Here is a 576,716-nt window from a genome sequence, read left to right as displayed (position 1 = left end):
CACCACCCTCTCGGTAAAGAAGTGCTTCCTGATGTCCAGTCTAAACCTCCCATGGCACAGCTTTGAACCATTCCCATATGTCCTATCACTGGATTCCAGGGAGAAAAGCTCAGCACATCCCTCTCCACTTCCCCTCCTCAGGAAGCTGTAGAGAGCAATAAGGTCACCCCTGAGCCTCCTTTTCTCCAAACTAGACAAGCCCAAAGTCCTCAGCTGCTCCTCACAGGACATTCCTTTCACCAGCTTTGTTGCCCTCATCTGGATGCACTCAAGGACCTTCACATCTTGCTTAAATTGTGGGGCCCAGAACTGCACGCAGTACTCAAGGTGAGGCTGCACCAACACTGAGTACAGTGGGATAATCCCCTCTTTTGACTGGCTGGTGATGCTGTGTTTGATGCACCCCAAGAACAGTTAACACATAGTCCAGACGAGGGAGCAGTAAAGTACTTTGAAGAGATGACATGAAAGAAGATAATGCAGGCTAGGAAAATTTGGGAACAGAAACATTCATCTCCGTGCATGCTGTCTCCATGCACTGTGGAGGAAGGAGTAGGAAGGCACTAGCTAGACACCACACTCCAAGACTAGCAGTCTGCAGCTCAGGTCTCTGCCTCACCAGTGAAGCAATAATTGCAAAATTTAGCCCCCATGACAAAGCCTGGGATAGTGTCTAGGACAGGAACATCCTTCCACATGCCAGCAGTGTCACCACCATCCTCTAGGCATGTGTGAGGATCCTGGCACCTGGGAAGAGCCAGCAAAGTGCCTGCTGCACCCTGAAGTTGGTCAGAGCCACTGGAAAATAAACAGAACGATTAATGCACTTCGCCTATGGCATGGGGGCCAGAATCAAACTATGCAGGGTTCTGCTTGAAAGCTCATCTTAATTAATAGCATCTTTAATCCTGGTCTTAAAGCTATGTGGAAACAACATCACAGAACATGGGCCCATGAATGTCACAGGTAATGGCTCCAATTTGTGGGCCACAGATCCCTTGTGTGGACCTAAAATCTACAAAAATTCCCACAACCCAGGTGCGGGACTCCAGAACAGGCACAGATAATACTTTACCACAAGTAGACATGAGCAGTTTCTCCATAAACACTTTAAAAATCCAGTCATCTTGCAAATCACATCCTCTTCCATCCATGGATCAGGGATAGTCCCCACCAGCCCATCTTGTCATGATTTCATCAGCCAACCTACACAAAGGATCCCAACTGGACACCCTCACTTTCTACTTTCCTCTTCTCTCTCTCCGCTTAATACCCGCCTCCTTGGACCATTGCATCTCACCTTCTTCAGGTGTTTTCCAGCTGCTTCATGTCAATACTGCAAAAGAGCTCGCTGCCAGACCTATGCTGCAGCACAGCAGGCCCTTGACATCCTTAAGGTACGGTACTGACGCTAGTACCACACTGGTACCCTGCATGCCAGAGATGCTCAACACCATTTTTGTGGCATGCTGCATCCTCTACAATGTGGCCCCAGTGCCCATCGTGCCTGTGTGGGAGGTGAGGGATCACCTGCCCTGAGGGAAGAGGGGGAGCATTAGGGAGATAGCATGGGAGGTGGGGATGCAGAGGCTGATGGATGGCACTGGGAGAGGTGACAGCAGAGAGGAGATGTCACAGGTGGCAGCCATGGGCCAGTCTTCAGGGCAGTTTCCTCGGCTCAGCAAGGTCAAGACTGAGCAACACTCATGCCCTCTTCTTTACCCAGCCAAGAGAGACCTGGCATCCCAGCAACCAAGTGAAAGAGCACAGAGAGAGAGGTCAAGTGGAAATAAAAAGGAATTTACAGCATAACACAGGAGAGCCACCTCAGAAAGGTGTGTGAATGGGCTGATTTCATCATTCTGAGGCCATTTTAGGTGTGCTGTGGCTCACCATCTGCCCCACCACTCCCAGTAGGAGGTCCCTCCCAGGGAAAGCAGCAGGGACACTGAGAGAGGAGCGGAAGTGCAGGCACCTACTCTGAGGAAGGTACCTAATCTAATTTTGGCCTGGATGAATCCTAGCCAAAATCACTAGATGAATTCCCTAAGCCCTGGCAACATAAGAATGCTACAGCGGGATATTGTATAGGTGCTTAGTGGTCCCTAAAAGCAGGAGAAAGGGCTGTTTTGTTTGGTTTAGGTGGCTAGGAGTTTATATGAAGGCTGGGAGCTCAGTTTAAATGCTAATTGACTCATAAACAAGCCTGAGTTAAATAAAAGAATCAACTAGCATCAGCTGAGCTAGATCAGTTTAAAAATGAGACCTTTTGTTAATCAGAGGGAGTTTGTACTGGGATAGGCCAGGCATTGCTCCAAAAGCAGTATCAGATTAAACCTCCTACTAGAAAAACACTCATTAAAAAGCAACTTCCATTGAAAAAGATCCCACTTGTCGCTACCAGCCATTGTTAGGTAGTGAAACAGTGACAGATATTTTTGAAGACTATTATGGGGAAATAAATATTTATTTAGCTGTCTAAAGTAATTAATCCCTGCTGTTTGCTTTTTATGTAAGCACATACAAGGCAAGACTGTCTTTGTACTTGAATTTTAGCAGACAAGTCTGTGTAGAGGCTCCCATGGTTTTTGAAGGCAGTAACAAATTCATGCCTAATACTTTCTGTGCAACTTGAGAATGCCAACCATCAAGCAGTAATAGACTTTTCCTATCCTCATTCAGCTGGAGCAGAAACGAGATATATGAAGGGGAAAGGACAGAGAGGAGAAAGGTAGGAAAGTAGAGACTGCAAGCAGTCATGGAAGGCTGCAAGAAGCTGGCACACTGCTGGCATGGGATCTGCTGAAGGAAATCACTTTCATGGAGTATCAGCTTGAGGATCAGAAAGAAAGGAAAAAGAATGAAACGGGATTAAGCTGTAAAAGCACAAGAAAAAGGATCAATAACCATCTTGGATGTATTTTCTGGGAAGCTGGCATGGATAGCACAAAGATGTTACTTAGTGAATATGTTGGCATCCCTCCCATTTACAAGTTATACAGCCAAAGTGCAATTAGCACATTCAGTGGAACAATAATTAAACAATACCAAACAGGCAGTCCATAGACTGGTTAAAGCATATGTCAAAAACAGAGATACAGACCCTAGCTCAGTTCTCAGATGAGTGCCTCTCTGCCCTAAGAATCACTTGAACAAGGTATACCCACACTGTAGCATATGAGCTACAGATGATAACTACATATGAGCTTGATAACATGCAGATTGTTTTTGCTTTTTAAATTTTAGCAGGTAAATGTCATTGCTACATGTTTAAAATCAGAAGCAATTTTTAAAAAAGTAGCTCAAGTGCTAAGTTCCATATTTCTTTTTCCCCAGAAGTATTTTATTGCAGAGTAAAATGACAGATGCAATTAGATAATGTTGAGCAGATTATAGTTTGAGAATGTTATGCTGTGTTACATATTCACGAGTGAACAATAGCAAGGAAAAAAAAAAAAAAGATGAGCTAGGTATCTTTTCTTAGTACCTATTTTTAAAGTTGGACTAAGAAATGTGTTTTTTCTAGGTAGGCAAATATTATGGGGCTCTATGAATTCAGTTGTATTATCTCTTCTCAGCTACATGAGGAAGCTTTTCTGAAGTTTAGCTTTAAAAATCAGTCTGGTATTACTGGAAAAAATTAGAAATGACCAAAAGCTGGATTCATGACAACATGACGGTTGGACTCAGACTCACTGAGCTTATTTTCCATTGAAATCAAGCAGCATTTGCAAGCCTACACACTTTACTTTGTTGACCTATGTCTCAACTCACCTACCAACAGTGAAGATATATCCCTTGGACTGTGGACTAGGTACCTATCAACAAAAATGCAATGTAGGTTAGGAAATATTATTGCATTAAACTGAGCCCTTCCTGAGACCTCCATCTTCCAGAATCCAGGGCAAGAGCTGATCTTTATTCCTGGTATACATTTCATCTAACTTTTGTGCTTAAAAATTAGTTACCTAAATCTCAGTTACTCTAGTCTTTATATTTAATGGCAAGAAGGATGCAACTTCACAGGGTGATTTGTTTTGCCCATCTTGGACCACCTGTTAAGATTATGTGCTTCATCTGAAGGACAAAATCACCCTCTAATTTCTCTCCCTTGACTATAAAGGAAGCTTACGGTAAATTTTTCAGATATGAATAGACATCACTTTGAGATACCTAAGTCAGATGTGATAAGTCTGATTCTGTGGGAAGAGCACAGAGAAAGCACATTATGCCTTTCCTCCTCATTTTGTACCCACACAAGAGCCAGACTCTTTCTCTAAAAATTATTTTAGCCAGAAGTGCAGTTATACCCAGTTTTATCCTGCCAGTAGCCTGAAGGATCATGCAAAGATAGCGGGTCCCTCCCCATCCTTTGCAAAGCTTTTCCAGGCTCAAACAGACACCCAGTGTGATTAGGCAGAAAAAGCAACCCTTTTCTTTCACCAGCCCTAAGAAAACTGTATCATTTCCCTTCCAAAGCATCCACTGTGCCATCGCATTGTGCTAGGACCGCCCTGGCAAGTTGAGAGAGATTTTTGCATTGAGGGACACACTTGAGGGCAGGTCAGAGAACCAGCTCCCTTGGAGATGGTTTTAATTTTGTTCTTTCATGGTGAGAGTGCTCTGATTACAGTCCCAACAGGGCAGCAGAATGCAAGTTCTGCATCCCTACCAGCAATGCACAACTAGACACAAGGCCATGAAACTCACCTGTCCAGGAAACAAATGGAAAGGGCTTCGCTAATTAAATATGGCAGTGTTCTACCCCTTCCTTGCACAACTCAAGGAAAACACTTTACGCAGAGACTCAGAAAAACAGCTGTCACTGGACAAAAACATGAATACACTTCAACAATTTCTGTACCTTAAGGTTCACTCTCTCATTCCCAGAACAACATGCATTATAGGTAGCCAGTTCCCCACATTTGCTGCCATCCCATTTCATTTTGCCTGTAAACCCATGTTATTTTCCCTAGCTGACCAGTCAGTCACTGCCACCTGACTTGACATGACAGCCATTCAAATCTGTCACATTCTCTGGAGTCATTGGATGTTGCTCTCAGATTAGTAAACAGATGTTATCAATACCCTATAACAGGCAGAGAGTGTGCAAGGCATCTCATTTAGAAGAAAGAATGATTTAAATAGATCTTACAGAAATTTTAAGGAATGCTGTGAATATGTTCAATATTGAATTCGTTTCAGTGTGGGAACTGAATACTTTGATACATCTAAAGAAAAATTACCTGCTATACTTACAGTGGATTTTATTCCTTATTTAATAGAATCCGACTTTAAAATGACAACCAAAAAGTATTTCATTCCCATACACAGATTTTAAATAAACACTTTATGAGCTCCACTCCACTTGCAGTCTGTAAGAGATGCGCTTAGTCTTCAACGAGAAAATTCCAGTTCTGTTTCAGTCCGTATGACAAACCTGTGACAAGTCCCTTTTCCTCTTTAAATTTCAGTGTCCCCATCTGCAAAATTCCTACTACATTTCTTGCTTATTGTTTAATTTCATCTTCTAATTAATTTGATGAAGCCCCTCAAAATAAGGAAAATTTATTCAGAATAGCGCAGCCTTTATTTTGATCAGTTTTGATCCCTTTCAGGAGGTAATCCTTGATAATGTAATCAGTGGGTATAGAAGGTTTCATTTAATAATGAAAGACAAAAATTCTAAAAGAGAGAGACAGGAGGAAGCTACTGGAAGACTGGAGTGATAATAAAAGATGACTACAACCCAAAGTTGCATTACTTAGAGATTATTATTGATATTGCAAGAGCTACCATATGCTTTGCAAGCTGTGACAGCCACCCTTGTAGTCACATGGATGAAATGATCAACTGCTTTTTGCATTCAAAGTGATAGGAACAAACTTGATCCAAGTAAGAGAAGCTGCTGTGTAACAAACAACACAGGGGCAGCATGTGGCTTAATTGCCATTTTGGGGGAGGAAGGTCACTTGGTTTTGTTTGGTTCGGATCCTCAGCTGAAGGTTCTGCATGCAGTAAGTGCAACATTTATTTACTAATGTATTGCAGAGAAAAAAGCTAAATGAGTTCAGAAAGTTGCCATTTCATTATTTCATGCAATCACGCTTATGCATCATGTCGCACATTTGACACCATTAATGCTGGTGCTGCGCTGTCATGCCCTTAGCACAAAAAATATGAGCCTGAGTGGCAGACGGGACTCAAGCAAATTGCCCAGCCTTTCCCAGTGGCATTACAGTTAGAGACTGAATGCTTATATAAAGGTCTTGTCGTCTTATAGCCTGCTACAACCCCCCTGCTGCATCCTTTGCACATTCTGGGGACGAGGTGGCAGAACCGCTTCCAGATGGATATTTAATACCATCACAGTGGTCCTTCCTCTGCGATGGCATAGCTACCTCAGGAGGCACCAGAGTGCGTCAAACCTCGGTACACCTGAGTGCACCCTCGACAGACCTTGAAGTGTGGATCGAAGGGTATGCCTCAGAAATCTCCCACTGACCTCATTTTGGATTCAGACCTGACAGGATTTTAATCCCCCCCCTGCAATCACGATGGCTGTGTTCTCAGCAGAAGTAATACACTCTCATTATTGGTGGACCTTCAGCTTCACAGACCATAACAGCATCGATCCTGTCACTGCACATCCAGGAAGTCCATGCTGGGGAATCTCTGCACGGGCAGTAACTCCTTGTGCTCGCCGTCAGTCCTGGGGAAACATGAGACTAAACTGTTTGCTGTAGGACTTCTGGTCCAGCGTCTCCTCTCTAAAAGGAAGAATTATTTTGGGGGGGCCACAGGGAAAGGAGACGAAAAGCGGGGGTATGCACAGCTCTGTGGCCTGACCCCAGATGTTATAGCACGTGCAGCAAACACGCCTCTCTGACAACAGATGAAGTGCTGGGCTTCACTCATTCCTTCCTCACCTGCTGGACCTTGTCATAGCTGAAGATGGGGGCAGCTCAGAGGGACTCCTTGTTCCGTCTCCATTGCAAAGCGTGAGGCCTCGGGTAACTGGATATTTCTCCACTAAGTCTGATTTCACACTTGCAATAGGAATGGGGCAGCCCCTTCAAAGCAACATATCGTATCTATTTTGGGAACATAAAGCGAAGAAGACTATTTAACAGTGCAACTCATACAGGCATGTCTTCTATTTACTCCTTTTTTTATTTATTTACTCCTACATGAGGTCATTGAAACTAGCAAGAACTTTACAAATCCTTTCAGTTTTCACCATGGCTTGTTAATCATTAAATGAGACTTGGGACTTCACATACATAGACCTACATATCAACTGGAGCTTTAAATGAGATTATATCAATACAGTAGAAGTAGGGAAACATTTTTTTAACTTCCCTCAGTTTAGTCAGAGAAGGCAGCACCAATGGTTTCATTTTGTTTATGCAAAGTTTTCCTATGTGATTCCCATGCACCAGCACTATTTTGCAGCACAGGAAAGGATTTGCATCTGAAGTATTTTGACTTAAGTTTTCTTATTTTTATTAAATCACAAAAACTTTGAGTAAATTTAGGGGGGGGGGGTTCCCCTAAATGTTTTGTTTACTCTTGAATGTAATCTGAATTTGGGGGCAAAGAAGACCTGACAGAGTCCCTTTATATCACCTACATCTTCAAACAACCAAGAAGAGAACTGAGACAAAAAGTAGGCCAACTGTTTTTCTTCAGGTATAACTGTTCTTTTTTGTCAAGCTTGATCCAGAGTGGAAGTTTCATTTAAATGTGACCTGCAAAGCAAAAATGAAAAGCAAGCACAAACCTCCGCACTGAATATCTCCAGGCTGTGGGGTGCAAGAAAATCCAGTACAGAAACAGCTGTAATATTTTAGTGCATGGGGTTTTGGGGGGAGGTTCCTGGCATAAAACATCCCAACTCACTGCAGAGACCCCAGAATTCATCCTGTGTTGTCTCGAGATTGACTGCCTTAGCTGAAATGAGAATTTGTGGAGTCACTCTCTGAATGTCCACACTGTCACATGCTGGGATTTTTTTCAGTGAACTAAGCACAAAAGGAAATTTCACCAAGGAAAAAGAATTCAAAGTTCTTCAAAAAATATCTGTGATGAATGCTTTTTCTGCTTAGTCTAACATGTGGCCTGGGGAGCCCTGGGAGGTCATGGACTATATGTGAAACGTGTGTAAGGGAGAAGTGAGTAAAGCAAGACTACTGTCAGTACATTGAAATCCAGTATCCAAAGTCTGCATCTCAACCAAGAAATGTATAGAAACGTCTCAGTAGAAAAAGATCATAAAAGCCTTAGTCCAGTTTCTACAGGTGCCAGCACTCAGCGCCCAGTCAACAATGCTGAAGCTGGAGCAAAGCTTTTCACCTCACAGTGGAGCAACTTCTCCAGTTCCTTGGGGAAAAAATGCAAGCAGAATTGAGTAGCAGATGTTGTAGGAAGAAGAGGAGAAATGTGTAGATATTGACAAGCATTGCCTGTTCCAAAGAAGGTGGGGGAATTGGTAAGAGGCCAAAAAAATACCACACTCATTTATGGCTTTCAGGCAATGTTTTAAAACATCTGGGGCAAGACCAACAAAATTAGGCAATGCAGATTTAGCTATTTGATTGTTAAATGACTTGACACTGTGTAAATGAATGCTACCATGCCTCCCAGGGCTTTAGAGGGAGCCCTTTCACTCTGTGATGTAGGGAAGGGAACTACCATCTGTGTCCTTGGGAGCATCAAAGCAAGGGGCTATATGGAGAGCAGTCCCTCCCTTTCCCAATTGAAACTTGGCTCTCCCATCACCCACCCCAAAATCAGCATCCGCAATGCTACCTCCACTGAACATGCCTGTAGTATTCCCACCCATGTGTCATTTGCTGACACTAATTGAAAACAGGGACCTTGACAAAATGGTCTACATTGAGAGAAAGAAAACATTAGTGTCATTGTGATGCTAATAGAGGATGCTATAGCTAGACTGGGGGGAAAGGGAGGGGGGGTTATGTGTATGCACCTCTTTTGATTCATCCATGGTACTTCCATACGTTTTTCATTTATAGAAAAGAAAAATGGTCTTTTTTTCAAATTACCTTGATAATGCCAAAAAAGAAGAATCAGGCATATGTTCAAATGTTTCAGGCTTTCCACAGTTAAAAGGAAGCTGAATTTAAACTAAGGAAAAGTACAGTTTTTTTGTTTCAGCCTGTCCTTGAATCATTCTTTTAAAACACCAGCTCATTATCGTCAAAGTCCTAATTTTAAGAATATCAGACTCCATGGGGGTTTCATCGCCTCTTTACTATTCATTTCATGAATGGTCCGGACCTTTGTTTTGATCAGCCAGGGACTTTTGGGAATGCACCTTGAGGTGAAGGTGGACATACATTGCTTTCCTGCTATTGAGTTAGATTCCAAGCTGTCATAGTATATAAGAAGCAATTCCTGGAACAAACTGCCTCAGATATCCATAGGGAATACACATATGTGATTAACCCAACTGGCCACTGGGTGTGACCATTGCACCACACAAAAGCATCTGAGACTTTTCCAAAGACAAGTCTGGAAGTATTGGAGCTAGGAAAAAACCACAACATTTTGAGGTATGAGTAGACAACAGTAATGTCAAATAACTTTCTGTGCACAGTTTTCATATGCTTGCTGCACAATGTGGAACCTCTCTCAAAAGCTAGACATAAAGCGTGTAAAATCATAGTGTAAAAAAATTCAGTGAAAATCACATTAATTACATTACCAGAGTCCTTCTTCCCTCTCCAAAGGAAAACTAGTAAGTCCCTTAAAGCTGCAGGTGTTTGGCACTCTGTTCACCGAAGCCACATTAATAGAATAAGCACATTCACAGTCAGAATGGCTTCACTAAACAGTTTCCATTAGCTCTCAGTTACCTAGCTTGCAGTCGAAAGGATAATATCCACTAAAAAGAAGAGGAAAACTAAAGTCTACAATAAATTATTGATAATTATTTTTCTTCAAATCCGTGTTCTGTCAATACGAGAAAAAATAATTTTGTCCACAGTAACCCAGCCAGATCTGTGGCATTATGTAGCTTGTACCAGCCCACTTCAAAATGCTTCCCAATGTTATATGCTATTTTATAGCATTTCTACCATTGAAAAGTCACCAAATTTATCTTTTACATCACCTATATACTCTTTTATATTCTCGGTGCAGATATAGATGTACACACCAATTTGCAAGATCTGTTTTCCTGACCACACTCAGGTTCAGTAGCGAAACGTTTGCATATTCCCTTGAGTCAGGTTGAAGTTCAGTAGTACCAGACCCTGATCAAAGAGTCAATGGTAGAATAACATCACCTTGATCTCTGAAAAACCCGTCAGTCCTGAGATTGCTCGAGCTTACATTGGTTACAGGTACCTCAACAGGCAATAACTGAACAAAAAATCACCGTGAGTGTAACTGCTCTTTGCCTTTCTTTCATCCTTGGGTCAATACCCCGTGCCCTGATCAGTGGGTATCAACCACGATGGATGTTACAGGGTCAGTTTTACCAAAACATGAGTTTTCCCATGCAGGAGCAATCTAAAGCTGTACTTGTGGAAACCCTCATTGCATACAAAGCAAGGGTCTGAATTCAGATCTGCCCTTCAGATCATATATGAATGGGAATGTCACTTCCCAGAAGTGCAAAGTGCATCATTGACTTCTAAAGGGGTCTAAAAATCAGTGTGTGCTGGTTTTAAAGGGGAAGATAACCAGAAGGGGAAGATAACCTCAGTTCCACACCTCTCTCTGCACCTTTATTTCTGATTTTTTAAAGGGATGCTTTAGTAAAAAATAAAGTATGATCAACTTAATAACAATAACAATAATAATAATAATAATAATAATAATAATAATAATAATATAATCTCTCAGTATCTAACAGCTCATGCTGGAAATTATCCACAGCGCTCAGACTCACTGTGTTTTTACACTAAGTGAGACATCTGGCATCTTCCTGAATTTGTGATGAGCTGCCAATGTTTTAACAAGGGGCATTCAGCAAACACCACTTTCCCTATACGTTCGTGCTAAACCTTAAACTGGGATTCTGTGAGTTAAGGGCTATGGAAACTATTCATTTGTTTCCCCATTTAAACAAAAATGTTTTCTCATAACCCTAGGCTAGGAAGGAGCAATTCCACTTGACAAATAAACAGAATGTTCTTGCTGGAAAGCTACACTTTCCATCCGAAAGCAAAACATACTGGCTATATTGCTAGAATAGCGCACAGTTCAACCCCTGTGCAATTTGAATGTAAAAAGAGAGAAGGTCTTTAGAAAATTCCTCATCCTTGGTGCATCCTACTGCATTCAAGAGGAGGGGGGAAAGCACTCTTTTCTGAAATGTCTTTATGGTCTCCAGGGAAAATATTCTTTATAAGACAGGAAGATTTAGCAGGATTCAGAAAGGAAAGCAAGCGCCCTCAGAAGCAGAGAAAACACCTACCCATCTTTCAGTTTGGCTGCAAGGGACTCCTGACAGCCCCGCAGCTGTTTCCTCAAGCACCTCCTTACTGAAGAGAGTGTGTGTGTGTGTGTGTGTAAAATGAATTCAAGAATTTTTGTCACCATGGAAAACAAGCAACAGCAGCTCCCTTTGTCAACCTGTAGCATTTCACACACCGGGCTGAGCCCCGGGGTGGGCAGCAGCCGCTCTCTGGGCGGCAGCACCACGCAGGTGTGAGCGCAGCCCAGGGTCTGTCCCAGCCACGCAAGGGCACCCCCGCAGTGGCACACCGCTGCCCGGCAGCACATGCACCACCCGCCACGGCGTCAGCTTCACTAAGTATAGTAAGAAGGAAATACGGACGGGACAAAATAACCACCGTCACACATCTGACTGAGAGAAGAAACTGGAACCCAAAGAGTGGTGTCTGAGGCACATCCCTTTGGTGATGCCATCACCCTCTCCTTGACCATGCCATCGCCAGGCTCTTTATGGACAGGGTGCAGAAGGCTTCCCTCCTCATTCAGCAGCTACTTTAGCAGTTTTCAAGGAAATTACATGCTTGAATCCTATTAAATGGGTTTTGTAGCTTTTGTACATTACCACTTATTTAGTAGCTTATAAGAAAACTTCTACAATAGGCTGGATTTCAACTGAAGGTAAAAGGTTGTGTGTCTCACTGCCAGCCCTCAGGAGGTGCTCAGAATCTTGATTTCCTTTACCTGTATGTTTCAATCATTTCAACTAACTCATAGGCTACCAGGGTCAAGAGCTTTGAAAAAGGATGCAAAAAGTTGTGCTCAGTGTATTTTCTCTCATCAGAGTTTCCACGGCACAATATATAACAGACATTTGGTAGGATTAATGTGCTAGCGACAAAGCAGTAGCCTAGAGACACAATGATACTGCATTGGTGCCATAGAAAATCAGACTGTCTAAAAAGATATCCTCTACCAGAGACCTATTTTTGACAACTGCAATATTAGAATGGTTGGTGCACAAGCAATTCTTCTATCTTTGTCTTTGGTAAACTGAGTTTATCCTGCCAAATATATGCCCAAAATGGAGGGTAAAAAAACCCAACCAAAACCCAACCAAAACCACCCAACCAAACACAAAACACACACGCACAGACAAAAAAAGAAAAACGAAAAAACCCCAAAAAAACCCAAACAAACCTCCCACATCCTGATTCTTCCCATCCTTTTCATATCTGTTCCAGTTTGAATTGAGACATCTTATTTTATACCCTTCACTGGGATCCAATGTTTTTGAATGTTTTAAGGGTGAGTGATGGGAGAGAAAACAATAATTCCAAAACAAATCTTTCAAAAAACATTTTGTCTTTAAACAATTATTCGTAATATATTTTGAATAGCTGCTTGGTAGAATCTATTTAGTACATGCCCTAACTTTTGGTAGATAAGCTTTTGTGTCACCAGACTTGAATCCTTGGGAGATATCATTCAAACAAAGAAGTTTCATATTTTGTGATGGAAATTTTGAAATATTCCCAACTGCACTGGTATGTCAGGTCCTTGGAGCAAGAATCTGTAACTCCAGGCAGGAACAAGGGTGAGTGAAAATTCTACACCTCAAATTTATTTCATGTTAGTACCTGATATTACCCATGAATTAACATTTCAATGCTTGCGAAGATATTGTCTCCTCTATAAAACATTGGAGGTGCTGAGGCAAGTGTTAGTATGTTAGCTGCAAGCCAATTAAAAACATAAACCGTTACAGTTAATTTCCATACAGAAAGAAAATGAGTTACCAAATGCAAGACTAAATAGCACATAAAAATCCTTCAGCCCTTTACTATCAGAAGAAAAAGAGAGGCGAGCAACAGGCTGACGAATTCACAGATTTGGAGTCAAATTTTCTGCTAGTATGACTCCCATATAATTCTGTGAAGTTCTGTCATGAGAGAATTTCACATTGATGGAAAAGTTTTATTCAATAGACAGAATTTATTCCTATTTCAGTCATCTGCAAGCACATAACAGCAATCAGTTGGAGTGGGATCAAGTCCAAGCATAAGTGGAGGGAAACAAAATTTTGCTATTCTCTATTGCCATAGGAAGATATTTCAGCCCCTGGTTTTCCTGACATCTGCACATAAGGGATGAGGGATAGCGGGAGCTTGATGGAAAATATTCTTTATCAGGTTTTCATCAGTCTGAAGGGGAAAGAGTATGTCATGCTGTGGTTGTGCTCCAGCCTCCAGCAAGCCGGGTGTTACAGTGTTTTAGGAGAATAGTGTCCTGTAAACACTGCAGAGCACATAGGGGAAAACAGCAAGTGAATTATATTTGTAGTAGAGGTCCTTTATTCTTTGTTGCTTTTGTTTTGTTTTGAAAAGAAGAAACAGAGGCTTCATCAATACCTGAGGACCACTAACAGTCCTCATACTCCCACTTGACAAAGCATTTAGTCATTCAGATGCTCCAGTTTTGCAACTGCTGCCATCATCAGCTGGCAGATTAGCAGTTTGGTTTTCTTTTAACACGCACTTCATTCCAAAAGTATCACCACAAGGTGCAGTTTCCAAGATTTGTGTTCTTTTAAAAACATCTTTGTATTTTCATCTTTTCTGTTCATTTCTTAATTTTTTTTGTAAATTTTCTTTGCCTATATTTCATGTGTCTAAGCTTCTTTAGTTGTATTTCATAGAATCATAGAATCACAGAATGGTTTGGGTTGGAAGGGACCTTAAAGACCATCTAGTTCCAACCCCCCTGCCATGGGCAGGGACACCTTCCACTAGACCAGGATGCCCAAAGCCCCATCCAGCCTGGCCTTTCTCAGATGGGATGACCCGAAATTAATGTAAGAGTCTAGCTGAGACTATACCACTAATACATACAATGGTTTTACATTTTTTCTGTATTACTTGAATGTTTTATCTGCATTTCCAGCTGTCACATCACACTAAGTAGATGTTTTACTGGGCTGTCTACAGTGATTCCCTGCTCTTTTTTCCTAGTGATGGTCGGGAATCCAGCACTGTCTGTGAGCATTTGAATATGTGCTATCTTGCATTTATCAACCCTGAAATTCAGCTGTTTCTCTTCTGATTACCTGCATATTTGTAAGGTCTCTGAATCATTCCTCTTTAATACAAACAGACATTAATGTCTGTGGCATCTCTCAATTTAATCACCTCACCATCGTTTCAGGTCAATTGTTTCAAACAAGTTTCTAAGAAAAGAAAAAGGCCTGAAATTTGTGTGTGCAATTACTCTTTTTGTTCTCATCTCCACTAGTTCTCTTTTCTTTCACCTTTACCTTCCTTTCACCTTTGCTCATTTAGGCTTAAAAAATTTTTCCCAAATGCTCCGCTTCAAAAGACTTAAGAAAGGGAAGATGCAGGATCGCTTGACTAGGAAAAACACTTGTCTCTCAGCTGTTTGACAGGTATTTGAATTCAGTGTGTATTAAATGAAATCAGCATTTTTCAACAATTTAAAAATATGTCCCTTTCCAGCTTATGTATCTGCAGAATTTGTGATGTTGTGGTAGTGCTATGAGCCCTGAAGGTGCTGAGTAATTTGAATCTGATTTAAAACAATAATAATAATAATCATACACTTAAATTTACATAAAAGAATGTCCAGCTACATTCCAATTCCTACTCATTTGTAATTGGAAAAACTACTGAAGACTTAGAGCAAAATCTTTCCTCTTGTTTGGGTTGAAAATTGCACTATTTAATTGTGATAAAATAAATTATATATTATGTTTTAGGACAGGATGAACAGAAGTCTTGTAATCTATTTTTTATTGTGGCCAATGCAATGAAAATTCTCAAAAAATAAGTCTTGAGAGATGTGATGGTTGAAAACATTGTTCACTGAACTTGCTAAATTCCATGTAATTTGCACTATCTCTAATTTTAGAGAAACTTAGGGGCTTTACAAAAAGAACAAGCAAATAATTGCCTCCAGCAGGCCAGGCACTTATTCGCAGACTCCGAACAACCCAGGCTTTATCTCCAAGTGCACACATCAGACCACATGGCACTCAATTCATCTACAGCCCCACTGCCTTGCTTGTTCAAATGCCATTATATTTTACTCCAAATGAAAATAGGGTTTGATTTACAATCATAATAATGATCATTTATACAGCATTTTTCAAGTAAGGATGGCAGATCACAAGATAAACTCAGAACTATTTATATAAGGATTGCTTTGCCGGTATGTAAGCCCACCAAAAGGAAAGGTGATAGCCTTCAAACAACAGCTGGACAAATATTATCCAACATATACATTATCTTAATTAATTTTTACCTTTTCTCTCAACTAATTTATTAGAGTAATTTTTCTTTTTCTGGTAACCAACGAACTGCATAGCTCTGCAAATACTGCTCATGGAATAAATCACTTGATAGATAATGATGCTTTTCATAGAAACATTTACCTGGCAAATATTTTTTCTGATAATTGAGGAGCTCAGCTTTAAAACCCATGCAATAACATTGCACGGTCATTCTAGACAAGCATAAAAAATACCTTTAAGTGAAATTATAGGAAGAATTTTACACAGCAGGAAGTAATTAGCCAAATGGAAATACAACTATAATGGTGAGATTAACATTTTACCTGGTGAAAAGTTGGCCACGTTCTTTAATTGTTAGATATGCTCTAAGATCTTGCCTTATATCTCATCAAAAGAATCTTTAACCAGGTCTACCTGTACTTCTAAAGGAATTCTCTCTTTTGAAAAGGCTTGGCTTGCACAAGATTTTAGCTGAACAAATCCCATTAACAGCGAGAGTCGCTCTGCTAAATCCCCCATGCCCCAGAACGGAAACAACAGCATAAGAAATGTGCAAGTTTGTACTCCTCTGAAAATGTATAGATGTGAGGTAGAAGGGAAACAGCTTGTTCCGTCACAGGTCCGTGATCATCGTAAAGTATCATGCACCCTCGGAAAGGAAAGGAAAGGAAAGGAAAGGAGGGAAGGGTGAGAAGAAGGGAGAAAACAGGGAAGCAAGGAAGAAAGATGGATGCACATGAAAAATAAAATTACAACAAAACAAAGGTCACCACCAATACCTTGTACCAAATACACCTGCATTTTGTGTTCCAAAGGAATTCTCCAGGCTGCCTGGCCTCATCTTTTTTTCTTTTGATGTTCTTTCTGGAGTTGGCTCTTATCTAAGCAGTTCACGCATCCCTATTGAAATACTCAAAAATGGAGCAAGGTGTGAAGAGGAACAGAAGATTAAGCAAGGCTGCAGAAAATACCCATTTATTCATCTTTCAAAAGCAGTAGAAAGGGAGTTGAGCACATCTTTATTCTTCTGTGAGAGGATGCTATTGTTCATCTTGTTCTAATTATGAAATTTGAACTTAAAAGGAAGAAAGAGAACACCCCTCTGACAGTGCACAGTACATATTTTCTGGAAATAATTTTTATAGAGATATATGTCAACCCTATGTATCCAAGAATGACCCAACAGTCAAAAATCAACACACAGAAGCACCTGATACAATCTACAAAGCTGTACTTCTTGATCTATTTGTGTTCCAGACAGATTAGAGAACTGCGTGGCAGAAGAAGAAAACACAGCTAATCTTTCGTGACTGCTAGACAGTGCTGCAGAAATGTAATTGCAGAATCAGAAACTCCATGAAAAGAATGCCATGCCATTTACCACAATTCAAAATGAATCCAATTATTCCTTAATCACACTAAAGGGCATGTTTCTCAAGCACAAATAAAAAGAAAACTGTAAGAATTGGGTCTCCACTAAAAATCCATGCAATTTGTAGAATGAATTTTTTCTTAAAACATAAAAATATATCAAGAAAACATTGAAATCCTTTCCACTCCTGCAAGCCACGGGTCTACTAACATTGTCATCTCTACTAGAAAATGCAATCATTCCTATTAGCCTGAAGTCTAAAGGATGGGGAAAGAAGGGCTGGTGTTGTCCAATCATCTTGAGTAAGTCTGAGTTCATTGCCTTCCAAAGGGCTCTTCTGCAACTCTGATTCAGATATAAGTGGCACTTTCATCACTAAGTGCTTGAAATGAGGAGAGATACAAAGGGGCTGAGGATGTTAGCTGAGAGTAAGGTACTTCTCTCTTCTTCTGTCTAGTAATTGAGTGTGACATTGACAGTTTTGCGAGTCTTTCTTGTACATGTTTGGATTGGAAACAATAACATCTGTAGTTTTTAAAAGCCACAAAGTAAAGTTTTCATTAGCTATTGCACACCCAGCAATATCTCAGGACAATGGGCTTGCCTGCTCAGGCATTTCCAAAGTTTCCACAAACTTTAGATAAGCGGGGACTTTCTTTCCCTTTCTCTTTCTCTTCCCACCCCCACACCCAAAACAGACTGGACTAAGGATTGTAACACCAACTGGGCTGCACCATGAGAGTGTAGATATTATTTGCAGTTGCATGAAAATTAGTTTCTTATTTCTGTTCCCCAATTCCTAGCAGATTCTCAGTCACATATTCTTATCTAGGGTTCGATTTGTCTTGCTTCTGCACTCAGCTGAAATACTGTTTATTTCCTCCTTCATTCAGAGCTGTTATGCCATGCACACAAAGTGTGAGATTCACCCAGCTGAATCCTGCCCCATGCTGGGACTGTGTACCTTGCACTTGTGAGCATTGCACCTTCTTTTCCACAACAATTCACATTAACAGGGAAGAATACAACCCTGGCTTTTGGTTTCATGCAGGCAAAACATCCACAGAAGAGTCTTCTCCAACAAGTCTTCACCTGAGGGTTAGTAATATTCATTACCTTCCATTGACTGTGTTTTCATGAGAGGAATGGTGGATAATAAACACCTCAGTTCTTTTCTGTCTCTGAGTCTGAATATCCTCCTTCAGAAAACCTGAATTGCAAGACTATTTGTCTTCTACTGGGTACATATGATCCATATACTCTTCTTCTATAATCATCTTCTGCAACTCCATTGATTCAGGACTTTGCCTATCAACTGCCTGGAGAACACATTTGTACTCCCACGGAATAAGTTGAGATAAGTTAACTTGTTTTTCAAAAATGAGAGGCTCTATTATACAAGCTTTAGACAAAAGGTGCCTAGTAGAGTTGGAGTCACTTTGCAGTAGGAACAATTTACATTTTATTGTTAAAGAAAACAACAGCACTGCAAAACTGAGAAAGAAGCTCTAAATTCACTCAGTAGAATCCAAATGTGGAAGATTTTATCTACCTGTAGGTAGACAATGCTGCAACGTAACTGGCTTCCTACTACGATATGTGGGTGAAAAATTTTGTGTTTTAATTGCCGCACAGCCCTTCTCACCTGTGTTTGTCTGTGCGGGACTGTAGCCCTCTTCATAGCAGCCAGCCCTGGTTTTCCAAGTGACTTACTCCCCTGCACAGGCCACGCTCCAATGTCTGGGCACATTCAGGAGGCCCTTCAGGTCTCAGAAGAACTACTAACACAAAAAGCAACTTAACCAAATTCCAGAGTATTTGGTCTATCTCAGGTCACCATTGTGACTGTGCAGGGAAAGTTCTTGATTACTATTCTCCTATAAAAACAATCACAGACAGCTGATGCTTGGCAGTGCTTGCATCTGTTAATAAAGATTCTTCCTATTATTATAGATATGTCCCAAGGCAGTGGAGATGGATGAGAAATCACCGTGGTCCTTTCTGAAGTTTGAACTCCGTTTTACTCTGGAGTAGTGAAGGTTTTGATAGGAAGATGGTTTGTTGATAGAGATAGCTCATCTGTAATAGGTATCACTGGAATTTCAGTTACAGCCCTGCCCATACAGCATAGCTCACCTAGTATCAAAATCTCCTACCTTAAAACAGAGGTTTTGTATTTACTTTCTGAATCACTCTTTCTTTAAAATGCTCATACGAAGCTCATACAAAACAACTTAATAAGCTCTGTGACACCAACATAAACCCCTGTCTTCTGTAGGAATCATACCAAGTATAATTATAAGTAATTATTATCCCACACACAGTCTGAATTCAGAACAAAACTCTTTAACACAAAATTTGATTGGAAACAATTTAAAAACGTGAGGTATATTTAATTATCTATAATATGATAGTTCCCAGAGGCCCTAACTGAGATAGGGATCTTGTTGTGATATACTTTGTAGAAACACATAGTAGGAGACAGTTGCCTCAGTTTACAGGCTAGCTGAACAGGGTGGCAGCAAGTGAGAAGGGGAACAGATTAAATGATTTGACCCTGCTCAGTAGCTCTGCAATAAACAGGACCCAGCTCTCTTGATTCCTCTTTCAGCTGCTGCTTTTTGGCCCTCGTTGCCTTTGCACTGCAAGAAGGGACAGACTGTCAGGATGGATACATCCACAACCATCTATACAGGACCAAGTCAGTGATGGATGTTACGAGTGAATATCTATACACTTATAATTCTGAAATATGTACCTACAACCCAAAAAAATATTTGCTTGAACTATAGAGAAACTCAACATTTCTCTTAATGTGGCAGTCTAGTCAAATATCTTAAAAGGTAAAGGCTAATCAGATGGAAATAAGTTGAAGAAAATATTATTAAAATCATACTCAAATACAGAACACCTGGGGAGTTTTCAAACCCAAGGTGTCAAACAGAACATGACATCAACACAGAAAATGAAAATTTCCAAATTTCATGACCTAGTTCCTATCCAAGAGAACATTTCTAGCCAGCTAAAACTTTCCATTCTCAGACAAGTGATTAGCCCCAAATTCTGACAGCAAGCATGTCCTAAAATGGTATAAATAAAGCAATACAACAGTTACTGGCCCACACAGCAGCTGGACCAGATGGCATCTCTATACATTTTTAAACAATACAATGTAATACTGTATTAACACATCTACCTGCATAAGTATATATATAGATACAAGACAATAACAATATTTGACACTAATCCTGAGAAAATCAGCATGGAAAATAACTTGCCTTCTAGAGGCTAGCAAGAGCCCTCAACAGTGACAGCAAAATATTATTATATATCTGTGATAAAAGATTTCTACCTCTTTGTCTGACATTATTCTCATTGACTTGCTAAGTATTGCTTACCAGTGTGCCACCAACATCAATATTAAGGAGTTGTTAAATATTCTACATTATTTATAGTATGAAAATATGAATAGCTTCTCAGTCTTGAATCCACTTTCTATAGAGTCTCCTCAAAGTATTTACAGTACCCTTCAGAAGTGATAACACTTTAGTTCGGAGGTTGAACACAGCTCTTCTGCCAGTATTGCAAAACTGCAGCCTCTAGCTTGCTACCTCCCCACCTCTGATTTACGAGAGAGAGATGTCCACCAGCTCTCTCCTCCATGGCATTGCCTTTGGAGCCAGCCACACAGATCCTGGTACGACCATCAGACCATCCTGCTGCAGGCCAGTCATGGGTGAAGTTTTTCAGACACTTCCTTCCTTTTCTCCAGAAGAACCAACTGACAGGCGTCTGCCTGAGGGCATGCAGGTGTCTCTTGAGCGTGCAATATTTTTTTGACAAATTGAGGAAGTAAATAAAGGGAGTGAATTAGTAAAGAGTGCTACACGATCTTCTTGCCTCTCTAAAGCCAGTAGGAGAAAAGTACCTTTTATTCCACTGTGATAGCCCAGTCAAACCAACCACACATCGTAATTTTTTTCTCATATATGTCAATATCCAGCTGAACTCATAAATCGCTGTCTTGTCTAATGAAGATTTCTGACATGCCAAAGTTAGCCGCTGGCCTAAAATATCTCACAAGAAGATCAAATCCTATAGATTTCAAAGTGAACAGAATTTACAACAGCTCCCCCACAAGCTGTCCTGCCCTCCCTCCAAGAGCCAGCGTCTCTCTAACCCCATAAAACCCTCTCCTGCCTTTGTCATCCGCCCCCTGCCCTGCCTCTGAAGCACAGGATTTGCAGAACTTGTTCAGTGGCCATAGTTCAGTTGGCTGCCTGAACTCTTAGATAAAAATTTTCAAGACAGTAAGTAAAAAGAATAGAAATAAGTCAAAAACCTGAAACATCAAAAGCTCATCTGGTTTCCAGATTTAAGGTGTCAGGCACTGCACTTTCACTTTCCTTCATCACATGTTTCAGGAGAAGGGAAACACCACCCACACTAATAAAAAGCTGGGAACATAAACAAAATTCATTTCTCAAAATCCCCAAACACTTTGGTTCTTAGTTCAAGATTTTGTTTGTTTGCTTGCTTAAATTGTGAGAAAATCTAAGTAAAAGGTGTTGGGTTTGAGGGGTTTGGGGTTGGGTTTTTCAGTTGGGTTTTTTTTTACAATTCTCTGTTGAAAATAAATTCTCTTTTCCAACCAATCCTGCCTGCAAACTAGGTGTGCCATCAATTCAATGGCAAATTTGTGACAGACCATCTTGTTGAAATTTTGGCAGCGCACTGCTACATGTGAGCATTCACAGAACACCAGCGTTTTCTAGGCTCCCTGCCAAATGAATGCTTGGGAGAACGTATGTATATACTGTATTCATGCAGTCTTCAAAGGATTAGCTTTGAATTACCTGAATTGTTTTGAGTTTGAGACATCATTAGGTTATATTAAATTACAAAATATGTAAATATAAGAGCCTGTGCTTGCTTGAACTAGTATCTCTGCCACTTTTACCTTTGTGACTTTATCTGTGATGACATTTGCTTTTTTGTGCTCTTCTATTTAACAATTCTTCCAGGAGTTGCTTTTCTTTTTACTCAGACTTGATTTTCAGCTCCATTGTTTTGCATTTTGCTTGGCTGCATAAAAGGTGCATATATCCCTTGCACTCTTTGTGAATGGGATTTTTTCCAAACATTATTTATTTTAGGTTTTCACAACATTTTTTTAAAGGCTTTTTCATCTTCCTTCTTTTTTAACCCAATCTATTTGCTACCTTCCACAAATGTCACCTCAGCCTCCTCCTCCTCTCCTTTCCATTTTTATTCCTCTGCCACTATTGCCTCAATTTCCCCATTTATATTTTCACCACGCTTCTTTAACACCACCTTCTTGGAGAAACACATCAATTTTACCTCCAGGAAGCTGAACTAAAACTAGAAATAAATGGGTTTGAATATTTTGTTTTTCTTGAATAGGACCTGAGCCTACATAACTGTTTTGAAATGTTATTGAGCTCAAAACAGTATCAAACCAGAAGGGTTTCTCTTGCCACAGAGTCCAAACAGAAACTGAACCAAAAGCACTGGTTTAATTGCCTGCCCACATACACATCCGCAATGCATGCCTACCCTCACTCCCCACTCTCACATACCATCGCTATTATTTTTTGCCATTCTGTCATCCCTGATCTCGTATCTGTTGCTCTTCTCTCTTCTTATGCCCAGCCACTGCTGTCTCTGGGGTGCATCTCTCCCTTATCTTCCACTTTTCAGTCCCTCTAGACCATGACTGTCACACAGACAGGGATGTCTCCATGTCTGATGCTGCTTTGCCAACAGCCTCTCCTACTTCCATCCTCACTGAGACCCTCTCTGCTTCCATTTCTAACTGTTCCTCTTTTCCCACTCTTCCTCCTTTGAATGGGGCTGCCAATGAGCTATTTTTACTTCTCTCCCTCCATGTTTCTTTCACCTACATCAGTTTTCCTTCTTCACCCAAATTTCCCCAAACTCTGCTCTTGTTCTCCATTATCATAGAATCATAGAATGCTTTGGGTTGGAAAGGACCTTTAAAGATCATTTAGTCCAACCCTCCCATATTATTCCTCTTTCAACATCATCCACCAGTCCCTCAGAAATGCATGTTGCCACCCACTTTTTCAGGACTTCCAATTCTTTTTCAGGCAGTGAGGAAAATTGTCAGCTGTGACAGTATCTCTGACGTATTTTTCTCTTTCTTTCACTCGGACAGGACATTAACTCTGGCTGGGTTGTACATAGCTACAAGGCAATCATCTTCCCTGCTTTCCCTTCTCATTAAAACAACAGAGCAGGTTTGTGGTCTGAACTAGTCATGCTAGAAGAAACACTGGGCTGCTCAGGTAGTACCTTCTGTCTGTCCTCAGAGCAGCCTCCCATGTTTTTTCACCAATAAGTCCTATGCATCTTCCCTTCCTTTCCCTTCCCTTCCCTTCCTCTTCCCTGCAGTATTTCCAAAAATGTATCTTCTTTTTCTCTAGCCCTCACACATAGCATTTTCCTTACCCCTATCTATCCAGACTGATGCTTTAAAGGTCATCTCTTTCATTCTCAGAGGAAGGTTTTTCATGGATTATCCCCTGGTCTTCTACCATCTCTTACTCTGTACCAAGAGTAAGCCTCTTAAGAGGCTCCCACACATAAAATCTTTCACTAGGAGTCTTGAAAGGTTCTCAGAATGAATTTTCAAACACATTCATGTTTTGCTTTCCACTCTTCCAGATGCTCAGGAGCTACTCTCTGTAAATATCTACAAAACAATTCATTATCTTCCTTTAACACTCTCTTTAAAGCACTCCTTTTCTGGGATGTCTACAAAAGACTTGACAACATTTAGACTTCTGGTACGCTGAGGTCACTGCCTATGATGCTGACTAATATCTTCTGTGTTTCCTGGTGTTCCTCCATCTGCCCGTCTCCATCTGTTGTTTCCTTGCTTACCCTTGCAAGCTGCTCAGTGGAGGGACCGGCTTGCTGCTCCCTGCTTGTCCAGCTGCTGCAGGCCGGGGTCCCCGGCCGAGGCTCATGCCCATAGCCGCTCTGGTCCCACAGACCGCACGCTGTAACCAGGGCCATACCTCGCTGAGGATCCTCCTACCTGCCACACTGAGGGTTCCAGTCAGGCTGCTCTTGGGCTGACTGCTGGCTTAGGCGATCTTTTACTTCTGGTGCCTTATGTTCAAACATTGCTTATCGTCACTGGTGGAAGTTATTTTGTTGACCTCACTTAGTCAGTATCACAAAACACCAAACAATTTGGCAGAGTAAAATTCCCTCTGTGGAACAGCTTCCCCACAGCATGTGTCTGTCCCAGGGCCAGCTTTGCCAGTCCATCCGTCTAATTCACTCAGAAAATTACATTGAGAAGGTAGGACATAAAGAGACCCATTTCCCCGTTGCACTAATCTAAGCCTTTTTATTTGCTGCAGCATAAGTAGGGACCAGTGAAGAAAGATGATTTAGCATAAAAACCTGCCCAGCATGCTGATATGAAAACTATGAATAGATCAGTGTTAGACGCGCAGGACAGGTCATGGCAATGTAATGGCTGACAGAAAGGAGGCTGCTAATGCCTCAGCTGAACTAAATGAATTCTCCCCAGCTCTCTCTCTGAAAAGTTAAAGACACAAACTAGAATTCTAGCAATAAATGCAAAATTTGAACAGCTCACCCCCAGAGTGGGTCGTGCAGGAGGATGATGGCATGGATGCAAGCAAGGAGAGCACTAGGATGCAAGGCTACGAGTGAAAGAGGGCAGAAGCGCACAGCTGGTGCCCTTTCTTCACGGGATGGTACATTTTTGACATCCTAAATTGAATTATTAGAAATCCAGATATGAGTGTATTGTGTTAGACTCCTAGCTTCTGCAGCCTCCAATGAAGGGGAAAACATTTTTTAATTTTTTGGAAAATTGGAGTCCAGAAATCCCAGATATCTAAATATGTGATGCAGAAGATCATTAAGTTGGAAGAAATCATGTCCTGGTCTGTAAGAAAACTATGAAAATACAAGGAGACATATAAGAATTTACCATGGGACAAATGAGACCATACCCTCACCTCCATTTAGCAGTGCCAAATAACTTCCACATGTGTTCTCCCTGTCCACAATATGGTGGCAATAGCACAGCCATACAGCTTTCTACCTCGTTCAAACTGAGTCTGCATCTCTCCTAATGACATATAACACAATATTTTTGATTACCATCTCATATCGCGAACTGTTTAATTTGCAGCTCACTAAATGCAATCTCTTTAACCTTATAAAGCCAAGCACTATGCTGCTCTCATTAAAATCCTCCTTACGGATTCACTCTTTTGAGGCTCACACATTTAACAGGTGAAAAATTACAAAAGAGAGAAACAAAAGGTCTAACTGAACTACTTCCTCTGAGTTTCTCATGGCGTGTCAGAGAATCCCAGAAAATAAGATTGCAAAGGCCCTTGAGAGGACAGCAAGTCCCTTGGCCCAATTCAGTTGTGTATCAAACTTTCTTCTTAAAACTTCTGCATTGCAATGCTTAGCTCTCAAGATAGATAGCAGAAAAAAAGTTCTGTTTTCTTGTTACAGTGTTAGGGCTTTCTTCATTTTTATAGAGGGCAGGGTATAATTTAGACCATGAAAACAGAGCTATCACCAGTGAATTCTGTAAGTATCTGTGCTTTCCAAGTGCCTCCTTTCCATTAGAAGGAAAGACTTTTTTCAATTTCAACATGAATTTTCTCCTACATTAACTAATGCTCAGGTAGATACTAACACTTTTATCCCTTGAGCATGTTTAGACAGGCTTTCAGTCCTTCATTCATATTATTTTCAACCGGTATACACAAGTGTTCCAAATTTAGAAGCATTTGGAAATGTAATTAATGCTGTTTGTCCTTACTTCTAAACAGAGAAGACAAATGCTAAATAAGACCTAGATAACACAGAACCCTTACTTCTCAGTTATTCAGTACGTAGTTAATAAATTCCTTAAAGCTATAGTTTTTTATATAGACTTTCCAAATAATGAGGGGCTTAAAATATTTTCATTCTTAAGCTTCTCACTACATAAATTTTACAAGACCACCTAGTCCATTTATAAAGTCAAGACTCTTCTAAAAGTTTCAGGTTAGATATCCCAAAATGGGGACATCCAAAACTACTTGTCATGACTGCTATATTTTTAGGACCTTATACCTTCAAATTAAATTAATGTACCCTTATGTCTTACTATTTAGGCTTCATCAAAAGCTTCTGCTAGAGGGTAGCCGTTCTATCTATTTAGAAATACCATTCCAAGGAACTATTCTGGAGCTAAAAGTAGGAGAAAACAAATAAAAGAGTGAGAAAACAAAATGTCTAGTTGAACTCCTTCCTCTGGGTATCTTGTGGCATCTTGTACAGTTGAAGAAAATAAGGCCATGTGTGGTCTTGGGAGGAAAGTTAGTCCAATGCCACCCTAGGAGCTGCAGGACACAGGCAAGCTCATTTGCTGTATTGCTGAAGTACAGTCAGGATCAGGATGCAAAACTGAAGTCCTGATCTTTACATAGTTTGGTGCAGGACTTTCGAGTCTCTACATCATGTTTATTTTACATTATTTTGTAATGTCCATTATTTGGCCTTTAGCCCTAACCGTTTGCTTATATTCAGGGTTTCTGAGGAAGGGACATTGGTGACATCTTGTTTCATACAGATGCAATTGTGAGGGATGGACACAAAGTCCTCCTTCCCTCTACACGCTAGAGGATCGCATGGTGGAGACCAACTTCAGCTCAAGGCCCACTGTGGACAGAAGGGCCTCCAGGAGCACTCACTTGGGGTCACAGTCCCAGCAGTTCCCTTCCTGGCTTCTTGGTTTTCTGTTCCTATTTACCTTCTATCTCTTTCTTGGTGGCCAGAGAAACTTGAGTTCTTCACTCCAGTGAAACCAGGGAGAAGTCTGTGCTCCAGAGCTCAGGGAAAAGCCATTCAAACACATGGTCTCAGCTCCTCTTCCAGTTTTGCCAAGCTGGTTGGTGATTTCAGCACCAGTTCTAATAGCGCCTTCTGGCACTAAGCAAAGGGAAATTTAAGTGCTCTTACACTTGGCCTGAAAGGAAAGCAGGCAGCACTCCATCCAGACACTGACCAGCGAGCAAACATGCTCTCCCTGGAAGCCCTCCAGCCTCCACTTACCCCAGAGCTGTTCCAAGAAGAGCGATGTCGGAGCTCAGATCCAGAGTTCAAACTATATCTAATTATAATCAAGCAACATTATTGTGGAAAGCTTATTCCAACTACATTTGGAAGATTTGTGAGGTAGCCAAAGCCTCCCTGAAAGTCTTCAGAGAATTTTGGCTCAACAAGGGGGGGTCAAAAAACAAAACCTTGTATAACAGCTCACCATTTGTTCTGCACTTTTAAATTCTGCCTCAGCACAGAGAGGGGAGTGACACAAAGAGATGAGGATTTGAACTCACAGCCTCAGAGTACACCAGCTTTTTTTTCTTGCTTGATTGTGTACTAAAACTGCCTGTAAAGTCAATAACTTCCTATGGCTTCACAGCAAAGCGGAAAGATTAAAAAAGAGCCATGGTCCTTTGAAGATGTGGAAGGCAGTAAGTGAGCAGGCTGAATCCTCTTTGGATTTGAAAGTCTATGCAGTGCTAACAGTTCTGCTTTAAGGTGTCAAAATTGCCTTAAATCTTTACCTTTGTTATATCCTGCTGGTACAGACATATAATAGAATAGGCCTGACTATTCCAAACCATTTAGACAGCATCATTTTTCTTTCAACTTTTTTTGAAATACAGCTGATTAGCACCTTTTTTTTATTTGTTTGTTTGTTTAATGTGCAAACACTTTTAATTACTTTAATGAGAACAGCATGGCAATATAACGTGCAGTGTGTAACCGCACTAGATTTTACTGTGGTTGGTAGTAACTCACAAACATGAAGTTCCAAACCAAACTAAATACTTAGGCCTCTGTCTCTTCCTTAGGCTATGAACTTCCCACTAAGCTCAGTGCAAAGTCAGGAATCTAAGAAGGATTTAGGAGCAGAAATGTTTTGCTACGCTGGAAGCTTTTGCTTGGAAAACCAGGCTAGTGTATTTTAAAGGAGAGAGGGAAAACCAGAGGGAGGAAGGAGCAGGAGGCATGGTACAGAGCGAGACATGTCCCATGCCACCTTGGGCAGGGACAACTCAGTGCCCATGACACCAAAACTTCTCCTTCTGGGAGATGGTGCCCTGTCCCCAGCGTTGCAGCCCCTGGAGCTCCCAGGAAAGCAGGGAGGAGCTGAAACCCTGCTGCAGCATGAGCAAACAGCCCAGGGCAGGCTGAGACCTGAGCACAAAACACCTTCTGAAATGGTTTTTCCACTTTCACCAGGCTGGGTGCTGGCCCTTCCCTCATTTTGGTGCAAAATCAAACAGGTTACTTAGGCCATCACCAAGGACCTAAACCAGCCTGTTAGATGTCAGACTGAATAAAGGGGAGTGTGAGATGGTAACTAATAGCTGAGGGGTGAATTAAGCAGCCCTTTCTTACTGCCTCCTCACTAAGGAGGCAACTGTCTGCTCTTCAGCCTGGACCAGAGGCCAGCCAAGCAGCTAGTCAAGCCAATCTCCAGGCTTAGTCCCAAGCCGCACATGCACTACGGACACCATAGGCTTTTGTCCTCTTGGGCATCATTTCTGCAGTGACAACGTCATCGCCATTCTCTCTCCCTTGTCTACTTTTTGTAAGAGTTTTTCACAGAGCTGGTGAGTGAGGCTTTTAAACTACAGTAATATAGTTGCTATTAGTATTAATAAGAATGATCACTACGCACTCATTTGCTACATTCAAATAACAACATGCACGGTCCCTGTCAGTAAACAAGTTTCCTCTCATCACAGACATCCCTGGGCTAGTCCTATGAATTTTTCAGTCTCCTACTGTGGCACCGTAAAGAGCTATTTTGGGCTGCATAGACACATTCTTGGCATCTGATATCTTCCCCAAGAAAGCCCTGCTGTCTCATGGGGATTGTCGAATTAGTTTGAGGTATAGCTTGAGTGTTGCCCCTGAGCAGACTCCCATAAGTTTCTATCACAGATTAAACTGTGCTTTAAGCTCCAGGCAGCTAACTTAATGGAGGGCAGGGGATGGTAGATTGAAGCTCAAGTGTAGCTGACCTTCCAGCTCATAAAGCAGTGAAGACTTGACTATCCTGTGCTAATACAAACACTCCTGCTGACAGCACACAACCGGAGCTGCTGGCGTATGGCTGCAGAGGCGCGGGATGGCTTGACTTGGGGTGCTGAGGGGGTCCCTGTCCCTGGCTGACCCTGCCCATCACACTGCGCAGGCATCCGAGCTGCACGGCAGTCAGCTCCCGAGCCGCCGCAGAGGAAGGTGCGCTTTCTGGGCTAAATCATCAACAGTTTTAGCTTGTCGTAAAGCATGGAGTTGTTAATTATTTATATTAAGCCTTTCTTATTCCTTGGTCTGAGCTTTGAGCTAAACTGCCTTGAAATGGTACAGCTTCAGCGCAGCTACTCCAGCTAGCACTGCAATGAAGATGAACCTATGGCAAAACTTGAAAGGCTTTGCAAGGAGACAGAGAATGTAACAGCTCTCATAGAAATGTAACTGTGTAACGGTTACCATATACATTTTTCCTTCTAACTTTTTTTATGGGTTTCTTAAAGAAATAAGACTTACACAACTCACTGGCTCTCTTCAGCCTCCTGCCTGTCTGTCTGTTTTCCCTCCTCGGTAACTTTTAAACATACTGAGTAAGTTCAAACACATTTGAAAATTGCATAAATGTCTTTGGGACTTGGCAGGCAAGTTAAGGGAGATCTTCTTAAAGTCCTAGCCAAGAAAGAGACTGAAATAAGAGTTTAATTTTTAATAGAAACCAGCAGACCCAAGTGCGAAACAAAAATCGGTAGGAATTCAAATTTTGTAACTTCTGCTCTTCATGGAGTTACTTGCTAGCATTACAAGTGACACACATTGGGATACACGAGGAAAGACTGACATGAGTGAAGCACCTTGTTAAGCACATGGAGCTTGACAGCAGTGAGCAGGGGGCAGGATGCGATAACCACAGGCAAGTATCTAAAGCATTCAAATAACAGCGCAGGAGAGAAATCATAATCACTGTGGCTCGTGGCTGGCCGAGTATGAACTCTTAATGGCAAGCTACGTAGACTTCCACACCCCTCTGTGAAGCTGTCAGTCTCAGTAGTGGAACACACACAGTTCACACAAGCAGGAGAGGAGCCCTGCACAACCGCTAGTGCCAGTGCTAAAATTCACGTCTGAAAGGGGTCAGAATGACCAGAAACTTTACATCCTGGTCTAAAATCTGCTTGCTCTGTGAGACATCGTTCCTTCACCCTAAAAAACTCATCTACAAAACTAAGTTAATTTGGCTCCTGAGACTGTGAGGAAACCCCAAGATAAGCATTCAAATGCCACAGACAGATGTGGTACAAAACCTTGGAAGCACAGAACGTGACAGCTTCAGTCTTCTTAGTGCGTGGTGCCACCTCCCCTCAGCTCTGTGACTTACTCCCGAGATGGAGAGCCAAGCCTCTCAGTCCCTTCCTGAACACTAGTTTGGATTCATATTGCACCTTAAATCCTAAAAGACAACACGCTGCACATACAAAGTTTTCTCACCCACTCCCACTCCTCCTCACCAGATTTATTCTCTTCAAATAGTACTGCCTGAGCTCCACTCCAGGCATCTGCACGCTAGCCTTGTTTCGTCTGCCTGAGGTTAACTTTCTTAGTGCTCTCTAGTCTTCATTCAGTCCAGGAATATAATCCCCAAGGATTTCACAACCTCTTTGCTGTAGTGGCATTTCCAGTTTCTGACTGTGGAAGAAATATTGATGTGAGTTCCTTGAAACCCTTTCCCTATGAAGTGTCAATAATTACCATCTTGGCATACAGAAGGGAGACTTTGGCAGGGTGCCCAGTAACATCAAACAGGTCTGGAATAGTCACAAGAGCTCAGCTTTCTGTAACAGTACCTGACATGATTGTAAGAAATCACATAATTGACTTCTAGGAATTTGAAGAAAAGATATATTCCTTCATTAATTTTCATCAGCAACATAAGACCTATCCTTTTGATACTGGGTCACCAGAACTCAAACATAAACTATGACTTCTTTCACTACTGCTATTTCAGTTATGAAAGCATGTTTTTCCTATTGGTTATGTTCGCAAAAAATGCCCTGACCAGAACATTCTTGATTTAACTTTATAGTTCTAAGTGCTATGAGGTTTTAACTAAAGCTGTACAAAACTTTCCTCAAACTCAGAATTTTTTTCTGAATGTTTTTTTCCCATTTTAAAAACCCTCAAATGCAAGAATTACATACTTAAAAAAAAATAAATCAGATTTAAAACTGATTGTAAACCACAGGAATCATTTCATGCAAGCCATACCAAAATGATGTATGTCAGTGCACAATATTTTAGCTCAAAGTTCCTTTGAGAGGCACAAGAACTTGAGTTAACCTGACATCATTAGAAGGACCAAACAGATTAATATTCAGCATACCTCACCTCTTATCTACACACCCACTGAGGTCTGAATTGTATCCTTATTAGAAGTTTTCTAAACACCACCATATTCACCATCCCAAGGTAAACAAGTTTATCCCACTTATTTCAGCATCAGTTCAGAGTAATCAGGTAGGAAAATCCTGTGTTCAAGCAATCCATGCTCAAATCAAACTATCAAATATACCCTAGAAACAATATCTCTGCATTCCTCAGTGTCAAAATGGCTCTGCTCTTCCTTTTATGTTTGCCTTTACTTTCTCAATGCATCTATTTTTATTTCTATATTCTCAGTATATCCATTTCTAAGATCATAATGTAATCACTGAGCTCATAAAAATGATTCAAAACGCCAATACATGTCTGCAGCTTGACCAATGTGTTAGACAGGAGACCATATAACATGCCAGCAACACAGGCACAGAGGAGATGAAGTAAGAGGAGTCAATGCGAACTAGTTAACAATGACTCTATCATTTTGTATGGCACTGAAATACTAAATGAGAAAGAAATCTGGCCATAACCCACTGCTCAACTGGAAGGAGGGTTTTTTTCCACCTTAAGACCTTTCTAACAGCAGCTAGAGCAACTGATGAAAAAGAGGATCATATTTTTTTTAGACTGACCCATGAACTGTGCTGAATATATTATTTATGGTATTTCTTCTTTATGGTTGTTATAGTAATTCTGCACCAAATCCCAAGATTCATTCAAACTCCACAAACACACAGAACTTCCTGTTGCTAGCACTTAATCAGCTTTAAAATAGACATTACAAACCTACAGCTCAACTAGAGAAATCAGCAAGGAGGCAAAGAACTGCAGGAGGATGCTGCGAGAAAAAGCCAGCAGAGCTGAAAGCTGCTCTGTGATCCTCTGTGATGCCCCCTCCCATGGCCCTTATCAAGTGATTTCTTTTTTGCCCAGTTTATGCATCCTCCCATACACGACTCAGTAAACACACAAAAGCCAAATATGTAAATGCACAGACCAAAACAAAGGGCTACCAGGAAGTAAGAAATCCCCAGCTGGCACAACTTATCATTGCTCGACTGAAGTCACTTTGCACTGGTGGCTGAGCCACCTCTGTATGTCTACTCTAGCAGCCAAGTGGTCCTGGGATCCCACAACACTCTTTCCTATTTCTACTCTTCATTGCTATCATATCTCCTCCAAACCCTTCAAAAAACCCAGCTATATTATTGTTATTGTAAAACACTACTTAATAAAGATATCTTAATAAAAATATCCTACCAAAAAAAGCACTTGGGACATTCACATCGTCACCTATAACGTTGTATGTGTTGGTAGGATGGATACGCACACACCACTCTGACTGCCACCCTTATCAGCCCGCCATGAATGTTGTGCTACATAGCTCACACACAGTCATTAGGTAAATGGTTGTCAGTGAATCCTAAAGATCAAAACAGAAGATGCAAGATAAAAATATGTTTATATAAACAAACTGGAGATGAGACACACAGGACATTAGAAGAAAACTGGTTTCCATCTAGTGGAGACTGATTTGAAGTCAAATTTGTTTGTGTTACAGAAGAGTTACAGAGATCTGAGAAAAGTATTACAGTACTTACCATGACTAGCAAACAACTCTTCTCTTTAAAATGTTTTTAGAGTGCTACTATCTTGCTCCCCCTCCTGTTTTCTCCCTCAGTTTTTACAAGAAAGACTCTACCCCCGTCAAGAGGGAAATGTTTTGAGGTAGTGATTAGATATTTTCCCCTAAAGCAGTTAGCAGAATTGATTCTTCATATATCAGTATTACTCAGCAGGAAGCTAAACTCTAAAAGCTTTCTGGTCAGAAGCAAGTCTCACAGCCTTCGATCTTTGCATTTCCCAGTCTATCTGAGTCAACCCGTATAATAGGAAAGAACACGCTAACAGAGATGTGCCAAACACCAGTTATTGTGATGGAGAATTAGAGACAAAGCAAATAGCTATGCAAGCCTGTGCATTTCTCTAGTTTTTATCTGGAGATGGAAGAAGACTGGCAGAGCATGGGACAGCTGATTCTGGGCCGCGGCTCCTAGAGACTCTGGTTTTCAGACTCTGGAGCCACAGATATTATTTCTGTCTTTAAAGTACATTTTTAGTTACGTCCAGGGCTGAAAGGGGGATGGGAACTCATGGGGGAAAAAAGCTTGTCTGATTCCTGACATGGAAGTACCATCTCTCGGGGTAAAGAAATCTCTCTGAACACACTCATTCCCATTTCTGTCTTTCTGAGGACGGTATCTGCAAGGGAGGCAATGTAAGTAGCCTATACACAAGCGCAGAAGCATCCTTTAAAAAATTCCTTGTGAAAATTCACATTCAGAGAAAGACTTATTAATTAAATGAGGATTTGGCAGTAGCAGTGGAGGCACTCTGCAGGATTTGGGTTCACTGTGGAACAACGCATATGATGTGACAGAAACACATACATGTATAGTCTAAACAACAGACCATGTCGACCCCAACTGGGAGGCCACAAAACGAGAGCATTTCTAGAGGTAGACCCTGCCATCAAACCCTTGTCTGCCAAAAAGTAATATCCAATGAGACTCCACAAGCCAATTTCTATCCAAATCGCCTGTGTCAGGCCCCATTTTATCTGTCTAACCACCACCCATGAGCAAGATCGCTGTCTCTCCTCAGAGCTGTCCCTGCTTTCTGTCCCTCTCTCTGCCGTGGTCCAGAAACTCCCGAGCATTTCTGTGTTGACATCCACTTTCAGCTGTCATTTTCCTCATGAAGACTATTGTTCTTAGGACTGATCTATTCACGTGAGCTGTGTCTAAACCATTATTTCTGTATCCGTTTATTATTTATAGAAACTAGTATTTCTACACAGTCCAACATCCTAGTCTTCATAAAATTCTACCAGGATAAAAAATGCTTATGTGGATTTTAGCTTATTCACATATCTTTATCTGCAGCTCTATTGGCATGCAAAACATGAGTGGATGAATCCTTACTGCTGCAAGTATATTTTCTTCCACAGTATGGTCCTTTTTTTTTTCATTTCATTCATCCATTTCTTTAAAAAAAAAAAACTTTCTTGATACCAACTTCAGGTCACCTCTGTTAATCCAACGTCAATTCCATTATTGCCAATTATCTTACAAAAACTAGATTTTAACATAAAAAATAGAAATATTCATCATGTCATTTTATAACCCACCAAGTGCTTATTCAGACTAAAGCACTGATTTCAAAATCACAGCAAGCAACTAAGACATAATTAAACTTTTATCCCTGCAGATTTTGAGAGATATATATTTCCCTTTTTTAAAAAAATAGAAAGGAAATAAAGTAGACACCTGTAGTGAGATGTTTTAGTTTCATTTGATGTAACAGCACAAAGAAATATTTTCCTACAAGTACTAGATGTGAGAGAGAAAAAAAAATAAGATGGCAAACAAGCTTCGTGTTGAGATTTTTACAATCAAGGTTTTATTTTACCTAACACACTGATATTTTTCCACACTCTGTTTCTTTTTACCACTTACTTCTACATTAGAGTAAGAATAGAATTGACCTGCCTTTGTTTCTTTTTCCCACTTATTTCTACATTAGAGTAAGAATAGAATTGACCTGCCTCTGCATTAAAGCAAAGTTCTCCCTCTGGGACCAAGTTAGTGAAATATATCTATCCCTTTTCCAGCACAGTGGTCAGTTGAATAAATACCACTTTATTATTCCTGAGCTACCTGTGACCCTTTTCACACTGCAAACAGCACCAGTTGGTGAAATGAGCACCTTGGATAATCATTCGAGACAATCATTTTGTCCGTGCTTATAAGTGGACTTTTCTTTTCAAGAAGCCTTAGCCCAGATCTCGTGGAAGATGCAAACAGAAGCCAGGTACCAGGAAACTGCTTCAAGGGTGCCTACAAGCAGCATGTTACTAAGTCCATCCGTCAAGGGCTTCCAAAGCCTGTTATGGGTATTTCCATTCTTCTGCCCTTCACAGCCCCAGCTCCACTGATAATCTGCTCTGGGTCTCCTCCCAGACAAATATGCATGGGGGGGTGGGGTGGGGGGGTGGTTCTGCCAAGGTCTTGATACCTTACTGCAGCCTTTAAATGCGGAACCCACACAAACAAGGTCAGCGGTGATCTCTGCAAGTCCAAGCATCACTTACGGCAGTACAAACAGGATCTTTAAGCATAAACTAAATATTACTATTCGACACAAACTAACCATACCCAAACAGTGCTTATCCAGGCCTCAACCCTGATAAAGTGCTTCAAGCTCATTGGTACCAACACAAGAAATCTCATAGCTCAATTTTAGCGCTTGGCTTCTTGCCCTGCAGGACTTCCAGGCGAGAGCACCAGACCAGTGTCCTGGCGCTGCATATTCTGTTTCTGTAGGTTTTTTTCATGTGAAGGTCATGTATACACCTGGCTGCTGCAGTTCTATTCCCCACGGGCAGGGAGCTAACTCATTTTCAAGAAGTGTAAGCCTCTGTCTCCTTGAGCATTGGATGATCCTGGATAGTCAGTTAATTGCTAGCAAAAAGCACAGTTTAACTTAGACCACTCCAACACTCTTCAGACCTATGCGTGTATATTTGATTTCGCTTACTTTTAAAAGATGATAGAGAGGATTCCTCTGGAACTGAATGCAGAGATGGATCGTAAAGGAAAATAATTAGATCAAGACAAGGCTATCACCTGCCATGAGGACCGGCTGAACGCACAGCGAGATGTAAAGCTTGGGTGAAGCCTGACACACTTCATTTCGGGGCCCAAGCTCCATCCTTTACAGCACTTCCATGCAGACAGTGCCATGGAGAAGTGAGTCAAATCCAAACCAGCCTGTGTTTATCCTCTTTCTTCCTAAATCTTTATGTACTGTTGTGTCTCATCCCTTCCCTCCTTCACTGCCCAGCGTGTCCTATTGTTCTTATTTGTCAAGTTATCTAATTAGTTTGGGGCCAGCTCATCAGATTACTCATGACAGTAGGCTAAGCAAATCACCCAGGAATAAGTGCTTACTGGATCAAGCCCTTAGACTGTCAGCTCCTCAGAGCAGAGACCGTGCTTTATTATTCACATTCAGAGTAGTCTGTACACCAAGCATGTTATATACATAATTCATTTAAAAATAATAATGGTACACTAAGAATGAAAAACATGCCAGCAGGAAAGTTCACTGACTGCACTACCATCAGTAACTCAGAGCTGCTCGCACACAACTCAGGCTCGGAAAACCAAAAGGATGACGCTCTGTTTAAGGCAAAGGACCAAGCGTCAGAAGAACTGCAGTGCTACTCCCAGTGCTGCCGCAAAAAATTGTCAGGACAAAACTTCTGAACAGTCTGCGCCCCAAATTACCCTGCTGAAAAAATAGTAATACAAAAGGAGTAAGTATTCTCCTACTTCTAGTTGATATACACAAGGGTAAACCAGGGCTTGGAAACAGAGGGACAAGATACTGTGTATTAAACATAAGTAACATGTAATTGTATAATAGCATGGTTTTCAGTGTAAGACATGGACACCTCATTGGTTTTATTATTGTGTTGGATTTGTGTGGCAAGGTTTTGGTAGCGGGGGGGCTACAGGGGTGGCTTCTGTGAGAAGCTGCTAGAAGCTCCCCCTGTGTCTGACAGAGCCAATGCCAGCCAGCTCCAAGATGGACCCGCCACTGGCCAAGGCCAAGCCAATCAGCGCCTCTGTGATAACATATTTAAGAAGGAAAAAAAAAACCAAGTTAGAGAGAGCTTTTGCAGCTGGAGAGAGGAGTGAGAAGATGTAAGAAACTCTGCAGACACCAAGGTCAGTGCAGAAGGAGGGGGAGGAGGAGCTCCAGGCGCCAGAGCAGAGATCCCCCTGCAGCCCCTGGTGAAGGCCATGGTGAAGCAGGCCGTCCCCCTGCAGCCCATGGAGGAAGGATGAGGGGGTGTAGAGATTCCACCTGCAGCCCATGGAGGACCCCACGCCGGAGCAGGTGGAGGCACCTGAAGGAGGCTGTGGCCCCGTGGGAAGCCCACGCTGGAGCAAGCTCCTGGCAGGACCTGTGGACCCGTGAAGAGGGGAGCCCACACCGGAGCAGGTTTGCTGGCAGGACTTGTGACCCCGTGGGGGACCCACGCTGGAGCAGTTTGCTCCTGAAGGTCTGCACCCCGTGAGAGGGACTCCATGCTGGAGCAGGGGGACAATGAGAGGAGTCCTCCCCCTGAGGATGAAGAGGCGGCAGAAACACCGTGAGATGAACTGACCGTAACCCCCATTCCCCGTCCCCCTGTGCCGCTGAGGGGGGGAAGGTTGAAGCCGGGAGTGAAGTTGAGCCCGGGAAGATGGGAGGGGTGGGGGGAGGTGTTTTAAGAGTTGATTTTATTTCTCATTCCTCTACTCTGTTTTGCCTAGTAAGAAATTAGATGAATTCCCTCTCTAAGTTCGGTCTGTTTTGCTCGTGACAACAATTAGTGAGTGATCTCTCCCTGTCCTTATCTCGACCTACAAGCATTTCGTTATGCCTTTTCTCCCCTGTTTGGTGAATGAGGGGAGTGAGAGAACGGCTCTGGTGGGCACCTGGCCTCCAGCCAGGGTCAACCCACCACAATTATTTATAGGTAATCTCCAAAATCTACAATATACCATATACTTTCAGGAAACAGACACTTCTGCACACCAATGTGGGGGGGATGTGTGTGTAACTGTCATGTGAGCTATGCATTGACACAGACAATTTACATTTACAGATCACAGACAGTGCAGTAGAACAGAAAATGTTTTATGATAAAGTATAAACCTATGACATTGACCTGACTGCTTCACTGTTTAATCCGGCCTTGACCCTCCAGCAACTAAATATTCATGACTGGCATGACCTCCAGGCTTTTCTCTCACACCCAGTTGTACCTAAGAGTCAGATAATTAACCCTTTCACAAGCCAGCGTTTTGGAGGGTTTGTCTCCTCCTCTTACTATTATGCCAGTGTCTCTTTTTTTTTTTTTTTTTCACTTTGCCATCTACAATAGCCTGGCTATTCTTCTTTCATATTTAAAAACCTTTATGCAAATCAGGCTGGTAGCACGGCAACCTAAAGTTCTTGCATTAATGCAGAGTATTATTCACATATAAAAATTCCATTTAAATCCCATTAAGGTTATGACATAAATCCAAACAAACTAGAAAATGCACAGTTAAGGTGGAAAAGTGACATATGTCTTCCAGTCTCTTAGTAGAAGAAAGCAGAATAAGAAACCTATTAGAGTGTCACCCGGTTGGGGCAAGGCAGAGAAGCACATATGTTACCTTCCTGCCTTTTAACTGTTCATTCCGTTGCATCCAGGATTGCTTTGTTTTATTTTTGCTTAACGCCTTTATCCCAGTGTCAGTGGTCCTAGAAAATAGTTTTTGTCTGTAAATACTTCTGAACAATATCCATTCTGAGGGACAAGAGAGGCAGCCTCCTGTAAAACAGCTCTAAGCTGGGAAAAAAGATCAGATTAGCATTTTATATTTTTCTAGAGGTGTTTCTGGGGGATAGTAAAAAGCAATGACACATATGACACTGTTTTGCAAGTGTCCCAATTAGCAGCACTGCCGTTACAGTCTGGAGGCACCTACTTCTGTTCTCACATGTTCCTCCCTTTGAATTCCCGACACTTCATAGTAATGAACTACACTGCAAGGTCGTGCAAAAGAGTTGGTTTAAGAGCACAGTTAGGTTCCTGCATGGCCGAGCTGAAGGAATGGGTGTAGGCACCACTACCTTTTGGATAATCCACTAGCTGGCGAGGATGTGGTGTACAGCGGTGGTCCTGAGCACCTATAGCTAGTGTTGCACATCTACATCTGTGTACGCAGATGGATCTCTCCGCCTATTATGCATAAATAAGGTTTGACCCTGTAGCCCTGTAACAAGGAGAAGGGGAAAGAGGACAGGTTGATTGCGGTTGTACCTGCATTACTTGAGCTGCAGATGCTATAGTTAATTGTGAAATTTCAAGCAGAATCAGGCCCAGAGCCTGCGCTTCTCCATATGTTTGTCATATAGGCAAGTATTGCACAGTGGGCTGTTATTGGAAAGTGTGGGATTTATTCTTTTTTTTTTTTTGGAGTTGAATGAAACTTGATTCAGTTTTCTTTCTTTTTGGTAATGACAAGAGTACAGAAACAAGCTGGTTCAGGCAGTGGAGCTGTTGTCTTGACTAGAATCCCGAGTTTGATTTGAATTAGCCATTCGTAAGACAGACATACATATGTACACATGCACGCGCGCACACACACAAAGCTTTGAAAGCAGTTCCATCTGTTTTTCGGTAAGGCTGGGTCATAATTAACAAGAGTGGAGATATTTCATGTTCTGCATTTCTGACCTGACATGTCTTCCTTCGTGTTGTCATTGAACACTTCTGTCCTAAATAGAACTGATACTAATTGGGGATTGAGTAGAGCCAGGGATTAAGGGTTGGGGGGGGGGATGTTTTTTAAATGTAGAGTATATTTCTTTCACTCTGCCTTAAAGAAGTTATTTTTCCTTTCCTCTGTTCTAAGCAAACATTCTACAAATTATACTTTGAATAAAACACATCACAGACTTCCATGGAAACAGCAGTCAGCATGAGGAAAGAGTGGAAAGTGCTCAAGGTGACAAGAATACCTTCTGCAGCGCCATCACAAGACACAAGTTGAACCTTAGCAAGTACAAAAGAAGCTGAAATGACAGTACAAAGCTAAACAAGATCACAATGTTGGGGAGAGGGAGGGAGGGAAGGGACACACGTGCCCAAAGCCACCTTTTCCTGCCAATTATCGAATCCTTGACAAATGAAAAACATTCAGAGTCTCATTTGGATGGACCTTCAGGGAAGGTTGAGAGAACAGCTTAAAATGGGGATGTCCAATGTCTTCTTGGACACTTTTCATTTCAAATTAATAAATAAGTGCAATTAGACAAATATCCGTGAAGGATGTGAGGTGGCCACAGTTACATATTGTGCTGAAGTTTATAGGAGACGCTTTTAGCCTATGTCATCAGAGGTGTCTTTCAAACCATGTTGAATTGCTGCAGAAGTCAGGTCTTCTCTGGGTTTTGAAGAAAAATTAGTTACATGGCAGACACTGAAAAACACAGAGATGAAGTATATAAGTAGCTATCAACTCTCTGGAGGGGTATATTTTTGGGAAGCCTTTCCTAACAAAGCAAGATTTTTTTGTACTTATTATGGTATTCTTCCTCTCTTCAACATCCAAGTGCTTGGTTACTCCTATTCCATCTTTCCTTCTCCCATTTCTAAACATTTACAGATTCCTACCCAGAGGCTTATCCAGAGCTCTGACACTACAACCTTCTCTTCCACCTAGGACTCCCAGCAGCACTCTTCCTCCACTCCACCTTATTCACACCTCAGCTGCTGCAGACATCTCTCTTGCTCTATGGCCCACGTCTTCCCATCACACATGTTCCTTCTTCATCAAATTTAAGATTGTCTTTCACAGCTGCCATTTCCACTGCTGCTCATTCTAGGTGAGCATTTGCTACTCAAACCAAATGCTTTTTGCATTTGCTCCTTACATTTCCAGTTCTTCCTTCTGCATCCACTACTCTGCTCCTCACCTTTACCTGAATATCCTCCTTTCTTGAGATAATTTTTAACAACAACATAGAGATGACTGCAGTAGGCCAGTTTTCACCTTCCATCTGGAAGACTCAATGTGTTTAAATTACATATCTCTAAAATTTTTAAGCATATTGGTCCGTAGAGTCAAGAACCGACATTCTTTAGTTTTCAGTGCCAAGCATGTAGCTCGAACTCCAGAAATAAAAGGATTAAGGCAGTATGTTCGTGGTCTCTCTACGTAGAAATAGGCTGACTTCAAAGGTTTGCAGCTAACCCTGCTCCAACCTGACTGTCATCCATGCCACCTGATCAAGTTTGTCACCCAGTCAGATCTGCTACCTGAACTCACCTTGTGCTTTCTCCCAAATCTAAATCAGCCCAAAGAAACTAGGTAGCTTAAATACTAGGGTTTGGAGGTGGGGGATTTTTAGCATGACTCATTTTGATTTAAATTGAGCAAGAAGCTCCTACCCAAGGAGCTCAGTCAGAAGATAAAGCAGAATAGGCATGCCAGACAGAGGGACAGAGTGGTCCAGCTGGGAACATGAGGCTTCTCAAGAAGAAGATGTTGTTTATATGTCCTAAGGTTTCAGTCCTACACTCCTCCTCTGCATGTATGAGTGGCTCAATTGACTTATCATGCATTCAAGTGCAGGAGTAATTTTTTTTTTAAGCACGTAAAAGGCTAAGTGATTTGATCAAGGCCACAAATCAGCATGCCAGAGATGGGAATACTATAACATGCTAGCAAGCCAGTCATATTGAAAGCTTAAACTTTGGAGAGAGGAGTCACCTTTTATATATTTGAAGTGTGCCCAGCATAACAGAACTCAGCCCTTGCCAAGGTTTCTGAGTAGCAGTTTAATACAGATAGTAAATGTCATGTAGACCAATGTGCATGGGGCTTTACACAGGGTTTTTTTAACTCTTGATATCATAAAAACTTCAGAGTTTCAAGAGAATAAGGTGGGTCTACTGCTAAATATCTCAAGCTACTTTCCTGGATCAAATCAAATAAAAACATACCCTGCTAGGAAAGATTTCCCATATGGAAATTTTCCCTTCAGATTGTTTTGTTCCCTATATAACTGCCAGTGACAGCATAGCATTTGAGGCATAAGGAGGAAGCTATGTTGAGTAGCTATTGTGAAAGGAAATTAAATAAAGGTGGCAGAAGATGAAGAAAATATCCTGAGTAAACCTAAAAGGTGTATGAAATCTCTTCACCTGTATTGACCCCAGAATTGTGCTAATTATGAGGATTAACATGCTTCCTGTACATAAAACCAGGTTATGTCAGTTGCTGGAGAGACATAGCGTACCCACTCAGACATTAAAGTGCAGCCTACAGGTTGCTTAGACATGAAGTCATGAAATAAATGCAGGTGTCCTAACTGGCACTGTGAAAACACTAGTCTATCAGGAGGGAACAGGCACAAGGCAATATCCATATCTAAGAATGTGCCTAAAACCATACTCTTGATAAGTTATAAGAGGAGCTTCATTTCTGTCATATCTGACCATCTTCAAAAATTGCGTCCGTTGACCTTATTAATTTCTGGATCAGCTGTTCCCATCCTCTCTACCACTTGCTTAACAGATATAAACATTTTGTGGAAAACTTGTATGGGGTTCAGTTCCTCCCAGCCTACCTTCTACTTTGTTTATCTCAGTGAAAGACAGAGCGAGTGATAAAAAGGGTCACATAAGTGTGCATACAATTCCTGACCAAAAAAAAAAAAAAAAAGCTTCATAAATAGGTGGGCAAACCCTGTGTAGCCTTATCCTGTTGCCAGCTGTCCAAATATCACTTCACTTCTGAGGAACCAGGGCTCTGTATTGTTGGCTGAAACTTAGCCCCAAACACACCAGAAAAAAGTCTCGGTAAATGAAATTCAGCACACATTCTCCTGTTCTGATGCTCTTTTAAGTAACACTGCCTCAGGATACATTAGTTTCATTATCTCTGTGTCTATAATAAGATCCTAGTGCATGACAGCCAAAGATTGCCATTTATCCTTCCCACACTGACATGTTTCATTTTGGTTGGTGGAAAGGATATGTTATGTGAGCTACAGCCCTGTAATTCCTGCTCAGTGTCATATCATGGACACGACATTTGGCCCTGAATCCCTCCCATGAGAGAAGGACTGTTGTACTGACTCAGAATAAATATTGCTGGCTCCTTCAGCAAATGTAAGGTTTCAGTTTTAGCTGAACCAACCTTAACAGAAAGTTTCTTCCAGGGGAAAAAAAAAAAAAAAAAGAAAAAAAACCCTATTTTTAAGAAAATGACATTTTTCAGTTTTCACTCTTGAGGAGCATGTTTCCATACCGATAAGCATCATATTGGAAAATTCCCAGCAAGCTCTTCTTAGATCTAAGCCATAAATTTTGCAATAGGAACAAATAATTAAGTACCAGCTTATTGCTGCGCACAGTTCCGGCTTGGTTGAAACCTTAATCTTTATGATGAAGACTGAAAAATCTACACTCAATTTCTCTGTCCTTGGTTTCCACAGCATTTGTGAGGAGCACTAAATGAAAAAGAGCAAAACCAGAGTGCCTGCTCTAGAGGTCTATGCTAAACACTACAGCACCTACAAACACTTAGCCCTGGCATTAATCAATCAATTAATTAATTAATTAATCCAAAATTAGCATCCCCATACATTCAGTGAAGAGATTTGGGCATCTCCAAAGACAGACTTAAAAGCCTAGTGCTGAGTGGGGAGTTGAATAAAGTGGTCAGTAAGAAATAGTAAGAGGGGGAGTATCTGCTGTTTGTCTAAGAACATTTGATGTCTGATTTAAGGCTGCTTCAATTATATGCTTCCACCTAGAGTGAACCCAGACTTGAAGTGCTCCTCTAAGCACTCAGCAATGGTGAGATTTAGGGATCATGAGCTAAAAGTGAGAAATCTGCTGAGTACCTGCATTTTCTGATGACTCCTTACAGGCACCTTTACCTTTCGTGCACAAAAAAGAGCAGAAAGCAGTACTTTTAAGACAGAACTGGTTCTTCTAATGGAAGGATTATAAGATGTGGTTTTCTGAGATTTCAGAGGACTGCGTTCAGTGACGCAGCAGACTACCTTCCTATTTACTGTGGGATTGTGCTTCCTGAGACACACTTATCTTAATATCAACAACACATCACTGGGAGAAACATTATTACTTTAAAATCTCTCCACTTACTTATTCGAGAGCACTGCACACGTGTGAGCTATCTAGCTCAGCTTCACTGTTGAAGGGTATGTCTTGGCTGTCTGTGGAGGTGCGGCTGCAGAAGAGACAGCTAGAACCCAGCAAGCTCGATATGAATAACGGAGTTATCACTGGAGCTAGTCTCATCATAAATCATCTTATCCTAAAGAAGAGACCTAAAACCAGTCAAAAGAATCTCTCCCTAAAAATGCCTATTTGTCCCCACAGAGTATAAAGGGATCCTACAGTAACTGTAATCCCTAAATGCTTACCATGTAAATGTCTAAATCTAGGTGGAGAGAAGCTCACTCTCTGTCTTAGCTCCGGTCAGCTAACCAGAATTGTAAGTAGCACTTTGACTCCCTCATAGTATGACTTCGCACAACTCAGCTCTCTTTCCACCAGTTCTTCGAGTGTCTGCAGAAATTTCCTTCAGCCAAGTCAAAAAAGAACATCCCCATAGCCCTTGATTACACCTTTGCTTAGCAGATCATCATAAAGTATCATGCTTTATTTGCTTGACCATTCATGAAATCATGAACAGACACAGCTGTGCCAGTACTTTATTATTATATTACCCTTCAGAAGCAGGATCAGTGAGACTATCTTATATGCAAACCTTTCTCTCTGTGCTACTGCCAGTTGTGCATTGGGTGAGGCAGGACTCGTGGCGTTTTGTCAGGCTGTTTCACCTTAAAGATTTACACTTCGTATCAGCTTGTTAACACACTGTTGTAATGCATTAGGTAAGAATCCATATAATATCAAATACTTTGTTTCAGACACCTTGATTAAATTTTGTTTGATCATATTGATTACTTTCCTAGTAAAAACTGACAGCATGGTCGAATTACATGCAACATGTTGTGTCAGGTTTCCTGTGCAATGGAAATTACAGGAAAAATCTGGATAACTTGCATTTTTCCCTATGTAGTTTCTTAAATTTTGATTGACACTCTTTAAATGTATTTCACCTAATCAGAATATTATACCTCACAATCCTGAAATAAGCATTACAGGCTGATCTACTCTTTCTCTCCTTTAGAAACGCAGGAGGATGAAGCATACAAACAGGGATCTAACAGGCTCCAGCCAGCTATTTTACCCCCAGGAGAACAGCAGCAGCAGACACCCCCGTGCTCAGCTCCGCTATGGCCCCCACCGAGGCCACTAGCCGTGAGCTGAGCTCTGGCCACATGCTGGCGTGGTGGCTGTATGACCCAGCTCCCCTCCCCAGCATCACAGCTATCCCTGGTCATACCCTTTTCTTACATAAGCTCTGTATTTCCCATAATTTGACAGACTGTATCACAGCTATATGCAGCTTTGTCTCCTCTTCCCACCCTCCAGCAGCTCACTGCTTTCTAGCTCCTGGCTTCCTCAGTCCCTTGGTCACCCTCAGTTCCGCGGCACTGGCTGTGTCTCCACTCCCTCGTGCTGTTTTAGTCCAGCCAGCAGAAAGCCTGACAGCTTTACTTGTCCAGCAAGAACTAATTCTGCTTGTCCTGGACAAGGAGATTTTTCCCATCTTGCTCTTGTCTCCGCATATAGTCAATATTTGCATAATATATTAAGTATGTGGGGAAACCTCAAAAGATTTGGTTCAATGCCTTTTGGATAAGCACCTGAAAAGCTTGGCTGTTTGTGCAAACCTAATCCAAACAATCTGATTCTTGAGTTAATAGGCTGGAAATCTTATGAGAACAGGTTGTCTCACAGTACAAGATTTCTCGTAATTTTTGCTTCTGCTGTTGGAATGGGAGTACGATGAAAATAACCTCTTGTACTATTTTGACACTTCCTTTCAGGGATTCAGGACAAGGGGGGAAGAAAGTTACCGAGGCTTTTTTCATACTTACAGAAGTATCCATCAGCTTAAACTGATGTTTCGGGTGAGAACTCAGGACGGGAGATTACGCCATCCAAGCCAATTCAGCTCTTCTTTTATAGCAGTGTTCACCCACTTTATTGATATGCATCAGGTATTGGTAAAATAATACACTACATACTCTGACTGACTGGCTAATAGGAATCTGTCAAACTGTGAATGCTATAACAGTCACATAATAATAACACAGCACTACAGAAGGTAATAAATTATATACTTGCCACCATCCTTCACGTATTCTATACGGATCATGGAGTTATGGTTATTGGTTGCAGTGTGTATTACCAGGTCCCAGGGTCACCAGAACAGAGTTAAGTGATGTAAAGGAGTAAGTAAAATGATGATCTATGTTCAAAAACAGCACTAGCCTTGGTACCTATTTACCTCATGCGGTATGTTTATGTACTGAGTGTGAATAATCAGGTTCCCTGAAAAAGGAGAGAAAATTGACAATGCCGAGGCAGAATGGTGCTTTCCATTTATCAAGAATTTTGGATTGAAAACCTTATTTATTTTTGTAGGTGCTGCAGGTTGTGGGGGATCACTCAGAGCTGGCAAAGTTTTTCTCACAGATCTATAAGACTCTGTGCCCAGTAGGGTATTTATTTTCCTCACCAAAGTTCAGCTGCGATCGTCATGTGGAAAGAAAGTATTCCAGCAGCTGCTGTGTGCCACTTTCAGATAACAACTGAGCCCGAGACCAAAGGCCACAATAATCCTTGCTTATTGTTACTGCTACTGCTCCTACTTGAGCAAAAGGAGCAATTTCTCTCCATTTAGGCAATGCAGTATTTGTGCTTTAGTTTGAAGTATCATCCACTTACATCTTATTCATGAATCCTCTCAGCTTCATGCTTTCTCCACTCTTCAGTGTATTGCATATCCACAGATTCGGTAGACCTCAAAGACAATGCGGATATATCATAACTTATACTCAAGGGAAGCACGAGGGCGGAATAAATAGTGGCTCTGTACAATCAGAGACTGCTTCCAGATTCACCAGGGAAGGCAGTTCTGGATAGGGAAAAACAAACATAATTACGCAAAATTTTATTGCTAAAAATTCCCAATCACATAAATCAATGATATTTTACACTGTACATGGATTTATAGACTATTTAGGATTGACTGATACAGCTATCAGCCACTTACAGTCAGCAAGTTCTGTATCTCTTGGTGTCAGCAAAAAAATAAAAAAAATAAGGGGGAGGGTGTTACTTTTACATCTGAGATGAAATTGTGTTGTATTTTCAGAGCAGATGTCATCTCAAGAAAAATTATGCTTAGGCAGGAGTTTTCATGTAAATAATTTTCTGCTGGGCAATCTATCGTTGTTTGGATTTTTTTCTAAGGATCTATATAAACCCAAAGATTTCTAAGAGCAGCTATAAAACTAGGAGAGAAAACAGGGATGTGGAAACAGCCTGGAGCCCAAGTACCCCAGCTTAAAGGATTCCTAACTCCAGATTTCATTTGCTCTTTTACCTGTTTAGGTGACAGGTAAACACGTTAAACAAGGTATCCTCTCTGTCCCGTCTGCCCCCAACTCCTGCCCAACATATACGTTATGTCCAATTACTCCTCTAGAAACCATCATCAAGGCTAGGTGAGAATAACTGGACTAACTGGGAGAAAGCATCCATTCTCCTCCTAAGCATTCAGTTTGTCGCATATTTATTACAGAGTGTGCCTTTAACCCTTTCCGTTTCTGCCCTGCTGTGTGTAATGCCAGACACATCTCTGTACCAAACGCCGACCCGACTCGTTTGTGCCCTCCCCCTGAAAAGAATGAGGTGCTCAGGTGTAATTGAACGGCATTTGAACAGTAATCCTGGCTTTCTCCTGAAAATGAACAGTAGTGCATGAAAGGTAATATACCCCTATTTTGCTGAGCGCAGGGCTCTGAAAGGTCACACTGGGAGAGAGACTGTGAATTGTTTGGAAAATAGCCAATTTGATTACAATGGGCAATTTTGAGCTTACAGTTTGCTTGTGTCTATCCTGCCTAAAGTGGCATCATTTGTAATAACAACTGTATTGCAGGAGCACTGTGGAAGAGACTGCAAGCCCCATTTCTGTTCTGCTGAAGAATCAGGAAAGAGACTTAAATATCAAAACCAAGATACAACCTATTCAATGTTGTCTACAACACAGACATTCAAATGCCAGTTCAGAAGCATTAAATTAATATTAACATATACCTATTAACATATACCATTAAATTGATATTAACATATACATTAACAGCAGTTTGGGGGTGGAATTAACATTAAAAGCCACTATCAAGTTCCGAAGGATCATTTTCATTTTTACAAATTAAAAAAATCCAAACAGAATCCAAGGCATTTCTATGCTCCCACTGCCTAGGTGTAAGTCCCATCGATCTCCACTGTGCTTTCCTCTTACCCCAGGCGATTGCCTGCAGCGGCTAACGTGACCAATTCGAGTTCACTCATGACAACAGTGCCTCAGGTGATTCACAAGTCCTCCTTCTCCTCTTGCAAGAAATGGTGAGAAATTGGGTCTCAGCTTCTCATAGATAGGCCCAACCATTTGGTAAGTCTCGTATATAGACTGAAACCCCACGTATATTCCCATGAAATACTGTTGGGTTTGCCTATAATGCTCTGATGTGAACCATCGTTGTTAGGGCCACTATAGGTAAATGTGTTTTCCCAAGCATGCTTTGTTTGTTCTGGACATATTTCAAGATTTTTCTATATCTGCCTAGTGTTTTCAGTCATCTGGTAAGTCCACCTAGGGTACACACGCTCAGCAGGTACACACCTACCTAGGGTACGCATGCTCAGCAGGTCTGACATCTCTCAGAAATGTGGTAGGTTCTTGCAGATGAGTTGCTTACAGATTGAAGCTCCCACTCCATTTCTTGCATATTTATAAGTATCTGCTTAATGAATAACCGTAGGTAGTGGACTGTAATGGGAACTGCAATGGACTTGCAAATGACCTGAGTAATTTTAGAGGAGGCCACATCAACCTGTTCTAAATACCCCTGTTTCATTTAGTCACACTGGCAAGCTAGACTGAAATCAGAGTTACTCCCTCCAACGGCCTGGTGTGATGGCTGCATAATTCACTAATAAAGTATTAGCATGTCATTCCTTGATGGAAATCAACTGTTTCTAGCTAAAAAAAAGGATTGAATGTACAGACTTAATAGCAAGGTGTGTGTGTTGGGGGGGGGGGAGCACACAACAACAAAACAAAACACACACACAAAAAAAACCAAACCACGTATCCGCTATCTCTAGAAGCTTCTTTAAGTTTCTATTCCCTGAGGAGCTTTCTTGAAGTTTTTGAGATGGTGATCCACCAGGAAAAGTCGATTCAATTTCTACCAGAAATAGCCAAAAACTCTTCCCTCAGGTTGGGTAAGTGTGAAGGACTAGCTGGAGACCAAAAAACCTACTGTTACAGCCAATTGTTTCAGGAAAAAAAAATAAATTAAAAAAAAAAAATCTTCCCTAGTCCCTGCTTTATATAGGTACTCTCTCCCAAACCCCAGACCTTGATGATGATTGCCTGTCACTCCAGCTTTCTGGTATCCAAGCATCTTTTCTTAGTTTCCATTTTTTTCTGCTATGGGTGTCTTTGATGCTTTTCATGAAATATTCTCCTACCTTAATTTCCAATGACACTAAGACAATAAAGAGAAATGTGAAGAATTTCTACCCAATGTTAAGGATTAATGGCCTAGTTTTCAATTTTCAGTCCATTAAGAACTCCTCCCAAAATAATCCATTTTGTGATGGTCTGGAGGCTTTGGTCTAGTAAAAGGCAAGGGATTTAAAGAAGACTTTTTTATGTGAGCCATTTAAAAACTGTCATAAATAGACAAAAAGAAAAAATAATATACAAAATAGTCACAAATGGAAAGCAGACTGGGCTACAATTTTTTCAGACTCTTTTTCAGCTACTACAGAGAGTTTTAATGCATATTTCCAGCATTTGTGCTTTTCTTTGCTATGACAATGTAAGTTAAGCATCATGCCACAGTTCTTTACAAAGGGTCTCGGGGGGGGGGGGGGAAGGGGGAGGAACAACAAACAAATTCTATATCTTTAGTCAGGTTACCAAGTTTCTCTCTGTCATGAAGAAATGCAGAGAAATTTGCTTATTTGTAAGCTTTCTGAGAGAGAGATCAAGACATTATTAGAAAGCAGGGCTAGGCAGCAAATAGTTTTCATATCCATAAAGATTTGATATTTCAATTATTTTTCCAGCCTCAAAAATGAAATCTCATAGAATCGGAGAAGAGTGTAGATTGCAAAGAACCTCTTTTTGCAAAATGAAACAGCAAAAAAAAAAATGGTTTTTGTTCAATTGCAATGTTTCATTTGACCTAGTTTCTCTTTTCTATGCAAATTAAATTAAATTTTAAAAGAAAAAGTTGTTTCTGACTGAAAAAAATTAATGTTTATCATTTTTGTAAATAGTAAAGTAGATATTTCTTATTGCACACGTGATTTATTAACAAATAATTCACTGAAATGAAACAGCTCATTTTTTGAAATTCTTTTAGCTAATCAGCATTTTTCATCAAAATAGATAATGAAGAATTCCAACCCCACCACACTGAAGAATGTCCCTCTGCAGATGAGTTTTATCACCTACCATTTATCTTCAGTCATGGCTTAGGAAGCCCTTCCATTGCCTTTCACCTAAGATATTATTGGAGCTTATGGATCTCTCAACTTTCTTTCAAATAGTTAGAATCATTCAAACACATCAGGAGAGTATTGTTTCCCACAAATCACCTTTTGAAATATTGCAAGAAGTAATGGGGAATCTCCTAATTGCAGGAGCGACATCTTATCCTCTGAATGTATGAACTGAAGTTGTATTTGTGTAGACAAAAAAAAGAACCCCAAATTCCACCATCAGCTAACTAAAACTATTATCCCTGCTGAACCGTTCCCATACAAATGTCAAGTGGTATCACAGTTCATCTGTTCTCTCACTCACCCACAGTACATAGTATTTCTAATGCAGAAAACACTGCATCTTCTATCTTAAATAAAAGAAAGGATGGCAGAAGAATAAACTCAGCTTTTTTTTCCTCCTTTTTTGTAAGCAACCTTGAATGAGAAGTGTGCAGTTTATGCCTGCGCATCTCATCAAGAATATATGTCATTTCTCTAAATAAGCATCATATATCTCAATAGTAGGGTCAGTTACCCACCCCTACCCCCTTAGAGTAGCTGATCTATCAAGTTAAATCACAGGCTTTTTGATATGAGTGTCAATGTAGATCTGACACTAAAAAAATAACCCACAGTGGGGCAGAAAAACAGTAAACAATGCAGAAAAAAAATTTAACTCTTTAAGCTCGCAAGTCACTAAAATCAAGAGAAATTGGTGCACAGTTTATGCTCTAGTGCAGAGTATATTTTAGTTCAACTATTTTGAATGCACGGACATTTTTTCATGAACTCATTTTCCATTTCTTTTTCAGACCTCTTGAACTAGATGTTGCCTTTCTTTTCTTGTTCTTCTGCAAGAACTTTACTGCTCCAGCTTCCATGTAACCTCTTCCTCTATGACTGACACCATTCCCTGCCACAGTCATCTCTTTCTCCAGATTAAATAAGCTTAAAATACATTGTTCCCAGAGGCCTTTAAAAACCCCAACATCTGCTAAAACAGAGAAAGCTTGTAGAATTAATAAGACGGATATTTGACCTGATCAGGAGTTTTTCTGGTAGAAGTTTTTCCCACAAATTCAATGTTAAATTTTTTAATGGGAAAAAATGTACAAGTTTTAAGCAGCATGGGATTTTTACTCAAAGCAAGAGAGAAGGAGAGCAAGGCTTCCTCCTCAGAGGAGCCACCAGCCCAATATTAGGGGATTCACATCTGCGTAAGATAACGTGGCTCACAGCCCTGCTCCAACGACTCGGGACCAGTACCGGTTGCAATAGTGCCCGCAGAAGAGGCTGAGACCCGGTGTGAGACGCAGTGGGGCACAGCCAACACCATGATTTATTGGGCACATCCCTGGGACTTCAACGGCCATGAAGGGGCAGGAGAAGCAGCACAGCATGACTGGTTCCCACAGGTCTCCAGCCTCCTCTTCCCTCTGGGTTTTACATAGCCTCACCTGTATTGCCTACGGGTACAGATCCTCACACATGCCATCCTCCAAACCTCACCTGGGCGGAACTTAAGAGCAGTAGGTGGCACAGGCCAAAACAGGTCCAGGAGCACATTCATAATCCAACAGTGTGGACAACCGTGCACCAACACCCTACCTCAGTTCCTGGCTTTTCCTATCAGCCAGTGAAGCTGAAGTCCTTATTCTGATCCAGGCGTCCTAGTCTGTGCACGATACATGATGGGTCACCCCAAAGAGGAAGGGGTTCCCAGGTGCACCTCTCATAGGTGCTTTCTGGGGGAGCATCAAAGACTGTTTCTATGTGTATCATCTCAGATTTTTGTTTCAAAATATTTTGACTTCATCCCAATACAAAAGAAGGTGGGGGGCAGGGGGGAAGTACCTACTCTTGAAAACTTTGAAGAAATCTTTTCTTGGTCATATTTAATAATGTATCCCTGCAGTGTGAAGCTCCTCCTCTTGTGCATTGTGTTGATTTTGGCTGGGATAGAGTTAATTTTCTTCATAGCAGCCAGTATGGGGCTATGGTTTGGATTGGTGCTGAAAACAGCGTTGATAACACAGAGATGTTTTCGTTACTGCTAAGCAGTGCTCACACAGAGCCAAGGCCTTTGCTGCTTCTCACACCACCCCACCAGCGAGGAGGCTGGGGGTGCACAAGGAGTTGGGAGGGGACATAGCGGGGACATCTGACCCAAATTGACCAAAGGGATATCCCATACCATATGACATCACATTCAGCATATAAAGCTGGGGGAAGAAGAAGGAAGGGAGGACATTCGGAGTGATGGCGTTTGTCTTCCCAAGTCACTGTTATGCGTGATGGAGCCCTGCTTTCCTGGAGATGGCTGAACACCTGCCTGCCCATGGGCAGTGGGGAATGAATCCCTTGGTTTGCTTTGCTTGTGCACACGGCTTTTTCTTTACCTATTAAACTGTCTTATCTCAACCCACGAGTTTTCTCACTTTTCCAATTCTCTCCCCCATCCCACTGGGGGGGACTGAGCGAGTGGCTGCGTGGGGCTTAGCTGCCGGCTGGGATTAAACCACGACATGCATTTAAGCCCAGTCTGGCTTCCTTCAAAGTCAGCACCTTCCTACTGACAGCAGCAAAAGAAGACCACTGCACTGCAAAGCTGTGCCAAGCAGCAGTCTTACTTCAATACATGGCATATAAAATGCTACTGGCTTGGCAACAGAGAGAGATGACAGCACTCAGTTCACCTCTCAGTTGCAGGATATCTCCCTACTTGGGAAGATGACAAAAGATGTGTACGTATAAAAGGTACATGAATAGGAAAAAAAAAAAAAAAAAGATTATTATTTATTTCAGCCTGAAAAGCCCTAGTCTAGAAAAAACCACTTTTTCCTCTAAAAAAAAACCAGAAAAACCCTTGAGTTTGCAGCTCTTACAGTGAAACCTTTATACCATAAGCTCTAGGGCTGCTCTGCAGAAGGGGCTTGCTTTATCCACCGGCTTGTAAATGAAGTGGGATGTGATGGACACTGCAGCCACAAAGAGTCCTGCAATAGGGGAACAAGGAAAGAAAAGGGCCCTGAGAACAAGTACAGTGAAGGGGCATGTTAGGCTTCCTTGACATATTCCTTGGGATTAACAGTAAGTGTTTTTCTGTTTTCAACAGTGCTTACGTCCCAAATGTTTAACAGTCTCCCTGCAAATAACGCAGAGGTAAGCAATGCAGTATATATACACAGACTTATGAGAGGAAATGCATTAGCTTTAGATGCCAGGCCTTCAACAGACGGTGGATTTTCCAGCTCAGGCCCCAGATTTCGGCGGTCTCCAAGGATGGCTCTGGAGAACGCCCGCTGGTCTCACCGTCCTGCTCGTTTTCCCTGCAGGCTCCTCCATTTCAGGAAGGTGCTCTTGGGGAAGCAGACATTCATAGCATGTTTGTTTCCAATTTATTAATTAGAACTAAATAACTGGGCAAAAGTGTAATATGCATATAAACAAACACAATTAGAATAAAGTGTGGAAGTAGCAAATTCATCTAATGATCAGGTTGATTAAATTAATTCACATAAACCAACAATTCCTTATAAGCACTGTGTAATGGTTTAGGAAGGCTGCAGTCTTGTTTAGCTCTCAGCCTGGAAAATAACAGGGCTTTTATCAACTCTCAGTGCCAAGTGACATATTTAAGTTCCAGCCAAATAGCTGGTACCGGGAGTGTCAATCGCTCCCAGGTTGAAACTGGTGTTGAGACTGTGGCTCTGCTGCCAGCTCTGAGAGCTCGTGCAGATTATTGGTTATCTAATGCCAGCCAACCTTTTTCCTCACTGCCCTTTCCCCCTCAAAACTCCCAACAATGGATTACAGTGGATTACATTGGAGATATTTCAATATTTCAACATGACACAGCTTCTTAAATTTAATATTCAGAAGAAAAATTCAATGAAATAGTATGATTTATCATGATTCAGCTGTAGCTAGTTATTGCAAAAGTCATTCTTTACTCACTGTGCTCTGGGGATTCTTGCTCCACATGCGTGCTACCCAGCAGCTTGCATTTAAAAAATGCAAGAACATTGAAGTAGAGGTGATCCTTAACTCACAAAGATGGGAAAACACACAGGTGCAAAAGTAAAGACATAAAATCTGAGAGAAAGGTTAAGCCAGGAAAAAATATACAACCTTTTTCACTTTAAAAAAGTGCACTTTGGGAGCTTACTTTTTACCTGCCGGAGTACCTGCCTCATGACAGAAATGACCATGGGATATTTATTCTGTGTTTGGGTTCTTTGGCTGTTAGCTTCTTTTTAGGTTAGTAGCACTTTGTTATTATCAAAATCCTTCCCCTAGTGAAGCTGGGATTTCAGCCGCTGTGCAGGGTGTCATTTCTGAAAGTGTAAACCACACAGAAGACTGGACACAGCCATGCATTACAGAGCAGAATCCAGTGCTGTCCTCCTCGTACGCCCGAGAACTGCACCTTAGTTCCCTTAAACTCCCCAAGAGCTAAAAGATGAGTTTATATGAAAGAACGAGTGATATCCCATTTAACATGGACCTAGGAATCCAGAAGACAGCTGCAGAATCTTGGCAAATCACACTAGATTGAATGTATTTGAATCAGTGCCTAAAATGTTCAGATCAATGTCTTTGGGTTTCTGGTGGGCAGCTTTTTCCCCTTCAGACTGACAGGGGCCACAGTACGTGCAGTTCATCATTTCAAGGCATAAGAATTAGGCTTTGACTAATTGGAAGATTTGCCTGTTATTTAAATGAAACTTGTTTGCAGTTTCATCATCCGTGTGGAATCCAGAAAGGCATCAGACTATCCCATCAATTTAGTTAGAAAAGAATAAATGAATAAATAGCCTGACAATTTTCTCCCCTGGGACTCACACTGTCACTACATTGTTTCTCTATTATTAATTACCTATGTAAAAATAATTCACTGTACAGCAGTATATACTCTATGCTGTAAACGACTGGATCAGGTGCCTTTCTGTTTGTCTTTCTGTATGCATTTAAATCCCTTGGTGTCAGCAAGTGATGCTCAATGGTGCATTCACCGAGGGAAAAAAGGGAGAATGAAGTTGCAGACATCAAAGGGTTACGGCCTACATTTTTTGGATGAGTACAGTAATAGGGTTAGTTCTTTCTATTTTGTATGAAAGACTCATTTACAACTCTGCTCTGCTTCAGAGGTTTGGATTCAGACTGTCTTGCAAGCAGTTTGTGTGCAAGGCTGAGATGTAATATGCTAACAGATGTCACTGACAGGTCAAGGAGTCCTTCAGACGCTGGAAGCCCACGGAGCCCCGAATGAAAAGGGGCAGAAGAGAAGCCAAACACATTTCTTTGAGTGAGAGCCTTTGCAAGTGTTTGCTTCGCATATAAAATTCTTGACACAATTTAGTGCATAAAAAAGTTAAGCCTCTGTTTATTTTCAATAAGCCAATATTCTGTAGATCTATTTCACTTAACTAATAGAAGAGAGGGAAGAAAAAGGGCAGCTGGGGGAACTCGGGACTTTCCTCTTGTTAATCTTCAGATTTTCATCCACCCTTCGCCTGAGTGCCACAGGGTCAGGTGAATTCGTCTGCATCCATTGCACCATCAGGTCTATCCCCAATAAATTTTTTTCTTATGTATCATCTGAATAACTTTTTTTAGACTCATTCAAATAATGCCACATTTCATTTGTGCCTTATGGACATTGCCGTGTGCCTTTTATCTGCACTGCTGCAGTATTATTAATCCTTTAAAACTTGCAAAAACCATGTCAAAGCAGAAGTTCAGTCTTCTCAGTCCTACATCCCAAAGGGGTCTCATAATTTCAGCTCCTGCGTAATTTCAAAGCTACACACTGATTCTTCCAGGAAACAGTTCCTTCATAGCTGAAATTTTCGAAAGGGTTCAGACATCCAGCCTCTCTGAAAATGCTACCAATAATCCAGGATAAATACTTTGAGTATTCTCACAAGGATGAGATAGGTTATTTTTTCTTATAGCCCTCTCCTGTATTCTCTAGAAGAATGGTGTTGTCTTTAAAGCACTCTTCAGACAAAGATGTGGCTTTGGGGAACGTGGCAGTAAAAATTTGTGTTTCCATTGGGCTTTTTGTATAACCGAGTGCACTTTTCAGCATCTTGTATATTATCTGCTCCCTGCATAAAGGAATTCTAAACTAAATTCCTTGCGGGAACTCCCTCCATATAATGCAAAACTTTAATTTGTGCCCTCTGATTCTTGTATTTGACATGAATTCAAACTGTCTTGCATCAACCATTCCTCCTATTCCCTCAAGAACTTCAGGGAGCAAAATGATCTCACCTCTCAGTGTTCCCTTTCACAGAGTACAGCCCTAATTTCCTTAGTTTATTTGGGACAACTGGTGTCCCTCAATCCCTGCATTATTCTGCTTGCTCTTGCTATATCTTTGTCTATCTATTCTTTAAAATCAGGTGATCAGAAATTAGGATGATAGTACAAGTATGGTCTGTGCAGTACTACAGGGGGGTAATTTCTTGATAACTAAATCCACTATTTATGTAAAATTTGCAAAGATCTCTGTAAATTTCTGCATGTGTATGCACCTGTTTTAATCCTTCTGCTTCAAATTTCTTCTGCTACCCATGAACTACAGTTTCCTGAACTGCATTTCTGCATAGTATGATCTTTCAGAGTCTGGTCCTCTGTTTTGTCCAGCTCCTCATTACTTTATTTTTATCTAGGTCATTCATCTTGCCACACACACATGCAGCTTCTTTGTACTGGCAGCGCTTCCTATTTCTGCATTATCTGCAAATATTTTTGCTTTATAGTATTTTCGTCTTCCTCAAGCCTCTGACAAATAGTACGAATAAGAGGAACAAATCTAGTCCAGTTCTCACCCAAGTAATTCTCTGTTCCTCCATTCAGGTCATACCAAAGCAGTATGATCTCTCTGTAGTCTATATGGAGAGGACCCCTAAATCCACTCAAACACGTCACCCCCCGTGCCCTACTGCTGACCCCACACATTAGCCTTTTTGTGATTGTTGCTGTCGCAAAAGCACCATGAAACCTGCGTAAATTATATTTCCAGCTTCCTCTTGCCAGTTCTTTGTGCTCGTGCCTTAAAATAAAAAAATATTATCAGCTTATTAAGAGAGAAAAATCTCTCTGTTAATCCATGTGCATCCCCATTGATCAAATAATATCTCAGTAAGGGCCCCTCGATCCTGCTTCTGATGAGTTTTAATAATATTTTCTCCACCAGTGCTATCCATATTGTCATCTGCTTCTTTCTGTCATCTCTGACATGGCAAAGCAATGGCTCAGCACTAAGCGATCTATGTTACATGAATACCTCTTCTCAAAACAACACAGCATGAGAATTTCAGAAATATTCAGAACAATGTCTCAACGATAAGATATCCAGGGTACACATTACATGAATATCACTTTTCAAAATGGCACAGCGGGAGGATTTCAGAAACACTTAGCTCCTCCTGCTCCTTAAGGATCAGTACAACATACCCTGTTGATAGAGCAAATCAGCCAAGAAGAGCTTCATGTAAAGGAACTCTGAATTTTTTGACAAGTCCTTTTGCACAGGCACACCACAGAAACTTCCAGTCTACTGGAAGTATTTGCCATTTATAAATCCCTATTCATAAAACCCTATAAGAAATCCCTTTCAAAGTTTGCTACTTTTCTTCTTCTCCATGCTGTGAGCATGATCTCAAAGCATTTCTTACATGAGGAGACTTTGAAACAGTGAGGGATGCGATACACATTCCCATACAGTACAAAGAAAGTTTTACCGTATGCAAAAAAGGGAAAACCAAAAACCTCCCATTTCCATTCTGAAGCAAAACTGGGGTGACAAACAAAAGCTCTGGCATTGCTCTCCTGGTCTTGTGAGACTTCTTATCCACCATGTCAGCAGCCTCTCCCAGGAGAGCCCCGGCAGTCCCGGGCGGAGCAGAGTTTGTCACGAGTTGTGTTGGGGCACATGGAGGCACGGGTGGTTTCTGCTGCACCCTTCTGCACAGGACGCCTGTGCACACCTCCGAATACGTAGGGCTGCCGTCCGTAAAGGTGAGGGATGGGGAGTCGTTGTCCATCTTGGCGTAACTGTTGGGGCAGTAGATTCCGTCTCTGAGTTTAGCCTGTTCACTTTGACACCTGGGATGAGCATTTGAGCCATCTGAAAAATACAAAAAGGCCTTGACTTGTTGGAAGAAACATTAGTGATGAGGAGTTTCTACTCTCAATTGCAACGTCCGCATTCTCTTTGCATGCCCAATATTTCCCTCCAACTGTGAACTGGTCCTCCAGTCTGTTGAAAAATGTATGTGGTTTGCGGTAGCTTGTAGTCAACACACTTCAAGCGTGTCTCTTATTCAGCACAATACTGCCTTGATTGGCTTGCTCTTGCTTGGTATCTTCTTTTGCTGTACTGATCTGCAGGAGAGAGGAATGTCAAAAAAAAAAAAAGGAAAAGAAAAAAGGGACACCAGAGTAGGGTAATTTCCCCAGGCTGAATACATTCAGGACGAGCCCCTGCACAACACGGTCTGATTAAAACTCACCTAGGAATATTGTGTGAAGTGACTAATTCAGAGATCTTCACAATGTTTACGAGGCTGGGGTCCCATATCTGAAACATACCCCTACTTTTATCTATTACAGGGGGTTTTGGCTCTGACTATGGCTTTCTCTGTGTAGGTTTTATATTTTCCTAGCACTAATAGCAGCGATGTCTGCACAGTTGTATTTAAAGTTGTATCAAAGATATCCAATAATGAGAGCACACTTACAGGGAATTTCAAAGTCATCTCTAAAATATAATTTGGGGCTGAAACTCAGCAAGCAAAATCTCATCCCAGAAGCAAATTCTTTTGTAACATTAAGGGGATTGGGGGTGAGGAGGGAGAGGGAAAAGAGAAAATTACTGCAAAGGTGAACAAAAAAGTGCTTTGTGGGGAAGTGAAGAGACTACCTTCAAAGAGCTTAGAATCCCAAATATTGAAGAGAATATGTGTGTAGACTTAAATGTGACAGACATTTTTCCCTTTGAAAGTCAGTTCCTGCTTAAGTTCATGTTGAGGGTCAAGTGTTTGCCCTTCAAATGAGGCTGAGTGCTTATTTTTGAAGGCCTGCTCTTCACCCCAAGCACTGACTTTTGCTCGTAATTAGTTAATTGTGTGAAAACTCCCATCTATTAAATAGACCCATAAGTGGGCTCTGAGCAGAGAGTTGTGTCTTAGTTTTCTCACTTCACACCTCTTTTGGAGCATGAGGCTAGGATATCTGATTTATCAAGGGGTTCTGATCAAGAAGCTCATGCTGGACCAGTGCAGACAACTAAGAAATGTGAATCTCTTCTCACTATCAATTCTGAGGGTAAAAAAATGAAAGGCACTGCAATTCTTCTCCCTAGATTCCTCCTGATGTTTCAAAGCAAGACTGATGATACACTACTTGTGTGCACCAAAATATGACCCTAATGAAACCATGGTAATTACCGTCAGCCTGTAAGTCCCCTCCCTTACTTTTAAAGCCATGGTTTGTCTGAGAGAAACAAACCAAAGAGCGTAAACCAAAATAACAATAAGCAGAAATGGAAATGTGAAGCAGAAACACCGAGCAAAACCACACCAGGACACAGATGAACAGATAGCTACTGAGAACTTTTACATTTTCCATGATGAATTGACTGGGAAAAGGGAAGACAGCAAGGCTGGATCAGTCAACAACATCAGCAGATGGCTAAATGGTGTTGGCTAAGAAGTCAACAAGACTATACTTCCCACGTAGAGTGGTGTGTGGGAGCAGGCCTTCAGCAGGAGGTATTCTCCCGACAGAGGTACGGGCAGCGGGGAAGCGGCAGCTGCGCACAGCCGTGCCCATGGCAGGAGCATAGGAGCAGCCCTACCTGTGTTTGCCTGACAGCAGCACTTGCTGTAATTTAGCGGAGTGGTGATTTCTCCACCATTTGCTCCCTGCAAGTGCCAGGCATATTGTTACAGTTGTTCCAAACAGGGAGGCAAACCAGGGGAAAAGTTACTTTCCCAAAGAGGATCTTTTTTGCCCATCCAAAAAATAAAAAAATAAAAAAATCCATTGGATGGACTTCTAATTCATATTGGCAAATGGAGAGCAAACTTCTGGTTAGGACCGTCCCAGCCACTTCGAATGCTTTGCACCTCCATGCACTTTCCAGTTTAGGATTAGTGCAAGGTACCATTGCTGCGACGGATGGCAGGACCTCTGACTCCTGGCAGCCATCGCTCTGCGAGGAGCTGAATCAGGCAGCAGGCAAGCCCTGCCCCTTCCCTACGGAGCTGCACTCCCTAACAGCTGCCAAAACCCTTTCCGCATGCAGGGAATTAAGTTTCACAGACGGCTGTGAGTTCAGTATTGCATCTATTCTGAGAAATTGATTATATCCAGACCAAGGAGAGCAAGGTAAAAACATGCCAGGAGATCTGCCCAAGGTCACATCGCTAATCTATTGGAGAGCTTGAAATGGAGGAGAGATAGAGCTGCTGGCTCCTGCTCCGTTGAATAATAACCAAACTGACATGTCCCCTCTTATGCCCTGGTCTAAATCCAAGTTAATTAAACCAGCTTTGGGTGTGAACACTATTAAATCAGTTGAAACCTGGCTAATATCAGATTAACTTGCACCTGCAAATGTAGTGCCACCAGTCAAACTGCCATAACCTGTTTTTAAACAAAAATACACAAATCCTCACAGTGGTCCCACCAGCCCTGCTGGTTTGGTGTAAAATCACACCTTTGCAGACCAACACTTTGGCAGTGCTAGGAAAAGCTGTGCATGGCACACAGGAAGGGAAGAAAAGAAAAGCCAGGCTATGCCTAGCGACAGGGGACTAATACAAGAGGATGTAACTGGCAGCTCTAAACTTTCAGTTGAAAGAGTTCTCTCTGCAAAATATATAATATTGCAGCTGTAATTATTAGGAATTGGGATTATCTATTCAAACAGTTAAGTAGCCTAGGGAAGTAAGCTGTGGAGGGAGATGCAGCGTCTCTAATTAAACCAGCTGACCTAGTTGGGAAAAACAGACAAACCATGGCTCTCATAAGCCCTTCCTTGGGTCTGAAATGAAAGCCACAGATTTCGAGCTAAGAGCAGGTTGGGAACAATTGCTCCGAGTGTTCAACCTTCTGCAGAGCTACTCAGCAAAGTCATGCCTTGCATGTGATACTGAGTGTGTAAACACAGTTATCTGAATCTCGCTGTACCTCTGTGTTGCCTTCGTTTCACACTGAGTAAAGCACAAAAAATGCAACAAAGCCCCTTCTTACTGGTCTCGAACATTACCTTTTCATGGTAGCTGCTTGGTCTTGACCATCACCACTTTGACCTATTAGGTCAATGTTTCCTGGCTATGCTGATGTGCCTTGTGGGTTAATTACAAAGGAAGCAGTGACAGCTTTAAAGAGAAGTTCCTGCGAGGAATCCAGTGGTGAAAGGAGCCTGGCTCACAGAAGCACTTGAAAGGAAATACCAGGTGCCAAGTGCTTTGGTCTAGAGGCTCTGTTTTCCTGGCTGTGGGCAAAACATAGGAATGAAGCCAAGAGGAGAGTCACATCAGTACTCAGCATCATTCGTTGCTCACTCTTTTACTCTGAAGATCCTTGTGGGTGGAAATTAGAGATAGATATTGCCAGAATTAGCAGCAAAAAAAGTCTGGTCTTGCCATCAGAGGTTCATTAGCATACAAAACGTCTCTAAGAAAGAATTGTGTCAATCGCTGATGCTGTGCTCCATTGTCTTCAGTGTTGCTGTGCTCAGGCAGAACAGTTCACCCACCCTTACTCCGAGATAATTCACACTCAGATCACTGCAATGTTATGGAGGGAGAGAACAGAGAGTGAGGGTCTGTGTAGGAAGAAAGTGCTAAAACTCTATGCAAATTACACTTTACAAGCGTGAAAAACAACTAGATGGAAGCAAAAATCAAGATAAATAGGGGGAGGAGAATGGTTAATTACCTTGCACTTTGCAAGGACTGTGTTAGCTTCAGATAGGCTCCCCTCAGTGTGGGATAGATAATTCCCGACAATATCACCACAGTGCTCTCAGAAAGATAACGCTGAAAAGGGAAACCAATTTTAAGGAAAACAATGTTATTTAAAAAGACAGAGATTTCACTCTATGGTCATTTTGAAGTGGGCAAATTAACAATTAAAAAGGCTCTCGTGATTGTTCTATTTTAATAGCTATCTCAGTACAGAAGACTCTCTTCAAGAACTAGAGATCTAATTTCTGTTAATTTTGTGCAACTCTAAGAGAGCCACTGATGCTCATTTGTAACTTGCCCCACACCTCCTCCCCGTCATTGCTTCTTCTAGGAATATATCTCTTGAAAGCACGATGACTATCAGCGGAATTTCTCTACTAACTACAAGCTTTTGCAGTCCAAACCAAAACTGCTGACTGGTTAGGAAGTGGCCAGGAGAATGCATAACAAATGTGACATCAGGAAACTAACCCCGTTTCCCAACTGCACTCCACACCGTTTCACCATCTGGAAGCACTGTGAAAGATGAAAATGCTCGCACAAACCTACACCCTGACATCAGAGCTCAGGAGGACAAATTTCAGCTTCTCTGACTCCCCAGCACAGCATTACCTGAGGGCCTCGCTGCCCGTAACACACGCATTTTAATAGAAATCCTTTATGCGCTTACACACTGCTTAGCCTAAGAGGAACTGGGAGACAAAGACAGACCATTACAGGTGTTAGCTGCCTCAGTAGGCTCCTCTGAGTATGGACCAAAGTGCTTACTCATGGTCACACACAAAATCTGCGGTGGAATGAGAAATGGAGTACCTCTTGCCAGAAGAGCAAATTAACAGGTTAACATTAAAACACCTTTCTTTTCTAGTGGTGATACCAATTACCACAAACCTCCCAGAGACGAGCATGAGAACGTTACAGCAGTAGAGAGACGCTGGGAACAAGCCCTTGCTTTGCAGCAAAAGCAAGCCTACCTAAAAAAATACATATTTCTTACGACTTAAAACAGAGGGAAAACCCGCAGCCTCTTAAAATCAATACAGAAATCTACAGATACATATACATACACAGAGTACAGTACTGTTCATTTGTGTCTACTTGACCACCAGCAGCAGAGCCAACACAGCATCTGTTTTGCAAACAGTGGAAATGGGAAAGGTAGGTGAGTGTTACATTCTGTTTAGAAATGGTCACTTTACCTCTGCAATGAGCTAAATACATTAATCAGTAAAGGGTTAAAGGAATAACAGAACCGTGTAGCTTGCTAGGCTGGTTACAGCTAACTCATGTATACAATTTCGGGGGCCTACCCTTGCTTCCCACTTTGAAACCTGACCTTACCGCTCTGGCTTCTGTTATGCAGAATGCTAATTATCCTGCAAAAATGATACTGCAAGGCTCTGTGTGCGCCAGTGCTGTGACTTGGGGGATGGGTTTCAGTGCTTTAGACATCGTTAGAGCAAGCCAAAATTTTATCTGAAACTTTTTAACATGAAAAATTACTCTCTCCCCAGAAATAAATTATTTCTTGTACATTTTTCATGTTACATTTTTGAGGTTTGTCAAGTAAAACAATTTTTCATTTTTCCAGGTTTTGGACTTCTCTCTTCCTTTTTCCTCTCCACTTTTAATCCATAGGAGTAAGGAAAACAAGCAGATACAACTCACATTTTAAAATGCTTAAAAGGTGGTGAAAAAATAACTAATGAACATACAAAAGCTAAAGCAAACCAGTTTTAATTTTCCTTGTACATAATTTTAAGAAGCTGACATATTTTTTTTAATATTTATGCTGTACACATTACCTCTTTTTTGGCAGCTCTGACCATAGTACATGCTCTCCAAACTAGAAAAGCATTAAACCAAAGTTTCACTACAAAGCCTGTAATTGAGGACAGAGTGTGAGCTGTATGTTTCCTAGCAATCCTATTGAGAGAATTGTTTTTCTCCATTCTGAACAAAAAGGATGGAGTCCATATGTCCACTGAAAATGTACGTGTCTCTGTGTAGTCAAGGAAAATAAATCCATATATTATTTGCTCATTTCATTTCCCTTTCATAATTTAGTGTCAGAGGATTAGGAACAGCAGAAAAATAATAAAACATAAAATGCAGCTAATGATCTCAAAGAATTTTACAGAAGTGGGTCAGAATAATTTGGTGCCCTTCTACAAATGAAGCTGTTGAAGCTCAAAGAAGAAAAGCAGTGCACTGAAGTCAGTGACAGAGCAGGGAATACTACCCATGCTTCTTAATTCCTGACATTATTTGCTATTCATAAAACCTCATCCACAGACAGGGTGTTCACAGATGGGTGAAAGAAGCACCCTTTGGCATTTTCCCTACTAGGCCAGGTATGGAAAGAAGTTATGTCTCCAGGAAACTGCTTCCACTGGAAGAAGCCTTTCCAAGTTGGAAGGTTATTGGAACAGAAATACAATTGGGATTTTCAGCGAGAACAAGAATAGTCAACAAACGTGACATTGTTCCAGTCTTGGGTCACATTTGCTGGCACTTGCAGTATATGACAAGTCCTAGTGTTCATCTACCAAGACATCAGTGCTGTATTCAGATCCCCAAATAAGGAGAGGTGCAGTTTTGCCCAAGAGCTAGAAAACCAGTCTATGATCCAAAAGTATTTTCTGGCGTGATGTTAGGTGACTTTGGCATGCCAATTCACATCTTGCAGCTCCAGTTCCACACCAAAAAGTTGGGGGCAGTAAGAATTCTCCTGTTAGTGAGAAATATTTTGCAATTTTCCCAGACTGAGCCCAGCAGGAGAGCTAGGCACCACCTGGCAGAATAACTTTATGTGTCTGCGGGTCCAAGAGCAAGCAGTGATGCCAATACACTACCATTTTTTCCAAAATGTGTGATTCTGCAACTCCACTGAGCTCTTCTGCCTAGAGGGAAATATCTTCAGAGAAATAAGTGTTCTGGCCAACTGGGGGAGGGTAGAGCATGCCCCAATTCATCACATCCTAGCATCTAAGGCTGTCCCTGCTATTCAACCTATTTATATGGTCTTCAGAAACCCAAACTCCCAGTGTATCAGAATCACCTGTTTGCAGGAGACATACACATTACCCTCAATGGGAAAAGTCAGACTTGTGAGTCAGATCATGAAAAGGTTTTAAAGTACTTCTTCCACCACATTCAGAAATCCAGCTACGAAAGCCAGCTCTCAAGGACATACATTGCTTGGCTTTGAGATATGCCCTGAAGGGCTACAGTAGGTCCAGAAATCAATGACTAGCTTGAACTGCATCATAAACATGCTGTAGACTTTCTTCACCTGTGACAGCTATATTGATGATAATTTCATATTACTTAAGCGCTTCAGACAATCATATGTGAGAGGATGCAATAATGTGAGAATTGTTTATACAAAACCGAGGAGGAGATTTCAGCATTGTAGGGTATGTGGCAGGTTTTTCTCTTTGCTGATGAGTAATGCTGCAAGCTAAGCAAAGCTGCAATCCCTACAGCTAGATGGTATATGTATGTGTCAAGTAAATGGCACTGCTGGGAGTGATGGGTGGTTGCAGCAATGTGTAGCGATCCCCCTCTTGCACGGGGTAGGAGGTAATTTTATGTCATTCAGAAGAGAGGAGAAAAATGGGAGAGGGTGAAGAGAAAAACAAGGAGGAGATGGACTTTACCTTCCCCTGGTGCTCCCACCTCTCAAGTCAAGCAGAGATTTTCCCTCTCTCCCCATTTTTGAGGGGCCCTGGGAACCCACAGTACAGCAGACCACATCATGGGATGGCCCATGGAAAGCTTCAGCCCCCTTGGAAAAGCCAGCAGGATCTGATTAACTGAGCAAGAAAGGTGAAAGCATGTGTATCACCAGAGTTAACCTTGCTCTTGTGTTCGTATCTTCTGCATTCACCTATCAGCAGGAAATCTCTCTTCCTACTGTACAAAAGAAATTTCAGTCTGCTTTGTGGTGTGTACTGCTTGCAGCACTATGATCCTTCCTCAATGGCATAAACTCTCCTAAACTATATTGCTGTATAGGATCCAAGCAACACCGTGGTGGAAGCATATGTATGTCTGTGAAGTCTGATAGGAGTAGATATATATTTTTATATCGGTAAGATTTATAAGGCACAATTTGAGAAGCAATCGTTTTTATCCCTTGCTACCAGAGAGCATCCCAAACACATAGAAAGTAAAAGCTGAAGAGGGTTCCAGTAAGGCCTACAGCCCGCTCAAGGAATAGGTTTGCAAAGGATACAATAACAAATTTTACTTTAAAAATCTTAATAATTTCTTTTATATAAAAAAAAAGTTGCCACTCTTAACTATAGTTCAAAGGTTTTGTTTGAGAGTTTGTAACTGCAAGAGAGAATGACTAGATGAAGCACTGAAATTCATCGAATCACTCCAAAATGTTTCTGTGGCGAAAAGCTGCATCCAGCCGCTCCTCAATCCGGCATCGCACCCTAACTTGACAAGTATATGGTGCACACAGCAGTCCCTTATTGCTCAATTTCATTTCCCTGTGGTTTCTGGTTAGCAAGCAATAGTCAGAAAATGCCATCCCCCTTAACTCACCATAAGGAGCAAAGCAAATTCTCCCCCCTTTATATGTTGTTTTAAAGGCGAGCTCCTTCATCTCCGCAGAAACTAGCTGCTCACCAGACACTTCGGTCCCCATCATGTACTCCCAACATGTGCTGAATAACGCCAGGTTCTGTTCCCACAAACAAATCCCAACAAGTGCCTCTGCGCTGTCTCCAGCCTCTTCTGGCAGCAGCCAGTCCAGGCAGGGGCCGAGAGAGTCGTTTCACTTACACGCAGCTCTCGGCGAATGCCACCATCTGCTTTTAGGTTGTTAAACAACCCCTGCATCGGGTCTGAAAATTCCTGTCAAATCCTGCAGCTTCTGACACGCAATAATTTCAGCTGTCTGCTAAGCCAGCCTTTGCCGACTGCGACAGACTTGCTCTAGACTGACACGAGTGGGAGAGGGAAGAGGCTGATCCATGGCGGTTTCCTTCAGGAGGGCTCGGGGCTCCTTCTGCCCTCCCGTCCACATGCACAGACCCTTGTCCCCTAAATTGCACTGGCAGCGTGAAGGAGCACGCGGTGACCTGGGATGATGAGCTGACCCAAGTTTGCAAAAAATGCAAGGAACGAGGCAGAACAGGGAATATTTTTAACCTAGATCAGTTTTGTCCCCCCCATTTCAGCCTCAAAACTCCATTCAGCCCACGGACAAACTGATACAGAACAGCAGACGCACACACGCTCTTTGTGAATTCCATACTAACAATTTCCCTTCACTCTCCCCAGAGTCCCGTGTAGACCTGGCTTTGGTCACCTCCTCAGGCTCCCCCCCAGCAAGCTGCTAAGCAGGGCAGAGCTGGGTACCAGCCACGCGCTGCTCCTGCAGCCTCTCCTTCTGCTGGGTCGGGGCGGAGGTTTGGTGAAGGGGCTGCGTAGCAGCCTTGTTAAACCGCCCTCTCAAAGAGTGTCCGGCAGAGGAGAGATCTGAGCGATTCACCACTCCTGCGCCAGCATGCCCCTGAACACCGATGCCATTGTACTTATCTATTAATTAATTGAATGTATTAATTTCTCATATATCCACAAATGCAGTACTGATGACAGTTGGTTATCATATGCAAGAGCGAGGGATGATACATACGTAGTAACTCTGATATCATTCTTCAGAAATGCTAAGGAGTGAATAATGAAAAAGATGTCTGGACATTAATATTCTCCAGGTGAAGAAATCACTCAATATGTCCAAAACTAGGTTATTGCAGCAATCCCTAGAGTTTCCAGATTAGGTTGGTGTTCTAAATATGCTTATTTTCTAACTTTTTGCAACAGACAGGTGACAATAATTGCATGATCATAGTTACAACCCAGATGTGGTTGCTTGCAGTACTTTTCAGCAGATGCAAGGGATAGTTAGAGGCATCAGCTTCACCCCAGCAGAGCTGCCGAAATTAGGACTGGCTTCTTTGCAGGAATTTAGAAGGTATAAATATCTACAGGCAACAGGTATTTATTTCTATGCCTGCAGGTAAAAGCAAGTGGTAATAGTAATTGCAAAGCAATACATTTCTAATTGCAATAGATCACATCCTTCGAGGCTAGACTTTAAGATTAGTTTCTGAGTCCTTAAGCATACTAAACAGTTTTTCTAGCAAGATACAGTATGCTTTCAGCTACATCAAAGAATGAAGTATAGCATACCTGGTTAAAAACTTTTGAGGTTGGATGGGGAGGTATTCTCTCTCTCTTACACATGTGCACACACACAGACGAGAATGAGCTTAACACTTTCACATGCAACCCAAGTACATATGTTCCCTCAGATAAAATCCATATGACAGAAAAAGGTGTTACTTTAAAATATTGCCGACTGTGAGGCATTGCCCACTGTACCTCAGTTTCATCACCAGGATGGGACAGATTTGGCCTCCTGACACAACGGCACAGAGAGAAACAGCCGCAGCACCGGCGCTGCAGTGGCCCGTCACCCTCAGCTGAAGCACGCACGCTTTGCTGGCGGTGCACGAGGGCCAGAGCCCGCCGCCAGCCGGAGGTCGGATCAGAAAGCAAGGGCTTGCTTGCTAAGCCAGGGCAAATTGCACTCTCCACAGACCACTCCCAGAAAAAAACAGAGACCTGAAGCATAATTATTAACTTGTGCAAGCTGCTTTTGTGGTTTTGTAAGGGTTATGATATAAGCAGTCCTTTTTTGAAAACCCCAAGAGAAAGACTCTTTGAGAAGCTATTTACTTATTCAGTTTTATCCTACAATTGTCTGCCTTATATACCTTACCAAAACTCTCATCCAGGATATTATTTGAGACTTTCATGTAAGTCCTTCTCTGAATTAGAAAACAAAATCCTCCTTCTCTTGTGTTTACATCCTTCCAGTTTGCCCTTCATACCACTGCTTATTTAACCAGCTTAGCTGAAATACTTTTGTCCACTTTTGGTTTTTTGCTGCACTCCTTCAAACATTTTTTCTGAAGAACACGATGCCTAGAACACTGGGATCTTGTAGCAACAATTAACTATGGGACAATCATGATTCAAAGCCAAAATATACTTTAATTTGGAGCACAAGCCTAATACCACACACTCCCCTTCTCTTCTATAACTTGAGCTCTCTCATCAGATTGTGCCTCACATGGTGGGAGATTCCTGAGCTATTGGGCTTTTACTGAGAGAATGAATGGTGAATCACAGAAACTTTAGGCAGAGCCAGGAAACAGCTTAGCTGACAGGAGACAATAAAAATCAACTGACCCGTACCTCCCAGGAAGCACTCTCAGATGTGGACTTAAGGGGGAAGAAGGAGGCAAAGATGGTAATAGAGGCTAAAGGGGTTTTACTGCCCTACTCGCTTCTGCCTTTGCCCTCTCCTGCCCTTCTCCTACCGCCTCCTGTTCCACCCTTGTTGACATCTCTCAGACCAGGTTTTCGACAGATTCCTTCAGGCTGCATATGCAAGGACTGTTTGCCCTGTGGAAGCGTGCACCGCCACACCAGCCACATCGCCCTTGTCTGGACCTGGCCCAGGTGCGTCCTGCAACCGATGTGCGTGTAGGGGCTGCTCTGCAGCTTCCGGACACCCCGGGGAACCTGTGATGAGCAATTAAGTGCTCTTCAGCTCACTGGTGACATCCAGAGAGATGAAGGGGGAAAAACTGCAGGAAAAGGAGAGGCCAAAACCTTCAGCATGGGTCAAACAGCTGATGCAACCAAGTTGTTTCAAGACCCCCCCCAGGGGCCTCCCTTCCCCCTGAGCATCTCCACAGCAAGTGGCAGCAGCTCCCAGCGTGGGCAGCATCCGTCATTGCCATGGGGCAGGCACGTACTCCCTCCTGCTTCTCCTCCACGTCCTCTTGGGCAGTGGGCATTACTCTTTCCTCACCCACCATGGCAATTTGCAGGTGTTAAATTATACCCGGGAGTGCCTATCAAATGCAAGAGAAGCCAAATAAGAATTATAGCTCAGAAATTTATATTAAAAAAAAAAAAAAAGAAACAAACAAACAAACCACTATAAAGGCTACGGAATTAAAACAATGTCTTTTCCCAGGTTCATGCTGAGCTCTAGGTGCATGCAACATTTCATGCAAATCAGATGTAATTTACTGTGTGATTTGTTTCTTCAATAAAAAAGTGAGAATATGGAGAACAATAATTTTCCTACATTTTAGCTACACATTTCTCCATAAATAGCATAACTATTATAATGACTTCTTGTATGTGCTTGTAGAGTGATTGCCTCTGTGTGAAACACAGGGAGATCATTTCTGTATTAAAGCCAGGATGCTTCATAGAGTTCAGCCCTAAGTGTATGTGTGTATGTGCCCAAATATACAGACATACATGCACATGTATGTTACTAATAGATAGTACCGTATACAAGTATATGTATACGATGTAGGCTATGCTATTTGTATATGAATTTGTGTGTGTGTGTATATCAACCATTTTGCTCCCATTGTTCCTTTTGTCCAGAACCACCATATTCCCTTAAACAATATGGCAGTGAACCAGTTTCTGGTGACAAAAATAGGGCTACAGCTGCCACGGACTTCCCAAAGGAAAGGCTTTTCCACTGCAAATGAGAGACATTTCATCAGTTGCTACATGGGCACGTAGGTGTTGACAGATCCAAAATACATCCATAATTAGCAATACCTGGCAAGCAAATATAATGGTGTCAGTATAACGTGTGGTGATATTGCTAACCAAAGGTATCACAAGACATAATTATTTTCCCATAGCTCCTAATATTTCACAACATGAGGGGTAAAAAAATGGTCAACACGATGAGTCCTTCAGTTGAAAAAGGCCTGATGAACAGTTATTCCCTGAGGTATAAAATGGGACTGTATGGCATTGTCACAATGTCACCTTCCGAGGGGAAGGTGAAAAGCAAAGCATTAAATTTATTTCTCAAGTACATTTTATGCAAATTACTGGGGCTTAATGACAAAAAAAAAAAAAAAACCCACAAAAAAAAACCCCACCACAAAAGTTAAATTGGGGCTTGGGATAAGGCAGCTCCTGGGGAGAAGAGCTTATATGAGTATTTTCTAGAAGAAGCCTTATCTACAATGTTGGAAAAGCAGGTACAAAAGAGAACAAGATGCAAGGTTATGAAATGCAGAAGATGCTTATTCCATCTGTAAAATGGACCAGTAAGTTTAGAGCCACACGTGCATGTATACAATGTATATGTCTGACAATAAATTTTTATAATATAGAAGTGAGAAAAATAGGTGGATAAATTACAGTGAACTTCTGATATTATTATATATTAAAGTATTTTATTGCAAATAATTCTGTGGCACTTACTTAGAAAACCCAGGTTGGGTGTGAGGTTTAGGAGGGGGAAGTTATTCTGGTAAAGTAGAGCAGCTATTTTCCCAGCTGAATAGTAATGGGAGAATAATAAATTCTTGATTGCATTTTCTTGCTTTTCGACATTGTGTTTTAGATTTGTCATTTGTATATATTAATACATAATCAGCTTTGCAATAAATTCTGTTTGGGAAACCATTTCTTGATGGTCTTGATAGATTTGTACATAGAAACATAAAGGCAGACATCAATAAGAGAGTTTTATTCAAGTTGTAAAAATGAAGAGCTTAACCAAAAATACTGGGTTTATTTGTAAGTTTAGCAAAAAAGGAGGAATTTGGAGTTAAACAAGGGACATGGAACATACAAATCCCAATGAACATTTGCTCTGAACCCAGTATTTCAGTTTACTAAAAAAGAGACCATGCTCAGGCAATGCAGGAATATTGATAAAGATGTTTTCCATCTGGGAGAAGGAGGATAATGGCAAAGAGTCGGTGTTGTGCCAGGTTTGGAAAAGAGAATCACCAGCTGTATGAGTGAAAGGCCATATATCAGTCACTCTCAATTCCTACGGGAAATCCGCTCTTTCCTGGATCTTTCACTGCCCCTCTACCCTCCTCTGTCTAGTAGTGGGACCTCGCAGGCACAGACATAAGAGCTGCCCTGGATCTTTTGAACTGCCCCCATTACCTGCTCCTCACAGCATCTGATGCTAAAACTCGACCCATCGTACTCACAGGTACGAGGCACACAGAAACAGTGCTTGTCTCCTTCCAACGATGAGTGTGACTTTGCCAGTCCTTCACTCATCATAGCTCCAAGTGCTACAGGTTTTCCCCCTTGCCCAAGAGTGTCCATGCAGGCTAAAATATTAATGATTTCAGACTTGCAGAAGTCTGGTCTTCTCCACATCCCCACAAAATCACATTTCTTGATTGGAACCTTGAGAAAACCCATCCAAATGAAGTCAAGGCTTCAAGTCAAGGCTTAAGAAGTTGCTGTCTGCAGGAAGCTACATAAGTAGCTTCAAATAGACACGTAACTTTTAGATGACTAAAACAAAGCTGAATCTCATCCTAAATGTTCAGTCCCTCAACAGGAAGACTCCTGCAGACCATGGAGATCAATTAAGGTGCTAGGAGATGCACAAAGCCTGGTCACTCGGCATCTCCCCTCAGGAGCTCAAGGCTGCAGGAGGCGAGGCAGGGACGAGAAACCCATCTGCCACTCCCCTACGCCAAGCAGGCCAGCACTCCTCCTCTTTTCCTTCTTAGTCCCCCCAAACTGTTTTGCGTTCAAAAGCAGAGCAGGGGATACCATTCTCATTTGTTTCTGGGACAAATCCCCAGAGTGCAAGGCATTTTCCCCTTTGCAGCATTGCTCTGCCAGCTACTTGGCGTGATATCACTGAGAGCAGGGCAAGCCTTTCGCAGCCAGGAGCTGAGTCAGCTTTTCTCCCATTCACACATTTTGCAAACAGATGAAGACTTTTCTTCAATGTCTTTGCTATTTGAAACTTCTCACAAAATCTTTTCATATATGCAGTGCCTGTGCAAAGATTTTGTTGCATGTGTTAAAAATTTGGAATTCCAGCTCTTGCAATGGCGTACCCTGCACACTGCGTTTTCAGAGCTTGATTTGAGCCGTATGACTGTGAATTGTATTAACCTTGACAAGGGCCAAGTCAAAATTTGCTTCCTGCCAATAATTGACAGTGTGAGCTGAAAATTCACCACTTTTTGTTGGAACATTTATGCCAGCAAATTGGTTTTCAGGTGTATTGCTGGTTTTCAAACGCTCCGGTAATGAGGAACATGTTAAACATCTAGACTGATTTATAGGAAGCAAACCCAGAACAGGTGCTGCTACCTCAGCCCAGGCTTATTTGCTAACAAAATATGAATAGAAATGTTTTATACCAAACTTGAACAGTGTATGTGGCAGGATACCTCAGTCCATCTCTCTCAACACAGATGGTTTTCTTATGAAGCAATTTCTAGGTCTCAGGCTGAACTCTTTGTTTTCTAGGAAAAAAAAAAAATCAATTTGGGGGCTCCAATAGCTGGTAGACATTTTTATGATAGCTACAATGCAAGTATGTATTCAGACGGATTTTTCAACACTCCTGGAGTAGTAGTAAACAACTTCTTTACTGCCTGATAATGCAGAGATACTTACTTTCATCAAAATAAATCTTGAACAGGTTTCAGTACTCCTCCGAAATGAGAGGTTCAGGGACTGGGACAGGGAGACCTTGGGAGGGAATGATACTTTATTGATTTACTTAGGTAACTATTTTCTTGGCAGTACTTAGCATGGGTGCAAAACACCTATTATGTGCTGACTGTAATTTTTTATAGCCCTCATTTAAAATGATGAAGTGGTTATTCCATGCTTGGTAGGGCTTTGTATGTTTTGTAAGACACAAGTCTGCTTCCAAAGGCTGCACAAGCCCTGTGAGCATTCAGCCACAGATATTCTGCTGCCTTTCAGACTATGTTTGAAGTTTTATCTCGACACACCTGAAAAAGCACCTTCTCCATTTGTGTCCCCATGAAAAGGTGTCCCCATTCCACTCGCTACCTTTGCAATTAGGAGTAATAATATATCCTCTATATTATATCCACTACAAACCAAATTCCCCCATTTTCCTTCCCACATTGGATACAGATCCCTCTTACTCTCCTTACAAATCACAGTAAATCACAAAGAAGGGATCTGAGAAGCAGTCTATTTACAGGAGACACCAAAAAGCCCTCTTCACCTTCTGTTTGCTCAAGGAATTATCCATAAGGAAAAACTAGCATATGTCTTGAAAATCACCAATTTTAATTCTGCGGAAGGTCTGTCAAAGCTTATTTAAATAATTAATTCATCTGCCCCAAATGTTGGTGTCACTGCCATTAACTGAGAGTATGCATGTAGACACCTTTCAGATAGGTATCCCTTTCTGTGCTGCCCCCCTCCCACACCATGCCTTGGAAAGGAACAGGGCCACCAAGGGAGAAAATTATTAACTTATTGTAAAGTTGACATCCCAACGCATCTTGATATAAGCTGAATTCCCCGCTACACGCCCTTTCCCTTGGCACAAAAGGAGCCTTGTTTGATGGGATCGTGCGCTGTTGTCGCCTCCTGCAGCTCAGGGCAGTCTCAGGTTGTGCCACAGGGACCAGAGGCAAACAGGAGGCAGATTTCACTTCCCAGGATTTTGAAACTTTCCCCTGCCTGCATCAGAAGGATGCTGTTGTATAACGGAAGGAAACAAATGACAAGGGAGACAAAGATCCCTCCCTTGTAACAAAGGGCCCATCACCCCACCTCTGGTATACGTCTAAAGTCCAGGTTCGACATATGAAGCTTAAAAACATTCCTTATTAGCACCAGCCAAAAGTGTCTGACAGTTGTGTTCATCAGCACAAGGGCATCATCCTTGTCATCATCACCGGTGAGAGGGGTACCCAGCAGGCATTAGCTCTTTGGGGTAAGGGCTCTCCGACCAAGCTTCAGCTGAGGTCAGTTGGGACTGGGATCATTTTGCATCCCCTCTCTCTCTGGCTTTGACCACCAATTCCACCGTGAAGCTGAGAAAGCTTTTGAACAAACCTGCTGCATCTCCACTAAAGAAGCTTTTGAAGAGGTCGTGGATTAGCTCTGATCATCACCGCTGCTGGCTCTATGAGTGAATACATTTCTTTGTTTTCTTTCTTGGAAACAGAAGAAAGGAACCTGAATGAAGAAACCAACATAAAGGTTAAACATTCGGGTGGAAAATAGCAATAAGAATAGATTTTGCCCTATGGTTTACCCTATAGCCAACCAAAGTCCATTTATGGTGAGATCAGTGAAAATACAAGGTACCTAACAGTGGGTCAGGTGAGATATTACTCAGTAAGTATTGTACATTGCAAATGTTATACAGAAAGATAAAACACTTGATTAACTGATTCTGGCAGCCTGACACACTACAAAAGAAAAATTAACATATATCCTACAATGCTCAGCAATTACAGTGTACTTAATCTGGATTTTTTTTTTATAATATAACTGTAAAAATAATTTGAGAGTGGAATCATTAGTAACAAGACAACAGAATTATTAACAAGCCAGGGAAAAGAGAATTGTTTGGTAGATACCATCATTACACACTCAGATGCTAGTAGTGGCACCTTGAAATTACAGCTGATGGCACAAGGTTGAAGCTGGTGCTGTGGATAAACATAAGTTTTTAACATAAGAAGGTTTTTCTACAGACTCACTTCATACTTCTGTTAAACCATGACAGTCCACCTACCAAAAGTGCCCAGCTGTAGGCCAGAGGGAGCTGCTCGGTGATGCTGCCCCAACTCAGCCAGCTCCCAGCCTTGCTCCCTGGGAATGAAGAGCACCCACACGGATGTATTTTGTGGCATCACAGAGGTAACAGCCAGATATGCCCAAAGCACAGTTTGGGGGCTTACATGTCCTCTGAACCTGCTCAGCTATGTGAAGTGTCTGAAACCTCCTGCTCCTTTGTGAGAGGTGAAGGAGAGCCAAACCCCCGCTGCTCTCTGGTGTGATGGGACTCAGCATGACACCTCCAGACCTGGAAGTCATCTATTCCTCCTGCAGGGATCATCTGCCCTCATGTAGTTAAGGAGTTAATACTAACCATATGGTTGATTACAGCAATTATTACAAACACAATGTCTAATGAAGGCAAAAGTATGGTAAAATAATTAGACTTAATTATGACATTCACATTTCAAATTATGTTTCACTTACCCTGCGTGAAAGATGAAAAATTCCTCCTGAAATGGAGCAAGTTTAAACTTCCTCTGCATTCCCCAAAGGGAGGGTTCCTGCAGCATTGGAGGGACCAGGGGGATTTGTTTATGAAGCCCCAGAAGGTGAGACTACATAAAGCACACAGGATTTTTTTTTTTTGGCCCAACCACAACCTTTTCTTTTTGCAGGTCACTTTCACTCCTGCCCCAGTGCAGTGTTCTCACAACTGGGCTGGAAGCTCAGAGGGGTCAGAAAGGCAATAAGGACCCCAGAAAAATTCCCCAGCTCCTTCAGCCTCTGTGTTATTTCACAAATTTGAACCTAGTTCCTCACACCAGCATCGCTCAGGAGGGTCTTTGAACTTCCTTATAATGGCGAGCATGACCCAGAGCTCCCAAGGGCAGTCCCATCTTCCACTACTTGAAGAGCTCCTCCTTCTCCTTTGCTTCCCTAAGCACGCGCATCTGGCCCGAGTCAATTTTAATTTACAAATAGCAGTCTCATTTTAGAAGTTTGTAACACATACTTGCACATAAAATATTGGCTGTGATGGGAGAGGGGAGTTTTGGGTTGGTGCATTTGTCACAGTGCTCAAAATTCCAGCTGTATCGATTTGCTCAATTCATTTTACAGCGCTATTTTCATTAGCTAATCCTGGGGAGTTCGCTGCCCTGTATCTATTAAATACACACTCACACACACACACATATTCAGAGTGGGAGAGGACAGATTTCATTAAAGCGCACCACAGACGGGAAGGTATCCAAGTCACTTCCAATACATTATGATAGCTCGACTGGAGGTTTTCCTTAGAGTTCACACAGTTCATGTTAAAGCTTTTCTTTTGATGGCCTGAGTCACGCACTCCAGTATGTGCTTCATGATCAGTGCCTGCTAGCTGGGAAATATTTATGCTATGTGGCTTAAACTTCAGCATGAAAATTATTTTGACAAAATACACGGTAAGAGCACTTGGTCTGCTCTGCTTTATGTCAATATGAAAGTGCTTTTCATGTGGCCTCTTGCTTTATTCACTGTAGCAGCACAGTAGGAACCTGCAAGGTTAATCAAGAACCTGTGTATGAATGGATACTCTTCACATAACCTGAAGCCATTTCTTCTGCATAAAGTCACCGACCATAACTTAAGAATGGCTACTGTGGTGTTTTGTCATCCCTGGGAACATGTGCAGGCACATGGCACATTGTAAGAATGAAAATAACCTAATTTGAAACCAAAATTGCTTAGTACACCTAGCAGTCTACAGAACCCGTTTCTGCGGTGGGTACCCAGCACTCTCCCCTACCAAAAGCTACACTGACAGTTTGCAAAGCGCCTGGTCTTCTACAGCACCAGCAGCAGCAGAACCGAACGGTGGGCGAGCAGCCACCTCCCGCCCACCCGCAGCCTCCCTGGGCAGCAGCAGTTCCCCTGTGTCCTGCCCCTGCTCTGGTTCCTCCTCGTGGGAGGTGTGAGCCCTGCCTCCGAGATCAGCAGCAGGGCACAGCCCCCCCGGGGCTGCTGGTGCGTCTCATGCCTGATAACTCTCGTCAGGGGAAAAAAGCACTCGGTGCAGGCAAGATTTGAAATTACAGCAATATACATAAGCAGACGGGAGCCATCCTCCCTTGCAAAGTAAATTCCAGCCAGCAGCCAGCGCTACCAGTGTCTGAATAATGTAATGACAGTGTCCAGAGGAAAACTTGCCAGACCATTAGTTGTTCCGTGTAACAAATCACACCCCTTTGAAACTCCATGGTGCCATAGCAGGACACCACACAAACTGCAGAAATCCCAGGGACACCCCTGGGGCAGCAGGACGGAGGGGTCAGCCCAGCACTCCATGCAAATATTTTTCTTTTTCAACAACCTCAGCACCACATGCAAGTCTCTTTATCATGCCATTTATGCACAGGCAGAACCCTTCTCCTGCATCCATTGCCCACCTCGGGACTTTCTTGATCTGCTGCCGAACACCGTCCCTCTCACGTTGTCCCCACCCAGTCCCCTGACCGCCAGGAGAGGCTCCTAACCAGAGAGCAGTCCAGGGACCTCATCCCCGAGGAGCCCTAAGATGCTTGTCCAAACTTTCCACTGAGGAATTACATGCACTCTTTAAATAAATCACAAGATGAAATTGTTTTCATTATTCACGCAGTTCTGCCTAGACATGACTGGCCCCACAAATTTACCTTGCTGTATGAGGTACTTGGAGGCGGCAGTAGTACGTACCGCAGGATGCTCTCCTTGGTGGGAAGACAAGCAGGGAGGGAGAGGCAGCTGGTAGGGCCTTGAAGCAAATACATTTTCACCAAAATGTGAATCAGTATCTCTTTTCCGAAGTGACCTCAGCTGAATAAATCATTAAATCAAGAAAGGTGCAAAAACTAAGCCATGGGATTTTCAAATGCTGCTCAGGCACAGGAAATACAGAAATGCCTGTGAATGCTTATAGGATCTGTATTACTATGGATGGGGACAGTGCATGTAATTGTCACTGGAAAGGGGCAATATTTTCCAGCAACTCACAGGTAGTAGTTTTTGAGGACTTATGTTTACCCTATACATAGAAAAAATAAGTACAGTCGATGCATAATACTCACTGGGAAATGCGGACTTTTTATTCATTCACAGTACTTGGAAAGACTCTTCATTCTTATAAAATCTACATTCACCTAGGGCAGTTTTCAGATCATTCACTGCTATCTGAGGTTGGAGCCTTGGAAAATTGCTACAGGGCAGAGAAGAAATGAAGATGCATAGGCTCCCTAACAGCCGAGATTCTGAATTACATCACTGTTCCATAAATATATTCATTTTATTCATGTTCATTCCTGAAAGAATTTACTGCACCAAGGATGTCATCTTGACTATGCATCTTAGAATTGATCATTTCCCCAATTAAGCTGTTCGGGCCTCAGACTTAAAGAGCTGTCACAGCTGCTGCAAGCTGATTTATCTCCTGATGACGGGCAGAGCTCCTGACCAAAAATTATTAATGACACAGCTTCTTTTTTTGAAATAACCTTAACCCGAGCATATATCTTTTTAGTCACATTAATATCTGAACACATACCGCCAATTCTTAGCCAGGTGTTAAATGGATGTAAAATCCTAAACCTTAGTCTTTTAATACAGAGCCTTTCAAATGAAAAATAAGAGATTAATCCAGCCCTGTTCTGTGCCGGGCTGAACAGCAACGGCTGCTGTTTCATGGGAAACGCGGGCTCTGAACGAGGCTTTGGTTTACATCGCTCCGCTTCCGAGGCAGCAGCTCTCGCACCACAGTGCCCTGGAGCTCCTTGTTGCGAGACCTGACTTCCACGGGCCAGTCGGGGAAAGGATTCTCCCCAAGAGAAGTAGGCACAAAGCTGAAACGCGACGAGTGCCCACTCACCAGTTCGGGACAGTTATTTCTTTTTAAGCCTCCTTTCTGGTTTAACACCACTCCCACTGAAGTCAACGAGGAATTCTGCCATTGGCATTAGCAAGGCAAGAAACGAGCCCTTCATCAGCATGGCTCTTCATGGCCATCGCTACAGCAGGTGAGGCCCATTGCTCTGCCCTGGCCAAGGAGACTTTATTACATTTAATTGCTTAGCAAATCTTAACATAAAATAAATTGAAGGGACATCATTTATGAGGATTGTTGCATAAGCAAAATGGCTTGGGTCCGTACGAAGGCTTGGAGAGCAGGGTCCTGACCTGGTTGAGTTTTCTTGTACTCTGAAAGCATAAAATGATACAGGCACAAACTCAAATCAAATTTCCTTTGATTTGAATGACCCTGAAATCTTTTGCACCTTTAAAATCCCTCTCAAAAATGCTACTGTGTGTGAGATAATTCACACATTCGGCTGAGCAGTTCTACCATATTCCAGATATATGTCAAAACTTCCACTTAAACTTTTTTTTTAATTAGTTTAAAAATTCATCCAAATGTTTAAAAGTTTTAAACAGCTAAGCGTCTTTCTTATTATTCAGTCCTCTTATTATTCATTTTCAAAAGGCCCTCTGACACCTATCAAATCTGATAGACGGAGCAGTGATTTCTCTCAGGCGAGTGTAAATCTTACACCACTTCCCACATGATATTACTTTCCACATGTCTGATGGCTCTGGAAACAAGTAATCAAATTAATAGGACTATTTAACGTTCATTCATATCTTAGCTGCCACCATAAATTTCAACCGTCAGAAGATGGTAAAATGTTAGTTTTGCTTTATTTGGAGGAGATATTCGTTTTCACAACTTCTGCCTTATTAAATCCAGCAGCTTATTTCCTGGGTAAGACGGCATGATTCACACTGACAGCAATTTCAATAACCACTCCAAACCTTTGCTATTTACATTTGGTTTTGTGAACAGGTCATATTCCCAGCATTAAAAGTTTATGATGATTTAATAGGGAGATTGTAAATATAATCTACCTGGGTCTGAAAACTTCAGACGTTAAAAAAAATACAATGGGAACCAAACGCAGCAAACCAGTTCCTCAGCTGATCCACTGAGTTCCTCCTCGGCAATATCCATTACTGGGACCATATCAAAACTATCCTCTCCTCACTGTGCTGGCTTCTCACTGCCTATTGCAGCAGGTTCACTATGTCATTATTCATCTGCAAAATGCCCAGTAGTCTCAGCACAGAATATGTCAGGGATCACATTGCTTTACAGGAACAAGTTTTGCTGTCTTCTCCTCTGCCGTGGCTCAATGGAAATAGCACAGAGAACTGCTGGTCTAGGGCTGAGGAACTGAGAGTATGATAAAGGCAATGCAAAAGTCATCAACTACTGCAAATTTGTGAGTTTTCACTCAGATGAGGTGTAGTAATAGTCTGCCTGTGTGCTCTGAGCCCATCTCAAATGCAGACTGAAACTTTTTAATTTAAACCTCCATGAATCACATCACTTGTTCCCCATTGCCCATTCCAAGCGAAGGGCAGATTTTCAACCTGCCCTTTGCCAGTAACAGATCTTTGCACATTTCAGTAAAACACTGTGCAAGGATCTTCCCTTTCTTTCCCCTTCAGCCTTCACCCACACATACAAACCATTCCCTCAAAAGGAAAAGCAAAAAAGGAAGTGTGTGATGTTTGCTATCAACATTGCTTCACACAACTGAGTGGATGGCAACTGAAGACCATGGTGGATCTGTGTGCCATGCACAGTAGCACAAACAAAATACCATCTCGCCAGTTTTACGCAAATATCTCGAAACACATACAGTGCATTTTGATTGTAGTGAGGACCCTGTGCAGTGACTAAACAGATCAAAACTCACTGCTCAGAGTTGAAAACTGCTTGAGCTGTTTTGCATTCAGTCGTAATAAACAGTTTGCAAAAAAGATTATTGGTCTTGTGACATGATAGTTTGGCATTTGCAACTTAAAATTACATTGGACATTTTGCAGCTTTATGATATCGCAAATTCAAGCTTGGTTGGCTATCCATTATCATCTTACTTCTTTCAGAATTACTGCTTCCCAGGTTTCTTCTTCCTCTTGGAGATATGTGTTTCAGATTATTTTTCCTCAGATTTATTATCCTGCAGTTTTTCGGGATGAATCTCCGTTTCTATAAAAACCCCTGCCTACCTTTATAATCTCTTTAGGTCTCTTTTTATTATCTCATTTTCTCTCTAGTCATCCTAATTCAATATCCTCTGAATTTTGTAATCATGCTCTCCTCACTTTTTTCTTTTAGATCATTAATGATGGTATTTAATACAGCCTCTCCTTACACCATTCCTAAAGTACTGCATGATCATAATAATGCTTAGCTTTTAGAAAGCACAATCTATCCATAACTCACAAAGCATTTCATATGTCAGGTAAATGCTGTTACCCCATACTGCAACCGAAGATGCAAATGATGCAGGCACTCACAAAAGCTGGTTTCCTCCCCGCGCTTCATCTATAGTCAAGGGACAGAGAGATACAAACTTCTTCAGAGCCCATTTTGGAATGGCTCAATGAGCTTTCTACTTTGAACAGGCCTTTAGAGGAACCACTCTATAGTCAGGAAGACTCTGGCAAATACCGCTGAGGAAGTGACCTTGGCAAGGGACAGCTGGAACCTGAACCAAGCTCGGTCCACCCTTTGCCGAATGGAGCATACTGCAGGTCTCCATCCCTGCTTAGTGCATGGGCGATTTTCTGTGTTGGGAAACTTATGTATGGACAAGAAGGAATTAATTCCCCTGTTAAGTTTTGGGTAAGCTCTCAGTGTTTTTCCCAGGTGAAAAACTGAAACTTTTACTTCCCACTTTTCAATAAAAAGCTGTACAGTGGTGATGTGAAAGACCCTGTTTATTATGCCTCCACAGAGCACTGTCTGTGGCTTCCTGGACCACGAGTGGCCCATTGGCCACAGCCTGGGAAGCACTGACAGAAACTGATGGGTTTTGTGAATCTGCTCAGTTTGTGGCAGGGTTAAGAGAAACCCCATCCCCACCCACTGGTCCAAAGGCTGATATCATCTGTTTCAGAGGCACTCCAAACTTCTCAGCACCTCTAGTCTCCTTCTTCCACACAACCTCCTGTTAAGCCTCTGTGGTGCACCAGTCTCTCAGACAGTATCTGCCCCACAGCACAGCGGTTTCATATATGACGCGCTGTGGACAAAAAATGGACAGGTAGGAGGGAAAAGGCACCAAAACCAGCGCTACCCAGCCTTCCCAGCTCTGCAGCCCCAGCTGGGCGCTCCCGCACACCTTCAGGACCAGGACTTTGCAGACATAAGAAGCCAGCTTTGACTCCAGTCCTTACCACTGGAGAGGTCAAAAACAAATCAGAATGAATGCATCTAGATCACAGCTGCTGGATTTCTCTCCCACACACCTATTAGCTTCTTACGTGAACGTCTCTCTTAGGACACAGTAAAGTGCCCTTATTGTGTCCTAAGAAATTTATGGGCCACTGCCACTGGACCTCCTCAGCTCTCTCTCAAATCTGGAAGATCCTGAACCATTACGGAGCTGCCTGGCAGCAACCATGTGAATATTAGCTGCAGCTATTCAGTCTAGCTGGAAACATGGAAGGACACATCTGCTGCTGCCTTGTGACCAAGTGCTTTTCTGTCCCCCGCTGCTACCCTTGCCAGGCGCAGGGGCACAGCTGGCTTTCGCTCCCCCTGAGGCTTCGTGGCTGGCTGGGGCACACAAATAGCTGCGCAGTCCCATCCTGCCTTTGCCCCTCGAGGTGAAGGTGCTTTGCTAATCTGTGAACTAATTCCACCATTTCAAACAACCTTTTGTTCTGAGCACTGGATGTTTTCAGAGGTACCGTGTGCCCATAGCTCCAGCTGAAATTCAGCTGGGCTGACTGCTTCCAAAAGGGTGCTATGGGGGGCAATCAGAGCTGAAGACAGTCAAAATAAGAAAACCCTTTTTGAAAGTCACAGCCTATAAGTTTTTCTCCTGAGCACCGTGTTTCACTTGTAGTTTTGGGGGCACTGTCTCAGACTGCAAAGTAATATGTAGAAAGATGCATTTGTTTGAATCTGAAGTATCCTTTGGTGGTCAATGCCTATTTGATATCTTCTTCATATAAAATAGGACAAACAGAAGGATAATATTTTCAACAGCTTTCCAGTAAAAACAAACAAAAAAAAACCCAACAAAAAATAAAGTACAGAGATCCAAAAATCCGATGGCCACTGTTACCTTCTGCTGCTATTTCACAGTTTGGCCATATCCTTTGTGTTAGCATTAAACTGTTAATGACTGTCCAGTGTTACGGGCATTCTGATTAGCAGCAGTGATGTATTACAGGTATTTTTCAAAGGTGGAAGGATGTTTGCCTCACTTTTTTTGGTCAAATTTAACTCTGAATAATTAGATTCTGAATACCTAAAGCGTCAAAGGCTTTACTTGGCCTTGCCATAAAACTACAATGTAATTTTTTTGCACCATTAAACAGCTGCCATTATCCACATGAAAGGTAGCTCTATGTTGCTGATCGAGGAAATAAATTATTACCTCATACCCCCATCACCATATTTATGGAGGTGATGACAATAGGATAATTTTGTCATTTACTTCATTTAACATGACCCATGCCTACAGTCCCCTTGTCAGGAAGTTACTCTGACATCCCAAGCCTACAAGGAGCTGCAAGCACGCAGGAACTCCTGCGTGTTTAGCAAAACACCCTGTGCAAACACATTAAGATTAGATGAAGGAGTTTTCATTCCCAGCTATGTTTTAATTAGGTAAAAATCTGTAGGGAACAAAGCTGACCAGAAACCTCTTACAGCAGAGCCGTGCTAGAGCATGGGCTCCATACACCTCTTTCCTTCTGTAAAAACCTAGACAACCAGCTCCCACTTGCAAGAGCGTAACATGGGACTAGAGGATTATCCGTCACAATTCAAACGCAATTCTCTGATAATGGTAATAGTGTTCCAGTGTTAGAAGTGATAGACTTACATAATTAGCTGCAAGTGCTATTTCTGTGTGTGTAAAATCTTTTAATTATTTCCTTTTTAATTATTTTAAATTACCTAATAACTCTTTGGCAAAGAGGGATGTATGGGAGGGAGGTAGCGTGAGCCCGCCATCGTTATGAAAGCTTTTCAAGAGCTCCATTACATGCTGCGAGCATCTGACTCTTTGTAGCATGAGTCACCCACAAAGTCTTGAGCCATCAAGTAATTAAGGTTCCTTAATACAGAGTGGGAGGGGAGGAAGGAAGTAATATCATTTGTCGTTATGATCAGTCACATTCCTACAAGTATATATCATAACTGTTTTATAAATGGATTATTAGCAAATCAGATTACAGCACTAATTATTTCTCCCAGCATTTCCCTTACCCGTGTGCTGTGGACTCATCCGCTCCACAGTACTACTATACTTCTCTACCATCTGTTTTCTTCCCCCTTTGCTATCTCACACACATACACAATCATTTATGTAAACTCACCCAGGACAGGAAGAACTCAACAATAACTGTTATCAACACTTCAAAGCAAAAAACCATTGCTGGTTGTCACTGGAAATCTTTCTGAATGGGTAGCTGCACGGCAACCCAGGTACAACAAGGTGGTCGTAACCCAGTTCTGAGCAGAACTGTGAAAGAGAAATTCGCAACACAAAGCCATCTCCACACTGGTGAGCAATCTCAGAAGAAAGGACAAGAATTGGCAGACCTGAAAAGAAAACCATCTTTCTCATCTTTACTGGAAAAAGCAGGGCTGTTAGGTAAGACGTGTTAGGTAATTTTTTTTTTTCCTTTCTAATGAAGACTAAGCCCAAGAGAGCTAGATTATTCCAGCAAAAAAATCAAGGGCAGGAAAACTTAAACCAGAGCTGATGAAAGGAATAAAGTGGAGGGGCAGGAATTAAACTAAAGGAAAACATAGGTGGAATCATAGGCCAAATTTACTACACACAGTCAATGAAATCTGTTATAATTTTCAAGAGCACCCGCAAGATTCAGCAGTTTAACAGAACAATGTTTCTGTTTAGCTGTTTTGCACACCCTACAAAATTCATTAAAATCACAAGACAAAGCCTGAAATGGCACACAAAGTGAAAGGTAAGGCAAAGCTGCTCCCCTGCTCCTCTTCCCAGCACCATAAAACACAACTTCTGCCACAGATTTACCAAATGGTGAAGGAAAGATTTCAAGGCAAACAATAACGGGTTGTGAGACCACAGTTGTTCTGCCAATTCTCCAATCATGCTTCTGCCACTTCCAGAAGAAAAAGCAATCAAGAACATGGTGCAGTCTTTGCACAGATTCCTTTGTCGGCTAGTAAGGTGTGATTAACATTACCCCAAGTGTTTTATAGGAATGGATGAAGAGCATTAAAAATTCTGGGTTTAGGCTCAGCGATACTGAAGAATTTGCAATGGACTCCTGCTTAATCTCTGCTTAATCTCTCCCAATCAGGGTGCATACAACTCCTTCGCTGAAGCTGTCCCCTTACCAGCACAGCTTGTCTCCCCATCGCTACCAAAGCATTGCTCAAGTTGGATCTGCTCTCCTCCATATCATCCTCATTTCAACTACATTATACAGACATCAAGGAGAAAATCCAGCTTTCCACCCATAAATACAGCTACCATATATATTTCAAGGCATAGTGATATATCAGCAACAAAAAAAAAGAGGCATCAAAGGGGGAATGTACACCCATGTCCAGAAGGACCATTGCTTCCCACTTTGTACACCTACCTCTCCAGGCTGGACAAAGTTTCCCGTGTTCAGCTCTGCCACTAGCACTGCAGGCAAGAGGATCAAAAGCCCGGCGCAGCCTGATGCACTGACTCCAGCCACAAGGAAAGACCTGTGGATCCCACCAAGCACGGATATGGAATATCCCTTTGACCAGTTTGGGTCGGCTGTCCTGGCTCTGTCCCCTCCCAGCATTTTGTGCACCCCCAGCCTCCTCGCTGGCAAGGCGGTGCAAGAAGATGAAAAGTCCTTGACTTGGTGCAAACATTGCCAAGCAACAAACAAAATAACAGTGTGTTATCAACATTATTCTCATCCTACATCCAAACCACAGCACTATACCAGCTAGTAGGAAGAAAATTAACTCTATCCCAGCTGAAACCAGGACAAGGGCTCTCTGGCTGGCTGCATTGACAAGTGTCAGCATCCCACATTCACCTCTCCGAAAGAATGTGACTCAAAAGTGTAATTACATCTCCTCTTCTCCCATCCCAGTTAACCTGAAGATGATGGCTCAATTTCTGCTGGCTGAAGGGCATGGGTTCATCCACAAATACTTCCCACAACACTGCCTCTATGCCTCAGTAGATGGGGTTTGATTCTCTTTAAATATTGCTATGGTACCATTTTAATCAGTAATTACATACAAAGCAGAGTCATAAACCCCTTCTAAAGTGAGTCCCCCTCACTGGTGCTGAAACAATAGCATACGCCTAAGGTATGGGCAAATGTCTTAACTCTACTCTCTCTAAGGTGCTACTTCACAATGTTAAACCTATAAAACTCAATCATACTCTAGCCTGGGAGAAAAATTCAGAGAAAACTCTGGAGGAGTCAATTTATTTGGAAGTTAACCAGACATATTTCAATCTCGATTGGACATCTTGAGACACAACATAAATTTTTATATAGGTTATTTGATTCTCACACCTCATAAATTAAATAGAATGATCTCTGATATATCTAATGACTGGTGGTAAAACTGTGGAAGGATGGATTTCTGGTACATTTGTTTCCAGTGCCCTGCAGTTAGGTCCTTCTGGGCATCAGTTAAGGTTAACGTGAAATGAGGGGCAGTGACAGGAGACAGTTTCAAGTCCTGAGCAATTTGCAAAGGAAAGTCAGCTTGCTTGGATCAGCCTACCAGCCACTCTGCATAGGACAAAGCTATCAGGGAGGTAGATGATATTATTGCCAGGCTCTGGTCAAAATTGCCCCAAAACCATAGAAAACTGCAGCATTGCTTGGCAAGTTGAAAGCAAACATTCCAGGAAAAAAACTGTTTTCGGAACACAGCTGGATGACTAATTTATTAGATTCATTTATCTCGTCCAAAGTCGCTCACAATTTTCCATGTATTTGCCATTTAAGTGAGCCAATAGTAAAGTTTGATTTTAAGCTGCAAATGGTATGAAAATCCAATTAAATCGTATCTTGCAAATGTCTCAATTGAATATAGACCAGGCTAGTCATCTAAACCCCATGGTGGATTTTTGTGTCTTTGACTGGACAACAGAGAGACGAAGTAATGCAGCATGTTACAATTAAGAATTTGACCCACGTTGACTAGCTACATGATTCATCCAGTCAGGAAGAGAAATAACGCTACTTACGGACTCGTGATCCATAACTGGACACAACCTGCATGTGACTAATTGTGGAAATACACTATTTGTGTCTCCAAATGTACAGTTAAAAATTGCTTTCAGTAAAACTCGAGATAAAACACCACTTTTTCATAATTCCACAAGTAAAATTCAAGTGTTCCCAGGAAGCAAACACCATCAAATGAAAATTCATATGTAATATGACTACAAATATTTATATTAACAGGGAGATTAATTTAACTCTGAAGCAGAAATTTATGACCCTGTGCTACATTAAGTACATAATAGCAGTGATATCAGTTATACAATAGCAGCAATATTATGGAGGAAGCTATACTACAATCCGAACTGGCATATGTCTCATATGCAGTAACAAGGCTCGTATCTGTCATCAGCAGTCATTTAAGTCATACTGATTACCACCAGCAAGAAAGTATGCCTCAAGTATTTTGGCCACTCATTCTTATTTTTTTGGTATCCTCTTACTTTCTCCCACTGTTTCTCTATTTTTTTTTTTACTTTTTTCCTTCCCCTGTTACTTTTCCATGTTTGCTTCTTTCTTCCAGCCCTAACTTTCTTCCTTCTGAACATGCTTCCCATCAGCAAGTCCTACTTTTTCCTTCAGCAGCCTCATTTCTTTCTCAACTCATTATCAAACCGGGCTTGACCAGTCATATTATAGTAAGGTTATTATCAGTGACAGTAACAAACTGCATTGTTCGTTTAGGAGGTCTCTTCCGGTCTTACATTTCTTTCCTGTTCCCTAGTTCATTTGACAAAAACTGGTCGTTTTGACAGAGATTCGGATCATTATTAGGCTTCAGAGTCAACATCCCCATGCAATGCAGTGCAGTGCAAAGGAGGAAAAAGTGGGAAGGAATTAATTTTTCCCAGAGCTCTCATTTCACATAAAAAAAGTAACTCTTTATCTGTTATGCTTATCTTGCTTTTCGAGGTTGGCTTTGTAGCCAGGTGGGTGAGCAGCATTTTATTTCTAAAGTAAGCATGTTTTCAAGCTTCATGTGCCATATGGCCCACAAAGAAGTAAAACTCCAGCCTATGGGCAGGGTGTTCAAGACCTCTGCTCTAGGCAGCTGTGTGCAGCTCTGAATTCTCAGTATGGTTTTCGGAAATGTGTTAAATTTTATGCATTCTAATTTGATTAAGTTCCTTCTCTTGGCAACTGGTCATTGTCAGACCCCTTTCTGATCAGCAGGGGACTAATACAACCTGGGAGCTACAGCCCAGGCAATGGAAAACATTACAGGCGCGATGGAGGACATATTTGCAAAGAATATCTTCTGCACCTGGACTCCATTTATTAAGTTTGTAGAAAGGACAGCTCCTGCCAAGAAGCCAGACACTCTGACCTTGTTTGAACCTGCCTGCTGCCTGCAGAGCGGGATCTGTAGCAAGCGGGAGTGAAGGAGGGGCACGGAGCACACTGTTGCTCCTCGGGGACTCGCTGCAATATATGGGGAGTTTATGTTCACAAAGTGTTTTACTTTTAAAGCCTGTATTCTTTCATCTCGTCACAGGCTATAACTTTGCTATTGAGCTATATCGCTGTGTCTAGTCAGGGCGTGTGTTTGTATGCCGGTGTCAATCATTTCTTTTTGTACCCTTCATCGGCTGCAGCTCACAGAGTGGCAGGTGGTTCTTGCTCTCCACTCTATTGATGCTGCTTGGTTTTATTATATCATTTTTCCCCCTCCTCAAGCTTTATAACCTATCAAGGTCTAAAGTCTCTGATAAACAGAAAGTTAAAAGGAGAAAAAAAAATCCCAGCACACAAAGTTAATACAGCTTGGATTCAATACCCAGCTCATCTTGAGCAAGGCTCTAGTTTTCCCACTATGACATGAAATTGAACTTATCCCATAATGCGGTTCTCATTTAGGATTTAAAGATGTTAGCATTACACGCAAGTCTTAATGATCATGCTTGGCTCTCAGACGCTGCAGAGATAAGTGTCGTGGAAATAGCTAAGCCAGATAGATACAGATACTGTTTTCCCTAATAAAAGCAAGATCCCTCAAAACAACGGATTACCTAACCAGAGTATTACCTTTCCAAACAAATAAGATATTTACTTTCTCCTTTTACAAAATGGGAAAAAAAAACACAAGAACAACAACAAAAAAAATCTCCTTCCCCACATAACTGAGATGTCTACTACTTAAAATCACTCCTTCCAGTCTGAAAGCAGCACAGTACTAAAGAGTGAGCTTAATTTGATGTCTGCCGGACAACTTTATTTAAAACCAGGCATACCTTTAGGCATTGTGCTGACTGGGGACTCTATTCAGTGCATTTAACATCCCAATGTGGCGCATTTTGACTCTCTGCAAACTCACTTGCGGGGCTGCAACCCACGTGGGAAAAGCTTCTCCTAAGCTAGGACTGGGCCACAGGGCTACAGGGGAGAGATCAGCCCGGGAAGGGAAGGGGAGATCAGGGGAGTCGCCATCCCTCATGGCTGGTGGTGCCTTGGCCAAGGGTGCCAGCAGGTGCCCGTGAGGATGGTGAGGGGTTTTGTATGATCATCTGTCCGTTAAGAGGAACAGGGACAAGGAACAGCCCGCTAATTTTACACTCCATAATATTGGACGGTTGCCATCCCAGGCTCTTCATTACCACTGTTCCGGGTTGGATTTGAGCAAGTTAGATGGCAGTGAAACACTGTGTCCCATAATTAGTCCAAAGAGGCTCCTAATTATGTCTACTTTAGCCATTTAGTACTAACTCATAAAATTTGTACACACTTTTCCCTTTGTCTAGAAAAGAAAAGCAAAAGGAAAACTTGACACATCATTCAGATGTATAAAGGTAAAAGACAACTAATTAGGTTTATTTATATAGGACTTGCAGTAGGTTAAAAACAATATTGTTAAGGGCATAAGTAGTTGACCACTCACACTGTTCATAATCTAGACCTGGAGATGTGGTGGGGGAAAAGTCCTGAGATCAGAGGAGTGGCTGGTGCCCTGGCAGAGTCTCAGGGCTGGGGGCAGCCCTGCTCCAGCACTGGCAGCTCCCCTGCCACCACAACAGGTAGCCCATGGTGGCCAACGTCCCCGGGGCCACCTGCGGCACAGGCATCTTCCCTAGGGGATGCCCTGCCAGAGCCATGTCCCTGCACCAGCGGGCTGTGGCCGCCCCTTAGCAGGGCATGGCCTGAGCTGCAGACAAAAAGCAGTGATTTTCCGTCTGCTGGAGGCTGTCAACAACCTGGTGCTGCCCCTCCCGGGAGTGCTGGATATGTGGGTGGGCTGCTTGATGAGCAGAAAAGGAGCAGGATGCAGGAGAATTTGGTGAACTGGAAAAAGCAGACTGGAGATCCCACAACAAGGTGACTTAAGGTTTCCCACGTTTGTATTTTGCCACGGCGGTTTAGTTATTACAACCAACCCAAAAAATCCACTGATATCTCAACAAGCTAAAACAATGGCAAGAGATACCCTTGTGTTATGTTGAAGCCAGATACTGGGTGCATATGCCTTGACTCAGGGCAAGCGGTTTGTTTGTGGTGGGATAGTTGTAACTCCACTCACTACCATTCCTGGAAAGAAAGAGGTAGAGAGGAAAGATTGCAATGATAGCACAGCTTCCCGCTGTACTGCTTCCAGGGAAGTAAGGCAAGATCTAGCCAGTCTGAACATGTTCTTGTGCCCAGACCACTGTTTGATAAAATTTAAAAAAAAAAAAAAAAGCCTCCCAGTCTTGTTTACAAAATCCAGCTCGTGTTCTGGAACATTATTTCAGCAACCAAAAGATAAGGAAGTATGTTAATATACTGCATAGACCAGGCAGAAGAAATCGTAAGTCAAAACAGGCCAACAGAACCATTTGCACGTGATAACTGATCTGCTCGTTTGAAAGCATTCACTCATAAAAGGAAGTCCATTTGATTTTACTGGACTTTCTAGATAATTTTAAAAGATTAAAATTTTGCTCTGCTACAACACAGATACTGCTTTTCCTCATTATAACTGAGTTCCACTTATTAGCATAAGTAAGAAAAAAGTATTGGTGTTTGTTCAGGGAAAATTATTAAAGGAATTAAAAATTTATGGAAATACTTTTTCCTAAGTAAACCTGAAAGAAAAGAGGAAAAAAATTGGTAAAATGAAATATTACCAATCCTTATTTTCTGAAAACAAAACAGAAGACTCTTTTCTTGCTTAAAACAGGCCTCCTGGGGAAAAAAATTAGCAAAAGGTCAATGTTCACTATGTTTTAACTTGGAATAGTTCATTCAGTCCTTCATAATACTCTGTGACTGCCAGCCTCTGGCCAAAGACAACAAAGACCTACTAGGCCTATGCACATTACAGATGTTTTAAAATAGTAAAGGTTTCCACCCATAAATACTACTTCTTCCTAGAGCTATAGGGAACTTTTAAAGTGTAATCCTGTAAAGCTTTTAAAAATGTAATCCTTTTTCCCAAATAGAGCCCAGTGGCTTGTTTCACTGGTGTCCCCACAGTTTGGCACAACTCTGAGAGCTGTGGGATGAGTAATGGAAGGCAAAAACTTCATAAATATTGGTTAGAACAAGCATCTATAATGTTATTAGCACTATAAGTGATTACTTCATTCCCAAGCAGTAACAAATATTTCTGAATGCCCTGAACAGGGCAGAGATCACTGCACATAAACTGCATACTCCCCAGTTATGGAGCAGGGACAGTATCACCGGAGTTCAGAGACTAGCCCTGTGCCATAAATATATACCATCAACTCACCATAGCAACTAATTATTTCATTAATAGTCTATTTCTGCCCACAAAAATATTAACAAATCTAAACAAATCTCAAAGCCATTTGCGGACAAGCTGTAAGCAGAAAAAAATAATTCATCAAACAAAAAAAAATCGTTCATCAAACAAAACCAGTCCTGGCAAGTAATTCAGGCAGCTCTGCTCAGGGGTCAGATTTGTTGAGAACGATGCTGTAGCACATGTAGGTTAGCACTCATGGCGATCAGAGGCTGCCTATGCCTTTGGACACTGCAGACATGCTCAGATTTAAATATGTCCCAGCACAGGCACACCAGTCCACTCAGTGTTGTTGGGTCTTGAACAGTCACTGTCTTACCCATCGATAACTTCCTATCTACTCCTCTATCAAGTCTTCACAAAAGAAGGAATGGGGTTTTTTTCTGACTTCATCCTCATGACCAATTATGGCTTTCAGTATTGACTAAGGTTCATATAGTATTATACAATTTTTGTTAATGTTGGCTTTGTTCCAGTTATACTTATTAGACTGGTATTTGTTTAGTTTTGGGTAACTGAAATAACAACTTTGTGAAATTTATCTTTCTTTAAGGTCATTTTCCTTATTAATGGGGGAGGGGGAAGTTGCTGCCTTCTCTCGCTATGACTTTGCACAGAATCTATAGAGCTCAAAAACTGCTGAGCATTGCAATTATCTGGAATTATTTACAGCAGACTTTGCTTGAATTTGAAGGGTGGTGTAGAAAAATTTTTGTTTTACTTGAGTTATTCCTTGTATCACAGTAGATGCACAGGACCTGGACAATCTCAAACACATATTTGCTTCAAAAGCACTCAAAAATGTAGCAAAGAACTTTGGGGAGAAATAAAGAACAGAAACAGTGACAGAAAAGACAATAATTTCTGGCAAGTTCTCAGATCAATTATGTCCCTGCTTTAGCCCTAGGTTCAGAAGGTAATCATCCGAGTCCATGTGTATTTTTGCACCGTTTCAGTCTGGCAGCATAGAACCAGTAAAAAAGATTACCAACATGTAGGTCAAACAGGTGTTAGTCAAAGTCTTTCTCAAAATATGTCTCTGAATGGTTTTAGAAATGAAAAAACCAGCTCTGAAGAAAAAAAGGCAGTAGGCAAGACTCAGAAAAAAATAGTACCCATAAATGTAGTAGACGGATTAAGTTTGTATTTGCAATATTAGAAAAAAGCATGTTATTGACTAATAGTCTTCAGTGAGAGAACTGGTTAATGTGAGTATTAACAAATTATCTGTGCTGATAAAGGAAGAGAGAGGCAATGTGATATCTATGGACATTTGTCCTAAGTATTTTTTGTGGCACAGGATGCTGCTGAATTATATGAATTCACCTTTCCAGTGTAAAACCAGTAAGTTTCAAGTAGCATCTACAGGTAATTAAGCATGCAGCTCATTAATACTAGTCCAAATGCTCTCCTCTGTGAAGACAAAGGAGAATGCCACTGCAGCCCAGCGCGCTTCCCTGAACCTGGGATGTCTCAAGGAGCTCAGCGTGCTTGGGCACACCACAGTGCAGGCTTGCCACATAAGATTCAGCTCCAGACTAAAAAAAAAAAAAGCCTAAATTAAGGTGTGTACAGACATGCCAGACAAAAATTAAGTTGCCTAAACAAAGGTGTCTGGCTATGCGAGCTCTCCCAGAGTATTTGAGACATCTGTACAGGGCTGTCAGAGACAATACAGGACCTGCAGAGGTCCTGCACATTTCTCAAACAGAATATCCCACAGAGCCTAAAATTACCTTAGACACCCACTGCAGCAAGGGGATCTCATCAGCGCTGCCTTGGCTTCCATTGTTGCTGATGACGAGCTAGTCAAGACAACCGAGAGACCTAGGGAGGGGACCTTAGACACGTAGCACACATGTAAACCCTTGCACAAGGTGCCGCCACCAGCGGCTCAGTCTCCTACACCCTGTCCCCATTAGTGACAGCCAGCTTCTTGCACCCCGCCGTCATCTGCCTCACCACTCCTGGCACACTCAGCCTGGTGAGCAAGCAGCACGCCTGCCGCAAGCCTTACTAGTTAGTGTCCATGCCTGGAGAAAACCAACCACTTTCCAGGGCTAAAATACACTATAACTAATTAAGTGAGTTTGAGATGTATTTCAAAACCTATTGAGCAGAAAGCTATGCTACTAAAAAATTTAAAGGGCTAACTTAATTCCCCTAAGGCAACGCTTTCAGCTTTGAAAGAATATAACTTTTTAGTCAATAGGTTCTGAAATACGTCTCAAAGTTGCTTAATTAGTCCGTTATAGCTGAATTTAGCTTAAAAAGTGGGCTATGGGGGCAGTCATCGAACAAGTGTGATAGGCATGACTATGCAAAAGTGATGCTATAATGTTGATACGGGAGGGCCTCCGGCTAGTTTGTGCGTTAATTCTCTGAGCGTGCTTATAAAGAGCTAGATATTTTCAGACAACTAAGAAGAGCTCAGGTTATATTTGCACCTGAGTACTTAAATAAAAGCCTTACATTGTCTCTCCTGAAAATCTAAATTCCAAAAACCTGTCAAATGCTACATGTCAGATTCTCATGTGGTGCAAACTAAAGCGGCTCCTTAGCTTGCCACACAGCTTTCCCAATTTACATCACCTAAAAGACCTGGCCAAGTGCCAAGGCAGTTAGAAAAGCAGATCCTTTTCTTCTTCAGTTTCATTTTCATATACCTCTGCACTTCCTTTGCTCAGTTACAAACTAGAAACTGAAGCACCAAAGTGCTCAGAATTAAAATGTGCACTTGCCCTATTTTCTCCTTAGCAAAGCAGCGGAAGTTTTGTGAGCTAGCCCGTCCTCTGAGATTTCCAGCCCAGTTTGGCAAATTCTTGAGGTTTGGATAGCAAAATTATGAGACAATTCCCACAGGTATATTTTTCACCTTTTTAATATCTTTTATATGCTATATTGCTTTCATGTGATGTTTCCCACAGTTCTGCTCTGATGAAACGTAGAAAATTCATAGAGTAACAGTCTCCTTACAAAAGCCAGCACTGGCACAGCGTACATCTGCTGAGGATGAATCTGAGATCATCTTTCATTTAGTAAAGCACAGTACAGAAACACAAGGTGTCATTTTTGGATTCTGTGACCATTTTTGAAAATCTACACCTTGCCTGCTGGAAACTACTCCACTGTGGTCTGTCTTTGCAAATAAGCCTTGAAAATCCCCAGACCCCATTCACGGGGTACTTACATCAGCGTGCACTAGGAATGCCTTGGTTGCATTCCCCGACTCTAGCACATGTGGGCTCAGCAGAAGGTCACATCTGAAAAGCCTAATGTTTCCAAAAGAGCAAAGACTTGATGACTGATACAAATTCTTCTACGTCTGTCAGAGTTATGCGATAGACTGTCAGAAAGAAAGAAGACACAAACTTACTTCTCAAAACACCCACACATCCTTGCAGCCCACAATCTGCAAGGTGCCCCATCCTGGAGGCATTCTGCCGGGTTGACATCGGTGTAAGAGCTGCACAAGGACGTGGGCAATAGAAAAGGAAAAACATCTCAGCTTGTGTTGTTGCAAAACTAGATGGAAATGGGAGCAAAGCCGCAGCTGGCTAGCTGAAAAGCGCAAAAACATAGCTCTATCTCTGGCCCTTCAGCACAGCTCAGACAATTTTCTACCCAAGCCACCTCCAGGAAAAATAAAAGAAAAAATGAGAGTGACATAAAGCTTTTTATTACCCTCTATGGAGAGCTTGGAGCTCCCCAGTCTCACATATCTTCTCTCCTTCTGCACAAGCAAACCTGGGTCCATCACCCTCCACAGCTGTCAGAGGAGGAACAGAGCAGGTAAGGCAAGACAGCATAGATCATTACTGGAGGTCTTGCAGTGGGGCTGCCTAGTCAGGAGGCACTAGAGGAGCAACAGCAGTCTTGGAGAGTTATTTAAGGCGAGAACATGCTTCTGAGAAGTGGGAGAGTGAGGCAGATGAGCCCTCAAAAAAACTAGTGAATGGATAAGTGAGCTAAAAGCAAAGGAATTTCACTCCAGATACGCTGGATTTCCTGCATCTGCCCCTAACATGTCCAAACACATGTAATGCCACATTACAGTTCAACTGACCAATCCATATTCTTCATTTTTTCCCAAGTAATTTTACTTGTTTCTTCCTTCTCAGGGTGTCCTTAAACAGTTAAGCAAAATGAAGAACATTTTCCAGCCTCCTGTGTATAAGTAACATTTCACATTAAATTATACTGACATCAATTATTAAATTAAGATTGTCATTAAATATTACAATGAAGAATATTATCAATATTGCATCTGTCACAGATTAAAAAACTACATATATGAATGGATGTAATCTGTTCATTGGTTTATGAACCCAGAGTTCCCTAGAGAGTGTCACTGATGACACTGTATCTCCACATGCTGGATTTTGTATGTGATATGTCTGAAAGATGTGCAAAAACAGATGTAACCAGACAGCTCCCTTTGGTTACGTGCATGAGGAAGCTTCACAGAGCAAGTTATTTTAGCTAAGGCTGGCAATAATTTATTCTGAATAAATTGCCTCTATATCTGTTACAGGCAGCAGCAACATAGGAAGAATGTGAACTTTTTTGTTATATCAACTCATTTTGAGCCAAATTATGTTTCTTTTTGAGTATCCACCATTGCAAACATAGAAGACATGTGGATCTAGATATTAGCACCTTCTAAAAGTTGGCTCAATAAAAGCTGTTTAGCACTTAAACATGGAAGCTGTTGTCAGCTTCACAGATGAGTAACTCATTCCAAATTTTGGAAATGGAAATTCTGATCTGATGTATACTTCAGGCTTATTAAGAAACTATATTTTCTAGGCCACAATTCAGTTAAAATTAACTCCAGCTCCTGCACTGTCACAATCCACACATGACTATGGAAGTCATAAAAAATGAACTTGATGTGGGTTCTTCTACCATAAGTGGAGGAAAATGTCCCTTGGAGCCCAGACTCTTCATTCCAGGGAGCCACAGGACAATGAGAATAGCTAATCACACTGCCTTTGCTTGGAAATATGATTTAAAAGAAGAATGTGTTAGACTTTATCCTAAGAAACACCTTTCCTTTTTTCCTGTAACGCCATCAAACGTTGTAAAAGACACCAATAAAAAGATGCCATTGTATGTTTATTGATTCTGTATTTTCCTATGTCCTCTAGACTTTAAAAGGGAAATTGTAAGAAGGAAAAAAAACACCCCAGTGGACATAGCATAAATCTGATTTGAAATGCTTATTTCTGGGATATTAAACTTGAGAGTCTTTTTAATATATCTTCTTTTCAATTTTTTCTTGTTTCCTGAAAATCAGGTCTGCTGAAGGTCTCTTGGTTGTTTTGAAAATGTGGGAATTACTTGTGCTATTCCTCCCTCCATGTCTTTTATGGGTCCAAACCTCACTTATTCTCTGTATTTTCATGTGGTCTCATCACCAACTGGAACAGTCTTGCTCTGTTTCCCGGCCTTCAAACCTAGCTCTTGGAAATCCCATCTGCAGAAATGCCTCTCCTGTTAATTTTTCTTAGCTTAGCTCTATCCCTGCTTCTTATTTTTAACTTGAGCTTAATACAATCCTAATGAAGCCAATGAGAAGCCTTTCCTTTGACTTGAGCTGGACCAGGTAAATTTGCAACAAAAACTTTAGAGAAGATTATTCAAGTCTTCTAGCACGTGGACTTAATGAGTGAAAGCCAGTAACTTCATAGCTGAGGTGTCAGCCAAAAGATTTCTTGTCCTCAGCAAGTCATAGTCTCAGGGTCCCAGCCTCCATCTCTGTCAGACTGGTTTGTCACCGTTACAAGAAGATGGGGTGAGGACATTTATTTTAGAATACACCTGAGCAGCTGTCTGAAAATCCAAGGTGCTTTGGTAACTGAGTGTTAATAAAAACGTTTTTCATGCTATCAATAATTTATTGACAGTTGGCTGCCAGTCTCACACTTGTTCTGCTAATTTGCTCCAGATCCTTTCACGTTTTGGTGGACCAGGGCCAGGACAGAAAATAAAAAAGAACAAAACAAACCCCATCCCTCTTGAACCCTCTGCCCTTTCCACTCCAAACACGGTCGTGCTCCTCTCTTTGCTGGGAACTGATGCTCACAGTGTGACTAAGAAAATGATTCAGTCCTGAAAGCCACCATGTGATTTAGCAAAACAAAGGGCTGACCTCCCCAGCATCGGCAGCAGCAGCACCAGCCGCTCTTGAAATGTCTAAAAGGCAAATGCATTAGTATGTTCAGCCACCATGCTGGCTAATGACTAGACATTTTCGAACATATGGGATCATTATTCCAGCATATCATCAGTGAACTTTCCAGAAAAGCTAATTAAAGGGCCCTTTAAATGCTTACCACAAAGTTGAGTTTTATCACAGCTCCTCACTTGCATTTGAAGAATTAGCAGTTTTCATCTCCCCTGCTCTCACCGCCTTTCCATTTCCGGTGATCACTAAAGATGAGTAAAGCTAATTAAACAGATCTTTAATTTTTTGATCATAACTTACCTTCCCTTTTATTTCCTATGCAGAAAGATTTCATTTCCCACTGACACAAAAAGGATTTAGAATGCACTGTGGCCAGTGTCTACTGATGGCTCATCTTCCGAGCTACCTTCCTTCCTATACATCTCTCCCATAACCGCTTCTGTTCTTTAATGGTTATTGCAAATGACATTAAAAGGTAATTTATAGATTGCAGGAAAGAAAGGTCATTTTCCTGGCCAATAGCTCCTAACAAGGGGTAAATTCTCTGGACAACTCTTCCTGCTGATCAGAATAATTTGCTAGGAAATATGTAGATGACCAAAATCTCCTGCAAGACTGAGTGTAAAAACAAGCTTTTTCACTTCCTTGGGAAGCAATTTTGCTTTTAAGGATGTATCCTCTCAAGTTAAAAACAACAACCTGCAAACCCGAGGAGGGTAAAAAGACTATTATCTACTTTGCGAACCCAAATCTGGGACATCTTTGAGGAGAAAAAGCTCTCAGGACTTCAAACTGTGAATGTTTGTCAGTGTTGTGATGTCTGATTCCATAGAAAATGCTCATAATGGAAGTGTGAGCTATTTAAATAAATGAACCCATCAGTGATAACTCGTCTCTTTATTGTTAGGTATACCATTGCTGGTAACTTCAGCAGAAGCACACATGGTTATTGAGCTTGTTGGATACACTAGAAGACATTGGAATGGGCTACACAGGGATGGCAAGTGTGCCTCCATCAGGATGGACTCAGGGGAAAGGGCTATCAGGATGACTGATAAAAAAGATATTTTCCCATCTTTCATTAAAAAATTAAAATTCTCCTTTGGAAGTTTAAAAAATAATAATATTATTTTGCTAGTTCCATGAACATATTTTGATGGACCTTTCAACATGCCAGTGACTGTTTCCTGTAATATGCACAACTTGACATGGTCACTCAGCGATACACAGCAAATCCCAGAGTAAAAGCTGAGCTTGATTACACAGAGAAGACATTGTGATCCCTGGGTTTCCCACAGCACCCATGTCAACTGTAACTGGGTAGCAACGTGTAGCAGGAGGCAACCGCCGCCATGTCCAGTTATTCGCATCACAAGAATGCTTCTGACGCTGATGGTCAGGGCTAGGTGCAGTAAGCCCCGTGTCCTGTGAAATAAGCCATGCTACGACACAGCACTGGTTGGGCTGCTCATGGAGGGACAGTGGCATCAGCAGAGCAACACGTGGCTCTGAGGTTGCTGCCATGTAACCTCGAACTGTGACTGGCATCACCTGTGGAGCTGTGTTAATGAGTGAGCAATGCTCTGCAAAGGAGCTTCCCAGCAACAGAAAATGAGATAACAGGAACGCTGTCTCTCAGAGTGCCGAGAAGTATATACAATGCTTGCACTCATCCTTCAGCTACTAGCAGAGACAGTTTAAACATCTTGCAGCTGGGTCTCTCCCATCACATTTTTAAGTGGTAATAACTTTAAATAGATATCTTGGAATAATAAATAACCATTAAAATATACAAATAAAAATGCTTGGGCAAAAAATCAGCTAGTCATTTATCTAACACAATCTCTCTATATGTTAGTTTTCAATAAAAGTAGTAGTTTGAGAAACCCTGATCCTCCAAACAAATATATATTTAGAGTTGGAAAAAACCCACTGTCTTCTGTAGTAATGCAATTTATATGAGTAGACCTATGCACATGCTGAAATGTTTATGGGACTGGGAACTAAACGTGTTAAAAAGAATCGAAATGATGGCACACTTGCACCAGAAGATATGGTATGTATTGCATCCTGTGGAATAAAGATCCCTGTGTGGAGCTGCATTGCAGAAAGCCGTGTTTGGCAGATGGCAAGTAGACTGCAACATAATTCCCCCCGCCCCCACCCACATGCACTGCCTGGTAAAACAACGGCGCCAGTGTCCTGCTTACTTCCACGTCAAAAGAATGTGATCACCAAGTGGAGATGTCAGCATCTTTCCCCCCAAAAAGATCTAGATGCAGATCAGAAGATGTTTTGACGGGAAGTCCAAATAGGGCTAGTACCAGTCAGAAAGTAAGCACTAGGAAACAAAATCCCTTCTTCCTTGTGTTGCTTCTTTGCCTGGTTTGTTTCCCTCCCGTTCTCAGTCTTTGCTCTGGCTTGGTCTGTCTCCTCCTCCCAGGGCAGGAAGAGTCCAGGAGGCCTTCTCCTCTGGAGCAGGTGAGATTGCTCTGATGTGTGTGGTTGCCCAATGCCCGTCACATCCCCACAACGTCAGTCACATACACATGTATATCAGTAAAGACGTGCAGAAGGTCAAAATGTTTTGCTGCGTATAAGTATAAAAGTATTACCTATTCATGACAGGTCATCTAACAAATGTAACATCAATAGAGATCACATGACAGAAAAAAATGTATAGGAAAATACAGAATTCCTCAAATCTCTACCTGGATATAGATAAACAGAATAATCTCACAGATTCAGCAGTCAGAAAAGACGTAATCAAGGGAAATTATTTTCCTTGTGGATTGTCACACATTTTTCTGACCTGTCAAATATCAAATACCTGCTGTTTTGTGATAAGTAGTGAGCACACCTCCTGATAGGGAGCGATGGTAAAATCTCTATTACTTTGCAATGATCTGTGTATAATACGACTTTGCCTCCCAGACCAGAAGATTTGCTCCCACATGGAAATGGAAACATGGTGATTCACAACTACCCAGCCCAATTTTAACATGGGTATGGGTAGCTCAGTATTTTTGTAGTTTTCAGAGCAGACTTCATTCAAGCTAGTAAAATGCAGAATTTCTTCAACTTCCCTTATCAATAACAAGGTTCTAAAATGCAAATAAACATAATTGTAAATAAATGACTACTGGCAAATAACCTGATAGCTCAGCTCACAGGTCGGGCGGGTCCCAGTGTGCCATCCTAGCCTCTGTCTTCACGGAGTTAGCCCTACCTACCATCTATACAAAGCTTCCCATGTCCCTCTGAGCATTCAGTAGCCAATTAAATATTCATTTGCAAATTAAATGATGGCTAAAACATTGGAGCTCGTCCAATTCACACCACCTGAGGACTGTGCTCACTAAGTGCCTAGAAAACAGGGGAGGAATTAAAATAACAGGAAACCCAGGTTACGGACCATGAGTGTTGGTGAGGGGACAAACATGGTGTCTGCAGCCACACAGAGATATCTTTCTTCAGTTGCCTTTTTATCTGAGAGCTCAAGAGTAAGACACCTACATTTCAGTGTTTATATGAACAGTGCTACAGGCATGCTATGGGCTCGACTGAGCTAATCCAGGGTAGGCACTTGGTGCCATTTGGGATCCCTGACAGTATAAGGGCTCCAGCTGGGAGTCCAGAAGGGCAGAGATCTCCTAGACGCGATGTGGTGGCTGCTGTCTGTGGAGGGCTCAGGTACCCAGAGCATCTCAGGCCACTTCAAATGCCAGACTGTAAGGAGAATAGTTACCTCTCGGCCTGATTCCCAATACATCTGTATGTTTGTTTGCCTTAAAACCAGAAGCATTATCCTGCTGCCTATGGTAAATTTGATGAGAGCAATATTAAAACATTCACAATAAGGCTAATGAAGAATGAAAGCCTTATTGCTTTAAGCTGTGTGTGTTTGGCAAAAATATCAGCCAGTTATGAGAACTAGTAAACTGAGTGCCCTCCTTCCCATATGGGATTGCATTCGAGGAAGTAATAGAGAAGGTGGGAGAAAGTTTAAGGTCTTCTACCTTTTGGGAGATAGGGTTTTGTAAACAGGATACCATTTCTTGAAATACATCTATTTAACTGAGAGAATATGAATATATGAACTTACAGAAAAATAACTAGTTTGATTCATGTCCTACTTATTTTAAGGATATTAAGGACATTGTCCTCTGTCTCTAGTTATCAGCTATAAGCAAGAAGTTCTTTTGCTTAGAGATGTTTACGTTTCTGCAGGACAGAAAAGAGATATAGACTCTCATTAGGATTTATATGCTACTCGAAGCCTCGGGTATCTGAGACATCCACACAGACATGGCAGATAGGACATACAACCTATGAGACTCGGAAATAAAGATGACATTAGAGGTTAAATCCTGATTGTCATGATTTCAGTGGCAACTCTCACTGACTCCTGGTCAGAATTTCACCAATGAACACAATTAGCATGGTTGAGGAGCTCCCTCATTTAGTTGACTAGTAGTAATTTCTGTCATTCTCTTTCCTTTTAAGAGTAAAATTAAAGATCTTTTGCATTTTTCTTGAGTCATTCAGCAAGGATCCCAAGCACCTACAGACAGAAATCGCAATCAAAGAATCAAATGTTACCATCACCACCCACTGATCCCCTGGAAACTCTGCAGGGAAGAGAAAGTTACATGAGCCTAAGGGTCTTGGGTGTCCAGCATCTCCCAAGAACTGCCCAATTACTCGGTGTATGCATATATGTATATACTCACATATTGGTTTTTTCAGCAAGTATTTTGAGCAGGATGTTTTGTTAAGCAGCAATTCCAGCACCTGATTGCAGTCCACCATGCACCTAAGTCTGCAGCATGAGAAAGAATGGACAATCAGTAAGGAAAACTTTCCATCAAAGACTTTCCCCTAAGAACCCTTGTGGCTAAATAAAGCTCCATCTCTAGATACAGAAGTGTGAGAGGCAGGAAACTATGTGTTAGAAACAGATACTGCATGGAGGCCCTCATCAGCTGGCAGGAACAGAGATACTCCATGAGGCATCTAGTGGGGACTTTTTTTCAGTTTTCATTAAGAAGATTTCCAAGGAGTTCATTCAAAGGGAAAAATGAGGAACAACGATGCTCAAAATTGAGTACACAAAGAACACAAATGTATTTTCAAAAGCACAGATGAAGTACTGAATGCAAGCAAGTAGAGGGGGTTGTGCAGCTTAGATGGACCACGGTACCCCTGATTGAGTTCTTGGCCCAAAATCACTTCCATGAGGATTTCAGGGAGAAATTTTGCTCACAAACACATCCAAAACAACACAATCTCTCTCATTCATCTGGCCATCTCCTTCTGGTCTATTCTCCCAGTTTCCAGTGAGGCTCGCTCTTCCCCATTTTGTTCAATTGAGAATGACCTATGTAGCCAACAATAAAATCAGATGGAGATGAAACTTATTGTTAATGATGTGGAGGCCAAATTATTATTTAACTTTTAAATATGAACAATACTTGGCTCCAAATCTCATTTAATCTTCATGGATATCAATTATATTTTGTCATTTCTAGACCTGTGAAAATTTCATTTCTCCAAATGAGCTCAATAACTAACCCTCAGCCACTTTAAAAAAAACCCTGCTATTCTGAGAGTTTTTCAATATAGATTATGAAAACATTAGTTCAATGGGATTTATATGGCCTATTTGACATTTTTTTCTCTTTAGTTGAGTTTTCGATATTATTCAAAGCTGGGGCTCTTTCCAAATGCTAAAATATTTGTTCTCTGAATAAATCACCGTATGTGTGAAAAGATCAGACATGGGTACATCTTTTATATAGTAACTGTTCATTTACAATGTTATCAGTCTTGCATTATATTGTTATTATTTTTGTCACAGTGTGCATTTCATTGCTGTGGATGACACTGCAATATTTCAATGCGAAGAGATCTCTAGGAAAAGAATGCAAACATTTCTAAATCTTGTATGTTCACCACTAAACGCTCAGGAATGGGAACAGTGGAGAACAGCGAGCACATCAAAGTCTTCGGGAGGGAGCTTACTTCTTGGAGGAGGTGCTCCTTAGGAAGCTCTTTATCAGCCAGGCCTCATTTACATGGTGCACAGAAGAAAAGGCTGCTTTAGGTGCTCGTATTCCTGCTTAAAGTCTGGCACAAAGCCTTGCAAGGGTAGTAGACAAGAAGACCTACAGCATAAGGATTATACTGCTCTACCCTGATGCATCCTCTGGCCCCAGCAGAAGCAACAACAGACCTGCAACCCTAAAAAACCCAGAGCAGGTCTTCATTCCCACCAGCCCACCCTGCCTTGCTCTGAGCAGTAAAAGAAATAGCCATCGGACGCTGCGCAATAGCACCAGCCTCCGCAATCTCGGTCCTTGCTGGTTCCTGGCCTTGGGTTTGCCTCCTGACGTTTGACTGGGACTGACTGCCCAGTGCAGCTGTAGAGCTGAATTCCCAGCCCTGAGTCCTGACACACACAGCCTGTTTTTAGGACTTTGCAGTGGCCCCAGCTGGTGCAGAGAGGCGATGACTAGTTTTTTCCATCCATGGTCTGAATGAGCGGCTCTGAGTGAATAGCCTGTGCAGCAGCTGTGCAGCCTGGGCCATCTCACGGGATGGGTTCTAATTTCCCCAGTCCCTCTTCATTCCACCCTCTTGGGTTTTATGTGGGTGGAGTTTTATTTCAGCCTAAACGTCTAAATCTGTTGCCCGAGACATAGGTGCAATCTGAGCCCCTTCCTGTATTACACGTCCAAATTGCTGACCGCAAACACAATCGGGTTCGCACCTGTTGAAAGCGTTCCAAGGCGCCCCCGTCCATTTGCATTCCCCACCGCCTGTTTTCCTGTCTGTGACTCAAGCGTCTCTCCCTGAGCCGCTCGCCCAGTGTGTCAGGCTGCAATCATTGCAGCGCTGAACCGATTCAACATCTTGAAAAGCTAATTAACTTCATAAAAAATGCATATGGGCATGCAAATACTGTGGCCCAGATAAATAATTAACTGAACTCTTCCACACCAGCGCCAGCGTGCTCCAAGGCTGCCCTCTCTTGCCAGGCCTGCTCAACAATTATTCAAGACATGTGATGTGGACCGCATTTGATGATTCTCTTCAAGGTGTAAACCTACGTGGCAGCTTAATAAACAACATACATTGCACAGTCAACATTGATTTACATATCTTCTGAAGAGATGATGCATGAAATGATCAGAAAAGTCAATAATGCAAGCAAAATGTATGGGCTTGAGATAAGTAACAGAAAACAAAATCAATGCCTTCCAGCTATTATCATCACAAAGTAGAGTTCATAATAGATAACATTAAGTTTGAACAAGTTGCATCATTCCAATACCTGCAATCAGCTGTCACTTCTGACAATAATTGCCAGAATGGTATTCATATACGTATATGCTAGCTCTACCTCTGGTGTTAAATGCATTTAGCTGAACAATCAGGGCAAACAATCTGACGAGCCAGATATTTTATTATTCTGACATTAAAAAAAGGAGCCTGCGGAGCCCATTAATCATGGCCTGTATTGCCATGTACATACAAATATTGCACTGAAGAAAGCCAAAAAGCTTGCTACAGACACACTGAAATAAGTACCTGAGGAAGATCTGAGGCGGTTGATGGGTTCGCCCTATCACTAGCTCTGAGGGATAAAATTCAGCAGGAGGAGGTAGCTGACACTATCAGAGCACCTGAGCAACAACGACTCAGTCACACAGCCCAGGCAACATACACCTCACCTTTGTATCCGGAGCTTTACATGGGACTTATCATATGGCTTTACATCAAGGACTTCTGATAGCCCCGGGATGCAATCAATAAGAAAGCAACATAAGAGAAAGCTCTGACCACTAAGGACTTGTCAACACAGGGAAGCTATTGTGAACCACGGGAGAGTGTGAATTCAGAGTACAATGGCTCTGACCGTTTTGGAAGCTGATAGTCCGGCACAGAGCAAAGTAAACTCGCACAAGGCAGTCTGAGGGTAGAAGATGTTTCTATATGGACAGCCAGAGTTTAACATCTATAGCACAATAGCCCTCAAATCTACCTTTGGAAATATTTCTCACGGTATTTCAGTAGCAGTGCGTGTAACCTCTGCCACTAAGTAAAACCAGGAGGAGTTGCCTTTGGCGCACAGGAGAGGCAGCCAAACACGGCTTGGGCTATTTGCGGAAGCAATCGCCCGTCTGCTACGCAGAGGGCTGGTAATGACAAACAGAGCCCCTTCCCTCCAGCCAGGAGGATGAATTTGGCATCAGCTATTCATGATCCAGCTTCGACCGATTGATAATTATTCAATGGCCATAAAAAATACATTGGCAGTCTCAATCCAGCTCCTAACAGAGCTGTGAAATGCTTGCAAAACCACAACAAACAGTGATTGTGCCCTTTTGTGAGCGGCAGAGACACAGAGGGAGATGTGTTCCTCCTCCTTCCTACAAGGCAGGAGCAAGGGTAGAGCCTCACCAGGAGGTGGTGGTGTGGGGAGTCTATATCACCGTAACCGTATCTATATTTCTTTTCCCAGCATTGGGGAAAGAAAGAGAGAACAAGGATGATGAGGTGAAGGGAGCTTTGGGGAAACTGTGCCCTGAGTTGTGGTGAATGCAGTGAGTTGATGAATGACCACCCCAACAAATTCATTTTCTAATGGTTTTAATTTGACCCACAGATGTGAAGATGGTTTCAGCTGAGTTCTGTTTTGATTTTTCAGGGACCCATTCATCTCCCAAAACTAAAATCCAAGCTCATAAAGCACAAACCCACACAAGCTAAAACCAATCAGTAGCTTGCCCAAATCCCTGCAAAGCCAAACCATTCAGTGCCGCACTGCTCTGCCAATAATAGTAACAAGCAACACTATGCTCAGACTGTAATTTTTCATATCCAGTGTGCTGTTGTCATATGATTTACTGTGCTAGCACTGAGAGCCATTGCCCAAGCCCTGTCTCTGCACTCCTCCTGATTTACTTAAATCTTTTTACTTTTATCAGCCACAGGGAATGGGGACACTTACATGTAACAACTGACAATTTGAACAGAAAATACAGAGAAAAGCTGTGTAAAGCAAGCGGCTGAGATTATAGCTGTTGACTTCTAATATTATTTGACAGATGAGACTGCTGCAATTATCCTCTGCTCATGGGTTCCATTACTGGAACAAGAAGCGCACAAAATAAGGGCAATTTCCCAAACAATATATAGGGCCACTTAACTTTGTCAAGAGCCATTTCTGCAAGTGAAGTCCTCCCTGGTTAAAGATACAAGGATAATGTGCTGGCAACTTCACATGAGCATTTAGTGCATTCCACGTTAACTGCCTTTTCAGTTGTTCTTTTCCTGCTCCGTTTGAATCAAATAGGATATTATTTCTAAAGATATTTGTTTAAAGAATAACATTGTACTTACTGCTGTTCCCTCTCCCAGGAGCCTTTTTTTTTTTTTTAAAGAAGGCATTTCAGAAAGTTTGCGGCTCATGAGATCACTCTGGATTTTTGCTGAGCCCTGCATCCCCTACATCATCCTGTCCCCATGCCTCCTCCATCTCCCTGCACCGGGAGGCAAGGCACCAGCCCCCCACAAAGCTTCCCGCTTTCTCCTCCTCCTTCCCTCTTTCTTTGGACGCTCTGCTCCAGAGAGCTGCCCCGAGTCCCCCAGTCCACCCTGCAGCCCCCGCCGTCCCCCTGCCCGGCCCCAGCCCGCTGCTCCCTCCCTCTCTCCTCTGCTGGGCCCCGGTCCCAGCCGGCACAGCTGGTGATGGGGATGCCCCGCAGCGCTGGCAGGGGGAAGCAGCCGACATGGCCAAGCGGTTCCTCGGTAGCAAAAAATTGTCATTCTGGGGAAGGGCCACTCTGTATGCTCAAAAGCGAGCAAATAATACCCAACACACAGGTGGTGGTGTGTAAGCAGATCTCAGAAGAAAGGCGCAGGTTCAAGGTTTCCCTAAAGTAACACACAGCAAAGGCAATTGTCCCCTGAAGACTTCCTGTGCCAAATCTGGCCACTGTATCTAATCAGTGGAGTGTGAAAGAAGGAACATTAGTGCTGCTCTAAGTTCAAACCTCAACACAACCTTAGCAACAGAGTCACTACTGACGTCTCCATAATATATTTTTAAGGTTGCCCCATCTCTTTGACTTGTGGAGCTATTTATAGATCAAAAGGAGCTTCTTTCTCCAGGAGAAAAAGAAGCAATGAATTTTCTGAAAGCGAAGGTGAAAAAAAAAAAAAGAGAGAATGAGGAAAAGAGGAAATAACCTGTGGCCTAGGCAGTAGTTATTAATTCTTCCCTCCAATGCGATCTGTGGTGAACCATAGTGGGAGTGAATATTTTTCAGCAGCCTTCCCCAACCTTTCACACACACTCCAGTACCTTCTCTCAGATGTGCCTGGGACCTGGTGCTGCAGACCCAGGTGCAAGAAACCCCACAGGAGATCACTGCACAACCACTCCAGGCTAAGCTCAAGGTCCTGATCCAGCTCCAAGCACCTGATCCAAGGTGCTGATCCCCTTCCTTGGAGGATGAAGGCATTCATCAATATGGGGGAGATCTTTTTTTTTATTATTATTATTATTATTATTATTATTATTATTATTATTATTATTATTATTATTATTTTGGTCCTATTCAATGTAATTCTGAAAGCTCTCATCCAGGAAACAGGCCTGGCTTTTCCTGAAACACTTGGTTCCTGCACTACCTCGTGGCAGTGAGTTTCATGACTCAGCCAAGTGTAACATCACGGATGATGTGAGGAAAAACAGACCTTGACCACAGACAGTAGTACACAGTTTCTCTCCATGTCCAACTGCAGGACCACTCAGGAAAGAGATCTGGTGAGGGGAAAAATGCCACCACATTCCGAGCCCACCCTGGAGGAAGGGTCACACCCCGCTCACCCAAAACATATCCCTTGGTGTTCACCAAAACACCCCACTTGAAAGCATCCTTCAGGCTGTACATGTAAAATGCCCTCAGATGTCCAGGAATAGGGATACAGTAATTTTTGACACATTTCTATGAGGTGAATAAGATTTATGTCAATATTACAGAAGAGAAAATAAATCCCAGAAGTCAATGGGAGAGAGAAGACAAGATGAGAGCATTCAAATGTCAAACTCACAGACCCAAATATCCTCCAGATTATACCATTTTCCTGTTGTTAAAATGACTAACTCATGGCATCCAGAATGCAAAGAACAAAATACGTGCTATTTATGAGATTTTTGCCTTCTACTTTCCTCCCTTCACCACACCACTACATTTTTCTGAGGGGTGAGGTGGCTTTTTCCTGGAAAGTGACCTTTGCTGGAGGGCAGGCAGATGGTGGGAGCCACAGACAAGCCCAGTTCTCCTCCTTGACCATGTGTCACTCAAAAGCCTTGAAGATGTCTGTGCTGGAGACCCCAGGTCTCCTCCTGAATCTGGGTCACTGGCAGCACAAAGCCCTGCTGAAGGCACCCACGTGTGACGCAGACCCGCTAAGGACCATTCCTCATCCCAGGGACACAGCGATGGCCAAGTCTGCACTGCATAATTACAACAATTTGAGCTTCAGGGCTTTTTTTTATTATTATTTCTTGTTCAGCCCCTGCAGTCTTGGTCTTTTTAGCAAGGGTCTCCTCACAAAGGCAATCCCTGTACCAGAAAGCCTCAGATTTGCCCTCAGCTCTTCCATAGGCATTGATTAGGTGTCTTTTTTCTTTTCCCCTTTTAAAAAAAATCAGAAAAGAAAGGGACATGATTTAAAACTAAAATAGAACGAAGTGCATTGTACAAAGGATTATTTCAAGTAATTCTCCTTGAAACTGTAACAAAGGAATGTTTCCTGGGGATTAAATGGACTGTCAGGTAATCAGAAAAGTTGTTTTAGGTTTTCCTCAAGAAGAAAAGAAGCATTTTGGATGGATTTTGTTTCTGGTGCTTTGTGACACTTTACAGCTTATTCCCTCATGTCACACCAGTTTATTTCATTATTCATAAACATGCTGAATGCCAAAATGATCTGAGAAGCTATGGGGCTCTTACAGGCTCAACCACTAAGCCCTTTTCTCCCCGTCCCATTGCAAATACAAGGACCCAGCCCTCTTGCTATCTTTCCACGGGGATTTTTTTTTTAACCATTGCTCATCCTGCTACCTTGCTTTTTATGGAGGTGGAACTCCTTGTATTTTGCACGCTGTGCAGGACTCTGAGATTGCCTTGAAGGAGAAATCACATTCAAGAGAGAATGAATTTGCCCCTGGGATGCCTTACAATGGCCCAGGTCTTTCCTCCAGGCCCAGCACCTGAAGTCCCTACAAGTAGCCGCTGCTCAGCTGTTCCAGCCCACGTCCACACCTGCGAGCTCAGCCCTCTCCTCTCACCCTTCCCAAAGCATTCGAGGGAGCAGGTCAGACAACCTGGGGCACAGACATCGCCCATATCCACCACCCCACATCCAGCTCCACATCCATTTCACACCAAGTGGAAAGAGTCCCCCTTCCTCTGGCCAGGCGCATCCAGCAGCGAAAGCGAGCACAGCAGTCGCAGCAAAGCGAGGCATCCTGGGCCGAAGGGAGACGGTGTTGGAGATGCTCGCCATCTCTGCGGGGAGGGATGCCCACCAGCCAGGACATCTGGCCCCAGTTGCTAAGTTGGCCCACATCATTTTGGACTACTCGGTGCTACTGGGTGCCGAAGCAGCAAAAGACACCCACATCCATCTGTGCCTAAGCAGCCGGTTTCTGCTGTATCAGTCAATCTTTGCTTTTGAAAAGAGTGTGGGAAATGGGGGCTTAAAAACCGATACGACTGTGCCTGGAATGGGGGCAGGGATGGCCACCTGTCCCACGCGGGCTTTCCAAGCAGCAGCACTGTCAGGTGTGACAAATCACAGCCTCGTTTTGTGGTGCCAACCCAGGAGTTGAGCACTGGTCCCTACGCCATGAAGAGCCTCCGCTTCCCATAGGCTCACAGGACGTGGCTCTCCACATCATATGTTATGCTGAGCCTTCTCCAATCTAGAACAATTGCTCCTTCTTGTGTACTTTAATTTTATATCTAAGTAAAAGAGAGGAAGATTTGACACTGCTAATGGCCCTGGAAAATGATGATTTTTTTTTTTTTTACTTTTTTTTTTTAACTTTTTAAATCTAAGAATAGGGTTTTCTTTTCCATGAGCTGCTTCTTTCTAAAAAAATTTTGATTCCAATTATTCAGACACCTGCTGGTGTCCCAGCAGCCCCCCTGGCAGCAGTGAACCCTCTCAGGCTAAGCAGCCGAAGGAAACAAAGCCCAGAACAATGTTGTACAGGAGAAACAGTACACACACCAGAAAGCCGGAGAGCACAACAGCAAATGTGTTATTAGTCTGACATCACAAGGGTCTGCTTGTTTGTTTGCTTTCTGCTTTTATATCCCGATGCTCTCTCTTGCTGTGCCACATGTTGAATTTTTCTTGATTAAGTTGAGACTTTTATTATGCAGCGTCCCCAGAAGAATTACAGAGGGGAAGGAGAAAACCCAACTGCATATGGCAAAGGCAGTGAGATAGATACTGAATTCTTCCAGCTTGAAATGACAGACAGTACAAATAAAGCTCTTTTGTACCTGTTTTAAGACATAGCATGTGCCAGCCCATCTCAGCAAATATACCTTGGGAAGAGCCGAAAGCAGAATCAGAGATGCATAGAAAGGGAAATTTTAAAGCTGTCAGTGCAAGTTTCTTCAGACACAATACATTTGTACAGTACCAAGCACCATGAGATGTTGATTCTGATGATGTAGTAGTAGTAGTAGTAATAATAATGATGATGATGATAACAATTTCTTTGTTTTTAATTACTATTGTTGTTGTTATTATATTATGAAAGCATCTCATAGGCCTCTCCAAGTCTGTAACTTTGAAAACAATAGTGGCCACCAAAACCATCCAAGCTCTCCTCAGCGCAGTGTGCAATGACTGGGATGGACCCTCCAGGCCAGATCACTGGGGCTACATCTTTCAGCCTCTTTTCTCTCCTTCCAGTGAGGGTTGGGTTTTGCTAAAGATAGACCAGCATCAAAGCCGTTATGGCAGGATTTCCTTACTTGGAAACAGGCTTCAAGCAGACCTGTAAACTCTGTTCAAGTTTGCTATATGGTGCCAGAGCAGCACAAAACAGCTCTAGCATCTGGCCTCAGGGGCTCAATCAGTTCTGTATGAATACTCATATGATGCAGTTATCATCAGCAAAGCTCATAACTAAGCGCCTTGCTACCAAGTCTCATGGCTTTGATTTAAGGAGCTCCCAGTAATCTGGGACACTACAATTAACATATTTAATAGAGCGACTAATGGGAAAGAAAGAGGGGGGAAAGCTGCATACCGAAGCTTATGCTGAAGCTTGGGTGGGAAAGGAACAAAATCCCGAAGTTTCAAACTACAAAGAGGGCACATGGAAACTGGTTCATTTCTCCTTTTTATTCCGCACAATGTAAGGAAAGAAAAGTATCACGGAAATTAATTGTCAGTAAACGCAGACAGATTGATTTATCTTTTCAAAGGTAATATACGAGATTTTAAACACTCACCTAGGGACACTTTGAAAAGCCTGCTCATCAAAAGGCAGGTGCTCTGCACTTTCTGGACACAAAATCCTTCCCAAATGTCTCACATGGTGTCTCACACAAATGATACAGACTTATTTTAAATACATACCTCTGTTCCCTACCTGCAGGAGATCACAAACTCTGCAGCTGAGTTATTAAAAGAGTTAGGCAAGAGCTAAGGTTTCAATAAAGGCATCTGTAGTTGTTCCAGGTAAGAAAATGGTAATGAAATTAATCTAGTTTATAAACAGGATATAAAGAAAAGTAAAAGTAATCCCCCAGTTATGAAGAGACAACCTTATTGTTATGAGGATAAATCAAACGCAGCTCTTCCGGACAGTTGGGGACTTACTGTGTTGATTTGTCTTGGAAACCAACACCAGCTTCAGCTGGCTTGGAGAAGCAGCCAGCAGTGCATCTGATCAATGGCCAGGTAATAATAATATATTACATACCATAATGCTGAGTTACAGTATTACAGTGCTGTAACAATTGCCAGACAAAAACTCTAGCAAGATAGCCGTATGACTAAATACATATTTATCTTTTACAGTGTCTTTTACATGGTGGTTTAATTATCTCCAAACCAAGTATTCTAAACCCAAGAAATAGTTTCAAATGATATTCAAATGGGTACCTAAATAACCTTAATTCTGCCTTGGTTTTACTGTATGTCTGCCTTGGTCTTACTGTATGCAGTATAGCATGTAGCACATTCATTGCATGTGGTTATTATATTCAGTAAACATAAAATTATGACGAAGTCACTGTAGCAATTATGGTGCCAGATTAGATAAAATGAGTCTTTGGGCAAGGTCTTCCAGCTTTCCAGTATCATGTCTTCAATTTATCCCCCACTGGAGAGTGAAGGCAAGCTGTCCTTAGAAAAGAGGTTAAGTCATGTTCAAATGACAAAGAGAAGCAGTGGTCGTTTTTGCTTAAAGCACTGTGGAGTTTTATTCCTCCCAGAAACAATAGAGGAAGGAAGCGATGTTGAGAGATGGCAAGTCTTTAAGGAATTTCCTCCAGCAGAACATGATTTTTCAATGTTGGCAAGAAACTATATTTGGCAAATAATGACACAAAATGGAAGATTATCATATTTCTTTAGCTATGTAACCTACAGACAAGAGGTTTTTCCGTCATTAAAATAGATCCAGCATTAGGTGCTTACAGAATCTGTTTATAATCAAGCTAGTTAATGGATTTACTTGCAAATTCAGACAATACATGAACTATTTAAAGGGTATGGTTAGCACTCATCTGAGCTCACTTTAGCCATCTAAGCGTTAGGCACATGGGTCGGCTGGGCATCTGGACTCCCTCACGGAAGACAGCAAGAGTAGCTCAGCAGTAGGGAGACGATTTACTGGACAGGATAGGGCTCTCACTCTCCAGACCTGACCAGTGTCCATATGCACACCCATTTTTTAGCAACATTAGATAAATCCCTCTTAATTAAGAGTGGATTATGATGTTTCCAATCCTTTGGCAGCAGCGTTGATAAAGAAGTTTTCATCCCTGCCTCCACCATCGCTCCTCATCCCTGCCGCCTCCCGTCCCCAAGAAGGGTGTGTTCCCCCTCTCCTTTGCACCACCTCCGTTAACACAGAGCTATAAAATCACCTGGTTCTAAAGAAGCGCTTTTTTCCTATTATCCACCTATCTTTCTACGGACTTCTTGCTATAATTTATTTCTTTTCTTAGCCACCTCATTTTCACCAGTCCTGGACACACCAGCACTGGAACAGGTACATGGCAGCAGCCCTTCGTGTGGGGGCAGAAAGGGGTGGGAGAGGGTAATTTGGATCCACTGATGAAGAATCTGTAACATGGAGCTACACCCTAATTCTCAAGAGGACGCTGCATTTTTGTGTTCATTTACACAACGAAGAGGCTACATGCAATACTCAGCACTGCCTAGATTACAGAGCCACTGCGTTGTCTTCGCGGTGAAAGTAATTTGATCGGCCTCCTTCAGTGTCCCCTTATCCCTCATCTTCAAGCACAAAATGCCTAAGAGAGGCGGTGCACAAAGACTCCTTGTCCAATTGGCCATTAATAAGATGAGCTGCCACAGTCCTCTGACCTCTCCTGCACATTTCCTGTCTTGCCACTGCTCTTTCTCACTTTTACAAGGTGTACCAAACCCTGGGCATCCCACCATCCTCCTTCAGGTCATCCCTAAAAGCCCGGGGGCCAGGACATGCACCTTCTTTAGCATTTCTGTATGGCTGCCTTGCTCTCTCACGCACTACCCAGCCTGGATTTGTGCTGTCCCCCAGGCCAGAGGAGCAGACCTCCCCCCACCCTCCGTGAACCCCCTGCCTGGATCAGATGGCTCTCCTGTCAGCTGTGGGTGGTCTTGTCCCAGAAAGTTTTGTCTTAAAAATTGAGTAAAACACCTCCTTGATACACCACTGTTAACTTCAATAGAGGGACTACAAGAAACTGAGTACACTGGAAGAGGAAAAGTTTAAGCAAGGTAGAAAATAAATAAATAATTTCTCTACAGATATTTAGACACACACACACACACATATGGTGAGATTTTACAACTTCATTTGCTTGTGAATGGCACCGAACTGATTAAATGTGGTTGCTACAGTGCAAGTGTCCCCTAAACAGTAACTCAGCGCACAGAGAATTCTGTTCATTTGTGCATCAACATTTTTGAGTTAAGATACTTCTTTATTCCTAAGATGGTTGATTAGGCCCCTTTCAAACTCAGTATCCGCTGTCTGCGCCTTACATGAATCATGTTCAGCACAGGGCATTGCTGACTCTCTGTCACAAACAACCTAGGAATAAAAGATCGGCATTTCAGTTTATTTTTCCTGCATCTTGTTAAAAAACGTACTAGGAATTTTGAAGAAACCTAATGCATAAATACATATTTTGTCTGATTCAATAACATATACAATTCAAATGACACCGCATTAGAAAACCAAGGGGCTGCTGTTATTCACAAACACTTTAAATATGAGCGATTTATTTCTTTACCTTGACATTATTCAGAGGGCCAAATCAGAAAATGATGTAACATCACTTAACTGCCTGACCCACCTTCCTCCCAACAAGCAACCAGAAAACTACTGACCCCTCTAACACAAAATGCTATTTCTTTAATCTTATCAGCCATCACCTCTTCTGAGCAGTGAGGACAATAACAGATTGGTATTAGCAATCTCAGCCCTTCTCAGACAGTTGGAGGCTTGCATATCTTAACTGATGTGCCTAATTAGATACAGCAGTGATTCAGCCTTCAGCTGTGGTTTTGCTTCCAGTGTGCATCAGCATGCTTCACATCACCCTGCGACTGAGGTGTTTACTCTTCATCACAATCGCTGTTAAGTGTCAGAAGTGATACTGGACTGGTTTCCGAAGAACACCGCTCCTTCGCTTATTTATTTGGAAGTACTTTCACCAGAAGGTGCAAGTTATCTTTGACTGAATGTTATTCCGGTGAAAAATAATAGCCTGGAAATCTCGGTGTCTTCCAGCCCTGGACAGAAAAGTCTGCCAAGCTTTGCAGAGGTGTCACGGAGGAGAGCTTTGGCATGTCATTCAGCCTCCATGCCTGCTCATTCTGCTTAGTGATGGGGAAAGCTCCATCCCAGTGGTCGTAGGCTTGTGAACTCTTACCTGCCGTGAACTGGATGAGATCTTTTTTTTTTTTTATTAGGTGAAACGACTTTCAGTACCTGGCAGTGTGAACTAGAGATGAACTGCTACTCTGGAGGGGAAAAGGTCTGTATGTCATTAACCTTGTCACCCTCTGTTGATATAACAGAGAATGTAAGCAAAGAAACGTATCCCAGAGAATGAAATAACTTGATGCTCAGTGTTTTCTCACCCTTTATCCTTAGAAGATTAGAACACCAAGAATATTCTCCACCAAGCTTCAAAAGTTTGAAAGCCATGGTAGATAACACATTATATTTCCAGATTTAAAATGACAACAGTCCATAGGTAAGAATCGAGGAGCCACATCTTCAGCTGGGGTAAAAAAAGCACAGCTCTGCTGAAGTCAGAGGATGACACCTACTTATATCAGCCAAGGATATTGCTCCTCAGTATCAAAGCTTATTATCACTTTTACTTACCTGCCAACTGCTACATTTAGTGCTCTGTTTTCCATCGCAATAGTAGACCCTTAAGCTAGAAGCTAGAAAATGCAACTCTTTATCAGTGATGTTTTCAACTCTAATAGGAGAGGTACAAGGCCCCGAACTCAGCTCTTTGTGAATAAAAAGGCTTTTAATTCATCTTTAAGGAAACAATTAGAGATCATCCAGAGCATATAAATTAATCTGATTTTCCTTTCCCTCTAGCAAGGCTATTATATATCTCTTTTCTTTTTCTTCCAGGTTGGCTTCTATTTTCTCTCAGGTGCAACTGCAGTTTCCTAAGGCAATGAACTGAAAAAGAATCAGCAACATCTGGAGTTATCTGCGCTTCTGCCAAATAAAGTAAATACGTCTGAAGAGGGCAGTTTCTCAGAATGAAAAGGGAAGTGATGACTAATAAGGAACTGCAATTTACCAAAAATATCTCATTTAGCCTTTTCTTAAATATATCAGCCTTGTAAGTCTCTTTCACCACCTAGAAGTCCTACTTGGATTATGCAACAGTAAGATTTGTCCAGAAAGAAAAAATGTTTAGCAGTTTTGTTAGCTGTTTGGAGGTGAGAGCAAGTTTACAGATCACTTGATAGTATCTGATAAACCATAGACTCCCCATCTAAGTTAACTTCCCTGAACTCCTTTTTCATCAATAGAAAGAAACAGGCAAGGTAGGATTCATCGCACTTTTAAGGAGACATCTAAAATAGCTCAGATGCACTGCACCCTAAAAAAGCAGTTGCTCTCCTTTGGCTAAAATGGAAGCTCGGGACAACTACCTCAGCCATGACATCTACATCTGTAGATGTCTAATGTTAAATGAGATGAGGGTCATCCTCCAACGCTGTCTTGCAGAATCATTCCCTCACCCCTCTTTGCATTCCTCTCCATCTTAGCTTCTCCTTGTTGTCACTGTCACCCTCCTGGTAAGGAGGGGACCACCATCCACAGACAAGACAGGCTATTGTCTTCCTCTTTTAAGAACTTTTCTTTGGGGTTCTTAAGGAAGACGTGCTATGAGCATAAGCATTTACCTGTTACTGAGGCGTATTCAGCTTTCTCGTCTCTACCTCCAAGCCCTTACTCTTAGTCCTCTTTCCCATCCTGTTTCTTCTTGTCCCACCTTAAAACCCATTCTCTAGGAGCCCTCCTTATTCAAGTCCCTCCAAAAAATCATTCTACCTGGTTGGCTACATTAATCCTGACTTACTGTGCTCACAGCTCTGCCAAACAGCTACTCGAACCATCCAAGTGTGCACCTTTCTTAAACAGCAATTACAGGATCTTATCATGTACAAATTGTCTTGTCCCAAGTTTCACTTATCACAGTGAATACGGGCTAGACTCATCCCTCCTAACCATAAAGTCCTTGGATGAGACACCTAAGTTAGGCGTGTAGTCACTCAAGCCAATGAAGCAACCATCCCCTCCAGAGGGGCTCTCAGACCTTGCACAGTTTTAGTTGCCCAGTGAAGATACCCATTTCTTTCACTAGTTGCATAAAAGGAGGCCTGAGTGGCAATATTCTTTATTTTGGGTTATCCATTAAGTGCTAAAAGATAGGCAGGGTGAACCCAAGCTTATATCTTGTCCTTTTATAGGAATACATCTTACCATTTTTTTAATAATTGGAAATAATAAACACAAACAACTACAGAGGCACAGAATGTTCAGTTGCTGCAGGACAATATATCTTTTTGCCTTAAGTTTGGTGATTCTTCAGCTGCTATTGATGTTAAGGGGAGTCCAGCATCTGACAAAATTAGACCTGTTGACATTACTGATCAACCTCACTGATCATCAATGCAAAGAAGGAAAAAAATGTAACAATGGGAAGGGAAAGGAAAATAAAGCCAGGCTTTATACCTTTACTAAAAGCCTCTAATATCATTCTTCTGTTACTACAAAAGCAAAGGGATGTTGCAAATCTGGATATACTCTCTGGAGCGCAATTTTCTTTTCTTTGTTACTGCTGATTCCGCTTGAAAGTAATCAGACCACAGCACTGTCCTCTCAATACAAACAGGAAGGGGAGACAGCCCAGCATGAAAATGTGAGCCATGCCTCGAGCTGCCCCTCTCCTGCTGGCTACAGGGGGGCGCGTGCTAAGAGCAGGGAAGGTCATCCCCAAAGGCAGAAGGGGTTCAGAGTGAGGTGGCAGGTCTTGGGGAGCAAGCCCAGGTCACCCTTTGGCAGCACCTCCCTAGGTCAGTAACTGCCCCCTCCCAGAGCAAATCTCCCGGCAGAAGGAAGACAAACTTGACAATTTTCCCCTTCAGTTCTTGGTCGTTTGAAGGCTGCATGAGGATATCACATGATCCATTTAGCCTAACTTGCATAAGCTTAGAGAAGCATGCGGCTTGAATTTTATAGCCTTTTCTTATCATTAGTACTTTTCCTTCAAACCTCCGCATTTTGTCAGGCTCACGGAACAACAGCGAGGCCTGTCCTGCAGCTAATTTGAGGCCTGCCGATTCCTTGTGACTGCAAACAAAATCTGTAGCTTACTGGATAAAGCGTCTTCTTTGTATTTCAAAAATAGTCAGCACAAATCCAATTAAAAATGTTTCTTTTCTTTCAAATATTATATTGTTCTGAGCATTTCTGTGTAAGCAGGGAACCCTGGATTACATTCCTCTCCAGGGGATCCTAAATGTTTATACAAATCACAGTAGGCAGCATTACAACACTTCCAACTTTTGCCACATGCACTTTGTCTAAACTCGAACTTGGTCAGAAATCTGTCAGGCTGCAAACTGTAAAAAAGAGAAATGAAAGGAAACTGTCTTATTTTTGTTCCTTTTGAGGATGTAATTCTATTAACAGTTCTGTATGTCTTTTCCCCATCAATTTAATTACAGATTAATTAATTCTTAGCAGTTTTCTAAAGCCCAGCAAAATATCATCTGACCCAAAACATTTCACAGCAGGGAAAAAAAGCCAAGTTAGATAAAGAGAAAGTCTGTCCTTTGGAACAAATGGTGTTTAGAAGAACAGGCAAGAGTAGAAAAAGATCAGCTCTCCCTTTTCCTCAGCAAACATGTCGCTGCATGTCTCACTCATTAGATTTCACTTCTTTCCATTCCTGTGCATCATGCCCCAGACTGATCTTAACTATAAACTGGTGATACTATATCCAAGGACTTGCCATTTTATGCTTTAACTTGCGTGAAGACATCAACGTCCCAGTGGTTGAGATACAGCCATAGCTCTGCCATTGGTGTCACGCCATAGTCATAGACTTCTTTTCAAACAGGCCCACGGAGTCTGAATGTGCTTGGAGCTGCAACCCAGATGATTTAGCTTGTCTCTGAGGCCAAGGCAACTTGGTGAGAAATAGAGGGGTCAACATTAGAAACAAGCGAGCTCTGGCAAAGATTACATTTATTGTTGCCTGAGATAACCCCGGGAAGGGGTTGAGTTTGCACCCTTTTCTGTGAGCTTGCATGTTGCTTCTACCAGGCAGGTTAGGACTGCCATCTGCTTGCATTTATATTTTTATAGGGCCTTTTATCACAGGGCTCCCAAAGCACTTTACACACTTACACCTTGAATCTCTGTTGTAACAGGAGGTGGGTTTAAATTAAAATAATGTGCTGGTTGTAATCTAGGAATTGGGCTTTAGAGCCTCCTTTTTCACCTCTCAAGTGGGGTTGTTACAAAGCAGGTACAAAAAGCCAGAGCCAGGCATTTCAAGCCACACTATGAAAATCAAGATATTTCTGAGAATGGAGAAAAACAGAAAGACTTAGAAAAACGGAAGCCATGTTTTGCACACATAGCTGATAAATCTCACAATGTAAAAGAGAAGCACATCTACACCTTTGGTCATTGATGTGCAGGGGGGTAACACTCTGCTTGCCGTGAAGAAAAGGAAGCATGGCTCAAACAAGCACCCGTCTCATTGTCCTTACATACAGTTATTGGTGGATGATTACTGTACATAACAGGGACACCCAAAGAAAGGACCAGTCTCCTTACAGCAAAAAGCTGCCCCCTTTCAGTGAGGGGGAGCTGATGTTCTCAGCTATTGCAGAAGGTCACGGTGACAGGCCAGGAAAGGCACAAGATGTGACACATCCCTCCTGTACACACAGCGGGGCGTGTGTGACATTGCCGTGCTGTCCTCCCCGGGGAAGGGGACAGAAGCCAGAGCAGCACAGGAAGCTGAATGTGGGAAGTGTAAGAGCAGAGGACAGGAGTTCGTCTTTGGAAGTGCTTCCACAGGGTTAGCAAGTTAATTAGTCGCACAGCACGGGCCAAGCTACCATGCCATGAAGCTTTTTTCATTAAATCTGCTTATTTCTGGACTCACTGTTGCTAGTCCAACTGCCACTGGCCGGGCCAAGAAGAGAGAGCACGGAGGTCCTCTGGGCACAGGTGGACATCCACACAGCCGACGCTTGCAGCTGAGCCAGCCACCCTGGGCTCCTTTACAGATAATGCAGAGAAACATTTTCCTTAGGGATACACTTCCTCTCTTCCCGTAATTGACGGAGAACAGGAGACATGCAGCCAACAAATGCCCATTTCACTCAACTCTGAAGTCAGCAGAAAGGATGTTTCTCACACCCTCCACCCTGCAGAATAGGCCAGTGGATCCTCTCAAGAAGAGCAATTCCAAAAAGAAGCATTTTTTTCAACATGAAGACTTAAAAATGAATAAAATAAAAAAAATTAAACTCTATGTAAATTAGAGCTGATCACACACAACTGGGTCTTCAAGACACACAGTTGTATGTATGCTCACCACTAGGAAGCATAAGTAATCAGTTTACACCATGGCACACCAGCTCGACTTCCCAGATCAAAGCACCTGATCCGGAGGGACAGGCTGAGAAACTAAAAAAGAGCTGGGAACAGGAGGCGAGAAGGCATGGGGCAAAGGACAAGGAGAGGCAGGGACAACAGTGGAAAAATAGTAACAGAGAATGAAAGAAAAAAAGCAGAAGATGCAACATTGGAGACATGGTTCCTTTCCAATCCCTCTCTTTCCACTCTGAGTTAAATCTTTTCCCCATCGTCCCTGACCCTCACTTCTGCTCTTCCATGGCTTGCTTCAGGCACACACAGCAGCTCTGCTCACTCCTTCACCTGCACACACTCATCACCACCCACAGAAAAATCCTCCAAACATCAACCTGGGGTGCGTTCTGGAGAGAAGAGGGGGCCTGAAATAGCTCCTGCTGACACCCCACCATTGCAGATAAATAACTCAGCACTCACTGGAGCCGGGACTGGAGTCCAAGTCCTCTGGCAGTTTTATGAAACTCTAGCTGTTCCTTGCCTCTGCTTTCCAAAAAGTGTACAAAATGAAATGGCTTGTTTCGGGGCAAATGACACAATGGTGCTAAACGGCATGATTTGTTTGTTTGTTTCATCCCAGGAGGGGAGGAGGAGGGAAGGAATGTATATTTGATCTGATCCAAACCATTTCTTGTTGTTTCTGCTAAACTGACAAAAAAAAAAATTAAAAAAATCAATGGCTCAAACTGCCCTACACAAAAGAAGTTTGAGAGGAAAACAGAGACGAGACCCCATTTTTCTCTCAAGACTCATTTGACCCTCTGACACCCCAGCCTGGGAGGAACTCACTTATGAAACCCAGCATTCAGAAATAAATTTTAAAAATACCCCAAGCTGCCCTGCATTCAGGAGAAAAGCTGTTTATTTACTTTGCCTTCTTTTGCAGTGCCTGTGTGCTTGTGTCAGAGCGTGCTCTGAATTGCCCACTGACCTACATTCCCCGGGACACGGAGCCGTGCCTCCCTGCTCCGGGGCTTTGCCAGCACCCCTCGCCCCGGCCCTGTGCTCCCTCTCCGGCGTTGCACCAGCTCTACCAACAACGCTATGCATAAGTGGATAACGTCTCGGGCCACCGAAGCATGCTTTTAAATGGATCGCCAGCCAAGTGTGTATTAATTAAACTTAAAAGTTCTATTTATTGCCAAACACAGGGGGATTATGCAGACAACAAGTGGCGGAAAGTACTCCAAAACGTTCTCACCCCTTTAATTACTGTGCTATAGTTAGCCCAGTGAGCTGATGTATAATCAACACTGCTGTATGCACTGTTTACAGCAAGCACTCAGGAGAAGCAAACTTCTTACTTCACAGCCTCTCTGAGCAGCTGTGACGTTTGGAGATGCAGGAGGAACACAGAAGGCTCGGAAGCACCCTTTTATTTATCTCCTCCCCACGAGGCTGCTTGCCTCCAGCGCCCCAATGTGCTCACCGGCCCCAGTGACCCCCCTTCCCAGCTAGTGCTTTCAGTCCATCGCACCAAAGCTCCCATAGTGCCCAATGCGTACTGAAATAACAGAGCTGCCATTGTGGAAGTTAATTATCATTGCACCACGCTTTGCTGCCAGCAGTTTTTAGAGCTGGGCATCTTAAGAGTTTGAATTTATTTTACACTTTGGTGTTCTGCATGCTTACAGCCCGTGCATTTCACAGGCAAGTCGAGCGACCAAGCGAAGAAGCCCAGCAGATCTGGACCCCCAAGAGGCTGATCCTGTTCCCCTGAGTCTGTCACTGGGACCAAGTCCTTGAATTCAGCAAGATCAGCACTAGATCCAGCAATGTGATGACACTTGGTCCCTCTTAGAGCAGCTTGCAAGCCCTCACTGAAAGCATATCTTCTTTATCAAAAATGAAGATGAAAAAAATCAGCAAAATATGGTAAAAAATTGAATATCTCAGTTTGAAATAGCCATACTCACTCACACATACAACACACAGAGTTAATAGCGCTGACCTCTGTGCTCCTCTGTTTCCCTGTCTCCCAGCAGCGGTAGCATATTGCTGTCTCCTGCTACTCAACTTGGCTGCCTTCAGCACTGGCAGCTCATTTTCCTTTCCTGAATCTTCAGCCCCCGGGTTCATTTCCAGGTGTTTTCATTGCAATAGCCTGATGAAGGCGAGACACATGCACCCATTAGCAAGTCAGCAAGAAGAAAACCTCTCATCCTCTTGTGTTTTTGTAACTGATCATGATCCAAACGGCAACGTGCATTTTCCACGTGACCCTGGGCCTATGTTTCAAAAGTCATACCCACTTCCAAGTGTACAAATTTCCTGATCTGAGCAATCTGAACAATATGAAGAACTGTGGGTAAATGAAGTCATGGTAAGCATGGGAAACAGCTGAGTAAATCACGTTACAGCACCACAAAATCTGCCACTACTACCACCCTTGTTACAAGCAGCCTGAGGCACCTTATACATTAGTACCTCCACACTCACATATTTAGCAGCTCTTTGGACAGCACCTGTGTTTAACCTTGATAAAACAGCCTGACTCTGTCTTCCAGGACCTCAGAGTCTCCCCTCACGAGGCCCAGCAAGCCACTCTCCCACAAGGCAGTGAGGTGGGGGTATAAATGCCCCCAGCTTCATGCTTTGGGCTTCTTTGTAAGCAAGATAAGATCTCTCTGACTGGCTACAAACATCACCTGGGGAAGCATCTGCAAGCCTAGAGCTGCCAGAGCATACAGTACTTTGGCCATTATTTCTTGTCAGCAATATCACCTGTGATACTCTACCTCCAAAGGCTCTGATGCTCAGACAGAGACCAGGATGTCTAAGGACTTCAGGGTGATTCCAGAAAGAGAGGATTTAGTAGCTTTCCTATTCCACAAATAGGATAATACCAAAGCCTTTGGAAGCAAAGCTGATCAGAAATTTTCTGACCAAAAAATACCAATTCATTCCTTCCCAAACAGTTGCTGCTTTCCCAAACTCAGACAACGCCTCAGCTCTCTGGGAACCTGTGCTGGGTTTGGCTGGGATAGAGTTAATTTTCTTCACAGTAGCTAGTATAAGGCTGTCTTTTGGATTTGTGCTGAAAACAGTGATGGTAATATAGAGATGTTTTTGTTGTTGTTGAGCAGTGCTCACACAGAGCCAAGGCCTTTGCTGCTTCTCACACCACCCCACCAGTGGGATGGCTGGGGGTGCACAAGGAGTTGGGAGGGGACACAGCCAGGACAGCTGACCCCAACTGACCAAAGGGATATTCCATAACATATGATGTCATGCTCAGCATATAAGGGGCAGGGGGAAGAAGAAGTGGAGGGTGGAGGACATTTGGAGTGATGGCGTTTGTCTTCCCATGTAACCATTACATGTGACGGAGCCCTGCTTTCCTGGAGATGGCTGAACACCTGCCTGCCCATTGGCAGTGGTGAATGAATCCCTTGGTTTGCTTTGCTTGTGCACGCGGCTTTTTCTTTCCCTATTGAACTGTCTTTATCTCAACCCACGAGTTTTCTCACTTTTACTCTTCCGATTCTCTCCCCCATCCCACTAGGAGGAGGTGAGCGAGCGGCTGCGTGGGGCTTAGCTGCCGGCTGGGGTTAGACTACAACAGAACCTCACTCCCATTTTGGAGGTGAGCCTTGGGACTTGGGATGCCAGTTCAGCACTCAGGGTCTCCTTTCCTGCAGAGCTGCCCTGGAGCCAGGGGTCTCGGGAGCCGCCAGCAGCAGCTCACAGGCAGGGCTGCATCCCACGGTACTCTCTGTTCCACTGAGCAGCCGTAGAGCCTGGAGAGCTGCTGGAAATGTCTTCAGTCTTTTTTTTCATTTTCTTGCTTTAATACACATCACTTTTCAAAACAATGGCATTTCCTTCAAATTGAAATCTCAATTTTTAGCCAGCTTTATGCTCAGTGTCTATATTGATAATCTCTGGGCCAAGAGGCAAAATTTGTAAGCTTCCAAATGACTTTGAGACATATTAAAAATGCCCTAAGATGAATAGCTGGCAGATCAGCAAACTGAACAACCCCAAATTACACTGAAGTTCATGCGTATGCATGCATGTGCATGTATCATCTCACAAACCAACAGCAAATGTTCCCTGTCATAGGACCAGCATTGCATAAGTGGCATTTACATGCAGAATTACTTTGTGTCTGCATCTGGCACAGCTTTTGCTGGACAGATGACTCATATTCATTCTGCTCTTAATTGCTGAGTCTTTTGAAGCAAATTCTTATGCTGTTCTTTCTTTCTGTAATGTGTAAAAGATTAATTTCTCTGTATGTGGCGGTATGTTTTCACATATCCCACTACCAGGTGTTGCTGTGAACCAAGTGGCAGTCCATCCTGCTCTGAATCTTGACTGTATTTCACACATTTGCTAGGACTGTGTCATGAAGGCACTTTGAGATGCAGGAAAAAAGGCAGTTTGCCTTTTCCTTAGAGACCAGCAAATACAAGTGCTGCCCAAAGAGTTGCTATATATGTGAGTGGTGATGTACTAAGTGTACTCGTTTGTCTCAGGGTTGTCAGCAATAAGGGTGGTGGTAATGGTGGATGTTATCGGCCTCATGGTGTGAAGGTGCAGATAGCCCCAGAAGATCTTCAGACATTTAGAAAGAGGTTTCACTCCCTGAGCACTGAGCCTGGCCAATATGCCAGAGACACTAGAGGGGCTCTTTATGCCTCATGCAAATCTTCTTCCAGGCACAGTCCTGGGACCTGCAGACCCCCACAGTTGAGCTCAGCTCTTCTGTCCATAGCTGTGGACTTACTCAGGCATATGCACATGGCCTTTAGGTCTGCGGCCCTCCTGTTGCCCAAGCAGTCACTGCTCCTGCTGGTGTCTGGTTCCTTCACAACCCACTCCCTGCCTTTTGTGTCATCTTCTGCACTGCTGCATTGGCCACGGCACAGCAGCCAGCTTCTTGCAGAGCCACCCCCAGACCCTGGATGTCCCCCTGTTCCTCAGGTCATTACAGAGGAGTCACCATCTGGACACTGAGTAGGACAATACGTGAGGTGCACGGCACCCAGCAGTGGTCCAGCAGTTCCTGTGTGAGTGGTGGGCACTCTACACTCCAAATAAATAAAAAGTCTTGTGTAACCATAATGCACAGAAATGATATCACTGATTTGGAGGTAAAATAGCAAAAGCACAGAGCCCCGCTTGTTTTATAAGACTGAGGGGTAGCTTGAGATATGAATAAGTAGCTGGTTTATTTCTGGCTTCACCCCTAGGACCAATGCTCCTAAGCATATTTAAAGAAGAGCTTTCTTCAGCATGGCTACAATCCAGGGTATGTGGTGTGGTGGGTTTTTTTTTTTTCTTATGCTGGCTTCAAACAAGCTGTGGGTGTCTGGGTGGGTGGGTTGAGTGACATATTAGTGAGGAAGCTTCCTCCCCTTTCAGAGCTACATGGAGAAGTCAGAAAGGCATCGTTTGAAAAAGTGACAGGCAGATCATGTTGGACTATTGCTGATGAAAAAGGGTTTAAATCCATCAAGAATCTTGAATTTGGAACTGCACTGCCACAGAGAGCGGGGTGAAGTGAACTTCACTAACCTCTATAAATATTATCTGTCTTTTAATTTCAGATTTGCTCCTTGAAAAGCCTTTCAAAATGCACGCTCCCTCCTTTCAGCTCCTGGCATCCAATCAAACTACCTACCTAACAACAAGGAGCAGAGGAAGTCTGTCCTTCGTCTCCATTTAGAAGTGAAAGATTCCCCCTTCCCTCCCGCCCACCCCCCCACCCTGGCTCTGAAGGTCTTCCAATTATCTCCTTTACCTGCCGCATTAAAAAGTAAAGCATATGAGTTGCCAGAGATACAGAGTCTGAGGACAAGCCACTGTGGCAAAGCCATGACATTAGAACAGATGGAAAACTTCTCGGGAACAAAATGTGCACAAAAAAATGGGTTCTGGCTTTGAAGTGTATATTCACGGTGGGTGCTTTCATGTCTTTTGAAAAGCCCTAGCTCAAATCTGACCTACTTAGGCAACATTCTTATTTATGTCTCCGACTAAGGAGCTGTATATTTAGCAAATGAGAGGAAATCATCCCCCTGTCATGTTTATAGATTGGAGCAAACTTTGCTGTTTAATTCTTCAACAGATTTGTCTCCATAAAAGTGGATGTAATTTAAACACTGTTTAAAAAATCAATAAATTCCAGAAACTTAGGATAAATGGAATCATAATTTCAAATATATATATAGATATTATATATGTACAGACATACATATAGAGAAAGAAAGAGAGAACATTTATTCAGTAGACTGCAGTTAAACCGTATTTATTTAACTGGTTCAAGAGTAATGGGTAAGGCTGAGCAAAGGTGGAGAGCGAATCATAAGACTTTGCCATTTTAATTGATGATAAATGCTAACAATATTCTGTAAGATACCGAGGAACAGAGAAAATCTTAACTCTTCATAGACTAGGTAGGCTTATCTGGACTAAAATGAAAAGAAATTAAAATGAAATTAAAAGATTCTTAAGTTCAAGAAATTGAAGCTGAAAGGCACCTCAAGAGGTCATCTAGTCCGTCTCCATCTCCCAAAGGCAAGATGAATTAGACCCACATTATTCTGGACTGATATCTGCCTAACCTCCAGGGGTGAACATTTGGTAAGCTTCCAAGCAGACTATTTCCCCTTTTTGCAATTATCACTAGTAGAAGGATCTTGCTGGCATCTAAGCTATGTCTCTCACTGAGGTTAAAGCCCATTACCCCTTATCCCAGCAGACAAAGAGGACAGATTATTTCTTTCTGCTTTTCAGTCACCTTTCAAGACTGATCATATTCTTCTTTAGTTTAGGCAACCCTCATTTGTTCAATATTCTCTCATGGATCATGTTTCTAGTTGATCACAAGCGTGTCACCCTATTAAGTCACATTTCACGTGTAACCTCTTCTAAAATGATCCACTCCAAGACCCAGATCCTTCTCTTCAGGACATTCTAAAGCCGTTCTCCACCCAGACCGCGCCCGTCCTAGCTTGCAAACTGAACAAGAACTCTCTGCTTTCCACCATCCCACCCATTAATGAAAACACTGCATCACACTCTGGCTCAGCACAGATCTCAAAGCACCCTGCTCAAAATCCCCTTCCAGTTTCACAGTTAATCATTGGTAGCTGCTCTCTGACTACAACTTGCCAGCCAACACGTGACACCCACCACTTTTTTCCTACCCACAAGGTCTGTTGCCTTGTCTCAGAAGGAAAAGAGATTGTTTTCAGATGATTTACTCCTGACAAATCCATGCTGGCTGTTCTGCTCACATCCTCGTTACCTTTGAGGTGCTTACAATTGATCGTTTGATTGTTTGTTCCATGTATTGGCAGGTTGCTGACTTGACTACAAATCCCTGGATTCAGCTTTTTCTCCGTGTTATGGATAGACACTATCTCTGCCCTTTTTCTGTCCTCCAGAACCTCTCCTGTCCTCCATGACTTCTGGGGATAAACACTAAACTTTCTGGGATTGTTTCAGCCAGTTCTCTGTCTCTCTCTACCCTGGGTTGAATTTCATAATACCCGATGAATTCAAAAACATTTCATTTATCTCAGTATTTTCTAATCTCATTTCTAATCTCTACTGTAGCCTGAACTATTATCCTGTAGTGACTGGTTGTATTAAGCCTCCAATCACTGTTGAGCTTCTTAATGAACATTGATTCAGAAGCTGATAACATTATTTATTTCAGATAACACTATTTATTTGGGGGGAATAATCTAGTCTTTCAAAACCTTTTCAGGTTAAACATTTCAGAAGTTCTCAGGTTGTTTCTCAGCGACCTGATGCTCAAAGGTCCCCTTAATCTCCTAAATGGAAGGGAGTGCTTGGTGTCTTACAAAACCAAGCCCCCAGCTAAGGTTCATACTTTGACAGAAATGGGGTATTTCAAGACAACTGTGATTCTTCCTGATCAAAGCTGACCTGAAAATACCATAACAATACTTACCCTGTTGCTGTTCCAGCTGAATGTTGAAGGGCCATGGTGTGCAGAAATGGAAGTATGTCTTCAAAACCCTGCAAAACCCTGTCCACATTTTCAGTGGGAGCTCCAAACCTTACTTCTGCAACCCAACAATATGGCTTACCTTAAACTCTGCTTAATTCTCCCACCTCACCCTCCCAAGTCATAACATCATATTTATACTTGTCTCTTTAATACCTGTTTAGAGAACACCTACAAATCCACTGATGAAATTTAAAAACCCAAAAGATACACTTTCCCTTAAAATGGATTAAAACAATGTCAGCTCCCTTGAAGTTAATGAATGAATACTATTCCTTAGAGCTGTTTTTATTCCTTCTGATATCCTAAATGATGCTGAAGCAGAAAGGGTGAAGTAACTGAAATCCAGATATGTTAGTTTCTGCTCCATTAGGAAAAGGAAAAATCAATTTGGCAAAACATAAAAGAAGAAAATCAATAGGAAAAGAAATTTTATTTTCAGCTGAGGACTAAGAATATATTACAAACAATGGTGAGTGAAAATTATTCATTGATTTGTATAACACCTTTTACAAGCCCAAAAAGTGCTCCAAAGAATTATAGATTATTTAAATCTAAGGATCACTTACCACCAAAATCCACCTAACTCTGGGGTGGAATGCAGCTGCTACGAAATTGCACTAGCAAACACTACACCACAGCTTTAGGGCACAAATGCTTTATCTGAAGATGCATCAAGGGAAGTTGAAAATGCAGAATGGAATTAACCAGGCTGGAATATGACCACACTGCAACTATATTGATTTCAGTTTAAGCTTAAACTCATGCAAGATAGGTCTATCAGCCCATTAAACAAACTTTGGCTCACAAAGTCCCTAAAATGTTCTTTGTCAGAAGCTGGGATCATATGCCAGAGAATGGGCCATTTTGTGTTTGCCCTATACCTTCTGCTCTTTCCCGGGTACGCTGTCAGAAACCCGATGACATTGGGCTAGATGGACCTTTGGTCTGACCTAGCATAGCTGTTCCTAAGTCCTGAGCTAATAAGCTGGGCTGTGAGCTACAGCGGCGCTGAAGCTAGCACACCCTTGCATCTGTTGATGCCCTCAACGGCAGGGCAGCCATCTCTGGCAGAAGGGCAGGTGGTGCAGCCGACAAGGCAGTCTTTTGTATTCTCTGGCAGGAATCACCATACTCATCCGGAGGCATGCTAAATCCTCAATGTTAAGCACACATTAAGTTGTTTCAGGATATGGGCCACATTTATAGCACTGTCATTAGTAGCAAGGGCTCGCACTGCATAAAATTACACAAAGTACCTTTTGTACCTCAAGATGTACTTAGCAAGCAAACTCCTAGGGGCAGGGAATGTACAATCTTCTGTTTCTCTAAAGCACCTCATTCAATTACGGCAATATAAAAATGATTTATAACGATCTATTAAAAATACAACTCAAATGACTTATCACTCCTGGGGTCCTGGGAATATACTGTAGGATTTGCCATTTAATTGTAAATCAAATCTAGTGGCCAGTACCTCACGTTTTAGAGAAAGATGAAAACTAGTGATACACCTCACCAATTGCAAGTCTTGGGTGATACTATCTTGGGTAATCACCCGAGATATGACTCGGGGGGGCGGGGGGGAAGCAGAGGAAATGTAGAAGGAAGTGGCAGACATTTCTGCTCCCTGCAGTCTGTAACTAACCAGTTCTTCCACTGATTAGGAAGCTTCCACCACGCCAGTGGACTTCTGCAGGGCAGCTGGGCAGGCACACTGAAAACCCTCGCCATCACTGCCATCCCCCAGGGTGTTTCTTTCTCCCTCAGCCTTCTCTGGAAAGGCTTCTTGGGAAAATCTAAGTCCAAAACAGCAGCAAGACAGAGTAAACATCTTGCCTAAAAGGCCACAAGCTGGGCTGGAAAGAGACCTACGGAGCATCTTGCACACATAGTCCTGAGCAACCTGCATTGTGCAGGATGACCCAGAGCCCTGGGGGATACCTGAGGCTATGAGTGGGGTAGAAGCACAGCACCTGCTTCATCCCACCCAGTTCAACAACCCAAGTCTACCTGTCCCTGTGCTAAGAAAGACCAAGGAAATGTAATATGAAAATCTCAGATTAGAAACCTGGCCCCTCTCTTCTCATCTTCAGAATAGCCAAGGGCTAGTACGAAAGTCTGCATCAGCATCAAACTCAAACCAGACATCATGTGCATCAGAGGCATGCTCTATATCTGAGAAAGATACTCCTAATTCTTACCATCAGCAGACAGGGATGGAAACTATTTGCACCCTGAGCCTGTCTGTTGTTGATAAAGTGTGTTGATAAAGCTGTATTCATAGGAATGTCCAGGCCAGGAACTGGCCTATTTGGCCAGCAAAGTCTTTCCTCTGCTTTTCCTGAGAATCATATCAAGCAGCTCTTCTGATAAGCTGATAAAGCTGTACCTTGAAAACAATGTCAGAGCAGATGAGGGAGGTTTACTCCTTCCTACAAAGCCACTGGGAGCTATCACAGAGCACGAGGTAGAAATCTACAACGCACAGCTAATCAGAGATGCCTTCACCAGCTAAGACTAGCCAAGAACACAATACCTAAGAAAAAATATTTTTCATTTTAATGTAATATTGAATAGAATTGATAGATATTTCTGCACATGGAAAATGGCAGAGGCCTGTAGGAATATTAAATTCCTCTTCGTTTTCACACTTTCATTCTAACAACCCTCACCTTCATCTCTTGTTTCTGTCTTACACTGCTCCTTCCCCCAGTTAATAAGCTCTGTCCCCATGGTTGGGAGAACTCTTAAAATCTTCCCTTCTTAAGGAAGATTCAAAGATAAAGGCCACTACTTGCATAAAACATGTTTCTTGTGCAACAAAATCAGCAATACATTGCTTCCTATGGGTGTCCTTGCCCAATTCCCAAGGGATTAGCACAACACCAGTGACAGGTGATGCTCTTCCCACACTCCATTCCCGCATAGGATTCCTGCGTTAATCCTCTAGCACCTAATATTGGCTGGCACTGTACCTGTTCCTCAGTGAGGGCACGCTCTCTTCTAAATAGCTGCCTTTTTTCAGAGACCTTTGTCTCTTGATACAACCTGCTCTTTGGTTATGTTTGGCTGAAGATGGCCAACCAGTCCAAAAGTCACTGAGAGGACAGCTACACACCTCACCTCACCCACAGTGCAACACAGAAGCCTCATTTTCTAAGGAAATGAGGCTAAAAAACAAACAGTGAAGCCAGAATCTTCTGATCTCTCACTCCCTATGAATCTAATGTTCATCTTTGTTACAACCTCCTTCTGACAGAAATTGCCTTTATCTGTATTTTGTAAAGCTTTGAGCATATTGCCAGCACTTTAATAATAAAATATCATAGAGAACCATATATCTCAATATTATTATGTAGAAAATATGTGCATGTTCACACAGACAGCAGATGTATAAAAATATTGAATATGTAATTTAAGGCTGTATTTGTGTGTAAGTATGTAGGTCAAACGTAGGGCAAAGTCTTTTCTACTACACACAAAACCTACAAGTACACTGGACCGAAAGAAAGCACATAAACTCCTTTAATTCTGGATGCTAAAAGGCGCAAGTTCTAACTAGCGTTTGGATGGGTGATTTCCCCAGGGAACCCCAGGTGTTCTGGGCACATGCCAAGCAGTTATTGCTGAGCATTGGGGTTGAGGTTCACCTCACCTAACCTTAGCCATCTGTCTCCCTGTTGGAGACTTGGGCACCTCCAGAGGGTGATACCTGGGAGGATGGAATGAATCACCCTGCTCAAGTCTCACCGCTGACTACAGAGGCAGCCCAGACTACTCGCTTAGATAACCATGTAATTTTCGAATAACTACGGTTAGGTGAGATGAATGCCAACCTTGGTGAATATTAGCCCGCAAAAAAATGAGTGAGTAGGAAGACTTCACATCACGGCTGGATGGGAATAAGAAAGAGCAAACCACAAACCCCAAATTCTCATCTTATACGCAGAAGCAAGAACTGGTTTATAATACCCAGAAACTTCTGCAACTGCATGAAGGGGTCTTCATAAGAACCAAATAAATATGGCTAAGGCAACTAACATTAGCATTTTAAATATATTTGCTGAGAATGAAAGTTTGAAGTATTCTCCCTATAGTTTTCAGTTACTAGAAAATGGTGATTATTGCCAGGAAATGGCAGAAGAGCAATTTCTACGTCGGTACTGATTTGGGTAACTCCCCTTTACCCACCATGAAAATCAGAATGAAGACCTAGAGACAAAAAACCAACAAATCCATACAACCTGAGCTGGACTCTGCAGCAGAAGGCTCTAATTGCTCTACCTCCCCCATGTTTCACATGTAACACACACAACCCAGTGGCAGTGGGTTTAAAAATTGCTAGTCATCCACTCATTTCTGCAGTTGAATTTGTTGGCTTTAGAGCAATTCTATTGGCTTCGAAGTTCTACTTCCCATTAGTGCTATCAACCATGAGATATTGTTAGAGGTTTTTTGTGTGCTTTTTTTTCTTACCTTCACTGGCTGGAACACAGCTTATCCCCATGTCCATTAAATATACATTTGAACAGCATTTCCACCTGCACTTTGTCACCTCAGGTTCTCAAGGGGTGTACCTCCACTTGGCTCTTAGCTCAAGGGCACCCTTGATATCAGCCTGAGAGTGCCAACAGGCATGCTAATGCCCATTTGAAATAGCTTTTCCTTTGCCTCAGATGTTTCCATGCACTCAACGAATAAAAAGTCTCTGCTTCACTCCGTCTGCAGTGCTGTAGGGACGACCTCACCTCATTCTGTCAGTGAGCTACAGTTGCTTTCAGGCATCTCCTAGACTTTGCTTCCCTTCCTGGAGTGTGTCATTTCCCCCCCCCCCCCCCTTTTAAGATCCAAGTTAGCAAAAGGCTGTGTGTGTATTGATGTAAGCTTACCTTCTTGTAGATGCTCACCCTACTCCTGTTAATACTGTATTTGTTTTCAAAATGTCCACATTCCCTGGAAAATTAGAAACACCCTGTAATTATGACCTGCTTCTGAACAAGAAAGAACATAAATTGCAAAGAGGGAACAAAAAGCTGAATTTTCTGCAAATTAAACTTTTGCAGTAGTGATAATTTGTTCCTCTGCTGTCAGTAAGAAGTGTCTATATGGGTCACTGAAGAGGTTCTTTACCAGGAATAAGTTAAATTCAGCATCTACCATCTTGTCCTGTGGGTGAAGCATGCTATCTCAAATGCGCAATACAACCAAAACTGGGTGTCATCTTTTTTAAACTTTCTTTTTTTATGAATCACTTCCAAGTCTTGGGGGTAGGACATCATGACAGACAGTTCCTCAACAAAGAACTGACATGAGAACAAAAGCTATTCCTGAAGAGTTCCCAAAATAAAAGTGAGACAGATGAGTGAGGAAAAGTTGCATGGGTGTTTCTTCAAACAAGAACATGGTCAGAAAAGAGATATCAGAAAACATAGATTCATTAAAACTGAAATTCCTCACAAAATTGTCAGTTTTGCAGAAATGTGTTTTAGGGAAAAAACACAAGAAGGCTCCAACATTGTGAATATGTCAGGTAGGGACACCTTCAGAGCTAACACTGTCAGTGTTTCATCTTAAAATGACTTCTCATTTTAAATATACTTGTATATTTTACATTCTAGTACTGTATTTGATAGCAAAACCAGTACAGTTCAGTCAGAGTGAATCCTTCCTAGAACCCTCCTCTGTCAAGAAGAATTTCAAAATTTGGGACTTTCATTCTAAATTGAACCCAAGGTAAATTTCAAAATCTTGAAATCCTTTGGAAAACGGAATTTCCATTACTTGTCCAACACTGCTTTAAACCTCAGCCCTCTGTCAACAGCTAAGTCAAGCTTTGGGAGATACTAGCGTCCTTTTGAAAAAGGCTTTCCTTTTGAATGGCATCTGGTGAGGGCTGCCTTGCCTAGACAAAAAGATCTAGACAAAAGCTGCTGAGCAGTTCTCCTGAAGAACTACAAATAGTTAAGTATTTGGCCGTATTCTGGACCCTGGGTAATATCTTTCCGTATAATTATTTCTGCTGTTGTCATTAGCTCTGGCACTCTCACTATTTATTACCATAGGTATTTCGAGACTCATAAAAATGTGATCTTACTCAAGGCTTAAGCAACACATGAAATAAATCAGCAGCACTGAACATTGGCTGACACGGGATGAAACCTGGCTGGGAACAGCTGGATTGCTCTCTTGACTAAATATTTACAAAAGCCATGATTATATCACTGAGTGACACTGTGTGAATATAACAATTTATCAATCATCATGTTTAACTCAAATCCCTGCAGGAGGGGATGGCATTCTCACTTAACAATAAGTATCTACTGTATGCTAATTAAGTGACTTATTTTGCAGCTAAGGTTACTCCAGGGATATGCGGGCTTTTTAACTACCCATTTCCGGAGCACCGCTATTACTTCAGAGGCACAGAAAACACTGAGTTCAGCTGGGCTGTCACTTGCGCCGGTACCCATCCAGTAACACCGCTGGAATTACTTGGGGCGCATGCCAGAGCAGGGGCGAGCACAAACCAGTGCAGAGAGTTCATTTTGGGTTCCACGCTTCCCCCGCCATTCCCCTGCCCGCTGCAGGGTGCCCATGGGCGGCGAGTACCACAGCAGCTACCCTGCCATCATCCCAGGACCTGCTTCCCGCCAGCCCCAGCCAGTTTGGTCTCCTGCCCTTGCACATCCTCTCCCGAGTAGCTGGCGGTGCTCACGGTGCTGGCTGGCAGCCACGCATCCAAGCTGAAACACCCATGTCCCTAGGAAAGGCTTCCTGAATTTTCTCACCCCACGCTCGTCAGGTCGGGCACAGCTGAGTGTTCGTTCGTCCTGAAACTGCCTGAAGTTTCACCTCGCACCGCGGGGCTCTACAGCGCCAAACCCAACCTTGCTGGCAGCATCCACGAGTCTGTCTGAACAGAGCGTGCAGGACAACCTGCCTCTGGACCAGCAGAGGACCTAGCACTGTTTCCATCAGAGCTGGTCAGCACTGACCGGGTAATCTTAAACCTATACCTCCCAAAAAAGTCACTGGCCCCCGAATATAAGCCTACCTGCTGCAAGGAGAGAAAGGCTGGGATGGCTGGGAGGCAAGCTTTGCCAAACTGTGGCATTGGCAGGGAACATAAGGATCAGGTTCATACAGATGGGAGCAGCAAGCAGACCTGATCAGGGCATCAGGAGGAGAAGGTTTTCTTGAAGATAAAGCCAGCACACGTCACAGTGATAGGAAATGCATATTTGGGCACCAGAAACCACTACCACATGGCAGGAGCTTTTTATAAAATCTTCCACCTTCTGCTTCATGCCAGATTAACTCTCTTACACCAGCAATGGCGTGAGCAGTTCAGCTACCTCCCTGTCTCCTTCAGATTACAGGTTTTAGCGCAATGCAAGAGAAAACACGAATCTCCCCCCTGCCAGTCCCACAGCACAGACAGTTTAAAAAGTTTCTCTTCAAAATGTCACACAGGTACATGGATAGTGCAGCAGGTTTGTGTGGATCCCAGGCTGACATTCAAAATGAAAAGGTGGCATCCATGGCTCACCTCTGGAAACTACTTTTAAACCTTGTCTTTCTTTCCAGGAATCATTGTTCAAAAACAAGAAAAAGTTTGGGGTGATGAAGTCTCTGCTCCCTTGAGGGCTTGAGAAGAAAGTTTCCCTCATACGGATCTCAGAGGTAGAATTTTCTTCCCACTTTGAACATGTTGAGAGTCTGCATAATAATTTTATTTTAGCCTTTGGAGCCCATCTGCCACCAAAGGGGAAATTTCACCATCTTCTTTATACCTACAGAGAGGTTTATAAATCAGTAAGCACACAGACATGGGAGCGCAGGACTTGGTCACCCTTCCAGGAGCCCTTAATGGCTCAGACAATCACAGCAAGTGCTCTTTTCAGAAACACAGGGAGGGGGGAGAGAAGTTACGATAAATTTAGTTTTCTTTTGAAGTTAATAACCTCCTACAAAGGCTTTTGGTAAAACACAGACACCTTAACGTTTTTTTCCCTTTCAAACAATTTTTTCCTCTATTTTTTCCTCAGATGGTAAAATCTGAGGAAACCTGTCTCTTCAGAAGTAACTGCTTTGTGCGAATGACATCAGCAGACCACGAGGTTACCACTGGTAAGTTGGCACCCTGAGGGGGATGAAATGAAATCTCTTATCAGCCTACTTGCTCCTCTTCTTTTCTACATTTGGTGTCTTTTGTAATATGCAAAGCAAAGGAAATGTTTTGCTCCCCTTGATTTTTTTCACCTTTTTTTTTTCTCAGGAGAAGGAACAATTTGACTGGTTTCTCCAAAGTCTCAGCTGCTGCTTCAGGCCTGTTTGGTACCTCATACAGAGGTGAATGATTTAGACCCCCTCCTTTTTCTGCCTCACTTCAGACCTTCTCTCACCCACAGCTGGGTTCTCCAGAGACTTCTTTCAGGCAGTTTGAAAACCCAAGGAAGCTTGGGTCCAAGGTCTTCCCAGAGGAAGAAGACCTCGTAATGTTAGCTTTTACAAACTCCTTCCACCACAGCAAAGGCACTACTGTCTTGACTTCAAAACCGTGGCAGATACAACCTCTTATCAGTTTCCCGGTGTGGATATCCTGTCATAACTTGCCTCCTTCAGGCCTCTCTCGAGTCAGAAGGTTTCAGAGGTAGAAACCCTTGGTGTGGAAGGGAGAGGATGAGGAGGAGACGATGGGTGAATGTATGGGAAAGTGGCTACAGCACAAGGAGACTCCCTTACCTGTATATAGGATTTCCAACAGGTGGAGTCAGTATGGCTACTACCTACAAAAATAGGGGACTAACCTGAAAGGTGAAAGCTCCAAGAGAAGATGGCAAGAAGGAAGGAACAGGGTTTGTTGCAGGAGAACATCACTTTGCTATGGAGGTGTCTTCTGGTTTACCAGCTATTAGCCCCAGGAGAGGAGATGTGAGGTAGGGACTTTCTGCATATGTTTTTAATAAGTCTCATGCATCCAGTAAGCACACATTCTCCTGCCTCAATGCATCCAGCAAAGTCAAACAGCTTGTTAAAAGAAGCAACCAGGACTGGCTAAACAGTAACAAACATGAGTCCCTGGGGTGGGGGGGTGGGGCGGGAAGAAGTCTTTGCTGGAGACTGACTGTCTTCATGCTAAGAACAGTTTAATCTTTCCAAAGCTAAGCTTAGAAACAAAGATGCTAAATCACTGCAGGATCCTGAGTCTGGAGTACAGCAGGGGAGGCTGGATGTCATCAAGAGGATTGCTCATATACAGCTCCTCAGCAGGTGAGGGAGTACATGGAAGCAGGGAGAGAACGCTAGCCTGAGATGGGCTTCCTGCAAGGTTAAGGAGTGGAACTATACACACAGACCTCTATTGCTTTTACAAACAACAGGCTTTTATAAACTGTGGGGGAAAAAAAAAAAACAAACCCCCAAAAAAGTGTATTTTCCTTTTTGAATAAAATAATAAGAACAATGCATATTTTCTTTTTGAAGAAGCTATTTCTGAGTCACTACACCCACCTGACACCACTCAACACTTGCAGAGCAGAAGACACCTATATTCCCATGCATACTCTGAGAATATGCAGCGGTGCCCCCCAGGGAGAGGCACAGAAAGCCAGGCCTGGCTTAGGAGCCATCAGTCAGTGTAGGACAAGAAAAGGTGTCAGCCACCTTGTAAGGGTGACAAGGGGAGGAAAGTGGGCTGAGAGGCGAACGGGTAACTTCAGCACATGACAGAGACATGATGGAAAGGCATGAGGGATGAGATAGTGAAGACACTGTTTTTTGAAGGCTGACACAATTTAAAACAGAATAAGTTTGGTCAAATGTTTATCATAGTCTCCAGGAACCTCCACTGTTCCTGTTTATTAATTTTAATGGGATGGTATCTGCAGCTCCCAGTCAGAACCAAGGCTCCCCTGACACATGCGTGACAAGAGGATGGGGCCCTGCCACGCACAGCATACAGAGAAGGAAGATAAATAGCACACCAAGAACAGAGCAGCAGGATAAAACTATCTACATGAGTTTTAGAGCCTTTAAGAATCCAAATTTTCTTTTGCAGGAAATTATTATGTTCCAAAAAACCCGCCTTCATTCCAAACGAAGCCAAATGCCACATCTGAAATTTCCCAAGCAGAAAAAAAAAACAAACCCAAAACACTACAGTGTTGGTTACAAATATAACATCAAACCAAGTACATCTCAAACTGCATTCTGAAAAGTGTAGGTTTCAACTAATCCATGCATCCTGGCTCACCTGAGCAGTTCTATGTGCACACATACACACATCTGCAGTTTTTAAAAATATAAATAGTCATCCCCACCTGTCTCTCTGTTTAGTTGCAGCTGTGTCCTCTGTATGTTTCCCTAAGAAAGCATGTTTTGACACAAAAAAATATTCCCTCACCTAGCAGCCTGCCTCAAGGCTGTAAAGAAACCCATGGATGCAACAGGAATGAAGCCAACAGCGTTCCAGAGACACTTGGGAGAGAGGCGTAGGACACACTCCTAAAACTTGGAGTGTGCAACACTGACAAGTGCAGACTGTCAGCCTGCCCCTGGCAGGTTTTACCATTTCTGATGGCAACATGAAGGAGAAGATGAAGACATGAGACTGATCTCCCCTAGCTGAACTCCCTGGAAGAGAGCACCAGTCATCCATGCTCCCTTTATGCTCAGTGGAGAGCGAGTGATCCCTCCAGAGAGGGATTCATCCCTTCCTAAAACAGATACCTGAGGCAGATGGGATGAATCACCCTCCGAAGGGGCTCCCTCTCCACAGAGAGAGTCTCCCCACCACCGTAGGGGGGCTTCAGACCACGAGTCTGGATCTGATGCGGGTTACAAGCCAGATGAGACGAATCCCCCCCAAAGCGACTCTTTCAAAGCAGTGTCAGTGTCATCTAAGCATGACCCAGCTCAGTCCTTGTGTTGGGTTTGTGTGGCAAGGTTTTGGTAGCGGGAGGGGCTACAGGGGTGGCTTCTGTGAGAAGCTGCTAGAAGCTCCCACTGTGTCTGATAGAGCCAATGCCAGCCGGCTCTAAGTCGGGCCCGCCGCTGGCCAAGGCCAAGCCAATCAGCGCCTCTGTGATAACATATTTAAGAAGGAAAAAAAAACACTTAGAGGGAGAGAGCTTTTGCAGCCGGAGAGAGGAGTGAGAAGATGTAAGAAACTCTGCAGACACCAAGGTCAGTGCAGATGGAGGGGGAGGAGGAGCTCCAGGCGCTGGAGCAGAGATCCCCCTGCAGCCCGTGGTGAAGGCCATGGTGAAGCAGGCCGTCCCCCTGCAGCCCATGGAGGAAGGATGAGGGGGTGTAGAGATTCCACCTGCAGCCCGTGGAGGACCCCATGCCGGAGCAGGTGGAGGCACCTGAAGGAGGCTGCGGCCCGTGGGAAGCCCACGCTGGAGCAAGTTCCAGGCCGGACTGGTGGACCCGTGAAGAGGGGAGCCCACGCCAGGGCAGGTTTGCTGGCAGGACTTGTGACCTCGTGGGGGACCCCACGCTGGAGCAGTTTGCTCCTGAAGGTCTGCACCCCGTGAGAGGGACTCCATGCTGGAGCAGGGGAACGATGAGAGGAGTCCTCCCCCTGAGGATGAAGAAGCGGCAGAAACACCGTGAGATGAACTGACCGTAACCCCCACTCCCCGTCCCCCTGTGCCGCTGAGGGGGGGAAGGTTGAAGCCGGGAGTGAAGTCGAGCCCGGGAAGATGGGAGGGGTGGGGGGAAGTGTTTTAAGAGTTGATTTTATTTTCTCATTCCTCTACTCTGTTTTGCCTAGTAAGAAATTAGATGAATTCCCTCTCTAAGTTTGGTCTGTTTTGCTCGTGACGATAATTAGTGAGTGATCTCTCCCTGTCCTTATCTCGACCTGCAAGCATTTTGTTATGCCTTTTCTCCCCTGTCTAGTGAATGAGGGGAGTGAGAGAGTGGCTCTGGTGGGCACCTGGCCTCCAGCCAGGGTAAACCCACCACAGTCCTCTATTCCACCATGTGCTGTATCTCTCTGCCTCATTACTTTATATCAGCCGGCAGAGAACGGGTTAGTTTACAGCACTGGGAAGTGCAGTGCCTCCATCCAAAAACTGTGCCATAATTGCACCCCTTTTTTGTAAGATTAATTATTGAGCTTTTTACTCTGGTTATTATATCACCAAGAAGTCATGTTCTGCCCCAAAACACTTCACTGTTTAAACCGACAAGACAGCTTCCTTGTTTTAACTCCAAAGTTGTGCCCAACCTGCCGAGATTCGAGTGTAGTTTCACCATTTATCACGATATGTTAAGCACTGGCAAACCTTTGTGGTAAGAAGTAAAATCATTCCCATTTTTCTCCTCTCCTTCAGCGTAAGTCTGTCACACATTAGGAAACCCTGGCAAGGGAACCAGGGTTACTGTATTTCTTTACAGAAGTATGAGCTGCTAGGAATACATTAAATAACCCAACTTAATTTTACAAGTGCTGGTCATATTCTTTGATATTTTCCACTTCAGGGACCATCTGGTTTCCTCAAGTCCAGTAAAGTAATTTTTTTTAATCTTTGTGAATGCCAAAGGATTAAAAGATGAATTCAGAGATTTAGAGGCAGGTAACTGTAGTGGATACAGCACCGGAAAGCCTGTCTTCCACAGTGAGCCCTGCCAGTGAGCTGCTCTGTGGCCTTGAACAAATCACTTCACCTCCCTTGTACTTCTTTTTTCTTGTCAATATTTTTGCCTGCTTAAGTGTGTGGCTTCTGGGGCAACGCCTGTGGGTTTGTAGAGTGCCTGCCAGTATAGGAGCCCAGCATCAAGCAGAGTGACATCGTAGTACAAAAATAAGGACGGAAAATTTGGGAAGTACGGGGATTTGAAAGGAAATTTCTGCAATTTTTTTTTAAATCTCTGATGCTATTGAGGTCTTCAGATCTCCAGGCTCTGAAGGTGTAGCAGGTTTTTTTTAAAGGAATAAGTGCCTGTCATAGATCATAACGGGGGAAAATGTAGTCATCTATGTTTTTATGACTGGCCTTTATTCTGCTTGGCTTGGTTATGTTTAATACCTGTGGAGCAGGTAATTTTAATAAATAAAAAACCAGAGAAAGGGAGAAAGTGTCAGCATGAGGCTGGGTACGGAGTTATTGAGAACAGGAGTGTAAATGTGTCAAGGAAATCCCCAGTGATCCAAAAGGGAACGCAAGTAGCTTTGCAAGCAGCAGAAGCAAGCTGGAATAATTGTACAGGGGTCTTAGCTTTGCAGAAAGATTTTCATTTCTCAAACTGTAAATCAAACCAAATTAAATCAAACCTACATTTCTATAGCACCTTTCATACCCGGCTCCCAAGGCACTTCACACAGAAGGCAAAGCCACTCAAGTGTTTATGAACGCGGCAGGTGAGAGGAGCATGCCTTGGGCCGAGGTGTAAGGCTGGGGCTGCGGCAGCACCAGGAGATGGCTCAGGCTGAGGTCCCTGCACCATGGGGCCAGGCTCGGCACTGCCATGGGGAGGGGAAAGCCAGGTGACACCAGGCCCAACGGGGCCACAGCACGCAGACCTGTACGTGAGGTGCAAGGCTCATAAGCCATACCATGTCTTCTCAGGGCCTTGCAAAAGACAAACTCAAGCAAGATAACAGAAGAGCTGCTTAACTGCTCCACAAGGACCAACACAGAGAGAGAGGAGAGGCATTTTGTGCCTCCTCTGTTCCTTATCGACAGGGTATGGCGCTGGTGCAAGAAAAGAATGCCCTAAAATTGCACCAGCGTACGCAACCTGGTGACTACAGCCAGGAGCTCCCAGGCAGCAGCCAGGTTTTGGGGCACACGCTCTCCACAGGCTGCCCACCCGTACAGCCCATTTAGCAGAAGCAGCAAACTCCCCGGCCCTTTCCTGGCATCACCGCGGGAAAGGCAGCAGGCTGACGTGTCCCTTCAACTGTATTCGGACACCAGGCCACCCGCTGGACCAGGCTGGGTGGAAACACGGGTACGGCACCACCAGGGCAGTGAAACCTTCAGCTGCCATGAAACAGCTCTCTTTGCACTGAGATAAGGAACAAAAAAGCTCTTGGGTGCAAAAACTGCAAACCCACTGAAATCCTTTCACCAGTGACTCTAGGCAGGCTCACCTTTCTAAGGTAAATTTCATCTCTGCTAATCCTATCAGTTAATATTGAAATCAAATACAATATGGTATTTGATATGACAGTCTCCTTATGAAGTCAGCTGCAGCATTTTTTATTTGCATACGATTTAATTACATTTTCATTCCAGGTCTTCCATTCTGTGTATTGTGAGTAAAAGCACATGAATTCTGTATGACTGCAACGGTGGGAGATATTAAAAAACTTAGAATAATGCTGCAATGTTAAGAAATAAGGAAGAGGAGTATTGCTGGTTTAGGAATGAGGCTTCAGGATGATGGGTAAAATGAATAAAGAGCGCAGTCCCATTACTGAAAGATAGAGCAGTATTTCGGCTGCCCATATAATTTTCAAGATAGCCGCAGCCTTTTTCTGTAAGATACTACACCTTGTTTACAGGCTTCATCTAACCCAATACTTGAGGAGAAAAAGTTCAAAAAGAGCAGAACAGCAGGTCACCTCAATTCCAGGCAACATGCAACTACGGCATTGCTGGACTGACTGTTTCCAAGAAGCGCGCTGTGGCTATGGGGTATCTCTGCCCTGGGTTCTCCAACATGCACATTTGCTCTGTAACGCCTCTGCTCCCAGATTAACAAGGCGCATTGGAAACCATAAAGATGTCCTGCATAGTCAGAATGGAAAATACAACGTTCATAATAAAAGGAAACAGCCGAGCAAACGGTTGGATTCTATGCATCAGTGACCATTATTTATGGTCGCTGGTTGTGAAAAGCATTAAGACCTCTTACAGCCGAACACTTGCTTATTAGCTGAAGGCACGCACACAAAATGTAGAGTAACTTCACTCTTTGCACACCAATTGTAGCCATCAAGTGGGAGCCTGATGGAACAACTGCAAGAAAGTGGTGATAAGGAGAAGCCCCTAGTTGTTTTGCATACATGGGCAAGGTTTTGTGCAGACTTGGGTTACAAAATAGATTCCCATACCCAGTCACTCATGACCTCAAATCCTGACATGAAGAGTTACTACTCAACTGTATTATTTTTTTAAAAAAGGTCTAAAATTGTTTTATGACACACTTGTTACTCATTTGTCTACCACACCAGAAATTGTGAAGGGAAGGAAAACGCTGCATTCTTATATACTCAATTGATACAGGGGAATGGACAATGGGAAATATTTCTGGTGTTCTAAGCACAGAAGATTTTTTCTTCTTCCTGGATTTTTTTCCTAGCTGAGTTCATGATTTCACAGCATTTACTGCCTTAGTTTACCCATCTGTAGGCTGGGTATAATGATAGGGCTGCTTCTTAATTCAGAGTTCATGTTTTCACAGTGAGCTGAGACAAATAGAAGGTGCTTTACGAATGTAGAATATTGATTTTTTTTTTTCCCCCAGTTTGTACAAGGTCTGGAACGTCATACAGTAACTAACATGCTCCATGAACACAGCATAAACTTCCTTCTTTTCTGTAGCAAAAGGACATTCAGAAAGATACAGGTTTGCAGACAAAACCAATTCAAACAGGGTTGCCTGCCCATGAAGAATGGGGATTAAAAGCCAATTTTGGTTATTTCAGCATTAAAATGTTTCAGTCATGACAGTCCTTGACTTACAGGTCATTGGTCAGCACCTGTTGGATGGCATGGCACAGTTAAGCTTTCTGTCTTTCTAAAATTTAAAGGGAATACAGCGTCTCCTGTTCTTTCATGATCACAAGGAATATTTGTCTCTATTATCCTAGTTAACAAGAATGTAAACTCATAATATGAACTCCCAAGTATTTATCCTTGAAAAGAACTTTTTATTCATGCCAGAGCTTAAAATGATTTCAAGTCAATGCTCCACTGTGCAAAGCTTTCAGTGTTAATGTTTCACCAGCGCTAGATGCATTTCCTCCAATATTGAAACTGAATACATGGAAACAGAAAAGCAGGCAATGGTTTTCTCTGGATTAGCCGTTTCTGTAATGCACATGAAGGCTTTAGAAAGCTCAGGACCAAATTTGGAAAACTGCTGCTTCCTCTGAGGAGAAGGAAAGAACTGATTAAGACATAAATATGGAACAATTCCAATTAATGATGTAGTTAAAAGATGTGAATGGCAGATTTCTAAGTGGTAAGTGGGTTTCTTCTTTGGAAGAAAACTCAGTGTCTTTTATTTTTTTCAACATCAGATTGGTTTTTCTTGCCATTTTGAACACTTTACATTCTTTTTCTGGAGTTATAATTTTAGCCTTCTATAGAGACAATATCAAGAGACTCCTCTTTTCATGCACACAAGCATTTCAACTGAGATATATTCACCACACAGATATGTGCTAAACATAGGCAAGGCAGCACAACCCTCTAATGCAAACACATACATACACAGAGAGAGAGAGAGAAATGCTTCAATACAAAAGGTAAAGGAAATATTGATTTTACACAATAAGTTGATAGGCTAAACAGTTCATGCTCGTTAAGAGTTGTGAGCTGGTTTTGCACCATAACTGGAGGTAGGTTCATAGCAAAGGGAGAAGTAACTAGTCTAGGTACTAAGATAAATGACTTTCCAACAGCATGAGGAGGTTATGCAAGCCATCAAGGACCTTATATGCGTGTTTGGCATGGTTCAAGCCCATGCTCAAGGAGGCTTCACAGCTCTTGCTACCCAAACCAACCACATAAATACTACAAATATTTCAGAAAAAGGCAGATAAATTCTGACATAGATTGACAACAAGATCAGCAAGGTGTTTCATGAACACACCACTGTAAATAATAATATGACCTCTGCTATGTAACTATCTCAGCCTCTTTTTCCATGCAATGATTTTGCCAGATGAAAGCAAATCAGAGGAATTGGATTTTCCCATAGATGCTTCAGTCTTATAACAAGAAATGATTAGTCCCATTTTTCTCTTTCCCTGCTTCTCACACCCCAGGACAGCTCTTCTTTTTGCTCTAATGTTGGCAGAGGGGTGTGAGTAGTTCTTGTAATTCAATCATCAAGCTTTAAGACTGCTTCCCGAGGCTAAATGGAAACCAAATCTCAAAGCTGCATGTGTCCCATGGCCTACTGGGATCTAAATACAACTAATTTCTGCTGGCTGAACTGTAATAATGAAGATTGTGAGTGCTCAGTGATAAAACTGGGGAGGCCTTATTTAAGGCAATGGAAGTTACACCATGTGCAAAATGCTATTCCCCAGACCGAGATGGAAATGCTGTTGTTGAATGTTGCAAGGATAAGACAGAAGAAGAGTATAATTTATGCATTATAATTGAAATCAAGGAAGCATTTCCTGCTAATGCTGTCATGCCTGCTTTGCAAGGCTAACCCTAATGACCAACAATTGTACTTTTTAATACAATTTCCAAAGCAAGTGGTGGCTAGGGAATAGTCCCATTGGAACACACACCACACATGCCTCCCCTACATTTCTTCATGTACAATTCACAGATGATTGCTTTGCAAGACTGTGGATGCATGACTTATTCACTCTGGAAGAGTGAAGAGTCCCATAAAAGCATTTACTAATAGACTCTCTGGCAGGAAAATCCACCTCAGTGCAGTTCCAAGTCATTCTAAACTTTTTTTAATCACCTAATGAACAGTGTTTCCCTTTCACTGTTGGAAATGGACAGGCAGGTTTGGAAAAAAATTAAGAATCAATGCAAATCACTGTCCACAAATGTGGCTGAACTTTTTTGCAGTAAAAAGTAAACAGCCTGTGTCCTTCTAGTTTAAATAGGAAGCAGAGAAAAATTAATTATGTCTTTGTATTTCTAACCCAGCAAAAAGCCATAATAAGAAATGCCCTAAGAAAACCACGCTGTTGAGATTTGCAGATCCAGGTTTACAGGTACTTTATCTCAAGGCTGAAGATGTTCAGGCAGCGTATTTTCTTTGGGGATAATCACATGAAGCACCAAAACCCATCACTATTTGCTGAAGGGATAAGGATGGTCACTTCTTACAAGTACTAGGCAGGGTAGCTTTAAGGAATGGGCTCATTCAGCTATAACCTGTAGAAACCCTTAAATATCCCACAAATGGAGCAAAAATTTATGGAGAACAGCCTGAGTCTTCCCACTCACCTTTCCAATACTTTCACAATGCTACCAACAAGACATTTTACCTACTGGCTGATGCTGGCTGCCTTCTCCTGTGCTCAGATAAGCTCTCCTCTCCTGCACTGGGGTTAATCTAAGGAGGTACATTTAAGCACAGGGACCATCATTGGTAAGAGCCACATCCTCACATTTCCTTCCTTCTTATCACTTCACCTTAGTCCTTTCTTGTTTTGCCAGCATAACTACTTACAGCAAGAATATTAGCAAATGATGTAGCAAATCAGTGATAAAAGCCACTGGTCATTAAAACAAGAAGGCATCCTGGGTTTAAGCACTAATAAGAGGGCATTAGCACTATAATTACTGCCACATTAGGCCACATTAGTGCCACATCCATATCTGTGCCAGGCAACTCTTGGAAACCCAAATCTTTTTTGTTAATTGTTTTTCGTGATGCTTTTGTCTCTCATGATTCTCCTGTCTGCAAGCCTGGCTAGTCAGGCTCTCCCCTTGCTCTGAGATCTTATATGGATAAGCTCCCAGCAAAGAGAATGCACTGAGCACAAAAAAATTCCTAAACCTTCCCTAGTTTTTATCTGCCTGAAAAACACACACGAAGATTCATGGATACATCCATACTAGTGTTGACATATCATAGAAAGCAATAAGACAGCTAAGAGAAATTAGCTTTTATGTAGCTGCGTCTGCCAAGACTGAAATCTTTTCCACCTCCAGACACTAAGGGTCTTCCTAGAGCAAAATCGTATTTGGATCCTAAACTAGACTGCTTTTGATTTTATTCAGTCTAGTATAAGATCCTCCTTGCTCCTGAATGTAAAGATACAGGATCAATAATTTCATCATAGCAATAATTTCTACTATGTGTCAGATAGGAATTGTTGACAGATGATGCTCCATCTGTCACAGTATTTTACAGTAACAAGCCAAAACACAGCAAAAAAAATATTGTAAACTGTACTGTTAGGAACCGTCGCAACAGAGCATCTTGGGGTTTTTTTGTAAATAAAAGTTATTATAATGAAAAGGCCCCAATTCAAAGCTTGGATCCTGGGACAGGTATAGCTATTTAGCATCTTCACACAAAGGGTTTGAAATGTAATCATGCCTAATAAGGCAGTATTTAAAGTAGATTTACATGACAGACAACCACATGCCTGCTCTCCTCACACCTGGAATTGGGCAGTGCAAGCTAGATCCCATCCAGAAGCCATGGTGCCACCCTTGCACAGTGTAAAGCCCCAGCTGCCACCCTAGTGATGTATTCATATTGTCCTGGATGAGAGCAGTCACGTAACAGCCTGTCTACTTATTCCAGCATGTGCAGGGCCACATGTGTTCAGTGGGGTTAAGCCAACAAGTATGGAGGGTAGGGATGGCAGATGGTATGTAACCAGAGTAAACTTTGGGAGGGCCAGAGACATCTGATCCCTGCTGGCACATGCTAGCGGTTGGTGACAAGGAGAGCCTACAGCTCTCACCTTATGCCTTTCTCCTCCTTTTCCCATTAGGGTGGAGTGACAGCCACACAGGATTCAGCGTCTGGTTCCTCTGCAAGGGTACGCTCTTTAAAATGTATGCCTCTGTCTAACCTCACAGTGTGGCCCATCCTTTAATTTGAATCTCATTCAAGTTTCTAACCCCCACATGCTTCCCCTTCCTTCCCAGAAAGTCAGAGGGTTGAAGGCAGGAAAGATGGATGATCCTGCCCTTGAATCGGCACTCGTTTTCCAAGGCAGCTTTCTATCACAGGCTCCCTGCTAAAGCTGTTTCCCACTAAAACACAGAGATGTGGACAGAAACAAAACAAAGCACCTGATGGAGTAGAACATACTGGAACATAATGCACAAATCAATGATCATTTCCAATTTAAAACTTCATGCAAGTCATACAAACCAGAACCACTCAGCTTAGCACAGTCCTCGACACAGCTCTCTGTACAAAAAGAAACAGAGCAAGACAGAAAGGCAAAAAAAAACCTGCATAGAAAAATAAAAAAATTACATCAAACTTGATTTATTTTCTGTATTTGCCGGTATATTCTGGCCTTAATTCTTCTTGTATCACGACTGTTTTCCTCCTTTCCACCAAGCCAAGGCCGAATGGCACAGCTTCCTCAATGTTTTCTCCGTATTTGCTGGGTGAGCAAAGCCTTTTCATTTCACACATCATTTACAGCTCGCTGCTGTGATTTCAGAAAGTCAGTGGGCTTTTACCAAGCTAACAAGTGAGATAAACATTTTGTGTGTCTGCTAATTCTAAAAGTTCTGCAGATTTTCTGACAGTGGGTACCCTGAGCAGTCAGGGAAATACATCGGTTTCATTTGGATTTGCACCACATGGCAAACAAGTTTGCCCAGAAGTCAGTGAATAAATCAGGAAGAAAGGGAAGGAAATAAAGAACAGACTCTTCAGAGTCGTATCCTATTCCTATAACGCAAACCTAATTCCTTTCAACTTCCAATGTATTTTACGTGCCTCACTAAATTTATTCACTCACTCCTGGTTTGAACCAATGGAGGAAAGGTAAAAATTTCTTTCTCTCTTTCCAGTCAGTGAGGCAGACCTAGACATCTTCTCCTGGTGTAAGAGAATGACTGTTCACTCAGGGGCAAATATTGGATAATGCATCCAGCTGCCCAGTGCATCCAAGTCGAGCTTATATTTTCAAGATCACTAGATATGAAAGACACGAGAAACTGAATGTCTAATCTGTACATACAGGGTTTTATCTGGTACTCGCCAAATTCCATGGAAAAGATTCTATTTATTTTAAAGGTGCAGAACTAGAGCTCTATATGTGCAATTGTAAACTGGGCAACTACAAGTGCGAATAACAATATGATTTACTAAGGTAAATTACAGATGCAAGTTAGGTGTGGTTTTTATGTATGTTCAGCTGCATGTCCAAAGCTTTTTAAAGTGTGATTCTGTTTGAACAAAGAGAAACAGAAAAAGCTAAAAATAAAAAAAAATCAGAAAAAGTGTGAATCTTTCAAGAGAGATTTCTTCCTGTGAGAAGACCTGAGTCCATTCTTCTGTGCACCCAGAGATATGATCACTTACAGACCATATACCACCTTATATTAAAACAAAAAAAAACAGGCATTAAAAAAAGGTGTAAAAATTTTGCTGTCTGGTTTGTTGGGGGGTTGTTGGGGGTTTTTTTCACATCACTAGGAGCACCCTCCTATGCACAGTGAGCTTTGCACTGCAAAATGATTAATTCCTTCTGTATTCTTTGAATGTTGTCACCATCAAACCTCACATCAAAATTATTAAATGAAAGAATTACGTGTCTTATTTATTAACAACAAGAGAAGAAAGGGGATGGCAAAGCATTTCAACCTCCAGGCCAGTAACAGGCAAGCAAAGGGCCTGATTCTGCTACCTTCATTTAACTTTATTTAACAGCATAATAAGGCATGATCATAGCTAGCAGAATTGGCAATAAAATGGCTATTCAAATTTAATCAGTATGGGAGAATAAGGACTAAAAAAAGGATGAGGGAAAAAAATGGATGGATGCCTTCTATCTGGCATCGCAGTCCGGAGAGACTGGAAAGTGATGATTGTCTCATGTTCCTTATTTCACACAGCAATATGTTGTAAAGAGGATGGAACCAGTCACATATGTTCTGGGCCTGGCTGGGATGCGTCTGTTTTTTACGAGCATGAAAAGAATGTTTCTCCACATTAATAAGGACTTAAGGAAATACATAGCTACATCTTCCAAACCAAACAAGAGAAAGCCAGAGTGAAGAAGATGCAACCTTCTGAAGCAAAGTTATGCTTAAGGCAAAACCTCAAGAAACTGGAAGTGAGAGCTCCCCCCCCTAAACTTTAGCCTCACATCCCCTTTGCCCTGGCAGCACTCAGAGAAATACCCATATTGCTGAGGGAAATCTCTTGTATATACACCCCCAGGAAACTGAAGATCTAATTTAGGGAAATATTAAAAATCTCAGACCTTACATGTATGCCTGAATTTAAGCATGTGGTTAAATGTGTTCCTGAAAGAAGCTCTGGTTGTGTAACTGGTTTATTTCAGCTATCATCAACCCTGAATAGCTAAAAATTGAACCATCAGCATTTTAGTTATATCACATCAGAGCTAATTTTTAAGTTTGTCTTTTGAAGGATGCTGACTGCTGTATCTAAAACATCCAAGGTCTTTTTCTTTTGGAGAGAGGAAATGTAGCAGATCAGGGAGAAATGCACAGGGGTCTCTGAATATTTTTGCTGTAGATTGCTGTGCAAAACCAATTATTTCATAAATTTAAAAAAAAAATGCAAAGCAGGGTATTTCAAACAGGAAACAACATAAGTAGCACTGGTTTTGAGAGAAATAATCATGCTATTATGGAATACTAATCCAAGTAAGCTTCTTTATATTCCAAAATATTGTTTTATACATGGCATTTTGTATTCTTTTTGGTGTGTTTTTGAAAAGGGATGCAATATTTAGGAATTGAACTATTAGACCTCAGCAAGGCTGTTATCTCAGGAAGAGAAGGACTCATTGCAAGTACTTGAGAAAGACAACAAAACAGTGAAGTGAAAAATGCCTCCAGTGCCAAAGATATTTTTAAGATATCATTCAACAATGTTAGCAAAATTAACACTTGTAAGAAAGTAGAAAAGGAGCAAGAAGCAAGGCTCAGGCAAATGCTAATTGGGGAGTTTTTCAAATTCCTGTTCAGAGAGGCAGAACAGTCTCCTGGGTAGAGCTCCCCTGGGATTTGGGAGGCAGGCGCCCTCTCCCCAGCAAACGCTCCCTGAATCCCCAGGTGATCCTTCACATTTAAAGCCAAGATGTTCCCTGATCTGCAGAACAAAAGCCATGAACTTTGTGGAGTGCTTTGAGATCTGCTGTTTCAAAATTCTGTGTCAGGAAAAGGAATTCCAAAATCTGCAATTAGTTGCACACAAGGATATCACATAAAGCAGATCAGACGTTTCTACCACCAGATTTGAAATCTGTTTAAAATTTAAGTGTGCAATAGTAAGATGCCTGAGCCTTGTCTCCATTACAGCCTGGAACCTGCAGGAAGCTATAGTGGTGAATTACTGCCTCTAATTTTTCATTTGAGTGTATACCAAATTCCCCATATTTCAGTTGTTCTGAAGGCCAATACAATATTTTTTAAATGACATTTTTATGAAGCCTTTTCTCTTCAAATACTTTCCCAGGTATTCACAAGTCGCACTTCATTACATCTTTGGGAGGCAAACAACTGCAATGCCCATTAAAGGGGGCTGCACAAATTCAAGAGACATAGCTTGCCCACATCCTCCAAAATGGTGACCAAGGCAGAAATGGTTTCCAAATCCCTGAAATGTCCAGTGAAAGTTGTTGTGCAGTGATACATGAAAGAGCTTTGGGTCTTAGGACAAAAAAAAAAAAAAATCATTGTGCATAAATTTGGGGTTGCAGCTGTTAATAGAAGGTAAGAAATAAATTAGACAGGCCTTCATTTATACTGTGCAGCTGCAGCTCACGTCAGTGGAATCCATCCACATACCTCGAGGACAGACTGATGCAAAATATCACACCTTCAAAAGCAGAGGAGCTGTTACTGGGCTTCTGGTATCCCAGCTGGGCACTTGTGAAAATGTTACCCATAACAACATTTCTGCTGATGTTATCCCTTCATGCTTGCTTGCTTTTTTTTTTTTTTAATGTGGGCACTTCAGACTTCAAGTAAAATGTACAGGTTAATTTTCCTTCCTCTTACTGAGATCTACAGTGGGTAATTTCTGAGAGTTCATTGCAGGGCAGAGAGAGAGAAATGGTAACTTTAAATTGCAGAATAAACACTACATCTTATTTCTTAACATGAACGTGGCCTAAATGGTGATTCTTAGGTTTAGTGAAAAAGGTATTTTAAAGCTTGCCTACAAAAATGCTCTGTCCCTCTTCCCTATGGTAGTCTCGTTCTCCCTCATATCTTTTCCAGCTGCACCAAAGTTATGCATATTAGAACAAAGGTAACTCTTACTTCCGGATTGAAAATTAATGTGGTCCCTCTCTTACGCATTAATTGCCAGGAATGGGATCAGAAAGGAATACTGAGGTGAAGCCTAGATGTAAGAGTGCTAACAGTAAATACTCCTCAGCTCTTTTGGCCCCAGACATAGATAAAATGTCCTGGTAACTCTTGGCCTAATATCTCAGCCAAACCTACAGCACTGTCATAGGTTTATAGTAAAAGCAGGCTTCTTTTTTAGTTTCTACCCCTTTTCACCACTCATTAAACTTTGGGACTCTGAAATGGCCTTTGTTCCTGCCAGCAACGTTCTTCCATCATCCAGATTAAGGATTCATGCACTTCCTTTACTGTAATGTGACTTTTTATATCCAGTATAACCTCACAATCATGCACACTTGTTCTAAAGAAGAAGAGATATTTTCCAATGTCTCTGTCCAATTATTAGTGTCATCTGTAATGAACTATTCCAGTTTAATTACAGAATTTGTCTCTGTTGTACTATGGACAAAATAAAACACAATAGAACATTAGTTTAAATAGCAAAACTAATGTTCACAGCAATATAAAAATATTCCAAAGCTGAGGGTGCTTTTTAAATTTGCTCTGTTTGATGAGGTGATTCTTTTGAGAACACCATTAGACTCATAAACCTGATGCACAGAGGGTTTAACACAGGAACAAATATGAACACTCTCACATTCACAAAAGAATGGCACACCTCTGAATTACAACACAGCAAGTAACTCCACATCACAGGACAATGTTCGAGGGAGAGTATTAGATGTTCAGCCATGGACGGATCAATGTTTATATGAGGTGATTTGGCAAAATCAAAAGTGGTATCTATCTGGGAGGTGGTATAATTTACATTTAGGGCAGCAGTGTGGAGAGGCTAAAACTGCTGTTTCCCCTTTGATTTTTTTTTTCCTCAAACACAGTTGCCATATTTGGGGACTAAATTTATTATGACTTCAGCCTGATTTTTCAACACTGGTCGATTCAAGTCTCCCGTGCCTTCAACAGTAGCTGCAGAGGAGCAAATTTTGACTTTTACAGAACAAGGGGGTGGGGCACACCATGCCAGTGGCAAACCCCATATTGCCCCATGTTGTTGGTGTCCTTGGTAGCTAGCCTGGACAATATCTGACTTACACACACACATACACACACACTCACTTTCCAGCCCTCTCTAAATAACAAACCATTAAGATTAAAGAACACAGCAAACTGAGCACAGAGAATGGCTTTTGAAAACACTGCCTTAACTCTTCAGAGCACCTTTTGTTTGTAAAATGGCCATAATCCTTGCATCACATTATCTAATTTTACCTAATGCCTCTCTCTACCATATCCTGTAAGACCCAGGGATGACAGGGCCTATAAAACTATAGTGTTACCCATTTTTCCTATTAATGGAGCGCCACTTCTTCTGTTTGTTTCCGTCAGGAACCCTGCTGTACAATGTCATGTATAATGCATTTCTATAGCATGCTGCTGAGCAGCTCTCTTCCACTGCCTCAGTCTCACTTTGGAAGGAGCAACTTGCCAGAAACCACTAAGAACCTCCATACAAACAACCAGAAATTAAGGCTCCACAGGGGAGCACATCACTGCCTTACATCAAGAAAATAAGAAGCAGGGCTATGGCCACCCGTGAACCGATCATCTTTTCTCTCAGTTTAGTTGGCTATCCTCACAGCAGCTCTCCTACGTTTCTTATTCTTTAATTTCCACCCAGTAAAAGGGCTCCCATGGCTGAGGTGCAAGGTCCATGATGCTCATGTCACGTTAGCACTGTACTGCAAACCTTCAGAAGCACCACTGAGCATCTTCTTCTCCCATCACCACCAAAACAGTAATGATGTCTCTGTCACATCCATCACCAGCTAAGGCTAAGTGTTGTATCTGTTTAATATCTCATGTACTTTCTATCCAGGACTCTCCTCTGGTGTTGGGGGATGAACTAACTACTCACGTGTGTCTCCAACGTGCATAAATTAGCATTCGCATGACATAATTCTCCATCTGCACACACATTAAAGAGATACGTATTTCAAAGCCACTCTTACAGGACATATATTGATTTGCACCACACAAAGTCATCACCTCTCAGGGCAAGGGGATTTGATTTACACATAACCCCATGGTTCACAGGGAGAGATCAAGCTGCCATGAGCTGTGATCTGGGCTGAAAACTCCACGGCTCTGGAGGAATGGTGCTGGCTTCTTCCTCCGAGCCCTGCGCCCACAGCCTGCTGCCGGGGGGGGGGGGGTGTGCAGTCAAGGTCACAGCAACACAGCTCTTTCAGGGAAATCCTCACCACTGCCTTAAAGGAAAAGTCTCTCTGCTCCTCTGTCTACAGTGTCTACCCCTTTCTGTAAGACAAGGAGTTTCCTGAACTTTGCTCTTCCAACGCAGCAACACAAGTTGCTGTATAGGTCAGTCACCACATGTCCACCTCCGAGTAAAGAGGTTTAATATTCTTCTCTTGACATCTACTTTAATAAGCAGCCTGACAGGTTATGCGGCTTCCAGTCATTTTATTACTACACGCTGGGTAAAAGCTAGTGGAAGATGGTGGGCGTAACACTTCATCCTTTCATTCAGAATAAATTCAGAGAAGCCATTAAGGTTTTTTATGAAGCCAGATATTTGAAACAATAATGATCTCCACCCCAAACATAACTACATGCCATCTCCCAAAACAAAGACACATGTGGACAGAGAGGTTTCACAGGCAATTATGTTGTGAGGGATTGTGCGTGACAGAAACAGCAAGACCAGAAAAGCTGAGGAGGAAGACGGAAAAGACTCTGTCACTATTCTGACAAAACAGGAAAGAATAAGTATCTGCTTGAGCAGGGGCTGGGGCAGAGAGACCTGACCCTGTGTGTAAAGAGATCATCTCCTGCCTGATCCCCCATGGGTTCAAGGGCGCAGTTCCTCATGCGTTCTTTGCCATAATACAAGATTTTGTCAAGACCACCTGATTGCCTCATCCATCTCTCCTCCTAACAGAAGAGCGTCAGTACCCTGAACTTTGGCTAACTTCTCAGGTCAGATATGCATAACATCTAACCTAAAGCACTTTTAGTATTTATGCTCACACACATCATCTAAGGAGTGAATTAAACTCAGATCATATTTTGGGGGTTGGGGTTCTTTTAACCACTACACAAGCTGTGCAAACTTCCACTGCCTCCCCTGCCCTCCACACACAGTTCAGAGAAAAAACACCTGGTCCTAGAGGACACTGAAGTCCAACATGGAAGCTTATTGTCTTTGGTGATCCTGGTTAATTTGCAGTCACAGTAAAATCTTGCATTTGCTTCCACGAAAACAGTACGCACCTAATGGCTGCTCAGATGTAGCGGCCATATTCCCTAGCCAGTAATAAGCAAAGGGTTACCATTTATTTAACAGACATTCATAATGGTCACATACAAGATTTTAAGGGGAATATGTGGAGGAGAGGGGAGAAAGGGGGACTGCCATTCTGCAAATGTATACCGTATACTCTTCATAAATTAGTTGCCCTTATTGGCAGTACTTTTTTTAGCTGTTGAATGGATCTATTGCTATTCAAAGCCATGATATGACTGGGTTTATTCTTCCTTTTCTTATAGCTCAAAAGAGTGCAGTCTTAGGAAAGTAGTGCTTTGGACCACTTGTACTGACAACAAAAGGGAGAGCATGTCCCAGCTTTTGAGCTAACCACGTACAACAACTGTTGAAAACCCTTCCCTCTGTCTCATGGTACTAGAGCAGCCAGCTTGCAAAATTCCTCTTCTTGGGCTGCGCTAAAGCATCATGCCTGTCCCAGCCTCTCTCCTACACCAGTGCCCCCTCCCCGTATTAGCCACCATGCTCTCTGCCTCTCTGCATCTCCTCCACTTTCTCCAAATAGCTCTTAGGGAGAGACAGAAGACTGCTCTTCTCCATTCATCATGAGAGCAGTGTCCTCCAACCCCAACCAGGAATAAACCTACAACCTTTTGCCATTTTCCCCATCCCTAAATGAAACTCTCCTCACCCCAAACCCCATTCCTTCCTGCACCCTGCAGTTGTGTGTGTGCATCTCCTCGTTCCGCTCACTGGCTCTCTTCCCTGGCTTCCCCAGCTGCAGCCTGTTAAAAAGGAAGTAGAAGATTTTGCCTGCAATTGATTTTCATTCTTTCCCTGGTGCTGCCCCTGCAGGCATGAGTTCACCAGCCCAGCTGTGGCACCGAGCTCCATCAGTTCTCCCTCACGCACAGCCGTCCCTCAACAAGCCGCAACCCATCAGAGAGGGACAAACGCACACGTACATTCGTATTCATTTCTTTGCACGCTCTGGAGTTTTCTTACAGTATGATGCCTATCAGAAGAAAACATCTGCTTTGTTTGTTTTTTAAGGTAATCATTTCCTCCGCAGGCCTGGAAATGCAAACACCGGGGCACTCGGCCTACTGCGGGAGGGAGCCAGGGAGGGGCTCCCAACTGAAAGTGAAATGGATGAGAGCAGCTGAAGTGTTCAAGCAAAATGAAAATACAGAAAGCTTGAGAAAACAAAAAACAATGTTAGCAGCGGGGAGCTGATGGATTTTTGAATCCTCTTTTTGTAATAAGGCCCCAATGGGTTGTTTTAAGGAGCTGAATGGGAGGAAGAAATGTGACATTTTCCTTCCCACCACCAACTTTCTAGAAGAGTCTAGAGCTGCACAATGAATTTGGCTTGGACAGGCATCTCAGCTTTCTTCTCTCCCGATGCGTAACATTCCCCACGTCCTCTCGTTTATCAAGTCACCTGATGGGTGAGAAGGCCATAGTGCTAGACCATCCCTGCTAAAACATCTAAAAACATCTAGCATGATCATCTGCAAGAGCAGCCCCAGTCACTTTGTTTACTAATTAGAGCCTCTCATTTTGTGACCCTCACCCCATGCCAAACACTTTGACTTGAAGATCCTTTCACCCACTAGTAGCTGCCTGCAAGACCCAGCATCAGGACGCAGGCTACAAGTTATATGCCGCATCTCAAAGGAGTGAGAGATAGGCAACACAGCAAAACAGTCAGTGGTATGTATCATACCTGATACATTGAATTTCACAGTGATACTTGCAATGATAACAGTTAGGTCTTCTCCAGATAAGGTTTTCAGTAACAGTGAGACTGTACCAAGACCAGAAAAATATAAGCCATAGGATAAACACTCCTGCCATTTTGCAATGTCTTGATTACATGAGCATTACCCACGACAGAAGGAAATAGAGGCTACTACGAGGTGAGAACTGCATTCATGAACTTCTGCTCTGTTCCAGAGTGAGTGTAAGCGCAGAGCACTGGAGGACTTGTCAGTTGGGGACCAACCTGCAAGGGAGCAAGAACCAGGAAAGGTGCTCCGGAAATGGGTCCCGCAGTCCTCTGTGAAGCCAGGACTAGGAGGAATGAACAGCAGGACAAAGCCTGCACAACGAAACCATGTGAGAGCAGCTGAAGGATGCCATGAAAAAGCTGTGGACGGATGCATGAATGTCCAGAACCCCCTACATATTCTGAAACCTGATGCATAGAGCAAAAGAAAGTGCCTGGTGATCCTGAAAAGCAGGGGCCAGAAAGGTGGGTGGAATAGCATAGAATTTGCTTTTCACAAATTGGACCAGTAAAGTGGTGCTCAACCTGCTTTGTAAAAAATTTATCCCTGTAACCGAATGAGGTAATGCTCTAAGAAAAGGCTGTATTCTGTATGAACTGATGATGCTACCAGAAAATGCTGGTATGACAATCCACCACGTCCCAGGCCAGTCCAAGATTTGGTCCTTTGGAAGCAAATCAAGGACATGTTTTTAGTATGGCTCTTATAGACATCTCATCTAGTTTTACAAGTTGCTAAATGTTCTTATTTATTGTTGAAATAAGGAGAGGTCACAGGAGTTCATAGGGCTCAGTGTGTGGCACAATGGGGTGTACAGATTCTTTCAGTGCAAGCGGTGATGTCTCCAAATAATAAATATGAACAAGTAAATAATTTTGCTACTTCATCTATTGATCTCGTCTTAGAAAGGGGATCTCATGGAGGGATCCTGCCGGACACTCACAGATCACCATTATTAATGTGATGTACCTTATTCAGCAATTTGTTCAAAGACTCTCAAGAACCTTAAGAGTTTTAAAAAAGGGAACAGACTTTAAGCCTTGTTATGTAGCAACTGTAGTCATTTTGCTTTACTCCTTAGATCTTACTATTTGAGACAGAAAAAATAAGAGACACTTTGTGGGAGCGACAGCAGAAATAACAATTTGCAAATCTTCTTGCTGAAATGTATTTAAATCACAAATGCTGACATTTTACTGAAACTACACTTATCCAGTAGAGGGAATGTAGAAGAAAGGAGGGCTGACCCTTCCTGTCTTGGATGATAAATATTAAATCTACTTGAACTCTAGTAATTTACATAAGTTGAAGCAACAAACAGAAAAGGGCTGGCTGAACCTAAAAGAACTGGAACATTTCTCAGTGCTCTGGGAGCCCTTTCTCATTTCAGTGTGGCTCAGCATCCTTGGCTATATTTTCTAGCTTTCTGAAGATGAAATACTGAAGCTATTCAGCATTTTGCTACGGTTGCAGAAGAACATGGGAAGGAGGCAGGTGAAACTACAGGAGCAGAGATGCCTTCTGTTACTATGCTTAAGTTCTACTGTCATTCACTCCAATTTCAAAGAGCAACACTTGTAGCTAAAAGGAAAACTCACCCCAGCACTTAAAATCAATCAGAAATAAACAGAAAAACATTTTGGAGGAAATATATAACCCTTACCTGAGGAGCAATTGCCAGCCTTAACTGCAAACAGGAAAGACTGATAGGTCACCCCTCAAATGAATGACCATAAACCTTTCATCTGCTGGGAACAGTAATGACTGCCTGAATATGAATTAACTCTATTGCATGAAACTGAATTTCATGTTTCCACTGCCTGAGAATGAAAAAAGGTGTCCTTAGCATGTTCATCTATGAAGAAACTTCTCTAACTTTGAAGAACCACACAGCAAGATTATAATTATTAAAGCGAAGGACCCAGTGAGATATGGAGCAGTTGTCATTCCCACAGCAGTAATTTACCACGGGGCGCTTAAGAGGGTCAGCTTGTCCCTCAGGACTGGTCTCTGAATTAGGACACATAACATCCTGACATCTTCTGTTGAATGGTTCTCAGGCAATTGGAGCGTGGGGATATACGTGTGCTAGGGAGGTAGCCGGCATGGGAGTATCAGCTTGGTATTCCTCAGTTGTGGACTGGAAGGACTGGACTAGCAGTTGGTGGCTGGCAGGGTGAAGGAGTAAGTGGTTACCCAGTCCCTGTGCAAACTCTTCATTACAATTCTACATTCACAGTGTGCCATACAGCTCCTGCCTGCTACGAACACCAATCTTATTTATGACACATCATACAGCCCCTGCAGTAAGTGAGGTACTCTGGCCCTCAGTGTTTCATGAAAAACTGCCTTGCGCTGCATTAGCATGCAAAATGAATGAGGCGGGAGCCCAGCTCCAACACCTCCCCAAAATAATATGCGACAATCTAATTAAACTTTATTGTAACTATACAAGCGAGGAAACAGAATTAAGTCTGGGTAGGCAAGCTCAATTTTGTCATTTCCTTAGCCTTTGAGTGTTTGCAATTTGATAGTCTTGTCATGCAGGGTTTTTAATAGAGTTTTGTGCATTTTTAGAAAATAAATTAAATTATGAACTTCTACATGGTTCAGCTTCTGCTAGGCCAGCACACTAGACCAAGGCAAAAACTTGAGCAACCAAGTGGGCAAATTCACTGCTTCCTTCCACGCCAGCTTTTTTACCACAACTGTTCAGTGGAGGAGGTCATCTCTTTTCCTCATTGCCTTATTGGTGAAAGAGAGAGAGATTTCCTAAGCTGCAAACGAGATCGTGGTACCAGCGTAGTTTGGTACCTAGAGAGCAGAGTCTGCACGCACAGAAAACGCCCTGTGACCACCAGCCAGTAACAATCAGTTGCACCAGAAGAGCCAAGAGATACCTCGGAACCAACCACCAATCCATCGCCACATCTACCAGTTGTCTATGGGAACTGTCAAAATTACACAGTTGGAAGTGTCGCTTTTAAAGTAATCTTCGTTCTTGTACCTATCTCAGCTTACACGTTCCAATTAAAAAATTGCTTCTGGGCTTGATATCAAATGCTTAAAATTGCAGACAGAAACATAAGCAACTCAAAATAACCCCCTTAGAATGGAAACTCTCGTACATCCTTCATACTGCTACGCCTGGAGTACTTTGCCAATAAGATGCCTAAAAAGAGGGAGAGAAACTCAGGGTGGGAGTGAAGGGAAGAGGAATTAGACCGAAAAAGAATGAAAGGGAATCCCACAGGGAGCCAGCAGAAAAGCTCCAGACATTCTGGCGGTTCTAAGAGTTAGTTCCAGGTGGCAAAATAGACACTCACTCGAGGGGGACTTTTGATGAAAAAGGACTGGGGACTTCAGGGCACAGGCCTTAGGAGACCTGCAGTAACTCTCTGAATCTCTGCTGTATTGTCTGCTACAGCATATGATCAGCTTCCTGTGCTGTGGTGCATTGTAAAGCACTTTATAAAGCAATGAATTACACAGCTGAAGTGGAGTAACCACATGCAAGCAAATACAGCAACCATTATGCTCTCAGCAACATCCCCCACACAGCCACGAACATTTGCATTAGTGCCAATTAATCTGAGGTGGTACAAACTCAGCGAGGCATAGGATTTGTTCTTTGGTGTGAAGGAGGAAGGGAGGGGAGAAAAATATCCTTTTGTCTTCAGAGAGGAAACATCTGTAGGAGTTTTCAAGGGCTTCGGTGACTTTGTTTAGCGTGGAGCGGGGGAGCGTGCTATTGAGTACTTTGATCTCACCAGCAGGTGACACTGCAGCAAGTGGGAGCAGCTATAAAAAGTTTGAAGCATTCTAGGGACAAGTCGCACAACCGGCGCGCAAATGTGTTTTACGCGTGTGACTCACAGTTGCCGAGAAGTGGGAACATGCAGCACGGGCTAGTCTTTTGGTTTCAGCTTCTCGTTGTGTACTAATGTCTTCCTCTTCCCCTCGCTGCGCCCCACCACTCCTTTCAAACACTGGGGCGAAGCACAGAGCCAGGAAGGACGCCGAGTCTTTTAACCCTGCCGCACATGGAAACACATATGACTAAAGCAACGCCAGGGAAAACTGTTTAAACAGCCCTACCTCTCGCTGAAGTCAGCAGGAAAGCCATATCCTTTAACATCAGTGCCTAATACCAAGAAGAGCCTACTGAGCACTAAACAGGGGGCTGTGCTTTTCCAGCTCCACGTCTCAACCAGCCATGCTGCACGAGAAAATGATGATGGCGTTTGTGAAACACGGGTTCTCATGTGATGTATTTTTTTAATCCTATGGTTAATACAAAAGAAAGCAGATGAAATACTTGAGAATTAATAACAGATTTACCTCTCTTACCTCTCTGTCTGGCTGGAACTACTAGGACGACTGACCCCACATAACTCTGGGCTCTGGGACATATGTCACTAGGGGCTCAGGAAGATCACCTTACTCCTTTGTGAAGCTCCAGTACCACTAAAGAAAAATCTTCCTGCAGCTGGACAGCCTATGCACAAAAATTCGCAAGTACTAACTTACTGAGCAAGGCTTGCTCTGCAGATCCTGGTGAGGTCCATGGCTACTGTATACTGCTAAGGGCAGAGTGAAAGGGCTCTTATTTTTTCGGTCAGTAGTCCCTCAGGTGCAAAGGGGATATAGGCAAAGCTGCCAAGTTTTGTTCAGCTCCCTGTGTGATATATTGATTTTGTAAATGGGTTAATGAAGTGATTTACCACTTTCTAGACAATTTGCATGAAGCCTTCAGTTTTATTTCCCAGTCAAGACATCCTGCTCCAAACAGCAGTAAGGATTTGTTCCCAAATCCTTGCTGCTGTCCATAGGGGAAGCCAAGAGTCCTTCTGAGAGAGTCTAAACGCTATTTGCAAGAGAAGATGGAAGGCTGCAGGGCACTGGCAGGCATAGGCGGGTACCCACCTAGGGTTTCATGCCAGAAGCATTTGTAACAGCTTGCACTGCCATTCCTGCCAATACACAGGCTGCTCTAGTCCAGGTGTTTGGTACAGAGAGAGCGGGTACCTGGTGCTGGTACCTGGCACAGTGTGGCCAGCGAATACCTGTTGTCTTCTTGAAGCTCATGTGAATGTGTTAAAAACCAATTGGAACATGTCAGCCCACGACAGAGGTGCCAAAACCAGGGTGCTGGGCAAGAAGCACGGTGAGAGGCAGTCCCAAATGGCTCCACAAAAGGCTGACAGAAATGCAAGAATTCAAGGCTCAAAAAGTGTTTCTAAAGTGCTTCTACTTAAGCCAGTAAACCAAGGGATATGAATAGCCCTTCCATAAAATTTTATACATATCTTTGGAAATGTTTGTTTGGGGGTTTTTACTATTATCTGAACTAGAATGCTGTAGAGCATCGAAAGGATGCTCTCTTTGGAGAGCCAGCAGCAGTTTTAAATCTAATCACTTAGAATACATTTGCAGCACTACACCCCCTCCTGTGTCCACTGCAAGTGCCCATGGTTTTACAATCACACCTTTTCATCGATGCACAGTCACACAGACAGGGCAAAATGACAAGGATGAAGAAACTCAGAGCTGACTTTGCAATGAAAGCAAATACCTAGCATAAACTAGTCGAGAAACCACATTTTCTTCATTGGTTTCTTTGACTGGGAGCCCTTGGAGACATTATTTGTGATGACTGTAGGTAAAAAGCCACACGTTGCCTTAAGTGTGACTCTTCTGCTGAAGGTGTTCCCTCGTTGACTATGAGACACAGTGATGGGCTTCAGACTGTTTCGCTTCCACAGTGCAGATGTACCTTGCAATTTCTCATACACACACTGAAGTAGACAAGTGAGGTTATATACACCTGATATGTTACTTCACGTGCATTGAACTATCAGCATTTCAAAACTGCAGTGGAGATTGCCTACCTTTCAAGTCCCAGGAAGAGAAAGAAAGGGGCAAACAGCAAAAGGGCCATGAAGTTTTTCTCTTCATCATTCCCACTTCCTACATGAAAGGCTCACCGGCCAAATTTGCTCCTAAATTGTGGTTTTTTGGAACAACACTCTCTAGTCACATAAGCAACACTTTATTTTTCCAAGTGTAGTTATTTAGTTTCTTCACATTTGAATTTTCATGTCACTTCTCTTCCTCTCTGTAGTTTTTGCTTTTTTAAACAGTGTGAACACGTTCTGTAATTATTGCTGACAGCCCAATGTTTAATGGTGTTGAGTGCCTTTTATGGCACAGTGAGACATTCGTTTGGGAGACAGCTGTCTCTGCTTAAAAAGCTGCTGCCCCTTAACTATTTATCTCTGCCCCCACGACTCAGACGTGGCAACTGTCTGTACCTGCAGACAGTTGAGGCGAGGCCTGTTTCCCTCCGCGCTGCAACAGCCTGGAAGAGCCCGCGGATTCAGTTACTGCACCTCGGCAGAGGGAAGCAGGAACAAATAGCTGATCAAGCAGTAACTTGTTAAACCACCGCAGCTGTTTCTCAAGCAAACATCCAACCGTGCCCTCGGAGGCAGCGCGGCGCATGTGGCGCTGGAAGAGGTTCCCAAAGCCGGGAGATGCTGTGGGAACCGTCCCACATTCCTCCCCTACCCCAGCTGAAAGCCAACTGCTGCGCTGTGACCGCGGCTGCTCTGCACGCTCGCCCGCTCCCTCTCCCAGCCTCCCCCTGGCCTTCTGTCTTTTTTTTTTTTCCCTGCAAGCACCAGAAGTACCATTGCGTACTTAAAGCGTGGCTGAACTTTCCTAGCTGCTTTTATCTGCCGTTTCACGGGAACGCGGTCGATATGGCACGCTTCCCAGCTGTTTTCACAGAAGACTGGCCCAGGCAAGCACGGCTTTAGATAGCCTGGGTGTGACTGATTACCTGGTACACAAGTCAGGTGGTGATTTGATTGGCACCGGTCCCAAGTAACGTGAAGTAACATAAAACTCATCTATCACCATGCGGTACTTACCAGGTGAACCTTCACAAAGAAAACTTGCCTGACCTGATAATACAGTATTACCCCCAATAATTATGCGATTTAATACAAGCGCCGATTACCCACCGGGGAAAGGAAGGGGACGGGGGAGGGCAATTGCAGCCATCTGTGTTTGTTTGCCTGAATGTTCCCATAAAAATGTTCTCAGTGTACAGCATGCTCGTCAGAGGCAGTCTTGAAAGGGCGTCGGGAAACTATTCCGTGGGGCACTGCTTGCCCACTCTGTGTGTTGTCAAACTACGCTGCTGACACTGCCAAATTGTTGCGAGTGTCTTGAGATTCTTGAACTACAGCAAAAGAGATGTGGAGCGTGTGAGAAACTCACTCCCTTCCTTTGCTGAACAGAAAAACCTAATCCCTTGCCACAGTCTTTTATATTGCAACAAAAGCAACTAATACATTTTTGTGTTATCTGCTCCCTTGCTCTGCACTTCAGTGAAGTTAGTTTAGAGCAATTAGTGACTTTCCTGCACTGTCTGAAAGAGCAGGCACTTTCTAGTCCTCTTTCAGCTTACTTACCAGAATTATTTTTTAATTAATTTCTCTATTATATCAGCACAGTAGAAGACGGGCCTAATACTTTCACCATTTGTAAGTTAGCGTATGCTGCTATACAATTTATACAATGCCCTCAGAAATGAAAGCATACCTGCTGACAGTATCCTATGCAAATGCTTTGCAGGATTTTCCTATATCATTAAGGCCAAAAAGGACCACTGCGACCATCTTATCCAGTCTCACAGGTGTGGCTTGAATAGAGCAAGCCTTGACCCACACAGCTCTAATGACAGAGAATCCACTGCATCCACTGCCCTCCCTTAACGTTGAAAAGACATTTCTTCCACCCAACCTGCAGGAGTGGAGAGAGTTCAGGAGCTAGGTTTTCTACCCTGGAAATGCTTTGTGCAAGACTCTGTGTGTGATACAACAGAGGAATACATCATTGCAACAGATTCCCCACTTTACCTCCAACCTTGATCTGGGAAGTGTTAAATCCAAAAGTATTATAATGGGTTTCTTTGACTCAACACTCATAAAAGTTTCACAGTGAAGACAATATTCAGCTTTTAAGAAACTGCTCCTAAAATACAGAGATGTAAAATTATGCTGGTCTCTTCTCATCCAGCTTTGAATCATCCCAGAGGGTTGTGTGGTGGAGATGGCATTTTGCTTTTAAATCTCCAGGATTTTTCCATTAAGTTCTATACAAGTTTTTCATCAGTTTGCTACAGCTAGAACCAAACTGCACAGCTTTCTCCCTTCTGACACAGGAAATGAATACTTTTGTTTAATAAAATTGCCAAAGGAGATGCTAGAAGTCCTCTTAAATATGATAAAATGCCCTAATAACATATACATTTATAACTGATGTTGCACTGTGAAAATTAACATTTGGAAACAAGATAATTTTAGAAAAAAAATCCCGCAAGTAGAAATCTGCAACAAATCATCTTGAAAACCCCGACACCATGAAGCGCTCATGGCAGGGACCCCATGCTTCTGCCGAAGCAATTCTGCAGGTAGCATGTGGTGTATATTAGTACCACTCTCAGCTGTGCCTGGGCATTTAGGAGTATTATCACAATAAAAATCACTAGCACCATCACAGACCTTCCTAAAAGCCATGGGTTTCACAAAGGAAAAGCTAAAAAGCTCCATGGGTATTCAGTTTATTCAGCAGAACAGCTGATAACTGATCCCGCAGTCCTTATTCAGGAAAGAATCTAATTCCTAAGAGGAAGTCAAGTGAGCTCCATTATCTCAAATGCTCTTCACCAAATAACCAGTAGCCCCAGAAGACTGGAGACAGAGAAAAATGTTCCTTCCTAAACCTGGTTGCCAAATGGAGTCAGCTAAAAATTTTCGAATGGAATTTCTACAAGGGCTTAAAATCAAAGGTATTTTTGTCTGAGCAGGACAGCAAAATCAGATCTCTAACAAGGCAAAGAAGCATAGCAACTTTTAAAGTATTATTAGTATCTTTGTCTAAAAATCTTAGTATTGTTCAAGCCATTCTGCTTCTGCTGAATGGGACTGCATTTTCAGAAATTGTGTTTTGCTGGTCTTGGTGCGTGATCCAGAAACTGAATACCACACCAGAAGTACATAAGTTATAGATGTTTCTTACTGTGTTACACACAATATATTTCTGCAGTATAGGGCAAGATGACAGCAACAGTGTTGCAGGGCATTTAGGTTTATTAGTATGGTGATGAGCAGGTGAAGGGAGGCTAGAGTTCAAACATTAAGATGTTGCAGTTAAAACAGCATGCTTCCTGCTCTGCCGCTGTACCTGCTGCAGCAGCTCCCAGCCATGCAAGCACACTGCTAATTTCACCAGCACTGACAAGAGCAATCTTTCCCAAAAAGTTGCAGGATTTAGCCGGAAAGCTGTTCTTCAGAGACTAAATGAACTATTTCTTTTTTTTTTCCCAGTGCATCATCTTCAAAGTGCAAATTAGTAGCAAATAGTCATGTAGGCCAGTCAGAGATGGGAAAAATTCTCCAGACCTTACAAGGGTGTCAAGTGCAGTTCACAGAGAGCAAAATTAATGCCACTAGAGACGGCCAAAGTTCACCTATGAGCATTTCTCTGATGGGTGATTGCTTCTTCCATTTTGCTTTTACAAGCTTTAAGGTGCATAGGTAGAATAAGATCACAGAGTGACTGAGATTTTTTTGTAAGTGTGGACAAAGAAGGCAATTTTAAATCTTTTCTGAGGTGTGTATAATTACAAGTGCATTTCAGATGTTGTTAATATGCTTAGGTGCTTAGGGAAAGCAATCTTATATGAAAGATAACCTTTTAATAGATTACTTTATTACAGCAGCACTCAGCTTCACCACTATATTCAGGGTTGAGTTAGCCTCCCATGTTTTCTAGAGGTTTATAATTTAGCTGTAAAAAAAATCATTTGAATTGAATATTCATGCCAGCTCATAAAATTTCTGTACTAATTGGCAAAAATACAAAACTGGTTAATCTTTTACAGATACGAATACCTACTGGCTAAGGAATGAAATAAGCTTTTTTTTTTTTTGCTTTTTTTCTTTCTTTTTTGGCAATCACCTAACTTCACAACCATTTCTCTGTGAGAAATATATTTGGCAAATTATTAGAATATATTGATTAGTTATTACACAGGAGAACTGTTATTGCAGAGATGGTTTTTGAAAACTTAATCAAAGCTCACATTAGACAACAGATTGCAAAAGCTCCTCAGGAACCATTAATAAAAGCCTTTTTTTAAAAAATAAGTTAATTTAGTGCTTATGAAAGCAAGAGATCAGTGGAGTTGGCCAGGACCAGTGACATACAGACTTCCTATACAGCTTTGCCAACACCTTACGGTCCTGGACTAAGACCTTCTTACGATTCCAGTCATGACTCCTCTCTGAGCAGGCACTGTTGTTTGCCACAAACTGCATGGCATACTTGTGATGTAGGACAAACAGCTTCTAGAATGACATTCCTAACCTGGAATCAACCCTGCTTACCTTAACTGTGCAGTAGTCCTGCATGATGCCAGCGGACCAGCTCACATGACCACGATTTGGCTCTTAACTTCTGGCTATGACTTCAGCTATAGCTTGAAGGCAGCTTCCCAGGACAGTCTGGCAAGCATGCATGCAGTACATCATGTGAATTTTCAGTGGCGCGGCTACAATCCTTGATAATTCAGTTCTGCAGAAACATCCTGCGCACCTCCGTCTCCAAAGCAGTCTGTTCAAAATCAGTCGGGCTGCTGGCACAGGTAAAGTAAGCAGGATTTCCTTCTCAAGTTCTCTGCTTTATGATGACACGGCTTGTCTTCTGTACTGTGTGAGGGAAGCAAAACTCTTAGAACTTTTATTGGAGCTCTTTAAAGCTCTCTAGGTTTTTACTTTCTATTTACTTTGTCCATCAAGTATTTAAAAAAATAAGTCCCCTGCTGATGATCTCCATTTCTGCACTTGTGTTTTGAAGAGTTTAGACCACCAAAATACTACCACTTAAACACTGGCTCCTGAACATACACATGCTTCCCCTGAGATAATATCTTAAGTTTGCACAAAACCAGCAGCATTACCTGTCTACATTCAAGGAAATTAAGCATGGTCATCTGTTTAACAGCAACAGTGCAGACTGGGATAAGTGCGGAGCCCTTTGTTGTATGCATATGTCAAGCCCGTTTTGCATGTTGTCTGGGTTTTTTTCCCCCTACTTCTAAAGAAAGGATGAGAGTAATGTTTCTCTACCTTCCAGAGCTGTTGCCATGACTGATGCTGTCAAACACTATTGTGTGATGCTCAAATACAACTCGGATACCAGGTAAGCATATAAGCACTTTACATAGACTTTTTTTCCCCAGTACCTTTTCAGCCAAGAAAGAATAAGGCAGGCACAGTCCCTTGGAGCTTGTCTTTTTGGCTCTTTGCAAGTCTCCAAAAGAATCACTGCTGAGTAACTTCTTGCCTTCTTTAGCTGAAGAAAAATATGCTCCCGTGTGTCAATATACAGACCTACCACACAGGAGGTCACATCAAGGCTTTTAACATGTATCATTAGTGGCATTGTAAAGTTTTCATGTGAGTGGTGTAATATGTTAAATGGTACTCCAAAGGATCCATTATGTTCCACCAGTACGAATTCACTTTTTACACAAAGGTTTGGCATGATTAATGATCTGTTATGGTCTATTGATTAAATATTACCTGTTACAGAATTGCTTAAATACATATTTACAAGATAAACTGGAACATCTCACAGTCATTACAGTCTTTGTGGTAATTAATAGGAACGTTATGTAAATACACATTTAAGTGATTTATATAATAGGGCTCCAAATAAGCTGTTATAATCTATCATGCTGTAATGAATTAGCTCCTTTACTGTAGGTAGGTATCTGACCTCTACTGGAGTATGAAAGACCTGCTTACATGTCTCACTGCTCTTGCCTGGCTTCAGTAGAAAACCATGCCTGGAAAAGTTGCTGTTGGAGAACAAAAAGAGAAAAAAAAAAAGTGCATTAGATGTGATGGTAGTAGCAAAACAGGTCCTAAAAAGCTCTGTAGTCAGCTTGGCTAGGGAATGAACGAGTACCACTTTGGCTGCCTCACCTTTACCAGCAATGGGGCCCAGGAAGGCTGCAGGAAAGATTAAGCCCCCAGGCAAAGAGCATGCTGCGTAGGTAGAGGCTGCATCTCCCCCACAAGCCTTCCCTCCCCTACCCCAGAGCACAGCAGTCATGTGGGAGCAGAGAGATGCGACAATGAACGTGGCCTAAATCTTCTCAGGAGTATGAGGATCATCAAACTGAACCGGACTTAGGAACCCGAGAGAGGCGAGTTGTTAGTACTCCATGGGGCATAGCTATGCTGCGGTCCTGATGCTCATAATGCTGAAGTGTGGGGTAGTCTGCACTGTTCTCCCTCAGCTAGTGCCTAATCCACATACAGGTATCTCACACAGTACTTCTCAGGAAGGGTAGGGGAGAAAACATCTTTGGATGTAGATTAAATATGGGGATTTTCAGTCCCTCTCAAAAAAAAAAAAAAAATTGGGAAATCATTAGATATCACAGAATAGATGCTGGAATTCCTTTTCAACTATAGAACTTGTTTTCAATTTGTAATTGTTATAGCTAATTGTCATTCCCTGGAATGTCAGTATGCCAGCAAAATATTGTTACTCTTGCTAGTTTTGGAGTGTCTTCTTCACTTCAGTTTGGGAACAGTCTAACATGCAATGAGGTGACTAAACAAGGCTCTGAGTTACACTCATGCCTTCTTAGGCCCATCTTTTTGTTTTGTTCATGAAATAAATAAAATAATTGTCTTTCCATATTATTACTTTTAACACTTTCCCTTTCAAAATGTTCCCCCAAGACATACTCCAGACAAAGTCAAGCTTCCTCTGACCTCACAGAGTGTAGACAAAGACTTGATTCAGCTATTATTTACCTCAATGAGGCTATCTTTCATATGTTATTCAACTTACCGGGCAGTGACTGGAACAAAATCATGAACATTATTTCCTAATGGAAATTGGACTTGGAGGGTCATCAGACATTCTACGCCGCTACAGGTCTCACAGGCACAGGGGGTGAAGCATAAGCATGTTTGGGCATAGCAGAGACACTCCCCCAGCCCCCAAGATAGTGAACCAAGGCAGTTCACCTGCATGATAATCTGGAAGAAGAGGCTGAGAAGGCCCACGCATCTTTGTGTGTGCAATGGAGCCCTGGGGCCATTTCTGCCTGATGAGAGGAAGGAAAGATGAATGGCCATATGACCACATGCATCCACCAGCCACTGCCCACACTGCACTGTGGATGCAGGACAGGAGAAGATGCCTGCTCTTGCCTTAGGGCTCCAGATGCAGCTCTTGGAGCAGCTCTGACAGAGATGAGGGTGGTCCTCCAGCCTCTTCTGAACTCAGCTGAGCTAACCCTGGTGGGGGCAGGTTTGAGCCCTCAGCCGGTAGGCAGGCACTAATGAAATCCATTAAACTGTCAACATTTAGGGAACACTGTTTTACAAAACCACTTAAACATACCATGCAACAGACAGCTGAATTAGGCCTGTCTGCCTGTGTGGAGTCAGAAAGAGCCATGTTACTCTTCAGGGGATTGAAAACTACTTTGCACAGCAGAGCCCTGATTTTTTCATTTTATTTTTAGCAATTATTCAAATGTACCTAAAATGGACAAGTACATTTTTACTTTTTTCATAGTAAAAAAAAATCCTTCTATCAAAGACAACCAGCACCTTTCAAAAAGAAAACAAAAACCCAAGACACTGGTACCAAATGGGCTTTGAAGATGTGATTTGAAAGTGGGGCGAGGGACTCCACCAAACAGGGTGAATGCCTGCGTGCCATTGGAGCTACACAGCAGGGCGTTTTAAGATGCTCGGAAAGAGGTCAGAGCCTACCGCAGGTAAAAGACCGCAATGTAGCCAGCCGGTGTGTAGAAGTGACTTCAGAAAAAAACTGAGGATCCCAGGCCCCCCCGGCCACTGGCAGCTGCTGTGTGTGTGTGTATGTGTCACAGACTGACAGAAATGACAAGCGGAGCTGTCGGAGAGAGGCCAGAGCAGCCCGAGTCACTCCGTAAGAAGCCCCACAGGGTGAGCGGTGGTGTGCTACCAGCATGGGCTGCTAAAGGAGCAATGCAGCCGCCTCCTGCTTTGCTGGAGGTGAGGGACTGCGACTTGACCGGTAGGTCACTTCAGTAGGAGATTTTTGAGGTGTGGGACATGAGTTTGAGCATGAAGGGAAAAAAGGGTGCAGGGAGTGCTCACCATCTTTCCAGTTTCTGCCCAGCAACAGCTGGATATATCACATCCACTGTCTGAATATGTTAAGGGAAGTTGGTTTCCCAAAGGCTTTCTGTCTTGTGGTGCATCTTCTACTGGAAAAGATATGGGGTGCTTTTAAGGAGCTCCCAGCAACTCCAAGAACATTTTGGAAAATACACTGTATTTAGATAGATCTTTTCTTCTTGTGCTGTCCTGGCTCTGTCACTTCTCATTCACATAAACCTATATACCAAAGGAAGATGTTTGGTTTTTTTCCTGTATGGTTAATCTCATTATTGCTTATTCCTTGACCTGGAGCCATAGTTTCCCACCCTTCCCAAACCGGACTAAGGGAGTTTCATTTTCCTGAAAGGTTTTGGATTTGATAGAGACAGAAGTGACTATTTAGACAAAGAACAGATGTGATACAGAAAACACAAGGCAAATATCAGTGGAGTCCTCATCCCTAAATAAATCTGTCCCCTGAGTAAGGATGACAGGAAACATGATCTCCCGTGATCAGCAACACTTGGTTACCTGCAGTGAAGTTTTCAGGAGAGTGGCCATTTTGTGACACACACATAACACAAAAGCACTGACCATTGCACATTGGCTTTAGGCTCTCATTCTCCCTCCACACAAGAATGACAGCTATCAACTAGCAACGACTGGTGGCCCAAAAGAAAGAAAGGTTTTATAGCCATCCCCAGTCTTGAAAGCATTCAGTCTTACAAACTGTAACTTCTGTGACATCACTGTCATCTCTCCAGCAACAAACAGTGATGTCACAAGACAAGCATTAAAACTGCAGATAGAAAATAAACAGTCAAAGCAGGTAAACGTTGAAAAAAAATACACAACCAATTTTCATGCAAATTTCCCTAGTTATAACAAATGAAGGAAGGGGGAAAGCAGAAAAATAAATGATACCTCTGCACAATTGGTTCTAAATAGAATGTTTTTCAAAGCTCACCAAGAGACATCACCGACTCTTTAACGTTTGCTTTCCCGCTAATTTGTATCCTGTCAATTTACAAGCTATTTCAAACACCACCTTTATTTAATAAAAATGCAAAGCACAATGGGGAATTTATGTAAACAAGGTTGGCAAAATATCTTTGTAGGACATTCTGGAAGGAGTCAGGAAATGAATGAATTAATGAATGAACATTTTAATAGTTTGGTGTAACTGGGATATAGTCTAACCGAAACACTAGGCCTGACACTTTATTACCATATAAATATCCATAGAAGTGGACTTTGACAGAGTAAAACAGTCTCAAATCAACTCTCTGGTGGGAAACCACACGCTGCCTAGATCCGTTAAAAAAATCTGTTACAACAGCACTACTAATTATTATTATTCAACAGTAACATCATAAACAAAATAATTTTCACTCAAAAATCATTAAGCATTTAACATAAAGTATGGATCATTATTCTTAGGGTATGAGCTGAAGATTATGGTCTAGATTTTGAAAAGCATCTACTAATTTAAAATGTCTTAGCCAAGTTAACATTTAAAGCTAAAATGACCTAACTGGTCACGAGGCTTCTTGGAGTACAATAGAGAAAGAAGGAAAATTGGATTTTGTCCATGATGGATGAGTCTAGGAAAGCCCCATGGGAATTATTGCCTAGTGTTTTTCAAAAGCTTTGCTTTTTGATTTCATGATGGCAGACAAAGGAAGGCTATTCAAAGAACCTGCTTCCATTCTCTGCCTGGTTAAGCTGTCCACAAGACTACAGTGCCCCATTATTTGGGTCCCCAAACCAAGATTCTTGTGCCGGATTGAAGTCAGCCCCAGCTGACTTCAGTCAGCAGGCAAAGAATCCCTTCTACAAATATATCATGGCCACACATGATGTTCTGGAGATATAAAATTAACAAAGAAACAATACTTTTATGTTACAGAGGTCAAAGGTACATTAAAAGTACATGAAAGGGTGTATTATAGGCAATTTTAAGTGGTACTTAAAAAAAACGCAAAACAAACTTGTTGAACATTGTAGCAACTGATCACTTACAGAAATAGTTACTAGTCATTTACTAGCCTTTTAGTAACTTTATATGTGTAGAGCCCTAATATAAGCTGTAGTTTATGCAGCTTCAAATTTCAAAAAATGAACATCGTAAATTCTGTTCCCAGCTCCATATTTAATAAGCAAAAGGTCTTGTTTTCCAGATTGCTGAGTAGTCTGTAATTCTCTTCACTTCACCGGGAGCCGTTGTAGACTCAGCATTTTCCAAAGCAGCCTAATTATTTAGTTGCCCAAACATGACATAAGAAAACTAACTCACAGTTAACTGCTACAAAAGTAACTGTCTTGCACAAAAGTGGCCAAATCCTGGTTCTTCACAGGAGAAGGGAAACAAGAAATCTAGATCTCCGAGGGCAATGGGTATGTTCTAGGGTATTGCTAAGACACAGGAGCTGGGCCAGCAAATAAATTAGTTGGTTTTATTGAGCTCTGCATTGCCACAGCCAGACCACTCCTTGCACCCAAACCAACTGTTTGAAAGCCACTTCAGGTGTCTCCATTCTGTCGCTGCCTGCCAGCTCTGAACACTGAGGGAGCACCAGCACCCCTGAAGGGCTGCTCTTCTCAAAGGGAACAGAAATGGGAGACGACTTTACTTCCTCCCACATCAGCTGGTGCTGCGCAGGGAGTACATGACTTCACTTTTTAAAGACCACAAGGGATATTCTCAGTTTGCTCACCCCATCACACCTGTAAGCTGCCTTTCTCCTTCACAGACAAAATACATTAAAATAGATAACCTCTGTTACACATTTTTATATCACTGATATTAGGAGGAAGAACTTGGCTCCTAAGCAGGAAAGAAGGCATTTCCAAGTGAGAATTTTCATAGCAAAATTCTTGAAAGCCATGAAAGGATGGAAGAAGCCAAGTCTTAGTGGCTTTCAGTTGAGATAGAGTCTCAAAAGAGCTCAAATTTCAGACACCAAAATAAGAGAAAGATTTCCAGTAAAGCTCAATATGCTGAGCTGATTTTAAAAATTCCTCATTTAATTCAGTGCCTGAATCAGAGTCCAGCTCGTTCTGAGAGATGATACCTATCAACCAACGGATTCAGCATGTTAACTGCTTTGCAAGATCTTCCAGGAATCTAGTTTCCCTCCCTTGCGCTACCATTACTTCTGGTTTTAACGACAGACAGGTCATTTCTGGAGGACTGAAATTCCTCAAAAGAATGGAAAGACTTTTTTTTTCCCACCAGAATGTAGTACCATCCATAAAGGTAGAAGATATCCCAAGCTGTGTCACATACGGACCATCTGCCCACACAGCACTGAAAAAAAATCCAGGATATGTTTAGTGGATGATGGACACCCACTCTGCATTTGGGGGAGGGGAGGCAGGGAGAGTTGAGACTGCATTAAATAAATGATCACATTATCTTGCTTTACCTTACAACTAAAGTGTCTGCTGCCTAAGAAAATTCTGAAAATTCTTGCTGAAGCATACACATAGTCAGTTTTAAAGTGCCCTTTAAAGTGGAAGCCCTCCTTAGTGGTCTTAAGGAAAATGAAATACAGCAAAGTTCCAGATGCTTTTCACAGACACAGGTATTTTGTTTCCTCGTTTAGTGTCTAATTTAGCACTGAGAGGGCTGATTAAAGTGAGAAACAGAACACTTTCAGCAATGACTTCCACGATATCCAGTTTCCTTTCAATATCTGAAACAGTGTGGAGCCCTTAGTCTGCACTGTTACTCCCTCCCATGCTATCTCAGAAGACACAAAAGGAGTGCATAGAACAGAGCAGCTCAGATAACTGAGATTTTCGATACTTGACAAAGTGGAGTACAGCTGACTGAGACTGCTCAGGAGCATGGACAGCTGGCAAACAGCATGTCAGGCTTTTAATACAGATGCCCAGAAGAAGAGGGAGCCAGCACCACACAAGTCAAGTTCCATCTGTTTGCCTGTAAATGCACGAACCCTGCCACTACCACTGAACCAAGCCCCAGTGCCATTCTTGATTACAGTCAAGACCAACCCATAATCAACCATCATCTACAACACAGACATACATCCTTCTATAGGCATCGGTTCCCAAGCAAACATTAATTTATTCTGCATTCTGTCTGGCTTTGTCTGACTTTTATTTTTATTAAAGCTAACTGTGGTAGCTTTACCACAGTTCAAGCTAATGGTTAACCAGACAGATGAAATCTCACAAAATATTGTTGTTGGACTGGCTCACTGAGACATGAGCAACTTCAGTGAAAGTACTGAGCCTTGAAGAAGACAAAGAAATGCCTTACTGCCTAACTCTGATGATGGGGAGCGTTCTTTCCATGCTTTTCTGCCACTAAACCCATGCTTGCTTTGTAAAGTTGACAAGTGATGACTGAGTATTAATAGAAAATCTCAGAAATCAGTTCAGGTGTGTCCAAAGTCATGACGTAAACAGCTCTTCATATAGGAAGAAGTAGCAGCAAGCTCCATATTCAGACCCAGACAACTGGATTAGCTATGTGCATTAAGCAAACAAGTGTTAACCTACTCTTAGTGTAATTATGCCTGCATCTGTTTTCCACTTTTTTAACTATTTGAAGTTGGAGTTTTTCTTTCTCTCTGTGAGAGGGAACTACTCCAAGGAGGTTTGAAGCCTAATTCAACGCTGCTTTCCTGGCTTCAATGGGGTAAAACTGGAGTAAGTGAGAAGTCTGATTTTTGGATAGTTGTGTGTTTCTGAAAATTTTGGCTATTTGAAGAAGACTGCCCATGAGTGGCTGAAGTAGGATTGCCATGATAATTTTTTTTCATTACTATAACTTCATATACATTCAGTATTACATTTCACATCTGACACAACCCATAAAAACAAACTTGGTGAAGAATCCTTCAGAAATCTGAGCCACAATTAAAACTGTAGTTACCATGTGAAGATAAACTAGGCCTGAATCCCAATCCACTAAAAAGAAATTTCATAAATGTGTCTGAGTATTTCAGAAAGTTTTTGGGTTGGTCAAGTAAGTGGAAGAGAAAGGAAAACCAAGGAAGTCTTAAAGGCAAACTAGTTCTGTAGCAACAAATAAAAGAGGATGGAGTTCAACTCATCCTCAATCACAGACCCAGGGCGTGAATAAATGAGAAAGATGCCACATGGGAAAAAACAATGTCAACTGACTCAGTGCTAGCTCCTCTGCCCTAACTGTATGTTGCAATGTGGTCACTCTTTATCCACACACTTCACTTTGAGCTACGTCATACAAAAGCATTTTAATAGATGCTTACAGATTCACCCAGGGAGTTACCACAGAGTAGGCTGGGCTTTGTAAATTCATACCTTAGCACACGGCAATCATTTTCCAAGGGAGGTGCACGCTATAACTTTGGATAGGTCACTTGGTCCGTAAGGCTCAGCTTCCCACCCATCAAACTGGGATGAGAGTATCATTTCCTTCATCTGATGAGTACGCTTTTAGCTGCAAGCACTTTGGGGCAGAAACCGTTGCTTTGCAACTTGCTAGAGAAATCGAGGCTTTACCAGCTACTGCCATACAAATGTCCACAGATGTGAGTTGGAAAGAACCCATTTATGTTTGTGATGATAGAGTTGTCTGAAGAGATAGCTTGAAGTGAATGCCTTTTTGTCCATAGCTATCAATTTACAAAACCAAGTGTAAATGATCCCACCTGTTCAAAACCAAACTCATTACTTTTGTTAACCTGAGGGTTTTTGTATCCTCGCTGCCCTACAGGGTTCCAAATATATTTTTGATCATTTTTTTACTTAATTTGACTTTCAGCCTTTTTTTTTCTTTAATGTACTTGACCAGTTTCCCACTGTTGCTGCTGCTACGCAACCATTCGCAACAAACTTTGGTGTCGAAACAGCTGTTGGGTTCTACTTGTTGGGTGGCAGTGTCCCTTGGGCTTTGACAGAGCAAAACGTGCATGCAGCCCTCAGAGTGATATCAAATAGGGACCTTGGCACTATGGTTTTGACAAGTTGCCTGCCCTTGCTCAAGCCCTCTATCTCTGTAAGTACACAGCATTAGAACTATGGAGGCTGTCGCTTTCTTCCCCTGGGGAATCACATGTACAATCAGAAGACACATTTGCCATTATTCTTACTGTTACTGTACCTTCCAGAGTGCTGACACCCACCATATAACTCCAGAGGAAAAGACAAAGAAAGGAAAAAGAAAAAAAGAAAGAAATGCCACTCTACAGACAACTCACAAGCTTGAAGTCTGGACCTCAGAACCTGGGAACTGCTGAGCCATTAATTTCTCTGAAATGTCTCTGCCTTAGAAAAAAACCCCATACTCCATACATATATAAGCAAAATATTCCCTGCAAGCTTTCTAAAGGAAGGATTTTTTTTTTTACTATACCTTAATGTGGTTACTTTTGCAAAACCCACATAACAGCCTGAATTAAAGCAAAATGAAAAGAGAGAGAATGGCTTAGTTCAAAAAATACACAAGTTGTTGTTAGCAGGAGAAAATGTTTGCATTCTTGACCTTTACAGAGGTAAGACAAAAAACAACTACTTTTTTATACTAATAGCATTCTGTGCCTGTCCCTTGTACATTTTCTTTTAAACTTGCCATTTTGCTGTTGCAGCTGGGCTTGTCAGTTTTCAGCACTAATGGGTTGTGATATGGTGTCAGGGGAAGTCAACAATCAATGTTGGAAAAAAGGGCTATCACTGCTGACACAGCCAAGGATGGAAACACAATGGCCTTCGTTTGGAGAGAAACAGAAGAAAAATCCTGAGTTATATCTTGCTTCGAAGATTAGTAGAGATTTAGTCCTCACTGACCAAGCTATCACTTTCACCCCTTCCTGCCTCACCCTATCCTCCCATTGGCCTCTAACATTACTCCCCATCTCACCCAAAAAGATAGGTTTTCAGTTTAATGAAAAAAGCAAAACATTTTATAACAAACATTTTAAAGGGCCATAGTTCACACTTATATTTATAGCTATTACAGTCATTAGCTTTTAAAAAGATGAGGGGGAAAAAAAGGCTGAGCTGCACAGCGTATGTCTATGGAGCAGCATGACAGAAAAAACATTTTGGATGCCTTTTCTACTGCCTCAGCATGAATCGGACCGGTGCTGAGCCCCTCAGCTCCAGCTGAACTCAACACAAGCAATGGACACTCAGCAGCTGTTAAATCAGGTGCCATGGACAGAATTATGAAAGATAGACAGCGTTCAAAGGCATTCAACAAGAATAATGGCAATATTATTTATTTCCATAGCTTCATGTCAGAAAATCTGACTAGCTCCAAGTCTCTCAGAGTCCTAGAGAGACAGGGAGAGAGTATGATTATTTTAGTTTCCAGATGGGGAAACTGTGACAAGTACATTCTTTAAGATCGCACTAGGATCTTACACACACAGGCAAGAACAGAAATCAGCAGTCGTCAGCATAAATCTGTTACCAGACTTCATAGCTTCCTTCCCTCAAAACTGTAACTGTCCAGTGTCATTACAGATCTTTTAATATCAGTGGGTAAAAGGTCAGTCACAGATCTTCCTCTTCTTTTAACGAAAGAGACTGAGATTGATTTCATAAAATTCAACATCTCCAAAGTAGACAGGACTAACTGAATCTTGCCTATTCCAGGCCAAGAAACTAGCTTCTCAAAGATATCTAGATATGCCTGACTCCACAGATAGCCCCAGAACATCTTTTCCAAATATAACTCCTTTTTCTAGCAAGTCATAGCCCTAAACGTGGACTCACATTTGCTCTTCTATTAATTCAAAATATAATTCTGGAATCACGGTCTACCTTCACCAAAAGGTTTCTTCAGGTATGAGGACACTGCAGGGCCACGGCAATAAAAGCAAAGTGAGGGGAAAGAGAGGCTAAGAGCAGAAAAGGAAGGAAAGCCAGCAGCAGTGAGACACCTGGGATGACAATGGAAGGAATCAAGAGAAACCTCAGGAGATGCTGAGGTTTTTAGGATGACTTGTCCTGATGGGAGGCATTTTTTTCTGCGGCTACTTTCTCTGTCACTGAGCAGACAAAAAGTAGAGCCAGGGAAAGAAACAAGACAGAAAACATTTTTTACAGTGTTTCTCCTCATTCCTGCCTCTTGCATTTCCCTCCCCTCCGCAACCCTTGCTGCCAAAACCTGTCTGACCATTAAATGCTGTTTGCAAGGCAAGCACTAGGTGCTAAATTCACAATGGCATTACTAAGCCGTGCAGCTCTTAGAACATTCCTACTACAGCACAGCTTTGACACGGGTCCTTAAATAACAGCAAAAAGCTGCTTCTCCAAAACTCTCGTTGGCAACACACGTTTGTTTTGGCCAGCTGCTCTGGTGAAATACAGAGCAGCACCTGGGAACACGGCTGCCGCAGGAGATCCTACAGGATACCGTGGACACTGAAAGCACCTCAGAAGTAAAGGCAAAGGCCTCCTCTCTCCCTGGCATTAGATTGCAGCAGGAGAGTCGGGGCTTAAGGACCTGACCCCAAGCCCGCTGAAGTCAATGAGTCTCTGCCCACTCCAGCAGGCTCTCAGTCATGCTGCTTGCAGGAGAGGTGAAGAGAAGGTGACGTTAGAGGCAGTTTCAAGAACACTCTGTACTGTGTGATTTTTTGTCATAAAAATACAGAAAATGAAAGTGAATTGATTCACATTCACAGAGTTTATTTTATCTACATAATGGAGACACGGCCAGGCTTGGATGTTCAAAGCTCATTGGGGGCTGCAGAGAAAAGAGGAGCGCATCATCATAAAACAAAGTGCTTAACAGATAACCAAAGTAAATAAGGGAAATAAGAGTGGTGCTTGCAAACATGAGCCTGAGAGAGGCAACAAAGCTTCACCCATCAGGATACAAGGGAAGGAAAATTATGACAACTTTAAAGTACATAAATAAATAAAAAAAAAGAAGACTTGAGACAATTTTGCATTCCAGGTTAATCAGCCAAAAGCAGCTATTTCTGCCCCCATAGCACTGTCTAATTCATTATTGCTATCTATGGAAACACAGGGAAGGAGCATCAGTTCCACCTGTGCTATGAAGGAAAAGGAGAAAAGGTCATGGAGCTAAATCCTATAAAACACTTTAAAAACTGAAATGAGTCTCTTACAAAAATCTAATTGAAATTGACTTGAAGCTGAGTCCTGCGACCTGGACAGAAAAGGTGGTCAAAGGACTGTAAGCAGCAGGTAATGATGGGAGGTGATGTTTTGAGCTGGTTTGCTGCAGGGGTATGGTTTTGGTCTGTTCTTATTTAATATCTCAATTAATGATCTGGAAAAGGAGGTAAATAGCACATTAATGAAATTCACAAATGACAATAAACCAGGAGGCTTGCAAACGTCAGAGAGGATAGCAATAATATAAATGGAAACTAACAAGATTAGATATGTAGGCAGGCAATAAAATGAGATTCAACTTGGAAAAATGTAGACTAATACGCTGAGGAAAAATAATCAGAAACATGGATAGTCCATGAGAAAGCAATACCTGGAAAGCATCTGTGCAGACAGATATCCGTGGGTGACAGTGAGTTCTCAAGATGTATCAGTTTAAAAGACTGATGCAATTTTGGGCTGCGTATGCAGGGGAACAATGTCATAAGAAGAAAATTATTGTCTATGCATCTGGGAAGACTTCTGCTAAATATTGCATCCACTTCTGGACACCTCCATAACAGAAGAATTCCAGCATGCTGGAAAGGAATTCAGAGAAGAGCAACAAAACTGATTAGACAAGGAAGGGGATTGATTTAACTTGGCGACAAGGGCAAAACGACAACTGTCTGGAAATATACAAAAGATGAACAGAGAGAATGGAGAGGAATTTCTTGGATGCTAACATACAGCTAAATGTAATGAGATGAAACTAAGGAACAACAAAATTTGGACAAAGTATCAGGTGGTTTCTCAGAGACCATGTGATTCTGTCTAGCAGGTAATTTTCAAATGGCGAATGAAAAGTCCCATCTAACAAAGTATTTGAAACTTGAGAGGGTAAAGCATTTGAAGGCAAACTGTCGTGAACAATTGTACACTTGCAGAAAGTTGAACTACCTGGCCTGAGAGGTAATTTCCATGTTTAAATTCCCTGATTCTGTGACTGTCCCAATGCAGAGCCCCATTAGTGGGTTTGCTCTATGACTGGGTTCCTACATACAGTGGTATTTTTCAAGAGAATGCATATCATATATGCTTCAGTCCTAGTCCAAAGTCTAATTGTAGAGTAAAAGCTAACTGACTGCATGCATTGACTACTTAAAGTACTCAGAGACAAGCAGATACGTGACCTGCTTTCATATAAAAACCACTTCTTTTTCAGCAGACATGAGTTTTTTTAGTGACGTGATTCTTCAGTGTAAAGGTATTTTGTATATTCTAAGGAAAACGTGATTAAGTTACTGATTTGCATATTCATGCCTACCACCTTTTCCTTTTCACATTTTCGGTACTTTAACATCTTTATGCAGTCTCACGGAACACACTGGAACTTACCTGGTTACAGTAGAGGTCTATTCATCATGAAAAGGGAAGCTTTTAATGCTGAAGTGCACTGTAATGCTCCAAGACCTTGGTATTAAAAGTAACAGGAGAAAAAAGACTGAAACTAGTATGTAAGTTAAGAAATACATAGATATCATTTTCTTTTTACAGAAAAATGTGACTTTATCAATACAGTGATCTCTGTGTGTGCATGTATTTACATGTACATACTTTACCAAGTTTCTCATTTTTATGCCACCCAGGCAAGTCCCCTTTTATGAATGTCTACCTTGGTCTTTACAAAAACTGTTCCCACATTCTTCCAAGGAGAACAAAGAGGTGAAAGGTTTTTCAAAGTTTTCCTGTCCTTCTCACTTCCCCTAGGGGTGGTTGGAGAGCTAAGGAAGGCGGAAAGCTTAGTGAGAAGAAAGCTCCTGTTTTTACTGTAATATAAGGTGGAAACCTTATCATGTATAGATGCTCAAATGATGTATAGACAAAGGATATTTGCAGCGAAGATTGCCATAGGCAAAACAGCAGATCTAATCAAAAGCTCCACACACATGGATGTAGCCAGCCGGTGGGAAAGGAAAGCACTCGCAGCGCAGAATCTGGAATTGCTCTTCTGTCTCTCCAAGGCTTCCCCACCGGAGCACCTGAGAAACCAGGAGCATCGGTATTTCGGACAGAGACGTGCCACACTAACTCTATGACCATGTCACAGAAAGCTATTAACATAATAGCAGTTCTACTTCTTTTTTTTTTTTTGCATGGAAGCACATGCTGCTAGCTACCTCCTATCAACAAAGTCAGTAGAATGAGGTGGTGTTTGTATTGAAAGTGCTGTAAAAATAGTTCTATTGTACAAAATAAATTACAGACCAAACAAATATGTAAAAAAATATAATTAACCTTTAGAACATTGGCATTTTCAAAACTGTCAGACAGATGAATGTATATATGTCCTCAGGCTCTCAAGGATTACTGAAAATCAGGACACAAACCAAGAGAAGTAAAGCACTCTCAGCTAAAGCTACTGCAGAGTTTCTCCTTCACCCCACTGTGACTGATGTGCTAACCTAGGTGTCCCAGAATAGTCAGAGGTATTACACAATCTGTGTGATCCATGATCTGAGAACAATGACTGAGAACAATGGAGCACAGCTATATGTGTTAAGGTACTGTGGCAGACACACCTCGGCATTTTTTCTGTTAATTTTTGTTAATTTGCCTGGGGGAGGAGGGTGTTTTTATCTAGCAACACAGGCATTTTAAACGGTACTCTCTTCTGGAACTGTCAAAGTACAGACAGTGTGTAAGTCAACGCATGGGGGTTTTTGTTTGGTGGTTGGGGGTTTTTTTCTGTATGCCTCTCTCCCATGCCCTTGCCTGTCTTGTCTATTTAGATGGTAAATTCCTGGGGTGGCAGGACACAGTACCAGAGCTTACACGGTGTCAAATATAGTGGGATCCAGTTTTTACTGGGCCATGTGAACTGCCATGAAGCAACAAGTAAATAATGATAATAATAACTTACCACACATCACTGTTGCAGAACCCTGCAGAAACCAAGGGCCAGAGACTCCAAGGGGATAAGCTGGCAGGAGGAAAGCCGCACTGCGCTCCTCTGCCTGACAGGTGATAGTACTTGCTTGCAGACACCTCTCCTCCTCCCAGTGTCCTCATTCTTAACACGTAACATAAAATGCATCCTTGGGCACAGACAGCAAAACTAACCCACCAGATCTACCTCGGCTCAATGCAGCAGTAACTCCCGCTCCTCCAGCCCTTCCAGCCCCTCCAGGTGTCGGTGTGAAGAGCCGTGCTGTCTGCCTGGTGCGAGACAGGCAACAGGATGTTTAATGGTCTACGCTGCCGTCCGAGCCAGACACACGAGCTGAAACTCTGTCTCTCCACATGCAACTTGGATATCTGGCAAGTCTCAGCGAGACACGTTTTCCTCTTGGCCTCCTTTCCTTATTTCTAGGCCCAGTGTTCATATTAAAGGGAGTAGAAGAAGGCAAGGGGGGGTAGGGGGGGTGCACACCAAACAAAGAGCCATAGCCTGCAGAGGCCCAAGGAAACTGGAGGGAAATGAGGATACATTCTCAGAAAATACAAAACCTGAGGAAACTTGCTTGTCTGCAGCATAAAAACAGATTTGGATGGCGTTACGGGGACTGACTAGCACTCAGTATCGCATCATCTGAGGGAGGGAAGAGACATCAGGCAGGGGGCTGGGAAGCAGAAACCAGCTGCCCCATATGGTCAGCTCTTGGTAGGCAATTTGATTTTCATTTTCTCCACTGATTGTGCTCATCCCTGTGGTATCTGGATGGAAAAAACAATGGTGGAGATAATAGAACAGGATTGCCCGGGGCATTTTTAAGGGCTTGAGAGCCATTCATTCATAGATCGAATCTAGGCTAGAATGGAAGCAGGTAATCTGCTGACTGTTTGTTGGCTTATATGAAACGTTCCAGTGGTATTTCACAAGTATCCACATAAAAATTGAATAATTCACAACTTTCTTAGCATTCTCAGCAGATAGCTCAGCCTCCGCAGCCTCTCAGGACTCCACAGCCTCTTAGTACTAATGACTTAGCTCTACAAATAAATTTAAGTGCACAAGTCTATGCAGGTTCCGGGTGTAATTGTGGTCTATCCCAAAAATGGTTTGAGGCAGTGAAGAGTAAGGCAAGGTGTGGGAAAGATCCCATGATTGTACCTGTTCTGAGAATAAAAGAAGCCCTTCATTCTCCTAGGCTGTTAATCTGGTACCTTCCATGAGCACAGACCTAGAAGAGTTAAATGAGATATTTGACCTTCCATTGTCTTCCATGTATTGCAGGAGAATAAGTGACAATGGCAGCTCACTATAGCCCATATTCTATTGCAGTTTGTCTTGCAGAAATAAGAGAATTTATTATTGTTGTCATCATCATTTTAAAATAAATGAATTATATCTAATAGTACAAGAAATCCTTGTACTATTATGAAATAGTCATCCTCAACTTGTCATGTTATCTAACACTGCCTTTCCACCAGTTTTCTCCAAAGCCCACCAAAATAAGGATTAACTAATACATGGCCGAACACTTACATAAAAAAATCCAATAAAAAATAATTCAGACACTAAAACAGTGTTGGTGGACCTTTTCCGTGTCTCCTGCCAGGTGTGAAAGAAAGGACATTATACAACCTCATTAGTACCACCCACATATCTGTCAATGCCAAATCTGGCTCTGGTACCTATGGTTCATTGTCATTCCTCTAGAGAAACAGTGATCTTACAGTGACCAGATCTTACAGTGGGATAAACAAATGCTTAATTAAAATGGAGGGAAATTGTCACGAGTATTTGCCCTTTGGAACACCTAAAGATGTGCCTCAAAACATTTTTGTTTAAACAAACATTGGGCAAAAACTATAGTTAGAAAAAGTGTTTCCCATTTCTTATTCAGGATGGAAACCATTACTGCTGCTGCAATTCACTTATTGATAGGGATGTTCAAATGGCATGTGGTAAGACAACATAGCCTACATTTACCTAGGATTCAAGAGACTTCTGTGGCCTTAAAAAAATTACCCCTGCTGTCTGTTTTTCCTCTCACCCTGTCTCCCTTTTTCAAAAGCAGTGTGTTAGCAAGTTTCTGCATGAACCATGGCTCATGCTCTGCATGGGACTTGTAGACACTACTGTAAAATGATTAACAGCAACAGTTCTGAATTATGCTGCAGAAGTCTTTAGCAGCATCTAGGGAGAGCCACACCAGAAGGCGAAAACAGAAGAAATGGTAACTCAACAAGAAACTTGAACTGATAGGAAGGTTTCTCACTTGGACAAAAATGTGACCACCATGGACCAGCAATGCCCTCTTTCTATGACAACAGCCAGCATATGCATCTGCTAGGCTTGAGAGGTTGGCCCATGTGAACTTCATGAGGTTCAACAAGACCAAGTGCAAGGTCCTGCAAGTGGGTCGGGGCAATCCCAAGCACAACTACAGGGTTGGCACAGAATGCATTGAGAGCAGCCCTGAAGAGAAGGACTTGGGGGTGTTGGTGGATGAGAAGCTCAACATGACCCAGCAATGTGCGCTCGCAGCCCAGAAAGCCAACCGTGTCCTGGGCTGCATCGAAAGAGATGTGACCAGCAGGTCAAGGGAGGCGATTGTGCCCCTCTACTCTGCTCTGGTGAGACCCCACCTGGAGTACTGTGTCCAGCTCTGGGGACCCCAACATAAGAAGGCATGGAGCTGTTGGAGTGAGTCCAGAGGAGGCCCACAAAGATGATCAGAGGGCTGGAACACCTCTCCTATGAAGACAGGCTGAGAGAGTTGGGGTTGTTCGGCCTGGAGAAGAGAAGGCTCTGGGGAGACCTTATAGCAGCCTGCCAGTACCTGAAGGGGCCTACAGGAAAGCTGGAGAGGGACTGGTTACAAGGGCATGTAGTGATAGGACAAGGGGTAATGGCCGTAAGATGAAGGAAGGTAGATTTAGATTAGATATTAGGAAGAAATTCTTGACTGTGAGGGCGGTGAGGCACTGGAACAGGTTGCCCAGAGAAGCTGTGGCTGCCCCCTCCCTGGCAGTGTTCAAGGCCAGGTTGGATGGGGCTTTGGGCAACGTGGTCTAGTGGAGGGTGTCCCTGCCCATGGCAGGGGGGTTGGAACTAGATGGTCTGTGAGGTCCCTTCCAACCCAAACCATTCTGTGATTCTCATTCTAAGGTTCAGCCTTCTGGGTGGCAGCTCTTCTCCCTACTCTTCAGCTGCAAACTCCATTTGTGCGTGTGTGTGTGTACACGAGCACAAGAATGGAGGAGAGGCCAGATTTTATTGTAATGTGCAGGGCGGGTGATTTAAGTCTTTGTGTAGGATGTTGACTCACCTCCTTCTGAGAAAAAAAATGTTCAACACAATTGTAATTCCCTCTTTTTCATGTAAAGTCAGGCAATGTGTACAGAACCTTCCAGCTCGTTATTTCCTAAACAGTGAAAACGTGCTTAGAAAGTTTAGCTATAAAAACCTGTGACTGCAACAAAACAGGTTTGCCCCTTCGTGTTGGGTATCACGAATCCCTGTGCTCAGCAGCAGGCAGGAAAAGGGGGGGCGGGGAAGGGGGACGAGCGTTTTGGGCTTATTTAATAACGCACTAGTAAACAGGTCGGGCACGGAAATGCAGTGCAGTAAGAATTTGTGTTGTCCTTTGGAGCCTACTGCTTTAAATTTGCGCGCTGTAGCTTGAAGCATTGCACAAACTCTTGGTCTGCTGACTGCCTCCCTGGAACACAAACACACGGGTGATTGGGAAAGCTGTTTTTCAGCTTGCCCTCCCTCGTTTCTGCCGGGCTGCTTCTGCTGTTTATTTATTTTTAAACAAGTCGTGTACATGAAAAAAAAACCCAACTAAAAACACATAGCATTTTTAATCAACACCTATTTCCTTCCAGGACCCTATGATCCTCTATTGATTCCCATTAAAATGCTTTTCTTTTTCTTTGCCCCCTCTGCTGATCGAATTTCAGATCAGCCAGGATATGCAACTAACCTTCCGGCACAACTGAACCCAACTGACTCAGAGAGATCAAAAGGCTTGATGCATTCATTAAAATTTAGCAGAGCCCAAGCAGGATCTTTAATGCAAGATCTCCCTTTGCATTGCAATTAATGTGGGGGAGAGGAATTCTTATTATTTTTATTTTTTGCAAATGTTCGTGCTTTTGATTTTCAAGGGGGGGGGGGAGAAGTGGTGGGAGGGAACGAGAACAAAAGAGAGATCTTTTTACCCAAGGATGACGTCAGTTTGATTTTACTGACAACTATTGATGCATGTGGAGCAATTGCAGGCAGATTCCCCCACCCCCCACCTCCTGGCACTTCTCAGGGAAACAATATACGTTAACAGCCCACAACACGGCGCTTCGCAAACGTCGGGGCCAAACATGGGACTCGACCAACTCCGGGGCGCTTCGCCAGAGGCCTGAGCCGCCCGTTCCACCGCGGCCGCTGGCAGGGCGGACCGCGAGCAGCGGCGGGAGGGGGCGGAACAGCCCGCGGGCACGGAGCGGGGAGAAGGCTCCAACCCAGGAATGTTGTTCGTTACCGCGGCCTCCGAGGGGACGCGGGGAGAGAAAATAGTCCCCGGCCCCCGGCTCCCGCCGGGTGCTGCCTGCCCCCCTTCAGCCCCCCGGCAGGCGGAGGGACGGGGTCCGCGCTGCCCGGGCCTGACGGAGAGGCGGGGCGGCGACCCTTGGGCCCCCGCCCGCACACCCACCGGCCGGCCCGCCTCCCGCGGCCACGCTGCGGCCTGCAGCGGGGAGAGCGGCTTCACCGGCCGGGGGCCCGGCTGCGCGCAAAACCCGACCTGGATCCGCCTGGCGCACGGGGCCGGGCCGGAGCCGCTCCGGGGAGGCGGAGAGCGGGCTCACCCCCGGCTTCCGCGGCGGCGTGAGGGGAGAACGTTGGTTTCAGCGGAGGACGAGCCTCCGTCGGTTAAACGCCGGAGCGTACCCTCCCGCGGCCGGTCTGCAGCTTCCAAAGGTCACGGCTGAGTCGGGGCTGAGGCTTCTCCCGTTGAGCCCCGCACGGGGTTCCCCACTCCCTCGCCGGCAGGCCTGCCCCGGTCACTTCACCTGCCTTCAGCACCCCCCATTGGAAATGCTTTGGGGGCTCGGAACTAGTCGCCAAGAAGGTTTAAGAAAGAACAGGAATCTATTTTGTGCTGCATAAAGGATCTGAACAGGCTGCCCGTGGGCGGGCTGCAGCCTGGCGCCTCAGGGGTGCTGGGTGCAAGGGTCGTGGTACCCCCACGGGCCCGTTACACAGCCTCAAATGCTGTCTTCAGTCGGGAGTGTGGGGGTGAGGCAGTGCCTGCCCTTTTAAGCCTTGAGCTCCTTTCCGAAAATGCACCCAAGTGTTCTCCTAAATGCCATGAAACTCGCCCGAGCCTGCTAAGGCTGGGATCCTGCACAAACCAGCCTGGCGGTTCAACCCGTGTTCATTTTGCTTGCATGATTTCACGCGAGCCAGCCAAAAGCTGTCCATCTGATAGTCACCACTATCACTCGCCGTCACCTTTTCCAGCATTTCAATGAAATGGGTGAGATTTTTTGTGTGGATGGTACCCCTCCCTGAGCCACCTTCTCTCCTGTGCAGTATGTTTCTTCCCTTACATACTAAATTTCATCCACTAATTGACAAGTACACATCTTACTTGGAGTTCTGCCCATTTTTGACATTGAGCATGTGGCTCTTTTTGTGTAGCTGTGATTTACACCGGTGTGCAATTTTTACTCATTTCATAAATGTACTTTTTGTAATACAGTGTTGTCAGCTCTCATGATTATTTTGTGATGCTGATGTACTCTGGTAGAAATTCTGTAAAGCTCCAGTTCTACAAGTCAAGTAAGAATTTTGGCTTTCATCTGAAACGAAAAAAGCTGTTTCCGGTCCTCTTATTTGCAGCAGAAACTTACATTGTGTGCTGTAGCAGCTCTGGAACCAAAACAAAAAGAAACATAAATGTATTATTATGACCATCACTGGCATAGTTTTATTTTAGCGCTCTCAGTCCTTGTGTCCCTGATTCTTTCTAGCCTGGCAATACTTAATATGAGACATGGGTAAATAGACTTGTGCAGCTTACACAAGCCCTTGTTTCTCTGCTCAGATGTCTCCAATATATTTTAAGGTGAGACAAATAAGCATTATTACTTAATGCTTATACTATTTACACTTATAACTGTGTCACTCACACACAGACTCATGGTGGTTTTCCTCTGAAAAGGTGTGCGTCTAGTGTTGCTTTGAGGGAGTGTAGTTCAGGTAGCTAAGTAAATGATTCTGTCTGGATGATTACTTTTCTGTAAAAATAAGCAATTAATGATTTTTACAGGTTAGTATCTCAGTAGAAGGCTGTGTTGTACTAGGAGAGAGGCCATTTTCTCTAGCTGTTGTAGCATGCCATAGCTTTTTAGTGTTTGCCGTGGGAGAGATCCTTTGAAGTTTTTCAGCCCCTTTTTTTTCTCAGATATTTCCATGCAGAATCTACAAGTGGAAGAGATAATTGTTTACAGAGGTTTACTTTGTCTTATCTTAGTTCTCCATCATTGACAGATAGCCTGTTATATCTTTCCATACCTATTAAGCAAATTTCCCCTTACAACGTTTTACCATGAGAACATTCATCTGTCTCTTAACAGTTTTGACTCCTCACCTTGTCACGGGCAGGCCAACAGTCCCCACCTACACGCACACTCATACACATGCTCTTCACCTTCCCGGAGATACTTGCCACACGGTTTGAGACGAGTGGCCATCCTTTCCCAAGGGGCTGCACTGCTAACATCACAGTTTGGGGCCTCCGTCCATCGACTGCCCAAAACGCTCTGCAGTTTATATTCCTGTTTCCCACTCCCATGTGCTCCCTGGTTTGGCTGGTTGCATCATCCACCTCATCACGGGCTCCAAGTTTTATGGCAGAACCAGAGGAAGGGGTAGGTTCACTCCATTGCAACCATGGCAACACTTCCAAAGATGCAGCCTACAGTCCTTGTGAGTCTTCCAGTTTTCCATGGCAGCCTTGTTTCTCAGAGGCTACGTCTACCCCAGGAATAAGCACACTGCAAAACACGCAAGTCACTATTCAGTAAAATACATCCTCACCGTGTACACAACCAGCTGAGCTTTAAACAAGAGCAGAGCACTACATGTAATGCTCTGAACTTCATTTAAGAATTGAGCAAAAGGGAGAGGTGAAGAGGGTTCTTTCAGCTTCTGTTTCAGAAAGGCCCTGTCCTATTAAATCAGCCAAATTTCTAAAAAGCCAAAATCTCAGTTGTGTTCTCACTTATTGTTAAAGCAGCACAGAAAAAAAATACTCTTTATGCTGCCTGCTTCCTGAAAATATGTGCTTCCTTGGACATCTGTGGACCTGGGGAGTTTAGAGACAAACATTTTGGTTTGCTGTCCTGCTGTACCAAGCCAAATTCTCAAATCTAGGGAGCTCCCGAATTTTGAGAATGTTCAAGTGTGATTTGAAAGTTGTCTTTGTATGCTTTAATAAAGCTTATTCTGTTGTGCATTCATATGAGAAATGTCAAGAGTTTGAAATAATGCACACAGAAAGGTGGGACTAAAACATCATGAGCCAAAAATTACTTTCTGCAAGAGATGGAAAAGGAAAACAAACTTTTTATGGAAACTTATAGTCTATAGTATTAAAGTCAATAGAAGAGCTCCCATTGCCTGCAGTGGATGTGGACAGTGATATCTGCAGTCAATCTGTAGCCTGAAATAATACTGGATTCAGCAGTAGCATGTTTTTTACAATGCCTGTGTTGATAATTCACTTCCCAAATTCGAGATCTTGACACATATTTCTATTCTGAGTTTCTTTTGAGTTGAGCAATGGAAAGACACTAGACAGCCTCGCTTTCCTCTAATATGCGTCATGCCTGGCTTGTGCAGCAGCGCCATGCCGCAGGTTTGTTCTGTAGGTACGACTGAGGTTTATCTGTCTTTTAACCGAAGTTGTTTCCACTGGAATATTTCTTAATGGAAACACTTCTATCACAGTTAAGTCGGTAACCAGTTATTTGACATGGAGCCTAAATTTTGAGCTAAACATAGCAGGAACCCTTTAAACTTGCTTTGTCTTACTTGTTTGCAGCCTTTCAATGGGAGATATTTCTTTTTCTCTCACTCAAAACTTGTAGATCACCAGTTTGTTCGAGAGCAGGAGATGTCTTTCCAGCTGGAAAAGCTAATGCCATTGCTGTCAAATTAAGTGGGAGGGCAGTTGTTCTGTGTGCTCACACTGATTGTATGTGGGATATCTCATTATACTGGGGGCAGTTTTGGTATTTTAAATTATAAAGGAGCTTAGTTTTCATACAATGTCCAGATTCGACTCATTTGTCAATGATGTGTTGCATTTTATTATCTTCATCAGCTCGTTTGTTTTTCCTGAGGGGGAAAAAAGCTGAACCTCATTTTATTTTATAAAAGTCAGGATCCTTTCTAATTAGTAGAACTTCTGTTTAGCCAGCGCTGTGAAAGGTGTCCTTTCCACTGTACGTATGTGTGCCGAAGAACACATCTGCTACTCTGGTACTTTTTTTTCAGTAGCACCTTTTTGTCTGCGATGAAGAGGATCCACCCATAACTCCCGGATGAACAGACATGCTCTTAAAGGAGAAATTACCCTTTCAAGATACCCCCAACAGCTGTACCCAGCCGTAGCATACTGTAAATGTTACTTTTTTTTGGTACATTGCAGGTTTGCCAATATTTGAATACAAGCCATAATTCAGTGGGAGCATAAATAACTTCCATTCAGAGAGATGGATGCTGTGGTAGCAGGCCAAATGGTAACCCTTGTCAGTGCCTGCATTTTCACTTTATCGACCACACAGCATAATATGATGCTCCTTATTTAAATCCTCCATGCAGATGTCATACTGGGTTAATTGACAAGCAATTGGATTTGATAATATGTATAACACTGTAGCATCCATTGATTCTTGGGATAGCGTGGATGTGCATGTAGTGATCATGGGGTTATGATTCTCAGCGGTGGGAGATGAATAAGTCTGTGGGTCACAATGTAAATTTAAGCTGCCGGGGGGCGAGCATTAACTTACATGCCAGTTTAGATTGATATAATAATTCTTTATAGGGATGGAGCATGATTGGCTGTAAAAGAGTTGTCCTTGTACCTGAATTGTTTTAGAGCAGCAGAGCTTTATGCTGAGTTAAGAGCATGCTGTTAAGAATCAGTACCAATGTAAACACAGAGAATGATGGCTTTATGTTGGCCGTTATGTCATGCAGTATTTCACAGTTGTTGAAATCATTTCATTTTCAACCAGGTTGCTTTGTCTTTGTCAGTCTATCAGCAAAGACTGAGAGAAGTGCAGCACTGAAAATGAAATGAAACTCCCAACTCTCCAGATACCCAAGTGATGGCACGTCTGTTGAGCTGGAATTCTGTAATGGCACTTACTAATTCCAGCTAATAAAATACAAAGTTATTTGCTGTTTCACTTTTTTCCTCTGAAGTTCATAGTTGTATTGCTAAGCTTTTATATGAATTCATGCCACTCTAAGTCAGAGGGAGCAAGGAAAGGAAGGAAATAAACTAAGAAAAAGAGGAAAACAGGACACAGAGAAAGACTGCAATGAGATGAGAATTAGGAAGGAGAAATAGGGACATCAGAAGACCAAAAGATTAAGGAAGAAAGGGAACAGCATGTCATAGGAGAGGCAAGAACAGAAACAGGGGAGAAGTTACGAGTGTAAAATACAATCAGGGAAATTAATACAGAAGATGGAAAAAATAAGAAACGTCTTTCATTTCTTGCAGGAATATTTTACGTTTATCAGTAGCAATCCTGCTTGCTGCAATTCACTGTGGTTGGCTCATACCTCAGAAATACACCTCTCTATAATGAGTTTCCCCCTTTCATTTTGGCACCTGGCATGCTCTTGTATAGGACTAGGCCTCCAGAGGTCACTGAGGAGAATTGGTTTCTAATAAAGCTCCTCCATACCAGAGTTCAAAAGCTCTCCCACAATGTAGTGCACAATGAAAATTGACACCACCAAATGGCTTTAGTTTCCCTCTTTTTTTTTTTTTTATGTTATGCACTTTTTTGGCATCTGCATATCTGCCTTTAATTTTTCTGCTGAATATTGAGCATATGGCATGAGGAAGTAAGCTATAACCATATATATATATATGTGTGTATATCAAAACCTACAGTGACATAGCTTTTTCTAAGGTGTTTTTTTCTAATTGTGTGAGAATAAGCAGATGTGAGACGCTTCCTCTATTATGAACATTTATATGAGCTGTGTGGTCAGAGGTGCTTAGCAGTGAATTTGGCTCAGGGCAAGGGAACAACAGCAGTAATGTGAGGGGTGATTTACTCCTGTTAACACTTTTCAGAATTGGCAATAAAACCAGTTCAGTGCTCTAAAGATGGGAAGGGCTGGATTTTAAGCAAAATATGGAAGATATATTATCAACCTGAAAAGCAGGCAAGTGAAAAACTGTTTATTATTAATACTTAAAAAAATCCATATATATTTCCAACAAGTGAATGATAATGAGAGGGCTGCTCCCTTTTCCTAGAAATGATTATGTTTTCTTTGCCCTTCTGGTTTGGCTGCTTTTGGGCTATTGCTTATGTAAAACAGAACACCTCCTAAGCCATCGTTTACTAAACAGAATCTCTGGCTTCTGATCTCACGCTACACAAGGAGGTATATTGTATTCTGTGTGAGGAGCTTTAAATGTGAGCATAATGGAAGGGGGATATTCACCAAAACAAAGATACACCTCCAGAAACAACAAAGACAGTGAGGTACTTCTTAAATTTGAATTTTCATAGTTGAAAAATAGAATTCAAACATGGGAGAAAAAACCCCCAACTTTCATTAGCCCCACAGGTATATATTTTAGCAATTTGCGTTCTGGTTTTCTCCTCTCTTAGCAAACCCAGAGTGATGGCAGAGTTTGTTGAACAGAAGAGGACAGTTCTGCTCTGAAATGATAGAATGCTTTTCTGAGAGATCAGCTTCCAAAGGTGACAATCTGGGGGTGCTCAGTCCCGGGTGCTCTTAAACAAGAGGGGATTCTCATATCTGTGAGCCACCAGTGATGAAATCATGACGACATCCAGCTGTGCTATCCATAAGATAGGTTGCTCAGTGCAATGGCTATACCTCTGACATGTGAGTGCATAGGGTGCATGGCATAGGCCTTAAGGGGTATCCAGTCTTTCAGGCACGTTGGTAAATCTGTGCTTCGTTCCAAGGCGTGAGAATCTCGTCTTCAGTCTGCAGACCAACTCCATGCAAAAGGCAGCTGGTTTATTAGATGGTGGTGTCTGTCCAATGATGCGTCATAAAGCAGGCTAATGCCAAAGTGTCTGTGTACTGTATATGGACAGAAGCAGTCTTCTGTGATAGCCATCAGCTGAGAGGAGGAACCAGCTCAGTCCCAGGAAATACAGACAAAAGTGTAAGTGCAATTCTTGCTTCTATAGGCACAGATAATCCATCTTGTCTGTCATATTAGAGCTGCTGAGAATAGCTACAGGCAAAGTGTTGCAATACAGGAATAACTCCAAGGAGTTACTGCAGTGAAGTTTGACCCATGCTGATGGATTAGAGTTAGAAGTGCAAGGCCAAATGAGAGAAAATCCATGGACAGTAGCATATGAGACTGGACACACCATTGAACTGTTGGACACGGTTATTTGAATTATGGTAAATTATTCGCCATGATCTGCCTGTGGACATAGGATTAGGACAGGACTCCCCAAGAATAAGTGGAGGTAGAGATAAAATGAGGGTATGAATGGGGCAGTTCGCTTTAGATCCTGTGCTTTGGGGGTTGGCAAAGACCCCAACTCATTCCAGCCTAATACATACAGGGTCATCACCAAAACCACACACCAAGCACACTGAATTGCTGCTTGTTTGTCCAACTGCGAGATGTGCGGAGCTCTGCCTGCTGATTGAGGGCACAGGGACAGCAGTCGCTTGCTCTGGAGAACTTGTAAGAGCCTCCCTCTGTTTACAGGTGGTAAGGGTTGTGTCACAGACCCTGAGGCTACCCACCTGGCATTTGCCTGGCAGCCATGTAGAAGGTTGTAGTAGCATATGTCACGGTAGAGAACTACCTCCTTCAAGAAGGAGTGTCTTTTATGAAATTAGCCATTGGGATGTGCCAGAAATGTGCTTAGCTTAGTGAGGAGGACTGGGCAAGAGCAAAGGGGAAAATCAGTAACTTTTCTCAGAAATTATGAGGTAATTGCCTTTTCTCTCTGGAACCAGGCACAGAAGTCCCTGGCAAACAGCAATACCTGAGAAAGCTTTATAATGAAAAAGCACTTATGTCTTCCTGAAAACAAAATAGCTGAAAACAAGGATCAGCAAAAGATGTTTCTTCTAAGGAACTCTTTGTGCAAATGTGCTTCACAATTAGACACTCAGAAGGCACCTAACATGGTTTTCTGGAACCCATCTAAGAGAGGGACAGGGGGCTGCCTATTCTGTCCATGGCAAAGGACGGAATCGGGGCGCTGTCACGGGTGATTTGCAAATATCCAAACAAGAGCCCTCCTTGTGCTCTGGGGGCTAGAGGCCCAGTTAGGTTGAGAATAAACGCAGTATTTTTTGTGGTGCCATGTCACACAGAATATATTCTCCCTAGAGAGCCATGCCTGATACCTGCATTGTTTTCCTCATTCATCATACACCGGGCATGCATTAGTGACAGCACTGTAGGAAATTGTATTCTTCATGCTAAATTGCATATATCTACCTGTCAGAAGCCCACATGTTGTCCCAATAAGGGCCAAGGCTTAACTACCTCTTAGTAGTCTGGTGCAGAAGTGCACATTACACAACTACCCTCTGTGTTCAAACGAGCCAATACCTCAGATAGTAGCTGTTGCAGGATGGCAGCTGTCTGCGGATATAATCACTACTGAAGACATACTGCCAGGGCTTCTGTGTCCTGGTTGCACAGCTAGGGGCAGAGCACTCAAATATTTCTAAAGCTAGATATGCAAATGCCTCTGGAATGAAGCCTTTTACAGTTCTGCTCTCATTAACCTGATTTGCATATGTAAATGACCTCTTGCCACATGATAATGAGGTCTGCTCATGCAGAGATGTTCAGCATATAAGGAGAGAGTTTTCCGTGACAATCGGAGCATTTTGGCCAAAGCAGCTGGTATAGGGACAGGACCAAGAAAGAGGTAGAGGCAGGATCCAGGGACAACGGGGCAAGGAAGCAGAAGGAAGCAAAAGAAAATAAAATGTTGCAGATGCCTCTTCCAAATGCCAAGGGCATCTGCAGTTCTAGTGCCTTATTGGAGCAATTTCATAGAGAAGCCTGTGAAATGAGAGCAGCTGGAGGACACTGACGATTGGGAAGTGACCTGTGGCATGGAGCTTCCCGGAAGATAGCGGATGTCTGGCTATCCTGGAACAGCAAGCATACGGTCTACCATTCACTGGCTGGTTTAAAGCAGCCTCTTCCAGCTACTCCTGTGAGCACCATCAGAGAATGGAGAGCTGGACACATGCTTCTTCAAGAGCAGTCTCCACTCTAACCATTTCTCTGTGAACACTTCCTTGCCACTGGCACACTCATCCAGAGGTGACATTTCTCACCACAATATGCTGCTTAACTTCTCATCAGGGATATTTCATACCTATGCCTTGCTCAGCCATGTGGAGGCAAGACAAAATTCTTCCTAGGTTACCCTCCTTGGGTACCATACCACTTTTAGAGAAGATACGATTGTTCATCTCCTCAGATATCTGTCTTCCTACTCGCCATGTTTAACTCTTGGTTCCTGGTTCTGCTACAGAACGCTCAATTGCTGAAGATTTGCTTAGAGCTCTCCAGTACCTACCTGATCAAGCACCATCCTTATCCAGCTCACAAAAAAGGAGTGATCAGTTCTGCTCAGACTCACACAGTTCTCTCAGGTAGCAATACAGCCATCCTTTCAAAGGAGGAAATGGCTGTGGAGGCCAGGTCTTCTCAAAGCCAACTAGGAGCCACTGAGGCTGGCAGTCAATATCTGCTATTGCCAACAAAAAAATAAATAATTGTGGGCTAACTCGGGATTTGCCTGAATAAAAGCTTTCATGTGTCCAGCCAGTTGACTGCCAGTTTGTACTGGTACTTGGGAAGTCGGATGTGGTTAGTCTCTTTTTGTTACTGGAAAAATAACAGCAACCAGGATCAAATATCCAGGGCCAGGTTCATAGCTGGTAAGCAAGCAAACTGAGGTTAAAAAACAATATAGTAAGGATGCGTGTCACAGTCAATAAACAAGAAGCTGTGTGAGCTAGCCAGAGTTAGCTAAATTAAGTTAAAATAACAGTGAAGGCAAAGCAACTTGGATATTAGATTAATTTAGGAAGTTGAATTCAAGCCTATAGAGGAAATTAGTTCATCTCATGACTACTTTTGGTTCACTCCCACTCGTACCGAAGGGAAGATAATGCATATGGGAGACAGAGAAACCTGACACGCTTGTATTTCATTACCTGTCCACTGCTGACAGAAACATATGCAGTGTGACTACAAGTAATGGTTAACTTCAAAGCACTAAAAGCTGATTGTTGAACATGCCCCATCCTTTCTGCACATCAGTAGGCAGTTCCTGGAGCAGCCACTGGCCCAAGCCCAACTCATCTGTGTTCCACCCTTCACAATGTGGTCATTACATAGAGAAACGATGGTGTAATCCCTCCCCATCATGTCCACCAGCTTAAACAAGAGATTCAATCTTCCTGTAATTGCACAGTCAGTATTGTATTTCCCAGTCAGTAACATCATCCAGACTCATGATTGTCCCTTCCTAAAAAGACTTCAGGTCTGGACCCTGATTTTCTAACATTACATCCCAAAGCCCTCTCAACTCTGAGTGCTCAGCTTTTAACAAAAGCAAGTCTTGCATATATATGCTAATATTAATTTGTTTGGAGGTTGTAAGGAAAGAGTAATGTGCAGAATGACCTACAAATGAGTAGTGTCTGAAGAGCATCGTCTGGGCCTGGTGGCTTATTCATATGAATAAATCAGAAGGATCTGGCAGAGCACACAGGGTCCTTTGAGTGTTTCTGTGTAGCCTGTCTGAGCAACAGGCCCTTAACCACACACTCAAACAACCTCTGGGAGCACTCAGTCAATTTGGGCAACTAACAACCTGTCCTAAAACTGAGCCTTCCAGCATTTGCCATTCAGAAAAGGCCATCAGCCAACTAAGCTCATGGAAATTCTCCAACTTATAAGGTTCCATCTTTAGAACACCTTTTCTTTATTTTTAGTTGTCTAGTAGGCAGGCTTTTTTTTTCGTTGTTTGTAGGGACCTTAATCAGACAAGAGTTTTATGGGGCTATTCTGAGAGAAGACATTTAATTAACTCCAGACCTTTCTCTTCCTCCCTCTTTTGTTCAGCTTAGGTATACCATCTACACACCTGTTGTGTTGGGTTTACGTGGCAAGGTTTTAGTAGCGGGGGGGGGGGGGGCTACAGGGGTGGCTTCTGTGAGAAGTTGCTAGAAGCTCCCCCTGTGTCTGACAGAGCCAATGCCAGCCGGCTCCAAGATGGACCCGCCGCTGGCCAAGGCCAAGCCAGTCAGCGCCTCTGTGATAACATATTTAAGAAGGAAAACAAAACAGTTAGGGATAGCTTTTGCAGCCGGAGAGAGGAGTGAGAAGATGTAAGAAACTCTGCAGACACGAAGGTGAGTGCAGAAGGAGGGGGAGGAGGTGCTCCAGGCGCCGGAGCAGAGATTCCTCTGCAGCCCGTGGTGAAGACCATGGTGAAGCAGGCCGTCCCCCTGCAGCCCATGGAGGAAGGATGAGGGGGTGTAGAGATTCCACCTGCAGCCCGTGGAGGACCCCACGCCGGAGCAGGTGGAGGCACCTGAAGGAGGCTGTGGCCCCGTGGGAAGCCCACGCTGGAGCAAGCTCCTGGCAGGACCTGTGGACCCATGGAGAGAGGAGCCCAGACCGGAGCAGGTTTGCTGGCAGGACTTGTGACCCCGTGGGGGACCCATGCTGGAGTAGTTTGCTCCTGAAGGTCTGCACCCCATGGAAGAGACCACGCTGGAGCAGTTCATGAAGGACTGTAGCCCATGGGAGAGACTCATGTTGGAGAAGTTCATGAAGGACTGTCTTCCGTGAGAGGGACTCCATGCTGGAGCAGGGGAACAATGAGAGGAGTCCTCCCCCTGAGGATGAAGAAGCGGCAGAAACAACATGTGATGAACTGACCATAACCCCCATTCCCCATCCCCCTGTGCCGCTGAGGGGGGCAGAGGTTGAAGCCGGGAGTGAAGTTGAACCCGGGAAGATGGGAGGGGTGGGGGGAGGTGTTTTAAGAGTTGATTTTATTTCTCATTCCTCTACTCTGTTTTGCTTAGTAATAAATTTGATGAATTTCCTCTCTAAGTTCAGTCTGTTTTGCTCATGACAATAATTAGTGAGTGATCTCTCCCTGTCCTTATCTCGACCCACAGGCGTTTCGTTATACCTTTTCTCCCCTGTTTAGTGAATGAGGGGAGTGATAGAGCAGCTCTGGTGGGTACCTGGCCCCCAGCCAGGGTCAACTACCACACCTGTCTACAACAACTGAGGTAAAAATCCTACGAGACTTCTAAGAAGCTTGGTTCATCTTTCATTAGATCACAGCAGAACTGAACCATATCCTCTCATTGCTAGACATTTTTTGAACTAGGCTTTTCCTGGTCTCACTGGGGTATGTATGTGAGCTGAAAAGCTTCACAGTGCATTAAGATTTCATGAGGGCCTAATTCTATTCTCTCTTACACTGCCCTGAATCTTCAGTGCACAGTGCTTCCCCTTCAGAGCCACGTAACTGAGAGTGCAGTAAGGGTCTGAGTAGCCAAGCTCCACTGAATGGGCTATCTAAAAACCAGTGTTCTAGCCATGCAATTTGTGATTTCTATCTTGAACAGACAAAAGTTTAGTGTCATTACTTCATTCCCATTAGATAAGTGTTTTGGAGACAGGAAAGATGTTTTGGCTTATAGTAAAAACTTTTCTTCCAAATGTGCTCTTTTCTTTGTTTTAGCAAAAAAAACCATGAAGAAAGCGTTTTGAGAGAGCTTAATTTGTATTAATTGGTCAATGTCTCTTCATTATTTTGGCAGGGCCAGGTTGCATCTGGTGCTTCTGTATGAAGTCATGGAAGAAGGCACAGAATTCTTCCCTTCTTGGTCTGCCCTATGTCAGGATATAATTGCAGACTTTGTGCTTTCATGGAAGTTACCAGCTCAGACCAGGACCTGGACATCTTGTAGGCCTGGGATCAGCCAGGACTTTTGCTCAACATACCATTATTAGAAAAGTACACAAGACAAAAAATTAAGTCATAGAATCAGCTCCCTGTGCCCACAGAGAGCCATGGGCACCTCAGTTTCTCCTATTCCTGTCTGTAGCATACAATTTAGTCACCAGAAAAATAAGGGCTGTGGTTTTAAGTAAAGTAGCTGATGAGAAACCGAGTAGATGGAGGAGTTCTTAATTAAGTAATTAGACAAATAAGAGGGGAGAGGATTACATGATACAAAATGATGAATAGAATAGAAAAAGTAGGTCAGGAATTTCTGTTCTCCTCATATCGTGACGCAAGAACAAAATGACATGCAATGAAGTTCAGAGGTGAGAAATTCAAAGCTAATAAGGGAATGGTGTCATGTAACTGGTAATTATCTAGTGGAAGCCTTTCACTCCTGGAAGTCCCTGATGCCAAGAATTTATCAAGTTTACCACTGAGACTAAACTCTCCAGAATTATCATAGTTAGAGATAATAACAGCTTTACAAAATGAACTAAACCTTGCTTCTGGTTTTAATCCTGTCTTAACTATGAAGGTGAACTCTTTCAGCTTTGACACCTTCCTTTGAGCTATCTGGTAATGGCCACCATCTGAGATAGGTCATTGGAGCAGAGAGATCTGAGTCAGTGTGGTGATTCTTGTACTCCTGTGTCCATAGAAAAGTCTCCTTTATATTTGGTCCAGGGTGCAGGACCAAGTCCCAGTTCAGGGACATTTACAGGCTAGGCTTGCTCTAAGAGCTACAGCCCCCTACAAATGAACATAGCAATGAACACAGTTTCCCTGCAGCCACCGGAGATATCTGGCTGGAGGAGAGTTCACCCCCTGCAACAAATATCAGCATTCTCAGTGAGATTTTCAGAGGCATCCATGTTACCTGTCTTGGAAAACGGGCCATCTGTCTGCTGATCTTTAAGCCCCTGGGATCTTTCTCATGTCACCAGGAGCTCAAAGATCTGAGGCCTCATTATTGCTGCTGTTCCATCAGAGCAGATTTGCTGCAAATGCACATTTTTTCTGCACCTTACATATTATTCCAGACATTCACAGCCAACTCTCTCAAGCTGACCCAAGCGTATTATTACGCATTTAAATCTGATGTAAATCATAAATTTGCTGAGGACAAGCTGCTTTATATTTTCAATAAACTTTTGGTTCATGTTTTTTAAGTGTGCTTTAGAGTTTTACACACCTTCATCAAAACCAGATGATTTGATTATTTTCTATATTCATAGTACACCATTGCTTTGCTTGCATGTTTACAGCAGCTATTAAAACAGATGAAAGTCCCCATGTGCTTCGGAAGGACTGGGGTAATCACATCCACCAGTGAAACACAGTAATTTTCAGCCCATTCCAGCAAGAGACACAAGAATCAAGAATCAAAACTATTGGATACAGTTGTATTACCTGGAGCATGAGGATGGAGGTGTCTTAGAGCTTGGTGGCATTCCTTGTGACCGAGGTAATGACAGAGACTGACTTCTTGTCATATTTGACGGAGAGCTACCTGATGAAGCTGACAGCACCAATGTCAGTTCAACTGGCACTTTAATGCAGAGATTATTTCTATGTTCCTAAAGAAATATATTTTCTTTCCTCCTGGAAAGAACTTTCCAGGCTGTGCAGCTCTGGGATTTATTTACATGCACCCTCTTGATGTGGGATGCGGAGATGCAGTTACACAGTAAAGGAGTCTGCATTCTGTATTAATACGAAAGGGCGCATCTCAGCCAACACCAACAGTCTGCTTAAGGCAAACCAGGTTTGAATTTTACTTGAAGATTTTGAAAACCTCAGCGTCTATCAAAATAGGTATAGATTTGGGATTCTCTGTTGCAAGCACACCATGGTGTTATATACTGAAAATATAAGCTCCCAACTGATAGAGATTACGGTCTCGAGTTTACCAGTGCTTTTAAGCCTCTTCCAGCAAGAAATACAAGAAGGCCATTGACAAGGATCCAAACTACTGGATACAATTACAGCACCTGGAGCATGGAGATGTGAAACTATGATGATCTCATTACCTATAGGTATCAATTTAGAGTCACTCACAGTAATACCTCATCATGATAACTTTCTTTGTTGGCAGAAATGAAAGTTTGGATTCATTTTCATGTGAATGTTAATTATTTTTAAAATGAATTCACTTAGGAGTAGAGCTCTTACTCACACTGCCTGGCACCCTTTGCAAGTGCCTGCAGCCCTGGTGAAAGCTGAGACATTGAGGCTCTGTCTCTGCTGAGAAGCAAATGCTTCACACGTGCCTTGGAGTCCTGTTTCCACAAGTTTCCAGACCAGAGACCTAGCCGAAGCACCCCACACCTCTGTTCTAGTCCGTGCATTCAGGTGTGCTTTCCTTAAGAACATAGGTGTGAGAGTGACAGGAAAAGGAATTGGCTGGTTCTGACCCTAATATGGAGTCAGGATACAGTTGTAGTGTGTACCTGGCCCTGGCAAGAGCTCCACCACTTTTGATACAGCTATTGATGTAAGTCTGGCAGTTTTTTCTGACACTAAAAGACATAGTCCTATCCCTCATTTCCTCACCCCCATTTCTGGCATGGAGTTGCATCCTCCCTGCTGCACTAGCACTTCCAGTCAACTACCTACTTACTTAATTGTTTCAGGTCACTACACTTTTTTTTTTTTCTTCTAGGTTAGTTCTCTGCCACTTTTGTGAGCTGGATGGCTTGCTGACTGGACAGATGAGTGCAGAAGGGGTAAATGAAAAGAGGACAGAGCAGGGAGCAGGAGGAGGGAGAAAAGGAGCGGGATTTTCCCTCTTGGCAGCAGCAAGCTGTAGATCAGCTCAGCTACAATGTGAAACCTCACCCTACTACATACAGCTTATCCTAAGGGCATGGCCAGTGGAGGTGCTTTCTAATTTCACTTACAACTACATACGTCTCAGACTTTTCACCTTATGTACTTTTATAGTATGTTGTAACACAGCCACTTCATTTAAATCTGAAGGTGTTTCCCCTTCCTGAGTGTGGTGAAGGCTTTGGAAAAACTTGTTTGCAGAAGGGGAGGAGGAAATTAAAAACAAACAACAAAAAAAGAGCAAGAGATGACATTGGCCTGTAAAGGAGCAAATTATAGATGCTCTCCTCATCCAGCATTTTAGAAAAATAAGGCTTATGTCAAAAAATAAGGTTTAAAACAGCCCCCAAGCATCTCTTAACCTGAGTAATCAACACTTCCACAGTAGGTCACTAGAGGTCTTGCTGACCTTGGCAGTCTTACAGGAGGGGGACAGTGCATTTTCACACACCTCCATGTTCTTCAGCAGTTTCTCCAGTATGAGGGAAACCAAACAGGTCTTTCATTAGCAGAAGACAAACATCTCTTTCCCTCCCTCTTCCCAGTCTTTTATGGTAATAGTAATTTCTTGGTTTTCACAATGCTTTCCATCCCAAAGGGTCTGAAATAACTTTACGAGATATTTACAGGAATCTCTTCACCCACTAGTGAAATACTGCTAGGTCTGCAGCTGAGCATAGCACCATCTCCTTAACAGCTTTACGGTGGTGTTACACTAAAATTTAGGAGAGAAAGAGAGAATCTTGTAGCCAGTTGAAAATGCTGTGAGGATTTGCAATAGCTGGGTCATTATGAACTGATCTGCCCTGGAAATCAGTTAGCACATTGTAGAAAATACTCCCAGCAGACACAGGATTTTGAAAATTGGCAACACACTTCATTTGGAAAAATGGGAGAGAGGGCAACCACCATTAGGGGGAGCTCTGTTACATTTTCCCATGCATTAATTTCTTTTCCCGACTGTCACCAGTTTTGGGTTGTGGTTTTTTTAACTTTTGCACCAAGTATCATAACCTCTAGGTCAACCATTTTAAAAAGATTCAGACCTCCAATTCTCTTTCATTTTAATGGAAGTTAAACCCTTGATTTCAAGGGATCAAAACTCCTTAGGCAGTTACTTAATAGGTATCTGTAGGCATTTTTTTACTACCTGCCTGTGTGAAGATAAATCTGTACAAGTCACTGTTACTCAAGTGGCAGTGCTAGTGAAAATGAGAGACCCTCTGTAACTGTGTTGCCTAAAATAAGCAGTAGTTCAACCATGGGCACCTGATCTATAGTATGTGCCAAGGTTTTGTTCTGTCTTTGATGGTTTTGGTATACAATAGTAAGCTTAACTAATTCAGTAGGACTCAGTGTCATGAACACTGAGTTGTTCTCTAAGGCATTATGACTAATCTGTGTTGGCCAGTTCTTGGGATATTTACTGCACAAACACATAGATCTAGCCTAATAGAGGATAATGCTAAAAAAAGCTTGAAGGAAAACAATTCAAGATAAACCACATCTCAGTAAAATACTTAAGTGTTGTTAAAAGGCAATGCCAGACAGAAAAACAAACAGCAGCACAAGATTAGAATGGCTACAGCAGTTTAAAGAGAGACGCACAAGAATGGCAACTGTTGGAGCTCTTCAACCTGATACAGGCATCCAAGGCACGTCTAAAGCTGTTAGGTTAGCCCACAGGGTGTCAGGCCCTGGTCTTACAGCAAAACAAATGTATGTACTGACTTCTTGATACTTCAGCAACCAGTTATCTTCATTAAGTTTGTTCCTCCTGTGAAGCAAAAATAAGAACTTTGGTTACTGTCTTCTGCAATATCACAGACTTTAACAGGAAAGAGCCATAGTTTACAAATTGAGTTGTGAAGGTATCCTGGCTAAGCACAACCAGTATACATGGTGTGTCCCTGAATCCCACCTGGAAGATGCTAAATCCACGAGGCCAGATTTTTATGTGCAGCATCATTATAGAGGCAAGATTTCAATGACTGCATATGCCAACTAGTTTTGCTCTCCACAGTGACTTTTTTCCCAAACTCTTTGACCACACATGCCATTCATGTAAGATGGTTTCCGGCAATTCATTTCATTTGCAAAGTTAAATATAACTTCATCAGTGTAAAGTGATATCTTAAGTAAAATCCAGCCTGCTCTAGAATAAAAGTAAAGGAAATCTGCTTTAGAAAAATAATCTGTGTTTTCTGAGAGGTTATGGCAACAAACAGGCAATAGAGTGGTAAATAGAGTGCCATAACCATCTTCTATAACTCTAAGATGAATTTCTGCCTTTCTGTATCCTCCTGAGTACATATTTGGTGATAACAGCTCTGTAAAATATTTGTATTGTCTTTGCTTTGGGCATCACTGATGTTATGCACACAGACAACCATCTGTACCTTTTATTTCACAGAAGGCTCAAAATTCATCCATGCTTTCAATATACCTTGGGACTATGTCTAGCCCCAGAAATTACTTCAGCTGATCAAAATACAGTTTCACAAAATAGTTGCTTATCTCTGTTTCTGTCAAGGAATAGGAAGCAATTAGCACAGTTAAGTGATATGGAAAAGCCACTCTAAGCTTCAAATTGTGGGACTTCAAAGATGTCTTGGAAAGAGGATGCTCGGCAATGAGAAAAAATGGATGTGCATCTCCAAAAAATTTGTTAACAATAAATGGAAAGACTTCACTAAAAGATCCTTTTACAGTGACTTTCTGTTGCTCTCTGTCTGTACAAAAATACAAACACCCATGCACATACAGGAGAAGAGAGAAATCACACTGCAATTTGGGGAGTTCAGTTGCTCATTCCAGTACATTGCATTCACAATTTTATCATGAAGTAACACTGTTTTGTAGAATTTCATTCTTCACCAGTGTTTCAGTGTCTTCAAATGAGATTCATCTACAAGAATGTATTTCTAGTTTCTAGGCATGTTTCAGGTAGATTTTTGAAGTGAAGTAAAAAAGCGAAAATGTATTTTCTGTTGTTCACATGTAAGTGCAAAATCAGCTTTTCTCTCAAGCACTACAGATAATAATGAACAGCTCAAAATCTCATAGATGGGCATGGGTTGTCCATTTCAAGAAAAGCTGAAACGAGGGAGAGAGAAATGAGTGGGAGAGAAATGTTTTATGTTGTTTTGTTTTTTATTTTATTGCTAGAAACTGCTGTCTCTTTACATTTTCTTCTCCTGAAAAAGAGGTTGCGCTCAGTGGCTAAATCTGTCCTCTCAAGGGAGCATGCATTACTACTGCAGCAGCAGAGGTGGAAGCAGCCCAAGCCCAGAGTCAGTCTCAGACAGCAATCAGCCCTTTTCTTAATATTGAGAACTCCATTCCAACTTCTTCTTGGTTTATTGCTGTCTTATAACAAGGAAAAGGGGAAAAATAAATGAAGTTACAAGAACTGAATGATAAATTATGATTAAGCATATAAAGCTGAGACAGAAAGAATTAATTACTTATTTAAAGATTTGCTCAGCGCTATGCAGCAGTGTTCCTGCTAACTTCTTACGCTGTTTTAACCTTCTTTGCTCTGATTCCAGGTCTGTAGCTTTGGAGTTTCCATAGTATTTTTTTTTCATTAAGATGTGGTGAAAACATTCATTTTTTCATATCACAGAAAATTCCATCAGTCTTAGTCCTTTAGTTTTGCTCTATTGTCTTTTTCTTCTGCTCACCTTTCCTATCACTCTAGAAGCTTGACAGGGCACTGGGTAGGTGATTTAGAGACAGCTCTGGATTCTTCCATACTTCCTTTATTAAATACAGCAAGATATTTAATTAGCTCATCATAACTGGCCTGGATGTAGCCTTCATCATTAAGTTTGTCAGCTGTCCACATCTGGAGGAGTACTCTAATGGTATTGCTTCAAGGGTCTACCAGCCCACAGGCCATGTCCTATTATTCAGAGGCCTTATGTCTCTATGCCAGTTCCCCTCTCTCTGTTCCCTTGAAGCTAGAATGTAAAGGCATCCATGTTTTCCTTTGAGTTTCCCTTAAAGGGGTATTTCCCAGTTGAGAAAAGACCAAGAAACATTATATAGCCAGAGCTACATTATCTCCATGGAGCTCAAATGCAGAAGAATCATAGAATCATAGAATCATAGAATGGTTTGGGTTGGAAGGGACCTCAAAGATCATCTAGTTCCAACCGCCCTGCTGTGGGCAGGGACACCCTCCACTAGACCACATTGCCCAAAGCCTCATCCAACCTGGTCTTAAACACTTCCAGGGATGGGGCCTCCACAACCTGAAGAAGGAAATTTTAAAAGTGCAGAGTCTGAGCAGGCACCCCAAAATGGAAAAGAAAAGGTTAAGGTGAGTCGCTGAGACAGACTCTCCCAGAAACAGGCATGAAGTAAGACAATATAAGGAACTGGTAAGTGAATGCAGCCCACTACCCAATCCATAAGCATTTCATTTAGCTACAAATGCTGTGGTATGCAAGCAGAATATGGTACGATACAAATAAAAGCCTAGCCTTTGTTCAGTAATGAACGAATGTTATTGTTAGCTTAGTGTCATGTGTACTTAGCAACACAGAGTACACATGCATGAACATTGTCCCAGATCCGGAGACCTAAAAGTCTAGTAAAGTTTCAAACTTCTGGTTTATACATTTGTGTGAGTCTGTTTGAGAAGTCTTTCAGTTGTTTTGGTTTGGTTTTTGGTATTGGAGGCATCAGAAATATCTTGCAATTCACTACTCTTACTGTGCTTTAGTAGACAAACTTCCATTATTAGGTAGAACATTTAATCGGGAGAGTGGCTGAAGTAACAATAGAAAACCTGAGTTAAAAAAAATCCCACTGAGGACAGCGGGTAGAACGGGTGGGCAGATCTAACAAACACTGGCAGTCAGAACTCCATATGCTGTCTCCTCTACTATCTATATTCATCACTCTCATAAAATGAGTGTAGCTAGGTGTGATGGTATATGGGCAGCCCATCCCACAAGTATAGAAGGTGCAGCTATTTAACACGTGCATTTTCCAAGAGTCAGCACAGGGCTTGCATGGGTGAAGTGCAATCTATGTCACACATTCCTGCTAATGATCTAAAGGACGATGCTCTCACAGCAGAAGAAGGGAAAATTAATCTTCACCACAATTGTTCCATTTCTCAAACTTCTTTTCAGCAAAGATATAAATTGTGCCAAATATCTATCAGTTTTATGATGACAAGACCATCAAACTTGTTTCATTAAACACCCTCCCCCCTCTTACAACTGTCTAAACAAGATTTTTCCATTTAGTACCCTATCAATCCAGAGTTATGATTATTCAGTAACTGAGGGGATCTCTTGTATTTAAATATTAATGTTTGTGTAGTTATTAAAGTATTTGATGATTTGTCCAGGGGCACTGTAAAATTAAATATAGCATGTCATTTATGGTAATACAGAGGAGAATAATAAAAAATCTTTTTCATTCTGGTTTTGTGTCTGGCTCTGCATGTTACTTTTACTGCTTATTTGATGGTTTGGGGTATTGTGTGTTTTTAAACCCTTTTAAATGTAGGATTTCAGAGCATATTGTCAGGAGCGTATAACAGATTATCTCCCAAGTTACGACTTCATGTTGCTGTGTATGAACTGTTGTCTGACAGTTATACCGCTAAAGGGGAAGGCAGTTTTCCAAAAAATACTTATCATGTGTTGGATGTAGCAGTACAGTAAGCCTATAAATATTTTGGGAAGCTCACTTTGGTCCACACTGTATTTGCTTTCAGAAATCACCTCAGCCTACCGGAGCAGAAATGTGTATATGTAATTAGGCTTTTCAAGTTATGTATATTTAAAGAACATTATTTAGGCACTCCACTGTGACTCCCTCATGCTATAAAGAACAAAAGAGAGAGAGAGCAGGAGGGAGAGAGGCAGAGCAGCTTATTTGAGGCAAACACTTGACTGGCATTTGTATGTATACAGGTGTGTAGCTTCTTCATGGATAGGTTTTGGAGGTGGGATAATGGAAAAAAAGGGCCTATGTTTGGCCCATTCTGCTAAGAAACATCTTTCTGCCCATTTAAAAACAATAGTAGATAAAAATTACTTTCATAAGGTCACTCAGAGACAGAGCCAGGAATAGAAAGCAGGTCACATAAATCCAAGTCAGAGCACTTTCTATGAGACCAGACTGGTATTTCCTGCTGAAAAAAATAAAATGAGTTAAAATCTTGAATGACTGCTTTTACTGCACAACAGAGGGGGCTTGATTGAGGTCTCCTTCAGCTTTTTTGTATAGGCCAGTGTAGAAAGATTCTGTGGCTAATGATGGACAGCTGTCACAGGATGCATCTCTTCCTGGTAAAAAAGTATAGCAATCTAATATATTTTTAAAAATATGCCTGGCAAACTGAATGAATATAGTTACAGCAGAAGCACTTGCTATATTTAAGGCTGATTTATTATTTTCATTCTAAGCCTATTTTTAAAGCTGACGATAACTTTCTGAGTGTGTATATATGTAGGTATGTGTGTAATGTGGCAAAATTCCAGTAAAGCAGCTTTGTTTATAAATTGCAAGCATGCAAAAGTCAGGACATTCACTTAGTGTTCTCAATGTACCAATAATTCACCTGTCTTCTTAGTACTCAGTACAGAGAATTCCTGTACTTTATGTTAACTGTGATGGTAAGATATTGAGTGCATTTTTTTTTTCACTGGCTTAACTGGAAACACTTCACAGGAGGTTTGGGCTCCTCATTATGTAACAGCAATTTAGAAAATTTTAATTAAGGATGTATATGCATGTGAAACATCCAGATTATGGTTCCAATCCAAAGCCCATTGCAGGCAATGGAAAGATTCCCATCAAGTACATGAACTGCTTGATCAAAACCCAAATGCTTACACTGGAAATAACACACAAATTAGGGCTACTGCCTTTTTCAAAGGATAGATTAATCTGCACAGACCTCAGTGCGACCACAATGAAGCTGCTTCCCGTTTAAAACGGGCTTGTATATGTTTACATTACACCTTGGTATGCGGTGCAGATACACGCAAGTACCATGCCCAGGCTGTCTGAAAGGGCTGGAATGGCAATAGGACAAAGGATCTGTAGCCTCGGGAGTGGTGTGTGGAGAGGGCTTTACCGAAAGCAGTGAGGAATGGAGACCACATTGATCAGAGATGAATGTGGTATGTAAATCTTCACTCCCTCTCTGTGTTTCAACTGGGTCTTAAGGCACATATGCAAACACAGTGAGCGTTTTAGCTGAACATCGAGCAAGAGTGCAAGCCACTCGTGGACAGGACTGTAACAGCTGCAGAGCACAGAACTGGGGTCCATGTCATGGAGGCCACAGAAAGTTAGTGTTAGAAGACTGTCCTCACAACCTGCTGTAGAATAGCCAAGAAACACAGGGCTTTCATCGAAGACTTTGAAAAACAGATGCTCTTACAACCTTAGAACTGCAACAGCTTCTACCAAACAGCTCTATCAAAACACACCTGTCATCTTCTGCCTCGGCACTTCACTTCTGTCATCTCACTTCACTGTCACTGCATGCCTATACCTTGCATTTCACTTCAGACCCAAATTCACTACAGTTTCTCTCTTCATGGCTCATTCCTGTCTCATCCATCATGATTTCATATGGTAAATTAGAATCTTTAGCTCTCACCTCATTTTTACCAAAGGTGAAATGCTTTTCATCCCATTTTCTTATGAAGGTATTTTCCCCATGCCTCTACATCCACATGTGAAGAAGACCTTACAAAAGTCTGCCTAGTAACTTTGTCATCCTCCTTCAAATCATTCTTTTACTCTCACTGTTGTGATAACTAAAAAATTATCTGATAATGGTTAAACAGCTGGTGTGCTATGACCACCACTTCTTATAGTAATTGTAATCCTCTCACTGTAACCTCGTCATGTCTCTGTCTCTTTGTTGTATCCATCTGTTGTCTCTTATCTTATACTTGGACTGCAACATATCTGGGAGAGGAAGCAGTGTTTTTCACTCACACATACATACACACATACAAATGAGCATAGTGCCTTGCACGCCAGTATCCCCAGCACCATCACTGCTGGATTCCCTGACTGTGACCTCAAGCACAATTAAATGATAATGATAATTTTTTGAGAAAATTGATTGGAAGAGAATTATACAGACATAAGTGATATATCCACTCTGCTTTCATATAAGAAATTATTAATTTTAGATGCATTTATGTCAGTGTATGATATTCCAGATATATAGAGATACAGGTCATATATCAAACCTCAGTGCATTGTTAACAAGTTACTGGAAATTGGTGCACTGCACACCATTATAATATTTGGATAATAATTCTCCACCTCACAAGGATGTTGCAAGGATTAGTTAACAAACCAGTATTTATAAAGTGCTTTGAAGATTAAAAGAGCTATCTAACTATGCATTTTTATTAATATTATCATTAATAATAAACCATACTTATTCAAACTTGTCAGAATCACTAAATATGCAAAATCTATGCTTTTTTTTAATGTAGCAATGGAGTTCTCTGCATGCCAAGAGGAACTGTATGATGTTTTATTTGGCAAAAATGTTTCCCCAGCAGTATGTGCCCCTCCTCCTGCTACTTACATATATAAGAAATGACTGGTAGGTGTTATTCAAACTTCGTATCTCTTTGTAGCCACTAGAAATGTCACCATGACCAAAGGTTACCGAAGAAGTACTGTCTTCTCTGTTGTAATTAGAGATGTACTAATCCTGAGTTGTGATTCAACAGGTAAGGAAGAGATTTGTTGTTTCAAGAACTCCTGCGAATGGACAGGCAAAGAGCTGTCATTCCACAGCCCATGCAGAGCAGTCATGAACAGCCTGCCTCTACAAGTTAACTCTCTCCACAGTAATTTCAAGTTTAACCATGGGGGAATGACAGCATTGCAGCAAGCATCATTCTCAGCAGAGGGTAGGTGATATAAAGTGAAATGGTACAAGAAAGACGAAGCAAAACAATTTATAGCAAAGCGTGCCTCAGCCCCAGAGGGAATTGCCCCCTTTTGAGCCCTTTCCAGCTTCTGCCTCCTGCACCTTCTGCTGCCATGGCCCTGCAGCTTGACCCCCAGGATGGTAACAGCAGGGCTTAGGTGGATGTGTCCCCAAAGGGCTGTGACCCAAATGAGCTGCCCCTCTGCCTCTTCCTTTCTGAAGTTCGGTGTACAGGTATGGAGAAGTTCTGTGTGGAGGACATGCTTTTCCTCACCAGCTGCCTTTAAGCTCTAAACTGGTACCCAGGTAGGTATCCCTGGTACTTCTGGAAAACTGCATTTGATCATGGTATTCTACTATGTAGCTGGGTAGCAGTTGGCATTATCAGACCTAAGTTGTCTAGACTAAAGCTCAGTGATAAAAGTAGTATATTGAAATAAAGTATATTGATTAAAATGACATGGTTTGCCCTACCACCATATTATCATGACAGGAGCACTGTAGTAAAATTACCGACAGGACACACACATATACAGAGCCATAGAGGAAGTTACAACACATATTGGGTACGAAGAAATGACTTGATCAAACCAAATGTTAGCGTGAGGACAGATCAAATGATGCCACATGGAAAATTATGGTTTGGAATGAAGAACTGGTCCATTTAACAGTACATAAAGTCTCTGTAATATGCATAAAATCAGCAGCAAGCAGATGTTTTCTGACACAGTGCATCTGCATGAAGCTGAGGCGTATTCAATTCACTGTAGTAGTAATGCACAGAGCAGATATAATGGCAGACCCTCTAGACAGATGAAGGCAGCCCTGCCCTTCTTTAATAATAACAATAAATAATAACTTGTATTATTTAGCAATTGGGATTTAATGATGACTCAGATGCAATTGTGGGAGGTATCATACAGAAGATGAAAGGAAAACCTAACATCTATTGGTAACAGATAGGATAAGGAAAAAATTTTCATGACAGCTCCCTGTTTGATAAGATCTTGCTTGAAAATATCACCTTGGGGGTTAAAACTCCTCATTCTCACTTTATGGCCAAAGGCAACCTCTTTTAAATCTCAGGAAAATTTCTTTAGCCATTTTAAGTCTGCAGAAATGCAAAGGAAAATATTTTTTCTTTATTTTAAAATAATATTGCACATTTTATTTCATAGAGGTGGATGAGTTTTGAGAAAGCACCTGTCCTGAGTATGATGGTTGATTTAAAGAACTGATACACTGAGGACATTTTTCTTTCTTGAGGTGACTTGCTAGCTGGGAGCTTATGGAAGAAAATATAGTATAGTCCTGCCTTAGCCTTCTCTGCTATCCTAAATAGCCATTCATGCCTATCCATGACACAATATAGGCCACTCACAGCAGTGCAGGTATTCATAATTTCATCCTTGTTCTTCAGTGGTTTTACCAGAAGTAATACTTAATGAATGAGATATTTAAAATGTCAGAATTAATGCTTAACTGGCCATGATTACCATCATTGATAAAAATATGGAAGTTCTCAATACTTTGAGTTATTATTTCAGGTCATCTGCACACTCAGGCAGAGGCCAGTGTACTCTCTGTACAACGCATGATGGAGGTTATCTTAGAGTCCACCAGCACCTGTGACAAATTCATCTATTTCAAATCAACATGTGAAGACTGAAGCCAATTGAACAAAGCACTGCAGTACCTGACTTGACCAAACTCAGTCAAGAAGCATCCAGTCTTGGGCATGATGACATTGTGTCTTGGACACAGTACGGCCATGTTTGTGGCTTCCAAAGGACTGTATGCATCAGGGAAGGAGACTTTAAAAGCTTCCATCATGAAAAGTGCAATTCTTACACTACAGAAACTGAGTATCTTCTTAAGCCACTATATTTAATTATTTTTAAGATTCTCATCTATTTTCAAAGCCCTTTGTAGGGCAGGTCAAAGAGACTTAGGAAGCTCTTCAGCCTATACTAACATGACTTCTCAAGGCACCTCTCTGAAACAACTGCAGCAAGAATGAGGGGCATCAGTAAAGGACAGCAGAAAGCTGAATATGGAACTCTCCCTGGAACAGTCACAGATCTTCCTGCCATGACACCACTTTTTGTCCAATAGACACAATGGCAGTACAATACTATAAATAAACAAATGCAATGCTAACTGCAGGATATAAATGTAGGGAAAAATATATGTACCTCTGCACATAATTGTTAAAGTATATTAGATATCATGGAGGTAAGTTGGATATAGCTGCCTTAATGGATATCATCAAGGTAAGTTGGAAATAGCTACCTTAACGGATACCATGGATTAAGTTTTACCTGACAGTTTCAGAGCAATGAAGAGAGAGAAGCTTTAAAATGGGACACACACATACCCCAGAAAAGGTTGTCAGAGCTAGCAGTGAAAAATAAGTATATGTAGAATGCTCAGTTAAACTCAGCTTCCTACTAACTTTTTTTTGTTTTGGACAACAATCTCTCACTTCTCCAGCAGTGTTTGCAGTATTGCCATTGTTGCACCAGCTGCCAATTGCCAAGGACGTTGTTAATAGAAAATGGAATTATTTTTACTCAGGACTCTTTACTCTTATTGAGTGTGATTTACTGTAGTGTTATTGAGAAGGTCTCATTGTCACCTGATCATATCTTTTCACAACTGATGAGATTACTCTCAGGGAGAAAGCTACTCATTCCAAGCAACATTTGGTAATAAATTGATTACTGGCTGAATGCTGATACTTTACAAAAAGAGCAATCAATGAAATATCTGCCATTGCTCAGAGAGTGTTACATTAGAAAGGCACGCAAAATAATCACTAAATGATTGCACATGGCAACTGGGCTGAACTGTGTGAAATCAACTTAGATACACACAGGCATATAAAGTGTTTTTCACACACTTTGAAAGCCACAGTCTAAAAAGCAATGACTGTAGATGACCATGTATAATAACTGGGTTGTGAAGAAGCATCTTGCTCTATCTCATTTTAAGCACAGCATAGTCAATACTGTGTACACTCACAGAGTAATGGTTATTTTTAACAATTGCTAATGAGCTGAAACATCCCACCCCCCTATTTCACATTTAGTATTCCTACTGTTCTACTGCCTTCACAAATTCAGGAGGCCCCTGGGAGATCTCTTCCTTGCCCTGCAACCATGCCTGTGGGACCTGCTGCTGCTCCTCCCCTAGCTCTAATTCTACTGACACCAAGGGACATACACACGGAAATGCACCAGGATACGAACTCCACATCAAGAGAAATAAAGATGGTGTGAAAGATCTCTTTTCTTACCCCTGCCTCCCTGTCTAAGCCATTGAGAGCTTTGCTCAAACAGCACCTTCACTCCTGAATGACAAAACAGGCTGTGAGACTGTCTGCCACCCCCCAGACCAGGAGGCTACAAGAAGGGTTCCCTGGTGAGCATCCTAGGCACAGATCCAACTGCTGTATCAGGGCAGAAGAGGAAAGACCCATCTCTTCCTGCTGCTGTGAGGATTCACCTGTTCACACTTCCCTTCCCTTCCTGGAAGAAAGACTGCAGAAAAATTCCTTCCCCCTTCTTTTTCCTCTCCCTTTTACTCTGGAACTAGGTTGAGAATCTGGGTCTCGCTGGTGCAAGACGAGGCCTCCCAGTCCTCTCTCACTCCACAAGCGCCAATTATCCAGGAGCATGGAAAATCCCAGTCGTCATCTGCTGCCAGAAGACATGATCACTGAATGAGCCTTATTCACCGTTGCTACTGTGGCCACAGAACAGGTTGCATTCTGCATTCTTATTTTCAACTTATTAATTTCCTTCCTTTTTTCCCCATAATGAAAAATTAAGGATGCTTATTTTTTCAAAAAAGCGTCATTGCCTAGCAGTTGTGAGAAATGAAGCCCATAAATCCCCCTCCCACTCAGAAAAGGCAAAATCCATGCTCACTTGAGCTCTGGTTCATCATTCTTCAATGTTTCATTCCCCAATTTTAATACAGGCGTGTAATTGCCTTGATTTTTTTTTTTTAACTATTTGGGAAAATTAGGTGGCTAACAGCAATTCAGCTGAACAGGGGAAGTTACAGAAGGTCAGATGGCTCACCAATGAAAGCAGTAATGCAGAGTGCTTGGACAGTGATGTGCAGGAGAGGTGGGGAGCACCAGATTGTAATGGTAATGGCTGCGGGAGAGGCAGGAAACTGTGTGAGGAAAGCTGAGAAGTTAGTTGCAGGGTTGGCAGGAGAGGATGGATTTGAACAGTCATAGAGTTGCAATGAGCGCTCAAATACTAGGATGGGTCCTAGTAAAGGGTTTGAAGACAGAGAGTACATTCAATTTGTATACACAGCTGTTCCTAACATGCCTCTGAAAAGAGGCAAGAGCAAGGTCAAAAGGTTGATGTGGCTTTTCATAGAGTATAACCATTTATTTGAGGCCTAGTTACCAGAAGTGATTTAACACTCCATTTAAGTGCTAGTTTTTAAACTGTAAATGGAGACACACCATTCTCCAGGAAAAGAAAAATATCAACAAGCAAGGAACTCTAGCACAAGCTCTGATTAGTAAGAACAAGGAGGAAGACAAGGACAATGTGTCCAGTTAAAAATTACCTGTAAAAACAGTAATGACAGGGCTGTATACATCCACAGTGAAGACAGAAGTAGAGATGATTAGTCCAAGAGGAATTGTTGGAGAAATCTGGAATAATCTTTAAATGAGGGATGTATTACTGATTGTGAGTTCTGAGAGCACAACTACAACTGTAATAGTAATAGTAATAGTAATAGTATAGTTCCTTATTTCCAATTTTTTTTTCCAAATGTCCATATTGTATATTATAGAGGGACTGTCTATCAGGGAGTGTAGTGATAGAACAAGGGGTAATGGGTTTAAACTAAAAGAGGGTAGATTTAGATTAGATATAAGGAAAAAATTCTTCACTGTGAGGGTGGTGAGGCACTGGAACAGGTTGCCCAGAGAAGCTGTGGAGGCCCCATTCCTGGAAGTGTTCAAGGCCAGGTTGGATGGGGTTTTGGGCAACCTGGTCTAGTGGAGGGTGTCCCTGCCCATGGCAGCAGGGTTGGAACTAGATGATCTGTGAGGTCCCTTCCAACCCAAACCAGTCTATGATTCTATGATTATCCTGATACAGTAGTAGAAACAGGGCATAAAGAGGCCAAGTGATTGACCTGGAATCATGTATGCCACTGATGGACCCAGCCTTTGATCCCTGCACACAGAACTCACAGTGTCCTCTTCTGTCTGTTCAACTATACTGCCGCAACATGGCCAGAGGCACTAACAACCCATTGAATACATGTGTCTAGAAGATGCATATTTAAAATTCTGTGAATTTTTGGTTTCTTCCATCTAGAAGCAAAGATATCCAGCAAGATTTTACTTCTGCTAGTTAAGGGTTTCTTAAAAGTATCTGCCCTGGATCCAGGAAGTGCTGAAGCAGTAGGAGGTATTTTTCTCAGAAGGAGCTGAAAGTGCTGCACAAGTCTCAGTGGCTCCAGCTGAAGCACAGTGATACAAAAACCATGTGGCACTTCCAAGTACTTGATGACAGATATTCTCTTGTGTTTGGCCATACACTTACAATACATTTATTCTTAGGATTATGTCATTGAGCATGAGCTGCTTTCAGCCATTAGATCATACACCTGGTCCTTCCTCAAATGCTGTTTTAACCGTTTGCTGAAAGCACCAGTTGAAAGGGTGATTTGACTAAGTGACTAATTTGACTGAATGCCTATAACACTTACAAACTATTTTTAAGCCATTTAAAGAGCTTGGTCTGATAGATTTGGGCAAAAACTGCATAAATTGTGGGTCAGCACAAAGCAGCAATTCACAGATGGGCCTCTGTAAAAAAAAAAAAAATCGCACTATTTTTGGAGGCATTTGCTCCTGTACCAATTCAGTCTTGTACTAAATCCTTTCTTTGCTCTCATGGATAAAATAGACAACATCTTCAAAAGTAAATATATTAAAAAAATAGGTAAGAACGGGAGGTTTTCAAAGGGACAAACGGGAGTTAGGTGCCTAAGTGGTCTTTTTCAGAAATTTAATACTTGCGTTCTCTGCTTTTTAATGCTATGCAAATAACATACACAGGCACCTGGATAAAAAAGTTTGAGTGGTTCTAAGTTACAGTGGTTCCTATGTACTCATTACTCCTTTCCTTCACCCAAAATAAATTTCACCCCATTTTTAACTTAGGGTAGTCATATTCTGCTCTGCAAGGGGATATAAAATGCTATCAGTTCAGCACCTGCACTGATTTACATAGATGCTAACATCCGACGGCCATTTTCCATTGACTCTCTTTGGTTTACATAACTGCAGGAGATAGAGAGTAACAAAGAATCAGGCACTTGTTTTAAAAACAGGCACTCCATTTCTGGCAGCGGGCAGGATAGCGAGAAAGCCTTTAATTTGAGCCTTTGAGTGTATCCATGCAACATAAAGTACAAGCGTGAGAGGAACATGCTGATAGTTCTGCATTATCCCTAACAGCGCGGAGATGCAACAAGAAGGAAAATCTAAGTGCACGCTCATTTTATTAGAGAATCTTCCCATTACAGCTAAATGAGGGTGCCGATTTGGATAAGTTGGTCCAGCAAGCCCTTTCTGGATGGCCACTTTCTATAGCAAGTGAGAAACTTTGCTGCTTATATTGTCTATCATTTATACTACAGTTGTGTACAAAGGAATTCAAAATGGTTTTACACACCTGTATATCTAGTATGTGACTGATATGCAGAAATTCATTGTATCACAGAAATATCAGAGAGTAAAATTTTAAAAGTGTCTACATTTAGGGGCTAGATACGGAACAAGTTACAGATCGATTTAGACAATATGGATTGTGAATTGATTGTAGAAAATTTCTATAAATTTTTTTATATCATCTGCAGAAATAAACTTCCTCGCCCAAAGTGTGCAGAGAAGAATAAACAGATGTATTTAGCTGAGAGTGATATTTATTCTTTTTGAGGAGTCCTATGTATTCAAAAGGTAGGGGATGTATCTTATATACCACAAAAGCAGCTTTGGGGCAACTGCAGCTCTGTTTTTGTTCCGTTGAATGCAAGCTACAGGGAGCCTTTATTTTTCTATTATTTCTCATTTTCCAAAACAATCTAGATTGAAAACAGTAGATTTTGTTCTTTGTGCAAGGGAAACGTGGTAAAATCCAGGGCTAAGCAGACAGCTTAAAGAGCAGTGCTAGTTTCTGAAGTGACTGGTCCTCCCAAGCAAGAGACAGGAGAGAAAAAATTTGGTCTTGACAATACATGAGATTTCTAAAAAGTTTTTCCTTCCAGCTGAAATATTTTATGGAACTGGAGAAACATCAGGCTCCACTTGCAAAAAGAATAAAATAAGAGGATAATGGATACAACAGTAAGAAAGATTACTTTGAGACAGTGTCAGAAGAAAGACTTAAAACAAGGAGAAGCATCTCAGGTTAACCCATCCATTATGTTCAAGATTCCACAAGCCCTCAGGTTAGGCAGTTACCCTGTACCAACAGTAAGTAACAATACTAATTTACCAGCTTTATTGTCCACTCAAACCATTAATCACTACAAACAGCCCTCAAAAATATGGAGGATATAGAGAAACAGGAAAGGACAGAGATTGTCTCAATATACAAATGACTGCTTGTTGTTTACCTGGCACCCCAGGTCCTTATTGTATCAGCTGCCTCAGAGAGTAAGTGGGCTTAGATACTGGATGCAGTTGTACAAATCAGATTTTGGTTTTGGTATTGTTTCCAGCTGAAAGCCTTTTCTTCATTCTAGTGGTAGGAGACTTTCTTTGTATTAAATGCTTCAATGGTGGATTTAAATATTTAGAGGATCCACATTACAGGAGAACTGTCTGAGAGCATCACAAAGAAACCATTAGTTAAATCCATTAAGGATCTACTTAAGTGGAATTCCCTGCTGTTATCTACATGATAGCCACATAAAAAGGCACTGCGCAAAGAAAATGTTGGGGAAAATATTTCTCCTCACATACTGTATCTATAAAAAATCCAGTCTTACTGAAGGATCCCTTTTTGATTGTCTCAAGATTTCAGCCAGGAATTGATATTCTTTCAGCTGAATTAGAGTAGGGGGAACAATATGGCTCAGTTTCAGTTGTGCTTTTGCCCCTCTTCTTTTCAAGTACACTCAGTTCGGACAAAACCTTTTGTTAGAGCAGAAGGTACGGGAACTCTCTTTGTTTTGGACATGGCATAAACCATCAAAGTTGTATTCACTGCGCAAGACACATCAGGAATACACAGAGTCTTTGTGTTGTCTATTTTTAAATATATGTAAGTGGCACCAGTATGGATAAGATGTTCTTTCCTCCAACTCATAGAGAAAGGCACTTGAGCCATTTGAATTACAAAACTTACACCATCTTTCAGGTTGCTCTTGTTTTTTACAAAGGAGAAAAAGCTTGAACTCCATGAACTTGTTTTTTCCATTCTCTACAATCATGGGTTTGATACACGCCCAAGAAGGCAGTTATATTCCTCAGAATCTTTCAATTCTTTATCAGTTATGTAACATTTTCTATATTTGAATAGGAATCTCTGGTGTGGTTTAGGCTTATGGATAAGATGAAGGCAACACAGACAGTACATACAATGCATAAACATCCATATTGGTTGTAATATTTATATCCCTAATCTATCTGTAAATCAGTGTATAGTGCCTCCAATCATTGATTTTCTCTCTGGCCCCCATTTTCAGTACATTTTATAAAACCCAAGAGAGAAAGCCCTGTTCTCTAGTCAAAGTAGTATAGAGCTATTCGATAGACATAGGAAATTTCTTTCTAAAATGTTAAACAAAGTATTTATTTTCTATTGGAGGGTGAGATACTCAGATGTCTTGGTTCATCCACACGTGCAGATGTACATACAGAGGACCACGCAAAACCAGTAAGCCCACTTTCTCTTCTCAATTAGACTGTTCCTGAGAGGTCCAATGTAGAAGAGAAAAAACACCTCTGCAAATCTGTTACTTCAGGGGTCAGCAGCCTACAGAAGGGAAGGAACAGTGCATGGGCAGTTTATGAATGGCACAAAGCAAGGACAGAATTGTGAGCTCTGGTGATTTGAGAGAAGTGTCCCTGACAGGCAGTGGCTCCTGGCTTCAGAAGTCTGGACACTGGAGGGGCTGCCACATTCTGTCAAGGAAGGTACTGTCATCAGCTGGCCAGGAGCCTCATGCCACTGAGCAGCAGCACATTCCCACATGCATCATACTCCTATCCACACAGAGAGTTACTACAGTAGGATACAGTCCAGTGTCAGGTAGTATTGCTAACCCAAGGAATTACGAAATCAGGAGTCAGACCCTTCCCCAGTCCAGTATTATCCTAATTATGGGACTGAAAAACAAACAATGACTGTGTGGGTCTTCTGGTATTCCAGCTGTTGAGGGGTATATTTCAGTAGTATTTCTAATCTTGTCACTACACACATGTAAACTTACTTTAAAAAAAAATATTAAAAAATTAAGGTATTTCGCAAAAGACTGCCGAACACTGGGTAGCTATGAAACCATCATATGCCAACACTGTCATCATAACTTTACAACTAACTTCACACAACACTGGCAACACAGGACAACACTGCCCTATGGAGCAGCGGTATCACAACTTACTTCTTCCTCGCCTGCTCCCGAGACCTGCATCAGGAAAGAAACAATGCCCACCAAATAGGGAATGCAGCAAAGATACACCACAGTGCTTCCACACACGGGGAGAAAATGGTTGCGTGGTTGCCCTCACAATATTCTGAGAACTGACTGTAGATTAGTAAGGGTCTTCCTGTGTACCTACAAATTGAGCATTCAAGGTGTGATAAAACCAATACTCGTTTAATCCCTCTACTGATTTTCCATTGGTATTTCTAACCCTTTGAAAATTTAACTTCTGTGCTCTTTGTACCCTAAATAAAAATTTTAAGTAAGTCTTTTGCTGTTTTCTCCATTTATAATTCTTTTGAGTAACTGTGTGATTTTAAAAAAATCCTACTCCTACAAGAGTTTCTCTATAGACAATATGTCTGCCAAGTCCCATGATGTGGAACTTAAATGGTGTTATCTTTTAGGAAAACTCTTACTTCTGAGTAGAACAAGGGGGGTGTGCACAGGTACAGGGGAAAACGTTGTCCCAAAAAATGAACCCTGGAAGCCAGTGTTACCTGATCGGTGGGTGGCATAAGGCACTGCACATCCCCACAGCTCCCATGGCACCAGGCTGCCTGGCAGCAGCAGATGATCTGGCACAACACACTCCAAAATATGAAAAAGAAAGTAACCACCTAACACCCATGAAGTGCTTTAGCTCTTATCTAGTCTGATTATAGTAAGAAAGGGAAGCGTAAGGAGGGAATGAATGACGGACGGGCACACGGAGGAGGAGCCGCTGAAAAGGCCCCTCCTCGCCCTTCTCGCAGACTGTGGTGCGCGACATGGCTGCCGCTCCCGGCAGGCACCGCGGCCCCTACCTCCGCGGGGCACGGGGCGCCACTGGGCCCGGCAGGCGGGCGGCCACAAGATGGCGCTCGGCAGAGCCGTGTTGCGGCGCGGCCGCGTGCTCGGTCAGCTCATGTAGCTGGCACGGCGGTTGTTTCGGTTAATTTATTGTCTTTATAAAGTGTTCTCGGCTCATTATAAATAGCACCCGATTCGGGGCAGTTGTATTGCGCTGGATTGAATTAATTTAAAGATACATGCTTATTTACCCACTAAACTTAGGATTCCATATAAATACTTCTTCACGTATTAACTGTATTGTGACAGTCTGGGATCTATGTTGTTCACGCTCCCAAAATCTTTGTGTTAAAATGACATTTTTTGTGGAGCAAATTTACAACGCATGAGTTTAAGTGATATTTGAATTCACTGTTTCAGCCATTGCGGCTTTTTTTTTTTCTTATTTTCTTCTTTATCTCCCGCTTTTTTTTTTTTCTTATTTTCTTCTTTATCTCCCTCTCGTGTGCCAGCAAAAGCAAACACAGCTCTAGCTGAGCAGCACTTTCGTCTCTAAAAGAGACTCCTGTGAATGCCCTAGAACCTGCTCCCGGCCCTGGTGCCTCAGCGAGGGGCTGGTAGCGCCTGCAGCCCAAGCCAGAGGCCGCTTGCCAGAGGAGTCATCCGGCGCAGCCCTGTCGGCCGTCTCCGACTTTCACGCCAAAGCTTTGGCCCTACCTGAGCCACACTGGGATTCGTGCTGGGCCTTTTAACCGCCTCCGGCTCAGGGTGGGCTGCTGGTGCGCACCTTGCCCCATTCTCATCTGTGCTGGCCAAACCTAGCTAAGCAGCAACTCCCTTCCCTGGGCTGGCTGAAGAAGGTCAGTGGCAGGCAGCACTGAAGGTGCTGGGCTGCAGCCTCCTGTCACCGCCATGGCTGGCTCCACAGCAGCCCCTCCAGGAGTGAATGAGGATCTGAGCTGCTCCTGCCTCCACGGGCAGCTGAGGCCTGCTCCCCTGCCTGTGAGAGCCCAAATCCCCCAGAAAAGTCAAGCAAGAACGTGCAGTGACTGAAGTGAAGAGAGCGAGTCACCATTCCTGTTCCTGGCTGTGTTCATCTCCTTGGGGTGCTCATGCAGTTTTGAACACATCATGGAGAGGAATGGGCCACTTCCGTCTTCTCTGGGCCTCCCGTGTGCCAGTGCCATCCTGCCCAAGGCGCGATGCCCATCCTTGCAGCAGAGGTTGTAATCTTCTTTCCACTCCTCTGCTTCTCCAGGTGTCTAGTTGTGCCTGCCCTGATGTGTGCTTGCACCCCTCCCAGCCCCCTCACCTTCCTGCCTCAGTGCTGCTCCTCCATGTTTTCCCAGAGGAGGAGTGAAACGAAGCACTACGCAGTCCTGTGTGGGATGTCTGTGCCCGCGTGTGAGACTAGCAGCTGCTGCAACGGCAGTCAGAGCACCAGGAATGATGGTGGGATGGGTGAGGGAAGAGTCAGAGCTGCGACACTGGAAATAAGGAGAACAAAAGCCCTGTGGTGGGTGAGCCCTGTGAACAGCACTGCAAGGCACAAATGGCACCACAACAGCGCAGGAAGGAGAGAGACAAAAAGCAGTCAGAGCAGCCAGGGCACCTTGCTTCCCCAAACCCCTCACCCCTAGCTCCCCACGTGCAGTCCCTCACTTGAAAATGCATTCCCAACAATCGTTTCCACCATTGCCTCCAAATTGTTTCTGAATGCCCTGAGGTTCAGCCTTTGAGTCCTGTTCCTCCGTGAGGAGGAGGGCTGAGGTGGGAGTGGTGCAAAAGCAGTGAAAGCTCTAGTGTGCAGCCAGTTGCTATTTTGACCAGGAGAATCATTGCTAAAGCTGCAGAAGCAGAGAAGAAAAGCTGTGTCAAAGTACTGGAAGGCTTAAAGAAGTTTATTGGGAAAAAAAAAAGTAAGAACATGGAATATTGCAAAACTTTATGAAGGTGGAGTAAAGGTTGATTAGTGGTCATGCCCTTCCAAAATATGCAGCACCTAGACATGAACTGTGAAAAGCAAGAACTGCACTTTTGAGCGCCAGCTCAGCAGAGACTACATCTGCTAAGCTGGTGCTAAAGCCATGCACACTCACATCCTAGGAAATGGAGCCCATGAGCACTGCTGAGTAAAGACTAACACCCACACTTTGCACAGGCAGGGCTTGCGAGTGGGTCACACAGTCTGATCAAGGCTAGCACTGGCCTACACTTACAGACTGAAGAAATGACATTCCCTCCTTGTTCCCTGCTGCTGGATGGAGTGCTAACTATTATCACCCTTCACCCTTTCCCCTAGGGTCTCTTCTCGGAGCTAGTTTACACCACAAAGGATTTTCCAGCATAGCTGCAATTACTAAAACCGTGGGGTCAGTGCAATTTATTCCAGTGTCATTGTTGCCAGTATTGTTAAACCTTTGCTTCAAATGACAGAAATTATTTTAGAAAAAGAACTTTTCCGTTACTCATTGTTTCTTCCAACTTCATTCAGCCTGATCTTTTCACACACCTCCCTGACAAAACTATTTGGCCTACAGATTTAGCCTGGACCTCTCCTGAAACTCTCTCGGCGCTCTCACCTTATTAGATGCTGTCACGTACGGTACCATGAAGCCGACAGTTGCCAGGGCCAGTTGCATGCCCTTTCTCTGGCAGCGCCAACAAAATTGATTGGTTTAGGAATCATTGAGGGGAGTGCTTTGCTGTGAATACTAAAATCCTAAGCAGTTTAGCGTGGATACATCTGTACTAGCAAAACAGTATTTTCTGCTAGTAGAATAAAACCATCTCCCACCACTGGCATAAAATATTATAGGTAAAAATATAGTTTTACTGGTACAACTGTGCCTCTACCAGAGGCTTCTGTTGACACAGCTATGCCTGTCAGGGCTGGCATCTCTTTACAGCTATGCTAGTAGATGTCAGTCCTGTAAACGTGATCTTGGTCTCTCTGAACACACATTCACCTCTTTTCAGCTCACGGTGACAACTCTATCCCACAACTGCATTCAGTACAGTTACTCTTAAGACAGTAAATGCAAGTGAAGATGCAAATACATGTTGTAATTCAAATCAGTGAAACAACATCCTTTTCTGCCATTCCCTCCTTACAGCTACTTAATGCAGATTCATAAAATTTAAGGTCAGAAGATACCTTTAGGTCATACAACCTGAGGTATAACACAGGTCAAGCAATTTTATGTAATTAACCTTCATGATTCATAAATAAGCAAGCATCTTCTAGAAACCAATTTTAACTCAAAGATTCCAAGTGAAGAAGTCACCATTTTCCTTACTAGCTTGTAACTTTTGCCTCACATTACTGAATCCAGAGCTATAATAAGACGTTTTGACCCCTGTGATGCCCTTTTATGTGCAGGTGCCTCTCCTTGGAGTTCCTCCTCTCTCTGATCCTTTCCTTAATCATTCTTCAACTCCTTCTAGGTGCATTCCTCTAGGGAACTCTGTAATCCCTTCTCCAGTAGCAGAACTGCAATCACTCTGCCAGAGCAGCATAAACCATCAGGCTGACTCACTGACACATTCCCCCTCACTTTCTGGTGTCCTCTGCAGGGAGCAGGAGAACACCCTTGTGTCAGAATCATGCTCAGTGGGTACTGTCAGCTCTGTGAGTGGGGCTGAAATACCATCAACTGGGTGGTATATGTTTTTATTTTATATTTTCTGGTGGCCAAGTGTTTATACTGGACTGATCTCCACCCTCTGCAAAGGTAAAAAGCATGCCTGGGCAATAACAACTCTGCATTTGTTAGGTCTGGGGATATTTCACATATATAAATCTTAATAAGTTTATTCCAAAATACAGAGAGTAAGGGTTTGGACTGTTGTATATTTGTAGGTACAAAGGTGCACTTCATCTTAAATTCTTATTATTAAAGCCCTTACAAGAGAATCAGCCAAGCAGAAGGTGACAAGCTTAAAAGAGATACCATTGTGATTACAGAAAGACAAGAAAAACAAACAAAATTCCTCCTTACTTTCATTCTTTCTATCCCATAAAGTGTTTATGAGTATCTGGGTTTAACTATTCCTACCTTCACTGAAGTGATCAGTAAAGGAACATCTTGTATAGAGAAGCGTGCGTTTTCTGCAGTTATAGCTAAACAGAACAGATTTGAACAAATTCCTAAGGATACACTTTCATTATTAAAAAAGAGTCTGAATTTTTAGCTCTGCAAATAATCAGCTGAATAGCCTGTAACTTGATTTTTATTAACATCCCGTTGTCTGTCACATGCCTCAAAGTCCAAGTGTCCCTATGTAGAGCGTTCCTGAGTACTTAACATCAGACAGCTGGCAATTTTCTCAATATGATGTATAACAAGTGACTTTATTGGGGTAATTTAGGATAGACCCTGTAGAACATGTAAAAAAGTTCTTGGCTGGGAGCTGTTTCTCCAAATTTATCTGAGAAATGGCTTGCAATCTCACTCATCTTCACAGGTGTTTGATGCCATTGATTTACAATTTTATATTGCAATTCTAACAGGTTAGCTGAAATAGACCATACACGTATGAAGGACATTATTGAGTCCAATATCTCCAGCTCAGGAGAATGAGATAGTTCCCTTTCCCATTTAATCATAAATGTTTCTTTAGTGGGCAATAAAGAAAAAGCAATGGCTTTATACAATCACCCCACAATGTTCTGAGATTCATTGGTAAGGAATAAGATTTGCTCAGATAAAAAGGATTCTCTGATACAAGTAGATTTAACATCAGACTGAATAAAGGAACTCCTGAACTGGAAGAAAAGAAGCAAAAAGGGAAGTCTAGCATGTTCCACCTTTTATTTCTAAGTGAAACCTGCATTTGTTTTTACTGCAGGTTGAGATAAATATTCCAAATAATTGAAATCCATTGTTTCTGCAGTCTTTTGAGAAAAGAGGAGCAAAATATGCAATATACTTATAGAACAAGGCAGATTACTTTTAAAGCTGGTACAGCCATCACCCCAGGAACGGAGAACTCGGGTTCAGCTCTGGTCCATAAAAACTGCAGTTTTCACACCTGCCAGCTCACAATCCCTCTGTTTTCAAAACCTACCTAGAAAGTCAGTTCCCCTTAGCTGAGTAATGAGCTGGATTTATACATCTGGAACAGAACCCACCATACTCAAGAGGCTTGCATAGTGCTTTTAATGATTCCCTTTCCTGCTCAAGTAAAGTTAGCAGTAAGTCTTTTAAACAGGATGAAACGCCGAATGGGGTGAAGTTCACAATAGTGAACTTCAAAACAGACATGAAATAGAGATCACCTAATTCATTCATACTGAACCAACCTAATTAATCAGCAGTGCTCTTCAAACACATGGCTCCATTGAACTGTACAAATAAGATCCCTGTATAAAAATGATACATATTAAAATTAAATCGGCAAAGTGTTTAGTACTGGCCTCACTTTGCTCCCGCTGAACTCTAATTCTTCTGTCACAAGGTGCTTTGAAAATTCCCATTCAGTGGGACCAGCCCTTCAGCGAAGAGCAAAAATGACAAGATGATTTTGATGATTTTACATTATGTGGCCTTTCCCAGAAGGACGAGTGCAGTCCCTGATTTCTGGCTGGTGAGAATCACCATGGATAGCGGTTCCCATATTAGGCTCCTTTCTTCTTGGACATATGCATAGTAAATTTACACCCAGCGCAGAATGGTGTGGCAATTTAAATTTAAATGTGGTTAAATGAAAACCATGTTTGTCCGATCCTATGGATGAGAAGAGCTGTAACATGGCAAAAAGATACGCACACATTTCATTTTTTTACGAAGTCTGCTGAAAAGACAAAATCAAGATTAGAAAAATCTTAATAGTAATTGTATATTACTTTTTTTAAAAGGGAGAGAACCTGGTATTTTTCTGCTCACTTACAATTTCCCTAAAATCCACCGAGAGAGATAAAATATTAGGGATGGTCTGTTTGGAATGAAAAACAAATAGCAAAAAAATTAATTAGTGTACAAAGCAAGCCTATTGTCAGTCCCTGAATCTTTGCTGCCTCTGACTATAGCATCTGGATTTGTTAATGCAGATGACTCACATTGTTAAGTCTTTGTTAAATAACTAGATGATATTTTGGATTAATAAAGTGGTCGTTCTAATTTTAATAACATTTCTTTTTAAATTTAAGCAAGAAGAAACATGTTTTAAACAGATCAGTCCTCACCACATGCTAGCTGCTCAAGTCTGTCACGAAGTTTCATGGCTTAACAGGAGTAAGGACTACATGAATTAGTAAGCATTTCCAGAATTTGGGGTGGTTCAGCCTGGAGAAGAGAATGCTCTGGGGAGACCTAATTGCAGCCTTCCAGTACCTGAAGGGGGCCTACAGGAAAGATGGGGAGGCACTATTTGTCAGGGAGTGTAGTGACAGGACAAGGGCTAATGGGTTTAAACTAAAAGAGGGTAGATTTAGATTAGATACTAAGAAGAAATTCTTGACTGTGAGGGTGGTGAGGCACTGGAACAGGTCGCCCAGAGAAGCTGTGGAGGCCCCATCCCTGGCAGTGTTCAAGGCCAGGTTGGATGGGGTTTTGGGCAACCTGGTCTAGTGGAGGGTGTCCCTGCCCATGGCAGCAGGGTTGGAACTAGATGGTCTTTGAGGTCCCTTCCAACCCAAACCATTCTATGATTCTATGATCAGGCTCTAGACTAGTAACATACTGAGTTTTTTTTAAAGCTGTGTATCTTGAAGAAGTTACATCTAGGATGTAGGGAAAAAGATCTCTTAGCTTAGTTCAGCTTTTAGCTTAGCTGAAGCAGGGAGCCAGCCATGGGGGATGCTTTTCTTGAGAAATACTTTGCCCTTGTAAGGAGGATTTAATTGTGGCTTTGACAATCAGACGTGTCGTGGCAGAGAGGATGTGAAAGTGAAGCACCCGAACGGCAGTTGATGGTGACGTCCTGTTTGCTGAGGACAGGAGCAAGCTCAACATGTCCATGGGGACTGCGTGTGTAACCAACAGCTACTGCTCCCCTCAGGAGCACAGCCTTCTCCTGCGCTGGCTCCCTGAGAACAAAGCTATGGCTGCCCCTTCTCCGGCTGGCATGTGAGCATCTTCATTCAAGTTAACCTCTCCCCGTGTATCTAGAGATCACAGGCATTTCAGCTCCCTCCTGTGCAAGGATCGTTCCTGCCTTGCATGCTTAGGCAAGAATCCCTAGCTCACTTTTGCATCTTAGAGGTTCTGTTGAGCCACTGTATGAGCAAAGAGGATGGACCAGCAGTCGTAATACATGCCTGGGACTCAGGAGATGTATATACAGTTCCACATATGCTTCACAAATGAACACCCCTGTGATGCAGTAATAGTAAAATAAATAAAAGATGGTAAACTCCAGACCCTGGAGCTTTTACTACTCTAGGCCAGGCATAAAAAAAAATAATAAAATGGATAAACTCTCTTCCCTTATATGTAGCTGTCTACATCACCATGACCAACATTTAGGGCCTAAGTGGATGGACTCCCTCGGTACATAGGAAGTTGTGCTTATTGAAGAGGTTACTACCACCTACCAGCTGTTTATTGTCCCTCTGCTGGAGTCCACTGTCTCCTCAAATCTGTTGGCTCACTTTATCCTAATCTTATTTAGGCAAATGGGTCTGAGCTAACGGAGATAGTTTAAATAGTAAGTCTGGTAACCTGGCTCAGCTAATCTGAAAAGGGTTGGGGAACGCACATATGAGCAACTGTACAGCAGATGTGAGGAGCATTAATATCTGGCAGGGCTGATGCTGACAAAAAATGGGGATGGTAACTTTTTTCACTGGCTCAGCTGGGCTTTGTAACAGAGCACCTGTTTATTATCGTAGGACATACATTTCTTTTGGCAGTAGTGCTGGGTAAACAGGTCCCATTCATCTCCCCCCTGCCTCCAAACCTCCTCTTTGCTCAAACAGTAAGAAGTGGGTAACGGCCTCGTGCGCTCTGCCCCTTCTCTTCCCCCTTCCTGTTATGCCAGCACTACTGGTTGGGCCGTTGGGTGAGTCAGTGCAAGGAACTGGATAAAAATAAGTTTTCTTTCTCCCCCCTTGGGTTACTGGCACAGCATGCAGCTGCGCAGACCGTTGCATCAGCACCCCCAAGGTCCGTGCCAGGTGGTTACGGCAGTCACCTGGAGCTGCTGGAGCTGGCGCTGCAGCTGAAAGAAATGTTCGTGCAGCCACGGCATTCCTCCCTTGTGCCTCATTTCCTTGACGGTGAAGTGGGAGTAACTGGACTTCTCAGTTTACAGGAGTGCTTAAAGGATAAATGTATCAAAGCAACAGCTCTCAAACTAGGAAGCTGCCCCCTTGGGAAAGCACAGCATGTACCAGGTTGGGATGGAGAAGGCTCAGGAAAATTTCATTTGGTCTCTCCCACCTCTCTCCTCCCTCATCCTCTTCCAGCTTTTGTAGTTCCTCCCTCTCTTCCCCGAGAGCATTCACTTTGTGTCCCCTGTGCAGAGGGGCCGAAGGAAACTGGCGCTGAGGTGAACTTTGCTGGAACTTGGAGGGTAGGTTTCATTGGGAGAGAAAGTAGCAGTATGAGTGATATTCATCAGTGATACAGTATGACTGTACTTGGGGAGGCTAAGGGAGCTGCACGTTGGGCTGCAGGAATTCGGGGTTCCCCAGAGAGCGAACATGCCTGTACACGTAAAAGGGTGGGGAATGAAGATAAGGTGGGGGAAGAGGGAATTACAAATTATTGCAGCAAAGGAGAAAGTTGGAGCTCTGGCTAAAAGACTCAGAGCTGCTGTATTAGGGACTGTGAGTGGTAAAATACTACAGAAATAACTCAGAAATAGAGTGCATCAGGCAAAATCATAATTTTGTCACCTTTGCAAATACTCAGAATTGCATATACACTATAGTCATAAAAAAAGAAACTCAGTTTTCAAAGGAAAAAAATTGTGCTGCCTCCTATTAAAATCCATGCATTTCTGGCTGTACATAAAAATATCCTACAAATTATTTTTCTTGGTGAAGACATGGAGGCCACAGTAATCTGTTCCTAGAAAGAGCAATTGATAAATACTGCAGGCTATAGGTAATATTTGCATTGTGATATATAAAATGTATAACTACACCGTGGAAAAAGTTGAGGAAAGAAAGCTAGGGAGCTTTTTTTTTTTTTTCCTTGGAAGATCATCCAGCATGTTTACAGCTAAGGTAGCGATCTCGTTTGTTTTATGAGTGTGAAAGCTGTGTATTGTCAGTTTGACTGTTTCTTCGATGTATCAGTCAACCCTGCATGCTACAACTGACGATAGAAAGGACCTCCGACCAATGTGTAGCTAACAGCAAATATTTCTTTTGGTTTCCCATGTGTCTCTTGCACATCAGCAAAGAAAAGATTTGTAAAGGGCAGGAGAATGGGAAAGAAACATTGTCAGAGAACTCTATGATTACTGTTGTACTGAATCTCATTTAGGTTTTCTAATTTATAAATGAACAGGACCATAAATTATGAATTCAAAGGAAGGCTAGCCTTTTCCTAAATTCCTCCAAAATGCAATGATGTTCTCAGACAATGACATATGATCCAGAAATATTAGTGTAATTCAGTTTAAAGGCTCAGATTTCACCGGTGGGTAAACCCAGAAATCAACAACCCCTACTATTACTGCCAAGTGGAAGATTTTGTTTTGATTTAGAAAATTGGTTGGGCTGCTATCTCACCAAAGTACAGACTCAAGAGCTGTTTTTCCTAGAGGCCTCAGCCCACAGAAGCACTTAATCAGGGCTTAACTTTAAGGAAGAGAGTGATCTTATTGACTTCAATGGATGATTCGCATTTGTAAAATTGAGGTATTTAAACATTCCATTCAAGTGGTCTAAATCCAGCAAGGAAAAAAAAATTGCTAATGTTGCATTTCCATAATAAAATCATGTATGACGTTCTTGAGATGGAGATGGCGATGTTTTGAAGTCCTTTTGTTTACACATTGCCAGAAGAAATTGATTAAATTGCCCAGGATTAGCGGCTGCTAAAGAATGGATTTTAATTAAATGGTAGAATGTGTCACTCTCTACATGTTTTAGGCCACAATCTGTTGGCATAAACTGTGGTTTTTCAAAGTTCATTGCAACCAGCTAAAATAAAATTACTACACTCACCTACAGGCTTTACACCTAAGAGATCTTGGCTTATCAGCTGGATATCAATGGCAATAGTTTACATATTACATTTGTGACTGAAATGTAAATATTACGTAATAAAGAAAACACTACTATGTTATATTTATATGCTGACCACATAAGGGTTTTCTTAAAAGCAAAATCCCATTACTATAGCTCCAAATACCAAGCTAAAGCATAAAGCTAAAGCTCTGAGCTGGCTGCTTACTTTTCTGTGATCTGATTTATGCCTTATTGAAATCAATTAAAAGATTTGCACTGACTTCAGAATGATTTCGATTGGATGTAAAAGAAGTGGTAATTTAATATAAGCTCGCATACTTTTCTCTTTTTTTCCTCATTAAATCTAATGCCAATCTAAAAGAAGGAAATCGAGAATTACGGTGAATTTGACAACTGTTTCATTGAACTGCGCAATGGATTTAAACATAAAGCACAACAAGAATCCAACGTAAAGGGGGATTTTGTACACGGGGATTTTTCGGGCTCTTGTGGGTAGCCAGGTCAGATGCAACAGGCTCTTGAAGCTCTGACTGGATTTTTACCTCACCAAAAAAATGAAAGATAACGCTGTTTCTCCCAATACCTCTAAAAGAACACCTCGGAGCTATTACAATACTGGTTTGTTTTCTGTACCTCTCTTTAGTGTTACTCTTTGTATGATGTAAAAGCTACCGCTCTGACCGAACGGAAGGATGGCTGCCGTACTGCTGGGAAAGGCGCCTCACTTCCATGGGGTCGAGCTACAGACGGGCGGCCTAGGGGGTCGATACGGATGTCGTAGCCAATGGAATAAACAAATTGCCAACAGTAAGTTTAGAAAATGATGTTGTTTATCCTGGAAAGGAATCCCAGAGCACCAAAGTTTATGATTTATCAGAGAAAAATCAAGAGAAGGAAACCGCGCTTGGACAACATTGGCTTATAGAAAATAATTAAATTGAAGAAACAATGAAAATGGAACTAAAGTTGAAATTGCGCACTTGCAATATCAAGTATCAATGCAATCATTTTGCAGCAGATAATATGCATGGCAATTAGAGCTTTTTTACATTATATTATAATAAATTCATAATTCATGCATACAATGAGAGCTTTTGGAAAGGAGCATTTGAATTTAACAAACACTACCACTCATCATCTCAGCAAAGATGGCAAAAGGAATTTCAACATTATTTGCGATCTAAAAAATTGAACCATCGTTGCTTTGTGTTGTGCTTCCCTTGCACAGACTGCAGTGCCTTCTGTCTGCTTTAGGGTGTGGCATCTGCCATTGGGGAGGAAAAACTGGCATGTGTTGCCTTTTATAGCAGACTGATTTCATTGTGCTGAGGGCCTCTATTTTATAGCCTCTTAGTTCCAATCTTGTAGCCGAGTTGCTGAAACAAATGGGAGGAAAAGGAGTTAGTAGTATAAACTCTTCAGTTTAAAGCTTCATCCTTTTTTTTTTTCTTTCCCGGGGAAAATATTTCAAAGTAAATCTGTGTTAAACTTCGCGGGTTATTTTCCTGATCAGAAAGAGTTGCGGAGCATGTCAGGAAGTATTGCGATGCGCAGCCGAGGCGCTACCAGTACATCCTACCAGATTTTCAATATATATATATATTTTTGCTTGAATATAAATGTCTTAAAGTATAAATGTGTAATTGATTTTATATTTTATTTTAGAGTACACATGTAAATAAATACACACAACTAGACATCTATATTTATATTTGCATATGAAAGACTTCAAAAAATCAACTTATGTGGTTTAATGTGTATAATTAGCGTGCATTTGAATATAGAAAAGAAGAAAATCCAGGAGAAAATGTCAAAAAGGCTCACTAACAAAGATGTAGTATTCTCTTGGCAAAAGCTGATGAATGATTTGGCACGAATTCATCTTACAGTTCTGTTATTCTCTCTCCTACAAAGATGATATACCCCTTTCTAGCAGTTTGCATAGAATTGCAATTTGTTGTTGTTACAGACTGTAATGACCCTTGGGTATGCACCTGATTCCCCCCACTAGAATTACTCACCATTTTTTTTCCTGCTCTCTGTTTTTCTACTAGCCGTATAACATTTTCGCACTTGCAAAGAGTACCAAAAAAAAAAAAAAGAAAAAAGAGAAAAATGCAATTGCAACGGAAGTATTAGCAAGATGTGCTTGATGAGCACTGAGACTTTTCAAAACTAACTCCATAATGGCAATCAGAATATTTCTGACTTTTCAGACAGAACTAAAATTAACAGACACTGGAATCACACTGTTCATACATTTATCAATAATCTTTGCATGTAATTCAACATTATGGCATGAAGCTTCTGCTCTTTAATGTTTTCACAGTGGATTCAAAAAAGCCTACCTTCTCATGACAGCATCTGTCTTGATATGCTGTGTTTTTTCTCTATCATCATTATTGAATCTCCTATTTATCCATTTTGAAATTTGAAAACGTGCTTAACTTTAACAGAGGGCATAAATATATTCATTTAAAACAGCATAGTTTAGATCCTTACTATATTGAAAACATTCGCTAATATCCCAGTTTGCTATATTCACAGCCAAATATTTGATCTCCCAAATGCTTTTATTAGTTGAACGTAGTGTGTGAGTATTACCTTTTCTTATATCAGGATATAATTTTTATTAAGATAGTTACAAAAAATTCCTTCAAACCTTTTTGAAAGATGGTTCAAAAATGTAGGTCAGCAGCAGCAGCTTTCCATTTGGAGCAAGAGTTACTCGGATTACATATTTTGGGTTTTGTGTTACTACATTTTCACAAGTGTCTTGTGTGTACTGGAAATTACATTGTTTGGGGAAACAATTATGAGACTGAAAATGTCTCGCTCTCCTTGATCAACTCCTGTTGATCTGCAAATAAGTACACAGAACATACTGAAAACAGCCCTATATATAAAAGCATCATCAGTGCAAATGACCATTAGGATTTGGAGACAGCTGGACAATGTGGACAACTGCAAAGATGCTACCGCTGCAGAATTTTAGGTTAAATTTTACAACCGTCTGCACACAATATAAATCTTCTGGGGGGGGGGGGAGGGAAAAAAAATCGTAATTTCTCATTCTTCCGTCAAATAGCAAAGGTTTCCCTACCCTCGCAATACAACGAGAAGCCTTTTGAGCACGATGCACGAGGCTGGGGGTGGGGGGGTGGGGTTGTGAGGGGGGCGGGCAGCGTGCGGTCCCCGAAAGTTTGACCGATGCCTCTGCTCGAGCACATCTGGACACGAGGCTGCCCCCTCGCCTCCCTCTCGCCGCAGCAGGGCAGCGCCGCCGGCGGCACCCCTGGCCCCGCACCGGCGGAGCCAGCCCCGGTGTGTGTCCCCCCTCCACCCCGCGGCGTTAGGCGGTCCGGGGCGCCCGGCGGGGCTCGCCTCGACCCTTCGCCTCGGAGCACCCCCCCGCGCGTTTGGGTATCCCGCGCCGGCCGCGCCCCTCGGCGCGCACACGAGTGGGACCCGACTAGGAGCAGGGGCACCCGAGGGGGCCGCGCCCCCCCAGTCCGCCGCGCTGCTGCCGGCGGCGGGGAGCGGGAGCCGGAGCCGGGCAGAGTCCAGTCCACGTTTTGCGAGTGCGCGGGAGCGATCGGGGCGGAGGGGGCGATGGCTGCCGGCGCTGGCTCGCTCGCTCGCTCATGCCATGCTGGGCCAGCGCGGCTCCGCCAGACGTGTGTTTACCCATATCCGGGTTAGGGAGGAAAGGAGGAAAAAAAAAAAAAAAAGTTTCATTTAAACCTGAACAAAAAACTTTCAACATGAAATCACACAGCAGGAACAGGCACAGACCGTAAGGCGTTCTTACCATTTCTAATCTCAATCACGGACTCGGGGAGGGAAATTTCTGTAATTTGGTGCGTGCGGAGCGGTCCGCAGGGGATACTCTTGGCTCAGTCAAGTCCCTTCCCCGGCCGCTTCTCTTTTTGCCCCTCTCCGCTCCCTTCCCCCACCTCTGCTCGCCCCCCTTTTTTGAGGGTAGGCGTCGATTTTTTTTCATTTTTTTCTTTTAAATTTTTTTTTTTTGTAATTATCAGTACTAATTTCTCCGGATTCGCAATGTTGCGATGATCATGGCCGCGCAAGTCGCAGCGGCTCCGGCGGGTGCGAACAACAGCAAGGGCAAAGCCCCGAGCCTGCCGGGCGGCCTGGGCCCGGAGCGGGGCCCGGGGGGGGCCGGGGCCGCCGCCGCCGCGGGGGCTCCCGGGCCGGGCCCCGCGCTGGGGGTCGGAGAGGGGAGTCCGGCCGGCGGCAGCAGCAGCGGCAGCGTGAATAATGTAGATCACCATCTCCTCCACCACCACAGCGAGCCGCTGAACATGGCCAATAACGCGGCTCCCGCCGCTGCCGCCGGTAACAACAACAACAACGCCAGCGGCGGCGGCGGCTCCTCCTCGGAGCCGGCTCTGAAGGAAGGTGGAAGCTCCTCGGCGTTATCTTCATCTTCTTCGTCTTCTTCTTCCTCCTCCTCCTCCTCCTCCTCCTCCTCCAACCCGGGCTCGGCCATGGAGACGGGGCTGCTCCCCAACCACAAGCTGAAGAGCGTCGGAGGCGATCACCCCGCCGCGCCGCCCCACCACCACCATGCCCACCACCCGCATCACCATGCCCACCACCACCATGCCCACCACCCGCACCACCACCACCATGCACTACAGCAGCAGCTAAATCAATTCCCGCCGCCGCCGCCGCAGCAGCCGCCGCCTCAGCACCATCCCGTGCAGAATAACAACAGCAGCCTCGGCGGCGGCGGCGGCGGCAGCGGCAGCAACAACAACGGCGGTGGCGGTGGCGGCGCTGCTCAGCCCAGTGCAGACATGGAGCAGCAGCAACATGGAGGAAAAGACAGTGTTTTGGGCGCTCAGGCCGAGCCCCCCCAGCAGCCGCAGCAAATGCTGAATAAAGGCGCCGACGAGGAGGAGATGCCCGGCAAGATGGGCGAGCCCATCGGCGGCCGCTACGATCACCCCGGCTTGGGACCCCTGGGCGGACAGCAGCAGCCCCAGCAGCCGCCCCCGAGCGCTGGGAGCGGCGGCGGCGGCCTCGGCGGCGGCGGCGGCGGCGGGAGCGGGGGAGGCGGCGGCGGCCCCTCCGCGGTGGGTGTCTCGGAGTTCAATAGCTATTATGGCAACGCTGCCCCTGCCCCTGCCAGCAGCGCTACGGCGAGCCGCGCCGGGCCTTGCTTTGATCAACATGGCGGACAACAAAGCCCCGGGATGGGGATAATGCACCCCACGGCGGCCCCCAACAGCATGGACCCCCTGCAAAACTCCCACGAAGGTTACCCCAACAGCCAGTACAACCACTACCCGGGCTACGGCCGCGGCCCCGGCGGCGGCGGCGGCGCGGGCGGCGGCGGCGGCGCGGGAGCCGTGGCGGCGGCGGCCGCCGGGGCAGGCGGCGGCGGCTACGGGGGCTCCGCGGCGGGCTACGGGGTGCTGAGCTCCCCGCGGCAGCCGGGCGGCGGCATGATGATGGGCCCCGGCGGCGGGGCCGGCCTCGGCAAGGCTGCTGCCGGCGCGGCGGCGGCGGCCGGCGGCTTCGCGCGGTTCTCCGGGCAGAACCAGCACCCGTCCGGGGCCACCCCTACCTTGAACCAGCTGCTCACGTCCCCCAGCCCCATGATGCGGAGCTACGGCAGCAGCTACCCCGACTACAGCAGCCCCAGCGCCCCGCCGCCGCCGCAGCCCCAGCCCCAGGCAGCGGCGGCCGCCCCGGGAAGCCAGCAGGCAGCGGCGGGCATGGGCATGGGCAAGGACATGGGCGCCCAGTACGGAGCGGCAAACCCGGCCTGGGCAGCGGCACAACAAAGGAATCACCCGGCGATGAGCCCCGGGAACACCGGGCAGGCCATCAGCAGGACGCAGGTAACCCCCCGCGCTCGATTAATGACTGCTCCCCGCCTCCGTGCCACTCGTGTCGAGGTCTTAGTTTCTTTATAATTCACTTTTTTCCTCCCCCCCCCCCAGCCCTCTCTCTTTTCTTTCTTTTCTTTCTTTTTTACCCTTTTTTTTTAATTTTTTTTTTCCCCTCCGGGCCAGTTCTGCTCCTCGCTGCTTCCGTAGCAGGGGTGAGCAGCGAGCGCACAATGCGCGGCCCCGCCGGGGCTGGAGGCACCGGAGTGCGGCGTTCGCTGCCGAAATGAGGTTGTGCTCAGACCCAATTAATATATATATTTTTTTTTTTCCCCCTCCACTTTGAAAGAGCGACGGAGAGACGCAGGGCCCGGAGGACAGGCAGCTTGGGACGGGGGCGGGGGGGTGGATTTTGTAACCGGAGTGTCGGACCCGGGGGGCTCCCGGGGGACAGCCTCCATTATCTTTCACCGGACGGGTTTGGGTTTTGGGTTTTTTTTTTCCGCCCTTTTTCCTCTCTTCTTAATCTGTTACATTTAATTTTGGGGGGTTTGGTTTTGAACAGAACGAGTTGCGCCGTTGCACGCTCTTATCAAATTTAGTTTGTCACTGATGGAGTTACCGCAGTGAGATCCACGGAACGCGGCCGGGCTCCTTTTTCTGTGGGAAGGGCGCGCGTGTGTGTGTGTGCGCGCGTGTGCCCGCGCCTTAGTCCGCGCGGCGCGGGCCGGGGCGCGTGGGGTGCCTCGGTCCGGTGACCTTAAGGGGACTTGTCCACCAGCGGAAGCGCGCGTGGGTGCGCGCGCGCACAACTACGTTTCTCTTCCCAAACACACGCGGAAATCCAAACCAGAGGGGGGGTAGAAAACGAAAAGAAAAAAAAGGGAAAAAAAAAAAAAAGGACGGAAAGTCCTTGGCGTCAGCAAAGGGGCGCGGGCACCGGGCGGGCCGCCACCACCCGCGCCCGCACCCCCTGCCTCAGCCCGGTAACTCCGCCGATCGATCGATCGATCGATAGATGGGCGCGATGATCGCGGGGCGGCGGGCCGTGGCGCAGCGCCTTTCCGGGGCGGGCGCGTCGGTGCGGTGCTGTGCTGTGCGGTGCTGTGCGGTGCGGGGAACCCGCCGGGCCGCGCCTGGCCGGGGAGGCCGTGCCCCGCTGGAAGGCCGGGCCCCAGGAGCGGCCGGGTCTCCTCCGCCAGGTTCGGAATTTGAATTGTGGAGGTAAACTGGCTGCAACCGTCTCCAGACAGCTGCCTCCGAGTTGACATCTAATCTGCCATCTGATTGGCTCCCCGCTCGCCATTGGGCACCTCGCGCCGCTGATGTAAATAGAAGTGCTGAGCGGCGCAGTCACAGAAACCCCCGCCACAAATAACACCCGGCAGTCGCGCCGGCGGGGCGAGGTGACGCGGGCGGGGAGAGGCGCACACGCACGGCCTCTGCATCGGCACCAGCCGTGCTGGCCGCCGGCGCGCTGAAAAACCGGGGGCATCTTCCCACCTCCCTCCGCCCCCCGTTCACTTTGGTTACATGGCGTGGTTTTTCTGGGCAACGCTTTATTTTCTTTTTTTTTTTTAATTTTTTTTTCCTAAATTTTTAATTCTATGCTAATTGGAGGCGGTAGGGGACTATCTTGTAATAACAGTGCATGGACGAGGATTCGGAATTTCAAGTTGTGCTCGTGCCTCTAAATACATTTTGTAATGTTACAGCTTATGGATGTTATGCAAGGAATTAGATTTTTATATATTAAAAAATTAATCCAAATCCTAATTTCATTACATTTCTATTAGCTCGATACCTAACCTATGCATGCCTCTTAAAAACCCCCCGTTTGCGCGTAGCTGCTGTAGGTGAGAAAACGCCGTGTGTTGTACAAAGAAGGGCGAAAGGAGCCGTTCTGTCAGAGGTTACGTTTGTTTCATCTCTGCAGCGAATCCAGATATTCGGGGGCACAATCTACTTTTGCGTTTGAATTGTGGTTAGAATACTTCAGGAAGCATCGGGAGTTGTTGATCTCATTATTTTTCTACACAAGTGTGAGATTAGGCTTGAATTCTCAGTAGGAAAGTGAATTGTGTTAAATGGAGTAGTGCATTAGAATTTTATGGGTTTCTTTTCCCTTCAACAAGATCTTTCTATTAAGAACTGTTAAATCTTTTAATAGCTTTTAACAACGAGGACTGGCAGGAACAAATGCAGGTGTATGCTTTTGGGGTCCTCAAACAGCTGGATCTTTCCATAAAGTAATGAACAGAACCTGGAGAAAGCATCGCTTAATATTGTGAACGATGTATTAATCCTGAAAAAAATAATAATAGAAATCCTGGATGGGCTGGCTGTGTGTGTGTTTGTCTACTTCCAACAGACCACACCTGTCACATTTTTCGGTTTTATTCCTTTTCCTATTTCTTCCAGGGAAATAAGATTTTTTTGTGAGTGCTAGTTTTTACCTTTTTAAATTTGCATTGGTAAAAGGGTCACTGGAAGCCATAAGGTAATGAGACTTCATATGCATAACCTTTCATAATTAATTTAAAAATATTTGCATTGTCTGCTTGCCTTTAAACACAGGTAGTTCAGAATTTATGGCTTTGAAAGCTAGGAAAATTGTCGTCAGATAGACATAGTACATGTTAGTTCAGAGTGCTATTTCTTCACGGCAGAAATTGTTTAAAGTATATTATTTTTATTGGAGGAGTGAAAGTAAATTCATTATGTCCTCAGTATGACCCTTAGAAATACTTCCTTATATTTATGGGTTTACATCCTCTCTCACAGATTTCTTTTCTTTTCTTTTCTCTTTTGGTGGGGTTTTTTTTTTTTGGTACCGTAAGAATTAGGATGCAGCTCAGAAAGAATAGTCTGGCAAGAGCACAATTTCTTTGATTTTTTTTTTAACTGTTATTTTTTTTTTCCTCGAAATAATTGTCACAAAGACAGGTCATCAGTGTTCTTTACATTATGATTTTTCCACTTAACCAGTAAGTGATTGAGATAAGAAATTTTCTTAGATTTTAAATTAGTATTTTTAATGTATAAAATAGGTTGTGTGAAATAAAAAATAAATACTTACCATTAGCTTGCAGAACACAATTTTTTTTTACATTGTTTTTTATTAATTCCCAAGTGTCAATCTCCATGTGTGTTATATCATTAAGTAGAGAAATTGATTGCTTTTTGAAAGAGAAAAATGGAATATTCAGTCCAGCATTTGAACAGAAGGCTTCTCTTTATTTTTTTTAAATCATCTGTGTATATACTCTCTTTATGTGTTTACGCACATTAGAATATACTCACTTGTCATGTGTCTTTGCAAAGCAGATGATGATTGGCCTCTACGCCTATAAGAAACTATTGTGCTGCGAACAGAGAAAAAGGACGGTCAGTAGGCTACAACATCCGAGATACTTGTTCAGGAAATTCTTGCCTCAGCATGGGTAGTTTTTGTAACATGCCGAACTGTGGCGTCCCACTCTGAACTGACTTCTGTGTTTGTCCAGCCTATTAAATTATTTAAGAAGATTTTGCTTCCATTTCATTTAATCGCCTTACCCAATCGTGAGACGAGATGTAAGCTTGAAAGAGAGACAGACCTCTTGTTTCTGAAGAAACACGCGTTTTCAAAGCAGATGGATATTGCTCATGCAGATACATTGATTTGATTGTGGAGGAGTTGTGTGATGCTAGTACAGTACCTTGTCATTCAGTTATTTTGATTATTGATTAATTCCTTGGCAGTGTACGGATATTTAGAGTCCTCAGGCTTCTTTTATTCTTCACTTCTGATTTGCACTGCAGTAGCTTAACACATTAGCTGGCCTCTGTGTGTGTGTGTGCTTCTTATATGTCTTTCTCCTTTGTCCACGTGTGTAAGATTTACATACACCTACACGCAAAGAGAGAACCTGGGTCTTTTCAGGAGTACCTGTATAGCCTAAGATATATAGCAAGTATTAGGAAAAAAAAATTCTGTTGAGCTGCTCTGAGTTTGTGTGTGTGTGTCAGTCGTTTGTTTTGCAGCAGAAAAACTCGGAATATGCAGCTCTCTTTATGCCAAATAGATTGCCTGTGTTGGGAGTTCTGGCAAAGCCAGGGCTGGAGAATCATGTCCTGTGCCTGAAGGCCATTAAACAGCTGTTAGTGTGGTGAATAGATTCTTGATGTCTCAATGGGAGAATAAAATATATTTTTCCCTGTGCATTTTCGAATAAACAGTTTAGTATTCACATAGCTTCTATTTAGAAGTAGCAAATAGCAATATTCTCAGTTAGTAGCATCTATATATATATTACGACCGTATATTTGACACTTTGTGGTTTGGTGTTCAGTTATTGGTTTCTGTAGTAGCGCTTATGCCTACATGTTGAACAGCAGGACCCTGTGTACGAGGTACAGTAAAGAAAGAGAGATGCAAACCTGTCTACTGTATTACTGCCGCCGTCGTGTAAGGATTCTACGACTAAGTAGTCGATTACTGTCTTTTTGGCATTCTGATTCAAATCTGTGGGGATGCAAATTAAGGCATTTAATCCATTGCTGAATTTTCTAGTTACATATGTAACACAAAATTTTTGAAATTACTAAGCAGAATCTGTTAGGTGATGCTGTTACATTCTGAAATAATATCTTAGTTAAAACTAGATTAAATTTGTACAATGAAAACAAGTTTCAATAGCTGCTGATAGGTCTTTCTCCTTTACTTTTGCACCTCAAATATTTTACCATAGGTATTTTGAAATTCTCATTGTTAACGTGAGAATGGCAGTAGTTTATTTATCCTTATGTCCTTAAGATGGTACCTGTGTCCTGACTAGTTACATTTCAGTACTTTTTCAAAATGTGCCATTTATCGGGAGGCTTTGAAGATTCTCTGTGGATATGTAAAGTAGTGTTGCCACACTCGCTGTGCATGCATGCTCAAGGCTGCAGAATTTCAGTAGCATGTGTTTGTGGTAGGCTAACTTGCTAGAATATATTTTAGAATTGTGATTATTAAGGTACTTGGGAAAAAAACTTTTTTCTTTCAATTTTGGGGCTATTTACATAGTGCTAAATACATGTTTTGGTAGGATTGAATGAGGACTTTAATTAAACTTAAATTAAAAGTATACCTTAGTGGTTTTCAAATTTGTTTTGAAAACTAGTAATAGAAAAGCGGTACTAAGCAGAGTTGTTTTTGTATTGCTTGGTGCAGAGAGAAGCAAATAAATGTAATACATGAAAATCTTGTAGAACCAATCGTATTAGAGTAAAATTTATTTTAAAGCAGCCTTGTCTCTTAGTAAATTTAAATACTATTTTTTAGTAAACCTGAAAGGTTTCTGTACACCTGGTATATGTTTTGCCATTCAGATCACAAGGTTGCCTTTTGAATTTTTCGGTTACCCAATCGTACCTATTCATGCTCAATTTTACACACAAATGCTGATGCGCTGGCACAGTGCTATGGTGTTTGTGTTGCAGGCGGACCGGAGGATTTCTGTTGTTGTACTTCCAGTTCTGAGAGTGTGGCATCCAGTGATCCACCAGGAACGTGCTGGCTCCAAAAGGGCCAAACCTGTCCAGGGAGGTGTTCCACTGCAGTCGAGGAATCCTCAGGGATGAATGCATTCCAAGATAACCTATGTAATTTGTGAACAATGCATTTTGGGGACAGTAGATGGCCAGTTTGTACAGGAATACTTTTAACTAACTTTGTTTTCTCAGTAACAACGTTTCAAGCACGTTTGATCTTTACACTATCTTTCTAGTGTACCTTGTGCTGGAGTAAGAGACGATTGTTCTTGTTGCACAGAGTGGGGAAACTGAGGCACATAACATACACCTTCCTTCAGGAAGGCACACCTTGGCACAATGGAAAACAGAGGACCCTTAGAAATAAATAGGGTCTTGGTGCCATAAACTTTAGCTTTTAAATAAATCCAGTCTTACTGTGAACACATTCTGTTGTGGGAGAATTTAAGCTTTACAGGGATTATTCAGGCAACTGACTGAGCGAAACGAGGGCTTTGTCTGCTGTGTCAATACAGTCACCTTAAACTAAAGACACCGTCATCTAAAATTCAAGTATTCCTTGCACTGTTTTATTGTTACGTGCTCAATGTCATCTATATAAAGTCACTGGATTCCTCATAGAAATTAAACTCTGAGGAAAATTGAGTTGAACAAGTGCCCAGGAGCTTAGCTGGTGTTGCAGAACTTGCCTTCTGATGAATATGATGTGCAGAGCACAAGTGTGTGCTGGCGGGGGGGGGTGCGGGGTGGTGTGGGGGTGCACGCATAGGCTTCCTTACCACCAAGTCCGGTTGTTTTGTCTGGCAGATAAAATGTCGTCATTTTTCAAGTGAACAAATTTGATGCAGAAATCACAATTATTATGTCTTGTTTAAAGATTGCTTTTCATTTGGGAATTGTTCTTACTGCAAATATATGGTACTTTTTAGCAAACTTTGTATTCCCTATATAGGTAGCTTACTTCATCTGAAGGCACCTGCAACTGTTTAGAAAATTGTGTAACCTAAGATCATTATCCTGATGCTATTATCAAAATGTTTCATTTATGTTTATTAAAACCAATGCGAAATCTGTGTAAAAGTTTTCAGTGGGTATGGTTTGAAAGGGTGTTGATACATTTAGCATTTATATTCCATGTATAGTGGAAAAGTTAATTTCCTTATAAACTACCAAACCAAGTCATGAGGCTGCTGAATTTCAGAATGGGTAGTGGCCAGTTTGTGGATATAAAACAGAGTATGTAAGCAGCGTGTGTAAGGAATTGCTTTCAGTACAGAGCTATCAGTGTTTGATCTACTTGCATATTACTTCTTGCATTTGAGCCATGGTGGGTTTAGTAACTATGTCAGAAGGACTGAGCATGTGAAGAAGTATGTAATCTATTTATTAGTTTCCTTTCTCCAGTTTCAAGAACTGTTAGTTAGTTAATCTTTTGTGCCTGAACTTGCCCAATTGCCAAATGGTGAACTGTATTTTAGAATTCACTGCTGTGCTCTTTTCCACTGCTTTGTAGCCTTCTCAGACTTGAAAAGATACTGAATTTAGATTTGTGATCTGATAATTGTTTATGAAGACATCTATCTGAGTGATAGGCCCTCTGACACTTCCATCCGTAGGGCTGTGTCACTCCCCCCCATCCGTCCGTCCGTCTGCCCCCCCAAGTCAGTGTCTTTTTGACCATTGGCAGGGCAGGGAAAAAAATTTCTGTTAATCCTTTTTCTGCCTTTTTTTTTCCTGAAGAAATTAGATGTACATGGGATTTTTGTTTGTTACTTACTTTCTTTAGCATATTTGCTAAAAAAAAAATAATCATGTAAATGGGAAAAAGTCTTAATGTATAAACCCCCTTTTTTGTAGGGGGTAGTGTTGTGTTACTAATAGGGTCTTGTAAGCTTCTACTCTAAACTGTTACACTCAGGATTTTTTTTTTTTTTGTGACAGCTTTGTTTGGAATTTATTTTGGGTATCTACTTACTCAAAAAAAAATCTTCTGTATCAGAGGTTTCTATTGGATGTTAGTAATTTTTAACCTGTGTTTGCCAAATTACTGAATCAATTTATTTCCCCTTTAAAAAGTGTGTGGCCAGGTCCACTGTGAAGTTCTGTTGTTGTAGTTACATAGTTAGGTTCAGGGAATTAATTGCATCCTTGACTAATAGCAGTTGTGACAAACCCCTTTGTATTTAGCTTACCATTGGGGTGGTGGTGTATCTGCGCTGGCAAAGTAACAGCCTTGATAAGTAGCCTCTCCTGAGGGGTTTACACGTATGGCTGTTAAGACAGAGGTAACTTGCTGAGTTTTTCACAAAGTAGACAGTTCCGCAACATGTTTTGGTCACATTTTAAAAGCGCGAAGTGATGTGTGTTATGCAGGAAAGAGAGGGCTGTCTTGTTGTAGCACAATCCCTGGTGCAGCTGGCTTTCACAAAAGGACCTGAAGTTTGGGCATGGTTGGTTTTTTGTTTGTTTGAGTAAAGAAAGAAAATTGGTTCAGAAAATCCCAAATGGAAAGATCCTGTTTTAAAACATAATTGTAGTCACGTGTGCCGTTCCCAGTGTAGACATGGCTTAATTCACAGATTGATTGAAATGGATAGTGCCTTCTTTACACAAGCAGTGAATTCAGCCATGGTAAGTAAATTATGTGACTTCAGGAAAATGGTATTAAGTAGACAATTGGTGCAGGAATTCTGGATAGCTGTCTGCTGACTGCATGATCTAATGGTAGCTGGTTTCACTGCTGGATGCCTCAGTTTCCCTATGTTAAAATAAGGATAATATTTGCCTTATTTGGTTATTTGAGTTTGATGTGCAGATTTAATTACAGCAGAATAAATAGGCAGCCTAAATACTTGTTATGTGTGAAGGTATCCAGTCTGCGCTGTACCTTCCTCTCTCTATTTGTTTGGATGGGATCTGAGATGAGGTGTTCCCAACATTGATCGTGTTATTTGGTTAACTTGTCAGGCTTACTTGTTTGTAAGCAAGATACTGAAACATCAGCTCAGAAAATTTCTTTTGAAAGCACAAGAACAGGATTTGTAGTTCTTAAATTTTATTCTTTTAAAGTTAAAAATAAAGATAAGGAGGTTTGTTTTGACAGCATCAAAGGAATATGCTGGTTTATTTGCAGCCTTTGATTTGGGAGAAATGTATGGAGTTCTGTATTTTTTTGTGTAGTAATTTATGTTGTGAATATTTTGGATATTCTGTTTATATGAAATGGTAGTATTGATGTCTTACTTTCAGGCATGATTTATGGAAAATAATTGTGCTTTCATCATTTTTTTTTAATTCAGTGTTTCTTAGTTGCTTGAAATTCCTAAGTCAAGAAAAATGAGCATGTTCTTTAGAGCTGTTGCCGTTTTAAGATATTTACAGATGGTCATAGATAGAGGCTATTTAAAGAAATATTTATGGAAAAATACAGGTAGGTACATTTGAGGCTGCTTTAGTTGTGTACCAGCAATAGTAAAATAGTTTTACTTGGCAGATTTGCTTCGATTTGAAAGTCCGTCCTTCCTTCCTATGAACAGAAAGGTGGACTTCTGCGAGGCAGATAAGTTCATGGTGCCCTGTATTCAGCGGTAGTGAAAAGTGCCAGGAATACATAGATAGCTGTTAGCTGGTTGCATTCTGTTTTCTGTAATTTGTTGTAAAGTGAAGTTTTGCTGGATTGAGGAATTTCCAGCCCGGAAGAAATGCTGACCGGCGATTGAGGTTTCCCCGGGGAGGAGAGCGGGCTGGGTTCTGGGGCCGATTACAGACGTGGTATTTGTAGCGTCTGTAGAAGTTTCACACATGAAGCAAACTAGTTAGCTTGTATAGCGTCACATGATCAAAATATTTTTCCCTTTGCCGCTGCCAGAAGCTATCTATTGCTTTTCAACAATCTCGCTTGTCGGGCAGCAGGCCAGGGTGTGCGAGGCGGCCCCTTACGTGAGCTGCTCCATTCTTCACCTCCCCGGCTGGAGTGCCCTGACCTTCACATATGTAGATTAGCCATGTGCTCCCTCCATTGAAACTTGCTGCCTCAGGAAGAAAGGGTGGTGGTTGTTGTTGTTGGTTTTTTTTTTTCTTTTTTCTTTTTTTTTTTTTCCTTTTTATTCTTCGGGGAATTTGACAGCCATTCATCCCTGACCTGGGCAGAGGTAATGCAAGGGAATGGGATTCGAATGGCGTTGCGGGCAAATAAGGCGGGAGGCGGGGGGGGGCAGCTGCTCCCTCACCTGCCCGGGTCGGGGGGGAACGCGGCTCCCGGGGTGGGCTGCTGCTGCAGACGCGGGTGGGAAGGCAGAAGTTTGGGGAATGTTTTGGTTATTTGGAAAGATAGCTCTTGACTGCAGTGCCACTTAGCTGCCTTTCGAAGGTTTTCTCCCGTGCGACCCTCTGCCTTTACGTCTTTGAAACAACGTTATGTGGGGTATTCCTAGCGGTTTTCTTTAAGTGACGCTTTTTTACATTTAAAATTGTATTTTCACTCATAAAGAGAGATTGTATTTGTTTGTCTCATATGTTATATTTTGGTTTACAATGTATATTTTTTCCTTCTAAATCCTGAAGCTAACAGGCATCACTTGTGACAGGGCCCACAACCTGGCACCATAGTGTTTTTCCTGCTAACAAGCTGTAGGAGCTATGACTTCAGTGACATTTTTTTGATTTTAACTTTGTAAAATACTTTTTGTTGTTGTTGAACATGTGGTATGCAAATCCAGGGGAAAAGAGTGCTACAAAGTATTTTGTTGTGGTTCTTTTTAAGTATTAAAAACACATTTTGCTTTTCTAATAAACCCCATAACCAGACCTTTTAATGTTTTGATATAAATAGCAATTACACTAACTGCGATCCAACCACAACGAAAAAAAAAACACATTTAAAATCATTCAGAAGAACAGTTCCCAACTTAATTGAGCTCTTCCTTTAAAGAGGAGGGGCTGATTGGGCAGCATCCGCAGCAAACTGTCTTGTGTTTTAGAACAGTATTCTTGAAGTGCTCAATGTGTTGGCATAGTTGCCAACATTTAAAAGTAAAGGGAAAGATTTTTCCAAGAATTAGCTAGGGATCTGAGGGCTACCGCAGCTTAAGCTGTCGAGAGTTTTATGTGTGAATGCTGGTGACAATCAGAACGTTTCTGGATTGAGACCCTCGAAAAGTTTTAGGTTTAGGTTGTCTCGTATATCTGGTTACCATTTAGGGACTCGGTTGTTCACGAGGGACTTGCCAAATGCGGCATTTTGTGAACGAGCAGTGGAGAGGCATTGCCTACCCCAGGAAGACTTTGCATAGCCCCCCATTCTTCCTTTTAGTTCGTCACAGCTCGTTTTAATAACAATAGTAATAGTAGTAATAGTAACAATGCACTTTGTTATTAGGAGGAGGATCATGGAGGGCCTGACTGAGCTGTTACTTTGCTAGAGTGTGTTGGCAGGAGATGAGTTCCTCTACTTTTTCTGGAGATACTAACACTATAATGTGTCAGCCCTGTTGTGGGATATGGTTGCTCAAGGTTTTTCCTCTGCTTTTTGTACTGCAGGGAGTGAGACGTGTATTTGTGGATGATTTGCTTCTGCCTCACTTCTTTCCTTCCTGAAGTTATACTACTTTCTTTTATCCAGACGTCATAATAATTTTTTGCTCCTTTGTCTTGTGATACTTCTTTTTCCTCCTTTAAGTGTTATCTCTAAATTCCTGTCTTTCTCACTTTCCAAATCATTGGAATGATGGAAAAGCCATCCTTATTGTCTTCGGCTGTTTTACAGTTGTGCAAGAGTGAGTAGTGTGACCATATATCCAGGGAGAAAATAGTTTTTGAGTGACCTTGGTACCCATCACTCCCTCTGACTTCATTTGCTCCTCTCTGTCCTCCATGGAATCTGTGCATAAAAGTTACTGAGGAAGGAGTGACAGCAGGGAAAGTGCCTTTGCTAGCCAGCTTCCTGTGTAGGTTCTTCTAGTGACCGGAGGTCAAGTTGCATTAAAAAAAAAAAAAGGCCAACAAAAAAAACAGCCAAGCAAGCCCCCAGATCCTGGCAAGACTTGGCAGTGTAATAGGAGGAATCATACAAGTTATTGTCTGTGGGTGATGGTGCCAGTTTTTTTTCAGGTTCCTCTAATGTTAATCCTCTAAGTAATAGCAGACTTAGAGAAAAGAAGAGAAAAGAGGGAAACAAACAAAGGAGACAAACCCAAGCTGGAATGTAAATGTTGACGTGTGCAGTTTCTTTACTTTTTACTTGGCATGGCAGCTGTAATTAAAAATATCTCTTTCTATATTTGCTCAAAAGATATTTGAAAAGATGTCAGCATGAAAATTAAAGTGTGGTGTTGCTATGTGTGTGGAAAGTGTAGAAAAGACAGGAACTGAGGAGAGGAAACACTTTGTGTGTAATTGTATTAAGTAGTGAATGTGATGTGCTAGATGCAGTCTATGCAATTTTATAGTACCTGATATCTCATTTCATAGATTTCTTTTCCTTTTAATTCTCCTCAGAAGATTGGGTGTATAGAGAGAACGATGCAAACAATGGTTGGTTGCTATTCCACTGTGTCATATTTTCTTTGGGGGGAATGTAGCTTAAGATGGTGAATGAAGCCTGTTTAAAAAGTTAGTTAAGATTCCATTGTTCTAGGAAAATACCTTAGGAATTAAAAGAACAACAAAGGCCAATTTCTTCTTGCATGAAGTCTCCCAATTCTATTGCTTTACCTCTAAGATGACCTAGTTGTTTATTTGCAACAGTTCTTGTTCCTTAAAAAAAACACTCAGATTTACCTGTGATAGTTACTTGTCTTTCAGGTTTGAAAAAGCTGAGCCTGACTTACCCTGTTTGTTCCTTCATTCTCTCTACTCCTGCTTTTTAACATTCAGTATAAATTTTTTATTTGCTTGAGGTTGATATCTTCCTTGAAGAGATGGAGGAAGAAAGTAGGTGCTTTTTGTTAAAGGCTGTGGTTGGTCATGGCATCATAACAGAAGGTTCAAATAATTATGATTTCTGATGACATTTTTACTTTCTTGAAGTCCTTGAACTTGCATATGGTTTTCTGTCTTTCTTGAGCAAATCATCTCAGCCAGGGTGCTAGGAATAGGTAGAAATGTAGTTTTTCTCTCCAGAAGTGGGGTCATATATCCCATCATAGACCAAAGGAGACAATGAACGTGACTTTTCTTTATTCTTTGGGTTTTTTTCCAAACGTTGATCTGATACTGAGCATTCAGTAGCATGTTTTGTCTGTCAGTTTTAGATTAATGCTTGGGAATAAGCAGGGATTTTTTTTTTTTTAATATATCTAGTTCATTCTTTAGCCATTTGTCAGAAGATCCAAGTGGGTATTCCTCAAAAAGGCAGCTTTTTATTCTTACTGGCTTTTGAGGATTAGGGGCTGAAACAAAGAGCAAATTAGTAGGAGAAAGAGTGTAACACACAAACGTATAGGAAAATGTATTGAACTAAATGAACTTGTGTCTTTTGTGTAGATACCAAGCCAGAATTTCTTTGGGGAAAACCGAAGAAGACTCGAAAGCCTAATTTGTTTACCTCTGCATTTTTCCATAGCCTTTTGTTACACTCCTCGGGTATTCTTTCATCGAGTATTGTGTTGCTAAAAGATTTTACACCAAAGGGTGAGTCTGATGGTCGTCTGAGGCTGATCTAAGACCTCACTTCTGCTGAAAAGACCGGTCCCACCCTCTTATCAGCTCCCTGCTGCTTCCCTTGTGTCATAAGGTGAGTCGCATCAGCTCCCTGATTTGTCTGAGAACTAATCCTGCCAAACAAAACCTGTGAATGGTTAGCTTTCAGCCAGATCATTGAGCTGAGCTGACTTGCAGCACAATCTTGCCAGCACAGAGGTAAGGCTGGGGGAGAGTGCGGCCGCTTTAGCTGCGGGTGGGGGTCAGGGCGGGACAGCCCCTTTTGGTGGTGGTACAGGCTTGTATCAGCTTGAGATTGTATCTTGAGTGTGAAATTACTCTGTAAATAGTGATATAGATTTAATTTCTCAACGTTTCTCTGGAATAGGGAATCATTGTTATCTTCCTCTTGAAAAAAGAAGCTGAGGCAGAGAGTAAAAGATTTTTTCCCCTCCCCGAAGATAATTATGCAGAATGCACTGATTGCGGTGGCCAAATAAGCCTTCAGTATCTTTGAAATACTGGATCTCAAGGGTGGGACTCATCTAACCATATGTATTGTAGGCATTTATACCTGATCTTTTCGTGTGGGCTTTTCTTCTCTTTGGTGTGAAGAAATAGTCATTTCTTGGTGTGAATCATCTCATCCTAAAGTAGCATGTAATGCAGGTCTAATGAATCATGCTCCTAAAGTTACATGTTTTTCCGTATCTGTAAAGAAGGTCTAAGCCAATAAGCTCAGGTGTTGATGTCAAAGGGCAGGTGAAATTAATTCCTTCCACTATTTACAGTGTTTCCAAATCATACAGGCAAATGACTCCAGACTTCTGTTTGGAGTTTTGGACTAACCTTCCTCTCATTATCTTGCTAACCTATTAGAACTAATGGTTTTAATACCCATTTCCTGTTAAGCTTGATATATTTCTTTTTGTTGTCCTTTTTTATAATACCTATTCAGAGTTTTCCCCGCTGTTGCTTTTCTTTTGATATGTTAAATTTTTGCATTAAGAACCATCAGTGTTTCTTTTCAAGCATATTTGCAGACACGAGGCATGCTGGCAAATTTGAAAATATCAGGATGAATTTCCGGATCAGTTGACCTTAACGCTTAGGTACGCAATTTCCGTACAGAGATGCAAGCTTTTGATTTGGAAGTAGGGCGGCAGTTTTGTCGCATAGATGCTGCTTCACAGTCCATTGAAAACTCTTCGTCCGTTGCTGGCGCTTCAGCTGTGGCGAAGTGGGCACCTCTGGGAAGGAAAGAGCTGCCGTGGTGGTGGTGGTGATGGTCCTCCTCCTCGCCCAACGCTGGTGCTCCCTGCGGCTGGGCAGCCCTCCTGCTGATCACTCCAGGAGCCCATCTGTGGGGCATCATGCAGGCCAGCAAACTCAATGGGCATTTTGGCTGAGGGGCTGTGCTAGACGTGGGGTGGAAGGGAGGGGCAGCCCAGTCGAGGGATCTCTGCTGCCAAGGGAGCTGGTGTCTAGGGGAGCAAACAAGGCATGTTCAGAGTGCTGTGGATGTATTCCAAAACCAAAGTGACGAAACTTGGTGTAATGCTGAGGGGTGAAATAGTTCAGAAGTACAAAAGAAAACACAGGGATGCCTATCCTGCAAAGAGCTCTTTTGTTTTGGCAATGCAAGGTTTTACAAAACTGTTAAAAAGGAATAAACAAGTTTTGCAAAAGGGATTTACCTATGTGTCCTGCAAAATGGTTACTGTAATCCTTAATTATCTCTAGGGTCGCTTAACCTTTCTTAGTAGGGTGTTTAAAATGCCCCAACTGAAGTATTATTGCAATTAGTAATTTTGCTGACATCTCTGTGGCAGGTTGTCAGTGCTTTCCACCTTTTGGAGGCTGACATAACGGGTATTTCTGTTTGCTCCCTTTTTAAGGGATCTTTATCATAAACAGTGACAATTTATTTGACTTAAGCTTGGGTTTCCAAGCTCAGTATCCTCTGAAAAGTTGCTTGATTTCAAAACATTCTGAAGTGTCTTTGTAGTTTTGTAGTTTATATATCTTTTATGGTTCTCTTTTATAGTTTGAAGTTCAACTAGTGGCATGGTTTCTAGATGTACTTCCTCCCCCCCCCCCAATGTGTACGAGGGGAGGAGGAGGAAGCACGACTTCCTCAAGGTTGACTGAAGTGTTTTAACTTCCATAGCAAATGAGGTGAGAATGAAATTGTCAGAAGGATAGAGACTAAATTATTGAAGCACTTGACTGTTTAAAAGTAGCTGGGGATGTACTATAAAAGGTGCGAGTCTAACAGTCAAATGTGTAAACAGAACCTTATTCCTTCCTCGTACCTGATTTCTCACCACTTGCTTTATACGATGAGAGCCTAAATCAGTGTGGGAGATATCGCAGCCATTCTTAAAGTGTTAGTTTATGATGCCTTCACCAGAAGAATTATCTATTACCATATAGGATAGCAGAGAGAAAAGCATTTTCAAGGAAGATTAATTGAAGTAATTCATCACTTTAAAATGAAGAAGGTTCATCAAACAAAAATAAAAGCTGAGTATTTTATGCGCCTCTATTGGAATTTGATAACCATTTGTTTTGCTAGAAAATGTATGTGGACTGGGCACCTAGTGCTTGTCTACACAAGGAAATTTAACGGTACAACTATGTGCTATAATTATATGCTATAATTATACCAATATAACTCCCTATGGAGACACACTTATACCAGAATAAGAGTTTTCATGCTTTATCTTACTCTGCTTCCAAAGCACGTAAGCTTAAGTGGGAAAGGGTACTCTTATACTGGAGTAAATTTCCACACTGAGCTAGTTATATTGGTATAATTATGCATTTTTTTTCCTTCAGTGTAGACAAGTCCCTAGTGCCTTTTCAGCTTTGAACTTTAGTTAAGAATTTCTTGGTTGTGATAAGTGTCTAAGCATTTTCATAGTATATTTTTATAATGGGACTTGGGTATTTAAACCGATTACTTAGGCCAATTAACAGCTTCCTGGGTTGTGGATAACAATAAGATATAAAACGAGATCAAAATTCATGTTCTTAGCTGCTTGGATGTATCTGCTTTTTTTTTTTTTCTTTTTTCCTCCCCCCTCTGTGGTTTTACAAGTACATAGTGTACAATGCAACAGGTAGAATAGTCTGTGGCTGTCTAATGAATTCTGTGTTGGACACTTTTGTCTCCTGTTTCTCGTTATTCCTCGAGTTTTGTTGTGCTGTGACTAACTGCATGCATCTCTCTGGATCACAGAAAGAAGCTTCCTTGATGAAGTTGGAAAAAATGCTTCCAGAAATGTTGATTTTGTTTGAGAATTGTGGAAATTTATTGACCTTCACGCAAGAGAAGACCTTGTATAACTTGTGCCTAGTAACTCGGACTGGATGCAGAGGGAGGGGAGGGTGCAGGTGCTCTTCTGGTATATGATGTAGGCAGAGGAAGGGTGATGTTGCATAAAAGATATGTTTGGTCTTGCCTGGTTCAGTCAGAAGCGGGTACCTAGAGAGGCATTTACATGGACGGTGCTTTGAAGTTGGCCATCTCCTCTGGGTCTCTTCTGTCCATATCTCCTTTGCTGCTTAGAATACAGCATGTCTCATCCTTACCTTCACACTTTGCCCAAAATAGCAATATGTATACATTTCTTTACAGTATTTCAGCAGTTTCTGCAAATATCAATATAAATTGCTTAGAAACAGTTTTTCTTATGTATCTTTTTTACTTCTTACGAAATGACTGGTTTGACAACATACCTTTTTTTTTCCTTCCTCTTAATTTTCTTTTATCAATATTTCTAGTATGTTTGTAGTGTTATAATGTTCATGTGGTCTCATTGTGCTAGAAATTGAGGATTATGACTTCAAATGAAAAGCAAATTGCAGAAACAGGAAAAGTCTTAAAATAAATCAGAGATGATGCAATAACCTCCAAATCATAGAAGAACAAGACTGGAAGGGACATCAGGAGGTCATTTAATCCATCCCTCTGCTCTGAGACAGGATAAGAGAGACCTATACCATTCATGACAGATGTTGCTCTGTCCTGTAGTAGTAACAGACTCACCAAAAAGGAATTATTTGTACATATGTTCCTCCCCTTCCCTTCAAAGCTTTGTGCAAGCTGAACTTGGCATAGAATTGGTGTGAGAGAATATATGGATTCATACAGGATTATTTCAAGTATCTGAGTTGTTTATGGTTTTTGGAAACAAATGCTTTCTGTCAAAATAGTCTAATGATGTTTGTGCGGTTTTGAGTGTAATGCCCATTTCTAATTTTGTCTGGTAGCCTGTTGTTCAGGTGTATTTCTTGCTGAAATGATTCTTGTTCTGTGTTAGCTTTGTAACCAGTGCCTCATCTTCTTGGGCATTGAGCAGTTTAATTTAAAAATGCGTAGCATTTCTTTTCATACTTGACAGTATTTCTGGTGTATAATCAGTTTCAGTTTTCCTTTTTTTATTCAATTTCTTTTTGTGTGTGAGAGCTGAGCAAAAAAATCTAGGGGTAGGAGTGTAAAGGGAGAAGGGGAAGAATGCATTCGAGAAATCACAGTACTTGGCAGAAGAGCTGGGTTTAGCTGAAATGCCAGGTTAGATATGAAGTGAATAATGTGGCTTTAAGAAAAGATCTTTTTTCTTTGAAGAATAAATAGAATGTATGTTTCAGAATTTTACACATGGTATCTGCAGCTCTTTAATCCTAAATTGAAGTTTGCAAATGAGTGTCAGATGAATAACGTCTTTCTAAATTGAACAATACCTAAAATTGGAATCGCAGATACCCTGTTGCTAAAATGAGTCTTTGGGCTTGTTTGCTCTATTTTGCCTTTTAGTTATATCAGCTGAGAAACATCTGTCTTTGCTGCTAAATGACCTCTTCTGACTAGGCCAAGTGATTTTGACAGAATGAACTGTCTTCAGCCCTCATCAGCCGCAGGAAGAGGCTGCTGTAAGTTGCAGCCTTGGAGAAGGGAGAAAGATTATATGTAAATATACTCAGATTGCTGTTGCCCTCAGAAATAGCTTACTCAGATGTACAGGAAAGATTCCCCATACCTGTACTGCTTCAATGTTTATGAAGGCAGACATTTCCTTCTCTTTCTTCCCATTTAATCTGATTGTTAATTTTAATTCTGTTCTAGATCTGGTAATTTCAGGAAGTTGGGAATACTGTCTTTTGGGTTGTGCCCAAAGGTGGAGGGGGGCGTTTATTAATCCTGAATATCCTTTCTGACAAATGAAGGAGTTTCCTTGAAGTGCTTTTAGGAAAGCTGTGTTGGTGTTTTCCCATGATGGCTGATGTGGGCTCTCTTAAGGACTGGGAAATAAGATGTGGGCATAGAAGTGGAAAGAAGCCAAGAGTTTTCAGCTAGACAGAATTTGAAAATAATGGTTTCTGCTGTGGGAGAGGGGAGGAAATTCTATGAATATGGCATAGTCAGGTTTCCTGTTAAATTATGTTTTTTGGATGAGAAGTACTGAAGAAGTGGATCAGCTTTCCTGCTTTCATATTTCTCAGACCAGATATGTCTCACATGTTGACTTTTAATTTAATTTTAAATGGTGTGACATTAAAAGAAAATTATGTTATATTGAAAACACATGCCTTCTTTGTATAGAAACTGAAAGTTCTGGATAGTAGCTATACTAAAATCATGCACTTAATTCTGAACATCCAGGATAATTTGTTGCAGAGGTGTTCATGCTCGTGATTAATCCTACTTCCCTATTCTTGCACTTCTTCATGTGCATGTGTTATGCTCATGTGTTTCTTTGTGCTGAGATGATCTAGGATGTTTCATAGTCTGTCAGTGTTTGTGGAAGAATCTGTCCCTTTTATAGTGATTGCAAAAAGAGCAGTGAAGACTGAGCAACTTTTGCAGGTTTTGAGTGAGCAGTAGGTGAAGGCACTAGGGTTAAACCAGAGTTTGACCTGGTTTAAACCCAGGTCAGACTTTGTTCCTGAACAAGCCATAGGGAATGTTGTATTAATATCCAGATATGGTTTTGGAGGTCTGTGCTGTAGAGTGCTTTGGGAGTCATTCCCAAATCTCTGCAAATTTTTAAGTTTAAAACTTGCGGGTATTACAGCTGATAATATTTTTAAATAAGTGGAGCTTTTAATTTTTTTGCTACTATTATTTATTTTGCTTGCAAAATATGTTTGTATAAATACATATATGTTGATCTAAAGAGCAATATTTTTTGTCTTGTAGAAATTAAATTTTAAAGCTGAACAGATCCCTTGATACTTTGAGTTTTTGACTTGGTATGTGTGTCTCTTAGTATGGCTGCTACATGCTAAGAACACTAATAGTTCTGGAATTACCCTGTTGGCAGGGTGTTCTTGCCACCACCACCTTTAAAGGGAAATTTACAACTCCTGTAATATTTGTCCTTTTAATTTTAAAATCCAGATGAAGCATAATCCCAGGAGTGCTGTTTTGCTGTTGCAATGTAATCTTTTTCAGATGATACATGATTTAGTTGGAAACAAATTAGCAGCTATGCATGCCTAAAGAAAGCAATTTAATAAACAAGATTTTTGTAAGCCTAATCAGAATTGTAAAAAGATACTTGGGAATCAGTTACATTATACAAAAGAGCTGGTGTGAATGTAGGCATGTATGTGAATTCATGGTTTCCAATCACATTGTTCTCTCAAGTAATACAAGGGCTTTGACCTTCAGTCTACTATTTCTTCTAATTTATTAACTATTAAATGTTTTCAATCAATAATGAAAATTTCCAGTCATAACTGTAGTTTATTCTGGAGATTGATTTTAATTCTTATTTTAACTACAGAAGAAAAAGCTATTTTCTAATGCTTTAGATCATCTGCTTCTGGTGAATTTTTGTTCATTTTGCTCCTTTCCAGAAAGTTAGTTTGAGGCTCCTGACTGTCTGTGTTGATGAGGAAGATCAGTATAAATGCAAAATAATCACAGGCAGGTACTCACCGAAATTCTGTTGCTCCAGCTCTGCAATACGGGTGTCTAGCCCCAGATCCATTATCTGTATCTAGTTGACCCTTGGATTGAGCCGACGCTGCTGGTATGTCTCTAACTGGGACAGTGGACTTTTATGATGTTCAAACATCATGATACAGAGGCCATTATGGAATGATGGTAAAAAAAAAAGATGAACTGGTTAGTTTCCAGGTAACTATTAATATTTTGCACTATTTACAACCAAGTTTTTTCAACCTCTACAGGAAACAGTTTTAACGCAGAAAGTATGTTACAAGAGAAGCAGTTTCTTGGCAGTTGAAGAAGTGACAGGGCTTCTGTTATAGAGCTGAGTTTGCCTTCTGGTTATCCTGATCCTAAATATATCCTTTAGGAATTTTGCATATATTGGCTCTAGCTAGGGGCTTTCCCCTCTTTTCTTATTTAATTAAGACCACTTCTTACCTAATTAAAAAAAAAAAAAAGTTAGGGTTGAAAAGAGAAAATGCTAGATTAATGGGTAAGCTACCTGCTGTGAGGCTAGAAACCAACAAATACAGAAAGTCAGTGCTTTACACTTCTTTTTAATGTCTTGGTCTGTTATTGCGTGGTGTGAGTAGGGCGACTGATTTTTCTCCTTTTTCTGAATTTCTTTTCTTCCTGGTGTGGCAGAGGAATATAGCTTCTAAAACTCTTCGGTCGCTATTGCTCAGTGTGGCCAGAACTTTTTGAACTTCCCTTAGTTGCAATCTCACGTTACGGTTATGGAAAAGGAAAACAACTAACTACTTTTGTTTGCCTGGTGGAGTTTTCCATTCTGTTATCCTTTTATGCCTCTTCATCCCAGTGTCCTATCTATTTTGTACATGTTTTTTGGTGGTGGGTTCCCCCCCCCCCCCCCCCCCGCCCCCGACTTTATTCCTCATGAATTCAGAGACCTGCAAAAAGAGAAGAAAATTGCATAGAGTCTTCATACCAAAGCAACTTATGCTGTGTGTGTGGAAGAGAGTGGCAGGGCGCTTTGCAGAAAGGAGTGCAAGATAATATTTGGCAGCAGTCGGGGATGAGAGTAAGAGCTGGGGGGTGGGAAGGGAAGAGGGGCTGTGTTTTCTAGAGTATCTGCTAGATTCTAGTGCTATCTGGACTCTGGTTTATTTTGCAATTGCATTCTGGTGCGGTCCATTACAATTGCCAGTGGTAGGTATAATTCAGTTTTTGAAGAGTTGTCATTTGCTTTTTTTTGTAATAGTGTTATCTCAGAGCATGGCCTAGAAATTTTAAATATGTTTCATTCAGGAGTACTTGATGAAATCTAGTGCATAAGGTTGCATTTGAGAAGTTGAGGGGCTTATTTTTGGACTTACCTTAGAAATAGGTCATTTTCTCAAAGGCATTATTACTGTTCCAAGTGATCTAGCAGAAACTTAAGGTGTTGGTTTTTGGTTTTGTGGGTTTGTTTTTTTTTTTAAAAAAAAAGATGTTTCCAGACACCTTTTTCCTTTTGAAGGTAGGTTTCTGAAAGTTCAGAGTACCTTGTTACAGCCTACGATGCAATTTCTCCTTTTTAAAACCTTCTAGAGGGTTGTTTTTTTTTTTTCTCCCTTAGCCTCCCCATTTCTTGACTGCTAGTCCTGTTTCTTCTTGATAATAACTGACATCAGTCTCCCCAAAGTCTTCATGTCTTGTTCCTTGTTAAGAGTGCATATAATACTTGTTATTATGAGGGTGAAAACTCAGTCACAGAAAGGTGAAGTGTGGTGCTGGTGTTTGCATAGCAGGTCAGCTGCTGAGCCAGGAATAGAAGCCCTGTCTTATGACTCAGTGCCCTAACCGCTGGCCTGCGCCGCCTCGCTGGAGCACTGGTCTTTTCCAAGAATGTAGTAGCGATGGGGTATAGAGGTAGCTACAGCAAGTATAGGAGCTTTGCTCTAGCAGGTCTTTGAGGCTTAGACACTGCTTAAAATACTGGGGGAGAAAAAAGCTTTCTAAAGGAGCTCCTAGATAAGTTCTGTAAAGTTATGGTTTGCTTTGCTCTGTTTAAAAACAAAAAAAATCTAGTTGAAAATAGCTTTCCAGAAGGTTGTGGATGTGGAAAAAAAGTTCTACACGTTTGAAAGTCAAACTCTGCTCTAGAAAGAACCTTAAGAGCGGCCTGTGATTAAATCTTTTGTATATTCAACAACAAACTCATTTTATGCAACCGCAACTATGATAAAATTGAATTAAATGAACCTGCCTCTAAGAAAAGAGACTGAATAGCTGAGTAGCGCATTATTCAATGAATGGAAAACAGGGAGGCTGGCTGAAACGGCTGGGAAATGGTTTTAACATTCTATCGGGCTAAAGAGCAATTCTGTGAAATCACTGTATTTGTTTCCCCCCCTACCTCCCCGCCCTCAATTTTTAAATAGCAGTGCTCTTCATACTGTCAGAATTCAGTGTTGTGACACCCCTACTCAAAAGTTATGACAGCAGTGTAATGACAGCTACTGCCTCTTGAGAATCAATCAGGCAATTAATTTTGTAAATGAAATGCTGATTATACAAAGCTTCACATGAGAGGCCCAGTGATTAAAATCAATTTAACAAATTGTTTCAGGTGGGACTTGATTAATAATTTGCCATAAATGCTGAGGATATATGACCAGCATACTTTTTTTGTGTGTGTGTTAATATAGAACTATATATAACGCTCAGAGTGGAAAAAATCTGCGGCTAACTGTATGTACTTCTGGCTTATGACCTAGATATGATTGGTTATACCTTTTTGTGGGTACACTGTTCTCCCCAGTGTCCATAATGTCACTTCCTTAGCTAATGCCCTCTCCAGCAATTAAATACATCTAACCTTTAATTTTATTTTTGCTAATAAAGCCAAGTAACTGAGAAAGTGTATTCAGATCTTCTTGAATATTTATTAGGTTTAGGAAGATTTTTCTTTAAAATCTGAAGTAGATGTGGGATTTCTTTCACTTATTTCCCCCACCCCCTTCTGTCATTTACTAGTTTTCAGGACTTTCTGCATTTTCCCTTCCTACTCCAGTACTTGTCTGCAGGGAGCCTTCCTGCAGAGCTCCCCTCGTTCCATTCGAGGCTGCTCTCTGCCTGACGGACACTATTTTTAGTACATCCTTTTCTGTCCGTCTAACCCTGTGTTTGTGTAAGAGCTGTACAAAGTAGGTACGGGATTTTTTTTTTTTTGAGTTCCAGATGGCAACCATGCACAGTGAGTGAAGGTGTTTACTTGTCTAGGAAGCTGAGAACCTCATTGCCAGACAAAATAGAAGTAACTGGTATTCTGGGTGGGGCTTTTCTTTTTTTAACTTACAGTTTTCTGGGTTTATGAATGGATTTTCTCTTCCTTGTTGAGCTGTAGTGTTGGCTGCTGAGGAGGCCTTAGGGCTGTGAGACATCCTCTGGTGAATCTAGCCTGAGAACTTAAGATACTATTTTCCCTTGCTATCTGCCTTGCTCTTCTGCCGCGGGTTACTATTTTGGTAGCAGAAATGGTGGACTGAGAACTGTGTCCATGTCTCGCACGCTGCAGTGCCGAAGCAGTTGTGTTGGTGCAAAACCACCCTACATGGACAGCTTTAAGTTCAGAAGTAGCTAAAGCATGGTCACGATCTGGCAGCAAGTAGGAAAAGCAGCTGGAAGCAATGACATGTATGGTTGCAGATAGATTTGCTAGAAGACATCTGTAAGAACCCCTAATTTCTGCTGCACTGGAAATTACTGCTAACTTGCTGGAGAGCACTTTCACTAGGAGAGTAGAGCAGCTTCTGCATGCCTAAAAGAGGCGGTCTCCTCTGTATGGAGCATCCAAGTTGGAGAAAACAAATAGAACGACAGGAAGATAATTCTCAAGTACTCCTGGAAGAAGTTTGGAATTAGGAAAGTGGGTTACAGAAGAAGGCTGAGTGTTCAGGTGTGATGGGAACAGATGAGACACCTTCAGCTGACTTCAGAGCAATCAGGGTATTTATTACCTGTATGTCAGTAGTTGGCAGTGGCAAAGGCAACTTGAAGGGCAGCAGTTCTGAGCAGTATAGCCATGTGAACTTGTCAGACACATGGGATTGTTTTGGCCATCAGGTGTGATAAATGTGTATAACTGCTTTTTGATGTTGTCTTAACCTTTGCGTGCACTCATAGTGGTAACTTGAAGAGGTTAGTTGTATACACTTCATTAAAATCAGGCTTCTTTGCTATGTTTGTAGTGATTTGTTCTTTCAGTAGCCATTTAGGTTTATCTATCTACAAAATAATAACTAGAGAATGGCTGACTCACTGACCTTTCAGTTTTCAGGTTGTGTTAAAGAGGACCCAGAAGAAAACTGGAAAATAGGCATCCTTCTCCCTCACCCTGCAGAGACACTTGCTTGTAGAATTATTTGTAAATGTTCTAGTGGAGTGATAGTTGATTTTTGGTAGGGCATAGCTTTGATTTTCTCTCTTTCCCCTTTTTAATAATTAACTTCCTGTTTTGAGTAGGAAGTTATCTTTCTGATGTCTCCCTGCAGCTGAAATCAGACAGTATGCAGAGCCTTTAAGACAAGGAAAATTGCGATTTTTGTTAAATCTCTGCTAGAATGTGGTGCTTCATTTACTGGATTTTCCTTCGTCATAGGCTTATGTTGAACTTGGCTCTTTTGGTTTTGCTTATTCCTTGTTGTGCTTGTGCCACCGACTTTTTTAATTTAAAGTTTAGTAAAGTATAGACAGTAGACTTCCTATTGAAAAAAAAAAAAAGGAAGCATGTTTGCTAGTCACCTCTCAGATCTTAATATTGATGTCAGAATTTAATGCTGTACATTAATTTTTTAATAGTTGTTTGCATCTTTCTTAAATGATATTTAAGACATGTAACGAGAGTTGTGTTTTGATACTCACGCTTTTGTCGTGTAAAAACATTGGCTGAGGAGTCCTTGTACATGTTCATACAAATGATGGCATTATCTAGGAATGGATTATCTTTTCCTCAGTTGCGTCCTCTTGCCAGCTGTGTCATTGTATTATAGTGAATACTTGTGATTATCTCTAGTGATAAATTTGTAACGTGGTGCCTGACCTAGAGTTGAGAGCTCTGTGCCCATCTTTCTTGGAATGTCAGTAGGTGATTGTCAGCTGTCCTTATTATGAGGTTTCAAGGCTTTGGTATTAATAAAGAGGCTTTTTTTTTTTTTAATATGGAGAAAGAAGCTTTGGCTGCAGATCAATGAATAAACAAAGAGTTATTGTATTCAGTAGCTCTAGGAGTTTGAGGGCAAGCCTACTTGAGAGTGTTGAGTTCATGTTGTTTTGTTATAGGCGCAAATGACGTAGCGTTAGCTGTTGAGTTGCGTTGTGGCTTATAGTCCCTTTAAATTGCAGCATTTGCTGTTGCCAGCCAAACCAATGCTTCTTTCAATTTTTTTTGTTTAAACAAACAAAAAAGCACGCTTTCACTTGAAGAGTGGTTAATATCTTGTGAATACTCTTGTCTTGTAGTGAATTGCTCTGTCTGCCTTGTATAAGAGCTCTATCATCGCATCTGAATCCTACTGTGACCTTTATAAAGTGTCTCCTGCTCCTCCCTGCCTCGAGACTTTAGTGGTGGGGTTCTTTGTGGCATCTTTAAAGGACTAAGTTACATTTGGGGACTGTCACCAGTGTTGTTTGTATTCATAAATGCCTTTCAAATAAAGATTTTGGTGTTAGAAGTGAAACATACATTGATAACTTAATAGTGTATATATATATAATCATATGAAACATCACTTATGTCCCAAAAGGAAGAGCTGTTACATCTTGGTCATGCTGCTGCTCAAGTTACTCTAGTGTGCACCCTGTCTCAGATCTGACTGGAGACGAGCTCTCTGGGAAGACACTGGTTAAATGATGAGGGGAAATGGTAGTGTTTCTTTTCTCTCACTTTAGAAAAGGTAAAATTGAATCTCCAGGTACTTCAGGTTGAGGTGATTTATTTGATTGGTTTTGGCTAAGAGGAGAACAGAAGTGGTGGTGATACTGAGTTTACAAGTGAGAGCAGAATATTAATTTTTCCACTTCTGCTTATAGCAGGGATGCTGAGTTTATGCATTCTTCTATACCAAACATTAAAAAAAGAGCAGGTAACAGAAAAAGGTTGTTAGATACTATTTGTAAGCAGTGTAGGCTTTTCTGCATCCCACCTTAATGGTTGGACTGTCAGTCTAAAGACTGGGAATGAAACCTTGGCCCTGTTGAAATCATTAGCAAACTTTCTGTTGGGTGTTTTAATGTGCTCACAAGGCACATAATAGGCAAGGACTTATGAAATGCTCTGTTCTTACAAAGTGTGATAGTACAAGTGCAAATGAATCTGATACTGACACAAGATAGGCATTATAATAAAGGTGTTATAAATTATAATATTACTGTGGACTGAAGCAAAGAACAGGACTGAGGTATTTTGAGGAACTGCAGATCTATGCAGAGTTTAAATGAAATGCAGCAAGTTGAAGAGGAGGTGCAGAATCAGAAGCAAAAGGCCGAATCCATTCAGGCTTGCCTGGCAGAATATGGCAGTAAAAATAGCATGAGCAAACACTAGCTAAATTGGTAAAAAATGTAATGTGTATATTGGGAGTAAAATAGCACTAGGGAGAAATTGAACCTTTCTATAAAGGAAGATAAAGGAAATAAATGGATATTGATGACTGCAATGAAACTAAAATAAAACTAAAAAAGTAATTAAAACTTTGTAGTACAGCATGTAATAGAATTAAGTAAAGGCATGGAAGATGCCATCATTCATGGTCATACATGCTCACTGGGTTTTAGAAGAATGTGATGCAGTTACAGCAATTGTTTCATGTTTGGTAAGTGTTAGGGAGCAGGTGAGGAGGGGTTGGTTGTTGATCGATACAACACAGAGGTTGATACTTGTCATAATCATCCTGTCACCCAAAACTTGTCTTTGAAAACTGTTGGAACTCATGTTAAAGAAAATATTTGAACTTAATAAATGTTAAAGGAACCTTCAGGTAAGATTATGATATGTATTTCTCAACTAAACAACTCCTTCTAAATAACTTTTCAAAACATTGTGGATGAAAGAAACTTTTGCTATAAAAATGAAACTTTAAGTTTAAAAGAACACTAAAGCTGAAAACTGTGCATCTGTTAAAGTTGGAAAAAGTTATAATTAAATTTTTACCTTCACTGTACGGGACACATAGTATGGGGTGAGCAGCTGTTTTTTCTTTCTGTTAAATGTATGGCTCCAGGTCTTTCTCTGCATATGCTGTTCTGAAGACAAAATTTATTCTTTTGTTAGAGAGTTTCTTTTGGTATTGATCATGGCCATATTAAATTCTAAAATCACCTCTCTGGTGAGGAGATGATGATTTTTTTCATTTGTACAGTTGGGAAACTGAGGCATTGCTATACGAAGTTTGAGTGGCCTGTTTATGATGGCTGTAGGTTAAGTTTTCTGGAACATAGAGCTTCTGAAAACACCTTCAAAATACATCTCATCAAATTCAAAATAGTTGCAGTTGTAGGTACACAGCACTCTGTGCAATTTAAATCCCATGATTTCAAGTCAGGAAATAAGGGATGCATTAAATCGGTGAATTTTGAATTTTTTTTTTTTCTAGTGAAAAACTGTGGCAGATGCAGGGGTAGACTCCATTTCTGCCTGAGCAGCAAACAGCTCCCTTAATGGTAAGACCGTCTTCTGCTTCATTCACTACCCATATGATAAGTGAAGCATTCGGTCCCGTATCACGCAAAAGCCCATTCACCGCACTGCTGTCGACTGATCCCTAGAGCAGGCCCATCCGCTGCCTGCGAGGGCAAAGTGTGATGGTGTATTTAAAGACTGGTGCAGTTATATCTCTGAAGGAGACATATTTAATGTTGCAAGGGCAAACTTAATTCCAATAGCTCTTAACTACTGCCATGGTAATATTTCTTAAACCTGGGGAAGAGCTAGCTATTTGGGTTTGTTTTGCCTTGCAGAAATATGTTGACATCCACTGAGTCACTGGTAGATGTCTTCACCTTTAGTTGCACTGCACAGATGATTGGGATCTAACCTGAAGGTAGTCAGGAATAGCAGTGGTGAGTTGCCACTCTCCATAGGGTGGCCAGTGCATGGGATGAGATGTGCTTCCTCACTGGGTCTGTCTTCTCCGGTCCTACAGATGATCAGAGGATTCTTTTGCACTGTTTGTTCTTTCCCAGAGACCATGAAGGGAAGAGGGAACAGGCAGCACTGACAGCTGGGGTGGGTCTCGCTGAGTCGTCCCAGTGATTTGCCCAGGGGTATTTACTGCTCTCCCAGTCTAGCCCTCTCATACTCAGTGTCTCCAGTCCTTGATCCTGATGCCTGACTTGTAGGGTCTGCAGTAAGTTCTGAGTACACCCAGGTCCCTTGTTACCCATCCCCGTGACCACAGCCCCCTTGGTTCCAGCCTTGCGTGGATCGCCTGCAGGCTGGAGGTACAGCAGTATCTCAGGCTCTTTATCCCTCCACCTTCCTGAAGTGGAGGGATGTCACCTGAGGGAAAGAGTAGCAGATCTCCTGGGGAGGACAAGAAGTGAAGAGAAGACTGGCTGGTGAGGAGAAGGGAAGGAAGGACAAAGTGGCAGTGTGTCTCACTCTAACACGCACACAAAAACCTCCGCTGCTTGGAGGCCGCTAGTCCAGAGGACAGAGGCTCTTTGGTCTGTATCATGTCACCTCCTGACCTTGTTTCCTCCTCTTCCCTTCAACTCTTCCTGCCCCACTTCTGTCTCCGCTGCTTTTTTTAACCCATTGTCCCTTTTTCTTTCTGTGGCAAATTCGAGGCCGCCTCTGTACACCTTGTAACTCCTCTGATGAAGTCTCGCTGCGCTGCTCGCGCACTCTCATTTCTTCTTCCCGTGCTTCTCACGGTCTGGTGACATTCAGGTGCTCTCCCTTGACAGGGGCGCACACCTTGCCTTTCCCGAACGTCCAGTGTCACCCTGGCAAATTAAAATTCTCTGCCCCAAAGCACGGTATTCAAAGAGGTATTTTTAAGTGTTTTATGTAAGAACATAAACGATGTATTTTTCTGTGACCTCATTCTAAGACATAGCTGAGCTGTTTCTGCTGAACTTTCCAGAGAATTTCAGCCTCAGGCATACGTATGGCCTGGAAAATTTCAGCCTAAATGCTTGAAGTTTGGCAAAGTTTATACGCACCTGAAAATAGTCTTAATAATGGAAAGTGTCAGACTGTTTTAGCTGTGTAGCTATCTGCATTGTTTATAATTATGTTTAAGTATTGGATGTGGAACAGAAAATATTACATTCAAAATTAATTAAAATTGAATTTGAGTAAATGTTCTTATTGGAGCTGAGACCTGGAAATAATACCCTGAAACAGAAGATGGTGGCAAGGAACAGTACTGTTGGGCTTCCTGAGAACGTCGTGAAGGAAACGCAAGGCTTGCTTTGAACAAGGATTTATGTTTGGGAAGATGAATATGACAGGTGATGCACAGAATGAACATTAAAACACAGAAGTAAACATAGATAAAGTATCTTAGTCTATAGGAGGAAATTTAAGTTGTCCCCTGGGACCCTGTAAGAAGGAATCTCTAGTTCATCTGCTTGAACCTTTGTGTTTGTGTTAGAAGTGTGGTGAGAGGGCATGATGGCCTAAAAAAAATAAAAATACAAGTGTGTTGTTATGGGTCAGGTGGCCTGAAGTGGTTGGGGAACCATTGATTTTGAAAAGTATGAAATATAAATAGTAAATTACCCAGGGACATTTAGTGGTGAAAAATAGAAACTTCTGATCTGGCCACAAAGCAGCGAAATAATAAAGGGAAATTTGCTGAGTAATACTCACCGAAAATTAGAAGCGAATATGCAATTCGCTATGGTTGCAGAAAAGGGCAGTCGTCTTCTGAAGTGAATGGAGGTGTCGTGTGAGGAGGAGGAGGTTATAGTTTCCACCTCCGCAGGTGTAGGGTGTCCACATTTGGAATACTTTATTTAGCTTTAGTGACGTCGTTGGCAAATCGGTATTGGTAAGGGTGGGGAGAGCCAGTGAAAACAGTGAGAAGGCTTGAGTTATTTACTTGCAGGAGAGAAATAATAACAACATATTACAGTTCATTAAGCAGTGACTTCTTTGGAGAGCAGGCACCTTGTGTGTATAGGGACAAAAAGCCATAGCGTTAGTAGTACAAACAGCAATAATGAGAAGAAATGAGAGGTATGTGTAATTTATTGTCATAACTATTACATCAGAATGTAATAGCCAAAAAGGACTTGTAGAAACCGTGTTACGTAGGAGGCTTTAAAATGAAACTGATCAACAGGGTGCTGTAGGAAAACATGTACAAAATGTGCCATGGGAAGGAATCCTGCTCCTGGCGGGAGGGTGGGCTGGCTGGCTGAATTAATAGGTCTTTTTCCCTGGGGGAGGAAGGGATATGTCTCTTTCACGAAGATGAGATTGCGATAGGCTTTTTAAAAGCTTCCCCCCCACCCCGCTTTCTTCCGTGCGTATAACCGGCACTAAGGAATTAAAAAATGGATGTCATATTAACAATACAGTGCTGCGCTTGACAAAGTATGATATTTTTTCTGGTTCAGTTAGCCCTCAGTAATAAAACATGAGAGTAATACCACACAATGGTTGACACCCGTCCTGAAACTGTTACGGTGCTTGGTAAGTGCTGCCAAAAGTCTAAAAATAAAACTTCCCTGCCTTGCATCCCCTCCCCCTCCATCAGTGATTGCAGTTTGTATTTTCTGAGGTCTATTAAGGAGGCAAATAAACTTTCATGTAAAATGTGGGTTATGACTTGCCTTATGATCTGGAAACTTATTAATGCACACGATAGCAATATGAAAGCGCTGAAATACAGCGTTCTGTATGCGTTGCACTTCTTGGAAACTTTCTTTTCTTTCCGCTTTCCCTTTTTCCAAAGTAAGAAAACAGCCATTTTCTCAAGGTTAAATGGCTTGCCCACTACCTGTGTCTCGCTTGATAGACACAATTTTCTTCATGTTCACACACTAAAGTCAGCAATGCTAATCAATTTACAACAGTATATTTAATTATTTCTTAAGCTGAAATTTATTGTGCAGTTACCATACCTGCTTTTTCTGTAGGCAAGAGACAACATTAAGTTTGAGTGCAAAATTATTATTTTTCTTTTAAATGCAATGGAAGTCCTGAACTCGCCATTGAAAACCTCAATCAATTAAATACGAGAACCAGAGTATGGTACTTCGCCTGTTTCTATGTCAATATTTGATGTATAAAGCATCGAGAAAACGCCTGTATAGTTTGGCCGTGCGCATAAGCGTGACTATCGGGACCTTTTTCTTTCCGTATCTTAAAGTGTTTCTTTGCTTGTGTTTAACAACAGGGCAGTCCGATGGATCCAATGGTGATGAAGAGACCTCAGTTGTACGGCATGGGCAATAACCCTCACTCTCAGGCGCAGCAGAGCAGCCCCTACCCTGGGCAGTCCTACGGCCCTCCCGGCCCCCAGCGCTATCCTGTGGGAATGCAGGGCCGAGCCCCGGCAGCCATGGGAGGAATGCAGTATCCACAGCAACAGGTTTGTGCAGGATTTTTCTGTGTTGCTTTGGTTTCCCTCCTCTCCTTCTCTTCCTTTCTGATACTGTGGTAATCAGAGAATCACAGAATGGTTTGGGTTGGAAGGGACCTTAAAGATCATCCAGTTCCAACCCCCCTGCTGTGGGCAGGGACACCCTCCACTAGACCACGTTGCCCAAAGCCTCATACGGAGGATGCAAAGAAAAAAAATTCAGAAATAAGTATTTCTCATGCAGAAGGAGGGCGAAGGACTGTTTTAAAAGTAAATGTATTCTGTTGACAGCCTGGATGTTTTCTGAAACCCCATACAGTCAGAAAAGAGTTTAGTTTGTTGCTGATATCTTTTTGGACAGAGAAGTATGTCAAATGCCATCAGTTTTCTTTGTTTTCCATTTGCTGTAATTTAGCCTTTTTATGTTTTTTGGTTGTGGATTTTTTTTTTTCTGTTTCACTTTCTCTCTGCTTAGATGCCTGTAAATGTAAGATGAAAACCTAGAGCTAACATCAGTGCAGCAAGACTAGTGTTGTCCAGTGCACACAAGTGTGTTACATATTTACATCAGCTGTTTTTTGTTGTGTGTGTTGTTTTTTCTCTCCTCCTTTTGGTAGGAGCCTGTAGCTTTTCCTACTTTTTCCCCCAACTCTTTAAAGTCAGGATTTGGTTTTTTTTGAGGACATAGAAATGTAAGAATAGCCTTTTATCTACTTGGATTTCACTGTTGATGGTGACCTATTCTGCCTTTTTCCTACCCTTTTAAAGAGGGTCATTTCTAATGTTCATTACATATACAAAGAAAGATGCAGTGGTTTTCTAGAGGGGATGATAAACCAAGGTTATCAAGAAGTTACATTTTACTATTTTTTTAAATTAGGGATGTGAGTGTAAGCAATGAGAGCTCTATACTTTGTTGTGAGCACAACAGAGTAATAACTTGATCATTAATGGGAAAGAACATTTGTTTTGCACAACTGACTAGTGTCAGATTAGCTTTTTTTATGTCATTTACTGTTAACTATAGAGAAGAAAAGCAAATTTTGGACTCCCTGGTAGATAGATGCCTGGCTAATTCTTGGTATCACCCATCCACCAGGACAGGATGTTAATCAGGCAGTTAATTAAATAACAGTTTCAAATATAGTACTTGGGTGAATAGTACCACTATCAGCAGTCTTCATTTTTATTCTTTTTCTGTTGCTAGATAGATAGTTACTTTTAAGGAAGAGACTGTTTAGTTTGGAAATGTCAAGCAATATATTTGGTTGCTAGCTTCAGACAGCAAAGCATTTTGTCAGTCGTAAAAGGAGGAGAAACTGAAAAAAGCAGGATTTATTCTTCTCTGTGTGACTGTAGCCAAAATAAAGTTATGAAAACATATTTTTAATTTTAAAATGAGTTATTCTGCGTTATGTGGAGACGAGTGTTGAATTTTCACTTCATTTGCTAATTGCTTGATAATTGTAAATTACCCATCAGCAGGCAGTGACCTGGCACAGTGATTGGCTGCCGGCCCTATCCGTCTTCTCCCAGCATTAATATAATTGGCTGAGCAGCAGCACAGTTCTGAGCGCTAATGCTCTTTGGGGAAAAAGTGAGAGGATAATTATGACATTGAATTTTTATTGAACGGACATCACCACCTAGGCATGATTTTGTTTTGGACAGCCTCCAAAGCTTCATGTGTTTGGTTTGTGAACCTCTAATGATCTGAATCCAGTTCTTTTCATATTGCTCATATATTACCACCTTTCTACAAAGGATTAAAATGCAGGAATGCAGGTTTGTAAATTGAATTGCCAACTTACCAGCTGAGTGGTAAGTTGTCTTTGGCACAGGATGCCACAGTTTGATTCCTGGCTGGATTTTTACTCCTGTGACATGAATATTAAATAAGGAGAGCCAAGCTATGCTTGTTAAAATTGGCTGTGTAGCATGTATGTACTTCTAGATATAATATATATAAAATAAATAATACTGCCAGAAGTTTCAGAAGACGAATCTCAGCACTTTCTGAAAATTGTAGTCCTTTACAGTGTCACATTGAATTTATCAGAAGTGCAAGGCACTTCCGAAAACTTGATGAGTTAAAAAATACTGGGCCTTAAACACATACAGTGTTCAGATTTAAGTACTGTGCAGAGAGCATTGGGTAGATGGATTCTGAGGATGGAAGTGCCACACTGTAGGAAGGGTGGGAAACATCGATGGTTGTTCTTATTTTAAGTTATAGTCTGCTGTTGCCCAAAGATAGCTGAGGGTGTCAGTTCTGTTTCCTTGGATGAAACGAGCAGGCTTTTTGTTAAGCTGTGAAGATTTTTTTTGAATTTTGAAGAAGACCTTGAGATGTTAAGTCTGGCTCTTTGTCAGCGAGTGTTGTGGCTTGAGGTTAGAACTATGGGACTTGACAGATTTTAACTTGCAGGCTCTGCTGCAGGATGCTGCAAATGAAGAAATAAAGATGAAAAACAACACCCTAAAGATCCAGCTAAAATTAATGAAAGTGGTAGAAATGAAGATAATTGCCTAGATGTAGGTACCTGGTCTATGTCGTGTTGCAGCAGAGAATAGTGTGTTCCAGCCTGCAGCCCAGAGGTGGAGGAGAGAGCTCGTGGGAAGGGAGGCCTCTGGCATAAGCAGTGAAAGATTAAAGAGGATGAAAAAGATGAAATATTGTCAGGTGCTGTCATTCTACGTATCTGCAGCACGGGTGTCAAGCATAACCTGCTAGCCTGTTGAAAAAGTGATATCTACACAATGCTGCAGACATTCTCTTACAGCTGCTGTTGGGTCTGGGCATGCTTGATACCAAACAGGAAGGTGCGAATGAACCCCCAAATTTTCTTAACACTGTGTGGAAATCACAGGATGTTGAAGAGAGTACGGAAAGTATGGGGTATGTTCTGTGACGTGGCTGCAAAGGATACTGTGAAGAGAGAAACCAGGTCTGCTAAGCATTTGATCTTGGAACAAACTTGTCTCTCATGAGTTATGAATGATGAACCCCAGGACAAAACAGTAAGCCATATATAAGGGGCAAAATCTGAAATGCAGACAACCTTTCTGCATTACTCACTAATATAACTACAGATAAAGGGGTTGAGATATATACGTAAGTGTGTAGTAAAGAGAGGTAAAACTGTGATGAAGCTAATGGTAACCTGAGGTTTTATCTTTCTTCTCCAAGGCTTGACAACAGGGATCCAGATTTATTACGTGAAGATGGGTGATAGCTTGTCGTGAGAAAATGCTAAGCAATTTGAAGAATGCTGCAGCATTTTGTCAAATTTTAAGGGCATGTCCAGTTAACTGTGTGAGTTGACTGATTTGGGTAAAATTGTCTTAATGGATTAGGAAATTAAAAATCCAATTATTCTGCACCTGTATAAAAGGCGAAGTATAAAAAAAGGAATATGTAACTAAGAGTCATATACTTAATTTATAGGATTGCAAACTTAACAGTATATGTCTCTTTTGTCAGTAGGCATAAATATGTATGGTGAATTAATTACTTACAAAGAAACTTTTATGTTGTTAGGAACCTTATGAGTTTTCATCTCTTTTCCCGTCCTCTTTCAGTGGGGAGGAGAGGTGAAGGAGGCAAAGGAAAGCTGGAAGCAAGCTGACCTGTGCTTATGTTGTCAGTTTTCAACATGATTGAAACACAAGTTGCAACAAGGCCAGTGTTTGCATCCCAAGGTTTTAAAATGCTGGTCTTGCATGTAAATCTTAATACTGCTATCTCATCATCTCATGTACTCTCTCTTCTAGTTTGCATGTGATGAATGTAATTTTAGGATTATTAGCACTACTCACCCAGGACTTCAGGGAGATCACAGTATGTATGTAAAAACAGAAAGCAGAAAAACATACTTTCAGGTTTAACTTTCACTTGCTGATCTCTTAGAAATTTCTTGGAATTACAAAGAGGTGATGTCAAAATTGCAAAGCCTAATATGCAGGGTACTTAGCACCTGCAAACTCAGGTTTGATTTTGCAATACATTTCACTATAGTGTGAGTAATAAGATCTGATTATAAAGACAATAATTTCCTTTTAGTTTAACTTTTTTCTCTCCTCACCCCTTTTGGACCTCAATCAAGCGATGATGCTGTAATCAGATTCTGGCTTTTGTTCGATTGCCTTGTCAAAGTGTTTCTGTGCTTTAGTGCTGTGTGCTGTAGGAAAGCCTTCTGCTACTTTGTAAAAACATTTTTGCTAAAACTAAACATACCTCAGAGTATCTATTAAAATAAGGGTGTTTTTCTGCCATTGTTTGATGATGTTGCTTTTTCATGTTAATAGCATGTAATACTTTATTTTGTGCTGAATTTTGTTAAGCGTAAAAAACAGCTCCTTGAAATACCTATCTGTAGGTTTTGGAAGTTTTCAGCACAGTCTGAAGGCTTGGATTTATGAATATGTTTGAAAGAATTGAATGGTGTGATGTGCCTGTTTAATCAGATGATCATTGCCTAATTGATTTTTTTAGGATGCATTAAAATTCCTTGTGTACTTGATGGACTGGAACAACAACTTATTGTGTAAACAGGATCGTGTTGCTATAATGCATAGTAAATTCTTTATGAAAGATAGTTGTGTGGATATGTACAATAGCCATTCCTGATAGCTACTTAAAATGGAGTATTTCAGTACTTTTTTGTTTCAGTACTGATCATGCAGTTGTCTTAGTGCCTTGAGCCTGCTTGCAGTAAGTCAGTTACAAGGCTTGAGCCTCTGTCTATTCTTTCTCCGTTTTTTTTTGCTGTAGAAATATTATAAAATGAAAGGGTGCTAATCATTTGTCCGTTTAACATTTTTTAATATTCTTGATTTGCAGAATTTGAAAGTAAACATTGTCAGTGTCTTCATAGTTGTAAGAGTGGAACTGTAAATATTCAGAGAAACATTTTTTCTTTTGTTTTCCTTTTTTATGTACAGAATATTTTGAGGATTAAGGAAAATGTGCTGCTTGCTTTTTTTTAAGTATTATAGCAGATTTCAACTTGGAGTAACTTTTTTTTAAAGGGGCAGAGAAGTTGTAAAACCTCTGGGAATGTGCAGCAAGGATTTATTGTAATGGAAACTGCAAGTCAACCAGAACTATAGCAGCACCAATGCGATTACCTCATTTAGGAAAGGGTTTACAGTGCTCATATTGGGTAATGTCCCAGATTGGAAATGTCGAATTTACGCCAAGGAAATCAATTGGCTGTTGGCTTGGCAGGTAGAGTTTTAAAGCTAGCAAACACAAATGTGTTTACTACTGGGTGGCTGGTTGTGTGTGTTTTACTTTATGAGATAATTTTAATTCTAGAAGATTGAAGTATGCCAAGAAAGTGAAGCTTTCTGTAATGTTTTGCTCTGAATTGTTAGCTTGAAATGTAGTGCGTGCATACAGCGAATACTAGTCAAGTGATACGTTTGTTGTCTTCTGTGTGTATAATTGTCCTCACCAGCTAGAGAATATTGAATAGATAGCAGTTTTTTGTGCTCCTAAGCATCTTTTAGCACAGTTGACATTAGTATTGGTTAAGGGAGCAGACACAGAAAATAAGCAGGGTTTTAATTTCTCAGCCTATTTGTTTTGCAAGAACAGAGAATGAATCAATATGATTGAATCTCAGAAACAACCAGCAGAGGACAAAACACTGAGATGTGTTGCTTTTTCTTAAAGATTGATAGACGCATTTCATATACACATATAAAAAGGCAGTGTGAAGCTTTGATCAGTGTGTGCTTCAGAAGTATGTTTTTCCAGTGGTTTTTTTTAATTTGTCTTTTTTTGGGGGGTGGTGGTGGGGTGGGGGGTGGTGGTGGTGAGGGGGGTGTATTCTACTTTGGAGTTTTGTTTATTTTGTTTTGCTTTTTTTACTGGGCATTTAGCTGGAGCTCTGACTAGTAGATTGTGGCCCTTCTTAGTAATTCCTGGAAAGCAGAAAGGTTGGAACTCTTAAAAGCCGAATCTTTTCCCAACTTCCTTTTCTATTAAAAACATGTAAATACTTTGAATGAAAATAATCCCTCAGTATAAAATTTTGTTTGAATGATTTATCTGCCATCCTGTTGAACTGCTACAAACTTCCAGCAAAAAAACCCAATCAATAAAATAAGTAGAAGAAATACTTCCTGGAGAGCATAAAGTTTGAATCCTTCCTTTTATGTATCAGAAAAAGAGATGAGAAGTCACAGCTATTTGTCTTCCTTGTAAGGTCATCTTTAAGAATGGATCTTTTGATGGTCAAGTGTTAACAATTGCAAAGAAAAGTTGTTGCTATTTGTCATGCAAAGAAACAGGATTTTTAAATTTCAGATTTAGGAAAATGCTAAATACTGTGCTCATGCAGACTGTAGGAAAATGTTTAGCGTGGTTCTTTCTTTTGGGTATACTAAGCCTCATTGACTAAATTGAAAAAAGGCTGCTACTTTAGATCATGGCGGGAGAAGGCTTTATGTTGTATTGTCTCCTTTAGAATTATCCCTTCTATTGAGTGTAATTCACTCTATAGAGAGAGGTGAGCACAGATTACAGATAATCACGGAATCAAATTTGACATACGTTTGGGGTCTTTATGGTAGCTTAGCTCTTCATCTTAATGCTGGTCATCTGAGATTGTTTACTGAAGAAAATCCCTAAAGTAGCGGAATTGCATTATTATGGTAAATAGAAACATTTCAGTAGCTTCTAACATTTCTTTGAAACTGTGTGGAAAAAATGTAGGTTGAAAAGGAAAAAGAACTGATCCTTCAGCTAGTGAGAGAAAGCTTGGAAATGAGATAGGGTCGACATTTTCATCTGTTCATTTACTATGTAGTGATGTTCAGTAAATGCTAATCTTTACGTCCATCCTGGAGTAAATGGCAGTCTACATTTGTATAGAAAGTGTGTAAGAATCATCAATGTACTATGCCAAATAAAATATATTTTCATTACTGCTAAATGATTGTACTTCAGTTGGAATATTTAATAACCGTAATCACATTTGTTATTCTGCTTGGAAGTGGGGGCATGAGAGAGAAAAACACGCAAACCCTATGTGTTGGTGTTCCGAAAAAGGTTGCTGTTACGGAAACAAGCAGTTATTTTGTTGTTGAGAACTTGGTTTGCTAGCAGTATTAGCTGTCAGTCTACACTGGAGTTAGGTAGGAAATAGATTTTGGTGATCAGAAGTGGAGAACAGAGGGCTGTTTGCTGCTTCACTAGGAAGATACAAAGTAATTTACTTAGGAACAGCTCATTTTACATGGCAGCAGGAGACATGAGTTTATTTACATTTGAAGTAAAATAAGCATCTTGCTTTAAGAAAAGGCTGCTGCATTACTCTGTTCAGCAGCTGCCATATAATGGCTGTGCCAGGACGGGTTTTAAAGTGTAGGTAAGGAATAATTAACTGTTACTCCTAATATTATAGTCATAGTAGTTTTCTGTTAATAATATTCATCAAAGAATAACTGGCACGCCAAACTACTGACATGACATCCAGACCCATCATGCGCATGCACGTTAAGATTTTTGTAACCATAATTTCTGTAATGTCCCTGGGGGGCAACTCAACATTTTTTTTTGAAGCCTTGGTATAAGTTTCTCAGAAGATACTATCAATTGTCTGTAAATTTCAACTTACTCAAGCAATAGAGTTTGCTTTTTTAAAAATAGGGAGTGTGTTTCCCACAGCTGAAAATAGGGTTGAAGATAAGAAGGTGAAACCTGCCTGAAATCAGTGGGAAATTTCCTGTGACTTCAGCGGAGCTACGATTTCATTTGGGGGCCACGTTGTTGGGCCTGTGTGACTTACCTTTACTCGATAGCAGCATAGGCAGAATCAGCCCTCTAAGTCAATTGAAGAGAATTTCAGAATGAGACAGGTCAGTACCTTTCGCTTTGGTGACCCTGGGAGAGTCAGGTGGCTTTCTTCTTGGAACAATAGACCTTTCAAGAAATACCCGATGTTTCAGTAGCTCAAGATTAGACTCCTATTGCTACCATCAGCTTTTTTTTTTTTTTTAAAAAAAACCCTAAGATTTATGTTAGATTTAGTTTCAGCAAAACTTAAGTAAGAATTAGTTTTACAGTAGCATAGTAAGTACTGCAAAAAATCAAAAGCATTTTCCACGCCTTTTTTACATAGCCAGTCTTAAATGACATGGGTCCCATGCGGTATAATCAAAGCTTGCTCAGCGACCTGCTTCAATTTTGTATGTTTTATCACCTAAAACATTAAGACTTTTGTGGGAGTAGATGAGTTATAAAATCTTAAAAAAAAAAAAAAAAAGTTAAATATGTTTAAGACTATTAACATTCTCGGTAGGTCATTTTTTTCTAAAACTCATGTTTGTTTATATATTGCCTTATAACTATGCTAACTGGGGGCATATAAAGATCCTAATGTAAATACTTTAAGCTTTTGGTGTTTTATTATGTTTCAAGGCCGATGAATGAAAGATTTAAGAACTTGAGGAATAACTTAAAGCTACAGCTCATTTAATTTCTGTAGGCTTTTATTCTTCTGCTACCTTGTGTGACCCCATTTTTGGGTTCTTCTCTGGTACTTCTTATTCATTGCCTTGCTGAAAATAGAACAAATGTGTTAAATGCTTGCATCCTTGCTGATAAGTATTTGATGTCTGAATCTTACAATGTCTTTTGGGGGTGAGGAAGAGGAGAAAATCAGTATCTGTTTTATTTCTTTGTACACTCCATCCTTTTCCTCCTCTTCTGAACATTGTTTCTTAGTAACACTTTTTGTGTTTGTATATTAAGAATAGGACACATAACAGGTAATGGGCAATTTAGTGACTGGATGAGATTAGGAAGCATATTTGAATCTTACATTGGAAAGTGAGTGAATTTGTCTTTGCTATATATGTCAAAGGGATAAATTACAGTTGCTATTAGTTTGTTTCACAGAACAGTGATGAAGAGATTTCTGCGTATTTCTTGGCAAACTGTAATATAACCTGTCTTTTGAGACGAGAGTCCAATCAAAATAAACAAGGTTTATATAGCCACTTAGGGAAGATGTTGTTTTAATTACGGAAGTACCATTACTTATCTCGAGTCTATGTACATACATGCATTTTACAGGCCATGTCGGCAAATACATGTTTTACAGGACAGGTTAGCGAAACCGCCTTGTTCTTTTCCCAGGTTTGTCTTTCTCTCTGAAGTGTTGTGCTGCGCGAGTGGTGGTTGGTAAAAACAAATAGGTAAGAGCCCGTGCCGAGAGCACATTGAGCCTGTGCGCGGAGGCGGTGGGCAGGGCTGCTCGGCAAGGACCTCTGCTTTGAGCTCCTCCTGCCCCTTCTGCCTAACTCTGCTGCTTGCCTCTGCTGTCCCTCCTAACTTTCCCAGCACTGAAAATTGGTTTGTGTTTTGACTCTTCCACTGTACTGGAGAGTATTTGAAAGGACAGATGCAAATTGACTGGTTTGTGTTTTTCATTGGTTTCGTTTTATTGCTGGTTGGCAATACTGAAGAAAATTACAGGCCAAGATATCCCCCTGCAGATTTGGGAAGTGTGTACTTAATAGATTTATGGCCCTTTTACATTTGGAAAGTTGTTCTGGGGAGGAAACTATTATTTCTAAAATGAACCTTAAGTTCTGCAGAAAATGATACTTTAGACCTTGTGTTCACCAAGGAAAAAATCATACCTGATGTTGGAGAGCAAGCAGGTGGGTTTTCAGTCCTCCAAGGTGATGCTGTGAGAAATCCCGTGTATCCTTCTCAAATCGAAGATTGTTTTATGACCTGAGTAAATTTGCAGTCTTGCAGCAAGTGGTGAGGAGTAGATTCAGTAAATGCCAAGACTGTGTGGGTACTTGGCCTTTCTTTTTTGATTTTATATATTACAAGAAAAATAATGTTTTCTAATATTGCTTTAGGCCTATAACGCAGGGGTTACAAGAGGAGCATAACCACAAAAAGTAATTGAAGAATACCCAGGAAAAGATCAGATACACTTTGGGTGTATCAGGTGTAGGCTTTTCTTTCTTCTTTCTCTCTCGTGTTCTGTCATCCCATTTTTGTCTTTCACATGTAGAACTGACTAAAAATATGTTCCTATTCTTAGTGTGCATTAAGATACTGTATAGCAGAATAAAAACCTGACTGAATATCAGAACCCTGTGTATGTGTGAGTTGCTGTGTTTTTACTGGAGTTGCTTAGACTCGCTTGCAGGAACTCTGAAATTTCTGCTTTCTGTAAAGCTGATTTTTTAAAAAAAAAAAAAAGTTTTTAGCCCAGAGGACAAAATTAGTTATTGTTATGAAACCTGGTTGTAAGGCTGTTGTTTATAAGAATGTAGAAAGATGCACGCTGTGTGTAGTGTTCTGCTTATTGGAGAAAACATGTTTTTACTTGAGAAGTATTTTTTATATATGGACCTGATCTTATGTACTCCAATTCCAGCTGTAGGCAGGAATGACTGTGTCCTGAATCCTTCCACGTAATATGTTTAAGTGTCCTCAAGATTTTTATAAATACTTGCTGAGAGAAAGGACAACATGCTTTGGCACTTGCTAATTCTGTAGTAATAAAATGCTGCAAACGATAGCTTTTTTATGCATTGTATTTTTGTTGGGTACTTTTTACTGTCTCAGGGATGCAAAATTTCACCAGGTTATTTGGCATTTCCAGTAGCATCTCTGAAAAAGGGAGGTGCAAAGTCTTTAAATAATAGAGTTTGGTGAAAGGCGTGGCAAGGAGCAGGGGACTAGTAGAGAAGCCATATCAGCAGTGCTAACGCTGATTGTACAAGGAATGATCATCCACTTTCTGTGTGTCAATAAAAATGCAGGAGAGCACCTTTCTTGACACAGGGGTTGCTGAAACATCAGTGCTGTCATTTTTGTAATACTCCTGTGGATGTTTTTGCACAAAGTGGTATCTGTCAGAGCTTGAAATATTCTTGCACAGTTCCCTTTGAACAGGTAGCACAGGACAAGTTCTAGCACATAGCTGCTTGACATGGGGCCGCCTACCACGGGGAAGGAATGCCTTGCTTACATATATCTGAGTTGATGTGCTGAGAACTTTGCCAGTCATTTTGCTGATTACATACTGGGCTGTAAATAATTACTGAACTTCCATTTTGAATCACAGCTTTTTTCTCTTTTTCTCCCCCATTAAAGGAAGACAATAGCAGTGGGAAATACTGAGGATGCTATAACAGTTTGTGATTAGCCTGGAGATGTTTTTACAGTGAATCTAACATAAATCTGCACATTTTTTATTTGGTATGCTGTCTTTGTTTTTGGAATGCAATATTTGCTCTCCCTGTGTTGCTTTCAGTAGTTCATCTAGTAATGTACATGGCGTGGTGTACGTCAAATTACAATTGAAAACAAATATTGTGAATAGCTCACCTAAAGGATGCAATAAGAATACTAAGACAATATTTTCCTTAAAGAGATGCCTTTTGTTTGTTATTTTCATACACTTGGCAAGAGACCATGGCTGAAATTTGAACAGTGGTTGAAGAAAGTGTAGTCTTGTTTTAGCACACTTGCTGGGCTTCTTTATCTACGCTGTTAACATCTTGTTTTGGAAATTGAGATATTCAGACACCGGAATGTGATATGCTGTGAAAATCCCAATTGTGCTGAAAAAGGCAGAATGAATTGGGCAATAGGGCCCCTCGAAAGGACGTGAATTCACTCTTGTCCCATAATTTTTCCTGCGGTTGAAGTCAGTGTAAGTGCTTATTGGAGCAAGCAACGTACAACAGTACATTTGTGTGCAGTTGCCTTGAGGGATTTTCCTCATCTTTTTTTTTCCTTAAGATTCCCTGTCTTGGGGCAACTTTCTCTGTTTAGCTGGAGGTGAAATGAGCCTTGCAAATACATTTGTCAGTTTAGGCAGAGGTGCATGTGTTTGCCCTTATTGCTACATTAATGTTGTTAGTTACACACTTTATTTGCTCATGGAAAAATAAGTGAATAATGGAAGCCTGAAACCTTGTTCTGGATAGAGGTGTTAGGAACGCTTGGTCAGTCTTTTGTTTGCGCTCCCTTCTGGGTGAGGAAACTGTATTGCTGGGGGGCTCCCTTTGAAACCCTGTTTATGTTGGGGAACACCGCCACTAGCCATTAGCTGTGCCTCTGGTTTACGTGATTTTTTTTTTTTTTTTGTAGTGAAATTTGCCTAAGGTTGTGCTCTCCATGTCAATTTTGCCCTTAGGGCTGCAGTTTCCAACTGGAGGCACAGGACTCTTCCCATTCGGTGGGGAGTGCTGCTTTCAACCGCAGCGGGAGAGGCAACCAGCCCGTCCTGCGGCGACCTGTCCCTTCGGGGAGTTGTTTAGTGGAAAACTGCAGTGGTTATGAGCTGATCTGTCTCGAAGGTCTCCCTTCTGCTTGTGAGACAGTCCAGGTACACAAGGTGACAGTAGGGCTGTGGAAAAATCTGAACCTGTATTATAAAAAAAATGCATCTTGATGCAGCAGTCATTTGGATGGAGGTATGTTTTGATAACTATTGAGAAAAGAGTTACTATGTGGAAATAAGTGTGCAAATGCAAATCTTAAAAAAAAAAAAAAAGTTAAAAAAGTAAAAAAAAAAAAGTCAATAATCTTTCTCCTGAACAAAGCTGGTGATGGTACATGGCTGGTCACTGTGGTTTAGTGTCTTTGGCTGGACTCGACTCCTTGTCATACCTTGATACTTCCTGAAACCATACTGCACATTGAAGCAGTAGCTTCTTTTTTTCCAGTATAGAACAAAATGGCAGAATATCTCAGAAATTTCAAGGTAGCAGGAATAAGTGGACTAAATGCATGCTGTGAGGTTGGAGGACTTTGGAGCCGTGATGCTTTAATTGCTCCGCTGGCCAGAAAATCCACCTAGACAGGCTTTTTCTGTCCTAAATAAAGGAAAGCATGGTTCATGCTCTCAAGGCTTCCGAGACTCCCAGAAGATGATGACCAAGGGACGTTCCCAAATCTCAGAACTTCCCATGAGATAGAAGAAAACCCACCTTTTCCATTTAGTGCAAGAAACCTAGCACCCCCCTCTTACCCTTCCCTTGCTCCCCAGCCATGTTGTGCTGTCCTGTCAGTCAGCTTTGGTGGAAAAATTCCCATTGGTAGGGTAGGGGTTTGATGCTAGCTGCCAGGAGGCAGAAGCTTTTTAAAAGCCTCTTTATCCAGTTGACGTGCTCGAAACCCCTTCCTTCCCAATAAGCAGGACAGAAACAAAGATTCTGGAAGTGACCCGCTGGTAGGGTGAATAATTCAGTGTAGAAAGCTGTAGCGGTTCTGGAGAAGCTGGTTATTGTCTGCAGTGGGAAGGAAGTGTGTTCTTTGGCTGGGCTCCTTCCAGTAGCCGGAGAAGTGATTTGCTGGGGGGCACTTTGGCTTGGGCGGGTGGAAGAGCTCTGAGCTGGGGCAGTGGGGGTGGATGGTAAGATTACAGGAACATGTAAGCACACGTTGAGTCTAAACCATGGTTTTGTGAACAAAAGTGATCAAGGTACTCAGACATGACAGAGTGTGTGGGGGGGGGGAACCCCAAACTCTATTTGATTGCCTATACTCTAATGCTGGCAGGCAGGGTAATAAACAAGAGGAGCTGAAATTTTTCATTTATGATTATAAATTTCATCTACTTGGTATTACTTGAAATCTAGTGGGAAGGTTCACAAGATTGGAATGTTAAAATAAATGGTTATAACCTATTTAGAGAGAATTGAATGGGTAGAAGGGGAGGGAAAGTGGTACTCTATATCAAGAGTGATATTATGTATTTCTGAATCACTGAGTACTCAAAAGCAAATGATCTTAAATGCTTCTGAGTTACTGTCCTGGCAGAGAAGGCAGGAGAAGAGGTTTCTATCTAGTTCTCGCTAGATACCACTGAAATAAAGTAGAAGCAGGATGACAAGAATGTTTCTTGCGTTGCGGGGAGTGGAGACTGAACACCTATTGAAACCCTTATGAATTTCTCTTAAAAACTGTGTGTGTAAACACAGATGACAAGTTTGTGTGGAAAAGCATTGTATTGGACACTGAGGAATTCAAAGGCGGATGAAGAAGAACTGGTCACAAAAGTAAATTAGTGGGTTTTAGTTGTAAGGATCACAGCTTGATTTAACTATGTCGTATGCAGAAAGAATTGAACTCAAATAAGCAACAACATAAAATCTATGACCATGGATGCATATGGAATGGTAGATATATTGTGTACACATACAAACATGTTTATTACTTTCAGAGGGACAGCAACACAAAGATGGGAATGGTCATGAGCTACATCGGTTGGAAGGAATTTTTTTTCTCTGGATGATGCTTGGAAATGGCTTGAAGGTTTTTTACTAAATGAATAACTGAGGAAAAACTTAATTCTCTCCTGCTGTTTCTGTCTCCAGCATCTGTCAGAATTTTAGAACTAGAAGCTTCACTTCTTGAAGCTATTTCTTGTTTTGTTTAATAGGGATATTTTGAATGTGGATCAAGTTTATTTTAAAGTGGTTTCTTTAACGAAGACCCATTTTAAAAGGAGTCAAATTCCTTCAACTATAAATGAGCACTAATTGTGAATTACAAAAATGGTCTGGTGAGAAAGAAATGTTCTGTTTACCATTTTTCTAATGTAATAAGCATGTTAAATTTAAGAACTGAATAAATATTTGTTTAAGTACATAATTGCTTAAATAAGTGTGTGCGGACATTTAAATATGTTTTTCTGGTTAGCAAAAAGACTTGCCAAGCATAGCGCGAATGTTAGAGCTAATAATAAGACAAAACAGTTACCAATCAGTGAGACTAAACCTATCTTTAAAATAATAACCAAAAAATAATTAATGCAACACAAGATTAAAATATATTACTTATACCAGATTTTCCTGCTTGCCAATTTAAATGAAGATAAGACCAGACTAATATACAATACTTTGATTTGAATAAATCCACTGTGATCTAGGAACTAAAATGCAGGTCCCACGTAGGGGATATCGCTTTCTTCTGGAAAAGCAGTGATGGAGAAAGCTTTGAAGGTCATGGTAGATAATCAGTTGAGTGGAAGTTCCTTGTGCAATCCTGCAGTTTAAAAGCATTAATACGATACTTGGCTGAGTAAAAGAAAGTAATACTGGAAAACTGAATCTGGTTTTTGGTCCCTCAAAATGGCTAGTGGAGATGGAGCTCGGATAAAGAATTAGGATGCCTGCAGTGAACTGGAGAATGTAGTCGATCGTAAGAATTCCCAAGAACTGAATAACCTTTTAGGTTAAAAGGAAGTGATTTGGGTCTCTTGGTGTGAATCTGTGTAAAACTGAATATGTGGAACAGACATTTCAAAGAAGAATTTTTCAGTCCAACATACAGGTATGTAACATGGGCTACACTTTCACAGACAAGGAAAACACATTGACTGGAGAACTGTGGCCACGTGCGGATGCTGTGTAAGGCTTGCTGTCTCCTTCAAGTTTTGCAGAATATCTTCAAACAATCAAAATACCCCCAAAAGATCTGAAAATTAACTTGGTTTTTAAAGTATTGAGTGACACGAATGTGAAATCACTTTCCTTCTGCGTTATTGCAATCAGAGTATTTGTTTTTCTTTCTCTAGTGAATCTCATGTTCCAACACTGTGGTCAATTTATTAAACCTGTAGCACGTTGTTATGCCTTCAGAAACCAGGAACTTTAATTACCAAAAATAATGTAATGTGGTTCTTAATTTTGCAAAAGTGAGTGCTTTTTGTGGGACGGGTTCTCTATGCCTGAGATGTTTGCTATCAGGTAAGTAATTTAAAAATGCATGTAGAAGGTATGAAAACGCCTTCTGGAGATTGAAGGCATTTTTACTTCTTCTAAAACACCCCAGGTAAACTGCAAGACAGTTTCAGAAGACATAGAAGTGTTATTTTGTGTCTCGCTTGGAATCACGAGCAGGATAATACCTGCATCCTCCAGAAAAAATTTGCTTTTAAGACAGCAGCAAGCTGGCAGGCTGTCTCTGGGCTGCCGTGATCTCCCCAGCGTGGGCAAGGGTGGATGCAAGGAGCACTAACCAGCTCATGGGGAGGACTTCTGAACAGCAGACTCAATGAATGGAGTACACACAAGTTTTTCTCCTGAATTTGACTTGGTCCAGTTCTGTAAAGCCCTTTTAAACTGTGAAGCTCTTCCTTTTTTTGTTTGTTTGGGTTTTTTGTTTGTTTTTTGTTTGTTTGGTGTTCTTTTTTCTTTTCCAAATGTGTCCCGCTGAAGGTCATCGAGAGTTTCTGCAAGGAAGGAGGTCAGGTGTGGACTTGCAGGTTTTACTGCATTTGCATGAGGCAGTTCTGGAGAATGATTTTTGCATTGTGTATGTTGGTTAGCCATCCATCTTGCTTCTTGCTGCTTGTTGTGAAATCAAAAACGTACAAATAAAGAAAAGCTTACTTTACCAAATTTCCATGCGAGAATGCGTGCAAGTGTATGCATACTAAGCACTCCTCTGTATCTGTTCTTCTCTGTCTTGGCATGCTCTGGGAGTAAGGGTCTTAATACTGTTTTATTAACAGTTTACTTTCCAGAATTGACCACAAGAAAGCAAGTTAAACAGATTCATAAAACTGTACAGTAGATTAAACTGTAACTTAATCATATCAATTTAGTCTGGCTCTATTAATAGCTAATAAATGGCTTTATATTTTTTTAATGCCTGAGAGCCATGTTACAATATACTCAAGTTATTATTTCAGATAATAACCTCTAGTTCTTCTAGACAATGAATAGACAGTTATTACTAGTTTTTATATAAAATATAATTCTTCACTTTAGAAATTTTTGGGGTATTTTGGAGAATAAATTAAACTTAATACACAATTTATTACAATTTTATATGTAAGTTTTGCTTTTAATAGTTCAGTTTTCTTTCAAATTTCTGTAAACCTAATAAAAATGTAACTGTAGCTATATATTTATGATAATTTCATTTGTGTGTGCTTTTAGTAATGCATGTATACTACATACTAATGAGCAAATGAGATAACACATTAGAGTTGGAATATAGAAAGAATCCTGGTAATTAGGATGCTCGGGTACAAATTTTGACTCTGCTGCTGAACTGTTATGCTAATTTATTATAAAATGTATGATACTTGCAAATAAATGATAAAATACCTACCTGGTGCTGCATATTCAGTAGCATTTTACCCAAATAATGTTTATTGAGCAGAAATCGTGTTCTTGCAAAACATGGAAGCGAAATCCAAGTTTTAAATGCGCTGGAGTTCTAGCATGCTTTGAACAAATGTGCTCTTACACATCAGGTGGGAACACTTGTGCTGTGGACACGGCAATCAATTGCTTTTATCTCAGCACTTAATTTGATCTTTTTTTTCCTTTTTTTTCTTTCCCCTGTTAATATAGTCTTATCTTGAAATCTTTTCGGTCTCAATTGCTGTCAGGTCAAAACGTACCTTGTTACTGTCACGAGAAAGTGCCCCCCTCCGGCACTAGAGTTCTAGATTTGTTTTCAGTGTAGTGGGGGTTTGCTGTAGTGCCATAGGAGAAGGTCTGGAGGTGAGCTGGGGAGGTCTTTAAAAATGAGGATGAGCAGGGAAAGCAGAAACCAGGAGACGTACACAAGGGACGACATGGCCTGTGCAGAGTCAAGTAGGTGTTTGCAGGAGGGTAGAACAGCGGGGTAACAAAACTGCTGGTGTGACTGACTGCACCGGAGAGAGGAGCCTTGCAGTGACTGTGACATGAACTGACAAGGGCATGGATGGGATACGTAGCTATGCAGGCAGAGGAAATTGTTAATGTTAGGTGCTGGTGCTCTGGATGAAGCATCAGGGCTTTGGAATAATTAATGTCAGGATTATTGAGGTAAGAGTGCTCACTGGTTTATTCAGGCACAATTAGTTTTACGTTTTCTTTTACGATTTGCTGGCATAGGATGTTACGGTAACCCTGGAAGATCGGTATGCTGGAGTGGGAATGGATATGTGTGTACCTTGTAAGAATAGTATGCGTAAAAGCGGTTTCAGGAGTTTTATTTAGTTAAGTGGCCAAACTGTTTGTTTGTTTTTCCATAAAAACACAACAACCTAAGCATAAAATTTGTAGCAGTTTCCATTTAGTTGTCAGTGGTAGGTTGTCATTTACTCGCCTTTTAGAATAGGCGGCAATCCTGAAAGGATGACCAACAGAAAAACATCTTGGCGTTCTGTATAGATGAGGAGAATTGGGAAAGGTGTGTGTGGGCATCCCCTTCCACCAGCCGTACTGGTGATTAGTAAATCCTTAAGAACAATTCACCATGTATTTCTGTCCTTTCTCTTCATCTGGTCTCAGTTTTGTTAAATTCTGTCTCTGTCATAATATATACACACACACACACACTTATATATGTATGTGTATATATAATGTATCTATGATAGTGTATATACATCTCCATATCCAGAAGCAGCCTGGCAGCGTGGATTCCTGGGCAGTGGTAGGCACCACTCTTAGTAACGGCACTGGCTGTTCTTGGCTCTGTCAGCCGTAGTGATGCTTTAAATCTGGGATTTGCTATGACAATTAAATACAGACCATGTATAGCTCACAAATCCACCTCTGCCATGACCCCAAATACTGATTTATTTGATTGGACAGTTGGAAGACTATTTAGAATTATCTGTGGAGCTAGCAGCATTTTGAAACTGGTCTTTATTAATATAAAAATGATTTATTGCTTCTTATCGTCAAACTAATGCGGAGTTTGAGGGTGCATCTGACGTTGCATAAATCTCTAGATAGTGGTGGGTGTTTGAACAAATTTTATGCAGTCTACTTATTCACTTAAAATTTTCAAAACAAGTATTCAAAAGCTGCTTCATTTGAAAGGACAGAGTTTTCACAGCTTACCGGGCTGCAGATTTAATACCAATGAACTTCAAAGCTTTTGCCAGAACAAGTGCATGCATCTTTGTATTGCTCAACAATTTGGTGGTTTAGCTTAGAAATAAATTGTAAATGTCAGATCTGAAGAAGGGCTTGTGTAACTGTAAATTTGTGTGTGTGGTGGTGGTTTTTTTTTTCCCCCAGCTACGTCGGTTAGCCTAGTAAGACATTCTCACCCCCTACACACGCTTTGCTTTATTTATTCCATGTGTGCTGTTATTTGTTTATTTATGTATTTATTTTTAAGTATCGTTTGTATTCCGGTCTAAATGTGTTTGAAAATTACCATCTGCTCTCCTGCTATTTAGATGGGGCATGCTACAACTGAGGTGAAGAGCTGTCACATCAAATATTTTCATTCTAGCTTTCGCACCTTTGATATCGAGTTACATAATTGCAACGCAGGACCATTTCCAGGGATTCCTTATTTTTTTTTAACCCTCCCATGCCTCCCCCCAATCTTTACTGGATTTTACTGCATTTTGAGAGTGTTTCCAATGTGGATGCAAGTTTGTGGGTGCTCAGAGGTGAGGGTTCAGCCCCTCAGGAAGGTTCTCTCCTTTTGGTTAAATGCTAAAATTTACTAGAATAAGCAGGAATAGAAAAATAGAATGTGCCTATTTATGGTGCAAAATGTTTATATACAGATAAAACATTGTGTGTGGGTGGGTGGTTTGCTTTTTTTTTTTCCTTTTGGCTGTTTTTGGTTTTTTCCATTTTCCACAATTCTTGTCTTTTCTCAAAGTAAAATGTAAATAGGTCAATGACATGTGCAGAATATATTTCCTGTAATGCTGAGGTTTAGTCTACTAGTGTTTTGGTGTTTGGGTGATTGGGTTTTTTTGGTGTGCTTGGGTTTTTTTTTGTTTGTGTGGTGTTTTGGTTTGGGGGTTTTTTTGTGTGTGTGTTGGGTTTTTTTTCCCTTAGGTTTGGTTAGTCTTCTAAGTTCAATGAGTAGTGGAGGTGGAAACTACTCTCAAAATTAGATGATTATAAAATATGAACAGATAATCTGTATTCACGTTGACAGTCGCTTTGGGTTGAATGGGAATAAACTGACAGAAGATGGTGTTTGGGAATGAAACATGACGGGAAAGCAGTTAGTACAAACTGCCCAATAATTTATCATAGTCAGGAAAAGAGTGCCATTAGAGAGCGGGGCTTGTGCCAATAAAATAGCTGTAAGATAAATTAATGGTCTTACAGTACCAGGCAGTAAATTTGGTACATGTCATCTGCCCCCTGCCTGCTGGTTAATTGGGTAATGGGGTAGGTACTGGCACAGGCACCAAATTCCAGGTGTTTGTGTCTCCTGCGAGGTAGAGTTTATTATCCAACTGGTTTTGTTCTGCGGGGGCTCTGGTGGGACAAACCGCTGTTGGCCGCCTCCCGGGTGAGACCCCTTGTCCTCTCTGTGGGGTGGTAGGTGGTTCTCAGTGTGCTTCCCAAGCCATCTTCTCCTTCACTTTTCCAGAGAGTGACAGTGGTCTTCTGTATGATATGGGTTTTTTCTTCTGCTGCTGAACTAGTGGATGCAATAAATGTAACTAGTTACTTTCACGTGACAGTTTGTGCATTCTTGTGGCTTACGTTGGAGGGAGCTTTGCTTTCACTAGTGAATAGGTGCATCTTTTCTAGCACTGTTGGACACTGTGGAGGCTTTGGTGGCAAGTTGGTGCTGCCAGAGCCTCTTGTGCTTACGTAGTGTGGGCGTCCCTCTGCTCTATCCATTAATGCACCCCTTGACTGACCTGAGCTCGGGGAGTGGGATGGAGGGGCCAGGCAGTGCGACAGAGCTGAGGTCATGATGCTCAACCAAACCATATGATGGGGATAAAATGTTTCCCCTCAACCAGCCCCTTTTTTTAACTTTCTGGAAAAAATAATGCACCAGAGATGTTCCAGCTGAAGTTGCACTCTGTTAATCATAACTGTAATGTGTCGTATCAAACCCTGGTGTGGTAGGTGTGACCTCAGGCCTGGAAAGAATGCACGTGTCTCAGATGATATCATCCATACGTATGCATGCGTGTGTGCCATGTGTATGCTTTCTTTTACAGCAATGAATGAGACATTTTTCTCTGTCTGTGGCTCCAGAGTGGTGGACCACAGGTGCAGTTGTAAACTCAGAGAGGAGAAACGCAGGTTTGCCCTGGTTTGATCTTATTTTGTGAGCCATGCCAGGAAGTTTTGTTCCTGCTCACATGTACCACTTCACTATTTCAGCTTGAGTTTTGTTTCTCCCGTTGGTCAGCTGAAGCATTTGGGGGGATAGCGGAAAACCCAGTAACATACCCTTTTTCTCCGAGGTTACTATTTCAATACCACATATGGTTGTGTGGAAGGCATTGCCAAAATCCGTTCCATAAGTGGTTATGTATTTGCAGTATCACCTTGAGATTGTTCTTTCACAGGAAACCAAAAATATCATTGAGCACCTCTCAGTTGATTACTCCTCTATCTCTTTTTCTGCAAGAGGAATAGATCATGGGAAAAATACATGCCCAGCCACTAAGAGCTGGGAACTGCACAGCAGAGCTAGGTTTATGTTTTCTTAAAACTAATCCGCCTCCTCTTAGCAAGGACTCGTGTACTTGTGGTAATTGAATGGGCTGCAGGGTACATCGGGAATTGTAGTTTTGCAGTGTTTTGTGCTCTCAAGATTAATAATCTTACAACCGTCTGAGGGAGATAAAGAAAAGATGTTCTCTGACAAATTGTTATCTTGTATTTCAGAAATGTGCTTTGAGCACTGAGCATACCTTCAATTCATCCCTTCAGTTTTTACCTTGATATCCTTAGTAATGGCAATATTTTAAACATCTAAGCTTGTCTTTCTCCTTCATCCCTCCTTGTTTTCTGCAACTGTTTTGGGTTGTTTTGGAGATGTTTCACTTTACAAGACAGTTGCATCTTTCAGAAAACTGTTCCTGAAATACAAAATTTGAGGAAAAAATGTTAAAAATGTTATTGTTTGGTTTTGTAACCATCTAGACATGCAGGGTTCAACTTGAACAAAGAAGATGTCAGCCTTTTATGTCTGAAGAGTGCTGGCAATATCCTAACAACAGGGTTTTGAAGAATAATTTATATAGTCACTAACTTTCAGATAATTTTTGGCTTTCCTCTGCCAGTGGTTTCAGCAAGTTTTTCTTATAAACTTGTTGAGTTTGTTAAATACTGGTTTTGGTTTAGTCACTGAAGTAAGTTGTTATTGAAGAGCTTAAGTAGGCTGAACACCCGAATCCAGTTAGAAGTAAGAAGGTGACCGTCTTTCTTCCTCATCCCTTACCCCCTGCATTTACACCAGGGAGCTGCAGAGGTTTTCATGGCTTACAGAAAAACTACAAATTCTTTATTGTTTCTGTGCTTTTAACACATACTTAAAAGTGGCTAAGAATACATACAAGTACTTAGAAAAATGTAACTTTAGGCTGGTTGGCTGAACTGAAAACTCTGCTGCCTTATTTATTTTTCTTAACACCTTTCACATCCCTCAAGGCAAGTTATGACTTTGAAAACTGGATTATATATGTGCATTGACTACCCAAGTGCTTAAAAACTACAGTGTGCTAGACACATTACAACGTATTTGGAAGAAAGGAAATGGGAAAAATATTTAGCAAACTAAATCGGTAGGAGAAGACAAACAGGCAAAATGTAATTCTGTATAGGCAGAGTTTGTTCTAAAGTGCTGAGAGTAAGTGGTGGGCTTCATTGTGCTGCCATAGACTTGAAAGAAAGATTTAATATGTTGTCTTTTCTGAGGTGATAATGCCTGTCAGCTTCACCAATATATTTTATATATCGTTATGAATTACTTAAGATTTTCAGATGAAGGACTAATTACGAAATTCAATGAGAATGTCTGTGTTAAGTATAGATGTGTATATATATATTTAACGTGTCTTGGATGTTGGAGTGATTTTTTTATGCTTCTGAAATTTTCTTAGGCTTTTTATGCTTTGTGTGATGCAAAATACAGCGTGCATCAATCACATTGCTGTTACGTGGCACTTTGCTGGTGTTACAAATCTGAGTCAGAATCAGGGGGATATGGAAAACAGTTTCCTTAATTTTGGACAGTTTTCTGTTCCTCACGGCACACTGATTCAGTTTGGATCTCAGGCTTTCCCCGTGGATCAGTTCAGCGCCTTGCTAATTTTAGTGCAGCTTAGCAGTGATTCACTGAACGGGTGGGAGACTTGCCTTTTTCTGTTGGGAAGGAGGGGAGGAGATTAGTTTTCTGCTGGCCTAGTGCGCTGAAATGGCTCAGCTCAGGGCCAGGCTGGTGCTGGGGCCGTGAAGGAAAAAAAAAAGAAAAAAAGTGGGTAGTGTGTGCCGGGAGGATGCAGAGGAGGGTGACTCTCTGGCACTTGACAGTTAGATCAGCTTGCTTTGCTGCATTGCCACAGTCAGAACAATTTGAAAATAAGCAGTAATTTGCTAGTTAAGGCTCCTGTCCTTGAATAAGGTGTCTTGGTGGCCGCAACGGGGTCTGCCAAAGCTGTGCGGCAATGCCTTATGCTGTTCTGTCCAGCAGTTCCATTCTGGACCTAATAAATGTTTAAAAGAAATTGACAAGTTTCCATTATTTTCTTCTGGTTTTATAGAACAGCATTTTGTCAAGATGCTTTGTCTGACTTCTCAAACCAGATGTATTCAGAAGGACGCAGCTTACTGCTAACTCATAAATACATTAGCATAGGATTTTTCTTCGACAGTCCCATTTGTGAGAAGTAATGAGGTCACTGCACAAGAAGTTTTGGCTTTGATTTGGCATGTTTTGGCAGCCTGTTAGAAAAGCATTGTTTAGCTAGGCACTCCTAATAGAGAGGCTAGTAAATCTTTTTTTTTTGTCAAGAAAATGTGCTGTCAGTGCGCTCTTACCTTGTGAACTTGGTCTCCATGCAGGAGGTCCACTCACCAAAATGCTGTCTGCTCTGTCCTGCTATTTGAAATTGTTTTTCTCCTTAGTTGTGGTAGAGAGAAGAACCTGTACAACATTGATCGCGGAAGTGAATAACAAGAGTAAAACCCCTAGCAGCTGGCCCTTTTGCTACTGTCTTTGTAGATGGGTAGCGGCTTGTGTACATGGAAAAGAAAAATTGCAGAAGTCGCCCTAGTGACAGAGATCTGCTACCAGCGTGTGATTGCTCCTCTGTGTAGAACAGCAATAGGCAAACACAGGATCATTTCATTAAATTCATGTCTCTATTAATTTTCCTATACTATGCTACATGTATTGGAATCGAAGTTCCTTAAGACTGTTTGGAAAGCTTAATTTTTTTTCTTCACATTTCCTAAATAAGTCTTAAGAATCTAAACATCAGGCAGACTGTTATTCGACATGAATTTATTGTCATATTCCAGATCTGCCTTGAATTGTGGCAGAATTTATTTCATCAAATCTCTTCCTAATTCTCATTTTTCTTTCTTTTTAAATGGCACCACATCAAATGTCCAAAATCTGACTCACTGATGAAGTAAATCTCCAAAAAAGACAGATGGAGAAAGCAAATGTTGTTAAAAATTTTGTCTGAAGTATTGTATCTCTGTTAATAGTCACTTTTTTTTTATCATAATTGGTGTACAGCATTCGGTTGGTTTTAAATTTATTTTTTGTTCTTCGTCCTTTCTTAAGGGAGAGGTTGCATATAGTTGTACAATGCTATTGTTTTGGCTATACCATAACCAATATGTTCTCATGGAGTTTCTCAGTTAAGCAATATGAAATGAGAGATTCTGTCTTGCAGGAGAACAGATTTAAAAAATTTATTCCAAGAGATTTCAGTTCCTCTACTAGAATTTTCACCCTTTTTTTTTTTTTTTTTAAACTGCAAGCCTATATAATTGTTTACTGAAATTTGTGGGTGTCTTTAAACTGATGTAAAAATTCCTAACTAAAGCATCTCATATATGTACACAGTGTAGATTCTATAAAATTCACAGTACTGTGGGGAAAAATATGATTGAGATTTAAAGTGTGTGTGTGCAGAACTGATAAGACTTTTGTTCTTGTTGCAGTTTATTAGTTTCTCCAAACTCTGTACATTTCTGTCTTACTCTATTGATATTTAAAGGAAATGCACTAGGATTTTTCTTTTATCCATCCAGATACTGTTTTCAATCAGGAGTATTTCTCAACTGTGATGTCCTTTTCAATTATAACACAGTATTCTCCTTTTATAGCCAAGTATTAAATAAATTTAAAAATAGGATCAGCATGACTGAAATAAGATCTTTTTGTCAAGATTTATGCGTGTGCATACAGAAATACTACATTTCTGAGTACGGCAAATAATACGTCAAATCTGAGCCACAAAATAGGAATGTAGATGGATCCTTGCAGTGCATGTATTTTATTGTTACTTTCCCAGTGATTTTTCTTTCATGTAGATTGACATAAAGACAAATATGTACTTTCCTTTAGATATTAAACCCACTGTCTCACCTGTGAGGGATTGTAAAATTATATCCCTTTAAAAGAGAATACATCAATCTACAAAAAATTGCATCTTCAAGACAAGGTCTTTCTTATTTCTCTGTTCCTAAGTGTATTCAGAGACAAAGAGAAAGCCTCAGGATTTAAGCCAGTCTGAAGATTGCATCAAATACTGGGATTCCTCTAATTCTGCTATAAAGTTACATAGTATATTCACACTTTTTTCACACTTTTCTTTGGGCATAGAGTAGAGGGGCATTTGTTCTGCAAGTATCTGTTCAGTATCTGTTCAACAAGTGTTTGGGTTTTGATTGTGGGTTTTTGGTTTTTGGTGGTTTTTTTGTTTGTGGGTTTTTTTTGGTTTTTTTTGTTTGTTTTTTTTTTTTAAAAAGGACCTACATCAAAGGATCTTACCACAAATTTAAAAGGATGTAAAGGTTTCTATGGTACCATAAATAGTATAACAAATAATTTGTTGTAGGTGCAGCTTCTCAAATTGGGTCTTTGGAGTGGGAAGAAATGTTTAATCTGTGGATATAGCTGGTAATTAGTAGCTATTGAAGTAAGAGTTTAGGTAGAACATTAATTAAAATAATCCCATCCAAGCCTTGCAATAATAGGCACTGACTGCCATCTATCCATGTGGGTTTTTTTAATCAGGTCTATCAAACTATGATTAGCCTCTGCCTAGCCTGTATTTTTAGTGCAGTTTTACATCCTAATACCTGAAACCTTCCTCCTTCTGGGTGAATGCCTAAAACTTACTTATCTTCCTGTGGGACTTCGGTGTTTATCTCGTTGGCTCTGAAAGTGGAAATACAGGGTATTTTTCCAAGTATACCCTTAATCTAGAAACAGCTTTATAACTGAATATTGGAGTTAAATGAAAAATGTTTTTGCAGTACAGGCATCATTGCCTTGTTAATGCACTTCCCTCTGTCCACCCCCTCTCCGGTCGTTGTCTTTCTGTCACTCCATTAAGTACCGCTCGGTCATCAGTTGAAAAAGCACTGAAGATGGAGTGCATGTAGTCCTGACTTTTTTTTGTGTCTTTGTTCAGCTAGATGAAGGATGAGGACAGCTGTTCATTTTTACAACTGTTCACAATGGCGAAGCTCTTACCATTTCCATCCATTACACAAATTGGGTCAGAGAGTAGAAGGGGATGCAAGCAGTAAGATATTGTCCTTAAAACTTGAAAAAGAAATCCTTCTGTTTTTTATGCATGTGCTGGTGGGCGTTAGATGAGCCATATTTATTTATTGTAATACCTGTTTGGTTGGGAGTTCCGGTGATATTCACACGAGGGCTTTGCTGCCCGAGGGATGGAGAAGCAATAGCTGGTGAGGCTTTGTTCCCCTTGGAGCTCAGGGTTCCACCAAAATCTCATCTTTGAAAAACCCCCGAGCTGTGCAGCCCAAATGTTAAGCATCAAGCTACGTTACTTTCTGACCCGGAAACATTTTCACCAGTGTTATTCAAGTCTTGGGTGCCTTTGGTTTCAGAGTAACTTTGGAAAGAGAGGGTACCAGTTGATTTAGTGAAATCATAACTCCATTTTCATTAACTTTGTGAGAATGATTTGTTCATTTTATTGATGTCTAGTTGCTTATGTTCCAGAGAAACAGAGTTAGAAAAGGTCCGCCAATGTTTTGGAGCTCTGTAGATGGGGACAGCATTTTTCCATGTTACAACTATTTTAATGTCCAAGAAAGTAATGTTCCACTCCAACTCAGTTTGGTGTGTATCTACCTACAGATTTGTGGACGCTACATTAAACAAACTGTAATAACATGTATAAATTTAACTCAGTGTGCTTATCTTTGTGCTGTGTAAGTCTGTTGTAAGTCCATATTAATTTTATCTATATTAAGTGCTTACTCATTTTGAGTATTTCCACATTTTGCCTAAGTAGGAGGGTATACTGCAGTGCATTAGTTTGGATACCTGTAAGCTGTTGGAAAATGCGGCGAATGTAGTTTTCTGCCAGGCAATGAATTTTTCTCATAGTTAAAGTAACTTTGAAAGAAATTTTGATTGCAAAAGAAATATGGGGGGGGGGGGGGAAGGTGGAGTTGAAAAGTTCTGTTTCTTTTTTTTTCAGAATAATGTTCTTTTCAGTGATTATTTTTTCAGTTGTAAGTTATAACTTGTATGTTCTTGACAATTGCAGTCAAGTCTAAATATTTAAAATTTTGGAACTTTTTCAGTTTTCTGTTTTGACAGACTCTTTTTATGTGTGTGTGTGTAAAAATTGCTTTCATTCTGAGTTGAAGACTTCCAAAACCACTTAATTTCTGCCATGGTTTGGTACTGCACTTTATTTAAAAAAAACTAGAACACCCCAAACCAACCCTCAGGAGTTTTCACATCTCCATATCAGGTGTTGAAATCTGCATCCATGTAATTAAAAAATTTAACTTCTAAGAGAAAAAGTCTTAATAGTTTCTTTTATTTTGATATGTTATAGACATTGATTTTATTTCCCTCCACCGTCCTGCACTTTGCTGAGCTCTGAAGACCTTACTCATCTTCAGCCTTACTCTCCCTGTACCCTGAGCTTTTTTGAAAGCTGCTGCATTTTTGAATTGGGAGTTCTGTCTCGGTTTGCCAACTTCCCTTAGCCGGGAAGAGTGGGGAGAGAGGGTGGTAAAGGGAGAGATGCTCTGCCCACGGCTCGGAGGGTTTCTCTCCATTAGCTGTGCTGACTTCTTTCTGCTTGTCTGAGGTAGGACAGGCTTTGATGGATCTTTTAATATGAGTATCATCTTCCAACACAGAGCATGGGAACGGATTAGCCTAGAGGGTATGAGAGTTGTTCTCTGAGAGAGTATTTTAAGGAGGACATCACTGACGAGTCTGCTTCATGCCCACTTAAGATTCTTGTGTTTTGCCAGCACTGTTCTGTGCGTGCATTGGTAGCTTTGAAATAATTTTATACTGTTAGATGTTAAAATAACTAAGGAATACATTTCATAATCTTTGATTTGTTTGCTCTTCATCTTATCCTTTCAGGTGGCACACTGCTTGTTGATATTAAGAACAACTGGGGAAATATTTAAATGGATTTGTTTGGGGTTTTTCCTGAGTCAGAGGGGCTTTCTTTTGTTATTTTGGTGTACACAGTCCTGAAATAGGTTCTTAGTAATTAACTAACAAAAAAAAAAAAAAAAGTGGGAGGATAGTAGTCGCATGTGTTCAGTTTAAAATCCTGCTGGAATATGAAGTTCTCAAGCAAAACAAATTCAGAAATGAAAAGATACTGCTGGGATAAACCTTGGGGCAGAGGTTAATCCGTAATACAGTTTACTGGGACCTACCAGGTGATGTGTGTGGAGATATTGAAAAGAAAGAAGAGGTGGCAGACAATGGTGTTGTGCTTGAATTTTTAAGAAAAAAATTGGGTTTATTGTTGTTTTTTATAACAATTTGGAACAGAAGTCCAAAAAGATACTTCTTTTCTAAGAAAAGCAAACCAACTTTTTGCCAGTAAAGTACAAATTCAGTACAAAAATAAATTATGTGTGATTAAATAACACTTAACAAAGATTACTGTAGATTGCTGCTCTTGTTGGGTAGTTATTTCTTGGTCGGGAAGAGATTGTCGCTGACTTCTGAGTTGCAGTAATTAATCAGGATCCTAAACCAAAACAGCTATTTTGAATGGATGCCTAATGGTAATCTTCCCTCCTGATCATTTCAGTTTATTATTGAGAGAATGTCACAGATCCCAAGTCTTCTGCATAGACACGATGATAGCAGTAGTACCGAAAGGGTAAAACAAATGAGAGAAGGAGAAGTACAGTACAAACAGAAGAGGATCATGGTATTAAATCTAAAGAGACCATGTCTAGAGAGAGATCTGCAGAGTGAAAATGGAGCACGGAAGACTGAGAAGAAAAGTTCCCTTAAAGATGGCGGAAGGCGCTGTCGGTAGCACGTACCCTGAGTTGGTAGGAGCTGCGGGGAGGCTGCCTGGGTGCAGGGCAGGGGTGAGGGTGCCCACTTCCCCTCACCTGAAACAGGCAGAGCCTGTTAGGCAGCCTGGTCTTTCTCTACTTCTGCAAACCGTGCTGTGCAAGGCCAGTGTTGGTTATACACGATGATGGTGAACTTCTTGACTTATATTTATTGACTGAAGCCTGAAAATTGCTAATGCGATTCCTCCGTCAGCTCCCCGACGTCTGAACCTTTCCTGCGGACAGATGGTGTCGTGTGGCTCACGTGCTGCTCTGCCGCCTCGCGTGGGGAGGGATGGCTCGTCTCTTGGGCAGCGTTGGGTCATTTGTGGCTTGGGTTTGGCTTGTTCTCAAAAGAGGATTTCAAAGGATGGGGAATTGCCGGTTGCAATCAGTCCCACTGATGCGTGCTGTTGGCGTGCACTGTTCTGCAGTTCTTTGGGGTTTTTATTTGGTTTTGTTGTTTTGTTTAGGTCCAAGTTGTTCTAAATAATCTCTTTCCCTTTCAACAAGCCAGGCTGAAAGCACTTTTTTGTTAATATTACTAGAGGTGTTCTACTGCAGCAGCGGCAGTGATTACAAGACTACTACATTTTGGCTAACAAATGCAATAAATGTGATGAAAATCCCCTGTGTTTTACATTTCACTGCATAACATGTTTATATAACATGTTAAACACTTCTGTCTGAAGAACAGCTTTCCACAAAGGTAAAATGTATTTTCCATGGCTGTAGGAAACACTAATTCCTGCTCGCTTCTCTCTCCCTCACATATCTTAAGTCTACATTTCCCAGAGTTTTAAAATACGCGTTTTCTTATTTTCCTGCCGCCCTTTGAAGTACAATTTTTCAGCGTGCCTCTCAGTTTTATGAGGTGAGAGGCTGCTCTCTGGAGGACATGGCTTTCCCGACGCCGGGGACCTGGCGGAGGCGCTGGGCGGGAGCAGCCAGGTCCCTGCCGGAGCGCGCTGTTGCGAGAGTCGCTAATTTGGCTTTTTGTATTCTCGTCCTGTCTGTTTGTGGTATTTAATGCTCTAACATCTCTTTGGTTGGGTGAACCCATATGTCATTCAAATGGGAACCTGTGCCTTGCCATTGGCCTGACAGCCGCTCAGCCGTGGAGCACAATGATAAAATTATGAAAACTGTGTCTCTGCTCATTGGACCAGTGGAATTTACAAGCATTTCTCCTCCATGTGCCTAAACACTGTGTTGCTGTGCCTTGGCTCGCGCGGCAGATTTTTCTGGATTATAAGCCTTGTCAATAGTGTGAAAGCTCACTTGTGTCTCCCCCCTCCCCCCTCCTTTATTTGTAGACGTGTGCTCCTTATAGACAGAAGTCAGCTGCTGGAATGCTTTGATGGTTACAAAAATAAATGTTTTGTTTATATATTTAAAATAAAAACAGAGATATTTTTATGATAAGCAACGTTTTGCTGCTGCTCGGTTCTGTCAATGTATTTAACAGTCAATATGAGAATTGTTATTTATATGCAGATTCTGTTTACTTCAGCATTATTTATAAAGCAATACTTTGTGATGGTAAAGCCATGTCTGTAAAGTCGTGTTTTTGCTTCATGTCTCCCTTTTTGTGGTATGGTACACATTACAGATACATAATTCAAACATAAATGTTATTTGACATAAGGGAATAAAACTATTTTCAGCTCATGAAAAAAACCCATTAGTATAAACTTGAAAAGCTCTTTCTCAAAATCACCACTGTCGAACTGATAGCGCATTTCTGCTGAAGTGTAGCCTTACTTTTTTGCGTGTGGTTGAAATGTCATGGTAATAATCAATTCATCTCATAAAAGTTAGCGAAATATGCTTGCTAATACTTGGTAGTGAAACTAAACTCTGCAATCCTAGGTATAATTTTGCTGAACTAGCCTTGGCTTCTGTTTCTGTGTATCTTGCTTGCTTTGGGGCCCTTGTTAATGGTTCAGTTTAGAAACCCAAGACAAGTTTCTCAGTAATTAGAATTATCTGGGTTCTCTTGCACCCTTATATTATCTGAGAATTTTCTGCACTTTCAACATATGAAGGATGAATTTACTGTTCAAGCTTAGAAATGGTATTGAATGTCTATCATGATATATATACTGAAATCTCAGAGAAAAAATAATTCTCCAGCTAATTATTGCTTGTTTCTCTGATAGTGAATTTGATAGTGCCTCTGTGTGCAATTTTTACCCTTTTTTAACTGTATAAACTTAACAGTAGGAAAAAAGGAGGGAATAGGTAGTGTAGTTGAAACTGGTTTTGGTTTTGTGGGGGTTTTTTTGGTGTTGTGGTGTGTTGGTTTTGTTTTTTTTTAAATAGAAGTAGTATAGTTTGTTCTTATATTATAAGAACTCCTTTGCTTTTGATAAAGGTAGAAAGAGACACCTGAGACTGGCTAGCAGGAAAAATTGGTTCCTAATTACTCTTCCAATTAATCGAAAATTTCTTGTATCATAGCTTGTATAGTACCTTTCCTAACTATCGTCATCAGACTAAAAGATTGTGGACCTCCTTTTAATTTGACATGACAGAGCTTTTTCTGGGCTTTCTGCTATTCTCTTTGGGCTTGCTGGTAATAGTGTAACGGTGGAGTTATCTTTCACGTTCCTGATCTATGAAAATTTTAAAACTGAAATCTTTTTTTTCTGTTTGCCAGCAAAACTATGTGCTGCTTTGTGAAATGTAGACGTATCCATATTCCTTGCCCCAAGGACATTGCAGTATAAATCCCTCGGCTCGTACATTCATGTGCGCATCACTAGTTATGCTAGTAGCGGTGATACTGTTAAGCTCAGTGGCATTACTTGTATGATTAAAATTTGAAAACGCATAGCAGTTTGTAGAGTTGGAACCTGGATAACATCTAATGGAAATAAATAAGGACATGGGCGGGAAAGATGTATAGAAAAGGTGGAAGGTTTTGCTGAGTTTGTAGGGCTTCTTTGGAAACTTATGCATTTCAACTGGGACTGACTTCATGGTTTTATTTATAATATAAACTTTAATAAATTATAAGACCTATATAGCAAGTACTTTGAATTCATGTATTTTGTGAATCCAGCTGTAATGTGCTTTGTAGGGCTCTGCAAAGCACTGCACTACATTGTCTGTCTGCCCTGTTCATGTGCTGAATTTCTTTCCTACTCCTTTTATATTACTGCACTTGAGAGAGTTTTCACTTGCTAGTTGGAACAGAAGCTGAAGGGGATCTTTAGGAAAGCACAGTCAAGCAGACATAATAAATTTTGAAAGGCATAAAAACCTACCTTCCAATTGAGGGAAGTAAAGATTTACAATACATCATAGAAATACTTTTTTTTTTGATAGAGCAAAAATCTTCCAACTTTGCAAAACTTGTCTTACTGCAAGGCAGTGGAAGAGCCACTGGCAGTGTAACAAGTTGTTTTCTTTTTGACTTGAAGATGAAATAAGATTATTTTCAGATCAGTTACACACAACAAAGTAGAAGAGGCAATGCTTTTAAATAGGTGCTTGTCTAGGTTTTTTTCTCCGATGTACAGACCAGTTACGTTGGATGCTAATTATTTGATTATGTGCCTTTTCTTCTGGAGAGACATTGAGATAGACTGCACTGAATCAGCTTGCCTTTCCTCAAGGGAGCAGGTCCTCAGTGAAATGCTTGCCAGGAAGAACAGCAAACACTGGTGAAATAAACCAGCATTTAGTTAAAGATATCATCTAGCAGTGTATGCCTCATAGCCTTATGGTGTGAGGTTAGAAAATTTGCTGGGTTTGAGGATCCTCAGTTGACAGCTTCCTGTTAATAAAAAAATTAAAAAAAAAAAAAAATCCAAAAACCCCAACCCCCCCAAAATGTTAAAAAAAGTTTTCTGTACTATCCCAAATTTCCAGGCTAAATGGAACGTATATCTTTAAGTTTGAAGACAGCTTCTTCTCTTAGATTGATAACTTAATGACATTCACCACATATCGGAGCTGTTGAGAGAATTGGATTATAAAGATTTGTAGATTGCTTTTAACAACATAGACTATTAATTTATTTTACCTTTCTAACATTCCTGTTCCTTTGAAATCTTTCTTTTTAAAGAGCAGTTACATTTTATCATAAAGCATTCCTGCTTTCACTGCAAAAAGGTATTTATTACTGCTTCTCTTCTAGGTGAAATGTGATGACATCATCTTTTCCCATCTATTTTAAATGTAGTGAAAGGGATAGGTTTTGCAAGCACACTGCTATATGTGAGGAGAGGATGAAAACAGGTGGACATCGGAAGTGTTTTGTAATGGGGTCTTACCCAAAAGAGAGTTCCCTTACTATAATTTAGTACAGAAATTTACTTGTCTAAGTGAACATCACTAATTTCAACTTTTTAATCCACAAGTAAGACTTTTAATGCTATGCCTTTCCTTGGTAATACATTTTTATAGACCTTTGAAGGTATTTGTGTGCGTCGTTTGGCTATTGTTACTGTTTTGAATGTTGATCTTAGTTTTGACTCACAAATGTTTTGCAGCTTGCTTAGCTTACTAAACTTCGTCAAACACTGTGATCTTGGTGAGTAAATAGTAGCACATGCCGTCGTTCTTTATCTATTTTCTGTAAAATTAAGAGAGCTTTGATAATTTTAAACTGCGGGGATTTAGTTTATTTTTACCTCTTGACATGAAAGTAAAGGCGAACTGCTAGACCAAAAAAGCACAGATTATTTAATGTATTTAATTGTTGTTTGCTTTTAATTGGCAGTACTCCTGTTATTCTCCCTTTCCTCTTCCCTGCGTGACCCCCAACCCCCGATTTCTGTGCTGAATATTTAAACCAGAGGTCAGTTTGGCTCCGTGCGTTGTTTAAAATACGCTGCAACTGAACTGCTAAATGGAACAGCGTCAGCATAAAATGCAGAGACCATATTAGGTCTGAGAGGATGGAAGTGCACATAGGTTATCAATAAATGCCCAAATCAAAGTGAGCTTACTCTATAGATGTATTTTTTTCATAGTTAACTAACAGTGTTTTTGAGCTCCAGTCCCCTTCTCATCACAGAGTAATAATCCCAGTTCGTGTTGTTCGTGTATTCTCCTTTTCTTTCTTCTAACTCCCATAGCACAGCTTTTTCAATCCAGCATTCACTGCACATGTTCCAGTCATGAGGTTGCAAAGCTGACATTGCAGTCTCAGCAGAGGTTATCTCTTTAAAATTCCCTAAAATTCCCCTTTGGCACATCCAATTTGGCAGCTGGGTTTCTGTAGGAAACTGATGGAGCCACCCCCTCCCCTTATGTCCTTTATAAAAATAGAAATCTATTAAACCTCTGGCCAGAAGGGCAGATGGGTAAGTACTCCCTCCAAAGCAGACGGTGCTGCTTCCTAAGCTTTTCTCCCTAGTTTTATATTCTCAAAAAAAAAAATCAGATTTATATACTTCAGAGCAAACTAAGTAGTGAAAATATCTGCTTTTAAAATTAAAATGCAATTTGCCTGTTGTTCTTCAGGACATGTGAACTATGTGCTCTGGAGGGTATATGCAGCTGCTGAGAAATATTGACCTCTTTGAAATATTTTAAATAGTTATGCAACTGCAAATTCAGAAGCTTAGTTTAATCTTAGAAACTCATGCCTGAACAATGCTGTAGCCGGTAAAGTACAACTGGTACTCGGGAAGATTTGCCAAACCAAATGGGAGGCTTAAATATCTAACTACCAACATAGAAAAGTGATCACTGACCTAATAATATTCAAGAGGTAGTCTAAATGGGCATTGTCCACTTGCACTTTACAAAGCGGTTTTAGCTAGCTTCGTGCAAATAATGTCCCTAAAATGCATTAATTATTTGTTTCTGCTTCCTGCAAGGAAGGAAGGCAGAGAGAATTGTGTGTGCGTCTTCCTCCCCGCATCACTGCTTTCTCCTTGGGCATCATTCTGAGCGAGAGCCGCAATGACTGCTTTCCAGCTTAAAGTGGGTTAAATTTTATGGCAGAACTTAGGTATCTGAGTTTGAGGAGACCCAAAAAGCCAGTGTCCTCCCAGAAAGCCAAGGAGAGAATCTCCTTTTATAGCTTCACTTTGGGCTGCAGGTTTCTTGTGGCGCTTGTATCTTAGAGGGCTCTGTATGTCCTCTCTTCTGGAGAGCTGGAAGTTGTTACTTTGTGTATGGGGTGCTTTTTTGGAAAGTGAGAATTGAGAATTTGGGGCTCAACAGGGAGAGGAGAGCCCAGGAAAGCAAAGCCCAGAGACTCTGCAGTTCAACAGCAGCCAAAGCCAACCCCAGTGGTAGCTGCAGTACCACTTCTGTTACGCCCACTCGGGGTTATCTGGCCACGTTGAGTTACTAATGCATACTAAGCCAGCAGAAGGCTGTCCATTAATTTTCTGCTGTTTTAGTGTGGTAGGATGGCTTGGTAGAGGATCAGACCAGCTATGGGAGAACTGACAGGTTGGGAGAAAGGAGAAGGCGGCGATACTTCTGGAGCAGCTGTTAGGTTGGATTAGAGCTGTAGACCAGCTGTCTTGGTGCTGTAGCCTCTGGAGTGTTATACAAAAGGTGAACAACCCCTGCTGTGTCCTGCTGTCTTTCCAGAAGACAATCCTGCTTTATGCGGTGCCTGTTGTGAGGAGAGTCCTTCCTTCCCGGCCCCTCAGCGTGCAGCGGTGGGCGCTGGGGAGGCGTGAGGCAGGAACCCACTCTGCAGATTAGTTGAGGAGCTCAGGGGCATTTCTGCACTGAGTGTTTCCTGTAGAGCAGCTTTGAATGGCTCCCTCCTGAGAACCTGTGCTTCTTCTATCACCTTTGGAAGAGCTTAGCGCTCTGTCAGCCCCTCTGGAAAACTGCAACAGCAACTGCTATTTTGGCTCACTCTGCCTGGCGCTTGTGATCATTGAGGGCTGTGACCCCCTAAATAGGCTCTCCTCATCTCTTTGTTGATGGTCAGCAAACAATGACTACATGCACCTGACACCTGATGCTAAATCCCGTATGATTTGCTCAGAGCATTGCATTTTCTCACTGCAAGTTGCCATGTATATTTTCTTGTTTGTATTGAGGAAAATCTTTGCTAACCTGGCCCCGCTATTTAACCATCTTTAAGTCAGCCTGAAGCCGTTTGCTTTGTATGTTGTTTTTTAATGCAATGAAGTGTCTACTTAATTGTTATGCTTAAAATTTTTACCATTCCTAATTTCCCCACCTCTTATTAAGAACTTGATGGGTGTTTGTCATAAAAATAATTTTGTCCTTATCCTCTTATGTCCACTGGAGTTTGGGGGGGACACCAACCAAAAAACCAAAACACAGCACCCTAAGTTGTTCTAATAAACTAAACAATGCAAGAATCTGCACGTTTATCACCAGTCTGGGTGAAAAAGCATAATGCATCATGTTAACACTTGTAATCCATTTGAGTGCAAAGTCGGATGGGTTAACATAAACTTCTCTTCTCCACCACGTGTGTAGCGGCTGCTTCTTGTCAGTATTTTGTAAAGAGAAGTGAGAAAGCAGAGGACTGAATATTCAAAGAGCCTGTGTGGGGAATTGCAGTTACCGTGGGAGTGAGATGAGGAAGGTGTAGGGTCCTCTCTTGTGTGGTGCAGACATCCTTAATCACCTTGCTGAACAAGCTTAAGTCTGGGCCCCTTTTGTGCTTAAGAGCTGTAAGACAAAAGCTACCTGGGCCACCTTTATTACACAAAAGCAAAATGAACTATTCACTTTCCTGCCTGTCTGTTACTTTTGGCAAAATGTGCTGCACCAGACAGCTCCCACCCTTCTTTACAGTCTGGGTATCTTGGAGTAAAAAACCCAGAGTTGATTGGTTTCTTTGTTTTAACAGAAAGATTTCCCTGTAATGCAGCTGTTTTGTTAAAAGATGCTGCTCTAGACTTTACGGTTTTGGAGATATTGAATGTTCCTGATGGATCCTTTAAAGTGTTCTAAAGTGCATAATTGGGGCACTTGAGCATAAAACTACAATTATACACTTGTGTGTTAATTTTGTGTACAGATAGATATTACTTCAGTCTGGCCATAAATGAGAAGGAAGCATTTTATTGTGAGTGTAAGAATTTGTTTTGTGAATGCTTAAACAATATAGGTGTTCAGATAATAGCCCAAAATGACCAGACCTCGGGGGGGAAGGAGGGTTTGAGTTTTCAAGAAAGGGAAGGAGCATGCATGGATATACCAGAGATGCTTGGATGCTTTGAAAGAATAGTAGGTATTACAAAGATTAACTGATGGAGCACAATATTTGAGTTAAGATTAGTTGCAATATTAATTAAAAAAAGAATTCTAGTAGATTGGCAGAATGAATGAATGAGCTTGATGGTTGATTCTTCTTAAGTTTTTAAGGGGGCTATTTTCAATTGATCAAAACAGGTCTTTTTTAGTAAGTGATGTTCTGACTATAAAGGTTATTATTTATTTTCCTGTTCCGTTTTGAAGATAACATTACCTGAATTGGATTATCTGTTTTCAGATACACATTTAGCAGATGTTTCTAAGATTTACTTGTGGTAACTGATATGAGAAATAATTTACAATAATAATCTTACTTTGAGTATAATGAAACTGTAATTATTTAAGAAATGATGATGTGCTATATGGTTTCAGCCATGAATTTATAAGATTGATGCCTTTGGTGTCAGGGTTCTTTTGATGTTTTCCAGTGCTAAGTAATAGGTCAAATTAAATAATATCCAAACTCTGTGACTACAAGGAGGAGCTTGGAAGTTTTCTTTTAAAAATACTTGCAGCAATATTTGAAGTCATAGCTGTGTTACAGTTGTAAGATGTAGCATTTGGACCATTATGTAAGTACTCTTATTTAAGAGGCTGACTTGTTTTTAACTGTTCCCAGTAGAGAAAGGGAAAGAAAAGCCAGCACAGAAAAGATTTACATCTTCCTCTCTTTTTTTTATTGCTGGTGCTGTTCGGTTAAACTCTTCTAAAAAGGAGGAGGTTTGGATTTTTTTATTATTATTTTTTAAGATAGCATAAGTACTCTAGAGTATTTGCCTATGTCAGTAGGAATGTTGTTGTCGAGGGACTGTACCATAGGAATGGGATCCTGATTTTAGGCAGTTTTGTTGTTACCTTGCAGCGTAGCAGTATGCTGGGCCGGTAGAGACATAATCAAGTTTTCTTATCCAGTTGGTTCAGCCAGTCATTCAGTTTGCCTCAAAATTCCTTGCTGTGGGGAATTTTTAGTGTCCAGATGAAAAGTATGATTTTGATCCTGCTGTAGTAAAAGAAACTAGTTGAATTGGACTGTACAAATGACTATATTTGTCACAGAAATTGCTGAACCTAAATGATAGCTGTGGGAGGTCATGCCTTTTTCTTTTGTGTGTTGACCTCCTGTGCTGTGGACACTATTTGGGGATTGAAATCCATAATGAGAACACAAAGAGCTGTAAATGTGTTCTCCCACTACACGTGCGTGGCAAGTTTTTTAGATTAGAAGTGTGATATCCCTTAGAAAAGTGAAGGACTGGAACTGGAGATGACTTGCTGTGTGTAACATCAACCTACTGCTCTGCTGTTTCAGAGCTGGGCCCAGGAGGCAGAGCTGGGGGGGCTAACTCGAAAGCGGTGATCTTGTCAAAGGGGTCTGCGCCAAAACTAGAGGAGTTCTTGGTTAAACACCAGAAACTGGGTGTGCCCCTTGGCTGTTAACTTCGTACTAAGACACTAAATTGAAGTATGTTTAGAGCAGCTGCATGTTGTTAAATCACAGAGTGGCTGAGGTTGGAAGGGACCTCTGGAGGTCTTCTGGTCTAACCCCCCTGCTCAAGCAAGGCCACCTAGACCTGGTTGCCCAGGGCTGTGTCCAGATGGCTTTTGTATATCTCCAAGGATGGAAACTCCACAACCTCTCTGGGCAACCTGTCCCAGTGCTTGGTCACCCTCACAGAGGAAAAGTATTCTCTGATGCTCAGAGGAAACCTCCTGTGTGTCACTTGGTGCCAAGCTGCTTTCCAGCTGGGTGGCCTCCACCATGGTGCCTGGGGTTGTTCCCCCCACCTCGGCCCCCCCCAGATGCAGGATGGGAATAAAGAAAGGGGAAGAAAAGCAGCTGTTGGGGAGAGAGGGTGTGCACTGTGAAGGTCTATGAAGCTAAATACTCTAGTAGAACTGAACAAGTTTGGGTGGGAAGAGGAGAAAGGCGTGGCTTGCTGAAGAGTACACAGTATCACTCCTTGTGGAAGATATTTCATAGTCTTCTCTTGCGATTTTTAAGAGGTACAGTGAAAGGCTCTGAATGATCTCAAATGATTTAGCTCTGAAAGCCATCAAACTTAGGAGTGGTAAAGACAGTATTCATCAAGATTGATATCTTTGGAGGAGTGTAAGAATGAATTAAAAAGCACCCTTCTCTCTTGAAAGAGACTGGAAGAAAGAAGGAAAACTCAGTGGTGTGCAAGATGTTGGGGAAGCGATGGTAAACAGGGTGTGTGTGCGTTCTGCCTTTTCTCACTACTGCAATTAAACAATAATGTTTCCATTTCTTCCAGCTACCAAGATTGTGTGCCAGAAGAAATGTAGAGTGAAAGCCGTTTTACAGAGGGGTTTTTCAGTCTCCAATAGTTAAGTGTTGGGAGTCTCTCCGTGTATAAATGCATAAAAATGGAGGATTACTCATGCAGTTAGATTACCTGCTATTCAGACTCAACCCATACCTCTCATTTGTGTCCTTGCTTTAGAAGGTTTAAATGGCACTACAAAACTTGCCTGAAGAAAAATGTTTATATATTTGCTTAACCGTATTTTATTTAACCACCATTTGAGAAAAGAGTAGTCAAACCTGTTACCAATTTCCTGGAGAATAAATGGCAAATATAGGATCTGGGGACCAAAGACTGTTGTGTGGTCCATTCATAGATGCACAGGAAGTGCCCTGTGATAAATTATTTGTTATATGATTAAAAATACAGGCTTTTGCATTTTTCTTTTTCTAGTGGCTGGCATTTTTTAGGTGAGTTTCATGCTATTAGTGCAGTGAGGGGTAAGGTTTCCTATGAGCTTTTTACTGAAGTACCAACCATTCAAGACACCATAGGTATCAGGTGAAGCTTGCATTGGTTGTGGCAGTTCTGATGTGCTTTTTCTTTTCTTGGTTTGTAAAATGGAAATCAAATAATTAAGCAGATTGCATGATCTCTTATAATTGTTTTGATCACCTTAAAAAAAAAAAAAAAAAGGAAGGCAGAGCATAAGAATAGATACCTTATCTGACTCATCATTTAAGTGTGTGTGTATATATATAGGCGCTATGATTTCTCTCTATTTTTAATACAATATATCAGAATAGCTCTTCTGAAAAAAATTGTGTTGCAAATTTTCACTCTTCTCTATGGTGCTGGTATGAGGGGATGGATATAACAGTATGGAAATTTCTTACTAGAGATTATCATATTTTCATCCCTTAATTTGCAGAAAGGACCAAATGTTGCATTAGTTCAAACTGTAATGCACTGTACAAATCAACACTATCAGGCTCTTGTGTAGGAGAAATTTCTTCCTATTGTTTCTAGACTCAGCTGTTTACCTCTCCCTTGAAACTAATTTTAGCTCATCTAAAACATGCAAATTTTTTATTTTTGTTTGTTTGCTGTTTTTAGGGGAAGGTGGGAATGGGAGGTGGTTGTGATATTGGCATAGATTTAGCATTTACGGCAGAGGTAGTTTTCATCAATTTCTGACAAGGGAATCAAAGTGTTCTTTTTTGGAAGGAGAGATATTGCTTTTCCTTATAAATGATTGACTATTTTGTGGTAGTAGTCTTTATTTATTTGGCTCTCATCATGAAGAATAGCAAACTTATTCAAAATCTCAGTACATCAAAAATATGTCAATACATAAAACATAAGTACTATTCCATACTACAGTCTATGCAAAAAACTATGTTAATAAGATGTGAAGGTTGCACAGCTAAGAAGTCAGAAAACATAAATGATAAGATTCTAGCAGCCACATTAACTGAGCCACATTTCACATCCTCTATATTTTATGAAATGCCTTTGACAACATAAATCAGAAAGAGAAGGTGCTTTATATGTGCAACATGGCTCAGTTAATGTTGCTTTTGGAACCTTAACATCTATATTTTCTGACTGGAGAATTTTTTAATCATGTAATCTTAGTGTTTTTTACATTCTATTTTTTTATAGTTTTTCTTTTTTAAAAGAGAGGAAAATTGCCTGTACTAATAATGGGTTGGCTCACGTTGCTTTCATTTAAGCTACAGCAAAAGGCAGTATATAGAGAGCACCTCATGACAGGTACATATTTGATGCCATATACATTGCACTGACAACTGGTGTAATCATGCTGCTGTGTGCTTTTTGAGGAAAAGGGGACTACAGGCATGTGTTTGAAGTCCTGTCCTTTCTGTCCTGCACGTTAACAGTAGTACAGGGTACGACTGCATTGCAGACTGCAGCGTATTGTAAAGATATTTGAGCTACCTTTTGAAATGAACTGGCTTGTGTACAAGAAGCAGTCTGTCTCCGAGAGCGTGGATCTCCTTCTGACCTAATTCACCCTTCTGTAGAGCATGGCAAATTAGCCTAGCACAGCTTTTGGTCTAGGCTTCTTCCAATATCTAAGCTAGTTTGGAGATCTGTGTACTGCACTGCAGTCTTCAACATAGACGTACATTTAATGACTCTGCAAAATCCGCTACCTTGCAAGTTCTGGAATGGGGATTGTTGTGCTGTGACACAGAAACATGCTTTTTATTCTTTCACTTCCTTGCTCTGGGTCACAGGGTGGACCAGTATCAGGCCCAGTGTTAATATTTTAAAGGCTCTTAATAAGATTTTAAAGTTCGTACTTCAGTGTAAAGGCAGGCAGTCTAGGAAAGACAGCAGCGTAGGTGAACGTTGTGACCAATGTATTGTCAAAAGGTCAAAGCTAAGTGATAAGAAGTAATAGAATTTATAGAATGTATGAATAAAACGCCTTAGCATCAGGATTTCTGATTTACCTCTGATTAATAGCCTTGACATTAACCATTAACACCCAGCTTTTTACTTGGTTTCCTTTTAGAATGGTGTGGGGTTTGGGTTTTGGTTTTTGGGGGGTTTGGGTTTTGTTTGGGTTTTTTTTTTGTCATTCAGTGAGAAGCGCTTGTAGCCTTCGTTACGACTGTGTGCACAAGCATGCTGGGGTTGGATGTGGTGATTTGAGACAGGAGACCGTGCTGCACTGATGGAATCTTTACTGCCACTGAATGTGTGCCAAAGGATTTCCCTACGCTGTATAAGCATATTATATTTTTCTTCTTTCTGTAATCCAGCTAGACGTACAGATGAAGACTAAGACTTACATGAACTCAAAAGTTCTAGATATGATTTTTTTTTTTAAATATGTCAAAGTCAGAGGGTTAGTTTTCCCTTAGAAATTTTTATCCAAAGTATGGAGAAATGTATGGTTTGATTTTTTTGGGGGGAATACTTACATTTTGGCAGAAGTCTAGCTTTGGTAAGAATGAAGGAGTAGATGTTTCAGAAAATCACAAGAGTTTCACTTGAAGGTTTGATGGGAACTGTGTGACAGTGTGCTTTGTAGTTATTACAGCAGTGACCACTCTAAAGTTAGAAGCATTAGAATTAAATTTGGCTATAACATCTTGTTGTCTGCAAGAATGTGCTATTTTACTCCTGGTGTGAAGTACCAGGTGGTGGTTTTTTCCTGGGAATCCCACTCCCTATACATTTTGTATTCTAATTTCTATGTAATTACAGTGCTATAGTTGCTAGGAAAGTGAAGTGCTACTGATGATTACATTTCTGAAGATGCTGCTTGTTTCCCAACATTCAGGTGTGTTTCACTGTCTCTCAGCAAAGTAGGCCATCGAATCAGTCAATGTCACCCTTTCTTCTGACTGGCGCCCCTGCCTCTGGAGTTCAGCTTTTCTCCTCTAAGTAGGGCTTAATGCTAATCAGGCCAGACATGCCCTTCCCCCCCAGATTTTTATATCATGACACTGTGGTCCAAGACTACTGAACTGTGCTGTTGCCCGCTACTGGCATTATCCAGGGTCTGCCTTACTTTTTGGGCGCCAAAATAGATTTGCAGGGAGAAGCAAGGACCGATGTTGCCAGGACTCTTTCCATGTTGTGAGCGTCTCATGGTGACTGGCACGTTCCGGTGGGTCCCAGAGTGACTTGGCAGAGCTTTTTGTGATAGGGGACGTGTACGGTTTCTGCAGTTATTGACCGGATCTAGCCATTAGGATGGTTTAAAAAGTGCAGTAGCTGCATATTGCTGATTTTATTAGTGTACCTGTGCTAACACACTAATTCTGTTACATTTTAATTTTAAAAATTATTATAATGACTGTAATGCTGTCTAATGATCCTTCTCCTTTGACATCAGTTATGGATTACGCATGCAGAAATTGCTTAAAACTTCCATTACGATCAAGGTATTACCTGGACAAAGAATGTCTGCCACAAGACCCCTTGTTCAAGCAAGAATTAAAGATAATGGGCTAAGTTATAGGTTTAATTGGATTTCTCCCACCTCTTCATGCTGGCTGCCAATTTTGTTCCTCTTTTATTCTCATCCTTTCTTTGTTTGTGTTCAGAGTGGTTTAATCACTGATGGTCAGTCATACTTCTCCCAAAATAATGCTATTTCTACTGTGTAAGTCAGATGATAGGAGGCAAAGTAATTATGTCAGTTTCTGTGCTTGCCTAGAAATAGATTCAAGCTCAGGTCTGTTCTCTCTTGAACCGTCCCAAAAATGTGTGCTTTGCCACAGGCATGCTGAAGTTTCCCAAATCTTCATCTCCTGTGTTGGGTGGCCACAAAGAATGTGGGCGTAAGGGAGAAAATGAGGGAGGGTTTACTTTATGTAGAAGGAGGATGCTTGGGTCATGCACTCCAAGCATTGTAAGTAATTGGCTTCAGATTTGTTTTGTTCTGGGGAGATTTTAATTAAGCTTTTTTTATATGCTGTTTAATAAACATTTGTCCATAAGCGGTATCTTGTGATCTCCATCAGTAAAGCAGGAGGATTAATTTGTATGTTGTTGTTTGTTATTTATTTAAATAGCCACAGAATAATTTCTGAGTGTTCTGCTAAGGCAGCGGTGATGGGTCTCTGCACTGAAGAGTATAGTATCTAAAAGTACTTGTAGCACTAGGATTATTGTTGTGGGTTTTTGTTTGTTTTAACAGTTTGGATTGGGAGAATATGGAGGAAAATGCCAACGTAAGTAACTGATACATAAGGTCAGAAGAAGAGCCCAGTACTCTTTTTTTATATGAGTATCTGGAAGCAGATTACTAGGGAAAACATTTCAGAAATTGGAGTAGTCTCCCAGCTTCTGGCAATCAAGGTGTTATTGCCTCTTCAGGTTGCTTACATCTGTTACTTAGTACCTCACACACCAAATTTTTGTTGCTTTCTCACAGGAAGCAAACATGTATTGCAAAGAGGTGGTTAGAACATGGGCATGGCTATACCAGGTCAGATCAAGGGTTCGTGCAGCCCCATATCCTGCCTCCAGTGGAGACGGTAATTGGACGCCTAGAGAAGAGTCAGAACAAAGCAAGCATGTGATACTTCCCCTACTACTCTCTGAGCCTCCAGCTATTTTCAGTTCAGGGACTTCCTGAGCCAGATGTGGCTCTATATATTTGGTAACCCTCAGAGGATGTATCTTTTGTGAACTTGTCCAGTCTTTGCTTGAGCCCACATAAACTTTCAGCTTTCAAAACATTATTTGGCAAGGAGTTTCAAACATCTGCTACCTCTGTGAGTAGAGAACCTCTCTCTCTCTTGTTTTAAAGTTTGATTCTACCATTTAATGCCTCTTAAGTGTTGTGTTGGATAAGATGGTTTTGTAGTTTTCTAGCATATTTTTACTTCCTAGTGTCTTTTCCATACTCGAAGGGTCATAGCTCCTTTGTATGGAAACTGTTCCATACCTTTGATCATTCTTGTTGCATTTCTATGAACCTTTGTGTTTGACCCTTTCTAGTAAGTCCAAGTAGTCTGTAGAGAGAAATTTTCCTTTGCAAAAACTGTGTTGTTGTTTCCTAATTCTGACCTATCTGTCCTGATTTATCCAGAACAGTCATCGGTCCTTTATAGTTTCAAATTACTCAAATTTTTGCAAACCCCCCTGCCCCTTTTTTTTTAAAAGCCATACTCCAGTTCTCACCTACCAAGGCAGGTCTGAGTTAGAGGCTGTGTACTGTCATTAGTAATTCAGTTATTTCACTCTTGCATTTGTTGAGACCTCTGGGGTGATACTGTATGGTCTCGAGCATTTCTTACTGTTCATCTGTCAGTTTGTTCCATGACTAGTCCCATCAGATTCAGACACATTCATCGAGTCCCTCACAAAGGAGGACTCCAGCGTGGGAACCTCCCAAGATTTTTCCAGAGTGCACACTAGTGCAAAAAAATTGTTAAGTTTCTCTGTGATGGCCTTGTTTTCTCTGAATCTGCTTTTATACCTTGATCATCACTTGGCACTTCATACTCTCTGGCAGACCTCCTGCTCCTGATGTGTTTGAAGAAATGATTCATTACTCATTTCATTCCCTTTCCTAGCTGTTCTCCAGTTTTTTCTGGCCTGCCTTATTACATTTGAAGTGCCAGAGTTTACAGTCTTTTCTGTTTTCCTCATTTGGATTTGGTGTCAGCTTATTGAATGATGCCTTTTTGCTTTTAGAAACCTGCAATGAGCCATGCTGATGTCCCTTTGCTCTTCTCAAGTCTTTCTGAATACGTGGTCAGTATTGGTTCCGTGCTTTACACGTGGTGGTCGTTAAGCAGCTTTGCTGCCAGTCAGATTTTATCTTTTGTAGCTGTTACAGCTTCCTTTTAACAAGCTTTCTCCATTTTATGTAGTTACACTTTTTGAAGTTAAGCGCAACAGTAGTAGATTCCTTGGTTTTTATTGTTCCTGTAGGGATGCTCAATTTAACTGTGTTATGGTCACTGATCTGCAGTGGTTCTGCAGCTGTAGGATGTAGAAGTAGATGAATCGCGCTGCTCAGGACTGAGCCAAAGGCAGTGGCTCCTCATGCATGTTCCCTAGCCAGCAGCTCCATGGAACAACCTTTGGCAGTTATCTGATGCTTCGGTCTCTACTTTGTACTCTACTTGCTCAGTCTACACGGGAGGACTTGAAATCTCCCTCTATCCAGCCTTGCACCGTGCCTTTGATCTCACTTGTGTGCCGCTGTCAGCGTTGCTGTAGTCCAGCTGTGCCTGGTGGCCCCAGCACTCACTCTTCCTGATCCAACCAGGCTCCAAGCCTTGGCTGCTTGGTGAGGTGTTTCTAAACTCTGTATAGCATACAATGTTACTTTGTCATCAGCTGTCTTACCTATGCATTTGTATCCTAGGATGATGCAAAGTTGGAACCCACTAATTGTCTCCCTTCTACCAGATTTCTGATATGACTACTGCAAGTGCTATTGGTTGAGGCTTAATGTTCCAGTGATCCAGTTTTTCTTCTACTCACCCCCTTTGTGTAGAAGGCAATGTGCTGTTGGATTTTCTTGCCACCTTATTCACTATGCAGTCATCTGTGTATCTGTTTTCATTTTTTGATTCTTCTCTGCATCTTCATTTGATGACCCAGAATCTCCATGTCTTCATTTGTCATAGCAATGCCATGCTTTTGAACCCATTCTCTTCTAATCCCCTCTCTTCAATTTTAAAATTTCACTTTCTTGATCCTTAGGTACCAGCAACCTGGCTCCTATGTTCAGGTGAGCTCCAGCCGTCCTGTACAAGTATCTTTATTCTAGAAATTCCTGATGAATCTGATCTTCTGCTTTGTCACCATCCTGTCAACCAGGCACCCAAATTTTCCTTTTCTTCTTCTTTCTTAGAAGCCTGTATTTTGCTGTCAGGATATCTTTTCTTCCTAGTGTTACTGGGACCCAGGTGGACCACAACATAGGTTTCTCCTCAGCATTTCCTAGGAACCAGTCCAGGCTCTGTGACCTTTGCAGTTGACGGATAAATCACCATGTGGTCTTCTGCCAGATCCTGGACTCCAGCTGTCTGTTTGCCTGATGATATTCCAACACACTCTTTTCAGTTTGCATTGTAATGACATCATTTATGCATCAGCAGGGAAAGGGTGTTTGTCAGGGTTGCTTTGGTCGCATAAACATCTAAGTGCCTGTAAAATGATGGTGAAGGACATGGAAGCGCAAGCAAAGAGAACAAGTGCAGAACTGGGGTTACAGGGCTGACCTTAGGAGTTAGCAAGAAGTAAGACTACAAACTTCTGGTAGAAGTGATAGGAGCGGATGAAGTTGTGATAGTAAAAACATCATAAACAGGTGTTTAAATTTGACTTTGTATTATTATTATTAGTATTATAGTCTAGCAAATATTACTGTATTGTTGAATGAATGTAGGAAGTTAAGTTTAGGTAGAACAGGTATGTGTTTACATGTTGAATAAACAGATTTATCGGTGTATCAGAAACTCAGTGGGAACAGTTCAGAGATCAAAGCATTTCAGGTGTGCTTAGGTATCTGAGACATTTGCTTAGGGCAGGGATGTGCAGGACCAACAAGAGACCCATTCTAAAAGGGAGGAGTCCTGCGTCTGTCATTCACCTGAAATGGTACTAAATACCAGTGTTTGGGGAAAAGCACGGTTACCTAAAACTGGGGCAATATAGACACAATATCAGGAGCTTGTTGAAAGTGAGCTCTTTCAAATATCTCAAGAAAATGTCAGTGTCTATTGATACAAGGCTTACAGACTAAACTGATGCAGAAAATTCCTCTGACACTGTAATTGACTTGCTTTTGTTTGTAACTTAAATTCTCTGTGTGGTGGGGGTTCTCAGTGCATGATACATGTGTTGATTTGTCTCTTAGTAGGACCAGTAACAGGTTATTTTGTGTTGCACTGGTGTTTTGTTTTTATTTTTTAAAAAAGACAGATCTTAGCAGGGGGGGAGGAGACTGAGAGAGATTGAACTCGACAAAACCAAAAACCTGCCAAACCACAAGTTTTTTGTGTAAGGCTTAAATACGCAAACACTAAAAACCTGAGGGTTGTGGGCAAAACATTTCACAAAAATTAGTACTTTACTGCTTTAAAAAAAAAAAAGGCATTTCTTTTTCAATGTCTATTCTAGAGTTGTTCCTTTTTTCCACAATTCTACTTTTGGGTCAGGCATCAGAATGATTCCTCTGTCGATTTGCTTCAGTAGTGTGCCCATGGAGAGCAAACATTTAAAATAACTGCTGCTGTATTTGAAGGCTGGGCATTGTGGGATCGTGATGTTCAGAAGCATAGCATTTTCCTTAGAAGGTCTTCCTGAAAAGAGTAACTCTACAGAACACTTGGGCTTACTCCTGCTCAGGCAAGGAAGGGCTTGCATTAACTGTTGAGTAAAAGAGTAGGACCGTTGGGTCAGGCGTAGAGCTGAGCATATCACTTCTGATCAGGTTGCCATACAGATGTGACATAGCTTGATTTCGTGTCCTCCTGCCTCAACTCACGCACTTGTTTTGCTTGACTCTTCCAACAGATACCGCCTCAGTATGGTCAGCAAGGTGTAAGTGGCTACTGCCAGCAGGGCCAACAGCCGTACTACAACCAGCAGCCGCAGCCTCAGCACCTGCCACCCCAGGCGCAATATCTGTCGCAGGCTCAGCAGAGGTACCAGGCTCAGCAGGTAAGCGCCGTCTGCCGCTACTGACAGTCACCCTGGAGCTGGAGGTGTAAAAATGGTCTGTGTGAAATGAACAAAACCCACCAGACCCCTTTTTGAGAGAACAGTGTTAAAAGCAAAATTAAATAAACACGGAATAAGGCAATGTCCTTCTGAAAAGTCTTTGGGGAGATACGCGCAAATATATCTGCACACACTTTCAGGCTTTATTTTCTATCGGCTTTTTTGAAAAAAATACAGTATGCATACCCCAGCCACTATTAATTCTGCTTTTAAAAATAAGTCACAGTTTCTTGATCAGATGTCAGTAGAAGCTGGAGGTTTTCCTTGCTTTTGTTTTGTTTTCCCCTCACAAGACAGATGTTGTTGAGAGCTCCTGCATCTAATGTGGTCACTGCTGTTTTGTTTTTCATGTTATTTCATTTGAGAATAGACGAGTTCAAGGCATTTTGGAGCTGCTTTGTTAAGGGAGCTTCTTAGGAGATATTTTTAATTGATATTACAGCTATTAATTTGAATGTTGTCAGTTTGCACATCCAGTTAGTGAAACTGCATAATTCAATATCCATTTCTGTTCTTGAATTGTGCTTTGTATGTCAACCATTAAAATTCATTTAAAGTGATTCTGTTTTTAACTAAGATCAGAAGTGATAGTGTATTGGTCTGCTTCCCAGAGCTTGAGAAACAGACGGATTTTAGATACTGAACAAAATGGATGTCCATAGCCGATGCAGCTGAACGTGTAGGCTCAGTTCTGTCTGCTGTCTCAGCTCTGTTAATCACAGAGAGGTGATCTGGAAATGGAAGGATGAAACTAAAGCGTACTCGCCATCCTGGGAAATCTAACAAAAGTGAGTTACCCAAGACTGGGTATTACTGGAAGCATCAGCACTTGCTGCAGATCACTGGGGAATTCTGTCAGGCATGGTTGATTAACATTTTGGGCTAATGCTGGTGCAGTGTAGAAATCTTAGCTGGAAATAAAAATAGTGTGTAAAATAAACTAACAAAAGATGCTGTAAGTAGCAATGATACAGGAGGCTCCCCTCCTTTGATTTTAAAATAAAGCTATGATAATTTCACTGTGTAATTACATGTTAATTTTTCTTCATCTACATTTTAAAATTCCATTGAGAATTAACTTTTTTCATTAAAATGCTGGATGGTTTATGAAATAGAATCCTTAATTGTATCTATGATATTCCTGTAAATGTCATCCCTTTCCATCTTTTGGATTATATGTAACTGTGACTTTAAAGACTGCAGTTGTGTCTTTAAATTTAATTTTCTCCCTTTTTACTTTGGCATTAAATTCTTGATTTCTCTGACTTGAAAATACTATTCATAAGCGTCTTGGTAAAGTCTTAGCAGATAAAGTCCTAGTAATACAGCCTATGAGACAGAAGAAGAACAGCTGCTCCAATGTCTACATATCACGGTTTGTGAAATTGAAATGGTTATTTTGCTGCCTTGGACACTTCATCATATTTTAAATACTGTCAGTTGAACGGACTGTGTATTTTATTTTAAAAAATGTACAAAACATACCAACTATACGGGACTTATGAAATAACAAGATACCGATTTATCTGTTGATACATGTTCCAATTACATCACTTGCCATCATAGCCAGTAAAGTGAAGGTTGGCACGATGAAGCGAGGGGTATCGTAGAAGAGGGTAAAGGCAAAATGAGAGTAAAGCCTTCCATGTATTATGGACGTCAGAGAACTGAGGTGAAGAGAAAGGCAGGGACAGATTCACAAGTAGAAGAAATCAGCCTCGATGTAGCCAAATTTCTTCTTTGAGGATTTGAGGGTACGTTGAGGGAGTGTCTAAATCCAGGCTCCAAGGGTGATACAGGCATCTCAAGGTCAATAGGCATTTTTGCCTGAATGCGAAGTCAGCTGACAGTAATCCTTAGTGTGAGAATCTCACCTGAAATTCTTCGTGGTTTGTGAATCACTGGTTGGTTGTCCTGTTCTTCAGTAGTGGTCAGCCTCTTAAATTTTGAACTCTGATCCGAGATTCTGAATTACATAGGCTTTTCCCGGAGTATTTGTGTGTACATGGGACTATTTCACAGAAATAATAAGTAGTTCTTAACACCTTGGGGTTTGCCCCTTTTTTCCCCAACTCCAGATTGGTTCCATGGCTGCCCTTCCCCCTTCTCAAGAAGGGTCATCAAGTGTACACCTCCTCTCTCATGTTTTTCTCTGTAAAACCTCACCACTGTGTTCTTTCCCATTCTTTGGGAACTGCTAATCTAGAAAATATATTTCTAATACAAGAAGTTGAAGTCTATACTTTTGACTCTTCAGCAACAGTGTTCTTTTTCTGCTGATGATGCACAGTAGAGTTAACCGTCAAGTGGTAACCAGCATACAATACGCAAATTAATACTGGGATAACGAAACAGTTGGGAATGTATGTCAAATTCTGCTGCTGAGACAAAAATTTTAAAAACCATGCTTATTTAAACATACATCTTTGCTCATATGAGACTGATTATCTTTTGAAAATAATTTAAAAATAAAGAGTTTACTTGATTAAAATTTTAGCAAGAGAAATAGGAGTAGACATTCATATCTTTTTCGGAGTTTAAAGGACAGAGGTCACTGAACTTGATATATTGGGCAGCTTTACGATGAGAAAGCCCAGGGGAGATCTTACCGCTGTTTACAGCTACCTAATGGAAGGATGTGGGAGTGAGGAGAGCCAAACTCATTTCAGAGGTGCACAATGGAAGGACAAGAGGCAGTGGGCACAGGCCAGGACAAGGGAAGTTACAACTTAGGAAAAAAAAAAAAAACCCCAAACCAAAAAAACCCCCAAAACCCAACAAACGCACAAAATTACATGAGGGTTTTCAAACACAGGAAGGAGCCCAGATGGGAATCACCATCCTTGGAGATGCTCAAAATTCAACTAGACAAGGCCCCCAAACACCCTCTTCTTGCTAGACTTGCTTCGAATTGGGGGTTTGACTGTGTGACCTCTCTCTGAAGGTCTCTTTGAACCTATGTGTTTCTGTGATGCTGTGATGTCATATTGGCTTTACATATTCTAAGTAGAATTCTAAATAACTACAAAATCATGTAATACCTGTTGCACCAGTTGGTGTATCTTCCTTATTTCTACTCATAAAAATGTCAGTACTTCCTGTTTATATAATCCTGTTGATGAGCAAACTGAGGTACTCTGTCATACAATCCATCATCCTTTCTGTCTGTCATCCTTGGTTTTGCTTTCTTTCCAGCTTGCAAATGCATTCCCTCCATGTTTTCTGTATCCTTCACTAACCATTTTCTTGTCTTTTTACATTGATTTTTGTTGGGTTTTGCACCTCACATTGGTGCAAAGTCCAAATTTTGAATTGTCACAACTTTGGGGAATGTATAAAGTCAATCATTTCAGGATGTCGGCCTCAAGAAGAGCAGCTGGCCTCTGAAGATGTTTTTGCTGCAGGCTGGCTAGCCAGAATGATGGGAGAACTTCAGGCTACAAGTATTTTTCGGGGAGAGCATGGTTGGATCATGAAGCAAGAGAAAACCACTCTAATAATATTGAAGTAGTTCATGGTAGCCGCAGCTGTGGATCAGGACGTTATTATTCTGGTTGTTCTCCTAAGTACATAACAAAAAGGTGGTCTTTGCCCCGAAGAGTTTACAGGCTATTCTGTGCCTGATGGATTGGAAGCTGAACTTGCTTGTAGCAGGGGAGCAGCTGTGAGGGGCAGAAGTTTCATGTTCTGTTTTAGGGTAAATAAGCCATCATCACTGATTGCGGCCTTTGTGATGTGAGTGTGATTGAACTGGTTTTACTTGAGGATGTAGAAGAGAGATTCCAGATTGGAGAAGGGGGGCTTCTCAGTAATTTACCTTCTTTTCTCTCCTGTATTTTTCTTTATTTCCCTTGTAGTTTTATGTCAGTTCATTTGTTTTGGAGATTATCAAACTGAAACTAGTGTTTATTCTGGATGGATGATGGACCTTTTCTTGCCACCAGTTTCCTTTTATGTAAAACCCTGTAGTGTGATGTACCAGGTATTTCCATTATGGGAAGAAAATGGATATGAAATTTCATATGGATAATGCTTTATTTTTGCTCTTTTATAGACATAATGTGAGTGAGCTTCTGCAGTCAGGTGTAACTCATAGCGTTGTGCCTTGGAATTGGTACTCGTCTTCATTTCTCATGTATTGTGGAAGTGTGAAGCCATTGCTCCTTTTCCTTGACTCGAATTCAATATGCAATCTTGTCAATAAAAGTAAACTGATAAAATAATTTCTGGGACTGTTCCAGTGACTTGTGACTTACCATTCCTCTAATAAGAGGAGAGGGGAAGAAGGAGAGTGGGATTTATTTGAATGTTTGAACTATAAGTTGTTTAGATCTTTGTTAAATTGATTGCATGGTGGGCAGAAAGGGAGTTTCATAAGGGGTGATTTGATAGTAATACTGGCATAGTTTACTATAGGGCCATATTGCAAGCCAGCATCAGTCATCCCCTCTTCATATCAGGAGCCTGCTGTGTAAAAACCATTAAAGGAAGAGCTTTGTTTTAAGCAAATTTATTGCAGTAGCAGATTCATTGATCATTAGATATTGTCAGTAGATGTAGATAGCGCCTTGGTTTTTTGTTTAAACTTCTTTTTACCTTTACTGCTCTTTAAAAGAAAAAAAGAGAAAGATGTGCTGCACTACTACAGTGTTGCCCTCGGCAGGGTTTTTCATCTTGAAATGGCATATAAATGAATAAATGCTTCAGTTGTTTTTGCAGTTTTAAATCTTTTGCCATAAGTAGAAGTGATATTTTGCTGAAGAATGCTATGTAATTGCAAACTTAAACTGTCATCATTAAACATTATTTTGTTAAGATAGTGTGATCTATATTTTGGGTTATTATGCTTTCCAACTGGCTTTTAAACAGCCATGTTTATATATTTTCTTGTTTTATGTAGCATGTGTTCATATGTATCAAGAGAGGATCGTGCCTCTGAGGTTTATTGTGCTATTTTATGAGTTGGGACCATATCACTTTTCGACAGATGAAATGGATCTGCAAAATAATTATGGTCTCACTCTTAGTTAAACAAAAATAGCGATTTTATTCTACACCTGCTACTGTTAATCCTGAAGTCATCCTTTGTCTTTACATCTTCCTGGAAGCTTTCTGCTTGTAGGTTTCCAGAATAGAGTGGGATTATGCTGATCCCTTTTTTCACATGCAGGCATGAGATTAAAAGGGGGAAAAAGCGTGGCAGGTCCTTGAGGTGGGGCACACATGTGCACTTCTCTGGGGCATTGGTCCTTCTGATTAGCAGCATGTGCGAAGAGGCTCTGTGTGTGTGTGTGTGTGTTTACACCATTCCCTTGTGATTATTATTTTTTAAGTGCCTTAAAGGAATAGTCAAGTAGTTCAGGCTCAGTCTTTAGTCTGGTTTTATTTAAAAGGATAAAATGTTTTATAAACAAACAAGCAAACAAACAAGACTCCCGCACTGTCAAGTTTTATTTAAATGTTCTAAGAGCTGTCCAAAACCTTGTGTTCTCTGCCAGTATAATACCTTACATACTGATAAGACCTACTGATCTTCGTGAGATTTTTTTTTTTTTTAAATGCAAATTGTCGTAGGGCAAATGAAGAGTAGTCTAACTAGTGGGGTTTGTTCTGAGAGTGGTCCAGGGGGACGAATGCAGTTCAGACCAGTAAGAATTTGTGACCTGTTTCTGTTGTCCCAGGTAGAAAGGCATCCAAAGCAGGAAGGTGGCGTGCGTGACGAGGTGGGGGGTATCTCTGGTGGTGTCTTGGTCGGTGTCTCGGGGCAGAGGGCTAGGGACCACTTACGCTTCCGCCAAAGGGCTGTGGCTTCTCTCCAGTTCCCCAAACTAGGATCAATGGAGGCCATAAATTTCAGGTTTGTTGCTGAACTGGTGACAGTGGTTTGAAGTAATCTCAGTCGCCAGCCTGAGATGATGATGAGAATGTTCTTGCGCGGACATCTGTTTCTAGTGTTGAGTCAGTCCAAGGTAGGACAGATAAAACATTACCCGATTTGAAACAGTCTTTGAAAATGTGAACAAAATGTGAAACTAATTAATCTGTTTTCACATCCAAGCTGTATGACTGTCATGAAAACAGAACAAATTGTATTTGTGGCGAAATGTATCAAATTATGAAAGTGATTTTGGTACAATGAAGATGAAGCCTTGTTTTTAAATTTGATCTGAGCTGCTAAAGTTCTTTTAACAATGTAATAAGCAGCATGTTAATTAACATTGTCAAGCTGTTTTGGGGTGTAACACTGTGCAACAATACTGTTGTTGTAAGTTAGGAATAGTTGTGTTATGTGCAAATACCAAATCGTTAGTAATATGGACAATCCTTAGTGAGTCCAAATTTAACTTTTATATCTCAACACAATTACTCTTTCTAATAAAATCTTCACTCTTAAGTTACTAGAAACTGGCACAGAATTAGCAGTTGACTGTATTGTACTTTAGTCTCAAATCCTGCAGAATTTAAACTTCTTTAAGAATATGTGGGGCCTTGCAAGTAACACAGCCCCACAGCTTCAAGTTGTAATAAAAATCGTTTGTCCTTCTGTCCTTTTAACTCTTGTTTCTGTAATCACCTACTGCTATATGAGTGGCTGCACTTAATATTTGTTGTGTTATGAACCACAGGAAATCTGGGAAAGAACAAGCCTGTATGTTAATCTGACATTTGCTGCCAGGCATATAGCAAAGCATTCTTTGTGGAAGTTGGCTATTACAGTTATATGAGAACTCATAATCCAATTTAATGTTCAGAAGAGATTGTTGTCTGCCATCATCAGCGGTGGCTGACACTACTACTTGTTGCGTACCATAAATCCTTCATGGCTTCCGTCATCTCAGCAACAGAGGTGCCTGGTGCCCAGCGTATTGTCACACTGTCTTGAAATGCTGGGCTTGTTTTTAGCTTAGAAGCAATTATTTTCTTTCCAGAGTGAAGAGGTACAAGGGAGAAGCAATTCCTTTAGACCGTTCAACCCCAGATGCATGGCACTAAGAACTTTTGCTTCTGAGATGTGCTTGTTGGCTGGCTTTTAGAAATCAGGGTTGCTTCTATGTAGTGAGCAGACACATGCCTAACAAGAAAGCGCCAGGGTGAAAATTCTCACACAGATATACGTACTTCTGCCAGCTTTTCCAACCTCCTTTCAGCAGACCTGAAATTAGAGACAAGGAAATGCAGTATAACTTTTTATGAAGGCATCCGTTTTGGTACGCTGAACCTTTTGTTGCCAACCTACTTCAGAGAGACCAGATAGATAGCAAAAGGCAGAGTGCAATCTTGACTTTTTTTGCATCTGTAGTAAAGCTTGGCTGGACTTGGGGGGAGGAGGGAAGGGGAGCAGGCTTTCAGCATCTGCCTTCCAAATTCACACACCGCGACTTAAATCCTGGCTTCTAGACAAGCCACCAGTGACCAGCACCTTTGAAAGGCAGTTATCACCTACAATGCTGAACACTGAAGTGATTTTTAAAAAAAAAAAAAAAACCTGTTGAAATATTTAGGAACCGTACTGATGTTGTGCATAAAACTAATTTATCCTTTTTGAGCCTTTCTTAAGCACATGATGTTTTCAGGGAGGGCAAATGAGGTTTGAACCTGTGTAGGTTTAACAAACACTTAACTGATTGAAGCCTTTGCCAGTTAGATTTCTGCTTTTATAAAGCCTTATTTCACAATCATGATGCTGCTATAATAGCAAATAAGTGTTAAGCATATGGCTGTTTATCTCTGTGGCAGAGGTTGCTTAGCTCAGGAGTTCAGGGAGACCGTGACTCCTGTTGTGCTACATCTTCTCCCAGTAGTGGGAATAGCTGGTTATTGTCCATTTGAGGAATGCTGTGTTTGCTCAGCGTTGCTTCTATCATTCCAGGAAATGTGTCAAACTTTTCTCTTTTTCCCTTGGTGATTTATATCTGTATTTATACGATTATAATAGGTGCTAGCTTGTCAGACTTGGAGAATGATCTTCCAGAGCCAAGTAGCTAGCAGGAATAGAGTTGGGCAGAAAAAGCAAGGATAATTGTCTGTAAACTCACACCTGAGCATGAACACGAAATTGAGGGCATAGCATGGAGCAGCACTCACAGCAGCGCAGGCTTGTTTTTGCTGAAGGCACGTTGACCAAACCCAAAAAACTGCATTCAGATTTTTCTCAGCCCTGTTATTTTAAAGCGAGTGTTTACAGGCATGGTGATCAACTTAGCCTAATAAAAATCAACTCCGGTCTACTAGGTCTGAAGCCTTTAAAGTTATCATGTATAATTATCCCTTACATGTATCTGTCTCTGTAGTAACTTGGATTTGTTAAGTGATATTACTGGGAAAGAAGTATTTTATCTTGCAGAGTGGTTCTACTGTTTATGTATAAAATGTAGCAAACTTGTTTATACTTCTGTTTTACAGTCTTCCAAAGGGCTGTCACTGAAAGTATTTGTTTGCTTCTGTGTTGTCTTAACAATGGTATGGCACCTTCAGTTTAAAGTTTCCTCGCTGTAGTCAAACATTTTCCCAGTCTGTATGTTCTTTTGCTGTGTTCATCTATTAATGGTGTTCTGCTGGGAAAAAAAAAAAAGGCTTTTCCGTTTGTGTTTTCAAGGTCGGCTTTCCTCTCTTGAGAAATCAGCAAGCACCTCTTCAGGCATCTGCTGCTGATGGGGGTTTGATGATATCTGGCCGGATAGTCCAGGAGATGGGTCAGAGCACGCTGCAAACCTGTTTGGCAGGAATGTTCATGACCACCTGTGTACCCTGCTGGTTTTTAATTTTTATCCCGTTTTCGTATCATTCTAAACCTAGTAGACATATAGCATCTCTCGTGCTTTTAAGACGAGCAATGCAGAAAGGCCCCAGTCCTGACAATTTTTTTCAGGTACTAAAATGAAGTTAGCATACAATATCAGAAAGAAACTCTGGCAATAAGAGCCTGCTTTCAGCTAAATGGGAAAGAGAGAAGATTTAGTCAGGAGGGAAAAGGGAAGTCCAAATATTTTGCTCCTTTATTTTTAAGTGGTTAGTTAGTTACATGCAATCAGTTTGTAGATTCAGCAGGCAATGTCCCATGTCCATAACAAAAATCTCTGCAAAGCATTCTAGTGCAAAAGGTGGGGATGGTGAATCACTTTTTCAAACTAAAAACTTCAGTATTTCTAAGTAAATAGTCCTCAAACAGAACATTTTTCGTCTCAGCTACAAAACTTATGTAAAATCTATCATTTTATGCTTAAAGAAAAGTATTTTTAATGAGTTGAGAAATACAGTAACGTACACGTGTTCAAATGTATTTCTCAAAGTTCTCAAATCACTGCTTTGGCTTTGATCCACTAAGTATTATTATTATTGTTGTTATTATGATGGTGGTATTATTTAAAGTTTCTTAATTCTGATTTCTCTCAGTATTTAAATCACAGAAGGTTAATTAAAGTAGTTCTTTATTTTGCGATTGCTTGGGAATATTAACCTCACAAAGCCTGCATTAAATCAGTGAAGTGATAGAATTGCATTTGCTTTATAAAATAACTCTACAAGAGCAAAGACAAAGCCATTTATAGTTCAGTGCCATTAATTGCTTGGCATTTAGATATTAGCGTAGGAGTCTATTAATTAACTTGATACTAAAACTATTGGAATGCAAGCTGATAAAGACTATTTTGGTTTAGGAGGTTAGTGATCATAACTATTGTTGCTCCCCTTACCACTCATTACTCTGTGATGATTTTCTTTTACTGTTATTCTGAGAGCAAAATTAATATCCCATAAAAAATTTCATCCATACCTTTGAAATCTAGCAGTAAGTTAAACAGAATAGCGAATTTATCAAAAGATACCAGATCATGTAGTAGTCATTTACTTTATGATCCATTAATTTGATGGCTGCTCATAGACAAAGTTGTCTACACAAATGTTTTAGAATATAAATGCACAGATCCTGTTTTAAGAAAAAAAAATTAAAATGCAAATAGTATAGTACTATGAATTAAGTGATAAAGTTGTAAAGTCTGAAAAGTACTAATAAATCTGAGTGGTAGGGGTTTTTTGTGTTTTCTGGGTTTCTTTAGTTCTACATGAGCAGTATATATTCCAAATTTCAGTGGTCTTGTAAATTACACCTCATGGCCAGTTGCAATGCAGCAGTATTCTCTTATGGCCTTTAAATTAACACACATTATTTTCCTCAGGGGTAGGGAAAACAAGTTTGTTAATATTTCCTGGCATAAAATTTACCACTGTATTTTTTTGGCTACCCATATTTTCTTTAATAATTGAAGATGTTCAGTGTACATATACTTAGTTTTATTTTCTGTATTTTGAATCGGGATTTTGTTGTTGAGACAATGTATTATCTGAAGAGAGGTCAGCAGGTGTTTTATATGTATTCATTATCCTTTCCAGTATTTCCCTTTTACTGCATTTCTCTCCTACTGTAGTTGGATTTAGAATAGATACTGGAGCATGCAGCTGAAATCTTACAGGGTGTTTCAGTTGTTGCAATCAGATATGGACAACAAAGAGTGAAATAGCAAATCAAAGGAAGAAAGCTACTACTTAAAAAAACAAGTTTACCTTTACATGTTGACAGAACTGCTTGGTGTTTTTGTTGCAGGAGAGGGGAGAGCAACTGTTGGTCTTGGTGAGCTATCCCTCAATAAATCAAGCTCTGCCTCTCTCTTCAGGTCTTCCTTGCGCTTCTCCCTGATCGCCAAGTACCCATCTTGGGTATCTTCCATGTGCATGTTTTTAGGTAGAAAATTAAATAACTAGCTATATGTATTTGGTTTTGAGGTGTCTACATACAGAATTTATAAAGATCGTGTTCCTCCACCCTCATAAAAAAGGAGACATTTATTGCTGCTTTATTACCTAGTAATCCTTTATCAACTTTTAATGAAAGTCACTGGTTTTTTTTGTTGCTATGTTAAAGAGTAGTCAGTGGTCTGGTCTCAGAGTTTGAGGTTTTCATCGCTTCTTTCACTTGTTCTCCACCTGCCTGCACCCTCCCCCTGCTCCTCGCAGCACCAGCCCAGTTGGGAATACTTTCTTTTGAAAAAACTGTGGTTGTGGTGATGGTGGTGAAGACTTTTCTACCTCAAAAATTAAAGAAATCGTTTGCTGCTGTTGGTTTAAACTGTTGTATTGTGCAGTCCATTGAATTGCTTCTGCTGGTGATGCTTCCTTCTGGAAATTATTGTTCTCTTTCTGTAAGTTGTTCTCTTTCTACTCCTTGGACTAAGATTTTTTTTTTTTTCCACATGGTGGCTGGATTTAAAGATTGTTGCACAGATACTGTGTGTCTTCACAGACTGCAGAGAGAGAGAGGATAGTAATGCAGCTAATTCTGTACGTCCAGTAGCCCTAAATGTAACATGCTAACCCTCTACTGAAAAATTAAGTTAGAGACCAGCTGAGAAAACTTGCTTTAACAAAATTACAGACTACTTTGCATCTGAGCTTCAATTCCTTCTCCTGTGATTCTGCTGTTGATAAAATAGTAGGCAAAGCTTATTTCAATCATTTCTTTGAGACCTCCGTGGTGGAGTATTAGGGAATAAGTTAACAGATGTCACTGGACTGTGATATCAATGTTGCCTGTAACATAGTATAGCTTTATATTTGAGGCGGTGGGAAACAAACGCACAAAACAAAACCTCACCATTCTGGGGTTTTTTTATGTGACCTCAGTGATGTTTTGGGTGTTGCTTGCAACCCTTCCTCACAGATTTGTGGGTTTTCATGAGCCTTTAGATGAAGTCCTGGCTTTTACCTGGAAGCACAGTTACAGACATGTCCTTAGGAAATCGCTGAAGAAATGTTTCCCGTTCTCAAGTGAGGAAGTCTCATCCTTGGGTACCTAGCTCGATTAGCCTAGAGGTAGCAGCTGCTCTCGGTGCAGCTTTTCTCTTTATTCTGTAAGCTGGCTTCAGGCTTTCAGCTCTGCTGTAAGCTGCGGGCAGTGCTCTGACCTCATTTCTGCCAGTGAGCCGTATGCTTGGGAGAGCTTCCTCAGTGGCAGCAGGCAGGCTGGGGCAGGCTGCTGCCTTCGGCGGCACGGAGCCCCCAGCTCCCCGCTTCTGCAGCAGCCGAGTTGAAAAAATGGCAGGTTTTAAAGCCTGCCCCTCTCGTGCACTTTGTTGGGTTTAGATCTTTCTTCGGGGTGCAGAGATGTTTTTCAGCCCAGCTTCGCATCTCAGGTTTGCTGAAGAGATGCGTTCCTCCTGGAGTTTTAGGAAGGACTAGTGTGACAGGGCAGGACGCTGGATGGCACAAAATCTAAGTCGTCACATTAATGTGATAGTCTGTCCCAAGTGACTATAAAGAATAGGACATGTAAAAACTCTCTTTTTTCTTTCTTTCTTTTTTTTTTTTTAAAGTACAGCTTTGTCAGTGAAAGGATAGGCAGGGAGAGGAAGGAGTGGGTGTAGAAAATGAAAGCATGGTTGGACTGCCCAGCCTTGTAGGGTTTTTTAAGAAAAGTCCAAAAAGCTCTATGAACATGGGAAAATTCATGGAAATAAAATGCTTGGTTTACCCCTTATTTCCAAGTTATATTTCTCAGGTTACCTCTTCAGGTTCTCATCTCTTCATTCACACTGGAACTTTACATCTGTAGAACAAAGAAACTACCTTTTTTACCTGTAAATGAAGAACTGACAGCTGTTTATCAGGCTGCACAATGTGCAACAGTCACATTTTAATACCAACATCAAACTCGCCTGTGTTTTTCATGTGGCATGTTACAAGTATGAGAGTAGAAAACTAGAAGGAATGTCTTGTTTCTGATTAAAGCCCCTATTGATATGCTCTGTGATCCATGGAATGCAATAGCGGTGGAAAGAGAATAGCAAGATAAAGATTTTCGAGAATGATTTCATCTTGGAGCTGTTCCTGCATCACTTGCTTAACGTGGCTCCTGGAGGCCATTTAGACGAGACACATATGAAAATGGACTAGAGCATTTAGGAAGAGAGACCCTTCTCTCTTGTTAGCTGGCTCAGATTACCTGATCTATGACTAGAAGCTATGCTGTCCAAACAAACTGTGTTCTTCCTGTAAGATGTGGGGGGCTTTTTTTGACCCTGTCTGCCTTTAAAATGCTTTCAATGTATTCTGCAGGGGAAAATCTTCCATAGTTAGGTAGTCTGAGTTTCTAATAACTTCCTGAGAGTTTTGATGGACTGAGCCTCAAAAATATATTTGCTTACCTGAGTTAATGTATCTTTTGCATCAACTGCTGCCTGCTACGCAAAGTATATTTTTTTTCCTTCCCCCTCCAGTGTCTTAAGTCTTAACTTAGACGTCATTCTGTGATAATTGGGATCCTGAAGGGAGAAAATGGTGTTCCCACTGTAGATTTTTTTTTTCTAAATATAATTTGTTTTTGAAAAGACATCTAGGAAACAGTAAGTTTTAGAATGAAACTGCAGATTTCTTGGAAGGGAAGACATTAATAACATTGAAGAAGAAGAGATGTCTTACTGGCAATGATTGGTCTACACCTGAGGCATCCAAACTGGCAGCTTTTCCAAATTTCTCCAGATACGTGTTAGGATTTTTCTCAGAGGAGTTAGGTATGATTTCTGGATGAATTATCTCCTTTTGGGAAAGGACTGTTTTGCTTTGGCACTTCTCTGAAGCTCTTGACTCCCTCTAGTACCTGTAATGTAGATGAAAATCAAAATTACCTTGGTAAGGCAAAGTGTCATCTTTGTTTCTGAGGTCACAATCCTGCCCTGGCTTGACTGCAGGGAAATGATAACCACCTGAAAGAAGAGCAGTTGCTGCTTGCCAGCCCCACTGAAGCAACAGTCAACAAATAGCATCAGCTTGTTGAGGTAGATGCCAGCCTGTTGCTTGCTGTACTTCAGGACAGCTGCTTTCCTTGTCTCCATTCAGGTTTCTGTGGTGGTGTTCGGGGGTTGGCCTGAAATGATTTACATATTCTAGTTATGAGCAGGATTTATTCACTTCATCACGTAAACACAGATGAGCATGTTGAAGAGGATTACCAGAGTACACTGGTAATCCACCTCCGGTGGTTAGCACTGTCTTCTTTTTTGTTGGAGTAATAGATGCCGGGACCTACCAAACATTTTTTTCCCTGTGATCACCTGTTCCCTCTGTGCAGCAAGAGACTTGCTTGCTGATTTGTGCACAGTGCTCTCCAGCTGCGAGATACCAATTATCTTTTCTTCAAGGCTTTAGGGGTTTTTTGTTTGGTTTGGGTTTTTCCATTTCTGATTCATAAAATTCAAGGCACATATATGCATTTCTTCTTGACCTAGGATCATCTGCAGGAGTCCATCTCCATCCTGCAGGACCCCCCAGACCATCTGCCCAGGATTCAAGCAAACCTCTCTGCTCTTTGGTCCTTAGTGGATCGTTCCCCACAGGGCTGCATTCTGTTGGCTGCTTGCATAAAACTCAGGGTTGCCTGTGCCCCTGGGCATAACATTTTTTCTGAGTGCAGCCTTACCTACAATATTCCTCTAACAGGTTGGCTGTCCTTTGTCAGTTTTGTGCTGCCAGAGTGTGTTCAACTTGGGACGTGATGTGTTAGGTGTTAAGGTTGGGCAAGAATTTGGCTGTATAGGGATATGTCACCATTTTGGTAAGTACTTTTTTTTTATTATTGTAGCTTTTTACTGTAGAAGATGGAAAGAGTGGAAGTATGTTGGTATGTATTTGCCTACACAGAATGAACAGATACTTGGCTAAGTGATAACAGGGAGTGTCCTTGTATAGCCCCTAACGTATCACTTGCCTTCTTTCTGTTCCATAGTATCCTTTCAGAGATGACTAAAATAATCTTGTATTGTAGGGCCGTATGCCTCTCTTGGCTGCTGCACTGGGTCCTGACTTCCATTCTCAAGTGGTCTGGGGGGAAAAAAATTAACATTTGCTTTCAATTTTGCTGTTGTCACATTGCTGTAGAGTTCACTGCTCTCACACTTGAAGTCTTCTAAGGCTGAACCAACTGAATCAAGAACATGAGCTAAAATAGTTTTTAATGAGTTTTTCAAATTGAAGCCCAGTATATTATTTTCCATAAATTATTCTCCTTCTATTTAACCATCGTGGTACTTACCTTTCTGGGTGGTCATGTTATCCCTCTGAAATTTGCTGCAGTAGAAGTGGATGAAGCCTGAATGATATTTCTCACCCAGCTCTTCTTTAAATGTGGTTTCCCCCAAACATTAATGTGTTCACTATGTTTTCATTTTCCGTTAAAAATAATTTAATAATTAGATCTTACCTTCTTTGGTAGAACTTATAACAAATGTGCATTTCATCTACATGGTTTCAAACATTATCGGCACTGTATTCATTCAGGTTTGCAGAGAACATGTAAATGTGGACAGACTTGCTTGTTTTAAACTAGGTCCAGCTCAAGAATGAAAGTATGACACTAATGAGCATTGCACATCAAAAGGGGAGAGGTTGTCTGTCTGTGGTCTGCTCCATAGTGGTCGCAGTGCAGTTGACTTGGGCTGCAGTTTGGTGGCTGGTGGAGCCGGGCTTGTGGCTGGCTGCTGCTGACAGAGGGAAGTTTCTTTCGTCTCCTCCCTCACCCAACCCTTCCCAAGGCCAGCTCTGCTCATGATAAAGCTGGGGGGAAGGGAGTTACTTTTCTGGCAAGTTTTAAGTTGCACCATTTCACAAAGTGGTCTGATAAAGACCACTAACACAAGCAAAGGGGTTGGAGGGGTGTCCAGCTGCAAGGGTTGTGGGAGGCAGGAACAAGGGGCCTTTGTCTTTCTTGTAGGCTGGTGCATTGGCTCACTTGGTTGCTTTAAACACTCTGTGTTAATGAAATCCTACAGCAGAATTAGGGACTTTAAAAGTTTGTAAGATTAATACAGTAACAGAGAATAAGGGAAGAAAATACCCTGTGTCCTCCCTTACTCCTCAGACTACACAAATCTTGAGCTCCATATACCACAATTTGCAGAGCAAGCTAAAAGTGTACGTGAACAGGAAGTAAATAGCTAGTCCTGGCTCTGTGGATCATAAGCAATTGGTTCTTATGGAGCACCTCTCCTATGAGGGCAGGCTGAGAGAGTTGGGATTGTTCAGCCTGGAGAAAAGAAGGCTCCAGGAAGACCTAATTGCGGCTTACCGGTACCTGAAGGGGCCTACAGGAACGATGGTGAGGGACTGTTTATCAGGGAGTGTAGTGACAGGACAAGGGGTAATGGCCTTAAGCTGAAGGAGGGTCGATTTAGATTAGATGTTAGAAAGAAATTCTTTACTGTGAGGGTGGTGAGGCACTGGAACAGGTTGCCCAGAGAAGTTGTGGATGCCCCATCCCTGGCAGTGTTGAAGGCCAGGTTGGATGGGGCTTTGGGCAACCTGGTCTAGTGGAGGGTGTCCCTGCCCATGGCAGGGGGGTTGGAACTAGATGATCTTTGAGGTCTCTTCCAATCCAAACCATTCTATGATTCTGTGATTACCCAAATATAATAATTGTATATGGATTGATTTCTGAACAGCTTACCAGGTTTTCAGGCTGTGTATATGTAGGCATAGTCCTTTTTTTTTGTCTACCTCTTTCACAGTATAAATGTTTTTTGAAAAGTCTAAAAAGTCTAAACTTCAGCTATTTTGAGTATATGTTTATGACTTGCTGATTATTTGTCCCTGTGCCTTTTCTAAAATCTGATGGGGGAAACCCTGCTTTTAGTTATTTTACAACTTTGTTGACAGTTTGTGTTATAACAGCTATGATATGATTGGGTTTGTGCCAAGTGGGGAAGTTCTGAGTGGAAACTTGTAGCCTTCTGTTTATAAAAGCCTGGATTTCTTACACACATGCTTTTCTATGGGAGGAAGGATTTTCTGTGATTCATAAAAAAATCATAAGCTCTGCTTTGAAAGCCGATGGCATTGATGGATGAAATATTGGGAGTCAAAAGGAAAAAAACCAGGGATGCCAGGAGAAGATTGAGCCCCAGTATCAATGGGGGACTTTTCAGCCATGACTGTAGCACAACACGTGGTAGCACATTCCTCTTCCCCTTATGTTCCCTTTGTTCAGTCCCCAATAAATCCATCCCTGGATGCTAGAGAGAAAAATGACCTTTCAAAACTGAAAGTGAGAATTGCCAGTTCCATGCATTTCTTCAGTAATGGACAATTTACCCTAATGCTTCTGTCCTTACTTCTTACTTATCTCTCAAAATCTGTTGTGTCTATTCTGGAATATGCTCTATGCTAACAAAATTTCCTAATGCAGAACTGAAGAAAGGCAGTAGGGATTTTTTTCTCCTCTGTTTTTCAGTGAAAATGATACTAAGCACTCTTTTAGTTATGAAGCCAACCTCTTAGTGAAATATGCTATTATTTAATAGTCATTATGTTTAGTATATAAATGGACTGTTTTTATTGGACAGTGCATATGTATAAACACATAAAATTATACACACAGCCCCATGCATATTTCATCTGGGAGATTCCCATGCCTGCAACTTACTGAAAGAAAACGGATTCTTTACTTCTCAAGAGCTGCTCTCCAAGTCTCCAGTGATCCAAGTATCTGAATGGCTTAATGGAGAATATAAGAAAAAGTATGTGAGCTCAGTCCCGTTTGGAGTGCACAGGTATACGCATCATAACAAACACTGATGTCTGCAGTATTTGTTTCCAAACCTCATCTAGAACTGAGCAAATGGATTTGATTTTTCCACAGTCAGAAAGGAAAGCACTATGAAAATGGTGTATTAAAAAAGACAAAGAGTGTCAGGTCTAGGGTTTCTAATGTACTCTCCAGTGTGTGGAAAGGCATTTCATAGATAGTCTTCAAATATGCAGGTAAAAGTAAACAAGCAGTATGTCTCATGAGAAAGCGTGCTGTCTCTTCCCTCTCCCGCTCTGGTCCCCCTGGAAATTTCAGTAGGAAGTGAGGTTAAAATCTTGCAAACGTGGCAAAAACCATGCTTGGTACTTTGTAAGTAATTAATGGCTCTTGCTTTTTCAAAATATAAACTATGTCTTGCTTCCCAGCAGAATCCTGTAGTGTCTGTTTGGAAAAAAGGAACAATTGTGTTTCTAAAATGACATCTCCTAAATTGAATATTCCATTTATCCTTTTTTCACCACTCTTGGTATTTTTGGGTGTTTTCTGTTGCTGTTCTTTTAACAAGTGGTTCTTATTTGGTATAATTTTTTTAAGAATTAGGAAGAAGAGAGTGGCCTGCTGAACTGGAAGTTGAAATCTAGGGTGGCTGGGTTTATTACAGATGCCTATGCGGTGACAGCCCCTAGCGTGCATGAGCGTGAGTGTGTGTGCGCGCGCGCGCTTTTAAATAAAAAGGAAAGCAGAGGTTTGCTCATTTGTTTGCCTATTGTGAAGCTGTCCTGCACCTTTCTACTCCTTTGTACTGGGGTGAAGGCTGCTGAATGGAGGCCTTGTGCCATTTGTTGATTTTAAACCTCACTGTTAATCCACAGGAACCTGCTGGTGTGCGCAGCAGGAGAGCTGTGTGACAAGTGGAAATCTGGGCGGGGGGGAGCGCGGGGGGTCACAGGGGATAATAATCATTCAGCCATCAGCCTTTGTCACCCTTAAGCCTAATTGTTACCCTCTGCTGGTAACCACATTGAAGTGCTGGCCTTTTAAGTGTTTCTTGATTTTACTTGGCACAGGCTTAGGGATAGGATCGTTTATTGCTGGGTTTACATCGTATCAGGTTTTCTGGGGTTTGTTTTATTAGCCCCGTTGAATTTTCTGCGTCACTTAAAATAATTCGGGAGAGTCCAAAGTGGTGGAAGGGGCTGAATGGAAACAGTACGGTTGTTAACAAATTTCCCTCTGTCAGGAGCTGGGCTAAAAACAGAGACAGAAAGCTTTCCTGCTCTGCAAGCCAGCTGCCTCGCCGAGCCTGTGCGTGAGCAGTAACTCTGCTGATAGGGACACTCGGCGGTCAGAACTGCCCTTTATAAGCGGCGGCGGCGGCAGCGAGGTGATGCTCGGGCTGCGGTGGGCTGGGGCGGAGGACAGCCTCCCCTGCCCCTTCGCACCAGGAGCCCCCGCGTCCGTTCAGGTACGTGTCGGAACTGAAGGTGTGAGGGTGGCTGAAGCAGATTGAACTGGTAATAAACTGGGGAGGGGGAGAGCAGAATTAAACCATTTAAGAACAACAAAGAAAAACCTTTATGGTGAGGTATCTTTTCTAGCAGCCGGGAACTGGTTCTTCAACTTTCCCTGCCAGCGACACATGCTGAAGTCGGTATTGCACGTTCTGTTGTTTTCCTTGAAGACGTTGTGTAGAAGCTGCTATAGTAGCTAAAATGAAGCCTGAATCTAAGGCTTTGCGATGGGCAAGTATCTATACGTGTAAAGTAAGCCTGTGTTGTGGGATGGGGGATGGCACGAGGGAGGTTGTTCCATTGCTCCCCCCACCCCTGTGTGCTGGGTGCTGTGTTCAGCCATTACCTAAGGCTGCTTGGGCTTGTACAGGGAGGAAAATCCCCAGGTTGCTGGTACAGGCTTTGGAGCTACTCTTGATTAAATACACTTTCCTTCTAACCCGTCAGACGCAACGTGCCTCCAGCAGATACAGCGACTGCGTTGTGTCCTACCACCTGACAGCCAGGGCATGAAAGTTGTGCCAGTAGTAGTGATGGTAAATCTGGGGTTGTTACAAGAGTCTGATTACACACTGTGATTACAGTCTTATTTTCAAGTTCCGTCTTTCACCTGGCTCAGTACTTCATCAAAACGCTTGAGAATACATCTCGGAGTAGGATGAATGTTTTGACTGCTTCATGCTTGCTACTGTTTTACAGTAAAATGAGGTCGTTTATTTAGGAGGTTTGGTTTGTGTGTTTCTCCATGTTCCAGTGGTACGATTCCCGGCTGCTTGTCGGCATGTCGCTCTGCTCCCTGGAGTTCTTTACGAACAGTACAGGTCATGGTGGTACCTGCGTGGGCTTCGTACTTCATCAAGAAGGTTTAACTAGTAAAAACTTCCGATCAAAAGACCCATCAGCACTCAGATGTATTTGCATCTTTCAGTGATTTGGATTTAATTGTAATTACTGAGTCAGGTTAATAATTCTGTTACAACTGTTGTTGCAGGACATGTCTCAGGAAGGCTATGGAACCAGATCTCAACCCCCTATGGCCCCAGGAAAGCCTAATCATGAAGACTTGAATCTAATCCAGCAAGAAAGACCATCAAGCTTACCAGTAAGAAACTAATGTTTGTTTCGATATTTTAAAATGAAAGTACTTTACATAGCATTTCATTGCATCTAGGATGAGCAGATGAGAAATACTGAAAGAAGAAATAATAAACGAGGTTGATCACGAACTGTTTTTAAAAGTATGATGAGAACATACAGCTTGTATATGAGTGGACTTCACTTTGGCTTGTTCTGGTTCAAAATAGCACTATTTACGCACATGCATGTTTTGTGCTTGTGCACAGGTGTATTTGTATAGAGAAAGTGGATTGATATTTTAGCTTTAGGAATTCCATATTTGCACAAAACAATCTGGTGAAGAAGAGGCTTTTTTCTGTGCCCTTTTCAAAAGGTTTTCAGTGGGTTCTGGTTTAGAATACTGCCGCCAGGAGTTATTTGCTCCAAACCCTGAGCGTCAGTAATGAGTCTGACATGCTAATTCTGCTACCGTCTATTACTACAGTAGCATAGAAGTGGGAATGATAGTGATACTTGGGCTAGTTGATCCTTTGGTTAGGAGATTATGTTGGACTAACATTTCTTAGTTTTTCTGAGCTCTGTGTGTTCTGCTGGGAGGGAAACAGCACAACTCAATATGCTTCACAAAGACATTGCAGCTACTTGCATTTTTGAAGGTGTTATTTCACTATAATGGAAAAAGTACTCCGTTGCCTTGTCTCTGTGTGTCCCTCGTGGTTTAGGGATTTTCTTGTTTGTTGGTAGTAAACTAGCATGAATTGAAACCAACTAGAATATGTTCAGCTTAAATAATGAAAACTTTTTATAAACTATGTGACTTCTGGCTTGGAATAATGTATCATAAACATAGAGGATATTTCCTGCAGTTCACTGGGCATGTATTCATTTGCAGTTAGCAGAGGGATCTCTCTGAAGAGTTTACTGTATCAAGACAACAAATGCATTTGTGAAATCTGGTAGTATGTTGTATATTTTACCTCTGGCACATTGGCACTATTGTCAATCCCTAAAAATAGGGCGATAAACATCTTCATAGCATTTTAAAGTTATATCTTTGGCACCTAGGAGAGTATATGTGCTGCAGATTCTTTACATGATGTTTGAGACATGCATGTCTCAGGAGAAGCTTTGGTAACTGGTGTGAGAAGAGATACCAATTTGCTTTGAACCTAGTATTAAACCTTTTTTAAAAAGACTAATTTCTCTGAATGAGTCCAAAAACGAATGCTGGCAGTTACCTTAAAAATAGAAGCGACTGTGGACGTTGAACTGTTTTGGCAACAACTACCTACTTTAAAAAGCAGTGATAGTAAAAGGGACTTTTACCACTCAGTTTTTCATGAACAGCGTTGTTTAGAGAGAAGTAAAGTTATTTATCAACTAATGTTCTACTAATTTGCCTGTGGTTTTTTTTCACAATTGTCCTACTTTTAATCCATGCTCTGTCCTACCTCCATCATCATGATATCCAAGCAGAGTACTGGGTATTATCTGTGTCCCTGAGTGTTTGATATATTTAGTAGCTCATTATTATTCTAGGTATGAGTAAGCTGGTAGTATTAACAATGAATGTTAACCATTTTGGCCACATAGCTTAAACTCTAAGTTGGTCCCAAATGCTGTTATTGAGACACTTCATTACTGAAAAGCTTTGCTACCTAACCAGAGAGCACTTCATATACTCAAAACCCTTGCTGTTTGGATATGGAGGGGAGTGGGAGGTATTATCATTTTGTAATTTGGTTTGGGGGTTTTGGTGAGGCTTTTTGTTTGGTTTTTTTTTTTTAAATTTTGTTTTTCAAATTTAAAACCAACTGCAATCCTTTGTATGTGGCAACAAGGCTTTTTTTTGTAGTGTGAGCAAACTCCTCATCATCTTACATCCAAGGAAAATGTCTTAGAAATTAGGAACAATCCATACATTCAAAGTATGGTGAACATAATAAATGCTTTAATATAACTCTGTTTGGGGTATGGGTGGCTTGATCATATGAACATAGTGGTTTTTCCCTGGAGCAAGAGAGTTCGGTATTCAGTTTTGAACTGCTTATGAAAACCCATGATCGCTATCCCTTGTTTAGTATTCCTAGTTGTAATGTCATTTTGGGATAGTAAATATGGCTTCTTAAGCTTGTGTTCAAGATAATGCTGTTCGTCAGGGTAATAGTCAATAGGTCATCTTTGTACGGTGAAGCTTGAAATGAGAGCAGTGGTGTTACGCTTCTAATAAAATTTGGTTATGTTTTGTTTCATGGTATTCTGGTATTTATACAATTTGCCTGTTATCTTTTTATTTCTTAAGGGCATTGTGTAAAATCACAGCGGCTACATAGCAAGCTTATACAAGTGTCTAAAAACAACAAAAGAGATGTAATACTAAATGGTGAATGGTATTCTCTGATGTGGCTTTGAAAAAAGTTTCCCTTTGTTGGATTTGAAGAGGAGCTGACCACTTTCTGCGGCACTGAGTGCTGGCTTGTGTCATCCTTTGGGGGAGTTTTTTCAGCAGGTTTGTGTCACAGTAAGCGCAGCTAAACAGCTCAATAGTTGTTCCGTTTCCTTCACACGTTGTATATAAAAGTCCTGGCATGAATGTTCCCATAAAGTTCAAAGCGGACAAATTTGTAATGTGGGTTTGTAACAAATGGCTACAAACAAAATATGGCTTTATTAGCTACTTCTAATGGCCTGTCAGATTCTATACAATGCTTGCTTTCCTTCTAACTGCTGTGATATCTGGAGGGTTTGACCTGTGGGTCTCTGACCATGTGGAGTCACTGAGAGCCCAAATGAAAAGTTGCACAGAATAGTGCTCTGAGCACTTTTGTTGGGGTCACAATTAGAAGGAAATCTCAAGCTTTTGAGAAAACATGGGAGTTAGGTACTCTGTGAAGGAAAGGAAGTCATAAACAGAAACTGTTGCCTGTTAGAGTGGAGGAATAAAGGGGGAGAGGCCTGAATGAAACTGGCCAGAGAACAGCTACTACGGAATATATTTATCAAGACTTAAGGCATAATAGCAAAATACACCTTTCTGCTATTGTGAGAAAGCTAGAGCAGACATACAGGAAAAAGCTTTCAAATGATATATCTGCAAATTTGTTGTTGCAGTAAAGAAGCTTGTGTCGGCAGTAGGCTCTGTGTGTCTATAAAGACTAATCCTTTATTTTGTGTCTAATGAGTAATTTTGTAAATGTTCACATTGGATTGTGTTGATGGAATGAAGAGCAGAAAACATAAACTAATTCTTTTTTTTTTTTTTTAATTGGCATGAGTATGAAAGGCACTTCGGATAGGCATTGGTGGTTTTGCTATTACTTTGTTTTGTTTTAATAAGGTCCTTTTTTGCCCAGTGTCAGGTGTGCTTGTTTGAGGTGTGAGGTCAAATGGCCTACCCAAGGTTGCCATGCTTTTGAAACACAGGTTTCTGCTATTTTTTTTTCTTGCAACCTACAGGTCAAGTTCTGTGGCTGCTTGAGCTGTTGTAAGCCAGGGCAGCTGCAGTCCTGCCATGTGCCCCACAGCATGCCGGTTGCGCCATCCCATCACCTCCACTGTCACCCCTGGGACTGGCCACTGGGTTTGACAAGGGGAACTGAACCAACTGAGAAATAATCACTGTTTATTTCTGGGTTAGTTTTTGACTGAATTGCTGTGTAATTGCGTGGGCATCAGTGGTACCTCAGAGGATGGGTATCGGTAGCTGTGATGGGAAAGGTGTCAGTGAGGACTGCAGCGGCTCTCATTTTTAGCCACCTCCTAGAAGACTGTATGATCATGCTGGAAGGGTTTAAGGTGGCAGGGAAGGTGGGCTTGTGGCAGCCCTCACCTCATTGGTGTGAACTGTAGGGAAATCGTGGCGTTAGTCTTAAAACTTCGTTCAGGTTCATCTTGTGTTTATTGGGGGTCATGCAGTGTTGAACGGGGAAGGTTGTATCTGGAGTTGAGGGAATCAGCGCTTTACTAGGTCACTCAGAATTCTAAGTTCATGGATTAATTCTATGACATCGCTTACTCATTGCGTCTTTTCATGGCGGCAGAGCAATTTCTATGGAAATGGAATGGAGGTAGAGTGCTGCGTGTATCTTGTGCGGTGCCGTGACCTGTTTGTGGTTCTACAGTATCTGTAGTTGTATGAACTTTAGTGTCAGGTAGGTGTCAAATAATACATACTGTTGCTTGGACAGATAATCTTTTTAAGATGCCAGTTGTCTTGTTTCGTTGTGCTTGGTATTGTGGAAAACAGTACATCAGCAATCCCTTCCTGATTTTATTAACTGCTTCACAGTTCTCTTTTACCTCATTTTAATGAGCCTCTAAAGGACGTTTCGAGTGCTGGACAGTCATTCCTTTGGTCAACACACCTTTTTCCTTGTAGAAGGAGGGTACTAAATTAGATTTCAGAGGACTTCTGTTGAGAACTAGTAGTGAACTAAACGCAAGACTAGATGTACTTGGCTCATGGTACAACATCATTTCAGATACATCTTAATAGGTGCAGGCCATAAGGAAAATATATGGGATGGTTTGGGAATCCACATTCCCTGTCTCACTTCTAGAATGTGAAGTAGCTTGGAAAGTCATCTTGAGCAACAGCACTCCCTGAACAAATGCCTTTAATGGCTGACGTCTTAATAGACCAGGAAAACAGCTTCCAGCGTTATTTGAGAAACTGTGGTTGAGTTAGTAGGAGATACCTCTTTTTTCCTCAGAGGTTAAACTATTGGGACGAGGAACTCTGGTGACATTTATACAGAACTTAGTCCAGTAAGCCCTAATCATGATCAGGGTTGTGGGCACTACCATGATGTAAATATTAATTACCACTGTAGCTCCTCTGGCAAGGAAAAATCAATACTACAGGAGAGGTAGTGCAGCAATCCTCTCTTTTTTTTGTAATCATTGTTGGATTCTTTGCAGGTAAGCAAATTAGAAAGCTTGATCTAAATTTAAGCGATATTTTTAAAATCCAGAATATTGCTTCCGATTGGGGAGGGGGGAATCTGTAAATGGATTCTTGGTAATTCATGGGAGGCAAATGCAGTTGACAGTTGATAGATGCGTGTATAGTACATGATAGCAATTCTGTCCTGTAGTTATTCGCTTCTAATCATTTCTCCATCGGAAAATAACTGTTTGGGAGTATGTTAAAACATGAACAAGAAGGAAATGTGAGTATGTAATACTTGTGAATTAAATTTTCCATCATTTTTACATCAAGTAGGATAAGACTGGTGTGCCTCTCTCCCACTTTCTTTTTTCTGCAATGTTGTAAAATAACTGAATGATCTTGTTTTCCTTTGTTTGGGTCAAGAAATTTTAGCTGAAAATTGTTACTCTGTGAAAGAAGATTATTGACTCAACAAGCCTTCAATTTTCAGTGAATAACACTCCCACCCTCTAGCTTCAGGAACATGTGGTGCATGCATTCTATTTTAAAGTACAGACTGTAATTTAAAACTGAGGCAGTTTGATGCCCCACTGAACTTTGTTTAAGCCCGGAATAAAAGGAAAAAAGCCTCAAGTTGCAAAGAAGTGACTAAGCTTTCTCAAAGGCTTTTCTTAGCCATTATACACAGAGTTAGAAAAAGTTGCTTTTTCTTCCAAGTCATTTTACTTCTAGATCAAGTGCAGTTGCTAGTTTGTTGGGGTTTTTTATTCTTCTCACCATTCCAAGTAATAAACCTGTAGCTAGAACAAGTCTTATACAAGACACATGTAGAGATATCGCGTGTATATATATTTCAGGGTGTTTCTGAGGTGCAAAACACACTTTGTTCTTGGTGCTGGTGCCCATACAGATTCTGTGAGTGGCCTGTTTGTGTCCAGGTGTCTGTCAGAATAGTGGGTCAAATCCAGTGCAAGCCACCGCAGCGCCACTAACGTCGGTGGTGATGTCAGCGCGGATAAACTTACACTTTGTGCGTGTCATCGAAAAATCTTAGCCCATTCCGTGTTCATGCATGTTTTACATTTGACTTCAATGGAGCCAGGACTTTGTTTAGGTGATCAAACTGATTCACTGTCCGAGAGTCAACTGGTACATTCAGTTTAAGTCCTGTTTTTGGGGAAAAGTACAATTAAAGTCGTGCAGAGCAGCCCTGGACATACCTTGTCCATGTAGGGTTAAACTGAAACATTGAAACCAAAGTTGTTGATTCTTGAATTAGGTATTCTTGATATTAAAATTTGTAATGTGAAGGCAAGCTCCTGTTGTTGTTTGTTTTGTGCTTCACAGGATTACTTGGTTTTGTTTGGTAGATTGATCATACTTATTTAAAAACCAGTAGTGTTCTTGAAATATAAAAACTAATTTCACTAAGTACTGTAAAAAAGATACTTGGCTATTCCATCATCTTTGCCATTTTCAAAATATTTTACCTTTACAATGTTTATAATATCTCTGTAATAACAAAATGACTAATTTAGGATGGAAGGAAATTTACAAATGCAGAAAGAAATATTTAGTCTGTTCTCTACATGAAACTTATGTGGGAAACCTGCTAAGGGGTTACAGATCCCAGTAGTGGTTAAGGTTGTTGCAAAAACTTGTGTTTAAATAGGCCAATGTTGTCATAAGTGGAATATTGAAGTATTAGTATCTTTTTTCCTGCAATGTCTTTTGAAGCGCTGAAGAGTTGCATCAATGTACTTTCCACCTCCAAATACCGGGACAGTATTGGTGTCGATTCAAGAATTAAAGAAACTAGATTTTATTTGGGTGGTTGAAGCATTCAAAGCATTCTTCCCCTTGCCTCCAGTTGTTCCCTCCCCCAGAGGCTGCTGCCCCCATAGCCGGGGCGACTGAGCTGCACTTCTAGTAGCCCCTGAACCACCAAAGCTTGCAGCTTGCAGTGGGAGGCAAGCTGAAAGCCCCCAAGGTTACTTTAATATGCAAGGCTGTAAACTGTAGCAGCATGGGCGCCTCTGCGTGCCTGGCTCAGATGTACCTGCTGCAGGGGCAGTAACTGCACTAGCTGTCCTGTTAATCTGCCTGAGTTTCCAAGTCAGTGCCTTTAGGTTCAGTATTTGGGAATCTAACTCTAAAATGTTAGGGGGTTTTTTGAGATTTAGGGATTAATTTTTATTTTTTGAACATTTTATAGAATGTGTGTACACACATATATATATAGTGTGTATAAAAGCATGCATGTCTTATCTGCTTGGTTATTTGTAAATTTTGAGTTGATAGCATACTATAAATTCCAAAGGTTAATATATTCACTGTGCATGTCTTTGTTCATGCCTGTGTGAACACTGGGATTACAATGCAGAAAGTAAGACAAAAGAGTATTACTCACTTGAATACCATTTCAGGAAGTACCTGAGACACTGTGGTTTTTTTCTTTCTTTTATTTTTACCACAAGTATTCCTGTAAGATAGGAATTTTTTTTCCCAGAATGACTCCTTTACTTGTGCTCACCAACCATTGTGAAGTGTGACCTCAGCTTCCTAACCTTGACTAAACACAGTAACTCATTCTGACCAGCAACACCTGAAGCCTAGCAGTAGATACCTTTTCTTTTTCTTCTCCCATCCATTCCTGTTTGCTGGGAATGTGTTAGCTTCTGGTGCTATTGTTGCAGCTTTCTTTTTTTTTTTTTTTTTTTTTTTAAAGTTACTAGTCTTTGATGTGAGGCTCACTTATGAGTGGCCTGGTCAACTTGCTGTTTCTGTGTAAGCAGATGTTTGTGCAGTCACGGTCAATAGTGTTAAGATTAGGCCAGGTTTCACAGTGCTTTATCTGATTGTTTATGGTGTATCCAGAATTGCTGGGGGTTTTTGGTACAATCATAGTGCACATGGGAAGTGTTTATAATGTCTTATTTGTTTTGTAGTACTACATTGGAATCCTCAATAAAGTCAGTCCTGTAGCATGTGAGACTATACACGTTTTGCTTTATTTTTTTGAAATTTGAAACAGGTTTTTAAATTTCTCTCAAATGTATTTTCCTGAAACCTAATGTCTTCTAATGCTGAAGCCTCTGAAACCTTCCTTCCTTTGCTGGAGCCATACACCCTAGATCCACTACGAAGTCTTCCCCTTGAAGACAGCAATTCATGGTGGCTTTTCATAGAATCTGTGCTATATTATGCTGTATGTGGGAAGTGTTTCTGAAGTGTGTTACATGTAAATAGGCTTCCATTATCAATTTACCTTTAAAGTATATATGCACACACTAAATGAGAGGGGTTTCTGCATTTGTCTCTGGAAGGCACTACGCTTAAACTCACTGCATCAGTTTTCTTTAACATCATGCAGATTATTCTGTGCCATTTCCCACACAATTCCAAACACACTTCTGCTCCCACAGGACTTTATAAAGAGGGTCCTGTTTGAATTGGCAATGTAATTTTGGGGGGTGAAGCATCATAGTGTGTTGAACTTAAGATAGAAAAGCTGATAACATCAGCAGAAGGCTACTTTCAGTTCCCAGTGTTTAGGCTTTTGATCTTTTTCCTTCCATGCAAACAATTGCAGATGACCTTTTTAATCATCTCAACCTGTGAAATGAGACTTATTGTGTTAAATTAGAATTAGGACCTGAATTTTGAGGCACATTTGAATAATTGCATTAGTATAGGAAAACATGCCATTCTGGATCATTTATTTCACATCATAGTTAAGTGGCATGAATTGATAACTGAATGTGTGGGGTTGGGTTTGTTTGTTGGTTTGTTGGGGGTTTTTTTTTCCCTTCAAGGTAGAAATTCACTTAATAGTTTATCTTCCACCATACTATTGAAGTTATCATTTGGGGAAGTAACATAGAGATAAGCATACATGAGAGTTCGTATTTATACGTTTGCATGTAGCAATACATTATGCATCAGTAAGCTTTGGTAAGGTTTGCTGAATACACAGCAGTGGACCTAGTTAAGAGAACAAAGCTTGTTTCATGCCATCGCATAAGGTGTATGCTCACATGTACATTTATAGTATCATAGATGATTAATTTTGCCAATGCATTTTGCACAAAAGGTAATGAAATAGATCTAAAACATTATTATTTTTGTTTCTTAAACTGCAAACTATACAATGGCCAGTGCTTGTTTTTTAAAAGTATGGAAATAAAGGAGCTGGAAGTGGTCTGAGATTTTTAGAGTCGTTAAAATAACTTAGAAGGTAGGTAGATAAAATGGCGTATGAATTAAGTACAGACGTTGGCCCTAGTGAACTAATTCATTATGGCATTGGATATAACTTAATGCAAACTGTTATCTTTTGACTTTAGACTTATATAGTGAACTGAAAGCCTTACCAGTTTTTCGTATGATACTGCAGTGGAGATGGAAGAAAAACTCCAGATTATCTCTTTCCTTTATTTAATTTACAGACCATGTCAAGATTTTAATAATGGGGCTTAATGAAAGCTTTGTATAAAGCTAATTTTTTCCATCTTGTTTATTTTATTATTAGATGCCTACATGAAAGTAGGAAAAAAGTAAAGTTTTCAGTGTTATTTTCTTCAGTATTTATTGAAACAAGGCTGCAAAATTTTAGAATCTGTGTTTGGGTGGTTTGGGGTTTTTTTATTAATAAGTAGCACCTCATAGTTGTGGCTTCATTTGGATTATCTCATCCATTTTCTCTCCATCTTCATGCCTTTCCTTTGTTTTGCTTGTGCCTTTAAAGATGACTTAGGAAGACTGTATATAAACACCACTGCTGTTTTTAAATGACTGCTGATTCTTCCTGCATGGCTCGTTAGACATTTTGCCCCGTTGGAAATCATAGAAACAGTCTTTTTGTTCCTATTCTGAGGTATGACGAAGTACAGGAATTTTTTAGGCTCTGGAAGTCTTCGGCTGCTTCTGGCCAGAGGGTTATTCCGGTGCTTAGACTGCAGCTCGGCATGAGAGGGGCCATTCGGGCTACCTACAGAGTTGTCTTTCTCCTCTGCAGAAAAACAGAGGTCAGATATTAGATCCTATGAAACACTGAGAAATGTACCCATGCACATACCCACATATAAACATTTCAGCTCTTTAATTTTTGCTGGTTAGAACTTGTGATTTCTAGTGCCTGCTCTTTAATGCCTATATTCACAGTAGTACAGGTCAGATGGAAGTCAATCCTGTAAATCCTTTACCTTATTTTTGCCGGAAAAACAAACTTTTCCCTCCTGTGTAATAATTTTGATCACCTCCATTTCCATGGAGATGTGATCAGAGGGCTATAGTCAGCTAGCCACACAGGCTAAGAACTATCTTTTGTCACTGACAGAGTGCAGTGAAACTACAGATTTAAAGAGTAATTAAAGGACCTACAGTCTGACACTTTTCTTCCCCCCACCACCCGCATACATGAAAAATGTAACTTGGAAATAAAACGTGATCAGCTATGCAAAGGATTTTTTAAAAAAATGTTTATTTAAAAGAAAAAACAAACAACAAAACCCCTTCTTCTTTAGTATGTAACTTTTAAAATTATTACTTCTCCAGCCATCTAAGACATTCTGTATATCCTTTTATGCATATCTGAATTTCCCACAGATTCCCAATTCCAGTGTGCTTAGTTTAGATGACATGGACTCAGTTTTGTACAAAGCTGAATTTTGTAGCCCACAACTCCTGCATTCATGATTAAACAAGTGCAGACTGGGCAGCTAATGCTCCTCCAAGGTCGGTCTGGGGTTATTGGTTCAGGATCATGCACAGGATCCAGCTAGTGAGCAGTACGTACGTGCCAGTGACAAAACCTAACAGCAAGTCCTAGCCCGAGCGTGTGCACGGGTCGTGTGTTCATGTTTGCTGGCCTTTGGGTATGTTTTGTACTGCCGTATTTTGGGTTTAGGTCTCTGAACACCGCTGGGCTCTGTCAGGTGGGAAGGTGCCTTTCTGGTAAGGATACGAAGGCTCATGGTACTTCATGACCTGGTGAGAAGGAAGCAAAGTGTCTCAATTTCTGCAGAACGTGGTTAGTTTTCCTTCAGACTGGGTAATAACCAAGTTATGGCTGTAATGCCATTTATATTATATATATGTATATGTTAACATAAAAAATATACTTCAAGATGTTGAGTAGTTTGAGGATCTGTCTTTTCTACAGCTCCTGTTTCCTCTCTAAGGGGTTTGCAGGGTAACCCAACTTTAGTAAACTGAAAGGGAGTATATTACTTGTATCTTGGTTTCCGCACATGGCTGTGATGCTGTGGGGAACATGGCACCTAGGAGAACTGTGCTCCCTCTCAACAACTTGGTGAAGCAGATTTAGAAACCAAAATGCATCTGAGCTTGAATTCATGGCTTCCCGGGCAGCACACCATACTACTGCTAGACTACAAGGCCCTCTCTATAGGTTGATTTCTATGTGGATATTTTTGTCACGCTTAATAAGAGCATATTGATGAGACAACAGTGTATAAGCTAAGTTATCGGCTGTTTTTTCTGTGCTACTATTACTCTTTATTGCCAGCATCCACATAGTGGCAGAACTTGAAAGTGAGCTTTCTCCTTCCCTGTGAGGGTTTTCTCCACTGAACCAATCTTGCAATTACCTCTACTCTTTTCATGTAGGACAAAAAAGTGAAAACGGCTTTTGTTGTTGTTGGAACCATGCAATAAAATCAAAAGCGTGTTGATGTAGCAAGCTCGGGTTCTTCCTCCTCCTGGCCGGGCGAAGGGACTCGGCCTTGTCGGCCGCCCGCTCCCCGCTCGGAGCGGCGCTTGGCAGCGGTAGGAGCTCTACGGGGCGGCTTAGACAGGCCCCGGGAACGATCATCCTGCTCCGCAGCCCCGCGGACCTGACGGAGGGGGAGGGCGGTGGGCGCCGTTCCCGCTGTTGCCGGGCACGAAGCGAAGGCGGGCGGGCAGGGCCCCGCGCTCGGCGCCTTCCCTCAGGCCGGGGGTGGGGGCCTCCCCGGGGGCCAGGCGGGCGGCGGTTCAGGCCGCCTCGAAAACGTCCTGGGCATTTTTATAATTGATCATCAGCTGACACCGCCCGGGCAGAAAGCTCTCACCGCTCCCTCTGGCTGCTGGAAGTCTGAAATTACATCTTTGTCTTTGAAGTCGGGCGCACTGTTAGCGTCGCTATGGCGACGGGGCGGGTAATGGCCTCCGCCGAGCGGAGGCTGGTATTTAGCGCTGAGCGCGGCCCTGCACAAGGCCTTGCTCTCCAGAGCGGTTACTGAACTGTCCCCTGTTAGAAAATGTTTAAAAATTGCGTTTTTACATGGCCTTACCAGATTAATAGTCATGGTTTATTTCGTTTTAACTGCAAGGATAAAAGCATTATTCCATTAAATGGGTAGCTTTTTTCCCCCCTCCTTTGGTTTATGCATTATTAACACAAGCTTTCCTGTTTTGCTTGTAACATTTTATAGGCTCTTTCAAACATGTAGTCAGATTTGCTCTGTTGCTCTTTTATTTTTCAGGACTTAACCCTTTCTCTCCTCGATCGTGTCTTCAAAAACTTGGGAGGCAAGCCTCCAGCAGTTCTGGCTACTCCTATTTAACGTGTTTAAAAACAGAAAAAGGCTTTTTTTTTTGTTTTGCCTTTTTAATACTTTTTTTTTTTAAAGATTTTTTTTTTTAAGCATTCTACAAGCCGATTGCAGATGGGTCTGTTCAAGTCATTTAATCGAAGCAGATGCTGAAGTCAGCGCACGTGAGCCTTGATAGGGTTGTGAAGGGTTCGAGTTGAAGTATTTTGGTCTTGCCTTTTAATTTGTGTGCCCATCTTCTCTTCTGCCGTTAGTGTTGTCACCTCACTCTGTACATGTAGCATTTTGTTGGCAGCCTTCAAAAGAGACGCACCTTGTGGTTGAAGGACAGGGGACCAAAAAATTGAGAACAATCCTGGGGGCACAGTATTTACCCCCACAGCCTTCCTCTTTAACACGGAGCTGGTGAAATACATCTAGACAAGTAGAAGTATTGTTATAAACACAAGCTGCAGGCTTTGGTTCACTTTTCCAGTGCTCTAAAATATAGCTTTCATGTTAGTCTCTAGTAGGAGGCATATATCCAAGTGCAGTCAAGTGCTGTGGATACAGGGATTCAGTCATCCCTGCCGGCACAAATGGTGTCTCTATTTAAAAACTTGGAGGCTAACAAGCAAACCTGGAATTCATAATTCCCTCTAACCTCTCCCCCCCCCCCCCCCCCCCCCCCCAAAAAAAAAAAAGACAAAACACAAAAGAAACTATGAATTTGTTGTTATGGGGTGCTTACTGGCACCTCACTTTTTCCGTTTGTCTCTCAGATCCTGCTCTCCTAAACACTTCTAAGGACATCTCAGGAAAAGGCAAACGTTCCTCAAATTTTGTCCTTATTTTATTGATTTCATGTAGCAATGTTGAAGTAACTGGTACCTCTTGTGGGATGGACTTTCACCTTCTGGGCAGTGGACAGAAACTTCGGAGATTTATTTCACCTATCCAGCTGGGCTGTAGACCACGCTCAAGTCTCTAAGCAGGGAGGTTGTGTGTGCAGGGCTCCTGCGCTCCCCCCACGTGTCCATCTTCAGCGCTTGGTGTCTCAAAGCTCTGCATTTGCTCCTGCATGCAACTGTTCACCCGTTCGACCCCCACAGATGCCTTTGGTAAAGAGCACTGCTTTTAAAACTCTAAAACTACCTCAGGGAGGCCCTGGGGTAGATGAAAGATGGATAGTCAACCCAACTCCCTAACCACCTGAGACTAGCACGAAGCCCATCTCTACTCTTGGCCAACAGCAGCTGCAGTCTGTGTTGCAGCCCAGCCTGGAGTTAGTGTGTTGTAGTGTTGGTGAATGTGGCAATAATATACTTTTAAAAAGTTTTTATATATGTATATGCTTTTTAAAATTATGTTTAAATATTTAAAAAAAAAAAAAAGGCAGTTCTGGCAAATCTGCTCCAAGTGTGGATACATTATTGTACAGCTGTGTATATTAAATAGGCTGGACTAGAGGTTTACTCTTATCTCCTGCTTCTGTGGGTATGAATTTCATCCTTTGAGTTGTATTCCCCTTAAATCTGCAAATTCTGGGAAAATTAGACAAAATGGTTTACAATCAATTAATAAGAAATTACTAATAATTGCTTATAAAACAGACTTATCTTTATCTGCACAGAGCTTTTTAAAGTTGCTGCTTAATCTTTTTTCTTTTTTAATCACTAAATAAACATGTCTCAGCAGTCACTGCATGTGAAACTAAAACCTGGACGTGGACAAAAAGCAAACACACTACGCTAATTTTCATTAGCATATCCTATCTGCTAGAACATTTATTTTTTCATCTCCTTGTAAATTGATTTTTCACGTGCTTGTGACTGATATTTGAACTGTCTGTTTGTAGTAACTGACTTATGTAAAAGCCAGGTCCTGGATCTCCCAACATGAATATATTATGGAGGTGACCTGGTGGGTCCATAGTTAAGGTTGCAGAGTTTTCACTTAAAACGATGTTTAAATCCCTTAATTAAACATTAAAACTCTCACGAATTCTCAAACAGGGACTGTTTCAATAAAGAGGATAAACTTTATTTAGGTACTCAATGTTCTTTGTAGCACTGTATTTGCAGAATTCAGAATAACTTAAAATTATTCCTTCCTCAGGTTTTTCCGAAGTTCCTAGTATTTTCACTTTCTCTGTTCTTTTTAAAAATATTTTGGCTAAGTCTTTCATTGCTGTATATTGTCATATCTCTGCTGACGTCATAAAACTATGACAATTTGCATAAAATAATTTAACTAAAACCAGTTCAGCTTTAATTATAATAATGCATGATACAGAAGAACATATAGAAGATACAAGAAAGCTCTGTATGTTATATTTGGTTTTGCCATAGGAGTCAAACAGTACATTGGTTATTTGTAGCTGTTACTAGTCTTTGACACCAATGATTTGGAATGAGAAGACAAGACTAGAGAGCCTATTTAAAAGAGAAATACCACATTTCCAAATCAGTCATTGAACAACAGCTACAGTAGTCCCAAATGGGTGTAAACTTCCCTCTACTTTTTCCTCATTTCCTTATTCCTCGAGGACCCAGTTCAAACTTTGAAATCAGTCTTTTCACTGATTTCAATGAGCTTTGGATTGGGCCAATTAATTCTTATGTTCATTCTACCCAGTTGTCACTCTGTTCCTCCATATTAACGGCTGTTTTGAGTCTTTTTCTTTGGACAGGGTTGGTAAACCTGTTGTATACAGCTGTGTATGGTTGTACCTGAAGTGACCAGGAAATACAGCTCTCCTTGGTGATGTCTGCAGCCTTCTGCTGAGCTATAATCACGTTCTTCATCACAGGTGAAGCCTTGCTGAAAACAATCTATTTGCAAACCATACATAAATGAAGAAAAATTCCTTTAGAAACCAGTGTAACATGTATAAGTAGTATCTGTATTCAGACTCCTTAGCCCCCAGCTATTCCTCTAACTAGCTGGAAATAGAGACAAAATGGAGAAACCCCCCCACCACCCCTCATTAGCTTATGGTCTATGGAAAGTTTTTTGTTTAAGTCTTTTAGGTCAGGATCTGTGTTTTCCTATCGTTTTCAGCTGACTGCCACTGGGGTCATGTATGCTTATTAGTTCAGGTCTCCTGTCCATTGAAACACGGCAGCTAGTACTTTTTAATTATTTTTTGGGAAAAAAAAAAAATCTTGTCCTGTTGTCAGCAGCTAGGGTCTACAAAAATACTTAATATGTGAAAGCAGTGTTTCAGAGTGTGACAGTTCTTGAATTTTGGAAAACACAAATACTATATCTTGAGATTGCATACCAATACCATAAAGATTCACAATTGCTTATTAATTTGAAGAATTGTTTATTGCTATAGGCATTGGATGAAGAGCAAAATTCACAGAAAGTTCTTATTGTCTCCAACATATGAGTAGGTGCTTAGGCTCTTCCAGAGCCTGGATTGAAATAGTGGAAATGAAAAGGCTTGTTGCATTTGCACACTGCAAGGTTCATGTGGAAAGGCATGTGAACAGAAGCTGCTGGGCCTGAAATGTTCATTTGTTGGTGATGTTCTTGCATTTTACTGACTCTACTGTGCGTGTACTTGAGCAGTCTGAAACAAAGCAGAGTGGGGAGGAATACATGAGAGCAGCTAGTGGTGAAATAATGTGGTGAGTTTAATTTCTATGGGTTGGAATCTTTGACAATAGTACCATATCAGTGGTATTTTTACAATTTTTTGGACTTGCTAACCTGTGCAAATTCTCATTCTTTTTTTGGGGGGGTGGGGTGGGGGTGGGGGAGGGGAGGGAATGTTAAAAAAAACAGATCCAAGCATAGTATACATTGTGACAGCAAGGGGTTAAAGAGATGTAATTATGCATTCTTCAGTAAGTGTTCTGCAGTCAGCAGTATGGCAAGGATTTTATAGAAACTAAAAAAGAAAAGAGGGAGAATATGGGGAGAAGGTCAGATCCAAGGATTCTCCTAGGGTTTTCTCATGTTTGCTTTTCCTTTGTGGCTTATTGTACTCTCTCCTGGTAGAAACAGAAGAAAGCATTATGGACTGTTGATTCCTCCTACTGATAATGTACACTTGATCCATTTGCTTTATGGTAGAAGTAGAGGTGTATTTATGGATTTAGTTTTTGAAGGGGTTTTGAGCCATCCCAGTGCTTGTCATAGTCCTTGTATATTCCCCAGCTCTTAGTTATTGCAAGGAGTGCGTTGCAGCCCTGTGAACACTCAGCATTTCAACAAACACTATTTCTCAGCTGTGCTTCTTGAATTTCAAGCAGATCCATCTACTGGAAATAGTTTGTTGTGTACCTTTTCGGGTGATTTGGATGGATGAATGGAAGTTCTTGCACAGTCAGTATTTCAGGCTGACCTGACTGGCAAAGGTAAGCTTTCATCACTGCTGACTAAGCCTTTGAGGGACCAAGGGGAAAAAGTGGAATTTTTTTTCTTTTTCTCCTACCATACATAATAATCATGTTGTTCTTCACAGGGTGGATTGGGAGGTTGTGGAGTGTTTTGGGTCAGTTTCAGTAACAAAGCAGAGCATGTAAAATGGGCAGGGTATTTGGGATGTGGGCTACCCCCTTACTTACACACTGTGAGTTAGCCTGAGGTCTGACTTGCTGAGTCACTCAGTGCACCAGATCCTTCTTTTTTATTGAACTAATTTAATTTGCAGTTGGATTTCAACATAACAGCAGAGCATTTCTGGGAGATATTTGTGTGTTTGGTAATATGGTAATCTGTGAAAGCGTGTGTGTGTCCTGTCCCCCCCATTTTTCTTTCACATGGTACAATTTTCATTTTTTCCCTGGGTACTTTCCCAGGAAAGTTTAATTATGTGGAAAGAACTGCATACAATTAAATGAATGGGATTTCTCCCTTCATCATTCCCTGAAAAAGAAACCGCCCATGCACGCACCCCCAAACCAGCTCTTCTTTTGGGATAAAGATCCTTAGCCTTGCCACTGACCTTATGGGAACAGGCTCTTGTGATCCCCGCAGGGAGAGGGGAGGGAGAGTTTGTCAGTTTACGTACTGGTGCGGAGTTCCTTGCAATAAGAACCCATATGTTAAGTTAGTTAATTTCACAGGTCTTCTGAAATGTAGCATTAGGGAACAGTCTACCTGTAAGCACAACTGAAATTTTTCCTCCCACCCTTCTTAAATGCCAGTTTAAAGCTATTGATTTCCTTCTTCTAGGAAATTAAAAGTTAACTCCAGTCATGCTTCTCCTTTCTTTTTCTTTCAACCTTTTTTTTTTTTTTTTTTTTTTTTTTTGGGTCCCTGTGTCTTTATCATTTTAACTCTGCAAAATTCTGAAAGGATTGCTGTGAGGAGGAACGATAGTCTGATAAGTGTATTTCCTAAAGCTTTTGGCCTTTCAAGGTTTCTCTTACGGTAAGGTTGAACTGTGCCGACGACTTGGATTGAGACGACAGGGGAGTAGTGTGCAATACTTTCTGCTTCCGATAGCTCTTTGTTGATCTAAGAGAGAGCACTTAGAGAGTGGTAGGTCATTTATGTGATTATGAAGAGCACTTGGTTCTCTCTTATTCAAGATGGAAAAATAATAGTTTTTGAATAAGAGGTCGCTGTCAAGATGACATTGAATGTGACTTCTCTTCCCTCTTCATTCCCTCCCCCACTAGAAGAAAAGCAGCACTGGAACTACTCAGGATAGGGCTGGGTTTTTCCAACTCCATGTGACACTCTCTTTTCTTCTGTTCTTTGTTCATTTTATTCCTCGCCATTTCCTCTGTGTGTAATGTTTATACTTCTTGATGGTGTCTGGATATTTATGGTATCTAGAAATTTAAAAATAAGTGTAATACAAGTAAGGTTCTATGTGTTGTTTTAAGTCTTGTTTTTTCACTTCGCAGAATTAAGCTGCGAATGTGTGATGTGGTATCTGCTTGGGTGACAGATGTCCATTCCTGAATGATGCTGTGTTCCCTTTGTGCTTTATTTATGGAGTGATTCGTTTCTAAAATAATCTCTTAATCTTTTCCAAACTACATTTCTGTATGTGCTCTTTTTACATATGCCATCATTTAGGGTAATGGACTAAAAACTGAAATCACTCCTAAATGCTTTGTTTCTAAAGCTAATAATAGTGATATAACACTGTCATTTTCGGTTTGATGTGTCCTTTCAGAACTAGGTTAAGTGTGTAGTTTGGTTTTGCTCTGGTGGTTTTTTGGTGTGTTTGTTTCCTGTAGCACTGCCATAATGAAATTGTATTTTAATTTCATTCACTTATCAAATGAAAAGACAACACTAATTTGTCCTTTTTTATGTTTGGTTTGCTTTTATACCTTAGAAAAGGAGCCGTATCCCCACATTAGGATGCGATTGCTCAGCGTACAGAACATAATAACATATTTTATGAAAATAATTAACAGTTACTCTAGGGTTAATTTACTTATACCAGCGCTGAACATCAGTAAACACTCTAGTTCATCACAAATTTCCTTTTAGTAAGCTTCACCAAACGTGGTTTCAGCTTGAGGAAGGACCAGTCAGTGGAATATGTATAATTCCTTACAGCAGGGAAGGCCTTTTTAGATTTTCTTATTTGCAGTCTAAAATTAAGCCTGTATAAAGTGTGTTGAGATTTTCAGGTGTTTGCCTGTTGACACATTGAAAAGAACTCAGCTGGAATTTTAAAATTCTGATTTTTGGAAGACTGAAACTGTTTTGGAGCTGGTTTGGGGAAAAACAGCACTGGAATATTTTGTTTTCTTTCTGAACTCCTTTTTTACTTTTTTTTTTTTAATGTGGGTATTAGAAATGAACAGTAATTCTGATTAAGACACCTCAAAGTTAAATAGGAAGTGCTGAGAACTTGCATGATTTATTGGTCAACCATCCAAAAATCCCAGAAAATTCTGTGCAAGCCTGAAAAAGCATAGTGATGCCATTGATCTTCGATTACCAGACTGTGGAAACTTCTGAAAGTTGAACTTGGCTTCTTATAGACAGTAGTCTCGCTTAACTTTAGTCTCAGATTTAGAATTTTTTGGACAGTAGTACTCCATGTTTTTCTTATTATATATGAAAGCTCAGGATCAGTCCTGAGTGCAGATGATGAGTATTGAGCAATCACAACTGAAAAAGAGCTGTAGTGCTGGCTCTATCAACCGAACTCTTCCCAAGGGCACTTGCTGTGCTGCAGCCCTTGAAGCCCGCAGTTTTTCTGGAAATCTGCTCGGTTCCTCTTAGGACCTTACTTTACAGAAACTTGGTCTTGCTCCTTCAGTGGCTCCTTGAGCTGTTTGATGCTGGGGTGGGACTGTATTAATGTTCAGTTCGTACCAGGAGCGGACTTTGAAGCCACTCTCACGGTTGAGCCCCATTACCATACTTTGATTCACGTTACCCAGCAGACAGGGAGCAAGCTGGATTCCTTTCGGATGAAACAAAGCTGAAAAATGTGCCTCAGGAGCCTGCCTAATGCACTCCAGCTGCTAGTAGGTACTCAGTCCCCAGGCTAGCCTGAAGGACAGCTGTCTCCGACCTGACAGGGGTACGGCATGGGTGTTGGGTGCTCAGCACCAAGCTCTCCTGCCCGCGCGGGCTCCTGCAGAGCCTTCCCTTTCAATGTGAGATGCTGCTGGGCCGCATCTGGATGTTTTACATAAGGTCTGGATCCAAAGTCTTTTGAAGTCTTTGAATGACTTCCATTGACTTTAATAGGCTTTGTGGCAGGCCCTAATGATTTGGTTGTGATCTGAAAAGGGATGTTCAGAGATTTTTTTATAATGAGAAAATGTTACCTTTTAAAGAACCGAGTTCAAATAGTCTGATCAGTTCTCAAGTGGAAGTGAGCTTCTTGCTATCTCCTGGAATCCTTTTGTTCCTGTCAAAAAAAATGTCAGAAAATTAGTACTCGTTGCTCAAGTAAGGTCCAGGGTTGAAATTAGCAGAGGAGTTTTGGGTCATGGATTGAACTGCACTGACAAGCAGTGGAGAGATTTGCACAGTGCAACTGTCTGCTCCTCTCACAATTGTGTAGTAAGCCCCTCATTCTCATCAACGGTTGCTTTGCTCACAGTTTTGAAGTAAAAAGGCAGGAGAGAGGAAGGAAAAAATCAACTTAATGTTCATTCATACTAATATTGTTCTGAGTGATGCAATCGGTCTAAAACCAGCGATAATTAAAAAAATCTCAAGTTTGTTTTTAAAGGCAAGGATGGAATAGAAGGCATTTCACTGTCCTACTAATTGAATAAGAAAACTACCGATTCTTTCCATTTCCCTCTGTATCACATGTTCCTCTCAATTTCTTCTCTCTTCCAGAAAAGTTTCTCAAATTATTTTTTTTGAGTGCAATTCTTTTTTTTTACTCATGTAAGGTGGTGTTTGATCAGTATCCATAAAAGCTTTCCTTTTCCTGCTTCCTCTCAATCCTTTCATGTGAGGTAGGAAATCAACTTAGTGCTTTAGCAAATTAATGTGGACAGCTTGGATCTGTTGAACTTCTGCTTCTTTATTTACTGTATTATTTTGTTTACTTAGTCTTCATCTTCCCTAAATTACAAAAATCTGTACTCTTTTTTTTCTTTCCAAAACAGGTGTATGCTATAATAATGATGTTTAAACAATCTAGGAACAAAGTGTAGCTCCATTTCATTGTTGGACATGGGGATCTAGTAGAACGTGCATTTACAATTATATGTAATTGTGTGTGTCTTCCTGTAATGGTTTGTCTTAATATTTTTATTTGTACATGTGCATGGAAGAGTTCCTCTGAATTTGCGCTGGGACTGATTTATCACAGTTATCCTTGTTTTACATCTGTGTAATTAGTTTGAAATCATTGAACTTACGCTGATACAGAATTGCAGTAGTGGTGAATTAGGGTTGTGCTTTTGATGGTGCTTTTTATTCCAGTTGAAATACTCTACTGATCCAGGTGAGAATGAAATGTTGTACTAAGCTGTGAGATGTTTCACTGATTGGGTTCATGCTGCTTATTTATCAGCGCTTCCGTTCTTAGGAGCTCTGTTTAATGCAGTTATTTCTGTGTGCCTTGGAAATGCAAAGGGAGAAAAGTTAAAATAAAAGTTCTTCAGTTTTCTAATATTTACACACCAGCTGTAGCCAAACAAAGTGGTCCTGAGGGTCTCACACTGTATTTTGGTAAAGGCTTTATTCTGTCCTTCATCTTCGAGTGCATTAGTTTTAATAAAAGAAAAAAACCCAGAGACCTTCTGTACATTCTTCTCATTTTTCCTATCTGCTTTGAAGCAATGAATTAGCTTGTTAAAAGGAAAGCAAAGGCTGGTGTTACCAGAAGGTGGTTTGTGTTATCAGAAGGTGGAGGGTGCTGGTGGCCTTCAGAATAAATAAATAAAATGCACGAACAAGACACGCCTGCAGTTGTGTCTCCATCAGCCGTTTGCAATCCCCATGTTCTCATCTCTGAAATCCAGACCTTGGAAGCGATGGACGGAGGCTGGCTGATAGTCCTTGAATAAGCCAGCCCCGCGTACCATCCTTTTGTTTCATTTTCAAAAACCCCTCTATCGGAGGGAAGCAGTCACAGAGCCTGCATGCTGTCATGCAGATCTGGAGGATGTGGTTTGATGCCGGGGCCTGGTGTTGCCATGGTCTCGGCTGCATGGCACTCATCCCGGGACCTCTGGCTTCCCTGCCCGGGAGTCGTCGGGGCGCTCCCGGCCTGACACTGGGAGCCTGTGCGGCTGGAAGGGGTGCTGCGCCACCACTGAAATCAGCCTTTGCCCCCCTTCCCTTCGTGATTAGGAAAGCAGGTGTTAAGTCTCATTTTGAGAATTTATTGTTATCTGTTGCTGACGCTTTAGAGACCACTCTGCTTACCCGCCTAATAGCCAAATGCAAGCTAATAGTCTGTACAGGCCATTGAAGCCTAAAATCCTGCTAATTCCTTCCTCTAATGAATAATCCCTGATCTCTGTATGTGCCTTGACTACAGAAGGGCTAATTATGAAATTCATTGTAAGGAAAATTTTGAACTCATGATTTCTGTGCCTGGGATTTGTAAATAAATAATGCGTCTACATGTATACCATGTACAAAGTATAGCTTTCATATGTAAAGTTAAACATCCCTGAAGAAATTTAGTTAAAATAAATGGGATTGTAAAACATTTCTTTTGCTCAGTAGATTAATCGCTCGTAGTTTAGGGAATAGGTTGCCTGTTCTGTATGAAAGGTCATTCATTTTAACCCTTAGGAGAAACATCATACTTTGCACTGGTGAGTAAATTTGTTAATAGCTTTGAAGAGAGAAGCTTCTTCCCGCTGCAGAGCATGAGGTGGGATTCTGCACTGGGTCCTGGGGGCCCCTGCACTGGGGCCTGGAGAGCCTCATAGTCTCCCCAGCAGGTAATTTGGAGAAAGAGTTACCATTCCATGCCTGGAAATGTATGGGGATGGTAAATCAGCTTCTTCGGATTTGAAGAACGCTTGTAAGTAACAAGTCTAGTGATCTTTTCATTTCAAATTTAAAAAAATAAAAAAAAAAAAAAGAGGAAAATATCTAAGCAACTAAAGTATTGGGGTAGAGATGTTGCATAAATTATAATGAGCACCAGAGGACACAGGATGTGTTCATTCCCAAGCTGCATGATTATTTCGTGTTGTGAAGGGTTAGCTTTTCAATTGCAAAGCTTAATCACTTTTCAAATGAATATTTCATAACAGTTATTTTTTCATCAAATATACAACGGCATGCTTATTTTGTGCCTCATGTGGTAGACATTAGTTTTCAGCAGCTTTAAATCCCTTTTATTTCCCCTCATCTCCTATTCTTGTTTTCAGCCATGGATGGGCAAGAAAGTATTTGTGAATGTTTCCTGACGAGTGGTTAATCTTGTGGCTGAGAGCTAGGAAGAACCCAGAAGTTTAGTAAAATTAGTCCCAAATTCTTAAAACATTCTAATTTATTTCATGCTGAGTTTAGTTTACGTGACTGATGTAAAATATTTTAAACTTAATTTAAAATGAAAATACAACTGTTAGAGACCTCTGCCGCTACTGGTAAACCCTGTTTAGTGAGACAGCACAGCTGTAGTACTCTCTTACTACTTTCATCCTGGATGATGAAAGTTATCATAAAAATGTGAGCGGTTCATTACCCTTAGTACGGCTTCTTTTTGCTAGAGAAGTTGGGCAAGGGCGATCTATATAGCTGCGCATATATATATATATATATATATATATCTGTATAGGCATTTGAGAATTGTCCTGGCTTAGGGCAGATTTTGGCTAGCAGCAAGGTGGTGCGATTGCCCTGTTGCATATCCTTCAGACTCTGAATTGGGGGAGTTTCTGTAGCTCTGCAAAGTTGGCTGATGTCTGCTTTCTGGATCTCTTGAGTGCTTTGGCAGATGTATTAAAATTAAACAAACTTGGAGCTTTTGAATTATATTAACGGGCCAAACTGGCTTGAAAATAGTAGAAATGCAAAGCTGACCTTAAAGCACCCTCACTTCTTTTTCTGTTCTTTTTCTGTTCTTTTATTCAAGAATTCCTTTGGTACTCACCTGTCCAGTCTGTTCAAAATTAAAATGTATTTTTCTTTGAAGTATGCAATAAAATAAATATTTATAAAAATATCAAGTGTCGTTTTGACTAGACAGACTACTTTTCTCATCTAGTTATTTTGTTCTCATGCTTTACAATATATTTCATAGTGCACTTTGGAGCCTACAGAATATCATATTTGTCTTTTTTCCTTCAAAACAAAAATAATAAATCTCTAAAACTCATTTAGTCACATATATAGAGTAGTGCAACGCCTTGGGCCTGCGCCCGCGTATACTGAACCTGTGGCATAAAGGTAAAAACTGTACACAATTGATGCTCTTTCGAGGAGGAGTATTTTAGGGGATTTTCCAGCCATATGCTGGTCTATATTGGACAGTAACGTTCAAAATGTAAGCACGCTGAAATCTTTCAAATCTTGGGCAAGCCGTTAAATGGTAGTTATATCAAAGAGTTATCTGTTGCATTTGGTCTCTTTTCCTTTCACATGTAGCGATGCCATATTTGCCAGGATGGCCTACATGTTTCTGTGTGTTTTAATCAAGCGCAGGAACTATAAGCTCCTTGTGACACAGTTGCTCTTGTATTGTGTTCCTAAGTACGAGTCACTTTCTTCTGTCTTTTGTCCAGACAGTTGAAGTTGACTGTGGGATCATTTAAAGAAGTAGTCATTTTTTTTTCTGTTGTTCAATTCACAGTTAATATAGAGACCCAGGAATGATTGGGTACTTTCTGAACAGCATAATGTCCATGCTGTTAAACCTTATTATTATATGCCTGCTTAGAAAAGTTTTTCTTTCTCTCTCACTTCCCTTGTCTTTCTGCACATGTAGGAAAAACTATTTTATATGCTAAATATACTTGTGATCTATAATCTTCTTCCTGTATGTTATGACCTCTAGTTGTTTGGTTAACTTTTTTCACTTTACAGTTATTTTTTAAAATCTGTGATTGTCTATACACATAAATGGTTTCTGAATGTGAAATACAGATATTGCTCAGATGCCTCAAACACAAATACTTTTCCAGTCAAGCACATAGATATGTGATAAAGGCTTAGGAATTACTGACTCTTTCAGCTTATTATGGTGGTGGTGGTCATAAGCCGCAAGTCCATAATACACCATTAGCATATACTGTCACGTGGAGAATTCAGGTTTCTTCAGAATTTCAGGGGTTTTAGTGCATCAAACAATCTGCAGAAATAGTTATCTTTCTGTTAGGAATTACGTAGTATTAGGTTGTTGCTGTTGCTACTCTGATGATAAAAACAAAATAGAGTTAATCTAATCTATATGACCTAAGAGGGAGGGAACTGACCTCACAAACATCAGCGAATTTCTTCTCACAACAGTCCTGGGAGGTAGGAAGTTGTATTATTACTATCCCTGCTGAGTATCTATGGCACAGAAAGATTAATTGATTTGCTCAAGGTCATGGAGGAAGTGAGAGGCAGAGATGGAATTGCATCCAGATATTCTGCATCCCTGTCAGGTGCCTTAATCACAGGACCATAACCCCTTAATATTTGTGATTTTGTTTGCTTAACTTGGTGGCCTTCGTGTGGTGTCTTAAAAGACTTATTTTGCCTTCTTACAATCCATACCTGATGTGCCTTTTGTCTTGAATAGAAACTTAGTGAAAAGGATTTTTAGGGACTTCAGCTTTAAGTGCCATCTGTTCTTTCAAATATATTAATTCTAAGATTATAGATAATTTTGCACTTTGTTTCATCGAGTAAATCAGAATGCTGAAAATACAATATAAGCAAAATATGTTGGGTGGGTTTTGGTTTTTTTAATTAATATATTTTTTCCCCAATGTTTTTGTGGGAGAGAATTCATCACAATAAATTATTAAACTGTCAAAAGAGTATTAGCTGTTAGTGGTGCGTTGATTCATTATATGCCTTCATGTGTTTGGAGTCATTGTGCTCCACAGCGAGCAGGAGATGAGGCTGTCCGAGGGGAGCACCGCAGTGACCATTAGCAGTTGATTAAAAGGGAAGGATATGCAGCGAGGAACTGCTCATAAATTATGTCCTTCCAGCTGGAATTTATCTGTGTAAGAGAAGCTGCCAGCACCCTTATTTGTTCATTTGGCATCTGAAAACGTGCGTGTAGTCAGAAAGCATTAGGTAGCAGTCTGTAATAAGTGTCCGTGCACACACTTGCCTTGTACGTACTACGGGTACGTGGACTACTCTGGGGGGACTTCATCCCGCTGTGAGCCCTGTGAGAGAAGAGGATGCGGAGCAGCTGGTGGGTCTGGCCCAGGCGCTGGCCTGCCCCCGAGGTCTGACGGCTTGTAGGACCATACAGGAGGTTCCGTCTTTCCTGTCCAGGCAGAGAATGATTTGGCTACGGGGAAATCTGCATTCAGTCTTTGCAGCTCGTGGTCAAAGTGGGTTTTCAATCACTAGCCCAAGGCACGCACTTAATATATAGAGTGCCTTGATGTGGTACCCTGCTTTGCCACAGACACGTTTGAACCTCAAAGACTATAGAAAAAAAAAAACCCCTAGCTCTATAGATGTTAGAGAACAATAATGTCGAATGATTTTTTTTTTTCTCCTTCATTCAGTATTTATATTCGGTTTCCCTTTACACTAAAAAGAAAGTACTGAAAAGTTACATGAAGTGAATTCAAGTCAAAGGTGTTTAACGTATGTGAAGGAAATGAAGCTTAGATTTCAAGCAGTGATCAATGAAGTATAGTATTGTATGATCATTACCGAGCAATAAAGCAGGAAAGGAATTATCACAAGGATGTATATGCCATTCATCATAGCCTTTTAATACCTCTTCTTCTTGCTTGCTTTCTTTTTATTGTCTCCTATGTTTTATATTCTTTGATCCTATATAAGGGAACGAAGTTCCCTCCTCCTCTCTGACATTTTCACCTACTGTTATACAATGCCAGCTTAGAAGAGTACTTCAGGGGAAGAAAGTCTATATACTCTGTGCTTTAAAACTTTGAATAGAATTAAAATACCTTATGCTTCAGGTTTTACAAATTTTGTGAGAAATACTGCTATATCATGTTTATTCTGAGTACTGTCAGAAAGGCAGTGGCTTTGCTGAAAAACAAATGTATTGAAAACTGGAATAAAAGGTCAGCATCATATTTTTTGCTCTAGATTTGCTGTAAGTGAAAAATTTTATAGTGTCAAAACATACTGTACCTTACTTCCTACGGGAGGACAACAGTGGGGAGGCATCAGGGTTTCTTCAATTCTTTTTTTTTTTTTTGTGCCCTGATCGGTGACCAAGATTGCCAAATGTTTATCTCTGTGTATCAGACAAAAATGAATTAACTACCCTGAGTTGTTGTGTATGTACAGAGGCTTGAGAGCCTGAGATGAAACAGGCAATGCTATAGATGTCCTCTTAGGGCCTCTCAGGCCAACCTTTCTCAAATTTTGGCACGCTTTGCTCAGATCTGACGTTGGTGTTGTCCAATGAAACTGGACATCAGTCCTGAAGTGATACATCATGGCAATCCTTCTGCAGAGGCAGTGTGGTTAATAATAATAATCAATGTAGGGCTTGCAGCATAATCTTAAGCAATGCAAACTGAAATGCAAATTATTAAAGTTTCCGCTTGACAGTGAGCAAATGCACAGGCCTGTGCTCTGAAGGAAGGGTGACTCAGCCGTGTTCTTGAATTGATATATCAGGCTTCAGTGACATCCTAAGATTTGACAACAGGTCTATTTAGGAGAAAAAATAGTAATTTATAATTTCTGGGATAAATTGTTACTTGCTATTATACCCTACAAGGTTTTTCTTCCTTTTTTTTTTTTTTTTTTTTTTGTGGTAAATAGCATTTAAAATACATTTACAGCGTCATTTCAAATGAACAGAACTTTGAGGAATCTGCCTTGAAATGTTCTTAATTAAGATGCAAAGAAATTTATCTCTGTGCACTGTGTAGATATTAATCAGTGAAGGTAGAAAATGGGAACATACATGATTAGTGATAGTGTTTTACCTTCAAACCTTGAAAACGGCTTGAAATGAAACACTCTTAAATCCCTTGTCACCCCCAAACAATATAACACACCATTTTGACTCTCTAATTACCAAGCCTAATTTGTTAATTTCAAAGGGGAGCACAGCAGCCTATAAAGGCTCGCAGGACTCTTTTCAAAAGAGCAATGCGGTATAATTAAAATGATCAAGTGGATCTAATTCTGGTTGGAGGGAGGGGGGTGTCTTCCCTCGTAAGGTTACTTCAAATTGAATTGGAGTTGGCATATATAGCCTCTAATGAGGTAACATCCCCAGATAAAACATCTGACTTGCTGTTTATTTTAGTCTACATTTATTTGCAGGCTTTTATAGTAAGAGAGCTTTTGTCTAATGGTCCTACCAACCTGAGTGCTGCTTCCAGCCTAGCGACTGGCCTGCTGCACGGCTTTGGGAGACCATTACGCTCTTGATGGCGAAATTGGTTTATGTATGTTTCTGATGCATCCATCACTGTGACAATTATGCTTGAGAAAAAGCGAAATGCAGAAGTGATGCTCCTTGTATCCCTTTTCATGGGTAGCAGTGGTGAAAGCATTAAAGAGGACATCTCCTTCCGCTGTTTGCCTCCATGGGGTAGCTGTGTCGTAGCCAGAGTTAAGCTTCAGTCGGATTTTGGACAGAATGTTCCTAGTAAATATTTTCCAGCCATATTTTTCTGGGTTAATACAGATGTGATTTCCCAGTGGACACCCATCTTCCAAAATGTTACTGTTCATTTAGGGGCTGATAGTGCCTAGCTGGGGGGTGGGTTTGGTTAGTTGTTGGTTGGTTGCGGAGTGAGGGGGTGTTGGTTGGTTTGGGTTAATGAGTAAGCAGCATTCTGGGCTTTAAACTCCTATGTGAATATAATTCTGTCCTGTGTTAAAAAGCTAAATACCTGATCTGGATAACTTCCTAATCAAAACAGTTTAGATTGACTACAGTAGGAGGTTTCTTGTTTTGTTTTAACTCTTCTGGGTGTTTTATTTTATAAAGCCCTGTAATAATAAAGCCATATGAATCCTCAGCTTATTATTCATATTCCTCAGCGTGCCACAAAGGAGGCATTATGGAGGCTTGCATTTTAAAACAAAACGTTCTGTGAAGAGGATGAAGTTTCTCTAGCAAGGAGCCTTGATGGTGAATGCAGAGGGCAGGAGGATCGCGGGGAGGGGGAGGCTACCCTGGTGGTGAAGTTTGGGGGGAGCAGTACAGCTCCCCTTTCCTTTCTGAGCAGACCTTTACACTCACACCCCCAGCCTGTTTTGGCCCATCTCCTGGCAGAGTGGGTAGGCTGTAATTAATAGATATTGGAGCAGTGAGGAGACAGAAACGAGTGCCTGACAGGTGCTTCCCTTCTTAGCTCAGTGGTGGTTTTGTAGGGAAAGGCAGTGCTAATTCTGCAACCAGTTGGTATCACCTGGGAGAGCAGAGGTTAATGTTTCAAAGGAGGGGTAAAGCTGTTTGTATGCAAGTGACATTGAAAGGAGATATGAATATTTTAATACCCATGGTCAAGGCCAGTGGGTTGTACTACACACACATGTTCCATTTTGGCTGGACCCCTTCTGAGCGCCAGTTGGCTGAGCTGTGGAAATGTAGCAGAGGTCTACATTAACAAGTACATTTTAATGCTCCTCTCTTCCTTTTCTCATGTACGTAGGAAAACTTTTATAAAAGAAGAGGCCAGAAAGAATTTGGTAACAATACATGGCCTTTTATCGTAATCATCTTAGCAGGCCACTATTACCTATGATGTCTAACGTGATTGTAAACTAATACTGTACTTCTTACGCAGATCAGCAAATGCACATCAGCAGAATTACCAGCATCTGAGAAGGTTTTAGGATTGTTCTTAATATTTTTTGTTTCTGTTGATCTTGAACAACATTAGCAGCAGTTGCAACAGAAAGCAAATCAAGAATAAGCATGAAAAGGAATCCTGCTTATGTGATGGGTTTTTTACCTTTCTTGGCTTGTTTTTATTGTTTTGCACTCAAGAAAGACACAGTTAAAAAAACAATGATTCTGTCTACAGCATTCTTAAATAATTACTTTCCCACTACTCAGTAAAAAGCTGAAATAGGTAGCTGCAGTAAAACAAAAGCAAGGGGGCAGAATATTAGTAAACATTTCTAATATGCTAGTCCTGCATCCACCAGACATTTATTAGAAGCCTTTGATGTCCAGTGTTCTCCAAATTATTCGTATAAAATGTTTGAAAAGAAAAGAAGCACAGTTGGACAGAGATGGAAAGTGCAAATTATGAAACAAAAGTATAAAATATATCTGTATAATTCAGTAGATACAATGTTCAGTGGATTTATAATTCGGCTGTAGATCTATAATTCAGTGCAATGTAATTATTTTGTGCATTCTGTATTTTTTCATTTCTTGTGTGCAATTGGATGTAGGTAATAACAAGAATAATGTTCAGAACTCTGCTGCTTAATGGTGTAAAGCTGGTGCTTGTTGACAGGAAAAATGCCATGTAAAACAAGTGGATTACACTAACATTTGAAAAATTTTTTTTTATTGTTTCTTTAACATGTCTAGCAACTACTGAGCCAAGTATGTGGAAGCCTTTACCCTCCTAGGTCAGATTCCAGCAAAGCCATATTGCTTTTATAGAATAATGCCATACGGCAAACTGACTCAGCTTTAAGCACTGCATATGGTCCCGAGGGGAGAAATTACCCATCCAAATGACGGGTGGATGGCAGGCAGGCAAGTTAGGATGTAGCTCGCTGTGCTCATATTCTGTTTCACTAGGGCTGCAAACATTCAGAATAGCTGCTTGGTGTATTTGAATTTGATCCTCATAACAGTAAGGAGCATGAGGGGATTGGAAATAAAATAAGAACAATAGCTATTTCTCTTTACGCTGCTTCCGTAAAGTACTTCTGATACATTGAAGGGAATTAATGTCTTTTGGCATGGTTTATTTCATTTTCCAGAGTGGATCTGGTAAGTGAATGGGAATCAAATACAATTATAATAGCCCATTTCTCTTTCCTAAATAAAGTTTGGTATGCTCATATTAACTCATATGTCAGTAGTTGCTTAGTTCACATGAGTAAAAGTCAGTTTATAATAGCTAGGAATTTGACTTTCTTTTCTCATACTGGAGGTTTTCTTGGGAACCTACAGCGGTAAAGAATCCTGGTTGGGTTTCAGTCCACGTTAAATGCATAGAATAGCAGAAAGTGTGAATTTGCACATTCTGTGCTTTGAAAGAAACGAGGTAAATAGCAAGCACTAAATGAGGGGTTCTAAATCAGAGAGAACATTTTGGGGAAAAACACAGCCATTTTGTTAATTTGTCAATTCTAGAACACATACTGTAATTACCATGAAATTTGAGTAAAACCAGTAATGTTGTTTGATAAATTCATTAGCTAAAGTGCGTTAGTGGTAGCTGCCCTGCAGTCTTGTAGTGCTCAAATACTATTGCTTGTCCTACCTGTTTGGGGTTTTTTTAAGTAACCGTTCAACCTTCTCACTGTGCAGTTATAATTTGGGTGAGCTGACAAGGTGCTGATTGGTTGTTGTCTAAAGGAAAGTATGCTTCAGTGAGTGGCAGAGTCAGTGCGGTCGCTGAAGGACTCAGGCTGAAGCCGAGGTGTTCGGTGGAGGGCTGAGACTGAGTGTGAAGAACGCAATGAAGTTTTTCCAGGAGGGCTGCTGAAATTGGAAAGGTTCAGTAGTGGCACTGTGATTTGCTCTCCTCCGTCTAATCTCGGTGGTTTTTCTCTCCCTGGCTGGTCCTCTGCCGCCGTCTGTGGGCCAGGGCGCGGGAAGCGTGCTCCTCGGTGCTGGGGTCTGAGAGTCACCACCGGCTGTCCAGCACCCCTGCTGAGCTGCGCCCATGCCTCATCCTTGCGGTAAACCCTCACGAAGCCGAGAGATGGATTGTGCCATGTTTCCTCCTGTCACAGGCATGACCAAGTCTTTCGAGTGATCTTTGCGTTGAAGAACAGTTTATTGAAGAATTGATATGCTGCTTTGTTTTGCTTGCGTGCATTTTAATTTCCTGCGCATCCAGGCTTGATTTTTTTTTATAACCACACATGCTGACAAGTGAAACCCTTAGGTTCAGTTGCGTGTGTGGCATTGTTGACTCCTCCCAAATTCTTGGAAAGTGTAGAGATGGTAGAGTACTCTCTATACTGTTTCATGATTGTAAGAATTTGTCTGGATGTGTGAGTAGTGTTGAAGGTGCTAAAGAATTTACATCGTCCTAATCTATTGATGGTCAGTATATGACGTGCTAGTCATATTGCCTTGGATTTTTAACTAGAAAAACACTTCTTACATTCCATGTGTGGTATGGGATACTGATCTTGGCAAATCCTAGAATTAACTGAGATTGAAAATATTTCCATTTCTAAAAATTTATACCAAAATGAGAAATTTGTAGATTTTATAAGGAATAGCACAGGTTTCAGTGCAAGCTGAGCCATTGTCATCTTTGTAGTCTTGAGTAAACAACTGAACCATCCTGGAAACTTTGCAAAGAAATGGATCGAATTGAAAAAAATATTGTGTATTTGGACCAGCTTTCTCAGTTTTCACTATTTATGAAGGTAGCAACCTTTCCCATATTTCATATGCTGTGTTTCCAGTGGAATAAGCAATATTTTTCCAAATATTTCTGAAATATTTTCATCGTTTGCAAAATAGATATTTTTTTTAGTTAATCTATTCAGAGCAATGTTGTTTATTTCAATAAGCAGTCTTCTAGCCAGTGAAGTATCAAACCTAGGCTGTAATAATCATTCAATAGCCTTTTCCCCCTCCCCAAGTTGCACACTGTGTGGTTCTTTTAAGTGCTTGTGGTACACATTATTGTGACTGCAAAGTATTTAGATTCTCTCCACATCTGTTGTTGCACTGACCTCCTGTATTATCTGTTCTACCCGCTCTTCTTTTGTGGAAAAAAAAAATTTCAGTTCTTTAATTTCAGTACAGCACCAGCTTGAAGTGGTGTATTTTCTGCTTACTGAAGTAAGGCTAAAAGCTGATAAGAGAAGTCTTTAAAATCCTATTTTGGACTGAGTACTAGATTATATGCTTGAAAGGAAGTGAATAGGTATCTTTTACTGATGACAACCAGGACAGATGGAATTCACTTTCTAGGCTAACCTAGTTTTTCAGGTTGCTTTCAAAAAAGCACTGCACTTGCAACCATTCAAGGATATTACTGACCAAATCCATGGAGAGGAAATTATTTGTGTAAAAAGCACAACAATAAATGACTGTTTTAAAAAAAATAATGCTATTGGGGGTTTTTGGTGGGTTTTTTGTTTGTGTGTTTGGTTTTTCCTTAATTTGATTTCATTTACTGCTTAAACCTGCCTCATTGGAACCTGAGAACATCTCTAGACTGTCCTGGGCTCTTGAGTATTTTATTTAAATTTTAGACAGATGGTGGAGGGACTGGAGTAAGGCTTTCTGTATAAATTGCAGAATGAGATGGAGGAGTTTGCTAGTTCTGGTTTAAGATCTGTGTTGAAAACCTGTATGTTTTAATTTCCAAGCATTTTAAAGTTCCATTGGCTTACTTAATATCCAGTACTGATGCTTTCATGTATTCATAGAGTACTTGATGCTTGTATGTGCTGGTCACTATGAACCCTGGGGTGACTGGTAACTCCTTCCTCTTTCTCACCTTGAGAGCAGGTTGGTAATTGTCAGAGCTATTCGTTTCCGTGTTCCTATTTCTGGGCAGGACACACCTAATCAAGATGTTTTTATGTGTGTGTTTGATCTACATACTCCCACATTTCTGAAAGTCTGGGTACAGTTAGGATTGCACAAAACACATTTTCTATTTTTTGAAGAGACACTGCCGTCTCTTTCTGGAAAGGGCTGGGGACTGTTTGGATTCCAAGTTCTACTGCCTGTCTGTCTTCTCCCTCATCGTTAGCGGGAGCTGGAAGAAGGCTATTAGTATCTCTGTACTATAGATACTCCCTTTGACCTCTTCTAAGGCTGGTAATGTTGTTCCAAAAATCCAGCAAAAGTGGTCTTTTTCAGGAAAGCTTGAAATTATTAAGCTCCTTCCTGAGGTGTCTCGCATAAGCAACAAAGCTAGGCTATTGTATGTTTTCAGGCAACATCCATCCTGGAAAAGCACATCTTCTGTACGTCTTCTGATTGTCTTCTGACAATCCTGCATTGTTGGTGGGTCTGACTGATTTCTACCGTACCCTACTGTGTGGTCCTTATCTTCAAGGTGTTTGCACAAATGCTGGACAGTTGTGCTGTCAGACATCCATCGGATCATTTCTAGTATGTGTTACCTAGAGGATGGGGTCTTGAGCAGCATCTTGCTTTGATGGTCAAGAAAATTAGGAGCCTGATTGCCTGGGCCTGGTGGTGGGTTCACAAGAAAGTTCTTGCGTGTCTGTTCATAGAGAGCTCATTTATTACCAGTATTGCCTATTGCCTTTTGGACAGGCATTGCGACTATTCACTGAAACACAGGTGTGCTTTTCTGCTTGCTTCCTTGGGAGCTTTCCAAGTTGGTGTTTCCTGTGAAGACTTGGTACCTTTGTCTTAACGTTATCATGAGGAAGGCGAAATAGTGACTGACTTGAGGAACTGACTTCTTTGCAACGGTTGTGATACAGTTCTTGAGAGAGGAATATGCTTTTGTGTAAAATGCTCTTCTTGCCAGTAGACTGAGAGAAATTACACCTTGAAAGATACGTTTCTAGTGTGTATGGCTTACATTTAGCTGACCACAGATTTCAGTTTGGGGGGCTGAAGAGCCAATTTGGGCTGAAGAATTATGTAGTGACTTTTAAGTGTATCAGGAATCTCTGCCTTGACATTTGCAAGCTCAGTGCTGCTCAAAGGATCTTCCTCACCTTGAAGCAGGGATTGCGGGAACATCCTCTCTTGCTCAGCGGGGTAGTAGTGTGTCTATGCAAGTAAACCAAGCAAGGGTCAACAAACATCTTTCCTAAATTGGGTTGCTTCTGTGTATTGGACAAATTTGAACCTTCCTGTTCCAGGAAAAGAAGCAATAACATCAAGTTAGGTAATTACCTCTTTTAAAACTTACCTGTTTAGATGATAGCATGTTTGAAAGAGCCAACCCCCCCACACCCCACTCCCCCAACCTCCACACCCCAAGGTCCAACAGGAAAGGGAAGGGAGACTGTTTATGCAGTTATAAGCAAGATCCATATTTCCACTGGCAGTTTAAGTAACTTGAACTTGTTTATGAATATAGAAAGGTGAAGAGGCCAGGACTGCTAGTAAAATCCCTTTCTCTCTGTTGACCTCTTGAAAGAAAGGTATAGTAGGCACTGGTTTGTTTCAATTAGAAGACAGTCCTCCCATGCTGTGCCTTAATCCTGGCAAAGAGCTCTGACACAATCCTATGTGTAGAGGGCCTATAAGGCAAACTCAGCTGGGATGCTGCAGTAAGGGGGGGTGGGGAGAGGATGACACAAACCTCACACCCAAACACCCCAAACTCACCTTTTTTTGTCCCCTTTTGAGGGCTAGAAAAAAACCAGAATTTATGTTATTTAAATAGGTAGCTCTGTGTCAGTAGCACACAGGCTGCTGGGCCTCCCCAAATATTGTTAACATAAAATACCTATCAGCTGCACCTGCTTCACCTCCTGTAGGCTGAAACAAGGGAGGATTTGTATTAAAAATAAATAATAAATAGTAATAAAAAAGCCCAGAGGTGTTTCCACTGGTTGATCTGTGTGTATGTTCTGTGAGCACTTGTTAGTGCTGACATTTCCCCGTGTGAATATTTTATGTGGGCATTGTATGGCAGCCAACACTTGACTTTGCTTTCCTGTAGTTGGTACGTTTTACCTGTTCTCCTCAAACTGGTATTTTTTCCAAGATAGGAGAGGGAACAATGCTGTTGATGGGTGCTCCGGCAGTTGGCCTTCCTGTGAAGCTACGAAGGGCTCTAAGAGCTGAGCGTAATCCCTGTAGCTGCTTTGCTGTTCCCAGCCTCTGTATTTTTAGACTGTGGCTCTCTCTAAATTCCATCCAGGCAGTATCACTCAGAGGCAGGGCACAAAAAAACCTTCCTACCAAATACATTTTTTTTTTCTCCAGACTTCCATCTCCATCCATACAAGGACCCTTTTTTATGGTCAGCAAAACACTGTGAATTTGTGCTAATGCATGTTGTGCCTTTTGTCGTCCAAGATTTTAAGCTGTGGGGTATTTTTAGAGTGAAGAGGTGGACAAGAGCTTTGTCTCTTGTTCAAATAGAGAGCTTCAGCATATGGTTTCACAGTTACAGATTTACCATAGGAAGAGGTAGGTAGAACTAGCAGATCAGTGCTAGCGTTCTCCTAAATATTTAGAAAAATAAATAGCAAAAAGGAGGAAGAAATCTGAAATCTCTTGAGTAGTTGTGACAATTTATATAAGGAAATTTAAGCTTCAGAAATGTAAGGAAACATGTTGCTAGAGTCAATATAAACCCTAGAAGAAGCAGAAATAAATCTTTGAAGTGTAATTGCAAGGCAGTCTTCTCCCATTTAATTGATATTTAAACATTGGCTAACATGGATCTTTGCCATTTAACTGACATTAATGACCTTGGTTAACTTGGTTTTGAGCTTTTTATTACACTGGTTTGTTTGTTTTATGTTAATTTCACTTTAGTGCTTGGATCCTTGTAAAATACTTTTTTTTTCTTTTCAAAAACAAACATCAAACATCTAGAATATCTGTTTTGTTTTAATATTTAAACATTTACACACATCTTGGGCATAATTGTATATGCGTTTTATAGCATGAAAAAGTGAACCATATTGATTGTAAATCCTAAACATCTGCGCTGCAAACCAAAACCATACTTTTTTGTGCACCTTGCTTTTTCTAAGTTTTTCTTCTCATCATACTTGAAATATTTCACTTTTATTAAGTAATTGCTGGCATTACTTTTGGCTTATCCCACACCTTGTTTATTTTTATTTTATTCCTTTAAACCGTTTCTCTTTTCTCCATCTCTGTTCTCTGCATCAACAACCTGTTGTAAATAAACCTTAAAACGGGCTTTTCAACCACAAGTCTGTTGCTGTTGCAATCGCACGGGTGCCATGAGGGGTGCTGCTGGAGCAGAGTGGCCTCTTCAGCATCCCTGTCCTTCCAGCTCCCGCGTGGAGGCATACCACCCTGCAGTAAGGCATGAGGTCGCAATGGGTTTCCAAGTCTGTAGCTGCTGCCCGTGGACACGCGGTCACCATTGGCACCTTGCGGTGTCACCGTACCCCTCAACAGAGGAGGGTAAAGTTCTCCTTGTATGTAGTAACTTGTTCACGTGCCTGTGCTTAGCTTTCCGGGGCTGGGCACTGGAATTTAGTTAAGTGGCTTCTAATTGTCTTTGGAACAGGCGAAGAGAGAAGTACTTTCTGCCCTGAATGCCGTGTGCCACCTATACTGCATTCATGTCAATCAGCCGTTAATGACAGCAGCAGCTATATTTTAGATGCATTTGCATTCAGATGGGCAAAAGGTTCCCACGCACACACGAGTCAGTATTCTAGTTTTTCTGTAAAGCAATCCATATGTTTACTTTTCCTGGGTTTAGCAAGCTTTGAGATCGTCACAGTATTTTAATCAGCTGGGAAAGTGTTTACTGCAAAGGAAATGATTGCACATAACGCTTCTTCACATCAGCAGCAACATTCTGCTGTCTCAGGACACCTGGATATGGTGCTCATCGTGCTGTCCAGTGGGAAGAAATGTCCCAAAAATTTGCCAAGAAGAACTAAACACAACCTCATTTCTTTTCTCTTTGTCCAGTCATTGTCTTTTTATCCATCAGTAATCTCAACTGTAGTTGAATTTCTGATGATATATTTGCATTTTCATTCAATCTTTTACCAACTGTTCTTCACCTAGGATTTTCTGGGGGGTTGGGGTTTTTCTTGGTGATCGTACGTATGTATTCTTGTATGCAGCTGTAGTTACGAGGCACAGCGAGCTTACAGTGAGAGAGAGAACATCACTGTGCTGCCACTGCTCATTTGTTGTACAGTTTTGGTTGTGATGGAACATCTGATGAAGTTGCCACACAATGGAGCAGCTTTAGAGCTGGCTGAAGAAATCTCATTCTCTGTCATTTCTCTTCCTTCCCTCCTTGTGATCTTCCACAAGATTAGTCTATTAAAATGACACAAAAAGCCTGTTTTGATCCATTTAGACATTCAAGCACAAGGACGCTGTGTTTGGACATGTTGAACTAGCTGTTGTAGCAGAAGAGTGATGGAAACCAAGGACCACAGTAGGCAGCTAGATCACATAGGCCTTTTCGTAGATTGAGCTCAGACTTAAAACTTACTGCCTTACCTGCACCTACTCTGCTGTGTTTGGATAGCTGCTCCAGTATTTGCCCAAACCCATCTTCTCTGTGGTTTTGCTTTTCTTTCTATACATTTGTCTTTCAAGTGAACTATCTGCAGCCTTCACTGTGAGCTCTTGTCTGTCAACACTAATTAGGCTTCTGTAGCAAGGAGGAATTAGAGTGCATCTGGACTTTGAGCATTTTAAGTGATGCAACTGTGTTGGTCAACTCTGGATGTTTGATGTGTCAGTGGGTGAGAGCTGCTGTATTTTTTTGTTGTTCCTCTGTTCTTGTTTCTGCATAAAAGGTGTGTGTTCCTCTGTTGAATTTGTTGGCCATATTTGTCAGTGCTGCTGTCAGACTTAACTAGGTCAGTGTGCTACAAACATTAGATGGCATGAAATGTGGATGTACATGTGCCTTCTGCACTTAATACCCCCTCTCTCCTCCCAAATCCAAAACAGACCCCCCAAACCCTTCTATTTGCAGTTATTTGCTTGGCAGTATTCATGAATTCCTTCAACATTCTCTACGTTGTAGAATTTAAAAAGTGAATGACTGTGATCTTCAGATGACACATTTCTTCAGAAATCACTTAGGCATGGGCGTTGAGTTCAGACACATATCAGAAACTACATTGGTAAATGACACCTAGAATTCATAAAGAAGTTTATAAAACATGGGGTTCAGGCTTAACTGTTGCAGTCCCACAAGAGTAAATGTGGAATCCTAATCACTGTTTACCTTCTTTACTGGTTTTTAAAGTAATTAAGTCTTTAAAACAAATTCCTTCACTGAATAACAAAGAACAAAAGTGTCTTGAGAGCACATGTATCATTGTGTTCCCTGATACGGAAGTGTCCGTGTTGCAGCAATGAACTAATGCAAAGTTTAGAGAGAGAACCACCCTTCACATTTTTTGTTTGGTTGGTTGTTTTTGTGATGAACACTTTCTTCTGTTGAAAACAATTTTAGAAAGACTTTTTTTTTTTATAAATACAGTACTTTCAAATGCTGTTTACTTATGCTTTAGATGCCCGTGTTTTTATTTATTTAAGTGTTGCTTTTAATTTTGAACATACCATCAAGAATTTTGCTGTTCCTGGTCTGAAACTTGAGAGTTACAATAAATTCTTTACTCCTTTATTTTATGCATACTGGAAAACCTTAATGAGAAATAGGTCTTATTTTTCAGGAGATACTCGGTAAGTTCTTTGTATACATTTTGATGTAATTTGCTGAAGCAAAGTCAATTTTTCTTTAGAAGGAGGTACTGGCCACTTTTGCTTATGGAGTTGGACACTGCCTGAATAGATTTGTAGTCTTGTTTTCCATATATTGAAGACAGTTATTTTATTTAATTTTTGGTAAATGCATCATAAGAAAGCTGTCCTCAACATGTACTTATGTTAGAGCACAAAAATCACTATGTTTAAATGTAAATAAAATAGCCAGTTTTGAGCTGGATGAATAATTTATAAACTATTCCAGACATATTGATTCAATGAAAGTTCAAACAAGTTTCGTTGCAGTCCTTGTTACTAGCTTTCTTTTTTCTTAATATTGTATTTTGACTTTTATGCACTAAATATGTTTTCAAGTTAAGGAAGTTGTGAAATGAGTTTGAAGCTGCATTGGGACTATATTTTTGGGATCACTGGCAGAAATCAAGAGTGCTGATGTAAAGATTTCTTGGTTGGTATAAGGTTGATTTTGAGTTCTAATAGGAATTTACCTATGAAAACATAAATTGAAGCTGATACTCCCCATGGTGTGCAAGTGTAACTTGTGTAAATAGAATTCTAGATACTTTGTTTGCTCAACAGTAGCTTTTTTGTGTTGCAGAATTTCTTCTCCCACAGTGAAACAGCTTTAGACTTAGGTTGGAATATACTTTTATGTGACACCCCTTTCAAGAAGCAAGCGATGGGGAAAAATGAGGCTTTTACATACCAGGCTGGCAAATTGTAGCATTTCTTTCTAAATATTGTTCACATTTGTGCTCACAGAAAAATAAGTGAATTGTAGACTCATGAGATGTAATACGAGAAAAACTACGTATATTGCGATGTAGTGTCTGGTACAAAGACCCTTGCAATGAATGCAGAGGCTGCCACTGACTCCGCTGGGCTTTTATCTGGCTAAATAACAATCTGCTAAGAGAGTTTCTTTCTTAAATAGAAGCAGTGTGATTTGCTTTTTATATACCGTTCTGTGTAAGTGTAGCACGTACTCCAGTGTGGCATCGGCAACAGTAAAGTTTTTTTATGGCAGTAATTAGGTATTTTCCTTTTAAAGATGATTTTCTGTATCTGTGATTTTAAAGAATTTTTAATTTTCATGAATATGATTTGCAACAGTAAAAACTGTCAGCGTTTTTGGTCTTGTTACAACCCTTTGTCTCAGACAAAATACAAATAATTCTGGAGTAGGCGCATGCTTCATGACTTAGAAGTCAAAATGGACAGTATCCGCCTCATCTGAAACACGGAAGTTCCAGTTTCCGCTGGATCGAGTTGGGGTATGCATTTTTTCCAGTATCTATGACTTTTGTATGTATAGATAGCCCACGAAAAACTAAATTAGTTTGGGTTATTCTCTACAGTTTATAGTCTCTTCTGTCTTTTGTGTGTCTTGTACTACACTCCTCATGTACGCAGTTTTAACGCCAGCAGATAATTCGGTTCTGGTAGAAACAACCATCATCTGTTAGAAAACCTACCAACTGCAAATTCAAACAAAAATTAAGCATTTTACCCCAAGTAGCTTCATTGCAGTACACCAGTTCGCTCTTCCAGGGCAGCTCGCTTGGCGTTGCTTAACCTAAGCGGGTTAATCCCAAACCGGGTGCATATATTTTTAAATGCGCGTTTGCCCCTTTTGCGTATTCTGTCTCCGCTTTTGTGTCGGCGAGAGCGTGGGGTGAGCAGAAGGCCGGCGCGAGGGCCGCGCGGGCTGTAGCAGGAGGCTTTTCCAATGGGCTCCCATCTGTCAGGGCTGCGCGCTGATAAAGCTCGCGGCAGCTGGCTGGGCTCGCTGCTAATCCATTCATCCCAGCTACGGATCAGAAGGTGGCCTGTCCCTTCTCGGAGGCCTGTAGACCTCGGAGAGTTGCCGTAGCTCCCGAGCGGTCCCACCGGACCTGCCGGCAAGTATAATGACAGGCCACAGGCAACCTGAGCGAGGGGCATGTGTGGCGGCTCCAGGGCATTGTGTGGGGGACAAAGCTCTCCTCCCAACTGACCTGTTGTGCCTTCGTCAGCAACAGCGCGTTCGCAGTTGAAGCGCTAGCTATGGGTGGAAGATCGTTATGAATGTGTTACTTGGGAAGGAATTGTGAAGTCCTGAAATATTTCCCTGCGTATCGTGCGACTCGGCGCGCACAGACTGCTGAGCAGAGTTAGCCGCTCGGAGCTCCAGATGGCACTGACGACTGTGAGAGACCACGGCCGTACGTGATCTTTTCTACTGTTTTTTGGTGTAGGCGTATTATTGCTGTTACAAATAATTTATGAGTATAGTGGTTATTTAAAACCATATAGTAGGTTGCATTTTCCTCCCCTATCGAGGCTACATAGCTTGTTAACTAACGAAAGTAGCAAGATAATTCCTGCCCTAAAAATTTACAGCCTTTTGTGCACAAAATCTGTCGTTGAGCCTGGAAGGTCTGAGAGGAGGATTGCTGAGAAGGGGAGACGCAGCAGAAGATAAGAAGTTCAGAGAGAGAACAGGAATAGAAACATGACGGGGAGCATACACGTGGCAGAGCAGCGTAAGAGCTGAAACGCTGTAAAATGGGCCGGCAAGTAAGGCCTCATAGGTGAGGGATGTGAATCTTCAATTATCTGCTAGAAGTAGTAGTTCTCTCATGTTAAAGAGGACTTGAATAATTTGGGAAGCTTGTGAGACGTGGGGTGGCCACGCATCTGAACAATAAAACCAAAAGATGTAGGCAGGAGTGATTAACTGGCTTGTCCCCTGTCGCAGTTCCTCGGTCAGTAGGAGCAGCACACCCTCAGCTACCGCATGTCTCTTGCAACTGCATCAATAGATGCGTAGCTTTTCTATTTATTTGACTTCTCTTAAAAAAAAAAAAAAAGCTAAATCCCAGAAGTCACAAGGTAATTAAACAGCTCAGAAGAAATTGGTTTTATCCCACAAAAGAAGTGCCTGCGAGTTTAACAGAATCCCGATCTAATGATTGGCATCGGTTGCAGCAAACACCTTTGGGGCAGTCCAGAAGCAAAATGGACACACTGCTACTGCTTGATCTGATTCCCCAATTGATGGTTGACATGACCTTGAGTGCATATGACACGTTAGAAGATGCAGAACACAGCAATTTGAACTGACGTGGAGGATGCGGTGTAAACAAACCAAACCAAAAATTGCTCAGAGCTCTGTCACAAGCTTTTTACACCCAAGTTTTATGGCAGAAAGTTGCAGAGGCTACAAGAAAAGCAGTATCATATTCAAAACTATCTTTATTTGAACCGAGAGGTGGCTCATCTTCACAGATGAATTGCTTTAAAAGTATATTTAGATGAATACATATACAATAACAGAGATTAAATGGATTTTGCTCTCCTTTTTTATGATGAGACCACTCTTCAGAAGGTATATTTTAAATGAATCATGTTGAAATCCTCAGAAAGGAAGACTCAGTTGTACAGAAAACATAAACAGAGCAAGCAATGCAATCTCGGAGCAGAAGCTAGGTTAGGAACATCACCTTCCCAACTCAGTTGACCGGGCTCCATGGTTTTGTAGCTTTGCGATGAACCCAGCTCTGGTTTGCTTCAAACAGGAAAATCTGTCTGAAGTAGCTACACTGCAGTAAGTCCAGACTTACATGAACAGTTAAACTCTCAATACCTTAAATACACTGTGGAAACATGGATGGATGAAACCGAATGTTAGATAAAATTGGATTTGGCATAGTAAATTTATATAGACTTTTTAGGCCTGTGCTATTTCTGTGGGACGCTGTTCTGTTTTGAATCTAATTTTAGTTTGGAGAACTCATTTGATTTCCTTTTTCACATCCATATGTGCTCATATGGTGAATTTATAGTCTCTTTACTAGCTTTTCATTATGTTAACTCTAATTATTATAGCGCTATGGAAGCAGTGCCATAGTTCATACTGAGATACAAGTTCTTGCATTTAGTCAATAAAAGTATTTTTTGGTTTAGTTAAACGTTCCAATATCAGGACTTAGGAGCTCGAAATGGTAATTTTTTGGGGGTATGTAAATGGATGCAAGAAGGAGGCGTGGTAAAATCTGGTCATAACAGAATTATTTTCTAGATGAATCAACTTAGAATTTACTGTGATTTACTGGAAGTCAAACCTAGCACGTAAATACAATTAATATGAATATACTCTGCCAATGTTGAAAGACACTATGTAAATAATAATAAAGTTTTAAAAAAAAATCTGAAAATAGCATCCTAAAAATACACAGTATCCTGTTCCCTTTTAGTGATTTGGTGGCTCCCAGTACATCTTTTCATACATGTGCACGAGGTCTTTCCCGTTGGGCATGTCCCTATTCCTCATTTGTCATTATCTGTGTCTTTAAGGTGAGACTGGAACGGGAGCAGCGGCTCTGAGAGTGTTTTTTACTTGGGTATCAATGCCAAGGATTAAATTTCAAGTGCTCTGTGAAATGCCATGTTCTGCGGAGAGTCTGTTATGAAAAGTGCAGGATTTATACAAATACAGCTTGACAGTTACGTGGTTTTCTAAACATACCAGCCACTTTCTCCTTACTTCAGTTGCCTTCCTGGCTCAGTGGTGTTCCCTTTCCCAGGGCGTCAGTCCTTGGTGTGAAATGCCACGTCCAAGACTCATCGATCTCTCTTGGAGAGATGATGGAAGACTGGAAGCGGCTCTCCCATGAGCATGTGGGAAAAGTTACTGGAGGTGGGGTTACCACTAGGAAGGCATGGACACTGGGAAGCCACAGGAGGAGAAGGGTTCAGGAGAAAGGCTGCCAGGGAGGACAAGGGAGGATGGGAATGTTTTGGGCTTTAATGAAGCCCAAAGGGCTTCTTGGGGGGAAGGGTTTGAGCTGAGATCCAGCAGCAAAATCTTGTTTAGAAGAAGTGGAAGGTGAAAATGGAGGTGAGGATGTGGAAAGGCATGGTGAAGCACAATCTCGCTAATGAAGGAGAGACGGGAGATGAGGCATTACTTGAAGTTGTCAGGTAATTTTCTTTGTTTCCCATGTTGTGGGAGAATAAATTGCATGTCGGTTGCTGAGGACTTCTGTACAATTGCTCTCTCATATTGGATAATTCTTCTTTGCGGTCTCTAGCCTCGCAGATATTTTTGTGAAACCTCTCCCAGTTGCGCTGCCACCAGCGCTTGCATCCCAGAGCTTTTGTTGAGTTGTTTTGTGACCTGCCGTGAGCTGGCCACGTGGCCTGGCGGGGGTCATGTTTGAGTGCTGCCTGCCTCGGGATTCCCACAAAACATAGTGTGATGGAGAAAGATTTCGTTAAGAAAATGACCACGTGTGTGCAGTTTGCATCAAGGCAGAAGGTAGCGTTTGCCACAGGTTTTATGGAGGTATTTTGATGCTCCCATGTTTATATGGGTCATTTTTACAGTTAAACTCTGGGATATGCTACAGATGAGCATTCGTGCTTAGTGCGCTTCTGTGCCACTACGGCACTCTTTTTCTGGCCTTACAATCACTCCCTCCTCAGCAGTATATGAAAAAAAGTCTTTATCATCAGCTTTTCTTTGACAATGAAATAGTAGGTGCAGGGAAATAAAACATAATTGCATAATTTGGTGGGCAGGCTTTGACCTGAGCTTAAAGGCTTAAATGACACGAAAAAACTACCTATTGCTGTGTTTGTTTTTTAATTAAAAGTGTGTGAATGGAAGACATATCCTATCTTGCTGCATAATTAACAAAATGTGTTTAACCTGAAATATAATAGACAACATAAATAGATGAACAGAAGCAGAAACAGCAAGTCTTGCAAGGAAGTCACCCAGGACTTGTGTTGTTTATTGATATTTAAAAGGAAACTGATACAGTAGAAATAGATTGGGTTTTTAGCCTGAGGCTGAAACACAGATCTTTGCACCATTCACAACTTTTTAGGAGGATCCATTTGTGTCTGCAGCATGCCTTTGAGGAAGGACAGAGTGAAGTTACATGTATCATTTTTATATGACTTACCAAAAAAAAAAAATATTGTCTGTAGAAGTAGACAGCCATATTCTGTTCCGGAAATAATAATTGTAATTCAGGTTGTATGTTTCTAGGTTTGCTTAAAATATCTTCTTAGCTTGTCTTTCCCCATGCCTTTTTCTCTGCCACCTTCTTACCCTTCCACCTTCCCTCCCACCCCTAACAAAAAGGGAAAAAGAAGAGAGAAAAGGAGAAAGAAACCAAGGAACACAGTTAATTTGCTAATGCTTGTACATTCACTCTGAAATGAACATTATGACAAGGTCAGCAACACACAGAGGGAAGCTGCTTGATGATGGAATAGCTCTGCACGTGGGACAGAGGAAGAACCTTTAAGCTGTAATCACAGAAGATCACACAAGATCTGTTGCTTGGTTCTGCACATAGCACATTGCGTTATCTCGCTCCGAGCTGGAGTCACTTCCCTAACTGGAAGGTCACGCCATTACTTAAGAACTTTTTCTCACTTCCAGCTGAAGCGCAGTTGTTACTGGGAGTTTTTACCCATTTCTGCTTCTGCCAGATTGCCCTTTCTCTTATTTAGCTGTCTTTTCTGTCATGTTTATCTTCTGATAGTTTTAATTTAGGTAGTTTATTTTACTGTGACTTTTTTTCACAGGTATGCTCCATCTGTAACTAATGATGTACGTAAAATACAGCAGTCTAATTTTTCTGCAGATTAGGAGTAGCTCTCTGTACAGTAATAGTTTTAGAAACCATAACACAATATCCAGTATTTCAGAACTGGTCAACTTCTGACATCCTTTTTCCTGTCCTTGACTATTATGTTGTTATCTATAGCATCTGAATTCCAAACTGTTAAATTTTATTCTACCTTGGGAAGTGATGTGGATTAAATGTGAATAAACACATTTTTATATATAATCTTCTCTCTTCCTCTGCAGTGATACTGTGTAGTAAGTACACACCAATTTTATCACTAGAGACCGAGTTTTCTGAGGAGTACATGCAAAGTCAGATGCATGGGTCTAGCATGCCGTTATCAGAAGTTATTCTGTACATGTCTCCCCAAAACTTTTTTACCTGTTTCATTATTTCATTAGAGTTCCTTCACATAAATAGTAAATCCCTTACTGATGCTAGGTTGCCCTACAAATAATTTTCACACACTACGAAGTGCATGAGATACCTAAACCAGGTATTTCATGGAACTGAAGAGAAATAGCAGATGTAAATTTGTTCTGTATTTAGAAAAACTAAGCACTGTAATTCGCAAGCTCAAGTTCAGGATAGTGACCCTGGCTGCTCCAGTTCTTGGCTTTTGAGGTAAAAGGCTGGTTCACGTCTTTTGATCTTGAGGTTTCTGGTTTCATACAGCTATGAGAACATCCCGCAGATGCTTTCTTTGTCTTAGGGTGGGCAAGGCCATTTCTAATTCCAGATTGTCTCCTTGTCTACTCCAGTGAGCGCCTTAACAAAGCTGTCCTGCCTCGGGGGAATTCACCATCTTCTTCACTTTATCTGAACAACTGCTTGATGAAAGAATCTTACAGCCTTTCTGTAGCAGCATTTTATGCCTTAAGAGCTGGAGGTATAAAGATAAATGCAAAAACCCAACAGGTTAACTCCATCCAGGCTTTAAAGATCACTGTAGAGAACCTGGATTCGGTGGCTCAAAGGTCTTTGTGCAGCAGCTTACACCATGTGTTGGTTCTCTTGGTGTCCTGACCTTTTTTTTTTTTCCCCCAATCAGTAGGGTTTTGTGCAGCCTTTCTACACCACGTAGCTTCATAAACGGACATGAAATATAAAATCCTGAGTTTAGACTGTTTCCTGATTTGTGAGGAATGGTTGGTTCCCTTAGTATGCGGAGACATCTCAGTTTATGGTTCACGTCCCAGCAAGGAAGTCTGTTCTTCAGGGCTGGGCAGCCCTAACACTGGAAACCCTTCCTCTCTGGCTGGCTGACATTTGTTGTGACAGATACTTCATTTTTAACGAGAGAGCACATTTTTGCTGTGAGCACACAGGGCTGAGGAAGCAGAATTTTCTTATCCCTGCCTGTGATGACAGGATCATGTGAAAGGGACAGGCATTTCTAGCTTATTTTAAAAATGATTTTGTTTGTGTGGTGATGGATAAACCCACCTCCAGGTACTCTCTTTCAATTCTCTTTGGCCCGCCCTTCAATCCACAAGAATCTGTTTCTTCTTTCACCTTACTGCAATTGCAGAAGTATTGTCATCTTCACCTTTTCCAGGAAGGTGGAAGAAATCCAGCCCCTTATTGCTGATCCTTCCTGGACAGGGTGCTCCTGTGCCCCATTTGGAGTTTCTCTGCAAGGTTTTCAATTCCTCTTAAGCCCAGCTGTCAACTCGCATGTTTTTAGCCAAACCACTTGCTTCCAGTGCCAAGGCCCCTCTTCACATCCTTGATGTCAAAAGGTTCATTCTTCTTATAGTGACGAAGCAGATCAGTTCCTAAGGATATTTGTAGCAAATAATGAAAGGACAAAGAGCATAACCATATCTGTGCAGAGACTGTTCAACGGGACAATCAGATGCATTAAAGTCTCTTATAAGACTGTCAAGGTGGAGTTCCCTTCTGTCATCAGAGTGTGCTCAAGCCACTGTGCTGGCCTCACTGAGGAAGACCACCGTTCCCGATGTCCTCAAAGTACCCAGCTGGAACTCAGTCCAAAACCTCATGGGCTCAGCTCCTGCTGGGTGCCAGCCCGAGCCACACAGGGCACGCCGGCAGGGAGGTCCCACAGCAGCTCCTTACCCAGAAGACTCTGGGACCACTACCAGGTTTGTGACTGCGAATGGGGCTTATTCCTGGACCCCTCCACATTTGCCCTTCCTGAATGTAAACATGGGTTTGAAAACAGATCTTACTTATCGGTAACTGGTGTTCTTTACAACACGCAGCCCACATGAACGTTGACGTTTTACATTCCTCTTCCACTCCCTGCCCTCTCCTGCCTGAAAGTCCTTTTGAAACTCCTGTCTTTGGCATAGTGCAGTCAAATTAAAAACTGGCGTGGCATGAAGCCGGCTCCGGCTTACACGCACCGGAGAGCAGGCATGTGGGAGGACCACACTGGTGTGCCAGACAGGTACTGGGACAGAGCATCTGTTCAGGAGTGACAGGGTGTATCTGTCCCTGCTGTGGGAGTGGACCTGTGAGCTGTGGATATCAAAGACCAGGAGTTGCAATATATAACTTTTCTTTTCCTATTGAAATCTCTCTGTTCTTTGTTTCCCATTATCTTCGGTGAAGTTTTTCTGCATTCAAATTTTAAGTTCAGGCAAATCTGTCATCGGTTGTTAAAACGTTGGGTTGATTTTAAAACAAGGTTCTCTCTTGTTCAGAAACACACTGTCCCATTTCCTCCGACATGCCTAGCCATGTTTTTAAGCTTCACTCATGTTCTTCTAAATGAAAATGTCACACTTCCTTTTCTAGCGAACTTGTGAAACTGGTCAAACTAGACTGACACAGCAGCATAATACTACACTCGCTACTTCTTTAGCTTTGTAGACAAAATGCAACCCTAACAATGCCTGTGTGTCTGGCTTGGGGTAGATTAAAGCATGTGCTTTCTTGTAGGATAAATGATGTGGAAATCTAACTCACCTTGATGTGTCCTCTCTGTCTTTTTCTTTCTCTTTTCTTCCCTCCCTTTCTCTTTTTTTCCGCTGCCCCCATCTCTTTTGAAAATAGTGGAGGCAAGTTCAAAGAGATTGAGACTCTCGTCCACCATATGTGGAGTGAATAAGGAGCGATAGCTGGGGGAATGAAGAGAGAAAAACACAAGCTCAAGTGTTGCTGTTGAGATGGCAGCTTTCTCTTCTCTGGGTTTTTGAGCCTGCAAAAGATGGGAGGAGGTAGCCCATTTCAGGAAGAAAATCCCTGTTATAGGTCACCGGAGACCCAGTGTACTCTGGAGTACTTTGGGATCTGCAGATTTGTTGCATTCTTACTAATGGTATTTACACAGTTTTCCTTTCTGACTGCTTAACCCAGGAAGGTGAAGGTCAGATTATCATCTGCAGCCCCCTCATTTCCCACTTACACGAGAGAGCAGGGCAATTCCTGGATTTCAAAAGCTGATACTAACCCATTCTCAACAATATATATTGAATTTCTCGGTAGTCTGTCTGTTGTCTTCCACTGTCTCCAAGATGCTTATTTAATCTACCCCCATGTTCCCCTTTGTCCTCTCCCACCCAGCAATACATACCTTCCACGGACATTTGTGTAACATGGTAATACATTAGAAATAAGTATTAGTGATGCAGTGATAAAATAAGTGCAGTTGGCCCTTCTCATTACAGGTATCCTTTGTAAAATGTCAAAAATTGCTTACTTAGCTGAAGTTTGTATAAGAATAGGGATTAATGTTTATAGTATTAGAAAAATAAGGGAAGGGAAGGAGTAAAAAGCAACGTGTGCAGTACTGAGGACAGACTCCAGAACAAGTTTGCGAGTAGAACAGTAACTTCTCACATGCGGTGATCAATGTGTGGCGACACAACTTACTTTTAATTGCCTGATTCACAAACTGAGGAATGACCATGAAAAAATATCTGCTGGGATTATGAAGCCTACTGTGGATATATGTGGATAAAAAAGGTGTAATTGTGCCTAGTGGCAGACTGCTTAAAAACCAAAGCAAACCCAAAAGGGTGAGTAGATAGGAAGTGTATTGAATGGCAAAACTGGAAGATTTCTATATTTAAAGTATATGCAAAAAATACTCTGCCCCCCATTTTCACTTCAGGGTAATAGTAAATAAAAAAATATCTCGAGCTTTCAATCCTGCATTTTAGTTTATTAAAATTTATAAAAGCTAAATAGTGTTTCTTGCTGTTTGTTTCATGTTCCCAGGGCTGGCTTGTTTATCCCCAGGAAGAGGTGGGAGTGTCTCTTGGGATGCTAGCCTCGCAGTCTGAGTCTGGGAACAAATTCATCTAACGCAGCACTCCTAAATTAAAAGAAGAGTTACTGGTTGGCGGTTATGGAAATCTGTTTAGGTGAAGATATACCACAGAATCTAAACTTAATTTGGAAATTATTATGGGCAGGAGTGATAGCACTAATATTCAGGGTGTCTAACATTTCCTGGTGTTAAGAGCCTGGTTTAAGTTGCTTACAGATAGTTTTTTAAAATGTTGAAAATTTCACAAAACCAGCTCAGCTTTTTTAAAAAATAGGTTTAAAGAAAAATTATTTTAGGCATTAAAGAAAAACACACTGCAACTCCTTCTCTTTAAGCAGACATTGCGATCCCATTGTTTTTAGCAGAAACTGAAAAATGAACTGCTGCCATGCTTGGTGTGCAGGGTAGGTCACTTACCATTGCCATGAATCTGCCTGTTACCCACACCTGGCAGGTCTGAGGTCATAATGATGCCTGCTCCTTCCAGGAGCATAGCTAAATTCCTCAAAGAGCCTTTCAGCACTGTGCTCTCACCTCTGCGAGCAGGAATGGGCCGAGCCTGGCAGTGGATAGAGCAGGCTGCTCTGAAAGCAGAGGTGAGGCGCAAGACCTGAGCTGAGGATGTGGCACGGAGGGATCATGAGCAGCTGCAGAAAGGGAGAGAAACCTGCTGTGGGGGCAAGAAGGAGAGGATGACTGGCTGGCAGAAGGGGCAGAAGTAGGAGGAAGAAGCTGAGGTCTGATGAGGAGCCATGGGGAGGCTGGAGCTGCGCTGTGGTGGGGCAGGAGAGTGCAGGAGACGGAGGTGATGGTGGTGCCAGGGTAAGGCAGCGGCGACTGGGCACAGAGAAAGAGGAGGGGTGACACTGTGCGAGGTCAGGGGGAGCACAGAGACTGGGTCCCTGGGGGTGGGAACCACAGGGAGAGGGGAGACTGGGAGCTGTAGAGATGGAAATTCAGAGGAGAGAAGCGTGAAGCCTCTAGATCTGCCCTGAGAGTAAGACCGAGAGCTTCATATGGGAAAAGTAGCGGGACTAGGACATGAACAAATGGGAGGTGACAGGGAAAGAAGACCACATCTGAGCTGACATTGGCAACCTCAATTTTCACATCTTAACTTTTGATCCTATTTTTGTGACCTAATATATTATTTTAACATACTGGGCTCTCTGCGTAGGGGTGTTAAAAATATCTGACCTTGGAAGAACATTGAATATCCTTACTGTACAAGCATTTGTAAAAACACAGCCTGTATTTCATGAAGTGCATACTTCAACATCTATGACCTCCAGTGCTCATATTCTAAACAATCATGATTCATCTTGAGATTTGTGTATTTTTTTTAAGAGGGAAGGGTTCATTGAAATAAACTGACTGCAGTCTGAAGCAAAGATATATGAAATTTTCCCTCATGAGAACTACACATCATTTTTATATTGCAAAACTTCAGTTTTGGTTGGTTGTTTCTATGAAGGTGCTTGTAAACTGATGTAGAGGCTTAAGTTACAGCAAATGAGGTTACCAACAGACTTTCTGAAGGTGGGAAAGGTGGGCATTCAATGCGATTATTAGACTTATTGGTACTGTTTTCAAAGCTAGCCATGCTCCTCCAGCTTTCCGTATGACTTTGGCACATAAAGAAATCTTCTGTAAAAGAGGTAGGATTTCATGCACACTTTTTCCCCTTCCTTCTGAATGTTAATATAGCTCCTTTTGCTTCTTAATAAAAATTTTAAATATCTTAAATATTCCACTGATAGGCTGTTATTCACAACAGGAGCCAAATTAAGCTGTGCTCCTGAAAGCTCATTGAAGCAAATACTTCTATCAGGAATTAATTTGGGCTCAAGGGTTAACTGCTGTCTCTGTTAACACCTGTTACACGGAGCAAAGGGAGAAAACTTGATCAGTTTTGACTACAGTCTTTTATAGAGCAAGAAACTCTTTGCCTTTTTGCAGATTTTTTTTTTCTCTTTTTTACCTTTAAAGTACCTGACTTTAAAGGGGATATCCAAATGTCTCTCTGTGGAGACTTAAAACAGCCTTTGTGGAAGTATTTTGAGCAGTGCTAATAACAGTGGTTTCTGGCAATTGCAAAATGGGATCTGACCAATTTTAGTAAAATAGTGGCACTAAACCCACGGAGCTCGCTTTTGAAATGGTGTTTCAGTTTGAACTGAGTTAAAGTGATGTTTTAAGAAACAGTTTTGCACCTTGCTGGAAATGACAGACAGCTGCTAGACGAGGTAATGATCTGTCTTCATGTTTGATGCCTTCTTTTATCAGTCTAAGGCTTTTCACTGAGTCAGATCTATTGATTAGCATTAGTTTACTTCTCAGAAGGGCTGCTTTGCATTGAAATGTCAGGGGCTTGGGATACTAAATGATGCCAAGCAAGAGCTTGAACTCTGTCTAATGCTGCTGGGTAAATTACATGTTTGCTGAGTGTTTAGCAAGGGTAGTAGCTTTGCAGCCCCCTAAAATATGAAATGGGGTCATTTTTGTCTCCTGTGAACAAATATTGGGGGAGAAAATAATGAGGTCGTAGGGAAGATACCCTGTGCTTTCCTTTATGGAATGCAAGTTTACAGAGTTACAGTGAGAGTGGAACTCCAGAAAGTTTGGGGTAAAATCTCTGCTTCATGGTAACTATATGGTGTGTCTATATTCAAAAGAATGATAATGGCAGAGTGGGAGGAGAAAGATCATCTACATCATTACTATTAATGAAATTAACTTACCTCTTTAAAAAAAAAAAGAACACACAGAAGCAGCTTGGGGAGAAAGGAATTTGGTTGAACACAATGTTTTAATCTAAAATACTAGGGGGCTTGTTTTGTTTTTCCTATTTTGCTTGCAGGGTTCCAGGTGCAACACTCGAAATATATATGGTCACTTTGAAAGCAGAAGCTTAAATATAATGCTGCTCAGTAATTATGCTAACTGCATTGATGGAGGTTAGCAGAAAGCTAATTGTAACCTTGGGGAGGAGGAAAATAGTCTGTATATATTGAACAGGATTTTTAACAACCCATTATATTTTTTTAACTTTTTCAGTATCTATTGAAAATTAGAATTTTTCTAAAAGTTTCTGGAAATTTTATTGTTGTAAGAAAGATTGGAATGCAAACATTGATATTCAGTGATTTAATCTGATGCTTCATCTTTTATTGTAATTCTGATGTATTTTCCGGACAGTTCCCCTCCTTTATTCTCTGTTTCTTCTCTAGCTTCTTTTTCCAGACAAGATTTTATACTTCACTGTGCCATGATAAACAGTAATAGATCGGCTCAATGGCTAATATCTACTTTCTGCACTACTTAGAAAAATATTAGTTTCTTATTTACAACATTTCAGTTTCTTTCATGTTATAAACACAGAACATATTTTGTTTAGTTGGTCATTGTAAGAGATTTACTTAAGATACACTGTAGGTGATATTGATTCCTTAAGATTTCTGGTACTGACTGATTCCACCCCCAACTCCTCCAATCCCCAGGATTACAATTAGAAATAATTCAGAATACACATTTTAAAAAAAAAAAAAAGGCAATTTATGGTAAAGTGATTCTTTAAAACACCATGGCATACCCTATGTGCGTACAGTCTTTCTTTTATGTGTTTGTACAATGTTTTAAGCCATTTCCAAGAACAATGCTGTGTGCTGCACAAATGTGTAGTAATTGCTTTACAACAAAAAATGTTTGCTTCTGTTTAATACCTAATTTTAAATAATAAAAGACATAGTGTTAGTTAGCTCAGAGATAACATCATCTGAGAAAGGCGGCTATTAATTTTAAAGAGAAGATGTGATCAAAATAGGGGAGAAACGGGGAGGGGAGAGCATCTCATGATGATTCCTGAAAGAAGATGCATCCCGTTCGGCATATCTGTATAGAAAAATGAACTGCAAGTGCTGAAATTTGCTAACAGTTTTAAAGTAGAGCTAATGTGTGGCATGCCTTGGCAAGCTGTATCTTGCCAATTTTTCTTCATCCCCTCAAGCATATGCCTTGGTTGCATAACCAGTTTTTTAGCCACATGGATTCAGTGTTTCACACTGCACGGAGGCTGTGCAGATTTATCACTAATACTAAAAGAACATTCATGTTAAGTTGTTTTGAATAGCAAATTCGATCTAAAGAAAAATAAAATCCTGGATATTACTTTAAAAAATAAAGAAGTGATCTGGTGAGCAGCGTGGATACACCACTGCATGTATCACTCATCTCTGCATTCATCAGCTCTGCACTCTCACAAAGAGAGATCTTTCCATTGTGGTGAAACTCCCTCCACATCTCAAACTACCCCTAAATGGTCCTTAGCTTGCCCAGAATACTAAAGGCCATAAGGCCCTATAACATTTTGTTAATGCTCTTCCAAATCTCAGTGAAAGCCTTTCCAGCAATGCTAGTATCTTGCCTGAATAAAATTAAATTTTAGTTCCTTGAAAGAAAATGTTATCAGCCTTCCTAGCAGCTGTGAGAATTGTGCTATGCTGATTAGATGTGACACATAGAAGAAAAACTGCTCTAGCAAGTGGTATTTGTGATTCAGTAGGTGACACTCTTCTCTCTAAACCTGTGCTGAATCAGTGCCCTGGTAGCATATCAGGGGACACTGTACCTTTTGCTGGCCCTGTCGTTCAGATGAGATGTAAACCCAAAGTCCTGGCCACCTGTGGTCATGCCAGGTTCTATAGGAACAGAACTAGAACAGAAAATAGGAGGTTGCCCTGGCATCCAAGTTTGATTTATGGATGAATAAATGTAATGGGAAATGCACTGTGACAGGTAGGTATGGTTCTCTTTCCTCCTCCTGCACAGTGCACAGAGTCTGTGCTGCTAGACCCTGGGAGAGGAGGAGAGGAGTTCCCACAAAGGTACACCCACCAGTAGTGATGTACAGCGCTGCTTCCGAGCAGTGCGTTGATAAATAGGCTACCCGGTCCGTGCAGGAAGAGAACTGGGATTTTTGTGTTGAAGGAAGAGGCTGAATGGTTACTTTGGGGTTGGACAGCTGCTGCCATTTTTATGGAGTCGAAGATGGTTTTCTGCTCTTAAGCATCAAGAGTTCTAGGTGCAGCAACTAATTTTTCCTGTAACATTGTCTTTCACTCAAGTTCTTGTTCATTTCTTCATCTGTAGAAAACTCGCCTAAGAATTTAATGTGAGCCTAGGTTTTTAGCATTGATATAACTGTGAAATACTAATTAATAAATTTTATATATAGAAACAGGAACTTTTCTGAAAATCCTTTCTCATGTACTTACTTTAAAATTAGTAATAATAAACTTTGCATGAACGTAAACATTTTCAGACCATTATATGGAGTGCCATAAAATGCTGTTTTGGGTTTGGTTTTTTGACTGACTGGAAAATGTTAAGTGGGAGGATGCTACTAGTTTTAAGATATTCAGAGATTGTGTACTGAAGTACAGTTGGTAGTATTTGCAGAGTGGCAAAAGAGAGCTGAATTATGTATTTTGTAGGAAGCTATTAATCTTCTTTGGGAATACCATATGCAAACAGGAATACTTCTAAAAATTAAGCAAAATGTACATACCATATAGTCAAGAGGGGAAGGCTACCGCGAGTTCAAAACGTGTATAATAGTCAAATGTTGTAATATGTGAGAATGTAATCTTCTGTAAGAATCTTTTTGCTATCTCAAAGATTAGAGCTTATTTAGTTACATTTAATACGGAGCATATGTGACTTAAAGGAAGGGCAAGTCTGTAAAAGTCTTTTTAGAAATGCAGTTTAGTAGCATCTCAAAGAATTCATCAGGCTTGTACTTCAATTTCCAAGGATATTACTCCTTTCTTTCCCACAATTTCATGCCACTGGACTTTTTCTACCAGTGGAGGATGAGTGGACTCTTTATCCTGAACTCATCATTGTTGGGTTTTGGGGTTTTTTTGAGCTAGGCTTAAATCTGGCAAACAATACAAAAGGCACTTGCTGAGCTGGGAATTATTTTTTTTTCTTTTTTTTTCTTTCTCTTTTAAATGTATTATTGCAGAGATGTAAGTGTAGTTAGTAATGAAAAATTGAATGTTAAACCAGAGTGAGCCATGGTGAGTGAGGTGATCTCCCCCTGTGCTCTGGTTCCATAGTCATGGAGGATTTTCAGACATATTTCTTACATAACTTCTGAAAGATGTTACAATAAAATTTTCAGATTTTGTCAAATCTGACTGTAAGGGAGGCACTGAAAGAGGGAACAAATGAAGGAAAGAAGAGAGAGAAGGTGAATTATGCTTTTGTGTGAACCAAACCAGACAGTTAAATGACTCTACCCGTGCTCAAATTGAAATTGTTTGTGTTTATTAAAATCTCAAAAGGGAAAAGAATCAAAGTTACATCCTCTTTCTTCTTCCACCTGCACGCACACTTGCACCAGAGTTTATTACCATGATCACAGTATTGGTTGCTTCATAGTAAGTGACTGAATAAAAGCATGGTTGCTCTTCCCAGATCAATTTGAAGTCCTAAATTGCTGTCTAATTCTGAACAACATGCATGCAGTACCCACCCTCTTGTCCATGAGAATAACCATGTATTTCAGATGCAGCCAAGCTTCCCATCAGTTTAGTTAAAGCAGCTTGTGCAAATTTATCTAAACCAAGCGTGTGTATAAGCGTGTGCATGTGTGAAAATGAAAAATCTTTTCTCTGAGCAGCTAATCCTCAGTGGTGGGGGACTAAGCACGGTTTCTGTTGTTTTTCTATGAAAAATAATCAGTGGTGTTTCCCTATAGGCCATTTTCCAAATGCTGGGGAAGAAAGGAAACATCATATTCCTTTCCCTACTGTCTCTTCTTTTCCAGTATTTTGTTATTGCTGCTGCTGCTGTTAACAAGTACAAATAACAATGTTATATTATTTGGCTGCCTTGGCTTTTTAGGAAATCTGCAAATTATGAATAATCGCTATTCTTGAGCATTAAAGAATAAACAACAACAACAACAAAAAAACCAAACCAACCGAACAAAAAAATCCAAACCCCAAACAAGCAAACAAAACATTCAGCTTGGTTATCTGTTAATTGCTCTGTTTTTTCCACAGCCTGAAGAAGGCCCCAAGGCTAACATGCCACTTATGAGCTAACTTTTTACTTGCAGTATGTGTTTTACAAGCACGTCTCCCTATTTTCATTTTTTGTGCCTATTTGCTGATGCAACAGAACTGTAGAGTTGACTTCTTTGGGGGTTCTTGTGTGGGAGATACAGGGTTAGAAATTTTTTTCTGTTAGGTTTTTTTGGGGTGTTGTGGTTTTTTTGGTTTTGGTGGTGTGGGGTTTTTTTGGTTTGGGGTGGGTTTTTTTGGTGTTTTGGGTTTTTTTTAAGTTACTGGAGTAAGGCATTAAGCCTTCCAAAAAAAACAGTCTGATAAAGGACAAGTACATTTGGGGTTTTTTTCTGTGATTTTTGAAACATGGAGGCTCTAGAAGCCAAGGCATAGCAAGACATTGATTTATGTCAGCTCCTTCATGTAGGATAGACAAAACTAAAGTTTAGAACAGAGCGTTCTCCTGAGCCCTCAGCCCAGCAAACAATGTGCATTACTGTGACTGGGTCCATAGAAGTCGGTCTGTAGCAGCTGTACGTAGAAGTCAAGGTAAATACCAGTACCATTTAGCCCTGAAGAATTGATTTAATTATTGCTGTACAACAAAAAGTGTAGAATAGGGCAGGTTTTCAGGCATAGAGGTTGTCAGAGTATTAAACTATTAGTTAAACGTTGTTCTTTGGGACTTTGGGAAGAGTACTTACAAAATTCAGAAGAGAGTTACTGCCAGCAAGTTTTCATTTATTAATTGCATATATTTACAGCTCAGATACCGTGGTTATACTATTAATTCCAAACAGAGCCATCCAATAGCCTGTCATTTTGCACCAAAAATAAGTATTTTTGTCCTCTTCTGTTTGTGATTAAGCATATAACACTTAATGTATCCCTGTTCATGGGAATGTACTTTCTAACAAATGCTACTGAAAAGTGAGTATGAATGAGTTCCAGTCTTCCCTTAACCTTTTCTCTTTTTTTCCTCTCATTAGTGGACTGTCTTACTAGGTGCTGTGTGTTGGTCACTTACATGCACCAGCTGGGGAGTGAGTGTGAAATGAAAATTGAGATGTTGATGACTTGAAGCAAACTGAATCATTAGCAGAACCTTCCCTCCTCATTTTACTCTTCTAGATGCTTGTGTGAAAGCAGAGGAGGAAAAAAAATTTCTTCAGACTTTATTCAGTGAAATTCTGTAACTGTGCAAGTAACGCTGGGGGAAGGGGGGAGAAGAGAAAGTGTGTGCATGTGCATACGCACACAGAGAACTGGAGAAGAAAAACTGAGCATCATCACATCTCGCAAAGCTGTATTCCATTGCTTTAATACGTACCAAAGCATAAAAGCAATGCCAGGTATTAAGAGATTTAATAACACTAATGTGTTGGATCTCACTTTGAAAGTACCACTTATTTGAAACATAACAGCTTTTGTGAATAATTGCAAAAATTAGTTTACCTGTCTTTATGACTGAAAGCTGACTGGATTCTATGATTTGGGGTCTTTTTTATTAGTTGGAAATATGCTTTTTCCTGTATTACACAAATAAAATCTGTTTTTACACAGATTTACATTAAGGCCATAACATACTCTATAGAAAGCATGGTGTTTATTTGCTGGCTTTTATAAAAGGCAGCAGATACAGTGCAGCGATCCTAATTTTTTATGCTGTGGAGGTGCGGCGTGGAGGTGCGTTGTGTGCTGGGACATGCACACTTTGCAGGCTACAGCTCGTTACTAACAACGATGCTATCTCCATTGTAGAACTCTGTGGATCTCATTTTGCTCACTTGCGGTTTTGAGATTTTACCTGTGTGACACTGGAGGTCTGGATGGTTTTTCAGTAAGGTAATGTGGACTGTGACAGTTGGTACTGAGACACAACACAAGTTTTAGCTCTTGAAAAGGGAAGATTTGTACATTGTTAACTGAGGTCTGTTGAGGAGAGCTACATATATGTGTGTGTACATAAAGAAAGCTATTTTACCAATAACCTAACATTTGCCACCATTTGTGTTCTGACTGAGCTCAGAATTTGCATTGAAACATGGGTACAGCAAGGCTGGGGAACAAAATCCAGCCAGGCCAAATGGAATTAATTCCTGTAATTGAGACTCAGAGCCTCATATTGGTAATGTTAGTGTCAGCTGCCTTTTGTGAAGACAACTAAATTATGTGCCCCATAGAACAGAGATGATTTTCCACTGAAGAGTAGTTTGTGAGTTCCAAAGCCAAATTTAATGAAAATCTCCCTAACCTTTATAGTTGTCATCCTTCCCTGCCTAAAATACCCTCCAACTCATGAAGTGCTTTGAACAGTAGTTTCTGTTGAAGAAATGCATTAAGAAATTATTTTTATATGCATATGTATAGACACACACATAGATGCTAATGCTGTGGAGGTGAGAAGACATCTGCCTGATAGCTCTGAGCTGTCATAGTTGGATTTGAATTAACACCGTTTCTGTAGTAAGTTGTACAAGAGTATTTTACTCCTGTTTTGAGGAGCTTGTCTTCATTATTAGCGCAAGAAGTCTGGCCATATAGTCCAATAGTTATTTTACCCCTTTAAAATAGGATTAGATTAAAATCATTGTCTTCCCATTCAGCAAGCCTCTCCTTAAAGAGAAGCAACACAAGAAAGCACCAGAACAAGTTTTCTTTTCTTCCTATTTAATTTGACCTATCAAATTAAAAAGTTATTGCAGTTACTCTTGATAAAAGTGCAAGTGGAATGGGGGGAGTGAAGTTAAAATAATCTTTGTTAACTGTTTATAACAACTTCTTCTCCTATACAGTGTCTCTCAATGGATAGGACTGATAAACCTATGTGGGGGGTTTTTTTCCCTCTTAAGATTATGTTAATAGCTTCAGTTTGTCTGAGGGCTTTTTTCCTCTGAAAAATGTATTTTGTAAAGGAATGAAATGCTGGCACTAATTCAAAAATTTTTGTAATACTTTAAGAGGTATTTACGTCACCTTAGAAATAATGCTGAATTCAAATTTTGGGAAATACCATGATTTAAACAGTCAAAGTAAATTGTATTTTGCACCTAATCAATTAGTACATGTTTAACCAAGGTATCCCCAACAAACATTCTTCCTCTGGTAAGGCAAGTGCAAATTAGTCAATGTAACCAGTTCTAGTACTTGTTTATTCTTTCTCCTAAGGCAAAGTTGAGATAATTGTTTTATCTCAAATGCTAAAGTGACTTAACCTTTCAAACTGTGCTTTGCAAGACTGGAAGGTTGGCTTTTCAGGAAGAGACTTCCTGGACATAGACTCTGTCCAACAAAGAGCATAGTCTTCACACCCCTCCCCAACTTCTTGGCATGCATTTTGGGCTCTGTTTGCTTCTACTAGCAGCACCAAAGTGCCGGGGTGGCAGTTTCTGTGTTTGCAATTGTTGTTCTGGTCCAGCTCAGTAACAAAAACAAGTGACAGGTGCAGGAACCGTGCTACACCTGGAATCCTCTGATGCCCACCTAACATCTGCACAGAAAGTTTCCCTGCTCATAAAAGTTAGCATTTTATATGTGTGTATCAATATCAGTATTTGAGTGGTTGGCTTATAGGGGACATTTCTGAGGGAAGAATATGGAGTGCTTTAGGACTCACGTTTGTGTTCTTCCATTCTGGGACCAAATGTGTGTGTGCAGGAGTCCGATCTTGAGGTGCCATTTCAGAAACACCTGTGAAGTCATCCCACTTCTGTCTTTTCCAAAGCAAGGTAGCATACTGAAAGTAAACAAAAAGAGCCAAGTTAAGCTGTAGATCTCTTTGCTGTAGGATGTTGCAGACGCCAAAAAAGTATATGGGTTCAAAATAAAGATTGGACAAATTAGTGGAAGGAAACTCCATCAAATGCTATTTAGTACAAAGATGTGTGACCTCTGGTTCAGTAAGTCTTGAATTAGAAATCACTGAAGATTGGGAATATATCTTAAATGGATGTATATAGCCAAATAAACCACATTTTTCAGCTTGGTGGGTGGCTGAAATTGTGAGTGAACCCATATGCAAGCACAGAAAGCCAGAAAATTTTATTTCCTCAGCAGTATCTGCAGAGGAACAAAACAAACATGACCCTGTTTCAGGTTGCTCTGCCCAGTATTCTGGAACACTTGGTTTAGCTGAAAAGAAGTGGGCCTCTGTTAAGTTTGCTCAGGTTGCACTTGCTCTCCCTCTCTGCCTGGAACTCACAAGTAGACATTTGCTTGGTGCTAATTCACCCCACCCTCTGGAGATTGCTGGAGGATCCGTGCAATCTCTTCTCTGGCTGAGGAGTAGGTCTTTCAGTGAAATGTCCGTATCAGCCTTACCTCTTCTGGATTACTCATCTATTGCAGCCAGGGTCACCTACCCTCTCTCTTATTTTTACAGAGAAGCCGATAGTTGTCTTCATGTCTGTACGATCTTGGCCAAAAGGAAAGGAGAGACCAAAGGCCTTGTGGTGAATTAAAGTACTTTTCAGGACAAGGTAAATTCTAGGACACAAGCTAAGTTTTCCCCCTGAGGCCCTGTCAGCACTCCATTTGAGTCTCCACTGCTTCTCTACTCATGTTCTCCACTAAAAGCTTGAGGCTTCCTTTTATGTCTTACATGTTTAGCGATCAAGACCAAAAAAAAAAAAAAAAAAAATTCTATCAGGACTCTCTTGGCTTTCTGGATCTGTGACTAGAAAATTTTAGAATTTTAGTGCCTGGTGCTCTCAACACAGAGACTGTCACAAGTAAAATGATGCTGTGAGGGTCAGTAGGAAAGTGGAAGGCCTGTGATGACCCAGGCATGCTCCACCATAGCTTGGGCAATGCCAACACATCATCTCTCTGAAGTGTTTTTCAATATATTACCTAGAGGGTTTTTTTCGTATGTTTACCAAGCTTTGCACCCTGTTGGAGCCTGGCTGATTGATGCTGATTTTGGGAGAGCAGAGCTTCAATCTCCCATGGACTCTGGAATCCTTCTTTAGGTAAGTGGTATTTTGTGGGAAGTACGATTTGGAGCTCACATGGAAAGACATTTAAAGGAGATGGAAAGGTTATTTACTGGTAGCCATTCTGCCTGTAAGGTGTGTTATTCTCCTATATTTTCACAAACCATCTTGTTATCCCTCTCCTTGGAGTCCCTTAGAAAAAAATTTCTCAGGAACTGAAGAGGAGGAGCACCCACCATTGATTTCGTAGCTGTATGCAGGGCACATGGAGGGGATCATGTTTGTCTCCCTTCTCTGTGGATACTGCTGAGAAAATAAAATTCTTAGGCCTTCCGTGCTTGCATATGGTTTCACTCACAATGAGAATGTACACACAGACAATATTTATACAAGAGCAGTTACCTGTAACTGTAAAATATACAGTTAAAAACAATTATTGAAGAATTTTATGCTTGAACATTTTCAAATAAAAGCCATGTTTATGAAAGGTTGTGGGGAACCTAATGAATGATATTTCATTCTGATAGAATAAATTAGCTTTGTTACAGGTTTCTTGTTTCAGAAATTGGTCCCATTGCGTTATGGAGCATGTAGAGCTCCATTTGTGAATCTCTTGATGCATGGTAGAAGATGTGAACTTCAGTAGGTTGTTGAATTGCTACGTTGAAACTTCTGTGGCTTTCCTCATACTGATTTGGGTGCCTGGCTTTTGTACAGTATTAAAACAATCCCACTTGACGGTTTCTGAAGAAGACTCTACTGCCTCCAGTGATCATGAATTCTCACTTTTGCCCACATCTACTGTAATAGGTTTCTTTTCAGAGAAAACTTGTTGGGGAGTCTGGATGGTCCATATCAGGATTTTCCTTGCATATGGTGGATTGGTGTGATCAGCAAGTATACAGTGTTTTGGGGGTGTTTCCCACCCATGTGTGAACAGTGGTGATGACACTAGTTCAAATTGGGGAGAAAAGGGAAATACCCATGAGCGGTGGCAATTCATCTCACTGTTAGCATCTTCAAGTGCCTGAGGCTGTATCGGCCTAATCTACCTACTGCTTGTCTGCTGATCATTCAATACTAAAGAGTTCCAAGATACTTAAACTGAATTGTAAATGACCCATTTCTGTATTATGCTCATGTTTCTTCTTTACCCATACCTTTATCAGATGTAGGTTTTCAATGTTCCGTACGGTGAAACAAGTATCCCGGCTTTTTTACTTGAAGAATTGTTGTCCAGTCTGTTAGTTATTAGTTCCTTCACTAGAAGAAGCACCATGCCTCTCAAAGAGTTTTCTTCTGATGTGGGTTGCATTTGGAGGACTGCATTAACTAGTCTCTTGTTTCAATCTTCCTTTATTAAGTTGATGATATTGGGACTGACACTCTGCTAATGACAATTTCATTTAGTGGTAAAAGGAAGGCAGCACTCATCTAATCATGCAGGCATGCGTCTGGGTTGGCTTCTTTCACGTTCCGTATTTTCATACGTTTTAAGAGGATTGGACCGGTATGTCAAATATTTACGCATGTATACCTTATTTTCCTTTTCAAGTGTTAGTTCCACAGTGTGGAAATAGATGTGAATAATTCCTATGAGGCAGTACAGGCTGTCTTAGAACTTTTTAAAAGCATTTTTCAGAGCTTTGTGATTGTGTGTGTTAAATGTTGCTATTGGATTTTGGAAGATTTGGAAATAGAGATTTAGTTACCAGCAAAGGAATCTTCTTGCTTTTCTAGAGTTTTGGAAAGCTTATTCTCAAGGAATTGGGGTCACTTTCTGTTTAACAGGCACTGAAAGGGATGGCATTTGTTTTTTATGCTTTATATCTTGTAATGGTCTTGTTGGCAGTTCTAGAAAATCACACATACAAAGCATTAGTGTTTTCATTTGAAAAGGCTGTAAGCCAATAGAGCCTACATATTAGATGTTTGGGTTTCTTCAAGTATAAACAGACCATTTGCTTTCTGTATGTGAGCTATAGTTGCATGATTTTTCAATTGTTGTTACTGCCCACACAGTACAAGACTGGGGGGAAAAAAAAAAGTATCTTCTACCTTATGTAAAGTCACATCTGCTGCTTACAGGTCATTATATCTGAACTTATACTTGTCCATATTAAGGTACTGATAAAGTGCAGGTGTTCTTTTCGAAAAGACGATGGCCATTCATCTGCGCTTCTCCCCCTACATCAGAAAAGCTTATTAGATTTTTTTTCTTCCTCCATGTTTCCTGAGGCTTCCCCCCCCCCCTTCTTCCCCTTAGCCTTTAACACTGACCATTAGTTAAGATAGTCTTAGAGAGCCTGCAGAGACAAGTAAAGTGGCAGACGATCATTCCTGCAGGGCCTCCCAAAGCTGTTATGGGGAAAGCAAGTACAGTGGGTGAGATTCTGCTCTGTGCCTTTAAGGGCTTGTCATCAAAGAGCAGCATTCTTAGCAAGTTAACTACCATGAGGTAATATGATGAGGATGAGATAATTTGGGTTTTTCAAACAATTTAGCAGGTCAAGGTAACCCTTAGGTTCCTCTAAGGATTTCAACTTTGTTAAATCATTTCAGAACTACATGATTGTGGCTAGAAATTTTACCTTACGTTGGCCATCCCGAACGCAAGCACGCAACTCGCCCTTGCTTGCCGTGTTCCCGACTGCACTAGGGCTGGGACAGGATTCCTGGAAGAAACCCATAAATTGTCTCCTGCAATCTATATGCCTAGAGGAGGCCTGCTAACAACAAGGAGCTCCGGTATTTTTAAAGCCACTGCAGTTCATTTTTTTGCCCTGCACAAAGGACCTAGATCAAGCTAAAGATATTACCTAAGGATTACAGCAGGGCACTGGGTTCACCTTTTTGTTGGTGAACGCGGCAGAAGGAGCGATTGCTGCTGCTGCCCTGTATGGGGGTGAGGCCAAGGCAGCTGCCTGTCTGCCCTGGGAAGCCACGCAGCCTGCTCCCAGGCCGTTTTTGACTTTGGAGTTTGCTTCAGGGTTTTCATGGGAGGGGAGAGGGGAAGAGGAGATCAGGAATGAACAGGGACTGGATTTTTGTTTCTTGGATAATTTAAGAAAATGAAACAACAACAACAACAACAAAACCCTTCAGCCTCCACATTCCAGTGCTTGTAGGGGGGCATTTTTTAGGTCTTGTAAAATGGAGGGGGAGGGATGTAAGAATAATGATTGCAGTACCTACTACAGGTTCACAAACTAGAAGATGTATGAAAAGAATCCAGAGTTGTTTCTTGAAAGTTTCATGTTTTGTAAAGCTTTTCTCCTTGTTTTGAGCCCAAACACAGGATTTTTGAGTGCTTCCGCTTGTTAAAACTGACTCTACTTCTGGCAGAAGGCAAGAAACATGATTATTTTTGGCATTTCTCAAGAATCGTTTTTCCTCTAATACTACTCTTTAGAGCCACCCGTGTGCCTTGCTGAAACTTATAGAAAAGTTTGTTTCAAATTGTGGGAAAATGAGCCCTTGTGCAGTTAGAAAAATAACAGTTAAATTACATTTAGTGAGGTATATGTGCACTTGCAGTCCTTACCCAGTTTATCTTTTCTCTCCTTTAAAACAGAGGTGATTTCCCCCCCTCCCTTTAATTCCTTTGTGGGAAAATATGCATTGTGTGATTAATATGGCCAAATGTTTTTGGGTTTTGGTCAGTCCTGACAATTTGTAAATGTGGGCTTTGTTTTCTATTGGGGTGGGAGTTGTTTATGTTATTTTTTTTTTCCACGGCAATAACTGGAACCAATCCAAGTATCAGATTCAGCTAGAGCTTTGAATATTTTTAATGCAATTGTCACGTAGCTTCTGTAACACTAGATACCGTCGCCCAGTATCTATTCCCTTTCTAGTCTCTCCGTATTTAATTATGCCAGAATTCGGTTGTAATGACTTTTTTTCTGTTTCAGAGATGCAACCAAAAATTTCAAGCCTAGGTCAAACTTAGATACGTAATGGCCTAATTTTCAGATGTGAAATTAATTGAAAATGTGAGTGCTTATAATTTCTGAAAATTAGGCCAATTATTTCAGTGACTAAATATGAACATAGGTACCTAATAGTAGGCAATCGAGTTTGAAAATATGTTAATATTAGTTCTTATATCTTGGAATCAATCCCTTGGTTGTCTAGGGTGATCTCAAGTGCTAAACATCAGTGAAATTAATTTGTTACGATGTGTGCAGAGGAAAATGTTTGGCCATTTTAAAAATAAACAGCTACAAGGGATTAAAGTTTTATCTGACACTTAGTATCAGAACAAAGAACACAAATGTTTCTTTTATCTTCCACCTTTGCTTATTACAGTCAATTAGTACTTTATTTACCGAACTTAGCAAAAGTCTTTCCACGTGCATTTTATCTGGTCTCTTCTTTCTTCTTCCCGTCCTTGTCAGAACAGCAGCAGTCCCACCCTCTGTACTCACACACACACCCCCGCCCCCCTCTTTAATTTCTAGTTATTGGGGGCGGGTAGAACAGGGGAGCCGAAGGGCTGCGCTCGTTTTTAACTTGGAACATTTTGATCTTGCCTGGCACGTCCTTGTTGGCTCCGGGTTTGCTCCACAGCCTTTTAAGTTTCATTAATTTCCGTGTCTCTTCACGATGCAGGTAGCACAGGCCTTACACAATGTAACGTGAAGGCGAACCTGCGTGCGGCAGGCCCCTTCAGCAGAGCGGGGTGGACGAGGCGGCGGTGGCGGGAGGGGGGCGGCGGCGATTTGGTGCCGCGCGGGCGCCTCCCCGCGCGGGCCCCTCGCTGGTTGCCCCCCCCCGCGCTCTCCTCCCCCGCCGCCTCTCGCCGGCCTGGCCTGCGTGTCAGCGCCGGAGTTAATCGTTCATCGGCACGGGAATTTATCTGCGTTTTAGTGGCTGCCAGGGACGGGGTTTTAAAAAGGGGGTCGAGAAATGTGAGGGAGAGAGGAGGATAACTCCCCCCCCTCCCCGCTCAGATGTGCTCATCCCCTGCAAAATGTTATCTCGTTGGAAATCTGCCGTCGATTTAAATAATTGGAGTGGTTTAAATTAACCGTTTACCTTTAGAGGAGCTAGCCCCCTCAGAGGACGGTGGGGAAGAAGGGGAAAATGTGAAAATCCGCCCCGCAGGACGGAGAAGTGCGAGGACTTAGTTAAGCGGGGCGCGCTTTTTTTGTTGTTTTTAAATTGGCGGGATTAAAAGGGATTTTTGGCTAACGATGCCAGGCACCCCTTCACAGTCCTGAGCCCTCGCGCAACACCCGCGCGACTACAGAGGTTGAAGTAAAAACAAGGGCGAGGGATTGCGACACCGAGAGCCGCCTTGGGAACGCCAGCCCGAGCCCATTCCCGGCAGGCCCCGCGCGGCGCGGCCCGGCCCGCCCCTCCCCCGCCGGCTCCGGAGGCTCCGCTGCGGCGCGGCCTCTCCTCTCCTCCCCCCGCCGTTCCCGCTCCCCCTCCCCCGCACGTAGGCGCTTGGGAAAAAAAAAAAAAAAAAAAAGAAAAAAAAGCCCTTCCAGCCTGACTAGAAAATCAGCCTTGTTTCCTCAGAAACCGCAGCTGCTGCGAGCAGAAAACACGTCAGGCTGGCCCTCCAACACGCACAGATGTGCCTTTGTAAATCCACATAAATGCTGAGGAGGATTGCGTGCTGAGGGCAAACACCCTCCCCTCGGAGGACCGGGCCGAGGCAAATGGCAGGCGGCTTCTCCTTGCCGAAGGCCGCCCTCCCCCCGCTCCCTCCCCGGCTTCAGTGGCCCTTGTGTAGTTCCTCAGAGTGGCTTAAAGAGCAGCGAAACCTGGAGGCGGCCTGAATACGGAAACTTGGAAACTCTGGCAGAGAAGCCCGCTCCTCGCGGGCCTGCCTCGCCCTTGCCTGCGGGGCTGCGCGCAGTTGGGCGGCCGGGGGCCTGCTTGGCCTTTGGGGCTTTTTTTTATTCCTTCTTTTTTTAGGTTGTGTGTTAAAGGGATAGGCGCCAAAGATAGCGATCTTTTTTTCTGAGAGGACTTGGAGAGTGAGAGAAACACGGCGGGCAGAGTTTCTGCTAATCTCGGAGAAAGCTTAAAATGTTGCATTAAAATTGACTGCAAGGCGAGGAGCGTTGTTTATCATGCCCTCACCGGCTGTAACTCCACCCTCAACTGCTTTTTTTTCTGTTTCCATCTCCCTCTTTTCTCCCGTCCTCTTTCCCCACACTCGCTCTCCCTCTTTATAATACAACTTTCAGGCTGGATGAGTTGCAACTCGTTCTGCGTAATTAAAATGAGTGGATGATGGTTGAAAAGGGATGGAAAATAAGGCCGGGGGGGGGAGGAGGAGGAGGAGGAGAAGGGCGGCGGGAGGAAGCCGGGCGGGCTGGAGCGCTGCTGCTGAAGCAGACAAAAACAGGTCTGGTCGCGCGGCGGCGGGGGAGGGGCGCGCGGGCCGCCATTGGCGCGCGGCGGGGCGCGGGCGCAGCTGCGGGAGCGGGGCGCAGGGCGGCAGTTAGCGCGCCGGCACGCCGCGGCCATTTGTTTCCCCGGCGCGCGCTCCGCCGCCCCGGCTGGCGGGAAAGCCCGCTCGGGGCCTGGCGGGGCTCTGCTTGTGCGTTTTCTTTCCCTTTTCCTTTTTCTGTTCAGCCGCGCACGGACCAGGCTCGCAAAGCACATACACGCACCCCCCCACCGCCCCAGTGTTGTTTACTTCCCTCTCTTGGCAATGGCTTTACAGAATTGTTTTACGTTATTTTGTTACTTCTGACAGAGCTGCCCGTGACGGCTTGCTCGGAAAAATATTTCTTCCCTTTAACAAATTCCGGCGTATCCCAGACAGTGCGAGTTATATACGGAAAGACCTAACCTAGTTCAGTGCTTATTTTTATTTGCCAGTTCAGTTGAAAGCTGGCCCAACTGGCTTTTTTTTTCCAATCCACTTTTCTAGGGTATGATTTTAGGGACAGAGCTACAGTTCTCTCTGTAGCTGCAGCAGCCGGTCATCTGTGATGTGCAACTTGGGTTGCTTTTCCCTCAGCATATAATTCTGTTTATATTAATAAAAGGCAGCCGAGTAGGTGAGCATGTAACTGTTGGGGTTCTGGCTGGCTGACTGTAGGGAACCGGGCACGTGAAGAAGAGGACGTACCTGCGTCAGCATGCACACGTACCTGTGTTGCTTTGCTGGGGAGAGACTCTGAACCCTGTTATTAATTAATGTAACAACATTAGAAAAGACAAAAGTTGCACGTTTAAAACTTCAAATGCATGTTATGCATCTAATTAGACTTGAAGCTAGGGCCAGTGTTTTCTCAGCTTATTTTTATGGTAAGTAAAAATAAAGGGGTTTATCCCTTTGACAGAACGATTTGGTAGACGTTCAAGCAGTTCTTGATATCAGGAAGCCATTGCTTGCTAGTATGGAAACAAGTTTTCAAACTGAGCTCTACCAAATATACTTTTTTTTTTTCCTTCAAAAAAGAGAAACGCAAACTCAAAAAACTCAACGGGACTCTCCTTTTCTTGCCCCCCCCCCCCCCCCGACCAGTAATGAGTAGGAGGGACAGAAGTTGTGACAGGGCAGGTACTGATTAGTTGCTGTCAGTCTGCACAGATTAACACCTATTTTTAGGTTTTCGAACCTCTTGAGTAATACTAGTTAAATTGGCACAGGTTAATAAGTTGGGGTCCACAGAGCCTCTTAACTGTTCACTGTGAAATTTGAATTAAAGAGACAGTCTCACTTTGTCAAAACGATGAAAAAGGTTTAGATACCAAACGTTTACTTCGTGTCCACTTTTGTGTGCCATGTGTATACGCACACAGAACGTACATAGGTCTGGAAAACAAAAATTGGAATAAATTACTTCAGGTATCTTAACACAAACACGTGCAGAGTTAGAGGATCTTTGCGGAATAGATCAGCAGTGAACGAGGCTCTGAAAAGAAACATTTTCTCTCTTCAATTTTTTATACAAATGCGGCATTTAAAAATAAAACTTAATCTTTGTTTTTTCATATGTTCTCTCCCCGTCCTCCCCCCATTATATCATTACACTGTTACACTGACACCCACTGGTAAAAGTTGATCTGAGATCACGATTGTAAATTGAGCCTCTTGATGAAGGGACAGCTATTACTCAGGAATAAAAAATAAACTGAGGACTGAAGAATAGCTGCTTCTCCTTCCTGCCCCTGAAATAAAAGCCTTGCAATGTTCTTCACTTTATTTTATTTTTTGAGGAGTTAGTGTGTGGATGCTCCAGACATAAGAAGGGAGGCTGCAGTGTTTTTCTCTAAAAACATAACAATGTAGAAATTACCACATCAGAAGCAGTTTGTTTCTGGACATTTATATGTTTAGGGACAGACAACAGGCTGGCATAGAGGAGAACAGGAGAAGGTAATTAGTATGTTACTAACTGCTGTGTTTAACGCTGTTTCCCAGGTAAAACAACTTGAAGAAAACCAGAAATAATGGTCATGCTAGAAATATATTTGTGTGGGCACTGACCTGATTGTATCAAAGCGGAGATGAATGCCAGCACTGTGCAAGTCTTATTTAGTCTGTTTACCATTTAATTCAAAGTTGTCAGTGGTCTTGAAAGCCCCTTGTGTTGGAGAAACAAGGCTTATTTTATTGAAACCTACCACGGCACCAAAATCTGGTTTGTGAGAGTGTCGTTCCATAGCCCTGCCTAGCACAAGAACAATACCACGCAATTACACTGTTTCAGGCTCTGAAATAGGCTTTCTTCCAAAACACCCTCCCCCTGTATTAGAAGTGTTCCTATTAATGAAATGATTGATTGAAAAATCTTCCTGTGTTTATGTTGTTTGGGCAGCAGTAGCTTGGATTTCCCCTGTCTAGACTAAAATTGTATCCAGTGGAGATGCATGGGACAGCTGTTTGTAAACTCAGAGTGAGACATAACAAATGAGCTGCAGCAAAACCTGTCCATGACTGGCTTCCTTATAAATGCAGTGATACAGTCTTTGTTTTAAGGGAGAAGGGGAACCTTAGTAGAAATAAATACAGAAACAAAATGGATTCCACAAAACACAGAAGTGTTGAAAAGACCTGCCAGGACTGTGCAGTTCAGAAATTAAAACTCTAGCCTTTCACCTTTAAGACTGCAGTTCAAGTCTTTCTTTACATTCAGAGTAAAATGAGCTTAAAATGAGTATAAAAAACATTCTCCAGGGTTACCAGCTTACTGTTAATAATTGGTGCAGATACCATAATTGGAAAACAGGGTGAGTGCTGGGGTTTAGTTCTTCAGGAAAAGTTACAAGAAAAATCTTTACTCGGGTACTTGCCGTTAGGCTAAGCCATGCAATATATATATCTACATATATGTGCGTACAGAAGAAATCTTTACGAAAACGGTCATTGAAGTTGAGGATTTATACCAGGTTCTCGTGCCTGAACACGTGCCGTTGCACTGAATATTACCTTATACGCACACCATTGTACAGAAACACTGTTTAGAAAACTGCACGAGGCTGTTAGCAATTGCTTTGTTTTGCTGTTTTACTTGGAATAATAACAATAAAAGCTTGAATAGGGGGCTTACTTTGAAATTGAGACAGGCTGGAAAAAAATGCTAGCTTGTATCCTGTAATTACTCAGAAGCACCCTTGTAGACCCAGAATAAAACTCGGAGAATGGGTATAAAGCACAGTGAAGAATCAGAGTTTGCGAGGAGGTGGCATGCATGTCAACAGCCCGGACATCCTTTCTCCTCTCCTCTTTCCCCGAGTGTCATTTTTGTTCTGTTTGCATGAAGAAACTGCAGCAAACAAATAAGAAGAAGGGGGGGGGGAAGAACATTTATAGTTGATATTGCAGTGTTCAAATAAAATACTAAAAATGCTATAAACAGGTTTATAGTCATTGTTTATGGACTCTAGATTTTTTAATATTCCAACATGTAATTGAATTCTGAAGCCAAGATTCTGCAATTAATCAGGTTTTTATAAGTGAGCTGCTATTTGCTAGAAGTAACTTTGAGAAGAATTTGGACTTGTTTGTTTGTTTATGGGTATAGGAAGAAAGTAAAATCCTGAAGTGGTCTGCGAAATTGTACATTGTGCACTTGTTTGGGTGAGCAAAAGTCCCAATTTGTATAAGTAGTTCAAGCATTTGTGTAAGTAGTTCAAGCATTTGAGAAACCTATTCATTTGATTCCTGTATGCAGATTTGGGCTTTGTGCATGTGAATGGTGGAATATGTGTTTTTGGAGGACATGATTCAGGGCTTGTGTTCACTTTTCTCTATTAAAACAGATAGAGAACTCAAGTAAAATGGAAAAAGCCACAAACACTTTGTCGGTTTATCTAGGCTTTTTTTATTACGTGCCCTACTTAGAACTGAAGTGACTCCTAGGAACGTTTGTGTTTTTGCCTACCCCATTGAAATGTTTGGTATAAAGCCGTACTAGATATGAGAGCCAGTTTTTGTATTGCTGTTGTGAGCTGGAAGAGTGTGGCGGAGTTAATGGCAGTGGCTGGAGCACTTGTTCTTTCCCACTAAACTCTTAAATCCTCATGCCAGAAGGGTCAAAAACTGGCCAGCTGTGACATCCGAATAATTTTTAAAGCAGTTAATCCAGTCAGAGTGTTTATCAATCTTTGTACCTTGTGGGGAGGCGATGGGGACGCAGCCTAAAATAATTCGAGAGAAAAGCTCAAGTCGTTGGCAAAAATGGTTTAGTTCAGCTGAGTCTTGTTCCACAGATTTAACTTTCCGAGTTAGGGTATGAAATACAGGACATCACGCAGGGGATTCCTCCTGCGTGACTATTTGGTAGGTGTGTTGATACTTTGTTGTGGAAACCATCCCTTCCAAACTTGCACTCTGGATCTGACAATGCCCAGATCATGCCCAAGTGAATTGCCCAGATGTTGCCAGTATTAGCCACCCTCTGTACGTAGCGTGATACCAATGCGGGAGAAGGGGACATCAGGACGAGCTTTCTGTCTAGTTGTGAAGGTAGGGACCAGGTTCTGAGAGCCTGTTAGATTCCTGCTGGCAATTGCCTTGGCCATTTCCCCATGTAATTTACAGCTGCACGGACCACCGTGGTTCTGTTGCTGATCGCATCGCACTCCTGGGGCAACTGCATTCGTTTAGCTGAGTATGCAATATCAGACGTGCATTTAGTGTGTTTTAATTATCTTCAGAGAAATATGTTTTAGCCTTTTTTTGTGTAAAGGGGGATGCTTCCCTTGCTTTTAATTGTTGCTCATCTTCTTTCTGCTCTGTTCCGATCTTTTCTGTTGAAAATGAAAATTTTTGGGTTAACCAGCTTTCTAAAAATTACACTTTAGAGAGTCTCGATTCACCAGACCTATGAGGGAAGGTGGAGAGGGGGAGCATAGGTCTAATCAAGAATCAGTTTCTTCTCCTGACTCAGAACTAGGTTGTGGGCGTGTAGAACCGTATACAGTTTAGATAAGAGTTAGTAAGAACGTAAGCTTTATGTAGGGTAGGTCCTCTGATGACAAATTTTGCCTTGGCATGACTTTTTTTGCTTATTGCTTTTTTTCTCAAAAAGTACAATTTAAATTTTTTTTTTCAGATAAAACAAAAGGAAAAATTAAACAGTCCTTGTAGGGCAAGTACTGTGGAGGTTGTGCTAAATTACAAAAACGTGGTGTTCTTTTCCTGTTATTTTTGAGATTCAGCTAGGTTGTGTAAGTTACCCATTCCATTAAAAGTAGGAATAAAGAATGCAGTTTACGGTTGGAATCGGCTGTGAGACACAGTAAAGGTTTTGAAGTTAAAACCACGTTTCTGAAACAGAGTGCTCCCTACATTGTGTGCCTCCTGCCTAAAAAAATCTTTTTAACCCACATATCCAAAATAATGTTGTCTAAGGTGCAGGAAGCTTTTTCTCCTGAGCACAATAGGAATACGTTGAATCTTTTGAAAACAGTTTCTGTTTTTCAAACACCTTTTCTTTTTCAGCATAGATAATTAACGCCTTCTTCACAGTGCTGGTTGCCCTTGATACATCTGTTACCTTTGACAGATCCTTTCTGTTGCCACCTCTTCCTAACATGCTTCCAATATTTTCAGCACAAAATAGCTTAGTATCTTTGATGTTGGTTATATACGGTCTCAATTAAATAAGAAAGCTGCCGACAGAATGGTGTAGAGTTGAAACTTGAAGCTTTGTTTCTGTAAAGATTTTGTCCTTGGTCACTTATCTTCAATTTTTGCTGCAAATGGGTTGGCTTATTTTAGGCGAGATTGTTAAATTAAGCCGTGTAGGTTTAGCTGGGACTGTATTTGTTTTCACTTTTACAGGTGGTATGTGCAGTAATTACACAGAGAGGTGGGAAAAGGGAGCAGGGCAGTACTCCGCAGTTGCAGCCTTAAACAGCAAAACCCCTCCCCGCTGGTGAGGGTGGCTTTAAAACATGCCTTTCTGGAACTTTCCGGAATATTTCAAAGCACTGTGGCACTGCAGCTGTTCAGTACCACCCCCTGGTTGCTGGTGGATGGCATCTTGTATTTACACTAAGCGATTCGATTTTGTCTGAAAGGGGCTATGGGGAGGGGGGTGGGGGTGTGTTCAGGTGGCCCCTTGGGTTGCAGAGCTGTGGCAGTGGGAACCTCCAGCCCTGCGAGTAGAGGGCAGCGAGGTTTAAGCCTTTTTGATGTTTTCCGTAGCAGGGTCCCTCTGCAGCCTGGCCGTGATTGCGCACAAAGGCGGCTGCTGTAGAGGCGCTTTGCAGTGGACTTCGGTAGACGAGGTTTTATGATTCCCAGTTTCGAAGTGCAGAATGGAAATGAAATCGTGGTGTTGGAACAAGAGAGTAAGGAATACAAATGGATTAAAAAAGATGCAGACACAATACCTAAATAAAAGGCTTGCTGGTGTCAGTTGTCACATGGTGTAATGACAGTCTTTCAGGACTTCCCATATATTAGAATGCGTCAGGATGAAAGGTTGGAATTTTGTTTTTATAATATCTACCACTCTTAAGGGAAATTAAATAGCGACTGCTCTGAGATTTTGGTCTAAGTACAACAATCATTTTGATCTCTAGATTGTCAAACAAATAAATATCAAAAGCTAATTTTCTGTGCAGTTACTCTGTTTCATGCAGCGTTCTGGCGTGAAAGAACTAATTGTATGTTACACATCTTTGCATAGATATATATATGAAAAACAGTACGACAGAAAAATACAAAAGAATTTGAACTATGAGTGTATGTTTACAGAGGGAAAACATGTGCATGTGTGTATATTCATCTTGCCTGTTTCATCTCCTAAAGACAAGAGCAGATGAACCTGTTACTGGCAGGAATTTGCTGCTGATCAGCTGTTTATATGGTACCTACGGAGGAGTAAGTTACCACAGAATTGTAAGGGATGGGAGTGTGCTCACAGATAGGCCTCGTAGGTGGTTCCCCTGCAGTCAGCGTGCGCTGAGCAGACATGGACACAATCTCAAATATCAATTTATCTGGGATTTGTAGTGGTTGTTTCCTGGTGCAGACCTAAATACGTTTGTCCCCTTCTGTCTTTTTGCAGTTACAGGAATTGCCCCATAGCGCACAACTTTTTTTCTCCCAGGTTGCTTCTAATATAAGTAATTCTGTTGTAAGTATTATGTCTCACAAGGCTGATGGTTATTGCTTTTAGTTAGCTAATATCTAGAGTCTAATTTTTTTGCTTCTTAGGGATTGGCCTTGTTCCCAGGATTTTGCAAAATATTTGCAATGGGAGCCTAAACCAGCAGGTTAGTCAATAGCATGTCCAAGGATGTGTGTTGGGCACGATGGCGAAGATGTGAATGATTTTTTTGTTGTTGTGATTGTAAATCAGCTTCACAAAAAACATTGACATTTAAGAAAAAGTTTAAAAATATGAGCAGGAGAGATCTGTTCCACTAAACAGCTTTTAAGAACATGAGGCGTTGTGTTTTATCTCGAACACTGGCTGACCAAGTACAGAGCTGCTTCAGCGAGCTGTGTCCTTGAGCCGCTGTGTTGTCTGTACATGCTAATAAGGAGAATGAGGAGAATTAATAAGCAAGTTTGAGCTGCAGCAGAATTTCTTGAAGCATCTTTTCAAACCTTTTTAAAGCAAAGTAGCACACAAAGTTTTTCTATCATTTAAAAAGAGATCATTTTGTTACTTAATTTGTATTTTTGCAGCTAAAAGTTGTGGCTTCAAAAATTAAAACATTGATCTTTATTATTGCTAGACCTGGTGAGCTAATAGATAAATGACTGATACCACAAAGTACAAGCAAAATAAATTAAAGGGAAAGTCTAAGAAATAGTGGGTGCCAGATTTAATGAATAATGCCCTGAACTGGGTCACATTGGATCCAGTTTTTACACAGGTCAAACTGTGAGGAGATGGCATTTACTTAACTGAAAGGCCGTGACTACAGAGTCTCCACGGACTTTGTGTAGAAAGTGAGGAAATCTCAGCTGATCCATCCTTAATTCATGAGATTTATACTGTGCGACTATCATGCCTTTATTTCAGGCTTAGATTTAGGGTCATAACAAAGGTGTGTCTTTGGTGTGTTTGTTCAGGGATTGCCCAGGGAACATGCCCAGTCCTCGCTTGCTGCAGACCTGAAACCTAGCCGAAGTACATGCGTGATTGCCATTACAAATAAACAAAACTGGTGGCAGGTAGCAGAGAAGAAGGTAAGGAAGGGTTGTCGCAGTTGCCAAAGTTTATCCCTACAGTTCTGCGTGCATTAGAAGCTGTGTACGCCCTCAGTAAGTCCTTGAAGAGTTGCCAGAAACTGGTGCGGGTCATGTAGGTTTGTCCCTGCTCCTATGAGGAGCACAACCATCTTCTACAATTGCTGAATCCTAAATTACTTTAAAAGGCAGGCAAAGGCAGGAGATAGTACAGCTAGTTAGGCTGGATTTCGTAAAGATATGAATGACTGTAGCCATATTCATCTTTGAAGGAAACTTTCTAAGGCCTTTGAAAAATGAATATTGATTAACTTCTTGTCACCTTTGTTTAAAAAAGGCGAGTTCAGAACGGATGATGTGTGGGCAGTTAGGCTGATGGGAAAACCTTAAAAGCTGAGAATCTGTGCTGGAAGAGGATTACGAGGGTGTATCTGCACCAAGCACTACAGTGTCTTCCGTGTTTCCCGCTATCCAGGCTGTTTCCCATAGACAGCTCAGCAAGATTGGTGCGTGGAAATAGGAGTTGGAGTTATATTTGCATTGCCCAGTGTCCGGAGTGATGAGTCCCATTTATAAGTTGGAGGGACTACAGAGCCTCCCCCACCTGCCACAAAGTCCTGTGAAGTCAGAGGGCAGACCTGGGTACAAGAGCAAACGGTTTGGTTATGAACTGGGCAGCGTGATGCGGTTTGTCTTGTTGCAATTGAGCAAGAAGTGCACCGCAACGGGGCGAGAAGGTGATTTGACGGTAATTCAGGAGAGAGCACCTGTATTTCCTCGTTCTTTTTGGGTTTTGTTATCCTGGGGAAGAGAATCCTTTCTGATCTGATTGTTCTTTACCAAAAAGGGAAAGCAAAAATATGGCAAAATGTAGGTATTAACATATACCTTTATTTTGTTTTGAGCATATTTTGAAAGTGCCAGAGGCATGCCTTTTTAGTAAGCAGGCAGTTGGCAAAAACCCTCTAGGTATCAGAGAAGCCCTGTGCTATAATTTTCCTAGAATAATAATGTCAAACAAATGACAATAGAAAGCCTATAAAATTTGCAGCCAGCTGGGCAAATTCTCGTGTGTGACCCGTGGAAGCTGTAAGTGCCCGTGCAGAATATTTTGTCTCGATCAGAGCTGCTCCAATCTGGTGCGTTCCTTGCCAGAATAGCTGTAACCCCCTCACCTGCCAGCTGCAAACAGCGGCTCCATCTGATGAACTCTGAGGAGCTCCGACCCAAGTCTGAGAGCAGCGTTAAGTGTGTGTTGTATTGGGAGTTTTTGCCTGGGTAGTTCAGTGTAGATCGATGATCCTTTTCGGCATTCGTGTTAATGGAATATTATATGGGAATCAGCATGCAGCAGAAATTATTATTAGAGCTTATTGTCAGATTCCCACCCAAAAAGATGGAGAGGGGTTCTATGACCCATGTCTTCTGTGAGTTGGTTATTTTGTTCTTGCATACTTGCTACCTCATACTCTGTAATTCAGGTAACAGTCTGAGTATTAAGCGTAGCTGTAATTTCTCCTGTTAATGGTATTCCACTTCCTGTGGCTCTTGCTCAGTTCCAGCTAATCCTATCTCAAACAAAGTCGTGATGAGACAAGGAGCTGGACTGAGCTCAGGACTGAATCAGTGCTGAGTATGGCTTTGGAGAAGACCAAATTATAATAATTCCTTGTGTCATCTAATCACTAGGTTGTACAGCTCTGTTCCAAAAAGGTATTATTCAGCATTGCTCCTCAAGGTTTTGAACTACGATCTGTTCTCTTTGACAGGAAGGTAAAAATTACTCTGTGCATGATTTAGTGTAAGTCTCTTGGTTGCAAAATTTGTAGAATTTGGGCTATAGGAGTGCTTTATGAAAAGCAAAACAAAAATACTGAGTCTCATTACTTCTGACAAAAAGAGACTGAGAGCTACTCCCCAACTTGTTTCAGGGTACTGCACATGTTATTCATCAAAGATCCTCCAGGCTGATGTGAGCACTTTCATGAATTCTTCCATCTTGTAAAATAAAAAACCCCTATTAAATGCTACCCTGCTCTATATTAAATTATAGAATACCACATAAGCAGTAGTGGCCTTGGCCATGTAGGCTGTGTAGGGAGGTGGGAATTTCGTCTTGTCACGCATTGGGGAGGACCTGCAGGGTTTCCTGGCACCATCCCGGCCGTCCCTGGGGGGCTGCGCTCAGACCACGTCCTCGTCCCCAGAGTACTGGGCAGCAGCAGGGGGCAAAGGCTCTCGCAGGGGTGAATTGCCTGGCAGGACAAGTGTGCTCCAGCTGGGGGTTACTCCTGCTTAAACCACTAATTGCGTCTCATGTCATTGTTCTGCAGCGTACAATTAATACACACACACTCTCCAGAATACTACCCCGTCATTTACCCCTTACCACTTACAATAGCCTTCTAGCCCAGAATTGCGGGATACTGCAGTGTGATTCGGGTTTGTTTATTAGAAGCGAAAAGGCTGTTTGATAAACTGGAAAAACCAGCAATGATCAGCAATTATAAATTTCTTTTACATAGAAATAAAATCTGGAGCAAACGGGCTGATTCAACTCTTAACACTGTACTGTGAGGAGTGGGAAGTGGGCTGAAGCAAAGATTCAGAGCAGGGGAAAGCTGATACAGAGGTACACACATAACATCAACAGTGCTTCGTTTAACCACCAAATCTGCTTTTTTTAATGATGCAGTGAATTTTTCACTGTAAAAGAAAAGCACCCCTCCCCCCACAATAATATATTTACATATGTACAGCCAGAACAGACAACTAAAATAGGAAATGTTTAACTGCCACAAATAAGTCTATGAGAAGTTCCTAATTAATGTCTGATTATCTTGAAGCAATAATGAATCTCTCGTTCATTTTTTTTGTTTGTTTCTTGGAATGGAAGTGATGTATTTTGAAGATGATGAAGAGAAAGGTGATGCTGCCTGATTCTTAAGGACACAAAATTTTCTTTTCTGCTTGGGTGATGTGGGTGCTGATTGAAGTACACTCTCGTTCCCACTAGAGGGGGGTCCTCTCAGCCTAGGTTGTGATGCATTTTGGCTTTTTTTTTTTTCGGCTTTTTTTTTTTTTAATAAACTCAGCATGAGGAAAACCTCATGTTGTCCCACATCTTGTTTCAGTACTTTATATCTTACAGCATCAGCAGTTCTTTGTCTCTTACTGATCTTAACTGCCTTTTATACAAAGAGGTGAAAACCAAAATGAATGGACCAACACACTGGTACACTTGTAAACACAGTAGTAAGAAAGAATACAGAGGATTTTTTATTGCATCATCTGCAAGGTGAGGACAAGTATTTATCACAGAAGTGATGTGATCACTCTTGGAAAAAGAGAATTGGCTTTATCAGACCTGTTCAATAACACATTTTTAATGAGAATTATCATTACACCAATAGCTGCACTCTGAACCATTTTATTGTCTCCGCGAGCCTTATGTTTCTAAGCATAAAAGAAAATATTTCTATCTGTAAAAGAGGCTAAGAGTATGTTACATCAGTTTAAACTTCTGCTTTACTCTTTGATGTCACCGTTCATTCCTCTTCTCAGTTTCTTGGTGAAAAGGAGGAGGATCGAATTTTGTAAATGCACCGGTTATTATGCCATGTTGATGTGTGTGTTTTGAAATGATGGCAGTGGCGGGCATTTTCCGTGCCCTGGGCGAGCAGGAGCTTAATTAGCACAACCCACGTGTTGACGATCCCACCGTGCTGCAGGTGCCCGCAGGGTGAGGTGGCCTCCCCACGGGCGAGGCGGAGCACGGAGCCCGAACAAAGATCTGCCTGATGTGTGCTGGGCCAGCCCTGGAGTTCCCGCTCGGGAGGGAGAGGAGGAGGAGGAAGGCACAGCGGGGCAAGGGAGGCAGGGTGGACTGGGCCTGGCAAGGAGTCACCAGCCCCGCTGGGTTCAAGGAGTCGGAGAGGGACCCAGTGGCACAGAGGAGGCTCCAGTTTTCCTGAGGAATCTCCACGACAGAAACGTAGCAGAGTAATAAGCGTTTGTGGGTCTGGAGATAGCATCTAGGGTCTGTGACTGGCACAGTACTGGGTAGAGAAAACTGAGTGAGTTTGCAACAAGATTGTTCAAGTTTTGGGGTCTGTCTAGTTACGGTAGCTGGATGTTGTACCAAAACAACAAGCCTAGTGAAAATGAGCGTTCACAGGTTAGATACCCCATTAACCCTAACCGGACTGCGTTTGATATTGGAATGACTTTTTTTCCCGAAGCCACTTGAGCATCTGAGTAGGGCACTGTATTGTGACAGGCAGTCATACTGTTATTTCCAATCCAGTGGATGATTATTCTCTTTTTGGCCTTGGGCAAGTCACTTAACCCTCTGTTTCTTCATCTGTAAAATATATTATGGATATTTATCAGTCTCACCAGGACTGATTGTTTAATATTTATAAAGTGCCTAAAGGATTAGAAGCTTAATATAAGTAGGTAATACATATCATTTTGGATTGATTTTATTTACTTGGATATTTTTTTCCCACCTCCTATTGAATGAGATGCTATTTTGTAGTCTCTTACTGCCATTCTTAATCAGCTGGACAGGTCACAATTGGGTAACTTCAGGTTCATTTTCTTCTTTTATTCCTAGTTCCTATAAATGCTTTATCTCCTTACCCCCTGTTTTTCCCTCCCTTTTTTAATTTAGAGATGAAGAGATACCATATGTTGCTAGATCATGACATAAATATATTTAAGTGCTGCCATCATTGTTAGTTTATCAGCCTTTCCATTATAAACCCTCTTGTTCAGGGGTTTATAACTCTGGCATTATAACGTGCTTCAGGCTGAAACTTGACATTCATTTTTTCCCTCTTGATTTGCTTTAAATCCTTCACTCTTCTTAAGTTAAACTGGAGATTAGATACATTAGTTATAGTTATACTAGTTGTATAAATTATAATGCAGCAGTAGGCATTTTAAATAGGATGTAAATCAGAGAAATAGAGAATTTCCTAGTTGTTAAACTGTGAGCCTGGGAGTAGAAACCTGGGATTCTTTTCCTGAGCGTGTCCCTGGCTTGGCACATAACTACCAAGAAATTGTTTAACCTCTTTCTGCCTCACTCTTCTGTCCGTATATTGGGATGATGACATTTCCTACTTCACTGGTGTATTGGGAAGCTTAATTAATTAGAATTTGTAAAAGCACCGAGATTCTCAGGTGAAAGGTGCTGAAGTGTGAAGTGTTTTTAAGGAGTCTAATGAAAAATCAGAGCACCTGCTTTTCTGCGTCTGTTGCCTGTTGTTCCAAAGGGGCGCCTATCAACTCAGAGCTGTGCGGTATGTGGCCACCAGCATGGAGTTTGATTTGGAGCACCACTGGATGACCTAGCAGCTTCTGCTTTCCTCAAGCATTCAAATATTCACTGTATCTTGCAGCTGGCTAGTCTTGGCCGTTGGGGAGTGCGTGTTCCCTGGATTCTATGGTTCTGAAAGAATTTGCTGTGCTCAAGATGGGATAGGAGCCTGTAAGCAAGACCTCTGCTGCCGAGCTTCTGGTTAGAGCTGTTACGAGCACTTGGTGCTGGTGCAGCAGTGCCCAGCCTGGTCAGAAGATAACAAGATGGGAAGAGCTCAGATATTTCCAGCCTTTATTTTACAGGGATTTGTCACGGCAAATGATTCTGGTTGTGCTCAGGCAGGTTTTTGGTGTAGTCAGAACTCTGTGTTCCAGCTGTAGTACAGTAAATATTGGGACACTCTTTACATCGTTTAGGTTGAGAAACCTTGTTTGTGTCGTGATGGATGCTTTCTGAGTTTCCTCTCTTGAGGATTTCTGTTGTCAGCTGCTAGTTCAGCACGTCCTATCATATGTAGGTTTCCTAGGGTTGACAACCAGGCTGGCGTCTTTGTTTACAGATCTCTTTGCCCGAACGGCGGTGCTGTGCTCAGGAGAGAGAGCTTTTCTTGGTAGTGGCTAAGTTTGAAACGATCTTTCTCCTTATAATTTCACGTTGAACTCTTGGCCTCCGTTTGCTACATTTGGACACAAGGTGTATAGTTTGATGCAGTTTTGCTATATAGGTCCCATCAATTTAAATTGTTGGATGTGATGTCACAGAATATGACAATTTTCAGCCTGAGAATTGAGGATCCTGTGACTCAACATCCACCAATTCAGAAACTTGCCCTTATGTGTGGCAATCTGAGAATGACACACAGGCTGTCTTAATCCTGTTGTTTGGTATAAAACCTGTGAGCAAATTTTGCTTGCAGAAGCCCATGTGGAATCATGGAACATCAGCTTTGTAGTAACTTTTAAGATTGGAGTTGCCCAAGTGCTGGGTTCATTGTTCTTCCACACAGATTTGCAGCTCAAAAATTGTACCTGTTACCAGCTGTGGAGTCTGTTGTTCAGGACCACTTTGTTCATGGTCCTTTTTCACAGTGCATCTCAAGTAGAAAGTACTACATCGAACAGCTGCATCACCCTGTGTTCAATTGTAGATCAGTGTATAGCGTGCAGTATGCGTGTTGGAGAGACCGCTTTAGACCTGCTCTGCTAAACGTGTGGGCTGTATCCTAGTTTTTGCTCCAGTTTCTTTGGCCGGCGAGCCTTGGTCATCACAACCATGGTTTTAATTTTAATTGAGCACTAATAGCAGATGATTCTAAGCAGGGCAGATTGTGTGTAGGCTCTATCTAGTTAGCTAGGAAGAGAGTGGATGGGGAGGGGAAGAAGGGGATTATAGGAACAGGAGGCTAAATCGTGACAATGAAGAGTTTCCTGCTGCTGAAGGCCCACATGCTGTGATACTACTGCAGGTGAGAAAATAGCAGTGCTATTGCTATCAAGGTAAAGAAAAAAATTGAGAAAAGATGAAATAAGTTCTCCAGGTTTATATAGAATACCATAAACAAAATTAACCCACAGGAAAAAAAGCTTTAAAAGCACCTAAATATTCATGATGCTAGAATTTAAGTTGTGTCCGTATTGTACATTTTTATGTTGATATGTGATAAAGTGATTTAAATAAATTATTAAAAAACAAACAGAGCTACTCCTGTATTATTTGAAGTATTTAACATATGGTAGTCTGCAGTATTTTCTGTTTTTTCTTTAATACCCAGCATGCATACAGAATATTCTTTGAATATTTAATAAACCTGGAGGGTCAGCTCTTGTGAACTCATCTCCATAATCCTTCGGACGAGGTGGGTAAATAGAAATATTACTGAAGATTATTGTAGCTGGTTGCTCTCACAACTAAAACACTGTGGAGGCAGCTTCCTATTTTTTTATGGCTAAACTTGCAAGGTGTTTTTCAGTCTTGGAGTCATCTTGATGGACATCCTTTGAAACTCCTTTTTATTACCAAAAGTTTTAAGACCTTTCTATTGTGAAGCTTCAGTTTTACAAAACCAAATCAGTACTGTCACGAGCTCTTAACATCATCCTCCAGAGTCCCAAGCAACTTTTCTGTAAAATTCAGCTTCAGAACAAACAGGGTCTTTTTACTCTCTTAAAAAAAGTGGCTTTATGTTATATAGTGAACTATATATGTGTAGGAATGTCATGTACTTTTTATCAATTAAAAAGAAAGGTAGATGTATCATCCCAAATTTGTTAATCCCAAAATTTATCTTAGCTGTCTATTTAGGCATGCTGTGAAAGCACTTTCTTTCCTCCTCTCCCTTAAGAAATGCTTCCTTTACTGTCCGTCTCGATGACAAATAAATGTTGGTATCTCTATTACATTAACAAATGAGTTGGTATGCCCACGGAGAATACGTATAAGCACAATTTTTAAAATGAAAAATAATTTTAATTCTATAAATTAGAAAATAAGTTAGTTTGGTGAATACCAGATAAATACCATAATTGAGAAGGATGTAAGGTTAGGGTTTGGACGATGTAATGCTTTCCTTCTATCAGCTTTTAGCCTGAATTTCCCTTCAGGTCTGTTGGAGACTGTTGAGGGGGCTACCTTTATGATTTTGGCATATGCCTCAGCTTGAAACGTCATAGGACCCTTCTGTATGCATAAGCAGAAGCAGAATTTGCTGCAGGGGATGACTCTTCTTTTGACTACATCCATTCCACCTATCCTTAGACACTTAGCACTTGGTTCTAGGCTTGGTGACAGGCTGTTTTGCCTGTAGAGACTAGAATACTGTTTTTAAAAAAGACTATTTCTAGACTGCTGAAAGAGCTTACAATGCTATCTGTTAGTCTTAAATTCTCCTTGATTTTAGTCTCACGGTAAATATGCATACTGGCAGCGAATGGGGCTGTTTCCCAGGAAAACGGGCTGAATGAGACGGCAGAACATTGTTCAGCTTCACTGTAGTTATTGTCGGTGTAGTGAAGATCTGGCTGATGTTGTCTGCCCCTTGAATAGCTGAGTCTTTGACGATCATGATAAGCGCGTGTAGAAATCAGCTACGGGGTGCTTTTGATGCAAGATATGCGTATTGATTTGGACAAAATAATTCTTATTTTAGAAAAGAAAATTAAAACAAAAGCTATTGTTTCACACTGTCAAAATACCCAGGGAAGAGGCACTGTGAAGTGCCAAATCTTATCTTTACTCCGTATGCACAGAACAGGTGCAAATTGCAGACCATTAGCAACAGTCCTTCAAAATGTTCCCTCCACATCACCTTCTTAATAAGAGAAGAGTCTTCCCGAAACAAAAGTAGAATATAAGGCATTTATTGGAGTAAACCCAAGATTTTTGTTATGAATTTTTTTTTTCATTTTGTGCATACGTGAGACCAGTTCTCCTTAATAGGCCATGAAAATGTAAGCAGTTTTTCAATCAGTTTAAATAAAAGTTGTTGTTTGATAAGTGTAAAGATGGCACAGATCTGACAGGGTTGCTGTCCAAACCTTTCCTTTGGTTGAATAGTAGGAAGCAAAACCATTCAGCTTTCTTTGCAACTAATTTTGCGGAAGGGGGAAGCTGTCAGTGTGCTGTAACAGCTTTTTCAAAGATGATACACGTGGTGTTCAGTTTAATTTACACATGCATTTGTGTGCGTGTTTCTGTGCATGTTTGTTTCTTAAAGAAAAGAAAAAAAGCCAGACATCCAGCTTTTGACTGATCCTTCTGTTTCAGCATTTAGAAGGGTTGTGATATATGCATGGTTGTGTATGGAGAGATGTAGGGGAAATGACCACCTAGCAAATCACAACCAGCTGAGAGGTGGTCTGGGACAGACCTACCGGTTATGCCTGGTCCCTTCAAATTCTGCTGAGCATAAACTTACGTATATAGTAAGTTTCTTCAAAACCGTGGCTGCCAAGAAACTTAACGTAGAGTAAGAGTGAATAGATGGAGTGGTATCTGCCCGAGTCTGCAGTCAACACCCAGGAATGTATTTCAAAGTTGGAAACTCCTTCAGTGCTATTAATCTTATTAAAGCCTAATGATGACATGTAAAATACTAACAGTAGCGGTTTATTTTGTGTTTATTTTAGCTGGAATAGGAAGATACATTTTAGCAGATGGGACCAGTGTTCCCAGATGGTAGAAAAAACTAGGAGGGATACAAAGACCTGAAAAAGAAAGAAAAAAAAGCATAAGGTGCACAGAGCAGAAATAACAGGTAGAAGTTTTAACCATTTTGAATGATGCTGATTTAAACACCAATGAACAAATAAAAATAACGGTGTCTGAGTTCTTAAAATCCTCCTAAGAGATTTAGATGCTCACTTTCCATTAGAACATTTGAATCCCTGAGGTGGAATTGAAAATCTTAGTCTGAAAGGTTGGTTATTATATGAAGATTTAACCCACATTTTATTGTTGTCAGAGCTGCATATTGGCATCAGGTGGAATGACGGTGTCGACTGCGGTAGCACATACTCCATCCAGACAGGCGACAAATGGTGTCTGGCCCTATCTAGAGAAGGAGATGCTTGACTTTTTAAATATTTGTGCTCGGTTTACTCTCCTCTCCCTCCCTTTCCCTGAGGCTCTTACTGTCAGCATCTACCTGACCCAAATAATGTCTGGTAGAGGAGGCTCCATTCAGTTAAGCAGGGTGAGATCACCTCGTCCGCGTGTCTTAACCTGTCTGCGGACGTGTAAAGTGCCGTAACTCTGTTGGCAGAGACGGCCACAGAGCCCGCCTACCGCAGCTAATGCCGGGGTGCAGTGATCCCAGCTTAGCGCAGCATTAATATAAATAAGTTTGTTAATGGCAGTCCAGCAGCTACATGTCAGAAGGCTCACAACTTTGTGCAACAGGAAAAGAGACACTTATGTTCCCACAGTGGGGGAGCTCCACCAAGAACAGGACTCTCTTATTTGGTAGTGAGCTTTAATCCTTCCATTGTGTGTCGTTTTAAGCTGTGTTGTGATGTAATTGGCTTAATCATTACTATTATGTTGCTTTGCACAAGTTAAGATTGTAATTTGACACATGGAAATAAATGGCAACTGGATTAGTGATTTGCAGGTGCCATTTAAAAACGGGGCAGGGAAGAAAGCCTTTCATATTTTGCAAGTGGCGTGTTTGCTAATGTGCAGAGGCAGAATTAACTACACGACTGCATCTCACGCTGCCTTGAAGTAGGAGCGAGCTTCACCTGTTCGTTTCTGGGATTGTACTGCTGGGGTTGAGGAAAGAAAAATCTCACTCCCGATGGATGTGTTCACTGTAGGAGTGATTTTACATTTCCTGTGCAGAAGACAAATACAGGAGAAAAGCTTTCTCTTTGATCGAGAAATCAGCATAATGGAGACACAGCTCTATTAAAGAAATGCAGCAAGGGTGGCATGTCTGATGTGGCTGTGTCTACGCGGTGGAGCTTTCAGCATTGTTCGTGGAACTAGCTGTATTTTTATTTGGTGACACAGCATAAAGTGATGACCTTGTCTCCATAATTTAGTAACTCTGGAAGTTGTTGAGAGAGTCTGTTCCTAGGTCTTTTTAAGTATGTGCTGCTGGGATGCATTTTTTAAATGCTCTTTCTCTGATGCAGGGTACATGGTTTTAATGTGCTCAGGACTAAAATACCTCTTTTTCCTTCCAAACATGCTACTTTTACTTGAGTTTATTAAGATGATTTTTGTTTGGTTGGTTGGTTTGTTTTGTTTTGTTTTCCTCCACCTTGCAAATGCTGGTTTATTGCAACACTCAGCACATCACGGTGCGTTTTCTGTAGCCCACTTATTTTCACAGTCCCAGATACCAGGACTTCAGATCCCGAGGGGAAATTCAGCTACACAGTATAGCTACGTGTCAGCTTCCTGGTTTGAAGCATAGGACACCAAAGAGAATACATTTGGTGGCTGACTGTGAGTTATGACTGTGCAAATCTAGAAGGAAACTGTTGTCCTAGCGGTATCCGTAACACAGAAGCCTTGAGCTACGAGATGGAGTAGAGATGCCATTTGAGAAAATGGAGAAAACGTGTTCTCAAGAGATATTTTCTTAATTATTTTTTTTAAAAAATTTGTATTAGCTTGATTGCAACAAGATAGTACTTACTTCTTGGAAAAAAAAGGAGAAAATAATCCATTGAAGGAGAAGAAAAAGTATGCATTAAAAATTGTTTTCTTTTAATGCACGCCTTGTTTAAGACAGCTTTCTTTTGTTGAAGACTCTAAGCAGCCTCTGCTTCTGCCATCTGGTGGTTGCTAATAAAAGTTGCATCTTCAAAGCCAAATTAAATTGTTTTAAAGCCAATTAATCCTTTTCTGAAGAGGATGTTTTCAAGTGTCTGAATTATCTCTGTCTTGATATGTTGACACTTGGGTGTCTATGTGTGTGCTTAGTATATGGGAAAATATAGAGAAATGAGTCCTCATTTACATCTGTCTGTGCACTGTTGACTTAGGAATCTGGGGGTTGTAAATAAGTTTTTGGATTTGTTTCAGCTTAAAAAAAAATACATATTCATATTAGCCTCCAGTAACTTCTGTTGTGCTACTCAGAGCAGAGTTAGGATTACATGGTTCCCCAGTTCTGTTGTTGTTTTATTTGTGGAGTTGTTTCACCTGAGGTGTTCAGATGACTGAAAGGATTTTCCAACCTTCTTTCTTGGAGTCATTTTTAAAGCTATGTTTTAAGATTGCTGAAGTCTTCTCAGTGCCCTCTGCACTGGATGTTTTTCTAAGAGTAGAGAATGGCATTATAGCAGGGAAAAGGTGCTCTCAATATTCTTAGGGACCTCTTACAGATGTGTCAAAGTGTTTTAAAGTAGTTATAACTAAGTAAGTAGCAGCAACTTGAACATGTTTCTGCCTGGACCTATGCATATCACTGCTATGTTATTTGGGACAATCCAAGAACATGCAAACCCAAGTAATTGTGATCATGTTTTAGAAATTTCACCTACGTAATCAATAGTTCTTAGTATCTGATAAGTTTAGTCTCGATAAATATCTCTGTGGTTTGGTGGGGGTTTTTTTTCTCAATTAGTTTTATAGAAATTAAGAGGCACACCAACAGATTTAGAGCCGTAGGTCCCAACTGTGGTCCAACTTTGTCCTGAGTGCTACAAGCTGTAGAGGAGTGTACCTTACCACCTTGAGTATGGAGGATGAAAGCAGAACAAGAGTGCGGTACCCCATCAAAACCCATTCCAAACAGCACCCGCTTGTTGTGGTGCCCCGCTCCTCACAGCTCACACTCCCACTTCCCATATAGAGAGGATTTTAAAGCTCTGTGGGATGATGGAAAAAATTGAGGGTTTCTTAGAGATCCTAGGGCCTCTTTGTGCAGTGGAGGTGGATCTGGACAATTCCAACACAATCTCGGACGAAGAATAAAAGATTATTTGATACATAGAACAGGGAAAAAAGGTTATACATTGGCCAAGAACCCACAGATATGAAAATGCCAAGACATGCTGGATAAATGGCGTAGTAACAGTTGGTTCTGTCCTCCTTGTGTCCTGTAGCCCACACTCCTGGACTGTAGTCTCAGGAAAGACAAGGCAAGGCAAAGATTTAGGAAGGAACTGTCTCCTGTGGCAGTGTCACTGTGTGGGTACAGCGTGTCAGACTTTCTTGGATATTCCCTTGTTTCTTCTTTTTCCAGTGACCTAAACCAGCTATAAATACATGTTTAATGCTCCTTTTCAGCGTGAAGCATCTCACAGTGCTTGCCGAATAAATACTGGTGGCCTCGGGGTTGGTTAGTCTTGGGCAGTCTGCATGGGTGTGTGGTAACATTTATTTTACAAAGCTCCCGAGCGCTCTGTGGTGAGCTGGTGTGAGCACAGCTGGTGAACATCCTCATCACCCTTGAACATTGCTGCCGGGTGGTTTGCCCAGTGCCCTGCAATCCACTGGCATTAGCGCTAAAAGCATGCAAACTGCTAGCTTTCTCTCCGCATCATCTCTGCTTTACGGGCATATGTAAACAGGAGGAACAGCCTTCATCTCCGATACTGCAGAGTTTATGTTATAAAGGTGTGGATGGGGCCACACTTTGGGTTTTGGTACAAGTTTAAAGCTCCCATTGCTTTTCTGAGAGTGCGGGGGGCAGAAAGTGGCACGCAGTTTTCAGAAGCAGATGTGTATGCGATTCAAGGCAAGTGTTTAATTTTTGCTGAAGCGACATCTGTAAGTAAGAAGGCTTGGCAACTGGTTTTGCTTTTCTAATTGATCTGTATCCTTCTTCGGTCAGTTATTTCTCCTGCATTTCAGTGCTGATCTAGGTTGCCACTATGTTGAAATTAACTGCTGCAACCTTGAACCACCCAGCTCTTGTGGCAACAGCACCAGCAGTCCATACTTCCCCGTGCTGCTTTTTTGAAGAGATGGTCTGTAGCATGGTTTGCCCTTTCCAAACTCTGTAGAAATGCCCAAAAACGTGCGAAGTTTGGCACTGCTTTCACGGTGGGAACATGCATCACCTTGAGGGTTTGACTGAACCCACCATTTCACACCAGTCACTAAGATGCAGCAATAGAAGTTACCACCAAAAAAAGAGAATTTATTTTCACGGTCTTTCTTCTGTTACTCTCTACAGTTTTAACTGGTGGGTGCACTTAGGCAGCCCGAGTCTGATGTGCCCACATCTGGCTGGGTGTGCAGCTCAGGGTCCTCCTTGGCTCAGCCATAAGGTGTAACCGAGGTGATGCTTGCCTGATACGGCGGGTCCTTTACAGTTCTGTGTGGCCCCTTTGATTTATACTGCTGGTTTGAACTTTGAGGGAGTATCAGATTTACCAAGAAGTCATCTAACAGTCGGTACACAATGTTTGCTTGTAAATACCTGCACATCTTAAATAAATGTTGAGGCAGGTGGTCTCTTTGTTTGGGGGTGGGAAGAGGGCAAAACAGAGTATTTGCAAATAGTTTGCTGTTCCTTCTTGATTAGGAGAGCAGGTTAGACCAGATTTCTTTTTCTTCTGTAAATTCTACCTGATTGCACAACTGGTGGGACCAGAACTGCTCCCTCCAGCAACCAACCCCACCTTGCTACAGGAAGCGTGCTCTGATTCATATTGCGACTTAAAAAACAACAACAAAGAAACCACGAGGGTTTTTTTAAAACTACTGTTCATTTGTTTGCTGCTTTTTTTTTTTTGGTATAGCATTCTTTTCTAACAGCATGAAATATATGTGTAGAGAAACATTCAGATTTTCTGCTAGGTGTCTACTTCCCCTGATTGCATAGTTGGCTTGTTAAAGCTAATGCTAGGTCTGAAGAATAGGAATTGCAAAGAGGAACGCGAGAAAGTTGTTGGGTAGACAGATGTGATTTAGGTTTTCATTTCCCTTTTTTCTTCCTGAGACAAGGTCAGGTGTGTATCATGCTTCGGAGCTCTGCTTTGCTGAAAAAAGGGCTGTTGACACGTCACAGATTTCAAAGAGGAAAAACAGTGACAATAATGCAGAATCTTGGGCTTTTTACTGAATGTACATTTATTTTACAAAAACCATCATTTTGTAGCTGTGAAGCTTCAATTCCATTATTCATTTTTTAAGAATTTCTTCTTGTGAAACAGGGTTTTCTAGTGAATTGGGATTTTGATGGATAATTTTATTGGATTAGAATGACACTGGGAAATACTGTTTTTCAGTGTCATTTCTTTGATTTACTTGGTGAACAGTTAATTATACAGAGTCTTAATATTTTCTTATATAGGAAGATCAAGATTACAGATGGTTTTGGCATGATTTTCATACTGTTGCAATGCTTTAAATTGTTTAATATCATACGCATGTAAACTATTGTGATCTATTTCCAGCGTAACAAATGTTCTGTGAGTTTTATGATTTTACTACTGAATCCTTCCTACTACCTGAACTAGAAAGCAGATGGATTTATGGTCTCTTTAGTAAAACTTGCCTTAACATTTTAATCTGAAGCAAAATAAGCATCATTTGTACCATTCAATTTAATGTGACTGTCTGTTTTCATTCCACTGGCTGATTGCTTCCCCCCCCAGCCCTTAATCCAGATCTGTTTGAATCTCCCTGAGCTTCCTGAGAAACTTCCTCACAGTGTTATTCCTTGTGTCAGAACTGATGTACTGATTACCTCGTAAATGTAATCTATATCTAGAGCGGGTTTACAACTTTAGTCCTTGTGCAAGGGCTGTGCTCCAATGGAGGGATGTACACCTAAGAAACACTTGTGGGAAGAGCGGGTAGAATAAATACTAATTTAAAAATTAATAAATGTATTTTGAGAAGTGTGTTAACTGCTGTTTATGAAAGAAAGCAATGAAGTGAATCATGTGGAACTGGCTTTTGTTGCATCTCAGTAACTAAATATCATTATAGCACATATGATTGCGTACGAAAGCTTACTGTAATGTAGGTATGGCTGTTTATATGCTTATTAACTTGTAGTTTTTTAGCTGCGGTGTGTGCAGAATGCTGCCAAGGTCAAAGTTGTTAAGCTGCCCCAAATAGTACTGAGGGAAGGAATTATGTTAGCTAAAGCTTTTTTTTCCTTTTTTTCCTTTTTTTTTTGTTTGTTTTGGGTTTTTTTGTTTTTTAAAGTATACTCTTTTTTTACCAGCAGTATTGTGGAAAAGGATCTTGAAAGAGAAATTTGGGGATGCTGAGCTTGGAAATGGCATGAAATTAAGAAAATTAATTAGGATTAGAACTGGTGTCTTTGGTGGAACAAATGTTGAAGATGGTCACGATACTGTTAGGATCCTGTGCATTGTCTGGCTTGGTTATACAGAGGTTTGAAAGTGAGAAGGAGAAGTTCAAACTTGATACAGTGAGCAAGGGCAAGCTGATGGAGCACATTAAAAATGCAAGCTGACCTAGATATACTGTTAAACGGTGCCATGTGGTATGCAGCTTTATATGGCAGGCTGCAGCGTCTTGTTGACCAGAATAAAGCTAAAAAAGCTGAAATTACTGCACTATTTACAAGTCCAAAGAAAAGATGGAAGAATTGGGCCATCCTGCTCTATTTTATCAGTGATGTTAAGAAAAGCAACACTATTAGAGCTTTTTCACTATGAAAGCAGTTATTGATTTCTGTTCAATGTATACAACATTTGTTTAAATAAAACCCTACAGAAATTACTTCTGGGGAATGATCAATGTGCATGCCCCATCGCCACAAGTGTGTGTCTACTTTCTGCTCTCTTCTGTCTAAGCTACATGTACACAGAACCCTGGAAGATGCAAGAAAAATTAGTGTTATGTTAACAGTTGATCAGAGCTAAATTCCTCATTCTGGAATACGATGATATTCAGTATGGGAAGGGGTAGCAGAATCCAGCCATTAATTTTATGGTACTTTTAATTCCAGATTAACTTTGAAGAACTATTTTAAGAGGTGTCAAAGTATCAGAAAATGTTAATATGATATTATTTTTTCAGATAATGAATATTGAAGTAGCTTTTAGCTGCTGTTTGAAACTTGATGGAAAGTCATTCATTTTGGTACTGAGACAGCTTCAACTTGGAATGAGTATCTTATTTATAAATACCAAAAAGAAGGCTACAGAGGAAATGTTGACTTGCCCCTCTACCCACCCACCCTTGCATCTATTTTAGCCTCTGCTCAAACTGTATAAATGCAGGCATATATGATTGGGATATTATATATTTTTATAGGCCTAGGATGTTTAAAATGGATATTTTTTTTCCTAGGGCTGTAAGTTATAATGTATTTTCAGTTGGTACAATAATAATAAAAAGGCTTGCATGTACCTGTGATGCATTTGATTCCTCCCTGCAGTGACTCATTGTGGATCTCTTTTACAGCTAAGTGCTTGTTCCTTGTGATCAGAGGAAAATGCTACACACCTTCTGCTTCGTGCCTATTAAATTCAAGTTTCTATTGTAGGCAGCATTACACAGCTATCTGTGAGAATTAAAGGGGGAAAAAATATCAAGAGCAGTAGCTGAACTTAAAATTTAAAAAGCCACTTTGCTCCCCCTCAGCCCTCATGTCGATTTTTAATGCATTTCTATTTTCATGCTTACCTATAACAAATTTACAAATTTTTCTCTCATCCTCTTCAGAGCACATGTCTTTGGTACCCTGTTGAAACTAGTGACCATAATGGCAATTGTTCTTTTCTCTCTTCCGGAACCTAAATAATGGATACCAACCCTTTTTAATCTTATTCTGTTAAACATAATGTATAGTTCCTTTATCCAGATCGGTATTTTGAGTTGAAGAAGGGATTGTTTTCTCCGATTTTGTTATCATTTTCTGCCCTCACCTTTTTCATTCCCTGGGGGAATGGTCTGGAGAACAAAGTGTCCGTGTTCCTGGGAACAGAAATAGATTGTTCCATTCATAATTTAGTGATCTATTTCTGTTTGGCGAAGTTAAGCACATGCTTAACTTCAGGTCTGTGATTAAATCTCACTGACTCCAGTATGACTTCAGCGCTTTGCAAAACTGTGGCTTTTATTCCCAGCTCACCATCACACCATTCCTTCTGTCTCATTGCTCTTTTTTTTCTCTTTTTTTTTTTTTCTTTCCCTCCTCTGCCGTGCTGCAAGTTGACTGTGCTTAGTGTCAGCAGTTTATGTTCTGCATGTTTAATGAAGGCCATGGCTCAGCTCAGCATAGCCCTTCCCCTTACGCTAACAGAATTTTGATAAATGAGATTTCCTCGTGTGGAGAGCTGAGAAGGGGCTTTGACGGGAAAAGGCAGGGCATGAAATCAGCAGGTGTCAGGGTGTGCAAATTATAGGCATTTTAAACCAAAAACAAAATAAAGAACTTGTTATGACTAACTGTCTTCAAAATGTGTATCTTCCTCTGAACCACAAAAAAAGGATTTAACAATATACTAGCAAAACAGAAGTAAATTCAGTAAACAGTAATCTGAATCAACGTATTTCTACCTTCCTTTTTGCTCCGTATTCCCTGTGCCTGCCACCTCAGTCGTCAAAGTATGCTATGTAAGCAATTGGATTACAGTAATCATTGCTGAATTTAGCACATGGAAATACATTTCAGTTGTGGTTTATATCCTGTGTTGATCTAAACCATTAGAAATTCTCTATTTTATGCCCACTCAAGTTATTGACTGCAGTAGAATAACAGAGGGAACTAGTTGCACAGATGAAAAGAAACTGCGAACAGATATTGGAAGAAACCTTTTTAACTAAGGTACATTTCTATGATACTTCCTCCTTTTTCAGGCCTATTTTCATTTTTCTAACACTGCTCACTACATCCCCCTCATACACACACCACACCCCCCCCCCCCGGCTCTATACAGAATCACAGAATGGTGATTTTCAGTCTTTCTCCTTCATGTAGATTTAGCTTGTTCAGTGACCGATCTCCTATTCAAACTATATAGCTGTGTAATTAAAAAAAAAAAAATTAAAAAAAATATTTTCATATGCTCGCACATGCCAATTGGATTGTTGAAATAACATCAGACTCTTCACTGGAGATTATAATCTGACACCAGTGATTGAAGGCCAGAAATGGATCCCGCAGACCTAAAACTGGAGCTATTTTATTACCTTATGTAACGTTTCATAAAAGTTTCTGCAGCTGTAGTGGATTAGAGATGAATTGTTTTTATTGGAGAGATGAACAGAAAGGACAGTTGGTATGGCTATAATAATTAATAAATAACACAGTTAATTACTGTGCTGGATCTCCAGTATGTTCAGAGATTAATTTAAATCAATTTGTGCTTGTTTCTGTTAAAATACTCAAAACTGTATTTTTATACGCACACAGAAATCTAAAATGTGTATATACAGAGCTGTATATTTTAATATGTATGTTTAATTTTATTTCTTATATATCTATTTTTAGTTATTTAGGTTTTTCTCTTTTTTGGCAGGATTTTTGCTTGGCTTGAAGCGGGGATAATTGCAGACCATGTGATTTTTTTCCTAAGTTGGTTCATACCATACCTGTGCGCTAAATCTCCCTGTAATGTCAGCAAAGAGGTTCTCAGGGTTTTCTGCTCACCTCCACCCACCCTCCCTCCTTCCCTCCTGCCGGCCAGGTGCCGGTGGGGACCCCCCACAGGCAGGAGAAGCTCAGAGATGCACATGATCACCCACTGGTGTGTTCTGGTGCACAAATTTTCTCTTACAGAGAGCATATTTTTTCTTAATTATTAAGATACACTCTATTCTAATTCCATCTCATCCCAAATTTGTATTTTGAAAAAAAAAAAATTCTAAGGGTTGTTTCTTTTCTTCAGATGTTTTACAGCAAAGCAACTGCAGTTGCATAGGCAGTGGCTTCCAACAGTAGCTGTAGACCTTAGGCTATTATCATACCTTCTCCATCTTTTACAGTGTAACTTGTAATACACCCTTTTCTAATCCTGAATTCCAGTCTCCTGTCCCGCCTCGATCACAAAGAGTATTTAAAGACTTGTCTGGGAGGTGCTGGTGGCTGGATGGCAGGCAGGCAGAATTCATGATTCCCGGAAACTGCAGCCAGAAAAGGCTCTTCCACCTTCCACGATTGGGCCTTTCGGGCCATTGGGCACCTGTAATGGCAGGTGCAATTAGTGTCCCTTCTCTTAGGTTAATTGTGTTCAGGGCAGAAGCATTTGGGAAGGGCAGGAGAAGAGCTTGGTGTGACTGCAGCGCTCCTCTCTGCAGAAAACCAGTACCGACCCTCCATGCTCCAGCACCTCCTGGGCCTTCATTTTGTGTCCTTCCTTTTTGTGCCAAAATGGCTGTCACAATTTTAAAGTTGAAACATAGGAATACAACGTAGTATGGATCATGTTATCATCAGGCGTGCGTGTACGCACACACGTGTTATGTCATAGGTCCAGTCACTGTTTGAGATGTGCAGAACCATTTGATTTGGAAATGACTTATCCCACGACTTTTCCATTAGTTTTACCAGGGAGTCAGCATTATTTGAGGTAACTAGTGGACTCTTAGGGTTCATTTCAGACACCTTTTTCTCACAGCAAGTGAAACTTGGGCTGAAAATCATCTTTGATGGGACTGTGCAGAGAAGCAAGTTGGTGCTCCATAGCAAGCGAGCGGGGCAGTGCGGGGCAGCTCCCGCTTTGATTTCTGTGGGATCCAGCTAGGACTGGAATATACACTAAAATACATCCTTCCTAGGAAGGAGTGCATGCCCTCGTTTGTTTGGATGATGTTCATAGTGTTTTGGGGTTACTGGAGAGCAGCTGTGCGTGGCTAATGTGCTACGTGGCTAATGTGCTATGATCGTATCCCCGTCAGATTTGAAGTAAATGGTCGTAGTTAAAAAAAGAAAAGCTGTGTTAAAAGGGGAAAAGAGAACTATGTCCTTTCTGTGTTTGAGATTTAAACGCAGTTTATTTTACCTTAAAATGTAGTGAGTTGGGTGAAGAGTGGTTACATTTTTTTAATCCCTCATCGCTAACCCCCAGTAAGTGAGGCCAAGGGTTTCCTTTTGCTCGCTGCCACTTACCTCCTTCAGACTACCAGGCAGAATGAAATCTTCAGAAGAGAAATGTTTCAAAAGTATGTAATACATTCTTTTTGCAGGAATTCCTAAAATATTAGATTATCTTGTGAAATAATTATAAATAATTAGAACAACAGTTTATACGGTATCACCTGGTTCTTTTTTTTCCCCTGCTGCAGCTATTACCACAGTTTCTTTTTGTTGATCTTTACTCTGAATGTACATTTTACAAAGAGCATTGCTCACTAAGATTTAGAGATTAGTTTATGATATTTTACTGTGATGTAAAGTAATTATACTCTAAACTATGACAGACAGTGTAATTTGGAGATTGCATTCCATACATACCCTTCCATCGTGTTCTGGCAAAGGCAATCCTTCTGCTAAATCTGATAAAATATAAATTTCAAATCCCGAATGTGCACACGCATAAAAAACAACCATACTGAGGATGCCTGTCGCTTCGTGGTATTGGCCGTTGGCCGGGATATCGGGTGCTTTACCTTCACACCATCGGAATGCAAATTATTATGTGATAAACTGCAGCATTAACCTTACCCCGCAGCGGGGGGGAGCACTGGCTTCTCGGAGCACACCCTGCACGCTGCGGGCTGGGTGCCACAGCTCTGTCGAGGGCTGGGTGCCACACTGGGCAGTGTGTTCCTGCTTGACCTTAAATATGTCAACAGCCCTCAATTAGAGGGATTTTTCAAATGCGGAGTTCTGTGGAGCCTTAAGTCTCCCCAGAAGTGGGGGCCACAGTGTGCAAAATCTGAAATGGGCTTTTGGTGAGGCCCAGGTGATTGCTGTGCTTCAGTGGAGGAGAAGGATTAGCCTTCTGGTTTTTCCACTGGCACATCTTTAAGGTTAAAAAGAAAAAAAAAGCCGATGAGGTCTGGATAGATTTCCAGATCTTTCTGCTGGTTAAAATTGTCTCCTCTTATTTTAGACTTGCACTTCCAATTTTGCTCTGCAGAGTTATTTGAGTTCAGCGTGTTCTAATTTAGAAGTGAAAGATGGCTTTTGCTACACTCAAGTATATGCGATCATTGTAGCACGGTCTCCTTGCATACTTCAGCAGACTCGAACTGTCTCACTCCAGGGCTTGCTTCCCTCAAGGCTCATCTCTCTGTTTTGATAAGGAGATGAAAGGTGCAGAGAAGGGCTGGTGTTGAATGGAAGTTCATTGTCTTGATCTTTGATTTATCCCCTTATCTAGATGTAGAATATCTTGCACCTAAATATTTTAGTAACTTAGAGGAAAGAACTGTGAAGTAATACGTTTTTCTAAATTTAATTTTCCAAATGCCAACAAGCTCAGTACATTCTGGGACATGTAACCTCAAAGCACAGAGAATTTGAGTGAGCCACTCGACTATGTAAATTGATCAAACACCAGTCGGTAGATTGAAGTGTACATATTTGCATATGTACACTTGTATATGACACTTGGTCTAAAAGAGAGTGGATTTGCTTTGCTGGAAAGATGTTCAGTAAAAGTGAATATGACCATTTTGACATCTAGGCTAATCAGTTTAAGAGCAGGTTGCCTTGTTTCTATAATTGGTTTTGCCCCCTTGTCATTTTATTATTAAACAAAAAAAAAAAAAGGCAAGAGGCACCCCCAAATAGCAGGAAATAAGGTTGGAATGCAATGTTGTTATCTGTTAGTATTTCAAAGTTATGGCTCCCCACTGTACAGTAATGTTTGTGCTGGGAAGTGTAAGTGGAAAAACTAAGTTGAGTTTTCAGATTTCTTTATGCATACACTCTGAATTTTCATCTTTTCATTGAGAAGATCTTGCAAGAGGTTTACGTGTATGAAGTTCTGACTGTGTATCTGTCGAGCTGTATGTGCTCAATTGGAAGTAACAAGATCAAAGATTTTCTGTACCTTGGGTGCATTTTGTGCGTACCAGCAGTATGGATAGCAGTAATAGTAAACTCTTCCCTGGAAACAAAATAAGCCCGAGATTGTCACTGTAGATTGCCCACAGCTCTGCTTGTTGCTTATGTGTCACTGCTAAGCTATAAGAAAGAGCATAATGAATTTTGGATTTATTGTAGGTGCCAAGTCTCCAGAGTTTCAAAAGGGCTGCGCAAACTTCTGGTGCGTGTCTCCGTCCCAAAGGTGGCACCTGCCGTAGCTGAGCGAAGGAGATGCCCTCCCGTTTTCAAGTCATTGTGCAACAATGGAAAGACAATTTTTTAAAGTGAATTTTGAAAGTTAGTTTGATATTTGAAGTATATTCAAAATGAGAATATAGTGTTTCTGGGTTTCAAAATGCTTTATAACAATTCTTATTTATGTTTCTCTAGTAAATTGCCATCAAGGAATTATTATTAAAGGGATTACAAATGGTTTCTATTCTTACATAGGATCTTGCAAATCAGGAAAAAACAATATTTTAAAACAAAAGCTGTTTTAAAGGGGATCTATGTTAGCATTTTTGCTCTGTAGTTGTATATCATCATCCCTGACTAAAAAATACTTGTTAAATACCTGGAACCAGTCTGCAAGGAAACTGTAAGCTAGCTGATGTGATGAGCAGGTGTCTTATTCCAAAATACTAGTCGGACATTATCCAGGTTTTGGAATATTTTTCAGGGAGAGTCATAAGCTGTTTTTAATAATTCCATTTAGAGCGAACACTCTTTGTGACCATTCTCTGAATTTGGTTACTTTATTAATTTGTCTCATTTCTTTAACATGGTTTATAGAAGAAAACCATGGAAATTTTGCTAACCTGTCTTTAAGATGATATAGGTTATTTAATAACATGAATTTTGACAGTCCTAGATAACTAAAGATTGCATCATTTCCTTGATATCGTACCTGTACTAAGAAATGAAATAAGCACATGTGCCTGCTTTCGTTCATGCATGTATAGCAAGGGAATGAGAGTAGCTATGTGTAGAACTGATTGCTTCCTATATATTTAGAGTAATTCTTGTGATAAAGGGAGCTCTAATCCCATTTCTGAGAACATGTATGTTTTTCTAATACTCTTCCAGGCGATAACTAAAATGCAGAGTATTACACTCTCTAATAAGAACTCAAAACAACTCTATTTTCTCTTGGATGGAAAATGCTGTTACTTTGGAGACACTTGTATCCCCATGTCGTAGGTGTGGTTGTGCTGAAAGAAAATGAGGTTGTGCTGGAAAAAATGAGGCATTGTTCCCGTTAATGGTAGAATCCAGCTAGCGTAGGAAGTCTTTTAAATTAAAAGAGGTTCCCGTTGTTTCCAACCTTCCTCTCAGATTTGAGGATTTTGGGTCTGGAACATAATGCGTATTTTCCCAGTTCTACCCCAACCCCCCAAGAAAGAAGAAAGAGGGAAATGGAACACAACATTCTAGGGAAGACATCCTCCTAGCTTTTGTCTCCATGCTTCTCTTTCAGTCTGGAAAAGTAGTGACTGAGTGTTGCTACGACGTTACATCTATGCAATTTATCAAAGCTTATGGGATTTTTACTTGGGTTACAGAAGGCTCATTAGTCGTCAAGTCAATTGAACATAGGTCATAATTATTACACTATTAGAGCGTTCTTGAAAAAGATAAATAAGTGTTAGGGCTGTAAGATCTGTTGGAATAAAAGAAAAGTATTTTAATAAAAATGTCAGTATTTTAACATTCCTCAAGTTCTACAAAACAAATGCGAACCTGACTTTCAAATAAATTATAGTACTACAATGATGATAAAAGTTCAGTGATAAAGGGATACTGCTGCCTAACTTGTTAAACAGAAACCAGTGGAGTTGTGAAGGAAGGGACTCTATTTCTGTCTGTTTCTCTAGGACTGTCCTTAGTCAGGACATGAAGAGTTTGCATCCAGGAGAGAATTGCTGTGCGACTAAACTTTGCAAATCTGCACACTTTCAATCGTCTTTTAAGCTCTGGTCTGAGTCGTGGGTTATGGTTCCCTACTTATCACTTACTCCAGAGAATACATCTTCCCATCAGTTCTTGGATTTGTCTTGCGTGCCTCTTCTGCAGACTGTTCTTTTGCATTCAGACACTGTGGTAATGTCCACTACCCACCCAGTAATGTTCAGAGAAGCAAGGACTAACTTTACAGAATTCTCCATCATCACTGTAGAACTGAGGTTGGTGATACACTCAGCTCCACCCCACCTCTCAACGCTTTTTTCTCTGACTACGATGTTGTATAGTTTACATCTCTCTATTTTTATAGTTTGGCAGACAGGCATTGTCCAAGAGTATGAGAATCTGTCTCATAATGTGAAAGGCAGCTGCAGCATGTCACATTTGCACTTTCTAAACATCAACACAGAAATTCCCTTGCTGGATAGAAATTTGCATGCAGCTTGAAGACATTAAAATACTGCATCTCTAGGAAATCTTGATGGAACTTGATCCATTTGTTGCTTACAGAATCGTGGCCTTGGATGAAAGGAAATGCTGTTTCTGAAATTCAGTTGTTCCAAATAATGTAGATTTGGAAATGTCTTTTTAAGCTGTTTTTCATTCCGGATGTTGGTGGAGACATTTGCAGAGCATGTTCTCCTTCCATCTGAAGTTCTGGGACCTTGCCTTAACAGCTACTGTTTGCAGAGCCTTTCATATTCGCTATGGATATTGCTTATTTGCACATGATTTTGGACGTTGATATTAGATGAATTATCCTTTTCTCAAAAATATGAACTATGATATGTGTCCGGATGTGCCATTAAATAGATGATACACAGAACTTAGGACAAGATTTTGATGACACTGTGTGATGAGCCTGCTTTTTATTTGCTTCCTTGGGTCAGCTGAGATCAGTCATGGTATAACATCATGTTGTAGAATTGGAGTTGTGTGATCTTAAGGATCATCTCTGCATTCTTTAGATTAGGTCCCTACCAAGAAGTCCTTTGACAAATGTAATTGCAGAAAGTGTTACTACGCCCAGCTACTTACCAGAAGCTACCAACCTTATAGCAGATGGAATTATACTGCAGTAGTACAGACAATTACAGATCGTAATTTTGAAACATAGATTGTTTGAGTTTCAGCAGCTGGGTGCAAGTTTAAATTCTCTTATCATGACTTTTCTGTAAAAGCACCAAAGTGGTGCTGTAGACAGGTGGAACAGCCCTAACCTGCCCCAGCCAGGTCTGTTGGAACTGGGCTGTAAAAGCCCTTGGTCCATGTATGTGAAGCAAATTAACAAGGCTGCTTGCACCTGACATACCTCACCGGTTCCTGGGAAGGCTTTCTATCACCAGCTGCCAAATCCGTTCCTTTTTTGGCTTTTCCAGATTCATCCATTGAGCAGTTAGGGGGACTTGCATACTTCTGCAAAATTGGATTGGGTCTTAGCCTGCTTCTTCACAGAGAAGTTGTTAAGTTCATAAAGCTGGATGTTGTGGTGGAGAACAGAAAGATAAAAAGGAAGAACAAAAGCAGAGCAGATGCATTTCTTAGCACAGGGCGATGTGAAGGGCAGTGTTAGCGAGGCTTGTGCAGTGACGCTATGCTTCCCTTATATTGCAGAAATGAAGAAACTCTTCTCAATAGCTATTGAACACTTTTTATGAGCAGTAAATACACTGCAGAAAGAAAAGCAATGTCTGTAGGGCTTTAGAAAGGTTCCTGTAACAGCATCTAACTCACTCTTTTTTTCAGCCTAACCTGTTACGACCTAGCTGACTGGCCTTCATTCAGTTTGCTGGGATTTATACAGATCAAGAGGAGTGATATCAGCAATTGCTGAAGATAAATTTAAAAAAAAAAAAAAAGGCTTTTTTTTTTATTTTTTTAAGTCTTTCTGTCGGTTCAAAGCCAAGATTTAAAGCCAATTTTTAATGGTTTTTTCTTTTTTTTTTTCTCCTGTTGATTGGCTTCTCCCCAAGTCACATCATTTTCAGTGAATCTGTTGAGAGTAGCACAAGTGTCTGACATTAAGAGGGTAATAAGTTGGAATGTGGAAAGAGTCCTCCATCTATCTGTATGAAGTAAGCACACTTGGAAGGCGATGCAACAGAGTAACACCGGGATTTTTAAAAACATGAAAATTTTATTTGTATAGCTACTCTATACTTTTTTTTTTTTTTAAGCAAAAGTGAGAATGAGAAACAACTTCAGATGAAAGGAGTGGGAAGGGTACTTTTGCTCTGCAGCACTTAGCAGGAGAGACAGGCTTTGGCCCTGGGAAGCTCCTCAGTGGCACAGAAGAAAGCAGCAGCGCGGAGAGCTGAATAATTGCCGCGTCTTTGTGGACACTCGGCTCCGTTGAGGGGAAGGAAACAAAGATTCTTGTCCTGGTTTCAGCTGAGAGGGTTGATTTTCTTCATAGTAGCTAGTGTAGGGATATGTTTTGGATTTGTGCTGGAGACAGTGTTGATAATATAGAGATGTTTTTGTTCTGTGGACCTGTTGTTGAGCAGTGCTCATACAGAGCCAAGGCCTTTTCTGCTTCTTGCACTGCCCTGCCAGCGGGATGGCTGGGGGTGCACAAGGAGTTGGGAGGGGACACAGACAGGACAGGTGACCCAAACTGACCAAAGGGATATTCCATACCATATGACGTCATGCTCAGTTTATAGGGAGCTTGGGGGAAGAGGGGGAGGGGCGGCGGCGTTCGGAGCGATGGCGTTTGACTTCCCAAGTCACCGTTACGCGTGACAGAGCCCTGCTTTCCTGGAGATGGCTGAACACCTGCCTGCCCATGGGAAGTGGGGAATGAATTCCTTGCTTTGCTTTGCTTGTGCGCGTGGCTTTTGCTTTACCTATTAAAATGTCTTTATCTCAACCCACGAGTTTTCTCGCTTTAACTTTTCCAATTCTCTCCCCCATCCCGATGGGGGGGGGGAGTGACCAAGCGGCTGTGTGGGGCTCAGCTGGGGTAAAACCATGACATCCTCCACCGGCATTTCCCCTTCTCACTGTCTGCTGTGGCTGCAGCAGCTTGTGTGTGGAAGGAAGGTGTAGATCAGTAGCGTAGGTCTCATGGAAGATGTAGCGTAAGGAAGGCGTTTGTCTTTGTCCTGCGAATGCACAAGCTTTTGTGCTTCCCTCCCCGGTTTTGCAACAGTGGTTGAATACCAAATTGTTCATGTAGTTGCTCTGTGTGGAACAGTGCTGGCACACAAAGCTATACGATGACACATTATACAAGATAAATTTAAAAATAATTTTAAAAAAAACAAATTCCATGTCTTGTTCAGATCCGTTTTGGGAAGCAAGGATGGGAAGGTCACCACTGATTGAATGTCTCTGGTGTAACTCTGTTGACAACAAAGAAATTACACTGGGGTAGAAATTTGAAAGTGGTTTAGAGAAAACAGTTACTGGGGCGAAGAAGTTAGAAAGAAGATGAAACATTAAAGGCTATTTTAAAATGATGATGTGTTCTAGCTAAAATAATGAGTAAGGTCTAAACCATTTAGTACAAGGAGGTGAAAGCAACCCCCTCCCTTTAGACTGAAACAGGTACGTAGCTTGCCTAAACTTTGCTTCCAGAAAGTCTTATTTTTCCTCATTTTGTGTTATTTAACCTTACAGTGGGTAGAACTTGTGGTTGCACATAATCCTGTCGAAACAGGAGGAGTGCACTACTCTGTGGTCTGGCTATATGTCTGACTGCCCTTTTCTTTAGCAGCGTTTCATTCTCTCGTTGGGACTGAACAAGTAAACCTGCACAACCTGAGTCTGCTACCAATGATGATGACAGCACAAATTTAGCACATCTCAGTTAGAATTTCAAAGAGGAAAATTTGGCTGTTGGATTTCATAAGACTTTCCCCACGTTTGTAATACATTTGAAAATTTCAACTGTGCTGAAGTAGTATTGTCGAAAATTTTCTTTTAAATGCTTATCCTGATTTCCCACGGCACTTTTTATGCCCTGAACTTCCTGCTGCTTAGAAGATCTCAGATGGCATGGAGCTGATGCACACCTACCTTGTAGGGTGAGTAGATCTCAGGAGCTCACGTAGTCCTGGGATGGCCCCACCACCATCCATGGGTAGCTCCTCAATTGGAGCATGGCTCTGAATCCCAGAGCGGGGAGGTATCGGAGCAGGTAACTGGCCTGAGATTAATCCCACACCACTGGTTTGAGAGCTGCTGTAAGAGCACCCATCCAGGAGCCTGCTACTCTTATGTTGGTGTAATGGCTGTGGACGATTTCTCATTTGCTCAGATCGAGCACAGGAGACAGCAACTGGATGCTAATTTACTTGTGTTTCTTTGTTTAACAAATGAAACATTTGTTTTATGTTCAAATATATATGTAGGATTTTAATCTAGATGTATTAAACAGACAACAAATAAAAATTATGCTTTGTGGGCATCTCGCTAGTGTTGAAAAACAGAAGGCTAATGTCTACAGTAAGCAGCAGCATCTAAAGCAGTACCTAACAGTGTTAGATCTCGTAAATCCTTTATACTTAAAGGAAAAGAAATTCTGCTTGCTCTAACATGAAACGCAAAACTTTCTACCTCGAGCAACAAACCCATCTGTCAAAGCTCATCTGTAAAGCAGAGCCCCGCTGGATGATCTGAAGGGCAGGCAACAGCCGTGCGATATTCAAGGCTTGCGTTTGTTAGCAAAGAGTCTTTGGGTAATTTTTATCAATGCACGTGGTCTTCCTTTAAGAAACGAGTTGCGCATGTCTGTGCTGAGAAGTTTAGCCCCGAAGAACAAGTTTGGAAAGGCAGGAGGAAATGGAGACCTGCCAAGCTTGTTGGCTGGAGTCATGGACAAGAGCAAGGCCTGTCTGAACTGCCACTCAGTTTTTATTCTGCGAGTTTGCAGGGTTGGTGATTAGAGTGGCTTTCGCCCAATTATGCTGTGATTATTCCGCTGCACTGTAATTGACTGGGGAGATATGCTAATACCTGTCATTTGGGATGATAAAAGATGAGCGGAGGACGCAATGCATTATTTAGCTGGCTGTGTGATAGATGAGGGATGCACAGAGTGCTTTAATTGCTGAGAAGAGAGGTTAAGCTGAACGAACGGATGAATTAGAAATGAGTTTTTTTATGGCTTGTGGAAAAGTGAAATAAAGGGAAATGTGCTTTAAAACTGTAGCAGCAGATAGAAGCAAACACAACAAGACGAGGTCTTTTAGGCAGCTTACTCTCTTAATTTAAGACAAAGCACAGTTTAGCATTCAGTAAATAATAATAACAATAATGATAAGAAATGCTTGGTAAGTTCATAGCCTAGCCAAAAAAATCATTGTAAAAGGAACTGATTTTATTTGAGGTGATATTTAGTGATTTGGAACCTTTTCAATTTCTGTTCAGACCTTCAAAACCTCATTTCTAAGGGCTATGGTACCACTGCTGAGTAGTGTGTTTTGTGTGCATAGGTCAGATATAGATTTACATAAATAATATCATGCACACATATACATATATACACACACACACAAAATCTCTCGAGTATATGTGTTACACAGTTAATAAGTGCACAGAGAAAGAAGTGAGATAAAATGAATATTCATAACAATCGGAGGAGTGCAGCGATACAATTAGCAAGAGTATACAAATAACTCACAAGTGACAAAGCTCTTACCCTTTGGGTGGGAAGGTCATTAGAAACTGTATCTGCTTTTTAAAAAAAAATTACCTAGTGAAAAACAGTGAAGGCGACTAGTAATTTTCCCGTTGTGGCATTCTTTGCATTTACACGAGCCTTTGCCTGTGGTTTAGAAATATATTTGGAGTCTGTTCCGTGAAGGCATGTGTGGGATGGTAAGTTTTTGGGAAGGTCTTCCAAGCTGCAGTTAGGAAAATAAGGTGTCTGTCTGTATTGCGACCAAACCTTTATAAAATGGAGGAAATGATCACTGGTGTGGTTGACTTGTCCCCAAACCCATCTTACTGCTGGGAGGCTGCTACTTGTCCATTGTAGTACTTCCTTTCTTCCCCCCCCCCGCCCCCGCAAAAAATACTGGCTCTTAAGCCATTATTATTGAATGGTAATGGATTTGTCTAGATGACCATGCCTCGTGAGCTGGATGCCAGCTTGAGACGAATGCGGTACTCTGCTGCTGAAGTAGAGTCTGCAGGGCTGATCACTCCCCCAGATAGAATCGTCACCTTGTTCTTTCTGCCGTTCACCAAAATTTCTTTCTGGCTGCTTTTCATAGTCTTAGTTGGGGACTGGCAACTTATTTTACAGCTGTGCAGCCCATTTTTAACTTCTTTTTTTTTTTCTTGTTAGTTTTAAAAGAGCAGTTTATAAGGCAGTTTGCTGCTTTTATGGAGCGATTTATATTGCTATGTGCTGGTTAATATAATTTTTGTAAAATGACCACTTGGATTTCAAAATGCAAGTGCTTCTGGTTGCACCTTGGCTCCTTTCCATTAGTTGAATGGATGCAGCTCTCAGAAAAGCTGTGCATCTTTGAAGAAAGAAGCAGTAAAATGCTCTAACATTATTGTTTTATGGAGTGTTATATAGAAAAATCTAACTTTTAAAAATCCCTTATTAACCATTTTTAAAGATGTTGTAAGAGAAAGTTTATTCTACATGACTTGGTTTGTAATAACATATTTAATGTAAAAAAAGTGCCTTTTCCCATCCAGAGAAAGCCCCAAGCAGTTCTGCTTCTTGAGGTGGGATATCCCTGACAGCAGCCAGCACTGGGGAGCGTGACCGACGCTGGGCATGCTGCTGGGGTCTTTGACATCCGAGCAGAGCCGATGGGAGATAACGTTGGAAAAGCGAGGTCTAACGTAGTACAAGCTCTGGTCCTAGTCTAGCAGCACACAGACGGGGAGAGAGAGGTTATGGAAAGGGGTGGAGGAGCTGCTGCTCCCCACGGGTCCCTCTGGCAGGCAGGCGGAAGCAGCAGGATGGATCCGCACGTGGCGTGTGCTTGGATCTGGTAACTTCTGACACGACAAATACCTTTGGGTTTTTGGGTCTAAATCCTTCTGCCGGTTTTGTGGTTTGCAGCCTTTTAAGGTTTTCTCTCGGTCTCCAGCTTGTGATGGACCCCTGCAATTAGGAGGGAATGGGGCCCAGCCCTGCTCGTTTGCAGATAGCGTTAGCACCCTGGGAAATGATCTTATCCAACTGCGTGTGTGCAGTCAGCTTTTCATATGCTTCCGTGTAAGTACGTGTAAATACAGTGAGGATAAGGCTACTAACTTTTTTCAGTTTTTTCTAGTCCAAATTCCCTGCTAAGAACTATTTTCACTATTATGCCATATACAAAGCATCCAATGGCTTTTAGCATGTTGTAACTATGAAATCAGCATGCAGTTTAGGGGATTTTCATACTCCTTGAACAATAAATTTTAATTTACCCAGGAAAATATAAATCACGATACAACAGCAAAGTATCACTGAGAGTGAGCCATTTTTCAGTACCCAGCTTTACCAATGAAAAGATTTGTCATCATTATATGTAGTGGGTATATATGTGTGTGTATGTATGTTTACATAAACCTGTAAATTTGTGTAAACACGTGTAACGCATGTAAAATTCAAGTGTTACATGAACACAGAGTCCATACAGTTAATTTCTGTATTGTGTCGTTATACAAATGCCTATCTATCAGAGGATTCCAGCTTGCTCTGCTGTGCCCTAAGAGGTACCTGCAATAGGTACAGATGGGAAGATTAACTTAAAACAAAACCCAATATACCTGAACTAAACACCTTGCTTATGACCAGCTGAAATGAATTATAGGAAGGAACAGTGTTAGTTCACAATAGTTAATCTTTGTTATCTTTTGTTTAATACGTTGTTAGGTCAATTGGAAAATATTAGTCCTCAACTGTCACTTGGCTTAGTGCTGTTTCTCTCCATGTAAGTATCTATAATTTAGATTCTGAGGCAAAAATAACTTTATTTTGTTACGGATAAAAGATGAAACATATTTGACTGACATTGTTGGAAATAAGCGATAAGAAACTTTAACAGATCTATCAATCAAAACAGCAGTTTTATTTCTTGTATTATTAGCTCCTGAGGCTTTGCTGTAGTGCGTGAGAGGTAATTTCTTACCGTAGGCTTTTCTTACCGTGCACTTGATGTACTTCTGGGGTGGGCGGTGAAAACTGTACATTTTATTTTGTTTTCAGTGTTTCAGTCATAAGGTTTTGATGATCTCAGCTTGTTCCTTTAGTAGTTATGTCTGGGTATGATCTAAGGAATCTTGGAAACCCACTAAGGCAATAGGAAACAGAGGTCAGGAGAGAATGGAGTAATTTTTTAGACTTAAAAACATTGGGGGTGGGAGGGGGGCAGAATTGCTCTTATGATGCTTTATGAAAGCAAACCAACAACAAATCTTGAGAATTTCAAAGCATCCTTTCCTTTTCATAGTTTTCCATCAGGGCTCTATATACATTTTGCAGCGCTGCTCTAGGCTCTGTTTGTGAAGTGCATTCCGGATTACGTGAGTGATGCTTGTGGTGGTTTTTGATCCCTAGATCAATCCCAGTGATGGGAGTTTATTGAAGGCTCCAGTGGGTGAAAACACGGGACGAGGCAGCAGAAGCTCCTTTGAATAGTGCCTGGGTAGCTCGTTAGAAGAGGTGGCGGTGTCATCCGAAAGAAGCGATTGGGGAACCGCAGAGTGCAGTACTGGGGAGAGCGCTTTCCTTGGCTCATCTGGCACGAACATGGGCCCGGTATAGATGTTTATTCAGAAAGAGAGAGGGAATTCCTCTCCTACCCCGTTTTTTTTCAAATAATTTTAAACAGCGTTGGCCCAGAGCCCTCCAACTTTGAATTTCAAATTATTCAGCTGTATTAAAATTAATAGACACTGTAATGTCTAAAGCCAGGCACATGATTCCAGGGCTTTGATTTGGACAGAAACCTCTGTGTCAATGTACCTTTATGTAAATATGTGCACACCCACACACACACACGTACACAACCTACACAGAATAAGAGTTTTCTTTTCCCCAGTGGAAAAAGGCTTTTTGTGTTTCCTGAAAGAAAAAACTAGTATAAAGTATAAGAGGCTAAGCCCAAGATTTGGGATAGAGATGTTATTCTGAAGTGACGAGAACAACTGTGAATTAGGAAGAAATGTATAGGGAGAGTAAAAAAATAACCATTTGTTTCCAGCTAACAGTACCATTTAAAAATCTGGAATTTAGTAGACAGTGTAGTATATTTCTATCCAGTGAGAGCACTAAATTGTGAGTGGCTCTGCTTTGTATTTTTTTAAATGTACTTGTTGTTCTGTGTTAAACATATTTCAAAGATTACTAAGTGATTTGATATTTACTGAATAATGCCCCTGAGCCGTAATTGCTGAGTCATGACACAAAGTTAGCATTTTGGCGGGAGATTGAAGGGGAGTATGACCAGCGTTGTATTTTCATCTTCAAAAAAGATGTTCCACGAATTCTAAGCAGACAGGCTCTGAGGCTAGGGAGCAGAAAATGCTGCTGTTTGGAGGTCTGAAATTTTGAGTTCTCATTTATTTTAAATGTTTCAAAGGTAATAAAACACTTTCTAAGAGTCTAAATGAGACATAATGAATTTGATTTTAGGGGGGAAGGGAATTTATTTCTGTAGTTGTTGCTTAATCAACATCTACTCTGCCACTTCACATCAGCTTCTGTCCTTTCCAAGTGAATTAGTTCTTTGGGCAGCACGTTAAGAGGAAGTGTATTATTCTTGGCAGGGCACTTGAATTTCTAATTACCAGATTCCTGCCTTAATTGCAATTACCTGGACACCCAGGCAGGGTGAACTTTTGGAAAAGAATGTAATTAGTGCAGAAGAAACCTTGCTGCCAACTGCTTGTCTGAATATCTACACTAAGCAGAACCTTGATAAGTTCACATCTCTACAGACAAGCTATCAATCCATTGAGATGCTGCCCAAACGTTGTACAAGTCTGTTGCAATGTGTATGGTTGTTGTGTGGTCTTAGACCCAGTGTGAAGTTAAAGACAACTGTTGGCTTTTCCCTTCCCACCTGAGTCTAGGGAGGAAAAGGGACTGCTGTGAGAGAAATGCCTTCGCTTTTTGTAGGTGCTTACCAATAAGGAGTTCATCAGATGCAGAATTTGTTTAAATAAATGGCAATGGTGAATTGTGGTCTGTGTGAGATAAATGAGGTGCACACAGAGTAATTTAGTTCAAGTAAAAATAAGCAAATTTGATCATTTCTTTCCAATAATGTTTGTAATGAGCCATTCTTTGCATACAACTACAAAAGCAAAATGTTTCCAGCCCAGAAGAAATCATGCAAAACCATACTTCTGAGTAGAGGTGGAGCTGTAGTAAGGGTAGTTGTGAATACAGGTTGTAGCATATCCTGATTATAAGCTGAAATCACTTGGCTTAAAGGCCTCTGGAAGGGTTTGCTGCATCAGGCTTTTATTGTCAGCTCCCTTGTGTTGACTCACAGGAAAATTAAATGTAATTGATGAAAACTAAAGGAAAAGAAATTAAAGAATTACTGCTTCAAAAAAAAACATTACTGAAAACTGTCTTTCTGTAATTGCAACCTTTTAGTAATTCGGCTTTCAAATAATGCTGCTGATGAGGAAATTGAAAAACTTCTGTGTTAAAACATTTTTTTGTACTGGGGCTTGAGTGCTTTGGGGGGCTTTGTTTCTTTCCTTCATCCCTTTTAATAAAAATAATAATAAAAAAAAACCCCAAAAACAACCACAAAGAAACCTTGATGTGATTGGTCCCTGTGAGGTCAGGGACAGACAGACTTTGTCTCCATGGTGGTACTCAGTTGTAGCATACCGGTGTCACTTATTGGTGGACTGAAAATAAGAGAAGCTCTCGTATAAGCGCCTTCTGTTTGTATAGGGAGAGTTATAAAACAGCTTTGTTCTTTTAAAAACACAGTTAAGAGCTCTTCAGATGAGCTGCTCAAATGCTAGGCTTCCCAAGCTCACATAACGGTGAAAGGGTTGTGGTGGGAAGGGTGGCGGTGGTGTAAAACTCTTCCAGTTGCTTTGAAACAACGCAGAGGTAGAGGAGACGATGGAGGTGGGCTGATGAAGCCCTGGTGAATAGTTAACTGGTTTCAGTTCAATAACTGGGGTGTTCAAGTCGTTAACAAGTACATCAATATGGTTTTTATTAGCAAAAGTTTTCCTGTCATGTATAGTGTGGTTGGCAGCAAGAACTTACTCTCAGCCAGCCTGATCGTACAGACAAACCCTGTTCAGTCAGATCCCAGGGGTTGTTGCCCATTGCTCACTTTTGCCAAAATACAAGTGAGAATACCGAAGGCTTCGGGAGGTAATTCAAGAGATTCCAGGTCAGCAGGCTTGATGGGCTCAATACTGGGGGTTTTACATAGCTTTTCAATTTTGAATTTGTGAAGAAAAGCTGCTTTAAAAAGTTTGGCTATTGCATTGTTTTCATTACCTTTTTTTCTCTCTGCTCCCTGTCTAAATTTGCCTGTTCTTAGTTTTTACCAATCATATTCTTTATTTTTTTTCAGACATGTATTGTTGAAGAAAGTCACGTTAGAAAGGTTTTGAGTTTTTTTCTTTCTCTCTTGTTTTAGCCAGACTCAAAGATTTATATGTCTCTTGTGCTGGAAAATAATACACACATATTGGTATTGGGCAGAATTTTGAAGAGAGGAAGACTGATACTCATGCACACAGGCAGACAAAAGTTTCAAAGACACATTGTGATTTTCAGTTGCTGATGTTGAAACACTGTGAAGAAGTCCCTTCTGTTCAGGCTTCTTGGAACTCTTGGAAAATTAGGGTATTTTTACGGGATCTCAATCACTATTAATTTTGAAATGCCTTGGCAAGAGGCGTGATAAACATATTTTGAACATTGAATAAGCAATATTTCCCTGTCTGTTGGAAATGGATAGGGAAGGGAAACCTAGATGTGTTAAAAGCGTAAAATAAAAAGAAGGCAATTTGTCACTGCAGGATTTCTTCCATGTTTTAATTTTGGTGGTTTTATAACTGTAGAACCGAAAGAGTTACATGTGTGGATATAGCTACCCTCCCTGGTTGTTAAAACCAATATGAATTCACCAGATGAGAGCTCGGTGACCAGTAGCCATGGCTTCTGAAGACTAGCATCAGCCGAGTTGTTAACATGGCCTCACCTGGTCGCTTCACACAGGAAAGCGGAGACCTTCTTAAGAGTTATTTTTAGCATTCTCATATTTTTTTAATTTGCATGGTCACTGGTAATAAGGGGCATAATTCTTTTTTCCCCTCCATCTTTCATTAGGAACAAGCACGGTGTATCTTTTTTCTCCAGTGTTCATATTTTTATGCCCTTACTGCATCTCCTTCTGTACTACTACATATACTTCCTTGTGTCTTTCTTGCCAGAGAAGCACGTAGTACATTTCAATGTTGAGGACCACTGGAAAAAAAAAAAGAAATTTGCAGCTGCTTTAATATATGCGTGGCAATGGGTGGATGGAAAAGCAATGCTTGTAATTTTGCTGTTCCCCGTAAAGGTAAATTAAGGCACAGATCCCCAAAAGTGAAAGTGGATCCAGATAATCTTTTACTTCTTAGTTACAGCAGGTCTGTTTAGAGTCACGGTGCATATAATATTGAAGTGCTAAGATGTACCAAAATCTTGCTTGGAATCAAATAGTGAATCCCTTCGACTTCCCAGTTGCTCAGAGTGAGCGAAAGGCCATCTCTTCTGGGGATGAATGGGGACTGTTTGTCCTAGGATGATTGCTGGTTCTGCACCTAGGCTAGAATACACCTTTTAACATATGTATCTGTGTGCCACTAAAGTGAACAGAGCAGACATTATGATTTGCACTTTGCTTCCTTTTGTTTTGAATTCAAAGGCCATCCCTAATTGATGGAGGTTTCCTTTACGATGCACTTATTTTCAAATCCATCATGCGGTGCTTGTGCTGCCCCTTGCCTTCATGGATGCGCTGGTCTTTGACCCATAACTGGTAAATGAACCCTGCAGGGAAATCATTAGAGAATTGGAATGGTTGCGGTGGAAGGACCAAGGGTCAAACCATTACCTCCCCATAGGACCGTCGACTTAAATTGGACTTCTTGCTTTTCAGAAGCAGGTCAAGTGTCAGGGACGGCCGAAGTGGTCAGGCACAAACCGATACAGATCATGGACACAGTTTGGGCTTTTTAGCTTAAAAAATTAAGCTAGGCAGGATGGATTTAGCCTAATGCCGCCTTCTCTGTTTCTCTCCTCTTTTCTCCCTTTAAAAAGCAAAATTAAAATTGTGAGAAGTCAACGGGAGCCAACACTCTGACATTAACATGCTATTTGTGATCTTTTGGCACCTTCATAATTTCTCAGAGTAGTTGCTTCAACCTTTTTAGTCTTTCCTTGCAGTTTTCTTTGATTGAAAAATAACAAATGATATTTTATAACAAGAAAACACCTCCATAATTCTTATGAGAAATATACCTCCTGCTCTTTTTTCCTCTTCCTCAACTGTTCTTTGCATAATTTTTTCACACACTTAAAAAATGTAAAATGACCTTTTTCAGACTGTACAAAATAAGTATTTCCTGCTCCTAGAGGAAAAACTCCACAGTAGTGCATCTATGGCAATGAAATACACCACTGAACATGAGAAAGCATTTAATGATTTAATTTAGAAATCTGAAGCCCTTGAAAGGCTGTTGTAAAGTTTTACATAATTCCAAGTGTGTAACTATGTAAAATAATTTTAAGATACCAAAAATGCCAAAAAGCCATGGGTGTCGTGCTACCAAAATGTAACGACAAACACTGAAGAATAAACCAGATTGTACTAAGAAAAGAAGAAAAAAAAGATGAACCTTTGAAATCTGAAGTTCTTTTCACTGCGACTCCAGAGCACTGCAGAGACCCTTTAGAAACGTCCTTCTCCTCAGCTCTGACTGTCCACCACTGTTCATAGCATGCAGCTTTTTGTAGGTTTAAGTCACTCTCTGACTTGTGTAAGGAATTCTCCCCTTCTGAAATAATTAGTGAGACGCAAGAATTAACACAAATGCACGTTTGAGTGAGTGGGCTGAAACCCAGCTCTCCTTTTGAAATTGGTGGCAGAGGAGTGTTTCTGCAGAATTAAACGTGTTTTGATCAGAGAAGATAAACTAATTGCAATGTGTCTGATAGGTAAATGTTTTTAAAATATTAATGAGAAAAAAAATCAAGGAAAAAACATGTGAGTACTAATTCGATTGGGGTATCCTGCTCTCAGAAATACACAGACTTGAGATCCACAGGTCAAGAAGACTTGGACAGCTCAGAAGTCAACGTGAAACGCCACTCTCTCTGCCTGCGGAGGGACAGATCGTACAAGGAGAACCGTGCTAGGTCGCAGATGGCCTACTTCATGGCTTGCGGCTCACGAAACGGGCTGTCTTCCCACCCCGGTTCTCCTATATCTTACTCTGTAGGTAAGGAGGAACAAAAATGTTAAGGTTTGTGCATCTATCCTTTGAAAATAGTTTATTATGGGCCCTTTGTTTCCCCCACCATAGCTTACACATTTGTTTTCTTGTAATTATGATGATTTATGAATAAGAAGGAAAAGGGAAAATTTAGCAGAGATTGTGTTTTATCAGACAAAAATTCCCTTTGTGCAGGGTGTCCAGCGGGTTTGCACGCTGCCTGCGGTGGGGACAACATCTTTGGAGGCTGCGCAGCCCCGAGCGTGCTGGCAGCAGACAGCAGATAACCTGCTCGTTAGCTGATGAGGCTCTGGGGCCCCGCTACGCTGGTTGGGAATGCAGGTGTGCGGCAGCGGGTTGGCAGGCTTGGCAGAGGAGCTGCCTGCTGACACGGTGCCCGTGCAGGACCTGGAGGCCCAAAGGAGGATGGTGGCGAGTCGGGGAAACTCGGCACAGGGAAGAGGCTAGAAATAGAGAAGCTCCTCCATCTCTGTGCTTGCAGAGGGGATTACAGCCTGCCCCGTGCCCTGACGATGGCACCTTGCCTACTGATTGAGGGAGACCGAGGAACCGACCAGCTGGAAACTATTATCCTTTACTCCAGCTCCTTCCACTTCCCGCAGCTCTTTCCTCTCACACGGGCTGGAGCCGAGAAGTACACCGTTGCTGGTGAGCAGAAAGAAGGCGGCTTCCCTAGCACCTTTGCTGTTGTGCCCGGTAGAAGCCAGCTTGAAAGGGTCAGCAGTTTGGCAAGCGGCTCCGTGCGTACCAGCTGGCGGAAGAGAGAGGCTGCTCTCCTCCTGTCAGGGTGGGCAGCCGTGGAATGGCACCCGCGGCATGGCCGGCAGCCCGCTGCCCCAAGTGCAAACCCTGCCTGAGCACGGAGGCAAATGAGAGCGGACTGGCAGGCTCTAAAAGTTAAATAGGGAGATTTTTCATTCATAAGGGCTGTTCCAACAACTGCTGATGTTGATAATGATGAATGGTGTGTAATGAAGGACTCCGCAGCTGAGAGAAACAGTTCTTTGAACATGGCTTTTCCGCTGTAGCGTGTCAGGACTAACAGCCTGACTTCCTTTGATAGCAGGTGATGGGGTAGGAAGCAAACTGGAAGGAAAATGATTTTCCCAAGCTTCACACAGAAAGCATACAAGGCACCAGGGCTTTTGCCTGTCAGTCATGCAATTTGCTTTAAAAGGTGAGAATTCAAGATAGCACGGATTATAGTAACGATAACGTTGGTCAAATTTTAGCCCACTAGAAAGATAGACGTGACCATTTAACAAACTGGTGCATTAGTGTTCAGTACAGTTCACAGGAGGGAGCAGTGTTTTGGGGTTTCTTGGCAGGTGAGTAATTACATTCTCTACCACCTCTCTCGTATTGGAAGGGATGGTGACCGAGCAGCTGCCAGGCATCCCCTGGTATCCCCTGTATACTGTAACATAAGGCCTGTTCATTTACCTACTTTTAATTTAATGGCAGTGCTTCCAAGGTTATGAACCTTTGAGCTTTCTTCACGTCTTTACATTTTTTTTATTCCAGCATAATAAATGGGAAAAAATATTCTAGAGAGAGCATTGCTGATCTCTAAATTTCCCCTAATATTCTGAAAAGCATTACATACACAACTTGAAATCAGTATGCACTACATGATAGTGTTAATTTATTTAAACTGCATCTAGTTTTACACAGAGCTCACTCATTTATACCTGAATATATAGAGATAGGTAGGTAGGTATGTGTATGGGAGAGATGAGATGTTTTCACTTGGCCATTTGTTAACTTCTGACAGGAGATGAAGGAGCAGCACTTGAGATCTTAAGAACTTTCCCCTCCCTTCTTTGCAGAATTGTACCCCTAGAGTTACTGGTACTGCCCTCTCTGTTTCAAAATTCAGTAACAAAGGAAAGTTAACACTGAATGTCATTTTCTAATTGCAGTAATGATCACACAGCTGTGCTTTCCTAGTTGTATAATGCACTTCAGGATCAGTTTAGGAGCTCAGCCTCATTTCCTGCCCAGATGTAATTCTGGTGACCATTATTACAGTAGGAAGGCTCTCCTTGTTCATTATGGCCGCAGTCTGACGGAGGCCTGCGCGATGTTACGGAGGCCGGTGTAGAAGGACGTTGCAGCTCGGAGTTAGCTGCACGTAAACTTTTGGCCCGTGCGGGAAGCACGCTTGGGTGCGTATGGACAGGGCGGCTGCAGACAGCACGAGCAGCTCACGCACATGTGCTCCCGTATGCATGAAAAATAATAATAATAAACAACTTAGGTCTGCCTTTCTTTCTTAAGAAATGTTGTCTTTATTTATGAGCATGTGAAATTCTGAGGAGGAGCTCTTACACTTAAATGAACCTGCAAGCAGCCCATAGAAAAGCAAGTGCCTGCAGCGCTAATAATGAGAACTGACAAGGCTATCCTGCTGTGTTTATTTATGACCTTCTGCCTTTGTTAGCTCTTGTGAGAAATTCCTCTCTAACCATAACAATATTGCTGGAGCTTGGCACTGCGCTGAGGAATCCTACGGTGCCCCGAGGCCGCTCACTGGCACGGGTACAGCTCGCAACAGATTGGCACGGTTGTTGAAATTTTCACATGTTTTCCCTTTATTTATTTCTTGACTTAATTCATAAGGCTGTTTGTTCCTTTGGTACATTTGTTTCTTCTGACAAGCACTCTTCAGAAGTATTTTGGGACTTTGTGAAGATCCCAACTTACTGATTTGCTTTTTTCCTCTTTTTTGGTGGTCTGTCTGAAGAATAACTGAGAGGATGAAATGAGCTTTGGTTTGATAGTTCCATCAGGTAGATCTTCTTAGAAGTTGTGAGATAGGTAGGGGTTTTTTAAAGAAAGATAGCAGTGTAGAAATGCTGGCCCTATTTGTAGTCTTCAGCATAGACAACTGCGAATGGGGGACTGGGACAAGTGCTCAGGCAGCACTGCAGCAAAGCAGCAGCAACCTTACAAGCCACAGAGCAAAACTTTCATCACGTTAAGAACCATATTCTTCTTGAGCTGTAGCTCTTACAAACCGTGCCTTGACGCAGATTGCCATTTTCCTATTTTTCTATCACACGCATTCCCCAGCAGACCTCTCAGCCCTGCTCCCTAAGCTGTGCTTCATTGCTGAGACACAGATTTGGAGGATGGAGAATCAGCAATAGGTAGGGCTGCACCTGAAGGTCTGGCAGGGCTGAAGTCTCTCTTTGCTTCATCTTGCAAGGACCAGGCTGCAGCCATTGACAAGTGCTGCAATTCCTCAGGCTGCTACGTGTGACATGGGGTTTCCATGGAGGAACAGCAGCAGCAGGAGAGGAGGGGAAGGGATCACTGCCTTACAAAATCCTTGCAGACCCTCTTTCAAAGAAGCTTCCAGCACCGGCCCTTTTTTCCCACCTTTTCTCTGTCGCATAACCTGACATGTTTTTTCCCACCATGTATGAACACACTCAAAATTCAATTCAACTAGAATAGAGATCGGTAGGGAAATAAAAGTTCTCTGATACTCTTGTTTGCAAATATTTCCTACCAGTCGGTTCCAAATGCGCTGTCTCTGCAGGCCATGGCACTGCAGTGGTGCTTGCTGGAGGGAGCCACAGCAGGGATGTGGCCTTGCAGGCGTTGGGGAAGGACAGTTGGCACCCCACCTCGGGTGAAGGGCTGGGTGAAGCACCGTTGTGCAACAGGGCGGATGGGAGCACCCTGCTCAGTAAGGCTCCACCAAGCATCCACCTGTTGTGGTCCATGGAGCAGCAGTTACATTTTTGCCAATCATAATTGCTGTATGCTGAGCATCCTACCCATGCTTTCTTGGAATTTTTTCAGAGCATTTTTATTAGCATTACATTGAATCGGTAGTTCTGTGTACCAACCTCCTCCCTTCAAGCCAAGGAAAATTTTGGAGGAACAACCTACTGAAAGCTTTATCTAAAAGATCTCAGGACTCCCTGTCTTCTCTACGATAAAAAAGCTACAACTTTGAAGCATGCTCAAAAACTCACAAAAAGCTGGCTTTTGCAATTCGCCATGGAAGTCTTTCCTTTCTGTAATTTATTAATTAAAGAACAGTAGTAATTGGCATATTGCTTTTTCTGTCGATTGCATAGTCTACATGGTTTAACACTTCTGTAGTGACTCTTCCACGTTTCTCCTCATTCGTTGGATTTCAAGACTACACCTAAAATTATGAACCTTTTGGATAAAGATTAGCTTAATGCACTCAACGATCAGGACAGCCATGTCATTATCTTTGCCTCGAGATACTTCTTCCCACCCCAAAAGCAAAGTTTGTAATCCGTGGCTGGGACAGCATACTGAACAGTAGACGGGGAGGTTATTGGCCTTTCAGAATTTTTTTCTTAAAGCTTAATTGAAGCACTACAAGTTATCCTTCCTACTAGGGTAATCAAGACATTATTTCAAAAGAAATCTGTGACCGAGACACTTTTCTAGGATTTCAAAAGCCTTTTGAAATTTATATAGAGGTTTCTGAAACTTGAGTTCTACACAAGTCTGTTAAAGCCGTATCATCTCAAAATATTGCGTTCCCTTGCCGCTTAATTATTTCTTACAATAGCGTACCCAACCAGCGCTGAATTACTGCGAGGAGATGTGAACTCCAGAATTTGGGTTGATGAGGGAGCCTGGTTCTAGCTGGCATGTGCAAGAAACGATCTGAAAGTTTATTTTCTGCTTTATTGCCGTCTTGGATTTCATTTCCCAACCTTTTTCCCAGGTTACTGAAAAATGAAGAGGTGGGAGGGGTTGAGTGAACTGCTCTTGAAGCGTAATTGTTTGGTTTTACTGCTGTGGCCCATAAAACTCAGAGAGGAGCAAGCAGTTTGTATGTGTGGCGCGAAGTGTGGAGCAAAGTCGAGTCAGAGCGACCACAGCGACCACAGCCCCGTTTGCTTGTGCTTTACTGGTTGTTGAACTACACGCCGCTGGGAAGAAGGAAAGAAACAAAGAGGGAGGAGGATGAGAGATTCTTGCGTGATGCTGAGGGAATGAGTCTGGAGTGGCAAGTGAAGCTGAATTTACTACAGTAAATGTTACGACACTCATTTCCGCCTCATGCCCCAGTGTAACACTGCATATCTGGTTTGTACCAGTTTTGTTAAATAAGACTTAATTAATTAATTAACATTGTTCTCTGAGGCAAGTCACCTTGTTTAGTTCTGTAAAAAGGAAGCCTTTCTAACATCTATCACTCTGTTTGGTGTATACATTTTTCTGCTCCTTTCAGCTTCTGATTCAAGAGGAAGAGATGAAAAGTTATTGGAGCACCTGTGTTTTTGAAGTTTAAGATGTGTCTGTGGCTTATTTACCATCTCATTGGATTGTGGTATTTGGTTACAGGGTTTTGTGGGAGAGAGAAGAAAGAGAGACAGTACAATGCATGCACAAGTCTTAAGCTAATGAAAAACTATGTTTTGTAGATCCTTATTCCCATGGTAACCTGCTGGGACATCCTCTTTATCAAACCATAACTGTACAACGGATATTAATATGCAAAAAAAAAAAAGGCACGTGCTGTAGATCAAGAACTTTTAAACCTTGGGCGTATGGGTGTATAGGTTCATCACTTTTTTAAGGCCTTTATCGTGGCCCACACATAGGTAGCTTTGGGCTGTCAGAACAGCTCACTTGTTCTCAATTTGCCTAATTTCCTGTGGGATGAAAAGATCTGCTTTCAGTGATCAGTGGGCGATTGATTGTTGGACCAACACTTTTTCTGTTCTCTCAACTGCAGTTTTCAAATCAGATAGTATTGTAGGTGCAAACTTTTTAACAGCATGGCTGATGCCTTCTGAATGCAATGTGGGATAGTCTGAGAAGCACATGTGGAAAGATGTTAACTTATAATTGCAAAATAGGTGTGTTGTGACTCAGGGTATGTCTGTAGTGGTAAACAGTAAGGTACATTAAGCCGTGTGAGGTTGTGTGGTCATGTTTGAAGAGCTGCTTCTACATGAGCTGCCCTGCATAGACCTATTGAGAATCTCTGTACTGCAGTCACGTGTGGGCATACTGCCCACAGGATAGATGTGGTGTGAATTTTCTCAAATCTCACGTTACAGTATTCTGAAGTAGTGTTTGCTCCTTTTTGCTTGAGCCACACCTGCAAAATCTCAGGTTTTTGAATACATATCTCAAGATAGATGGTCTATGACTGCATGTGCTGCAAGATTCCAAAAGAATGGTGGTCGGCCTAATTGGAATAAAGGGAGTAACCAACAACTTCCAATTTGTATCGCTGTTGCTCCAGATAAAATTTTAGGTCTCTCTCAGACCTACTGACCCATATGTTCTTTTGGTAATGTCTTCTTCTTTCTCATGTGCTTTTGCCCAAATCCATGCTTGTCTTGTGGCTCAGTACTCCCCTCCTTGCTTACTTAGTCTGATTTCTTTCTACATCAGCCTTGAAACCAGAGCAAGTAGGTAACAGGAGGGGGAATAGCAGGTGTGTGGTGTTTTCTTTGTGGCTTTGTGATACTGGATTCAACGTGGCCAGAAGCACAGCTAGGAAAGCAGGTTGGGTTCGCAAGCAGGGGAGTCGCCCAGTGGCCCTTGAAAGCTTGCTGCAGAGAGGGAGGAGGATGGTGATCCCCAAAATAACGAGCCCCAGAGAGCTTGAAAGGTTCTGGATCAGTGCGTGTTTTCCTTCAGTCGGCTTCCTCTCTGTTTCATCCTGCCACTTTAGTCTATCTTCTCCCTACGTGATCTGGAAAATGGTTATAATCCAAAGAGACGCAAAAGAAGGAAGTTGTTATGTGTCACCTCGTTGTTCTTTATATGAAAAAACCTTAAGTTTTAACAGAAGGGATTTTGTGTTTGGAGATGGTTAAGATTGGCCCTGAGGAAACTACGGATAGGATGCAGTATGAGTACAACTAAATTTTATTAGGTTGCTGTTATGCAAATGCAACTTTTCTTTCTTCTTCATAGGGGCAATTTGTTGTGGTTTTCATTGATTTGGTTATTTTAAATGTTGATGATTTATTGATGATAAATAGCTGATGCTGTAGTTACAAGAGTTGTTGGCTGAGAATTTTTCTTTGCTACAGTACTGAAGAAACAAATGGCTCCTAAGGGTTCATGGCTTTTTGTTTTTAAATTTTATTTCCAGAAATTCTACGTGCTAAGCATTCTGCTTCAGAAATAAACAGTGTAGTTCATATCTTGAGAGACACTGTGCTACTGTGTTTCTGTTCTGGAGATTTACTGTTTATTTTTGATATAAAAAACTATCATTATCAGACAAGCTGCTTGTCTTACCTGTTTACAGTCCTTGTTAGGCTTTGTCAATTTGCTTTGATAGCACATGGGTCATTAGTATTTATCGTTTCATACATGGGAGTCGATGTTTGTAAACTTGCGACTTTTTTTTATGCCATTAGGAGATTTCCTGATGCAGCTGGACACCTCAGGAGCCCCCTTCCCGTTAACTGCCAGGGAGCTGCAGACCCCGTAACAAGCGGCACTCAGTACAGGCAGGGACGTGTGTGGTTGTCTGGGCTTCCGTCTGGTTCCTCGAAGCTACTGTGTCAGTTTTGAATTTCTAATTGCCCTAAGTTGTTTTTTGCTGTAAAGCTCTTGTTTGGACAAGTAAATAAGATCCCATTGTGGATCAGTGTATGCATAGAAGTATGACTATATCCATCTTAGCAACAACTTCTCATCCTGTGTCTGACAGATACGGGCATGTCACGTTCTGGTCTTGGACACCTGTATCCACAGGTCAAGAACTTTTATTTTTAGTTAAGGTTGTCTTACAAACACAGATCCTTTTCTCATGTAGCGAATTATTCCTTCTTTAAATGAACCGGGAATTGGGCGCTGCTGTGAGTTGCCACATTCAGCAGAACAAAATGATATCCCTCGTTGGGGTGGCAGTCCCACCTAGGCAGCCGGGAAGGCTGGTGGCATCACTTGACCCTGGCGGGCTGTGCCGTTGCAGGGGTGCGCGAGGAGGTGTGCCTTTGGCCACAGCCTCTCCTACACAGTCTGCCTGGTCCCAACAGCTCAGGTCCTTAATCGGAGATCTGAGCCAGTGGCGCTCTGCACCAGCTCATCATGTACACTTTGGTGTTCGTATTGTAGGACCAGGAGTTACCTAAAAAAGGAAAAGAAGCAGGGAGAAGATCTGACTGCTTGGTTCTGACTTTGCAGCAAGTCCACCTAAGATCACTTACATTTGGCAGATGAAACATTCCCATTAACTGGGTGTTTGGAGAAAAAAACAAGTCAGTTAAAGTCAGCAGCAAAATTCATACCAGCTTTAATGAACCTGTTTAAAAATCAAAAAAGCAAATGTTCCTTTGCTCTTTCCCCACTCTTGGCAAGTATTTATTTATTAGGACTAACACTTTTCTTGGAAACAATGTTTTCTGTGTACTTTTAATCAGGAGGATTTTTTAAGACTAGGAATGAATTTCATATCCAAATTACAAGTAAGAACTCTCCAAAACAGTCATTTGCTTAGCGATTAGGCAGTAAGCTGTGACTTGAATCTGATTTTCCAAGTTGGCTTTTTGTAGATAATTTCTTGAAGACTGATGTAATTCCAGGATTCCATAGGTTGAAAAGAGAGCAGGCAGAGCATTGGTACCACGTTGTTTGCTTACGCTTTTTCTCGGTTGCTTGAGTGAGTATAGGGCTTTTGGGGAAAAGATTTTGCATCCTTGAGGACTTCCCTGTAAAACTTTTCAGAGAAAGGGTTTGATACAGATCAGAGCCCTTGCAACGCAGTTCAGTCACTGAGTTATTTTGGGAAGCATGTGAGATCTGCAAAATGAAGGGAATGTGTTTCCCCAGCAAGTGGTGCTTTGTCACTAAGTTTAGTGCAAGCAGCTAGCGTTTTTACCATATACTTAGAATTTCCTTCATCTAGAGTATTGCATGAATAGTTTACCACATAGAGGTTAAAGTTAAAAATCCGGTTAAAACCACTAAAACATCTAGAAGTGGAATGAGGTAAGACTGACAAGTACCATGACTAAAAAGTCCCTCTACCCAAATATTATCAAAGTTTGAGTTTGTCTTGCAAGGAAATTTTTTAGTGTGAAACAAATCCTCTCCTTATAATAGCATTTTCTGAGGTAGAGTTGTGTCTGTCAATAAAAATCTAGCTTTTTCCTCAAGGAGATGTTTGAAATGGAAGTGATCTTGTCTACTTTGCCTTCTCCAAACCTTTAATTAACAACATTCAGAGAACGAGCCTTATTTTCCATCCCCAAATTAATTTCAGAAAGGGGTGTAAAAGGCACTTTGGCAAAAATGTCATGGCAGCCTTGCTGTGTCGTGTCAAAGAAAAACTTTTCAAGGATGTGCATTAGATATGTTTGGCTTGCTTGGCCGAGGGTCGCAATGTACCTGGTGTGGAAGGCAGACGCCTGTTCGGGGTATAGCAGCCTTTGAACACAAAAGGATTTTCCTCGTGGTCCCTATCGTTGCTGTGCTCGTGTGTTTTTCCGGTTGCACAGGCAATGGGAGGCTGTTAGCTCGCTCACTGCCTCGACAATGTGACCAGCAGGGCCTTTGGAAGACTTCTTGAAACATGCTATTACAGGCTGCTTTGTGATGAAAAGAGGTCTTACAAATATCTTGAAATTTAAACAGAGCTATTGTGGGTTTTCCCTTTGTGTGCGTATGTGTGTTTGTCAGCCAAATCATTTGTTCAAAGTTAATCTCAATTACAGAGCATATTGTTCATAATCCCCCATGGCTCCAAAACAATAGCAGAGTGTATGTCTGCTTGAATATATATTTACATACTTACATGTAAAATATGTTTGCGTGTATATATAATTTTACTTCTAAAGCAGTGATTCCTGTTAAGGAGATGGATGTTTCATGCAGGATCCTGTCTTTAGAGCAGCACCATCCTCCATCCTAATAAAAATACCACAGGAAGGCCTGAACGGAGCGAGCAGGGCTTTGATGCTGCAGCCAGTCGGTTGTTGCCGTTCCCTACGCGTCGCGCGGGAATTCCTGCTAGCAAAACGGATGGTAGGGTAGAGTCTGGGGTTTTCAGCTTCTTGGAGACTGGGAGGTTTTGTGTGTCTTTAATTTTAATATCTACAGAATACCTCTGCTTTTCTTCTGCTCCCTGAGCAGAAAGGAGCCAATAGGCAATAGTTGGGAAGTTTAAATAAATCCCAGGGTGTATGTGCTCCATTCAGTCCCTGCGGGAGAGCCCCAGACTACAGGAACCTGTTGGTGAACTTAGGGTGTAACTTAGCAGCATAGAAGCTTAGTAAGCAACGTGCCGTGTACATACTAGACCTGCTCCACACTTTCCCTTTTTACTGATTTCAGAGAACGTGCTCATCATTTTCCAACTGTAGGTATTTAGCAAGGGATCCCTTTAGTAGAATCTTGGTTTATGTCTGCTGAGACACTCGAGCAAAATGGGCAACTGCGTAAAGTGTTTGCGGTGTAAATTTTTGGCTCCGTGGAGAATGCTCTAATCCTGTCACACTCTGTGTGTAAAATTGTGGTGGTATTATCGAGCTGCTGTAGTCTCCTTTTTGCCATTTATTGGATCTAAGTGTATTCCTTGGATAAGTTCAAATTATTATATTATATATGGGTGTGTGTATTTTTTTTTCTCGTGCTGTCTTTGTGAGTAACTTTGGGTTTCCTAGCTCTGTATAAGCAGTTTGCTTCCTTCTACCCCTTGCTGGCCGTGTTGCAATAGTAAATTGGTGTGCTGTTTCAAGACTGGCTCTCCTGTCAGTCTGATAAGATCGTACCACCAGGAAGGCATAACATTATAATCCCAAGTACAATGCGATCCTGTTCATTTTTGCTCTTGTACTTGTCAGAGGGACGAGAATAAAGGTGGAAGGTGAAGCTAGAAGTTAAGATAGTCAGAGATAAAACCCTTTGCTAAAAGAGATAAATGCTGTGCAGGGGCATTTCAGTTTGTAATCAAGGTATTATCTAGAAATGAACTTTCAAAGCAGGTTGGGATGTCCTGAATAATATAGAATGTAAAGCTGGCATAGAGAATACAGAATTGTGATATGGATTTGTGACAGGGGAAAAACATTATTTTATCCTTCATTTTTTCTTAGATTTGGTGCCACATTTGACAATATAGTCATACCGATACCATGGACAAGAATAATCAGATTACAAGAAACAGATCTGTATAACCAGAGATTTCTGGTAATTCTAGACTTAGTACATTTTACTGGAAGAAATGAGTGCGTTCCAGAAAAAGCCTCTGAAAAAGGCAAAATTTAAGGCATGCCTTAGGGTACAGGGACTTCAGCCCCTTAAAAGAATCCCAGCAATTACCTAACCTGCCAACTTTCCAACAAGATAAATGGAAGCACTGTAGCTTGAAGGTGCCTTGGTTTGAATGAGATGCAGTAAGTAAGGTCTCTCTGTTCTTTACAGGCATCATAGATCTGATAGTACTTATAAAAGAAGAATAGAGTTGGTGCCCTGCTGACTAAATTGTCCTCTAGAGGAGTATTAGTTACAGAGCTTCTTTGTTAACTAGGCTGTATGCTTAAACCACTGTGAATTTCTCTTATTAGTAGGCTTTTTAATAGCTTTACATATGGATATGCAAAGTAAATGCAAGTATATCCATGTAATTTACGTATATAATGTGTACGTGTACAGTATTTTATATATATAAATAAATGTTTGTGATGTGGAAATTGCACATGACTTCATTACTGTTCTGTTAGACCGAGGTAAAAGCAAGCATTAAAATACTGATAATAGGAGAAGAGTAAGTAGACTTCTGCTCTTTCTGTCCAGGTGTTTCACATAAAGTCTTTCTTCACCTTCTCTTTAATTTCCCAATTAGCTTTTGTGGATAACAGAGGTGTTTCTAAAGCCTTTGTATGCTGGAAGTTTCCCAGTTGCTCGCCTACTCAGGCTTTCTACCTTAGAAGACTAGGTAAGGCCACGAAGTGTACGTTAACAAAAAATACAAAGTAATGATGTGCAAACCACCCTGCACGGAACGGCTGATATTTCTCATTTTAGCCCGCTGTAAGACAGGGTAAAGGTTGCGTGGCAGAGCCCAGGCATCTGAGCAACAGCCGTTCGTGCCATCCTGAGAGCAGCGTCGTTACCGGCTTTCTTGATGGGTCCAATGAATGACTGCTACCGTAGCATCCTCGGCGGATTAGTTGATTGCAAAGTTCTCCTGCCCGGGGAGGAAATCCCAGGGCTTATGCGGGGAGCGCAAGGCACCACAGGTTTGCTGAGCCCACCGGCGCTGGCAGGGGGTGGCATAGCGTCACTCTTTAAATAGGCTGGCATCATGCAAGCTTTCCTCTTCCTTTCTTTTCCGCTTTTGTGAATGAATTGCATCAGGTCGACGAGGAAATCCTTGGAAGGCAGGCACTTGAGGAGACGCCTGGGACTCTCAATCACTCCACCCCCACGGGAGGCTGGAGAAGTCAGATGCGACTTGATGGGAAAAGTGAACTTCGTTCCCGTCCCCGAGTTCTTCCCCACGCGCACGCTCAGCAAGCTGGGGAGATGCTGTGGGGAGCGGGGTCAGGTTTTGCCTTGGTCTCTGAACAACAGATATATTTCATCACGGATAGGGCTAACTGCTTCATGGCTTTTCGTTATTTTGGCGTGTTTGTTTTTCAAGTACTTCGTGGCTTGCCGAAGCAAATGAAAGCTTTAATCCAAATGCCCTTTTAACATTTTTGTTATTCTAAATGGAAAACCCTGTGTTTTCTATATCTTCTGTCAGTTGGGTGCCTATCTTTTTTTTATGCAGAACTTGTATTCCTTTAGAGTAGGCTCTATTCTGCTACATTCGGTTTTCAGGGGTTTATTATATGCTTTTCAGCAGCATTTGTTTTATCAGCACTTCCTGCAGCATTTGTTACACATCACGACAGCAGCGATTTGATTCCATTTAGAAGAATACCATATTATGTATGGAAAAGCAGTAATTGCTTACCTGTTTGCCAAATACATTCTACTGTGAAAAATCTCTAGCATCGCTCTATACAGTATCAAAAGGTGTTATTTCTTGTTTACATTTTCTACAGTTAATAGTTTCAAAAAAGAAACAATGAAAATCGTTTATTGCCCATTTCACAATTAAATTTCCATTTGTAGGGATTTGGAAGTCTACTCTTGAGTGAATGCAGAGTCCACACATAGATTGAAGTTTCAAACTAATTTTTGCTTTTCATATGCCAAATGAAATACACGTACAATTTTGTGCTTGTCAGAAAAAGCAAAATTAACCTGTGGTGAGAGTTCTGCCTGAAGTATTTGTGGAAATTCACTGGAAATAAGGTCTGCAAGGTGTCTTGCAGAGAGGTCGGGTGAGTTGTATTTACTACCTTTATGCACAAGGAGGAATAACACGTAGCATTCTACGTGGCTTCTGATGAATGTGATTGGTTTTTAAAGTGTTAATCCTACTCTTTCTGTGCCTTGGAAGATTGGCTGTGTCTGTCTGTTAGGGGAGACTGGCTGTGAGCCCCCCTCGTAGCTGAGGTAGTCAGCATCAGGCAGCACTCTTACTCTAAATACTTTCATTCAAGTTCTGAAAAGAACTGCATTTTTTGTTATGAAAATCAGGGAGCAGTGAGGCTTTGCTTCTTGGGCTCTCTGCTCAGGCAGAGCCCGGTTCTTTTTGTGCTGCTCGGGTGACGGGTCCCGTTGTCTACGGTGCAACCGCTTGCGTGAGCCAGACAGGTGACGTCAGTATCAGCCAAAGTAACGCGCTCTGTCGTCCCTGTTATTGGAAGCCCCAAAGGTGATTTAATGACCTGGTTTATATGTGAGTTAGCTCTCTGCCTCTTGTTTGTGCCTTAATTCACTAATAGAAACAGTAACGTGCTCCTTTGCTTGTGCCTTGCCAATAGGCGCGGAAGCACAGCTGCCTGAAACTGCGTTTCAGTTTGTGTGAGATTTTTCTGTGGTGCTTAGGAATTAGCGTTTTTCCTGACTGTTAAGGGGCACACACTTGGTTTGTCACAGCCTTTTTGGTTTTTCATATCTTACTTTACAATGATTTAAAAAAAACCCCAAATTACTCCCACGGATCCAAAGACTAGTATAACGCCCATGTTACAATTTTAGGGAATATGCCCAGCAATTCGTAGTTAGAATTCGGACGTGCTTTGACCTACGGAGGAAATTTCTCATTGAAAATGCAGCAGTTACAAACTAAAAGGGAGCGACTGTTTTGCAGTGTATTCAAATGAAACTGAAGAGAAAGTATGAATTGTACACTGGTCAAACTGGTATTTGATGGAAATAGAGAAGCAGCCAGCTGCCTTGCTTCTGGGTGGCTGGCAGGTCCTCTGCTGCTGCTGAGGGCAATGCCTGTTGTGTCTCTTTGGCAAGGTGAAGGAGCTCCACGTGTGTTACAAGGGCTGCGTATTTCATACCCGTCTTCTCTCGTTTTGGTGATGATGGTTTAGAGAGTGAAGTGTGTAAGCTGTGATTGTAATGGTAGCAAACCCCAAAATGAAATACTGTGTGAAAGTGAAACTGATGTATCATTTTCATTAGTTTTAGTATGCTCAGGCAGAATTTGTGGGATTAATTTTGAAAGCTTAATCCAGATGGAAAAGGTTAAATTCAATGTTGAGTGAATTTGGTTCCAATTCATTTGTTGCCCTTGCTTGTTCTTTTTCTCGAAAGAATTAGAGATTAAGCGGAGAATTGTACATACCATCCTCGCTTTCTGCCATCATTTAACTACACGAACCAACGTTAAAGACAACCTCCTGGTTATCTGCTGCAATAAGTAAACAAACGGACCTCATCGCCATGCCAGCTCTCGAGTCCTGTGGCCTGAGTATTAGTTCGTACGACTACTTACGTTTTTTTTTCCTTTTTCCTCAGGATTTATCTGGATCCATTGACGACTTGCCTACTGGAACCGAAGCAACCCTGAGCTCAGCCGTTAGCGCGTCAGGCTCTACGAGCAGCCAAGGGGAGCAGAGCAACCCTGCACAGTCTCCGTTCTCCCCTCATGCTTCTCCACATCTCTCTGGCATCCCTGGGGGCCCGTCACCTTCCCCTGTAGGCTCTCCCGTTGGAAGCAACCAGTCGAGATCTGGTCCCATTTCTCCAGCAAGTATTCCAGGTAAGTTTGTGCCAACAAACAAAATTAAACCGATAGACAGGTTTATTAGACAAATAAATACTCCTGTATTCCAAATTCTTTTTATTTTCTGAGAATCTTGCATTTTCTGTAAAAATGCATACTTAGAGGAAAAATTCCACCTAAATTTCAGCTGCCAAGCCTTCGGATCGCTCAAAATTCAGAACTTGACTCCGCACGTGTGTTTGATAAAGGTCTTTATTATTGATCAATGGAACTGCTTGATCTTAATTTTTATATTTGGTTTGTGTGTCTTCTATCTGTCACATATTACTCTTTACTACTTGCAGGGTCCCTTTTTTGTTCTGACTGTGTATTTTTGTTGGGTTTGGCTCTTGGACTTATATGGTGGCTTCAGACCCGTAGGATGAGGCAAAGATTTTCCAACCTTGTATTGTGATAATGTAATTTTGGACATGAGTACAGAATATTGTATGAGATATTTCTTAATATTTACAAAGGTCAATGAGTTAGTAGGAATCCAGCCCCACCAGTAATAATTGAAATGCCAGTGGCATGCTTGCCACTTGCTCTCTTGTGCCACACAGAGTATGACACATGGTCATTCATGTACATTCATAAGTTTGTGGAAATCTGTTAAGATACCCGGAAGAAAAAAAGGCATGCATTAATTCCAGTTCTTACCTTGCCCCCACCCATCTGGCACGTTACTTGCAGGGGGTCGGGCAGCAATGTGTATTTGGTATTTCAGATGAGTTTATTCTCTTTCTGACGCTGAAGTTTTTTTATTATTTTCCGACATTTTGAATACTAGGGTAATTCCTAAGAGTAGGAGAGTGCTGACATTACCCCAGTGATAACATCAGTTGCTGACAAAACCACAAAAAATCAACATGGAGCTCAGTTAAAAGAAACAAAACCAGTGATGCCTATTCATTAGATATGCTGTAAACCAAATGCAGGTTAAAATTCAGTGAGTAGCGTGTGTTTCGGTATTTAATACAAAGGTATCTGTGTAAAATGTACTTGCCTGTTTGTATACAGAGGTTAAACTAGATAAGCAAAGGGGAGTAAGCTCAGTGCACGCAGGAAGGTTGCATACTAAATGTGGCCTGAGCGTGTCAAGCCCTGATGCTGCATGTGTGCCCTGCAGTTACTTCTTCCCTCTCCAGCCGCTCTGACCGGCAGCACATGCTCAGGTGGGGCAGGAATAGCAGGGACAGCGGCAGGACTGGAGTAGTTGCATTATGTGCAGTATGGTAGCTTTGTACTTGAAGCGTTATTTCCCAGTATGCGGCACAGAAGCCCATCCCTGTTGTTGGGTGAAGCCAGATAGTCCACCTTGCTGGAAGGTAACATTTTCCCACAGTCAGACTCAGGCAAGTAAATGGATTGGCATTTTAGCAGCCTGATTGCTGAATAGGGAAGGAACGTTGTGATGTTGAAAATATCTTTATTGTAGCCTTGGTAGATAAGGATGGGAACAGGACAGTGTGTGGGGGAAAGTAATAACTTTTATGAAACCAATTGATCTCAGTGGGGTAAAAATAGAAGGGGTGTGTGCCCAAAGGTCAGGGTCAGAATCACTTCATCACTTCAGCTGAGCCCAAAAGCTCATTTTTGTGACTGGCCTAGTGAAAAGTATTACCTCTTCATACAAACCGTGCCACCATTTTGCGTGGTGGTTTTCTGGTCTGCTGCGGTAACACAAAAACAATTCTTCCTCAGGAAGGATTTTTATGAATGGCACTAAATCAAAATCGCTGGCCACTGGTTCCCCGGTGTGGGCGAGCTCCCAGTCTCTGCAACTCTTTTTGCTAAAAGTGAACTCCCAGGCGTGAGCTGACACAGCGCGCTCCAGAGGGGAGCTGGGCAGCTGCGGTAGCGTTGCTGCTGCTGCGTTTCTCAAGCTACAAAGTGACACGAGCAAGGCTGCTATTGAAAACCCTGCGACTAGTGGGACGCCGCCAGGTGCTGGGGCTTTCAGGCTGTATGAATTAGACTGTGCCTTCACCTAAGTGTATTCCCACCATTGTGCTTCGCTACGAGGACTTTGGTAGCTTTTTTGATCAGCCATATTCACGAGACCCGATGAAAAAGTAACACAGAGCTCGTTTGCATTTCTGTGGCTGTTTGCAGCGTTCAGGTTGTGGCCGTTTTTAAGCATAGATTGTGTAGTACAGCATCTTGCTTTTAATAATTTTGTTTGCTGCTATTTTCCTCTCCGTTCTCACCCTACCCTTGTTTGTTCTGACCTCATTCCTCTCCTATTACCTCCTGCAATGTTGTGCCACAGCTTCTCCATGTGACATAGATTGGCTCTTTCAATCATTCTCTCTCCAGCAAGTCATTGTAAAATGAGCAGCTGTTGTGTTGCTGATAGCTATGGCTAGGGAAAGCCAAAATGTGGCAGGGGGTTCTTGGTGGGAAGGCCGTTAAAATAAAGGTGTTGCTTTCCCAGGGTTTACTGGAAGAGAAGCATCCTTTTCCCGATGCCTCCTTCCTTGCGACAAAATTGACGACTAATTTAACATCAAAAGGGCAGACAAACAAACAGCCCCCTGTTAAACCTCCCAAATGGCTGATTCTCTTCCACTGCCTGTTTAAGCTGTCTCCCCACCCCACCGCAAGCCCGCCGCCCCGCCTTGCTTTCTGCCGCACGCCGCGAATTTGACGGGAACGGACTGGCACAGGCAGCACTGACATTGGCACGTCCCTAGCTCAGTGGGCATTTCCTTCCTGTGCTCTCTGAAATACTGGACGGATATTTCGTGTGGTAAGTGGCACACACATATACAGCCTTTGTTTCCATTCGCATTGCTGGAATAGAGCAGGGAGATTAACCCCTAAGAGCAGAAAAAGCAACTTTGGTGGGTTTTGTTTGGAAAAAGAGGTTTCTCTCAAAATGGTAACACTTCTCGTTCAGACGCACATTCATTACAGGACTGAATCCTACTCTTTTATGATTTTTAGGGATTCAAAATGGCATTCTGATTTCCTGTTAAGTACATCATTATTCTGCTTTGCCAGAAATCCTGATCTCTTCTTTTTGTAGCTATCTTCATAATTAGGGTACGTGTTCTTCCAAAGAATGAGATGTGATGCCCTGCACTGCTTTTGGGTCTTGAACTGTGCCTGATTCAACCCTAAACCATTAGTGGAAGCTGACGCAGCACATCATCAAAATGCACTGCTGTTGCCAGAAGATTTAGTGGCTGTTAATTTCACTTTTCTGCCGTTTTTTTTTTTTTCCCCTCCTGCTCTAACCATTACAGTTTACTAACAAAGCAAAAATGTAAATAAGCTCCCCTTTCTCCCTCCCCCCCACATCCCCAATTTTGATCTCACTGGCCAAAGGCTTTTGTCAGCTCTTTCTCCCTTGCGGTGTAAGCAGCAAAAATTTTTAATATTAAGAGTTCTGTGGAAGATTGCTGATAGGCCAAGAATCCTTTAACCCATGATGGGCAAGCAGATTTTGTACAAGTTAATAGATTATATTCTTTTTAAACCTCTGCATCAATTTTTATCTGTATAGAAGAGAAAGGTACACTATACTAATAACGAATAGCAAATGCCATCTTTAGAAATATGTAAAAGTATTTTTTCACATAGATCAGTATTTTGACTTGCACTTTTAAGACATTACATTTACTTTCTGAACAAACAAGCTTATTTTCACTCTGTTAAGCATCATTGTAGTTTTTATTAGAATTGTGTTGATGTCTTCTTTCACCAAGGAGCTTGGATACAGCTGGAGTTATAATTTCCAGGAAGAAATCCATGTGTGGATACTCTCACGTAGGAATGTTATTGCCAGTCACCTTAACTAATGCTGACCGGTGGTCAGCACCCTCCTCTGATTAAAAGTCCCACATTTTTAATTCTGGAAATTATATGAAGCAATGGATTTGTTCCATTCAATGATCAACTCTACTCTCTGCAAACCTGGAGGTCTTCCCCTTCTGTATTGATCAGCTAGCTGGCTGGTCCAGGACCCATCAGAATTACGGCTAGCACTCCACCTAAAAAGAAGCAAGAGAGGAATGGGATGCCCGGAGAGAGCTGTAACAGGAAATTTTGCCTTGGTGTGCATTTTAGTAGTCAATGTATGGATAGACTAGACTGACCAAAATGCTGAGAGAAGAAAAAAACTGAGCAATAGTCTATCCTAGTCGAAAAGGACATTTTAATGCAAAAATCTGAATAGGAGCAATGGTTTCTTTAATGCCTTATGAAAGGTGAAGCCTAAGAGTTGAACTGTTTCCAGAAGTGGCTGCAGTAAGACAAGCTGATCGGACAGATCTTGTTTTAAACAAGAATTTGGAAAAATCTTTTGCTTGGGATTGAGCTATTCCACATGCTTGCTCCATTGACCACCACTATTGGTGTGTTATACCGCATGGAGTCTTTTCAAACATTATTTGAGGGAGAGAAGACTACCATATGAAAATGAATTTGTAACATTGTATTTTTTGTTGAAGTTTTACAGATACCCTAAAATAATTGTGAAACAGGAACAGGGATTATATCCTTGTAAAATGAATATGGTCCCCCTGTCTAGAAAGATTATTTTAACACATCTATCAATATTTCCCCCTTGGCTTCTCCGGAGGCAAAAATCTTGCAACAGCTTGTTGCAAGGAAGATGCATGCTGTTCGTTGGCATCCGGACCAGAAAAAAAAAACAAAACACGAAATGCCATTGACGTAGCTATGCTCTTAATCACTGCTAGCGCACAAAACATCTATTCAGCAGTTTTGCAAATCTAGAATGCTTACAAATGAAATGTTTCACATATCAGTAGTTTAAAACCCTTTCTTTTGAAGGGTTTGAACAACAGTTAGAGTTTTTCTGTCTTTTGACGAAAAATAAGCAAATTGTAAGGCATATAGCTGGAGGCATTGCTTCTAGCATACGGAGCATCTAACCTGTGATACCTATTAGAATTCAGCCCAGGTCACAACTGATGAATAATCTGTTGTCTCAGGGCTTCATGAAATAACTAAATAGTCTCAGTCTAGTTTCTTGAGGAGAGCCCGTGCGACAAAAGGCACTATCAAAACTGCTGTTGTAGTCACTGTCTGGCCAGAGGGATCAGGGAGGTGTCCTTCTCTGCAGAGGTGGTCTTCCTGGAACAGGTGCAGGAGATGAAACGAGACAGACACGCTGTTTGAGTTCCTCCTGTTAGGTTTTCCTGATGACAGAGGGTTTCATATTCCAGCGACATCAACCTGCTGGTTTTCATCGGCTCTAAGTTAAGCATCAGATAAAAAAACAATAAATCACTAAAACCACCGTGTCTTGGGTGGTTATTTCTAGGGGTAGTTTTGGGGGTTTAGTTTTAAGTGTTTTCACTTGCTTAAAATCTGGTTTATCAATGTTTATATTTCACGGTCACGCATTTCCGTTTCGGTGTTTAATTGCGGTGTAAGCCAGTGATGAACATTTTTGTCCCATGGCCTGAACATCCTGCAGGGTCTGAGGAGCATGGCCCTGAGGGACGTCCGGCACCCTGCAAACGCTTCCTGTAAACCTCACCCAGACGGCCAGATTGGTAGCACCCGCATCCCCACAGCCGTCCTCTGCCCCGCACCTGATTTGTCTCCTTCGTTGGCTCCTGCCAGGCCTGTTTTTACCATCCCGGCAATTGCCATGCGGCCAGCGCGCCGTGGCAGCACGCCTACGGCAGGCCACTTCTTCAGCTCTGTGAGTCACCGGTAACCCCGTGGTGGTACAAATCCACCTAGAGTATGACGGCTGTTGAAATCCAATTAAAATTTTTTGCATAATTATGCATGTGCTCTGGTTCACATAACAAAATCCAAATATACTTAACCACAGCAGCCAACATTTGACAGGTATGTTTGTTGTTAGGTTTAGATGTATACTATAAGGCTATCCTTGGACAATTATTGTTTACACTGAATCATTAACCTCTACATTTCTTTCTAACTTTTTTGCTCAACCCACTTAGATTTTTGTCAAGAAATTTAGTACAGTGTGTATTTGGTTTTGAACGTTTGGGGGTTTTTATTCTGTCATTATTTGGCTACACAAACATAGATTCTCTTTCCTTCTTTGTGTTGCCAAATAGGGCATTAATTTGTGTATTATCATAAATTAAAAGGTTGTCTTTCACTCCCTCATCCTTTGCAATACTAAGCAGTGATTGATGAGCGAATGGGAAGTGTCTCTCACGTTTCCGTCAGTATGTTTTTGTTGTTGTTGACAGATGGTTGTTATACCTAGATAAAATAGAGCATAAATGTCGTAAGTGGTTTGGTTTCTGTGATGGGATAAGCTGTTGCAGTTTTCAGTTTTTTCCATGGACCGTGTATCACTGCCATTAGAGATATTTAAAGCAGCCTTCATGCTTCATAGTTAGTGTCAGACTTGACTAGACAGATACGTGGTGTGTCCCTCCTTAGAAGGAACCTGAACAATTGCAAAGATGGCTTGAATTAATTCTGGGCCAGCTAGAAAATAGCCATTTAGCCTCAAAAAAAAGAACATTTCCACTACCTCCAGATAACCATTTTTTTTAAAAATTAATGAAAAGCATGACATTCTCCCTCCTCCTTAGGGACAGAATTCATGCAGATTGAGCTGTGGTTTGAAAGATTTGAACGGCCCTTTGACAGCATCGCTCCGTGGGTAGATATGGAAGTCAAATTGCAAAGTGGGCTTTTAGAAAGCAAACGCAAAAGAACAACTCACTCCGACAGCGAGCTTTTCTGTTTGTTCTCCATCTCCAGATAGCAGTGGACTCAAATTATTGTGATGTGTTGATTGATTACAGCCGTTAAGTTTCTTAGTAATCAGTTTCATCATTTATTCTCAATTCACGCTTGCACCTTTGATTTCTCTTCCACAACAGGGTGATGTGGGTTGTCGTTGACTAATGAAGAACAGAATTGGTTTCGGCGTGAGACAAACGGAATGCCGACACCAATCCCAAAATGCATTAATCTTTAATAATCCACATCTGCATGTTTATAAATGATATAACCAGGGGTTGCTAACGTTGATACTCCCCCTTCCAAACAGAAGCTGACATGCAAGTTGGCGTTTGCGAACTGCATGAGAGGCACGTGGCCGTGCGTGGTGTGTGTGACCTTGCAGAGGAAGCTCGCCGGATGAAAGTTCTTAGTTGATTAAAAATACATGAAGAATTGCTCCGCATCTGCACCGATCTTTGGAGCTTATCATTGTTGGGTGAGATGAAATATGGCATGATAGGTCTTGTCCTCAGGAAGATCAGACCCACCAAATGGTTTTTGGAAGTGGGTTTGCCTCAAGGTGCTTTTATCCTTTATGCATTCAACTTGGTCTTTTCTCCCCGTCCCCAAGAACCGTTGAGACTGGGCCTGTGTAATATGCAATATAACGCAGTAAGAAAAACTGGATTATCTAAGAGTTTGTTCCTTTTCAGGATAATATTAATGAGCACACATACATTTTGCTACTAAAACACCTGTTAATCACAGGCAATGGGCTGCTATGAGAAGCAGCAGGCAGGACTAGCAAAATAGCTGTATGCCACATATCAGCGCTGCTCCAATTTCCACCTGCTTGCCTGAACTTGAGAGAGTCAGGAATAGGAGGGAGGAGTGAAACTCCATCACTGCTGGTCTTTCGAGTTAATGCTGCCTGATGGTAAATATTTATTCTGAGCAATTCTTACTTGTGTCTGGATCCAGGGAAAAGAAATATGGATAAGACACAGCAATTTCAGTTCACATTCACCCTTTCTTTGGTATCTTGCATGTTTTCACACTGCAAATATTGTAAATGAAAGTTGATACATGGTTTTGTTAGAATTTGGCAATGTTAAAATTAGGAGTTAAGGTTTTTATTAGGTGGCAAATACTAGAAGTATATGTCTTCTACATTTGTTGTGCTTCTCAGGCTCTGAAAAATAGTAGAGACAATAAGGAGCAGCTTAGAGAAAAACTCTTCTCGTAGTTATAAACGCAGTCTAGAGAATGAGCATTGATAATGAAAAATTCTTCCTTTTGGAACTTGGATTAACTCCCTAAATGGAATTCTGAAGTTTTAAGTTTCAGGTGTGTGGCAGGGTAGGTTTCATTTCTGGACGGAAGAAATGAGCCAAATATAGGGAAGAAATGCTACCCTATTCTTTGTTAAGAGCTTTTAGATATTTAGCACTTGCATCAATTACAGTTTTATATTCTGGTTAATTGACATTTTATAAAGAAATTGAGATTGTTTTTCTCTAGCTGAAGCATATGCTTTTTGCATTAACAAACATGTAATGTCGTGTCCCAAGTAATTACGAATGACTGAATCCATGCAACACTTTGCAATCTTGTACTTCAGTCTAAATGCAAGCAAAACTATGATTTTTATGAAAGGCTTAAAAGGACAGAGGAAAAAAATACGGCGTGATTACAGGGTTTAGATCGTTCCCTGAAGAACGCAGACACTTTTTTCCAACGGTTTGCACGAATTTAAGAAAATGTAATTTACGAAATCTAAAAGCAATTCAGAGGCCCCGTAGAGGTGTGAGAGAAAGCGCTGGGCAAGCTGCAGCCGCAGCCTCTCCCAGCCCCTCTCATCCCAATTCACGCCGTCGCTTTGGAGGGCTGTGGTGACACAGAGTGCAAAACACGCGGAGGGGCGGTTAAATGAGACTTTGGGGGGGGGGGAAATGAAGTCTGTGGCTGAGCTTTGAAGAGGTCTGTCTAGTGCAGAGCAGCGAGCGAGTGGGGAAGAAAGGAGCAAGCGCCTCATCTAATCTTTCTCCTGGGGACCCAGGTGGACAAATTGGCAACCCTGTTCACAGCCCTCCCCCCCCTCTCCTTTGTAGCGTAAGAACTGCTAATCGGATCCATGCTGCTGCAACTGTGGTTAGTTATTAACAGAATAAAAGCAGATTTCTTCAAAAGAACGGGTTGGGGAAAACGGCTATACAAAATTGCAAGGTTGTTAGAATCTTAAATGCACAGCAGTCGGTTTTTCCCTATTCTGAATTAGGCGATGAATACGGCCTTTCATCTGTCACTGTGCCCGTTTCTTCAGAAGGCAGCCAAACATTAAGCTTCTCAAAAAAAAAAAAAATTTGTTTGAAAGAGGAAAAATATTGGGGAGCAGGAAGAACAAGAGAACGAGAAGGAGAAATCAGGTTTTGTTTTTATTAATTTGGCCTGGTGAGAGAAATACGAGCTTGCCTGCTGTATTCAGTTCCTGCCTGCCAGCCGCTGTGAGCCACCATTTCTGAATGCGGGGATTAGAACAGATTTAACTGGTTGCTATCCTGGGCTGCACCATTCTGGATCGACCTCCAGCAGAAATATCCTGGGCTGGGAGCTGTCCCCAGCTTAATGGCAATCACGCATTAAATGAACGCAGAGCTAGGCAGAGGTAAAAGCAGGAAGAATTTGATCCCCCCAAAGGAAACTTCTCATACCTCTAAAGTGAAATTACAGGTCTGGGGTGGGTGTTATTGAGGACAGAGAAGCAGCGATCCCTAGATTTAGACCGACTTGTGCCTTCGCTTATGTAAATAACTAAGTGATGCATCCTTACTTTTGAGGAGCTCCAGTGCCTTCCTGGTTTGCAGCAGGATTTTGAAATTTGTTGGAGAGGAATAGTCCTCAGGCAGACAGGCGCTTGCTGTGGCCTACTGGAAATCCATTCATTATTCGGGTGAGTCGCAGCCTTTTGAAGATTTCCACTGACAGCTCGCTGTGGGCTTGTTGCCAAAATCTCAGGAAAAAATGCTGTGGTGTGCCGTGCTTCACTTCAGTCCGAACACAGAGGTGACTTCTGGATGGGGCGTGGATGAAACGGATCCTCTTGCGGTGGCTGCTGCTCTCCCTTCCCTTCCCAAGCAAAGTGAGCTTTGGCCTTGGGGGGGCAATATATTTGCTTTCCTGCTCCTTGCCACTCAGCCCGATGTCAGTTTAGGCAGGACAAACAATTATTTCACTTTATACTCCTGAGTATTTGTTGAAAGTCTTCATACCTTACTCAGAGGTTACACAAGCTGGGAATAAAACTTGGATGTCTAATTTGGCAGACCTCAGTTTCAGCTACTTAATTCTCTTTTTTAAAAAAAGTCCATAATACAATGAATTATTCTGTAGTGAGGGTGACATTTGGATGTTCCGTAATACCTTGGGACTACACACTGAATGATGAGGATGAAACAAAATATTGAATAGCTACCTCATCCTCTCAGTGTCAACTTTGCTTTGAATTAAGTGTTGTATCATGTCAAACAAGTAGCTCCTGGTCATGAAATTAAGATGTTTATGCTATTGCCATTGCATGTGTGTAGAGAAAAGTCAGAGCTAGGGTTCTGCAGGACACCTTAGCTCAGTGTTGGATTTTTTAATGCAGGTTTGGGAGAAATTTAGCACTTAGGTTACAGTGACATCTCTGGAACTTGCTCACAACCCAGTCCCTGATGTGGTAAATGTAACACAAATATGAAAAAGAAGGTGGAGCGTAACTTTTAAGGATTAATAGTCTGAGAATTATATACTTCCATGAGAAGAGAAGTGGGGTTTTTCGTGTGTGTTAGGGAATCTCGTGTCTTCGGAGCATGATGCATTTGTTTTAAGAGGTAATATGGAAAATCAGGGCCAGGGCCAGGCCCAGCAACAATCCTGATAACTTTTTGTAATGTGGAGCATCCATAAATCTGGCTTAAGTTGATAATCTTCATGTTTACAGACGCTTTGCATTGCTGCAGCGGAACAAATCAGCCTCTTGCAATCTCACCTTCAGCAAGCCACGCAGCCAGCCACCAAAAGCATCCCAAGGCGGGAGGGCTCCGGGCTTGGTCCCAAGCTCCCATGTCGGAGAGGTGGAAATCATCTCGGTGAGCAGGCAGCAGTGGACTACCAGCGCTGCTGTCACTGGCAAGGGGTTATTAGCTGCAGCGCTAAGTAGAGCCAGGAGGCTTGGTTTGAGCACACTTGACTCCACGTTTCCCCCTCCAGAGTGGCTCAGTGGGACCACGGCTGTTGTATTTGAAAGGGTCCTCATGTTGCTGGCCTTTTAAAGCATCTGTGCTCAGGTTACTGTCTGGATATGAGGGAGGTTTTAATAGTTTGTGCATCTTAATTTGGGGGGGGATATGCTTTTTACTTGACTAAGTCATTGAAAAAATACTGTTGATACAACAGGAAGCTTAGTTACAATGCATAAATTAAGGAAGAAAATAATCTTTCTTCTAAGAGGTCATAGGCTTTGTAAGATGAGAGAGATAACACAAACCACATGACCAGTTTCCCTTCATGCTACCCATAGAAAAATTTCTTTCCTTTGAGGTCATTTGCACCTCACTTCCAATTTCCTGAAAAGCTCATTTAAAACAATCCCTTATAGAAGCCTATTTATGATATTTTATTTCTAATGGAGGGATCCAAGACCCAGAATGTCCCTTCCGGTCTGTGAGCCTTTACTGTCACATCGACTGTGTGATATAATCCCATTATTTTATCAGATTTCATCTTAATCACTAGGTTTCCTGGACCTCATTATTCCTAAAAGGAAGTTGTTTCAAATTCCAGTAATAGTTTGATTATCATCCTAAACATCATGCTCTTTTTCCTCCCTGATAGTTAGCTGCAAGTACACTTTTAACCAGAAGTCACAAAATCACAGCTTTAGTTTTTGCCATGTTAAATAGTACTGGCTCTTTCAGCCTCCTGTCACATCATGCTGGTAGCCGTTCTCGGTTCCCGTTCCAGTTAGCATTAGGCTTTCTGGTTTTGTCTGTGACACATCAGCAATGGCGTTATGTTTCCTTACCTCTACTGGAAACAATTCTCCTAATTCATCCTAATAATACATTTGTTTGATTCAGGGTGACAGTAAATGGTTTGTTATAACCGTTTGTAGGTTACAACTACTTATAGGTCAACAAATATGGTCCAATTTTCCTTCCTTTTTTTCTGTCATTTCTAACTGGTAACCCTACAGCTCTTCACTTGGAGAAGGCCTATTTCTGGTCTGTAAGCATAAAATTTAGCATCTTTGTTACTCCAGCCCAAAAGGTGATCTGGTTTCTCAGTATTTTGATAATCTTCTGTATTGACGGAGATTCCCTACTTTGTAATGAGCCAATGTCATTAATCCAGTCCTAGCTTTTAATTCCCAAATTAGACTGAGAATTGTCCCAAGGACAACTCACAAGATCTTTAACTTTCACCTTTCCTCCAGCCTAATTGTTCCCCTTTCCACACAGGCTGTGATCAGTCCCCCGCCCTCCGGTTTCGCAGTTCCTCATGCATCTTAAAATTCCTGTGCTGATATCCCTCCTTAACTAGTAATTTCCCAGGGGGAACCTGTTATCACTGAAGTGCTTTCTTGATTCAGTTGTTCAGGCACAATTGAGTGAGGTGTTGTCCAACCTGGTACAGGGTACCACTGCTGAGCATCCTCCAGTGTCATTACAGTGATGGGAGCAGAGAGCCCTCAGCAAGTTTCAAAACGTTACTGATTTTGGCTGTAATTCATCGTAAGGACCCCTCCTCAGCAGGATATCAAAGGTCTGCTCTTTCTTGCTATGTTGTCTCTAAGGAATTTGCTTTTTACACTTTAACCACAGATTTCATGGTTGTAGTCGTAACGCAATCGCCATTTAGTACTTTTCTCAATCCATCTTTTCCCAAGGTGTGGTGCAGAGTCTCCTGATTCTATTACAAGCATAGATTTTCAAAATCTCATGCAAAATGTTTAAAAGCATGTGCTATTAAGCATTTTTAAATTCTGTCACCTCTTCAACTGACTTTACTTTTTTTTGAAAAAATAGCAGACATATGATATTGGGTAGGCTGCTGATTTTAGTAGTTTTAACAACTAATTTTACAAGATAGCTATATAAATTGGAATACCATTTTGCTCCTCTGTTAAATCTGGGTGAAAGAACTAGTGTGGCAGCATCTACTCTTTTAACACGCATTATTGTATTTGCTGTGATTTTGCATAATAAAAATATAGTGAAACATATTCACTTTGCGTAAGTTTTGGCAGGTGGAGTGTCTCGCCAATGTGGCAACAATACTTAGGATACAAAACGTGGGGAAAAGGTCATCCCTGTTTAAACTTCCCTCTGTGTATCATCGGCTCAAAGGAGGCAATAGTCCGTCAGTGAAAAAAATTGTTGGGCTTTTTTCCTCTCTTAAATAGCTGTAAAATTTATGTTTAAAAAGAAAAGTGGTTGTTTTTCTTTTGTAGAAGTTTTCCTTCCCTAATAAAATGCAAAAGTCTGTTCATGTATTATTTAAAGTATCTTCCAAGAATCCCAACTACAATACTGGTTGAAAGAGAGAAGGATTAATATCATTTAAAGGAAAGAAATGGAAAATCTTTAAGGTCATTTCTTTTCATGACAAAGAAACTTAAAAAGCATGGCAGACAGGATCTTCAAAGGTTTTTAAAGTCCTGTCATCAGCTCCCAATCAATAGGAGTTAGATACCCAAATTAAGAGTTCAGTTCAAGTCTTCAAAGGTATTTGGGTGCTTAACCTCCTTTTACCTTTCAGATCACTTCTAAGGATAAAACGGCAGTTCGACTGAAAACATTTTGGTGCGATACTTTCATGTCCAGCACCTGGATAATTTGTAGCATCCACTGATAATTACCATAATGGCCACTTCTTTTGCAAGTTCCTTACTTGTTAGAATATGTGTGGAGTTGGTCTCGTTTACGAAATTGTTTTCCTTTGTGAAACAAAAATTTTGCTTTAAAGTTTTTTTAATACAGAAAAAAAATCAGAAGTAAACTTACAAAAGTGAACTAATAAAATAGCATTAAGGTTTACAGGGGCTGATAATTTCAACAAATTTGCAAAACTCCTGAGTCTACATTCCCTAAGGATGCAGATGAAAATGATTCTGCGTAGCATGTTTTACAGGCACTGTTCTAGCCTTTGACTTCCCCAGTCCATGCTTGCACATCTGCCTGTGCTGGATAAGGCTGCTGCCAGATAGCTGAAGTTATTATCAATGTAAAAAATTAAAGACCATGTATAAATGTATTCAAAATACGTTGCCTAGCGTAGATCTTCCGTGCACTGTTAATGTCTCTCAGAGTTTGCCAAGCCTCCACCTAATGGGGCATCCCGCTGGGAGCTGTGTGGTGCAGTCAGGGCTACCCCTGCCTTTATTATTATTTTGTAAGCATTTGTAAAAATCATAGATGGTTTGGATCTGCTTGAAGTATTGTGTCTGATAACAGTGCCTGGGGCATACAGAGGGGAAGTGGCAGTGCCCGGTGTTAACACGGAATCGCTGTTTGTTTACAGTCTTGAGTCACTGAATCCTTCCTGTCAAGCAGAAGGCGTTTGTTATAATGCAGGCACTTACCGTCTCCACAGCCCGCTCTGGAGTGACATCAAAACATAAGCCGGAATATTATTGTCATATGCCTTAGAGTTCGTGAATGGGCCGTGGATCCCAAAGCCTCGGGCGCTGAGTGGCACGTTTGGTCTTTTGGAGGAGCAATTCTGCCTCTAGTCCAGCATTTGCATCTCTGAGACAGTTGTCACAGCTGCTCCCGTAATGTTGACTGTCATGTTTTTTAGTGCAAACGCACCTCATCTGAATAGCTAGGCAGTGCTTACACTCCGCATTTTACGGATTTTCTTTTTGTTCTTTATCAATCTGGCCTTTCTTTAGAGTCGGTGCCGAGAACCAGTTGCTTTGAGGCTGGGAGGTGGATGGGGCAGAGCAGACACCTTTGCTTTCCCGCGTTTTACATCCAGCTTGGGGCCCTCCGTCCCTCTAAAGAAAGAGCAGCCCCTGCTGCACCCCCGCCAGCCCCGCTCCCAGCGCCAGGACCAGCCGCCGGATTCTCGCTCCCGCCACTGCGGAGGGGCGGCTGCTGAGCAGGAGGAAATGAGTCTCAGCAGGCACAAATCTATTGCCTGTGTTTTTATTCTTTCCATTTCTTTCAAATGGAAAACAATCTGAGCAGTTTCTGACAATGAGGAGTATATATCTGTCTGCTGCTATTTGTACCACACTCGTCACTACAGTGTCTAAATGCTTAAAGTATGTATACACTGCTTAACCTGAGGTGGTCTTCAAGCCGGTTGGGCTGTCAAGAGCAGGCGTGTGTCAGAGCAGCAGCAGAGAGGAGTCCCAGGGCACATCCAAGCCTTGTTCTTACTCCTGCTCGGGCTGAGGCAGGTTGGCTCTTGGGCACGAAGCCGTTGGGGTGTTGTAGCAGTGCAGGGGTGGTAGCATAGACCCCCCCCTGCTTGACACGGTCTTGAATGGTGACCCGGAGGAGTGACTTGCATCAGTGCGATAAGCTATTATTTCAATATTACTATCCAGTAATATTGAAAGGGAACGTTTTGTGTCCTGAGCCTCCCAGACAGCACTGTGAGTGCTGTTCTTCTTCAGGTGGGTAGGCAGCAGTGGATAAACTGTGTGGGTGTGTTCTGAACGAGGCCATAAAAATGGGTCTGTCTGTACTGGATGGGTATTTTACTAAGCAAATATCTTCCCTTTACTTTTATTTGAATAATGAGATACCCCTTTTCTGTCTGATCTCTTTCAAACATGCTTCACTTTCACCACATAGTATTCTTTATTCCTGTATTCTACATGGACATTCAAATAATATTAAAACCACTGATTCATTGAAATACTTTTTAAACTGTTGTTAGTCATTTTTGTATTGACTGAATTTTTCATTGGTAATATTGTTGGCAGCAGTCCATGTCTGCCTGGCTGGAGGCCAGTTTAAGCTCGGCAGGATGAGCCCTATTGTTCAGCAGACTTGGATTTTGTTAAACTCTCTAACAGAAATATGTGTCAGGAGATTTGCAGCTATAAATTGGATCATGTCGGTGAGGTTGGGAACTCGCTCAATATGAAATTGAACATTTTGCCATGCCTGTTGCTAAATATGTTTATGCATGTTTCCTCCGTGGGCTTCAGAAAGAAAAAAAAAAAAGAAGAAAAAGAAGGAAAAAAAAAGAAAAAAACTAGACCTGTTGAGCTCTGTCTTCACCTTATACAGTTGGTACTTTCTTTGACATTGAAAGGTTGAAAAATGCAGCAAGGCTTGGTTTTGTGCATTGCAATGTTAAAAGCAAGTCTATTTTCCCTTTTTTCTCTGTGTGTTACAGGCAGTCAGATGCCACCGCAGCCTCCTGGCAGCCAGTCAGAATCCAGCTCCCACCCTGCCTTGAGCCAGTCACCAATGCCACAGGACCGAGGTTTGTTAGGTGGTGGGGCTTTTTTAGTGATGCCAAATGCAGCCTTCATCTTAAGTTGCACATTAGCAATGTGAGATTTCCTGGTATTTCTTTTCTTTTCCCAGGGAAAATAATGACAGTCCTCATTGTAAAAGGCTCAGGGGGTTTCCTTCTCTGGGGAAAGAGCAATTGAATAGCAGGTTTTACCAAAATATAATTGCAAACAAGGCTTTCTCAAAATACGGTGAATGCCCAGAGTATAAAGGCAGTTTGCTGTAAATACTTGATTGATATCCTAGAGAATTCAACTTTTCGTTGTCTATCTTGGAATTAAGATGTATAGAAGTAGTGCTAGCTTTGAGCACTGCAGTTTTGCTACTGTTCTTAAAATTCTCATCTCTGATGTCTTTGCATGGACATGATAGCTAGTCCTCCTGCCAGTTCTAGAAATAAAAATATCTTTAAATATAAAGGGAAATGAACTATTTAGATCAAATGGTTCAAAGATTTGGAAATCTTGCAAGGGAAAACCTTGCAGGCAACAGCACTGTTCTAAAAGGGTACTTCCTAGCAAGTGCTAACAAAATAAACAGAGCTTTTTTTTTTTTCTTAATGTTACCATTTATAAACTTTAAGCCCTTTTCCTTGCACCTCCTTCCTCCCTAGCTTGTGAAAGGTAGTTGTCACAGCTTTGTTGTGTGGCCACACGATCAACTGCTGTAAGCTGGGCATCCTGTCCATGCAGTGGTTAACATGTGCCAGCGACAAGCTTGCAAAACAGACACATGATAACTGTGATAAACACAGAGTTATTTATGAAATGCCCCTCCTAAAATGTCTTGCTACCAGAAATATTCCAAGTAGCACCATATGGGGATACCATAAATACTAGAAGTTTTCTCACAGTGAAACAAGTTCAACTCACAGAATGACAAATTTCTGGGATAGCATCCAGGAGGAACTAAGAGGACTCACAAAGAAGAGGAGAGAGTCTTAATTTTTGCTATTTTTCTGTGTTGGATGTCCCCTCCTCCAGGAATGCTGATTAATGAGAACATGAAACACACAATTCCACACTCAACTCGTTTGTTTTGTTTCCTTTTTACGTTGCTCTTTATACACAGCTGTTAGTGTGGTGACTTATTTTCTCCTTAAAAATTGTTTAGAATAGTGTACATGTTTGGTGAAAAAAGAATGACCTCAGTATCCAATACAAACATATGAAGTTTTGTGGGATAAAATGTCACAAGGCAGTGGGAATGGATCAGATTGAGGCTTTGAAGACCCAAGCACCTCGGGAAGATGTGCACGTTTCCTGGCACGACTGGGTCTTTGCACAAAGTGTTAGACTGCCCAGCAATAATTATTTCTGCAGTGTGTGTTCCTCACCTGGCTTTGGGGGGTGAGTAAGGCAGATCTGACAGAGCTGGAAGGATCGAACCTCTCCATTGCTGCTGTAGAACAAAACTGGGGGTCGCTGTATGGTCGGGGGAGGCAGAGGAGTATTCAAAAGTAAAACGGAGAAGACAGCTGCCGTAACTGGAAAGTCAAACAAGTAAATAACAGTGAGAGAAATAAAATTTACAGATTGATTTAGTCTGGTTCTTCCTCTGTGTGTGTGGGGGGGTGAGAATTGTGGGTGTGTTCTTAGAGAATGCATTTGGGAATGTTGCGATTTTTGCACTCTTCGTATGCAAAATCTGGTGTAATGTGCATGATCCTTGTGACCCAGCTTGTACAAGAAGTTCATTTGTTTCATGCAGCAGATATGAAATTTGTAACTAGCTAGGTCATATTGATTTTGCAAAACATGTTCCCCAAAGCTTCTCTAAAGTCTGCGCTATACATGCATAAACATGCGTGCATTCCCTTTTGCGCCCTGTCATTGATTAGAGGCTCCTTTGAAATGGAAAACTTCACCTTTTAAAAAGGCTGTTACATTAGTTGATTCCTTTGCTTGCTTGAACTTGTTTCCACTGAACTTGAAGAAAGGAAGGAGGGGGAGTGATGGGGACTCAAAGAGACGGTGCTTGTCATTTACTGATAAAAACCTGAGCAGAAAATCGTTGCTGCTAAGGACACCTGATCCATAGGCATCTGTTACAGTAATTTAAACTCTCGGCTTACTGATACACTTTCTCCCAAAAAAAGAAAATGAAACCAAAAAACCCAGAGACCCTCCATTTTAGCACTTTGTATGACATTTCTTTCCTTGTTTAGAGAGATAATTGAATGAACAAAAGACTACTAATCATTTCTTGAGCAGAATCCTCTGCTCTCAATACTTGAAAAAAAATGTTATTTACCAGATATTGTGAAGCTTGATTGACAGGTGGAGTCTGAGCTGTAGCACTTCTGGATGCTAAACCATTAAGTTTACACTTATTTATTTTATTATGAAAGTGTTTGATTATATTTTACCCTACTTTCCATGGTTACTCAGCACCCAGCTGGGATTTTTATGTTTGCCTGCCTAAGGCTATACATCCCGTGTCATACAGTGCAGCATGAAGCAATGAGCATATTTTTACATGTACGTTCTGTGTGTGGAAGGAGGGGAGTGGTAATGTAGGTACATTATCTACAGTAATAGGAATTTCTTGGGGGATTGGATTTTCTGTGTTCTCAGCTTGCTTCTTATATAGCTTATTTCATACTTTTTGTAATAAGCATAAAAATGCTTAGTTTTTTAAAATCATTTGAAATTTTTTCATGCCCCACTCAAGCTGTAGGACATTTGGACCTGGCTCAGCGTAAAGGGAGCGTGCTGTTCTACGCAGTCCACTTCTGTTCTTGTCCCAGAATCAGTAACCGGCCACCGTTGTTTGATGCCCAGTCAGTGAAACTTTTTCAGTTCTACCCACACGTGTTGTCTACCTAGGCAATAAGAAACTGCATGTACTTTTATGTACATAACCTACGTCTCAGCTCACATGTCTTGGAAAGTACTGGGACTTGGAACTAAGTCCCATAGACCTTAACGGACTGTCGGAGCCGGCGAGCTCTGGAGACAGAGCAGGCTGTGCAGGACTGGGGTCAGAAGTCTGTTGGAGAAGCAGGAGTAGCCATGCCCACTCATCTACTCTTTTCAGCATTTAACTGCTGCAGAACCCCAGCAGTTACCATTACTTGGGAATACCTCATGAAAATGTAGTCTAACTAACTGAGCTAGTCATTGAAACTTGCTATGCTTTTGGCGGGGGAAAGGGGATGCATGTTTTGCTCTTAGTTTCTGATACAGCTGCTCCAGATTTTTCTTCACCATGATCAAAACTAGGGTTTGGATTTTTCATGTTTATTGAAGTCAAAGCTTTTTATAAACTTCAGTTACATCAGCCCCCAGAGGTAGGGCAGCGGTGATGCCACAGCTGTCACAACCATTTGGCAAATAATCGAGGTACGCAGTCGCTTGAGTTCCCTGTATTCAGTTGTACCTACTTATCTCATCTGTTTGGATTTCGGAAGCCGCACTTTAAGGATGTGCTTAGTAGCCAAAACTGCTTGGTGAGTTAGAAGTTATTTGTATGGATGAAGTAGAAACCCAGCATATCCAAATTGACCCCCTAAATCAGTTTCCTGAAGCTGCAGCGTGAAAAAGAACCCTTCCGTCCTGGCCATTAGCTTGTACTCCCACTCTTACTTTTCTAACCTAACGGAGGTGTCTGGCTGTGTACGTGAATACTTACCTATGCAAATACCAGTAGGCGAATATGTGTCGCAATAAGGTTGAAATAGGTGCTTTTGCCCCTGCGGAAATGAATGGTTCCTTACCTAATTTTGAAAAAGCTTAGAAAACTTACCTACTTTAAAGTAATATTTTTCATGCTTATCCAGTTGGATATGTATGTGTCAGGTTTCAGCCTTACATTAAAATAGTGAATTGGGAGCTCCTGAAAACCATTGAATTTAATGGAAACAGTTAATGACTTCATGTTATTACTCTAGCAAGCACTCTCATAATGGGGATACTTAAAGAAGCCTTATTTATTAGTGCAAATGTATATGGGTCAGAATTAATTTTTAAAAAATCTTTAATTGTTTTCCCCTTATAATTTTCACAGCGGTATGTAGTTAAATATTCATGATAATGCTGATGATATGCTAAAGGTCTGAAATAGATCTGGAGTCTCAAAATCAACACAGGTTATTTAACCCTTTTCATCTAATGCACCATTGGGGACTTGCTCAGTGAAATCCCAGAGCACTGGAATAATTAGAAGATAGTAATGAGGATTTAATTAGTCCTTGAGATATGCTGAAATAGGACCACTGAGAACTTTTCTGTTTGGACATGGATTGCAAGCAGAATTGATGCCGTTGCAGCTGCTGTGATGTGCTGGAAAATGTATTCCATTGCTGGAGGCAGTTTCATGGCACCATTCTGCGCCTGTCAGATCTATGTGGAAAGTGCCCGGAGTAAGCACCTCCAAAATTGTTGAATAGTAGCCTTCCTCTTCTCCGTCACCTCCTCCCAGTACCTTTTCTTTTTTTTATGTCATTCTTTCCGTTCTAGCTTTATTTCTCTCTGTTGTTGACATGATCTAGCTTTTGAGGATTGTTGTACAGTTGTATGCTCTATTAAAAACATATCAGAGACAGGGAATAAGAAACTGCAGGCTTGTAGGAGTACAGGTGTTAGTTATACTAAGCAAAATTTGGATCTTTTTGACACAACTGCTTGTGAGCTTTATCCTCAGATCTAGTCCTTATTTAGTATTAGATCTTCACAGAAGTGATATTTATCAGTAGCTGCAATGTAGTAAATTTAAATAGCTTTTTTGGCAGCCAAGATGTTATCCAGCAAGAGGTAGTAACAGATGGGATGTGATCAGGCATTTTGATGTTCTCTTTGTGCTTCCCTATAAAAACTAAGTAGCAACTGAATTCCTGTAACTACAATTTTCTAATTTGCCCATTAGATTTCATATAGGTATTTTTCTTCCATTTAACTGTTTTCTAGGCATGCTTATTTGTACGCAGTCATCACATAAATTCCACTGTCATGCATTTTCCTCTAACAAAATGTGAATGTTTTTGCTTCTGTGGAAGACACAGAATACCAATCTGGTGTTTTGCACCTACAATTCCTGATCAGATTTATGGCTTAATACTGACATTTGATGATAGAGATTCTTTTCCCTGAAATCTATTTTCTTCTTAAAAAAGAAACCAGAAGGAAGAAAATAGATCAAAGAATTCTTATTGCAACAAAAAAGACACTGTAGTTTGCTTTTAGATCTTAAAAAGACTTTTTCCCTGAGAATACGTTTTTTGCTCTCATTTGGGGATTTGGGATCTATTCAGAGCACCAAGGAGCTAGAGAATAAAATGATTCTTGTCATTAAAATTCTTCTGCTTGCCATGTTAACGATGACACCACTTAAGGTTAAATCAGACTTGGTAATAAGTTTACTTGATGTAGACTGAAGTGTTTCAGGCTCTTAAAGAAAGATGCTTGAGACATGCACTGAGTGCAAAGCCACAGGTATGTTTGAGAGTCTCTTCTGCACATAGCGTTCTCCAAGTGGGTCAGCGCGGAGGAGCTGAGCTCCACCTGGTGCGCAGGAACACCGTGCCAGGCTGGGAGGAAGCCTTCATGCCTAGAAAACTGGGGTTGGGGGGGGATTGTGCTCTCAACAGCCAGAAAAGTGAGTCATGTAAGGAGGAAAAGCAGGTTTTAGATGAAACTGTCACACATCTTTACAAGTTTTTTCATGGCAAGGCTAGCTCTGTGAAACACCTCTTTCTCATCTTGAGTCACGTGATGGAATAGGAACATAGAGAGCTGATCTGTACGTGAAGGCAGAGCCCTGCAGTACAGCCGTGCGCTAAACTTCTTTGGTGACTCAGAAAGTTGCATTAGTTTCTCAGTTTCATGAGCTCAAAATTTATCAACAGTCTTTAAAAAGGATCAGGCCATCATTGTTTTTTAATGCTGTATTTTTAATTTGATTGTAAAAGTGGAAGTGAAGTGCACTGAAATGTAGCGTTGGTCTGATGAGCAGGTTTTTTAAAGGTATCGACATTATTTTTCTTTGCTATTTTAATTGCAATAGCAGCCAAGACCCTCATTTTTGTACCTGTTTGCATTGTACTACATCATGTGGCAATACACAACAAAAAAGCTTGCAATATGTCTACTTTGATTAGTAATTGAGATCTTTGGGATAGAAGGTTACTGGTTTTCACTCTGAAACTATTCACTGTGGGAGTGAATAGTTCTGTGCCCGTTTGTCTCTCAAGGAAAAGCAGGAAGACCTGCTTTTCTTGCCCAAAAGTATTAGAAATGATGTTACTCTGCCAAACCAGGTTAATTCTTAAAGAAATCAGTTGCCATTTCAGGATGCTGGTTTCTGACTGTACTTGGATTTCAAACATAGACCAGCCGGTCTCAGCGTTAGGTGGATCTGATTAGTTGTGGCCCACACTAAATATACAGCGGTATTGGCCATCTGCAAGAAGAACCAAAGGAGGAAAGGGTATGATTTACATGTGATAAACCACAGTGGGAGAGAGCAAAACTGCAGAAGTAGGATTTGAAGTAGATAATAATATCTGTACAATCAAAACCCAGAGTCAGGTCTCCCAAGTAATTTTTGTATAGTAGCAGCTGGTCATTGCTTTCTTCTTGCTGACGTTAAATCTTGTTATACTTGGGGATGAATCTTTATTTCATTTTTTAAACTAAATTGGGGATTCTCTTTTTGAGATTAGGGAGCAGAATTGAATTATTCTGAGAGAGTTTATATAGTTGCCAGCAGAGAGACTTCTCAATAGAAAAGTTTCCACTGACTTCATTAGGCAGCCGTCAGATTCCCTGCCTCTGGGCTCAGGGAGAGAGATAAGCCACAAGACGTCAGTGATGAAGAACTTGACAAAGTGACAGTCGATGTTCCTGTCACCAGGCTCGATGTAAAGTTACGGGGTATGATCCCTTTCCCTGGGACAGCTTCCCACCGTGGGCTATAAACGGGGAGCTGCCTGTGGTCCCCTGTTATACAGCACCATCGTTTCCAGGACGCTCTGCTCCCTCAGTACCTAAGTTAACCTTTTTATGAAGGTACTCTAAAAATAAAGAACTTCTGATCTAAGACCCTTTATGTCTTTTTAAGTTAATATATAGGGCAGTGAGCTGAAATGTATATAATGTATGTATTAATAGCTGACACTGGGTAGTTCTTTCCATCCCAAAAGATCCCAAAAGGCTGCAGAATAAACACTCATCCGGGAACAGCTACAAATCAAGGAAGGGAAGAATCAGTCAAATCATAACTCATGGTAAAATAAGACCAAGACAAAGGCATTTTGGGACAGAGGACAACATGCTGATTTTGTATTTTTGAAAAAATAGTATGATTTATTTTACGTGTGTGCAGAACACATCATGTGTATTTTAGTCTTGTCCACAAAATCCATATATATCTCGTGGTATTCAATATATTTACTTCATGAAAAAGAAGATGTGAGTTGATCCATGGAAGCTTTGAACAGGAGTCTCCAGGGAAGGTAAATTTTTCAAACCTGAAATTTAGACCATTAAGCCTGCAGGCCTTGCACATTACATGTTGAAAAATGTCATTCCTTCTTTGCTCTCCTCTGTGATTTTCATAAACATGCATGTTATTAGGGAAACTTAGACAAATGTTAATTGTACAAAGCAGACGGACTTCTCAGGTTTTTCATGTTACTGCTCAGATTAATTCCAGCAGCCCAAGCTACCTACTGAAATTGAGGATTTGCTTTGGGGGCAATTGGGAGGGCGGGGTGGGGTGCTTTTGTGCTGCAATTCACTGGTACACGGATTTTCTGAGCACCATAGTAAAAGCATCTTGCATAAGGCATGTTACAGTAACGAATTGTGTGTAAGATCGTGGATGAGCAATGTGCGTTTGTTCTGTCTGTGCATCAACATCTCCAGAAATGTCTTTCCTTCTCTGCCCTCAGTATAGCACTTAAAATTTACATCAGAGAGCATTACGCAAGGTTTGCATTAGGAAAGGTTGGATATTTCTTCCCCAGCTACCATCTGGGTAATCTGTCTGATCCTTCCCCAGATTCTAATTTATCAGTGATAGATTATATGAATTTCAAGGCTAGGCAGTAGCAGAGGGAGGTTTAGGGGTGGGAAAAAATTTAACATCATTGCATGCTATACATAGACCGGGTTTTGTAATATCAGAGAGAGAAGCAGAGGAGATTCAGCCAGTTAACCTAATGGCACAGCTGGTAAAACACTAGGGGGTCTGGGTTAAAACCTTAGCTAGGTCATTAGTTTCCATCTTCCCCAAAGCTATTCACATTGTGAAGAGAAGCAGTCAGACAAATAAACAGTGAAGAGACTGTAAGACAGGTATTAAAGCATAATAAGAAAATACTTTTTTTAAAAAATAAATCCAATCCAGTGCTTTTTCTAAAACAGAACATTGATCCTTTTGTGAAAAGGAGAAATACCACAGCAATCTTTGCAGGAAGGCCCAATTTTTCTAAGGTGATGTTTTCCATAACTGCTATTTCATATAAGCAAAGAAACATCCTTTGTTGAATGGGTGTGAAGAAATGTGGTGGTCATTCTGCAAACATTAAAAGATACCAACGTGAAAATGTCCAGGCACCAAAGGGAAACTATGTCACTGTTACTCTGGCCCAGAGAACTTTGGATGTTTTTAGTGGCACCCTGATGGACTTGGAGAAGATGACAAGGTTTAATGTGGGCTGAAGAAAGAGCTCAGTGTAGAAATTAGATTTTTTTTTTCCATGGTTAATGAGAAAACAATAAAGAACTTTCTCCTAAAAACTCTGTGGGACTTTTTTGAAAAATAGATTGTTATTGGAGAAAGAAATGAGGATTTTAAAATCTTTTTTTAGCTTTTATATGAGTAAAAAACATTATCAAGACTATTAGCCATCTTGTTAGAGGCTAAAGAATAAGTCTCTTAATTTCTCCTATGTCAGTGGTCTCAGTACACTTTTTTATGCTGCTGTCCTTCAGTTGCCCAACTTGCTTGTCAGCAGAAGTGTTTACTCAGTACCAGGGATATTTGCAAAGATCTGGTGTATTCAATACCTAAGTATTACCCATGTTGGTGCTGCTGCTCGGGACACATCTAACAGGTTCATACCAGAGCCATCCAAAGATATTGCATTGGTGCAGTGCTGTAACTTAGCCGGGCTGAATATGGATCAGAATCTTTCTTGCCATCTGTTTGTAAAGGTGTTTATTTGAGTTGTTATTTTTTTACCTGCCTGTTAACTGGACAGGAATATTGAGAATTAGTATTTACATCATCTTAATGAGGTTTACACTGCAAGATGATCTACTCACCGCTCACCAGCCCATCACCTTGTAGTGTATATTACTAAGTTGGATGTTCCATGTATGACAAACGTAGGTTTCATATGTGCTGTCACCAGTCCAGCAGGGCGTGCTTTTGTAACGCTAGCTTCTGGAAAGTGAGAATAAGAGCTGAGGAAAGTACATTGTCTTGAATGTAAAGAAATCTTGTGCCTGTTTGCTCTAGAGGCCAGTTTTCTTATGCCACCGACATGGTTTCACTTGATTTATTTGATTTGTATTCTGGTACATGGGTCAAACCTTCTCCGGTTTCTTCATTGCTGTTATTTGGTTTGACTTGTATAAAATATTTGGCTGCTTGGATTTTTTCCCAGTATCTACATCTCTCTCACTGTGTCCTTTTTAATGTATATTTTAAGTAGCACTTTAGGAGGTACCATGCCATCCTTTGCCAGTGACAGTAAGTAGTTTGTGGCCAGGTAGCGCCGCCCCCCCGTAAGCAATGGCACAACAGTATTTTCTTAGCTCCTACAATCTGTAAGCCGCTCGTCTCCAGGATTGACCACACCTTTTGAAGATGTTTGTTGCAGTACCATCGGCAGACTGTGCAGACAATCTGGTTGCTTATTTAGAGTCCTGATATGTCAGGCTTATGTGAGAGTAATGAACTCTTTCAATTGCTAAAACACTTCATTAATGTGTGAGTCTTGTTCTATTGGATGTTTCCTTGCCGTGCTCTGAGGTCCTGACTGGGCATGTTTAGCTGGGCAGACACCCAGACATGGTTCACCAGTCCAAACACTTTCTGAGCTGTCCTTGCCATCTGAGACGGGTGGGCTAGGGAGAATTTCAGTCTTAACTGTGATCTGCCTGAGCATCCTGCCGTGCTAACAGGTTGCCACTGCACAGAGTATTGGTTTTCGTTTGTTTAGCTTTGCCCTGCCACTTCTGTCTCTGTGTTGTTTACTCATGGACGAGCTACATTTGGGAGTCGCCGCTTTAGATCCGTCTCAATTCTGTTGTATTCTCTGGTGAAAATCCTGAGATAGTGAATGCAACCCAAACGGCTGTCTGAGGAAGGGAAGTCTGCCAAAAACTGTGTCATGGGTGTGCAAACATTTGCTCTTTTTCCTCAAGGGTGCTGGCCAGTGCCTTGGTAACATACCAAGCACTGGAAATTTGTGTGATTACACACACACAAGATTTTCCTTTATAGGTAGTGGAAAATATCTCTTTTCACTTATTTAATTTTTTTGAGCTGATTTGTAAGTAGATAATTTTCTGTTATTTTTCTCTAGTTATTTGATGATTAGTGAATGCATCCAATCTGTTTCTGCTTTTCTTATTCTATGATTTTCAGAGTAATAAGCCTGTCTAGCCCCTTCCTTAGCCCCTGCCCTTGAACAAAGGGAGCTTCCTTATTCCTTGCTGGGAAGGGTTCCTCAATTGTTTTGGTCCCATGCTCTGTCACTAAGCATGCCTCTCTAGAAAGAGCGATAGCCTGATGTATTTTTTCTTACGTAAGTTCTTTTTTACAAAGTACCATTGCAAGTTGTATCTTTCCTCATTTTTTATTTATCAAATCTGTAATTTAATGATGATCTGCTATCGCTGTAAACTCCAAAGCTTTCCTGAGCTTAAAATGAGTAAGTGTTCCACGTGTTTTCAGGTTTAATTCATTCATGAAAATCGATGCACTACTCCTGGCTAAATCAAAAGACCTCTCATTGACCATGGGTTAAGTGTGTGCCAGTAGACAGTTGCTGTCCATCAGTTGATGTGCAATAACTTGTTACTTTGCAGTCACTTAATTTGTGTTTGAGCTCCTGCTTTCCTGGAAAGGTTTTTTTATATTCAAGCCAAGACTTTAAAATATCGAAAGAATCCATTTCAGATTTTATAGCAACACCCAGCGCATTCGGTGGGTGTTTTTCATGGTTACTGCTAAGGAGATAGTATTCAACAGACAGCTGATTTTGTACTGGTCAGTGTACAAATGTAAGTAAGACAACCTTAGTGCCTAGTTTCATGAAGCTTTAGTAATTTACTGTTTATCTGTTTTGTGTATACATATGCATAAGATTTTATACAAGATTTTATATGTTTTTTACAAAGGCATCATATATGGTATTAGCTATATGATATATATTACCAGATGTTAGTACTGTATAGGACAACAGAAGCTTCATTTTTGTCTTTTCATTTATCAAAGGAGCAGAAACACTGCTATCGTAAGCATTACCCATTTTATGTTTTTTGTCTATAGTTTGCTAAAAAGAAAGAAGAAAAATATCCTGCTACCTGACCATTTTTAAACCTTGTATATATGAGCTATTTGAACATGCAAACATATTTTATTATAGAAATGGTGTGCTAAGTGTTAATAGTATGCTACTGTTTCATTTAGAACTGAAAAAATGCGAAGATGACTCTAAAACTTTAAATTGGGCTTTTAATAAAGACAACCTATTCTTTAGGTATGTAAACGTAGTACAAAAATAACTAAATAGGAAGACAATACTTCTGGCAGGTTCACTTTATTCAGCTACTCCTGAAATAGCTTAGTTTGCTAAAATCCACTCAAGTGTTTTTTCAGTAAGTAATCTCTTGTTGTGATGGCAAGTAAAGCATCATCTGTACCTCTTTTATCACTAATATTAAGGGAAGGGAGTAGATTTGTTCTCTGATGAGCATGTTGCCCTTGCAATTTTTAAAGTCTTAACTCATAGCTGTTTCCTAGCAGTTTATTTAAAAGACAAAAAACCCACCTTGTTGTCACAGAGGTTTGACGTGTCAGGTGCAGTCTGGCTGTTTAATCGCTCCACTGCCTTTACTCCAGCGCAGCTCTAATGTAATCCTACTTCCCTTCTTTACAAAAGCAAACTTTATCTTAGATGTAATTTTCTGGAAGAAAAATTTATTTCTTTTTGTATCGGTTATAAAATGAAGCTGAACACTAGGGAAAATGTGTGTAAATAAGGAAAAATGAATGTATGCCAGCTGCTCCCTTTCATTTCTGATAAGATTTCTAGAATTGATGTTGTTTTCTCTTTATGATGCAAGAATGTTAACGTCTTGATCAGGAACCCCTTTTCTCTCTAAGACTTCTAAGCTTTCTGCAAATATTTGAAACACTTCAAACTCATGCACTGAGTTTGATCTCTGAACGTTCACTGGGCTCTCACAGAGGTAGACGTGTCAGGTGCAGTCTGGCTGTTTAATCGCTTTTTAATAGTTTAATAGACTCCTATTTCTTGTAATGGAATCCAGATCACAGTAAGGACCTGATCTTGCCGCCTTATCCACATCGCATCTGTTGTTGTAATGACTCCTCTGCTCTCTGGAAGGAAGTTGGAGCATGTCCTATTTTAAGGCCATGCTTCAACGTACCCTACAGACAGTGATAGAAGATAATATGGCACAGATATTCTTCCTGAATTTCAAGCTTCCTTTTCCTTAATTCTTTACCTGTCCACGCTCAAGAGAAGATAGCAAAGCCAACCTCATTTGAGAGGGATCTCACACCCTCTGGGATGATGAAACTCATGCCTCACGTCAAAAGCTGTTAAAGACCCTATTCCATTCTCATTGCATTAATCAACATCTCTGTAAACTAAGGCCAGAGCATGAGTTTGAGTAGTATCACCCAGTTATCTCTGCTGTTGAATTACTGGCGTGGCACACGGCATGGTTTTGGCTGACGCCTGTGAGCCCTGCCTGAGCACAGCCCAGGGCGCGGAGGGAGACAGTAGAAGGGACTGCGCGCAGGAGTCGTACGGGCGAGGCTACCAGGATCGAGTGGGAAGGTTTAGCTGGACGGACACAAGCGTGCCACACCGCTCTGCAGGCCAGGGAATGGTCCTGGCGTGTTTTGTGTATGACTGCGCACATAGCCACACAGTCCACTCCACAGCATCAGAAACAGATTAGAAGTTTCCTGAAGAAGAGGTCATTTGAGTGGAAACAGTTATTTCACTTATTACTCTAGTCCCTTCAGGAGCCCTTCTGACAACAGCAGAGCTGGCTAAAACTGATGTTCTCCATTAGACATCAGTCCATGTTCTCCATTAGATTCAACAACCAGCAGTCCATCTGCATCACTACTGGAAATCACTACAACCCATACAAACGATAGCTTTTCAATGCGTCATCCATCCTTGTGGTGTTAAGAAAAGTACTGCCTGCGATAATAACCAGGGTGAAAAACCTTTATCACTAGGACAGCGTTTGGAAAGTTATCTTGTATAGATTAAAAAGCCCACAGTGAACAGAAAACCCTCACTTCCGTACTAGATACAGGAGTAACTTTACTGTCTTTATAATAAAAAACTTAGTGTGACCAGTACAAAATTTTTCATTTAAATGGATCCCACGAGTGTGATGTATATGGTGTATGTGTGTCGGGAATGCGAGCATTTATTTCATACAGGCATACGATTGTATTAGGTTTCTAAATTAGTTACAGCACTGTCGGCAGAAGGCATAGGCTTTGTAATAAGATTTGTGCACAGAGCAGAACTATTCTAAAAATCAAGGGATCTGTTGCAAAATAGAGCTAAGTGGAGAAGGTCATAAGAGCTTTCCTTCGCAGGAGCGTGGAGTTTTCCAACCAGTACAGACCAGTTTCCAAGCCACAATTTCGCCATCGGTTACTTGCCGTGCCGCATGCCCATGCCTGTGGTCCGGCTTCCTCCAGAGCGGGTGTCAGGCTCTGAATTTGCAGTTCAGGTGCAATCGAATCCCCTGTCTTGGGGCTTGCACAAAGGTCAGGAAAACTCTGTGCATATTCTGCCAAACCTTGCAGTTGTTAGATTTTTAGCACGTTACGGGTTGAGTTCTTCATAGCACAAAAGAACTGGGCACAAGGGGGTGCACGATCATCTCAGCTCCTGGTTTTTCTCCTTGCGACCTGCGGCATTGAGCTTCTTGTCTCTCTGACAGGGTTGTAGTGGATGGATAAGTATGCTATCTAGCAAAGGTTTGCGGACGGCTCAAAAAACGTTTACATGTGTTTGGACTCAAAGCCTGATCTGTGGTAAAGTACACACCGCCTTTCATCTCTGCAATGCGGATACCGTCCCCTTTTGTACAGCGCTTTGTCACCAGTGTGCAAACAGGGAGGCTGACCCGCAGGACGGCGGGAAGGTTGTTCACCCAGCGTCACCTGCCACGTCAGTAACAGCAGCGCTAGAACGAGAACCTTACTCTTTCAAGTTCAGGACATGCTTGTTGGGGCTGTGGTCCCCACGGAGAGACCACTGAGCCGCCCGGTCGTGGGAGCCGTGGCACCTCGATGTTTTCAGTTACGAGTTTGATCACGTGTCTGCACGTGGCTGAGGAAAAATGACCTCTCTTCGTTAATCAGGCACTGAGTGCTGGGTCTGTGTGACGTTTGATGCTAACCAGTGGGAGGACCCCCCTGCCCTTTGGGACAGTCATATTCTGCCACCTCTCCCTCCTCCTGTCACCCACTTCTGTCTGTCTTCACAATTTGTCTTTGCCCCTCTCTCTCCTTTTCCCTTTTTTTTTTTCCTTTTTCTGATCTTCGCTTCAGCAGCTTCCAGTTGTCCGCTTACTGTCTGAGGGTTTTGCTCTTACCTTTCTTCTATTCCCTCCCTAAAGTAAGGAGAGGCATCATTAATGCTGCCAGGTGAGGTGTCTCCTGGCCTTCAACCTCGCACCTCCCCACACGCACGCCACTAAAATTAATGGAGGGGAGAGGAAACGGGCACCTTCCATAAATAATGCTTCAGCTCTCTGCAACCTCGAAGTGCAGACGCCTCAACTAGTTGCAGGATGGGTCAAAATGCAGACTTGCTCGTGCATGTTCGCCCAGCCGGGCAGCAGTGTGACATGTCTCTGGGACAAACACTGTCCTTCACTACACTCGTGTTTTGCCTTGAAGAAATGGGAAGATGAAATTTAATATGCAAGCAGAAGACACAGACACAAAAAAACCCCAGTTTCTTCCAGAAATCAGACCTTGCTGACTCCTCAGCACATCCTCTTCAACACTGAAAGCAGCACTAAAACCTCTCAGGGTAAAATTTTAGAAATCCAGCATGCCTGCATAGACATTTCATTGGTGGGACTGCAGGCTTTTTCCCAGTTCATGAAAACTTAAAACCCCCGCCACATAACCCTCCTCTTCTCCCTTTTAATAAGCTTAGTTCTGTTCCTTTATATGAAGCAGCTAGATTTTATAGAATTTCATTAGGTCTCTTGCTGCAGCTTTTGAGCCTTAAATTAAATTGGGATTCATTGATACATTTACTAAAAGGCGAAAGGAGAGAATGCAATACAGGCATGCTGGGAAAGGACCAGAAGAAGGACCTAGAGCACAAATACACACCAAAACGACTTTTTTTTTCTGGCTGGTATGACTAGTCTTCACATAAAGGGACATTTTATATCCTGAGAGTTTGTGGGCAATAGGAGTACTTACAGTGGCTTTCTGTATGCTGAAGTTCTGCATTTTGGTAGCAACATACAATTTTGGAAGTTAGAATACTTCCACCATAAGTCATCAGGCAAATTCCCTACTACTTATTAGGTAGATAATTGCCTTTTTTTTTTTTCCTAAGGATTGTTTTAATTTTAAAATCAGCAGCCATTTGTAACTAAACAGGACGGTCCCATCTTTCTTTTAGAAGTAAAAGGTTTTGAGTCTTTGTGTACAGGTTTTGGTTGTTGAGACAGTGTTGCTGACTTGAAGATGCGTTTGTTTCTGTTCTTGTGAACAGCAACAGTTTTCTGGGTATCTTTAGTCCAAAAATAACTAAAGAGGGTTGGGTTGGGTTTTTGTTATGTCAAAGATTTCTTAAATAAAGAACAGTTGCCTGAATATTAATTTTTGCTTTGGTGCTTTTTTTCCTTTAGGTTTTATGGCAGGCATTCAGAGGAACCCCCAAATGTCACAGTATGGACCTCAGCAAACTGGACCTTCCATGTCACCACACCCCTCACCTGGAGGCCAGGTGCATCCTGGAATCGGTAGCTTTCAGCAGAGTAATTCAAGTGGTACTTATGGGCCTCAGATGAGCCAGTATGGACCACAAGGTAAAAATGCTTGCTGGTAATACATATGATATTTTTTTAAAATACGTATTTGTACAATATATACAGATCGTGTATGTAGGTAGGTATGTGATTTCTTAAAAAAACAACACCACACACACAACACCCTCCCCAAAAAACCTAAACAAACAAAACTGTCATTCAGAGGTGGAGCTGCACCTTGTGGAAGAAGCTGCTTCTGGTATTAGCACCTTTCTCTGTATAAAAATAGTGACCTTAAATTGGGCAAGGAAATGATGAATCTGTTGCATTGCCAGGGCCATTGTTTAGAAGCCCAAGCATTTCATCTCTGCAATGAGGCCACATTTGACCAAGCATGGAATAAGGGTCACAACACCGATCCCAAAATAGGACTTCTTTTCTTAGATGGAATCCCAAGGCCACTCTGAAATTGCGTGGTGACTGTGAGGGTTAAAGTCTTCTAATGAGCATAATAATACAGTGGCTACTGTGGGAATATAATATTGAGCTCTAATGCATACGGTTTGTGAATCTTAACTAACCCTTCAGACTGAGAGAGGCAGTTCCTTTTATTTTGCTTGTTTGACAGAATTGTTGGAGGACTAAAACAAAAATAGAATACACAATTTCTGCCCCTGGACATTCAATGCGTACAACCTTGAACTTGACTACTGTTTTGCCTTTAATGGATAACCTTTAAAGTATGCATCTGTTTAGGGGTTTAATGAACTTGAAGTCAAACCACAGAATATATAAGGGGCATTATTTTCTTTAGAGGTACATAAAGAAGATTTTCTATTTCAGCACTTCCTAATACTGCTTTCTTACTTAAAATCCTCAAAAAGGACTGGAGCCAGCGATAGGAAATTCTGTAAGGGCTCGGTGGCTTGCCCATGCTAGCAAGGATGGTTATTTTGGTCTCCAGAGTTTCTGGGAACTAGTTCTGCTGTTTGTTTGCAGGGAGCCTTGCTGCCCTGCGCAGCGTTCCTTTCTGTTTCAGCTCTGGGTCGCGTTCGTTGTAGTGTTCTGAGCACAGGGCTACAAGCCAAGATTTCCCAGTTTCTAATTTTGGCTCTGCCTTTTACACCATCTTTCAACTTAGGCAAGTAGATTCATTTCTCTGCTTTGCTTTCCATAACCGTAAAATGGGGCTAGTAATGCCTTATAGCCATGTGTGAAGATTAATTACCTAACTCCAGTTGACTGGTGCTTTCCTTTTATTTGGAAAGCATTTTGTGGCCATAAAATGCTGTCCAAGTGCTTATTTTTATCTGCACAGTGAGCAACTAGCTTAACTGGTAAAAATCCAGTGGATTTATGATGTGCTATCCTGACTTCCAGCTGTACTGCTGCTGCTGAGATTCCGAACCATGGGAATAGTGGGTGTCAAGTGCAGTAAAACATTAGCCATCCACACTGATTGAATGGAAAGGTTTTTCTACTAAATCAATGCATTTAAGTAACACGCCGAATACTACTTTCTTTTTTGCTTGAGTTCAGCAGTTCTTTTCCTCCTTCTCTAGATGAAAGTGTCTATGTAATGATTTTATGGGTCGCGGTCAGGAAGAAACGGCTATTAAAAAGTGAACTTGAGGGGCAGGAAGAAAATGAGCATCATTGTCATTAACAGGCCGTTTCAGAAGGGTCTGGTGAATAGTGTGATGGATGAAAAGCGTGTTCTTCTGCCAGCTCTTGGAGAGTACCAGTGATCCCATGCACTGGTCATCATAAAATTAGGGCCCTGCAGACTTGCAGCTCTACAGGTAACATAGAGCAGAAGAATACATAGTACTTTTTCACCAGGCTAATGTGACCATTAATAAAATCCGAGGATGAAGATGGTGATATTTCAAAGACATATATTTACCCGGATTTAAGGTTTTTATACCATTTTTCATTTTTAATGAAAGTAATCTGTAATTGCATGTCTTAACATACCCTCTTACAAAGCACAATTATATGCCAGCAATGATGAATATATAATAATGTTACCCCATTTGCCTTTTATTGCCAAAATAACAAATATGTTAAAAATTACCTGGGTTGCAGCCGAGTTCTGAACTTATTAAACTGAAATAATTCTCAAGGATTTTATTTGCTTTCCATGTTTTGTTCAGATAGGCCTTCCTCCAGAATATTGTTAAGCATAGGCTGAGTTCGACAGGACAACTTGTGCTTTTATATATGTGTCAAAGCATTCTGTGACATCAAGCTTTTAGTCTGAACACTAGATTTCACTATGTGTTGTCCTGAAAACCATTGCTCAAGGCTAGTGTCCTTTCTCTGCAGTGGAATTGCTCGCCGTGGTAAAGACTACACCAGTAAGTTTGGGTTGGAGGAATTAGCCCCCAGTTCATGAGAGCAGAGTGATCCATTCCGTGCATATGGTTGATTTATTTGGTTTTCATGTGTTTACATGACACTTAGATCTATAATAAGAGTAGAATATATTTTCCCAGGAAGCAATTCTGTACTGGGGACCTAGTCCAATCCTGTGAAACCATTTCCTACAAAAATAAAAAACGGCTTTGGCTCCACAGTTCTGTGTGTCTGTGATACAGCACAGGAGCATGCGATACAGAACATTAATTTTAATTTTATATTAAATCACAGCATTTCCTGTCCCCAAGAATTAAAGAAAAGCAGAGTGAGAATGGAAGTTGTTACTGAAAGAAACAGTCTCTTTGGTTTGTATTTGGACAACATCTAGCTCAGGGGCTAATGAAGCTCTGGTCTATGACCCGAGCATCAAACTGCTGCCACAGCAAAATGTCCCTTAAAAGCACTCTGGAGAGCAGTGGGATGCTGTAGTCGGTTGGGTCTTTTAAGACTGGCGCAGAGAAAAACTTCCTGTGGATCAGTAAAACGGGTCAGAAATGCATCCCATCTCCCTTGACTTTTCCTACTCAATTCAGCAGTAAAACTGTTCTGTTTGGGTATAACAAAGAGAATACTCCTGAATATGTTTGAACCACAATCCCAGAACTTCACAGTACATTAAACCCTTTCTTGTTCATGGTAAAGTAATATGATTTGAGTATTTGTGCTTTGTAACCTTTAACGTTGGACTCGTTTCATAAAAGCACTCTGCTATCTAGCTCGCACTGATTTTAATCCTAGATTTTAATTAAAATGGTAGCATCTTAAGCACGAGGTGCCCTAAGTATCTCGAGAGTCTGAACCTCAGAATCCAGACCCACATATGCAGCAGCCTGTGGAGTTAAGACTTAAATATCAGCTCTATCTACTGAAGTCCCCTGGGTAAAACAGTTTCAGAGGAATTCAGAGTACATTTAAATCATCTGTGCAAGAAAAAAGATGGTTAAGTGCACGTGTAAACAATTCTAAAATGATTTTAAGATACTATTTTTAATACTGTGAATCTTACCTGCGTCTCTAAAGCAGAGAGCAAAACCAACAGGTAGTTCTCAAATTTCCCTCTTTTCAGCTTGCCTAGAAATGGCAAGGTATCAGAGCACTTTGTTCAGCAAACCTGGACAAAGTAGACCAGAGTTTCAGCAGTAAGTATGAACATCTGTCTTTGGCAGGTTATTAGTATGCTTTTTTATATTTTATCTTCATTACACTTCTTTTTTTTTCTTCCCGATTCCAGTTACCGCTTTGTTTTTTTCTTGTGCATTTGAGATGTTGTCCCTCTGGGTGCAATTCTACTCTGCCAAGGGGGAGTTGGAATCAAAAATCCCTCGGATATGGAGGGGAGGAGTTGTTCAGTAGTATTGTACAGCCGCTGTTGCCAGGCTTGTACCCACTTGAAAAGTGTGGGCTCTTGGACTTGGCTGCCTGACACGTCCAGCTGATGTGGGCTGGCCTAGCATCTGCTGCATTCATTGTGTTTAATGCTGCATCCATCTGTTTTCTGTCAAAGCCACTGCCAACAAATTACTAATCTATTAGAGAAACATGGAAATAAGATTGCACTCCTCATTCCTGGCAATTCCTCTTGTATTTTGTTTGGCTTTTATTTTGCCTTTTTTTTTTGTGGTCTGGGAAAGGTATAAGAATAGCTGATGCTTGAGGTACTGAGGAAATGCTTAGGGGAAAAAAAAAACCATGGAAAAAACATTGAAACTTGTTTTCCTTACTGAAAAGATACCACTTCCCTGTGCTCTTGGACGTGTATCCCTGGAGATGAATGATTAGGAGCTATTTTAACCGAGCCACATATTTTTATGGAGAAGATTCCGCTGTTTTTTCTGTGTTGTGCTTACGCTGGAGAAGCCAAAACATGAAAGAAGGGATTTTTTGTCCCAATTCAAAACAGCATCAAAACAGCAATAGTATTTAGCATTGGTGTTTGCTCCTCCAAGCACGCTGCTGAACCGTACTTCCTAGACCCTAACTGACAAAACAAATTGGCTTTATGTAAATTGGACTGACAGTAGCTCCCAGTGATTATGGATATCAGGTCTGCTAGTCTAGGGAGGGAATTTGCTTCACTTTGGGAAGCAGTGTTACTAATAACATGTGCATGAAATGTGTTAACTGGCTGCGCATAATCTTTGAGCGCGCATATCCACCGTCTTGCTGCGTTAAGTTTTTCTTGCACAAAGCAGCTGGGAAACCAGAACAACATCCGAGTTGTGTGTTACACCTAGTAACGCTAAGCAGAGCAGTGTGAAATTAGTGAACCCTTCAGTTTGTGGTCACTTACATTGGATCAGAAGCGTGGCTTGAGCAGGTCTGAGCCACCAAAACTGTGGCTAGGGGCGTCGGCTCCCTGAACAGAAAATAGTCGGCTCCCACCAGCCGAGCCGAGAGGAGGAGGAGAAGTGACAGGCCAGTCTGAAGTCAGCATAAAGCTGAATCTGGAGCCTTTCGTCTCTGTTGAACCACGTATTGGGGATCCTTCTGTGAAGACCCCCAGGCAGAAACTTGGTTTATAAAACAGAAGAGAATTGTGGCTCTTGTTTCCTTGGGAAGCGTAGGTCTCGCACGTTCTTGCTGAGGAGAACTTGTAGCAGAGTGAGTCAGTTATCAGGTGGGGAGGAGGGGAGGATTAGCCAAAGCAGAGCAGCAGGAGCATATGAATTAATTATGTGTGTATTCAAATGATGGATGAATACATTTATTTTAAATATAAACAGGAGTTGCATGCCACCGACTCCTCTGCCTGGTAGCTGAGGCCTGAGGAAAGATGTGGCTGATCTCCACGTTCAGAGGAAGAGTCCAAGGGCTGCTGCCTTTGAACGAGCGTGGGAATATCTGAGAGTAGTCAGGAAACTCTGCTCTGCAGCATCCCACAGGGAGGGAACGGGTCACGTTTCCACTAATCTGGATGAGATGGAAATAAAGACAAGTCAAAACTGATGACTGAAGTAGCGTAATGTGATCCGTTTCCTAAAATACTTTCCTATCATATCTTTACCTTTTTCTTTATTTTTCTCCTCTTTCTCATGTGCTTCGGTTTGTTTCCATAACACTGAATGCTGTACACTGGCTTTTTCTTGAGCTTGAGCTTTCAACATGATAGGAAGATTGGCACTTGAATGAGTTAAACTGCTGTAAGCGGAGCAGTTTGCTCCAGTGACAACGTAGATTGGGGTCAGCCAGGTTTTCATGCCATCCTTCAAAAGGCACCTGTTTATATTAGCATCTTTGTGCTATTGCTGATTACTCTTGTAGTACTAATTTTCCCAGGGGAGGTGCGTTGTAAGCTACCACCCCTTCTGCTGTCATAGCCAAACTTTGAATTTACCAGGAAGGCAGGCTAGGGCAGAAGGGAGTGGGAATGTTCCTTGGGGCCCAGCAGCCATCCTCACTGGTCCTTGCCAAAGCATCTCTGACACAAATGGGCAGAACAGTTAGGAGCGAGAAGCCGGTGAGAATAGCCTGTTGCTGAAATTGCAGAAAGATGAAGAATGAGAACATGAAATTACAAAAATAAGATTCTCCCTTGAGCTTATGTAATGGGTTTTTTACATGCCACGTATCTCTTTTCTGCATAAGGCAGTTTTGTACTGTGTGCTATGTTGTTAACCCTCTGGAGGCTGTGCTTTTCTGTATTTGCTGTTATCCCATGACATATATTTGGCAAAAAATGTTTGAGGGTACATAAAAGTCAGGTTCATAGGATCATTCAGGTTGGAAGGGTGCTCAGGAGTTGTTCTTGGCTGACCTTGTATTCAAATCGGGGTCAGATATAAGATCAGAGCAGGTTACTCGTGGCTTTATCCAGCTGGGTCTTGAATACCTCCAAGGAGGGAGCAGCACAACCTCCTTGGGCAGCTTGTTCCACTGCTTATCTGTCCTCATGGTGAAAAAGTTATTCTGACTTTGAGGCCAGCGTGGTTCACTTTAGTTCACATGTGTAAGTTCTGCACTTCCTAAATAGAAATATTTAATGTTTTTCTCTGTGCTTTTTATCATTTTGTTCAGGAAACTACTCCAGACCACCAACGTACAGTGGCGTGCCCAACACAAGTTACAGTGGCCCAGGACCCGGCATGGGTATAAATGCCAACAGTCAGATGCATGGACAGGGGCCAAGCCAGCCTTGCGGTACCATGCCCCTGGGACGGATGCCATCAGCTGGGATGCAGAGCAGACCGTTTCCTGGAAACATGAGCAGTATGACCCCCAATTCTCCTGGCATGTCTCAGCAGGGAGGCCCCGGGATGGGCCCACCCATGCCAACTGTGAACCGTAAGGCACAGGAGGCGGCTGCTGCAGTGATGCAGGCTGCTGCAAACTCCGCTCAGAGCAGGTATGCATCCAGGTGAAAGGAGTTTAAATGAGTAGGAATGTTTGTCTTGTCGTTTCCAAAGTAACGGCACTGTATAGGTGTATGCATATGCATTTATATATGTTCTATCTGTGCCCTTATCTCTGGGAGGACATGGCGCGTGGGAAGAAGACTTTTCCTTAAACGAAAGGGGAAAGCATGCTATCGTGTGTTTTGAGTTATCCTCTTGAAAAGCAGCTGTGACAATGGAGATGACAGCCATTTCCAGTTTGGTTCTTGGCACTGTAGGCTTTAGGAAAACCCACAGGGTTGCAGTGACATTAGGAGTCGAAAAGAAGCCCTCTGCAACTTAAAATTGATTAGCTGGATATATATTTTTTATCTCCGGTAGAGGGAGGGCCAACATGTCCTTGGCAACTTGCCCCTGCCAGGGAGTGAGCAACCTTATGAAGCTGCCCGTCAACTCTTGCATTTACTGCCCACGTTGTGAGCAGCACTGCTGATGGCAGTTCTCTTCTATGGGATGTTCTTGTTCCTAGGCAGGCATGCAGAGGGGGAGAGGGGGGCAGGCTGAGGGAAGCTGCTGGAGGGGAAAGGCAGAAGGAGGCATAAAAGCAATCTGTAGTTAACTGGAATTGATAACTGCCACTTATGCATCCGTAAGAGAGAACCTGCAAACAGGATTGTAGAGGTTGGAGCCATCATCTGTCTTCTTGTCTCCCCTTCGGGCAGCATAACCGCATGTTGCCATTTGTGCGTGGATTTTGGCAAAGACACTTTTCTGTCTGTGGTTATTCTTAAGATACCTGAATACTTGCACTGAAATAATATTTTCTGGGAAATTTTTCAGATGAAGTAATTTCCACATTTCCCTGGACTCAGATAACTCCTGGTGTATTTATTATCTTTTTCTGTTACGAGAAGTTCCATTGCATTTGGGAATTACACAAAGCTTGTTGCACTGTTCTGGCGAGCATGTTTGTATGTGTCTGTGTGTTTGTGTATTAAGCATCTTGCATTTATTCATGCATATGCGTACACAGATGCACATATATGCATACAGGTATTTATCATTCAAGACCAGTGTTTCTGGACGCTGGAGTTGCTCTAATTTCAAGACACAATGTAAAACTAGAAACAGGAAGCTAATGTAGTCCGTGTATCTGTTGCTTTCTTGTTTTGCGAGTTTAGAAGGCAGGTGGCTTCTAGTGATAAGCAACAGCAAACTCTTAAAACAATACCAGTAAATTCAGTGTACTTCATGTTCTTGTTCAGTAAAATAGAACCACGCTCCCTTAAAACAGACCATAGTCCAGCAGATATCTGTGAACCAGCAGTCTGTTGCTTGTGTTGGTTGTTTTAACAGACCTGTCTACTAGGATTTACAGAAGTCTGCTTCTGTCTGTCTGGTTTAGGCTATAAGCTGATAGGTCAGGCACGAAGGAATAAATGGGCCGTCACTACAGCTGCAGGAACACTTTCTTTATCGTCATGTAATGAAAGGAAAAGCTCACGTTTGTTGGTCTTTACAGCAAGAAAAGACTTTGTGTTAAGCAGAAAGTATTTGGTTGTGATTCAGCTTACACTTTGGGCATAGTGTGTGGTGTTTGATCAAAAATGGGGTTAAGTGATTACCACTCCTATCTCACACCTTCCTCCCAAGTCAGTTTTTAAAACTGGTTTTTAGCTTTGCCCGGGCAAAACTGCATTTCAGAGCCTTTCCGTCATAGATTGGCCATTCTAGTGATCCAGCACCTGTGGAAGGGCTGTGCAGTCATCAAATCTCTATCGCAAATATTGGCAGAAGGGCTATTTATAAACTGCAAATTGAGTGAAACCTCTGATGCCAGGGGGTTGCAAGCACACTGTTTTCCTCTTTGATCTCAAGTCAGCCGTAGGGGAGAAAGCGTAATGGCTTTTGGCTATTCCTGCGAGTCCTCCATACTTGCATATGGAAGGAAGGTACTTGACAGTAATTCGTATTTGTAATACAGAGCAAATCCAAAGAGGCTGTTCTTTTGTTCTGCTTTAGGCCACCATACATTAGGTCGCCTGCTTATCCCAGCCAGTCTGGGGCTGGCGGACGCCCCATGTTTTCTTCACAGCACCCCAACTATGGCAACACTCAGGCTCCCTTGGTGCACCAGCCTGACCAGTACGGGTAGGTAGCAATGTAAACCAGACTTGCTGTGGGACCTTGGCAATTTTTTTTACTGTTTATGAACATGCCGTCTGGCAGCTGAAGGAATATAAAAATCGTGTGAAAGATACACGACTACTTGCATCATAGAGGGGATTCTAGTCTTTTGTTTTCTTTTTACTAATGCCACTGTGACAGTACGATGAAAATTTGCATGTCGCTCCCTCACACACCTGCATGGCTTTTGGCATGGCTCCATTTCCTTGTGCCTGAGAGGGAAATGAAGAACCTCATCACTGAGAAGGAATGAGATTTCTTCCTCTGACCCAGCCATTGTCTTTCTCCCCTCACTGTTGGTGTTCTTGTTTCGCAGCGGTGCTGTGCAACCCCGTTTTCTTGACTTCTTGTTGGTATTGTCATTGCTGCCTGGGTAGTGAGCTGCAACCCGCAAAGTATGATCCCTTTCTGAAGTGGTGTACTGCGGGAGTGATGACAGGGTTTCTCAATGGGATTTTCAAGAAAGTTTTATTACACTGTAATTGAGAGCGCATGCGTTTGAAATATTTCAGTTAGTTGCTAGAACAATTTCTAGGAGCAGTAAGTATCCAGTGCAAAACATTCGCCTGAAATGCAACTACTGTTTTCTTACCAGAGTCCTTCACACTCTGATTTCTGTAACCGTATCATAAACTACAGCTCTGGGAGAAAGTATCTGCACTGGCTCCCAGCCTGTTGCTCCCTCACAACCAAGTCCAGCTTCACCTGAGATTCAAGTTTTGTGGACTTCCCTGCCATCATGTTATTTCCGTTGTTACCTCCATAGGAAATCTATTATACTCCAAATTACTGCTGCCTTCATAGTTATTAAAAAGTTTTAATTACCAGTTTTCTGTAGCTGCTTTTGTTTGTTGGTTTTTTTCCTTAATAACGTCATTCATATATGTTGATATGAAAAAGTACAAAGCAAAACAAAAAATTAGAACACAAGTCCACTGGTTCTCCTGTTCAAAAAGCAAAAATTGGTGAAATGGGAGAGCACTCTCACCAGACTATTTCATCTAACTGGAAAGACATCCACTGTTAATATGCCAAAGTGCATGAATAGTATCCGACCTTTTTCTTTGAATGTCTTGAGTTCATAAGATTCAGCTGTGGGGTTGAAAAACCGTTGGATTGTTATTACTATAAAACACACCCCTCTACGCAGAATTAGGAAGAAAATGAAATGGTTGTGTCAGAGTCATGGTTACACAGCAGTATTTCTGTACAAGTTGGTTGTGATCCCCTTCAAGGTCAACTTGTTGAATCAGTAGCCAAGTGTCAATACGGGAGAGAAATTTATCTTCAGCTGTTAATCCACAGGATCTATCCTTCACCAGCTCAGGAGTCTCATTTAGATATAGAAAGCTGTTTTGCCTCTGCCTTGCCAAGCCGCACTAAGCAACTGTGTAAAATGAATTTAAATGGCATGCATCAGAATAAAATCACTTCCACTGGGGCAGAAAATCAATGTTTGTTAATCAGGGCTGGATGATCAAGATCTGAGTGTCAGCCAGTTATACCTAGGTATCATCCTCAGTGCAGACCACCACCCTTTCAATTAGAGAAGATAAAATCATATAAATAAACATGGTGGTTGTGGAAGACACTAGGTTTACACCATTTGAATTAGCCTTTGACCTCGCTTTGAGGACTGCTTATGTTAAGCTTAGATTTATTTCTACAGCTACATAATACCTTCCCTGTAACCTAAAATCTTACAGTGTGCTAGTCTGTCTTTTCAGGACTGTGTGTTCACTGTCTATGAGCTTTTGTTTCCTACCGTAAGTGCCCCCTACATGCTTTTGAAAATTGATTATTAGGTTGACACCTGAAGTCAACAGACATTTTTGTAGCTAAATGCTTGTCATCATCATTTTCAGCATCTCTCGTGCCAGCAGTGAGTGAGTGCCATTCCCAGCACGTCTTCTTAGCAGTTGAAGGTGTGACTGTAGTATATGAGAAGGTAAAAACATAGTTGCAAAATAGCTGGCTTACATCCTGTTAGCAGTGCGGCCTTAGGAAGACCTAATTCAGTACTAGCTGGCTGTAAGATACACATCCAACTGGATGCTAAAATGAGCCTCTTGCTGGTGCACCTGCAGTTATCAATACCTGAACCAACTACTATAAAATGAGTTTTGATGTGCCTACATGAGGAGCAATCCTGTCTTTGAAGGCAGCATCTTTGACCTCAGCGTACTGTATCCTAATATGGTTCTCAGGACTGCATGTTGCAATTTTGTAAATTAAAGCAATTTTGTTTATAGATTGAATGAATTTAGAGTTCAGTGTCATTGATTTTAGAGGAGACGATTTAGACATAGTAGTTTATTAAACTGAGGAATTGGGATCCAGCTTAGCTATTTGCAACCTCTGGCCATTTTAAATCCTGGTCACTGGGTTGCTAAATTGAGGTGGATACTTACATTATCGTCCGCTGCTCCCCGTGCCACCTGAGAAATGGTGTTCAGTCTCTATAGTAATGTGTGGTGTTCCATTGCCTTGACTACTTTTAGGCACTCTAGAATGTGGTTCTGGTTCTAAACTGCTACAGCCTTGTCGTGGTGAGATCAAAAGAATTTAGGTAAGTTTTCTTAAACCTTTCCTAAACCTGGTCTATAAAAAGTGCACTGATATTAGAGAATTTGTGTTGTACAGAGAAACCGTTAAGAATTAGTGTAAATGAGTTTAAAATGTGCATTCCGTATGTCTTCTCTTCAGTCTGTGTGCGCATACATGCACGCACACGCTTGCGCACATACAGGCAGACTAGCCTTCCGTCAGCATTTCTCTCCTGCTATGTATGTATAATTCATATTCCATGTCGCTGGTGCCAGCAAAGCACTTTTTCTGTATTATTTTCTCCAACAGCAGGGTAATGCAGCACTGCTGATGGACTAGAAGGTACTGGTGAGGAAATATAGTAATGGACATGGTGCATTAAAATGTCAAAAGGAAAAAGAACGAGGCGGAAATGGGGAATAAATTTTTTAAAAAGAATAATAATATAAATAAAAACCAGAACTCTTTTAGGCATTTTACATCCTAGAGCCTGTCAATTTCTATGCAGTATTTTCCAGTCTGGCCCTTTTGATCTTGAAACTTGGGTTTAAAATTCTAATTGTGATTTTAAAAGCTGTGGTTACGTAGCAGGAAGACTTGAAGTGCTACAGTAAAACTTATCATCTTTAATCCCTGGAGAAAGTATATATTTTCCATTGTTTTCCCTTTTCCCCTTAAGCTTGGAGGTGCTGTTCTTCTCTGCTGGGAAGTGCAGTGGAGTGCAGGAAGGTTAAGTACTCATTCAAGTTTCTTTGCTTATTCAAACCAGGCTGCTCCTAGATGAAAGGCTGCCAACTGTGAAATCCCCAAAGTAAACTAGGCTGAGATAGGAATGGTAGCCATAATTGGAGCCAGTGCCGGGGTACCTTATCTGTTGCCTTTGAAATAAGCCCCTAGCAGAAAGGCTCTTTCTGCCGGGTCTTTTATTTAACATTCAGTCACTGGGAAGGAATTACTCCTGCTCAAATTCAGGCCATTCACAATTCTCCAGTCTCAAGGCGTCTGGTCATTTCCCCTCTACCCCGCTCCTCCCAAGACTCCCAGACTTTGGATTTCCGTTAGAGGGATCCTGACGGATCACCCTGAAATGAGCCCCGCTTTGCTTTCTGTTGATGCTGTTTCGAATATCCCAGCAGTATGTTCCAGTCCGTGAAACTACATTTTGGTAACGTTGCTCTGAACTCCAAGTAGCTGCTGCGCTTGCTCCACCTGAGGCTGGCGGCGTTTCAGTAACAGGGGGGAATATTTTCTCTCTACGCCAAGTTTCTGTGTGATTTGAGGGGTTCAAGTCCAAATATTAATGCTTACTGTAACTGTAATTTCTAAGGGAGCTATTAACCAGTATTGACATATTTTTCTTCAAAAGGACCCATGCTTCTTCCCTTTTCATGCGAAATAGTCATTTATATCAAGCTGATTTTTTTATTTTCTTTTTTTGAAAGGGCACTTACTTTCCTCATGTTTTGCCTTTCAAAGCAGAACCATATATGGCTTTTTTCTACAGTGTATTAGGAGAGGTGAAGTGCAAATTCGCTTATATGTATTTATTATAGTAAAGGGAGAGCTGGAAATCACGTTTCTGTGATTATTGTTTTTAATGGAGATGCATTTTGTAGATCAACTCAAAATTGCTGATAAAATCGTGTAAGGATTGGAAGAAACTTTACATGCTGAGCTAACCAAAGCCATTTCTTGTGGGAGATGAAGAGAAATATATTTTTATCTGAAATTTTGTTTTACTAAAAGGTAAATCCATCATTTTGGAGCCCTGGATGTCACTCTGCTGCAGAGCTCGTGCAGGCAACCAGTGATTTGGGAAGACTTTTTTTTCTTTTTTGGTTACTCATCAATCAAGTAGACTGCTGTATGCTGTTCATGCCATTAGAGATTAACCACAGACCTCAAGAGTCCTACCCCTTCCCTCCTTCGGAGAGTAGCCATTCTTAAATTGTGAAAGCAGGAGTATGCTGAGAAGGAAGGGTGATTTTCAGAGTCATGAATGAGAATTTTCAGTCGTCTCAGAGGCGCTTCTAATTCTGTTATTATTATGTCGGATTATTTTTGGCTTGACTTGGTTATTTGGGAGAGCCATTGCCCTCTATAGAAGTACTAATTATTTTGAAACAAAATTGCAGTGTAGGGCTCTGTGTAGTTTATTAACATTCTGCCTCAGTCTCGGATGTTTTGTAGAAATTCGGTACTTCAAAAGCAGATCTTTAGGACATTAAGAATGCGATACTTCATTAATTGTGTAAAAGTAAAGAATAAGGGAGGACTTTAGATTGAGTACTCTTTCTTGGGTGGCAAGAAATGTTTCAGATGAGGAAACTGGATTTTCACACTGTTTGTCTTTTTGCCTGTTACCCAGAAGATGCACTAGTTTAAATCACAGCACTAGTCAGAAAAAAAGCAAAAAACAAAACAAAAACCAGGAGAATAGCCATCTGTTTAATGGGACTCATGAAGAAAGCTAATTCTGTGACTGCTCTGTGTGATTTGGCACATACATTGTGCAAGTACAAGACTGTGATTGAACAGCCTAAGATTTTTGTGACAGAAAGGGAGAGACATAAAAAATGGTAGGAGGGTTTCAGGTTTTAGAGCGATTTTAAGGTTTTAGGTTGTTTTACAGTGGTGGTAGTTGAGAGAAAATTAAACAATTTTTTTTTTTAGCAATGTTACCTGGGGAAATATGAGTGGGAAGAGCCCTTTATTTTATTGATGGGGTTCAGATGGGAACATCGGTTCTAAGTGGACATATAAGTAACTTGTAAGCATCATATTAAATGGTAACATAACAGCAATAAGATTTTTTTAACAACGGCCAACAGTTTCACTAACACATTAAATACCTGTTGCAGTTGTCACAGTAGGTTTCAGGCATCTTCTGAGCCAAAGATGAAGAAAAGAGCCAGCTGAAACCATGCTGACATACACACCACATTGCTCTTGTGAAACTGTCTGGAGTGCCAAAGTGCCGAGACCGATGGTAGTAGTGGCAGTAATAATATTGATAAACATATAACAGCTCCAGGCTGTTGGGCAAAGATAGGTAAGTGAAAACGTGTCTGTTGGGAAATCCCTTTGGAGAACTTCCTCGCCGTGCTGCTGCACATGCACAGCAGCGTTCGGCGTGCTGTCAGCCAGATGACATTTTACTAGGAAAAGATACACTGAAGAGCTGGCATGAAACGATCAGGATTTTATTAGGTTTTCGGTTGGTTGCCAGCACAGTGAGCTCCGTGGAGCTGCAGTGGTGCTCACAAACAGTGCGAGGATGTGACTGAACATCGTGAGAAGGTGGTGAGAGGCAGCAGGAGGTTCACATCCCCAGGTGGAGGAGGAGGGAGCTCAGAGGTCGAGCCTCTCCCAAGGCAGTGCCGCACTGGGGGAAATCAAATCAGTGCAACGCACGATGTGTGTCCCTAGCTTTCTGTAGCTTTTTAGCACCACGCTTTGGTGACCTCCTGGCTGTTTGTGTGCTGGGGACAGACTCTTACCCACTTTCAAGTAATCATTCTGGGAGAGAGTTCATAGGGCCTTCCGACTTTTTAAGACAGCTATTAATAAACATGCACAAAAATAGAAGGTGCATAGTGAGAGAGTCATATGAGTCATTCCCGTTCTGATATCGAGTCACACCAGCCTAAATCACCCTTCTTGGCATTCTGGTTCAGATTGACTGCGTCATGCCGTACAGGGCAAATTTCTTTTTTCGCTGCAAACCCAGTCCATGCATGCTCCTGCTTGCTGGACAGATTACAGCAGCCATCTCTTACCCATCACACACTCCACTTGGACTAAGAAATGTATCTCCTTCCAGTGCTCCAGTAGTCTGTCTGATGGGGACGTGGTGCAAGCAGCTGCCTTTAGAGCTGCTGTTTAAATCCACGTTGTCGGGAAGGTAGGCAGGGGTCACTACGAGCGGAACTTCCATGGGATTACAGCCATTTGACGTGGCCTGCTTTTCGGTGGTCCTGTGCTTTCTGTCACACAGCATTATATTGTATTTATCCAGTACAGGTTGCACTGAGTACAAAGGGCTTAGTTTGTTCTTATACAAACAAATGCAAATGGTCTTGCTGCACTTGTCAGAACGCTACACAATAAAGGTTGAATGTCAGGGAATCCCTGTAGGTTTGAAGACTGGTGACCAAATGCTGCGGTCACAATGAAATTCAGACCAAAAGAAACTTTAATTAACACAAGAGGAGCTTTATAAAAGTAAAATTAAATAGCTGCAACCTAAAAACCAAACAAACCTCAAAAAACAAACAATCAAAAATCCCCTACAGTATTTCACTAAATATCCTTCATGTTTTTCAGTCACACACCCTTACATCATTAGGATCAAATGAAGTGAAGGATTTCTTTTTTTGCAGGCTTGTGCTATGTTTTCCTCACTGTATTCAAGTACTTTATTATTCTTCTGGCCATATTTTAGACCATTATTAATCTTGGATCTCTTCCTCATTTTTTGTTATCTGTAAAATGGGATAGGGAGATTTATTCTGACCTCAGCATGCATTCAGCAGTGCAAATGTTGTGTAGTTGTGGTGTTATTAGCATTAATACTCACAAATTACACGTGCCTTTTATGTTGCTCTTCTAATGTTTGATGTGGTGTGACATTCCTGCATTTAATTTGGCTTTAAATGGCAGACGCTTTCACTGGAAAAATGGTTAATGTGATGACCATAGCATGTAAATAAACAAGTTTTTGTGGCTGCTTTTCTGAGGGGCTGAGCATTGAATCAGCCTGGTAGGAACAACTAATCTTTAAGTTTCTTCTCCATCCTTGATTGTTTCTTAGTGAAATCTAAGTAATGGTGATGATGCTAACAGCACATTTGCGTAATCAGAAGAAAAAGAATATATTTAGAAAGGCTATTTCTGTTATTCTTCCAAAAAGTATCTTACACAATAATCTTTAGATCGAAGAAAACAGGCAGTGTGCTCGGTCAGACTGCAGCGGATTACAAGGTGATGTGCACTATCACGTTGTTATGATGCTAGAAAATTATTCCCCATTTTAGCATTGCCATTTAGGCCCAGTCGTTGGGAAGAACGGTTTGGTGTTGGTTCTGTGTGCCTGATGTCAGCAGACACTCACACGCGCGCGCACCCCGGTACAAATCTGGATGCTTTTTCATTTATGTTCCCTGTGTTTTGTCAGTGTCAGTGCATTTCAGAGCTTTGGCCTCCCCTTTTCACGCATGTACACACATACAAGTATAAAATTTTGCTTTTTCCTTCCAACCTGAAAAATGGAAGAAATCTCATGGCAGGCCATGTCACATCACCAGTTTTCGTGGTTGCTTTTTTCAAACTTTGTTACTGCGAGTGGCGAGCTTCCCCACTGAACAGAAGAGGAAATGTAAATCCAGGTTAGTACACTTACAGTAGCAGCTAACGAGAGGGGGATACTGAGTTTTCAGATATAGTGATGTTAAATTTGTTTGGTTTATTTACAATGGAACTTGCCTTTAATGCCTTTTTGTAACTGCTCAAGCCAATATTCAGATTTCGTGTGTCTTGGCCTTTGCTAACAGTGCTGATGCACCGATGGACTTCCACTCAGAGCAAAGCAAGCAATATTAGGGTTTATTTTCCCTTGCTCTATTCTCCCTCCTCCGGTTCTTCCATATCCCCTGACGACAGAAACGGTTTCACTTCACCAAAGAAGCCCATAATGTAGCAAGAAGGAAAATCCATAACAAAAGAGCATATGTATCTGTGTGCACGTTTATGTGTAAATTCTCCAGGGAGACAGCATTCACGGGTCTCACTCCTGAATTACTCTCATTACAATAACCCATTTGGTGTCAAAGTATGACAGATTATAGGCGCTTAAGGCTAGTCCCAGCTCAAGACAGATTTAAATAAAGTACTTCTGGTTATTGTGCAGGTCAGTGTGTTTAAATAACAACCCCCCAAATCATACTTTGACATTTAAAAGAGAGAGGAAATATTGTCATGCTGCAGACCTGGCACAGATAAGCACAGGGCAATTTGGTCAGTACACTGTGATTTGTGAGTGCAGCCTAACGCAGTCATTTTCACAGTTTGTAATCAAGTAGCCACCGTAGCAGTGTGTCAGCATTAAAAAAAAAAATGTTCCTTTTAAAATGTTTACACAAATTACTCCCCTGAGGTGCTACAAGCATTCACTGCAAAACTGATGTAGGTTAAAGATCTGGAGCAGAAATGGTGAACTTCCATGAGCTTGTGGGCCTTTTTTTTTTTTTTTTTCCCCACCAGCCAATTGCTCAGGTGGCCAAGGCACAGTAACAGGATGATTTTTCAGGTCCAGTTCCTAGGGCAGGGTAACTGGGAGAAATACCTATGTTACACGAGTGCTGTGGGAAGTGTCAGGAAACACAGTGCAGAGGTGCCTAAATAATAATTGGTGCAAGTTTGTGGCCACCAGGATGTGTGAGGTGTGACTCAGTGGCAGCTCTTCTCTGCCTGGGCTGGGTGCCCCGTCCCGCTCCCGTCCTTGCAGCACTGCTCTTTCCGCATCGCCCTGCTGTGCCACGCTGCTGGACGGGGGCTCGCCCAGCTCCTGGCCAGGGCAGCCACCTCGGAGCCTGGCCCTGCCTCACGGCACTGTGCACAAGCAGAGGAGCTGCAGGAAGGCACCTCTCTGGTGGCACCCTGCTTTTGAGGGTCCCCATGAATCTCTCCCTTCCTTTAGGCAGACCTGGCTGAGAGGCTCCACGTTTGTGCTGGAGGGAGACCTTCCCTGTGTTTACCCTGGGAGCAGCTGCCCTCTGTATGTTCCTCCCTGCTCCTCCTCCTGCATCTCTGTTTCATCTCCCTTCTCTGGAGTGCCCATCATCCTCCTGGCCCTAAAAAACTTTGGCACCTAGTGAGGATGCTCCCAACCCTTGTTGTTCATTCTTCATTTCCATCTGCTCTCCCCTCCATTTCCATCTTTTCTGCCCCAAAGTCACCTCACCTCCAGCCCTTCTAGATTTTCCACCTTCTTCTGTTCCCTACGCGTTTCTGTGCTTGACTTCCCCCTGTGCTCAGGCTGCCACAGGGCTTATTACAGAAGCTGGATCAGTTTTTCTGACTGCGTGAAGGGCTTTGCTCCAGTGTTACAGGTTTAGATCTAGAGGAGAGCACAGAGCATCAGATGCATGCCAGAAAATCCACAGAAAGTTGTAGAACTTGATCCCTGTGCACAGAGCAAAAAACCTGAGCTTTGACATGTTTCCATATTAAAAGTCGTGTCTTGGTTTCTTGTCCCGCTGAGAAGCATAATCCACTTTTATCGTTGTCCACAGCTAAACCACACCTACCTCTGAACTCAATTTTGTAATTAGTTGTCTGTTCAAATCTGAGGAAGTTGGCAGTAAAAACCTTCATCAGATGGCAACAGTGTCAGAGTCAACACACTAACCTACCGGTGATTTCAGGTCCAATTAAAGGAAGACATCTCAGTATAAGAGACACTGCTCCTCAGCAGCTGTGATCACTCGTGTACTCCTTTATATTGTCAGTGCTCTTCTTTCTTACAATTTCTTTGTTCTGCTTTTTAACAATGACCAGATCTCGCATGTCATCTCCTCTCTTTTAAATACATGGACTTCTGCGTTATCTCAGAAGACACAATTAAATCTGATGCTCCTTGTTCTGCAGAGAAAAGAGATTAAGTGCAAATTAAGCTTTGGGTAGATTGCAAATGAAGGAAAACAAAAGAACAGAACAGGACCTTCTTAAAAGGGTATGTTTTGAATTTCACCAGTTGTATTTTGGACCCTATAGTACACCAGACTAACAACAGCACAATGAAGCTGACAATCTAGGATCGTAGGGTCATTCAGGCTGGAAGGAACCTCGAGAGGTCTCTGGTCCAACCTCCTCCTCAGCAGGCTCAGGTGAGAGCTCAGGGCTTTATCCAGTTGGGTCTTGAAAACCTCCAAGGACAGAGATGGCACAACCTCTCTGGGTCACCAGATCTAGTGCCTGACTGTTTTCACTAGGAAAATGGTTTCCTTACATCCTTTCCTTACATCTGATATGAACTTCTCATATTTTAACTTTTGCCTGTGGAGTCTCATCCTCCCACCATCCCCCACTGCGAAGAGCCTGTCTTCACCTTCTTGCTGACCTCCTTTTAGGTGCTGGGGGCTGCTGTTAGGTTCCTCTCAAAAGCTGTATCAGCCCCAGGCTGAACTAGCCCTCATCCTTCAGCCCCTCCAGGGTGAGTGTTCACACCCTGACCATCTATGGGGACCTCTGCTAAACTCACTCCAGTTTATCATCATATTTCCTTCACCGGGGAATCCAACACTGGACATGATACTCTAGATGGAGTCTAATGAGTGCCGAGTAAGAAGGGGATGATCAGTTCCCTCCATCTTCTGGCTCTGTTCCTGGTCACACAGCCCGGGATGTTGTTGGCCCTCTTTGCTGTCAGGGCACTCTGCTGGCTCAGGCTCAGCTCCCTGTCTGCCAAGATGCCCAGAGGCTTTTCAGCAAAGCCGCTCACGCCAGTCAAGCCCCAGCCGGCACCGCTGCAGGGGGCTCATCCTGCCCAGGTGCAGGACCTTGCGCTTGTCCTTGTTGACTTTCGTAAGGTTCCTGTCAGCACATTCCTCCAGCCTGTCTAGGTCCCCCTGGGTGGCAGCCCTTTCCGCAAGCATAAGAACTGGCTCTGGCATTATGCAAGTGCTGTGAATTACTAAGTTGTCAACAGAGTAAATAAACCACAAAAAGCAAGCAGATTCCCCCCCTCTCCCATTTTTAATCTCTTCCATTTGCTGAATACTTGGAGATCTACTTGTAGCAATAGAGCGGAGAAAAGAAACGCTTAGGCTTATGTATGGTGCTTAAATTGATAGCATAATCCTAAATTTGTATTAGCCCAGCTGCTTTTTCTTCTTAATGGGGAAAAATATGTGATCTGGGAACACGGTATTGGAGGAGTTAGAGCTGGAAAATACCTGACAGGTCATCTGGTTCATTTGTAATGCAGGATTTCTCTGACCCGTTCATTTTCTAATGTGTTGTCTGTGTGCATAAGTGTCAAGTTACTGGGGTTACCTTCACTCCCTTTGAGGATAACTGCGTCTCACCATGAAGACTTTTTTTCATTATATTCTTAGTTTCTTCCTATTATTCCTAATTATGACTTGTGTCATCCCTAAGCAACCCAACTATTGGTGTTTACGTGGTAAATATTGTAAAATAGCTTACGTAACTGGCTTGGTTCTGCTATAGAATTCATAGCCGGTCAGTTGAATTTTTGCCATTAGATGTCACTACGTGTACAGCAGACTGTTTTTAAAAGACTTGATTTTTATTTAGCCTCCCAGAAAAATGGAGGAGGGAATTGGGAGATGTAGGAGGGAGTCTGGTAGTATGCTTTGAGATAACTACCTCTTAAATAGTATGTTGGATATGCCTTTACTAAAAGCAGCACAGAAGGAAGCATAAGATTTTTGACTTAACTCCAACAACCAACAGATGATGCTGTGACCTTAAGCATATATAAATATGTTTAGCAGCTGCTGTGTAACATATTTATAAGTGTTTAGTGACCTGGAGGTTAATCAAAATGAGTTTGGTGATCTCAGCTCAGTTCTTAATGGACTCCACTTCATATTGTAGCACTGATGCAGCACAATTTGTCACAGTCGGCAGTCTTTACTCAAAGGAGGCCCACTGTGGAGTGAGAATTAAAGGCTGAAGTAATACCTGATTATTTCTCCCTAAAGAAACTTTCCACTCCAAGTCATCATAGAGCAGAATAATATGTGGAGGAGCTCCATACTGCGTTCTGTACCCAGTCTCAGGGTAAAAGAACATTTGCTCTTACAGGATGTCGCCTTTCAGTGTTACTGAATTAGCTCACGTGTGCTGCGGTCAGTGCTTTGAGAGGGGACCAGGGAAGGACGAAGTTCTGCCAGGGATGGTGCTGAGTCTTTTCACTTGGCTGGGCTCTTTCCAGAGATGGAGACCTGTGTCCGTTCCAAGTGCGGCATCACATGGGAGGACGAAAGGGAAAGGTATTGTCTTGCCAGATGAAATTTCGGAATTAGGTTCTGCCATGCAGGTCTTTCTGGGTACAGAAGCAATTTTTTTAGACGTCGGTTGTTTTCTTGCTGTCCTGGACAGAGCTAGTATATTCCTGTTGTTTAATTTCCACTCTCCGTCTAAACTGGAAATAGTTTCATACTTGTTGATGTAAAGCTGTTGTACGGCAGTGCGCTTTCATGAGCTACAATTGAGACTGATGTCCATAGTGGGTAATGTGAAATCGGTTGTACCTCAATTTGAGACAATGAACAGCCCCACAGCTTAGAAGGTATACATGCTATAGGAAGTAATGGTATTGAAATATTAGTAGGTCAGGACCAATTTCAGCTTACCTGCAAGGTGTGTGTCTCGTGTATTTTTAAAGCAAAAGAAGGACATTGGAGAGATAGGTACCTGTAGAGACTTCGGTCTTCTCCAGAATCCTAGCATTACTCCGTAAAGGAACCTTTCAAAATCTATTACTTCTTTTTTAAAGTGTAAAAAATACATTTGCACACTTTCTTCATCCTTACTAGTACCTTTAGCCAGTAAGAGAAAGGATCTTGCTTATCCAGCTTAGAAAGAACTTTTCAGTTAACTGCATTTGTTGAAATACAGCAATTTTCAGCTAAAAAAGGGGGCTGGGGGTGTTTAAGATACAGTATTTACATAAGAAAAGCTTGATTGTGTGACTGAAATCTTTTAAAGTTGTTGCCAAATGGTCCTGCTCTTCTCTTTTCCCTTTGTAATTTTCCCTTGGAGCATTGCACCGCTGTGCATTTTAAATCTTTTCCCTCCACTACTCGTTGCAAGCTTCATCAGGGAAATGACATTGTATGGCAGTTGTCTCCTTCATATCAAAAGAAAGCCTTTGCCTCTTCGCAAGAGTGAAGAAAAGTTTGTCTTCAGAGAGCAAAGGACAAAACTGACTTGGAGAAAGATGCTTTATTTAGATAACACGCTCTCTTTCCTTTGAAGAAATTCACAATGTGTCAAGAAAAATTAGGCCAAATAGTGCTTTAATGGTCTTCCTCCTGTACCTGCTAAAAAAGAAATGCGTTTTTACCAATTGCGTTAAGAATCTGCCATGAGTTTGGAGAAGACAAGAAGCCATTGAAGTTATTCAGGGTTGTTGGTTTGGGGGTTGTCTGGTTTGTTTGAATACTGTATAATAATGAAAAGTACAATTTATACCAAAACTCTGTCTTGCTACCAGGACATGCAGCTTTCCCTGCCTGTAGGATAAAATCAAATGCTGTGTTTTTCATGAGAAAAAAAAGCTAGACAGGTACCAAAGCAATGTAAAGGAGCGGTTGCTTCTTTTCTAGTCACCTTTATTTGGAAAAACAGCGTAAATTGACAGTGGGTACATTGAAGAAACAGGTCTGAGTTTTCTGTTTTCCTACATAGGCTATGAATATACAAGTAAGTGTATTTTTGCATGTGTTTTTATCTCTATATATGGTTTTATATGTATAAGTCTATATCCATATAAAAATCTTAATATTTAATAATATCAACTGTACTAAGAAAAGGTAGATAATTGTGTTATGGATTAAAATAATAAAAGGGGGGGGTTTAAGTCAGATCAAGCATTACATTGGGTGATTCTTCTTACTTGGATTGGATTATTTTCTTCCTTGTGCCTCAGTTTATCTATAGAATTTGCTAAGTCAAGTACAAAGTGTACTTAGATACTTTTTAGAACTTAAAGAGCAGATCAGGTTTAGCCTTCAAAAATATTTGGTCTGAAGATCTTTGCATCTGAAGATGTGGAGAATTAAGTAAGGGCTTCATTCAGGGCAGTTTTTCAGACAAGCTTAAGTCTTAGTTATGAAAGCATTATACAGATATGTGATTAATTTTCAAAACCAAAATAGTTCTGCAGACATTTCTTGTTTCAACAACCCGTACTATGTACATGGTTTTTTTGAAAGATCGGACATAGATGGCATGTGCAACAAGATGAACGTTTTATTCAATGCTGCAGTCACATTTACAGTTGCTTTAGTGGTGTTTGCTAAATGACTTTGGGCCCTAGATCAATACTGGAAATGGGAACATGTTGTGTTATTTAAAAAAAAAAAAAAGTTGCTTTGAGGAAGAAGAGAAGCAGGAAGTTACATGTATATGATTTCACATGGAGTTGTGTGAATGCCACTTTTGGTCATGAGTTACGCTCAAGATAAATGTTCACATGCAATTAGATTTCTCCTTTGCACCCTGGGACTGGAAGTGCTTTACAGGAAACAAGGTGTGTGCAATAACATCAGATACAGAAATCTGAAACAGATTTCTATGGTACCCATTTTTCTTCTGGTCATTTCATTGTTTTTTAAGCTACGGCAGGCAAGGTTTTCTATTATGTGGTCAAAATTGCAATTCACTGAAATTTTTTATGCCAACTCTAGGTTCTCATTTTGACTCCTGATCACATTGGTGTCTACTCATGGGATAAATTATATGAGTTGTATTTTTCTGTTGATTGGTTGTGACATATAAAGACACTGTATACATTCTTGAAATTCGTGTTCAGTCCAATTCCGTCTCAGATATACAATAACTGATTCAAGACTAATAGCTCCCCGTGTAGGTAAAATGAACTAATTGCGTGTCTTCTCCTTAGCTATTTGCAAACAATAGGAGATGTACTCTGTGACAAACCACAGCATCTTCAGCAATGAGGTACGTAATGAGGCATCGTGTGTGTGCTTTTTCTTCTCGTAGGCAAGGCAATTTTCCTGCCATGAATCAGAGCGGTATTATGGGATCCAGCTCCCCCTACACTCAGCCGATGAACAACAGCTCTGGCTTGATGAACCCGCAGGCTCCTCCTTACAGCATGGCACCTAACATGGTGAACAGTTCAACAGGTAATGGTGGGTAACCTTCCAGCAGTGACCTTCTTCCATAAATCTGCTTAACGGTCCCAGTCCTGGGCTGGTGGCAGAGGGATAGCCACCTTCAGTCGATTCACCCCTGTTGGGTAGTTTGGAGTGATTTGAAACTAGGCTAAGGTATTCACGGGTTTTTTGTACAGTAACTCATGCATTTTTCATTAAGTCCTTTTGCACAGCATGTAGATGAGTACAATGTTTTGAACAGTTCCAGCAACACTCGGACCCAGTTTGACGTAGGCGTTGACTAGCAAGTATATGTATATTTGTGTGTGTGTGTGTTCCTTCAATAGAGGGAAAGAGAAAAACCTCATCTTTTAAGAGGCTGCTGTTGCTTTTCAGTGTCTTCCTTCCTAAGACTGCAATTTCAGCTATTTAATGTGATACTGGTTTAAAAAAAGAGATGTGCACCTGCTCTGACTTGAAGATGCTGCAAGTGTAGCACTTAAAATAATTACTCTATTCTGAAAACATAGGCCATATTTACTGTTTCCAAAATCCATATAACCATATATAAGGTTTCTTCATTTACTTATTTAAATATCGGTATATGAAATTTAATCATAATTTCCTTTTGCAGAAAAAGCATATTCAATGTAGCTGCTGGATTTATCCTTCATATCGTGACTTGTGAATTTGGAATTTTTTGCAGCTTTGTGTGTGACTGTGAAGACAATGACACTATGAAGTAAATCTGTGCAAGTGTGCTTTATAGTCTGTATTCAGCTTGAACTCCTGACAATTATCCTCCATCAAGATAATGCTTCAGTAAAGATCAATTCTTTGATTGGGGTGGGTTTGGATGGAGCTTCAGTGACCCTGAAGTGGATCCTCCCAAATGCTCTGTGCATGCTTTACTGATTGCGTCAGCTTTGGGGCTTTTTTGAAGTTTTTCTGAAAGCTGGATAGGTTGTGCTAAGGTGATTTGATTTTGGATTTTAGTTGGTTTTGTTTCTACTTTTGTTTATTTCTTCAGAGGTGCCCTACTACTTAAGTTGTATCTTACCAAGAGCCTGTGTTTCAGTATCTTCCTCTCTGCCCTGCTTAGCTTGTGTCGTTCCTTCATCCCCTGCCTCCTTCCCTGCCTTTCCTCACTGGCAATTTTTTATGTCCCTGCTTCCTGGGAGAAAATGGCCACTGTGAGATTCTAGTGTCTGGTATGTGCAGAGGGTTTCTTTCCTCTACCTACATGGGAGCTCCTGAGACACTTAACAGTGTCTTATTTTTCAAGAATATTATGTTACAGTTTTGGTTAGCAGAAGAAACAGAAAAGAAGCTGTTAATCAGTAAGATCTTTTAAAAAGAAAATAAAAGGAAGGGAAAGGAAAGCAAAGAAAAACCAAAAAGAAAGGTTTCTTCCAGTGCTGGCTTGGAAGCCATTGGTTAGTCCAGACAGCACACTTCCCTGTCTGGATGAAGAGGGAAAAGCTATTGAAAAGACCATTAGATAATAGCTTGCTTTTCCCCCACCAGAGCTGTCCCAGGTAATATTATGTTTTGTTTGTGTAGTTATGTGTTTTGTCTGGCTTGCTGAAATAAAATTACTTCTGAGCATTGAAACTGTGCTATAAATTCTGTTTTGCTATTAGCAGAAGTAATTTTTCCCCCTTTTCCTTTGGCCCCCAGAGCTGCAAAAATAACCAACAGCAAACAGATGGCAGAGTGCCCTGCCTAAGAAGATTTATGTATTCCTAAGGAATAACCAGTTTAAAGGAAGATTCACAGAGGTTTTTTTGTTCAGATAATTCAGCCATTCGTTATTTCATACAGTGGAAATCTGTTCAATGCAAGGCCATTTATCCTAGCAGTCTTTTGTATGGGGTAGTCATACTCTTTTTATTGTGTTATGCATTCTGAAATATTGGATTTTTAATAATTTAAACATTTATCAGGGTTTTTTCTGCCAGTGCATTTGTGAGGTTTTCTTTCGTTCCAGTTTTATTAATTCAAAGATTACCCAATGGAAAGTCAGTACGAGATGAACTAGAGGAGTTCAGCGCACCTCTTCTCCTCTGTGTGCGAGCAGACGTGCACCCAGATTGCACTGTATTGCTTTACGCAGCCGGCCTCCAAGAGCACACAGACAGCGTTGGTGCAGGGGGAACAACAAGAGAAAATGAGGTGCGAATATAGTGCTGGGGGCACATGCAGCGGGAACGCTGCGTTTCCCCCTGTCCTGCCTCATCCTGCTCAGGTCAAAGAAATGAAGGGCTGAGCTTAACTGGAAATGATAATGTCTTGAGCTGGGGGAGCGCTGCAGGGTCAGCTCTGGCCCTGTCGGATAAAACGGGGTTCAGTCCGTGTGTAGGGCCAAAACCCAACGCGACCGGGCGACTGCTGGTGGAGGCGGTAGTTAACTCTCTGACCCGCACACAGCACGAACAACTGTGGTTTCAGTTAGAGGCCAGTGGAAAACAAGGGTAAGCAATAGGGAGAAGTTGGTTTCTTGGTTGCCTGGGTTTTGGAGCAGAGCGGTTGTGTTGCCTGTTTTGAGGGAGGAAGGTAGATTGTGGTTGTATTCCTTTTAATCGGAGGCACTTTTAGGTTTTATTCTCTAAAGTAGAGGAAGATTACTGATGCTGTTTGGAATTGTTTTCGTGTGGTTTTGGAGCTTCAGTGCAGCTAAGCATAACACTGGTTTTGCCACGTGGTTTTATTGGTATTTATAACTCCTTATTACCAGTTGATCCTTTTTTATTCTTTAGGTTTTTTTAATTAACGTCACAAGTGAAAGGAAAATCATGTTGCAGTTCTGCATCCTGGTACCGCAACAGTGACTGTGTCTCAAACAATGGATCGCCAGCTTGTCCTCATGGAAAGCAGTTTAGAAACACAGAAATTAAGAGATCAAAGCAGATAGATCTTTGTGAAGGAGTATCTCTTCTGATAGAGTATCCCATCCATAACAATACCAAAAGCGTCAAGAAAAAGTGCCAGAATCCCTGCACAATTATGGAACAAACCATTCAGAAAAATTGTATAACCCCCACTGTCCATTTGTTATATGAGTTCACATTTCCCATACATATTTTAGATTTTTTTCCCCCTATTTTTTAAATTCAGGCTTTAAAAATATATCTAATAAGGGGAAACTTGCAAAACCCAACATAAGTAAAATAATGATGTCATGCTGTGAGCATTGTTAATTCTAGTGAAAAATTATTTTTAAAAAGAAGTAATATGGCATTTGGATCCCACAGATTTCTATATTGTGCTTGCACAGAAGCTGACACTCATAATCTCTGCTACCTCTGGAGGTGAACAAAACAATAAAAAGGCATTAATCTCCTTACTGCCACAAGGATCCTTTTCTAATTTCACTACCTCTGCCCTACTGAAACCTTCCATGTTCTGGGTATTATTATTCCCAACTAATTTTTAACATCATAATACTTTACATATAACATGAAGTTGTAGGAAAAGTCATTTACACTAAAGGAATTAAAGGGATGCTCTTAAAAATAACATTAAAAATAGATACAACACCTTTGCATTTATATTATATATATTCGACTTTGTATTTATTTGGCTGAACATCTGATAGAGCAATCATATTTATGAACATGAAGCTTTTTTAGAAATCTTAATTGGCTTTCTCTGTTTTGCAGCTTGGTTACATTTTTCTGAAAAACGGCAACTTCCATTTATTTCACGAATATTTTTGCTCTAACGCATATCTTTGTATGAGCTGTTATATAATGCACATTTAAATAAACTTTCTGGAGGATGTCAGCAGTAGGTAACAGCTGAGGTATCCCATCACGTATACTCCAAACAAGCGATGACCGTGATCCAGTGGTCATTGGGTGACTGTAAATCAGGCCAGCTCCTGGCGCGGAGATGCCCACGTCCCAAACCGCAGGCACGTGTCATCCCTCGGAGGAGGCTGGGTGGGCAGAAAGGAGGTGCGGCGCTGAGGTCCTTGGTGGCCCACCTGGCTTTTCAGATAAGGTGCCCGAGCACCCTGGGCTGTGCTTTTCCCCAGAGGGAGGGTGGTCATTCCTGGTGGGACATTAGGCAGTGCTGTCATCCCTCTTCCGATTTTCCTGTGGGCATACAGGCAGCAGGGATCCTCTCACTAACTCCCCAGGAGTCACAAATTCACTGCTTTTTCTTTTTCTTCTCTTTTTTTTTCAGAGGGAGTCTGCTAGGGGTGGAAGGGAGGGAGGAATGTCTTACAAAGGATGTGATATTTTGTTTTGTAGAGTGTGATTTGTTACTGTACTAGCAATAAAGAGAAAAACAATGTTTGTGTATTGCTGCTCCTACAGTATTTCATCATCTTCTGGGACTGATAGAGCAGCCTTTAGCAAAAAAAGAATACTTTGCTGCAGTTTTACTCATGTCAATATCTGCCTTTTGAGTACATTAAATTCAGTGTGGAATAGTTAATTCAAGACCATGACCCGTACTTGCTTTTTGAAATCATTCCAGCTCTTAAATTCTTATAATAAGCCAGAGGCTAGTACTTGAAACCTGTTCACAGTACACTACACTTTTTGAGTCAAGATTTCCCTGTTATCCTCCTCTCTAAAATGTTTTATCCTTTGGTCTGCACTTCACATGCAGAATTATTAGTACCTGTGTAGAAAGAGACAGTGTCTGATTTTAGCAGTTTCCTGACAATAACAGTATTTCGCTGCTCAGAAAGGGTCAAAACAATGTTCTCTCTGTACCGCTTTGCTCAAAAAAGTGAAGGAATGTCTGTTTGCAAATCACTGGAGAGTACGTTTGCAAGAAGTTATGAAACAGCATTTCAACAGTAGATAGAAAAGTAGCTGTGGAAACGTCTTAGGTAAAAGCCAGAGGGAAACCAGACAACCTTGCAATTTGCTAGTAAAATCCTTGCAGTTCTCCTCTTACAGATAGAAAGAAAGGCTGTAGGTGAAGTAAATAATTTAGAAAACAAAGTGAAACAGAATTTGGGAAAATTCACTGATTTTTTTCATAATTGTCTCCAACTCCTGATAGTTATATTTGCATGTGCCAACAAGAAATACTCAAAAGCCAAAATGGGTCAGTATTTTTACATTTCTAAACATGATTAATACAGTCAGGATATGTGTGGTAATTCACAGACTAGAGTTACTTGCGCTTTACATGAGGTGTTAACTCTCTGGAAAAAAAGATTTTGTAAAGGAATTCTGATGGAAACAGGACTACCAGGAGTGGGCACAATTATTATATTCTTTGTAATAGAAATACAATATGCCAACCTAGATGGCAGTGAGACACCAGTAGAGGATTTAGCCATGCAGAATTCTGGTGAAGAAGTGTGATTGTTAACTTTGCTTTGTTTGACCTCTCTAAAACTGCTTTAGAGGGGAAGGGTCATCTTTGGTTGCTTTGAAACTAAAACTAAGACTTTTTTAGCGCTTTCACAGCATGAAATGTGTTAACTGTTAAAATGGATTTTGTATAACGGTTCTGCATCCCAGTTTGAAACCAGACTGTGGCATACATTTGATCATTTTGTACATGTATTTTTTAAAAATCTCTAAAAATAACTTTTTTAAAAAAAAAAAAACCACAAAACCTGTGGAATTCAAAACTAAAACGTGTTAGGCTGCCATCCTTCACTTTATAATGGTCACAAGCTTCCCCAACTCCTCAAACACAGTATAGGGGCAAAATGCATACGAATCAAATGCTTAGTGGATGCTGGCTTCCCAGCGTCATATTGCTTGGCTGTTTTGTTGAGGTTTCACACACATACATAAAAATAACAGCATTTTTAGCTGATCCCAATAGATTTTTCTCTGCAGCTGCATCACTTGAGAAAGGCTTTTTGTTCCAATTCTTGAAGTCTTAAGTATGGCAAGTAATTTTTAAAAAAAAAAAAATCTCAATTATGATTTATATGTTGTGATGACTTTAAGGGCTTGATTGGGCTACAAATGTGCTTTGAAAAAACAAGAAAATGTGCCCATGAAAAACACCGGCAGTTCAAAGCTGAATATTGAGCATAGAGTTGTAAACTCACATGGCACATGGCTGGGTAGGTTTTGTTGGCAGACCCATAGTCTCAACCTGCAGTGATGCTAAAGATATTAGCAAATTAGCACTGCAAAGCTTGCCAGCATATTCGCCAGAGTCCTGCTCATGCTCTCACTGCTGTAATTAAAACTAATTATTTTCTAAAACATAGTAATACATGAATATGTGCAATAATCATTTTGTAGTGGGCAATCTGTGAAGTATTTTTAAAGCTTCTTTTCCCCCTCCTCTCTTTGGCTTGCTATGCAGTGTGCCTGCTGCCTAGTGCGAGCCAGCATTGTCATTTTGCAGAGAGTCACGCTAGTCTGGTAATGATCAGATTATTTTTTTAACGATGATGCTTAGCCAGTTCTTAAAATTTGGAAGTTTGAGATATGCATTTTTTTCCTTTTTCCTTGCCTTGTAGGTTATTCTATCCTATGTTTTCCTTATCTCAGATCCTTCTTTGAAACCAAAGGGCATGAGGGGGAGAAAAAAGGGAAAGGAAGGAAAGATAACCCAGTCTTCCATAAATGCTGTGCACATGGCTTTCCGCAGGAAAAGAATCACCTGGTGTCTTGCTGTTGTTCTCTGGTTATTTGCATTGATTCAGTTTCATGGCACCTCCTGGCATCTGCTCTGCCCAGTATTTTCTGTCTATTTATCTGAATGTTTCTCCTTGCATCTTTCTAGAAATCCAGGAACCCAGCAGCTCTGCAGCAATAATACTATACTTAGCACTTGCATCTTCGAATAAAAAAACCCCCTTAAAGTCCTCACACCCCTGGGAAGCAACTGCGTGCCATGATCAGAGAAAGACATTTGTGCGTTTGTTATAGTCTCCCCTCATTTTGGCAGGAGGGGAAGACATTGAGTGCCGGTTCTCCAACAGAGCGGAGTTTACAGCTTGTAATTCTGTAGTTAAGGCTCACAAAGGCTGCACCATTTATACTGAAGTCAGTAGGGGCAGGAATTATCTGCTGGACACCAACCTCAATGCAGACGTAATTGGGAAATTCAGCCTTTTTCTCAGGTTCACCATTGCAAGCAAAATGCGCATCATTTTCATTTACATTTGTCTGTTGCTAAAGGGAAGGTGCAATAGTTATTAAAATAGACTGATGATTTGTTAAAATGTAGTGGTCAAATGTGGAGACACTTGAAGACCACCAGCAGCACAAAAAAAGAATTTTACTTTGTAAAGTGTTTGTCACTGCTGTTGCACAGTGCTTGTATTCTCCCCTTGCTCATTCTCTTTTATTTCCTCACTTTGACTGAAGAGGTTTCCAGGTTTCCGGACGCTGGAATAACGGGACAGAGGTGGCATCACCTCTGCTTCACGTGTCGCCACAATCTTGCAGCAGGAAGCGTTTTTTGCCTACAAACCCAAACATAGTCATGCTTAACTGTTTCTCCTGTTTTCGATTAGCACCTATGGGTCTTGCAGATATGATGACACCCGGTGAGTCCAAACTACCCCTTCCTCTCAAAGCAGATGGCAAAGAAGAAGGACCCCCCCAACCCGAGAGCAAGTCAAAGGTATTTACCACCTCCGCACGTGGTGTTGGTTCAGCCCGCAGAAGTCTGCTGTGTCCTCCTCCATCTTCTGGTTTTGGCCTACCCACTTCTGTTCTTTCCTGCATGCCTTTCCATTCACGTGCAATCTCTTTGTTTGTTTCTTTTTAATTTTTCTTCTTTTTTTTCCTTCATTGTGTGGATCTGAAAGTTACTAGTTCTTACGGCATTTTAACTTGCGGGGGCAAAGCAACCCTAGCCAAAAGTTGCGTGGGGATTCGGCTGTGCCAGGTGGGTGGGAAAGAAGGGTCTTGCCTGGTTTCAATACTTGCAGCCATTTTTCTCTGCCTTCAGTTATAGCTTCCTGTTTTGGCCGCCTCAGCAGCAGCAACATACTTTAATATTTTGCTTTCCTGCCTTATTTGATAAAATAAGGTGAACAGCTTGTTTTTTTTCTTTCTTTCATAAGGGGAAACCCATGCTTAGCATTCCATGTGAGCTTGAAATAAGCATGGTGGCTTAGTGACTTTAGCCAAGCATCCAGCAAACTTTCCAAATTATACTAATTAACAATGTTGTTTTAATACCTTTTATATATATATAAATATATTTATATATGTGTGTGTTTTCTGTATGTGTCTCTCTGTTTATATATATTTTATATATAAAAATTGGTCAGTCTGTTAAACTGGATGTATTTTTTTTGTTTTTAATAAAGTTTGCCCTGCCTTTGTCATATTTTTTTTTTTTTATTCCTCTACCACAGGATAGCTACAGCTCTCAGGGTATTTCTCAGCCCCCAACCCCAGGCAACCTGCCAGTCCCTTCCCCAATGTCCCCAAGCTCTGCTAGCATCTCCTCATTTCATGGAGATGAAAGTGATAGCATTAGCAGCCCAGGCTGGCCAAAGACTCCATCAAGCCCTGTAAGTGGCTCTGGTTTTTTTGGTTTTTGTTTATTTTTTTGTAATTAATTATATTTTAATGCTTGCTTGTTTGTTTTGTAAATTCCTTTTCTTCATTATTTATCCACTAAACAGTTTTCTTTCTTTATAACACTGGGTACAAATTCTGCTCTCGGACACATGACTGTAAGTTCCACTGCCTGGCTTCAGTGGGCCTGAGCATGCTTATCCAAGGGCAAAATTTGTCCCAACGGTACTTTGAAATAAGAAAGAGTAAAATTGCGTGCATCATGCAAGTGTGCTGTCTGGTAATACAGCAGTTGTTGTGAAGAAAACATCTTTCCTGTAATGCATCAGCTTCCAAGCATGCCGACTGTGTTGTTAAGGACAATTCCATTTCTGTTCCTGGGCCCAAACTCCTTCACACAACTGACTTCACTCTGGTTGCTGCACTTGTCTTTGCTAGGATTATTTAGGGGAAAAAAAAAACCAAACCAAACCAAAACAAAAAACCAAAATGAGAAATCTTCTCCCCTATTGAAACTAAGATCCATCAAAGTGTAAATTGTAGACTCAGCACCATGACAAAGCTGCCATGCATCTTTTTGAAACATTTTGAATTTTGAATTGTGTATTTGGAAATACAATCATTAGGTTATCAGGGCACAGTCTAAATCAAAATTGTTTCTGATTTGCTTCATTCAGTTATTTTGAAATAACCCAGATTGTGGGTAGAAAAAAACCTGATGCATGTATGTTTTTAGAAAACTATTTTTTAGATGAATAATGTTTAGTCATTCTCATACAGGTTGTAAAGAAAAACCTGAGTGAGATGTGTGGAGATAAAAATGAATTTCATCATATATCTCTCTCTATATATGTATACACACATAGAAAATATATATACCTCTATAGAAAAGAGAATGCAGACATAAGCCGATATGGCCTATGGGGAGCAAATGTCCGCTTGGTCATTTTTGCTTTGTTTTTTTGAATTAGAAAAATATATGTTGTTCCTCTTTTCTTTCTTTTTTCCAAAAGTAATAATGATCATAATTTCTCTGTAGAAAAATACTGAAATATATTCTTGTGAGGAATATAAAGAGGTTTTTTCCAGTATTAATGTGCACTTAAATTATCAACAATTCTTTGATAACAACTTAATTTTCACAAAATGATACATTGAAGAGTATGTCTCAGGGCAAACAGAGGAAGGCCAATTGGAGGGAAAAAGGTGTACCCATCCAAAAACCAGACTTGTAGTGAATCCCCTGAGCAAAGGGGCAGCATGGCATGAAATGCACTACCGTAATGTTTTGATGTTCGTTTGGCAGCGACTTTGAGTCTCAGAAGGCAGCTGGTGTTACTTGTTCCCACAAAGTCTCATCTTTTTCTTAACAGCATTTCTGAAAGGGTGGTACCAAAAACTCTGTTACTTTTCTTTGTAGTAATGTTTTGGGTATTGCTTGTTTGGGTGGTTTCCTGGGGGAAAGCAAGAGAGTTATTGCACAGGCTGTCTAACACATCGAGTTCTTCCTCTGCAAGGCTACCAAATGGTAATGCATTCCTGAGCTCATTGCATAAACTGCATAACAAATCCTAGAGTCATCGTGAACATAGGTGGATTTTTTCCCAGGTAAATTTGCCATAGTATAGCATTGGGAAAAAAAAAAATGGAGCAAGTTCATGCTTTCAGTTTCTTCTGAATGCCCTTCTGTCCAAATGCTGCTGCATCTTTAGCTTCACTTAGCTTCTTGGTACACAGCTATGGATAAATACAGTGCTTTGGAACGGTAGGAAAGTAAGTGCTGTAAATTAGCTGATCGCTTTTTACCTATGAAGGCCAGTGTATTGGATAACCCCATTGACTTCAACAGCAGCCTGACATAGACTGGAACGATTGATTGCAGGCGTTTCGTTACACTTGAAAACAGCCTGAATTTGTTCATTAAATCCCAAAGCTGCTTCATGTGCTACAACTTCTCCATTCCAGCAGAGGATAAAAGCAAGGATGAATGGGCTGTGATTGACTTCACAGTATCCCTGTGATCCTACTAAGTGGATCCTCTCAGCAGTTTTATATGGAAGTGAGGCATCAGAAAATGTGGAGAAGGAATTGTTGAACATTATATTTTGAGGGCTTTTTGGGTACGTAGGTAAAGGAACACTTCTGCTATGCTAATTTTGCATGTAGTGTGCACCCCTGACAGTGGCAAGGTGGCTTTAAAAGTCTTTAAAAGAGAATTTGCGAGTGTGGCTGTGAACTATGCAGAGTCACTGCAACATGAATAAAGCAGTAGGTCATGAAAACCTCATGAAATGCTGTTCACTGTCCATAGGTACCCAGGAACATGACAGTGAATACACCTGAATAGTAGTATATCTCCATGGTGCTACCTGTGAGGGGTCTGCAGAGTCCTTCAGGAGGAAATCTTGAGAGAGGATTGTGTCCTGCAAAAGCCTCTGCCAGGGATTGGACTTTGGCAGTTTTTGCTGCCTGTGTATGCACACTCTGTTCTGTAGTAAAATAGGTCTATGTAATAAGTGTAATATTGGCAAATTCTTTATTGAAGTGGGGGAAGTGAATGGTAGATAGTTCTATAAATATAGATGCTTAGAGATATGTACAGAAACAACTACCCACTACCTTAATGTGAAAAGAACTCCTACAGAAATTTGTGTTGCTCTGAAGAATTCTGCAGACTCACCATACAAGACTCTGTGTCTAGTACGGTTTTAATGGGTGGTAGGTGTAGTGAAAATAAAGCATGGAGTTTGACAAATTTGAGAATTGGCTTTGGTATCCACACGTTTACATGTGGGGTTTTTTAAAAAAATCACCCATTTAAACATGGCCAGTCATGCCATGTAGAAGAGTGCTGGGGACTGAGGGCAGAGTAGGATACAACTAAATCAGTAAACGTATGTGCCACAGGCTTGCACCAGCATTCTTTTATCACCAAAATTATCAACAAACTTAACAGAAGAAGAAGTCACAATCTGTATTCTTCCAGCATCGCCTAGCGTGCGCTCATTTTAGTTAACAATCTGCTAATGGGATCATCTTGTAATAAATCCTTATTTTCTTAGGGTTAACATTTACCTATAGGCAAATTTAGGCTTCCAGCTGAACCTGCCCATGTGGAACTGGAGTTTGTTTGTGTGTAGACTAGCTTGCACACATCTGTCATTTTTATATGTTTACATTTATAAAAATAGAGAAGAGAAAAAGATCTTTACTCTTGAGGAATAGCATTCTTCCCTCCAGTGCATTCTTCTAAAGTTAACGTTTCATTTTAGAAGAAAATTGCACCCATTTTACAAAGCATGACAACCTGAAAGCTCACACAGTAAGAAACACTTCTTAGCTTCTGTAAGCTGTGAAAAGTTTTCAGATTATACTGTCATTTTAGAGCCTGCTGCCACACTGCTGAAAAGCAGCATCATTTGAGACGTGTAGGAGAAAAACCCAGAATGAAAAATTCTTAACTGGTTTCCATTCTGCTCTGAATCTGATTTGAAAAAGACAATCTTACCATACAAAAAAGAAAACATAAAGCTGGTAAAGCTGAACATTCTTAATCATGAACTACCATAAAAGTGAAATAGAAACTATTTTGTTGCCTCATACATTAGACTGTAAGCACATACAAAATTTGCTGGGTAAAAGCTGAAATTTCACACCTTCATCTTTATTGGAGTTCTGTGACATCATAACTGTCAGATTAAAATGAATGCTGAGGAGCAGTAGAGTAACTTTGTTCTTACCGCAGTTGGTAGTGGGGTAGCTCCAGTTTATTCAGCTGTTCAAGCCTATGTAATCGTGTATCTGTTCTCACTACAAAATCAAATTAGGAGCAACATGACTGGCCTACTTCCCTCTTTCCATCCACCCCCAAAAAAAAATCTTTGACAAAGTGTATTTGTTGAAAAGAGTTAAACTGATTTTCTTAAATATCCAAATACATAGCAAGTAATGCTTAGAGTAACCTGGTTGCCATTACAAAGTCAGTTTGTGCTTTCATTGCATGATCTGCAGGGCTCATGTCAAAGTACTTTCCTGCCAGCCACTTAGTATCAGTAAAACAAATTCAGCCTTGACTCTGGCTTCAGTAGGAGTTGTAACATAACTGAATCTGGCTCAAGTAAATTCAGGAGTGCTCCTCATTTCTAAGTAAGAAAGGTGATAATATCTGACTGTAGGAAGAACCACTGTGAAGAAGTTACAGTATCAGGAAGCAAGGCAGAAAACTTTACAGGAGGCTATTTATTTAATTAAAATGAATATCCATTCACTGGAAAGAACAGCAATGGCTCATGGAACTGCTGGGTCACCCCCTTTGGCTTCACGTCTCTTTTCTCCTGGCTGTCTTCCAGCGCTGCCAAGTTTCAGCTGGAGGGAGATACAGAGTCTGTCATTTTCCAGGCTAACATGCAAGATGAATGGTGGCAATGCTTTTAAAATCATTGGCAGTTGGATGCTACCCCACTGCATCTTTCGTGGTGTTGAGTGCCAGTCCTCACCAGCACGGTGTGGGGACATGGACGGAGTGGGTGGTTCTGTAGCATCCGTGAGGTGCAGCTAGGGTCATCTTTAGAGAGGTTCAACTAGAAATAAGTTCCCATTCACTTCAGAATTAGTGCTCTGTCCTGTTCCAAGTAAGGAAAAGGCAAAGGAGGGAAAGGGTGACTGACAAGATGAGTTTAAAGAAGCGTTTACTGCAATCAACAACCAAGTTTAGGATTTTACTATACAGACATAAAGGATATGTTTCCCTTCATATATTTGGCTCCTTTCCCAAAGCTTTCTATCAGTCTTTTTCTCTTGTGTTTAATTCTGAACCACTCCCCTCTTACATTGCTGAGCAAATCGCTTCACCTTCTGCAAGCAGGAGGGTCTTCCTGCGGTTAGCAGCAGCCCCTCTCTGCTGTCAGATCAGGGGCAGCTCGCATAGGGTGCAGTCCGTCCCCGCGTGGCTCACGGGGTTACAGTGCACAGAAAAGCTAAGGTGAGCAGTTACAGCTTGCGTAGCAGCCTCAGTGCTTTCTGCCATCTCCACGTAGAGAAGAGAAGGGCATCAAGATAACATGAGCTTCCATTAGCCCTAAAGTCCAAATAGCAGCAGGAAAATAGGTTCACTCCTGCACTTCTGCCACATGAGAAAGACTTCTGCTCTTTCTACCTTTTTCGCTTTTCCTGGTGGTGGTTCATCTCTGATGGCTGTGCATCCCTGGTTTCCCCCAGGTCACAATACACGTTCTCTTTGCAAGGTAGGACATGTGAGATGGCTGTCTTCTGGCCTCTTTCAAGGGAGGAGAGTAGTAGCTACTCACAAGCAGCATTGGCTCAGGCAGCAAATTGGAAGTGCATTGCCACCAGTCTCCTTGTACTGTAGGCACTCTTGCTCATCTTGCTTTTTGGCCAACGGTGGTGTGAGGAGGTAGGAAAGCGTAACCGTTTGTGACTCTCTAAAAAGAGTACTACTCCTCAGTGTACTAGTTTGCCATGATTCACGCTTTAGGCTACTTTTGTGCAATTCCTGTTCTGGAGGAACACTTTCAGGTTTTCTAGCCCCTTTTTGGGGGGCAAAGAGGAGAGGGTTGATTTGGTTTGGTTTTAGGATTATGTAAACTTGTGTGGGACAAACTTGGTTTTATATAATAATTTTACCCAAATTATTGCTTGCAAAGCACTTTGAGATAAGTGGATGAGAAGTGCTATGTGAGAGCTACCTCTTCTTAAAATGACATGAGGCAACATCAGAAACTTGCCTTCTGGGATCCAAAGTTCAGATCAGTGAAAGAAATATGAAAATGGGGAGTTTGGGCCCTTTATTTAGAAAGCTGAATTTTCCGTATATGGACAGAATGTACTGTTTGTGCCTGAACTAGTAGCCTTCATTCCTGACTGTTGTGTAATAGCTTTAGTTTGTTTGACATCTTCTCTTTTTCAATGTTGTGAGTTTCTTACTTTCTTTTCCCTCCCCTTCCCACCCTTCCCCCAACTCTTTTCTTTTCTTCTTGCAATTTAGAAATCAAGTTCCTCTACCACAACTGGAGAGAAGATCACTAAAGTCTATGAGCTAGGAAATGAGCCGGAGCGCAAGATGTGGGTAGATCGGTACCTCACGTTCATGGAGGAGAGGGGTACGCCTGTGGCCAGCCTGCCAGCTGTGGGCAAGAAGCCCCTGGACCTGTTCAGGCTCTATGTCTGCGTCAAAGAGATCGGAGGTTTAGCACAGGTGAGAAGTGGTGCTTGAAAGTGAACCTTTTCAACAGGCGATATGCGTTTTTTCCTAGTGTATTTGCTGCTGGTTACACCATGACATTTTCAGTCCTGATAACTTTGCTGAAGAAAATAGTTTCATGCTTTAATATTTGTCTGGAGTTCATTTTGGGCTGTGTAATGGCCCTAAAACTCTACAGTTTAAATTAGAATTGACCGTTGCTGTAGACAGATGGAATCATTACCTGTTCAGGGGAATCCGGTAATGCCACTAAGAGAAGAAAAGAGGAAACTTTGGATCAAAGTTACGAGTAAGAAACAGATGATAGAGCTGAAAGAAAAAGCATATTCTGAAATCCATGCTTCCCAGATAGGGCTACTGCCTCTAGGACAAATCGATTCATCTCTCCAGAGAAGTGGCAGATACATTCTTGAAACACAGTCCTTCATTCCAAACCTTTCATCTGACTGTCGCTGTATGGTACATTTGCTTCTTAGACACGGACTGTGCTTTCCCTGTGTTTGGAAAATGCTTACAGGATATTTTGGGTTGCCTTACAAACACAATGATTGCAAGGAGAAGGTGAACTACGTAATTGAGATGATGGAAAATGAAAGCAAGAAATGCTGAGAATAAGCTGAGAAGCTTTGGTTTGCGTTCTCACCAGTTAACTGGAAGTCTTGCAAAGGGATGTTTGGAAATTACTTGTGAGTTCTGTAAGACTGACATTGTCTAACACCATCAAAAGGGAAAGCAGAAGAAAATGCTCAGTATTTGCAGCCTCAGATTCAGTATTCCAAGTCAACTGTCCTTGCCTGGTGCTTTTACAAAGCATCCCTTGTATCTAGGGGATCACTCTGGCTAGGTACTAGAAGCTACTGTAAAGTGCTGAGACCCATAATTTCTGTGGATTTAAGAACGTTTGTGGATGTTCGGTGCTTTGCAAGATAAATATGTATACACTATATTTAATACAAAATAGATAATATTTAATATTTAAATATATATAACTTTATGCTGATTACAATATCTGAACTAAAAAATATGGCAAACAAATTAGATCCTCAGAAAGAGAGCATATTTGTAATAATCTGTGTTCAAGAAAGAAATGTCCAACATCAATTAGTAGCATTGAAAATGGTATTTTTAATAGTACACTTCATAACGTACATTTGACTACTGAATTACATCATTGGCCCTTCAAGTCCAGAGATTCTACCTATTGCTGCTATTAAAGGAAGGCAGAGAAACCTAATACAGTTCACCTTGCCAGTTGTTAAATGCTGTATATGGGTAAGAGATGTTATCCTGACATTTTTAGTGATCAGCTCATGCCCCCCAGCATCATAAAGATTTGATTACTTTTAGCTCAGAAACTATTACAGGTAAATCGTATCATGCAGCTGCTCTGCCTCATACAGCATGATTGTGTCCATAGCGTGACTCTTAGCATCAAAAATTAAGCAAGATGGGGGGCAGATGGGATATTTTAGAGAGTCATTCATGTTTGCTTATTATGGAAATTTATTTTATTTTGGGACACTCAGTGTTGATTTGCAGTGACAGACATTATACGTTGCCAAAGAATAGATGCTGTTCACTTCGACTGATTTTTTGAAAGTGCTTGAGTTACAAATGTGCGTGCTTCACTATTGGTAAAAATTGACACTGAAAATAAAAGCTCCTGGGTTTGCTGGTGTGCCCACACGAATGATCATCACATTTATCTGTTTGGGGCTACTGAGAGGTGCAGACCTTTGCTTACTGTGGTTTATTTAAATGCATCTGCGTGATGCTCTCCTAAAAAGCTGTTGCTCCAACTGCTGCACTCCACATCTTATGATTTTGCCTGGAGGGAGGCAGGGAGTGGAGCTGTGGGGCAGGGGTGCATCTTTTCTGTCAGTAGTTGCAGTTGATGGGGTCCCAACATGAACAGACCAGCTGTTGGCAGTCGTCTTTTAAATGCCAATATACTGGGCATTTAGGCATGAATGTTGCTGTTTGCATTATGTGATGTGGTTATTATGCACCACTTAGCTGTAAGTCAGTAGGCACAAAGGGCTGTGTAACTGGATTTCAAGCCTCAACAGGGGCAGTTTATGAAAATCTCCTCTCCTTTAACTCCTGGGTTCTTGCACGATGTACCAGAGAAATAGCTTCGCATAGCCATGCCAACCTGCTTGCTATTAGTGGTCTCCCCAAAAGATCTCTGCTGACTGGCAGCAGCTACGCTGTTATTAAACACGGAGAGAAATGTAAGAAATGTTTCCTTTGCTGGCACGCAGGCTTAGGAGCAGTATGGCTAATGATAACTTCTGTAGCTATACAAGTTAAGTTGGAGTCATTACAATTTCAGGCCTCAGGGCAAGTAGCAGTCATCATGGCAGGAAGGAATCAGGATTCTTCCCCAACAAAAGCTGAGATGCTCAGACGTTTAAAGCCGGTTTATTTCAGTGCTGCCTCCACTCCTTGCGTCATACCGAGCAATTGCACCAGCGGTTGAAAGGACTTTGGGGCATCAGGTAGTACAGCAAAAATACTGGCTGCTATGAGTGGTCCGGCAGCATCATCCAGGATGACAGATGAACTTTGCTGTTGCTACAGATCAGCTGTGTTTGAGGAACTCATGAACAGAGTCTTTCAATATTCTCAGCCTTACACTGCAAACAAGACTCGCGGTGGAGTTGTGCACTCGGCACTGTAATACAGAGTATTGCTAGACTAGCCCTGTGTGTCTGAAGTCTGCCTTAATTAATTAAGGGGCCTTGCTTCACTCTGCCTCTCATCCAGCCGAAGGATCATTGATCTGTCCCTGCAAGACACCCTAAAGTGAAAGGACTTGAACCAGGAATTATAGGCTGAACTGTTTGACAGCTGGTGGCTATTTTGGAGAAAAATTTATTTTTTTGTATCAATGCTCAAACACTTAAACTGCAGAATAACACTTTATTGCTCTCTAAATTAGTTTTTAGAAGCTGCTTTTTAATTAGAATGGGGTGGGCGTGAATGGGTGTTGGAGAGGGGGAGAATGAGCATGAATTTGCTTGGGGATGGATTGCTATCTGAAGATCATAGGCCCTGGAAGAGTGCAAGGCATTTACAAGATGCACCATGCAGAAGACTCTCCACAAGCAAAGCTTTTTATGTAGCTCTCAGCAGGTTCCTTAATGGTTTTATAACTGTAAATGCTGTCTATGCATTACTGCATGTGGGAGTAATGAGCATTAGTTAAAAGAGAAAAATAAAAAAAGTAAACCAAGACATTAAGTGCTTTTTTTTCCTCTTTTTTTCCCCCCTTTTTGTCTCCTGACTTAAACAAACCACTTTGCTGCAAACCAATGGTTCTGCCATTTATTTTGCTAGGTTAATAAAAACAAGAAGTGGCGTGAGCTGGCAACCACCTTGAACGTTGGCACTTCGAGCAGCGCTGCCAGCTCCCTGAAAAAACAATACATTCAGTACCTGTTTGCCTTCGAGTGCAAGATTGAACGAGGGGAGGAGCCCCCTCCAGAAGTCTTCAGCACTGGAGATACTAAGAAACAACCTAAGATTCAGCCGCCATCTCCTGGTAAGTCAAAAAAACTGCAGCCCTTACACAACCATTTTTTGAGTGCGAAAGAGATTCACTGGGTTGCAGTTTATATATTTACAAGGGTGTCTTGCTAATGCTGGACAATCGACAAAGATAAATACGTTGTTGCCATCTTGTTTTCAAACTTGGAGCTAGCTCCTGAATCAAGTCAGATTTAACTCTGAAGGGTCATCTGCAGTCATGTGTCTACTTTGTCATTGCTCACTCCAACGCACACAGAGGTACGCGCCAGCATACCCTTAATACTCAGAATTGCACTGGCATAGTAAAAAGAACAGCATTCTGTACAGATGTGCTTCTGCTGTAAGACACGAGGCAACCAGTACTAAAAGGAGCATCCGTTTATCTAAAGATCAGTCTGGTACATTTTGAACACAACTGTTGGTCAGTAAAGCTTCAGTTGGAGTCAAGACGGCAGATGCAGGACTGATCCGTGGGTCTCAGATGGTTGCTCTGATACAGCTCATGTTCGATGTGTGGCAGATGGAGAGAGTTGAGAGTATGGTGTATCCCCACTGCCAGACCTCGTAGTTTGGAGGCACGCTCTCTGTTCTTTTGTTGCTAATCCTGTATGCCAGATAAGTCATTAGCATCACTGTCTTTATCTTCTTGTCTGAAAAATTGGAACTGGAAACACTTGATTTTGGCTGTTCTTTTTGCATGTGCAGTGTGGTGTTTGAAACCACACTGTTTTCGTTCTACATTAATTCAGCTTAAGACTCTCAAGATTGGATAGTCGCGAGTGATATTCAAGGCAGGAACATTCTTCAGTCGTAACATTTTAAGTACATGGGAAAAGGTGTAATAAGTGTTTGTCTATGATGTTGACTTCTGGACTACCCATGGAAGAGGAAAGACTTCCTTTGATTTGCTGGTTATTAGGCTTTTCTGACCAACAAAATAAATTTGTTAATACCTACCTTCACAATTCCTGTTACACAGACCACCTTCTTTCATTGGCAAAAGAATATAATTCCTGGAATGTTAACAGCAGTTTCCTGCATTAGAAGGCAGTATTAGGAAAGTATTAAATACTCTAATTTATGTTAGTGCAGTTCACTGGTTGAAATGGGAAGTGGCAAGTCAGGGACCCAGCAAGCTCTCCAGGCAGTTTGCAGGCTGCATGGCTCCAGTTTGAGAATTCATGTCGAGGATACCAGAAGATTGCAAAGACCTTTATAGCCATATAATACAGTTCTAGCTTTTACAAGATCATTTGTTTTGATAGCGCTTTGTCAGTACGGAAAAAGATAAAGGCGATAAAGCTTAAATCTTCTTCAGCCTGATGTATTCAGTGTAAGGATTTAAGGGAGTGTTTAGTTAAAATCTAGGTACATCTCTTTCTGTAGTAGCTTGAATATTTCCTCCACCTTGTTAACACCTAAGGTTATCAGGTACCCCAACACTGATTATTTAATAGAGAAGAGGTTACTTTGCAAGGCAAGTTTAGAAGATGGGGGAAGATACTTGGTACTATGAGTGAGGCCTATAGCCCAAATGTTAATCTGTCTGAAATGAGCGTAGAGTGTCCTGAATGAGCACCACTGCAAAAAACAAAAGATGTGGGACATGCCTGTCACCTCCTGAGAAGGCTGGTGAGGGGACCTGAAACTGTTAGACTTGTTAAGGAGGGCAAAGAAGATATTCATCTTTTTCTAAAACTAAACAGCAGTACTAAAAATGAAAGAATATTTTGCTTTGCTCCCTCCTCCCTTACCCCTCTCTCTCCAACACTGCTCTCAGTAGTTGGTTCGGGGATGATTGCCATAAACTGACTGAATTTTGAGATGAAGAATTGTTATTTAAATACATAAACCTGAAACAACGGAATAGAAACCTCAGACGCACCATTTTTAGAGGGTCCTTTTGCAGCATGACACTACAGATGAAAATGGCAAAGTCCAAGTTTAAATTTATCATAACATTCAAGCAAGCTGTCTATGAGGAGAACTGAAACTATTTTTCTAAAATAAAAACACAGCAGGACATAGAGACTAGAAGAGGGGGAAGCAAGCAAAGATCTCAAGGTTTGTTTTGTTGGTGAGAAAAGAGCTCGTGTCACTGAATGGACTGCACTTCTGTACAGAGAAAGGCTTTCCCAGTGTGTATCAGCTTTAGTACATGAAATCCCGCTGAGGTATAGATGCTGCAGAGAGAACAAGCCTGTTCTCTTTAATAGTCAGCTTTTTTCTTTTTTCTTTTCCTTTAGTATATACCAACATTAACATTTTAACTGCACAAAAGAAGTAGAGTTGTAGACTTACTTTAGATAATCTGTTACTCTTTGGCATTCAGAGGGAACAGGAGCCCAATACAACAAGAAACAGTAGCCTCCAAAGGTCCTTGCTTTAACCATTAGCCTCTGTTGCGCAGTTAGCTCAGTGTAGGCAGAGCCACTTTGAAGCCAAATCCATTCGCAGAGAACTAGTTACCAGTATTAGACCTGAAGTTAATTCTGATAAAAAAGCAGGGGGGCTTGTCTGGGAGAGGAGGGTGTTGGATTTTGTCCAATTCTAACTAGCTGATGCTGTGAAATCAGAGTCATGAGAGTTTAAAAATCAGCTCATCCTCATAAAACTTTTGAAACTAAGTAATTTGATTGCTCCTAAGAATATATAGGGAATATATATAAGAATATATAGGGACTGGCAGCCTTCTTGGTACAGAGAAGAATTCAGTTCCTATGTGGGTGCAGTGCCCAGGTGTATGTTATGCAAGGTGGAAGCACGGTAACACACAGTTCAGAACAAACCAGTTGTTGCAGATGTCCCGTATCCAAGGGGTGGTTATGTGACTGCCTCACAGATGACCTTTAGGATGCGATCATAGACAGAACGCTAGGCAACACAGTGCAACAACTATAGTGAGGAGATTCCTGTAGAAGAACCCGGTCAGGGAAAGGATGCGATGTGTAGGTCAAATCTATGGGACTGCGAGGCAGTGGTCTGGATCTGTGTGTTAATCCTTTTGCTTGTAGCACTGTATTTGAGATTCTCCCATCACTCCTGTTTTTTACAACATCATTAATGAGGTAAATGGTATGTAAAGGAGTGAATAATTTAGTGTTATGTACAGTGCACTTCAGGATAGTGTCAGCAGTTATCAAAAGCTGAAAAAAGGAGCGAGAGTAGAGCAGCAAAGTGACAGGCTGGTTGGCTTTGTTCAGCAGAGGTTTGCATCGTCGCCAAGGTGTTAGGGATAGGATTACCTGCCTATTTTAATAAATGTTCTGTCTTCATACTACTGTCAGTGCCTCTTCTGCTCTCTCATAAAACTCCCAGGGAGAGGTGGGGGCCTTGAACGTGTTTTAGTGTGGCGTGCACTGCTCTGAGACTGTGCAAGTTGCAGACGTGCTTGTGGTGGGCTGAGGCCTTTGTATCCCAGCTTACATCTGTCGGGGTCAGGTAATGCCGTCAGCAGCAAGGACCAGCAGCAGATGCCTAATGACAGGCTGGCTATTAGGGGACCCCTGTTGGCCTTATGTCCTGATTGTTGGGTCCGTGCCAAGGTCCATGTCAACTGTTAACTGCTCTTTCGCTGCGCAGAAAATCCCTTCTAGGGAGAGAGGCACTGTAGGTCTTCGTAAGCATCCTTCTAGGACTCCAGTGCTTTCCAGACGTGGGTGCAAAGACAAAATGCTCTTCCCATCATGCGTGTTTGATAGTTTTGACCAAAGTATGCACAAATTATGTGGCAAGTTCTAAACTGAAAATAATTCTGGGGTCCGTTATGCTAAGCACTAATGGGTGCCAGAGAACAAATTTCAAAGGAGCATTAGCATGAAGGAGTTATTTTCCGTTGCTCTACTCTAGCACTGTAAATTCTTAGCTGCAGTCTGCGGTTATGTATGCCTGACTTTCAAAATTACATACGGAGCATTTACCCTATACTGAATGAGCAGGATGGTACAGCTGAGGATGCTCCTCAGTAACACTCAGCAGCTGGCCCTGATGTCAACGGAGATTTCATTACAGCAAACCTGGAAAATTGTGCGCCTGTGTTGGAGCAAGAGCGCACCAAGAGTGTGTTCCCTGCGTTTCCTTGGCAGCAGAGAAACAAGACTTGGGGAGGGGGATGGCGGGGGGGACGCGACACACCACCACACGACACAGCCATTCAGTGAGTGCGTCTGTAACCAAACCCATCCGTCTCTGCTGGCGGGTGGCTGACTGAAGTGCTATTATTAGCAGGCAGGTGATGTCATGGAGTGTGTCATGAGGCCAGCGAGGGAATCCCCCTGGAAGATGGATGGGCGAGGGGTCGGGAGGGGTGGACAAGGAGACAGACACAGGCGCCCCCATGCTTGCACCCGCGCCTGCTCGGGGGGGGGCCTGCCGCAGCCAGCGGCCCCCAGCCTGGCCTAACTGGGGCACTGGGTTCGTGCTGTGTAAATTATCTTCCCAGCGTGGCGGCTGGCTGTTCACTCTGAAGTATGTGAATGTACTTAACCTTCAGTAACCTTCCTATTGTTTACTTTAGAGTATACATTTGTAGCTTCTGGCAAAAGGTAGGGATATCCTAGAGAGCATGTCAGGCCTCATATTAATGGAGTTTCAAGAGGTTGCATTTCTTTCTTTCTTTCCTTCTTTCCTTCTTTCCTTCTTTCCTTCTTTCCTTCTTTCCTTCTTTCCTTTCCTTCTTTCCTTCTTTCCTTCTTTCCTTCCTTCTTTCCTTCTTTCCTTCTTTCTTTCTTTCTTTCTTTCTTTCTTTCTTTCTTTCTTTCTTTCTTTCTTTCTTTCTTTCTTTCTTTCTTTCTTTCTTTCTCTGAAGGGAAAAAAATTGCTGGCAAGAGAAAGATTTTAATTTTTTTTTTAACTGCATATTTCTGTTCTGGTAAATAAAGGATCTTTCCTGAAAGCAGTACTTACTGCCACGCAGGCTTTGCAAGGAAAAAGCCACACCAGTGCTGAAATTCCATGCCGCTGAGAATAACGCATGCCATTGAGTGAACTGTTGAAGAGTTTGTAGGACCTCACCTTCTCACTGACAAAGATGTTCATTGTATTTCCTTTTGGATGGGTTTTATATTGTTAAAAGCATATTCTTACAAATCTGTTATGACACTTGAAAGAAAAGTGTTGCTTAGGTGTGGATGTGAGATGAAAAATTCAGTAACTGTGGACACACAGGTTTTTTTCCTGGACATCCCCAAGTCAACAAAAGAATTATGTAAGCAGAGATCACCTGTTCTAAAAGAACATTGTTGCTTGTCTTCCTTCTTAGTTCTTTGTTTAATACTGAAGCTTATGAAGCACTTCAGGATGTCCACAATCAAAATTAAACATCTACGATAATAAAAAGCTTGCAAGGATAGATGTAATAATTTCAGAGAGCATCTTAGCAAATGTAAAATTTAAGGTGAAACATGAAAAAAGGAATATGGTACTTTCTTACTGAGAGGAGGATTGTTTTCATATTCTTTAACTAGAAAACATCGCTAATAGCGATGTGTGTACAATGCATGTGTGAGAGAACAGAACTAGTTTGCATTTAACATGCGTGCACATGCTGTATCCAAAAACTGTTAGAAATATATTGCTGTGATGCAAAGTCAAGTGCTCAAAAATTAGGAAATGCCAACAGTGAGATACAATCTTTGCAACCTTAATGATGTTTCCTTGTGCATATGCAGTTCAATACACTGAGTGATACAGTCACATTGACACTGTCTGTGTCATTCAGTGCATGGAATAAACAGAGCTCAGTGACTGAGGAGCTATTCAGTATTTTGTGTTATCCTCACTTTTCCATATACAGCCCTTACTTGTGCCACAGTTTTCTGCCAGACTCAAGCAAAGGGTTATAAATTTACTCCTTGATTTTTCTCATCTTCACTACAACTGTATTGGAGGGCTTTAAGGAGCATTAACCAGCCTTTGTAATACCCATCTGAGAGGAAAAGTGGTATGATTCCCATTCTACAGAAGAGGAACAGGGCTACCAAAAATTTTACAGCATGAATATCTGCTCATTCTAGGTGCCAGTTTTCTAAGTTCTGCCATGTATAGCCCTTTATAAGATCTCATCTGTTGCCCTACATGTTCTGCTCAGCTGGAAATCAGCATCTCTAAACAGAATCTCTGTGAAAAGGAACACACATCTAAGAACCTCTTATGCAAAATTTAATTCCACTCATATGTCCAGTATTGGACTCTTCCCAGTATTGAACTCTTTGTCTCTTTATCCAGCCACTTATGGTACTTTCCCCATACTTGATCTCTCATTAGGTACATTTTCTGGGCTTTCTTGGTGGTCCTTGTGGATAGTACCATATCCATGCAACTTCCAGACATCTCAAATTCTAATCTGACCTCAGCAGCATCCAGGTCCTTTTGAGGTTCCCAGTCCCATTGTCATTCTCCTATTCTCCTTTTCTGTTGATGGCCAGAAACCCTGCCTTTGCTTGCCAACCTCCAGTTGTAACTATGAGAGCTTGTGCAGGGTGGCTTCCTGGCTATAGGTTCTTGTGCTCAGCTCCACATTCAGCACTGCCCAGATCAACCCAGGAGCTGAATTACAGTAAGAGTCCTGCTCACTCACAGCCTGAAATAAGTACAAAAAGGATCTGCAGAAAACCAAGCAGTGAATGTAGCAAGATAATAATCTCTACATATAAACAGCTATTTTTCACAAATTTATTTGACCAAATCAGAATAAACACTGGAACAGCAAGAGTACTTTCCCTGTCACAGGCAAGTCACACAGTATTACTGCCAAGTCTCTTCATCAAACTGTGTATGGTGCTGTGTGTGAAAAAGGTGACCGATACATGCTGGGCTTGGAAGACTCGCAAAAAAATATTCCTCTTTTGGGGACAATGGAAGAGCACCATATATTTTTGAAGGCATATTCTTAGAAAAAGCTGGCCAATTCCAGCTGAAAATTTCAAAAACAAAACTAGCTTGAGGGGATTTTGCTGAAGCTTGGCAAAGGTACTGAAAATAGCATCCTACAAGAGAAAGTTAAGTTGCTTAAAAAATTGTACCTGCTGTACCGACAGTCACTAGTAAGAGTACATGCTTATTCTTCTCAAAGAATGTGCTATTTACATTGATGCTATTATTAAAGTATAGGTGAACTATTCAGCAGCCTGTGAGTGTATGACATAGAAATAACTGTCTTTGCAGTTGCTTGTAGGTCATATCCGCACTTGGGGTCTTGGTAGCTGATGACCTAATCCAGAGATTGAAACACTTGCAGTCCCTATTCTGTAGAAGTGTCCCTGACCCAATGGAGGTCAAGAGCAAAGTGTATTAACAAAGCAGTACCAGAAACTTTGCACTTCTCATGCTAGCATTTGCCTTCCATTTTTCAGCTATTTATAATCATTTAGAAAGAGGTGGGGGAATAATAACCAACCCTATAACCACCATCCAGCAGTTAGAAATTTGATGTGTAGTTTCTCAGTTGGATATCTTCTTTTTGCTTTTTCCTTATATAAGAAGATTATATAAAACACATTGTTATTCATAATAAAGATTCTGTATTCATGCAGCCTATAAATACTGAAAAAATACTTGTTTTCTTAGGTTTGCTTTAGATATGAATTAAGTTCTTGCGCAGGTAGCATAGGGAAGAACTTTATTTCTGCTTAATAGCCCACCATAAGAGAAATATGCAGGGTTAGGCAATATCGTATTTTACATTAAGTATATGGATACACGAAGATGTTTACTTACGTGGTTCTAATATAGCAAGATGGTATGTGACAATGTGTGGTTTAAGTCAGAAATGCTTTCAAGGTTTTTAGAAGTAATCTAGAATTGTGTTTAAAGCTCAAGGGCAGGAGAATGATTTTGGTTCACTCAGGTCATATATATGAAGGGCTCATTTTATGTGAACATGATGATTTTTTTTATTATCATATGGCTTTATTATGGCACTAAAGCCTTCAGTCAACTGTAGCATTAGTTGTTGCAAATGTTGTTGTTACTGTATTAATGCAATCAGAGAGCTTTTCTTAAAGTTTTTTTGAACCTCATTACTATGTGAGCATAATCCAAACATGCCTCAGAATGCTGAGGACAAGAACAATGTGGTCTACACAATGTGGATTTTACATATGCACTTGCTACTGAGACTGATTTCCAGATAGTGGAACATGTGTTACAGATATAAATGAAACACATATAAAAGAGGTGTTCTTCAGTTAAAAACAAGCTCTGCCTGTCAAGATGATGAGTGTTCTAAGATTCTGAGTCAATTATAAACTACTCTCTCTTTCACATAGAGAAGAAAAGCCCATACTGCTTGTTCCAATTTTCCCTCTAACAGTAATTTATAAAGTTTTGTTAATTGGTTGTTGAATGTAGATAGTCAGGCACTATAAAATGCTTACATGACAGTTCATAAAAAAGAAGGACCTCTCAAGCCAAAGCCATGTCTTTCTGAGTCTATTAGATTTGTGAATTTTTTCTGTTGGTAATTTCTTTCCCAATTGTATCTGAAGATTTGAATCCTACAGGTTCTCCTTGGGTAGAATTTCTGCTGCAAGGCAAATCAGATCCAAGGCTTAGATGTTGTCGCTAATTCCCACTTACCACCTTCTAAATAAGAAAACTATTACATCAGATCTTTGTGGTTGGGGGGGTGCTTCTCCTCAGTAGTCATATGAAAATAGTTCAGTGCCTACTTTAAAAGACTGGTCTGGTTGTATTTTATCATTAGCTTATATGATAAAGGGTATTTAATGCCCTTATTACTGCTCAGTCTCATCAGAATAGAACATTACATGCTTTTCTACACTCATTGTTGTATCAAGACTATAGCTATTTACTGTGGTTAAAGGAGGACAGTACTGCATGTACTCTGTCGCTTTCTGAGATCTCAACATAGAAGTTTTTGCAGATGAAATAGGTGCTTTGCAGAATTGACCTGGTCTTGTTACATATGCTCTACAATGAGCCTAACTTCATTTTAAGATGTCCATTGCTATTTTTGCAGTTTTATTAGGGGTGTTAGCTATAGACTTCTGTTAAAATTCTGCCTTCAGTGATCACTTCCTTCTTATCCCAGCTTGCCTTTTGCATTTCTTAAATACAATCTTCTACCACATTGTCTCAAAGATGCCATGGGGTTGCAGTGTGCCACTAATCATTTGCCATGTTTCACCACGGAAATGTCTGCCTTTTAGTGATAAATGAGATGATGAATTTATATTAATATAGCAGTTTAAATTTGTGAGGAAAAGCTTCTGGCTGAAATTTGCCTTATAAATGTATGTGTTGTGATAGTGATTATATAAAGAAGCTGTGCCAAAGAACAACCTTCATTTACTCTGTTGTAAACTATAGACAATTAACTTTGTATCTCTGACCTCTGATTTAAATGATCCTTCATCTCGATGATTTCTATTCATGTTGCTTCAGGCAGCAGATTAAATTCATGGTTCTAGGAAAGATGATGGCTATTACTGCACAGCATATCCTGATCTCAGAGGATTTTGGGGAAGTTATAAAGTACTGAGATGTATGGTATTAGCAGGCTTATGGGGGGAAGAACTGGTTTCTCTCCTTGATGATTATTATTTCAACTGGAATTTTCTGCTGCCTTTTAACAGTTCCTTTTTCTTTAATTTTCCAGCTAATTCTGGTTCCTTGCAAGGCCCACAGACTCCACAGTCTACCGGTAGTAATTCCATGACAGAAGTGCCAGGCGATTTGAAGCCCCCAACACCAGCATCAACACCTCATGGACAGATGACACCTATGCAGGGTGGCAGGTATGAAAAGGGCTTTGCTTCATTTTTTGTTGGGTTGTAGTTCTACAACAGTCTAAGCCAGTCTTTCCCAACTGCTTGGGCACTCGTCTGATTCTCTGGTGAACTGGTTCAGAGCCTTAAGAGAGGAGAGAGGAAAAGGGAGGAAGGAGTAGAAACTGCATTAGCTTTCTAAACACCAGAGGAGGATCAGACAAGCACCAGAGCAAAAGGGGGCATGGGAATATGTGAAGAGTGAGGAGGAAGGTGGAACCCAGAAGCACCAACTTAGAACCACGAACTTCCTTTCCTTGCTTACCCTGTCCTCCTCTGGTATATGGGTCCAGACATTCATGCACAGGAAGGAGGAATTCAAACTGGAATAGATTCTAAAGAAATATTGGTGGGATGATCAGGGAACAGGGAGATAAAGGGGCTTGTTCAGCTTTGCTTAGGTTGTTGCTTAGGTTGTTTCTGAGTATTAGAAAAGTATGGATCTAGAGTGCTCTTCTAATAAATACAGTGGGGTAAAAATCTGTGTGGGTTTAAGGTGTTACTTAAATTCAAATTGCAAAAAGCGTACATAATAACAGTAGTTAAGTGTGATAGCAGAGGATTCAATTAGATGAACCAAGAGATCCCTTTCAGTTCTATGTCCTGTAAGTCACATAGACCAGCTTAATCTCAAGTGAAGCCTTCTCACTATTTGTTAAGGATCCTTAGCCCACTGAAGTCCAACAAAAAAAGTTCTTGTTGACTTCAGCAGGAACATAGCTGAGTTCTGAAGTCCGTACAGAGTCACTCCAAACTTAACATACTTAGGTTCTTTTTTTCTTCATCTGTAATACTGCAGAAAGGATAACAGGAACCTTTTTTAATCGTCTGTAATTCAGATTGAGTTTTCTTCCACTATGAAAAAACTTTTATTTTGCATTAAGAATAAATCTGATAGTTATCGGGGAAACTCCATATTCCAAGCCAAATTTTTAAGACCTTTAGAATAAAGCTGGCTGCAACCATAAAGGTTAGTGCCTCTCCATAACAGTAAATGGTATTTGGGAGGTAAATCAAGTGTTGCTGTTTAGTCTTTCCTCTAGTAGGAGAGCAATGGGGTGCTTGGTAAATTTGAAAGGTAATAAATATGAAACTGATAAAAAGTAATACTATTTTGACATAGCATATAATTAACCTGTGGAGCTTACTGCCTTGGGGTAGTGAGGCAAACAGCTTAGTGAAATTTCAGAAAGGTTTAGACTTTTATATGAGTAATAGGAACACACACAGTTGAATTAGATTAAAAACCCTGATCTTTAAGGTAAGTAGCCAGATAAGCTTGAGGGGAAAAAATAGGTAGATTTTTTAAATGATTGTCCATTGTGAAAGTTTTTTACATCTTCCTCAGATGTATCCTGCACTGATCACTGCCACAGCGTTGTGGGCTAGGTGTATTAGAGTCCAGACTGTTTTCGCGGTTCTTATGAATACATGATGATGTTAATGCCTCCTTTTCCTCATCTGCTAGAAACAGCGCAGTTAGTGTGCATGATCCCTTTTCTGATGTAAGTGATTCAGCATTCCCGAAGCGAAACTCCATGACGCCAAATGCACCGTACCAGCAGGGAATAAACATGCCAGATATGATGGGAAGGATGCCATATGAGCCGAATAAAGATCCTTTCGGTGGAATGAGAAAAGGTATTTTCTTTGTGGGAGCTTAAGTGTTCTTCCCTGCTTCTATGTAATCAAGATGTTCTAGCTTTCAGAATGAGATTTTTTACTTTGCTGATTTTGCCATTGGTAAAATGGTATCCTTGTAACAAAAGGAGAGGTGCAGTGCAATTGTGTTTCATTCTGGTCTGGTCATATTTTCCCCTCTCAGAGTCACACTGTTTATTTTAGACTTCAAAGAATCCTAAAAATGCTTGTAGGAATACATTTCAGGAAATAGCATAAATTCATAAGGTTAGATTTTATGCAATGCCGTATGTTTCTTGAAAGTGGTTAGCTACTCTGCAAATCAGATGCTGGACTTCAGTGTTAGAATGTGAAGTGGTGAAGCAACATGCCTGGTTGTAGTAGGGCTGAACTAGGAATTTACTGTACGGAACTGAGAAAGTCTCCTAATGCTCTCTGTCTCAGTTTACATACTTTTCAGAATAGGAAAGCTAATTTTTTTCTCACTTGGACAGCCCCTGACAAAAGGTGATAAACACACTCAAAGTTTGTTTATTTCTAGAAAGCAAAAATTAAAATTAATGTCAAACCTGACTCTTGCCCTTTTGGGCACTTAACCTACAGATGGTTTTGTGGAGATTGTAAAATGTGCTTAAGATGAATCAATCTTGCATGCCTTGTATATAGAAAGTGGGAGGAAAGAACACAAGCAGGGCTCACAATGGCTGCAAAGAGAAGAACAGATGGAGGAGATGAAATTAAGAAAGTGGAAACTGAAAGGGAGCAAAAGGGAGAATGGGAAGAAAAGGTCCAGAAATCAGGGGAAGAAAGATACGTGATGAAGTGCAGAGATGCTTTAAAAGAGATAGTTAATCCGATGTGATTTTTTTTAAACCTTCCCTTTAAATCCTTTTGCCTGGACTGTGTACACTAGCATAACACAGTTGGAGGAAGGGAAAACCCTCTCTGCCTTAGATTCACTTTAGGTTTTATATCCATGTGACATTAAGTGGGTTTATTGCACTTTGTCATACATTTCCCATTTATCCTGTTGAAACATAAATGTCTGTGTTTAGTATTTACTATGAGGGACTAAAGGATAGAGTCTCTTCCTCTGTTTGCTTGGGGATTTATATCTGATAATAGTGGTCAACATGTCTTCTCTTGGACCCACAGAATATGCCCATCCTGCTCGAGAAGCTACATTTGGATACAGTATCCTTTCCATAACCAAATTATGGTATACATGTGTGTATGATGGCTTTTGGGGAAAAAGAAGAGCTTGATTCTGACAGCTTTGTAATGCAGACTATGAGATTTGCTTTCATCTGTTCTGTAAGCTTTATGTTTGCATTCATATTTAGCATTGTTTGGGGTGAAAAGAACAAGAGTGAGTTCATCTTCAGCTATGAAGACCACAGGGAAGAAGCCGCCTGGTGCCTGATGAGCTCAGTTCCTTAGGATATTACTTTCCTTTCTTGCAGCTCCTTAATATTATATCCATCATCTTGGTAGTGGTGCTGCTTCATGTGTTTTCATCAGACCCTGGAGAGCTTGTCAGACACCAGCTAATTCTCCTCAGCAGTATTAGGGATCTGAACATTATTTTAAAATACATCATTTAATAGAACAATATCTTCAAACACCCAGAATAATATATTTAATTTCCCTTACTGTTGCAGTGCCTGGAAGCAATGAGCCTTTCATGACCCCTGGACAAATGCCTAACAGTGGAATACAAGATATGTATAACCAGAGTCCATCTGGAGCAATGTCCAACATGAGCATGAGCCAGCGACAACAGTTCTCTTATGGAAGTGGCTATGACAGGAGGTGAGTCAATCTTCAGGAAAAAGCAAAGCCCATTAGTGAAAATGATCCTCTCTCTCCCCTTCTCATTTTCCCATTGCATCTTGCAGAGAACATAGCAGCCTACATTTCCTACAGCATCTTACTAAATCACTGGGATTCAAACTATTGGTAATGACTGAGTCTAGCTGTTCACAGAAATGAATAAGGAGGAATTGTCACACCTTAGAAGTCACTCAAGCTGCAGCACATCAGCACGAGGGTGTGTTTGACAGCTGCCTTCAGCTGGCGGCTGGGCTGTGATGGCATAAAGTAGCACTTGAGTTAGTCTTCTGGCCATGTTTTCACCTAAACAGTTGTTGGTGGCTTTTTATGAAAAACAAAATGCACAGCCTAAATATGTCTGGTTTGTGGTTTGTTAGTGACTTACCTTTGGAGAGTTTGGCGTCTGTTGTCTGAGCTGTAGGGGCACCAGTCTTGCAGTGTGGCCATCACTACCCTAAGTGTGTCTTTCAGTGAAGTACAAAATAAATTTGGTCCTCCTTTGTTTATCCCAGGAAAGGCTTTGGGGAAAAAAAAATATGAGTAAAATCACTGATGTCTAAGCATTGGTATAGCAAGCAGAATGGTTTGGGAATGTTTGGAGAATATTAAGTATTCTGGTAGGTTTTGCAGCTCTCACTGTATTCCTACTTTGACTTTCATTAGGCTGTGTACTTTAGCTTCACTTTTTGTTTCCTGATGGTAGCCAAAGTGGTGCAGTGTGGGTCTTTTAAGTGTAACGGCAGAATAGTTTTCAGTCAATAGTTTGAAGTAGTAGATGTGTAGAGTAACACAAGTTTATTCATGTTGTTCATCAGGTCACGTTGCTGGGGAGTCAGTGAGAGTAAGGGTTCCAGTGGAAGGTGATAAGTCAAGTGAATGTTTTCTTTAAGGGGTGTGTTTTGTTTTATTTTGTTGGCAATTTTAGAGAATAAGTGCTTTTTACAGAATGAGGTTTCCTTTGTCATTTTTTAGGTCGGATCATGGGCTGGGTCCTGAAGGCAGTATGGGACCACCTGGTCAAAGCAACATGGTGCCTTCAAACAGTGACCCAAGCATGTACTCTCCTAATCGTTACCCTGGCCAGCAAAGGTGAACACTGATTTCTCTGTTTGTAATATCTGCAATAACCAGCTAATGAGTTCTGGCAGCCTCTGTGAGAGCACATAGACAGAATATGTGGCCTCTTGGAGTGTTACTTCTGTTTTGTTTGTTCTTATTTAGGCTTTTATCGTTGGTTCAGTTTCTGGGGTGGCGGAGGCTTGGGTGAATCAGTTGACTTTGTGTAGCCATAGAATCAGAGATGTTAGAAAAGGAGTATACATCCTACCTTGTGTATCTTCCTGCCAACACTGAACTGAACATACTTTATAGGCCCAAGTTCTCCAGAGCAGCATTAAGTGACACCAGTTCTGAAGCTTCCACAACCTCACCTAGCTTGTGGTTATCCTGTGGCTAACAAGTTGAACATTTAGAAAGTGTTCCCTTATGCGTAACATACATGTACCTTTGCTCAGTTTTATCTTACTGTCAGTACCATCATGGACAACTGCAGACAATTCCCTTCAGTTATGTTGTTCTTTTAACTGGCATTAGGTAATTTCTCTTCATCCATGTCATAATTTTAGAAGATACTGAACAGCTATTCCTTTCACTCTGGTCAACTCTCAAAAAATGTGAGTTTTCTATGCTTTTGGAAAAATTAGGTCCCGCTAGTTCTTTTAACATGTCAGGTTCCCCAGTCCTCTGTTTCTCTGACTCTCCCCGATACAGTACTTCCATAATTATACTTGAATTGTAGATACGTCCTCACTGGTAGTGTACAGAGGGGAATTACTGACATATTGGTCTGCAATACAGTGTTATTTATCAGTCTTAATACCTTCCAAGTACTTCATTTCAGCAACCTAAATTTCATTCAGATGTGCTAAAAATATTGCAGTTGCACTGTAGTGCTCCACAGAGGTCATAAAGGTCACAGGTAAGTTTCCAAGTGCAACGCAACTCTGCCTCTTAGGTGTAAGCTTCATTATGTAGCTTTAATTAAAAATTACATGAACGTTAGCAAAATTATGGGTACTGTTTTTACTCAGTAATGATGTGTATAAATGTTACATACTGTAATGAAATGCGTACTTGCTTTCTGTCACTATCATCAGACTAAAATAACAATTTCACTTTAAATCGGCAGTTAACTATTGATTATATTCTTAAATAGTCCAGAAAGTAGCATGCTTGGAGACTGACTTGTTAAAACACAAGAATTTTGACTTGCAACCTTTCAACCATCAGATGCTTTTCTACCTAAGACAGGTTCCCAGTGGCTGCAGCTGCCTTTCTGACCTCTTTTCTGACCATACCCTGTTCCCATTCCTAACTGCTACCTCTAAAGCTCTCTGTTGCATCTACACTGCTTCTCCTTTCTTCCTATCTGCTTTATCTCCTTCCTTCCACTACCAGCTCCAGCAGAGCTTTCTACATCAGGCTCAGGACCATACCACACTGTACCTTCATCTTGTTTCCAAATGGCAAATATCTTCAAGGTGCAAGATCATCAGAGCACGTTGCTTTTCCTGGTGGCTTGGAAATTCCAGCAGCTCTAAGTATTGATTTGAATGCTTCATTTTAGGCATGAACCATATGGGCAGCAGTATCCAGGACAAGGACCTCCCTCAGGACAGCCACCATATGGAGGACATCAACCTGGAATGTATCCACAGCAGCAGGTAGGAGAGGGGAAAACAGCTATATTCATAACATTTGTTAAATAAATGTCACCCCAAAATTCTGTATACATTAAAAAATCTGTTTATACAATATATGTCTTTTGGCACAGAGGAGCACTGCAGCTCTGGTCAAAATCACAGCCCATATGGATAAGCAGTGTATAGGCAGCTATAGAAAAATGTGTTCACTACACTGGAAGAGCGTAGATTTTAACAGATGTTCTGTGGCTTTGGATGTGTATCAAGTGAATGTCCCAAGTTAATAACCAGCAGACTGGGAAAGTATAATTCATAGGCTAGTAAAGTGATGCTGCCTCAATTCCAGAAACAAATAGGAAAGCTGCTTGGCTGGCAGGTTGAAGGGCCTTAACTTAATGTCATGCAGCCAAGTGAACCCAACAGAAAACTGGAACAAAGTAAAACATGCAGTTCTCTCAATTACTCAGAATGCTGTGGTGAGGCATATGAGATACCTATCTTTAATATAGATCAGATGGCACATTCCCCACATGTTATCTCTAGTAATAATATGGTACAAATACGCAAGAGAGATTATTAGTGTTAGAAATAGTTTAAACATTTGTACATTCCAGTCTCCCTGTGTAATAACTTTGAAAATACAAATTATAGAATTAATAGGATTTTTTTTTTGTTAGGTGTATTATTAATACCTTGTGGGCAAAATCCCATCTTCTAAGTCAATAGCAAAACTCCACTTACTTCAACAGGATCAGAGTTTCATCCTGCATGTTATTAATTCATTTCTAGTCATACAATAATTGAAGTTAGCTTCCAAAATAGAAAGCATTTCCTTATAATATAAAAATTAAAATGCAAGCTAGTTTACAACCAGGTTCAGATAGTCCTTTTCAGTTTAGCATAGAGTTTTACTAGGAAATTCGGGGCAAGGGGTGAACCTCAAAGAGGAGATCTTAGGTTGCACTGAAATTGCAGAGATACATAACAGAACAGTTTGTGATATTCCATGCTAATGTATGCAGGGAAAATATTAACTACACGTTCATTTAAGCAAGGACATAGCTAGAATTTGTGAAAATAAATTTGGCCCTGTCCTTAGTGCTGTTTATATGCTTTGTCCAATGACTCTTGAATGCAAAATGCATTAATGCAAAAAAGCAGTGAAGAATGAAGGGCAAGGATCCTGGCCTTGGCCTCAGCCTCTCGCTCCCACTCCCAAAGGATTCCACTTCTTCATTTAGCTAGAGATTAAGTTGCCACTAGCTTATTTTCAGTTTCCTAAATGTTACTCTGTAGTGGTACAGGAAGAATGTGAAAAATGACCCTTTCAAACTTTATCTACAACCTGAAGGCTAGGGAGCGACCTGGGAAGGAAGTGCTTGGAGCATGAACTCCTGGGGCTAATGAAGCACGTTGAGCCAGATTTTTCAATTCCTGTACAAGTGCTCATACCCCGAGAGCTGTTATGCAGCAGCAGGTGACCTGTGTTGGTGTCTTTTTGTCTTCTGCAAAGTCTCAGAATTCCATATCCCTGGTGGAAAGAGACACACATTGCGCAGTCTCCTGCTGAACCTTTACACAGGAGAGGGAGTTCAGGTGCATCACTGTCCTGAGCATTGGGTACCATTAGGCATGGTGCCACTACATATAGAAGAACACTGAAGTACTTTTAAAAAGGCACATGCTTCATTCCCAAGTGTCTACTTTAAGCGCTCTTAGTCACTCTGGCAAAACAAACGCCACCTTTTTAGGTGTGGCAACTGTCAAGTCAGTTCTTAATGTATAAATTGGCCCCGAGGGTGGGATCTACTACAGCAAGTAGTTTATGTAAGGCTGAAAATAGGTATTTCTCAGATAGTCAGACAGCTCTATAGCTAGTTTTAAAAAAAATACTTTCATGCAATACAGTAGTTGTGGTTTTATGTGCACCAAAGTTAGAAGATGAGTTTATGAATCCCAGAGCTGTTTTAACTGACCCATATTGAATACATACAGAATTTTATCTGATCTTAACTCTCTAGTACATTAGTATACATTGGGCAATGTGACTGAGCTACAGTTTCCGGGGGAGCCATAACTTTGAATTTACCATAGATCATATATTCAAAAATCACCCATTTAATTCACATTTTTTGCTTCAGAGCACTCAGTGTGGTTTGAACTGTGGAACAAACTCCCACAGGAACTACAGACCGCTGCAAACCTTATCACCTTCCCCTCAAACTGCAACATGTTTTTTTTTTGTTCTGCTGTCTTAAACATAAATACATACAAGCTTGTATGATTTTAAAACAACTCTGCTCCCCCCAAGGTAAAACAGCTTACCTCACACAACATTCCCCATGTCAGAGGGTGAGAAACAAAGAGGGAATAAACCATAGGTGGCAGCTGTTAGTTACATTGCTTAATTCATTACTGATCAGCAGGGTAAGAACCTGTATAAACTAGAACAGAACGTTTGATGTGACTATTTGCTGTAATAATCTCACAGTAAATTAAATGTGATTAGAATTATTTGTGAAGAGGGATGGTTGCCCAAACAGGACCATGTTCCTGGGAATTACCCAGAGTAGCAAATGCAGCAGAACGTTTTCTCCTACTAATAAATTTACTGTGTGTAGTTTATGCCCTGTCATAAGATCCAGTGTTTCAGATATGCATGCTTACAGCATATCTTGTTATTTTAAGAGTTCATTCAGTGCTTGTCCCTGAAAAGATTCACTGAGTGGTTTTAATTTTTTTAAAGATTTTTCTTCTTAGTAGACTAAAGCATAAAAAAGCAGTGAAAATATTTTAGTTGGTAAGGACCATTGCCTTTTCATGCATGTCTGAAATGACCAGTGGAATTTAATCTGACAGATAGGAAAGGAAAGGGAAAGGGAGCAAATGAGAGCAAGCATAAGAAAATTTAGCCCAAGGATAACTTTCCTTTTAGTATAAGTTATAAGCGCAGCAAAACAGAGGCTTAAAAAGAAAGCACTGGATCAAGGCTAACCATAGCACTAAGTGCCTGACTCTGGAATCAGCACGATCCCTCCAGAGCTAAGCGCCTTCAGCTTTTTAAATGAGCTTTCAGCCAATATATTTATATTGTGTATGGAGTAAAAGTGACACATCTTCTTTCCAAAAATTCTTTTTCAGAACTATAAGCGACACATGGATGGCATGTATGGGCCTCCAGCCAAACGCCATGAAGGGGATATGTATAACATGCAGTATGGCAACCAGCAACAGGAAATGTATAACCAGTACAGCAACGCTTACACGGGGCCTGACAGAAGGCCCATGCAGGGACAGTATCCGTATCCATATAACAGGGAGAGGATGCAGGGCCCAGGACAAATGCAGCAGCATGGAATTCCTCCCCAGATGATTGGTGGCCCCATGCAGTCATCATCCTCCAGTGAAGGTCCTCAACAGAACATGTGGCCAACACGAAATGATATGCCTTACCCTTACCAGAATAGGCAAGGTCCAGGAGGCCCTGCACAGGCCCCACCGTATCCAGGGATGAATCGCACTGATGATATGATGGTACCTGACCAGAGGATAAACCACGAGAGTCAGTGGCCTTCTCATGTCAACCAACGTCAGCCTTCTTACATGTCATCCTCAGCCTCCATGCAGCCTATCACTAGACCTCCTCAGTCATCCTACCAGACGCCACCCTCTATGCCAAACCACATCTCTAGAGCTCCAAGTCCAGCATCCTTCCAGCGCTCTTTGGAAAACCGTATGTCTCCAAGCAAGTCTCCTTTCCTACCCTCGATGAAGATGCAAAAGGTTATACCCACAGTTCCAGTGTCACAGGTCACAGGACCTCCACCCCAACCACCACCGATTAGGCGAGAAATTACCTTCCCCCCAGGCTCTGTAGAAGCATCCCAACCAGTCTTAAAACCAAGACGAAAGATTACCTCAAAAGATATTGGTAAGCATCAAAACAAAAGCCAAATACCAAAATAGGTTGGTAGAAAGGGACATTGATTTTGATTTTCTTTTACAGTTTAAGACTATTTTGACAAATAGTTAACTTTGATAACTATAATGTGAGTGTCTTTGATAAAAATGTAATAACATATGCATCAGTGAGCATGATAGGTAAAACTCATCCCAGACAATCTGACATGAAATGAAAGGAATATTTTATATGGAGACCTGAGGTCTCCAGAAATGCATTAAAAACAAAGCTTCCCTCAGATTTCCAAATGATATGTGTTGAAAGGTGCTTCAGAATGTCTGTTAAATCACCAATACAACATTTAGCTGCGCAAAGCTTTCTGTGTTCTTGTTCCATTGAAACTCATGCTGTTCTGCTGTGTAGTTAGTCTCTGCTTCCTTCAAATGGCCCATTTATTCATTCCATGTTATTTGTCATGTTTCTTTTTCCCCCTGTTCTTTCCCAAGTATCTTCTTATCTGAAATTTGTTACGTTTCATACATTCAAGTTCTCATACTTGAAGTTCCCACACTCCTGACAAAGTATTCTACCTTTATTTACTGATTATTTGGTTTATTCAACTTCCCTAAGTTTGTATGATTATTTCGGCTTCAGCAAAGATGGGAAGAATGGCCCTGTTAAGATACTCTCCAGAATTAAGGCTGAGCAGCAGTTACAGAAAAACTGAACAGGACTAAGTGGTGAAATCAGAGTCTTAACCAGTATTTCAGTAACTATTTCATTTAAATTCTGCATCAGAATGTCACAGTTTAATCTTTCAGAACTCATTAACGGTCTCCGAGGATGCACTAATACTGTTTTACTTCTCTTCCTTTCTTCTTCCAGTAACTCCTGAGGCCTGGAGAGTGATGATGTCTCTTAAATCTGGTCTTTTGGCTGAAAGTACCTGGGCGCTAGACACTATTAATATTCTTCTGTATGATGACAGCACTGTTGCTACTTTCAACCTCTCTCAGGTAGGTGGGAAAGCAGTATACTTCTCAACTTTCCAAGGAAAAAAAATGAAATAAGATACCTTCAAAAATGCTTAAGTCCTTTAAAATTAATGTAATTAGCATAAATTTGAATATTGCAAAACTTCCCTTTTATATGATTGGTAACAGTGAGCAACAAGACATAGCTTTAGCTCGAATAGGGGAAATAATAAACCTGAAAGGAGGATATCTCTTGTAGAAAGGAGCATGTAGAAATCTAAGAATTTTAGCATTGACAGAAGATGAATGTGTAAATTCACGCTCATGATAGTACAAGGACAATCCCAGAAAACAGCAATATGTTAGTAGTCTTGCTTAAGTTGTGTTTCCATAAAAGGCTTTGCAAAACTATATTAAATTGATTTGAGGCTGTCTTTTGGTGACTACTCGTCTTATTCAGTAGTTCCATACTAGGCTGTGGGATTTTTTTAATTGCTTATTTTCTGTTTGGTTTCTTCTTCCAGTAAATTAAGTTTGCACAGAAATATCAGATTGGCAATTGAAAGGCTAAAATCCACTGTCTGTCCACAGGATGCAAGTAACGCAGGATTTAACACTGTGTGCTTTTGCCTCACTACCTCCCAGCATTTTTGAGCCCTTCTCTAACCATTAGGCTGTTAGGTGGTAGTAATAGATTGCATGCTGATAATGCACATCATCTAAAATTTGTACAAATTAAATATTCAGTTTTTCTGCTCCATTCATTCCTTGGTTACTAATAGTGCAACTCATCATTTTTTAAATATAATGACTTTTTTTTAAAATACAGACACAAATGGTACATTTCATCCCACCTAACTTTAGAACTAGGGATATCTATAGCATGATTCATCTCATCCTGAAGCAGAGATCTAAAATAGGTCAGATGAATCATACCCTAGAAATGGCCTGTAAAAGACCATTGATTATAAAAGGAATCTAGACAATTAGGTTAGGTGTGTAACTGTTGTGGGTGTTTGAAGTTAAGTAAGGTGAATCTCCTCTGAATTCTATTAGAAATTGCATTAATACACCCGGTGCAAGTTCCACAGAATACCAGGTATATTTTAAATATACATTTTTTGGTGACTTTTGCCTTGGACTGTATTCCCAATGGCAGTCAAGACTCCGTATGATGACTGGTAATTCCTGCAGTTCATAAGCATCAGTTTGTTCTTAATTCTTTGAGGGCTTGTTCAATCATAAGAGAATATAGAATGGACAAAAGATACGTTTTGCTGAAAACCTATTAGCCCACGATTAAAAAAAATATGAAAAGCCAGACAATCAAGCTGAATACATCATAACAGCAAAGAATTTTAATAATAAAGCCACTGAGGATAAATTAATACCAAGTCCAACTACTGCCTTTCCATAAAAAAGTGATTACAAGTTAATTAAGAGGATTAAACCTAAATGAAAACTGTTTCTGTAGGGTGACTTACAGCACCAGGCTCCAAAAACAATTTTTAAATATTGCCAGGCAAAAATGGAACTATTCCAATAGAGATGGGATATTAGCCTAAGATGTCAGTACCTAGACCCTGAACTGCAGATTCCTGCAGGACAGTTGGTAGTTGGTCTTAGAGACTGACAAAGGAGGAGAGGAAGAATTGTAAACTTTAGCCATCTAATAAAAGTACAAATCAGAAAAACTAAGTGAGTTAGAAACTTAAGTACTCTGTACAGAAAATGAAGAAAACTACTAGACACTTGCAAGGGGACAGAACAGCTAGGCTAGATGTCCACTGTAGCTTAAAGGAGACATATGAATAAAGTTCTGTACTTCTCATAGCTGCTACAGTTTAAGCAAATGGGGCTGTGATAGTTTGACATTACATACTGTTTGGACAGATGCTAGAAGAATTTCCTTTGATTAACTTCTGCCATGCAGGACCTAGCCACAAGTCCACAGCAGAAGGAGGGAAATATTCACAGATGTGTGCATCAGTGTTCCTAATAAAATTCCATGCAGAAAAAAATACTTATCTGTTTTTTTGTGTTCTTTCTTCTCCCCTCAGTTGTCTGGATTTCTTGAGCTTTTAGTAGAATATTTTAGAAAATGCCTGATTGACATTTTTGGAATCCTTATGGAATATGAAGTGGGAGATCCAGGCCACAAAGCACTTGATCACAAAGCAGCCAAGAAAGATGATAGCCAGTCCTTGGCAGAGGATACTGGAAAAGAGGAGAACGACGAATGTATTGATTATTTTGATGAAGATGAGGAGGAGGGGGAGGATGAAAAGGTAGAAGGAGAAGAAAAGAGCATTGTTTTTTCCACTCCTGGTGCCATTGCTGATCCAAGTGAGAGGCCAAAACAAGCCAGTAAATTTGACAAGCTGCCAATAAAGATTGTAAAGAAAAATAATCTGTTTGTTGTTGACCGATCTGACAAACTTGGACGCGTTCAGGAATTTGATAGTGGACTTCTCCACTGGCAGCTTGGTGGTGGTGACACTACTGAGCATATCCAGACTCACTTTGAAAGCAAGATGGAGATTCCTCCGCGCAGGAAAGCCCCTCCTCCCTTGAACTCTCCAAGCAAAAAGAAGGAACTGGAGGGGAAAGGTGAATCTGAGGAACAACAAGAAAAAAGTATAACAGCAACCATTGATGATGTCCTCTCAGCTCGGCCAGGAGCATTGCCTGAAGACTCAAACTCTGGTTCCCAAACAGAGAGCAGTAAATTTCCCTTTGGGATCCATCAAGCCAAAAGCCACCGGAATATTAAACTGCTAGAGGATGAGCCAAGGAGCCGGGATGAGACTCCTCTATGCACCATAACTCACTGGCAAGACTCCTTGGCCAAACGCTGCATCTGTGTGTCAAATATCGTCCGTAGCTTGTCTTTTGTGCCTGGCAATGACACCGAAATGTCCAAACATCCAGGCTTGGTGCTGATCCTGGGAAAGTTGATCCTTCTTCACCATGAGCATCCAGAAAGAAAGCGAGCGCCGCAGACTTACGAGAAGGAGGAAGAGGAGGACAAAGGGGTGGCCTGCAGCAAGGATGAGTGGTGGTGGGACTGCCTTGAGGTCTTGAGGGATAATACATTGGTCACATTAGCCAACATTTCTGGGCAGCTAGACTTGTCTGCTTACACGGAAAGCATCTGTTTGCCAATTTTGGATGGCTTGCTGCACTGGATGGTGTGCCCGTCTGCGGAGGCACAGGATCCTTTTCCAACCGTGGGGCCCAACTCAGTTCTTTCGCCTCAGAGACTTGTGCTGGAGACCCTGTGTAAGCTCAGTATCCAGGACAATAATGTGGACCTTATCTTGGCCACCCCCCCATTCAGTCGTCAGGAGAAACTCTACGCTACTTTAGTTAGGTACGTTGGGGACCGCAAAAACCCGGTCTGCCGAGAAATGTCCATGGCGCTCTTATCGAACCTTGCCCAGGGGGACACATTAGCAGCAAGGGCAATAGCTGTGCAGAAGGGAAGCATCGGAAACTTGATAAGCTTCCTGGAGGATGGGGTCACTATGGCCCAGTACCAGCAGAGCCAGCATAACCTCATGCACATGCAGCCTCCACCTCTGGAGCCACCTAGCGTAGACATGATGTGCAGGGCAGCCAAGGCCTTGCTGGCCATGGCTAGAGTGGACGAGAACCGCTCAGAGTTCCTTTTGCACGAGGGTCGTTTGCTGGATATCTCAATATCTGCTGTCCTGAACTCTCTGGTTGCATCTGTCATCTGTGATGTACTTTTTCAGATTGGGCAGTTATGACATAAGTGAGAAGCCAAGCATGTGTGAGTGGAGATTAGAGGGTCACATATAACTGGCTGTTTTCTGTTCTTGTTTATCCAACGTAGGAAGAAGGAAAAAAAAAAAAAAGAATCTTTGCTCCTCTGCCCCATTCACTATTTACCAATTGGGAATTAAAGAAATTATTAATTTGAACAGTTATGAAATTAATATTTGCTGTCTATGTGTATAAGTACATCTTTTTATTTTATTTTTTTTAACCAAAGTTGCTGTCTAGTACATTCAAAGGTCACACTTTTTTTTCCATAGATTATCCTTTTCAATGTTCTTTTCCATGTTTGTATTGCATATTTTTTGGGAAGCGAACTAGTGACTTTTTAAAAAAAATGTTATGGCAAACCATTGTATGACAGAAAAAAAAAAATCTCACCACTTTGAAACAAAAAGGTGAAAAATAACCAACATACCAAGTTCCTGTGTGTTTTATTTTTTCAAATAAGGAAAAAATAAAAAAAAAAACTTGTATACCATCACCCAAAGCTCTGTGCAATAGAAGATTCTAGTGATGTAGGTGTAGGGGATCAAGGAGGGTGTCAGTCAGTAGTCAAAATACAAAACAATACTGGTTTCTCCTCAGGAGAAATGGTTACATTAGGCTAGGAGCAAAACAAAACAAAAAAGTCAAGTTAAAAGATTTTTAAACAAAACCTGATGATAAACATCAATTGCTTCCTCACCAGAACTGTCTTATCTACATGTTGGTTTGTTTTTTTTTTTTTGACCTTCCACAATGACAGTTCTTCACAATTCCTTTAATCATTTTTTAAAATATTTTTTTATTGCCTAAGGGCCGTGATGTATATAGAAGTTGTACATTAAACATACCCTCATTTTTTTTTTTAGTACAAAGTTTTTAGTTTCTTTTTCATGATGTGGTATCTACAAAGTGATAGTAGAATTATTTTTTCTTTCATTTGGGCCATATCTCCAAAAAATAATAAAAAAAAAAAGAAAAAAGAAAAAACCCAACACAGAAAACCAACAACTGAGGGTAATGTACAAGTTTCTGTATGTATAAAGTCATGCTCTATTTCGGGAGAGCAGCCGATCACAATTTGCTTTATAAATCAAGGTGTGGAAATGGTTACGTATGGATTGATTTAAGAAAATGGTTACCAGTCTACAGACAAAAAAAAATATATACAGGAAAAAAAAAAGGAAGAAACACAACTTCAAAGATTTTTCAGTGACAAGAATCTGCATTTGTATTTCAAGATAATGTAGTTAAAAAAGAAAAAAACTTGATGTAAATTCCTCCTTTTCCTCTGGCTTAATGAATTTCATTTATTCAGTATAAAATCTTTATATGTTCCACATGTTAAGAATAAATGTACATTAAATCTTGTTAAGCACTGTGATGGGTGTTCTTGAATAATGTTCTAGTTGCAGTGTGGGATATCGGAAAGCAAACTAATTACAAGAAAGAGCAATAATGATTATTCTCTTTCCCCTACTTTATTATTATGACCTTCAAAAATATTACGCTATTGTATTGCAGCAACTTGCTCTCCTTTTAGAAAAGCCTTCCTGCATCACAGAGAAGTGTTTTTAATTATTATTTCTAAAACCACGGATCCTCAAAGGGGAAGACATGGCTGGCAAATGATAGTTCTGACTGTTCAGGTATCCAGTCTCTGTGCTGTGTTTGGGGGACTGAAGATGGATGTTAGAAAAAGTGACAAAAGATTTTGTTATAGCAATAACCAACTTGAAGAAATTGATCTGTATTCACTACCTGTAATTCTCTCTGTTGGTTAAAGGTGCAAATACCCCAGTGATGTGGGTATTTAGAATAAACACCCACCCACTTCTCGATACTGTATGTGTCATTGCATACTTACATGGCCTCTCATCCTGGGAGTCCCCCATTAAAGTGGATCAGGCTTTAATAGAGCACATCCATCGTTGTAATTGGTGGGAGATGGCCATTTCAGTTTCAGGAATTATCTGGTTTCAGATACATCCACTCTCACCTGGTGATATCTTGTTGCTGAATATTGTTCAAGCACTAATTTTTGCTATTTCCTCTTGGATCATTGACTTTGTTAGTGTGATCATAAAAAGCTAATAATAATCAATTTCCCTGGAATTGCCACATAATTACACTGTTAGTGGATATCCTCCTCCCCTCTCCAATAACAATACGAAGGTACTTGAAAATTACAACCCCCTTTGGCATACTGCCCATCTTGTTCATATAGATTGCTATAACATTAATATATGTAAAAGAATTTCAGAGACAGGTAAAGTATATACAATTATAAGCCAAGTTTGAAACGTGACTCCCTAGTGTCATGAAAAGTAATTTCTCCTTCTAGCTTTTCTTATTCAGTAATCTCTCCACTCCTACATCACCT

General features: G+C 41.4%; 1 protein-coding gene across 8 annotated transcripts; it reads left to right on the top strand.

Annotated features, from left to right (window-relative positions):
* Window positions 1-239,979: 239,979 nt before the first annotated feature.
* ARID1B (AT-rich interaction domain 1B) lies at window positions 239,980-576,129 on the top strand. 8 transcript variants are annotated; one of them, XM_054822463.1, is made up of 21 exons: window positions 239,980-242,534; window positions 273,999-274,193; window positions 322,985-323,131; window positions 343,263-343,373; window positions 474,418-474,661; window positions 490,760-490,849; window positions 507,000-507,179; window positions 513,555-513,882; window positions 531,362-531,507; window positions 538,937-539,046; window positions 539,789-539,947; window positions 545,959-546,168; window positions 549,517-549,721; window positions 559,328-559,466; window positions 560,965-561,137; window positions 562,799-562,949; window positions 563,943-564,059; window positions 565,597-565,693; window positions 568,814-569,603; window positions 570,459-570,589; window positions 572,608-576,129. In XM_054822463.1, exons 1-21 carry the CDS (start codon window positions 240,735-240,737, stop codon window positions 574,318-574,320), a joined length of 7,236 nt encoding a protein of 2,411 aa, XP_054678438.1. In that variant the 5' UTR covers window positions 239,980-240,734; the 3' UTR covers window positions 574,321-576,129. The 8 variants fall into 8 exon arrangements, with proteins under 8 accessions (XP_054678438.1, XP_054678437.1, XP_054678441.1 ...); XM_054822462.1 differs by having other exon boundaries at window positions 531,362-531,513; XM_054822466.1 differs by lacking the exon at window positions 490,760-490,849 and having other exon boundaries at window positions 531,362-531,513.
* Window positions 576,130-576,716: the final 587 nt, after the last annotated feature.

Source organism: Grus americana, chromosome 3 (genome assembly GCF_028858705.1).
Source record: "Grus americana isolate bGruAme1 chromosome 3, bGruAme1.mat, whole genome shotgun sequence".
Lineage (NCBI taxonomy): Eukaryota > Metazoa > Chordata > Aves > Gruiformes > Gruidae > Grus > Grus americana.
This window is presented reverse-complemented; position numbering and strand designations above follow the sequence as displayed.

Excerpts from the sequence above, each read along its gene's own strand:
- ARID1B (XM_054822462.1), top strand. The coding sequence starts at position 240,735 with ATGATCATGGCCGCGCAAGTCGCAGCGGCTCCGGCGGGTGCGAACAAC. Across the intron at positions 490,850-506,999 it reads ACCAATGCCACAGGACCGAG|GTTTTATGGCAGGCATTCAG; the intron begins GTTTGTTAGGTG and ends TTTTTCCTTTAG. Across the intron at positions 559,467-560,964 it reads ACACCTATGCAGGGTGGCAG|AAACAGCGCAGTTAGTGTGC; the intron begins GTATGAAAAGGG and ends CTCATCTGCTAG.